The sequence below is a fragment of the Epargyreus clarus genome, unplaced genomic scaffold (assembly GCF_041222505.1).
Source record: "Epargyreus clarus isolate Ecla_fem2 unplaced genomic scaffold, WU_Ecla_fem_2.2 ptg000009l, whole genome shotgun sequence".
Classification (NCBI taxonomy): Eukaryota; Metazoa; Arthropoda; class Insecta; order Lepidoptera; family Hesperiidae; genus Epargyreus; species Epargyreus clarus.
Window position 1 is genome coordinate 574,747 of NW_027332217.1, and position 482,973 is coordinate 1,057,719.

At 36.0% G+C, this 482,973-nt stretch overlaps 16 protein-coding genes across 27 annotated transcripts; 7 read left to right on the forward strand and 9 right to left on the reverse strand.

The window, feature by feature from the left end:
* Window positions 1-7,257: 7,257 nt before the first annotated feature.
* Window positions 7,258-15,321, reverse strand: LOC140744706 (regucalcin). 3 transcript variants are annotated; one of them, XM_073076335.1, is made up of 5 exons: window positions 15,129-15,321; window positions 13,846-14,002; window positions 8,622-8,828; window positions 7,915-8,127; window positions 7,258-7,727 (listed from the first exon to the last, which is right to left on the reverse strand). In XM_073076335.1, exons 1-5 carry the CDS (start codon window positions 15,132-15,134, stop codon window positions 7,390-7,392), a joined length of 921 nt encoding a protein of 306 aa, XP_072932436.1. In that variant the 5' UTR covers window positions 15,135-15,321; the 3' UTR covers window positions 7,258-7,389. The 3 variants fall into 3 exon arrangements, with proteins under 3 accessions (XP_072932436.1, XP_072932439.1, XP_072932437.1); XM_073076338.1 differs by having other exon boundaries at window positions 14,939-15,321; XM_073076336.1 differs by having other exon boundaries at window positions 14,848-15,321.
* Window positions 15,322-23,134: 7,813 nt separating this feature from the next.
* Window positions 23,135-44,002, reverse strand: otu (ovarian tumor protein). The gene is made up of 15 exons (XM_073076334.1): window positions 43,832-44,002; window positions 43,346-43,593; window positions 43,171-43,268; window positions 42,614-42,768; window positions 40,133-40,594; window positions 39,770-40,063; window positions 39,260-39,450; window positions 31,979-32,080; window positions 30,438-30,546; window positions 29,307-29,537; window positions 28,133-28,248; window positions 27,264-27,403; window positions 26,552-26,644; window positions 25,320-25,480; window positions 23,135-24,909 (listed from the first exon to the last, which is right to left on the reverse strand). Exons 2-15 carry the CDS (start codon window positions 43,571-43,573, stop codon window positions 24,788-24,790), a joined length of 2,502 nt encoding a protein of 833 aa, XP_072932435.1. The 5' UTR covers window positions 43,574-43,593; window positions 43,832-44,002; the 3' UTR covers window positions 23,135-24,787.
* Window positions 44,003-47,940: 3,938 nt separating this feature from the next.
* On the reverse strand, window positions 47,941-86,221 carry cib (thymosin beta cib). Of its 4 annotated transcripts, XM_073076339.1 has the most exons (6): window positions 86,061-86,221; window positions 52,830-52,984; window positions 52,187-52,300; window positions 51,088-51,201; window positions 50,544-50,657; window positions 47,941-48,906 (listed from the first exon to the last, which is right to left on the reverse strand). In XM_073076339.1, the coding sequence occupies exons 2-6, from the start codon at window positions 52,972-52,974 to the stop codon at window positions 48,767-48,769; spliced, it is 627 nt and encodes a 208-aa protein (XP_072932440.1). In that variant the 5' UTR covers window positions 52,975-52,984; window positions 86,061-86,221; the 3' UTR covers window positions 47,941-48,766. The 4 variants fall into 4 exon arrangements, with proteins under 4 accessions (XP_072932440.1, XP_072932441.1, XP_072932442.1 ...); XM_073076340.1 differs by lacking the exon at window positions 52,187-52,300; XM_073076341.1 differs by lacking the exon at window positions 50,544-50,657.
* On the forward strand, window positions 73,072-77,887 carry LOC140745127 (uncharacterized). The gene is made up of 2 exons (XM_073076899.1): window positions 73,072-75,210; window positions 75,266-77,887. Exons 1-2 carry the CDS (start codon window positions 73,072-73,074, stop codon window positions 77,885-77,887), a joined length of 4,761 nt encoding a protein of 1,586 aa, XP_072933000.1.
* Window positions 86,222-91,323: 5,102 nt separating the features above from the next.
* On the reverse strand, window positions 91,324-105,728 carry LOC140744708 (E3 ubiquitin-protein ligase Mdm2). The gene is made up of 5 exons (XM_073076343.1): window positions 105,232-105,728; window positions 103,291-103,353; window positions 96,504-96,631; window positions 95,987-96,172; window positions 91,324-93,980 (listed from the first exon to the last, which is right to left on the reverse strand). The coding sequence occupies exons 1-5, from the start codon at window positions 105,326-105,328 to the stop codon at window positions 93,357-93,359; spliced, it is 1,098 nt and encodes a 365-aa protein (XP_072932444.1). The 5' UTR covers window positions 105,329-105,728; the 3' UTR covers window positions 91,324-93,356.
* A 3,588-nt stretch (window positions 105,729-109,316) lies between these two features.
* Window positions 109,317-112,649, forward strand: RpS27A (ribosomal protein S27A). The gene is made up of 4 exons (XM_073076345.1): window positions 109,317-109,443; window positions 111,148-111,280; window positions 111,681-111,876; window positions 112,410-112,649. The coding sequence occupies exons 2-4, from the start codon at window positions 111,156-111,158 to the stop codon at window positions 112,554-112,556; spliced, it is 468 nt and encodes a 155-aa protein (XP_072932446.1). The 5' UTR covers window positions 109,317-109,443; window positions 111,148-111,155; the 3' UTR covers window positions 112,557-112,649.
* Ip259 (NSA2 ribosome biogenesis factor-like IP259) lies at window positions 109,330-110,638 on the forward strand. The gene is made up of 2 exons (XM_073076344.1): window positions 109,330-109,443; window positions 109,802-110,638. The coding sequence occupies exon 2, from the start codon at window positions 109,821-109,823 to the stop codon at window positions 110,598-110,600; it is 780 nt and encodes a 259-aa protein (XP_072932445.1). The 5' UTR covers window positions 109,330-109,443; window positions 109,802-109,820; the 3' UTR covers window positions 110,601-110,638.
* A 1,065-nt stretch (window positions 112,650-113,714) lies between the features above and the next one.
* LOC140744712 (protein Aster-B) lies at window positions 113,715-168,979 on the reverse strand. 3 transcript variants are annotated; one of them, XM_073076349.1, is made up of 15 exons: window positions 168,783-168,979; window positions 167,102-167,221; window positions 141,612-141,684; window positions 141,150-141,239; window positions 140,520-140,679; window positions 137,724-137,881; window positions 136,963-137,115; window positions 133,191-133,289; window positions 130,469-130,544; window positions 127,536-127,629; window positions 126,564-126,723; window positions 125,965-126,072; window positions 125,194-125,386; window positions 124,463-124,591; window positions 123,316-123,652 (listed from the first exon to the last, which is right to left on the reverse strand). In XM_073076349.1, exons 1-15 carry the CDS (start codon window positions 168,824-168,826, stop codon window positions 123,474-123,476), a joined length of 1,836 nt encoding a protein of 611 aa, XP_072932450.1. In that variant the 5' UTR covers window positions 168,827-168,979; the 3' UTR covers window positions 123,316-123,473. The 3 variants fall into 3 exon arrangements, with proteins under 3 accessions (XP_072932448.1, XP_072932450.1, XP_072932449.1); XM_073076348.1 differs by having other exon boundaries at window positions 123,316-123,676; XM_073076347.1 differs by lacking the exons at window positions 125,194-125,386; window positions 125,965-126,072; window positions 126,564-126,723; ... (8 more) ...; window positions 167,102-167,221; window positions 168,783-168,979 and adding exons at window positions 113,715-118,817; window positions 120,519-120,648 and having other exon boundaries at window positions 120,742-123,676.
* A 325-nt stretch (window positions 168,980-169,304) lies between these two features.
* Window positions 169,305-173,144, forward strand: LOC140744711 (ribosome biogenesis protein BMS1 homolog). The gene is made up of 2 exons (XM_073076346.1): window positions 169,305-170,317; window positions 170,573-173,144. The coding sequence occupies exons 1-2, from the start codon at window positions 169,414-169,416 to the stop codon at window positions 173,095-173,097; spliced, it is 3,429 nt and encodes a 1,142-aa protein (XP_072932447.1). The 5' UTR covers window positions 169,305-169,413; the 3' UTR covers window positions 173,098-173,144.
* Window positions 173,145-173,368: 224 nt separating this feature from the next.
* Window positions 173,369-347,295, reverse strand: Liprin-alpha (PTPRF interacting protein alpha). Its single transcript, XM_073076350.1, has 25 exons — window positions 346,756-347,295; window positions 203,674-203,775; window positions 202,236-202,400; window positions 201,860-201,934; window positions 201,622-201,729; window positions 199,792-199,866; window positions 197,860-198,027; window positions 196,930-197,049; window positions 195,365-195,490; window positions 193,915-194,084; window positions 193,218-193,374; window positions 192,413-192,532; window positions 191,979-192,062; window positions 191,600-191,758; window positions 190,877-190,975; window positions 189,800-189,874; window positions 187,404-187,588; window positions 184,857-185,058; window positions 183,367-183,506; window positions 182,348-182,550; window positions 181,669-181,827; window positions 181,234-181,348; window positions 180,612-180,768; window positions 180,153-180,269; window positions 173,369-179,436 (listed from the first exon to the last, which is right to left on the reverse strand). The coding sequence occupies exons 1-25, from the start codon at window positions 347,002-347,004 to the stop codon at window positions 179,350-179,352; spliced, it is 3,417 nt and encodes a 1,138-aa protein (XP_072932451.1). The 5' UTR covers window positions 347,005-347,295; the 3' UTR covers window positions 173,369-179,349.
* An 838-nt stretch (window positions 347,296-348,133) lies between these two features.
* Window positions 348,134-350,670, forward strand: fsd (transmembrane protein fates-shifted). The gene is made up of 3 exons (XM_073076351.1): window positions 348,134-348,408; window positions 348,640-349,334; window positions 350,298-350,670. Exons 1-3 carry the CDS (start codon window positions 348,369-348,371, stop codon window positions 350,628-350,630), a joined length of 1,068 nt encoding a protein of 355 aa, XP_072932452.1. The 5' UTR covers window positions 348,134-348,368; the 3' UTR covers window positions 350,631-350,670.
* Window positions 350,671-351,313: 643 nt separating this feature from the next.
* LOC140744633 (uncharacterized) lies at window positions 351,314-354,553 on the reverse strand. The gene is made up of 5 exons (XM_073076254.1): window positions 354,466-354,553; window positions 353,128-353,187; window positions 352,592-352,666; window positions 351,939-352,172; window positions 351,314-351,516 (listed from the first exon to the last, which is right to left on the reverse strand). Exons 1-5 carry the CDS (start codon window positions 354,499-354,501, stop codon window positions 351,364-351,366), a joined length of 558 nt encoding a protein of 185 aa, XP_072932355.1. The 5' UTR covers window positions 354,502-354,553; the 3' UTR covers window positions 351,314-351,363.
* A 7,303-nt stretch (window positions 354,554-361,856) lies between these two features.
* Window positions 361,857-395,452, forward strand: LOC140744715 (intermembrane lipid transfer protein VPS13A). Its single transcript, XM_073076352.1, has 53 exons — window positions 361,857-362,011; window positions 362,320-362,720; window positions 362,955-363,166; window positions 363,252-363,426; window positions 363,501-363,774; window positions 363,862-364,108; window positions 364,188-364,318; window positions 364,393-364,590; window positions 364,705-364,913; window positions 365,084-365,228; window positions 365,313-365,449; window positions 365,525-365,794; window positions 365,976-366,154; window positions 367,764-367,993; window positions 368,143-368,285; window positions 368,538-368,672; window positions 369,085-369,256; window positions 369,708-369,854; window positions 370,482-370,607; window positions 370,984-371,050; window positions 371,192-371,349; window positions 371,579-371,786; window positions 372,068-372,179; window positions 374,343-374,561; window positions 374,895-375,091; window positions 375,353-375,481; window positions 375,747-376,109; window positions 376,420-376,694; window positions 377,212-377,385; window positions 377,736-378,049; window positions 378,197-378,365; window positions 378,749-378,962; window positions 379,528-379,641; window positions 379,804-379,888; window positions 380,186-380,330; window positions 380,702-380,836; window positions 381,525-381,727; window positions 382,009-382,145; window positions 382,471-382,713; window positions 383,159-383,322; window positions 383,949-384,155; window positions 384,972-385,244; window positions 388,197-388,328; window positions 388,571-388,713; window positions 388,807-390,030; window positions 390,338-390,530; window positions 390,816-390,960; window positions 391,376-391,489; window positions 392,166-392,189; window positions 392,967-393,112; window positions 393,646-393,791; window positions 394,162-394,288; window positions 394,653-395,452. Exons 1-53 carry the CDS (start codon window positions 361,871-361,873, stop codon window positions 394,791-394,793), a joined length of 10,512 nt encoding a protein of 3,503 aa, XP_072932453.1. The 5' UTR covers window positions 361,857-361,870; the 3' UTR covers window positions 394,794-395,452.
* LOC140744634 (uncharacterized) lies at window positions 385,711-387,424 on the reverse strand. Its single transcript, XM_073076255.1, has 2 exons — window positions 386,298-387,424; window positions 385,711-385,964 (listed from the first exon to the last, which is right to left on the reverse strand). The coding sequence occupies exons 1-2, from the start codon at window positions 387,297-387,299 to the stop codon at window positions 385,761-385,763; spliced, it is 1,206 nt and encodes a 401-aa protein (XP_072932356.1). The 5' UTR covers window positions 387,300-387,424; the 3' UTR covers window positions 385,711-385,760.
* Window positions 395,453-399,278: 3,826 nt separating the features above from the next.
* LOC140744718 (coiled-coil domain-containing protein 130 homolog) lies at window positions 399,279-404,360 on the reverse strand. 2 transcript variants are annotated; one of them, XM_073076358.1, is made up of 5 exons: window positions 404,351-404,360; window positions 402,449-402,493; window positions 402,019-402,345; window positions 400,391-400,651; window positions 399,279-400,006 (listed from the first exon to the last, which is right to left on the reverse strand). In XM_073076358.1, exons 3-5 carry the CDS (start codon window positions 402,328-402,330, stop codon window positions 399,392-399,394), a joined length of 1,188 nt encoding a protein of 395 aa, XP_072932459.1. In that variant the 5' UTR covers window positions 402,331-402,345; window positions 402,449-402,493; window positions 404,351-404,360; the 3' UTR covers window positions 399,279-399,391. The 2 variants fall into 2 exon arrangements, with proteins under 2 accessions (XP_072932459.1, XP_072932458.1); XM_073076357.1 differs by lacking the exon at window positions 404,351-404,360 and having other exon boundaries at window positions 402,449-402,584.
* adp (WD and tetratricopeptide repeats 1) lies at window positions 402,836-417,290 on the forward strand. Of its 4 annotated transcripts, none has more exons than XM_073076353.1 (13): window positions 402,836-403,318; window positions 403,422-403,533; window positions 405,496-405,674; window positions 407,549-407,753; window positions 408,555-408,681; window positions 409,415-409,524; window positions 410,433-410,651; window positions 411,038-411,165; window positions 411,785-412,029; window positions 412,699-412,885; window positions 413,401-413,569; window positions 414,010-414,189; window positions 415,263-417,290. In XM_073076353.1, the coding sequence occupies exons 1-12, from the start codon at window positions 403,122-403,124 to the stop codon at window positions 414,169-414,171; spliced, it is 2,040 nt and encodes a 679-aa protein (XP_072932454.1). In that variant the 5' UTR covers window positions 402,836-403,121; the 3' UTR covers window positions 414,172-414,189; window positions 415,263-417,290. The 4 variants fall into 4 exon arrangements, with proteins under 4 accessions (XP_072932454.1, XP_072932455.1, XP_072932456.1 ...); XM_073076354.1 differs by having other exon boundaries at window positions 412,711-412,885; XM_073076355.1 differs by having other exon boundaries at window positions 412,729-412,885.
* The last annotated feature ends 65,683 nt before the right edge of the window (window positions 417,291-482,973 follow it).

Sequence of the window (482,973 nt, forward strand, 5' to 3'; positions counted from 1 at the left end):
TAGGAATATCTAATCTTATCTGAAGTCGATTACAGATGTCCATGGACGGCAGGAGCGTTTAACCATCAGGTGGACTACATGCTCGTCTTCTACTCCATACGTAATAAGAAAAAAAACTATGAAAACAAAAACCCTGCAACTTTAAACATGTACGTTTTTGATATACATGCTTTAAGCCAGCAGATTTATGTTTATTATTAAAAAAAAATGATTGAAAATTAATTGAAAATCGAGGTTATGTTGTCATTGTTAGTTCCACAATATAAACTAATTAAATGACACCTCGTTATTAAAAATTTGCACACCATTTGGGCCTTAAAACGTGTCAAGAATGAAACATACATTCATACGCTCGAAAACATTACCTTCCACAATCGGGCAGAAAAGCTAACATCCAACCCTAGGACAATATATTTTACCGTATTTAACAACGATTATGTCGCACTATTATTATTACACTTATACTTGAAATTAATAATTTTAATTGATAATGAGCACTTCAAAGTGATTGAGTTTTAATCACTTTGGAGTGCTCATTATCAAATAATAAAACAATGATTATTTCTCCACAATTACTTTACCTTTCGACCTAAGTGTTAAACCTACATAATTAAACAACAATTTAACATACTTTATATAAATATTTATTAGTAATTCATTATTTAACAGTTACTAAATAATTAAGTTACCTAAAAATGTTGTTTCCGCGCAAATGTGAATGGACCTGAACTATGTTTTATTTGTTTATCTGTTACGCGGTTATTTAGTCTGTGGCGGTTTTCTTATAATCTGGACCATAGTGCCGTGTATAGTCTGTGCAATCGTATCTATGTTCCTTTGTCTACTTTGTCTATTCTCTATAACTTCCGTCCGATGAAAAGTTCAGTTGAAGCAAGTTGAAGTAACGAGTTAACGACCATCTCTAAAAATATTATAAATCGGTGAGTGGCACCATTATATCCTCCAAAGATATAACATGGTGGCCCATGAGGGGAAAAACTAGTGAAGATTGAACAAATATCAAAAAACAAGAAGCATCAGGCGCAGGGTGACATCGTGCAGCGGCGGCGGCGGTCACCCGAAAGATAAGTGTGCCTTTCCCTCCTCCAGGTCTGTCCAAACAATTAAATTAACCCAAAATCCTTTAGCACGATTCAAGATATTAATATATTTGAAAGATATTTCGTGTAATTTATCGCCAACAGAAAAACCGCAATGGCGGCATTTTTTTCAGCGGCACCTACCCGACAAGTAAAAAAATTAAATTAGGTTTCTTTTAAATTCATTGCCTATTTCAAGCATTCAGGCTATCAATTTAGTAATTTCATTCATTTTCCCAACTATTTAAGCAAGTAAGTTGCAATTTGTATACCTAAATATTCGTTAATACGTATTTAAAGTTTGGTTCTCGGTTTAAATCTTTCGGTTACACGTCTTAATTATTTCGCTGTTTAGCAAATCTCATTATTATCAAATATTTAGAGTATTTGCCGACTAATTCCAGGCCGCAAGGTGTCGCATGCCCGCGGCGTAAGACGGCAGCGACCGTAGAGCAGCTGCTGCAGCACCGGCGGAGTGCGGGCTGCAGCGGTGCTGAGTTGCAGCTTCGGTTTCCTGTGCGGCAAGTACCACCTAAATGAGGAGCGTGAGCAATCTAAATTCACTAAGTTATTAATAAATCTCTGGTTAGTCTAAAAGTGATAAAATTTAAGTGATAATACTTTTAATTTGCAATGGATGCTGATACTAAACAACGTTTTAAAGAATTAATTACAAAAAGGGCTTCTGCAAAGGGGCAAATAACTAAATTTAAGCATTATTTATCTACTTTATCAGATTTGAAAGAATTAACTAATATTCAATTAACAGAGTTAACGTTAAAACTTGCAAAATTTGAAGTATTATCTGTCAGGGTTGACGATTTGCAGAATGAAATAGAGATTTTAAACCCGGACAATTTATCAGCAGAGATTGAGGAACGGGAGATTATTGAAACAGATGTCATAATGAATATAGCTACTGCAAAAAACTTAGTGGATAGCTTTACTAGGCGAAATGAAAGCGAGCAGAGACGGAATTCTGTTCGTGATGCATCTTTTGTTTTGGATGAACAAGAAATTAGTCTTAAACTTCCTCAGATACAAATAGCGAAATTTGATGGCTCATATTTCCGTTGGTTGGAATTTAGGGACACTTTTGAGAATTTAATACATAATAATGATCGCATTTCACCAATAAGTAAATTTCACTATCTTAATTCATATCTGCAAGGTGAAGCGGCCAGAATTATTTCTAATCTAGAAGTCTCTAAGGCTAACTATAGCGAAGCCTGGCAGCTATTGTGCAATCGCTACAACAATAAAAGAATTTTAGTTAACCAACACCTCAATTCTTTATTTAACATAAAACAAATGCCACATGAGTCAGAAAGGTCATTACGTTTTATAGTTGATCACATTACCAAAAATTTACGCGCTTTAGCTAGTCTTGGACAGCCAACAGATAAATGGGATATAATAATAATATTTATGCTGACGTCTAAACTGGACAGTAATACTTTACTTAAATGGGAGGAATATCGTAACAGTATTGAAGGAGAGGTACCTACATTAGATCAATTTTGCAAATTTTTAATTGATCGCGCCGATGTTTTAGAGTCTTTAAATCGTAACCAATTTGATATCGCATCAAAAACGCGCGCGCCTGCGCGGTCTGTGCCTACACATAATAATAAAAGAGAAGGTCATAATAATTTCACAAAATCATTTGCTAGTATGCACAATAAAAATGATAACCATAAAAAACTTAAAAAATTTAAGTGCATTATTTGTAATGAAGGCCATAGGATATATGATTGTCCTACTTTTAAGGCCAAAGGAGTGGATGAAAGAATGATGGATGTAGTGAATTTCAAATTATGCAAAAATTGCTTGCGTCAGGGTCATTCAGAGGATGATTGTCGTATGGGTCCTTGTATGATGTGTTCAAAGAGGCATAATACCCTGTTGCACCGTCCATCTCCTTCAGCCAATCATTTTGTCTCTCTTAACCAAGAAGAAGAGACAATTGTCAACTATTCAAATCAAAACAATCAAATCATATTGTCTACTGCCATGATAGAAGTGATGAATCCATTTAACCATCAAAAGGTGAAAGTTCGAGCTTTGTTAGATTGTGGTAGCCAAACGTCTTTCATATCTGAATCCCTAAAGATCAGATTAGCACTCAAATGCAACCCAATTGACTCACTAAAGGTCATAGGTATAGGAAATACAACTGCTTCTAATGTAGTTGAGAGTTGCAACGTTCAACTCAAATCTATAATTTCAGATTTCACAGTAATGTTGTCATGTCTGGTAATGAATGAACTTACAGGCTTTTTACCAAAGGCTCCTGTCGATGTTAGCTCGCTAAAGTTGCCTGATGGCATTCAATTAGCCGATCCGAAATTTAATCAGCCAGCCCCAATAGAGGTCTTAATAGGAGCTGATATTTTTTGGGATCTGTTAGGCAATGAGCAGCGCTCTGTAGGGGAAGGAATTAATAATCTCAAACTAAGAAGTACTAAGTTAGGATGGATAGTGTCTGGTTCTATTCAATCTGTAAACAAAAAATTGCATTGCAATCATGCTATTGTATCAAAGTTGCAGTCCAGTGAGGCTGAAATTAATAAAACTTTAACAAAATTCTGGGACTTAGAAGAAGTTCCCAAAGGTAAGGTAATGAGTGAAAGTGATAAATATTGTGATAAGCATTTCTCGACTCATACTACTAGGGATATGACAGGTAGGTTTACAGTGAAGTTACCGCTAAAGGATACACCTGACTGCCTGGGAGACACACATCAATTAGCTAAAAAACGATTTATTAATTTGGAGAAACGATTAAAGCGAAATTCATTGTTTAAGTTAGAATATGCTAAATTTATTAAAGAATATGCTGAATTAGGGCATCTATCTGAGTCTGAAAATAACTTTTATAGTGCTCCGTGTTACTATCTGTGCCATCATGCAGTTCTGAAGCAAGACAGTGAGTCCACTAAGCTCCGGGTAGTATTTGATGGTTCAGCTGCCTCCACATCTGGATATTCACTTAATGATATTTTACTGGTCGGTCCAAATGTTCAAGACTCTCTCTTTGGTATTTTAATACGCTGTAGGCAATACAAATACTTGCTTACTGGTGACATAGAAAAGATGTATCGCCAAGTATTAGTAAAAGAGGAGGATTGTAATTTACAACTAATGCTTTGGAGGGAGGATGAATCTCAGCCCATAAAAACTTTAAAATTGCGTACATTAACCTATGGTACCTCAAGTGCTAGTTATCTCAGTACACGCTGTCTTTGGCAAATAGGAGAAGAACAAGATGATAATTTCATTAAAGAAATCATTCAAAGGGATTTTTATGTTGATGATCTAATAACAGGGTCTGATAATTTACAACAATTAAAGTATATATTACACTCTGTGTCAAATGCATTAAGGTCTGGATGTTTTAATCTCAGGAAATTTAAAAGTAATTGTTCTTTAATTGTTGATGAGGTTGCAGATATGAACATGCAGGACAATTTGACCATAAGTGAATCGTCGAGCACTCTTGGACTTGGCTGGACTCCATCCAGTGACACCCTTCATTTTGCCATAAATGATTTTTCATATAGTAGTGATACTGTCATAACTAAACGTTTAATTATGTCAAGCGCATTCAAAATATTCGACCCATTGGGCCTGTTGAGTCCTGTTGTCATTATACCTAAAATTATGTTACAAAAACTTTGGCAACAAAGGTTGGACTGGGACCAGCCTGTCCCAGTGCAGATAAAGAATGAATGGATTAAATTCACTGATAATTTAAAGTACATAGCTAGTTTGCATATTCCGAGGCTAGTATTAGGAGATACCCCTGAGTGTATAGAACTGCATTCATTCAGTGATGCTTCCCAATCCGCATATGGGGCTTGTATTTATATGAAGTCCATTGGTTCTAATGGTGACGTCTCTATTAAGTTGCTGTGTGCTAAGTCCAAGGTAGCGCCCTTAAAGCCTACTACAATACCGCGCCTCGAACTGCAGGGCGCCCTGCTCTCCGCCAAGCTTACGAAGGCTGTGATTAACTCAATACGGTATCGGCCGGGAAGGATAGTTCACTGGTGTGATTCGAGCGTTGTGCTAGGGTGGATAAAGGGAGACATATCCAGGTTAAAGACATTTGTCGCGAATCGCGTCAGCGAGATTGTGGAATTAACTAGTCCTGGGGCTTGGCGATATGTACCCACTGACTCAAACCCTGCAGATTTAATTTCCAGGGGTATAGAAGCGAAACTTTTAATGGTCATGGACCTTTGGTGGACTGGGCCTAGCTTTTTATTCCAAAATGAATCGGAGTGGCCAATTCTAAAGGTCAACGACTCAGAAATTTTACCAGAAATAAAGGCACATTCAGTTGTTGTAAATGAACCTATTATTAATTTTGAAAAATATTCATCTCTTAATAAACTTCAAAGATCGGTTGCATACATTAAAAGATTTATTTTCAATTTGAAACATCCCCATGAAAGGCGTGTAGGGGTATTAACAGTGGACGAATTACGTGACTCATTTCATGCATTATGCATTATTGCTCAAAATCAATCATTTCCTAACGAGTACTTAACGCTTGCTAGTGGGAATCAATTAAATAATAAAAGTAAAATACTATCTCTTTCTCCTTTTATGGATGAAAATAACTTGATTCGAGTTGGTGGAAGGATTCAGGTATCAAGTTGCCCATATGAACAAAGGCATCCAATTATACTTCATGCATCACACAGGTTAACTAAATTATATTTTGAAAGGGAACACATTCGTACCTTGCACGCTGGTCCGCAGCTGTTATTAGCTTCTGTGAGAGAGATTGTGTGGCCGGTAAATGGGCGTCATCTTGCAAGACGCACTGTTAATATCTGTGTGCGATGTAGGCGCCTGCGGGGTAAAACATTATGTCCCAAAATGGGTAACTTACCTTTCCAGCGAGTAACTCCGGGCTATCCTTTTTTATCTGTTGGCTTGGACTTTGCCGGTCCATTCTACATTATAAACCGCAAAGGCCGCGGCAGTCGCGTCATCAAGTGTTATTTATGTATATTTATCTGTTTGCGCTATAAATGCATTCATCTAGAGGCTGTTAGTGATTTAACGAAGGAAGCTTTTATAATGACCCTAAGAAGGTTCATAGCCCGACGTGGGAAACCAACGGAAATATTTAGCGACAACGGTACCAATTTTGTAGGCGCCGCAAAGGAAATAGGAAATTTCATTAAACAATCTCAGGAATCTCTATTTGATTTTGCAGGTGATCAAAGCATAAGTTTTAAATTTATTCCTGCCTATTCTCCTCATTTTGGGGGTATATGGGAAGCCGGGGTAAAGTCCGCTAAGCATCATATAAAACGCGTCATTGGCAATAGCCACTTAACCTTTGAAGAAATTTCTACTTTGTTTGCACAAGTAGAGGCCATCTTGAATAGCCGTCCTTTATGTCCGCTCTCTTCCAGTCCCAGCGACCTTCTTCCCTTGTCTCCAGGCCACTTTATCATAGGGAGGCCCTTGACTGCGCTGCCTACGCCTGCCCTTGATGACTGTAAGGAGTACCAGCTAAGGCGTCATGAGCGTCTTGAGAAGATACGGCAACATTTTTGGAGAAGGTGGCAAAGAGAATACTTATCGGAGCTACAGCAGCGAACAAAGTGGCGCACGGACACGTCCAAGCTCAATGTTGGTGATCTAGTGCTGCTCTCGGAGGACCATTCCTCTCCGCTGCAATGGAGGCTCGGGCGAGTGCTGCGCCTTATCCACGGTCCGGACCAGACTGCGCGCATCGCTGATGTCCGCACCGCGAAGGGTTGCGTGCGCCGGCCGCTGGTGCGCCTGTGCCCTCTGCCCACAGCTGAAGAGTTACGAGGTTGAAAGCATAGCTTTCAACGGCCGGGAATATGTTTCCGCGCAAATGTGAATGGACCTGAACTATGTTTTATTTGTTTATCTGTTACGCGGTTATTTAGTCTGTGGCGGTTTTCTTATAATCTGGACCATAGTGCCGTGTATAGTCTGTGCAATCGTATCTATGTTCCTTTGTCTACTTTGTCTATTCTCTATAACTTCCGTCCGATGAAAAGTTCAGTTGAAGCAAGTTGAAGTAACGAGTTAACGACCATCTCTAAAAATATTATAAATCGGTGAGTGGCACCATTATATCCTCCAAAGATATAACAAATGTAATAAACAATATTGATTAATATCAACATAATTATGATTGTAGAATAAACTTCGTATAAGACACCTTTCCTAATCTACATTTGACCTTCCATATATACATACAAGATTGATTTCAAAATTGGCTTAATTTACCTTAGGGCAGTTTAAAATTAACATTAGGGTATCCCTTCACACCTAACCCAGTAACCATAAAGGTGGACCCACACGGCGGTTCCTGAACTCCACCAATATTCATACTAGCAGTCGTCACGAATAAAATATCGTAATTCGGGCCGCCGAACGTAACAGAAGTCACTTGTTGAGCTGGTATTGGCACCTTTTGGAGTATTTTCCCAGTGTTCGGGTCAATTTTGAGAACGCACGACCCTTGAAAAACAGCTAACCATATGTTCCCATCCGTGTCTATGGTCATTCCGTCCGGAATGCCCTCCTGCCCTTTTTCTTTTATATCGAAAATGTAGGTTTTATTGGCTGAAAAGAAAATAAATAGTCATAACTAAATAAATACGAGTAACTAAGTTAAACATAATTAAGTAAATAACTAAGTTATAAGTGTTCTATTCATTAATTCCATACAATTATGGTAAGCTTTTTGTATCGATAATGCATATTTTACATAAATGTAATGTAATTCGCGTTTAATAAAAAAGGTACTCACATATCTCGCCAGTCTCTATATTATAGTCATATCTCCGGATTTTATACTCCAAAGAGTCGATGTAGTACATGGCACCCTTCTGGACGTCCCACGCCAGTCCGTTGGAGAGGCTGATGGGGGAACACACCTTCACGAGGCCGCGGGAGTCTATGCGGTAGAAGGAACCTTTGTCCATCTGGAAGGAGCCTGGTGGGTCCTCGGCGCCCATTGTTCCTTAAAATAGTAAATGGGCCTTATTATGAGTATGAGGCAAGAAAATATTGACCTAGAAATATTGACTTAGAAGATCGTAACATCTTCAATATTATCTCGGGCGCGGTTGGCAGTAAGTACGGGTGGGTTCCGTGCTTCGAAATGCTTGTAAAGCCGCCCACAGTGGTTGCTGTTATTGGAAGGCACCCGCTAAAGCTTATCGGAGTCAAAGGGTAAAAATGGAACCCTATTACTAAGCCTTCGCTTTCTATGTCCGTCTGTTACAGGACTCTATCTCTTGAACCGTATTAGATAAATATATATATATATACGTGTCGAATAGATAACCTTTCTTCCTTTGGGAAGTCGGTTAAAAAGCTTGAATATTTTAACATACATATCTAAAATTACGGTACACAACTGGTTTTGAAAGAAAACGGATAATTTAGTATTTAATATGCAAATTGCTTACACTGACTTACTAGTTCTATCGTATAATTACAGTAGCTTCGTACCTGCAAACAACCTGCCCCGCGGATCAGCTTTCCCATCATTAATCCTTGTGCTAGGCACATCCTGGTCTACCTCCCCTAAGTCCTTCACTATCCGGGTCTGGCTGCCTTCCTGGCCGTCCCATTCCACCACCAGGAACCGCCTCTCCACGCCCACCACGAACTGGTTGATGGCGCCTTCCACTGGCACTATGAACCCTACTCGTCCATCTGGAAATTGTTAACTTTTAATAATACTTCTTCGTCCGTCCGAGCCTCGCGCATGACAGGATTATCTTATATATAACATTCTCGTGTCACAATGTTAGTTACCATACTCCTCCGAAAGGGCTTTACCGATTTTCACCAAATTTTATATTCATATTCAGTAGGTCTGAGAATCGGCTACTATCTATTTTTCATACCACTAAATGATAAGGGTTGTTCATCCTTAAGATTTTTTTATTTATATGGTAACATAACGTTTGCCGGGTCAGCTAGTAATTCATAATAATAAATAATTAATAATAAAATAAACATAATAAACACTTTCTACACTCACAGCCCCACACTAGGATTCGCTGTGCCGTGAGTGCCATGCACACAAACAAAGACGAATACACAAACACCCAGACCCAGAAACAGAAATCTAAATTCATCATTTAGATATCTGTCTGGCCGGGAATCGAACTCGGGACCCTCTGCGCGTCAGACCAGTATGGTAACTTCTCCGCCACGCGGGTCGTCCATTAATGTAATTACTTTATAGGGATATTGTCTAAAAACTTACTTATTTTTGTTTTCGTTTCAGGGCTGAAGTATGATAGCTATATTTTGATTTTATATGATATTTATCACGAAGCTTATATAGCTAGCGTTTAATTTACGAAGAAATCTATGGAACCCGAACGGACTTCTTGAGATAGAAGAACTATATTAATTATATTATACATCATTCTATAATAGTGAGGGTAGTACTCAATAAACAACTATGTACTGGTTATAAAAAATAGATGTTGCAGTATGTATTTTTGATGCGTTTACAACAAATAATTCATTTGGTAGTTAGTTAATTAATAAATATCTTTTGACTGAAAATAATTTCAGGATTTTAAAATTAAAATTTCCTACGGAATACTTATATTTAAAATATTTCTATGCATACTGCCGTATTTTTATTATTTTGGTAAACAAATAATTAAATAATTATCGCTTACAATTATAATGTTATTAGTAGGTACAAATTTACACTAAATAAGTACTTACTCTATAATGTTGAGAGATATTTAAATACTAAAAAAAATTACACATTTACTTCAAATCCTATTATATATATAAAATGCATTATCCATACATTTCAATATACTGATTTATACTTTATTCGATGTTAAATATTATATCTATGTTATTTACAATCATAATTACTAAATATAGGAAATTTTAAGTAATAAAATAAACTATAAACTAAAAAAGGACTTATTTACAAAATATACAAGAAAATTATAAATAAAATAAGCCATCTAAAATTTCCGTGTGAGGCATGGTTCCCAAAACGATGGCGGCGTTTCCTTGCTGCACGGCAAGACTTAATCTTTGTGCAAAATAGCCGCCAGCTTTTTGGTCACCGGAAGCAGTGACAAGTTTGGCCGACATATCTGACATGAATTTTTTCATGTCAGATGACCATGGACCCATTGTCTCTAAAGCAAGCGCCGCAAACAAGTAATTGTCTAATAAATTACTATATTTACGACGCTTGAGAGTCTGGGCATGGTCGGCTGCAGCCCCCGCTTTCACTGCTAGCTAGGTGTGAGGGGGCTAAAGTATCAACGCACGTTGCGTCCCATATCAGGGGTCGTCCGAGACTCCATGGAACTAGAGTGATTCCATCAGGTCTCTTGCCATCGTCTCTAAAAAGACCTGGGGGTTCTAAAGTCGCTGGTATAGAGACGGTAGCAAGAGCCCGACGAATCAAACTGTTCAGAGTCCCGTGACGATATAGCCTGCCGGCACTCCTGATACAGGACAAGCCATGTCGACCCAATGTGTCCACCTCCTGCCCACACGGACAAAAGTGAGACTCGCAAATCTTGGCACCGAGCCGGAGACCTATAGAAATGCGCAACGTTATAGGATCCAGCACGGTGCCAATATTGTTGGAAGGGAGTGCGTGTAGCCAATGTCCTGATTCACTTTGGGCAACAGCTAATAAACGGGCCCTATCAGAGTTGTCAGAACATCGTTCCAGAAGACAGGCAAAAACAGACTTAAGAGCCGGTGTGTCCCAGACGGATTGCTTGGTTTTATCTGACAAAGATATATCCTCAGCCGGAAAGCAACCACTCCAGGCCTCCTCAGCCTCTGGCATGTACGTCACCCGAACATCATCCAAATTAGTGTTTAATATATCTGAGATGAGGGCGATCGTACTATGACAAGAGGCCAAGAAAGCCGGAAGCGCTAAACTTTCCGTGGTGCGGACACCTATGCCACCAAACCTAACCGGAAGAGTTGCCTGCATCCAGGAACGATCATCAAATTTTAAATTTAGAATTTTGGATAAGCAATTTTGTAAAAGCGTATCTAATATGTGAGTGACAGATGGGAATTTCCAAAATGGACAACAACGAAGTAAGTACAAGAATTTTGGTGCGAATAAGCAAAGGCGCAAAATGTAAATAGCCATATGTGGTTTTAAATCAAAGAGTCGCTCTGAAATATTTTCAAAATTATGTAATTTTGAATTTACAATGGGTAAAAATGCATCATCAAATATTGGAGCACCTAGAAGTGTCAAATTTTCTTTTTCTAAAATAGATATGTTAGGTGATATTGAAGCGAATTGACCATATATATGATGGCATTGCTCAACAGATAATTTTTCCGAAAAGAATATTTCACATTTATTAAAATTTAAACTCAAACCAATTTTATTAAAATGATGGATTATGATTCTTAGGTCCTCCAATACAGTTGACGCATTTCCTCCCAAAGAACCATCATCAAGGTACCATACATTAAATTTTGAATTTAGTTGTGTAATAATTGGTTGTATTGCCAGACTAAAAATTACTGGGCCAAGAGGGTCGCCTTGCTGACATCCCACACATGATTCAATGACATTATCACCAAATAATAATTTTGAGGGGGTTCCATAACATTGCCACATATATCCGAAAATGTCAGGCATTTCTTTTTGAATTTCTGTAAGAAGGGCCCCCCTATCTACCGAATTAAAAGCATTTTTAACGTCTATTTTAAGGAAAACGTCATAATCATTGTTACTTAAAAATGTGCGAGCAGCGTGTACTGCTGCTTCGCAGCCACCCTTGACTCCGAAGCCGAGCTGCCGCGGCTTAAATCGCGTCGCCAATAACTCACTATAGTTACGGCAGCACAACTTCGAAGCCAATCTTCGGAGCGTGCACCCAACAGCGATGGGTCGAATGCCCCCATCCTTCTTTTTGAGAGCCACGAGGTTGGCCCCGTAAAGTACAGGCGTAATTTCGGGAGGAACTGCACCTGCCAACATTATGTTAATGAGGGCAGTGAGCTCCTTCACCAAATTTACGCCTGCTTCACCTAAAGAGGGATCTGTAAGGTCTTTTAGATGTTGCGGTGTAAGGCCGTCTAAGCCACCAGCAGATCCATTTGGAAAAGAACGGATAGCGGACTTGGTGGCTTCCTCGCTGACTCTCAAGAAGTCGCGCTGTGAATTGGGCAATGGGCTAGGAAGCTGCGAAGATGTGATCGGTGTGGGATGCTTCTCGCGAAGTGCCCCAAGCGTTTCAGATGAGCGCGTAGCCATAGTGTCTTCCGAAAATAAAATTTTTGCAGCACCTTTAACGTCTCCATCGGAGAGTTTGTTTTCAACTAATTTGAGAATGTTATTACGTAAGGAATTGAAATTGACAGAAGACGTATTTACAGGAAGAACGTCTTGAGTAATATTGTGTTTAATTAAACTAGTTAGTGTTTGGTTGTGAGATCTATTATTTAAATGTAATTTTTTATATGTGAATAATAAAAGGTCTTTCCATGCATTGAAATTATTTTCTGCGACTACTCTGGCCACGTGCTCATAAAGACACACAGCTACGGCATAACGCGCTCCTTTAGGGATACGTTTGACCACTCTGATGTTATGTTTAAGACTTGCGAGTCTCTTGTGTAATGGTTCGTCATTACGGTCCCCATCTGTATTATTTATGTAATTTGAGAGCAAAGGTAGATTTATTGATTCTATACGAGGGACATGAATGCGGCTGCAATGGATTTTTAACCCGCGTTGGCCTTTATAAAATTTGTTATCAGCACAGATGGGGCATCGTAATAACGAATCACTAGACATCAATTAATTTATAAAGAACAAAATCTACAAAAAAGCCCTGTACAAATAAAAACACTTCATACAACTAATACTTATACTAAAACTTATAATTTATTTAAAATAAATATACTATAATATATTTATTTATATCATTTATCTGATTTTTTTTCGAGAAATAGAAATGTCAATATAAAAATTGCGAATGTGTATTAAATACACATTTATATTTTATTAAGTTCATAAATCCTGTCATATACTTAATAACACATTAAAGAAAAAAAATATAATTGTAAATTGAATTGTTTCTTTTATAAACAGGTTTAAACATTAAATGCGTTTTCCTATAAGCCTTCGTTTTTGACATGCCGCTTTATACTTTCTGACCGTCGATTTAAGTGTGTATTTCTAACTCGACATGTTACAAGCAACGCCGAAGATAAGTTAATTTATGACCATAGATAAATACTAATATGACGATGTCGTTCGTGACCACTGGTGTAGAAGCGTGAGAACAAAATATGATTTTGTACGTATGAACCATAATACCTATATTCAACCAGTTCGTCGAAATTTGAAATAGGCTCCGACGACTTGAAAGCTACAAACAAGGTCATTTCTTTCGTTGCTATCTATACATAAAAAATGGCATGAACTTGTATAGGTACCAATGCTGTATAATTTTAAAATGTCCATCCTCAAATTTAACAAAAAATAACCGTTTGAAGGTAGCGAAAAAACATAAAACTATGATTTTGCGAGACTGTTGTATAAAAATAAATAAGTAACGTTTTATACATTTAAAATCCCACAATAATTCTCTGTATCGTAAGTATCGGGGTCCCATACTTAAAATGATTACAAAAATACTTAACTTGGAATAAAATTAACAGCAGTTAGAAAAGATATGGAAATATTTACCAAGTTTAGTCTTAGTGTGTTCCCCGGTGGCCGGCAGGTACCTGTGGATGGTGCACTCGTGAATGCTCACGAAGAAGAGCGCCTGCTGCTTCTCGTCCCAGTGGGGACCCTCCCCCAGGACGAGGGGGTCCGTGATCTTCTCCACTTTTATTGACATCTACATCATATGGTACCATGAAAGATGATAGAATACGAATGATAATATAATAGAAAATTACAAATGCCTCAATAAACAATCCACTCCGAAAATAGAGTGTTGCAAAATAAAGGTGTTAGGGCAGGATAATTTTTCGATATTTTAAAGATGTTAGGGAAGTAGCGCTCAGCACTAACGTGTTGCGCTAATTTGTCGCTGTGGAAATAGGATGACAAAATAAAGATATTCCAATTTTCGATAGTAAAATTTTGCCACAACAAAGTATAGGCCTCAGAATACAATATAGAGAAAGTATTATATAACACCACTCTTATCAATTCGTGCATGTGGTCCACACCATAATGGTGATCTCTCAGACATAATACGGTTCTACATTCTACGCAATGTTTTCTTTACTGCTAAAGGAGATTAAAATAAAATTTGAAAAACCATACACATAATAACGATCAATAAGTAAGTGCATGGAATTGGAATTCTGATAGTATTTATTTGCCACTTAAGTTTAAAATTACTTTATATGAAAATTTGTATGCATTATAGTTTTAAAATTGTTATACATGTACTTGTGTTTAAAGATGAAATTGTATTGCTGTAACGATACAAAGACTCTATTCAGATGCGGAAATTGGTGTTTACTAGTTATGTCGGTATCTGCATAAATTGTACTCTGAGAAGTCTATTACTTCCTACCTTTACATGTCTCCGTATGTATAGGTTTATACTATATTAAATTTAAAAAAAAACAATGTGTAGACGTAAACTTCAAGCTTGTATTACGTGCAAAATACTATTTAATGCTCATTCTGTAACAATTTACTATTTTGATAAATACAATCTGAACTTACTTTCAACACGTAGAGCCAACTCAAATGTGACACAACTACTGAGCAGTGAGCGTGAGCAGTGAGCACCGAGAAAATAATGAAATATGCTTACCTACTTCGATCTTAGGTACCGGGGTACCACATTATACCTACTCGGTCCAAGATAGCCAACCCACATTACATAACGATGTTTTTGTTGATAGTTGATTAACAACGTTCTTATATGTTTATGTGATAATAAGATAACGATCGTCAACGGAAGTTATTATAAATATATAGCAATATACGTAAACATATTATACCGGCATCGTTGTATCTATTGATTAAAATTGATGTGAAGACTTATGTTTATTGTTATAACTATATAGTACCACGGTACAAAAATCTATATATGGTATATGTATTGAGCCAGTAATTGGCCAGTAAAGTTATGTAGAACGATCTTTTTGCCACTCGAAGTGCGCATGCGACGACAGCGACGATTTTGTTATTATGTTCCTGTCAAATTGACAGTGACAATGTCATTTTAAAAATGAATGTTTCCAATGTTGCCGTTATCAAGAAGTGATAACACTGACAAAGTTTTCAAGCAATATATTGCATAGAAAATAAGAGGACATAGGATGCATTTTTAATTTCACAGTTTAGTTTTTTCCATACGCTTATACATGAAGCACAAGTCTAGCACCCTGGTCTGAAGAGACCCAAAATAGAGAATGTTTCGTCTGAATCAAAATGACAAATACGTAGTGTACATTTTGTACAGAATTTACCCAACTAGTTTAATCAACGCAAGTGAACCCGTATCTCAAAGTTTTATTAAAAAAATAAACATATAAATAATTTATAGTTTACCAATTTAACAGTAAATTGTAGTAAAACTAGAAAAACAAATAGTCACCAAAAAAGTCATATTTTCTTAACATTTCAACTGCATATAGATTCTAAAGACAATCGTTCTGAACAATCTGAAAGTTACCATTATGTTTATTTAGAATTATGGTTAACTACGGGGTGTGTAAATAAAAAGACAACATGAAAATCAGTTTACATTTATTAGATGGAATTTGGAAAAAAATACAAATAACATCTCAAAGGCGGACTTAGCTTTGAGCTCTGTATAATCACACAGTTAATCAAAAACGTACATTATACAACACAATTAAGATGACGGTGTTTTGTTTGGCAGAAGAAAAAAGGTCGCTGCCAATTTTACATAAAAAATAAAACAAAAATGCATTGTTGGCACAATATTTTTTTTGTTGCGGTCCTTAACTGACGACACTTAAAGTACCTACTTAACTGATGGTATACTTAAAAAAAATTAACACTAGACTATGCATTTTACGTAAATAATAATTAACGACTAACATAAAAGACTAACTCCTAGTGATTTTAAAACTAATACTGTTAAACCGAATCTGACGTACACCACACAAATCTTTCTAGGTCACTACTTATGGATTATTTTGTGAGAATTTAAAATAAAAAAAATATACAACAGTTGTACGCACGTACAGACAAACATAGTAAGATCGTTACATAGGTTAAATAAATTTTAAAATCTAATAGATACGTTTAAACGCAGGAACCGTAAAGAACGAATGAGGAAATGTGGGCGAACTGATGGCTTCTAGATTTTGATATTTATTTTTTGGAGGGCGAGATCTATATACAGCGGACATACTGTGTTAAATTCGAAAAGTGAAAAAAGTATGAATATTATTTGAAACGTAAAATTATTGCGGAATTATTTTTTAAATCTTTCTGATATAATTTAGACAAATTTTCGTTGAAAAAGTAACTCAAACCCTTTTTTATATAAATGTTTATTGGAATGTTAATATTTGCAATTTTTATGAAGATCTCGCCCCATCCGCCCACAGAAATAAGAAGACATCCGAACTTTCGCACATACCAAACCTATACCGATAGTTACAGCAATACTTACAGGACATCCAAGACGTTGTTTTTAATATTTGGAAATTATTAGACTTTAATATTCAGTTTTCAAAATGTTCCTAAACTTTAAATTGATTTCGAGAACAAATTAAAACCCAAACATAAACCTGCTAAAAACAATAAACCTATTTCTTCTTTTATATCCTATTTATCATAAATTTAGCCAAACGATGCGGATATTTACTTTCAACCATATTTTATAAATGCATATATCATTGCCTGTAAGTATTGGCTGTAACCAGCAAATCCTACCAAACATTCAATGTTTGTCATCACAGCCAACGCTTCATACACACCAAGGTACAACAATGGTCCGAACACTAATAGTCTAATGGAAATAAACGGAACACAACACTAAAACAACCAAATTCTAACTACTGTGCGATTGGGAATGAAACGACAGGATCTTTTATGTATCGATATATAATTCGCACCTTTTAAATAAAAGAGACATATGTCAAAATTTTGGTATAATTTTGAAATATATCGCTTTACATTGCAAAGGTGCGAAATAATGTAGCAACATTTAGGCAAAAATATTGCCGTGTTTTCGATGAAAAAGGGTCAATATTTCCCAAAAGATACGTAACCGAAAAATGTTTTAATTTCCTTTTTTATTTTTATTTGTTTTATTTTCATATTTTTGATGACCCTTTTAAATCGAAATACAGAGTTGTCAGTAGCAATATACAAAATGTTGGATATATATGTGCTACAGCCGTCACGCCGGATGGGATGTGTTTTGTAAATGTGGGCTACCATGTCCACGACCAGGGACCGCATGGTGTATGCTCCTTGCCAGTCACCGAAGGTATCCATCTCCTAGAACTCTATCGGTTGCAACTTGCTATGTAGATTTGAATGTAAAATCAAATGGTTCGATTTCAATGGTTTTTAAATTATCTCAATGTCTTCCTTTAAATTATCTATTTATCATAGCAAGACACAAGACACGAAAGCAAGGGTAGGATGTCCTCCAGGATTCCAGGGAGAGGAGACTGGGTAGGTGAAATGTCTGGTCTGATCTAGGCTTACTACGTCGAGTCTAAACACATGGTAGCCACGTTGTTTTACCAAACAAATATAATAATATACAAGAAGGCGGAAACTATATTCCCCACGAGAAACTAGTAATTATGTAAATTGTGGTCATCTACTGTTAAATGCAGTTTTTAGAAATTATCATATGAATATAATTTAAATCGTATAAATGTTAAATAAATCTATTATCATTACTTTTTAAGAATATGATAATATTAGAACAAAAACTAAATTATTCTAACAGCTAATCTCTTGAGTTAGACTTGACTATGATTGAAATCCAAAAATAGGAAATAGTGAAACATATTTAAAACAAGTTGTCACTAAAACTAAAAAAGATGTCGATGTCTGGCAATTTGCTCGATGTCCGGCAACTTTGCATTTTACAAGTGTCGGGCGATCTAGCCGCAAAATTGAATACACTTTACATAATTTCTAGTTTCTCGTGACAGAAAATATAAATTAATTAAGTGTAAAGTACAGGTACGGATGCCACTTGTATAGGAGAGGAAAAAATATTTCTCATCAATATATATTTTATAATAGGTATAATTTCTTTTTTATAACATAGTATTAAAGTAATATAGTTTGTTTTCTTCTCGAAAATATAAGGTAAGATTCTTTAAAAATTTTCCAAAAATATAAAAAGCGGAATCTAGTGGCAAGCCGTATTTCAAGAAATAGATAAAATAATATAAATTTGTTTTGGCACTGAGAAAATACAAAAATGACCATTTAGCAAGGCATGGTCAAAAATAATACATTTTTTTCAGAAGTTTAAGGGTAGCGATCGTCCTGCAACTATTATGTATCATGAGGGGCAATCTTCTGTGTAGCATAAGAAGGCTAAAGCTCGCATTGAGCACCTCGGCTGTTTCTTAAAAGGTGTAATGCTCAAGTGGTAACCCGATACATAACGCGTCAATGTTGCAAGTCAATCTCCACCATAAGAGTTCTTAACAATTCGACGATAAAGTACATCAAAATTGTGAAGAAGTTATCTTCATTTAATCGCATCTTTTAAAAGCTTATTAGCTGGCAATACAACACATATAAAAGCGGCGTGGTGCAGCACCACGAAAATTGGCAACGTCGGCCGTAGAAATTTACGTCCAACGCACTTACGTATTTCGACTTTGTGACGACACGCGACTGACAGAAGTTTGTTCAAAAAAATAAAGGGTCTTTTCACACTGTAGCATTACGCTTTACGTCGTCGCGTCGCAACACATCGTTTAGTGGTACGGCGCGTTGGTTCGCTTTTATGTGTGTCGGCCCTAAACGCTTTGCTTTCGCAGTTTCCAAGTTAACGCTAACGTAGATGTCGCTGTGTACCACACAAGATATAAATGCAACGACTAGGTCCGTTCGTACGCAACGTACATTGTCATAGTTATCAACGCCGGATAACTGATACGTCACCGAAATTTTGTCATTCTTCGAGTCCCTGTACCGAATCTGATTCCTAACCATACAGCGTCCCAATCTAAAAATAGATGGCAATCCTCTTAGTTATTATTCCTAGACAAACTATCCCTTATTCCTATATATTCCGTTGTTATCACTTCCAAAAGCTTATCGATAATTTTTATCGCTCGTAAATGTTACACTTAATTTTACGAATGTGGCTCTCCCATTATATTTAGCGACTGTACTAATTGTATTTATCACAACATAACAAACTAATTAACTAATAAACATAGTTTTTTCAGTCGAAATTATCAATTTCAAGTATTGTGGGTTACTTTTTGCATTTGAAATTGGTTACTTGACAATATATGCAAAGAAAAAGATTAATAAAAGAACTTTTGTCACGTGAAATTCAGCATATATGTTCTGACGCCAAAATGCTTTCACTTCACTATTCCATTGTTTTATAATTAATCAAAATGGGTAATTATTTATTACATAACAAGCTTTAGGAGTGAACTCTAATACTATTATTGTTACAGTTTGAATACTGCGTTATATTAAAAAAGGTAAGTACCCACTACAATAAGCGTTTTGATAATTACGTATATGTATTTATAATCAATAATATTTATCAAATAACATTTTCTTGATAAAATACAACCAGTACATACACAAAACAAGATGGGCTCACCATATATACGTATGACTACCCAAGCACCAACATTTCGTAGTTCCCTGATGAGATCAAAGGGGACATGTGTTTGGCGCATCCCCTAGAGTTTCTGATCGAACGGAGATTCTACCTCTATGATCGAGCAATTGAGATCTGTGTACAACGTAAACCTATAGCCTTCGGGACATGAAGCTATAACATTACACGTGATACGGCGACGAAGATGTTAAGTTGCGACGTCGTGTATTGCCGTCGTGTCGTGATAATCGACGACGTGCATCGAAAAAAACACGACGTGAAATGAGAGTACCGGGCTCATCGTTTTCTTTCCATCATGAAAGATGAAAATCATTTTCACAACATCATTGCAAGCTTGCAGCATCAATTGACACGACATCGTGATTTTTATGACGCACGTCGTAGATTTTCACGACGCGACATTGAAACGTTTCACGATATCACAAACAACTGAGACGCCGTATCATGTGTATGCGTTTTAGCCCGCAGACGGTACAACAAACATCATCTCTATTATGGAGTATAGATACAAAATCGTAACTGTAGAGCCGGCAACGCGTATAGATCGAAAATTGGGGACAAATCGAAATCAAACCATTCTGTCGTACCGTCCGTGACCCGACGTGGAAGGCAACTTAAACTGGCTAATGTTACGCTAAATTAAAAAGAGCGACTTGCTACTTCACATACTATTGAAAGGAACAATTAATACTGAACTGAAATATTGAATGAGATGTAAAATATCATTCGTTCATCATGAATAATGAGATTTTTGTAAATTAAATGTTTTGAATGAATGAATAATGGTTTCATTAATTAATGCTTGAGAATTTGATACCAATATATGGTTAACTTTGATCACACAGTCACAATCATAAATATTCAATAATCTGAAATGAGTCTAAGGTTTCAGTAGCAAGCCACTCTGTACTACTAGGATTATAAACTTACGCATCGTTACCTACAAATTATTACATTGGCTTACATTTTACTTGCGCCTTACACGCAGAAGGAATGATACACAATGCCTAACGTCTACGATGTGATTGTAAATTCCGCTCCCTACAATAAAATAGCTCCAAAACCCTGTCAACCACATTACGCAGCACCAATGAACACTTGGGAATTAATTTGGGAAATCAAGTGTTTAAAATTAAAATGCGCTGCCGTTGACAATGGGCATGATGACAGAATTAAAAAATCAATTAGATTTTTTTTAAGTAAAAACAATGTATTCAAAGGATTCTCAAATATGACCTGGTGTTCATATGAACTTTAATATTTATTATATTTTCAATAAAAGTATAAAATATTGCAGTCGGCAATCGGGTCTAAAACGCTAATCGGGGTGAATGACGTCATTTATCAGACATTACACCGTATTGCTTGAACTTTTCTGATGTCGTAGCGTGACGTCACCAACGAACGCCATGACACCCGCAAGCGTTTTCGCGATTAATTCAAATTTGGTATAAAAAATGCTATTATTTTCGTTAATACTGATTTTTTGTCGCAATAATACGATTTTTGGAAGTAGACATGTACCTACATTATAGAAGAGGATTTAAAAATTTGTCATCACGCCCATTGTATGTTTGATATGTAAATATTGTAAAGAAAAATTGGTCCAAATTTGAAATTAAAGCTGCGAGCAAGAGACGGGTTACAATGTGTGGTTTTATATAATTTCATGGCATTCAAAATGCCTTGTGAGTGTAAATATATAATATAAAGTCAACACATCCAAAAGTATTGTCAATGTATCAGTTAACAATGTAATATCGTTATCAAATATTCCGTGTCTCCTACCCACAGGTTATACAGAACAAAATTGATCACGCGTATGTTTCTGATTCATAATTTACTCAAAATACATAAAATGTAAACAGACATGTCACTGGCATACCTTTCATTTATTCGCCCTACTTTCAGTTCAAGATTACCTTAAAAGGTTGAGGGTGTCTTTACACTAGAAATATGTGAGATAAGTAAGATATTGAACTAAGATATTCGTGTCAAATACACCAATGGGATTGCTTGATTTTATTCAACGAAATTTCATTGTATGAAAATCATGCAATCTTATTGTTGGATCTTGCACACTCATAGCTTAGCTACCTCACACATTTTCAGGGCAGACTCCTCTAGCATCCTTCTAAATAATCAATCTATCCATTCTTTACCTACCAAAGATCGAAATTAGATAATGTCACATGAAGACATTATCAAATGTCGTTCTTTAGTAAAGAAAACATAGGATAGATTTATTATTAAAAGCACTGTCAATTACACGTTAGATTAAATTAGTTTACATTTTAGATACTAAAATTACAAATCAGTACGCGCAATACGTGAAATAATTACATTTGTGCTGGACGAGACATCGTTATTCAACGTCGGGTTTGTTGCTCTCATGTTTCTCACATTACTCATTACTTTCCAAATCTTAAGTACAAATTACAATACAGAATTTGGTAGCCAATCGTTGGGTCACAGAAAACACCCGTATTCCGGCTTCCTTCTTAGATAAAATTTAAACGGGCGTCGAAAAGGTTTCTTTTATATAAACTTAAAATACTTCAATGGAAGCCAAATCGAGATATTTTCTGACACAACCACGCTATCATTCAGAAATCTTTGTATACTGTGCTATCTATACAAAATACTATTTATCAAAGTTTACTCGGTAATCTAATAAATTTCAAGTAGGCCCATTTTTTAAATAACAAATGCAATGAACCGCGTTTTTGACATAATTGACTTAATTTCCGGGAATCATAGACAACACAGTACACGACAGACGCGGGGCATAGACACCAATTGTTTATCTATAATCGTATACCGTTATCGTTGAGCAGAGTCGTTGTTTATCAATCTTTAGAAATAATATGGCTACTTATAAGTAAACAAATACATAGAGATATAGTTTGTATAACAAAAAAATGTAATTTCTTACTTTACATGAAGGTTTGACAAGACGAAACAACCATATGGTCAACTAAAGAAAATATACTATTCTGATTGCAAAATTATGTGAATGAATGAACGGATCTTTCATACTATGTCAATCCCGTTCAATATAGCAAAAATGTTTCGATAGTTCGCAAAAAGTTTCTTTTTTTCTGTAATAAGGATTTTTATCTTTTACTTTAAATTGTAACAATTAACAATAAAAATATACCAAATTATCCTGACTTTTCAATATTTTTATTTTAATATAATATTTTTATAAAAGTATATGTATGTTATAATCAAATAAAATTGCAATCAGAACCGTAAAAATTGATTAAATATTGTAAAATTTTCGTGGTTACAATTATATATACCAAAAAGTACCGTTAATATTGCAAAGAAACAAAAAAAGTAGATATTCTATATGGAATGATCTAACAATATAAAGTATTTTCAATAACTACTTTAAATAGGAACTGACTTTACAGGAATCCACTGAACTAGCAGTTTTCATATAATAAACTCTGTACATAAAAACAATTTGTTACCAAAATATTATAATATAGGTGAAAACGTGGTAAATTTCTGAACGGTTGAAAAACAAATGAAAATATTTTAAAACTAAAATCAGACATAACTTAGTGTCAAATTGAAATAACTAAGTTATTATAAGTTACTAAGTCTTTGGTCAACACCAAGAAGTACTAATTTATTAGATGTTATTTTTTCCACTTAGCATGCAAAGCCTTTAATTATTTTAGAATGGTTGCTAAAAAATATTTTGTAAAAACCAATAAGTATTGGACACTTTTATGTTATAAATATGAAAATTAAAAGAAAAAATGTTAATTTCTTTGGCGAAAAGAATTTTTAATTCACAACTGTAACTCGGACTAAAATTCTTTATTACTGAATATTTAAAGATAGAAAATATTTTCTGTAAGACGATTTAGATAATTAAAGATTAGTTTGTTGTACTAAATAAAAAATATATTTATAGTAAACAAAAGTTCCCATATAGAATATCCACTGCTACATTATCTTACATCCAAATCGCTAGGGAATCGTACCGTATCCACGCCGACGAAACTGGTTTTCCAAAATTTTTACAACTTTTTGTGTATAGGTTTTCTAAATCAAATGTATATCCTTTTCATTCCAAAATCTATCAAAAAGGAAATGTTATGTGTATTTTTATGGAGGAATTTCTTGATGTCTTTTTGATATTTGTATCTACACATATTCTACGTGTGTCGCACTATCCATAACAAAACAAAGTCATATCGTTCCATATAATGTGTATGAACGTATTTATATCATCCGTATAGACCGCACAGATACGGTTCTTGTCTGTTGATATACTGTATAGAACAATATGACTTTGTCTGACACACGTTGAATGTCTGTAGACATAAATGGCGCCTAGAATCTTTAATTTTGTATTCAAAATGGAGGGACAATTAATTACGTTCAGTCAAAGGGTGTCTAAAGGGTCTGTGTAGGTGGCGCTAGCACTGCATGTGATCAACTGCATCACATCACGATGATCATTAAAAACAAATATTAACAAGCTTTGTGAAACACAAATGTCAATACAAACCGCATACACACAATATCAAACCACGAATAGTGAAACATGTCAATATTGCATGTGTATAGACAGCCTATGTGCCTGTCAATATTTGTGTCAAATGTGTTATCCCATGCAGTGTATAGTCCGCGCCAAACTGCTAGTCCGCTCTGAAGTTGTTGCGAGCGGGTGTAGTCATGCAATTTTCTATGGCGACGCCTCATTTCTATATTCAGAGCGGACTAGCAGCTTTGCGCGGACTATAGCTTCCTATCGGCGGGGCGGAGTGTCGGCGTGGGTGTGGGCGTGGGCGGAGGGCGTGGGCGAAGGGCTCACTTGTGTTCGAGGTGCGGCGGCGGCAGTACTGGGTAGGGCGGGTAATAATGCTGTAATCCATATTCTACAGACTCGCCGTATTCCACGTAGCTCATGCCGCCCATCATGCCCATCATCGCTGCAAGGAGAAATGAACTTAGTTTGGATTGAAGGAAACAATGGAGAACGGACGATGGAACTGTGATTAGTCAGATGTAGATGAAATTTTTATGCAACATACTATCAACTAAGTGAAGCGCACTCGATATTAACTGTGCAATATCGTACATTGATATTAATCATTTACTTAACACTGAACATGTCGCCCTACGATGACATCTCTTTGCAAAAACACTCCTTTTAAATCAGAATGTAGAAAATTTACACCTCTGTTATTAGATTTTTTTTAAACTTACGTTACTGTTATGAGGAAGAAATTTTAAATATTTTTTGTGAAATAAAGAATCTTAAACCATAAGAAATTAATATCGAGGAAGTGAAATTGAAAGTTGACATTATAAACCTTGGTTAAATATGCAAGAAAGTTACCGGGGTCGTGCTCGACGGGGTAGTAGGGCACGGGGTAGACGGGCGGCGGGTAGGGCACGTAGGGCAGCGGCACCACCGCCTCCGCGCACTCCTCCCCGCCAGCCGCCGCCCCGGCCGCGCCGCCGTAGTGCTGCGCGCGACCGTCCGGGTGAGAGTTGCGACTGGAAACACGGTGCTCGATCAGTCGTTCGTTCAAGCGTTCATCATAAAGGAAAAATTAATTTCTTTCATTCATAGTTTCATAGTTTTCATCATTATTTATTCATTCGTTCATAGTTTTATGGCAAATTGTAATCTGATCTGGTAGACAGCGAAACTCGTTAATTTATTTTAAAATAGAAAAAGGCAAGTGTCATTACAATTAAATTTGAAAACTGCTTGCAAAGTCAACAAGTACAACATATTGGGGAGAAAAATAAATTAATTATAGAAGTACGTATAAAGTATAAACGTAGAAATAAGAGTTCGATGAAGAAGCTTATTTTAAAATAAAACTCAATATCATAATAAAATAATAACATATCTTCGAATATCTGTCGTTTTAAAAATATTATGTGTATGCGCACAATACATCAAAATACAACACACAATCAATGTATATAATATACATTGATTGTGTGTTGTATTTGTAATATTTTATTATTATCTATAGTCTGATTCATAATTAAGTGTCCAAAATGTAAACAAAGGTGTTGACCTATTAAGAAAATACGTTTCAAATGGTAGTTTCTTATTTTTGACAATATTAAATTAATACAACAATAATAAAATAATAATCTAAATAATTTAAGATCAATTCACATTTTCTAATATTTATATTACCTCAATTTCGTTCCATACAGCAATAATAATAAAAAACAAGGTTTATGGTAGAAAATTAAAATGTGATAATGGTAACACAATCGGAACCCAAAACATTTCTTGTGCCGTAATTTTTAAGTTCCGTAGCTGATTTTATTCATTTTCGTGATTGTAATCTAACTCGAATGTATTATCGTTTTCATAGCGCGTTTGTTAAATTGTGAATAATTGTAAAGTTTTCGTTTTTTGTTCAGTTTGTTAAAGTTTTTGTTTCTTGTTAATTTTGACAGTGACATTTATTTGTTTACATTTTGGACACCTAATTATGAATCAGACTATAGAATATACATAGTTATAAGTTTATGCGATTGTAAATTTATAATTTCTCAAATTATTTTATACATAAATATGAAATTAAAAGTGAAACTTACCGGTTGTTGTGTCCCCTGTTGGACATGTTATTATGCCTGTTATGGTTGTTGCCATTATTCTGGCTACCCTCATGGCCGTTATTTCTCTTGAACCTGATGGTATAAAAAGCTTGTGTCTATTGCATGTAAACATTTCATGTCTGAATTTACACTTCTTCGGCATTTTTCATAAAAAAGTAAAATAGATTGCATCTATCACCCACTACCCGCACAGAAAGTGCTATTATTACGAAACAAAAAATCATTACATGAAGTCGATTAAAAATATATGTATAATATGTAATGTATACCATATATCTAATTCTTTTTTTGTGAAACTTATATTTCCTAGGCAATTTTATGGTGTCAGTTCTCTGAAAAATCTCTCATCTTTTCCCAAATGCCCCAAAAGAAGTATAACTTCAAAAATGATATAGCGTAGCGTATCGTATGTTGCGATAAAAGTCTTACCTTTACTTCTACCACTACCCAATTTACGCATAACCGTATTACTTACTTAGATTATTTTTTAAAAAGGCACAAAAATAAATAAATCAAGCCAAATCCAAAGCCATAAAAGGCAATAAAACTACTAGAGACCGCGCCAAATTGTTGTTGTGTTCAACCTCATTGGCTCCCTGACTCCACCTGCGCGGAACAACTTCAAAGTGCACTAGAAGTTTGGCGCGTACTATACGGATATATCAAGTTCCCTATCAGTTTAATTACTAACCGTGGTCCGACGAGCGGGCGCTGTCCGTTGCCGCGGCCCTGGCCGGCCAGCGGGGGCTTGTCGCCGGGCGGGCGCTGCTTGTGCGCGGGGTCGCCGGGACCCATGTTCGGACGCTCATGGAGGCTCATGCCCGCCATTTCCTATCAAATTACAGACAAATTAGACAACAATTTCATTATAATATAGATAGCACACGAGTGTTTTAATCTTTTATCCACTTGATAGTAGGTTTGCAGCTGCCGCGGTAAACATCTGTAATGTGGGGTACATTGTATTTCCTGTACGCCTAAAAACTAAATTGGAATGCCCCGTATGCATACCGTACCACACCTTTTAAAAAAAACATAATAGCACTTTACACAGCTATTTTTTCTATAATATAGGAGTAGTAGACGAGCATGTAGTCCAACAGATAGTAAGTGGCTTCTGTCGCCCATGACTGTAATTAATCCCAGATAAGATTAGATTTCTACTCGAAGTCCAGCAGAAATTCGCTGCTACCCCTAAGAACTAAGCTTGAATGCCTCATATAGGTATGTCTCCCGTACCACACCTTACAAACCGAAATATAACAGCGCTTTACACTGCTGTTATAAGACAAACAGGTATGGCGGTGCTGCCTGCGAACCACAAAGGTACCTTCCACCTTCTCAATTCAATTCTCCTGAAAAGTCACTAGTGTCACATTGGACTAATATAATTACATAAATCTGAAATCAAATTTCATTAAGAAATCAAATTTAATTAAGAAATCGCACTGATTTAAATAATTCTAAGCACATTCATTCACATTACACACATTACATTCCTTACAAACTTTGCAACTTTACTCTATTGGGTTGAGACGAAAACCAAGTTAAAAGGAATACCTGAGCGAGATCCCTAGCGGCGAAGTGCCTTATGGGTCCATGGTGCGGAGGAGGACCATAGCACGACCACATGCACTCCACGCCCAGATTGAAGAAATAGCGCAACGTGGCTATATCTGCAAATAAATTGTACATAAGGATTTTGCATCGGAAATACCATTTTTTTATATCACAATCTTAAATCACATGAATCGTTTTTGAAATGATACGATATTCGATAATAATTGTTTATTTTGTTTTAGATATTTTTTTTATTTTTTTTTGGGACTTGTTCAAAAATTGTTTCATGGCTCGTTCTTCACATTTTTTTTTCAGAAGGTCAAAATTTAACTTAATGTTAATTTTCTTTACTTTTTTTTTGTAAAAATTCGCCACCAATACACATTCGGACAATTGATTCGGATAAATCCATACGTTATTATACAGTATTGATGCATCTGTATGTTGAAATTAAAAAATACGTTAATTTTAAACTACTCCATCATAGACACTCATTTTGTCCTCCAAGCCGAACACCAGACATTGGATGTTCTATACTACTTCTTTACGTATTTATCCTCTCACGATTTTATCCTCTGAGCCAGACTCATCACCAACTCACCGTTCATCGGCAGATCCGCACCGTTGGCCTGTACGCTCTTCAATACATGGGGGTTGATCGGTTGCGCGGAGGGCGGCAGCGCGCGCTTTACACTATGCTCCTAATGCCGCAGTATTGCACGCAGTCATTGAACATGATTAATCTAGGCTTGTGTACTACATTTTATCCAAATACAGGTAAAGTTTTTCGGAGCCGGACACAAACTCACCATTCATCGGCAGATCCGCACCGTTGGCCTGCACGCTCTTCAACACATAGGGGTTGATCGGTTGCGTGGGGGGCGGCAGCGCGGGGTGCGACGAGTCCAGAGCGTGCGTCGCGGGCTTTATACTATGCACTCTACACCGTAGTATTGCACGCAGTCAGTACTACTTTCGTCCTAACTCACCGTTCATCGGCAGATCCGCGCCGTTGGCCTGCACGCTCTTCAACACGTGGGGGTTGATGGGCTGCGTGGGGGGCGGCAGCGCGGGGTGCGGCGGGTGGGGGGCGGGCAGTGCGTGCTTTACACAATGCACTTTACACCGTAGTATTGCACGCTCTCACTGCAGTACTACTTTCTTCGTAACTCACCATTCATCGGCAGATCCGCACCGTTGGCCTGCACGCTCTTCAGCACATGGGGGTTGATGGGCTGCGTGGGGGGCGGCAGCGCGGGGTGCGGCGGGTGCGGGGCGGGCAGCGCGTGCGGCAGCGCGTGCGGCGGCGGCGACTGCGGCGCGCACCACACGATGCCCTTCACGCCGCAGTACGGCGCGCAGTTGCTGTACGGCACCGGCATTGCGCCCGCGGGACTCATGCCCGCTGTTCAAAACACACGACAATAGTATTAAATATACTGGATATTATGGCAGTAGCGGCTTAAGGAAGAAGCGGAAGGGGCGGCCCGCTCCAGGCCTCTAAAAAAAGGTCGTCAGAACCAAACAATCTATAAAATGTTAATGGAATGTAATGTAAGTATGAAATTAAATCTATGAATCTATGTGTATCAGTCAGCGAAAAGGTTACCGAATCACAGGCGAACATTTACGTTTGGGGGCCTCCATTCAAGTTTCCGCCCCGGGCTTCTGACGTCTTAGTCCGCCACTGTATTATGGACCTAACTATTAATACTTTCTTAGCTCCAGTACTGAAAAACCTATTTATTGGAAAATCAACGGCTAAACAATAACATAAAACAGGTTGGAATAAGTAGTCCTCTGTACTATATTTATTTTTAATGCTCTTTTTTGTTGTCTTCTGTGTACACACATATAATTAAAAAAATAAAGCACAAAGATAATAACAAACCTATTTACTTATCTTGTCTGAAATACTCGTCACTCCGTTGTTGTGTTTGTGGGTTTTCTCTAAAAATAATAGGTGCCACAAATTGCCGCCCTAACCAAATACGACCTAATAGTCTTTAAACACCCTTGAGAACTTTTTTATAACACTCTTACATGTAGAAAACATTTTTCCTTCACTTACAGAATTACAGCAAGCGATAATTGATGTCTAATAAAGTAAAACATATAATCTCAAGTTTAGTGTTTAACTGGCTTCAGTTGCAAAATTGTATATGTAAATTGCATTTCGCCTTATAAAAATTTAAAAATATATGACAGATTCATACATTCAAATTAACTTGGAGCCGAACTCCATTAATAACCTAGATGCAATACTGGATGTATTACTTTCAAACTTAAAGTTAATATTTCTTACCCGTGTAGGTGGCGATGGCGTTGGTGGTGGCGGGGGTGGAGGCGCGCGCGGCGACCGCCTGGCTGCCGGGCGGGAGGCCGGTGCCCATGTCGCCGGCACCACCGCTCGCCTAGAACCCCACGATACCATTATACACGACTTACTAAACCACCCTGTATTGTACCTGCTGTAAAGAAGTCTATTTTTTAATTAACTGTGAAAGTTTCGGGTTCTTTAAATAGTAATTCTAGAAAGCATATTGCTTTAAATATCTAATCCTAATTCTAAGACGACGTCGACGACGAGCAGTGGTTTTCAAAGTGAAAATCGCAACCCCCCGGGGGTCGCCTCGGTATGAGAGTTTTGCGAGCGTTCATATAGTGAAAATTCAAAACAAGAATTATAAAGCATTTTTTTTTAATTGGTTGTTAATTAATAAAATCGATGTAACAATATGTAAACTAATACCTATTTATGGAAACTAATATTTTTATACAGATGTCATATGTATATAACATAATAAAATATAAATTAGAAAGCAGTGAGAGTAGGGGGTCGCAAAATATATTTTCATGCTAAGGGGGTCGTTCCGTTAAAAAGTTTGATTACAACAGATTTATAGCAGTGGGCGTTGCGTAGGTTTTATCGTTTTGTATGGGATGTATTTTCCGCACGGGCGTAGGTTGAATTTTCCACCCGGGGTTTCGTTAGCAGCTGCCCCAGTTAGAAATTAAAAAATAAAGATCTTCGTGCAGCTAATAATAAAATTATTTCAATAACGATTACATCAACCCATTAATATATCACTTAATATGTATATGGACTTGCTCTTTCAGTTGCTGTTATCGTTGATGTGTGACAACAATAAATCAATAACCCGCTGCTTTGAGACAGACTTACATACAACCACATCCATTTTGAGATTCCTATTCACGATTTTTCAAGCAGCAAATAATACAATGAATGAATAATAGATACAACTAGAACGATACCACCACCACTATAATAATAGATACCACTAGTGAATAATCGATCGTGCATTTGAGTGCACAGAGCAAAGTTCAAAGCGTCTAATGCAGTCCAAGGCAAGTTCAATTACAATCGAGCCAGATATCAATTCAATTTGCGCCTCGAATCAAAGATTTCCGTTTGGTGCGATAGGTACCTGGGAGTACAATTGTTTGATGATAAATACGAATTAAAACCACTGTCCGCCACTGTATATTTTCTCCGAATGGATGAAAAACTACGAAATTGATACATGTTATTCTAACCCACTCAGGTCGCCTAATTACGATATAGAAATAAATGAATGCTGATTTTTGCAAATTAATTTTAGGAGGAAAATTTAGGAATTAAAAAGAAATTATATTCATAAAGGGAAATTTAATATGCTAAATATGAGAACAAATATTTTAAACAAAAATTTAAATTAAATAAGAAAAACAAATATAAAAAAATAAGAGCTTTGCCGCAATACACTAACAAATCTCATATTTAATCTAAAAATGATTTATATGCCATTTAATAGGTATATAATGCACAATTAAAGTATACCATACCTGGTTATTCTCCGGAGAGGCGCCGTTGGAGTGCGCGAGCTCTTGGGGCGGAGCGCCCGCCGGGCGGCAGTCTACCATTACTGGTAGAGCTTCTACGTCAATCTGAGAAATAAGTCTCAACAATCAACAACCAGCCAACCTATATTGCAATATATCATATTTCTTAATGCTCTGCCAGTCAACTAATTTTAAATACTGGATTGCAATGCAGCTTATATCACAAGGAATAGATTATAGATTTGTACGAATATCTCGATATGCAAATATATCACTATCAGTAATCCTGTTTTGTGCTAATCTACAACGAATTGTATATTTTGTGAAAATATTATATGTGTCGCTGTTGGATTACCTAATTTTTTTTTATATAATATAGGAGTAGTAGACGAGCTTGCAGTCCACCTGATGGTAAGTGGCTACTGTCGCCTATGGACATCTGTAATCAACCCCAGATAGGACTAGATATTCCTACCTGAGGTCGGCCACAGATGCGCCGCTACCCCTGAGGACTAAGCTGAAACGCCTCGGAAAATTATGTCTCCCTCACCACACCCTTCCAAACGGAACACAGCAGCGCCTAACACTGCTGTTATTAGGCAGAAATAGGTGTGGCGGTGGTGCCACCGGAGTCGAACCACAAAGGGTTCTACCACCTTCCAGATATATAAATTACTCGACTTATATCATAAAATTACACCCTTGTAACCGTGTACGATTGCATTTGATACAAATAACACCAATTATAATAATGCATTCATAATTTTGATAAACAGCGTAACACGACAATAATGTTTAAACACAGCGTTATCTTAACACACCGTTAACTTGAATAATTTGTGAACAACTTTGCTTCTAAAGTTTGCTAATAGGCGAATACTATAAATTGTAAGTGCGTTACAATTCGAGGCCTAATTTATATTATATCTTACAAGTATTTTTACTATATATTTGCTGTACATAGTAAACATAGTTATAAGACAAAAATACGAATTTACATATGTAAAGCAGTGTTGGAACACAACACTGAAGCGTTAGGGGTTCGCAGAGCGTCCATAAGGGGGTCGCGAAGTCTCAGTAAAAATAGAAAAATACATTGTGAATTTTTAATTAAATTGTAAGTAATAGATGTAATAAAGTATTTCATTAAATAAACATGAACATAGCAAAGTTAATCATTAGAGGAAAAATCCCCCAATGAACGGGTGTGATAAAATTAATAAAAACGGGGATACCAACATTTTTATTACATTATAACCGAATATAAATAAATCGGACAGGATGCGATTTTATGTGAACTGCCTGGGTTTCTTATAATAATATAGGAGTCGCAAACGAGCTTGCAGTCCACCTGATGGTAAGTCGCTATTGCCGCGCATGGACATCTGTAATCAACCCCACGTAAGATTAAATTCCTACCTGAGGCCGGTCACAGATGCGCCGTTACCTCTGAGGACTAAGTTGGAATGCCTCGGAATAGTATATTTTCCTTATCACACCCCTCAAACCAGAAAACAGCATGGCTTAACACTGCTGTTATTAGGCAGAAATAGATGTGGCGGTAATCTCGCTGAAGTCGAACCACAGAGGGTTCTATCACCTTCAAAATTTATTAGAGTTTGATAGGTGTTGATGTAGCTCTATGGGTTGATATATTACATATTTTAAGCAGTATACCAATGCAGCCAGTACATTGCCCTGCGTTTTCCACAATGCACATAGCGAAGCAACAATTGTCCGTGATTGGTGCAAGTGGCGGACACTGGGCAGTGTGCACAAATTGCCCTATTAGCCGACACGGCGCGCGAGGTCACGGGTTCCCACACCGGCGGCTAATATGCTAATGTCTTGGTGTGGTTCAGAGATTGATTGTGTAGGGCAGCTGTGTGAAGCGTTAAAATATCCTACATAAGTATATTCTATGCCCACCTTTTAATGATAAGACTGATAGGCCTAATAGAGAATAGTCAACGTCGACTATGGACATTTGCTATTGCAAGGCAGGGAAGCCTACAATGCCTTTGGAGGAGTATTCTTTTTTTAATTCTTTACCATTCTGGGGATATCTATCTCGGGACTACTCGGGAGGAAGTACATTCCACATCTAGCACACTCATGGCTAAAACGAAGGCGCAAACCGAACCGTGATCCTCCGGTTAAAACAATGGACCATGCGAATAGTAAAACAGGGTAACTCTTTATGCTTTGCTACGGCGACACTAGCATCTTAATCTCTGCTTTGAGATTTTCAGGAAAAACCTCGTATGATAGGTATCTCCTTCATCAAAACTACCAGACTTCACCATCGAAAGTATACCTACACATAATTATAGTTATAAAATTTATATAAAACCATATAAAAGTCCAGGTTATAATACAACAAGATAATGTTTAAAGGACCTTAAATAAAACCGGAATATAAATGTCGAACGGGGTCGTAAAATCCGCTAAAGCACGACTCGCCTGAACAATTTATGAAACGGCGGCACGTCATACAAACGTTTTGAAACTCCAACGAAGCGATGAAATCCCGTACACTAATTAAAAACTATAATTATCAGGTTAAGCTTAACCTGATAAGTATAGTTTTGACAGTAGTTATGAAAAAAATATTAAATTATAATCGTTATGAACTAAGGCCCGCCCTAGGTACTCAAAGTCAGAGGAAGCCGTGTCATGAGGAGAGCTAAAATACAACTTTATTAATTACACAAAAAAAATGAAAATTGCAATTGAAACTGTTAGACAAAAATATGAGTCAACGTTGCTACAACAATATCTAAACATTTCTTTAATTAATAATTTCATCACGTACTTATTCCTTCAAACGTTTAATTTAACAGTGTTTATACTGGCCATTATGATTGTAAAGGTAACTAGCCTTTAGAGTGCTTAGTATAACTAACTTTACAAATTAATTGCTCATTACATGCCAATACCTGGGGACGACGTTATAAGCTTCATTCTACGACCTAACTTTGGTGTATTGATCGTTTACCTAAGCACGCTGCACCCGATGCTCCGCCATCTTGTTTGTATGCGCAGAACGCACCAAAATGGTAGATGGGTGATATTTAGTGCGCAGAAACTATAATATATCCAATGTATTAATAGATTGACAGGGTGGTGAGTCGATAGGGAGAGGGTTGAAAGCATGGGTTTCCGATGTCCAGACTATTATATTAATGAAGCTGTACATCAAAGCTAACACAAAGCAGATTACACTAGCACTAGGGTATTAATTAGAGTGTACTCTGGTTTCACAAAGAATATCAAGTATCTAGGGACATTGGTAGTAGTTAATGAGAATTCTAATCTAAAGATTGTGTGCTCAAAAAGATTTGTAATTTCACGCGAATCACCAGTATCACTTAATAATACGGTATTGATCTTAGTATCTTTTCAAGTAGTCGGTTAAACTTTAAAATTCCTAACATTGGAATTTGTAACATGATGTAATCTATATAGATACTAGCTGACCCGGCAAACGTTGTGTTGCCATATAAATAAAAAATGTTAAGGGTGAACAACCCTTATCACTTAGGGGTATAAAAAATAGATAGTAGCCGATTCTCAGACCTACTGAATATGCATATAAAATGTGGTGAAAATCGGTAAAGCCGTTTCGGAGAAGTACGGTAACTAACATTGTGACACGAGAATTTTATATATTAGAATTTTAGAGATTTGGATGTGGTAAAGAAAAGATACTCATACTAGGCTTTCCAACTTATTCCTCAGGGGTAACAACGCAGAGATGGCCAACCTCTGGTAGAACTCCAATCCTAAGATTGAAGCTGCCACTTACTGTTAGGTGGACTGCATGCTTCTTTTCAACTTTTTAAGACTTTTCTTAAAACTTAACTTATAATTTAAAGAGAGTAGGTAAGAGTAGCGTAAATTACTTATGTTTAATGATTCTATTTTTAACCACTTTCCTAAGTAGCTGCGTAAATATTGAAAAAACGAAACTTGTTACATAAAATCATCAACCCACGTTGAAGAGCTTCGAGACGACAAAACAGATTTATAAATACGTATTGACGTGGGCAGCAATTATATCGCTACAGGTAAACGTCGACAAGGGGCTTAACGAGCGTGGGGTGGGATTGGGCGGGGGTGTTTTGATTGGGGGATGATGTTTTGGTAATAATGTCTATAAATATATTGAGCACTGCAGACTCGCCCCGGTGTACCATGCCAGTTTTAAATTAGATGCTCAGTTCGGTAGATATCATTATTATATAAATATGACAAAACAGATAAAAACATTTTTCTATTTTGTATGTCATGTCATGAGCTTTAGTATTATAAATAAAAAAAAATAAAAGAAATTGGAATTTTATGATTCGGTCACTTATCTACCTCTCAATCGCGCGCCACATCGTAACTTTGTAAATTGGTTGAGAAGCCAAGAGGTACCGCTCGCTTCGTTCATATAAAAAGGGCATTGATAAATATATAGAAAAAACAGTATCTTTTTAATTAATTTCCTATGATGATTTCGATCGAGTATCAATCACAAAGCGAAATTTTTTACATAATATATAATATTTTGCATTTATTATTCGCCAAAGTTTTAAAAGAGAGTAACTGTAGTAGTAGTAGTGTGTAATAGTTTGTGGTAGAACCCTTTGTGGTTCGACTCCGGCGGCACCACCGCCACACCTATTTCTGCCTAATAACAGCAGTGTTAGGCGCTGCTGTGTTCCGGTTTGAAGGGTGTGGTAAGGGAGACAGACTTTTCCGAGGCCTTCCAGCTTAGTCCTCAGGGGTAGCGGGGCATCAATGGCCGACCTCAGGTAGGAATACCTAATCCTATCTGGGATAAATTACAGATGTCCATGGGCGGCAGTAGCCAATTACCATCAGGTGGACTGCATACTCATCTGTTACTCCTATATTATAAAAAAAAACTTCATAGTTTGTCCGAGGTGACACCACTGCCACACTTTTCAGTGTTATAGTGAGTATACGATAACATTTTGATCCATGACAGAAAGGATTTGTAGCCGGCAGGAAAATTGGAAAACTAGAATTATAACTATTAAAAAATAACTGCAGAATGGTACTTCAGTTTCAATATAGTAAGATGTATTGAACATGGCTACCGTATAGTTAGCATCGATCACCGCCATATTTGATTCGCGAACGCACGTAATTAAGGGGGGTGGGGGTGAAGCGGACAGGGGTGCGTTGAATGGCTACCTTTGAAATGTCTAGACGTGTATTAATAGTTACTAATCTATATCAACGAGACGCTTATTGATCTCGCATAAACATAAATATACTATAATCTATAATCTATATTGTGTAATTAAATGAAATGTAATCATTATTAATATAATTATAATGAAATTTTAAAATTTTGCATGCTTCCCTGAAGCTAAGTGTGAGAAAAATTGTAATACTCCTACCAACCCACATTGTACCACATTTAAAAGCAAATAAATGAATATGAATAAACAGATTTACCTGTTCATAGTTATGATGTACATAAAGTAATTACGTATGCATCTATCTGAACTATGTAAGAGGTAATTGCTACCCATAGACCTTTGGAGATATCGTTAAGAAAATGGATTCAAAAATAACAAAGGGGCCTAGAAATGACTATATGAAAGAAAAATTGAGTGTTACACAGAATCGTCGTAGACTTATTGAAAAGTCAGAGTTATACGTAATACAATTGTTGTAGATTTACTGACGCAAAATGGTAATCATAGGTTTTATTATCATCCAAAAACAACGATTAAAATATGGTTGGTAATAGCAGGACTGAAAAAAGACAACTTACCGGTATTTTGAAAATCAGCTAATAAATGCAAATATATCAACAAACTCGTATAATAAATAATCGTACTTGTACACATAACTCTGAGTATTACTAAAAACAAATACTGCGAAACTAAAACACTACAGAGTACAGATTCAATTTTTAAAAGTATACAAAAATCTTCATAATCATATTACTTTGAGAAAATACCTATCAATTAATTCTCAGTCACATGTTAAGTACAGAACACAGTTCACAAAAGTAATAGAATCTGAAATAAAATTCAGCATGCACCAGAAACCTTCACCTCTACAAGAGAATTACTATATTTATTATTTATGCATTTTTTTTATTGAAAGCCGTAATATTTGTATCGTGTGTCTAGTACAACAACCGTCCGGCTGATGCGCGGTAGCAGTCCGAAAATCAAATCTTCTAAATTAAAAGTGCTGTAATGATGCCCATATATCAATCGGTCGATCTACTAGAATAGTTTATCGGTTATCGAAGTTACCTCAATGAAACTTCTTTTGTAACGTTCTTACCACACTTAAACACATCTTCGCTACACTACATTGATAAGGCAAAAATAGAAGCGGCAGTTTTGCGACTTCAAACTAAGATTATCTACTTTTAAAACATCACAAACAAACAAAAAACAACAAACTACATAATTCAAATAAATATGTACTACACACATACAATACTACATGATCGTGGATATAAGCTACGATATGGATTCAATCAACTTGAAAGCAGTTCACTTGATCAATAGCATCTTAAAAGAATTTAAAATTTAGTGACATAATCAAAATTTTAAAACCCAAATTGAAGTCTAGCCGTGACTACATATACGCAGGCTCAATGCAGGATTAGCGTTCGATAAAATACAATTATCAAACATCAAAGGGTCTGCTGCACCCCTTTCGCCAAAGGGCTTAATAATAGAGAGTACTTCATAAGTCCTCATTACTTTGTTTCGGTACAGAGCTGAACGAATCCCCTTGTACAATCAGGTAAGTTTTTGTTAGCCACCCTTCAAAAACAGATTGATACTCATATGGCACCCCATTTAATATTACGGACATTGAGGGGCGGTCAAGGTTCCGATGAAGGGTAGGGGCCACAGACGCAGAGATTAATTACGACGGGAGATTTTGCAAATAATGATTCAGTGTTTACGACCAAATTTTGAATTAGAATGCCTATTTATAATGCATCTATTTATATATAGGTTAAAGCAAAATAGATCAATATCATTTTTTAGTTTAACAATTTTTTTTTTGTTTTGTGTGCTATATAAGATATTCCTATTATAAAAAATGTTTGTTTTTTTTTATTTTAGATGAATTTCAGACACTCGTAATAATAAAAATGTAAAAAAAATAAGAGAATAATAATAACAGTAAAAAGAGAAAAACACATAAAAAGTTAGTAAAATGTATGATCAAGTGAAATGCTTTAGCGAGTCCTGATAGAAAATCTACTTAAATTGCAGACCAACTAACTGGTATCGGTTCGAAATTGACATAGTCCACGTGTTGGTAGAGGGGGTAGGTATAGTTGCACTGTGGCATTTCCAGCTCATCCTCAGCCCAGTCCATTGTGACTGGTTCCTTAGCCTTTTCTGGACTCTTTGGATCCTCCACCTTGGACTTGCTGCGAGACTTGTTCAGTCCTTGTTTCCTAGTGATGTTGCCTATACCAGGAAGTAGTTTATATAATGTACATGTTATTCTCACATAAGGTTTATATATAATAGATTCGGCGAAAGTTATATAATGTTGTAGAATATTTTTTTAAATTCTTTCACATAAATTTGGGGAGGAATCCAATAAAATAAGGTGCTATTAAATGTTTTAAAAGGATAAAAAAGTGTGCATGAGCTAGAAGCATTTCAAACAACAAGCTTGGATACGAATCAAAATTAGGATATTAAAGAACCCTAAGAATCTATGTTTAAACTAGACCCTAGCTATGCACCTAACTCGTGCACTAGATCACAAACTATACCGCACCTAGTTGCTGCAACATTTGGCTAAGGTTTAGTAGTTGCGAATTCGCCCTAGAATATCTGTAGGGCGGCGCCCACGGCCTGATCTCCTCGATGGGCAACGGCTCCAGTTGGTCATAGTTCACCACGCGTTTCTCGCCCAACTCCTCAATGAAGACCAAGCATGGACCACCTTCAGGGCGCATCTCTTGGATATGGCAGTGATATGGCACAACCTGATCGGATTGCAACTTGCATAAACACTTAACCCCTACTTGAAGTGTCGTCCCATCGGAATATCTAGCTCCATAACGCAATTCTGCAAAATGAATGTCTCTTGAGGAAAAGCAGTCCAAAAGTGGAAAAATACTGATGAAATATAATGTACCTCGTCTTAGCTCACTCCACACATCGAACTCAATGTTGCGGTAAATGTCCGGATCCAAAGCCTTAGCCACTTTATATGGGAAGGGTGTGATTCCATTATCAAGGAGATCTTTAGCACTGTTGACGTTCAAACAATTCATGCACACGTTTTCCAGTTGGATGAGGCTGCGATTAAAGACAAAAATACTAAGAGATTCCTTTAACAGACTGGCCCTGTCTATGTCTTCAGTATGGTGCTTGCATTTCAGCGCTAAAGCATTGTTATTTTTGTCCTTGTCTTCCTCCGATGGTGCCTCAATATAGATCTTGGCTCTTTCCTTCTGTTTCTTGCGACGCTCAACGTTCTCCGACATGAAATACTCAATGTGGTTTGATGGCACTTTATCATGTAACATTTTGTCAACAGCGTATGACAGATCCTTCAGTTGGTACACCCCATCATAAAGTACTTCATATACAAGTGCTATAAATAAATTAATGTTCATAACATTTACATATCTAAAAGTCTCAAATACGAAAGAAAACAATAAGAATATGTCACATATGAAAAATGGAGATCAATTACATTGATTGTCAGAGATAAAATAATAATCCTGCATACTATACAGGATGAATTTTTAAATAGGCCTTCAGGGCCAAATCCGAAACTACAAGTTTAGCGAAAAATGCTGAAAGGAGTTAAGAGGCCTATTTTGATAAAAACTAAAACTGCATCATTCCTTTTTTAAAATATCTTGTTCCCTAGCCGAGAATCGAACGAGTTAATATTGAAAAAAAATACGCCCTCTATATAGTGGATATCTGATAGTGTCGCTTATAAGGATCAAATTCTGGACAGTAAAGTTATGTGACAAATGAAAGGAAAGGATTTTTTTAAAGAAAAGACATATATTTTCATACGTTGGCATACTAATCTTTAAGATTATAAATAATTGAATCATATATTCAACATATGAAGTAATAACATCAAAGAATTTGTTGGTTAATCAACTAATTGTTCAATGTTATGACTATGACACATGGATTAGTATGAGAAAGTAATAGGTTGGCAACTAAAAAATATATAACTGATTAAATAGTAAATTCTTATTTTTTGTTGTTTAAAACTTCGTTTGAACGTTAAATATGATTTTCTATATCACTTTGTTTAATAATCGGTTTTGGCTCAAAAAAGTCATTCTCGCAAATTGTCAACATTACATCTGTACTAAACGAAAATCCAAGCATACCAAGTTAAAAATTATTAAAATGGTCCTAAAAATAACCCTAACCAAGTCGGACAAAAAAATATAATTTTTTGGAGAATAAAACGTCCGCTTTCGAATGATTTGAATAGACCACAAAATTGTTAATACGCGAAATGTTTAAATTAATGAATGGCGGGAACTTAACTGCCAAATTAATATGAAAAAATATGTATTTTCTTAAAATTGAGGCTTTTCCTTTAGTTTGTCATTTATTATTACTTACCAGAATTTGATCCTTATAAGCAACACTATCAGATAGAGGCATAATATAGAGATATTTTTTTTCAAAATGAACTCGGTCGATTCCCGGATAGGGAAAAAGATATTTTAAAAAACTAATTATGCATTTTCGCTAATCCTTATAGTTTCGGATGTGGCCCTGAAGGCCTATTTGAAAAATTCACCCTGTATATTAATTCACTGACACTACCTCCACTATTTTTTTTAATATTACATGGACTTGATATCATTCAAAAAAATTATGTAGGGCATAAGAGGGTAGATGAATGTACTATATTTAAAAAGTTGTATTAAAAAAAATATTTAACTAATATATTAAAAAATGGTTTTCAATTAAATAAAAGACTGAAAAATATTTCTATTTTGTGCTTTGTTCCTGTTATAGATGATTTTTAATTATTTTATTTATTGCACTGTTTCAAACAAGATTTTTAATAACGGAGAGCCTATCTACAGTGGCGGACTAAGGTCGTCAGAGGCCCGGGGCGGAAAGTTGAATGGAGGCCCCGAAAAGTGTAAAAACTTTATTTGATTTTACAAAATAACAAATGTGTCATAGAAATATTAGTCTGTGCTTTGGTGACCTGTTTCTTTTCGCTGTGTGATACACAATTCATAGATTGTTTGGTTCTGACGCCCATTTTTTAGCAACTTTGTTTGGAGGCCCCCAGGATTGCAGTCCAGTAGTGTTAATTTGAATAAAAATAAACAACTAATTAAAAATAACAAACAAGTTTAAAAAAAATTAAATATCTCTGACGAATTACTTTCAACTGTGTTATTAATTAGCATTACATAACAATAGAGACTATGTTAAGAATCCTGTAGAGTGTAAATAATTGTAATATATTTTAACGAGCTCCTTTTTGGTTAATTATCTGATCCCCTACAAGAGATATTTGGCATAATCCATATGATCCTGCAGTCAGCCAATTGGGTATTTCATTAGAGTATTAGAACAGTAGAAATTTAAGAAAAATTAAAAAGGGACTTACACTGGCAAAAAGATGATGCATTTATGAATTCTTTAGTGTAAACTGCATCAAAGTGCTTTGCTTCCGGGGAGTAAAACAGGTAAATAGTATTTCCATAGCCATTGCATATTTTAGTTTGGGGCCCTTTGTTGGCTTCGAATATGACAAAATCTCGTCTGAAATATTTTCAGTCATAAGTTTAATTTCTCTTTAACTTTGAAATATTGTATGAAAACAAATTAGGTTCCTTTTGAAAGTACTACTGACTTAATTTTTTTCAAGTCAAATAGGAACTCGCAAAGGCCAATAAGAAAAATGCTTGATGTTCCAAAAATCCAATTGTGATTTTTTTGAGTTCTCAAAAAACGCAAAGCTTTATTTTTTTGGACTACACATAATTTATATTGGGATTATTGTTTATGCGTAGTGGCATAACTATATAATTAATATGTATATGCACAGCCTAGTATTAAGCTAGCACACTTTTACTATTTAAAATATTTGAAAAATTCTAGAAGAAATATAGTTACACCACCTGAGTTATAATTAATAAACAAAGAATTTAGTTTGGGTCTTACCTATACAGGTGGCTCATAGCCGATATTTCAATAAGACCTCCCCATTCAGATGGATTGGACATTTCTTTCAGATAATTTTCAAATGGACAATTCAACGACTACAACATAAAATGCAAATTAAAATGGGTGGCTGCGCGAAAAAATTAAACAAAAAATGAAAAATATTTTTTCCTACCCCTTCGAAAAGATGTCTCTTGGACGCCATAAAGTTAACGCAATCTAGACGGACTTTGTGAAAATAGCGCTGCGTATTGAATATATTTTCTGAAACGGCCCTGAATAAGCAGCTGGAGTCCCTAGCTGTATGTTTTCGGAAAAACCCCATCTCGTCCAGCCAGCGGTCCGGTTCGGACGCGCGCTTATGAATTTTCCAGGGCCCGCGACAACGGATCGGAGAAGACATTGTAATGTATTACGGCTAATCTGCAGGTAAACAAAAACAAATGACGCTCCGGCTATACAATATAACACATCATTTTACACTCGCGATACGATACGCCGAATTTTTTTAACAAAAATAATCCTCAGGTCGCAATTCGAATTGCAAATCCATATCATAGCTATTTCGTCTGCCGAATGCAAATGGTTGTTTTGCAATCTAAACAACACGTGCAAATAGATTCGTGAGTGCAACGCTAGAAAACAAAAACAAATCACTTACCAGAAAATAAATTCTAAGTCAGCATTAGTTTTGAACTGTGATAATGGAGTCGTACTATACTTTCAATAATACAGAGAAATATCGCACGTGCAAAATCCAACCGTCAACCAGATAGGCCGGCGGGAAGGAAAATCAAAATTGAGCTGAGTTTGAGTCTCCTCTTCAATCAAAATAAAATAGCATTTTTGCAATAATGTTGCCATATTACTATCCCTTATTCGGCACATCCCACACTGATAGTCTTTGTTAAGGTAGTTTTACATCTAAGTGATAATTTTTTAAAGATTTCCCCCAATTTGAATTGAGTTTACATATTATAATATTTTTTGGAATTCAATTTTCTGAATGCATTACTACTAGTGTATGCCAAAACATTAAAGTTTTGTGTTATGTTGTTATTTTATCAGAATTTAACTCTATATACGTTTATTTTGCGTTGATTTGACTAAATGTATTTTATGATTTACAAACAAGGTTCAGCTATTCAAAAAAATATTTAATTACAAGTGGATTTATACCATAATACTAATTAGTTTTTATTCGTTTAACTTTTATTTCATACTGTTTTTTGTTAAACGCAGCTAAAATCACTAAAAATAAAAATAAATACATCTACAAAAATACAGTTTAATTCATTTTTTATCAACGTACAATATGACAATAATGTCATAATTGTCATTGGCAGTTGTCAATGTGACTCGACTAGTAAGGCCAATAGGGAATATGCATGTGATTTAGATTTGCTTGTTATTTTTTTCCTCGGTACATTACGGTCCTGAAATTACATCTAAACCATTATTTTTTCTTTATTTCGTGTTAAATTGTTTAAAACTTTAATCAAAAATCGTAAATTATGCGCGCGAAATTCAAATTTGCAAAACGCATTCCCATTGGTCGAACGAAAAATGACGTCACATAGCGTGTTACGATGTTTATCGGCGTCGATATTCAAACTGTTTGAGAGAAAAATTGTTTTTGTCTATATTCCTACAGTGTTATTTATAACCTAGTGCGATTTTTCTAGATAGTATTATTAGGAATAATCAAGAACAATGATTGAAAGTAGTTTTGTCAAAGCACAATCGGACTATTTACCTAAAATATGCAAAATGAATAAACTGTTTTTTATGCATAGGTCAATTCGGAAATATTTAACTGATCATAACTTATTATGTTAATATTATTTTTTTTTTTCTTTTTTTTATAATATAGCAGACGTGCATACAGTCCGCCCATGGACATCTGTAATCAACCCCAGATAGGATTAGATATTCCCACCTAAGGTCGGCCACAGATGCGCCGCTACCCCTGAGGACTAAGCTGGAACGCCTCGGAAAAGTCTGTCTCCTACCACACCCTTCAATCCGGAACACAGCATCGTCTAACACTGCTGTTATTAGGTAGAAATAGGTGTGGCGGTGGTGCCTCCGGAGTCGAACCACAAAGGGTTCTACCACCTTCAACCTATCACCTATCTTCACCTATCTTTATAATATTATAATAGATTATAATGCATTTTGTGTGGTTCAAATGATAGTGTTTGTTGTAGAAGTCGATAAGTACCTAACGAAGTAGATGATCAATGCAATATTTTAAAATCATTTACGTAAAATTATTGTTTGTTACAGTAAATACAAATGTTAATTCGATTTTGGAGATACTATATCTGTTTCCTATAATCTTGCACCACATTTTTCGTATTTTCGCATCTTTTGCAAAAGAAAAAACACTATATAATGTATTTATAGTACTGGTTTTGCACAATAACTCTAGGAAATATTTATAAAGTGGTTATTTAGCCTTTCCCATGATGTAAATAGCGATGAAACCTGAAAACGTTTAATAATACCTTTATGTGCATACAGTTATGATTAATATTAATACAAATCACGCTACGTGACGTCATTCAAAGAGCGCGTAAAATGGCGGCGTTCAAATGTGTCAAATTTTATTGATACTTTAAATAATTTTTAAAAAAATATTTCAAACACTAATAAAATTGTTTATATTTTTTACTATGTTAAAACGATGTGATAAGTGGTTTAAAATAATAAAATAAAAATGTGCATATTCCCTATTATAGTCGTCACAATTTAATAGGCCCATTTTGACACCTGCCATCCTAATGTTATTAAAGTTATGAACTAACTTTGTGTGAACGACAACACGTAATTGGGAAGTCAAATACTTCTAAATATACAATAATGCAATAATTTGTAAACAGAACTAATTAATAAAATTTATTAATTGTATTACACATTTAAATTCAGTTCATAGGTGTCCAAAAACCAATTTATCATAAACCGAAAAGTATCGTAGGGCGTCGTTGCAATGTTATATCAGTCCGGCAGGTCCGGCTACAGCTTGCGGTTTCAAACCATTCGGAAGAAACCATAATCGATTAACTTTTAAATAATCGAAACTTAGAATTACCAATAATTTTTTATTTGTCCCATTTTCATGATAACAATAAAATAATCCAGACTTTGTTCCTTAGTGAATGATAAAATGAAAAAAGAAATACTGGTTACTATAGTACGAGCAACGCTTTATTTAATCTTATAAAAATGATTAAATCTTTAAGTTATGAAATATTTGATTACCTTTTCTCCTTTTTATCAAATCTTTAGATGATTTAGAAAGATATTAAAGAAATATTCTATTAACAAATATTAAGTATTCTATACAATACGATATGGAGTTGTAATCGATTTGTCGTAAAATTCGGTTTCTTTGGTTATCGATTTGTATATCACATGCTTAGTGCCGTAGCGATGGCATGTGTCAAAATGGGCCTATTAAATTGTGACAACTATAGTAAATATTCATACATTGGTGTGTCCTAACCTTTACTTTTATGTTAGTATTAATATACAATTTAAATTTATATATTATTTATATATTTTTTTATTTAATATAATTGGTTTTAAACATTATAAATAAAAAGGATTAGGGGAAATTAATAATAATCATTATTTCTTTATGGCAATCAATATAAAACAATAAGTCAATGATAGATATTTTAAAAATCCTCTGATAAATCATAAATGAAAGTTATTCTGTATTAAAAATAAGGAAATCATCATAATATATTTTTTTTAATATTAAATATGTTTCATTTAACGTTATAAGTTCTAAAGGTATCAGACAAAACTGTTTTGTCTTATTGCGTCATCTGTATTGCCATCTAAAATACGGCTAACAGCGCCATGCTGATTCATTTTCAAACAACGAAATCTATAATATAGAAAGTAAGAAAGAACATTGGTTTTTCATATATTATAGGGGATCTGTTGAAAAAATGTCCACGCAATAATTTTTCCAATTCAAAATCTCTCAAAATCGTGCTACTACTCTAGCTACAAAGGAGTAAGAAATAATATCAACAGCAGTTGTAGACAGTAAAGTGTGTAGAGTTGAAATAGCTAATAATATTATTATTTTAGTCAATTATACGCTCAATGTATACTTATAGAAACACTTCCAGAAAAATACTACTACTTACTATACTATATAGAAAAATGCGATTTGAAAAAAATGTGATTTTTTTATAATTTGAATATTATCAATTAAGCTATTTCATGATAATACTGTTTAATAGAATACACCTGAACAAAGCTTGAGGTCTGTATTTCGCCCTAATTCATAATTATATTTACTTAATATTTAAATATAATATAGGAGTAGCAGACGAGCATGCAGTCCACCTAATGTGGATGTCAATCGCGTAGGCGAGACGGACATCTGTAATCAACCCCAGAGGGTTAGATATTCCTACCTGAGGTCAGCCACAGATTTGTCGCTACCCCTGAGGATTAAGCCTGATCGTCTCGGAAAAGTATGTCTCCCTTACCACTTAATTTTTAAATTCCTCCATCGACATCTACCATGCCAATTTGCATGTACGATTTTTCATAAGTATAATTAGTTGCACAAAACAAACATACAACCATGCAGCCTCTGAACTTCAAACAGGTACTTGGATAGTTAATTACATAATTCATTCATGATTTTATGGCAGAAGTTTCAATTATAAAGTATGTAAGTGTGTGTTTTAGGACAATTAATGTGTAATGTGAATTTGTGAATGCTGACAATTAAATAAAACATATTTTTTCATTCTATATTTATAAAAAGCACCGTCTGTAAAACATACAAAATTCCGATAAAAATGGTTTATTGGCATCGTTATTAGCGTATTATAAAATTGGAAAATTATTCATCAGTATACAATATTATTATGAAATACGGTAGTATAAAAATTATTGTTCACATCATCACCAGAAAAAAAATTTATCTTAAAAAAATTATCTTAGCTTTCCCATACACAGTTGAGCATTTAAATATCAATCTACTGTTCGTTCACGTTCTACTACGCCTACGTTATTAATACGATGAAATAATATATCAAGGAAATAATTTCGATATCCAAATTAAAACTTGGTAACTACACTCCTAATTTGACCAGAGTCATCGCAGCCGATGTGCGAAAATCAAGGATGAACACTTAAAAATATAACTATTTCCCTTAAAATATAGAGAACACAAGCACAAAGCGAATACCGAAAAAAAGTAACAAATACTGGAGTGCAGTGTGTTCCCACCTTAAAAGAAAATCAGTACTCAATCTTATCATTTACTCATTCGTATCGAATATAAATTAATGAAAATGCTCGTAAAATACACTTATCAGATATATACTGTTAAAAGTGACATAGAAAATTTGGTTCCTATATCTATAAGTCAGTTCGCGACGACCGTTGATGCGTTCTAAATTTAAAGTGTAATGACGGCACTAAGTGTTGCCATGCGAATATCACCTCCCGATTTTATGGTTAAGGCAGCGGGCTTCGCGAACTGGCTAGTACTTAAAATTATGAGTCTAATACAGCGATACTAGCGATTATAATATATGCGGTAGAGAAGTATGGGTGTTTAAGCCGTTTTCTCCTGCTCGATAATGTCCTTGGTAGGGAGCGGGTTCTTCTCGCAGGTCTCAGTGTGCTTCAGCTTAGTGGGGTCGAAGTTCTCGATGCCGTTCAAGAACTGGTTCTTTTCCTTCTCCGCTTTGATGGCTGATGGAAAGAAAAAAATGATTAGGAATTTCGAACAATTGTCAGACAAAACTGATTAATTTCAAATGCATTATGGAAATGTCTGCCCAATTTTTGTTCCATTCTTGGGCACTTGTGTTTTACTAGAATGTGGAGTATAACATTCATACTCCCCAAGTTATTCTAGGTGGTGGTTGATATACTTCTTATACGTTTGAAAATATTTATTTTGAGATATTCAATTTTCCTTTAATCTTATTACTTTTACTCTTTACTTTACTCTTAAAACTAGTGATAAATAATTCCTTAAAAATGAGCGAAGGATTCGTATCTGTTTTCATGGTTAAATAGAAAAAAAAAATCGGACATATAATAGACGACATTAATATTTTAAATAGCTATTGCAGTACAGCAAATTTTATTAACTTAAAAAGTCACGAGCGAAATAAAACGCTGTAAATAAACGCTTTCTACACTCACAGCCCCACACTAGGATTCCCTGTGTCGTAGGTGCCATGGACACACACATAGACAAATACACAAACACCCAGACCCAGAATCAGAACATCATTTAGATATCTGTCTGGCCGGGGATCGAACCCGGGACCCTTTGCGCGTCAAACCGGTATGGTGGCCGCTCCGCTACGCGGGTCGTCAAAGGTAGTATCATCTTTAGTTTCTACTGTAATTACTACTCGCACGAATCAATATGGACGAATTACGTCGGTTTACTCATCATTACTACAGATAATGCGCCTTTGAAAACAGAAGAGCTTTGTTAAACGCAATAAAGACTTATTCATGACTACACAAGCCATATAAGTCCACATCTACGTGCCTACTCGATCTTTACTAGAACATCTTCGGTCCTTGTATGGTTAGGACGCATTTGGTCCGGAGATTGATAACAGAATACTAATAAAATTGTAAGAAATTAATTAAAACTGCAGATGTGTTGGTTAACGCGTAACGTCGCGAATACAAAGCTTTACGCAGTAATTACCTTATCCCATGTACTTAGGTAAGGTAAGTGTGTAGTTAAATATATCTTCATATAAAATACACGTCATTGTAGAATCATTGTGTAAAATTACCGTAAATTAAAAGCAATGCAGCTTTTACCACGCTTATTAATACTATTAAAATCATGTTATAAAAGCGCTTCCCATCCACAACTATAGCGCATCACAAGAAAAGTTCAAGATTTCTTTAGTTTTACGGATTAACAAATCATTATTGATGTAAAAGTCTCTACCACAATTAACTCCAGAAAATTAAAAGGTGCAGCTTCCTAAAAGAAACCCTATTACAATTATTATACTGTATAATGCAAATGCTTCAATTTCATGTAAGTAACCTATTTACCGAGTACAGGAAATAATGGTCCTAAAGAGGGTACTTTATACTATATCTAATGTAACGTACTCCTATATTCATGTCTTTTTCTCGTGTCCTTGACTTGTAATTAAGGATGACGAATTGTCATGACACGGTAGTGCCTACGTTTTTGTTACAAAGGAAGTAATTTGCTTGCATTACCGGTTCCTTTATTACTGAGTTCAGCTTAAAATTAAACAAGAGATAAGATAATGAAACTAAAATGCAAGTATAATGCAGGAAACGCATTAAAGGCAGAAAACAAAGCATAAAACAAAAACCTTCGATAGGTGGCAAGGGGTTCTTTTCCTCTGTGGTGGTGTGCTTCATCTGGGTCTTGTCAAACTGTTCCACGCCGTCCAAAAGGTTCTGATGTGCTTTCTCGGCCGCCACAACTGGTTTCAAGCAAATCGTGCACGGCAAAATAATATAAATAGTTATAACAAGCTTTATGCATTCAAAGTAAAGCTAATATCGACGCCCTCTATGAAAGATATCGACATAGTTTTAACAGTTACTGTTGATCAGACAAATCAGTGATTTTATGTTTAGAAATTAGAAGCAATTACTCCGCAAAATGTTACATAGAAGGCGTCGTAATACATTTTAAAATTTACATGCTGAGTGTCAAACGTAATTCAAGTATATATAAGGAAAAGCGTGTCGAAACCGCAAGTGGATACAAAACAGGATAGGCATGTTAATCGCACGCTCATTAAACATTTTGATGTTCAACTAAAAGTTTAAAAGGCAAAATAATATATAATATTCGAGAAAAAAGCCCATGCACGTGGTGCAATAGGTATAATCACTAAAATATCATACCATCTTTGTCAGGAAGCGGGTTCTTTTCCTGCGTCTCTGTGTGCTTCAGCCTGGTAGCATCGAATTTCTCAATGCCATCGAACAGGGACTTTTGAGTTTTTTCAGTGGCAACATCTGTAAAACGTTTTAAAATTGTTCTATTAGCCATTTTGTTTACAGTGTGTTCCAATTTCCTGGAATCACGTTATTATTATAATTTTACATGACAATAATTATACCCTTATACGGTTGAAATGAATAAAGTAGGTAAATAATTTTAATCCGACAAATGTAATTAAAACATGTGCATTTTATACTGTGTTATAAAATAATTGTTTTTAAATATTTCTAATAATAAAATATACATTTTAAACATATTATTTGAAATATACTTTAATAGTTAAGTAGGTTAATCCATTTACTGATTTTTTCGTATCAATTGATGGGATGTAACACTTCTATTGTGGGTGAGAATCAGACACGAAATAAAACATTAACAACCAATATCGTGTTTCCAGTACAAATAACCATTTTCACAATACACATGCCAGTTACTGTTTTAAAAACACAATTAGTTCAACATCACGAAAGTACTTAGTTAGTTTATCGATTAATATCACGTCGGTAAGTCCAAACAAGACAACGTTAAGCAACCATTCAGTGATTTGCAACGCAATACATTATTTTTAAATTATTTTTCGCATTATTTTATGCTGCAGAATTAGCAAACAATCGACCAGGTCTATAACCAACACACTATATAAGGTCAGTAATAAATAACTTAAATTTGGACATTCGCTCATGATTTTTTGAGCAACAATGCTGTCATGATAGTCTTAATCTACCGTTAAAACACCACAGTTTAGCAGCAGGTAAACTTATATACAATGGTCGTAAACTCTACAGGTCAAATGACGCCGCCATAAGCCACACTTAGAATAGCAAACGAGGACTGGGGAGCACTTGTCTTGAGAACAGCCCACAATCGCACAAGGACGACAGAAAAACATTGTGAATTCTCCCATATTCTTGGGAGTTCGCCCTATTTGGACTATGGTAATGAGTGTTAGATTTGATGGTTGTAAAACGATTAGTATCGCGTTTTGCCACCCACAAATACCTAGTGCGTTAGGCAGCACGATTTTTTCAACGGTATCCGTCTTCCTTAAGGAAGAAATTGGGAATTGCTCTACGCCCTGTAGGAGTGCTGTGTGTCGCTTTTCTTGTGCTACATCTGTTGTAAAAACCAATATAGTATTTCACGTAATACGCCAATCATTTTGTAGGTATAAATTTAAAAAATAGAGAATTGTACAAACTTTTATATTACGTATCAAACATAATGTAAGTAAGTTAGATATATTACCAGAAGTAGACAAGTTACATTTATATACGTATTTGTGTATACTAACGGTAATTTTCCATAACAAGTGATTCAGACAATTGTCAGTAAATGAAAGGAGGTCCTGCAAACAATGTTGGCATATTATCATTTATTTTAATTAATACTACGAATTTCAACAAATTTATAAGTTTTGAATTAATGCTCTAATTTTATACTGTTTGGCATTTATGTACGTACTGTCTAGTTTATATTTTATTTTTTCTGATCAACGCCTATATGTCTGACACCAATAGGTACTATTTTTGAATATTTTGTGTCCAAAACAAATAAATTACTAAAGTTGACACAAAGACCACCGATATGTATGTAAAGTATGTATTTATCTATATATGGACAAAATATCTAGAGTTCAGTATACCTTCAGCAGATGGCAGCACGATCTTCTCATTGGTGTCCACATCGCGGAGGCAGCTGGTGTTGAAGCCCTCGAGCTGGCTCTTGAGGTCGGTGGCCACCTTGGGCAGGTCCTTCAGGGCAGGGGTGTCGCTGACGGAGCAGGCCATTTTTGGGGTTCTGAAATTAAACATGTTTCAATTTAAGAATGATATTTAACCAGAGAATAAAAATAGTGTTATTTATACAGGGCACAAAATATTTTCCTTGAATGAGTATGAATAAGTTAAAAATAATAAAGGAAAACTAATTATTGTCCTCGGTCATGTTACATCGAAAAGGTAAGCCCTCAAAGTTTTATTAATGGAATTCAAGTGGATTGTAGAGTATCTTCATACCTGCTCGTGTCATTTTAGATCTATACGTAACTTACACTGATAATAATCTGATTAAGTAGGTACAATAAAAATTATATAGGGAAATATGTATATCCATTTCTCCCCATAATTATCATTAAACAAAAGTTTTCAGCAAAAAAACAGCTACCGTATTAAAAGGATCTTATAGTGGCTATTCTTTGATTAAAAATTCATGAAAATAGCTGAGAAACGCGGTTTATCAGCGTGATTGTCCCTGAAGATACCTTCAGTAGAGGGCTCTCGTGTGAAATGCCTCTTACGTCGAGCCTGACGCCTCGCTTGGAACGTTGCCAGAATTAAAAACATTTCCCCGATTATAGCGAAAGGAACTCAACGTTTTTTTTCTATTAAAAAAATTAGGTCTAAGTAGTTTCTATCGAAAAATGCAGCATTAGTCTCTTGGTTTATAAATGAAATAAAATTAAAATGAATCATCATTTAAGTCAAGTGATGCTGACATCGTTATATAGAGTTTTATAACAGTCGTTCTTTAATATTTAATGGTCAAGAGCAAGACCGAGAAAATATATAAAAGATAAAGCTATAATTCTAATTAATAGGCGGCAGGCGACATGTTTTTTATTACATGACTATGAAATTATGTGCAATGAAACGATACAGACAAGACATTAATAAATTATGCAATAAAATGATTTTATACGATTTTTTTAATATAAGTACTTCCTTATTTAATATAATACTTTCAATCCTTTCTCGTATTAACAATGTCGTAGACATGGTTTCTAAACATAAAAATGTTGAAAAAGGAAAACCAGCTAAGCAATAATTTTATTGTTTCGAACAAGGACTATAAGTAGCAATTACGAGGAACAAATACAGATAAGCACGCGAGCGGGCAATGGCATGTCCCTAGTGATGTGTAATCTGTGGCTTTCGTACAAAGAAATGGTTGACTCATCATTTCCGATGAGACATCGGCTAATGTGTAAACACATTAAATTGCCTACAATCGATACTTATCTACGTTTGGGGATTGTTACAACAAAACTTCTATTTCGTTAAGCTTCATGAGCTCGTGGATTTAAATGAGTCTTATGCTTATGAATTTCCCGAAATATGTCAACCGAGAAATCAGATATGTACTTAACTCCAATTGGTACACTCATCAAATACGAAGAAAAATTTATAACGTTTATATCAAATGTAAAAGTATAATAAGGCTTTAAACATAATAAATATAATTTACAAAATAATATTTACATTTTTTACGAGGTTGTTAATGTCTTAGAAAACTTATAACTTTAATTAAATCGCCTCTCTGGCGCGTATTCACTATATTGTACTTAAGTAAAACATTTAACACAACATCATTGTTTTACAAAACTATAACTGTATTCGAGTCACCAGCGCCACGCCTGAGTCACACTCCATACTAAAATGCAAACAGGCAAACGTTACGTGACCTGTAAAAGTATAGGCTGTCGTTTGTTTACGCCAATAGAAGCTATTTACTAAGAATTCTATATTACAGAAGCATCAAACGGTAGTACCTACTGTTGTTAAGCCGTCACTGGCGTCCATGTACATTTCAAAATATCTATAAGTGCTCTGAAGTCTGTACCACAGAAAATACCGAATAATCTTTCATTACAAAAACAAAATGACAGCGACAACAAGGTAATTGAAACTTTTGATTATCACACCAATTTTTAAATAACGAATAATAGAAATCGTAGGTTTAAATTTAAATAAAATATAGCAACATTTAATTTATAATTTAAATTTTTTACAGAGTAATAATTTAATAGAATCAATAAATTCGAATTTATCAGCAAACAAATGAGAATTTGAAATGAATAAAATCCAATCCAGGTGTGTATTTGTATCAATGAATAATTCATAGTGAAGTCGTGACGCAGATTATCGATATTGTTATATGTAAAACGTCGGATATGATTAAAGTGTAAGGAATTTTTATATTTGATAAAACACTATTATTATTCCGTATTACAATATTATTGACTCAACTGAAATGGAAGAATTTTAGTAGTGGATTGAAATGAAATGAAATGAAATGAAATATATTTATTTTGTATAGGCCAACGACGGCACTTACAAATTGTCAGTTACAATATTTTCTTAAACTACTACCGGATCGGAACGCGACCTCTACTGAGAAGATCCGGTAAGAAACTCAGTGGGTTTGTCTTTTTTAATTTTAAAAATAATTATTCTCTTTTTAATTTTTTTTTAAATGCCATTATTTTTACATATAATTAATAAAGCATTAGCTCCAGTATCTTGCTTTACATTTATCTAAAAAAAAAAGAAGTTTGTTCAGCAAGATACGCTACACTTTGACATTTTCTTAATTAACTAATAATTATGTTATTGATCAGTCCCAAGCTGTTTTATCATTAATATAATCAGAAATTTTATAATAAGCTTTACGACTAAGTTTGCTTTTGATAATAACTTTAAATTTATTAATTGACAAATTTCTGATTTTGATGGGCAGTTTATTATAAAAACGTATACATTGACCCACAAAAGAATTACTAATTACTTATTGACTTATGCGCCGATTAAAGTATAAATAGGTTTATTTACCCAAAACGAGAGTACATGGCACTGCATCCACGACAAATTACGGTTTTTTTATCTGTATAAATATTAAGTAACACTTATTCTTTTAACAACAACACAATGAGAAAAACAATGTAATGTAATGAAAGTTGAACTTACTAAAGCCAACATTTGTTTCGTTGAAAACGTACAATTAACGCATTGTACATTTGTCCAAAAATATTTTAAGTTGCTAGGCGAAAAAGTAGTTTTTATAATAGTAATAGCGGCTACGGCGAGCCTGAGCACAATCGCAGACGGTTAGCGCAAACATGCGCAGCATACGAAATTCGACGGACATTGTTGTCGGCAGCGTACTATGTATGTATACTAAATCGGAATACATCCTGTGGGGAGGCAAACAATCTTTTGTTCGGTGGATGTGGCAGCCGGGGTGGATTTAGTTTTAAAAGTAATCAACCTTTTCAGCCCACTGCTTTTTCTCTTGCCATTTTGTGGAGACTAAACAATAGTCACTGTGGGGACATGATTATTCATTGTTACTTCTCCTCGTTTAATAATTATTTAAGGTTTTCGGTTTGTTACTTATTTTATTTATAATTCAAGCTTATTTAATCAATATTCAGCTTCAATAATTAGTATTTAATCATAATCGAAATTTAAAATAAATACATCGCAATAATACTATAATAAATGTAATACCTGCTGTATAAAATTAAGAAGAGTAGAATGTTAAAAATCATCTCAAGAATTTAAAATACTCTAATTATGTCAAAAAATAATTTTAACCGCAAAATTCTTTGGATTGTGAAAATCGATTAAATGCGACGTATTATTTCAAAAGACAATCTCAACAGCATTCATAAGATACAGCGCATTCTTGCGTTGATTCCTCTGACAGTTTTGTCGCATTTAAAATTATAAACGACATCCGTTTGAACGCAACTGCTATAAATTGTGCTGTTATCAGAAACAAGACGCTAAAATCACATTACTCAATTTAAAAGTACATGAATCAAATTAATTGACAGTATGTGCCAGCGTGTGTTTAATTTTATAGCAAGGATGCTCAGGAGAAATCGATGATGATACGCAGTATCGTATTGACATACACGAGATGATTCATGCTGACACCATAAATAAAATTGATATAATAATGTTTATGTTATCTGAAATATTTTGCAAAAGTCTGTCAGTTGACCTTATTATAATGAAAAATTATGTTGCTATTTATATCTGCAATTTATCTTATGTAAAAGTATTCCACATTTTTGTTACGTATCTCAGCTCATATATGCTGAATGCATGTATGTCATTATACTTGTTGCGATAAGAAGAAGCCCGCATAACGAGTTTCGAGGGTGTTGGCTATGCGTGCAACCTGTTTGTCATGAAACATCGCCAATGCTAAATGCAATTATTATGTAATACTCGTCTTATTTCGTAACATTAAAACTGCTAAAAACTACGAATTATTGTTTTATTAACAACATCTATTCACATGGTTATCTCAACTGGTTTTTTAAAATGACTTGATGCTTTTGTTTGCTCGTTTTTTTTTTAATAAATCAAATAGTACTTATTCACACATACACGTCGAATAAGATGTCGTTTGAAAACATACGTACATGTACAGTACCTACTGGAAATTGGAATTACGAACATATCGCCCTTAAATAGACGACCTTCGATGAAGTCAACCGTCTGGAAGCCAAATAATTTGAGATATATTTGGATTTTCATTTTATTTCAGTCAACAACGCTGGAACTCATTAGAAAACAGCTATATTTTATGTAACCAACAAAAGTTACTTTATGTACCATAAAAACTCCATACAGCCCGAGTCTACTGTTTATTTTAGTATTATTACATAGAAATTAAAATCTTTATGCTCGTGGAATATGTTTAGCAGTAAGTGCTAAATTCCAGTTTCCAGTCCCAGAAGTTCTCTACAGTTTTGGACTGCCCCTAGTCTGACTCTTATATAATTTCGATCTCCTAACACTTGCTCTTTACTGGAGATAAAACCTACGACTATCTCGATATTCTATTTCTATGAATTAGGTCTTACGATTATATTAGTTTCGCGGTTGGCGCGAGAGTATCTCGTTACTACCGCACTAGCGTCGTGGTCTGCTGGCTACTCTGTGCAGATTATGTTCTCAATTAAAATTGGAGGTGGAGACAAGTGGAACGGAACCTAATTATCTTAAATACCTGAAAGTATCTCAGAAGCGAATCATATCATTATGATTCATAAATGCCTCTTTGACACATCTAAATAATTTATATTGGTCTAACAGTTTTGTGCTGCTAAAGAAAATCTTGCAACAATAACAACCAATGAAGCGCTTAACTCCCTATTATATAACGAAGCAAGCGAATGTAATTAATTGGTTAAATTCATCGCATATCGATCAGAGTTTGAAAAACCATTGGCGTGTTGCGATTTCATAAAAACCGTTCACACTTTCCAATTTTCCGAATAGTTTTTGCGGAACCAATAATAAAGCTGTAACATGCAATATCCTACTTCAATAAGAAAAATGAACTAAAACAGTTTTAATGTAATATTCAAAAGCATTTTTTGCTCATTTCTTGTTTCATTTTATTGCTCAATTTTTTTCTCTGTATTTAAATGGAACCATTTTAATACATTAAGCTTAAGAGAAATAAAATGGTCTGACGATTAAATTAAATGGTAAGCACAAATAAAGAATGTGTATTCGTCATTCCGAAGTGGACTTGATATTTCGGAAATCCTTAGTCATAAACATCGACAAATGACGTAATACTTACCTCACTTTATAATTTAAGCAGTTCAGGGTCAATTAAACAAAAAGTTAGTTATAAACGTAATGCTATAAAATATAATTACTATCATAATGCATATATATGTAACTTGTGTTTTACATTTTTCATACATAAAATCTTTTTTTTAGTTTCTGTTATTGAAAATAAATATGATTAATGGAGATTTGGAGATACAACACCTTGCATACATACTTAATAGTAATTAAATTATTCTGTTTCAAATAAATAATAAATCTCAAGCGATGTGGTTCTATTTTATTTTATATCATCAGTTGTTTAAGTTTGTGCAACCATATTTATACAGTGTACGGTGAGATATTTTAACAATTCTTGACTAACAAATATCTCAATAACCCAAAACCAAAACGATATTTTATACAGCCTGACAATACAACAGTACGAAAGCAATTTTGTCACAATGGCCACCATCTGTTGTGCCTAAATAAAATCAACGGGCCATTGTAGATTAATTCAACAACGTTTAACGGTACGTGTCATGTCATGGCTCCTTTCCATACCCTTTTATGGTAAAGAAACGAACGAGAACGCAAGCGCTTAAGACTGGTTGAAAAAATCATGTAATGAAAAAATATCAACAAGCGCGCCATATGGTCGTAAAACTGTCCGCCGCAGTGGCAACACTGGCTCCTTGATATGATCAAATAAAGCACTCTTTATACTGTTGTTAGTTAGTTAATTATACTTAATGTAAGACAAGACATTGTTGAGTCGCCAATCTCTAGAAAGAAATGCATTTCCATATATATTATTACGTAGGTATAAACTTAAGTTACCTACTTACCCTCTGAATTTAACTATATATAGTTATAATATTGCAATAGTCGACATATTTTCCGCAAAAAAAATATTATATTATTTGCTGAATTCTTTGTTACAATTATCGAATATAATAACACAACTAAAATACAAGAGATATTGAATATCTCTTGTATTAGAGAATTAGTAGTATTAGAGTATTAGAGAAATACAAGAGATATTGAATATTTTAACACATTGGTTTGAACACTCATTTGGAGATCTTATCAGTGATTTATATTTTTTTGCAAAACGTGCAATACGAAAAGATAATCCGTAATCTTGATAAACGCATATCAGCCGATGGTGTGTAAAAAGTAACAATAAATTCGCGATTTTTTCTGGATCGATGTTCTCGGCTCGCCATGTAATGGCGTCGGCTGAGGGGAGCGTACACTGAACCGGTGAGTCACCAACCAAACCTCGCCTCGCGAAGCCAGGGCTGGCAACTTCGAAATATGGGACTAATAAATAAAAATAGTACCAGACTATATACTAGAAACGTTTGTATTCGACTATTGTGACACGGCACAGCTATTTGTATACTATACCACAACAATATAGCAATTTGGGTTTTGGCTTCGATCACTAATAAGAACTAGATACACAATCAGCGACAAAAAAACGGGGCGACGAAAAGAGCACCCAAATAGACATTTTTTTTTGCAAAAGAGCACCCAAATAGACATTTGGGTGCTCTTTAACCTGTCAAAGTGATAGCTTATGACAGCTAGCTTATGTCGTAAAAATTTATTGCTTTTGGTAAGCAGTTTTTAACACCTTTAAATAATAGTGATAAGGTTGATTTTGCATTAATTTTAGATTCTGTCGCTTAGAATTTTATAAACACGTTTGACGCCACTTTTGAAGTTCATTTTTGTATGGGATTGTGTATCTAGTTCTTATTTGTGATCGAAGGGTTTTGGTTTAAAATATAAGGGAAAGAAGCGTAAGTACTTCGTTTCAATAAACTAAAAATATTTTTTCGGACTTTGCAATTACATAAACTATTGCGTATCCAAGATAAACAGTGACCTAAAATCCATAATATGAATCTAGTTCAAGCATCGAAGGCCAGGGTCAAACGCGGCGACAGCCCTCGGCAGTCCCGCCACCGTAGAAAGTTAAAGTTATTAAAATTTCACCGTAAGCAGATCACCGGCCTCGACACGTACCGTTTTGCTGATTAAACATCTATTCATTACCGGCATTTGTCTGCCAGAAGCGACATAACATTATAATTACACGTTGTTTGTAAGTAAACACATTTGTGACCGACTTACATTCTTAAAGGTGGTAGAATACTAACTCGTAAGGCCACACCTATTTTCGCTTCAATAGCAGTGTTAAGTTCAATGACGTGGTAAGGAGACCGACTCACGAGGCGATCCAACTTAGCACTTAGGGATAGCAACTCGTCCTTGGGTAGCACTCTAATTGTATCTGAAGTTGATAAAAATGTAATATATAACTAATTACCTTTAGACACACTGCATGTTCGTTTGCTACCACTGTTTAGTAAAAAAAGGTTGACAACTTGCTCGATTACTTTGTCTTTTGAACAAAAAATACATAAAAACTAATCGATTGGTATTAACGTTCAATTTGTAGATAATTAATTTACGCGGTTTTTATGCTTTACCTGCGATCGTAAATGCGGAATACCCGGTTTGAATTATACTTATTACCTGAAATAATCGAATTAATCCGATATCAAACGATCTGTTTTTAATTTGTGACTGGCACACACGAATGTTTTTTTGCTAATAATATTTCCTACGAGTTATCAACGTTCGTGACACATTGTGTATTTAACAGTCATATGTAAACCTAATTGCAGTTAATTAACGAATAATGCGTATTTGATTAACGACTTGTAACATGCTTTTAAATAATTGCTTTTAGGTAGGTTTAGAGATATTGTTAATTATTTTTTAAATGTGTACTGAATGTTTAATTACATTAACATTATTTGTTTTATGTATAAGTATCGATAATTTATTTTTTGTATTGGACACATTTTTTTATAATATAGGAGTAGCAGACGAGCATGCAGTCCACCTGATGGTAAGTGGCTACTGCCGCCCATGGACATCTGTAATCAACCCCAGGTAGGATTAGATATTACTACCTGAGGTCGGCCACAGATGCGCCGCTACCCCTGAGGAATAAGCTAGAGCGCCTCGGAAAACTCTGTCTCCCTACATATTTTTGTTTCGGAAAGGGTTTTTGAAAAAGTTGCAATAACATTTTGATGGTACCTATTCCTTCCCTATTTCTAGTCAACAACAAAACTGGCATTTAACTATGTGGATACCGGTTTACAACTTTGAATTTTCTGAACAAAAACGATATGCTTCAGATATTTCAGTAAGTTTTTCTAGTAATTATTGTGTTCTAATTATGATGTTCTTTCAGGCGCCGTTACTTCCTTACGGTGGATAATTATTATTAATTACTAAAATAAGAAAACATGAACTTATTTTGCTCAAATATATTTTATGTTACTTTAATTATGTTTTCAAATGTTTAAAAAAACAATCTAGTTGAAAATCACTTGAAAAAAGATCGTGACGTCGACTTTTGACAATTAAATACTTGATTACTTTCAAAGTCATGCGTGAAAAGCTTTGAAGGGGTGAAAAATGAACACAACCCTTTCCAATTTATATTTGTAGCAGGTCTACCCTTCCCCTATTGAAACTTTACGAGTTGCGTGGAAATATAGCAGAATATTAAAGGTTTTTTTACGCAGACATGAGTGCTTCATAGTTTCTATTTTGTATGATAACTACAGACAAAAACTCCAGTCTGTCGCAGAAGTAACAGAAGATAGAATGTTTCTTCCTCTCACTTTGTCTTCAAACGTGATAGATAAATAATATTGATAATGAGAAGAAGAAGTACCAAAGTAGAAGGTTATAGCATTTTGTAATTCCCGTACATATAAATAACTTAAAAAAATACCTACAACTTTAAACATGGAATATTTTTGATAGTCAAGCACATATTGTCAATACACTTAATATTCTTAAGCTCCACCACAAACTCGCGTTTGAAGAGAGCGCTGCACACGATGACCCGGCCTTGAATCTAATAATACCGCGCATTCCTGAATCCTGCGACATCTGTTTAGAACAGCCTTGCTTAGTACTAGGCCAGCTAGCTAGGACGTAGGTACTGTCCTACGTATGGCACACAAGGTGAGTGAGACCAACTCGCACGTACTCCATGTAAGGGTACAGGCGGCTGGGAATCGGGTTGCGTGGAATTGCATAAGTGACCTCCATTTTGTATGAAATATTGACTCGGAGACTAGAGACATACGACGTCTGCAAAAAATAAGGTGTTTTACGTACAAAACACAAGTAACTGATGGTCGATAGAAGCCTATGTCAGATGTTTTGATGAGCAGATGGTTGTACACAGAGTCGAAGTATATTTTAATAGATCTATCCATAAATTGAAGTATCGTTAGCACCTACAGGTGTTATACAGTTCGATTTTCACGTTTAACTTTATCAGGCTAACAGGAAATAAAGTGTAGGTAATATGTCGATAGCTAACTGAACAGTTAAGCCGATAGCAGTTTGCAATGACCAAAAAACACATTTTTATCTGTGAAGTATCTATAGAATGATAATAATATGATAAAACTTACTTCAATACCATAGGTACGTCCGAAAATCAATATTTTGGCAGTTTTGTTAAGTTATATTGAGACAATGAGACAACAATGTTTTTCTAATATTTCCTATGAGCATTTCTTACCTACATAAGATAGATACCAACAAAATATGTATATATCAAAATTTCATGCCTATTGTCTGGGCTCAATATAAAAGCAATATTTTCTCATGAATGCTTAATCAACTGACTTGTTTGCAAAAAATAAGGTCATGGAGATCACGTTATATTCCCCGGAGTGATTTATCAACGTTATGAAGACGATCCAAATAATATTACTTTCTCTTTAGGCCAAAAATAACAATTTGTCATTGAAACTGCCCACTTTAGATAGAGAATAAGCGATGAAAATTACTGCTACCTTAATGTTTCTGGGGATGAGGCTAATGGCAGTCTGGGTAATAAAAATATTACTTTTTACACGAATTTGCTAAAATGAAGATAGGGAAAGATATAAAGCACCGTATAGCGTTGTTATGAGTAAAAACATTACACTATACACTATTTCTTAGTCTGCCAATTCGCACTTGGCCATCGTGAACTATGGCCTACTTCTTTTCCCAGTGCCCAGAAGTGGGAGAGTAAAGGGTTGATGACGATGATACACTACTTATTCAACATATTTAGGGTAGAAAATAATGAATATACAATAAATTACAGTGATGGTATTTGTTAAATTGCATTAATTAGCAGTTCAAAAGAAGTTCAATGAAATCCACTCAATTCGCGAGACTTAATCTGTAATGAGTTATAAAATTATGCAAGCGGACAAAAGTAAAACTATTGTTAAAAGTTTAAAAACTTCTTATAGCTTTACCCATACCATCGTATACTATTATCGTAAAATTCTAGTTCTATGCAAGGTAGAGTACCACTTGTTACACGAAATATTTCCAGACATTCTAAAACTTTCGATTTGTAAGAAGTCTGGCAGTCTAGGACGTCTGGCTTGAAGCGGGCAGATGGCAAGACGGAAGAGCCCTTTAGAATAATTTGTTAGGGTTCCCGGCAACCTTAAAAATTCGGAAGTTAAAGTACTTATTGCAACTGACATTTCTGTTTGCAGGGAGCGGCATGTCCGGGAAAAAATAATTTTGGAAGGCGAGGAACTTGTATTGGAGACCAAGAATATTATTTTCATCGGATTATTGAACAATTTGTACATAATTATCACTCCTATTTCTTGTTGGGACAATATATTTATATACCTACTTAGATTAATAATAATAATAACAAATGAGAACGATTATTCGAAATTAGAAAATAATTACAATTTACAAACCATAGACAACTATTATCAACCCAAAAAAAAAGTAACAATAGTATGTTTGTGGCGTAATATACACTTGAGTCCTGTAGATCTGGTTGTAGTTAATTCTAAAGAGACAATATTAGGGTTATTTTTTTAATACAAATCTCTCTCTAAAAATAGATTTTAAGCATATTCTGACACTGAGACACTGACATTGAAAATAAACCGAAACAGTTCTAACTTTATTGTTCCAGTAAATCTCAAGCCTACGCAATCAACCTACGCGTAAAACAATCTCATATTATTACAACAATTAGATTAAGTGTACAATTTTAGCGCATGAAATAGATATACCTACTTATTGTAGCGTCTAGTTTAGTAAACACACAAGAAAATATAAATAAAGTTTTGGAGATTCTGAAAAAGGCTTAGAAGCTAAAAGTATATAACCATATTAATAGAAATCTATAACTGTGTTGTAAGATATCTATTATTTACAAATTATTCCACTATAGTAGGTACCTATCCTTTTATAATAATAATAATAATAATATTCTTTATTGTACCCAATATAGTAAACAAAAATAAAAACATACAATTTAGGACGATACAAAAGGCGGCCTTATCGCTAACACAGCGATTTCTTCCAGGCAACCTTAGGGTGAGGAGTTAAAGAGGGGATGAATTAAAAGAATAGGTAGGGTGCAAATAAATGTTATTGTAAATACTACTTAATACATAAAATCAAGTGTAAATTTAAGATTACCATAATAAAATAATAAACATACTTAATATAGATATTTATATATAATTATAAACAAATAATAAACGAAAGGGGAAGAAACTATAGATTAAAATTAAAAACAAAGATAACACAGTTTAAAAAGATTGAAAGCAAGAGCACAAATTTAGGAAGGAAAAACAGTTAGAGTTTAAGGTAATGGGATTTGACAAGATTTTTGAAGGAGTATAAGGATTGGGAGTAACGAATAGAAACAGGGAGGGAGTTCCAAAGACGGATAGCGGATACAGTGAAGGATTTTTTGTAAAAGGAAGTTGAGTGAGAGGGAGTATAGAGCGCAAGATTTTCTGAGGAGCGAAGGGAACGGTCATGGGACAAGTGGAGAAACTGGAAGCGTTGTTTAAGGTAAGGAGGGGCAGTTGGATTAAATAGTAAGCAATAGAGAAGAGATAGAATGTGAGCATTCCGGCGAAGGCGAATTGGGAGCCACTTGAGCTTAGCACGATATTCTGAAACATGGTCATACTTTCTTAGGCCAAATATAAACCGTATACATAAGTTTTGGAGACGCTCAAGCTTATTTAATTGCTCCTCGGTAATGTCCGGATAACACACATCAGCATAGTCAAGTATTGGTAGCAAGAGAGACTGTGCAAGCGTAATTTTAGTTGGAATGGGTAAAACATTTTTTAGTCTTCGTAGTGAGCTCACTGCAGCAAAGAGTTTCCTACTGACCTCTGAGATCTGAGGTATCCATGAAAGGTGTTGGTCCATGTAGATACCCAGATTCTTTACCTTATTACTATAAGGAATATGCACATCATCCAATACAATTGGTGGTAAGTTGTGCCAATCAATCCTAGAGGTCAGTCGCGAACTCCCTATAATGATTGCCTGAGACTTAGTAGCATTCAATTTTAAGCCAAAGGCTTTGCTCCAGGTCGAGATGCAATCTAGATCAGCATTAGCAATCTTGATGGCGTTGGGTAAGTTGTTTAGGCACGCATGATTGTAGATTTGCAAATCATCTGCATATAGATGGTAGAGAGAAGTGAGATGAAGACTAATAGAATTTATGAAAATAGTAAATAGGAGAGGAGACAACACGCCACCTTGTGGTACACCGGCGACAGTATTCAACCAGTAGGAAAATTTGTCATCAATTTGAACCCGCTGCCGGCGTCCGTACAAGTAACTATGAAACCAGTCAATAGCCGTCGGAGATATGTAGAGAGAACGCAAGACCCCCAAGAGGATATCGAAATCAACAGCGTTGAACGCATTGCTGAAATCTAACAGCGTCAACACTGTCAGCTGTTGATTTTCCATCCCCATGCGTATGTCATCAGTGATTTTTAGCAATGCAGTAGCCGTGCTATGACCTGGACGGAAACCGGATTGTACAGGATTAAGTAGAGCATTAGCGGAGAGAAAAGAGCTAAGCTGTTGATGGATAAGGCGCTCAAGGACTTTAGATAGGAAAGGAAGTATAGATATGGGTCTAAAATCGCCAAGGTCGGAGGGATTGGACTTTTTGGGTAAAGGGATGACATGGGCATCTTTCCAGGTCGAAGGGAAGGAGTTTTTACGGACGGAATTATTTAGAATGGACGTAATGGAAGGGAGAAGTATGTCAAGGAGAGGAATGATCATTTTCCGGCTAATGCAATCACTGCCGACCGCATTTGATGGTATGGAGAGTATTGCCTTCTCGACATCACGATCCGAAAATTGACTAAACGAAAATAAAGGAGAAGTTGGATTGGGAAAATGTGACAGTTGATTTAAAGTTTTTGCTTTTGTTTCGCTATCAATGGAAGACGTGGCGGAAAAGTGACGATTTAAATCGTTTAGGTCGAGATTGTGTGTGAGAGAGTTTTTTGGTGATTTCCCAATTCCTAAAGTTTTTAAAAATTTCCAGACCCTACTAGGGTCTTCATTTTGAACAGACTTATGGATATGGCGTCGTTGTAGATCTCTACACATCATATTGCACCGATTTCTTGCGGATTTGTACCGCTCAAGATTACTTCTGCTGGAATCTATCTTGTACCTCGACTTGGCAGAATTTTTCTTATTTATTAAAGCCCTCAAGTCGTCTGTGAGCCAAGGAGCTGGTGGATGTCGTATGCGAACTGGGCGAACAGGGGCGTGCAAGTCATAAAGTTGTACTAGCAAGGAGTTAAAGAGTGCCACCTGTTCGTCAACAGTGCTTACACTCTCAATGACTCCCCAATCAATATTAGCAGCATCATGTCGAAGCTTTGCAACATCCATTCCACTGAAATTACGCTGAAGGAGAATCTTTGACTTAGCTTTAGGAGGACGAATTTTGTAAGACATATAGAGAAGGTCGTGATATGAAAAACCTTCAGCAGCACACTGGCCATATTTTGCAACATGATCCAGTGATGATACGATAATTAAATCGAGCAGAGATGGGTCACAATTTGGAAAAAAGTGTGTTGCACTTAGTGGCAATATATTAAGATTAGCCGCATTAACTACGGACTGTAGTTTGTGTGATCTGACATCCTGCTTGAGTAGACAAGTATTAAAATCACCCATAATAATTGTATGGTCAAAAAGTGGACAATGATCTTCAAGCAGTTTGTCTAGGCAGGAAAAGTAATCGACGGTAAGAGACGGGCTGTAAAAAACGCCAAGAAGTAGTTTTGCATTAGAGAGATGAACTTCCAGAAAGAGATGTTCAGATTCGTTCCCAGAAATGTCCTGCGGTGATATACTTATAATCGAAAAGGGGATATGGGAACGAAGATAGATTGCAACTCCCCCACCGCCCCGAGCAGTGCGATCGTTGCGAATTAGGTGAAATCCAGGAAGAGAATAAGCCGTGGAAGGGAGACATGGCTTAAGCCACGATTCCGAAATAAGAATAGCATGAATATGTGTGCTATCGAATGATGACAACATGTCGGGGTAATGTGCTGGAATGCTCTGTGCATTTATATGGACAATGTTAAAATTTTTCAGTACATCTGAGAAATGGGAATCTAGAGTTACGTTTAAAGGAGGAATACTTTCAAAACTGTCATTACTACTCAATCCATCTGTGGCTGAAGAGAAGGATAAATTGTGCTCGTTACTATCATCAAATTGCATATTATGGTAATTCAATATATAAACCAGTATTTAACCAAGAATATAAATTACATAAACTAAGTATAAATATATATATATATAAACTAGTGACTTTAACTCCTACCCGCCAGCATGTTGGAAGAAATAAAATGATACACCGAAATAACACAGACACAAGGCGTAACAAGAAAAAATAACAAAAAGACATAAGAACTAAAAATTAACAGAAAAATAGAAGTATAACAAAATAAAATAAATTATAAAAATCACTACAGCAATACGAGATTATTTAAACAATTTAAAAGAAAAAGATATGCATTATTACAAATTTAAACAATAATCAGTAACTTTGTCGTACGACTAACTTGTCTTACCAGAACATAGTCTGGTAACACAAGGTGATTGTCTATGCACTATGAAGTTTGTCAACTTTATTGATATTTGACTTTGACGTGATTGTCAGTGAGTGCTGTAAATAACTATTACTTACATTAAAAATAAGAATGACAATCAAATAATAGGGTAAACAGCAATTATAAATGAATACCGCCAAGTCTATCGTATTTAACATATAAATATAAATACAGCTATAGTGACTCAAAACAAACATGAAAACACCAAAACGCTACAGACAGACCACAACAGAGATTAAGCGTAAAAAAGAAGCCAAAAGAACATAGAATAAAAGGAGTACATAAAAGAACTTACAAGCTAGCGACATTTACTTATTCTTTTGTATTCGCTTGGTGCGAGTAGTATCCCTGCCGTCGGGTCTGCTCGCGCTTGGAGCAGGCTGCACGGACGATGAAGATGCCGCTGGCTTACTGGGAATAGCATCTAGCTCCGCCAAGCATTCCACCTGGTGGTGTGAGTCATCTGGAGCCAGCACATGGACAACACCATCACGGGTCCAGCACTTGGTGATGCCGAAGATCTGCCTAGCCCGCATGAAGACAGTGTGGCGACTCTTCGTGAGGAACTCCGATTGTGTAAAGCCTGTACCTTTCAGTTTACTTTTGGCAAACCAGACTTTGTCCCTCATCGAGACCTCCCTGAACTTCACTAGCAAGGGTCTAGGTCTGCTTTCTGAGGGACGTCCCAAGCGGTGACACCTGCTTATACTGTTAGAAGAAAAATCAGGAACCTTCAGCTTGCTGGTAAGAAGATTCGTCACGATGGTGGTTGCAGCCTCTCCCTTTTCTTCCGGTACACCGTGTAGGAGTACCATCTTGCGCCGGCTTCGCATATCCAAGCGTTCCAGTTGCCGAGCAACAAATTCGATTTGCTTCTGCACGGTGTCCAATGCAGACAGCACAAAGAGTCGAAAAGAAGCAAAGTCAGTTGCAAGAGCTGTTGTGGATGGTGTGGTGGAACTTTGCTGCAGCTGCTTTTGGAACTCGTCCATTTTGCATGTGAATAGTTCTGACATGGCAGTTAGTGAGCCTTGTAGAGAGTCCATAGTTCTGTGTATTTTGCAGTGAGTTTGATGTAACAGTGAGATTTAATGTGGAATTAGTGCTGGCTGGTAGGGAGGATGTCACAGATATATCAAGGACATTAAATTGTAAGTTAACTTATTTTTATTGTATTAAAATGTTAAGACCTCAAAAAACTTGTGTTCACTTAATGACACCTACCCTCCGAAAAGTATTTCATTAATTATTTGTGTTGTAATAGTATTTAATTAACTATTTTGTGTTATTTTCATGATGTGTTATTTTTATAATAGTAGGTTCTCATTTATATAGTCACTGGCTGGTATAAAACAGAAAAAGATAGCATCTTGACGTTTGAGTTGTGTTTTGAGCGGGAATAATAAAAGTTGTACATTGGTTCAAGAAATAGTTTTATTCTTTCAATATAGATAAGCCAAACCACTTTGGCAACCACTTTCACATGAAAAAGGCCAGCATACCCAAATTGCACTCCATATGCAATACGTGCCCATCACACCCAAACAAGAAGGGATCTTGACTTAAAATCTTTATGACAGGTTTTATGAGTCATAAAAATAACTTCGTAACCCTCATTCAACAAATAAAACAAACCCTAGCTGTGGCGTATTTAATAAAGAATGAGCTTATATCAGAAGAAAGCCAAGACACGATGAAATAAATAAGAAAGTTTTAGGAATCTTAAAAGTATCGACAAAGATAATATTTTTAGTAATTCATGTTACTCGTACTTGTTAGAGTTAGTAATCCATGAGTGTTAGTTAGTAACCCATGAGAACATGAAGCAACTGAATACTAAAATTTACTTACTTACTTATTGTTAAAAATCTTACGACAGATAACAGATGTCACTTGGCATTACACAGATGGGAAAAATACAAAGCTATCGATAGCATATCAGAATATACAGACGGTACAACAAGGTGTATTTTGAATAATTCCAATATTCATTGTTTGCACAAATGTGTCAACGTTCGATAGACGTCTAGATAACACCTGATTATGTGATAAAAGATAAAGAAAGGACAGGTAGAGATTTGAAAGAAAACTTGTACTTTTAGTAGAACAAGTAATCAAAATATATAAGGAAAATCAAAATGATAAAGTAAAATTACGCTGTAAAAATGTTCCCGCAATTAATCCTGGAAGTACTCCTTAAGGACTCTATAAGGATAGAAGGGTATCTTTATCGTGCCAGCTTTCTGAAATTTTCATTTCTTTACGTTCATAGTAAAAATGATGGGGTATTTCGCCACTTCTCATTCATGGCAAGCACCTTCCGAAGGTATGGTAGATAGTGACGTACAAAATCCGATTAAGTATGCTTTATTTCTTACTGAAAGTTCCTGAATTATAAAATTATAAACGAGAAACTTCTAATTTATGAAACACATTTGCATTTTATTACACAACAATAAAACGAACTTGTTTACATTATTTTAAAGACGTTATTGTTTTCTACAAATTTCATATCAAATACTATCTGAACAATGAACTCATAGATTGCAATTATCGTGAGTAATGAATAAAGATAACCCGCCGGTGACTTAATGCAGTTATTTGTTTTGATTAATGTTTTTGGAAAAAACAATAATATATTGTCTGGAGTCTATTCTTTATTGAATAATACCATTGAAAATTTCTAATTTATATCCTAAAGTCGATTAACGACATAACATTTTAAAATCCAATTATGATGCATGCAATGCAAATTGTTTAAAATTAGGAAGTAAATGCTACCTTATGTATAGAATTACAAGCATAGAAATTCGAAAATGAAAATAAGGATATTCTGTCGATATTCTCATACATGAAAAAGAAAATAATTCGCATTATAACCGCCATTGTGATTAATAAAGTACGACGTAATTCCATGATTAAACTGTACGAGTCATTTTCAATCACCTCTTTGTGCACAGTGCAAACGGAAGCTTCAATGGGATGTTATTGTCGGGAACGGTGTCTTCCGTTTAGAAGTATCATCGTACATTAGAACTGCATAAGTGGTCTTGTTAGCGACGTCTTCAACCCGTTAGAATTAGTTATGTATAATAAGAGTTTTAATTGAAAATAAAAGATAATCTATATTAGGTATTAGGGATATTTATAAGAATGTAATTTGATAGAATAGGTTGTTTTATTAGTTAGAATAGTTTTAGAAATAATTAAAATATAAATAGTAACGAAAAGAGTTACACGTGTCAGTTACACGTGCCAGTTACACGTGTCACCATTATAACCTTGTAACCTTGTGAACCCCGAATTATCCTTGGACACGTCGCGACAGGTCCGAAAGACAGAAAGAGACGCGTGAAGCGAGATGGGTATATGCTCGCACGCCATTGGCCTACAGAGGCATATTACTAGTGAGACCTGTCGCGCGTTCCGTACCTTAATTCGGGGTATAAATATAGGTCCGATTTGCGGACTATGTACAGTCGAATTCTGAGCTTCTATGGAAATATACGCATTTGAAAGATAAGAACATTGGAAGGTTTTCTTCGGTCGACCGGCACCTCTCCCGATACGTCACATTGTTTGGTCCTTCTACGTCGGATAGGGAAGAGAAGAAAAAACCGAAGATGCCTACCGTTCGTTCAAGGTCACCGTCACGCTCCAAGCAGGAAGAACGAAGCTCAGAAGAATCAAGAACGGACTGGTCGATTTTCACACCTACGGACACCGTGACTGCGTCAACGTCCACATCTCGTCACACGATCGCCACCGCCTCAACCGCCGCATCCGCCTCGACGCATGGAAGAAGAACGCGCGCCGCGACGGCCGCGACCGCAGCCGCCGCCGACGCCACCGCGACCGAGGCACCGAGCGCGACGACTACGACTACGACTACGACCGCGACCGCGACCACAACGACGAGTAGAACTACGCGCACCGCACCGACCGCGACTGCGCCCGCACGCAGCGTGTCCACGAATCCCGCGACTACGATGCCCGCACCCGCGAGCATCCCGCACCACGAACCACACACGCATCTGAAGAACATTGGAAGGCCTAGCGTCCCTCCGTTCGCGTCTTCAGACACCGTGGTCCCTCGGACGACCAGATCCTCAAGGTCACGCAAGGCAGAACTCAGAGCACAAGTGGAACTTCAGAAAAAGCAGCTAGTGGCCGCGGAGACCGCCGCAGCCCTCGCACGCACCGAACTGGAACTTGCACAATGCGACTCCGAAGATGAAGTAGACAACGAATTCGAAGCTGAACGTCACTCGCACATCGAACAATGGGTCCAACACACCGCGTCTTACGTGGAAGCCCCGAATGAAAAGGAAGTACCTTCACACAAGAGCGAACTTAAAGAACTCGCCGACAACAACGCAACACAACGCAACTAACGCCTGCGGCTCATAAGGTATGGGACTTACCCGACTTCAACGGATCTAACGAAGAATGGCTGCCTTTCAAGAGGTCATATATGGACAGCGCGGAGCAGTTTAACGACGTACAGAACATGGCTCGCCTAAGAAGAACAATAAAGGGAGCCGCCAGAGAAGCAATACGAAGCCTGCTTTTCGCATCGTCGGAACCTCAAGAAATCCTCGCCGCGTTAGAACGTCGTTTCGGGAGACCAGAGCAACTAGTTCTCGCAGAAGTTGAAAGGATGAAGGACTTACCCCGTATTAGCGACGCACCCAGGGACATCTGCGCATTCGCGAGTCAAGTCAGCAACGCCGTTACAACGATAGAAGCTTTGAAGAAAGTCCAGTATTTATATTCACCGGAGATCACAAGAGTGGTCATTGAGAAGCTGTCACCCATACTTCGGTATCGATGGTTCGACTTCAACGCCAGCATGGGCCACGATGAACCAGAACTGGTGAAACTTAAGAAGTTCCTCAATTCTGAAGCTGATTTGTGTGGATCGTTTGCACCGCCCGAACTGATTAAGAAGAGGTTCGGGCAAAGAAGATTCCCTGTCCACACAACGCAAGATGACGAAGAAGAAACGCACATTGTAGCAACGTCATCGGAACCATATAAGAAGAACTGCTTCCATTGCAATGGAGAACACTGGCTCACCGAATGCAAGAATTTTAAGGAAGCAACAACCGATGAGAAATGGGAAATAGCGAAACAGAAGCATTTATGTTTCAAGTGTCTGCGACTGAGACACGTACGAACGAATTGTAAAGCACAGCCGTGCAGAAAATGTAAGAGACCGCACCACACGTTGTTGCACTCGGAGCTGACTCGCACAACAGCACCGTCTACGCAACAACAGAAGCTCGCACCGTCCCCCTGTAATCAAGCAAAGGAAATAGAAGATGTTCGTCCCGTCTACGCCGCAGCGGATGGGGCAAGAATTTATTTGAAGATGATGCCTGTCGATATCTACGGACCCAAAGGATCAGCCCGCGTACTAGCACTACTAGACGAGGGCTCAACGGTTTCCCTGCTGGACGCCTCCATCGCCTCACGTATTGGGGCCACGGGGGAAGAAAAAGAATTAATATTGGAAACCGTCGGTGGGAAAATAATCACCAAAGAAAAGTCACAGAAAATGGATCTGAAGATAAGAGGCATACACAGGAGGGACAAACGAGCCTTGAGAGGCGTGCGCACCGTTGAAGAACTGAAGTTGTCACCTCAATATGTAGATGGGAAATCTATTGAACGATGCGACCATCTGAAGAATTTAAAGAATGAATTGGTATATGAAAAAGGAAGGCCCGCACTGCTCATCGGTCAGGACAACTGGGACCTCATAGTCTCAAGGAAGATCGTGAAAGGGAAACGAAGCGAACCTGTGGCTTCTCTCACAAGCCTGGGTTGGGTACTTCACGGGGGCCACACCGGGATAGCTTCAGTTCACTTCATCAACCATTGTCGAATAAATAATAAAGAAGAATCACTTGAAGAATTAATTAAGAAGCACTTCGAATTAGACTCAATTGGAATAAGAGAACGACGTCCTAGCAACGATGCAGATGAACGAGCGTTGAAGATACTTAAAGAATCTACAAGGCAGTTACCAGATGGAAGATACGAGTCCGGGCTTCTGTGGAAATCTGAAGACGAGAGGTTGCCCAATAACTACACTCAAGCTCGCAACAGGCTGCTGGGTGTTGAAAGGAAACTGGACAGAGACGCAACCCTCAATGAAGAATATAGCAAGCAACTAGGTAACCTCTTGACGAGCGCGTACGCCGAAGAAGCACCGGAGAACATCACAATGGGCCGGACTTTCTATCTTCCTCATTTCGCCGTGAAACATCCATTGAAAGGGAAGATTCGAATAGTATTCGACGCCGCCGCTAAGCATGAAGGGAAGAGCCTGAACGACGCGCTGCTACCAGGTCCAGACCTACTCCAATCTCTCTTTGGGGTATTAATACGATTCCGAGTGGGGCCCGTAGCAGTCGTCGCTGACGTGAAAGAAATGTTCCTGCAAATCCAGATAAGAGAGGAAGACCGCAACAGCCTACGCTTTCTTTGGCGAGGTGAAGACCGAGGATCGAAGCCCAAAGAATATAGAATGAAGTCTGTAATCTTCGGCGCCGCGTCTTCTCCAGCAACGGCTATCTACGTGAAGAACATCAACGCGGAGCAACATGCAAAGGAACATCCGAAGGAACATCCGCAACCATTATATGGATGATTACCTACAGAGCTTTTCTACAACGGAAGAGGCGGCATCCGTTGCTGACGAAGTAAATCAAGTGCAGAAGAAGGCTGGATTCATATTGAAGCAATGGGCCAGCAATAAAGAAGAAGCCTTAGCCAAGATAGACGCGAACGAGAATATTAAAGAAAAAAGACTTGGCCAAGAAGAAGAGAAAACATTAGGTATGAGGTGGCTCGTACAAGAAGACGCATTAGCCTTCAACGTCGGTCTCAGAAACACACCATTGGAGGTCAAGAATGGCAACAAGAAGCCCACGAAGAGAGAAGTCACCAGCGCAGTAATGTCTACCTTCGACCCGCTTGGACTCGCTACCCCAGTCCTGATAATGGGGAAAAGAATCATACAAGACCTCTGGAGAACCGGAGTCCAGTGGGACGAAGAAGTCAATGAGGAACAGCATCGCGCCTGGGAAGAATACGCTGGGAACGTCAAGTCCTTGAGCTGCTTGAAGATACCTCGATGTCTAGCACCAACAACGAGATCGGGCGAAGTACACACCTTCGTCGACGCCAGTGAAACCGCATACGCCGCCGCCGTGTATTGGAGGTCAACAGCTGACAACGGGGAGGTCAACATCAGGCTGATGGCTGGGAAGGCGCGAGTGGCCCCAGTGAAAGCCACATCGATTCCCCGCCTCGAACTACAAGCTGCTCTGTTGGGTGCAAGACTGGCTGCGTCCGTATGCGAAGAAACCGATCTCACTGTTACCAGTAGAGTATTCTGGTCGGACTCCACGACCTTTCTACAATGGCTGAAGGCGGACCCACGACGATTCAAGGTGTTCATTGCACATAGACTCGCCGCCATAGAAGAACTCTCCAAGCCGAACGAATGGAGGTGGGTATCCACCAAGGACAACCCAGCTGATGATGCGACTAGGAACACCCCACGAGACTTCAACGAAGAGGCAAGATGGTTCAGAGGTCCCGCGTTCCTTTACGGTCCGAAATCTGACTGGCCCGTAAAGAAGATACTGAAACAAGAAGATGACTCTGAAATAAAGAAAAAGAGTGCCTGCACCATCGCCGCCGTTAATGAAAAAGAGAAGTTGCTCGACCCTCGCAAGTTCAGTAATTGGTGGCGCCTTCTGAGGACGACGGCCAGGGTTCATATGTTTATAGACATGTGTCGAAGGAAATGCAACAAAGAAAACTCCGAAAAGAAGGCTAATGAAACTCACCTGTGTATTGACCGCAAGTATTTAAAGAAGGCAGAAGCGACATTAATAAGAAACAGTCAAGATGAAGCATTCGAACGCGAAATAAATAGCATGAAACGAAATAAACCAATCGAACGTTCCAGCCGGTTGGGAAATGTGGACGTCACTCTGAACGATGACGGAATTCTTCGACTCCGGAGCCGGACATCGAAGATCGAAACGAATGGAAAAGGACTGCCGATCCTTGATGGGAGGGAGCACACAACCCAGCTCATTATAGAGCACTATCATCGGCATTTGTTGCACAGCAGTCACGCCACTGTCATCAACGAGCTGCGACAGAAATATTGGATCTTATCGCTCCGGGAGGCCGTGAGGAAGGTCGCCTACAAGTGCCAGTGGTGCAAAATGCGAAGGACCAGGCCGCAGATGCCACCACCAGGTGACCTACCACGAGAACGGTTAGCACACAACCAGCCTCCCTTCACCTGCGCAGCAGTTGACTACTTCGGGCCGATGCACGTGACCATTGGCCGGCGACGTGAAAAACGCTGGGGTGCTCTCTTCACCTGCCTGACAACCAGAGCAATACATTTAGAATTAGCTGCGTCCCTCAGCACGAGTTCAATGATCATGGCCCTACGACGGATGGCAGCTCGACGGGGAAGCCCACGTGTCATATTCAGTGATAACGGAACGAACTTCGTTGGGGCTAATAACGAGCTGAAGAACGAAATTAAGAACATAAAAAACGAAGAGCTCATCAAGGCCGCTGAACAGGAGGGCATATTATGGAAGTTCATCCCTCCGGGAGCTCCTCACATGGGGGGAGCATGGGAACGAATGGTGCGGTCGGTGAAGGTCGCACTGGTCGCTGTCCTCGGGGAGAAGAGCCCGCCTGAAGAAGTCTTATACACGCTACTGACCGAAGTTGAGCATACGGTCAATTCTCGCCCTCTCACCCACTTAAGCGCCGATCCTCGAGACGAAGAAGCCTTAACCCCCAACCATTTTTTGATTGGTAGATCGTGCGGAGCTGCAGTCCTCGGGGAGTTCGACGACTCCTGTCTCGTGGGGAGAGCCGACTGGAAAACCGTGCAACACATGGCGGACCACTTCTGGCGAAGGTGGATGAGGGAGTACCTCCCTACCCTCATGCCACGGCGAACCGACAAGGGCAAGAACACGGACTTCCGCGAGGGTGACATAGTCATCATAGCCGACGCCACGCTCCCGCGCAACACATGGCCGCGGGGGCAAATCGAGAAGACATTCCCTGGACCTGACGGGAGAATCCGCATCGTCGACGTGCGAACAAGGGGCGGATCGCTGCGCCGACCGGTGTCCCGACTCATCGTGGTGAACCAGACGCCGCCACCTGAGGATGGAGTGTTCGGACCGCCGAACACTGGGGGGAGATTGTTAGCGACGTCTTCAACCCGTTAGAATTAGTTATGTATAATAAGAGTTTTAATTGAAAATAAAAGATAATCTATATTAGGTATTAGGGATATTTATAAGAATGTAATTTGATAGAATAGGTTGTTTTATTAGTTAGAATAGTTTTAGAAATAATTAAAATATAAATAGTAACGAAAAGAGTTACACGTGTCAGTTACACGTGCCAGTTACACGTGTCACCATTATAACCTTGTAACCTTGTGAACCCCGAATTATCCTTGGACACGTCGCGACAGGTCCGAAAGACAGAAAGAGACGCGTGAAGCGAGATGGGTATATGCTCGCACGCCATTGGCCTACAGAGGCATATTACTAGTGAGACCTGTCGCGCGTTCCGTACCTTAATTCGGGGTATAAATATAGGTCCGATTTGCGGACTATGTACAGTCGAATTCTGAGCTTCTATGGAAATATACGCATTTGAAAGATAAGAACATTGGAAGGTTTTCTTCGGTCGACCGGCACCTCTCCCGATACGTCACAGGTCTACTTAATGTTCCCTTAGAAAACAAAAAGGGGTTTATACGACGTTAGATTGGACTACAATAGTTAAGTATTGCAAATGTTTTTTTTTTTATAATAATAGATTGTAATTAACAATAAAAGGTGTAATGGGAATGCAGTTGCCTGATGGTAACTGGTCACTACAGATGGCCATCTGTAACCGACATCACAGAGGTTTTATCTGAAGCTGATCACATATTTGTCACCACTACTGATGACTGTAATTTTCCAGAATAGCTTCACTAGTTTTAGGCCATTTATATACCTTTTCAATAATACGCTCACAAGACAAAGGGTAAAGCCCGTTTAATATTATAATATTCTACATGTTATGTTCACTTATTCAGACACGAAATAATCACATATTCATGAGCCAGCATTAAGGATTGCCATGCTATTGAAATTCATAAACCTTGGAAAAATGTTTAAATCATAACCGCTACAATAATTTGGAAACGATTTTGGATATCACGATCACGACTGTTCAAAAATCGTGGAACATGTCATATACTAGTATTAAAGTTTTCTTATCCCATCTCCAAACATAGATATTTGTGTTCGTTGGACGTTGGACTGGGATTAGACATAAACAGATCAAAGACGTTGGTAAACATTATGCAGATGACGCGCGCCACATTTAGAACGTGCCCTTGAAATGCGAAGCGATGAAACGGAACTTCCAGATAAATTTGAACATAATTATCATCAAAACTATTAAACGATAGTTATTTTTTTGGAATAAGCCCTAATAAAAAGTACCAAATGAGGAACGTGAAGTTAGCGAATATTTGAAGACTAAGTAGAAAAGGAAATAGATTTAGATGCTTTAATGTATTCCAAAAATAATTTGTTAATATTGAGAATATTGGAAAAATAATATCTTTTGGAATTTGTTCTCTTTACATTCCACTCTCAATCATTTTTAAACGAAAGCTTTCTTGTAGGCATAAGGACATGAAATTTTTCCCGAAGACGCGACTGCGTCAGCCTTCGTTCCGCCGCCCGAATTATATAGCATCGCCGCCTGAATATACAGCATCACAAATTGATTTATCTCCGAACCAACAGTGCCGCATTGCAGATCTACGTTTTGCAGATACCTAGTACCGCCGTTTCAAATTAACTTCCCTTTCAGACGTTTCGTCCAATCTTGAAATTTTCCGAACCAACGAGAAAGTAGCTTTTGGATATTGCAGATTTATTTCTAAGTGGCTTGTTATTTGGAAAAGAAATTCGCATTTGATTTTAAAGATGCTTTTATAGATTCGAAAAGTCTATTTACAAAGTAATTTAAAATTGATTGGTGGTAGTCCAGAATATGATTTTGTTATTTTCCAATTCTAAAAAATCGTGCACCTACTTCGGTTTGCTAGGCAAGAAGAAACGTTTGATTAATTCAGGAAAACTAAGCGAAACATTATTTAAAAATTTAATCTCTCTTTAATTGGATATCCTGTGGAAACCTCTCATATACTTATCTATGTCCTACGCTCAGTACAGTACAATGCTATTTGAAACAAGCGGGCAGAGATTACGCGATAATTAGCATGGCGTTATTCCAGTACGATGCGCTGCATTCCAGAACATGACGTCGCGTCTATTTCCCGCCGAGCACAGATTAACAATCGGACCGGCATTGTCTCGGACCGCCATTACACACCCATTATGCCTTATACACACTACTTATTCTAGGTATGTCACGTATTTATTTATTCTATCAATACAGATTTAGGAAGCAGTACTAATTGCACGATGTAATTGGCAATAATTAGCAAGCTAAAACGAGTACCTAGTTAGAAATTTCGCAATCTCCTAAAGAGATCTCATCTTAAAACCTGCAGGCACATATTTAGCTTTCGATGCATAGTTAAACAGGATGACTTGACTTAAAATCGTCGTCAACCAGATTCCTAACCAGCCATTGGAATTAAGATGAAAAACGTGATTTATTTTTTGTGGGAAGAGAAAAATGACGTCGCGTCTATTTCCTGCCGAGCACAGATTAACAATCGGGACAGCATTGTCTCGGATCGCCATTATGCATTCATTAGACGCATGGTGGGAAAAAAAGGATAATGATAAAAGATTATATTTTCTTGAGCCACAAGAATAGAAAAGTAAAATGTTAATTTATTTTTTATACAATAAAGTTGCTGGTGGCTTTGCAAACTGTTAAGCATGTTTAATAGTTTCATTGTATCTAAGTAGGATACTCTAACTATATTTTACTTTTATCGTTTGAAAGTGGAATAGTTTGATAATAAAACTTGAAGTAAGTAGCCTATTTAGTTGCGTTAATATTCTTCAGCAATACTATAATTATCGGCAATCTTTAAGAAAGTATAGAAATTCTAGATCATGCTCTCAAAACGAGTAAAATGTAGGTAGATACGTAAAACATGAGTACAGTTTAAGTACATGTAACTCGTTTTATTAGTGAAGCAGACGCGCAGGCGCGTGTGGCAGCGCCAACGGCATTTCTTTCCGGTTTTATTTCAACTCTTTCCTTTGGCGCCACGTAGCGTTGAAATATATTTCAGGCGGAGAAAAGCGATATTATGACATTACGCCCTCAGGACAAAGTTTTACAAAGGGAAGGATATAAAGACTCTAGTCGGATTGCAACATCGAAATCTTTATTCCCCAAAGCTTGAATGATTCTCTAGTCAGTTTTGGTAATGTAGTTGTTTTACTACAAAGCCCTAATTTGTCAAATAATCTTTAGCTTTTCTTATTACTACATTTGTGTGGTGGACGAGGATCTTATTCTTTCTCGGTCTGTGAGAAGAGCCTTGGTCTCATAATAAATATACAGTTATATAAAATACATGTTTATCTATGGTAGCGAACAAAATCCTTTGAGAAACAAGCCATGTCCAACACACATCTTTCTGGCCAAGAAATTTCAAAGCTAAACTTAAAGTGCTAATATCTCATTATAATACAATTATTAAGTTGTAAGTCTAATGGCCATCGATCGAGTCTAGACGGACGGAAGCACGGGGCTTCAGCGATGCACAAACAATCGTGTACATGTCCATACTATCATACCATGCCTTCGTGTCTAACATATGAAGTTTTACATTATTCTTCAATAATTATATTGATGTTAAAGGCTTCAAGTCGTGATCAATAAAAACATTGAATGTTTGATAAACTTGATGTTCAAAATGTTTATACAACCAGATTTCATAGTTTTCTAGTTCTTACATTCTGCTCTTTTGAGCAATTACATCAATTCATTAGGAGTTCCTCATTACTTTAACTGCAAAATTATTTTTTAAAGATTACATTACACATTAGTACTTAAAGAAATCGCTTGCATGTCACTGATACGACAGCAAGTATCTCATTAAACCGAAACAGAAGCTGTAGGTAACAGCCGTTATTTGCACTCGAGCACTCGATCGGAGGGGGCTGGCGAGGGCTGCGGTGCGAACAATCATTTCGTTCATTATACTCTGTCTTCCGGTCTGGACCGCCATTTTGCATTCCAGAGACTAGCTTTTTTTTTTTTGAGGAAAATATGCTGAGTACATCGTACAGTTTTAAATATGATGACTAAGGATTTGTAAAAGGCTTTGATATTTTATTGCAAGATTGTCCTTAATGCAGATTTGTTTAAGACTATCAATCTTATTTTTCCAATATACCACGAAACCTATACTTTAATAATAAATATGTTTTTTTTAATTACATAGATAGTAAATACCAATCAGGGTGGTAGATTATAATCCTCTTGTATTAAACGATCATTTAATACAAGGCGTCTTAGATAGAGATTAGAATACCTTAGAGTGTATTCCGGTTGAAATTTTAGCAACATTAAAGTTTTTTTAAAGGTTCAATACATTCTAACAAGCAATTAAAAGGGATAATTACAAAACACATTCTCTTAAAATAACTTATTAGAAAATTCATATTGGAATCTTAACACGCGGGATTCGTTAAAAATTCATCAATGACTATTCGAATTAGATAAACAAAACGTTACGAGGTCGTCGACCCGACTCTAGGATGCATCATCAAAATTTTACGTCTTGAATTTTATGAACCGTCAAGATAGTGGCAATTAAGATTTTTCAAGAGTAGCAAGCATCACGGATGGGTGCTGTCGAGTCTATGCGCTACTTTTTGTACGGACAAACCTCCATCGTGTCCGGACGCAATTAAAACTTTATTTTGGTGTAAATTGATTTTAAAAGACCGGAATTATTCATGAGCTACATGATTTACAAGTGCACTGACTGAAAGATGGATGGGAAGTTATTTTTTTGGCATATCATTGTCGGCTTCCTTAACTTGTTTGAATATTTTAACAAGTTTTAATAAAGCTAATAAGATACAAATATAATTGGGATGATACATTTTCGTATGAGTGATAAGAGTTTTAGCATTGCATATTTAGATGATCACAAAATTTTACTCAGTTCTAATCTTTATTAGACAGGATGAGACGCAAATAGATCAAACATAGCAAAAATACAGATTATATAACTAAAAGAAAATAAAAATACGCAGTACGTAACAAACCGCGCTGTAACGTAGAAAGGGCCTTAATGTATTATTATTCCAGCCCAAACGTCCCCTCGTATCGATCTGCAGGACACATAGGGTGCCTAGTACCACCTAGGCTGTGGGTGGCTCGCTCCGAATTTACCTAACGCTGTTGTCTGTGCGTTTATATAATTAAGATGAGTCTACATAGATTACACGTATTGTAACTTAGTAATCGTGGTTTGCAAATCATATTATGTGACAGTCTTTTGTGCTACATTTTGGACATTTATATTATGTCATAGTTATAAAAAATCTTATTTTGGTACTGTTTTACGAAATTCGTAGAGAAATTACCATTTAGTATCTTCTCGTCTAGATGAATTCAAGTTCAGTGTTAGTTTAGTTGTCTACTGAATATTATTAGAATTTCTATCAAAATACTGGAAACATAACCGGAATTTATTAACGCACTCCTTGCTTCTTGATATGATGTTAAATAATTATTTTATTTTCGGTTTTAAATATCTTACTCCGCAAAATTATAGTTCGTAGGCCTATGCCTAAAATGCTTCTATTTCGCTTCGAAATCGCTGGACGCAGACAATCTAGTTCATTTTGTTTAACTATGCCGAAATTGGTAAACTTTAAACAGATGCCCTCATAATAGTTTATGCTGAGGGTACGAGAAGTACTCTGCAGTGGCATTTCTCGCATTCAATTTTGTCAAAACTTTCGACGAGACAGCAATGGCTTATGACCATCATCTTAAACGTGCCTTGGATGCAGACAAAAGGGACAAATAATGACATTTTTCAAATGCAACAGAATATATGTATGTAACAAACAAAAAAACTGCATTATTTAACTGTGAATAATTTAATTATAAGCATCGTAAAACTTACGCATACTGAATCACGTGCTAATGCAACTAACTCCCCCGCACACAACCCTAACTGTTGAGCATTAGGGGTGGTTTGGGCCCCGGGCAATCGATTCGCTTATTCGGGAAGTTATTTCATCCCTTTCTTCCGCACGGCTGGAGGGTTCTGTCTCCCTCCCTCGCACGAGCATTGTACCGTCTGGCAGATTTCATTACCAACCCACATATATCTAACTATGTAGGAAGATACTTAAATAATTCCCAAATGGGGAATTTATACTTATTTCCGTTATACATTCATTGAAATATGATATTATAAAAATATATTTCATGTTAAAACTAGCTATATAAATTGTAAAATATAATGGAAAGAGGAAAATATTTGAAACATCAGGATAATTTTGACTATTGTAAATACCTACTCAAATAATAATTTTGTAAAAAAGTTGTTCAACTAATTAACTAAGTTGAAAAATCTTTGTTTGAGAATTTTTGATAAAATATCAGAAGAATCTTAAGCAAAATTTAAAGTAAATAATCAACAACCTATAATCTAACATATCAGCGCTCACTAAATTATTCAGAAACATTTCCAAAGCAAACATGAAACGTCCATGTGAGCAACGCTTCATGGCATGCATTGTTCTGAGACTATAGTCTATAATTGATGCAATTACCAATTAAACATTTCGTGAACGATCCCCGTAAGCGCCATGATGCGTGAAAGCGGCGAAAGTCGACGACATCATCCAACCGGTTTCAGTTAACTTTTGTAATGATTACTATGTGATATATGCTTGTACTGATTCTTATATCGTAATATGTCATGTAATTGTAGTTTTTGTAATAATTATCGTTTAATATTACAAATTACCTTTGTGATAATAAATTTTAACAGTTATTGTAATAAGAATGTTGGCTTAATTCTTCATTGCTATTTCGAAAATTATATACTTATATACGCTTATATAAAAGAACAATTATCAAATTACGATGAGAAAAAAACTTTGAATAGAAAGGGTTGACAAAGAGTGAATAATTATTCAATACAGTCGACTCCGTTATAAGGCAGACGAACAGTTGAAAGATTTTAAAATTATCAAAAAGGAAATAAATAGGCATGTTTAAAATAACAAACCTCAGCTCACAAAGTTTATTATTCAAAACTGCGGTACGGTTATTGGATGTGTCAACCATGTGCTCTGTGTTTAGTCACATGTCTATTTATAGTAGCGACTGATACAAAACTTCGTTTGAGTTCGTTAGCATTAGCTGTGTCCTTTTCAAGGACCAAGTTTTAAGCTAATGTAATGTATAACTACATTAATAAACATCCCGTGTTACTCTAGAATTTTTGGCAATAAATCTGTAAAAAAATTCGAGTTGAACGACACTGGTTCGTTAGCGCAACCGACTTAATTGTTTTTATTAACATAATACACTGCATGCTGCCAAACGAACCATGGCGGTACGGTATTTTTTCCGCTATTCTCAAACATTCGGTCCAATGCGAAAATAATTTTATTGATGTACAAAATTGAGAATCGACGGGATGATTCCGTTTTATTTTAGCGGAGACAACATCGATATCTCCCCCATCTGGCTCACCCTTACAAATTCGAGCCTCGTTCTAAAATACAACGAAACCCATTACTCATCTTAATAACAGTCATTTATTATGTGTCGTTCGAAATAGTTTCAATAACTATTGTACACCAAGTCGAAGCCTACCCGCATTGAAAAAACGTAAGTAATGACTCATTTCATTTTTTGATAAACATATCTGGAATGAAAACTGCTACTTTATCATCCTGTTAACCTTCATCAACGAAGCCACGGTCAAGTAGAAGGCAGCGCTGTCTGGCAGAGTTGATATCGAATTATCGATACGTCAAGTGCATTCAGGGAATGCAATGAACTGGGCAAAACGATCATACGTACACGTACACAATCCGCTACGTCGCTAGTACACACAACTTACCGTGAACTTCGCAATCCGGGAAAATATTAAATCAAATTCTTAAATTATGCCGAGGAAAAGTTTCAAAATCCACTAAGTTAAAATTCGAATTTCATTTATACATCTAGATTAACGGATCGACGAGGTAGATGTACATAATATTAAATTATTTACACGTCTTCGATCGCCGGTACGAGTGTGCCGGTGGATATTAATGATAATAAGTTTTAATTTTTTGTCAAATATCTATAAAACTGCCGCTGGACACAAAAGGAGTTTTTACTTATTAGCTAAAGTAAAAAGGTGTGACTTACCTAGTTATTTGGTTGCGGGGAGGACGTAAAAACGACGTGCACTACGTTCGACCGGCAAAACGCGACTGTGCGACTGGTTTTGATGATGTGTCCGTGTGTCGGCTAGAGGCAGACAGACGTCGCGCGGAGTGCGTCCGATAAGTCGGGGGTGGCGGCAAGCGGCAACCGCAACACATACATACCGATATTATATGTATAATATATAGTACATAGCTGTGTCGCCCGTCCTCGATGATTCATTCATAATCCACACGAATTGAAAACAAATGAGAATGATGCGTAATGTGGTGCTTACTGAGGATAGGCTTTGTTTTGCAGTTCATCATTCACTTAGTACTCATTTGTACTATACAAAAAATACGTCGATCTTACTGCGTAGATTCACGATAGCCGTTGTGTCAATACAATACATAGCCTACCAGTGGAACATAAACATATTATGTAGTTATAGGTAATTAAGTACCTAAGTGACGTAAGTTTATGTGTATAATTTTATAGTATCGGCAAAACAATAATATCACCGACACCACCGGCGTATATTATACGGGATAGAGATTAAGGGGTCCGGAAAAGCATTGGCGAGAAAAACATTTATTTAAACAGGATGACCTTTTTTCATAGAGAATAAATTATATATATCTAGGTAAGCCTTTGGGTAGGTAGGCCTTTTCTTTTCGCCACCAAATATCAAAGACTATTTACTTCGAAACATAGGTAGTTTTTTTTATAACAAAACATTTTTTTCCATCTGAGTCTTCATGGACTAATATACAAAATATATAATCTCTTTAATAAAATACTGAACGGCTACTTTTGATTGCTTAAATATTTATTTATTTATTTATCTAATGGTCAGTCGCATCGTTTAAAACAATGTCTAATCATTTATTTACAAAACACTCTTTGCATTATTCAAAGTAAGTGGAAACATCTCTTTCCAAGTTGAAACATGAGCTAAAATTACCTTAGTTGAACGTTTTTTTTAACTTCCGTAATTGCAAGAATGTAGCAAGTAGTAGAAAATAATATTCGGAGCGCGTGACGAGTAACAAATTACTTAATTAGTTAATCAAGAGAGATCCAACTGCATACAATTATTTGCTATCTATCAGAACAATGTTTTGCAATAACTATATTTAACACGATAAAAACTAGAAGGTGCAACAGGCATGTATCACGACTATCACGGGATTACTAAAACCAATAACAGTACTATTTAGAGGAGATTTTTAATATTGTCGTTATTACTTCATTTAACTTTTAACCAAGTACCTATATATATAATTCCATCTATTGTTATCGGAGGTAGTAACGCATCTGTGATCAACTTTAAATAGAGGTCGTATTTTGATTTGGTTGTGTACCTGCTGCGTATTCGTTTATATTATACCAAACTTTTATTATGTAAAAATGTATATTCTGGAGTGAGAGGCCCGCTAACTTTTTTTTATAATATCAAGGTAACAAACGAGCTCGCAGTAAGTACAGCTGATAAGTGGCTATGGACATCTGTAATCTACCCCAGCTGAGATGGAGTCCTAGACTGATGTAGGCCACAGATGCGTCGCTACCCTTGACAACTAAATTGGAAAGCCTCGGTTATGTATGTTTACAACTATTACAGTTTCTATACGTCGTGACACCTATGAGAACCATTCTAAAGATTAAATTTTTATTTCTATCTCTAGCGATTATCTACTTTCCTCTAACTTGTTTGCCTTTATTAGGTTTAGTTATTAAAATACCGAACACCAACAAAAACAATTGATATTAAGTAACAGCTAACTTCTGAAATTTTCTTTGTACGCACATAAATCTTGTTGCATACGCAACTTAAGATTTTTTAATTAAAAAGGCACAAAGTAGTTGAGGTAACAGTCTATAAACGTTAACGGTGAGTGAATCACGACGTAGAGTCTGAGACAATGGAAGCTGAGCCGCCGTAGCTGATCTTAACAAATTTTTTGTTTTTCCTTCCCCGCGAGCGAAATTAAGTGATGAGACGTCTAAAGTTTGTACTTACTGTACACTGATGGACTTAAAATATATTCAAACTCCTTTTTACAAAAATATACCGCAATTAAATTATTCTGCCAAATTTCTCTTGCTTTTTGCAGATTGGTGTAAGATTTGTATTGGTCATGAATATTAATTTCATGAAATTGCCAAATGTGTCATGACGCACACTTGAGTCACGGATTAAATTGATAATTTTGCTTTGAAGACGCCGTGATTTTGGTAGAGTTGCGCAAAATGTATCACTAAAGTGAAAAGAGTGATATATATCTTTTGAACTCAGTGATATATATCACTCTTTTAGCTCAATAGCTCACTTTAGCTCAGTAGCTCTGTAAAGATACGCGACATTTTATATCAGTATATCAGAGAATCAGATCAAAATGTTTTGACAACATTTTTGATTCCTATAATTAATACAAAACTGGCAAGAAATTATATATGAATTATCACAGCCAACGCTATTTGTATATCCCGGTTTCCATGTTCTTAGCAATAAAATATTTTAATTTAGTGTTTAATACGTAACCGTAACTGTTATATATCTCAATCAACGCATTTGACTCGAATCAGGCTCACTACTCACTCTCAGTCAGTCGCTCATTTGACTCATCGCTCACTCGCGAGCTAGTATAACACTGTTGAGTTGAAGAAGATCTTATATCCGGAATCGTTTGAATCTATGAACTAAACCATGTGATGCGGATATAAAGATATAATTCAAATCCGTCGGAGTTGATGAGTGATTAGCTCTTTGGTGAAGATATATATCTTTTATATCACTCACTCGCGAGCTACACAATTCTAGATTTTGGTCACCGCGTAAACTTTAAAAGCAATTGGGTTGGCCACTAACCCTGATTAGTCTTTTACTAACATAGCGTCACGAATTGGGAATCAATGGCTTTGTCTAAAATGTTATTTCAGACCATATATTGTTAGTGTAATGCATGATTTCTTTTACTATTCAATTACTGTCTCTACGGAAGCTCGGGGCGGAAAATTGAATGGAGGCCCCCAGTGTGAAAATTTGATTTTATTTTACAAAATCACAAATGTGTCATGATTCTGGCGAAATTTTCTTTTTTCGCCAGTTAGCAACTGTCTTGTCTAGCAAGTGTTTGCCCAAGGATCGGGTCCAGGGGGGAAGCGATTATTCCGCTAGACAGTGACTTTGGAATTAAGATGCAACGCAGTGAGGTCCGACAGCAATCATCTTTACGATGCTGCTGGGATTAGTACTTATGCGATGTGACACGCCAACTTCTTACGCATAATTGCGTGAGATCAGTCTTTTTGCGAGTTCGTAAACATATTGAAGGCGATACAGCATACTAAAGATATTGTTATACTGGACGATTAAGGCGTAGGTATAATGGCAGATTCCAGTAAAATATACCTCAACTGTACAGAATATGAGCAACATGCCTTTTCTGCAATTAAGTCATGTGCTATCTTAATTTGTCGCCGCACTTACTTGTTATCTTTAACAAATTTTGTGGTATTTTATTTCCACTAGTCACAGGGAAGATCCTGTCTCCTGTATTTTATTATACATATCAGATAGTAGGTAGTTAAGTATAGCACACTTCAATGCATCGAATTTCGCCGTAATTGCACTTAGTATAGTCCGCGCAAAACTGCTAGTCCGCTCGGAAGTTAGTTGCGAGCAGGTGTAGTCATACAATTTACTACGCCGACGCGATTCATTTGTATATTTAGACCGGACTAGCAGGCGATGACTATACCTATGCTAGTTTTCTGGTAAGGTAACTATGTAAAACTTTAGATTTTGATACGAGGTGTATCATGTAGAATCCTCACAAGCAGCAACGCATCTGTAATCACGTGGAACTCTCCGCCTATTTAAGGTCGGATACAGATGTTTGTACGTAACAAAATTATAAAATAAATTAAGGTGTAAAATAAAAGTCAAAAATCCTGAAAAGAAAAGTTTTTTATTAATGATCTTTTCGTTAAATATTAAATCGCATTTTTTTTTCTTTTTTTAACTTCTTTTATTCTTTTATTTTTTCATATATTTTTTTCGCACAGTATAAAGTTAACCTATTTATAAATCATCATCTCAAAAAACAAACATAATATCTTTATTTATATAACATGGTGGGAAGATATAACTCAAATTAGTGATTAAATAATAATTTGACCAGGAACATTTTAGGGATTATAAGATTTTTTTTTATTATAATCAATAAAATTTATTTACATAACAAAAAACCTGGCGACCTATATTATTTACACAAGAAAACGTAACTAATTCTTAAATTACCGCCAAGAATTCCGCAAATTGAAGACCTCGGATAAAAAAAGATAGACAACCTCTCGAACAAAATATAGAAACACTTGCCAATTTAAATATCGGCGACCGCGTTTAATATGACGGCATTCATTGCCGCAAATATTCCTTATGACGTAAGAGATCGCAACTTTCACGAAATCCCTCATGGCGTTCAAATCACTCACACAAGTAATAAGTGCTTCAATACAATGTTCATCAGGCTTCATCTATACATTTCCGATCTGAGGTTATCACATACTTAATCGCGAAATATAAAGCTAAAGCCCGAAGCGCGATACTTCAAAATAATGTTCCCTCTGCAAAAAAATATCCCTGGTCACACGTACCTAGTGATGATATTACATTAAAAACATTTAACAAGCTTAGAACAAGCGTATCGATATATAATTAATAATTAACAAACTAAAATTAGTTGTATCGGTGTAAGCTCCTATAAAAAGTCTCCTAAAACTTTGTAGCGAACTCGAAAACTTTCCTAACACCTAACTTATTATTATTTTTTGAAAATATATTACTTCTCTTTTATCGGTGGATTACAATAAGGATATATACATTGCGTTACAATTACCTACTCCGCTTTTCTTATCACTTACATAATTTATTACTAAGATGTCAGCACCGGGGCAATTTGGATTTTAATTTAAACATGTCTAAGACATTTCTTTTTTCTTGCTAAATATAAATTTTAACGGATTGCTACAAATGGATGACAGTTTTAATTTATTAAAATAAACAATAGTTTAAAAAACTAAAAAATCACGCTTTTATTGCTAATCGAACTAAAAAACTAGAAGATATATTTTTTTCAATTTAGAGTAAAAAGCGTGTGATGCTTGGTAATTTTTAAATGTTATATTTTTATTCTATTATATAGACAATTATCTATGAGAGAATACGAGTAGTTATGAACCGCAGTAAAATAATAATAAACGCACACCATGCTTTTTACTCCAAATTTAATTTAAAAAAATCTAGTTTTTAGTTCGATTAGCAATAAAAACGTGTTTTTTTAGTTTTTTTTAATATTATTTATTTTTCAGTTTTTAGTCTGTGACAAACTTATAAATTTGGGAATTAATTCATCTACTAAGGATAATGGGAAACTGTTATCAAATTATTGCATTGTCATCGGTCCTTGATACGTGTGCAAAATTTCAAAGTAATCAGAAATGTGGAAATTGGTGAAAATTGAGCTCAAAGATTCCGTTACATACATACTTACATAGATAGATACAACCCAAGCTAATAAAGGGGTGTTAAAAAGATGTTGAATCACCGTTTTTTATTTCATAGTTTTATAAATTAGATTCACCTGCGTTATCGTGACGAGGTAAAATATAGCCTACATAAAGGATAATGTATGTACCTTACCAAAGATAGAAGAATTATTTTTATGCTCAGCAGTTTCAGAGTTTCCCGATAACTAACAAAGAAATCTTTTCTCTTTTAATTTTTTTATATTATAATTGTAATATTAGTGTTAATGAATTATGTACTAGGAGTAAGTTTTATATTTTTACTATTTCTATCTTTGTGGCCGTTACGCCTAAATGTTATTTTACATTTATTAAAGTATTTATTACTGTATTTTAGTTTGTATATAATCATTGAAACTCCTGAATGTTGCGGCTTACAAACATTTACCATTGTTTTTTTCTATTTAAAGTATTTTAATTACGGAATATATTGACCGTTTCGTATATATTATAAGTAATCAGCGTTAATAATATTAAATTAAAATATATCACTGTTAAATTCCTCAAAATGATATGTTATTTTTTATAAACTTTTATATGAATAGTCCAATTGTATTGTCATAGTGTCATTCAAAGGGCCGTTTTCATAATATCACTTATATGTTTTGATAAACTTGACTTAAGATCTACTGTTACTTCTAATAATAAAGAAAAAAGAAAGGAAAGAAGTGAAAGCTTATTATAAAAAATGATATTGAACATTGAAAAACCTAAAACCTATTTTCACAATGATATTGCACACGAAAATATCAAAATCAAAAATCAATATCAAAATATATACGGGTTAGCGGTATTTTTTTTTCAAATGATATGACTACGGACTAGCTATACGGGTAAATTAATTTTATTCATATAGATAATTTGACGTAGATATTGTTCAAATAAATTATTTTGTATTATTTTATTAGTGGAAGTGGTGGAACCGAATGACACTATGAATCACATATGCGTAGTCGAGGTGGAATAGGGCGGTTTATGTATTCTAGCGGAAAATATATAACGCCTTACAATTAGTGGAACTTCATATATGAACTAGAAATTTAATGACACTTTTTTGCATAGAACAAGTTGAATTAAATTGAGTCCTACATTTTTCGGCCTTTAAAAGAAATTATGGTGTAACCAAGTGTCACTTGAATTTGTTTTTATTACAGACACTATGTAAATTGTTTTTTAATATAAAGATGTCTTCGCAAGTTTGTTTCTAATGATAAACGATTTAAACATTGAAAACAATAAGAAAATACGAGTCTAACGATCTATAAGTAGGCCAAATAACAAATTGTTTTATGAAATTATATTTATTATTCAAATGTGGATACGCATGATTTTGCCTTTTAGAGATTTTAACGCTGCAATTCAAAATACATTGTGAAATGTTAAACTGGACGATATAAATAATTTGCATAAATAAAATTCTAGCCAAAGAAAAAAATAACAGTACTAAATGATACTGGAAATAGCAGCCAAAACGTTGTGATTTTTTACGATGTACGTCGTAGGTTTTCGCGACGCGACATCGCAACGTGCCACGATACGACGTCGAGTCTTGTGTTTAAGCCAATACTAATAAATATTCTATTCCCATTCCACCGGCCATAACAAATAAAAGAAAAAAGTACCACTAATTGTTCAGCGATTAAAACAAGTTACATGAATTTGGGTAGCTACCCACCCACCCCACCTGACAACGCCTACAATATACTACATAACGACCGCCCTGAGAACATTGCTGACCTTACAGTTGCAGACGGGACAACGCTTCGCTTTGGCCCACACCTGTCGAGCACACTTGTAGCAACAGCATATATGAGCTATACGACCGTGGACAAACACACCGGATTTCGGCTCCGAATAGCACATTATACATAGATTATCCGTATCTAGCTTCTCTTGTAACGTTATCGGCTTTTGGTTTAGTGACTCTGGTTCAACTGTCAACGACGGATCGCTGATCATTTTAACGAGCGGCTGTATTACCGGTTCATCCTTTTCAGAATCCGTTTCGGAGCCGGAATAGTCTACTTTTATCCGTTTATTTTTCCTATCCGCGGACTCCGCGCGCCGTTTGTGGTTCCTATTTAGTACATCGCTTAACCTATTCTCACTGTGTTTTGGGCGCGACGGCCCGTCCACCTGGTCCTGCCCGAGGTCCGGGGTGAGGTCCTGGCTGAGGTCCGGGGTGAGGTCCTGGCTGAATTCCTGGCTGTTAGCGACCGTCTCCACGCCAGAGTCCTGCGAGAGTGTACGAGATATCGTTTCGCTATCTATTCTCGTGTCGAGCTTGTGTTTCCGCTTCGGCCTCGGCGGGAAGAAATTTTTACGTTCCTAAAATACATTTGGTAAAATTTTAATATTAAGTTTACATCGGTAGTAGATTCCACAAAATACATGTATAAAATAAAATAAGAAACAGGCGTTTAAATGTAATAGGAAATTGTATAATTATTAAAAATAACTAATATTGTAATAATTTATAAAAAAAAACTGATAATATAAATCCTCATATAGATATAAGTATAAATACTCAAATATTATGTCTATTATATGAAATACGAATATATAATTATAAATCACAATACACAAATATAGTTTAGTCTTCAAAGCATTATAATGAAATTCGTAAGTGCATAATAGGTGTGAAGAGTAATTTTCTCCTTTAGTTGATAAATATGAAGGGTTTCAAACATAATAATTATAATTATAATATTGTTTTAGAATTATGCTGAAAAAAACACGTGCAAATGTCTTAAACTTTGATATTATACATTTATTATTATGAATATATTCATGTACACACGCTTTACATTATGTCAGATACGCCTGCGATAAAATCCAACATTTTTTAAATCGGCGATAAGAATAATTCTATTTCTTTCATTTCTAAATACAATTTTTTGGAATGGAAGGAGTCATTACTTTATTTAATAAGAGTAGATTCATCGTATTCCCGGAGCGTTAACACAGACCGAAGGTAGGAAGAACTCTTTGTGGTTTGACTCGGCACCACCACTGCCACACCTATTTCCCCTATAGGCAGTCCCTTACACCTTTCAACCAGAACACAGCGTTCTGGTTGAAGGGTGTAAGGGAGACATATTTTTCTTAGGCGTTCCAGCTTAGTCCTCAGGGGCAGCGGCACAACTGTGGCTAAGTTCAGGTAGGAATATGTTAATCTATCTGGGGTTGATTACAGATGTCCATGAGTAGCAGTAGCTACTTACAATCAGGTGTACTGCATGCTCGTCTGCTACTCCTATACAAAAAAAAAAACGGACAGACCCATGTCCATTGGTTACCACTCAAAGAACAGACCTGGTCGAATGGTATACAGCTTACCTTCTAGCACCTTCGAGAGTACTAACTATGGGATGGCGACATATCAACAATGTTTGTAGAGACTAATTTAATTTCCCAGGGACCGTTAGTTGTATTTGACTAACATTGACCATCTTAGTTAAGATTTTTTTTTTTTATAAATCTCTCAGGTATGCAGGTTTCCTCACGATGTTTTCCTTCACCGTTTAAGCAAGTGATAATTAATTTCTAATACGCACATAAATTTGAAAATCAGAGGTGCGTGCCTGGGATTTGAACCTCGGACCCCTCGATCGAGAGGCCGCGTTTCTTAACCACTAGCTAGGCTATCACTGCTTATTATAAAAAAAAAAAAAAAAAAAAAATCTTAAAAGTATGTAAAGTCTACCAATACGCACTTGGCCAGCGCGGTGGACTATGGCCTAATTCTGAGAGGAGACCCGTGCCCAGCAGTGGGACAGTAATGGGTTGATGATGATGATGATGATGATGACCATCTTAGTTGACAGGATGCTAACAGTAAGTGTCCAATATTAGATTCGTAAGTTAACTGATTTTTCCTTGTAGTCTCGGAACTAGACTAGAGCTACGGTATCCTTTGGCTGTCGCAAGAGGCAACTAATGAAGTTCTTCTGGGGTTGCGGGCGGTCTGTGGGAACTCGACCCGCCCATCTAAACCCGGGAAGGATGACGGAATGTGTTACCGCACATCGTCGTAACCACCCGAATGTGTGAGCTTAAATGCCCCCCGGCGCAAAGATGACTCAGATCAGAGGTTATGTTTATTTAAGATCCTGGAGTTCTTCACATAATCCTGAGGACGGCTAACTGGTTGTTTTAATGGGTCAAAATCCTAAATAACCCGCCGCTTCCACTGCATCGGATAACTTTTGAACGTTTCCCATCTTACCAACAAAAAAAATACCACCTGTCTAGTCGTGGAAGCCTATCTCGCCGTCGCTGTCGCCGTCTGCTCCGAGCCTAGCGCACAATGTGCCACCAGTGTGACGTCTCACCTTGAAGCACTTCTCGCAGTACCGGTACAGCGGGTTGTTGTTCTCGGCGCGGCACTGGGCGCACTTCCAGTAGTCGTGGAAGCCTATCTCCCCGTCGCTGTCGCCCGACCGCTCGGAGTCCGCCAGCTCCAGGTCGCCGTCGTCCCGCACCAAGATCTCAATCACTTTTGTCGATATTATTTCGTTCTGGAATTAGCATAAGAGTCCTGTATAAATTTTCTGCTGCACAATAGAAGTCGTGTATATTTGTAATAGAATTATCTACATCTAGAAAGCTTATTTTTTCCACCTAACAGCGATGTACAGGATGAATTTTTCAAATAGGCCTTCAGGGCCAAATCCGAAACTTTAAGGATTAGCGAAAAATGCTGAAAGGAGTTACGAGGCCGATTTTGATAAATACTAAAACTGCATCATTACCCTTTGTGGTTCTGCCGGAGTCGAACCACAAAGGGTTCTACCAAGCCTGGCTGTGCCTGACCGTTTGCTACTTCTATATTATATTATAGAAACTCACGTCGCTATTCCCAGAGGAGTCCCCATCGACGAGTCCCTCCTCCTCGGGGGCAGTGTCCGGCTCGAACTCAACTATCCGCCCCTCGTCGCTGTCGCACCACTCTGTGTCGCTCGTGTCGCGCAAGAAATCTACAAACATCGTACATTTAGCAACGAGTCACACCCACCCCGTGATGCCAACCCCCTGTACGGTGCCAACCCTATACCGGTCAGCAGCAACTTTGCCAGCCGAGGTCTTGGGTGTCTTCGAATAAAAGTTCTGCCACTATTGCTATTGCCTTTTTTTCAATTTTCCATTTGAAAAGTGTTGCTAATTTTGTATTTTTTTATATTTATATATTTTTTAATATTTTTCTCATATATCTTTTTTTTGTCAAAATTTAATTTCTTTTTGTTCTGTAATGGATATTTTATAGATTTTTCTCGTCTTGTCATTGTCTAGTCACGTACTTATTTTTTTTTTACTTTTTTATTTATTATTTTCCAATTCCTTTCTTAATCCTTTCTAATTCCTTTTTTAATCGAAAATATATATCCTTTTTTATATTAACTATATTTTTTTGTCTTGTCAGTGACTTGTTTAATTCTTTGATGGTCAACTTTTTTACTTCTTACAATATCTTACATAATTATTTTAACTTATAAATTGTGTTACTCTAATACTACTTTAAATTAAGCATGCATAACAAACAAACATTAACAAAAACATTACATCATACATTCTTAACAACATCAAACACTAAATATGTATGTCTACATTCAATTGTTCTACTATTTATAAGTCATTTTATAAGTATACATAAATCTAAATACTTAAAAAAATACAAAAAATCTATTGTATTTAAAAAAAATATTGTAAATTCGACGACAATAGTAAGAAAATGTATGTTGACAAGAAAAAAGAAAACAAAAATAAATTAATAAAATCACACTATTTATAGTTTAAAATATTGTGATTTAGCATTTATGAGTAAGCATACTTACTTGTACTTATGTTAAGTTACTTTAAACTTAATCAACGCAATAGTCCTTGCCCATGAATTTATAGTTTTATGGAATTATTTTATCTGTTTATATATATATATATATATAATATATATATATATATATAATATATATATATATATATATATATATATATATATATATATATATATATATATATATATAATATATATATATATAACTAAATTAATCTTATAAATTATGACTGACTTGTATAATCAATCAGGTAAATAAGATAGCAACTTTATTTTACAATAAGTTTTCATTCTGTCTCCTATATAATTCCCTTAATTTTTAAGTTAGAAAGCCTGCATGTATTTGAATTGCCAAATTAATATGCATATAGAAATTTTGGTACACAAACCCAGCATGATAATTTATATTAATAATAATGAAAAGCATCATCAGCATAACTTAACAACAGTACAAGTTATAGAAGCAGGTGATCAGTTAGCGGTCCGTCTTCGGGGTTCAATCCTGGGGCGCCCTGGCCAGCTGCAGGCGACGGGGCATGATTACATCTGACAATGTTACCATACACGCACGTTAGTATGTCATACAAACAATGCAACACCCTCCACACACCAATCATATATTTTAAGGCAATTTGGCATAACTTAGCATGGTATAGTCCGCGTAAAACTGCTAGTCCGCTCTGAAGTTGTTGCCAGCAGGTGCAGTCATACGATTTGCTATGGCAACGCGTTTCATTTCTATATTCAAAGCGGACTAGCGGTTTTACGCGGACAATATTTTATTTTTTACTTTTTCATACCAAAAAAATAGAGATTAAAGAGAAATATTTTTTGGGAAATCAGATATGAATGGTAACAGAAAAACAAACATGCATTAATTAAAAAAATGTACTAATAACAAAAAATGTAATTTAATATTTTCATTTAGTATTTTTCAGTATTTTTTTAAGTCCTAGAGGACTTATAAAAAGTATACTATAAGGAAAAATGTAAACACACCTTATATTTAAAAATTGTATGTCAAGCAAGCAATAATTTAGAATAGTGAACTTGAATGAGACATTTAACTCGGATCTTAGGGCTAGTAAACACACCCGTGGCCTACCTCAGTCTTTACCGATATTATGCATTTTATAAATTACACATGCAATAAATGATTATGTATAAGAAAATATAAAGATGACATTGAAACATTTTACCTTCTGTAAAAAAATAATTCAAGGATAAATTTCTTACATGAACCAGTTTTTATATCATGTTTCAGAGTTACAGACATGCATTCAATTCTTCAAAGTGACATTATAAGTATATCTTAATAAGGGATTCCAGATTAAATACAGACCAGATAAATATGATTTAAAGTTTTGTGCCAAAAATTCAAAACTCAATTCATCCAAGCATGTTTTCGAAAAAAAAATCAAAAAGAAATATATAATCTACACCAATTGCATGCATTTCATACGCTTCTTAATTCACACCATTGAATTGTATGCAAAATACTCTCTGTAAAACAATAGGACAGTTCAAAACAAATCGTGGGAGTGCATTAGCACGAAACACGATGAACGTCACATCACGACACGATTCAATTAGCTAGTTGTTCGTCACCCATATGCCACATCCTCATGGTGGACTCTAGTATAACATACGAGTGACTAATGCTTCGCTATTAAATTTACATGCATTCAACGATGAAACTTTCCAGTCTAGTCATACTTTAAAAGTGTAAAATTGCATTTAATGCGTGAGTTAGTACATAATTCGTCAAGTGTAGTTTTGACGATTTGGCCGTTTTTCATAACGTTCAACCATTTTTTTTTCATGTAAATTATAATTATTTTCACCATATCCTTGGCGAATACTCAAAATACCTTTTCCTGTAAGCTGCTGTCAATTTGAAGTTATTGGAAGTACGATCCTCATAATTTTTTTACACCTTGATGATTACTTATTTCAGGACCTGCTACTTTTAGCGGTTTTATCGCAGTTACCTGTGCAGGTTTGTACGGGTCGATTACTTATACAATACGAAAAAACTAAAGGTAATGAGTAAACGTCTAGCAATGTGCGTTTTTTTTATATGGAAGCTGATAATCCACCCGCCGCCATATTAATTATTTTTCTAACATTCTCATATATCGTGCGGTCTTTACCTCCAAATATCTCAAAACCACGACATTTTTGGTATATATTGCTGATATTTTTTACCTCATATATATACCACGTATATGTATCCCATTCTTTGGTACGCCGGTATATAGATTTTAACATAGTTATGAGGTTTTGTTGTATTCGCCTAATCAGGAGTAGGCAAGGATGAAAAAACACTTAACGAACATTTTATTAATAACATGAAGATTTTAATAATACAACTACAATATAAATTGCTAAGTTGTAGTTATAAATCTGTCAAAACAAATATAATGAAAAAGCCATCTTATAGTAAAATTTAAAACGGCGAATCACGTTGAATGAAAAGTAATGAATTAGCTCATCTAGCATTCATAAAATAGCATTTTTTATATCGAAATCTTGATCCTAAGTGTAGTTTTTTTGTTCTCATAGATAAAATAAATTTAATAATATGCGTTTCATTTTACGTTGTTATTCCAATGATCAATGAAAATGCTAATCGCAATACTATTTTAAAAACGTTATTTAAAAATACTTGTTCGACCCACCTCTATTTGTAAATGAGAATCTGAATGGAGAGCCCCCAGTGTAAAAAAAGATTGATTTTACAAAATGACAAATGTGTTACAAAATGAAAAATTATTCGATCGGTCACCTTTTTTTTCGCGGACTGATACACATGTCATAAATTAGCAACTGTGTTTCGGGGCCACCCCAGGATCGGAGGCCCGGGGCGGAACCCCAATTGTGCCGCCAGAGAATTTAATTACTTTAAAACAGTCCAGTTTTTTTATTTATACAATAATCATTAGGCGTTTATTTAAATGTTCTCCTATCTATCTAATTAAATGAATTTTATCGTATCCCGCAAAAATAAAAATGGCGTAACCTATACCACTAAGGTTATGTCTTCTTTATCAACAAGAAAATTATTTATTAATTTTTTTGCACACTAATTTTGCCTTTCGTATGCACATTCCTGTCCCAGGGTTGCTAGAAGAAATTCCATTGTGGAATAAGCAATCCTTTGTACCTTATTTCTATGTTTTCTGTATTGTATGATTTTTTGTGTACAAAAACTTATTAAATAAATAAATATTTCGCAAACTTCTGTCGAAATATCAGTAAAATATTCAACAACAATTGAAATGCAGATCTTATTCGAATTTTATACTTATCACATTGCATGACTCGGTGTTATGTAATGTGTAAAATAAATATTATCTAAAATAACAATGGCAGTCGCACATGGCGTCAAACTAAATATGAGATCATGTAAAAATAAATAATAAAATAACGGTGTAATATAGGTATTACACAGTTTAAGATCTATTAACTGTATGTATACTAAATGTAGAATTGCGGACTATTATGACATCACAGTCTAATATGAAACGCGGAAGTACTAATGTTAAAGGTCATTTTATTTTGTCAGATGTTATCATCTAAACTATTGTACTGAACTTAAGAAGACTTCCTCTGAAAATTAGTTATGTTGAAGTCCGTCGTAAGTTTAAAAATTGGCCTTAAAAACATTTTGGATAAGATACATGAATACAATTAACATCTCAATGTTACATTATCACAAACCAAAGAGATAAAGTAATAAATGCAAATACAGTGACTTGCATAGGTACACACTTCACACGAAGCCACGTCGGGAACTTGGTTAATATTTATAAAGGTGTGTGCACACATAAAAAGCTTTGCAAGCTTAGGACATGTCCAAACTGGTCCCCCTAACTTGTTGAGTCATTTAAGAAAGGAGGAAAACGAAGTACCCGTCAGTCTGTAAGCTTTGTTTGTTATTTTTGCGTGGTTATAGGAACGCATTCCACTGAGAGCGGCTAAATCTATACAACTAAATAAAATTGAAATGTCTGTTCGTAATGTCAAAATTACAGCATTTTTAACTTAAAGTATACGAAATAAATATACGTTACTTAAAACTAAAAACCACACTAAAATCGCACAAGTAAAATCGTTAATCCAGATTCCTGAGGATCGTGATGAGGGGAATGGGATAAAATTATTAAAATCGTGTATTGTCATCGGTTCTTGATAATTATTCAAAATTTTAAATTAAATGGACCGTTCAAAGTGAGTAAAAATCGAGTTCAAATATTCTGTTACATACATACATAAATGTCAAGCTAATAAAAGCGTGGTAAAAATATAATTCTCCGAAACGGCTGAACGGAATTTTACAGGAATTTCACTGACAGTTAACTGATGTTATAAGGAGTAAATTGGGTTACTTTTATTTTGGACAAATAATTAGAATTCGGTACAAAATATTTAGACCCATAAAATCTCCATAGTATTTACATTTTTACAATGCGGGTTTAAGTATAACCACTCGTCCACACAAGAAAAATGACAGTTACAAGCGATTTCCTTCTGCTATAGAATTTATGTCTCTTTGTCATATGGATACCAGTGAAATTATTTTCCAATCAATTTATAATTTAACACTTTGATGGATCGTGCGTTATCATAAACACCAAATTTACTAAATCCTCATAATAATATGTATAGATATAAACATGAATTTAAATCCGTTATATTTTAATTGGCAAATTATCACAGCTATTTTTAAACATGATTAATTAGAAACATTTTGATAAGCGTGGGTCATGCTCATGATTGTCACAATGACATGTAAACCTGACAAGTTGACACATGGCTACGTCATTAAATGTGAACATGTTTGCACAAGTTACTGCATTGTATTGTATTGTAACCCCCAGAATAATACCCACTGATTCACCGGTGAATAATGCCTCTAAGAACAGTTATTTGTTGTGTCAATATTATGAAACAAATAATCCTTAATAGCTTAGCTGTTCGTGGGAACATTACATTATAGAAAGTTACAATGGAATTATATTTGGCAGATTTTTTCATAAGCTTTAAAATTTTATGAATAAAATGTATAATTTATTTGCTTGCGTATTATTGAACGATATATATGGAATAAAAAAGATTAGGTATCTAGTATTCAAAATATATTTGAGGCATTAAGGAAAAAAAACGACAAATCCTAAAATAAGAATGAGTCCAACAGACTAAGTAAGGGCATCTCCACAATATCGACGTTAAATCGGCCAAAAAAGTTTTATGACTACGACATATGAGTGGGAATGATGTCATTCGCATTAATTTGGCATGGGTGACGCGTGCAAATAAAGTAGTTTCCTCACTTGCATAGACGAAAAATGTCTAAAGTTAGATCGAATTCTGCATAGTATGGACATACCCTAAGAAATAGTAAGAAAGAGGAAGGAAGATTGCAAATTTTATATACAGGTTTCTACATAGTAAATTAAGATTGCTTGATTATTACGATATAACAGGAAAAGTAAGTAAAATATGCAAATAAGTTAATAATCACTTGATGAAATTAATATTTAAGTTCATAAAAAATCAATGTTCTTAACATAGTGACTTTACTTTATTTTTAGAAATCACTTATAATTTAAACAGATTTTTTAAATCTGTCAGAGATCAGAAGCTCTGTAAATAAAAAAACTAACAGTACTAAAAGTTATTTTTGGAAATAACAATATTACATACCTACTCAATATCACAAGATTACACAGTTACCGCAACACTGTGTATAACTAACATAAGCACAAATATTCAAAATAATTAAAAAAATATATAATATCATACCAGTTTCCCTGTCCTGTATGCTGAAGACTGTCTCCGTGGAGCAACGTCTGCTTATTGATGGCTCTGGAAAATTTCATTAAACCAAAAATAAGTAAAAAATATTTTTGAAGTTTTATTCTTGGCGCATTTGAAAAAAATGTTATGTGAATTCTAAACGACATTGACATTTAACTCAACACCATAAATTATTTATGTAAATGTGACAAGCTTTTGCAGAAAATCATACAATTTTTTTTGGTAGCCTCTTTTCCATGTCGATTTCATAACGTAGATAATATGTCTATTTTTTATAAAATATTTGTTGTATTTTTATCTATGTTATCATAGATAAAAATACAACAAAGATTTTTTGCTTTAGGCATATTTCAATTGGAATACAAGAAACAGAGATATGCCAGTTTATACAAGAATAAAAACTTTAAATTGCTCTCCTGTAAAATGCACAAAATTATTAAAGTGTTTGTTTAGTAAAAGCACCTTATTTGCAATAGGCTCACTCTTACATAACCCTTGGTGTGGGTACTGAGAACACACAAGGACAACCATCAAGAACAACTGTTCTTTAAAACTTAATGTCATAACATTACTGAGAAACACAAATCTATTATCATACATATTGCAATTTTGTGCTACATATTTACTTTTTGCTACAATACAGATTTTATAGTCATTTTTCCCTAGAGTTAACCATAACACTTGTTAAAACAAAGATCAGTTGAGCATCATGATCAACCCATTACTGCTGGGCACGGGTTAGTTAGTCCATAGTCAACCGCACTGGCCAAGTGCGTATTGGTAGACTTCACATACCTATGAGATTTTTTTTTATAAATCTCTCAGGCATGCAGGTTTCCTCACAATGTTTTTCCATCACCAATTAAGCAAGTGATAGTTTATTAGAAATTAAAACGCACATAAATTTGAAAATCAGAGGTGGAATTTGAACCTCAGACCCCTCGATCAAGAGGCAGCGTTTCATAAGCACTAGGCTATCACTGCTTTGATCAGTTTAGCAATCCACCTTATTTTAATAGACAGCATGATGACATGCTGATAATTAATTCACTAAACTTAAAATGATCGAACTGAAATACTTCTTTACAAAATTTTTTGAGCACTGTTCCTTTATGCCAAAAATATTTTTTTAATAAAATGAATATGATTTAGCAATACAGGTAATATTAATTATTCTTCATTTATATAAGTATTATCTATTTAATATAAAATTAGTGTCACTTAACTTATAGATATTATTACATTTCAACGAGGTAAAAAATAAAAATGTTGATTCTCCAATTCATATATAAAAATAGTCCATAACATCTCCTATAATAACAGTATTAATTTATTATAACATTTATTGGCCATCAAGCAATAAGTAGCTTAAATTTTTCATATTTAGTATTATCATTTATATAAAAATATCAATATGACAAGTTGCTTACTTTGAAAAAAAATATAGTCAATTTTATTGCAATGTTTATATTCAACAAGGACATTATAAATACTTATAAAAGGCATATTTTCAAAGAACATCAGCAAGTTACTTTTGAAGTTACTAAAAGCCAACATTATTGTCAAGACAAAGCCGGCACACAGCTGATGCCAATCAGCATTTTTTGTTGCATCTTTTGCATCTGCACTTAAAACCTGTAACCTTATTACACATACAATCGTCGCTAAAAACTAAATGATCAGAAACTCTTCACTACCATACTCATACTATTACTACATACTACACATACTATTACTACACACTCACACATACAAATTCATGCATAATCATCAGTTCTAGAGGTTGTATTTGTATGAATGAAAGAAATTCCTATTAAATGACCTTCGAATGCGTCCATCGAAAACTAGGCTTTAATACAATGACATATTGTTTATAGCAAAAATTACTCGATTTCTAGAATCTACGGAATAATAATAATAACATACCTGACGCCGTAGTACAAGACACCATAGTATTCATCAGTCCGTCGAAAACGTCGTAATCCTCCGACTTTGGTCCTTTAATGATGTTTAAGTTGTTCATCAAGGTATATTTTAACTCTTTACGCGGACCTGTCTCGACTCGTTACACATTTGGTCGGTTTCGATAATAAGAAAGTTCATATGATTTTTAAAACACTCCGTTGCTATTGGACACAATGCACGTAACGTTAATTTTGACCACAGACATTCCTACAGTTTGTCGGTTGGACCAATACGTAACCCTACAACGTTCAATTTTGACCAATCAAAATTCGTTAAAAAACTGTCATTACACTTATTACAAAAGTTCTATAGTTTTAAGTTTTAAGCAAATAAATATTCTTGGCAAGTTTATCCTCTCATTGGATATAAAGTTAACTTTACTTATTAATTTTGTACGATTCTCGGCGCAGAATACTATTCAAATGAACAAATCTTATAACCTACCAATGCTAAATGCATTATTTATTTTTAAGGAAGTTCGGTTAAAATTAGGGATTGGAAAAAATAATCGATTTTCATTTTAAAATAATCGATTGCCAAATCGATTTTTTCTTGTGACGTCTTACTTTTTAACAATAAATAAGTAAGTAATGAGCGTAGATCCGTAAATAAATAATTGATTGTATTTTTACAGAAATTAAATGTTGCTGTGTGTAACCTTTGTTACACTTGTCACTAAACCAAATTTTACAATGGTATAAATTGTATGCAGAAACCTATAAAACATTATCAAACTTGTTCTGTAAGCACTGATATAACTAGCAGTTAATTTATCACTAATAGGAAGGGTTTTTCAGAAGAGAGAAATGTAGTGGTAAAAACCAAGCATAGATCCTTCATATTGGACCAATGGATGGATGTGATTAGATAAAAACGACTCAGTAATTTAGAGTCTAAATGTGTGTTTGTGATGCACAAAGAAACGCGCCTTTACTTTTTTATAATTATCATGAGCCGTAGAACTAACAGCTTTGGAGTAACACACTGAACAGAATCTTGGTCAGAGCGTTATATTATATTTTGTAAACACCTTCTTTGTAGGAATTTACTATATAGATAATAAGTGAGTTCGTTATCCGACTCGCAGTAGGCCAGATTTAGGATGGTTGTGACACCAAATCGTTTCATATAGGGATAATATTACTAATACAATTATTTATTATATTATATACCCACGTAGGTGCTCGGGGTGGAAGTTTATTTCTACAAAAAGTACTCGGGGAAAAAAATGTCGTCGAGATAAAACACTTTCAAAATTGTTTAACAACTTGTGCAATATGTTTTCGTTATCAAAATGAGTAACGTTAGCAAATAAGTTTTCTTTAAACTATATAAAAATGTACACTTTGTCTATAATACATAGTACTTAATTTTTCTGTGACCTGTGGCGCCCGACAATATATATTCAAACTTTTCCTAAACAAAAACAAAAAATTCAATACAACAAAAGCAATATTTATAACATATCAAATATTTTTCATAAAAATCGATACAACTAACATGGAATAAACGTTAAATCGATTACATAATAAAATTTGATTGTTACCACATGCCTAGTAAAAAAGGTAAATCTCATAGACTAAAGAACGTGGTTAACTTTATGAGTTGCCAGTCTTCACTGTAATGAAAAAAAAACGTTTTATATATATTTTTTGTATATTGTTTCGGTTAACGTAGATTTACAATATATTTAAACAAAGAATATTATTTTATGGTGTCTTCTTAAGTGTCTCTTTGCGTTTGACTGAATTTTAATTTCAAAGTAACACTAGAGCAGCAGGCATATTACGTTAAATGCAGAAAATAAACCTTAAGAGCAGAATTTAAGGAAGTCTGATATGTATTGTAAAAATGTATTAAAAGAACGGATTTCAAGAATTTTATATGAACATTAAAAAGTTGTGGGCTTAGATAATTAAACCAACTAAGATTGTGGGTGATATTTGACATGAATTTTTCAAATCGAAAATAATGTACATAATATAGCCAGGGCCGTCTTAAGCCTTAAGAATGCCAGGGTCTCTGGTCTCACAAATTTCAAATTGTGGTGTAAGCTAATAAAAATTATAATGGTTGCCTTTTAGGGATCTTTCTTATGTTACAGTTACAGGTACAGGGACCCGTGCTCAAGGTGGGGGACCTTGAGCACGGGTCCCTGTACTTGTAAAATAAGGTAAAATCAGAATATTATTTATTCATATCTTACATCTAACATTACAATACAAGGTTCCCTAATGCGTTAGTCTACTTCACCAATACCATTGATCTATAAATATAAAGATCCGCCACAAGCGGGCAAAACTTGAAACATACAAAATACGGCAAGTGGTGTAAAACGACTCCAGCCAAGTCCAGTCGCTCTCGCGCGGCGTAGTAATACACACGAATGTCACTGAACACGTTGAACGTCATTATTTTGAATTTAAAGCCTCAAAATGCCTTCTTGTGCAATGCGTAAATGCAAAAATTATGCTCGAAAAAGAAACAAACTTCATGGAATCACCTATCACACGTAAATGAAGAGAAATTATTAAATTTTGTTTATTTTTCGTGTTCGATCCGCCATGATTACGTGAGTAACCAGAAAGAGACAAAGTATGTTTTTGTCAATGAAAGTGATAAAGACGCAAAATGCATGGTCATAGATCAACAGAACAGAAGTGACATTTTATTGAATCTGACGATGTTCATATGTCGTATGTTATAGTTTAAGATCCCACTGCTTAATTTTTATATTAGTGTGTTTTTAGTCAAAATATAACATTTTATGGTCTATTTTAATAAAATAAAATCGATATATGGGAAATTCTGTATCCTAATCTTTAAATTTCCTTCGATACCTGTGGTAAATAATAAAAAATATTACCATAAAATTTATATAGGATAGTATACGGTATTTTAAAATTTCTTTAATTGAATATATATTTCAATCATTAAGGTCGTATTTCTTCCTTAACCTAAACATAATTTAATAAATAATCTTTGTATAGCCAGAAATTAATCCTCAAAAAGACCACGGTAAAATTAGAATCTTATATATAAAATTCTCATGTCACAATGTTAGTTACTGTACCTACTCCTGCGAAACGGCTTTACTGATTTTCACCAAAATTTATATGCATATTCAGTAAGTCTGAGAATTATATTTTTATTTAATAATTATTTATTTAGTTAAACTGTACTATAACATTTCTACGTAAACGACGTACTAAAACTATTATCGACAGTTTTGGACATTTTTTACCTTCTGTTCCATTATTTCATTGTCTTTGACAAGCATGCGGATCAATGGGATAGCCACCATACGTCCCGTTTTTAACGGGACAGTCCCTTTTTCCGATGCTTCGTGCCGTTGTCTCCGAAATGAACCGTTGCCATTGTCAATTAAGTAACAGTATATAGTATAATTATGAAAAAAAACATGGGGTGCTCCATTTACCAGTTTTGTAAAAAGCGCCCCACATTTTTTCCACAATTATACTATTTACTGTTCCTTAAATGATTCATAGATTGAAAATTATTTCTACTTTTTAGTTAATTTTATCATAAAAGCGTGTTTTTTAGTATTTAACTATATTTTTTCAAGTAAAAAGTATTTGACATAAAAAAATCGATGTCCCGTTTTGACTGAAGTAATCATTGGTCACTATATTCCATGGTCAATATTTACGTTTGCGTAGACTTGAAACGCAAGGTCAAACACTAGTTGTCTTTTTTTATCACATTGTTCTAATAGCTCTGTCCTTTATAGAACATTTGTCTATGTAGTAAAGGTAAGTAAAATAAAAAACGTGCATGTGTGCTATCAAAGTATCAAAGCAGTTTCGCTCAAGTTTTCTCTTAAGTTAGCGGGCGTATAACGTGTCTAGTATAAAATGTCATTGACCAATACCTTAATCAGTTACAATTCTCCGATATTATCATTACATATTATTAAATTTAAAATAAATACAAATGGAATGAATTACAAAACCAATTTGAATCCATCGAAACACTTAAAAATCGAATAGAAAACAATAATAATAATAAGTCAATGTCAAATAAAATAAAATTAAAAATAAAACACACACTAAAAATAAAATCTGTGTTATCTGTGGAATAATTCAATAACTACTTGACTGGTGTTGTCTATGATCAAACTTCCTTTTCCTTGTGGCATGGTGACGGCGTAAGGTGAGTTTAACAATTTTGCGCAATACATCTGATATTATAGAATGTAATTGTTATTAAACTATTTAATTAATAAAAAACATTTAATATACGAAGAGTGAGTAATAAAAATATACCGGATTCGTTTTTGTGCGGACTTATATACTGTGCTACTACGAGTTGAGACTTTTACACGTGGACGCGAAGGCTCAATTCGACAAACGATATTATTATTCATTAAACGTATTGTTTGTTACATATACACGCGTTTATAAGTAAAATAGACAACCAACTAAACCCAGGTTTTCTATTTACAAGTGTCAGAGAGGTTATCTTAGCACGTCGGCATGAAAACATTTGATAAGTGACAATTTTGTTGTAGTTGCCGTAAAGCAACCACAATGCCGCAGAACGAATACATTGAGCGCCACAAAAAACTATACGGCAGACGGCTCGACTATGAGGAGAGGAAACGGAAGCGGGAAGCCCGCGAGCCGCACAAGAGGGCGGAAAAGGCGCGTAAACTGCGCGGCATCAAAGCTAAGCTCTTCAACAAGGAGCGCCGAAATGAAAAGATTCAGATGAAAAAGAAAATCAAGGCTCATGAAGAGAAAAATGTTAAGCAAAACACAGAGAAGGTCGCTGAAGGAGCGGTGCCAGTCTACCTTCTTGACCGAGATGTACAGTCCCGCGCAAAAGTTTTGTCTAACATGATCAAACAAAAACGCAAAGAGAAGGCTGGCAAATGGGACGTACCTATACCGAAAGTCAGGGCACAGGCAGATGCAGAAGTATTCAAAGTGTTGAAATCCGGCAAGTCAAAGAGGAAAGCGTGGAAGCGTATGGTAACTAAAGTCACATTTGTAGGCGAGAATTTCACCCGAAAACCACCAAAGTTTGAAAGGTTCATCCGACCGATGGCACTAAGATTCAAAAAAGCACATGTCACTCATCCAGAATTAAAAGCCACATTCTGCCTGCCTATCATCGGTGTGAAGAAGAACCCCAGTTCACAGATGTACACGAGTCTAGGAGTGATCACAAAGGGTACTGTTATCGAAGTCAACATTTCAGAGTTGGGTCTCGTAACGCAAGCTGGTAAAGTTGTGTGGGGCAAATATGCTCAGGTCTCGAACAATCCTGAAAATGATGGTGTCATCAATGCTATTCTTTTGGTTTAATTCTGTGGATTTAATGTTAAATAAAGATGTAAAAATTACTATGTGTTTTATTGCACCATTTACCCAATTTAAATTGGAATAATTTACAAAAAAAGCAGAATATATTCAAATGTACTTTTCCCCAGCTACAACCATTTTAAACATTTTTATTGCATAACAATATGTAATATCTGAATAAAATATTTGTCCTCATATATATAACAGATTTCCAGTTTTTATTTTGAACTGAATAATTACTGAAACAATTCACAGTTGGATACAGAACAGATATAACTTTACAGTTGGATACAGAACAGATATAACTTTTAAAATTAAAAAACTTATTACTTTGATGAAATGCTTTTTCGTTTGTCTAACAGTATTATTGTATACTTTCAGAATATATTTACAATGTTAAATTATGAAATAACAAATTCATAAGTTTAGGCATAAAATAATCGCCTAAATCATGTCATTTCTTATTACAAATTTTAAATAGCTGTCAAGAGCAGCATTTTATTTGAGAAGTGAATTTTGTGTTTAACATTTACGATTTTGTTGTCTGCAGGTGCCAAGATGCAGATTTTCGTCAAGACCCTCACGGGTAAGACCATCACCCTTGAGGTCGAACCCTCTGACACTATCGAAAATGTCAAAGCCAAGATCCAAGACAAGGAGGGAATCCCTCCGGATCAACAGAGGTATGTATTAATCTCACTCTCATTTAGATTTATCAGTATAAATGTTAAAAGTAATGTAAAGGAAATTGAAAAATAATGAATCTACAAATGAATCATGAACAGTGATTACCTTCATTACATACTGTTATTATCAGGCTATTTTAATAATATTCTTATCAATAAAGAGGTCCAGTTATTTGAAGTGGAACAATCCAAATTCTTCCAAATATTTTATAGTATTTTTTGGTAAAATAAAAAAATACCATAATTTAGCAAACATATTTAGAAACCAAAATCCATAATATTTTTCTTAAATATCTTTCCAGAAAACATTTAAATGTAACGTTACATTGAGAGTACAAACATGAATTCCACACATTAAAAGGTAAAAACACCTATCTCAAATCTTATTTCATGTTAGGTTGATCTTCGCGGGCAAGCAGCTGGAGGATGGCCGCACGCTCTCAGACTACAACATCCAGAAGGAGTCCACACTCCACCTGGTGCTGCGTCTCCGTGGTGGCGCCAAGAAACGCAAGAAGAAGAATTACTCCACCCCCAAGAAGATCAAGCACAAGAAGAAGAAGGTCAAACTAGCTGTACTTAGGTACTACAAGGTAAGAGAGATTAATTTTCCATTTTTAACAGACTTCATAGTTGTAGAAATTTATGATAAGAGTTTGTTGTAGCACTGTTAGCAAATCGGAATGTTTATGATTCCCAAAAATATTATACATATAAAAAAGATAATTGATTCCATATTATGATATTATATTCTTTGTCCAACCTCACGAGCATAATGATAACGGTACAGGTTTTACAGTATACTACAGGTTCACGCAAGTTAAGCTGACTCATATTGTTAAACTAATGTTAAATATTTATAACAATTATTACGGACCTGTTAACTCATGTTAAAACGAGACTTGGCTAACACTTAAAAAAGTTCATATATTTTTTGTATTTTCATTTTTTATTATTTAAAATTCATTTTTTGAACAAATTGTATCATAATGCAATGAAATGTTACTTGTAGTTTTTTCTTACAAGCCTGTACTTTGCCCAAAATTAAATGTCCCTCGTCTTCCTAACATAAGTTTAATGATACACCTGTATCTCTGTATATAATTGTTTTTTTATGTATTCTCAGGTGGACGAAAACGGCAAGATCCACCGTTTGCGGCGCGAGTGCACCGGCGAGCAGTGCGGCGCCGGAGTGTTCATGGCCGTCATGGAGGACCGCCACTACTGCGGCAAGTGCCACAGCACCATGGTCTTCAAGGACGACGACAAATAGCCAGCAGGCGCCCCCTAGCGTTAAGTTATAAACTAAGCTCAGACCGCTGTGTATGACGGATTTATAATAAATCTTGACACAGTGTCCGAGTTTTTTTGTTGTTTTATTTTGTTGCCAACGCTTGGATTTACAGATAGTGATGAAAGTGTGGCGAAGCTAATTTAGTCTTATGCAAGAAAAAAAATAATCCCGTCATGTTTTGCTGAGGCTTACGTCTGATATTGCCTATGGGAACTTCAGGCTAAAAAGTATATAAAAATAATCTTACAGAAATGCATGCATATGCAAATGCATAGTGTAATAATTTCCAGCCTATATATTGAGTTTTGCAGACACAAATAAGAAAGATTAGTTTTTTCATATAAAGAATTTTTGCACTGTTTTCAATTGCAACTAACACTTATTTCACATACAAAAATTGTTTCGCCACCTTATCATTTTACTGTCTGTATATGTACCTCTTTACATCGGATATTTGGTGAGTATCTTCAAATCCTTATCCTTATCCCGCAATACATATATACAGTACATATTTACAAGCTTCTAATTTTTAGATGCTATACCATGAGTACACAGTTGAGTTGGATATTAACTGAAATATGATCTTACTACAATGCATATGTGCATTAATTTGCAATGAAGGTAAGTGGAAATAAATTATTACTTCAAAATAAAATCTCGTTTTATTATTCACTCTTTTTACCCTCGTCCTTTTTCATGTTTGACAGTTTGACCATGTAAAGCTTAATACTTATCCTTAGTATAATATTATAAATCTGAAAGTAACTCTGTCTCTTCTTCACGCCTAAACCACTGAACCGATTTTAATGAAATTTTGTGCAAAGATAGTTGAGACCCGAGAAAGGACATAGGATATTTTTTATCCCGGAAATCCCACGGGAACTAGGGATGGCGATCTAAAAGTCGAGTATTTTAATCGATATTAGTAATGTGTATATACGTATGTTAGTATGTCATATTATTTTCTTTTAAACGCGGGCAAAAACTACTGTATTATAATATAATTTTCGCACATACATATACAGTAAAGATATTTGAAACTTTGGTTGATATAAAGTTGCGTTTCAGTTTTTATTCAATAGACAGGATATTTTTATAGAAAGAAAAATTCACTAGAACTGAACTGAAAGAAAAAAACAATTATTTTACTTCAATAAAATATTTATTTCAATACTGAGAATATAATCTATAACGTCATAATTACAATAAACGCAAATTTTGTGCACACTACTTATCAATTATACATTTGGCAAGATCCCGTGTGGACTCTGAAATGCACCATCTATAACTAATAGGAATTATACAATGCTTTGTCCTCTGCTTTCCTCTAATACTTACACATAGGTAAAATAAAAATAATTATTCTCAGATCATTTATAGGTACTTTTGGAATGAATTTTAAAATATTTAAAGATTTAAAACGTATGTGTTACATTTTGTACACAAAATAAAACAATAAATAAAAGTGATGTTACGTTATGCGCATGCGATTTTCAATTCAACAGAAATTTAATCCAATCTTTGGGTGTATTTTCCTCCAGAGATTTGTTAGGTAGCTAAACTTTGAACTGACGCCAAATTCAACAATAAAAAAATGTTTAATTTGAATGAAAAATCAAGCAAACATATTGGTGGTTTGTCACTCATCCATAGCTTAGCTACCTACATTACAGTACATTTCTGGTATACCTGGTGTGCACCTTTATTCCCTACGAGACTGACACGTATTTTTTCATATTCTATTTCACGGGAATTAAGTACATCATTATGATTATTATTCATAGGTAATGTAAAAGAACGAATCAAGCAAATTGTCTTTATGTAAAATAACTTACTACTTCTGAATCTTCTGTTATATTTTTGGCAGTTTATCACTGCTGTACTTTTTGTGGATATATTTGCTCACACTAACATAAAGCATAAATAAATTATGGTTTATTATGACAATTGCGATCCAATTCATTAAGTACGTAAAATAAAATTTAAAATAAACAGGCTGATGATTGTAGTATAACATGAGTTTTTTAAACAATACATTATTTCATTTTATTTTCACAATAATCGCATGAACATTTTATATTTTAACCAAAAACAAACAAAAAATAACACTAAAAGCACCAAAAACATCCGACACAGGCCGAACAAAAAAAATTGTATAACAATTTATTTTAGAAATATATCATCTGTCTCACAATATAATTTATTAACATTTAATACTTTGCTAATTTGTCTTAAACCGTAAAGAAATTAATTTTAAATATATCTAGAAACACGATCGTAAGGAGGTCCCTATAGGTTTGTCTACTACACACGAACTCTTCTACCTATTAGCTTACGTTCTTACAAAAGCTTAAAACTAAACCATAAATCATACAACAAACTTATCTATTTACAAAATTTATTACGTAAAATTAGAATTCCATTTATGAAATGAGAAATATTTAAAAACTATACTTACAACCAATGTGGTGTTAAATAACTAGAACGTGCAAAACGAAGGCATTTATTACAATTAATTTTTTTCTACTTATTCTTATTAAAGAGAAACTATCACCAAATGCAACTAATGGAATTCTATTATGTAAAAAAATAAAGTAGTTTTTTGGTTTCAAAAGAATAGAAATTAACGGTATAAGTATGTTAATCCCTCTGACGACAAACTTGCAAAGCCGCTAGGATTTTGTGGGCGAGCGAATACAGATTATATAGGATCTTAAGCGCTTAATTGTCTCGCATATCAGTTATTCATGCAAAACACTTTAATTGTAGATATAGCAGGCGCACAATAGGTTGCTTAGTATTGAAAGTATATGCAACTCCAAATAGGCTATAGAGCTCAATCAATCTTTTAGTCAGAACCTCACATTTGTCAAGACGATAGAAACACCACGATTGTACAATCTTGAAAATAAGCTTCTTGGCTTGAAATATAATATTTTTATCTATACTATTATTATTTACTATATTGCTTTATTTGCCTGAACAACTCATGTAAAAAATTATAAACTAAACTATACAAGTAAAAATAGACCATACATATAAATCACATTATATTATCTTACAACTAAAGCGATGGTCTTCAGGGCTTTTTAAAGCAAATACAACTTTTTAAATCAAAATAAGTTCTATAAGAATAATAATGCATAATTAATTTTCTAAAACGATGACAAGAATCGCATCGAGTGCAGTATTTTCCAGTAAACTGAAGATTTCACGAAATTATGGTTGGGCAATAGATAGAAAGTTAAGGTATTATATAATATTAATAATAAATACTAACGAGCTTTAATTGACGATGCAACAGCACGACATATGCGAACATACATATTTTAAAAAATTAGACAATACATAAACCTATATTACATTATGTATAGAAAGTGAAGAAAATCTTAGTTATGGTCCTGATAAATCAAAGCACCTTACCATTGAAAATAAAATTAATTCAAAAACAAAATTACTGATCCAAAAATTTCAATTGCTTTGTTAATTTTGCACTTGGTCATTATGTAAATATTTAATTTTTTGTATATTATTTATGTAACGAATGATTGGAAGATTTCATAAAATAACATTTTTTTTTCAAATTAAGTTGAATTATAATCCACAATATATTAACTTAATATAGTCTTATGTTTTAGACCAAATAAAACAATTATTTTCTCAGGAAATAGCTACCCGAGCCAATATAAAAAGACCAGCTTTTTAAAAATTATAAAGGAAATAAGATAATGCCATAAAATACGTACAAGTGAGAATATACGACATTCATGCTAAAAGTAGAGTGACACGCCTCTTTTTATAGATAAAATATATAAATGCCATATTTACTACTTGTAATAATTGTATGCCATTATAGAAATATGAATTATCACCTTCCAAATATACACTACATTAGAATAAATTAAACTTCTAGTATTTCTTCAATAGCCTGAAAACATGATTTGATAGTTACAAACGAAAATTTGAATAAATAATACATAGACAGTAATTACAATGTAACCCCGAAGTCATAAACGCTGTTAAAACTTTGTTATGTCAGAAATAACTACAGTATTTGTAGAAAACAATACATATTTTAAGTTATTAACTTGTCATAATGATAGTCAGCGTTTATTTTAACGAGAGGTTAAAATGTGTATTTTGAAATAAATGGTTAATTCATTTGAATTTCAAATCAAAAGAATGTATGAAAGAATATAACACCTAACCTTATTAGAAATCATTCACAAATTATATGAAATTTGAAATGTGCTGTTGGATTAACTGTATCCAAAACGTTTTATTTGGTCTCTGCAATTGACAACTGTGAATAACTCTTCGCAGGACTCTGTTTAAAAATAATCAAGTTTAAGTCGATCACAGATGCGTCAAAGACGAAGAACTAAGTTAGAATGCCTTAATAAACCTTACCACATTCTTTCAACCAGAAAAAAACACATAGTACAGGATCCCTAGTATAGTTTTCATCATTTATTAATAACAAGCTGATTTTTCGTGAGTAGCTTCGTTTCGACAAGACGCCCAACATTTTTCCTTACAGCAATGTTGGTAAATGGTAGCTTGATGGGGCAGCAAGGATAAAATATGTTGACCGGACGAATTCTAAAAATTTATTAGTAACCAAATTTTTCTTTGTTAATTATCAAGATAATTATTTAAATAACGTGAAAAAATATTTGTCCTACAAAATATAAGGTTTTTATTAAGGCGTCCCCCCTCTCCAACATGTATCATAAACAAGGTCATGAAAAATAATTACTAACCAGCTGATTTTTTTTTTATTGGCTGTCTACCATTTACATAGTCTACCATGCACATTGTCCTACAAATTACATGGTATGTCATCTCGGACCTACACTTAAAAGTTGTAGTACTAATACTTAATGTAAAAATAATTAGTATCAAGCTGAGTGTTCCAGAATAGCTTCGTTTCAATGAGACGCCCAACAAATTCTCGTACGAAAGTTCTCGATTGTGGTTTATAACTAAAATAATAGGGATGAAATATGTTGATTTGACGAATCAAAAAAAAATATTACTAACCGAATTTTTTTTTATTAATTATCGAGACAATTATCTAAATAACGTGAAAAAATATTTGTCCTACAAAATATAAGGTTTTTTTTAAGGCGTCCCCCCTCTCCAACATGTATCATAAACAAGGTCATGAAAAATAATTACTAACCAGCTGATTTTTTTTTATTAGCTGTCTAACATTTACACAGCTTACTACCCACATTGTCCTACAAATTGCGAAGTACGTTATTCCAGTCCGCCAGTTTTATAGTTTATTTATATTATATTATAGTTAAATTACAAATCTTGTAGGATTAATAAAAGTTACCCTTTTTTTTGTAGGACATTGTTTTATTTAGATAAAAATTATATTATCCTATCACGTGATACCTTTGTCCTACAGTTACTAATAAAAAAAATAATCCTGCGGAATTAACATCTTTTCAGCGTAGGTCCGAGATGACATACCATGTAATTTGTAGGACAATGTGCATGGTAGACTATGTAAATGGTAGACAGCCAATAAAAAAAAAATCAGCTGGTTAGTAATTATTTTTCATGACCTTGTTTATGATACATGTTGGAGAGGGGGGACGCCTTAATAAAAACCTTATATTTTGTAGGACAAATATTTTTTCACGTTATTTAAATAATTATCTTGATAATTAACAAAGAAAAATTTGGTTACTAATAAATTTTTAGAATTCGTCCGGTCAACATATTTTATCCTTGCTGCCCCATCAAGCTACCATTTACCAACATTGCTGTAAGGAAAAATGTTGGGCGTCTTGTCGAAACGAAGCTACTCACGAAAAATCAGCTTGTTATTAATAAATGATGAAAACTATACTAGGGATCCTGTACCAACAGGTTATTGATTCTTTAGAAGAGACTAAGGTAAGGCGTTAGTTTCCCAGTTGAGCAGAAATATCGTGGTGATATATAAATTATTTTATTCCGAACCAACTCGACCAATTTCGAAGAATTTGTGTTTAGTTGGTTCCAATTTGAACGATAGATACTTTTGGACTCGGTAGGTGGCGCTATTCTCAACAATTTTTGTGTCAACGCCCTTCCGCGTCCATTAGAATTATATTTTGTGAATGATTTCCGACAAGGCGTTTACCGGTATCAGAGGTCTTCGTGCGGCGGTTCCTTCTGCTGTTCAGCTCTCTCTAGCACCGGTTTGATAGTCTCCAGTAATTTTGATAATGCTTGCTCCGTCTGCAATAACAATACATATAGATATTATAGGTAGATACTATTATGATTGTGGTCGATGAATGAAATAAAGAGTCGTTATATATTACAATATTTTTTACGACCCTTGAGGTAATTTACTATGGGCCAGGGCTTGAACCAGAATAGTTTACTATGGGCCATCGTCAGTCCGAATAATTTACTATGGATTATCGTGAGTCAGAATAATTTACTATGGGTTGTCATGAGCCAGCATTCTTCATTATGGGCAATCATGAGCCAGCATTGTTCATAACGGGCCATCATGAGCCAGTGTTGTTCATTATGGGCCATCCTGAGTCAGCATCCAACGTACGCGACGTAGGCCATCCAGCCACACACATGTCACACGTGCGGTACCTGCGCGAGGTGCGCGACGGTGTCCCGCAGCGCGTGGCGCCAGTGCGCGAGCTGCCGCGCCCACTGCGCCATGCCGCCACACACATGTCACACGTGCGGTACCTGCGCGAGGTGCGCGACGGTGTCCCGCAGCGCGTGGCGCCAGTGCGCGAGCTGCCGCGCCCACTGCGCCATGCCGCCACACACATGTCACACGTGCGGTACCTGCGCGAGGTGCGCGACGGTGTCCCGCAGCGCGTGGCGCCAGTGCGCGAGCTGCCGCGCCCACTGCGCCATGCCGCCACACACATGTCACACGTGCGGTACCTGCGCGAGGTGCGCGACGGTGTCCCGCAGCGCGTGGCGCCAGTGCGCGAGCTGCCGCGCCCACTGCGCCATGCCGCCACACACATGTCACACGTGCGGTACCTGCGCGAGGTGCGCGACGGTGTCCCGCAGCGCGTGGCGCCAGTGCGCGAGCTGCCGCGCCCACTGCGCCATGCCGCCACACACATGTCACACGTGCGGTACCTGCGCGAGGTGCGCGACGGTGTCCCGCAGCGCGTGGCGCCAGTGCGCGAGCTGCCGCGCCCACTGCGCCATGCCGCCACACACATGTCACACGTGCGGTACCTGCGCGAGGTGCGCGACGGTGTCCCGCAGCGCGTGGCGCCAGTGCGCGAGCTGCCGCGCCCACTGCGCCATGCCGCCACACACATGTCACACGTGCGGTACCTGCGCGAGGTGCGCGACGGTGTCCCGCAGCGCGTGGCGCCAGTGCGCGAGCTGCCGCGCCCACTGCGCCATGCCGCCACACACATGTCACACGTGCGGTACCTGCGCGAGGTGCGCGACGGTGTCCCGCAGCGCGTGGCGCCAGTGCGCGAGCTGCCGCGCCCACTGCGCCATGCCGCCACACACATGTCACACGTGCGGTACCTGCGCGAGGTGCGCGACGGTGTCCCGCAGCGCGTGGCGCCAGTGCGCGAGCTGCCGCGCCCACTGCGCCATGCCGCCACACACATGTCACACGTGCGGTACCTGCGCGAGGTGCGCGACGGTGTCCCGCAGCGCGTGGCGCCAGTGCGCGAGCTGCCGCGCCCACTGCGCCATGCCGCCACACACATGTCACACGTGCGGTACCTGCGCGAGGTGCGCGACGGTGTCCCGCAGCGCGTGGCGCCAGTGCGCGAGCTGCCGCGCCCACTGCGCCATGCCGCCACACACATGTCACACGTGCGGTACCTGCGCGAGGTGCGCGACGGTGTCCCGCAGCGCGTGGCGCCAGTGCGCGAGCTGCCGCGCCCACTGCGCCATGCCGCCACACACATGTCACACGTGCGGTACCTGCGCGAGGTGCGCGACGGTGTCCCGCAGCGCGTGGCGCCAGTTCGCGAGCTGTCCGCGCTGCCGCCGCGCGTGTCCCTCCAGCTGCCGCGCCCACTGCGCCGCCGCGCTGCCCGACAGCGATGACATCCTGGAAACACACGATATGTTACATTATTGAAGTGCAAAACAGGCCACTGGATCATTAGGTTCTAAGGCACCTCTTATGGGCAGCTGGCCTCACCGGTCGTGCAGGTGGTCCAGGTCGAGGTGTCGCTGCGTGGCGCGGTAGAGGCGCCAGGCCAGCAGCGCGTTGAGCAGCAGCAGCGCGGCCAGCAGCAGCGGCAGCAGGCGGGCGCGGGGGGTGCGGGGGGTGCGGGACACTCACCGGTCGTGCAGGTGGTCCAGGTCGAGGTGTCGCTGCGTGGCGCGGTAGAGGCGCCAGGCCAGCAGCGCGTTGAGCAGCAGCAGCGCGGCCAGCAGCAGCGGCAGCAGGCGGGCGCGGGGGGTGCGGGGGGTGCGGGACACTCACCGGTCGTGCAGGTGGTCCAGGTCGAGGTGTCGCTGCGTGGCGCGGTAGAGGCGCCAGGCCAGCAGCGCGTTGAGCAGCAGCAGCGCGGCCAGCAGCAGCGGCAGCAGGCGGGCGCGGGGGGTGCGGGGGGTGCGGGACACTCACCGGTCGTGCAGGTGGTCCAGGTCGAGGTGTCGCTGCGTGGCGCGGTAGAGGCGCCAGGCCAGCAGCGCGTTGAGCAGCAGCAGCGCGGCCAGCAGCAGCGGCAGCAGGCGGGCGCGGGGGGTGCGGGGGGTGCGGGACACTCACCGGTCGTGCAGGTGGTCCAGGTCGAGGTGTCGCTGCGTGGCGCGGTAGAGGCGCCAGGCCAGCAGCGCGTTGAGCAGCAGCAGCGCGGCCAGCAGCAGCGGCAGCAGGCGGGCGCGGGGGGTGCGGGGGGTGCGGGACACTCACCGGTCGTGCAGGTGGTCCAGGTCGAGGTGTCGCTGCGTGGCGCGGTAGAGGCGCCAGGCCAGCAGCGCGTTGAGCAGCAGCAGCGCGGCCAGCAGCAGCGGCAGCAGGCGGGCGCGGGGGGTGCGGGGGGTGCGGGACACTCACCGGTCGTGCAGGTGGTCCAGGTCGAGGTGTCGCTGCGTGGCGCGGTAGAGGCGCCAGGCCAGCAGCGCGTTGAGCAGCAGCAGCGCGGCCAGCAGCAGCGGCAGCAGGCGGGCGCGGGGGGTGCGGGGGGTGCGGGACACTCACCGGTCGTGCAGGTGGTCCAGGTCGAGGTGTCGCTGCGTGGCGCGGTAGAGGCGCCAGGCCAGCAGCGCGTTGAGCAGCAGCAGCGCGGCCAGCAGCAGCGGCAGCAGGCGGGCGCGGGGGGTGCGGGGGGTGCGGGACACTCACCGGTCGTGCAGGTGGTCCAGGTCGAGGTGTCGCTGCGTGGCGCGGTAGAGGCGCCAGGCCAGCAGCGCGTTGAGCAGCAGCAGCGCGGCCAGCAGCAGCGGCAGCAGGCGGGCGCGGGGGGTGCGGGGGGTGCGGGACACTCACCGGTCGTGCAGGTGGTCCAGGTCGAGGTGTCGCTGCGTGGCGCGGTAGAGGCGCCAGGCCAGCAGCGCGTTGAGCAGCAGCAGCGCGGCCAGCAGCAGCGGCAGCAGGCGGGCGCGGGGGGTGCGGGGGGTGCGGGACACTCACCGGTCGTGCAGGTGGTCCAGGTCGAGGTGTCGCTGCGTGGCGCGGTAGAGGCGCCAGGCCAGCAGCGCGTTGAGCAGCAGCAGCGCGGCCAGCAGCAGCGGCAGCAGGCGGGCGCGGGGGGTGCGGGGGGTGCGGGACACTCACCGGTCGTGCAGGTGGTCCAGGTCGAGGTGTCGCTGCGTGGCGCGGTAGAGGCGCCAGGCCAGCAGCGCGTTGAGCAGCAGCAGCGCGGCCAGCAGCAGCGGCAGCAGGCGGGCGCGGGGGGTGCGGGGGGTGCGGGACACTCACCGGTCGTGCAGGTGGTCCAGGTCGAGGTGTCGCTGCGTGGCGCGGTAGAGGCGCCAGGCCAGCAGCGCGTTGAGCAGCAGCAGCGCGGCCAGCAGCAGCGGCAGCAGGCGGGCGCGGGGGGTGCGGGGGGTGCGGGACACTCACCGGTCGTGCAGGTGGTCCAGGTCGAGGTGTCGCTGCGTGGCGCGGTAGAGGCGCCAGGCCAGCAGCGCGTTGAGCAGCAGCAGCGCGGCCAGCAGCAGCGGCAGCAGGCGGGCGCGGGGGGTGCGGGGGGTGCGGGACACTCACCGGTCGTGCAGGTGGTCCAGGTCGAGGTGTCGCTGCGTGGCGCGGTAGAGGCGCCAGGCCAGCAGCGCGTTGAGCAGCAGCAGCGCGGCCAGCAGCAGCGGCAGCAGGCGGGCGCGGGGGGTGCGGGGGGTGCGGGACACTCACCGGTCGTGCAGGTGGTCCAGGTCGAGGTGTCGCTGCGTGGCGCGGTAGAGGCGCCAGGCCAGCAGCGCGTTGAGCAGCAGCAGCGCGGCCAGCAGCAGCGGCAGCAGGCGGGCGCGGGGGGTGCGGGGGGTGCGGGACACTCACCGGTCGTGCAGGTGGTCCAGGTCGAGGTGTCGCTGCGTGGCGCGGTAGAGGCGCCAGGCCAGCAGCGCGTTGAGCAGCAGCAGCGCGGCCAGCAGCAGCGGCAGCAGGCGGGCGCGGGGGGTGCGGGGGGTGCGGGACACTCACCGGTCGTGCAGGTGGTCCAGGTCGAGGTGTCGCTGCGTGGCGCGGTAGAGGCGCCAGGCCAGCAGCGCGTTGAGCAGCAGCAGCGCGGCCAGCAGCAGCGGCAGCAGGCGGGCGCGGGGGGTGCGGGGGGTGCGGGACACTCACCGGTCGTGCAGGTGGTCCAGGTCGAGGTGTCGCTGCGTGGCGCGGTAGAGGCGCCAGGCCAGCAGCGCGTTGAGCAGCAGCAGCGCGGCCAGCAGCAGCGGCAGCAGGCGGGCGCGGGGGGTGCGGGGGGTGCGGGACACTCACCGGTCGTGCAGGTGGTCCAGGTCGAGGTGTCGCTGCGTGGCGCGGTAGAGGCGCCAGGCCAGCAGCGCGTTGAGCAGCAGCAGCGCGGCCAGCAGCAGCGGCAGCAGGCGGGCGCGGGGCGCGGCGGCGGGGGGCGCGGCGGGCGCGGCGGGCGCGAGGCCGCGCGCGGGGCCCACTGTACCATTCATTGCCGTAAGTTCTAGAACGGACATTGCACGCTGTACACCCAGTTAGTCGTGTTAGCGGGGGTTAGCGCTCCGATGTTGCCGCACGCGCCTGATGTGGGGGGAGTCCGCAGGGAGGGGTCAATGTTATAAACATTAGTCCTTTCTAATACGCAGATTGTAAATCTTTTCTTTTTCAAAGATACCCCCGTCCTTATTTTTGTTACTGTTGAATTACATATTTTTTTAATAAGTCATGCTATATATTTATTAAGAATTTTGACGACTCTTATTTTTTATGCCATTCAAATATTGGATAATAGGATTATTTTAAATAGAGGGATTGACAATTACTCAAAAAGTTCGATTACCCAAAATATGTATTTATGATAGTTAATAATTATTAAGTTTAGTTGTGTTAGTTAAAATTAAAATTATATGTACTACAGTATTTAGTTTTCATGCTGTTACAACTAAAATGAGCTAGTAAAATTATATTCTAAAACAGTTAATTTTAACGCCTTCATAAAGTGCATTGTAAGTGCAAGTAATCAACCTCCAATAGGATTCAATATTTTTACCTTAGGTCGGCCACAGATGCGCCACTACCCCTGAGGACTAAGCCGAAACGCCTCGGAAGAGTTTATACCATCTTCTGTGTGTGTGCGCGTGACTGCTGACCGTCTGTGCGCGGATCTGATTGCGTGTTCTTCTCTGTCTGTGTGTGTGTGTGTCTATGAGGTGTGCGTGCGCGTGTATGTGTGTGTGAGTGTGTGTGTGTGTGTGTGTGTGTGTGTGTGTGTGTGTGCGCGCGTGCTCACCGTCGTGTCGGCGGCGGCGGTGTCGGGCGCGCGCGGCGGGCGCGGGCGGGCGCGCCTCGGCGGCGAGGCGGCTGTCCAGCAGCCGCCCGTACTCCTCCAGCCCGGACATCGTGTTCTTCTCCAGGAACGCTGCAACACGCATTGAAACATATCAAACTTATCTTAGCCACACGTACTTGACCGCGAATGTGGACGTATACGACATAAAAAAATCAAGGAGCGATTTTTTTAAATATCGTAATAAAGCATTTTGAATAATTTAGTACATCATTTTAGCTAGAAATAAATGAAGCGTATTTGCTTTTTAATAAATATTTTATTTTATATCAATCAACACTTAAGGGAAATGTTGATTTTTATATTCTGCCAAGAGGATACAAAAAATATACAGGGTCAATTTTTCAAATGACAGGGCCAAATTTGGAGCTATAAGGAATAACCGAAAAATGCGGAAAGAATAAATAGACCGATTTTGTGAAAATTAAAGCTGCATCTTTCTTTTTTTATCTTTTCCGCAGCCAGGAATCGAGAGTTCATTTAAAAAAAAAAAGGACAGACATCCTGTATTATTCTACCATCAGATAATGTCGCCTATAATTATCAAATTCTGGGACTGATAAATACCAAACTAAAGAAAAATACAGATTTTTAAGAAAGTACATATACTTCATATTACATTGGCAACATCTCGCCATCTGTACGAGTATACACAATGCAAAAGAGATTCTCACCCTTGATCATCGGCCACATGGTCTTCTTATACTTGACGTAGCCGTACAGCGTGAGCCTCGTGGAGCAGTCCGCGGTGCGTTGCAAGCAGTAGTGGACTTGAACACTAAAGTAGTCCGCGTACGGAATGCCCGCGTTCTCGCTCGTAGCGTCGATAGAGTACAGCGCGCCCGGCTTCGAACACTTGTTCATCACCTGCGGAGGAATGGACGTGATGAGTTTGGGGGATGAGGGTGGCGCATTGAGGTGGAAATGAGGAATTGCAGTAGTTCCAATGAAATGTTTCGACAACAGACGTATAACGCATTTGGGTGTAAGGCACTTGTATGCGACCCTTGTGTGTCGCATAAATGGAATGTCGATCTCAAGATATTTATATTAAAATATAAAGGAGATGTATAGTAAAAAAAATATAGATGTTAGAGATACGTAATAATATAATTACTCGTATTTATTTCTTATATCATATTTTGGTAATAAAATTAAAATTATCACATATCATATCGGCCACCATACCATACAGTCTAACATGCAAGGGCAGAGTTCAATCCGCGGTACAGAAAAAAACATCTAAATAATGATCCCCGAATCTGTTCATGTACTCGTCAGGTCGTCAATCATCTCTATATTGACCATGGTACAGTACAATATAACATGGGACTGAATGTAGAAAGCTTTATTATTATTATTTTCTTTTTATTGCATACCTTACATAACCATAACAGTAATATGATTTAAAAAAAATCTTCAGTACGTATAAGTAAGTTACATACCTGTACTTCGGTAACGTGCACCTCCTTGGGTCCGATGGGCCCCGACGTCAGCCCCAACGTGTAGCTGATCTGTCGACACTTCAACCCATTCTGCGGTTGCCAAGGAGCCTGTAAACACACTACAGTTATAGCACGGCCGAAGAATGAAGCAATAAATTATACCAAATAAAAATATCAAACGAACTCCACTTAATGGAGGAGACTCATTAGTCGTTCATAAACGAACCCAAACAGATAAAGAGATACCTGATACCTGAGTTTGAATATGAAGCATCTCGTATTACTCATATCGTATTCTAAGAATTTATTACAATATTCGTATAAGTTTTTTAAAAACTGCAAGTGACATTCTATGATTCCTGTTCTGTTAAAACATATGCAGTAGTTTTGTAGAACAGAAAAGGGAGGGGGATGTATTCGCCCATTTAATTTTTCATTGTAGTATTTGTGCATTATAAATAGTCACAACAGTCAATGTCAATTACAACTTTGGGCAAGCCACACATCTTTTACATAAAAAATACACCCTCAAACAAAAGTAGTTCATCAAATCAAAATCAGTCTTATAAATTAGAAACGCAAATTTTCTTTTAAGTCACCTGAACATAGTCCGTGGTACTCCTGGCGGCCAGCAGTTCTAAATTAAACCTGGAGTTGGTGAAGATCATGGTGAACATCTGGTCGATGTTGAAGGGGAACTCCTGCCGCAGCAGCAGCTTGCCCTCGTGGCTGCTCGTACACTTCTCCATTTCGCCGTTACTGTGGATGTAGGATTACAAAACTTTATCATTTACGTTATTTTCAAATAAGTTATTCCAAGTTATAAAGTTTAGTAAAAGTACCGCTAACATAACAGCGGGCATTAGTAGAAAGAACTTAGAAAAGTTAAAAACTTTCGAAAAAGTATCGCTAACATAAGTATAGCGGGTATTAGTAAATAGTAAAACTGGTAGAACGATAAATTGAAGGCTGATTTTTTCATACTGTCAAAGTAGAGGGCGCCACTATAGTAACAGCGGCAGTAATATAGCAGCGCCCTCTACTCCGTAATTACAGTTAAATCATATTACCGTTTAAGATGTTCTCTTAAGAACAGACTTTACCCTGATAGCTATTTTACCAAGTGACAGCAAATTACATCTGTTTCAGACATATTGCCAAATACTATTCGTGTATTATGCATACAAAGTAAGCGTGTGTGATGTCTTTATGCACTTTCGTTTTCATTAAATACAAATATAAATACTTTGTAGTTTATCTAAATAAAATGTTATATACTGGCCATGGGCCAACAATAAAGACAATGTGCGATATTTATATTTGATAGACATGCGATAGACAGACACGAGATCGTATAAACAAAAGGTTAAACATATGAAGAAAAGATTCCCAGGTCATCTGTGACCGACCTCAGGTCTAATCTTATCCGAGGTTGATTACAGATGTCCAATGTGCATGGGTGGCAGAAGCCACTTAAAAACCCGTGAATTTCATGCTCGTCTGCTACTCCTACATAATATAAACAGATGGACTATATTTGTGCTATTTCAATATAATATTTATAAAGTTACTTGTGGTTCTTGTCGGGCTCGCTGTCGCTGGTGTCGGACATGTCCGTGGGCAGCGCGTCGCCCGCCTCGTCCTCGCGCGGCCCGCCGTTCGTCACTGTGGGGACACAACGTTCGTCGTTATTCGTGGCGGTTCATGTCTTTTTAGTAACAAATTTAATTGAAATACGACTTATGGGTAGGAAGTATGACGACGTATACAAATGACGTATATTTGATAGAAGTGTGGTTATTTATAATATGCGCGCGAGATCAGTTGTATTGTATTGTATTGTATGTACGGTTGCATATAGTATTCATAAAATAAAATGTACCGTTAATCAAGATTGCGTCATTATATATAGAGTTATATTTTTAAGACTCATATTTTGTAACTTAAAATAGAGAAAAATCAAAAAACTCTAAATGTTACTCAAAACACAACATTATTATTAATATCCAAAAAATATAAAAAAATATTATAAATTAACAATGTAATAAGGTTTAGGTTTAGGTTTAATGAATTTATTCTCAAAAAGACACATTGTCACTTACTTGAGAACAATAGCATCATAAAAGTTTTACAATTTGTCGTTCGTTACAATGATAGTTACACTATAAAACAAATAAGATTATGCAATTTGCTCAAAAAAGAAAAAGAAATAAAAAATGAAATAAGATAAGGTTGATAGGTAGTTCTTAATTTGTAATATTGTGTATTTTGTATATATTTCAATCTTAAAGTAATTAAAAATGATCTGTAATGTATTTTTTGAATTGTTTAAGTGAAGTTATTTTTTTTAAATGATGAGGGTAATTTGTTATAAAGCCGTGCGCCGTCGTAACTTATAGTCTTCCTACCGTAATTTGTTCGGATCTTAGGCGTAACTATAAAACTCGCACGACGCGTGGACCGAGACGTTGTTTGTTTAACTTTTGTAAATGATAAGTTAGTATGGAGTGAGTTGTTCAAAATTTTTCTAATTAGTATGCAAGTATTATATGTGTATAACTGTTTTACGTTCATTAATTTAGTTTCCGTATATAATTTTGAAGTTGGAGTTAGAAAGTGGTAGTTAAAAAGTACTTTTATAATTTTATTTTGCATGACTTGGAGAGAATAAACATATAATATAATGTTGTTAATACAAAGGGAAGGGTTTATTAATCAAAGCTACTTGAATAAATCTCATATCGATAAACTCATGATAACTTCAAGTGCGGCATTAGTCAACGGCCCCATGGGAAATGCTAGGTGACAAAATATAAAATGAATTCATAATGCAAAATTAATAACAATATTTATATTAACTTACTACCGGACAATCCCGGCTAAGGGGACTGATTGGCCTTAGTCAACTGGGCGAATATATTTGAAAACATTCGGCGAGAAAATAATGTTATGTGATATTAGTTAGGCGAATTAATTTGGACACATTCGACAAGAAAATTAGTTTGTAATAAAACAACTATATTAAATCTATGGATAAGTAGGCGGTAACAGCACTACACCCGCCTACAAATGCAAGGGAGCTAATATTCGCTGCATTGTTCCAGCAATTTTTGACCAAATGGTTTACAAATTATCGTAAAGTAAAATAATAAAATATAAAGCAAAAATACTGGTTTGGCAAAGAGAGTTACGGGAAGTCACCATACTGTTTTATGTTATAATTTTTTATATTAGTTCATAATAATGAGAATTGAGAATGTACCACTGACAACCTCTGCAGCCTGTTCGCAGCCTTCTTGTATCGCCGTACTCAAAAGTAATTCGAGATCTCCACACATTATTAATTGTATACCATTTTTAACACACGAGCCACGCACTTATACATTTTACCATTTTCAATTTTTATTTAAAAAAAATATATATTTTTTAAATAAACTATTTTTCACGTCGTTTTAAACTACGTTTAAGTTTTTAAAACAACATCTCAATATAGACTGATTATTCTCGGACTGTGTATGAATGAGCTATAGAATTTTGATAAAATTATCGTACAAAGAACACCATTTAAAGAGATTAAGGTATCATCTTAAATACTAAGTAGTTTTAGGATATCAAACAACTAAAATACAATAAGGCGTTCTTTGTAACGATTTTTTTTAAATGTTGTTTCCTTATCTTATAATCCTAGGAGTAAAGATAATCCTTATAGAGCTTCTGAATTTGGAATGGGGTAAAGATGATTCTTATTAAGCTTTTACAGTTTTATTATTACATTTGTGAAATGCTTGGCTGGGAGTTAAGTTTCCAGTCAAAACCGTTTCTGTTTTAATTTAAATGTTTCTCATATAAAACTTTTGTTGTCTAATATTTTAAATAATTCGAAAGAGGACATTTTGTTCTCCCTGAAAATGTTTTTTCTAGAGGACCGAATGCCCGATTGCATTACAGAGGGACACCGGGCCAGGAATAGGCGAATCTGTGGCCGACCGCATGTAGGAATATCTAATCGTATCTGGGGTTGATTACAGATGTCCATGGGCGGCAGTAGCCACTTACCATCAGGTGGACTGCATGCTCGTCTGCTACTCCTATACTTAAAAACTGGGATTTAAAAAACAAAGTTGTAGTGTGTGTAAGACTCCTGTCCGGTGCTAACACATAATGTTAATAATATTTTTAATATTCTTTTTTTAAATTGGTTTTATGAGAGGAACAGTGTGAGTGAATGAAATAATATGTTGTTAGGAAATCAGATTTTCATCTCATTTGGATATCGGGAAGTGGGTTTAATTTGCATTGCAAGATTTCATTACAGACATACACCGGGACAGGTAAAAGTAAATAAAAGCTTGTGCAGAGATGGTAAGGGGAGGGCGTTATACTCCGCGTAAAACTGCTAGTCCGCTCTGAATATAGAAATGAGTCGCGTCGCCATAGCAAGTTGTATGACTACACCTGCTCGCAACAACTTCAGAGCGGACTAGCAGCTTGGCGGGGACTATACCTCTGAGCGGGGAGGAGTCGTGCGGCCGGTCGCCCGCGCCGCCGCTCGCCTCCATCGACGACGAATCGATCGCCTCCTGCCGACACACCGATAAACATATTACATCAATCGACAAATTGTAATTCAAAATGCGGCTGTTCTCAAAAAAAGCAAAACTTGAAAAGTATTTATTTCAGTCTATACACATGGTTGATAATATTTGTTTTGCTAATTGCATCGTTATTTCACTAAATTTTACATTTTACATTTTTTTGTAAAACATCAACATACAAGAACAAGAGAATAAATAAAACTCTCTTAAACTATTTTTTTTAAACATGATTTTTTATATCATATTTTTTTTAACATGAGATTTGTGAATAAGTTTATAATTAATATATAAAAACTTTTGTAATATGAAATAAACCTATGCTATGAGATTCAGTGAGTTAAATGTATAACATTCTTTTAATTAATAATTCTTAATTGACTACATTATATAATAAAACACGTTTTTTGTTCCGAAAAACGTAACTCTATTTTCAATTGAGCATTGCAACTGTAGAATAATCAGAAATAAACCTAATCCACATTGTATAACTGATAAAAAAATCAACTTTACTATCATATATACGTTTCCGCAATAATAATAAATAACACATACTTTCTTCCTAGATTTTCGTAGCACTCTAACCATGGCGGATTGTGGTCGGCGACTGGTTGCAATCCTTGCTTATCGGGAACAGATATCGATATGATATCGAATAGATTACCGATTACGACGCCGCACTTTATAATCTCACGATAAAATTTAATGCTAATGTGAGACGTTCTAACTTAGTTTTCGGTGGCAGTGATGGTATTAAAATATACAAAACACTTGTTTTTGTTTTCAAAGAAGGGTGTCCTCACATATATCGACACAGAATCGCTCTGAATCGTTCCTAAAATATTTATGGCTTTTATATGCAAAAGTAGAACTGTTCATGGTTTACCTTCTACGACACCTTTTCCTTTTAACGCCGGTGGTAAAACTGTTGTATTTTAATCTCGTGTGATGTGAAGGAATTAAGGATACACTTACGCAGTATCACATCACAACATATATTAGCTATGCATATAATGTCTTTTTCAGATGTCACTCCAATACTTTAGTATTGATTGTTGTACGCAGCAGCCACATAACAATAAGCAAGTGAGCTGTAATATATCCTTGAAAGTTTAGTATCCAGCTACACGTCTTAATGAGTTTAAATTTTATATTTGTGCCTGGGTGCTTATTTTTCTTTGTATGTGTCCATAATACCCATGACACAGGAAAGTATAGCATGGACTCTGGGGGTAGATAACGTCTTTTTGAAGTCTTTTAAAAATTAGTGTGAAATTAACTTAGTATGAAATTAGGTGTAAAAAAGTGTGCCAACTCCACACGATTCCGTGTCTACAAGTATGGGGACACTCTAATCATAGTGTGCAGGCCGCCGCTCGCTACTGCGCCGTATTGAAATGTGACATTGAACATTTTCATTTACAATTCAAACATTTTACACGAAACGTAAACAACAGAGTTATACGATTTCCAAAAAAAAAAATATCTGTTTTACAATTTCGTATTAGTTTTTTTTATGGAAAAACAATGTGTACTATTATTGTTAGATATATATTTTCAGACTATTCTTTGTTAAAATTTTACAAATGAAGTTGAATTTTGTTAAAAATATTGTTCAAAAATGTTTTAATGAAGTAGGAGAATAACTCTCCTACTAAATCATTTGGAAACTATTTGAATATGAATATTTCGATTTAGTTGGTATGAAGGATGCTTTATATTTATTTACTTTTAACTCTGGCCGGAGCTTCATATTAAGCACATGGAACAATGGGACGATAAATTGTTCAACGAAGCATTAGGATAGATTTTCCATAACACTTTCAATTGGTCATCCCGCTCCATACTTCTAAACTACGGCTAAGTCCACTTTCATTTTCAGTGGATATCTTTGTCAAGCAGTGGGACAGTACGTTATCATTACTAGTTTATCCGATAACTATAGGCTGATTCATAATTAGGTGTCCAAAATGTAAACAAAGGTGTTGACCTATCAAGAAAATTCGTTTCAAATGGTAGTTTCTTATTTTTGACAATATTAAATTAATACAACAGTAATAAAGTAATAATCTAAAAAAATTAAGATCAATTCACATTTTCTAATATTTATATTAGCTCAATTTCGTTCCATACAGTAATACATAATAATAAAAAACAAGGTTTATGGTAGAAAATTAAAATGTGATAATGGTAACACAATCGGAACCCAGAACATTTCTTGTACCGTCATTTTTAAGTTTCGTAGCTGATGTTATTCATTTTCGTGATTATAATTGAACTCGAATGTATTATCGTTTTCATAGCGCGTTTGTTAAATTGTGAATAATTGTAAAGTTTTCGTTTTTTGTTGAGTTTGTTAAAGTTTTGTTTCTTGTTAATTTTGACAGTGGCATTTGTTTGTTTACATTTTGGACACCTAATTATGAATCAGACTATACGTCAATATTAAAGCGAGGTGATTCGTCTATTCGATTACTACATATCCTACAAATATGTAGTAGTCTACATTTTTTTCCTTCGAATCCGTCAGATCGGTATGGTGACCGCTCTGCCACACGGCCATCATAATATTGTCAGCATGTTTCTCAGCAACTTCCATATTAGAAAAAAAAACATAAAGCGTGTGAGTATTACCTCGGAGGTGTCCGGCGGCGGCGGCTCGTCGCCGCAGTCGCGCGCGTAGCCCTCGTCGTCCGAGTTGAAGCCCAGCTCGTCCCCGTAGCACGTGTGCACCTGACACGCGCAACATTCTCAATTATCTGTCTCGCTCTCTCGGACGTTTCTCAGACTACTCCGTCCAAGTATCGCGATGATAAATATGTATGTTTTCGAAATATAATGCAGATTTGTCTAATGTAAATTCCATCGTAATACGTGCAGTGCACACACTGAAAGATTGGCATCATCGACATGACTATGATTGATATCGTATATTATAAAGAAATATTGATAAAGAAGCCTTTAGAATAATAGGTCCGTTATCGACTACCTAATCTTAACGTACGGAACAATTAATAAAAAAGAATAATAAAATACATCAATAAAAGAGAGATGACTGTACACTCATACACACAAGACTATGACAACTTACATACACCTGTTTTGCATGCTTCTTTCTCCAATGACCTGTGTTATCTATGCGCAACTGCATTAATAAGTACTGTACAATTTTGTACAAATAACTTAAGAATGTACATCTATATTTTCCTTACATTCATTTTTCGCCATTGCCCACCGTAGTCAATTTAAAATTAAAATACCAAAATTATAAGAAAAATATATGATATTTAACAGATCTTCTTGGAAATTGATCGTTTTATTTTTGTAAGTACCTTGTTAAATGTACTTTGACTTATAAAAAAAACACGGCCAAGGTGGTAATATAATTAGGCATGAGAACAAAAAATAATAAGGAAAAAATTAAAACAGATAAGAATTATTTTTTATATGTTTTAAAACACTTTTCGCACTAGCGTCTAATGTTTTCCCCGTTAATAATTAGCATTAGTAGATGACCGTTAACTACGTAATTATTTCGCGGCCAGAACAAAACAACAACAAGCCTTCAAATATCATTTTTACCTATTCAAAACATATTTACCTATTTATTTCATATCAATTTTCCGTTCGTTATATAAGCAGTATACTGCTTATTTTTTATATTATGCTAAAGTGTTAAATATCTAATACGTATTTGATTAAAAAATGATAATGAAAACAAACGAAAATAAATTTAACAATGTAATACCATTGTAACATTTAGTTAAACTTAAGCAAAATTAAACGCAATATTTCCTCAAACTTACAAAAAATATATACGTAAATAACACACCAAAAATCCTCCAGTTATATCTCAGCGATACAGTTCACAACACGGTGAAAGCATTATACAGAAGGTCACAACTACCAGCTACTATCACAAAAGTACTGAATTGGGTACTATTCCTCACATTAGTGCGAACGTGCGACCGATATCCCCCGTGTAACCGACTGAACGACGTCCTTGTTCAACATACGCTGCTTACGAACGTACGCGACAATAAAAAATATTCATTAAAAGTTTATTCTTTAAATTAATCCTCTTAAACAACTTGCGGAACTCGTTGAGTATTTAACGAGGAAATTATGTACCCATGCATGGTTTTTGTGGTTTACGTAATTGTAATTATAATTTGTAAAATGATAATAGATTTTTTAATTCTATTTTTTTTTTCAATTTATCATTGTGGATCAGATATTTTATCAGGTATAAACCATTATTATAAAACGTATAATAATATATAATATAGTTAATATACAATAAGATGGCATTAAAGTTACAAGCCACCCGGCCTATGTTAAGAAACTACTGCTGTCTATGGAAATTCATATATGTATTTTTTTATGTTTATGTTTTTCTAAGTTTTAAAAATGAATTTACTAACCTTAACAAAAATTTATTTATCGAAGTGATGTTTCTTTATGAAGAAAATATGAGTGTGAACGAGCGCGCATGTCATCACACGAAACGACAGTATGAAGTTAACAAATAAGCGCCTTAATGTGTATCTTGTATGCTTCGGCTATAATAAATTTTAATTTATCTTAAGAAAACCAATACATTTCTATATCACCATCGTACTATTGTATATGACTTATTATACGGCAATGTTAAACATTAAAGAAGTATAACTTCTACTTCTTTTGTTCATGTTTTATTATATCCCAATATACGTCCGTATGTTTACTGAGATGCAACGGCGTAGTGGACGACGTGTAACGTATGCGCATACTGAGCGAGACCCGTAAACAGCGATGATGGAATATTGATGGAAATATTCGGGTTAGCACACATATGTAATGAAATGAAAATCAAATTGTACTTGTAGAAAGGAAATTAAACTAAATTATGGTTGCCATACCGAGTATATGAAAATTATAATTTAGATTTGGATCGACATTGTGATAAGGAACGAAGAAGCTAGTTCTAAATTGGGACTCACTTGGTCTCCGTGGGGTTACAAGCGTCGGTATTCCTTAAGAATTCTATTATATTGGGTCTAATGCTGCTGGTTCTACCGTTGGGGAGAGGTCTTTTACGCATAACCACAGTTAGATTAACCGAGGTCCCCTTAGGGGTCAGGGATTCCTATGAGCTCCCACGAGAGCGGTTATACATCAAAAAAAGCATGGACAAAACATGCGTTCCCTGATTAGGTGAGTGTGGGGTAACTTTTGACATTTTACATAATAATTGCCATGAAAACAAATATATTTTATTCCTTTAGTTATTAACTATGTCTTTATTTATTTATGCCGAGTAAATTTTGGAAACAGCTAGATCTACTATTTTAACACGACAATAAAGAACTTTATACAAACACAGACAAGAACATTTACATTCATCCCGGAAAAATATAGTTCTATCCTAAACATTTACATCTATCTACAAAAAATCTATTGCGTATGATTTCAAAATTTCCATGATTCACGCGCGCGAATCCTATCAAACACACATTTTGGCATTCAATATCTGATCGCAGTGTGTCTGAATAATAATGAAGGAGTTCATGAAAAATACATTGTATTTTTTCAACGGAAACATTCTCAAGAATTTGGCTTGGGTTGAATGATGTATGCACTTTAAACAGTTTTATTTTCAAACTTCTTTTACAATATACGTAGATAGATGTATAGTGAAGGTGGTAAAACCCTTTATGCATTGACTGAAGTATTCAGCGTTGCTTTACTGCTGCTTTGTGTTCCGGTTTGAAGGTAGTGGTAAGGGTGATATAAGTATCAGAGGTGTTTCGGAATAGGCATTTAGGGATAGCAACAATTTTTTTTTGAACATGCATTCCCTATTATGGTAGGTGGCTACTGGACATCTGTAATGAACTCCAGATAAGATTAAAGTCCTAGCTGAGGTTGATTTAAAAAACTTCAATCGCGTGATTCAGTACTAGCAGCGCCATCTGTTGACGACCTTTTTTATATGTAATATAGGAGTATTAGACGAGCATGCAGTCCACCTGTTGGTAAGTGGCTACTGCCGCCCATGGACGTCTGGAATCAACCCCAGATAGGATTAGATATTCATACCTGAGGTCGGCCACAAATGCGCCGCTACCCCTGAGGACTAAGCTGGAACGCCTCGAACAAGTATGTCTCTCTTACCACACCCTTCAAACCAGAACACAGCAGCGCTTAACACTGCTGTTATGAGGCAGAAATAGGTGTGGTGCCGCCGGAGTCGAACCGCAAAGGGTTCTTACTTATACTTTATGGCTACTAGACATCTGTAATGAACTCCAAATAAGATTAAAGTCCTAGCTGAGGTTGATTTAAAAAACTTCAATAGCGTGATATAACATTAGCAGCGCCATCTCTCGACACGCTCACTCATCATATCACAGACGTCACTCACCCACTGCCAGATCTCCTGGCTGGTCATGGGTTGGTCCATGAGCGCGTTCTGCCAGATCCTGAACAGCATCAGGTATGCCTTGTCGCGGCCGGAGAACGAAGTCAGAAAGTTCTTCTCACCTTCCGTACACACCAGGATAGCGTTCGGGATCACCTGGATGAACGGGATAAAATTCATCAAATCAAAAACACTATATTTAAATATATTGATAGCAGGAATTGAAGATTTTTAGTGCAATAAGTGTGATATAGTCGTATATCTGAAATAAAATGACACACCGAGGGCTCAAGCTTGCATATACCGCTAACCGCCTTTGAATGATAAATGTAGGTATATTTTCTGGGTGTCAGTGTTTTTTCCTGTTATTGTGTATTCATAATTTTACAGAACGGATAACTCAGGCAATAGTATGGGTGTGTATGATCGTAGAAATCGTAATTTTGATTCTCATTGTATTAGGAAAACCGAAAAGTAAAAAGGTTTTTATCACATCGGTTTTTCACACTGTTTAGGAATGGAAACCACACACGAAAATTTAATATTTGAATACAGTAACTGTAATTTGAAGCGTTCTAAGCACTGTATTGTCATAACTAAACCCTTCCTACCGTTTCTGAACTCATTGACCTACACTAGGATTCCCTGTATCGGGGGCGCCATGGACACATACAAACTTCCAGACCCACAACAGGTATCTAAATTCATCATTCAGATATCTGTCTGGCCGGGAATCGAAGCCGGTACCCGCTTCGTCAGCTCACCAGCGCGGTCTTCTCCTTGGTGATAGCGGTGACGTCCTTCCAGCGCAGCGTGAGGCTGGTCTCCCAGCCGAAGATGCTGGCGTAGAAGCACAGGTAGTTCTGCGACGCGTACAGCCGCCCGTGCGCCAGGATGTCCTTCTGCAGCGCGCACGAGTAGTCTGCGCACAGTACATTCATCTGGTTGAATATAGGCAGAAGTAATTACGATACTTAAGATTTTTGGCAACTTAATTACATATCGAAGTGACACTTCTTTGGCAATTCAACGGTTTATCAAAGGGATATGTTTTAGGCCTGAATGACATATCTAAGTGATAAATAAGTCTTTGGTAACACAACGGCATATCGAAGGGATACGATTTAGGCAACTTAACGACATATCGAAGGGATACGTGTTTGGTAAGTTAACGATACGTCGAAGTGATACTTCTTTAGCAACTTAAAGATACGTCGAAGGATCTATTTTCTAGCAACGTATACGTTCCGAAACGTCCAAATTATATTCTTGATAAAATATATAGGGTGAATTTTTAAAACGGGCCTTCAGGGCCAAATCCGAAACTATAAGGATTAGCGAAAAATGCTGAAAGGAGTTACGAGGCCGATTTTGATAAAAACTATAAATGCATCATTACTTTTTTAAAATGACTTTTTCCCTAACTGGGAATCGGACAAGTTTATTTTGAAAAAAAATTACACCCTCTATATTATTCCACTATCTGATAGTGTTGCTTATAAGGATCAAAATCTGGGAAGTAATGATAAATTACAAACTAAAGGAAAAGCCTCAATTTTAAGAAAATACATATTTTTCCATACTAATTTGGCAGTTAAGTTCCCGCCATTCATCAATTTAAACAATTCGTGTATTAACAATTTTTTGGTTCAATGTTTCAAATCATTCGAAAGCGGACGTTTTGTTCTCCAAGAATTTATATTTTTATGTCCGACTTAGTTAAGGTTATTTTAAGGACCATTATAATAGATTTAACTTGCTATGGGCGGAGTTTCGTTTAATACAGACGTAAAGTTAACTATTTGCAAAAATGACTTTTTCGAGTCAAATCCGAGTGATTACTAAACAAAGACATAAAGAAAATCATATTTAACGTTTAAACGAAGTTGTAAATAACACACAATAAAAATTTACTATTTAATCAGTTATCTATTTCTAATAAAAAAATAATCCTAAAAACGGCGGTAACTTATTTGCCAAACTATTACTTTCTCATACTAAACCGTAAAACATGGTCATAACATCGAATAATTAGTTGATTAACCAACAAATTCTTCAATGGTATGCCTTATGTATGTTTCTAAAGAATTATACATAAATCGGGTGTACTTCCGTTTAGAACATACCTCCAATCGATCTGAATTTTGGTACACATATGGATTTTGGCTCCCTAATTAAGAATATCATACTCAAAATACCCGCAAATTATATTTTCAAGGTCAAATTGCTGAAAAATGTTTTTTTTAATGGTTTTCCGCGTATATTGCAGCAAACATGAACGTTAGAGAAAAATGTTTCAAACAAAAGTTGTAGACGCTAAAAAGATCAACATTTTTTGTTCTGTATGTTTTCCGCATAAACCCAGTTGTTTGGGAGAAAAATGTGGTGCACTTCCGAAAACCCCCACGTCCGATCGATTTGAAACTTGGCTCGGACTTTCCTTTGGATGTTCGAAGACAATCCCTAAAGGGATTTTTGGCGCATACCCATAGTTACCGAGAAATTAAATTGTGAAAATTGCATTTTAGCACGCGCGTTATATTTATATAGTGCGGAGTTTTCTTTAGTCGGTAATGTAATTTTCCCTGTCCCAACCTAACCTAGCCAATAATATAGTATTGCGTATAGCCTAGCCTATAGTGTTTCGTATTGAATTGGTTAGGTTAGGTTGGAACATATAAGACAATATAAAACTAAGCGAGCAGGGCGCGGCAGCGCCCTGCGAGCGGGTGGGTCCAATCCAGACCTTACCTTTATTCATGAGCACATTTATATCGTACTCAAAATACCCGCAAATAATATTTTCAAGGTCAAATTGCTCAAAAACGATTCTTTTTTATGTTTTTTGCGCTTTTTGCGATAAATATGAACGTTAGAGAAAAACGTTCCAAACAAAAGTTGTAGACCGTAAAGAAATACATATTTTTTGTTCTATATGTTTTTTGAATTTGATCCTTATAAGCAACACTATCAGATAGTGAAATAATATAGAGAGTGTATTTTTTTCTTCAAAATGAACTCGTTCGATTCCCGGTTAGGGAAAAAGTTATTTTTTAAAAGTAATGATGCATTTATAGTTTTTATCAAAATCGGCCTCGTAACTCCTTTCAGCATTTTTCGCTAATCCTTATAGTTTCGGATTAGGCCCTGAAGGCCCGTTTTAAAAAACCACCCTGTATATAAAGTATTTTCATAAAAACGCACGTCATACGAAAACGGCCACATACGATGTTTTCCAAATACAGCAAAGGGATACATACACGCCACCCGAAAACGTAAGGTTGAAAATGTGATGACCAAAGCTTACAATTGTGCCTCGAAACGATTCGTCGAAGTAATACTTCTTTGGATGTACGCGCACGATGAGCCGATCTAACTTAATTATCAGTTGCAACTCTTATCTTATCTGAATGCTAGTTAGCTACATTTAGGGTACATATAAACCTTTTTATATATAAAAACTTCGTTTCTGGATATTCGCGCCAAAATGACACATAACATATGCAACAGTTAACGAAGTTGTTTGTTAGCTATAGCGTACGTATAGCACGGTATCTTACCAACGATAAGCCGCTCATCATCAGGCAGGTCCTTGAAGAGTCGCTTGAAGTCATCGGATTTATTCTTGTAAGTGGGGTAGAGGGAGTTGTACCAACTCTTCTTCTTGGTCCTAACGGCGGCGCCATCGGCACCGCGCGTGCTTGGGTTCGAAGACGATAGCTGCAAGGTACAGTAGTGTAAAAGGTTAGTTCGTCAGCTGAAGATGGTAGAAACCTTTGTGGTTCAACTCCGAATGCACTTCCATTTGTGCCTTATAAAGGCAGTGTTAAACGCTGCTGTGTTCTGGTTTGAAGGGTGAGGTAAGAGAGACATGATTATCTGAGGCGTTCCAACTTAGTCCACAGAAGTAGCAACTGTGGCCTACTTTAGGTCAGGCTCTAATTGACCTGGGGTTGAATATAGATATCCATAGATGTCAATGAAAGGTACGAAGACAATGGCAGTTGCTTAATTTTTAGCACTTAGGTAGGTAGGTAGGTAGGTAGGTAGGTAGGTAGGTAGGTAGGTAGTAAAGGCTGTATTTAAAGGGAACGGGACCGGTTGGAGTGGCGTCAGTGAGAGGATGCCTATGCCCAGCAGTCTAATTATCAGTGGTCTTTAAAGGGTTGATGGGTGCAATGAAAGTATACCTTAGTGTCAGATTTGAGTGAGGGCGGCGCTAGGTTGCCGTCCACGATGGCCGCCACGTCGCCCGCGCCGTGCAAGGACGATTCGCTGCTCTGTGGGATCAATACATGCAAAGATAATACAATTGAGCCTATATTATGTCCATATTTTTTTATAAAATAATAAATTAAAAATGTTGTCACTGTATGTAAAACTCAGTCTTATGTTCATACGAAATATTATAAGTTAACGTCAAAACGCTTTTCGGTGCGTTCAAAATTTTATTTTAGTGAAATTATTTTAAGGATTTAAATAAAAAAATATATATAATGGGTCAACACATCCGCGGTTGCGCACCAGTGCCTAACAACGTTGCGTAACTAACTGGACATTATGACATCTACGAACCGATTTTTATTTAGAAAAAGAAAATACAATATTTTCTTTTCTCTCTATCAGACAGACCACTTATAATTTTTTATTACCTTGTCATTATCTAGTATGTCTAACGTGCTATCCGTGTGTCGAAGTGAGGGAGACGGGGACCGGGAGACGCTCCTGAAACGTGAAAACGACATCTATAAACAAGCAGCAAGGTAGGAGGATTCTTTGTGGTTCATTTATAAAGCAGCTGAGCACTGCTGTTTTGGGCGCGGTTTGGCGAATCAATCACACCCAAATTTGCCTAAATCGTCACGTCAATTGACGCCACGCGATCCTGAATCACGCTATCAATTTTTTCTAAACAAGTCATACATACTCTAACTCCGATTTTATGTAGATTTTATGATGTTTCGAGTGTGTTAAGTGTACATGTATTGTGTATGAATCTGTATGTAATGTATGTTAAAGGACAAGCACACCCCCTTTTCTTTGGCATGAGCGATGGCCTAAACGGTTTTATGGATTTTAATATGGTGTCGTGTGATTCGAGTAGGTAATCAAAACCCAAAATGACGTCTTCGTCACTTTGACCTCTCGATGTATTAACTGACAATCTTTTTATTAAAAAAAACGAGAAGTTCTCAATTAGACTGTATTTTTACGCATTGGTGTTTTTCGTTTTAGAAAACACGTGACCAATTAAAGTACAAAGGCATCACAGCGAGCGCGATACAATTAAACGGTCACAGTGTATCGAGCAATATCGAGTACACGAGTCACGTGTACGTGTGCAGATAGCCCTGTTTGCACGGACAGTATTCAAGTGTACCTTGTACATTGACTGACGGTTTGGGACAGGGTTTGGAACGAAGCTCGGATAGTGTACATGTAGCTCATTAGTTGAATTAAAATTCTACGTGATATGTAATCAAATTGTTAGCTATTTTTTTACACATTTAATTATAACGTTCATTACATCTCACAGAAAAGTCATTTTTAAACATGTCGTTAAACAAACGTTATGTAAAAAAGCGTACTATAAAACTAAGTAATTATTTGACTGATAAAACGGTGTGATGTACTTGTGGAGCTGGAGCAGTAGCTCCAGCAGTACCATTAGGTTAAATTTGTCATTGTATAAAACATTTATTTTTTAAAAAAGATATGTGTTATGGAGTTTCTTTAGCCGCTTCTTCTCCATAACGAAACACCTTGTAAAGTGGTGGTAGTTGTATTCAAAAGGTGTTCTGTAAAGAACCTATTTTGAATTAAAAAAATGATTTTACCTGTATATTGTACATGATTCCTTAATTAACTATGTGTAAAAAATGCAACGAATGAAAAAACGAACATTAAAATATCTATAGCGTGTAGAAGTCATTGAATAAACTTTCGTTATTTAAACGTAGTATGCACCCATAACATAGTCAAACATCCTGTTATATCAAATTACTACATTATCTAAAAAAAATTACACATTAAGAATCCAGTCAACATACAGATAAACTAACAACTTCATGCAGAGGTATACCTCGAATTTCTCCTATTTTGCGCTAAACGGCATTGCACCTAAACCACAGCAGAGAGAAACTGAGACAACCGTCTGCTGAGTGTTGTGCCCATGGCCGCAGTAAAAGCGTATTCTATGAGTCACTGTGCATTTCAGGCTGGCATTATTGCAAATAGTGACGTCACGCCGGTCACGTTCCCTTGCAGACACAAAAACCTCTTTCGCCACGGAGAGATTTGACTCTAATATCTAACATTGAAACTAATATTAAGGAAGTTACAATCTATTATTAGTATATCAATTCATTCCATTAAAACTATATTTAACAATACCTTTAATTCAGAAACGAAACAAAACTATGTTTTGTTATGAAAAAAAGAGGTACTGTAAGTAATACATTTTTAAAGATTGAAATTTATGATTTTTTAATAATAAGAAATTGTTAAATGTTGATGTTTTGGTAGGCAAAACATTGGATAGATTGATTATGAACAACGGACCTAAGGCAATCTATTCATTTCAAAATAAAATATAAACATTATTAACAAGACAACAAGATTATCCAATAATCCGGGTTCGAAAACCTGTAAAGTTAATATTTGCTTGAAAGATAAATATTTAGCTCGAGTACCGCGTGTTCAATCGCGAACCAATTTATTGCTTGTGTAGATCAATAGTTAACGATGTTGTTCGTTTTATTGCACGATCATACAGATATTTCGTGTATCGAAGGGCATGATAAGCCATCTTTGCTGGTTGCTATTATTCGATAACAGTCGTTAAAAATTTGGATACCTTATTATTGACAAAATTAAGAAATCATCCGACATGTTTTGGTCAAAAATCAGTACTTTCTGTCAGCAATCCACATTGTAGGGGTCAAGGAGTTGGAACTCCTATTTTAGAAATAAACAAATGTGATCACTAGTATCCTTATAACAGAAAATATATGTACTCTTGGGTCATAATCTGGAGGATAAATTGTCAAGTATACACGGGTTCAGGCTCAGGGAATTATCATGTTCGAAAACGCAAATTCGAGATTAGTTATCGACATTTTATGCTGCGACAAATATAATAGATAAGCATGAATGAACCAGGTGGTAGCTCGTTATACCGGTCGGTCACATTGGTCCATCTTCTGCCAAGAAGATATATGATTAATGAATTATGATATATTATGTTTCTTGGCATGAATAGTTGTTTACTCGTAAGGACGACTGTGTGTTCATGGCATCTAGAACACAGGGAATCCTAGTTTTAGGCATTTTGAGGTAGAAAGCCGCAATGCGTATCGTATTTATAATCAATCCAAGCAGCAAAATGCCATTCTGGATTGTGGAGACAGAGATGGAAAACAGCGGTCACTTAATACCAGATGCTGAATTTATTACTGCTAGCTATTTATAAATATCGAAATTACATTTTGTAGTCGATATTGCAAAAAAATGCTGTCCACGTGCGGCCAATTTTACGCAAACTACTTAAGAATCAACGTGTGAATACATTATGAATGAAAACTGGTAATTTATATGAATGAATGGTCTCATATAGAAACATTGTTCAAACTACTTTTACTCAGTTACTATATAAAACTAGACGTGTTTTATCTCGTAACACACTTCAATCTGTAGCGAATGGAAGACACGAGAGCACTCGTGGTGGAGCATCTTGTTAGTTCTACGTTTTATAATACACGTTGTTAGAATCATACGAGTTGTGGATACACGAGTTGGAAATATATTAATGACTTTAACGTGTATGAAAATTACAGTTGATACTATCCTAATAAATGAACAAAAACTCCAAAATTCGTATAAGATTAATAAAATCAGTGATGCCCACGGGCTTTTTATAGTTAAAACTAAACGATGAGGTAGACGAGCTGCCTGATGGTAAGTAGTACATAAGAGGATTCTCCAATGTATTGCCGGCTTTGGAAAAGAGCTCTATTTGCACATTTTTTGAAAAGCTCTCATAGCGCCTGAGAATATCTCAGAGGAAGTTCTTTCTACATTGCAACGGAACCATAGAGGATCGCCAAGAGTCCAGTTAGTATGGACAAAACTTCATCCTTCAGCGATGGTGAAGGAATGGTAAGTTCGTCGTCAGTGTCGGGCTAAGCTCGTCGTTGGTCCGTGGTGGAAATGTTGAAGGAGGCCCAGGGTGAAAAGTTGAATGAAGCTCCCAATCTAAGAAGTTAATTTTAGTTTACCAGGTTTTACAAATGTCGACAAGGGAACTTGTAGACATTTGAAGCCCCTCCTCCGGGACCAGAGGCGGCCGGCTCCGGGGCGAACTGTTCCTGACCCCATCTACCATAGTCGGTAAAGTCGTCTTAGATAACATATGTGCTATTACATAAAAACAAGTTGCAATGCACTCTGTTATCGAACCGCAACTGTGCGTTTACAGTTCACGAGTGGCGGTTGACCTTGCGCGATTAACAAACCGACTGACAAAGGAAATCGCGATCAGCCGCCCGCCAGCCTCTCTGCCACGGATAGACGATTTGCATTCCAGATTAGGTTGCTAAACTCATTGTTACCATTACACCGAACCGATATTACCACTTAATTCTTGTTTTTTATAATATTTGAGTAGCAAACGATCGCATGATCGTTTCAGTCCACCTGATGGTATGTGGCTCCTGCCGCACATGGGCATCTTCAATGAACCCCAGGTAAAATTATAAAATTTCTACTTGACATTGGCCACAGTTGTATACCTACCCCTGAGGGTAAAGTTTGAACACCTAGAAATAAGTATGTCTCCCTTACCACACTCTTCAAAGCGGAACACAACAGCGTTTAACAGTGTTATTAGACAGAAATAGGTGTGGCGGGCAAAATTACACCACAAACTAAAACTTTCTACCATCTTTAAACTTAATTAAAATAACTTAGTAACTGCCACCCTACATAATTTAGTATTGTTCAATCTATCCACCGTTTTATCTATCAAAGATCGATATAGATTGATTATTAATAACGGGTGCAACGTGTCTATGACCTACTTTTTGGTTTATTTAGAGTTGGTTGCAGATGTGTACGGACGGCATACACTTAACATAAATTCGTTTAATTAAATAAATATTTCTTCAATCCTCCATTTTATTACTAACATTGATACAAAATATGTTCTTAACTTCCACACGAAACACATTTTCGAGATACAAAGAATATAAAATTTCTTTGAAAATAGTTCTGAGGTCTCGTATATTTTTATTTGCAGTAAAATACAAACAAAGAAGACAAAGAATGCTTCACATACAAAAACCAGGAAATACTTGACCAAGTTTCCACGAGTATGTAACATTCTTACAAGTCAGTGTCGTATTTCAAATGATTCTTTATTTCTACTATAAATATGACTTTAAAGAATTTCAATTAAGACATTTTATAAAAATCAAATTATACATTAAAATATTTTTATTAATTGTAATTGTTTCATTTGGATTAATCATGATGAGTGAAGAATCCAGCTCCTCTTACATCAGGTAGCCATCATGCCATTGCCCTCCATGGCTCAGTCAGTGGTCAGTAAAGATTTTTACACTACAATTTCACTAGACTACAAGTTAAGAGGCCGCTTTCCCCAGTTCCAGTTTCGGAAAATGTCGATGCTTGTTAAGTTATATTTATCGATAATTTTCGCTACTTCCCGTCACGACAAAATAAATCTACTCAAGTACTTACGAAGTTTCATCTTGCTATTAATAAAAAAGTTTAAGATCTTCTGGTCTTTATGGACGTTATAATAACAATAATATAAATACATATTGTATATTCGTATAGGTCGTAGAGTTTCTTTGTACTCAAAACATAAAATAGCACCACGAGTCAATAGTCGTAAAATGATATCTATGCCACTGAATACTCTTCACACAATACTTTTATCGCAAGTTTTAACAAACATACAACTTACATATTATTTCTCATACATAACTATAGATTTGTTAATGAAAGCGAAGAGATTTATGCCTCCAGTTCCATACTGTCCCATGTTTTACTTTTAATGATAATCCTGTCTGAATTATATTAGTTATTAAGATAACACTGAAAATTAATAAGATAATAAAGAATTTAATCGATTCTAATAATTGCACCATAAATATTTTTATTAAATTGTTTTTCAACATTTTGGAAACTTGTCCATATTTATACTCTCTGTATCGAGCGGTCAACGTTCCTCATATAGTTTATGAAAACACTACAATCATGATCAAAAATATTACTTCCTACAAATCATACATACTCAATTACTCACAAAGCGAACAATAAAACGGGCCATGTGTAATCAATAGATTGTGTAAATAACACAAAATTACCTGAGAATCGAAGCGCGCCACATGGAATCCCACTGAGCAAACTGCACTTGAAACTTCTCATGGTTGGCGACACCATGCATTTTCAAAATCCACCACTTTTCACGCTACCATCGGCACACACTGATCGCAAAAACCGCAGTCGCACCAAATTTTACAGATAAGATATGATTGCTTTACGATCGTCCGATACAATAAGCAGTTTAATTACCTCCACATCGCAACCGTTACTAATCATTGTTATTGCGATGTTAAAATACATAAAATACATTAGAAATATGCTCATATATTTACAGCATAGGATATATAATTTGAGGATTTCAGGATAAAGGATTTTTAAACGCAACGCGTGTAAAACTAGTCATTTTTTTAAATTAAATACCATATTTTCGAAATGAAAAGTAGCCTTTGTCAATCGCAGTAAGATAAACCATTCTTTACGACAAAGCCTTAAGAAAATCAATTCAGTCGTTTCAAATTTCAAATATTGATTAAACAGATTCAGTTTATACAAAGCTTTTTTTGTGAATATTATAAAAAAACGATTATAGTAAATTTCAAATCTCAACAAACCTACATCAATACTCAATACTCAATACTTTATTGCAATCATGGTTTTACAATTGTTTTATAAAAATCATTTACAATTTTAGCAACACATGAACCCACAGTGGGTGTAGCAATGAATATGAGAGCGGCCGATTTATATTTACAAATAAACATTGATGTCAGATTTACAATATTATTTAATTTAATTAGTATTTATTTCTTTGTTAATAATAATAATAATAATTTCATTTGTTTCGTATTTTAGTTTTCTAAATATTTTATTAATCTAATTATTTTATCACAATTTTATTTGTGTAGGCAGATATGATATAATACTAAAATAATTAGGCACATCCGACTGCTGTTATAATCACTACATTTACATCAAGGTCTGATAAACATTACTATACCATGATAAAAGAATATGCTACGAAACACATTCATAATTATGTATGTATAAATTTTCGACCCCATGTCCCACTGTGCCCATGGGTCCTCCCAACTAAAGGGAGGCTTTAAGTATAGCACAAAAAGAACACATTTTAATACGAAATTGTTTTAAAAAGTTATTATTAAGTATAGTTATATTTTAGCAGCTTTCAAAAGCAATTTTGCGCTACCACGCGTATAAAATATTACTTTTATTTATAACAATTGTTATTTTTTTAATATCAAGTCCAACATTTAGTCGGTAACACACGCGTTTATCTAGAGCACACAACCACACTGTAAAAAGTAAACACGAATATTACGGGTATTTACCTTGATAAATAACGTTATGCATATTTGTGTATTCTTTTTTACGCTCCGCTTAAAAATGATTTATTGTATACGCTACTTGAATGAATTTTTATTGAGTAGACATGAATAAATCTTAAATATTTTTAAAGTGTTACAAGTCTTCGTGGTGCGACTTCGGAGACATTACCGCCACACATTTTTCTGCCTTATAACAACAGTGTTAAGCGCCTCTGTGTTCTAGTTTTAAATGTAATGTAAGATGGATCCACTTATACCTGGCATTCCAACTTACTCATCGTTGCAACTCATCCTATCAGGTAGGGTATATCTATGTATATGGGGTCCATAATAGTTAATGTCGTAGGCGGCAGTTGCCAAAGAGCATGGCAAAATGGAGCTAATTACAGTTTGTGGAGGAAGTACCATAGCACCAAATAGATACCTGGGCCTACCCTTATTGACTTTCGCTACAAAAAATCATTGCAATTTCCAAATATTAAAGCAGAAAGGTACACAGATTAAGCTTAAGGTTATTCTGCATTCAAACGCAGATGGTAAAGACCATCAGGTCGTTTACTGCGTCGGACCTTAAGTTATAAATTTAAAATATTATTTATATTTCATATATGCCAACATACAAACAATTTGAATGTTAACGTTTCATTATTTTCCATCAGTAGGTACAATTTGCGGTGTCATAAAAAATATCTACAGTTGAGTTTCCTCTCATACAATTGATCCGGCACAAATTCGGTACGACACTCGTATTGTTAGTAATAATACGAAACACTAACGCATAAATGAGAAGTCATTAAAATAAAATTACCACTAGTCTAGTAATAGAAAGTTAGGGGAGTCCGAGGTTCGTCTGTTTGAAATTGTCTCTTGTCTGAATAATGGAGGACAATGTAAATCATCGATACTCAGTGGTCTATATCGACCCCCCGTGGTCGACGACGACCTGCAAGGGCTAAGGCGAAGAAAGAATTAGGGGTCAGTAAGACGGGAACGGGGATCTACGATAGTGTATCTCATTTTAGCAGGCGTCTTAGTGCGGTTAGAATCCCAATAACAGTATGTCTCTCCCAAGGGAACGTAAAGATCTTTGAAAAGATGAAGTTGTGCTTTTTTATGTTTCCCGCCTCATGGCAGAGTTCTCAATGGTGAGAGAAAATTATTAGAAATTACTGTCACGTTGACAGTTGTGTACGATATCTGTCGATATAAATGCACCAGAATACGATGGGTTCTGTTTCCCTGTTTAATATTCGCTATTCCGCGGTGAACACTGCAATAAATTGACATTAACGTGTTTCTAACTAACGTTTATTGCGAGATACAGGATTAATTGATTCACGTTTCGTAAACTAAATATCGGGAGGTCAATAAAATCTCGGCGCATCTTGTTCCTTTAATAGACTGGCTCGATTTATTGTCTTGGCCAACGAATTAGACATATTTACATAATAAGATTGCAAACATGCGGTTTGAAAATAGCATTTACTTGTATAACATATCAAATCAAATCAATTTTTTTTATTCAAAATAGGTTCTTTACAGATCACTTTTTGAATGTCAAAGCAACTACCACCACTTCACAAGGTGTTTCGTTATGGAGAAGAAGCGGCGAAAGAAACTCCATAACACACATCTTTTAAAAAAATGTTTTTGACAATGTTAACTTAACGTAATGGTACATGTGGAGCTGGAGCTAATTCAGACCACACCGTTTTGTCAGTCAAATAATCACTTACTTTATAGTACGCTTTTTTACATAGCGTTAGTTTAACGACATGTTTAAACTTTTTTTCTGTGAGATTCAAAATGTGGTCGGGTATTTTATTGTAGTATCGAATACAGTTGCCCACGAAAGATCTAGCCACCTTACATAATCTATGTTTAGGAATTGCTAATTTATTTCTATTTCTGGTATTAAAGTTATGGTTATTGTCAACATAACACGTTGTTATCAACCCATTACCTACTGTTCTGTTCTGAGCCCGTGTCTCCTCTAAGAATCAGAGAGGTTTAGACCATAGTCCGCGCACCCTTGAGACCTATAAAAGTCTAAAGCTACACCTGATACTAAGTATCAGATTGTTCTACTAGGTCGTTAAATTCTAATAGGAACATAACATTAAAAACCAGCATGTCTAAGCTTTGGAATTTGGACCCCCAAATCGAGATGCAAAATTTCGAGCCACTAAGCTCTTACATGTTTGGTGGAAAAACAACCTAAGGTAATGCTTAACCATGTCATGCTGAAAGTTTATCCATATTTCTAAAACACAATTTTGAAAATATTCATAGAAAATATTTTCTGGCAAGAGGCAAGAGATCTCGAGGGAAATACCTATTCATTTAAAACTAGGACACAGCGCGGGGTGGTGGTGGTGCAAGCAGTAACGCTGCCAAACGGTGCAATAGTGCCAAACCCATGAGCACTGACGCTTTACTCAGGAGTCTAAATACGTTGCTTACATAGTTACATACCTATTGTTAATTACAACATTGAGTACGTGATTTGTAATCTGATTACGTGATCTTACTGATGAGAGATCTCAGGTGAATATAGCCGACTAGTCATAGTCCATTTAATATTATATTAAAGACATCACTTTAAAATAGATATTACAGCGGTAGTGTTTGGTATGTTGAATTGGCATGTTGAAGGTATGGTAAAACGAACGTAAGCCCAAACGTCTAATCTGTATTAGATTAGACGTTTGGGCTTACGTTCGTTTAATAAATAACCAATCTATCTAAAGATTTGCCTACCAAATGGGTTAATCACACTTCGTGGAAGACCGTAGCATCAAGTAGATACATTTTTTTTCCTTTACGAGGGGGAAACCTTCAAAGGGGACCTGACGACGTGGGCGATGCCGGGTTATGTGGGCATTTTTACCGCACTAAAAACCCCCCGGTGGTCGTCCTCAACGCTTTTTAAACGAGAACTCCGGGATCTCCGACGGAAAACAACCGGAGTCTTCCCAGCGCGATTCCCCGATCGGGCTCTGCCCTGGGGGAACAGTTTTCGCTCGTCCCACACCATCTGATGTTCATGACGGTATACTACCACACATACCTCCGTATTTCCCGGGGTCGCTTTCTGGACGGTTCGAGCTCCCACTTTTGCCGCCCGCAACCCCAGAAGCCCCCTTTAAATTACTAGGAGAATGAAGTAGATACCTGTGCCTACCCTTTTTTACTTTCGTTACAAAAAAATATTGCAATTCTCGAACATTAAAGCAGAGATATGTACACATAGATTAAGGTTAAGGTTAGTCTGCATTCAAACGCAGCAAAAGCAAGTCAATTTAGAGCACCTATTTTTGTCCCTATTCAGCCATTGTCACATATTCACATCATATTCAGAGCACTTTTGGTTTGTCGAGAACTCACATCTGCGCTTTTTGAATTAGGATCAACTTTTTTGTAATGCTCTGTTGGATGATTCGTCGGTTTGTCTGCCATGCGAAGATATCTTCAGCAGATTTTAAATACATGATTGAAAACAACAGACTAGAAACATAAACTGTTACTCCCAAGATTAGGACGAGTCCAACGATACTTCTTATGTTAATATAAAGCCGTTAAGCCTGTGCTGTAAGGCGTAATATTCATGTAAATAATGTGATATAAACTAGAGTAGATCATACACTGTTAGATAAAGTCTATCCTTCGTAGTTGGGTAAAATCTCTTAGGTATTTAACTTTTCCCTACTTTCGAAACATTTTCGAAAAGTCAAAGGTTCTCGTCAGCCCTGCAATCTTACAATCGAAGGCCAAAATTCATTCCAGTAAGGCTTTTATTTGTGCTGAAATTTATTGCTGTAACAATTTGGTAAATAAATTCATTTTAGGATGTACACAACAATCGCGCCAATAATATGTTAGACAGCCTACAGACCAAGGTTACGCGATTGTTTTGCAGTCAAAAATATGAGTCATGTTATGAGAGCAATCAAAAAAAATGCTAATATCTTCATGTTTATGTGTATTATACATAACAATGTTATTTTTACATGTCGGCTTCCTGTAGTACCATTGTGTAATTTTAAATTAAGTTTAAGCGTGTTTGCATGGTTGAAAAAACCTTTGAGAAGTTATCACATCAGAATTATACTATATACAAACTTGATTTTAGATAATATCAAATTTGTGTTGAAATAAAGCAAACATGTTCACATTGAAATAAATGTTGTAAGTTAGAATATTAGCACTAAATATATTTAAAATCTAACAGTGCATTCATAATATACAGTGTGTACCTCTTAACACGTTAACTGCCACCGTCCTAAGCCCAGTGCCCACTAAATTTGACATATATGTGTGCCACTAACGCGTATATGAGTTGAAAAAAAGACATAACAAAGTGCCCCCGACGCATATAAGAGTCGCTAACTTTCCTATGTGCCCGTCAACGCATCTGTGCGTTACGGTAACTTTCCTATGTGCCCTTCGACGCATCTGTGCGTTTGGGTAAACAATACGAACGTTTACTCATTGTCTATTGTTCCGAGGCAATAAAAAGTAACGATGTCGTTTCCTTTCCGACATTTTTTATTTCGGATATTTCAATAAAAACAAATAACCGTGTCTATCATAGATATAGAATGTCAAAGATGAACAAAGCCAATGAAAAAATGTAGCCGTATCGACGTCATCAATTCGTCAAGCCCTAGTGTAAGCAAATCATATTATTACAATATTTTACCTTATTTTTTATCGTTTATTTTACATCTAGATACGAAATATATTTATTTACAGCAACAGAGCTAAATTACGTATTGTACAAACTAATAATAAAGGATAAAAAATGCTAGCAGTGCGGGTGGCTGTGGGTATTTATTTTGTTTGATAGCTGGAACATATTTGCTTTATTTGCCTTCTCTTTTTCTCATACTAAGTTAAATATGAAATGAACTACATATATCTGTTTCACGATTTGTTATTCTACTTGAGCGGAGCGAGAGATTCGATGTCTATGGTGTTAGTAAAGCTATTATCAGAGTTACCAGGCAACGAAATTTCCCCAAAAGTGGGGAAAACGATTTTTCTTAGATAAGTAAAACAAACATTATTGTAATTTAAAACATTTATTGAAAAATCAACTTCACATCGGATAATAATATAAACGAAAATAATTATACAACAAAAACCATTCTAAATTATTAAAAACTATATAAAAACATGAAATCAAAAATAGAGATCGTAAAACAATAGTTAAAAATTAAATACTATTTGAATACAAATAATATAGATAAATATGTGAATTATAAGTACAATGCTGAATACAACACAAATAAAATATTTATTGAACATCAACTTTGTATAAAAAATCAAACAAAATAAATAAAAATAAATTTTAGGAAATTTAAATACACTATAATAATCATAAAATTTAAATATATATAAGAATAGCTAAACAATAGCTTACTATAAATATAAACACAAATTTATTAAAAATACTACAAATAAAAAGATGAATTAATATATACCGATAAAAGTGAATATGACATATACAGGGTTACGGAAAAATCGACCTAGATAATTAACACGTTCACTGCCAGCACGATTTTCTTAATTCATTCCCAGGTGCCGCCTATCTTTCACGATGGACTCGCTAGGCGAGTCGCAGGCACTACATCATAATTTAAGTGGACTCGCTAGGCGAGTTCATTGGCATTATGTTTAGTTAAACTTAATATTTTATTATTATTGTGGCCATCGCAGTCTCCTGAACTAGTCTAGTCGACAAGTTGAAAATGGTACAAAATAGAGATACTGCTCTTAAAATTATGTGCGATAGCTCATTGGATCCGGAATGACGCCTAGAAAAATGTGCCAAAAGCGTGTATTAGCACATAAAAAATTGCAAGAGTTATAAACAATTAAAGATGAAAAAAAAGGCATTTCGTTTATTGCCAATATTTCATAAACTATTAATATTTAAGAAATTAAAAAAAAAGATTCTGAAAGAGGAGGAAATTTCCAATAAATAACTCCTAACTCCCGGAACTCTATCTCCATTATTTATAATTTTAATTTAACGCTGAAAATAGGTCTGCGCGCGACATTTTTAGGTTGCACGCGTGGCGTCAAAAGCGAGTACGGCACATTAATTTATTTAAGGTATTGAATATTTTTTTTTAAATTTGAAAATTTTATGGTGTATTCAGAACACTATAAATAATTTATTCCCGTTGGAAATTTTACTTAAAGTTAATTTTTCAACAAGTTAAACAATTGTTAATTAACGAAATTTTCTTGAACTACCGTCTTAATTGTAAGTGAAAAAAAATGTTTTTTAAATTTCTTAAATATTAATAGTTTATGAAATATTGGCAATAAACGAAATGCCATTTTTTTTTCATCTTTAATTGTTTATAACTTTTGCAATTTTTTATGTGCTAATACACGCTTTTGGCACATTTTTCTAGGCGTCATTCCGGATCCAATGAGCTATCGCACATACTTTTAAGAGCAGTATCTCTATTTTGTACCATTTTCAACTTGTCGACTAGACTAAACGTTTAGTTCGTTATTAAAAGGTGTTTGGCAAGTGTTCATTATATTACTGCATATAAACATGGCTAAAAACCCATCAAATAAAAAAGGAGGTACGTTTCTTTCGTAATTTATGCATGAATTGTCAACATTTTGATAGAATTCTATTTTTAAGGTTAAATTTTAAAATAAATTGAAAATTTAACTTGTGCGACTTCTATTTCTAAGAAAAAAGATTCCGATTTTGTAATTTTTATACATGTTGAGTTAAAATGCAAAATTGTATAAAATATCATTATTTACCTACGTTAATGTGTATGTACCAATGTTTCATTGATAGGAATGTATTAGGACTGAAAAAAATCAAAGGTTAATCTTCAAATTTCTCCAAAACACAAAAATATAATTATTTTATTATAATAAATTTGATAATTTGATACTTTAGCAGAATTTTATTCATTTTAAATAAATTTTTAGGTACAATTAACGTAGGTAAATAATGATATTTTATACAATTTTGCATTTTTAACTTAACATTTATAAAAATTACAAAATCGGAATCTTTTTTTCATAGAAATAGAAGTCGCACAAGTTAAACTTTCAATCTATTTCAAAACTTAACGTTAAAAATAGAATTATATCAAAATGTTGACAATCTATGCATAAATTACGAAAGAAACGTACCTCCTTTTTTATTTGATGGGTTTTTAGCCATGTTTATATGCAGTAATATAACGAACAGTTGCCAAACACTTTTTAATAACGAAATAAACGTTCAGGAGACTGCGACGGCCACAATAATTACAAATTATTAAGTTTAACTAAACATTATGTCAATGAACTCGCCTAGCGAGTCCATTTGAATTATTATGTAGTGCCTGCGACTCTCCTAGCGAGTCCATCGTGAAATATAGGCGGCACCTTCGAATGAATTAAGAAAATCGTGCTGGCAGTGAACGTGTTAATATCCTTAGTTATTTAGGTCGACTTTTCTTTAACCCTGTATACAGAAAACATGGTAACATACAGAAATAATGTTATGTTACCATGTTTTCTGTATGGTACGGACGGTAACAAGCGAGGCAAAGCCCGATGTTACAGTCCGCACAAAATATGCCACTGTCCTTCCTTTTTTTATGTTTGCTCCAGCATCTAGCACATTTTCGCCTTTTTAGAACGCCATCGCCATTCCTTGGTAGTTCGCTGGGCATGTGCGATGGCAATTCTGGAGGACATAAGCTAGACGCTGGAGGAGGAAGAAGGCTTGATATTACCTTCTCCCTGAAACATTCTAGCGTAATTTTACTATCCTTTCCCTTTCGGTATAAAAAGAAGGAGTTCAAAAACATGATTTGAAATATGTGAACTCCTATCTTTTTATACCACCTCATACATTTATGTTCGCACGGGTAGTACGCTAACATTTGGTCGCACCGGTCAACACCTTTCATAAATTTATTATATTTAACTATTATATTTGGTTTTGACACGGTGCGACCTCGGCGGTTCACCACATCTACCATTTCGGGTGTATGCTCTGTGGATAACGTCAAGACGTCCCTTTTATCTTTCCATTTCATTACGCATACACCCTTTCTATTGTTCTGGTAAATGTGGCTACCCCGTGTTAATTTTGTACTCATTACCTTCCGAGGATTTCTCCTGCGGGAAGGTAACAGTGTACCCGTGCAATATGTGGTTTTTGACAGCAAAATTTCAGCTAGATTAACACTATTATAATAATTATCCATATATAAGGAATGACCGGCATATAAATAATCTTTCATCAATTTGAGGACGACTTTATCGACGTGGCCTTTTCCTGCCACTTCCAAGTCAGCTGACCCTTTATACATGTGGATACGATGTACAAGACCATTAGGGTCAGCTAACATGTACAGTTTTACTCCAAATTTATTTTTTTTATTTTTTATATATTGTCGAATTAAAAGCCGTCCTCTAAATAAAATCATAGACTCATCTATAGTCAATTCTTTATCGGGATATATAACATCTTTCATTATATTATTAAAATAATTTATAAGGCAATCTACTTTGGAATAAATAGAAGATTCACCGACACCGTTCGGCTGAAAATATAACATACGAAAAATGAGCAGAAACCTATTTCTGCTCATATAATTTCCTAAATTAAATTTTACTAAATGGTGCTTTCGCCAGTAATAATTTAATTTGTTTAGCCGAACGGTGCCCATAAAAAATAATATCCCTAAAAATATTAATAATTCTTCTCCATTCGTCGGTTTCCACCGATTTAGCCGGCTATTCGCTAATGTCCCTCTACTAATAACTTCTTTTGCGTGGTCGTTGGTGGTCATGGCCAAATTATTTAAAAAAGATATATTAAATAATATTTTAAAATATTCTACTGGGTTAAGCTTGTCAAAATTAAATATTTTGATACCGGGTTGTCCGGAGAGAGGCACCGTGGGGGGCACCGTGGGTTCATCAATCCACTCAGGATCGTCCCCCATCTCACCTTCGTCACTGACGTCAATCACGTCACTCTCTTCTAATTCAGAAGTGCTTGTCCTGTAAATAATTGTTATAATGTAAATTTATCTCACACTAAACTTTACGTACGTAGGTTCATAAGGACAAATTTATTTATATGTATATGTTACCTTATTTCAAAATTAGATTGAAAGAAAATTTGTTTTTACATCGAAATCTTTGTCTATTTTTTATACATTAACTTACCCCTCGGATTCGTCGGAGATAGACAAATCGGTGTCTAAGACCGACGAACAACTTTCAACCCGGCGTCTCGCCTGCCGGTAGTTGGAGGCTTCTTCTTCTCCAAACATCTCGTAGAGGTTGCGTTCCACCTCATCTGGATTCAGATTCATCTAGAGTAGAAAACTATACTGCATTAAATGTTTTAGTGACTTATCACCCAAAATTATGTTTCAAAACAAATGTAAATAAACGTAATTGAAGTATATATTTTTAATACTATATAGACAATACTGAGTTCTCCAAATTTACATCATGTTTATTAAACATTTAAAAGTATTTAAAAAACTTGTTAGTATACTGCCCGCTCCTGGATATTTGATAAATTGTCATGCGTATAGCCGCTTCAACAGCGAAAACAATATGTAGGGGTAAGGTGCAATGACGAAGGGGTAAGATCGATACATTCATTAAAACCATATTTATATGAGCCATCGTTGCTGAATATTCCATAAATCCTCTGTTGTACCGATATAAATAGCTTGAAATCCAATCACATAAAAAATCGTTATCGAATGAAATTCAATATTTAAAATATATCAATATTAACCCGTTGAAAAGTTAACGAATCGGTTTTATTTTACCATATTACTTTCTTTTAATATATAAAAAAAATCAAAATCAACCTGTTGCCAAATCGACTGTTTGTTTCGCGATCGCAACGTGTCAAGAATAGGTAGTATTCTGCCGCGAGAAAATCAAATTTACCAAAAATCAGGCGTTAACGAATTATCTTTTCATACAGCATTTCAAATTACAAATACATTAAACTTTATCTTAACATGATTTTTTTACTTGCCTATGTAAAAAGATAATACACTGGGTAAGACTAAAATTCACGCGTTTTTTTCATACCACGACTGACCTAGACTAATAGTTTATTCAACAATGTCATCAATATTAAAATAACTACTCGACATTTGGAGATATTAAATTTTTAACTTCCCCCGTTTTTCATCTTACCTAAATTCACTCATGACTCTCACAAAGGAATTATTACAATGTTAAGAACAGAACGAATAATATGTATTGTCATATACATATTTTGCTAAGTAAAGTTTAAATATAAAAAAAAATAACGTACATTTAAAAGCAGGTCTTGCAACAATATGCCTCTAAATATCGAAAGTAAATAAAATATATCAATTTTAATACTTACGGTTGACAGGATGAAATGTAGCAACACTCAACACACAAAATACAAAAAGACTGAAAGCGGTTCAGTGTATGGAATTATCGGAGTCCAGAAAATTAAGCCGTGGTCGTCATTAAAAACAGAACCGAATCAATATATTAAAGCCGAGGTCAAAACAGTTTAGAGCACTATCGGAGTCCAGAAATTCAAGCCGTGGTTGTCATTCAAAGTAGGATCGAAACAATTTGTGAAAGCCGGGTCAAAAACTATGAGGTCACAAACGATAGATCAGGAGGTGCGTCTTCTACAAATGTTTGCAGAACACTGATGTTTCAAATTAACAAATAACATGATGCACCTACTAATTTTGCACACGTGCACTACAAAATACCCCAATATAAGATAAGAACATAGCCTTTTGTTTATATATGAAAGGGAAAGAGCCGGTATCATAAACGGTAACATCTGGTGCGGTCTATTTTGTAATTTTAGGAATTACAGAATATTTTTACAATTTTGTCGGCGAGCCGTAATACTATTCTTTTGTTAAAACGTTTTCTAAAGATTTCTTTTAAAGTTATTTCTTTGTTAATCCTAATTCTTTTATCTAATGTTTTTAAGTCCCGCGTAGTTAATCTTTTTATTACCACAAAAAGCCGCGTTTGTCTTACAAAAAGAAGTTAATGAAATATTTAACTTATTCAAATTGGTTTTTGATGAACAACCGGCATTATGGCTTAAGTAAAGTTTATTTCAATTCATTACGTTATACGTTTATTAAATTAAAAATTAATTTTAATACGAATTAAAACGATAGAAAAATATTCTCAATGAATAGGGTAAAATTATTCTCAATGAGGCAACCCAACCATTATGAACGAACGTTTGACGTTTGAGAAGTAAATTCAATTTTACTCGTATTTTATTACGTCGTGGCTTTACGAAAACTTGGATCTGTGAAATAGATTACATGTATAGCGAAAAGTTTTACTGAAAAAAATATTTTTAACGAACCCATTTACTGTAACATATCGAAGTACAAAAGTTTTCTTTGCCATGTTAACAAACACAGCTTATAACATATACCTACTGGAAATTATTTTTAATGGGCTGGTGGTGCGACACTTGGGAATGCCTACATATGTACCTATTTGTAACAGCTATGTAATGAATGCTCTTGTCTATCGTTAAAAACAACATTGTGCTTGCTTGATATGTGTGTGGCATGCTGCAAAGGATACTTTTTAGTTTAATTAGTTATTGAATAGAAAATATTAATTATTTACCCCCGCACCCATTATAATCATTATTACTACACTACAAAAACTTTTTCTTAGTAAAAAAATGAATATTACGGAAGGAATGAAATGATAACTGAATATGTATAAATTGAAATATTTATTTTTTACTTTTTTTTCCTTTCCCCTTCCCCTTCCACCGCTTGGCTGGTGGTGGCGGCGAGACATTTTGGTCCACCTCCTCGGTGCACTGCCTCTTGGTTGGCTTAGGGACCACCAAGACAGTGCACCTGGCGGTGCGTAACAGTGCCGCCAGGCTTTCACCACTACTACCGCCTTCCGCCGCAATTTCCTGCGGGGTTGGGGTTGGCGTCCAGGGGCTGGGGTTGGTGTCTTCGTCATTCCTGTTATTATGATGAAATATACGTAATTTAATTCTACATTAATGATGACAATCATATATCATTATGATTCCAAAAAGTCCTCTATATATATATAGACAGATTTTAAAAGATTTCACACGGACGTCTAAATAATATCCAGTCGTCAAATCAAAAATCTATTTAACTGCAAATTAAAACGAAAGTATCAAATTATTAACGTGCAGGTGCATTTTAGATATTTATGTATAATCCAGTAAATTCACTAGAAATTAACCCTGTATGTAAATAACAAAAAGTTAGTACTAACATCGTAAATTCGCGCGTCTGTCCTATAATGCGTTTAGGGAGCGATGCGTGCTTGCCAAATTGGCGCCAACGGAGAACTGTTTCTTTTACATTCAAACGTATTGCAAATGGCGTTCGCGCCGCTCATTCAGACCTGCGCACGAGAGCTGCGCAACGAGCAGGGAGCGGCGAAATTACCTATATAAAATTGGGACTGTTTGTCCGGCGTACATACATAATTTATTTTATACAGTTATTGAATTATATGACTTATACAATTTTATGTTATTTACGTGTTGCAATTAAATTGTTATTTATATACTATTACAATGTATTGATATTTAAATTTATAGATTTATACATTTAGTAGTTACACTACATGCGGATGAAACCGTAGTACAAATACTACTTTCCTCTATAATCCGGGGGTGTAAAACTTCTGCAAAGTTTTTCAAATTGCTACAATAGATGGCAGCATTATCATTAATTGTATGTATAATAATTTGTGATTATCTGTGTCATCATGACAAAAATTATAATAATATTAAAAATTATCATTTTAATGTCTATTTAATAACTATAAATAAAAACAACCCTGCAACAAACACTTTTGTTTGTTGCAGGGTTGTTTATAATAAGACTTTTAAAAGCGCCATCTATGAGAAGTAATTAGGACGGTGGCTTCGAACCTTTAAAAATTGGTTTTCTAAATAGCTATGAAAAAAGTGTGTGTGTGTCAGCTACGACGCACGATTGGAGTTTACTCCTTACGAATGATAATTATGATATATATCTAATAGAAAAAAGGGTAGGTAAATGAACGCATCTGCTAAAATGATAAGAGAAACAAACATATATCTGTAATTATTCGGATTATTTATATTACTTCAATAATGCAATATTTTATATTATTTTGTAACATAAAGTATGTTACAAAATAATATAAAATAGCGCCATCTAGTGGCAAGTTTTATAAATTGTAAGTTTGCAAGTTTATCAATCTATGTATTTTGGTTCCAAATATTATAATGGTAGCTTAATATAATTGTTTATATTAAAGTAAATTTTAATATAATATAATTATTTATATTTAAAACAATGTTAAACGTTTTATAATTTAAAACTTAATAATTATAATTTCTTTGCCATCTATAAAATATCCTTGTTGCAATTTACGGATGAAATGTATATGAGACTCAATAAACATGTTATTATATCTAATTTGGATTGTTTCTGAATGTTTTATAATTCTAGAATTCATTTAAAACGTATTGCTAATTTTATATAACTTATTTTGAACATAATTCATTAGCAATAATTCTGTAATAAATATTAAATAATACTGTTTTGATTTTGCCCGTTTATCGTTGATAGATGGTGCTGATCAATAATGCATCCATTTTTATAAGTTAAATTAATATATCAGTAACTTATAAAAGCCTCTTTATGTTAAAAACTTATTTTGCTAATATTATATCTTATTAAATTGCTTACTGATTTTATATGTTACTCTTCTTTAAAAACGTTCATAAAAGATTGTTAATCATATTATGGCGCCAATGTTCATATTTTTCACAGTGTTTATAAATGATCAAACCTATAACTTAATTTATGCAAAAATGTAAACAAATTAGTTAATGACGTTTTAATGTTTTATATATTGCTAATTATTTTTATTGTAATAATTACTTTCATATGGGATTTGAACTTACTGTATTTTAAATTAATAAAAGCACTCTTGATTCATATTTTGGTTACCGTTACGCCTCAACTTTTCGTGTTACACTTGATTTTACTCCTCATAAAATTTCCGTACCGGGCCTTATAACTCAAATCGTTTCTTAAGGAGTAAACTCCAATAAAATATTATGTAGATTAATTAATGAATAGAATGTTAATTGCATCATACCATATGGTAATTTTTTTTACGTGCGTTTTACATACGTTTTTGAACTTCCGACGGAATTTCCGGTAGTCGGCGTAGGCGACTTAGTAGAGTTGCTGCGTTGACTTGCATCACCCGCGCATGCGCGTTGGGTACCGGTCGCGGTACGTGGGCAGTGTTGCCGCGCTACACAGGGCTCCCCGTAATGTATGCGCTCCAGGAGCCAGGTCACATAGTCCCTTGGTGGTAGTATGGGGAGGTGGGGCTCCTCTTGTATTCGTATGTAAACAAAAGGTAAACAATTACTTTATAGTATAAAGCAAAGTCGTTATCCGCGTCTGTCTCTATGTATGTATGCTTAGATCTTTAAAACTACACAATGGATTTTGATGCGTTTTTTTTAATAGACAGAATAATTCAAGAGAAAGGTTTATAATATGTATAATTCCTTTTGGTTGAGGGAAAGGGCAATTGTTTTACTACGAATTTAACACGTGCTAGTGTTTATATTTATGTATGTTAGTCTGTAAGGTATTTATGTTATGGACCTTGTCTGAAAAAAATAAATAAAAATAGCAAAGAGTTAGCCTGGCTATTCAGCGGGGAAATGCCGCCAGTGTCTTGGGTACCATGCCTCACACGGGCCTTTTAGATGAAGTTTTTTTATAAAGTAATATTTTGTTTTATATGTACATATATATAATTATAATTGGTTTAATTTTTTTCTCTAATTCTTCTTTCATCAAAGCATGATGGAAGTTGTAAATTAATAAAAATATTATTTACAAATATATATTTTTGGGGGCCTTTCTGGTTAAATCCGTCAATTTTAGGGGATTTTAACTGAACTTTAGGCGTAAACATTATTTTGAGTTGGCAACTCTGAATAGTTGAATGAATAGATACTCAGGACAAGTTGTGGCTTAAGAGCGAAACTTTATTTAATCATGATGTAAGTACATAACGACTAAGCAATAGAATTACTTTAGCACCTATTCAAAATACAAATGCCCCTTTTAACATAATGTACCTTCTAATCAAGTACGTAATTATTTAATTTCAGCAAACTGATTTATGTTGCATTGGGCTTGGCGGCAGCGTGCTGGACGGTACTATACATGAAGGAAATAAAAACAAACAGAAGACCTAAACCGTAAGTAACACAAACAAAATATAAATTCCTGCGGCGGCTTCTTTGATGTAGCTCTTAGACCAAACCAAAATGCCGCCGCAAAGCTTTATCTTTTATGGTCATTAGTAGGTACACGTAATTACGATAACTTATATTTTCGTTCTTGCACCTTTGTCCTTCTTGCGACTACAAACGGCAATTGCACGTGCAGATAATGCGTTGATTATTATTAGATGTTTGGTTTTTCATAGAACCTGCCAAGAGTAAATAATAATATGATAGGTACTTAGTGATTTTTGTTTTTTTTTACTTGGAAACGGATCGACTCCACTTTACCATGGATAAAGTTAACACTTAAAAATATGTAGGTATAGTAGATACTCCAACGAGTGCCTGCAACCCATTTATGGCCCACTACTGAGCACGGGTCTCTCCTCACAAGTGGAGAAGGCCTGGAGCATACTCCACCACGCTGCTCCAATGCGGATTGGTGGAGACAGGTTAGTGGCCAACCCGTTTGTCGGATGTTTTCAAACCGCCCGAAAGGCCTCCGACAAGGTTTAACGACTGCCATCTATCGACAACAACCGGGAACGACGGCTTAACGTGCCCTCCGAAGCACGGAAACGCGCATGAAATTTTTGCCACTAGCGGTCACCCATCCAACTCCCGACCGCGCCCGACGCTGCTTAACTTTATTGATTGTTTTCAATCAACACAGCTAGCGGGGCTATGCGCGCTTCAACGAGTAGTAAAGAAAAAAATTGTAATAATTGGGCAACCTGCAAAGCTCTATTTTATTAAGTACGTGTTTTGATTTTAGGAAAACATCGCGGCAAAAAATGGTGCCAGTTTTGCCGGCACCGTCAGCACGACCACCGTCAAGCCCAATAGACATTCCTTGGCCAGATCCAGACGGGCCAAGGAAAAAAATAGAACATAAAAATAATATGAGAACAGAACGGCGGGACCGTGCCTATTAAGATAGGTCTTTACCTATCCTTTCTAGGCACGGTCCCGCCAAATAAATAAATGAACTGAGACTACTTACACTTATTTTATTTATTCTTATCCAAAAGGACCTAACTGATAAAATAAATAGGTATTTAGGACTTATTGATCGTTTAATTACTAGAGACACGCCTCGTAATTGCACAGGTGCAGGTACTAGTGAAGACCAATTTATGTATATACAAAAAAAATTAAATACCTATAAAACATATTTTTATTGTAGGATACCTACTGAACAAGTGTTAATTCTGTTAACCCTCTTACTGTCTTCGTCTTTTTTTAATACTAATTTTTCCACATAGTAAAAAAATCATACAAACTATCTGGTCACTCATACAAATGAAAGAATTAGCCAAATCCGTTTCATTAAATTAGTACTGAGGTAAAAGTTTTTTTCAATCCATATACTTCTAGTTTTCTACCTATTATTTTATCTATATTTTGACACTTACCTGAAAGTCTTCATTTATTTCAATTTCCTCGAAGTTCTCGGTTTCATTTTCGGTTCCTTGTATAAATTATATTATTAAAAGTTCTTCTGTGTCCATATATCACGGTTATTCATTATTTTTCCAATGAGTCACTTCACTAGCACGTATTTGACGTCACGATTTGCCGTGTAATACCGACTACGGCTTATATATATATATATATACTCATCACGAAATCTCAGAAACTACAAGTGCTAGGAGTTTCAAATTTTGCATGCGGGTTCTTTTAAGGACGTAAGTGCTAACTAAGACGGGATTTTATGAAATTCAACCTAAGGGGGTGAAATGTGAGGGAGAAGTTTGTAGGGATTTTTTTCAATTCTAGACTTAGACGAATGAAAATAGGTACATATGTTCTCGATTAAAAAATTATCTGAGTTGGTAAAATAAACAAAATTCTCTTTTAAAGAGGTAAAATGGGTGGGTAAATTTTGTATGGAAATTTTCTCATATCTGGACTTAGTATGAAAAATTTATATACGGGGCCCTGATTATAATTATCTTCTTCAACAACTTAGTAGTAATGCATTTCTTCATGACCACGCGGGCGAAGTTGCGGGCAACAGCTAGTTTCATATAAATGACGAATGGGGAAAGTGTAACCAATATACTAAATAAACATTGGTTGACAAGATGTAGGCGATAAAAATACAGCGAAAAATATTGTATTAATAGTTTTATTTTTGCATAACGTTTGTGTCGGCATTACCCGACATTGGCGTTTGAACGTCCAAAACAAATTGTTAGGTATAGCTGACTGTGGCTGTGAAAGGGTTAATAAACACAAAAAAAAAAATACAACTTGTAATCTTTTTTTTCTGAACAGGATGATGTTATCGAGTACGACATAATAACAAAAACCTATTTAAATAAAATATACTAACCTCTTATTCATAGTTGCGCGCAACACGTGACAAGTCTTTTTTTGACGTTTAATTTAGCCGAACAAATCAGATCTTTTATAAATTTTCGTCAATGGCAAAATAACCAAATGGGCATAACCCGAACTATTCTAAATACAATTCTCGAACAATAGACTCATAGCTGCGTTAGGGGCACCCAATGAATGCAACTCGAAAATGTATGAAACGCATATAAGCGTTACGGGCATATTGTAATAGTGTTAAAAACGCACAGACGCGTCGTGGGCACTCAAAGGGTTAATCTACCACTACTTGGTCAGATCACCCAATACGTTTTTCATTCTGAAGGTGGTCTCCATGAGAGGTTTACAATGATTTGTTGATAATGAGAAGATCATAACATAATTATGTCACACATTTAGAATTACAATGAATGCAAAAAAATTCAAAGTGGCTACTGTAGGAAACTATAAAAAGTGCAACATTGTTTTTGATGTAACTTTAATTCAGTTTGATGGAAGTATGATGGAAGTTTCAATTTCGAATTTAAAGAAAATTGTAGGTAGAATGTTCAATTCAAATATTTTTTCTCTGTGTTTTTCTAAATGTGCATTATATTTGCACAACATTACATTACATTGTAATTCTAAAGTGAACTACTATGAACCACTAACTATAATTATGGAAAAATAAATTTAATCCAAAGTAAAAATAATGATAGAGATGTATAAAGAAAAATAATAAAAACAAAATGAATGTGTAATGTCTTACTTGTTCTCATGTATGACCTGGTTGTGCTGCGCGATGACGCCCGAGAAGGTGAGCGCTTGGCTGATGCTCTGCCCGATTGCATCTTGGGAGGATATCACCAGATTTTCCACTGATTTTCTCCTGAAAACAAGGGCACTGTTTTTATTCTACAGTATTAGGCAAATTGTGAAAGTATTTGTTATTATTGTCAACCAATTACTGCTCAACTGTTGTCTCGGCTCTCCTTTCTGAATAAGAATGATTCGTGCATAGTCCATCACGCCGGCCAAATGAATATTGGTAGACTTCACATACACTTGAGAACTTTTTTTTTTAAATAATGAGGAAGTAATATTTTGTAGACCACTATACAGTTTGAAGTAATGTTGTTATAAATTACTTGACTAAAGGTTTAAAGTTTTGAAAAGATTTTATTAAAGTCCACAAAAGTAAATAATACAAATAATTGTTTGGTTTAGTATTTTGTAACTGAAAAAATTAATCTGTTATTTTTTGTGCTTTTTTCTTTGCTTGATATGTTAAAATTATTTATCATTAAAACAAAACATATGTACAAAAAGTGTTGTTGATGTAATAAATCTTTATTACTCATTATACAATTCATATATAAAATACACAATGAAACTTTAAACAAATGCTGTTTTACATTAAATGTTATTCATAAAATTACCAGTCATAATAAATTTCAATACAACAATGTTCATAACTTTATAACAATCATTATTTTCTTTCATATTTTACCTGCTGCCAATTTATTTGGACTTGGTACACAATTGTTACTAGCATTATATTTTATGGCCTCGTGGTTGACATTTCTAAGGCTCCCAAGCGGAAAGTACAGGGATCTAATCTCAGATTTGATCTCTGATTTTTCTTAAGTCATTTGTGTGAAGGTTAAGGAAAACATCTATAGTTCTCAATGGCTTAACCAGTCTTAATCAGAGACGAGAGTGACACCTAGTAAGGAGACAGTAATGGGTTGACAAAATTGTTAGCTATTAACAATAGTTAACAGTGCTTTAAGTAAATATATAATATTAGTTAATAAACTAACTAAAGATTCATTAATTTTAAATAAGTTATATTTACTTAAAACACTGACATATATGGTGAAATAAGCTCATGTAACACAAACAGAGGAAAACATTATATTATATGGTTAGAAACAGAAATTCAAATTGGGCCAGTACTTCGAGGAAATTCAAACAAGAAGAGTAGCTTAAACAAACAATCTTTTCTACATGTTCTTGATAACATGTTATCTATTACCGAAATAGAAATATTTAATTACAGAAAAGTTCAAACAATTCTGATACTTTCTTTCTCATATTTTACAATGAATTCTCAAGAAAGTATGTTTATTTTAATAGATAACAATGTTGTTAGAAACACAATTTTTATATCAAAGGGGTCTCTTGACATTTCATCTCGCGCCGCAGCAGATGAGTCTGTGTACACACAGACCATGACCACACACATGCGATGGTTTAGTGCCGACGATGTGTGTCTATTTGGGAAGAAACTGTTATGTTCTAGATTCGACCCTCTCACAAATTATCGAAATGAATTATTTTTTCAGCTGACTAAAATCTAAAATACGCAATAGGTAATATTTGTCACTTACAAGAGCGCTGAGAACAATTATACAACGCAACACAACAAAAATAGAGGTAATACTAACATGGAAATCGTGACGTTACGGCTGTCCACTTCCGAAGTGCTCATATTAGGTGAATGTTCCTAGTTCACCTCTCCGCGCTCCGTTCGCAATCTATCATTAACTGCTGCGTTTTTTGCTTTCATCATCCAAACAGAAGGTTTTTTTTCACGAAAACACAATGAAACAACATCGATTCGCGGTGACCTACTGACAGTTGATGATCAATATTGCCAGCTGTTTGCAATTTTATATATTGCAAAATTATTTGCACAGCTACGTTCAAAATTAACAGTTCAAAGTTATTTTATTTCCCTCAGATTTTTTTGTAGGTTTGTAAATATTAGTTAAAATTATTCTGAAATCAAGATAAATATAATTTATTACGAGTCATTTCCTTTGTAACGCACAACAAGGGCACAATCTCTGAACATTATGTACTTATATTTAAATCGAAATATTAAAAACTAAATCTTTCATCGCATGACGTCAAATGACAGGTCAATGACATTTCAGCCGTCACCCTAGCTTGTCAACTTCGCCAACTGTGACAACTGTCAAATGTCAATTAAATCAAAAATGTTTTCAACACGTGAGTGTTTGGTTTGTGTATGTTGAAATAAAAGTCGAATATTATTTTAAACCGAAGTAGATAATGGCAGATGAAAGTATTTTTGACAAGAAGAAATCACATAGAGCTAAACATGCTGGTCGAAAAGCCGAGAAAAAGAAAAAGAAGAATCAGGTGGACCAGTCTAACCTAAGCGCGCGGCAACGAAACCCCAAAGCATTCGCTATCCAGTCCGCTGTCAGAGCTGAGAGACAGTTTCGGCGGCGCGAGGATGTGATCTCGAAAAAGCAGCACATACCTCAAGTGGATAAAACTCCTCTAGAACCGCCTCCAATCATAGTGGCCGTGGTGGGACCCCCGCGCGTCGGCAAGACTACTCTCATTAACAATTTAATCAAGAGTTTCATCAAAACGAATGTAACGAGCACCAATGGTCCCATAACCATAGTGACGTCAAAGAAAAGACGCATAACACTAATAGAATGTAACAACGACGTTAACTCCATGATAGATATTGCCAAATGCGCAGACCTGGTGCTGCTGTTGTGCGACGCGAGCTTCGGCTTCGAGATGGAGATATTTGAGTTCCTAAATATCTGCCAGGTGCACGGAATGCCTAAAATTATGGGTGTGCTCACACATTTAGATATGATTAAGAATGCTAAGACATTAAAAACAACAAAAAAGACTCTGAAACACCGGTTTTGGACTGAGGTGTACCCCGGTGCAAAGCTGTTCTACCTCTCCGGTATCATCCATGGGGAGTATTTAAGAAATGAGATCAAAAACCTGTCCAGATTCATATCAGTGATGAAGTTCCGGCCGCTCAGCTGGCGCATGACGCATGCATATGTATTGGCAGACAGGTTGGAAGACATCACCAGTCAGGAGCACATCAGAAAGGACCCTAAGGTCAACAGAGATGTGGTGCTGTATGGCTATGTGAGAGGTGTTCCATTGATGAAGGAATCCATGGTGCATATAGCAGGTAATGCTAGTTTATTCATTTATGATTTTCATTGATGACCTCGCTAGTTGCAAGGTTAAGCCTTATCTTTAAAATTAGGTTTCAAGTTTCATCTTCAAAGTTTTCAATGGATATCTAGTCTTTATGTTTCTCATGTGATATTTAGATTTTGTAATGTAGGATTTCATGGGCAATGGAATGGATACATTATAATATGTAATGAATAAAAAACATTTTCATTTATATTTCATTGAACAAACATTTTTGTTTTTCCAGGCGTTGGTGATATGAAAATTAGTGAGTTGTCTTACCTCCCGGACCCCTGCCCATTGCCTAGCAATGAAAAGAAAAGACACTTAATGGAAAGAGAGAGACAAATATATGCTCCCTTTTCTGGTGTTGGTGGTATTGTGTATGACAAGGACGCAGTATACATTGAACTAAAAGGGTCCCATTCACATAAGCAAGAAGACGAAGAAACAAATGAAAAGAAGGCTTTACTCAAAAATGTGGTAGAAACCAGAGAAACTGTTGATGAACAAATGCAGGAGTCCGGCTTCAAACTGTTTAGTGGAGGAGCAGTCATATACCCAGATATGATAAAAGATGATGAGTATTTACAACAAGATAAGAGTCAGCCAAGTTCTGATGATTCAAGTTCAGAAGGAGAAGAAAGCGAATCGGAAAATGATAGTGGCATTGATCAAAGTGAAAAAGATACCACTGCAAAAAATTCGAAACTCCCTTGGGACAATGGTTCTGGCTCTGAGACAGAAGATGGTAACGATAATGGTGATGATACAGATAATGTATTGAACCAAGAAGATAATAATGAAGACAGTGATGGAGAGGAATCAGATGAAGATGTCGAAAATAATGAAGACTTCAGTGCAAAATGGAAGGAAAAGCTGGGGGAAAAAGCAACTATGGCTTATTTTGATCGGCAAAGAACATCAAAAAACATTATGAAACTTGTCTATGGTGAATTTGAAATTGGTAAAAAAACAAAAGAAGATACCCAAGAAGATGATGAAAGTGATGAAGAAGAAATCGGTGGACTTTTTAAGAAAGTGACAAGTAGTCAGAAGAAAAAGCAGAAAGAAAAAGAACAACTTGATGTTGATGAATGTTCATTTTTCTATGCTTTAGATAAACCAAATTTAAGAGATTGGTCAAGTGATGAATACAAGCATTTGTTAATAAACAACTTTGTTACTGGAAAAAGGTCTGCAGATGAAGATGCCTCAGAACTTCTTAAGTTAGATGATGCTAGTGATGGAGATGATGAGGAGTTGTTTGGTGACTTTGAAGACCTGGAAACAGGCGAAAAACATGTTTCACAAGAAGAGAATGACACGGCAAAAGCGGGTGCAAAACGCAAAGCCGAGCCAACGAAATCTGAAATTCTTGATAAGAAAATGAAATTGAAAGCTAAATTTGATGCAGAATATGATAATCCTGATGATCATCGGATCAAGGGCGATCATTCCTATTACGAAAGCTTAAAAGCAGAAGCCTTAAAACAATCAGAACTCAATAAGTCTGTTTTTGAGAATTTGGATGATGGTTTAAGGGTAGAAGTAGAAGGGTACAGGCCAGGCTTGTATGTAAGAATGCTTTTCAAAAACATGCCTTCAGAATTTGCAACAAACTTTGACTCTAGTTATCCTATTCTCATTGGTGCTTTAAATATGGCTGAGCAAAACATAGGATTTGTATCCTGCAAAGTAAAGAAACATAGGTGGTATAGGAAGATTTTAAAAACGAATGATCCATTAATCATTTCCTTGGGTTGGCGTCGCTTCCAAACATTGCCTATTTACTCAAAAATTGAAGATGATTTGAAATGTAGATATTTAAAGTACACACCTGAACATGTTACATGTAATATGCATTTTTATGGACCCATAACCCCACAAAATACGGGTTTTCTCGCTCTACAATCCGTCAGTAGCAACTCGAACGAAATAAAGCAAGTGGGATTTAGAATAGCAGCAACCGGAAGTGTAAACGAAATCAATAAATCTACTCAAATCGTTAAAAAACTAAAGTTAATAGGCACACCATTGAAAATTTATAAAAAAACTGCATTTATTAAAGATATGTTTACAACTACCCTAGAAGTAGCAAAGTTTGAAGGAGCGCGGGTAAAAACAGTGTCGGGTATTAGAGGACAAATAAAAAAAGCTTTGAACAAGCCAGAAGGAGCGTTCCGTGCGACCTTCGAAGATAAGATACTCATGAGCGACATTGTGTTCTGCAGGACTTGGTTCAAAGTTGACGTTACGAAATTTTACGCACCCGTCGTTAATCTACTCCTGCCTGTTGGTAGCAAAAACGCTTGGCAGGGCATGAAGACTAAGGGACAGCTTAAAAGAGAAAGAGACATCAAGAGCGATGCGAACACTGATTCTATGTACAAGGATATTGTTAGAGAACCCAAAGTGTTTAAACCCTTGTCTATACCCAAGGAACTACAAAAAGGTTTACCATACAGGTTCAAGCCTAAGGAAAAAACAGCTACTCCAACCGGAAAGAGCAACAAGGATAAATTTACAAACAGAATAGCTGTTATTAAGAGTCCATACGAACAAAAAGTGACAAATGTAATGAAAATGTTAAAAACTAATTTTGAGAAAAAGAAAGAAATTCAGAAAGAATTAACAGCAGAGAGGTTGCAAAAGCACAAGAAGCAGCAAGAGGAAGAGGAATGGCGGCGGTTGAAACGACAGAAGGAGCTCAAAAAGAAGATTTGTAGGCACCTGAATAAGATGGCCAGTAAGAAAAAGCCACAGATGTAAGAAATGTTATTTATTTTAATAACTTGAAATAAAACTGTTGTTCAGTATTTGTCTTTATATTAATTTCGGGTTAAAATTATATTTAGGATCTATGTTAAACAAATTGTTTCCTTGTAGTTATATTGTAAAAACTGCAAACAAATTTAATCATCTAGTGCTTAAATATAAAGAATGCTTCTACTATTATTTTTTAATACATTTAGGGGTGCGCTAGGATTATTTTGTCATTCATCTTGAATGATGTGTAAAGGATGAAAATAAAACAAGGTGGTTGTATCGTGTAAATTGTATTTACTTCTTATCATTATGCATAACGTATGTCGTCATCGCACGTTTGATAAATGTTTTTACAAAGGTTACACACTTCAGATTACATTGGTCAAAATAATCACTGCCTAGAATAACAATTTTGACGTTTCGACATTAGAAAAAATGCCCCTGTACTTGAATAAGATTCCTGTAACATTAATTTTATTACAATATTAGTTTAGGGCGAAGCGATAACTGTTACACGAAAGCGTGAATGGAATGTGACCGCCGCGAGGGGGCGGCACTACGCACGCATAAATTATATACATTCGACAAATTTCACTAACGTCCTATTTTACAATAACTCCTTAATGTGAGGGTAACTTTACTCTTTGGTAGCGCGAGCCGCCGGGAGCGCAGGCGCCCGGCGTCGGGGAACTGCTCGTGGAATGTAACGGACATACAAAAAATATTCTAGTTATTGTAACGCCGGCGCGTCCGTTCCGCGCGAGTCGTCCAGAGACGTTGGCACTTGTGGAGTTTGTGGAGCGGCCGCCGGAGCCTCCGAGCCCTGCCGCGCGGCCTCGGGACACTCAATGTGGACAGGCACTACAGCCCGCTCCACATTCTTGCGAGAAAAGCACGAGAAACGAGAATGTGTGGAGCCCATACGAATCGGGTTTTTCTCGCGTTCTTGCGAGAATGTGGAGCGGGCTTAAGGTTGAGGATAAACATGTCGCTGGGAAGGGGTCGGGAGATACTAACACAAGCCCGATTTGCACTCACCTTGCGGACCAACCAATAATATGTCCAACTTTCCTATCGATATTTTCCGATTTTTTTTTAATTTCACTTTCATTTGAAATCCCTCTTTAAATGTAAAGTTATATCTGTTATTGAAAATTTCCATTATGATTTTTTATTAATTTGTTTCGTTATTTTACAAGCAGGAAATTAAACATGTTGTGGATCGTGTTATGTCATATAAAGGGATATACGAAAGGGAATACGTAACATTTTTAATTAACGATCGCAATGTGTCCTTCATTTTTATTCAATCAAAACTATCCCAACAAGGCGCAGTGCAAATCGGGGGACACTCGGAACAGACCCCAGCGCATCCTGATCGCACTCTACACTTAACGAGGATGAGGATGGAGCGGACCGTGAGAACCGCTCCATCCTCTCATAATTATTTTCTTTACAAAAATTGTAGCTACACCGATAAGCTATACACTAATTAACTAAATAACCATCTCGTTAACATATTACACTTGCATAGAAAAACTTTAGTTGCTATTATTTATTTATTAATAATAATATATTTAGTTTACAATGAAACAAATGATGTGTCCGAATGATATAATTATCGAGACGTCGACGATTCGTCGACAGCCTCGTTAAATGCGATCAAAGGAGGAACAACTCTACAGTGAAATGTTTTTATGAATATTGGGGTGTGTGTTGAACACACTATTAATTAATATCAAAATAAAGAACCGTTTTTATAGCTGTCAATAATTTTTCTCATAATAAATACGAATAGTGAATAGCTTAAGTACATAGGCACACAGATTGTCATATATTAATTACAACAAGCATTGTTTTTAAATTTTAGTTTATATTTAATCTGATGTACGTATTGAATGTATTGAAAAATGATTTTGTAAAAGATTTCTTAACAAATCACTGTCGAATCAAACCTCCTTTACTCGCAGCATATTTATAAATTAAATGTAAGTATATATATATTTGTACAATTCTCTTCAAAATCCATTGTGATGTTTTCAGTTACACGCAAGATGGATACATAGATATAGTAATGTTTCAATTGTTCTACTCGAGTTGTCTGCACTCGCACAAAAGAGACCCTTAGCTGTGGGTGAATTTCGACAAGTCAACCAACCGGTGGCCTCACGTCATCTAACATTATAATACTGTTACTCAATATACTATACATCAGCAAAATCCTATCCCGAAGTACAATAAAGGCCCTCGCACGATGACCGAATACACTTACTAACGTAAATAATATAAAAGAACAATAAAAACAACTTGTGATTTCGTTTGACAACCGTCGGTAGTCGGTACGCACACGACCATGAGGTAAACATTTGTCCATTGCCGTTTGCACGTACAATAATATATCTCCGTCGAGTGTAACTATTAAGCAATAACTTAATAAATAATAAAATCCTAGTTAATAAATAATTAAGCATTAAAATTATAATATAAAATATTCTTTTTTAAAAAAATCTAGTCGTTTGAACACATCCTAGCTAAATATTGCTACATTCCGTAACTACACATGATATAAACGCTATAGTATAGAAACGATATTTACAAATATAATTCGCTACCGATAAAGATTCCATCAAATAAAAAATGGTTAGTTAGCTATACAATCATTTGTTTAACTATTGAATTTGCGGGCGGGCGGCTGCGGATCCCAGGACACGTTTCAAAATCAAAACATATAACTACTACTTACTATCAAATAGCAATTCCTAAGTGACAGGTCGTAGAAAAGCTACTCTTTACGATTAAGTAGGCATGTATACAAAGTGGCTCATTAGACAAGATTTAAACAAAGAAAATAATACTGAAATTTAAAAAATAATAGCGAGGCAAGATCCCAGCCTCCCGCGGCCACAAGTCAACGAGAGTCTACTCATTTCAATACCTTTTCATTTGTAAACGCTTAACAAAAATATACCCTAGCTACGTTTCAGTTGTCGCTATTATGTATGTATGTATGTTCAATAAAATAGAAGATTACAAAACAATGTAGTTAACACTGTACATAAGACTAGTATTTGTGTGCTCCGCCTGTTGACAACCAACAGAAGACGATGACGAATACTGTATGAAGCGATTAAATGCAACAATACAAAAAAATAATAATTACATACAACTTTTCCCGTGTTAATAAAACACACATGTCCATGCGATTCTCATACAAATTCCTATGTAAATAACAGCTAGAACCGCACATTCAGTACAGATACGGACAGACAGGCACACATTTATCTACATAAAGCTATATGTACACAGACCTCGGGGAGGCACTTGGTAGACGGGAGCGCGGCCGAACCCACTACGGCAATAGTCGAGACATACACGGGGAGAACTTAAGTAGGTTAAGAATCGTATATATTATGAGAACACAGGATGCAATGCTATTGCAAACAATTACTAATCTGCATTTAAAATTGAACGAATTTTATATTCCTTCTGATATTTTAAATAATATTTTTTTTTAATATAAAAACAGTTCATAATCCATTTTTGAAACATGTAAGTAAAATTAGAATCTCTGAATGTACATTTATTTGTATGTGTAACTAAAATTTAATACAACTTGTGATATGTTGCAATGACATTCCATTCTGTGTTTACAGTAATTATAATGTACATTATATATAGGTAGAATCATTTACTAATATTTTTTAAGCTATCCAAGACACAGTCAAGAAGTTATATATAATAAGTATCAGCTGTTGAATTACGAACAAGATATTTAATAGTTTTGAGTTTAGGAATTTTAAAAAATCTACATTAACCTCTTGAAATTTTGAGAAATGATAAGACATAATGTTATGTCATCCATAATAAATTCATGGGTAACATTTTTAATTTAACATACAATTTACACTTATACTTATTATACATTACTTCTGTAAAACCGTGAAATAACAAATGCGATAATTGAAAACAATATTAGTCAAAGAGTAACTAATATTTGGCATCAATATGTCAATCACTGATACTGTGTACTGAGCTAGGCATAACTATTATACAGTGTCATTTATACAGTGTATAACGAAAAATGATAAGGACCTGATGATAAAAAGAAACTTAAAACAATAAAATCGTGGTCAATTCCATGTAACCTTTAATTTAAAAGGTTTGAGTAATAAAGAATGTTAAATATATTTCTATACTAAAATGTATAATCCATTTGCGTGTTATACAAAAATTGACTAACACAGTACACAATATCATTTTACAATGTATAACAGTAATATTATCAATATATGGAGTACAATCATTAAGTACAGAAGTCTACATTAATCAGAGCACTTTGTTATGTATATGTAACATTACACGAAGCATTACGCTACAACTGTTTATAATAATAGTCAATAGTATGTATTATACAAAGTTATGAAAACTTATCGTATGTATCAACAACACTTGTATAATTCATAATGCGGCAACACAGTTGTAGTCAACAGTATAAATTAACGCTAATATTGTCTTGTATAATTAAGACAACAATTTTCTTTCACTCGCTTACTTCAAAGTATTGTTTAGCTTACCTACATAGATTAGTTCCGTATAACAAATTTAGAATATCACAAAATGTTATTCAAAACTGGCTTATTAGAGAATTCTAGCTCAAACATGCTGCCACATTACAAATATCTGCTGCCTTCACTATGCCACACAATCTTCACAATACCTATCATAATTATGCAATATGTCTTCGTTTGAACACAAAATAGTATAGAAGGAATTAATATAATAAATTGATAATTATTTGCAGTTGGTTTTAATGGAAAACTGTTGATTAAAAACAATTGCAACATAGATATTCCTCTAATTGTAGGTTCTAGCTTAAACTGGCTATAACAGTTATTTCAAGGGTATGTTTATAAAGATGCCGATATCCAGTGCTGGCGGTGATTTAGCCTTGAAGATCTCCATTTGTCTATTATCAATAACTACATAATTACAAACAGATTAGATCTAGAACATCAGTAATCAACATCTTTACAACAAAGTAATGTTTAAACTTTACTTAATTCATTTTAATCTGACTAGAACCAGACTGCATCCAATTATAAAAGGATTTAATTAATTTGACTGACAACATTTAACTTTAAATATATTTGTAAGCAAAACTTTTCAGGACCTTACTATACAATACTGTTGTAGCCCAGTTGGAATTTAAAGATTACAAATATAAATAATGGATAGGTCTTTCTTACTTTTTTTAAAAAGTAATCAATAATATTCTTATATTTTTATCTGTTGTTATACCTTTCATCATAGGTAATAATACTTTATCACCCATATTCATCTAGTGTAAAGATGATATCAATAATAATTGAACTGTAAAGATCTTTTATTATGCTTCTTGATTATTTTAATACAATTCCTTTATCTAAGCTGATTCTTTTAATGAAAATATAAAGTTTCATAACTAGAATACAAAAAAAAAAAACTTATTTCTCTTATACAGAAAAATACATCACAAACCTTAAACTTCCAACTGGGCGGCGACAGCACATACCAACACACCGAAGCTTGCAACCCATACGGAGCCGTCACGTCACTCACACACGATCCAACTACAACAGCACACATATCACCACTAACACCGTACGTCACGTCGCGTCACGTCACGTCACGTCACGTCACACCGAGTCACTGCCGCGCACACCCCTGCAATGTTGTTGCCACGAACGCGTAGCACATGAAGATATACAATTAGATTTGTATGTTTGTGGTTTAATTTATATTATATATGTTTTTCAATTGTCAGCACCGCTTGATTATTTACGAACTTCTCTTGCCATAGTTAATGTGTTGCATTTTAATTTTCTATTTATTGTTTAATTACAACTTGCATTTTGCAAGGTTCATTTTATAAATTTCGTATCTTTACGCAATATATTTTTTATGGTTTCTCTTTTTCAATATTCGATATATGTTTACTTGTATTCATAGTTATTCATATAAATGTTTCTTAGCTGCTTGTATATGTCGAATCATTGACTATACGATATATTTTTGTACGGTGTATTCTGCAATTTTAATTTTCCATGTTTATAACTCCTTGTATATCTTGTATCTAGCGTCACTATTACATCTTCATACTAGTAATACATCTTCACGTGTGGTCGCGCTCAGCGTAAGCCAGGGCGGCTAGGGCGGCTAGGGCGGGGCGGCGGCGGCGGCGGGGGCGGGGGCGGGCGGCTAGTCGAGCGCGCGGTGTCAGGAGGGCGGCGGCAGGTCGCGGCGCGCGCGCTCCGTGCCGCCCGCCAGCAGCGCGCTGAACTCCAATTCGAGGATCTGTCGCGCCTGGGGGGACGGAGTATTATGGTGAGGTAGCTAATGGAGCTTGCAGTACACTTGATGGTAAGAGGCGACTGTCGCTCATGTACATCAGTAACACGATTTCGAAGGTGGTAGAACCCTTTGTGGTTCGACTCTGGCGGCACCACCGCCACACCTATTTCTGTCTCATAACAGCAGTATTCTATCCTATCTGGGGTTGATTACAGATGTCCATGGGCAGCAGTAGCCACTTACCATGAGATAGAATGCATGCTCGTCTGCTACTCCCATATTATAAAAAAAATCTAACTCCAGGTTATACTGGAAGGTAATAACATATACAATACCCTGTGAACTTAGAAAGTGTCCTCTGATGTAAGTCAGCCGTACATATAAAATAACACTACAGACAAATCGATTTAAATAAAATGGTTGATGTCGATTGAAAATCGATGTAAAAGCTATGGGAAAAAAATATGTTAAAATTGAGTAAGTCCAGCAAATGGATTGATCACAGAAACGTTCTAAAATTATGACAGCGATTAGATGCAAAATCGACATAAGATTTAAGTTGAACAAGTGTATGTGGATTGACCAAAGTGTGAACATTTTGTTAAACATATTTTTTTCAGCCTATTTCATTTATCTAATTCCCGAACAAATAGTCACTACGTTATTCTTTCACTTCGGATAACTAGACACTTCGTATTTTTTATTATTATTCGGCTATGTAAGTGTACCTGTGTGTTTTGTGTGGGTATCTGCAGCGCGAGCGCCATGCTGTTGGCGTCGAAGTTGTCGTCCAGCGCGATCAGCGCGCCGTGCACGCCGCTCTCCACCAGGTTGTTCGCGTACTCCTGCAATGTTGTTACCAACACCTTTATGATCATTTGCTATACCATTGCTGTCACACAGGTAATCAGATGTCACACTGTAAGGAAAGACAAACGTACACAAAACAGTTAATAACAGCTTTATTGATATTTTCACTACATTCAATGACCACTATATTTTGCATGATTTTCTTTCGCCCACTCATACCATTTCGTTTTTAACGATCTTTTGATAAGACTGAACGTTGCCCTGTTCTATTTGTATCTTCTTTCAAAAGGAAAGTGAGCACTGGATCCATTTAATCGGCAAAATTTCCATTAATCCAGCGGTCTTCAGCAGTCCCCCAGCTCGGGGCCCCCGCATACCTTGAGGTTGATGGCGACGAGCCAGCGCTGCAGCCGCTCGTTGGTCCACACCAGCACGTCGCGCGTGCAGTGCTCGGTGGCGCGGCGTCTCTCCTCCAGCACTCGCACGGAGTACCCCACCCGCTTCAGACACGCAACGCCAAAGTGAAGCGACGTTCTGAAAATTTATCGTGGAAAATATTATTACAAGTGCGATTTACCAAGATCACCTAAATCACTCACTTTGTCTCCTATCGAGAAGCCCATGAGCGGAGACAGACTAATGTCATCGGAGGCCCGGGGCGGAAAAATTGAATGGGGGCCCCTAATGTAAAAATTTAATTTGATTTTACAAAATTACAAATGTGTCCTAAACTTATTCGCCCAAAAATACGTATAATTCCGATGAGCGGTGTTGTTTGGTTCTGACCTTTTTTTTTAAGCTGTTGGGGGGCTCTCTAGAATGGGGGCCCGGGGCGGATCGCCCTTTTCAGCGCCCCCTTTAATCCGCTAGAGCCCATGAGACACGTGACCACATCAAGTACATCTACTGACAATGACTGACATGACCATGACAAGAAAGGTTTGGAGCATACTACTCTATAACTCTACTACCTTCTATAGAATTTAGATATACACCAACCTGTGAAAACTGTCGACCATCTTCAGCTGCGTCCGCAGGTCTCTCTTGGTGAGGTGCTCCAACATCCGCGCGTCCACCAAACACTCCATAAACGTCGTCCTGTATTGAGGTAAGCCTGGAAATAAAAATCAATATTAAAAATAGGTATAACTCTTTTGTAGCGTTTGTAAAAAATAATAACATTGATTTTTTTGTGAATTGGAGAAGAACGCAAGATAATAATGAATGATTAAACGCTTTCTACCGGTCCGCCACGCGGGTCGTCGATTGAGGTTGGGAGCGTGTAAGAGAGTAATAAATTAATGATTGGCGTAGCGAATGTGGGACATGGTAAAAGAACGTGTGATTGAAATACGGAATGAATAAAAGTTTAATTAGCAAGTCATGCTCATGATGTAAACAGCATCTCATGGAGTGAACGACAGAGCGACCGACCTAACGAGGGCAGCCAGACGTTCCCGATCCACTCGTGGTTCATGTCCCCGAAGGCGAGCGCGGCGCAGGCGGTGCCGCGCGGCGCTGACGGTGACGTCAGCGACACCATCTCCTGGATCGCCAGCCGCAGCTTCAGCCGGTGCAGCGGGTTGCTGATGCCTGGTCGAGGGAGAAAGACAATTAATACAAGATAAAATTATGACCGCTGAAATTAAGTTTCTTAGATATTACAAACCTAAAGTCTTTCATAAAATGTTTACATGTTACATCACGGATGAATGCAGTCTAAACGACGCAAAGAAGTCATTGCAATTTGCAGATATTAATTGAAGTTAATACATCCAAAGAAATTCTGGTTTAGTTAAAATATGTCATAGTTATGTTATTTCAAAATAGGTTCTTTACAGAGCAATTTTTGAATGTCAAAACAACTACCAATCATAGCTACCACTATACCAGTATATGAGTTAAGGATTACAAATATTTTTTGTTACGTTAAGTATTGTAACAGATTCATTTCTTGCGCGTGTACAAGTATAACTTCTTACGTTCTTACACAAGCACTGTCTTTTTCCGTATTCTTTAAATTTAAGATGACATTAATTAGATTAGATCTAGTTTGTTCGTCAGTCTGTTTATAGACGTGTCTATATGTATGTCAGGATGTGTTGCTACTAACCAATCTCCCGCTGTATCTCCTGATCGGACAGCGCGGACATGATCGCGCCGGACTTGACGTTCGCCCGACACGCGGCCACGTACCAGGCGGGCATGCCCACCCACAGCTCGAGCCACGCCACTACCGTGGGGCCGTTCCACAGCGCGAACGGTGTGCCGGCGCGCATCGCCTCGCCGAGCAGTTCGTGGCGGTAGTCGCGCTCCCTGTAAACACACGTGATACGTTGTAATAGTTCTAGTCACGTGACTTCTATGTTCCAGTCTCATTTTTCAAAGTTATTTGCGTTTTGGAAAATAATTATCACTTTAATGGTGTAAGAAAACATCGTAAGGAAACTTACATAACTGATTTTTTATAAAATGTTCTTAATTTTGTTCGAAGTTTACTAATTTGCATTTAGTCAACGGGCTGAATTGTGGCGTAAGCTTCTTTTACATTGCAAGGAGATACGTACACAGCTATGGGACGGTGATGGTTGGATAACAATTACGATGACAAATCTTTACTTCAACTTTGACATAGTAAAGAACAGCAAACTTCTACAGTTCCTACTTTAGGTCGAGCACTGGGAGAGTAGCTCACATATCTGCTGAAACATAGATCATAGTCAAGCCAAACGTTTCCCGAAGCATCATTTGTACCAACTCACTTGGTAGCTTTAGATCTAGTATAGTCCTGGTGTGATGCAGCGTGCATGTACACTGCACACGCCCTGGTCAAGTGCATGACTTTATCGTCCACCAGCATCACCAGCCCCAGCGACGACATCTCTCTACTTCCTACTTTCTACACAACTCACTTGGTCACTTTAGTTCACCATCCTCATCCGCCAGTGCAGTAATTTCCAGCGACCACAGCTTTCTACAGCATGACCTTAGCGTGCCCCTGCTAGACCACACCTCACTTAGTGACTTAAGATCTCGTGTTGACCTAATGCGGTGCAGCATGTACCGTACAGGGTACGATCACGTGACGTCAGCGACGTCAGCTACTCTACATCTCACTTCTACATAACTCACTTGGTGACTTTGGGTCTCGAGTAATCCTGGTGCGGCGCGGCGTGCGCGTGCTGCGCCGCGGCCGCGTGCTCGGCGCCCTCGTCCGCCAGCGCCGACAGCCCCAACGACGACGCCGACGACAGTGACCGACCGCCCTGAGCCTGCGGAGGGAACGCCAGTTATTTTGAGTGGCAGACGAGCATGCAGCCCACCTGATGGTAAGTGGCTACTGCCGCCCATGGAAATCTGTAATCGACCCCTGTATTCCTGAGGTCAGCCACAGATGCGCTGCCACCCCTGAGGACTAGGCTGGATCGCCTCGAAAAAGTATGCCTCCCTTACCACACCCTTCAAACCAGAACACAGCAGCGCTTAACACTGCTGTTATGAGGCAGAAATAGGTGTGGCGGTGGTACTGCCGGAGTCGAACTACAAAGGGTTCTACCACCTTCAAAACTCGGTCGTCATGATACGTGAACCAATGGTGAATGTCACTCGTTCACTGGAGTTAATCATTATTAATAATGACTCACACAGACATATGCATGAATGTATGCTGGCTGTTGCGCATTCAGTTATAGTTGCATCAACTAATGAGTAATAATCACTTGTTCAATTATATCATTCACTCTTAATACTAAGGAAATATGTATTTGAATGAACGAATGTTAGTTAGTCGTACAGTTATTGTGTCGTTTGTAACTTTTACTCTTTTGGTGTGATTTTGTTTTTACGAACATCTGTAATAAACCTCAGATATAATAACACTATCTAAGATCGACCAAAAGAGCGTCGATAACTTGAAGTCTAATTACCGTTTTTAATAATCTATCTCCCCATTTTATATATTGATATAATAGATCGATTATTAAGAAAATTTTATTTCTTAACTTGCAACTTGCAATTCCCCATATAAATACGTATCCTTTATGACAACGTTAAAAAAAGTACATAGCACCACTTAACATTTTTTACAAATTCACAAAACACGAAATGATTATTTTAAATACGTACATTTTGATATTTTTTTTCAAACTGTAATCCCAAACTTGTTGGGCAGTAAATTTTGAAACCTTCAATACAGAAAAAAAGGAGAGCGGTATCAATTCACATTTCTTATTTTATATAGGTACACAATTTTTAAGATGAAATACACTTACAATTTAATATTAACATGTAGAATTTTTCTAAACTCATCCTATTACATATAATAGCTTTCATATTTTTAAATTTATTCGTTTAAAAAAGTAACGATTTGAATTTTGAAAATTGTTGTTATATATTTTGGTCACTTTATTCTTCAATAATTATTATAATTAAGCTGGCATAGTAACTGTAACGTTATAATAACATACAGTCATGTAATAATTTAACTTTATTTATCTTTAAATTTGAATGATATTATTTTACTGAATAATTCGCTTAAATCCAATAAAAATAATAAATTAAAATCAAATTTCATTTCATTTCATTTTCATTTCAAAACCTAACACAGTAAGAAACCAACATACCGGCATGCCAGCCTTGTCCTTCTTGCTGAAGAACCGTCCCAGCGAGCTCTTGATGCCGCGTTTCTTCTGCTGGTGCATGGACGCGATGGAGACGGCCGAGCTGGCGGCGGCGGCGCCCCGCGGCAGCCCGGGGGAGGCGCCGCCCCACGCCCCGCCCCACGACCCGCCCGCCCCCGGCCCGCCCAGCGACTCCTGGCTCGAGCTGCACACGCGAATAGAATACATGTGTTATGATGGATGGTGATAATAGTCTCACAGACTATTATATCAAATGTTTGTCAAAAAATGTACTGATATCGATATTTCACCAATGCGTTATATACCATTATACTAATCTGTGCTAATTTATAGCCATAATATATTTATAGCAATAAACATATTACATGTATTCATGTTATATATTATGTAAAGATAAAATGTGTGACTGATGTGTATTTGTTATTATTCTAATCTACGCTCTATGTTACGTGCAATGGGATAAATTATCCAGAAATGCTTGAATAAGAATAATGTAAAAAAAATAACAAATTTGATAATTAAAATACAGCAAAAATTAAAAAATAAAAACTAAAACAATATAAACGATTACAAACAAAACATATGAAATCAAAAAGACTTAAAACATCAATATAATCCAAAGTACTAAATAAGCAAAAGTAATTAAAATCTCGACCCAGAAATTAATATCATAAGCAAATAAAATATATCCCACAGCAGCAAACGGATAGAAATAAACATAATAAATAATAATCTAAAACGTAAAAACGATCTAACATTCTTAGAAAATCATAACAGTTAGCGTAATCTTTATTTTTTAAGACTAAACGTACGTATTCTGGCTAACGTTAAATGTATATGAGAAACGTAGCAAATGAAATTACTATGGATGTGAGTTTAGCCATTGTAGGGGGCTACGAGTGGAGGGGAGCACACGTAACATGTATGTAACTTTAACATACCATTTACAGACGAGTTAAGGTTTGCTTCTGTCCGTATGAAATAATAAACCATCCTTAGTAATTTCATTTTATTTTAAGTTTATGAAAAATTGTATCAAATTACAAACAGTTCAATCTCTAAATATTATGTAGAAATAAATTATTAGTGTAAATAGATTTTTTGTCTTATTGTGTCATATGTAGGTTATATTTTTCTATGTGTTATGTGAACTTATATTTTTTTACAAATACATCAGTGTGAGTGAGTGAGTGACTCAGTCCGATGTGAGTTTTAAGAAGAGTAATAAAGTTAATTTAAAATGAAAATGAAAATTAATAATAATAACAATTCAATCTATTTATCATCAAAGTAAATAGGAACTACAGAATGTATCATAAGTTCTATTTAAACTCTAGCTAAATAATCTTAATTTTAAAATTGGTCTTGTATAGCATAGTTAGATGTGTATAAATAATCTCAATTATGAAATACTGAATGTAAAAAATATTTTCCTATAAAGTTGTAAATATAATCTCTTAAATTTTTTTACTTAAGATTTTTAATCTTTTTAATGATGCTACCTACTATAGTTTAATAATAAACATCATACATAATATATAACTAAACGAAATAAATCATCAGTTGCATCAAGATATTCAATAGAAAAATATGAATTGGAATGTGTTATATTACAATGCGATGTACATATATAATTTTTGTAATATGGAATTTAATTCTGAAATAAATGATTGTTATTATTATTATTATATATGTACAGAGTTATAAAGGAACATTCATTTCTCTGCCTAAATCTGCCTGTATTTTAAATATAGCTAGCCGATTTGCTGCCATACGGATGGTGCAACAGATAATCATCGATAGTTCTGTAGACGCCCGACTTGTAGCACAACTTGTGGGGCGCGTAGTTGAACAACATGTCGGGGCAATCGCACCACATGCCCGTCAGGCTCGACTCCGAGTAGCTGTGGTACAGCGGCCTGTATGAGTGAATGGGGGATGGGGTCCACGACGGCGACGTGGACAGTGTCGGTGTGAGTGTGAGTGTCGGTGTAGGTGTCGGTGTGAGTGTCGGTGTGGGCGTGCGTAGGGTGTGGGCGGAGGGTAGAGGGCGCCACCTGTGTATCGGGATGCGCGCGAGGCTCCCCGACATTATTGAAGTCCTGGCAGCGTGCGGGGTGGAAACATTGTTAGTAAATTCAGTGGAATTATATTTTTGTTTTACAAATAAAACACAGACAAACACATATTTTGCTAAACAAATGTCAATTCGTCATAAAACTGGAAATATCTCTGTATCATTGAAATAATCACTTACAAAATAAATTATTTAATAATTAAACTTTTTCAAAGTATCGTACTGTCGTAAATGAAAGTAGGAATTAAATATTGCACGTAATTATTATTTTCTACTACTTACGACATAAGAAAGGCCTACTTGATTTATTAATTTACGCATTTGCATAAAATTACCCATTTTTACTGAAACGGAAAAAAATATTTTCATAAAATAAACACGTCGTTTATAATCAACTGATTCATACAATTAGCCACGTGTACACCACGTGTCGGTGTATAGTGTATACTCACGAGTCGTACGGCGCGGGATAGTGCGTCCTGAGCCGGTCTCGCTCCGCGTGTATCGCGCGCGCGGCCCGCTCCAGCCGCAGCGAGCGCGCCGTCAGCGGGGACTCCGCCCCCTCGCCGCCCCCCGGCACGCCCACGCCGCCCGGCACGCCCACCGCGCCCGGCACGCCCTCCTCGCACAGCTGCAACTGTGCAACACAAGTGTTATAACTACGTCGGTTACGTGCGATACGCGACAGGATGTCTGGACAGGACGTGACAGTATATAGACACGTGGGAACGACTGAGCTAAGTTTTAAAAAAAGCAACGCGAAATACCGTGATACTTTACCGATACTAGAATACCGTGGGCTATACATTATAAATATGACAACTTATTAATATTGTTTAGGGACAGCTTTTTGATATAATTATAATTAATTGTATAGTTCATTGTATTTTAAGAATTGGGTTTCTGTCATGTATGATTTCTATTTTTCGTACACTGTAATTTTTTTATTACAATTATTTTTATTTACACTATTAAAGGCTATATTAGTATTTTATTATATACATGATTACAAAAGTAAATATTTAAACACTGCAGTTGAACTACTTAAATTGATCAAGACGTAACGAATAATTTCATGTTAACTACAACTATTCAGATAAGTTATTTAATTAAACACAAATCAAAATTTGAATTAGGGCACTACTAAACACTTTGTTTGTATTGGTTATACCAATATTATATTATACGATCATAATGTTATTATGCAATCATAAAAAAACAAAAAATATAAAATACGATGCCCCTACTAGCAGTTGAAAACATATATCATAATAGATGCTAAAAAATATTCTATAACTTACATCTAACAATGTTTTATTAAAATAAAGAATACCTTAGGTCGGCATTAATTACTATTTTAAGTACGACGTTTAATAAACTAATTTTATGTAAAACTATTTTAATAAATTTTATCCAAATGTTTAAAGCATTCTGAGACATCCCACTGATATGTGGTTTAGATTATTTTACTAAATACAAGTACATAGCAAGAAAAAAAATAACATAAAAATTGGTAGTTCAGAAGTCATCAAGACTAACTAAAAATTTAATCCAACACATTTTTAATTAACTAATTACAAATTGATTCAAAACTGATTTACAGCTAAGCTAAACAAAAATGTACGTTAACATCGTGGGTTAAGCTAAGCTAAGCTTGGTTCAAGTGGACGCAATTATACAGTTACTTGTTCAACGTGGTTATAGACGTACGAGTATACGTCATACATACAAAATAAATATAATATACAAAAAATACAAAAAGCTCAAATACATATTCGGGATCGATATTACTGGCCGCATGCGTAGATTAGCGGGTCAATGTGGTATTATTGATTCTACTCTAATAAATTATTATTTATTAACTAAATGGGTTAAGAAATTAATATGTGAATGTTGAAATTAGTTAAAGGTATATAAGATGTGTTACCAGCTCTTTTTTTAGAACTTGTCTGACACACTACCGGATGTCTAGATAGGTGTAATCCTTTCAAAGTAAATACCACCAGGTGGCGCTGTATAGACATGTTCCACTTAAGTTAGCAATCCACCCCTTCGAATGAACCAGACTATTATTTTTAATAATATATACGTAAAGGAGGATCATAAATAGTCACATTCTACGAGCAAACACGTCCAATGAATGATTCATTCTGTCTATAGACGCGAGATGTCTTTGAAGGGAAATTTGTATGCTTAAAAAATAAAGTTTTATTAATGAAAAAGGAAAATAAAAGTTAACTATACTATGTCCTTCTATTATCAATTTACCAATGTTTATAGTAGTAGAGGTTCTACTAGTTCTGAAGCTATACAATTTGTTACATACAATCTACTATATAATACAATTAAATAGGTTTCAAAAACGAGGCAATACACAGGTTATGTTTATATGTATAGAGGTCAATAAACTGTGGATAATTGCATTAAGCCTTGTACACACTATCCGTCCCTGTTCTTCGTTGAAAAATGTGTTTAAAAAAATAGTATATATAAATGCTCAAGTCAGTTTGTCTGTTTGGTCTGGTCACGTAACAAGCAACCATTCTGAAGTTTGTAGATGCCTGTGTCGTTGAGAAAAGGCACTTTTAATCTTAGAAAATTACGCCAAATATCTTAGCGCAAGGGAGTAATGAAAACATAGGATTACTATGTTTTACAGATGGCACTGCTACTCATCGAACCGATAGATTATTTAGAACGCTACATTTGTGATCGAGCACAATTTCAACAGCAACAGGATGGATAGTACGCAAGCCGTCAACATCACGTGGTACAGGCTGCGAAGCGTGTGGGGTGGGCAACATTCGGCAATGCTCGGCAACGTTCGGCAACACTCGGCAAGACCGACCTGGCTGGAGGGCAGGCTCTCGGAGGCCTGCGGGCTCCTGTAGTGGGAATGCGCCGGGGACATCGACGCCGGGGCCTGATCGCCGCCACAATCATATTTATTATAACAATTATATATAAATACACGTGTCCTATATAGATAAATATTACAAATATCAACGTACTCGTATAATATAATCCCTGCCGGTACAATACATATTACATAAATTGTTCCAGAATTCGTTTCTAAAAATCTGTTGGGTCAAAATTCTAAATATTTATTTATATCGTAAGAAAACGCAGGTGCAGTACGTTAAATAGTACTGTACCCATAACCTACCTAAAATTCCTGTAAAAAATAAGTAAAAGTATAATTCAAACCAAATTTTATGACTGCTCTGACAAAACACCTATGTTTTGGTTAGGAAGGCAGAGAACCCGAGCCATTTTACCTTAGCCTTTAAGGGCAGTAACGCTTCTGTGTATGACTTCGGATACCTGGTTTCTACTCGGTGTCAGTAGCTGACGTTCACGGTCGCAGACATTACAAGTAGCGTTCCAACTGAGTCTTTACAACCAGTAACGCATCCGTGATCAACTTTAAACGTGCCCTTATCGTGATTAGTGAGGATATTACATATAGTGTTTTTGTTTTGTAACTTGGCCTTTACTGATTGTAACGCGTAAGTGATGACTTCAATCGTGTTTACGTCGTGTGGCGACTTCCTGCTACTCGTCAAGAGATGGCGCTACGCATATTGTGAATTACGCTATCGAAGTTTTCTCAACTTCTTACGTATGAATAACCTTCGAACTGAGATTGTCGGAGCATGGCCGGTCTCTGGTCTCCCACCTAGCCGTGTGGGAGATCTCCCTTTGCCAAAGGCTTACTAATTGGCGAGGGTATAGTGAACCTCAGCTTCGTATGCCTTATCATGGTCTACGTGGGCATGATGGACTCAGCTTCGTGTACGTCATCGTGGTCTGTCTGGGCACGATGGACCTCAGCCTCGTCTACGTCATCGTGAGGCAACCTGGCCACGTGTATTGTGTGTTGGAGGGTGGTTGAGGGTGGTGGAGGGTGGGTGGTGGTGCTCACCGTGTGGTACTTGTGGTGCATGGGGCGCGAGGGCGAGGCGGCGGGCGGCGGGGACTCCGCGCGCCGCGACACCACGTTCATGTGCTCGTAGCTGCCCACCTGGGGGACAAGGAAATATATATTACTTGTTTCTGACTACGCTACAAGGTCTACGTTGTTATACTAGAAATGTATGAGCATTAGCCAATACATTACTACAATACTCTCACTTAATATAAAAAATACTATAAAAAAAAAATAATAATGAAGTATTTACACACATTTTGTCTTGAAAAGAGTAACAATGTTGCAAGATCTACATTGTTAAGCCTGACATATTTAACAATTACAATAAAAAAAAAGTATTTACACACATTTTGCCTTGAAAAATGCAACAAAATATGATATACGCATGATAAATTTTACGTTATTTCGCTTGTTTTGTTAAATATATTTTTATTGCAAGTTATTTAAATCATTACTGCTTTTGTGTACATATATGACTACGCATGTATAAGAGATGACAATAAAACATTTAAATACGCTCTGACAATAAAAAATCTGAATTATACAGAATCCGACGGCAATTTTTAACCACACATAGTAGATACATCGCATTAGATTTAGAGCGAATGAATTTGATAACAGGTAAACTATTTTCTCTCTTTCTCCTAAAAATGTAACACTAGATGATAGATAGGTCTCCTAACAAACATTTGTAATTGGTTAGTGAGTTCCACGTACCCTGGACTCGAGCTCCTCCGCGCGCGCCTCTGTCGTCTGCTTCTCCTCCTGGATGAGCCGGATCTCAGTGTTGATGGCGTCCAGCTGTTCCTGCAGCATCAGCGCGAGCGCCGCGGCGTCCGTGTGACCACCCTCCGCGCCGCCAGACGACGAGTCGTTCTGAAAACACACATAGTTGGCTTCATCACATCACTTTATTTGTTAATCATCAAAATTTGACAATCACGGCAGATTAATTTATTGATATTTCTCCTTATATGCCAACGTTATGTGTAGCCGTGACCAAGATTTATTAAAGTAGATCGACATATCGGCAGGAGTAAATTTAAACCACGTCCCCCGTTAAACACGAAAGAAAAATAGCTTAGTTAAAGTTTACCTCGGCGTCGCTGGAGACGTCGAATGCTTGCTGCACGTTGGCGAGCACGTGCGCCTGCTGCAGCTTCTCCCAAGACCCGTCCAGCTGCGAACGATCACAACACTGCTATAACACATCAGTATCCTTCTAATATGGGTAATTGTAGTAATTAAAAAATACAGAGAGTAATTTTCAAATGTGCATTCTTAGCCAAATCTAAATTTATAAGGATTAGCGAAAAATGTGAAATGAGAATGGGCCGATTTTGACGAAAACTAAAACGGCATCATTAGTTTTTTAAAATATGTTTTATCTTTGCCGGGAATCGACCCAATTTGGTCCTCTAGGTTAGCGGCGCATCTGTGGCCAAGCACAGGTCTCTGTCACTCGGGGATGATTACAGATGTCCATGTGCGGCAGGTGCCACTCACTACCAGACGGAGTATCGACAGTACCTTGGGCTGGAAGAGCGCGGCGGGCGGCGGCGGCGGCGCGCCGGGCGACAGCGAGCGCGTCAGCGCGTCCGTCTGCTGGATGTTGAACGCGATCTCCTGCTGCAGCATCTGCCGCTTCAGCTGCCGACACAAACACATCATATTACTCAAGAAACTGGAACTAACGAGCAGGCAGACCAATAGACAAAACTCCACATAAAATTGAAGTTTTACCACTTTTGAAGGTGGTAGAACCCTTTGTGGTTCGACTCCGGCGGTACCACCGCCACACCTATTTCTGCCTATTAACAGTAGTATGAAAGGCTGCTGTGTTCGGATTTACAGGATGTGGTAAGGCAGACATACTTTTCCGAGACGTTCCAGCTTAGTCCTTAGTAGTAGCGGCGCATCTGTGGTCGATCTCAGGTAGGAATATCTAATCCTATCTGGGCTTGATTACATATGTCCATGGGCGGCAGTAACCACTTACCATCAGGTGTAAAGCATGCTTGTCTGCTCCTATATTATATAGGAAAAAAAAATACAAGAGCGGGCGTCCGTCGCGTGCAACACGCAATATACAATCGCAAAGATTAAAAGACTAAGAAACAGTATACGAGCGAACGCCCGCTGCGTGCGTCTACGACCAGTGACGTGTGTAAATTTTAAGCGCACGCACACGTCAATAATAAAGCTCATACTATTTTCCCATACAAACTTAATAACGAGCGTCAGTATTGGCGAATACCTTTACATAAATGTACTGAAAATTACACTACTCTTTCATACATACATACTGCGATATGTTTACATAACATATGCCCACCTGTTCGGTCTCCATCCTCCACTTGGCGAGCTCCTTGAGTATGTCCTGCTTCTCGGCCATGAGCTCGTCGGCGTACTTGCGCGTCTTGTCCAGCTCCTGCGTCAGCGCGTTCTTCTCGTCCAGCGCGTGCATACGCTCCTTTAGGTGCACTTGTAACCTGGTAACCATTCATAATAATGTTAATATTACTTTTTGTTTTTTGTTTGGTCAAATATTAATTAGGTTTTTAAGTATAACGATACTTGGGAAATTATTCATTTGTAATTTGGTTGTTCTATCAATAATGGTCTAGAAGAAATGCCTATCAAAAGTAAGTCAAATATGTATGTAAAGACATTTTTATATGCGAAATTAAAAGTAGATCCAATATGCATTCACCATCGGTGAATTTCAAAGCACCTTACAAGGGTGCTACGCAACCTTTGACTTTGATTTTGATTTTTTCGACAGTTTCCTTTGAGATTTTTTTCGCGAAATTTATACGTGACCGGAATAATATTAAACTCAATCATCTTATAAAGATAAAAAATAATTATGATAATTAAGGTTGTCACGAATAATGAATCAATAACGGTTTTATTGCTATATAAGTACTGTATATTCCGCTATAATCATATTTCCTCGCGGCATATCACTCTGTATTTAATATTATGTTTCGCCTACAGTGTAAAGTGTCAGTCAGTGTCGAGTGTCCCACCTGTCGTTGCTCTCCGAGAGCAGCTTGTCGACGGTGGCGGAGAGGCGCGTGTTGTGCTCCTCGTTCATGCGCAGCCGCTGGTTGAGCCGCATCAGCTCCGCGTTCTTCTCCTCCACGCTCGCCTCCAGCCGCTGGATGCGGTCCTCCGCTGAGCCGTGCCGCTCCTGCGCCTGTACGAACGACATATACTTGATGCGACATACTATAGGGTTACATAGAAACAAATCCCCAGTAGCTATACTACGCCTTACTCCAACTTCCATAAAGAAGGCGTTACAGGATATTCAAGACAGATTCCTCTTGAGTGAGAAATATCTTTAGCTTAGAACAGATTAATTGGTATTTCGTGAGAGAAAAAATCTGCCAGTTGACATCGAGCTTTATATTGGAATATACTTTCAATGTTGATATATTTTTATCATAGAAGCCTTTGTCTATTTATCATCAACCCTAAATAATGAGATTTATCTTAATATGCCTTGTGTGAGTCTGCTAAGTGAACCTTAAAAATAAAGTTTCGGATTTTATTTATTAAACACTTTTAAAATACTATTTAATTAAGCAATATATATAACAGTAATATTCGTAAGTAATAAAAGGCAGTCCATGCAATTCTATATATTAAAAATACAATTTTAAAATTATAACATTTAACAATATTGAATTGTGGTTATACTTATGTTTAGAATCGCTAATATAGAAAATCAAATATAAATACGAACGACGTATATATTATAAATATTACCAAAACAATAAAAGTTTGCAATAAACGGTCTCAAGAAATTAAAATAATTTGTGCTATAAATATATTAAAATCATCTAGACCCTGTTTTCTATTGGCATATAGTGCAGTAAGAACATTCACTAGCAGCTTAGTTTGAAATAAACGAAACAAACTAAAAATAATTCTGTAAATTATATATAATTATATTTGTACGAATCGGGTGAATATTTCACGACATTTCTATTTAGTACAGAACGACTAGAAGCAATGTTAATAAATTATTAGTCGAAACAAAACTTCCAAACAAAACAGACACCTAGCATGCTCAAGTGACTAACATATGACAATTCATCAAGATAACTACTTCATAGTACTCCTTCATAATCCGATCGATATGGTATAGTGATAATCATACTATATTGCTGCATAAACACTAAATCGATTACACACTATTACTTATGATTTTATATGCGACACCCACGAACGTAAACTTTGAGACGAACGTTGAGAGCGTGGGGCTATGAGCGTTTCGCGTTTCATTCAATCATTAACAATCATCAAACAGACAAGAGTATATCGCGTGAGCATGCTAAGACTACAAATACATAAACGCAACTACAAATATATAAACGCAAAACGATCGCACGATCTCGCAACTAAGCCGATGAACGAAAGAACGGTACGTATGAACGAATGATACAAGAATGGTCTTACCGTTCCACCTACCTGGTTGAGGGCCTCCATCCGCGCCTTGAGCTGCTCCTCCATCTCGGGCAGCGAGCACATCTGAGCCAGTTTCTGCGTGGAGAGCTCCAACTTCTCCTCGATAGCGGAGATTTTCTCCTCTTGGAGCTGCGGACCAAGCGGTCGATGAAGCCGTGTGACAACTATACCACTATACAACTCTGATATGTCGACATGGAGTGTGTCAAGTGTCTAGTGCAGTGTGTAAATTTTCTGTTGTATTTTTTATATTTTAGTGTAACATTTCAAGAATGTAACGGATTCACCTAGATAATATGTTCAATTTTAATAAAAATCAGACGGGTCAATTATGTTATTCCTTGCGAATTTTAGTTACATAATTTGAAAAACATTTTGTTTTATTTAAACTACTATAGTTTCACTACCACTAGTGAAAAATATGAATAAAAATGTTTACATTGTATTAAAAATATATTTTAACGTAACTTAAGAATAATAAAATATCATAAAATTATTTATTTATTATCAAAGTGCGTCTCAAATCAAGTGTTTAGCTAAATTTATAATATGATAAAATTACAAAAATAAAAAATGTAACTCCATCTCGACATATCCACAATCTACGATTACTATAGTGTTCAGGCTTTTATGGTTGTATGGTTTGCGTCTATCTATATCGTGTTGGTCTTCACCCGCTAAGTTAGTGTAGGATTTTATTACCTTAAAACCGAAATTAAATAATAACAGAACTAAATAAGAGAAACAAATTTGCATCTAAGGAAATAAACAAAAATAAAAATTACGATTAAAAAAGTAAAAAAAGCTTATTAAAAAAGAAAAGAATGAATGTGAAATGATATAACTCTTCACCAAAAATTCAAACGGTGAGCACTCAAAAACCTAACACCATAACAAAGTTAGTTACAAATAAAAAAAAGGAAAAAATGTAAGCAATAAGAACGAATATAATTGTTAAGTTAATGTGTAGTTCTTAAATGAATGAATGGAAAGAGTCGTTCCATTGAACGTACTCGTTAGTGTGAACTTTATTAGGAACGCCTTACTACAACGCCTCATAGCCTCTCTACTCTCAGTTTCAATATTATAATCGGCGTTAATGAAGAAACGATTCGTAAATGGCATTCCATGGGCATCAAATAACACAGAAATAAATGTTTTCAAATATTGTGAGTCATTCAAAAATACTGTGTCCCATTATTCAATAATTTACTAAGATACAATCAATGTATTTTTGTTTAACCATAAATATTAAATGCTACGTTTTTTATCGTAATAAATATTTTTCCAATAAATATTACATCGACTCAGATATTCACATCCAAATAGAGTGTATTTGTAAAAAATATGACTAAAACCCCTCAATTAATTCACACTAAAGTAGCAGTCACTGTACCGTACCATAATTAAATTACTTCTACATTCATGCTGTATCCAAAAGAGAACCTTGTATCCTCAATCGCGACTAGTCTCCTCTCTCTACCCACCCAAACAGTTTCATCATAAACACCGTTTATAACAGAGAACCGTGAACCGCCATCCTACCCCCACTCCTCCCCCCCACTCACCTTGAGCTGGGCCTGCTTGTTCTGCAGCTCCTGCTCGAGCTTCTCGTTGAGGTCGTGCAGCGACGTGGACTCGCGCTGCGCGTTCAGGTAGCGCTTCTCCAGGGTCGTGATGCGCTCCTCCTGGGGCCAAAACGTGTCTCCGTTTAATGTACCTCACATTTCATGATTTTTAAAATGATTATATGTGAATATTAGTGTCTTCATCCTTTTTACATCGGAGCAAATATGTAATACTTGTTTACCACGAGAAAAGAATTGGTATAATGGTGTTCTACTACTTTTACCATTGACTTACCAGTTTGCTTCTGGTCACAAAAATAATTATTTCGCAGAAAAATAAAAAAGTTAAATAATTGTGATGGATAATTTATTATTTTAAAGATTTATTAACAGCCTTCTTTAATAATCAATCTATCCAATATTTATCCAATCTCAGTCGATATTACTTCCATGTTTTCATTCAGGACATTGTCATTTTTTAATCTTCAGTAGACAAACATAATTAGGATAGATTAATAATAAAGAGTGCTAGTTGCTATATATTTACTACTATTTATATATTTATTACATGTGCCCCGCGGTTTTACCCGCGTTAAAAAGTAATTCAAACGCGGGTGAAACCGCGGGGCATAGCTAGTCTTAAAATATAAGTAGCCTAAGTTACTCCTTGTTACATCAGCTACCTGCCGATAAAATTTCAGTCAAGATCGGTCCAGTCATTTCAGAGATTAGCCAGAACAAACAGACAGACAGACAAAAATTATAAAAAAAAATGTTATTTTGGAGTATGTACCGTATGTATCTCATATGAATGTTAAAAAGCGGTAATTTCAATATTAAAAAGAGACACTCCAATTTTATTAATCTTATATGTATATAGATATGAATTTTCGATATCTGCTCGTTAGTCGTAACACATAAGCATCTCACCTGATCCTCCTTCTGAGCGACGTTCTCTCGAAGGTCCCGCTGCAGCTTGGCGCACTCCTCCTGCTTCTTGGCGAGCTCCTTCTCGCCCTTCGTGAGCCGCTCCTCGAGCTCAGACACCTTGTTGTTCAGCTCCGCCACTCGCCGCTGCCACGAGCTCAGCTCCGCTGACTATATTAGACATAACACTATTAAAACTAGAATAAAGATTTTTTGCCACGAGAATTTCTACGTTATTTCAATTAAATGTTTAAGTAGAATTAACGAAGATATTTTCATTTTTGTATCCGGCTCGAAGGACCAAATTTTTTGTCAAAATTATTTTATAAAAGGTAAATTTATATTAAGAGTCAAATAACTCTAAATAATAAGAATAATAAAGCATTAGAAAGTAATATTTAGTAAACAAAAATTACAATTGCAGTATTTTTCTTGATTTCTGAAGCAAATTTCTAAAATGCAATACAAATCAAATCTCATTTACTTGATATTTTAACACAAATTCTTTTTTATTTTCTTTTAACTTATACAGTTAGTATTAACAAAAACAGTATTACATCGATGGTAGTCATCGATTCAACATAACATTACCATTTTCACAATTAATAGGTGCTACAATCAATTTAACTAATACTCTCTTACCGTATGTATTGAAAACATATGACGACGATGTAATTTAGTTGATGTGAATGTTAATTCGTGATTATGGTCTGTGTTCGTGTTAGTAACATCTTTATGATCTACTATAGTACAATGGATTGTCGTACTCGAGGGAACATATCAAGGAATAAAGATAGAAAGCATGCACCTAACGAGATTTTTCTGAAGTTATTCTTCCAACTGAACGGCTTTTGTTATTTATTGTGAATAATTCAAAAGTCTGTGATAATAACGTATCGCAAAACTCCGCAAAAGTTATGTCAAATCGAATAGATGTTTGGTTTAGGCAAGTAAAGCCACTGCACTATTCTGGTAAAGACGAAGATACCAGTAGATACACCAGAATACTACAATATGTAATTATTTGTGACCTTATATGGATAAAATGTATGTAGAGCTCAAGTCTATGATTTTAATATCTTTACATATCACATGTCATTGGTAACATTAAAAAAATGTTTAATATCTCCCCGCATCCCATTTATACCATCATACCGTCCAGATTATAATATACCAGCATGCTTATAACTACACTTTATACATCGATGTACATATAACGCTAATAAATCGAAGCCAAACTAAGGAAATGTATCTAACATATTTTTGAAATGTGTTAAGAATAATTTTCCATGTACTGAGATTCATGCAAATAAATAAATATTTGGTTATGATGATTTTTTTATAGAATATATTCAGAAGCATTTTACCGAAGCCCTAATACTACATGGAGCCTAACAGATATAAGAATAGATGGAACCGACTTTATTAATACATTATTAATTATTGATAAATTTAAAGAGGAGGAGGTCTTTAATCTCGTATTGAAATAAATGAGAATTACATCCCGTTCATATAAATAATACAATGAGATTAATTCAAAATTATTCAAAATGTTCAGATTCCAAAAATATGACTATTGACATTATACAAAAACAAAAAATAACAAATTTAAATGTCTGTATCTGACTATCCATTTTGATCAATCATCATATTTTTTCCACAAAGAGTGGCAGATATTTTAAACAAATTTATTTTAGTGTTTTTGTCACAAGTACGATAATAAAGAGAAAAACAGTTAAAATAATACCCTCCTCTTCCTTTGAAGTCGGTTTATTATCACATTAGAAGCACACAGACAAATAATCGTATCATTTATAGTCTGTTCGCAATACGTCCTTTATATAAAGCGTCATATCATGTCTATGGTCGCGATGTCTATGGAGAGTGTATGCGATGCAATATTGTGATTATCTGTGGCCGAGATGGCCGGCTAACCTGCTTGGCGATCGTGTTTTGGAGCTCAGTGACTTTCTTGCCGGTCTCCGATTCGCCGTTAACACTACTTTGCTCCTGCGTTCATCACGAAAACAAAAACAAATAAATAACAAAATATTTTTTCAGCGCTCTTTCACACTGGCCGTTTACCGTTTTTGTTTACTTGAGGAAAAATAATGTAATCAATAAAGTATTTCACTTGATCTCAACATTCTACGTTAAATGTACTGCTGTAGTCGGTAGTCTGTAAGCAACCTTAAACAGAAATGGTGCGCATTCTTGATAAATTGTTGTTGAACATTAAGTTACATAAGAGCAGTTACCGTTATTTACCACAGATGGTTTGATACTAATTTTAACGCTTCAAGATTACCGGACAAGTGTTGGCGGCTTGATAGACTATTGCTAACGTAGTGAACGTACCATCTAATTAAGGCCTTTACAATTCCTTCACCTCCAGTATTTGCTCTGCAGTGAACTTAGCGTGTAATAAGCGAAATAATAGGGTTGTGCATCTGTATTACAATTTACCAAAAGCCAGTTAAATGCTAGCAACGTTTTGACTATTACCGGTTTCTATCCGTTGTTAAATATATCCTCATTCGGTAAACGGTTAGTGTGAAACGGCACTACGATCATGCCACACTATTTTGCAAATCTAAATTTTATCTTTGTTTTACTCAAACCATCAGAATTTTCTCTTATATTAACTACATCTTTTTTCGAGGCTACCAAAGAGTAAAGTACTTGATGAACATAATTAAAACGTCTTAGCTTAAGACGTAAATCTTTAAATGCTAATAAGATCTAGCCAAGATCTAGGTTGAGTAAAACAAAGTGCCTAACGGTTATCACAAGACATAAATTCCGAACATCATCGCACAATCACCATTCACAAAGCATCTAAAATATTAAAGACACATAGATTTTTCTGTTAACAAATTATGCCGTTTTGTTAAAAAAATCAAAATATATTCAAAAATATGTACAGTGTGAATGTATTGTGTCTGTTCCAATTTAAAACAAATTTTAAAAAAATCACATCGAAAATCTTTTAAACTGAAAATATACCCAAAAGAGACATTTCTTAAAATTTCTGAAAGAAACTTTTAACGGAACGAAATAAAATAAATATCGAGAACATTTCCATTCTGAAAAGTGCCTCGATTCAATTCGAGGTACACCATCAATTCAATTAACATTGTTAAACCAAGACTACTCTTATTCGAATGGAGTAGCCACTGCGGAGAACAACAAATGTAGCGAAAATTTCATTTGACGAATGTGTGACCTGATTTCCTTTTTGACCGTAACCGAACGAGTCTAGTGCAGTGCAAACATTGATTGGTTCCAGAGATAGTTGATTTATACGATGGAATCAGAAAACGGGAGCTGCTTCCACCTGATATTTAAGTGGACACTGTATCTCGTGGCCATCTGTGTCCAAACACACATAAAGCAGAACTTATACTTGAAATAATTGTAAATTTCATGGCACATGATTAAATTGCAACACCCCATTATATGATGTTAACCGAAAATGCTACTAAGAAGTATCTATAACTCAAAAAGAGATCCGCCTTAAACTATATTTCAACTAATCATATAGAAAAAATCCGCAGTAATTTTCGCTACATTCGTCTGTAAGTAAATATAATTCCATCGATATAAATACTTCAGGGTACCACAGCAGGTGTCGGTACTTTGATTGTCAAACGTAAGTTTTTCGTGAAGGTTACCCCCGTAGTGAAGGTTACTGTTATCAGAGGACGGTACCTAAATAAAGGAAAGTACCTTAGTAATGGAGAGTATTTTAATAGAGGAGTGTACCTTAGTTTGCTGCTGTTCGCCGTTCTGCTCGGGCGAGCCGCTCGGCACCGTGCCGTTCTCCTTCGGCTTCTCCCCTTCTTGACCACCGGACGATTTGTATTGCTGTAACTGGATATAAAACGCGACATTGTTTAAAAAATTCAAAAGAATACATGAACTACTGTGACAAATAAAATGAAAGTAAATCAATCCAGGGTTAAAGTGCTAAACATGAAAAAATAATTATGGAGAAACTTACTTCTTCTTTGGTTAAAGCTAATTCTTCTTCGAGCGCTGTATTTCTCTCTAACGCCACTCGTAACCTCTCCCGCACCTGAAATATTATATTATTTACATCAACTGGAGAAAACTCGTTTTACGTTTTATATGTCCTTCTTAATTATAAACCAATGTATTTTTTTTATTGCAACATTATCAGTTGTCTTCACATCATCTAAATTTATCAGATAAGTGCTATGTCATCATCACATTCTTTAGTTTGGAAAATAAAAATTACTTTAATGACAAAACGCACTTAAAAAAAAACCGATAATTCCGTTGATATTTCTCGAATATTTATATAGTAAAAAGTAAAGTACTAAAGCATGGAAGATAGCCTCAAAATGTGCACTCACCTTCTCGTCTAAAGCTTTGTGGTGTTCGAAGAGACTCTTCAGCGCCTTGAGCACCTCCACCTCCGAGGAGACCCCAGACTGCGCAGCCGCCTGCCGCTTCACCACCGTCATGCGCAGCGAGCGCTCGTGCCGGGACACCAGGCATTCTAGATGCTCGAGGAGTAGCTGCAGGAAAAGTATGCTATTGATTTTCAAAAATTTTAAATCATATATTTTTAGAGTGGTTTCAGAATATATAAATGAAGTTATATATACGTGTGAGGAGTAAGGTATATGTAAAGGATAAAATACATACTCTAAAAAGGAGTGTTGGTCTGTAGTATTCGTTAAATCGAGGCCAATTTTTATTAATTTTGTCAGACCTTTATAATTATTGTCCCTTGCCTGACAACAGATTTGAGTAAAAGTGACCAATTTGCGACACACAAAATGTGATGAAAATTATTATTCCTAAAATTTATTAAATTGGAAATATTTTTCCTAGACCATCGTATGCAGTAAGAACGGAAAGGATTCTGAAGCATATGATATGAAATAGCATCCCCATGATACTGTATGAAAGAATGGGCCATATTCAAACATTTTTCGTGCGTGTTTATTGCACAAGTTGAATTGAGACTCGGCTGCGACGTGCGAGTAACGACTGTTCGAAATTTCGTTTGAACCTTTTATTATAGAGTACGCGACAATTGTAACAAGAAAATGAAATTTTGAAATTTAATATAATGTTTAAAAGAATTGAAACGTTAATCAGGCTGGATCTTGCAGAAATGTACTCTCTAGTCTAGTAGAGATAGAGGGATATAAAGTACATAAGATAGAAAGATAGTGCCCCGTTTAATATCATAGATAGATGAGATGCTTTGATGATGTTGCATTCTGTTCAAATACTGTATACGTTACCTATTGTCAGTCCAAAATACAATTTGCAAATCAATTCACTTATGAATATACAATGCCAGATACACATTATAGATTCAGATATGTAAATGGCGAATCTAAAGCTCCTAATTAAACGTCAATCAAGATTAGAATTCTGGAACAAAAACTTTAACTCCCTAAAGAAATTAGAAATGTTGTTAGAAAGAGTTAATTCTTCTTGTTTCGATCATAAAGTTAATAGTACTCTTGGTAACATATATTTGTGACAAGTATTTTGAAGAAACCAAATAAATGCACAAGTCATACCTGAATGTATAAATATAAACTGTATTTTAATAAAGTGACATTACCTGCATCCCATCAAACGATGTGTATCTTAGGACTTATTACATGCTTTTATTTTTTGAAAATTGTTCAGACTTGTTATCCTTAGAATATTAACCTGCCCCTTAACCTGATGTTGTACATAATGTCGATTCAACATCAAGCTGGACCTCTGGCAATGGCCCATTTACATTTAAGTCATAATGTTAATATCAATATGAAGTTGACTCACCCTTGTATTGTTCCTCTCCGCTTTGAGCTCCGAGATTTCTTCCTCTCGTTCTAGAAGCTGTTCTCTCGCCTGGTTTAGTTCCTTCGTGAGGGTTGCGAATTCCTGTAAAACAAGATAATGAAAAATTAATTATTATTCATTTCATAAATCTATGAAGTACGATGTAACAACTAATCTATGGATGAAACAAAGAGGATTAGTTTTTACAAATCCATTTTCATTAATCTAACGCGGAGTGCATTCGAAGTACGCTGGTCGAACCATTGAGTATTTTTCATTTCGTGTGAAAAAGGCATATCTGGATACATGAATCCCATGTCGCCACGTTGTCTCATACGAAATAAAAATTGAAAGAATCGGGGCGACGCATATTATATTGTTCACTAAAAAAAATGTTAATTCAAAACACGGTACAAATTCTCGATGATTAAAAAATTACGAGCAACTCTGAGGATCAAAGTTTACGGTAAGTGAGAAATTTTAATATCCACCACGCGTTTTTGCGAGCCGTTACATTATATTACGCTTTTTACGCTACCTTGCGTTAAATATGTTAATGATGTTAAATAAATCCAGTTTACATTTAGCACTTATTTTTTTAAATATTGAAATAACTGTGAAAACTGCGTAACAAATTATTCAGATTACGCGGGGGTTCCGTGTAAACGACAAACTGGTACAGGGCGATAATATAACTATTGATATTACTTTAATAAGACTTATTTTCACTAAACTATTTTTGAAATAAATTTTAATACTAAAATCATCGACAATTAAAGAAATATTAGACACCTAAAAATCTTTCGTAATTCAAAAGCAAAGAAAACATTGTGTTATTGCATTACGATTACAATACAAACGATTTGCAAACTAAACAGATTCATGACGCGAAACCGACGGACGGGCTTAAAGGCGAACCGCCTCGGGGGAAATCCTGAAAGAGCACCACTACTGAACAGACAGCCATTGTTGTTACGAGTACCATAGCGATCCGACAGCTTGATTTGTGAAGACGAAGATGGATTTGATATGACAACTCTATCGATATAAAACATGCGTTTAAAAATAAAATCTTAATATTACGAAATACGTAATATACGGGTACGGTAATCAGAACATATGATTTTAGTTTTCTTACATATATATTTGGTCAAGATTTGACTGTCAAAACATGTACAGTAGAATATTTACGCTTAGTTTTTTCTAAATGAAGTAGTTAGAAATCGAGACGCATGAATAGTTCTTCTGTTATAATCATGACGTAATTGTATATAATTTTATCGAATTGATTTCATTCCTACTTCTGTATCTTAACTTCTTAGGGAACAAAATTATCTTTTGTAGCATCTTGAATATCCTCAGTAACAATAGCTTAAATTTTGTCATTTTGCGTGCAAACAAACACTAAAGCCGTAGTAACGTCGCGGCTCATCGGCGACATCTCTGATGTCTTCGCTTCTGTTATTGCTAGTTCTGAATTTTAATGCATTGTTTTATCGCTCCGATTCATGACGTTACACAAAGCATTAACATCATCGTTCCGTAGAGAACACGAAGTTTCCTGTACAAGTTGATATTTCAATAATTGAAGAAAATAGAATGCTTTGCTTGACTGACAACAACACCACCGATTCTATTTCTATCTTTTTGTCTAGCAGTTTCCTGGTTTAAAGGGTTACTTACACTCATATAGGCAGTTATACTAACATGGGGCGTTCTAACATTAGGCGTATACTCAATCTGTCCGTTGACTTAACTATTTCATCCCAATAAAACACTTTTATTACTATTCGATTCAGTATAACTCCTCATGTAAATTCAGTTAGGTCATGTTCGACAAATTATTAATAAAGCTCCAAACACGACAATCATTTACCCTGTCACACCGTAACCCCTATAAATCCACCTACACATGATCCCCTTATCAGCTCTCAGGGATCATAATTGATGTGATCGACCAATCACCATTAACGAGATATTGATTAATGAGTGCGCGGTAACCTCACATCATCGTTCGGTCAACAGTCGTCATTATACGGGCTCAATTGTTCTATCAATTACACGTCGTAATTCATTTTTCCTCGCTTAATTTGATTGATTTCAAATACGATCAAATCGTGTTCAAACTTAATGGCGATATATCTAAGTACCTTATAGTTTAAACTATTATGCTCAGTCGTTTTTGAAATACTATTGTTAGCACCAAATAACTTACACATACCTACCGCTGCTTGTGTATTCCCAAACAAACATTAGTCAAGGATTTATCTAGTATACAAGCACAAACACTAAACAAACTACCCTCTTAGAACTTCAGATTACAAGGGTAGATACTTCAAACAGCATTGTTATTCATGGCTTTGAAACTATACCCCGAATTGAACATCAAGGTCAGGGTAATGTTAGCGTAGACCCAAGCAAAGTACCTGATTAAACGCATAAATTAACAGGAGATTCCCTTTAATATATTATAGGGTCTTGTTGACCAGTAGTCTCAAGGCGAATCCTTTGAATGTGTGGAGAACTCCTTAAACTTTTCAGCCAGTTTTCCTGATAATAATAATTTTTGTACCCATTAATGATTTGGACCATAGTTTATATTTTGGCATTGTTTTACGTATTGTTTCCAAGTGTATGTACATTGATACAAAAGTCATTAAAATAAAAAATTAAAACTTCGTTTATAAAATAAGATTTAGTTTAACATAGCGGCATTTCTTAAAAGCAAACACACTTTTGTAAAAATGTTGAGCTGTTAGCGTGGTTACGATAATACTATCCGTTGCATTGTAGTGAGTAACATCTGTCTCATACAAACATTTGATTTTATAGTAATAAGTAAAATAGAACGTCTTGCGCTGTAAAATTATGAGGAACTCTCGTAGGAGCGGTTGGCAACACTACTTATCATCGAGTGGCGGGCGTCCCGTCGTGTCCCGAATGAGTTTTATTGGCAGCATTGAACAAGATATTGTTTATAGCAGTTTTTATTCCCTTGATATCGAATTATGTCCCGCCCTGTCGTCTTAACTTAACTGTAGAGACTTTGTCGAAGGCATCTAGGTAAGAGTGTAAAATTTATTTCTTATCATATATGCAAATTGGTAAAATAAAAACTGTAGCGTATCAATGTTACCGCTACAAAAGAAATAAAAGGGGGTGCAGGGCCGGTACAAGGAGGCTAAAACAGAATGAAAATAAAATAAACATTAAGCGACTTAATCATATTTCACGAACAGATTCTAATTTGAAAACTTAAATCAATTTACCCACTATCATTCGTCACACCTATTTCCACTCAAATTTACTGCACAGTTTCTGCTACAGTTTCATAAATAAAGACTCCGACGTTGATTTTGTTTGTGGTTGCAACACAATAATTGAGCTGCACTAAACAAATATAAACCTCCGCTTTGTAGAAGATCCACAATTCACTGCAGCCAACAAAATTACTTTAAATTTTACAGTCGAGTTGCAGTTTACACAATTTCAACGCTGCACGAAATTCAATTTTGCACACAGTTGAATCCTACTTTAGAACAGATTATAACTGTGATAGCAAATTAAATAAAGTGTATGAAGTATTTTACAGCAGTCACATATATTTCCACTAGAGTAGTTACTATGAAAGTTTCAGAATTTCTCTGGTAGATATAAGAATTCGAAATATATATGCAAATGTAAGCAACTAATGAACCAAATGGTTCTTCGTCAGATGGGTGATATATGAAGAAGATATTCATCATCTTCAATATTTTTTATAAACTCCAAATAGCATAGGACATCCATGGTGATAATGTCCATTAAAATATGTTCATACTTGTGAGCACAAAAGTGAAACGCCTCATGACAAACATAAACTTAAGGACCCCTACTTTACCACGCCCTTCAATCAGAACACTAACAAGCGTAATTTGGTACCGCCGCTGTCAAACTAAACGCTGAACCACCTTTACCATCTATGTCATTTAATACAGACAGTCGAAATTCAATACCACATGTGAGAATATTTGCATAGTTACCCAGTCGAGAGTGGCAAAACGTAATATCTGATATTTGCTGAAGTGCTACATCTACCGCAGTGACTGACGTGACGTGACTGGGCGTTGTTGAAACTTGCATTCAAACAGAGTACATTAAACGTACATCAAAATAAGACGTTTATAACGCTATAGAACTATAATTTAGTTTTATTACGATAACTGGAAATGTTTGTATATGTTTATATGTGAACATGATTTTATAAAATGTTAAACCAGATCTCTATTAAGAGTTACATAAAGTAAATAAATAGATAAAGCTATAAAAACAAAATAAAAAAGTACAATTGAGGTATTAATTGATTTCAAAATATTATTCCTATTTATTCTAAGGTAATATACTTTTGTATGATATCAAAACGTAATAGTACTTCTCTTTCACTATAAGTTTTCCTTTCATTTGAAGCGAAGCACGACTGATATCAAATAGTATACTTCTCTAAAGTAATTAGCAGTCGTACGGTTATGAAGTTATTAACATGTAATATTAATTTAGTGCATTCGCTCGCACTGTCTGCCGGCAGTAATGAACATTTCCCAAAGTCACGTCAGCCAACAGAGTCGAACCCATAAGCAAACACGGCATATTACGTCTTACTTTAGTTGCTCGCTATGTAAATATTTCTAGATACTGTAATAAAACTATTATGACACTAATATTGCCCTTGCCAAAGATTTTTAAACGTTTAAATATCGTTGGTTAATATGACGTGAAAATACGTTCAGCCCTTTCCAAGATTCCTGTACAAGTTGATATTTCATTATTGCATTGCGGGCGCAAGGTACAAGAATGACAATAAAAAAAATTTTAACAAAAAAATAAAACCGACTTCTATGTCACTACAAAGTAAAAAATAATTGAAATAAATGTTGGTTTAGTACATATTTCTGAAGTTGGCGCTCAATATATTTCGTTTGATAACGGCGTAAACAGCGTGTCCAATATGAGCGCCGACTTCAGAAATATGTACTAAACCAACATTTATTTCAATTATTTTTTACTTTGTAGTGACATAGAAGTCGGTTTTATTTTTTTGTTAAAATTTTTTTTTCACCCTTTTTAGTGATGATATGCTAACGTTTGTATTAATATTATGTAAAATTGTATAAAGGTGATCATGAATAAAGGTAAGGTCTGAATTCATACGGATTGGACCCACCCGCTCGCAGGGCGCTACCGCGCCCTTCTCGCTTAGTTTTACATTGTCTTATATGTTCCAACCTAACCTAACCAATTCAATACGAAACACTATAGGCGAGGCTATATGAGATACTATATACTACTATATTATTGGCTAGATTAGGTTGGAACAGAAAAGTAAAGAAATCAAACTAGGTGGTAAAACTCTGCGAGTGAGTCGGTCAAATTTACCTTAAATTAATAGTTAAGAAAAACTACAACGTATTCATTAATCATATTTTATATTTGTAAGAAGTAATTGTCAAGTTGAAGAGTTGAGGTCATTTATTTCATTACATGTACCTGGTTAGGACCTGTAAAATATGTGTGAAAGCACTAAATAGCTTATTCATGTGGTTTAGGCTGGAGGTACCTCTGCATCATCAGATCTAAGGAGTTGAAGGTCAAATTTTTCATCATATATCTCTGTCTAGCATCTTCATTACAACAAATGTCTATTCTATATACTTTAGATAGGAGGCACATCTGCATCATCAGGATTGAAGAATTGAAGGTCATATCTTCCATCATATGTCTCTACTTAAAGACCTTATCATATATTCGTAAGCTCCAAATGCCTAACTTGTATGGTTGAGGCAGGAGGCACTTCTGCATTATCAGGGTTGAAGAGTTGAAGGGAAAATTTTCCATCATATACCTCTACCTATCAACCTTATTGAATATTCATAAGCATCAAATGCCTAACTTGTATGGTTGAGGCAGGAGGCACCTCTGCATCATCAGAGTTGAAGAGTAGAAGGTCAAATTTTCCATCATATATCTCAGCTTATCGACTTTATTAAATATCCATAAGTTCCAAATGCCTAACTTATGTGGTTGAGGCAGGAGGCACTTCTGCATTACCAGGATTAAAGAGTTGAAGGTCAAATTTTCCATCATATCATGTTAACCTAGATACTCAATGTTCATTTTAAGTTTCATGAGAATTGAGTGGGCAGAAGGTAAGTTGTCATAAAATATGTAAAAAGCAGGGGTAGTGATGATGAGTTCCACCCCATAACTTAAATTCTAATCATCAGAGTATACTAACGTCAAGGTAGGAAAGTACCGCAACGAAACACCCTTTCATATGAAAAAAAGAAAATTGAAATTGGTTAAGAAATACTCGACTTATTGAAGTTTATATGAAATCTGGTTTTTCCAATTTTCCGGGAAAACTGGCGGAAATTTTCAAATTTCCTCGAAATGGGACCCCTTGTGAAACTAGCCGCATACAATGGTGTATGAATCATATCGATCGGTCGCGGCATCGCGAAAAAATCGCCGAACAAACATAAAAAAAAAAAAAAAAAAAAATATATACGGTCGAATTGAGTAACCTCCTCCTTTTTCGAAGTCGGTTAAAAAAACATAATTTGATATAGAGCAAATTGCAAACATAACAGATAGACACTTAATTCAATTTATATCTTTCGATTCAAAATCCGAGCCTTCGAAACGTACAGCCGAAATATTCATCAGCGATAGCGGAATTTTCCAATTACAAAACTATTAAAACAGTCTCAAGTTCAAATTTGCTTAGGGGAAGGCACATAAGCTCCCTTTGCATATCCAATTAGCGAAACGAAACAGAGCCGCCTGTACGAAATCAATTTCCGGGTGCCACAAAAAATATTACCACATCAATTCCGAAGTGGGGTTTCAAATTTCGCTGTGTATGACGGGATATGACGTTGATGTGATATCTTTTATTTTTCATCCATAGATAAAACTTCGTGTTTCGGTTGTAAATTAATAGCCTTTGCAAAATGGAAAATCCAATAAACGATATAAGGGAAAGGGAAGGTAGGAATAACTGTCGGAACATACCACGCTGTGGTTACTGTTTGATTGTAATAAGAGTAAACAAAAAAATATGTGGGCTAACATTAAGTGTATTATAATTTAGGTTCACAATTATAAGCTTTGCTTTTTGATAAATAAATAGGTAGTGTGTCTAAAGTTAAGTGAATCAATGGATATTTATATGAATTAATTTAAATAATAGCGCAATCTATTCAATCACTCGTTTCGATTAACAAAACTTGTCTCAATTCATCTATCAAGAGCATTTCATCTGTTATCGAAACGCCGAGTTGAGTTGAAACCTATAAAAAACATGTATGTTTCAGTTTATTTATTAAACACAAATAAAACTAATAATTCGCCCATGCAGTAGAATAAAGTACAAATTAGGTCAATCTTAGTTATTTTCCAATCATCGACAAAGTCGTTGTCGTCATTATTCTCTTATTCCATTGTTTCATCATCGCTGACTCAATTGTAGAGTCCTCAACAATCGATCCCTTCTTTTCACGGTGATACTTCTCTGATGCCCCGTAATTATTGACTTTAAATAACGCTACAGGCATTTTTCTTGTTTTCTTTGCTTTCATTTCGAAATAAGCAACACGATCCTATCCAATTAAATTAATTAACTGGATTCCACGTTCTAATTAAGTTTCGTTATAAAATCTGAGTTTAAAATAAATGAAATGGAAAGAGAAAAAATCTAAAACTTTGAAATGTTTCTCTATTAACATTATCTTAGGAACTTCATACTGCATTATATTTAATGTATCTATCAAATAATCCTTCAACGATCCTTTTTTATCTTTCACAAAGTCTTTAGTGGCACAACTTTATCGTTTATCCAATTCGTTGAGTGCTCTAGTCCTAGATACATTATTTCCACAATCTTAGCGTAGCGTTTCTCAACAAGTGTATTACAATTGGCAAATGGCTGTACGGTATGGATAATGCAATTATTATCGACAATGCTTGAACAATTGTGTGCGATTGAGACGGGTTCATTTACACCGCCGTGGAGCTCGCATTGTTCGGTGTTGATGTTGAATTAATGAAGTGTTTTAATTGGATACGACAATCACTTGTTGATTTCATACTATCGTATCTACTAGATATTTTGTGAGTATCCTTGGAAACATGAGAATGAAAAATAATGAGTATATCGATTCTGTTTTCCCAAGTGTAATTAATGTAGAAAGTAATTCTAGATAATAATTTGTACTTGTACATATTGAATGAATAAGGGATGGGAAAAAATATTATATTGCGGCTTCGGCTACCGGAAAAGAATGTAATGTAATAAAATTACGAATATAATATTCTAAATGCCACAGAATTTGTTGTCCGTATTGTGGCGATATTTTTAATATATATAATTGAATCTTTCTTCTATTACAAAAGAGGGAAAATCCGCTATTGTCTTGGGCAAGAATTTAATTTGTCCCTTATTTTTCCTTTGATTCCCATATTCCGACTCCGCAGATACCGCGATTGCTATCGAATAGCTTTTTGTATGTCTGTGGCATTTGAATAGATATAACATTGATCTTTAATTAAAATGAAATTTTATGAAATTGTGAATAATTACTGTAGACAAAGTTTTCGCAAAATTAATAATAACAACATCTCACTTACGTTGACAACAAAATCTATAACTATAATTGCTATCGTTGACACGATAGTTATAGATGAGGTATATAAAAAGGTGAGTAATAGATGAATGATCGTGATACCGTAATAATGATAATACAAAACTCGGGAGGGACATTAGACGGAAGCCCCTGTGATAAATGGGGTCATTAACCTGGAAACGCCTAAGCCTTGAAGGAATTACCAGAAGCAATCCTTCAAGCTGGGAGCCGTCAAGATTACAATTATTTCAAATCAAGATTTCGCGTCACTTGCTCGCTGTCCTCCAGACAGATTAAAAGGTTAAAAGCTAGGATGAATCTAAATTAGCCCTCTCTTCTATTTTAGTAATGTTCATTGTCTCCAAAGTTTGGTTGAAATTTATTTAAATAATTGTCAGGCAGTAATTCTTATTTATTGTGCTAGGGGTAATAAACTGCCATATTGTCTGCTGTGACCTCAAAGGGTTCAATTGGATTATTTATTTTATTATTATCATTACCTTCAATCAAGAATTACTGCTTTTACAGAATAATAAAGAAACACTTATGGCTCTGGCTATATCAAAATTAGATCATATTAAAACTGCTAGCATCTTCCAAATAACTTACATCATAATACTTATAATGGAAGTTTCAACGACTCATTTATTTAATTTGTACACCGTACATCGTTGTAGCATTCAACCAACTCCCAACAATGAAGAAAGTGATCTCTCTATCTATAAGATGATAATGTAAGGTGACCTTGTGTCAGTAAATGACAGGCCGGTCCATTATCCTTGGATTAATAAAGTCGCGCCATCACGCGCACCGCCGCCGTACACAATGCGCGGCGGCGGCTTTGTCACCCTGGACCATAATGGACGACCCTCTTATTAATTTGTATCAGATGTCTTACTTACGTTGACGGCACTGCTTTTACGAAGAGAATAAATTTAATATATTTTGTTCTATTGAAGAAAATGATTATAAACGACAATGCATAACACATAATAACAGATGTGGTGTCTACTGATGATAAGTATTCATTATAGATCATGGATTCATGGATGATGATACGAGTATAGTTACGTGAGTTGTGATACAGTGATAATAACCACAAGCCACGAGTTGGTACACTGAATAGAAATAACATTAAATAGAAATATAATGAATAGAAAATAGTGGTGAAACCTTACCTGACATCGGTTACAGATGCCTTGCTACTTTAAGGATCGAAAATAAATATTAGAATACAAAACAACATCAAATGGGTGATCATACCACTGCTATTTAAAATTGACACGTAATCGGAGTTAAATAAAATAAAAATAAAACCCAATTTGAAACAGACGAAAGATGACTTTGGTGACCGCAATCAAACCCTGCAATGATTACGTTTGATTACACTGTAATCAGTCCAATCACTTATATAACTTCAGCGAGTGGTCTATGTCAAACCCACCTGGAGCAGAGCGGTGTGCACGCGGCACGTGCAGACGGCCCCGTTCTTGCGCGTGCACGGCGCGCCCAGCAACGCGCACGCGCCGGCTCCGCGCTGCATCGCGCGCGACCATCCCTCGCGCGCCCCTCACACCCCCCACGCCGCACTCCACATCACCACACTCGCCACATCCGACCACCACTATTCACACTTTACACGACACTTCATTTGTTCTTATCAGTATTTGGGTTATTGGACCACACATTTACAGTTTATAAAGGTTCGTTTGATTTTACTCATTATCAATAGCGTCTCAATTGGTAAGTTCATCATTCATCATTTCGTCATTTATACTTAGCACATTGTAAATTTGTCGCGCAAACATTTTCGCATCACTTATCACGCATTATTCAACTGTAAATATATCGTAATTTTCAGTCATGTCACTTCCTTCTGCCATTAAAGTTCAAAGTATTTTCGTTTCATTGTTTTTAGTAAATATAGCTATCCGATAATCTGCTCTTCGGCGGCTCTACGATGTACGGTTATTGATACTATCTGTACTGAATCACTATTTGCCGTTATCATCGTAAATACTGATTCCGCAACGTTAGTTTAGGGAACGTTAGTTTCAATAACCAATCGATATTGATATTACACACTAAATTCTTTGTCAAGTTTATGTTGTGGTTTAAATCGTCATATATTTTTCCGTTAAGTGTGCGAAGTATTATTCATCTAGAATAATATCATTTTTATGAAAGTTATATAAAAATAATATCAACAAGTTACAACGTAAAACAAATTTAAAATGAAAACTGTACCGAGACGACACTAACAACGAGAAACTAAAGCCGCTTTGGGATAGATAACATTATAAAATATAACAGCGCCACTCTTCTCGGAACGGTGAAAGATGTACGCTGTACCGACACCCTTTGTTTGAACAGTACAGTCACCTACTCCGCGAGGGATACGGAGGATAGCACTTCAGGTTAAATGTGCCGGTATCGAATGTCGCAGACATTCTTGCGTTACCCCCATCGATCCGAACACGAGAGAATACGCAACAAGTTGGTAGTCTCGTGTAACACATGGTACGGAACACAAGAATGTTAATTACTAATGGCATTAAGGTAAATTTGTATTTCGTGAAACATTAACAGATATAAAATGTGTAATAAGAATAAAACAATCTAAATATTCTTCAAAAAATTAGTAAGATTATAAGACCTTTCTATTGTAAGAACTTCTTTTCATAACTTATCAGGGAATTAACCGTCTGATTGTATTCGTTTTACAAATCAGACACAACATTCATATAAAGAGTAGCTTAAGGAATACTACGAAATCACAACACTGATTCAATAGAAAATAACATTAAACACCCAAATGAACAGAAACTTAGATTTTGCACGTAAACATTTTTCGTAAGATCTTCTGTTCAACGGAAAAATGGATAATGCTGAAATAAAAGCCGGCTTGAAATGAAAGGACGCGACCAGAAAACCAGACGGGCGCAGTTCGATAGTGGGGACAATAACGTGGCAGCCGCGATAAGTATTGCCGGGCAATCCTCTACACTAGATTCGTAAATTTTATTTGGGTCATTTAGCAAAATGGGCCGGTATTATGCCGAATTACCGGAACATAATAGGAAAACTTCTGCTTCATACTAATCGGATAAGATTTTTGTATTAGTACAAATAAGTTAGTTGGTTTTATGAAGAACCATATCGCTTGCTGAATAAAAAAACTAGGAACGGCATGTAGTGATAAAAATCTGGTTTCATGACCGATATCATCTTCGTCTATTTAAGTAAATACGAGTATAATGGAAGTATATATTACCTTTAAATTTTGATGGATGGACGTATTTTACATTAGTTTTTCCTTAAATATGGATGGATAGATGGATAAATGAATTCCGGCGGATCTGTATTCTAACGGTACAAAAACTTTTTAGGGCTACTAAGCTAACAAGAAGTTTAGTAGCCCCGAAGGTATATAGGATTTCTGGGGCAAATACTTGTACACGGGATGCATGCGTCACCATGCTCCTACGAATGGGAACTCTGCAACTATATAAACACTTGTTTAGATTAATTGACGGGAAAAAGGGTGATAAACTAACAGCGGTGGCCGTTAACCTCAACCGGGGGCGTTCGCTCGTAAAACGCACCAATTACATGACTACGCTCCTTCAGGAAGCCAATTGGGGATTGACGACCACTACACATCAACAGACTACTATAGAATCTAACGAAATCCGCAGTTGCGTCTCAAATTTTAGAAATTTTTAACTCAATGCTCTTGCAATGTTCGTTTTTGGAGGAATTATCGTGTTTTTTTTCTTATGCTAGGAATTTGACCGCTAAATCTAGTTCTTTAAACTAAAGGGATCATGTGTAATATTGAACTAGAACGTCTTACACAATATATGCTACACCATAACTACGCCCGACAAAATCAAAAGGACGTCCCGAACTAACTGTATGCTGCAGTGATGCGAAAACATTAGTAAATTGTACCATGCCTGTAGTGACGTCACTTTCGAATCTTCAAGAATACTTTGAAAGAAAAGGTGGTAGTGAGAGATGTGATAAATATAAACCAAGCCAATTACGCCGCAATGGTCCTCGGGAACCCCAATTGGGGATTGACGACCGGCGTACGTCACTATTTCTCTGTAGGCCGTTACTATTGACAACATGTACGACCGTAGCGACGAAATGCGGACACATTGCAGCGGATTGGTGTAGTTTTGTGAAAATCCTTAGCTGGTTGGCTTAGCTTTGTTTTCTTACATTATTCACGTGGTAATTTTGATTTATATTAAAACACACTAACTAAACCTCGTCACACTCATAGTAGAGATTTTGCTATCCCATCAGACTCCGAAATAAAATACATAGTAAATAAAACGTTCATTCACATAAAGAAATGCAACGTTGCAAATAAAATAAGTTAATTCAGTGACATAGTGCACACAAACATACCGACACTGAATATAAAGTTGTGTGATTACTGAGAACTAAGAGTACTTCTTGTAGGTAGATACAATGACGTGGGATGTTAACCATTGCGATATTCCAAGTACGTTCGCAATCAGAGAGGAAATAAACAAGAATTGTATAGATTGAGAGTCCAACGATGCGTGGATCCGGAAAAACTAATACAGGATACATATATCGAGTCTCGTTGCCCACCGTAGAGATATGCAGGAAGCGCTCCGAATGATTGCCAAGTTGGGCTTTGATGCGGTTTCCCTTCGGATGTAACTAAGTAATATCTAACAGGCAACTACTGTGGACGTATACAGCTTATTACTTTTAGCAATAACTATTTTGTGATTGTATGTGTGTGATTGAAGATTTGAGTGTCTTACTGCTGTGACCCTGCCTACTGAGTAGAGTGGTGACTTTAGTTACCAATCAGAATTATCATCACTAACCCCCAAAACCATTTACTGTCTTTCAGACAGAAAAAGGCTTTTGGTTGTAAATCGAATAATTTCATCCAGTATTAGTTGATTTTTAAGTAGGTTTTTTAGTGTCAAATCAAGCGATAATTGTTTTTTTAATATGCATTAAACATTTATAATTTCACAAAAATCAGAGATGCATGCTTTGGAATCTTGGGATATAAATCCGGATCATCCCAATAAACTAATACCCTGTTTTAAAACGCTCAGTTATTATGTACAGTGAGTAAATTACGGCCGAACGCCAAACCTTCGGCGAAGAGGAATATGGGTGCGATCCTCGTGGAAGCAAATGTTTGTGTCCAGCAAATATTGGTTTAGGTTTGGGTGGTCACGTGTAGGACGAGCATGTGCTCGTGGTTCCGCACGCGTGCGCCGCTTTTCAATTTTTATGTACGAGTATGAATCTTTTTGTTTTATTGTGTGTTGTCTTTCGTGGTTCGACTGCGGTATTGACACTAGCAACATACTATTCGACCTCATAACAGAAGTGTCTAGTGCTTCTGTGTTCTGGTTTAAAGGTTGCAGTAAGAAATAGATTTACAAGAGCCATTTAAGGTAAAAATCTGTGGCTATTACTACAGGTTAAACTTAAATCTTATTTCAGATTATGAGCGGAAGCCAAATTATCATTATGTGGATTGCACGCTTCTCAATTTCTTCTAATTCCTTAGCAGTAATTAAAAAGCACAAATACTATGTCACTTCTTGTCATCACATCATATTTGTAAAATAATGTATGTTCAAAGGTTTCCGTTCTAATTTCTTATATTTCAAAAATACCGACTGGCTTGGAATTATTAAGCAATCACTTGTCATACATCCACAACTCAACGTGTGTTCGTTGACATACTGACAGAGGTTCGCAGATTCTGATACAGAGAAGCTTTGTATGTGCAAAATGTTCTAAAGTAACATTGCCGCTAACATTGTAACCTAGATTGCAAACTGTCCAAAATGTGTTCCAAAATTGTGCATCGTGAGCTAAATTGCTCGCTTGCTAAAACTATTTACAAAAGGCGAGACCGTAAATACCACAGGATATTTAGATGTTAAAGCTCAGGTTATTATAATCTTACGTACAGTGCATTTACGGGCATGCAATAGACCTTATGCTGTACATACATATTTATAGTACATAATATCATTAAATAGGTATGTAAATTGTTTGTTTTCCTTTGAGTAGGACCTTTAGCATAAAAAGCACTTTTATTCAGATATATTTTCATGAACAAGATACGAAATTGAATGTTAAGATATTAATGTAAGAATCTTTTAGCTTTGTAAAGATTAAGCTGGACTCTGGAACATGCACTTTACGGACGGCGAGTAATTTAGTTTTAAAATATCTTAAAAATAATCATTAAAAAATTGGACGTGCATGATGTTAGACATCCTTATTCGGTCGAAAATTTCAAAACAACAGACGCTTTTACCGGTGGCGTTATACGAAGCGGCAAAAATGGCGAATAAAATTGACTCTACAATGACGGCAGTGTCGGTCTAGCGAGTGTATCGAGCGGGCGCGGGCATTCCGGATGGGATATATTGGGGTGTCGCGTGCGACCGCTAGTGCACTTAGCACTTAGCGCTAGCCATCTAAAAGTGTAGTCAGTATCAGTAGTATGTAGTCAGTATCTGGGGGCATACATACATTGCATCGCACGTTGAGGGGGCGGTGGAAGTCATCCCTTACCAACAAGCGGGTTTATTCTGCGATAAACCGCGACTAGCGTGCTAAAGCAATGGATTATTAATGATGTTGATGGAAACTCAAGCCTAAGAACATAAAAGTTAAAAAAGTAATTGAAATTTTGTTTACGCTCTAATATTTTAAAACCACGCATAAGGCTTTCACGCATAAAAACCTAAACGGGTCTTTGAAAGACAGAATAGCTCTTGAATCGAACGAACTGTCACGCATCCAGCTTCCGACCGCAAGCGACGTCACCAAACTTTACAAGTAGGTACATCGATTTAAGTCTACAAAGTACAAGGTCGTTGGTATATTAATTAATCCAACCTAAACCGTAACACACAATAATGTATGTTGTTGAGAGGCGTCGTAATCGATGTCAAAGTTGTGAGTGCTCTCGGCGCTTCCGACGAGTGTTGTGATCACGTGAAGTTTGTTAATTAAACTGCCGGCGACGACCGCGAGCGCCGCGGATGTCGGTGGTAACGTGTTGCCAAACATCAACAGTGTTGTAACATCATATTGGATTAATGGAACACACATTAGGGGTAACGAGATATCGTATTTGTGTTGTATATATTTCTATGGAACCCAGTACGTGCTGCTTTAAAGCTGATAGACTTCATTTTTGAAGTTATTCCATAGTAAGTAATTTTTCTATCACCTAAAACTACAGATAATGTAACTAAATAGACTCTTATAGGAACTATCTTTCATAGGAACATTTTGAGAACTTATTTGCATGTCTTGCATTGGGATTCTTACTTTATTTGTAGGTATAAAATTCAACATTTCCACTTCACTTAGCGGGAAATAATACCTTATTTTCTAATATTAATTATGAAGCAGAAAATAAAATATAGAGAAAAGGCAGCGATTTATGATGTACACTGCAAAAAGCCAATGAACCAGGTTTAAAATAAATAAGCTCGAGAGCATCTGCATTGCGTCCCAGCGACACTATACGTGTAAATAAAAAAGAATAAAAAAAGATTAAGAGGTCAAAGGTACCTACATTGCAAAATCTTTAATCAAATATTACCAAGGTTAGTTGCCGACACCGTGTTAAGGTTGGTAAACCATGTTAACTTTTGTACTCTAGTAGCAGGTCTTCATTAATTTGTATTGTGATTATTTGGAATTATTTTCTAAAACTATCCATAAATACCGAAGTTATTGTCAGATAAAACTAAAATAAATAATTGAACATAAAAGAGTACCTACATATATAAAGAGAAATTTATTACAGATCAATACACCAAACAAAAATTGATAAATATTTAAAAATAAAATAATGCCATCTAGTCCCACGGAGTTACCGCACTAACAATTTGCAAATAGACATAGGGGCAAAAAGGATATTTCCATCACAAGGCCACTGAAAACTAATCACGGAAAGTAGGCTGCATTATACGAATCGTATAGAGCCTGCAGCGGTTATTATATTTAGATCTCCGGGTTCTATCAATGAATTTGCTTATGGCGTGGAAGTAACGTATGAGCACGTGGTTCGTGGGGTACAATGGTCACGTTGCGTTGTCGGATCGTTGACGTGTCGTAAACGTTTGCCAGTTAAGGCTAATGCGAACGTCGTCAGTCAGACTCAGACTGTCCGGACTATTTTTAAATAGTTAATGGTATTTTTTCGAGTACATTCTGTTTTCATGGCTCTCTACCGAATACGGACGGATTTGAACTGGACGAAACCTAAATTTTGGCAAAGAAAGAAAGAAAGTAGCGGACGATAAATAATATTTGTTGACTCACAGTATAACAAACATTTATAACAATGGAACAGCACCTTTATTGACTCTAATTTCCTTGGCATCCAAGACCTATACCGAATCTATGCCCTCGAAAAGTTAATTCCAAATTCATCCTCAAATAACATTTAATATACACCCATAGATCCACTAACGATCAGTGACAGGGGAACATCGCTTAATAGTTTCGTAATTTGTCGTAAACTTTGGCGTCTTGTTCAAGTTGGAAGGTTTTTGTTCGATTAAACTTTCAGGAACGTCGTTAAGCCCTCCCTTGGTATATAACGATGATAAACCTTTAATGCTCTCAACAAAACAGCTCAATGCTTGGAGAAAATGAGTAGAAGCTTATTAGTACTTTGACATTACTGTTATGACGTTAACTCACTGTAAGGAATATTTAAAAAGAAACTCGTGGGCCCGAGAGGATATTATAATGACATAAATACAACGCCACATATGATACAAATAATCCAAATATATCTTATGTTTAAAACTTGATTTAATCATAGCCACAGTTTAATTAAAATTGTAATACTGTTCTCAATTCATAACCTTTATTCATAACATAAATTTTAGACACATATCACTGACTTTGTACTTCCTATAACTTGCAATGATCCTACAAGAAATTATGTTACATCAGTATTTTATGTATAACTAGCTTTGCTCCGCGGTTTCACCCGCGTTAAAAAGAAACAGGGACACAGCTAGTTCTAAAATATAAGTTACTCCTTATTACATCAGCTACCTGCCAATAAAAGTCCCGTCAAAATCGGTCCAGCCATTTCAGAGAATGGCCAGAAAAAACAGACATACAGACATAAATTGAAAAAGTATTATTTTGGTGTATGTACCGTATGTATATTCATATGCATGTAGTAAAAAGCGGTTATTTCAATATTAAAAACAGACACTCCAATTTTATTTGCATGTATAGATGATCATATACCTTATCATAACACTACTTCATCATGTATGTTTGTTTAAACTAAAAAGCAGAGATCCGTAATATTCTCAACGGCACGCCCCGTCACGGCGGTGGCACGTTCGTCACGCTCAATTCCCGCGCCTCCAAATCTCTGAGATTATCCATTACAAGTTGTCATTACACGATGTTATTACAGCTAGTTTACTTACAAACACCATGTTATTAATTTGGAGAACTTTGATCATGGCGTGTGCTGAAGATGTAGTACAGTTTCTACGTAACCAATGAATATTTAATTAACAAGACGTTAAAATAGTTTACTCTGTAAATTTCAACTTCTACTTGAAAAACATAAATATTATAATTTGATATTGCTTCTCCGTTGAAATAGCTATTATAAAACGATCAATCAAATATAAAATAAAGACGTCGAAAAGATAACATCTTTCCTTTACGAAGTCGATTAAAAAGAAGAAATCTCTATTATTTCCTGTTCTCAATTCAACTCCATAATCCAATCTTACCAAGATTGGATTATGGACTTTATCTATTGGTGACTTTATCTATTTTACTTTTTATATAAAATCAATTTATAACTTGATTAACAACAGACAATTCTATTTGATCTCGAAAAATAAGATAAGTTTGAAAACATATTATTTGGTTTGTGAAAACTATAAAAGTTGGAAAGTCGCGGGCGAGTCTCCTCGGGACCACAATATCTCACGGTTTACTACATCCACAGAAGTTTATAAATATTTCTATTTTCGTTATTATTTTTAACGTAGTTATAACGACAATAGTTACGAGTACTTCTAAACATCGCTTGGCCTATATACACAAAATATTAGTTAACAAAATAATAAAAAATATTGCTTTCCAAAATCTTTCGTAACTTGTAATAGGCTAAAATTTACGTGTAACGTTTATAGACCTAAAAGCGATAACACACGGGCGACAGCCCACACTGTTGGCCTCCGTTTCCATCTGTCTGTGTGTAAATATCTAAAACGAATGCCAATAAATAATTAATAGATTTTGGCATTTTTGCGCCAGAGGATAGTGAAATTGATTATGAGTGACGGCCTACTTTTTAGATAAAAATTGAAAATCTGATCACTAGGGTGCCAACGGGGTGAGTGGTGGAGGGGCGCTCGTATAAAATATGAGGTCCGGCGTCGTCGTTAAACTAATTTACGGTTAGTTATGAGCCTTCGGCGGCACCGTACTGGACTGTAAAATCAAATAATCTCTACAATATTCAACGTCGGAGCTCACAACTATCTCCATTTATATTTTTTTATTTAGCTACACTTTATTAATTTAACATAATCTATTAACGTTGATATTGCTATAATAAATTAATACATTAAATTAATAAATGGTAATGAATTATAATACTAACACAGCTTCTAAGTAATCTGTTACTAACACGTATTATGCCTGAAATAACGGAATTTTATTTTATTTATTTTATTATAAAAACAACTACTAAGTAACTAAAAAATAAATATTTTTTAATAAACATACTTTTAAAAGCTAAAATGTTTGAATAGATTAACTTCGTAATGCCTAAAAAAGTAAAATTGATTAAAACAGAAACTAATTAACTTGAAATTGTAAAATCTAACCAAATACGTTGTTTGCGATAAGATTAATTAAATGTTACGTCGAGTATGACCTTACAAGTTCTGAATTTTCAAAGTTATTTAAGATATGAAAGCCTAAGGCAAACTAAACCCTTTCTACTCAGCGAATAAATTCAAGCCTAGCTTCAGGATATGATGTACCATTATTTATATATATTATTTATATAAAGGTAAAACGCGGTAATGTAGCCAGCATTCAGAGAAATTAGATGTAGCTTTTAATTTAAAATTTCCTTATTTGACGACCCGCGTGGCGGAGCGGCCACCATACCGGTCTGACGCGCAAAGGGTCCCGGGTTCGATCCCCGGCCAGACAGATATCTAAATGATGAATTTAGATTTCTGTTTCTGGGTCTGGGTGTTTGTGTATTTGTATATGTGTTTGTCCATGGCACCCATGACACAGGGAATCCTAGTGTGGGGCTGTGAGTGTAGAAAGCGTTTATTATTATTATTATAATATTTTATACCTTAATATTTCTATATAGGTAATTAAATCCAATAGCAAAAATGTATATCATTAAAACTATTACGTGATAGAATCTAGGTATATCCTTTTGTCGAATCTAGGATGTACTCTCATTATCCCGTAGAGCAGTGTAGAGCGGGCGGACGGCGTCGGTAAACTAATTTGCGGCTAGTTATGATCCTTCCAAAGCGACGCTCGGCTCCTGACGCGATTAGTATCGCTCAGGAGACGCCGCGACTAACTCTCTATATAGCCTCAATTTCGGAGGTTTGTGAGACCTCCGACGTATTATGTGATCCTGTTGTCAGTACAACACTATCAATAATAACAGTTCCACATAAGGAATTTCATGTCGTGGGTGCCATGAACACACACGAGGACGAATACACGAACACCCAGACCCAGAAAGGAAATAACCTCACTATATAAATATTCGTCTGGCCGGGGATTAAACCTGGAATCCATTGCGTGTTATACGTTTATGGCGACTGTTTCGTCAATATCTACTTTTGCTTCTTAAAACTGTAAGATCTCTTAAATATTAAGCGATTTTCAATGAACAAGTATAAGTTATCGTAACTTACATAATGCTAGTGCATTAACTACTAGCATACTTGAAACCGCAGCACGTGTGGCGATAACGTTTCAGCTTCTATACCGCAGAATTCCACCTTCAAAGTAACACACAATATTTTACTCTTATAAAATGGATTCAATACATTGAGGTTGTGAAATACATTAAGGTTCTACCTTAATGTATTTCAGTATTAATACGGTCCGCACAAAGAGCATAACCCTTTTACATAACTCGGCTTTTCGCAACTTTGCGAGATGAATCTTTTAGCAGAGCCGCCCGATAGGCAGTTATCCGGCAAAAGATTTAGGTAAGAAAAACTGGGGAATTCAAGACTTTATCTTGCAATGTTAGCAGAGGGAAATGGGATTTCAAAGTTGAGAAGCCTGACGTTTTTATGTTCCCGGCTTTTTATATCCGGAATCCTGTTAAAGGTTCGTTGAAAAACAGTGACGACAGCAATCCCTTTTGGATTCACATACATACAACAATAGTTCACAACAAAATGAAAATGTGTTGATACGTAACGCAGTCTAATTCTAAACACTTCTTTAACACTCATTTCGAAATTTCAATGACAGAAAACTTAATAATATAATCGTCGATATGAATTAAGATCCTAAATCGGCCCTAAATCCTTTTATCACATTTTAAAATTAAAATGAAAAGGAGACAATCATTTATGGTAAATCGTATGGAACGGATAACAGAAATCAGGGATGTTAATTTTTAGTTCAAATATATGATTCAATAAGATGGATTTTTCTTTCCCCTCCTGTTCTCCCGTTGAACATTGTGAGACAACTAATTTATTTATTAGTACAAACTTACATTCAACCTTAATTGTAACCCTAATGCGTTTTAAATTCTAATCGTTACATTAGTGCATTATACATAGCCAGCAGTAGATGTTTTTTTTACACCGATTGCCGTATTTCGCAGGACGGCAGGGGAATTTCTCGAGAAACTTGACAAACGAATTAGATAAATTCTGTTATGTTTGCCTAAGCAATGTATATAAAGTTATAAATAAATAAATATTACAAATGTAGGCAATACATTTAGATTATTTATCATTCTATGTGTGGGTTTTTTGTTCTCTTTTTAAATGGCTATGTGTGTGTAAAGAAGAAATATTGTCTCTATATATAATAAGGGAGGAAACAAAATCTTAAGACATCAGTTAGAACTACGTCTGTGCGTGTAATGTCACGATATCATCATCTCGTCTGCCACTAGGGGCGTGAAGGCTGCCGGTGCGTGTTGCCAGCGTATACTTTAATTTCCTTGTTCAAAGTTGCGTGTAACGTTGAAAAAAAGCACCCTTGTCGCCCGCTTAAGACATAAATACGAAACAGGGGTATACGAGTTAAGACTGGGCGTGTTATAAAATACAATGTTATAAGTATAGGACTACCGTTAAACCAGGAGCCAAAAAGTATTTGAAAGTAGGTACTAACTTAAGTTTATTTAATTAAATTTTATATTTATACTAGACACTGTTCTAAACTGCTTAACAAACAAGCTTGGAAATTATTTATCATCGCGACAAACCTGTGCACACTGCACAGCCAATCTTCCCATTTTATGTAGTTAGTCTCTGCCAATAATCAATAATATGTCGCTAAAATTGGACCGAGTTAGGTCAGAGCCGACGAAAACTATCGACGGAAGCTATATAAATATAGTTAAAGTAGGCAGGTTCAGGATGAAAATGTTTTAGCACACATGTAATGTTATGATAATATTAGATCTTTCGAATAGTCTTTTCTACGAAGAAGCAATGTCTTATCTTTATATAATATGTTTTTGAGTAATTGTATAGTCTTGAACGGATGTAGATTTATACAAAAGAAATATATAGGTTCTTTTCGTATCGTATCATTGCATAAGCTTAGTAATAGTAGTATAACTATAACCAAAACTCTTATCAGTGTCGTATGTCCGCAAAAAGGACCAGTTTCTAAAAATGACAAACACATTGAACAACACGACAACAGGGTCAGTCTACTTAATATTTAGACCAAATAAAGTGGTAAGGTCGAGATAGATGGAACTCGGAAGCAATTAAGGTGCGAAAGGTGCGAAGGGCGGGCCAGCAGCGGACTGAATGCGAATGAGCATCGATTGTTGAAAACCGGATCAAGAGCTGGACAAACACCGGCTGAATATTGGATACGATTGGAAAGTGAGGGTTCACTTTAAGCAGGGATATAAAATAATCTAGAAGTGTTGTGTGCGAAAGTAAATAACGGCCAACTTCGGTTCGAGTATCGAATTTGGCACCACCACAACTCCCATGTCTGCTTAATAATTTTCGACAGTCCAAGATTGGAACTTCTCTTGAGATATTACCAGCCGACGCAGAACTTTTCAAAAAGAACGAAAAGAGCCCTCATTCAAAGCCTTGGTATCATTCGATCAAATGGTTTACCTTTCCCTACTTTTACTGTTGACAAAAAAGTTTAATTATAACTTTTAAATAATACCAATGATAAGTTAAGTGAAATGAAGAAAAATGTAAAGATGAGATAATCCTATATGTATACCAAAAATTCCAGCCAGAAGTGTCTGAAGATAAATAAAATCCAGTCTTCGCTTTTTATCTAATAAGTCACTCATAGTTTTTGTGAATAGCTCATATATCCTCTGAAGCACGTAGTCTTCTAAGCTATGTACGTGTCAATGGTTTCTGTCTGATGGGTAACATGATTAGCGCTATCACAAGCTTCAAGGACTCCATCTGTCTGTAGTAAGACAGATATAATAAATCCTTTTAAGACTTACCGTCTAGATGAATTTACGCCAGACTTCACTCAATATTTAGAGGAAACAAAGTGTAAGGTCGAGTGAGATGAAATTTGGAAGCAATTAAGGTGCGAGAAGGTACGAAGGGCGACGCCGGAATGAGCTGAATGCGAATGAGGATCGATTGTTTGCAGCCCAGAGGAAGGCTGGATAGATAAGGGCTCAATGATTACAGGTGACTGTAAGTATTGACATGATGACTTTGAATCATGCCCATGCCTAAAAACAAATTTTTATCCATGCTTGCTAAACATTGGATAGATTAAATATAAATAAGGTTAGGATGGCTAAGTGATTATTTATGCTATGTAATACCAACTATTGCTGATCTAATACCAACAAGATGATGAACTATATTGTAAACTGAACAATACATCTTATATTTAGATACCGTACCTCCAAGATCTTTCCGTCATCTTCTAGACATTGTTTTCTGACAGTCACAGAAGTGCACGCTGATTTTTATACATAAGCTAATGTAATCGTTCAACAACCTTTAAAGTGATAACTTCAACTGAAATCTATTCAACGAGCCATCGATCGAATCGTATCTAATTCGAGTAGAACGAAGTTTGAATTGTATGGGAAGTGGAACGAACCGAATGAAACCGCGTGTTTCCGCTCATTCAATCATACTGAATGGACCGTGATGGCTTTGTGACTCCTGTTACCTTTATTAACCCTATAGTATTATCATCGGCGTAGTTTAACTACTGTAATTATACTGGATGACAGTATGATAAAATTTAAAAAGCTAACATTTTCTAAGTATAAATTGAGATCCCGTGTTTGAGAATTTGCTAAAAAATGTAATCCATCTGGAAAGTACGATGGCTTACGTACACAGATATCTCAATGATACATTTAGATTGCGGTACTGTGTGTTTGTGTATTCGTCTATGTATGATATTTATCTATACCCCCCACGACACAGGGAAACAGAGTGTGGGTCTTTGATTTAGTAGTTTAACTACTACTTCATTATACTGGATGACACTACGATAAAATTAGGAAGGTTACTACTTATTTACCTCAAAATATGTAGGGTTGCTATGTTGCTAAGTAAAAACTGAAAGCCTGTGCTTGGGAATTCACGGCAAATCAGCGAATGGAAGCTCGTTGAAAAACGTAATACATTTGGAAGGCACAAAGTTTTCGGGCAAACGGAAAATGTTATCGAACCAAAATTCGGAGTAGGCGGGAAGAGCCCACACGCGCCCACTATTAACCGCACGAAAACCGCTCGCTTCCAGCAAACGGAGTTCAAAAACGACCAACAAAACACAAATTACGAGAAATAATGAAATGAATGAACATGTTATTATGTTAACATAGCCCAAATGTCGACAACAGTAGCTGAATAGGTAAATTTGATAAACATCATATTTCTTAATTTCTAAATAACAATCCGGTAAAAATGAAACCTTATTATTCATATTTCAATTTAGGAGCTACGAGATACAATAGATAAAACATTTGGCTGGCGTCTTTCATCCCATTAAATTAATTAAGTTTAGGTTGGTCTTAATGAATGAACTATTGTCATCAAATTGTAACCACATTGCAACAAATAAAGATATTTCATTTCATTTCATTTCCTTTTCACATTTTCCTTTCAAAAGTCGTTGAAGACGAATTGAATATTTAAAATTATTGTTAGAATCTAGTATTATGCTCTTTATTTTGTCGCCAGATTGATATTGACTGTTTATTCTGTGTCAACACGCCCGTGAAATTTAACACCAATTTTATTGATTTTTGTGTCACATTTCACCACGTTTACATGCTAAGAAAAGTATTCGAATTTATATTTTTCAGAATTTTATTTGGAAACGTCGAATAACCCTTTTCGAAATGTGATTTGTAGCGGAATTTCAAAAGTTTTTCAAGCATTCGAACTCAAAGTTTCCCGAAGATTGTGAACTGAATTCGATCTCAATTTACCCCATTCAGGAATTACGCCTTGGTTCACGTGTTCTTTATATATTCTGTATTCTAGATATCTGAATTTATTTATTCCAGTTCTCGTAGTTTTTGGTATTTGTGGATGTAATATTCGGTGAATTCAAAAAAAATATTTGGCCCGCTAGCGACTAAAAATGTAGTAACAAAAATGTACCTATCCGTAATTTACACCGTATCAATAAACTATGCGCTCATTGCCTGGATAATTAAGGACAAAGGTGTGGTTAGGAACTTCTTTAGCTATATTTATTGTCATTAATATTGCGTGTTCATTTATCACTAACCACTACTAGTTCAGTTGGTTTAATGTGCAGATCTAGACATATTGGTGTTAAAAGCCATCTGTTTTATAACCGAACGAATAAATATATAAACAATTTAAAATTGATATTTCAGTAATTTGTAAATAAGAATAATTTAAAATATGACTGAATATAAAACTTAAAATCTAGCAGAGTTTTGAAAAAGCAAGATAAAATATAATTTTATTAATAAGTAAATTAAGTAGTAGGTACTACTTGCCTCTTAACAAACTTAACCAGTTAATTTCGCATTTCAAATGGATAACCCTCTCGCGTAGAAAATGACGAGATGCAGATATGAAGTGTTAGTGAGAAATTCAAAATAATGATCGTGAAATTGCTCACAAGTATGAACCGGAGTACAGAGGCGGGGTGGTTATTTGTCAAATGGTGCGTGTGAGTAATATGTTGAATATTATAGCTTGAGTCTTGGGGATTTGTGTATCATGTAGTAATTGTTTCGGTTTGGACCGAATGTCACAGTACAAGTGTCATGCACATACATCACCGTACCGTACATACTCGTACTACAGTAGTGATATTCCTATAAAGAAATTAAGAATTCATATGTATATGTTATTTTTTTATTTCTTAATATATAATTCTTACATTTTAAGTGTTTGGGCTTTTAAATTTATTTAAATCACAGTAAATCAGTCGATAAAAATGCTGATAAAAATTTATAGTTTTAAATGTTTTAGTACAATGGTCAACTAGGCATATTTAATTACTTATCAAGACGAACATGTAGAAAAGTGTAAATTAACACGACAAACCACAGAACCTAGTCCCTATTCGGATTGATTGACTAAAATCAGTACAAGATTATACCGTCAGGCTGTCACAGTTTGTGATCACACCTAATTGGTTGCGCCGTGTCTGCGGTGGCTGATTACATTTGCATGAACCGCCGACCTCCACCAGTTAATCCTTTAAACCTGAGTCGTACCGCAACGTTACGGGGCACGTCGCTTGTCAGTTTGTCAGTTGATGCTAATAACAACAATGTTGTAGGACGGAGGCGGGGTGGTTCATTTGTCAAATTATATGTACACGTTAATTAATACATTGAATATTACGGCTTGCGTCTTGAAGGTTTAAAGATCATGTAGTAATAGCCTATTTTTAGGCTAGACATTATGTATTTAGACTAAAAGGTGGCTTCCGGGGTTGCGGGCGGCAAGAGTGGGAGCTCGAACCGTCCAGTATGCTACCCCGGGAAGGACGGAGGTATATGTGGTCGCATACCGTCGTAATCACCAGATGTTGTGGGAGGAGCGAACGCTCCCCTAGGGCAGAGTCCGATCCGGGCATCGCGCTTAGAGGACTCCGGTTGTGTTCCTTTGGAGATCCCGGAGTTCTCCAACAAGCGCCGAGGACGGCCACCAGGGGGGTTTTAGTGCGGTAAAAATCCCACATAACCCGGCGTCGCTCTCACGTCGTCGGGTACCTTTTGAAGGTTTCCCCCTCGAAAAGAAAAAAAAAGGCTACACATTATATTACTACACATTATAATACTACACATTATAATACTACCAAAATCAGTGCAAGATGAAAACATCGGTCTGTCACGGTTGTCACATTGCGTGATCGCGCTTAATTGGTAGCGTCGTGTCTGTGGCCGCCGATTGCATTTGCATGAACCGCCGACCTCAACCAGTTAATCCTTTGAACGGGACCGCACTCGGTCGAAACCGCAATGTAACTTTGCTTGTAACCTACAAGCAAAGTTACATGGTTAATGGATGCTAAACTCGACCTCTTAATCGGAAGGTTCGAGCTTCAACTGAAGTTCGCGGTTAAGCTGAAGAGGAGACTGATGAAGTCAAGACTTGGAGGTGATCAAGGGATCCTAGTTGATGCTTGAGCTAATTAATATTATATTGAAAATTACATCACGTTATTATTGTAAAGAAAACTAATTTTTATATGTTAAGTAAATAACAAAAGTTACAAAAAGTAAACCTATTCACCGATATTCAGAAATCGATACTGGTAGGAACTATTATAAAACTAATCCTACTATAAAAGTTTCAACGCAATACAATTGTTTAAGAATACCAAATGAGAAAACACAAAAAGGGAACAATGTCGCCCTGTCAGTGTGTCTTGCCGGGGGTCCACACAACCTTCGTCTAGTTAATTTTAATATGTGAATCTTCAGCTCTATAAATACCCAACAACTTTTAGTGTTCATACATAATGTATGGCTCGTTTTATCCCATTGCGCGGCACTGGCCTCTTTGAGGTACCGTACCCGACCGTTACGTGTTACGTTAGCCTGTTTAGGTATCCTATCCACAAATACTTTCGTACCCTTATGTTATATTTATAGAAATCTGCTAGTTGACAGGATTGGTACCTTTAACGATCGACCTAATCGCAAGTTGAACAGCAACCTTAAATCTTTACGAATACGGGCTCGAACACAAAACTGCGATGCGACGCGATGCGAATTCGCAACGCAGAAAATTGCGATGCGAATTGCTGCGATGCGATATCGTGCGGCGTAGCGTCTCTCAGGGTGACCAACAACAACAACCACTGTGCGATGCGAATCAATTCGCAAATTCTTGCGATGCGTCGAGGGAGCTCGCAGATTTTTGCGATGCGACGTCGCATCGCAGTTTTGTGTACGAACCCTAATACGTAATTTCGTCCGAAAATTCCAGCATTCCGCCTTCGATATAGTGCGGATGATTGTTTAGGACGTGTTTTACAAAAATTGAACAATATTAGTGATACCTACCCATAAATCTTTCTTAAACCCGTCTGAAAAATTGAATTTCACAATCTAGTTTGATCGAGAATTTGGCGATCACTTACTTGATGTGTGTGTAATCAAAGATCACTTAATACCAAATGTGTTGCGTGTTTGTTCGCTACGGTAACGTGGGTAAACTGGCTCACCTACATTCGTAGGGGTTCAATGGGTTCGATCGTTGGTAGGCTTGTATCAATCAGATTAAAATAGTTGCATACAATTCTAATCTAATTGACGTCTTTTTCTATTCTATTAAAATGAACTAGGAAATGAGTTTATCTACAGTCTCTGATTGATGCTATTGCCGCCCAGGGACATCTGTAATCAACCCGGATAGGTTAAGGGACTTATCAGAAGTGTAATAATAATACAATCATAATATTTTTTTCGAAATTTGATAAATTTGCCAAATTGTCTAATTACGGCACTGGTCAGAAAAAGTGATTAAGACAGATTCCTACGAACGGGCATTGATTTGGAACGCTCAAGTGTCTCTTTCATATCTATCCTCTTAAACTAAACCACAAAACCAAAGTCGGGAAAAAATAATTATGGCAGTGGTTCCACGGGAGTGAATCAGAAAGGATTCTACTTCCTACCAAACTCAAATGAGCACAAAATCCAATTTGAAAGCATATTAGTATGACGACGGAGATTCGTGGAACTGTATTTGTCACGTAGCATTATCTCGGTGCAGCAACAAATTTAGTTAGCTCGGAACTACAAATTTAATGTAGAAGCGCGTCGACTCAGCTTGTACGGATTGTAACCGATCTACAAAGTTAGCGACGTTCCATTGCTCCACACCTCCCCATTTGTGTGGGAAAGGCCCATATAAGAATAGGATGTAAGAGCTACAATTAATTAGGAAGTTATTGTATGTACTTCATCACCTTCAATGACAATATTTAAAATAGATTTGCCACAGATTTGCTTGCGTAGATGAGATTTCTTCTCTACTTCAAATTTTGGTACGTTGTGTAAAATGTTTTAGATTCGATGCCCGCAGAGAAAGAATTTTATATAATCAATTACATAATTATGTATTATAGAGAGTTTCTCTTTATTTATATGTAGCGACTGTCGGCAGTATACATTTGCAATCAACCCCAAATAGGATTAGATCTGAGGTCGATTGCTACGCTAGGAGACTAGGTTGGAACATAGCTTAGTAACATGTTCTAAGTGTCTCGACCACACCCTCCGTTAAACCAGAATACAACAAAGCTCAACACTGCTGTTATAGGGTAGAAATGGGTGAACACATACAAACATGTTATAATACCATCTATAAATAAACTTTTACGAGAATGCATGCTTGCATGTTATAAAAGGATTACAGTATTAACATTGCATATGCGTTAGGTGTTAACGAGTCACTCGGACGATGCTCGAGTTTCGTTCGTCACAGCAGTATCGCGTTAGGGCTTAAGGGATAACAACTGTAGTACTTGATCGCACTGGCTGACGATTAGTTGTACTGGTGTAGAAGAAATTGGTGTCAAAGAAATTGAACTAACAACTAGTTGATAATACTAATACACAGCGATAGATTACACACCTCCGATTACAAAATAAATATAATGTCTTTCTGAGGTCTTCAAGCTTAGTCCCCAGGGGTAATGGCGCATTTGCGGCCGACCTCAGGTAGGAATCTTAACTTACATATGACTACATATGACATATGAGGGTTGATTACATATGACCATGTGCGGCAGTAGACAACATCAGGTGGATGCTCGTTTATTACTCTTATGTAATATATATATATAAAATATATACTCTAATTTATTTTATGAAGTCTAGGGTCTAGGCATCCTAGGAATTTAGATAAACGACAAATCGGATTAACTATAATCTTCATCAAACGGTTCAACAATTTACGGGTTTTAATCACCAAATTTATCTAAAAAGTATCGATTTTTATTTTTGTGCCCATGTACTCGTAAGTATACTGTGTTCAACTAAATTATTACGAAATGGAAAAGCACCTTTTACTCTGAAAGAACGCACATAAGTTATTTTTTTTGTACTGACGTAAATATTGTTTACTCTAACGTAGAACTTCCTTGTTAATAAAAAAGTATACATCAGTAAGTATACTCATAAATCATTCAAAACCCCAAATATGGGCTACAACATCACTACCGCCAATTAATTTCAACTATTCGCGAAACCCCCTCAAAAACGACTACCTCGAAACTAATATAATTGGCAAGCAATCCGTACCGTACTCTCTGTCGTGCCCGCATTCCTCGAGTGGCCCACATTAGTCCCCTTTCCCGGGGCCATTCAGACCGTGGGGCGTGCCGCACAAGAGACATAATGAAGTCACGGTCAAGTCGACATCTGAACCTTCACCCATTTTCCTTTGCTGAATTCTTTAGGTGTAGTGAAGAAACTGGGAATTTTTACTCATCTCAGTACAATTTAATATTGAAATGTCTGTATGAGTGTGAAATTCCGGTAGTATCTATTCATTTCTATCCTTCACTTGAAACACGTTTCAAGTTTAAATTCACTTAAGTTCACGTTTAAATCAAAGTTTAATAATAATTATTACTTAATACTTATCTTAATACTTAAAGGAAAATGCCGCGCGCAAGTGGTCGGTACGTAAGATTATCAAAGTTGTATGAAGTCTCTCAATCATCAGCCAACGTTGCGGCCTATGACCTTACACTCATATGGAATTGGTAGTCCTCACACGACTAAAATATACATGGATAGAACATAAATAGGTAGATTTTAGAGTGTGGAGTTAGAACATAAATAAAAACATTTTGTTACAATATTTATGTCCTTCTCCAAATAAAATGAAAAAAATGTATTGGACGCTGATGATACAAGCTGAAACAGCAAAAAATGTTTCCAACGAAATATTTCAAACTCAACAGAACCTTTGGCTTACCAGGAAGATCACTAAAGATATATGGTAAAAACTCTTTTTAGTAAGAATCACTTCAGTGATCACAATTAAACTTATTAATGAATTGAAGGTGGTAGAACCCGTTGTTTGAAGGTGGTAGAACCCGTTGTGGTTCGACTCCGGCGGCACCACCGCCACACCTATTTCTACCTAATAACAGCAGTGTTAAGCGCTGCTGTGTTCCGGTTTGAAGGGTGTGGTAAGGGAGACATACTTTTCCGAGGCGTTCCAGCTTAGTCCTCAGGGGTAGCAGCGCATCTGTGGCCGACCTTAGGTAGGAATATCTAATCCTATCTGGGGTTGATTACAGATGTCCATGGGCGGCAGTAGCCACTTACCATCAGGTGGACTGCATGCTCGTCTGCTACTCCTATATTATAAAAAAAAAAAATCCCGGCGGAGTAAGAACCCCACTAAATAATTAATGATGTAGCCATACATACATCTAAGCCGAAGGCACCGTATAAAATTAAGTGAGATGGCGGCAATCCAGTTGTATACAAGAAAACAAGTGACGTAATGAAGTCCGAACCGTGATCGGAATTACTGACCTCATGTTAAGGGCTGTCATAATTGATGGTCTCACTCATTTAACGTCTTATCGTAGTACCGGACCGATAAATATATTCTTCCATGAGAATTTGTGTATAGAAAATTTTAGTGATAAACTAATATGCTTTGTGGCTATTGGCCTCTTTCATGGTACAATTGCGGCGGCGTCACTGCCATATGTATTAATCTCGTAACAAGTGGGTGTTGTGGTTAAACAATCTGATAAGGCATAGACATTTTCATAGGACGTATCAACTAGGTAGCAAGGTATATTTGATCGACTGGTGGTACTGGTATCTGTGTATAGGATTGCCATCCTATTTTGGGTCGATTAGTTCATGTAGAATTCTGGCTAAGGTCGACCGGAGTGAAATCCCAAATGGTTCTACCGCCTTCAACCATTATTTGATACTTTGTCCCCATAAAAAGCGCTGGCGATTATTCTGAAATAATGTTAGCGGTATATTATACCAAGTAGAGAACACGATCCTAACATACGACATTAAGAAAATTTACACCACATTGTGCTCATTTGAAACATATCTAAAATTTTCGGGGACCTTTACGACGTTACAAGATATATTGGAATGGAGGCAGCCCTGTTTATTAAACGCGGCGAAGCAACAAACACAGTTAAGAGGCTTTTCCCTAATGGTCGCCACAATAAGCTCTCTTGTTTTTGTGCTACTCTATATACTCATTAGAGTAGCGGCTAATACTATATGTTATAGTAAATGAACAATACTTGTATATCATCTTTGTAAATGTGATCGATCTGACATAATACTTGCATGATGGATTATATAGTTTGACAAGCTTGTATTTGTCGTAATATCTTTTTTTGGGTAACTGAAATAGTTTGTTCCTGTAGTTCTGGCACCAGAATAGGGCTACGGTATCCCCTACCTGTCGTAAGAAGCGACTAAAAGGGGTCTTCCGGAGTTGCGGGCGGCAAGAGTGGGAACTCAAACCGTCCAGCAAGCGACCCCGGGAAGGACGGCGGTATGTGTGTTCGCATACCGTCGTGCAGACGGTGTGGCGAGCGGCATGCTCACCCGGGCGGAGCCCGACGGGACAACGAGCTAAGAGGACTGCAGTTGCGTTCCTTTGGAGATCCAAGAGACCTTTACGCAGTGCCGAGGATGGCCACCGGAGGGGTTTTAGTGCGGTAAGAATCCCACATGACTCTGTGTCGCTCCTACGGCACCGGGTACCTTTCGACGGTTTCACCCTTGAGAACAAAAACTGTAACTGAAATAGTAAATGGGGTTAATCCATTTGGTGTACGTGTCCACTGTCGTATATGAACATCTGAAATCAACATGCAAATGGAGTTCTAGCTTAAGTCTGTTACAATTGCTTTGCTGGCACTAAGAACAAAATTCTGATTTCAGACGTTTTAAATGAGTAAGTTTAAAATAGCACACTTCAAAGCTAAACACAGCTGCACAAACATTACACAAGAGAAAGTTTGGTGGCACACAGTCTAATTGCACCGAGCAACAACATATAGTGCCATCAAATGAAAAATCTAGACTATATTCTAGATTTGCAACTCTACTATTGCTGTATATAGGTCGCTTACCAAAATAGCAATGAACCAGGCGGTTCTATTTCAACCTGACACTATGGGAGGTTACTTCGACAAAACCGCAATTCGATCGAGCGCATAACTCGAGGTAACGAAGGGAGTTGTGATCTGAATAGCGGCCAAATTTGTATGCATCCCTTAGGGCCAAAACCTTGTCACTTGAATCACAGAATCCTGTAGGACAAGTTTAAATAACGGTCGATCTGGAAGTGAATGCTTCCGACAGATAATTATTGAAGAAAAAAGTTCCTGCGATAAGGGAAAGGACGGGAATTGAGCTGCCCCTTCCTGAAGATTGTTATTGAACAACATAGATGCAACCCATGTATACTGCATCTTTTTCTATTAGTATAAGAGGACCAGAAGCAATTAATATAATTCACCGCGATAAAATGAATACTGGTAGTGATAGAAAGCGGTAGCTGTCGGAGGTATTCCTAAATTTGACACCCTACTTCATTTCGAAAATGACGATTTACATACTTAAATAACCACAGAGAGCTACGAGTACCATCCGTAGCTTGTAGTGTAGCGCGTAGCATTTTGACTATAGATGCCTGTTTACTTAATTAAATGTCTATTTTTTATCCACAAACTGATAGAGTGTGAGACTATGCGCGTAGAAAGTAAACGTTTTCGTAAGGAGAACACACAAAAAACGATTACAACAAAAAACCTCACACATGTATCATTACACCGACAGTCCGACGTAAATCACCTGTTACACAATAACCCGTTATCAACCGTTCCCAATAAATACACGCGCAAACAGAGATCCGTCATCGGTGGCGCGTCCTTTATCACGAGTGGGGCTAATGAGGCTCATCGATTGATCTGGGGCGGCGGCGCGAGCCTCGGTCGGTTCACACTTCGGCTTTACAATTGGCGATGCGTTAAATCTTTCCAGACGTCTGCCGGGATTGATGGGATGACTTTTGGTATGATAGTGATAGTGCGTTATTTACTGTTGTCGGAGTTTGTTTATACGATGGACACAGCGGAACAGTGGCTCGGCCATCTTTTGATGCAGAGTGCAACAAGCCTGATTACCTGCGATTTTACTTTTCCCGCCCAGTACTGTGGTCTAACGTCGTGTAAGGTACATTTTGATTAAAGAAATTATTTTGTGGTGTAGATTTTGGCCTATGACTGCGACCACATTATAATAACGGTAGACTAATGGTAGAAACTCGGTTTCTCATATGTGTTTCGAGGTTCGAATTCTAGGCATGTATCTCTCAATTTTCAGTTATGAGTTAATTACATTTATTATCACTTACTATAACGGTGAAGGAAATCATCGTGAGGATCTACATGTCTAGGTGTTCTTTTTAATCTCAAAGGTGTGTGAAGTCTGCCAATGCGCACTTGGTCAACACGGTGAACTGTACACTCTTTTCACTCTGATACGGCACACGTGCCCAGCAGTGGTGGCGACCACATTAACTTACAAGTACAACCACGGTTAGTTATACTTGTACTAGCACACTTGTACCCACCACAGTTTATCACAAGTGCAGCTAATGGACGTTATTGATTGCGTCGGGGCTGCGGTTAGAGCGGGCCGCAGTCGGTTCGCACTCCGGCCGCCACGTCACATTGCATCTCGTCGTTAACTAAATGGTTGGATAGTGCGCGATAAGATTGATATTGACTATTACTATTTATGAGCAATGCTTGGAAACTTCCAAGAAAGGGAAGAAAATTTGTAGCTCATATAGAAAAATGTGTCAGTATTATTGCATTTTTATGTACAGAATATATACAATAAAATTATGGAAGCTACATTTGGAAGCAAACTTGATTATTTATTTACCTACTATTTTTACTTACATGATTTCAGTCAATAGAAATTATTATTTTGAATATAACACATTATGTGACGTATATTATTTAAGAAAGGCTTCTCAGTGCCAAAAGTAGTTCGTTATTCGTAGGAAAAGACTTTTCAATTTACATTTGAATTCACATGACTTTAAGACTAAATATATGTAAACGTCTGCGTGAAAATTGTTACGGCACCCGATTCGACATTTCTGCGGTCGTATAATTTGTACCTGTTTTGTGGTAATGCGACAACTAATTTCATATAATAATTATATTTCCATTTATGTCTGAAATATAAATGAATACAAATTATTACAAAACCACACTATCGGGTTAACTATTTTGTACCAAGTATTAGGTTTTATATGAACGCCTTTAAATAATTATCAATATTACCCATTTTTGTCAAATAAATTCTAAATTGCCAAAATATTATTGCCTATAAAATGATATTACAAACTCCATATTTTAAACTTTGGTTGACAAAAAAAATGTCTAAGATTGATTATTAATAAAGGGCGATATTCACTCATGGAGCTGCACGAGTAGAAGGAAGCGAAAAATCCATTAAACATATTTTAAATCTAACCTAACCTAACTAAACTCGTACATAGAGCACATACACCTATAGCACAATATGTCTCAGAACATATAAAACCACCTTCTTCACCTCTACGGCGGATTAACGACCAATCCGACCAGAGAGTTGGCAATAAAAATAAAATTAAAAAAAAAACTTCTCCACGCAAGTGCAACCCTAACTAAAAGCCAGTTTGTATATAAATCGGAAACTCCGCGGCCGCCACCCGTGGTGGTTCCGCAACTAACGGCGACCGTCCCGCGGGATTTATCAATCGCCGTGAACTTGCAACTAATTAAAAAGTTCCACATACGAGCGGAACGCATTACCGCGGGTGAATAGTTTCACAGTTTAGTGGCTTGTAAGTATACGTATACAAGCGGAACTTTATGTGACTTGTAAAAGTTTCCCAAGTAAGCACCACCGTCGCACATATTGAATTGTTTTATTGCACAATTATGTTAATAACGGTTGCAATATTAATGAAGCAGTTCGATCCTGGGAGTTCGACTTTTTAATCTGACAGACCTCAAGATTTTCGTTATAAGCATGCTAGAAATTAATTAATTAAAGAACGGTAATAAATTTTTAATGGTAAAGGTTTACTGATACAATATAGTGAGGATGTCTACAAGCTTGAAGTACTGTATTTTTTTTCTTAAAGGTGCAAAGTCTACTAATCCGCAATTGGTCAGCTTTAATCAGCATAACTATCACCTGGTTTTTAAAGAAAAAACTAGGTAACTTAAGTAATTTACAGTGAAGCATATTTACTAATGCTTTTAATTATAACAAAGTGATTCTTTGCGAGAACAACATTCCACGAGCGAAACCTATTAGATTATGATTATGATTATTGCGGTTTCGCTATGACTGTAATATTGATAACTTTAGCTTTCGTGGCGAGAACTTTTACACCCTCCCCTATTATTTAATTAAGCGAGGGCTCCCTTTCGGCACCTTTCCGCGGATGAGAAGTGATGCGACGTGAACCGCACTGCCTCTTTTTACAGTGTTATTAATTTCCTTGTGTTGAGTTGACATTCTAAAATTCAGGGAAATAGGGATGATAAGGAGCCTACTGCATTTTTATAAAGTTATTATTTCTTATGTCTGTTTGTTCGATTATTCGTAAATGGTTTGGCATGGCAGGGGCACTTCCAACAATTGAACACCACGCTGTTCCAGTGTGAATTAGATGTATATTTTTTATTTTTAGTATAATACTTTTCTCAATTATTTCGACTATAGAGACCTATCGCGATAATAATTTGCAGAAAACAATAAACTATAATAAAAAAAAATAACGTAACTACACAAATCTCCCGAAAATGCAGCCACTCTGGCCCAAACCGCTCAAACAAATGTCCATAAAACGCAAAAGTAAAACTGAATACAGCGAGAACAAATCCAGTCCCAAAAAGTATGAAAAAAAGGGCGTAACTAGTGCGTTCACCTACAACCGGTGGATACAATGCATAAAAGCCTACAATCTACATACAACGGCGGGAACACTCTCCACACGAGAGCCAACCTTTGTTTAGGAGTTGGATAGTAATACACAGTAACTCCGTTCATACGGCTATTAAGTATGCATACACCTTTGCGAGTATGTTGCGCCGGTCTTAAAATAAACGTGGATAATGGTTTTTGTCCCGAAACAGTTTGCGAAAGGTCTTCGAGGCTTTTGTAAATAAACGGGCGAGTTAAATTTTAATAATAGAACAGGTCCCTGTGACAAGGTAGGATTCTAGCGTGTAACTGAATTAGTCACTGTACTAAAGTTATTATTTTGTCACAGTCCAAATACCGGATTAATTTTTCAAAATTTTGCAGCAATCATACACGTCTGTCACCTAGAGGAATCCGGGTTTTAATCTGGGACAGAGTTGTAAATAATGAATTAAGATTTCTTCTTACTTACTGGTCGTACGTACTTGCCTACTGGTCTTTGTGTGTTTTGCTTGGCAGCCATGACTCAAGAAAACCTAATGTTATGTGGTTAGAAGTAAAAAATGGTCACCGTTAATACATAGTTACGTAATTCACAAAGGCACGGGTATTCAATTTCCATAAAACAATACCAAAGCAGTCTTAATCTTCCAACAGGATTCAGCGATCAAAACATTCGACTTATCCGTACAGTTACCCCATTCTTCGCGCGCATCACACACCAGCGAAACCGGAACGGCGCTGACAGAACGGAAAACGGCAATCGATGGGTATTAGTATTTTTTGCCGCAAACGTCAATCGAAGCGAACCGCGTTACCACCGCCTCCGCGGCGCTCCACCGAAAATCTATTGAGCCTTTCCTTTTGTCACGTGTGTGACTGGTTTTTGATTGGGAAATAATCCGTTTTGTCTGAAACCGTACCATGAGATATATTGTTCAGGTAGAGTAACGAGGAGTAAAATTTACGTGACTATGTTGAAAATTAAACGGAAAGAATTATAAATAAACCTAAATACACAAAATCGGTTGAGTCCTCTATAATCTGCTCAAAAGCGAGTAAGCAGTAAGTTAAGTATAATTAGCTCACTGCTTTCCTCACTGAAGGACATTTTATCCTGAAATGTTGCTGATGAACCAGTACAGGCTCTTAAAAATGCTATTGAAATGGCAGGAAACCTTTTTTATTTCCTACCCGTAACTAACTTAATCCTCAAAAGAAATTCTTCGGTACGTCATATCTTCCGTATAAACTGATTATGCAGCCAAGTACGTAAATAGCAAGTTACAAGCAGCGGAGCGTATTACACCAAATTCCAGCAAAATATTAAAGCTTCCTGTTATCATGCATAGTTTAGATCTAGACATTTCTGCATTTTCAGCACTTTGGCATGTTCGTACGTTATCTGCGAGTCCTACCGTCCCCGGGCGACTCAGCTGTTTGTAATAAAACATTATCTTCATTTCCCTCACCTTCCCGAAGTCGTATTTTCTAAAATGTGCATTAAAGTTGTCAAATGCTGTGCTAGTAACTGTGAAATATAGTTACTTAGAAATGTTAATGTGGATTTATGTTGAATGTTAGTTTGGAAGCTTATTAAAAGACCGAATTGTTCTTAGTTGTCCGAAGACATAAATTCTTAACGGTAGAGTTCTACGCTAAAAAGGAAACGTACTCGTATTTTATATAGAGTTAATTCCGTAATTATCATTATTCTGGATTTCTATGAACCCTTTCCTCCCTACATATGCATTCAGGATTCATATTTCGCAGTAGGATAGCCTATCTAGCTATGGGATGTATCGGACGGATTATACCAAATTAGATAAGTATTTAAAATTACGCGACGACGCGAAAATTACAACAACAGAGATTTATTTTTCTTGCACCAACAATAAATCAGACTTGGTTACAACGTAGCAACAAGCTTCGTAAACGACTTTGTACTTTTAACTGCGCTACACTTTCAATCTGCAACAGAACCACTTGGACGGCGGAGTCGGTCTCAGGTAGTGCGAACGAGCCGGGGAACACTTTGCATTTTAACTCAATGCAATATTAAGTAAGGAACTCGTGTAACGAATGTTTGACAAGGAACGCTGTGTATTAAAGCGTTTGTTGTATTACAGGCGGGATGATTATTTGTCAGACAAATAAGTTTATATACAAAATATTGAAACGCGAAGAAAATATTTGAACCTAGCGGACGGCAATATTTTAAGGAACACGGGTCGCATTCGAAATTACTCTCTAAAACTTTGACGATGAAAAAGTCCCAATGTATCGTTCTACGATAGTATCTGATATTTGAAGTCGAAAAAGAAATTTAGAGAACTTAGGTTCTAGGAAGGTACCTGTGTGAGAGGTTGTAGAAAGGACCTGTAAGCCGGAAGGTGATCGCTGATCTAAACCAATCTAAAGTCAATCAATGTGTCGTTAGATTGTACGTCGCGGTTTCGTCCACAAGTATATCTTGTACGGGGTTTTATAATTGTTACGATGTTGTTAATGATCCTACTTTAAATTTTGGAGTAAGAAGTAAACTTTGTCAATTTCCGTTTCATTCCTTCATCTTTGTTTGGTGGTTTTATAATTACAATTTCAGTAGTTTAAAAGATTAGACCGTGAAGATAGAGTGTATGTTTTCAACCAACAATATATTAAAAATGTTTGTTACTTATTTAATTAGACTGCGGAGGGAAATGTTTTTCGAGCGTGCTACATACATATACATGTTCTATTGTTTGGCATGCTCTGCAGCTGAAAGAGCCTGACGGATTTTAGCAATGATACGTCGTTAGATTCGTTTAAATTTTGACAATAACCGCCGGATTTTATTTAATTCTTTAATTGCTACGGTCGTCACAATCTTCCCTATACAGTAGTACCTGCAAATGTTCAACTGATCCTACTCGTTACACGCTGTCGATGAAACACTGGCTTTAGAAGCCCAACGTCGCCTTCAAATCAAAAGAAAAGTTCCAGCTAAATTACATAGTGAACTCATCGCCTTTTCTTCTTTCATTTCGTACACGACATTTCGAGCGGATTGCCTTCGTAACGCGTATACAAACTTCGAATAAAACTTCCATTGTCGGTTTGTTATCTTTGTTTCATAACAAGATTTTTAATTTCTAGCGAAACACTTGGTTTCGCTAGAAATACAAAATATAAAATTATATTAAAATATCTGAGATGAGACTGTGTGATATGTAGATTTATTTTAATTTAATATATTTTTTATTAAAGTGAATGCAGTCTTAGATTGCTTTTAAACTCTAGCCTCCAGCATTTATATATTAGAGCTACCTATATACAATTTGTATATTTAATTCCAAAGGCCAAAATAAGTTAAACATATGTATTTAACTGTCTTCCCTCCAATCAGTAGTCATCACAGGGTGTCTTAGAAAAAATAAAGTATTCTCGCACCCTTCCCTAGTCCCTACACGTCATCGCATCCCCAAAATCGTAACAAGCCTCACGGGCCACGTGTCGCCACAATTCGGGGGAAGCTCATTTCGGGCGGCAGGAATTCTAAATGGGGAGAACGGCGGTGTAATCCATTTTTTAAGAGTTGCAGATGAAGCCCGCCGCGTAGGTCGGCCCTAGACATAAGGGTAAACATATCGGTACGGGGGTGAAGCTTTACAGGCAAGTCCTTACGCGCGCCGTCAGATTTTGTACGGAGACTAGACTTCACGTAACTTCGTTATATAGTGATGTTATATGTTACATAGAAATTCCTAACCTGATTACAGATACATGCTTAATCTACGTTTTAATATTCAAATGCAGTACCTTAGCTACTGTTACTAGTAAAGATCTGTACTTGGGATTGTCGACATAAATGGATTTCAGATTGTAGTTACATCGTAGAATTAACTAATAACTAACTAATATTTTATTATTCGAAACTATAACTAACAATTAATATTTTTGGTCAAAATCCAAATAATAGTGACATCAATATTAGATAACGAATGCATTCGTTTGCATAACTTTTAGCGGAGTAGGGAACGTCAAAAGATTTATTCTCAGGCAACGGGAATATTAGTTATACGTGTTTACTTTACTCTATATATTAAGGGGTATATAAAACATCATTTATTACTGAGCAAAGGAGAAATTGAATCTTTTTCAATATGTTTCTACTGCGGCAAATATTCGAGTACTATAACACGAACAAATAAATTATTCAAGAATAACATAACAAAAGAGCAATCGTAAACAACTTGAGATAGTGAAGAAGCAGACGCCACTCGAGATGATCAACTAGTTGGATTGAACTAAGGAATCGAAGGCACAACAGACTCGTTGATGAGATAAAAATCCAATGACAACATTTGCTCAACGTCGAACAACTTCAAAAGTCAACAGTAATAAATGAAATTGCAGTCGGACTGCGCCCGGCAAGATCGAATCGGATAACTGAATAGAATTATGGCTCACTCTACATTATTAATTGCCGTTCATAAATATTTATTATTGCTTTATTGGATTACTGTTGATTTTAGATTACTTTAGTATCCTCCAAAATAAGTATACTTTAGCCTGGTAATATTGTTCGTGGGACAAATGGATATTCATAACATGTCTCCAGGGAGTAAAATCATACCATAACATTTCAAACTGCTGAAAAATAGAATTCGGCGGAAATAGATGTGGCGGAAGAAATTATTAGAAACTGCTGTTAAACTACACATGTTATAATAACGTTACATTGCCCAATAAATTGACAATAATAATATTTTCAAATATTAATAATTTATCAAATTTTATAATAAATGAAGCTTTATATTAGAGGCGTGTTTATTATATAACCTTATTACACCTTATATAGATCATGATTCATGACTCTCACCTTCCTTGAGCCATAGGATTGAATATAAATTTATTTATTATTTTCTACTCTTTTGTTGTACATAAAAACATGGATCGCAAGAATGAACTAGGATCTAATGGTATTGTCTGCCAGTCATCCCGGGACGAGGGTGAGAGTGTAATGTACCTGTTTAATACAAAAAAACTAACAATGTCTCCTCCAAAAAATACACTCAGAAAAGTTGCATAAAATATCGTTCACCATTTCGAGTGCATAGTACAGATACAACAATGGTATAGATATTGGATGAAAAAAATTGTTCACGTTGAAGAACTTTTAAGAGTCGATGGGAATAAATGAAATTGCAGTCCGTCTGCATCCAAGCCGGGAAATAGAAAAGGGTATTGAATTAAAAAGGCTTATTTATAGACAACTTATGTGGCTTTGCGGCTTTGCTTTAATTAAGATGGTGTCCAACGAGCTTGTTTAATTAAAGAGGGGAATAGGAACTGAGAGCCAAATGGTGTCAATGGAAAATTACTTTTCTGTCAAAGATTGATTAAATGGCAGATCACGCATTGTCTGAAGTTGTAAGAGTTGAGGGACAGTTTCCTCGTAATTGACAGAATGATAGCCTTGTACGGTTAAGATGAACGGACAAAGTTGACATGGCGCTTTGACACACAATGAGTCCTGGGTTCGATGTCCGGCCAGACATTTTAATGATGAATTTTCAATTCTGTTTCGGGTCTGGATACTCATGTAGTAATCTTATACCCTAGTGGCGGATTGTAAGCGTATTTAATAAAGGATTTTGATTGGCTGAAAATAAATCGAACATTTTGGTATATTGAGTTTGAGTATCGTAGCAATAACCTTATGAGCTTCAGAATCAAAAACACATCAATTTTATTTACTTGTATGGATTATTCGCATTTAAATCGCCCTGGAATCTAGAAGGAATGTAGTCTATCTACCTCATAACGACAGCCACCTAACCTTCGTAGGTGCAATAAATTTATATCGAAGGAACATCGGGGCGATATCAAATTCTTCGAGGTAATTCGAAGTAAGGATTGGATATAATATGAGGAACATGTATTCAATTATGTTTACAAAATTAATTTCACACATAACATGCGATAAGATTATGTATAAAACAAGTTTCTCGTAGGCTGGGCAGGCTGGGCTGAATTAAGTATATGAGGAAACAGGGACCCCTAATTGTAGAGAAAAGATAATATTAAAATATATATTCCAATAATACTCGAACTTTATTAATTACTATATTTATGGTTAAAATTAGTAATTTTATTTGTTAGCAAATGTAGTTGTCAGTTTTTGAAAAACTTGACAGTAAAAAAACTACATTTTATTCGGAAAATAATCACGTGCTCCTTCGTTGCCCCAGGGCCTCGACACCTCCAAATCCGACCCTGGGATTAATATTCAATCATCTCTATGACATAAGTTTGATCAGCCAGCTCGTTAGCAACAAAAACTAGTTATCAACGTGCGTTGTGTAATACCTAAGCTAGGCTGCTTGCGTAACCGACTCCACTTTCTCATTTCCCCGATGACAGATCCGCTACAAATCAGCAACCACAATAAAACGAATGAGATTTTCCTTCATCGAGCGTGATCTCGACAATAATTCGGCATTGTATCACACATCACGGTGTATCGGTCGGTATATTGACCGATAGACTATCGGTCTCTCGGACGCCTGTTGCTAACAGTGTAAGGACATTCTCCAATAAGGAAAAACCCATCCCGTAGGGTCTATGTCTAATCACTTACGAGGCTTCGCTGCCTATTAGACGACACGCTTCATTCAAAGTTTACGCTATAACTTTAGCTCAATTTAACTTAAAACCAAATACATCTTCAGTCACCGTTAAGTGTCGTCATTTGGGGAAAGTAAGCAATATTGGCTTCGGACCAACTTTATCTACAGGTTGCTTTTGATGTAGTATAATCTATGTGCGCGACATAAGAGCCTAATTTCACTAAAGCCTAACATGTCTGTCTCAATTAACTAGTAATTAGAAACTAGATTTCAATCTAACTCCACTGAATAGAGATATTGAATACCGTTAAGCGTTCGGGTATTATAATAGCAAATTCCTTTAAACCCCTTATGCACAACATACACTAATCACACACAAACTTTAAAACCGATCACACATGAAACGCAACTTTTATCACACACCGATAAAACCCTTATCACTTCACTCGTTTAAACCGTCTCACATCTTAAACCGCTAGCACTTATTACATTGTATTTTCATCACTAAAACCGTCACATACTATATTAATGTAATATTCACACATCACTAATTTTATGTATGTATGTTTGTTTGTATAATGTTATATATATATATATCCGTGTGTGTTGTCGCGCGCGATGCGGCCGACCGGCGCGCTCGTCCCGACCATCTGACGTCGCGGCGCGTGCCGACGCCGGCCGGCCGCACATTTAACCTCTGTAATGCGGATTTAAGGTGAATTGTGAAGTAAACTGCCGGTGCAATTATAATGGGGCCCGCGACAAGTTCGCTTTTTATTTATTTAATGACAAAAGAGCAGGCTGCCTATTGTCTATTTATTACAGAGCGCGATTATATAGCTGGAGCTAAACAGACATTGAACTTTAAATATAACGCGAGTCTTGCCTAAATAGATTATTCATTCTCAGATAAACTTTGAAGATTAAATTGGAGAGTCTTTGTATACCTAGGTAGGTCTTAATATATCTTTCAAATCAATCCAACAGCAAAAATGCTACTGTTTAAGATAAAAATAGTAAGGTAAATAACTTTACGTTGATTTTTACAAAGCGTTTTAAAGGTCAGGTAAGTGACAAGGGTTTAGGTAATAGTCACCTACGCTGGCCAAATGCAGATTAGTTCGACTCTCAGTGAGCTACGCTTCAGCTCGACGTCTTCCTTCATCACGAAAACAAGTGATGAAATTTTAAAATGCATTCACATAACTAGGCTATCCCAGAAGTGTATGCATGGGGTTCGACCCTGGGACTTCCAAGTCACTACCGAAGCCAAAGCTCCCAGCCTCTAATAAAAATGTAAAACATGATTGAATTACGCTTTAACTGCTGAGTTTATTGCTAAGTTATATAAGATTTTTATGTATATTGAATCCCACAATAGTTTAGTTAAAAGCTTCAGAAAACAGTAATTTCTCGTGTCGGTTTATCTTCCCTTTGTTTCAGGTATAAACTTTCGGAGCTTGCCAACAGTTTCCACGGAAAGTTTTAACCATCTCCGCAGTTGTAAGAGGTTAAACCGAAGATGAAGATTCTCCACAAACTACAAATTATTAGTTAACTCTGGACCTAACTATTGCTTAACTATAGACTATTAAAGTAGTTATTACTTTAACTTGCAGATACTGAGTTTGGAAGTCAGTTGTGGTCAGATATTGTTGTGGTTATTATTATTCTATATTAGCAGTTGCTTTTCTCGCCACCTCGTATTGTGCAAAAGTACAAATAATATACTTCATTTTTGTACTTTCATAATATTTAAGGTAATGGAGCTCCTGAAAAGCGTCTTTGTTTTCAGATAAGCTTAAATATTTGCAGCTATTACCCAAACATACCATAGGAAAAAATAATTATTTATAACATTAGTAAAGATATATGTAGATTGTGTAGTATTTTGGAATATCGCATATGCCCATTTTATCTGTTAAGTATGTCCATATGAATAGATAGCCAATGTAAAAATATCTATTATATAGAGATCGCAACAAAGAAGCTCAAGCGTGAAACTTAATTACAAACGGAATCCAAACTAATTACAAAAAAAGAATCAACTACACTTATCGTTATTTCAGTACAATTTAATTAACGAGTAACGTGTAGCGCGCCGCGTCTACGAAAAGACGTAGAGCTATCTACGTGGAGTAGGGAATGTAGAGATTTAATTGGTTGCTACGTAAAGTGAAATCTATATAGGTTTCCCATCAATCTCATCTCTATATTTTTTACAAGACTCAATTAGCAAACGAGCACGCAGTACACTTTATGGTAAGTAGATATGGAGGCCCATGAACATCTGTAGTAAATCTGAGATAAGATACGGTTTCTGAGAAAGAAGATCTGAGGACTAAGTTGGAATGACCCAGAACATTAGATACTACCATCAGGTGGCCTGCACGCTCGTCTTCTATCTTTTTTTTTAAAAAAGCTCCACAAAGAAAACTTTAATTCCATAAAAGAAAAGAGAGGCTGGAAATACAAATCAGACGTTTTTTCTCTATTTGGGCAATATCTCGACGTGCTAACATTTCCTAGGGTTAATCTCGACCGAGTTGTATCTCCGCGGAAGACAATGGCTGGAAGTCGTCCAATTTCTTTTTTCTGTCGAAGATTAATACTTCGCCGTTCGTTTTCACGGAACGGAGATAAGGTTCGGCTACGGACTGGTTTAAGAACAGTAATCGTGGAGCGTAACTGTATTGAAGGAATATTTCTTACGTAATTTTTAATATTATATCGTTGCATTGTCAGTTAAGTTTTAAATATGTTAATTAAGGAATAAACATCAACACGGTATTAAATTAACACAAAGTCTGCTTGGACTAAGTATTCAACTTTTTGAAAAACCTTGTAAAATGTTTTAAAATCGCACCAGTTTTTTTAAGCTTTTAAAGAGGAAGAAAGTCCTCAATAGTAGGGATCGAAAACATGATTCCAACATAGTACAATTATGCAACGATGTTAACATAACACCAATACAGTAGCAGTGCCATCTGTTAACCTAATTCAGTTTCTAGGAAATGGCGTTAGATGGCGTTACAGACATACATTTTTTTCACGTATTTATATAAAAAGTTAAGTAATCTGTTTTAAAGTTTTATATTATAAACTAGTATTAAAAATCATACTTTCCTCGAGTAGCATCCACGTCTTCTTGCGATTTAATCATTATTTTCATTAAAAGTTGTCACTAAAGTAGCAACACGAAACAAACGATATCTTCACTATACGGTCGAGATTAAATATTATTTACATACCCATCATGTTAGCCATCACCAATGTGTCAGACATGTTTAAAATCCAGGCCACCTTATCAGTCCATCGCGGCGGAACGTAATTACCTGTAACAATTAAACACATTAGCATATTTATATCATCATAGTAATTTATGATGGTTATTATTTTGAGATTACGCACGGATGACACTTTGTTGTACTTACTTGTTTAACAATAATTTTATTTTAATGATATAGCAAACGTGCATGCTATTTACCTGATGGTAAATGGGCATTGCCGTATGCTTAGTTATCATCCTTTTTTTTTTGTTGACGAGGGGGAAACCTTCAAAAGGTACCCGACGTCGTGGGAGCAACGACGGGTTATGTGGGACTTTTACCGCACTAAAACCCCCCGGTGACCGCCCTCGGCGCTGCGTAGAGGACTCCGGGATCTCCAAAGGACCGCAACCGGAGTCCTCTTGGCGCGTGGCCCCGTCTGGCTTCGCCCAGATGCTTATGAAGCTCGCCACTCCGTGTGGAGCGTACGTCGGTATGAGGTCACACATACCATCGTTCTTCCCGGGGTCGCTATGCTTAGTTATCATCCTGTGTACCCTTAGTATAAGTTTTTACGTTTTTATAAAAATGACTGTTTTTGCCGATACATTTCCAATCAGCGCCCCTAGCGGACTGTATCAGAACTCATTGAAAATGTATGGGAAATACGTAAACAAATACAAAAACAGTTATTTTTGTAAAAACATAAAAACTCATACTAAGGATACTGATAAGATTAAAGTACTATCTGAGGTAAGCCAGAAATGCGCAGCTACGCCTGGGGCTAAACGCCTCAGATAAGTATCATCCTTACCAGATCTTTTAAACCAGGACGTAGCAACGCTTATAATTTTTGCTAATAGGTGTAGCGGTCGTGCCTACAAAGTCTAATCTCCAACAGTTCTAACCTCGAAATACTTTCATTATGCTTTTGTTAAAAACATGACTTGAATAAAACACATGATATGGGTTCTATATACTTGTATATCCAAAGTATTACATTGAATTCGTGAAGTGCATAGTTGCAAACAGTTTATTGGGAACGTAATTCTGTTTACAGCACTTAAAGTGTTAAGCTCTAAGATTTATTACTACCAGACAGATTTTAATGGCGTTTGCATAACATTGTGTACTATAGAAATGAAAAACATTATACATTCATTTTTAGAGTTCTCTCGGGGACACTCAACGCACGAGTTTGTCGTGTACTAGGCTGGATTTTGGCGATAAATTGCTGGATGATATACAATTATTATAACTAAAATGTATTATTAATGGGTTTATTTAAAATTAAGTGCACCTATTATTGTGCATTCATATTTACAGACATCGTACACACCTGTCAGACATAGGCCGTGCCTGTCAAAATTTTGTTGTTTTTGATATGACACTTTGGTAGTAAATTTAAAAGTTTTATACACGGTTTCCCATTCAATTGGTGTTTAATGAAAGAGAGTTTTCGAGTGGTTTTTAAGGATTAATGCCTGTAAATACACTAAGTTAATTAAATAAGACCTTAGTTAACGGACAAGAGCCATGCGTAGTGTGATATAGGGCTAAGCTTTATACGTCCGAGCGACCGCGTTGCCAAATTAGTTCAAAAGCAGAAATGTGTAATAAATTGTATAAGATACGCCACAAAGCGACACAAGCCACAGGGAATAGTGAATTTCCAGGTTAACTAATCTACATGCATGTGGGCTAAAACCCGCTAATGTACGACCATGCGTCTCTTACCTAAAACCAGGATCAATACTATTAAGCAATTCTAGACTTGAAGAAGTTATTGGGCGGCAGTGATCACTTACTACCAGGTTTCTAAAGTACCTTATACTGAATGTAGAATTTCCCTCTTCAACTTAATATAAAAAAAAGATCCTTCACAAAATAGGACAAAGGGCGCAAAAAATATGTAAAATGTCCATTCTCCGTAGACATTCGGGACTGATCCAGAAAACATAAGATAATTTTTATCTAAAGTCTACGACGGTCAATGATGTAGGTGGCAACAGTTGACGACAGGCGGCGATGGTTGTCGATGATTGGGAACAAATGAACTGTCGCTCATGTATTATCGTCTTTTTTGTCTCTTAAAGAAAGAGAAGAAGAAGAAGACGAAGATATGTCACTAAAAGAGACAAAGCCCTTCACATTTGTACCGCATCTTTCATATTTATCAACAAAACCGCAAGCTAGTAAATAAGACATTCAATTCAAATCCCAGTTCTTTATGCACTAACTAGCAACTTCCTCGATAACTTTGCATCAAGTTACCGGCTAAGTATGCGAGATATTTCGCTTGCATGCAGAAACTGCAAGTTTAAAGTAAGACGTTGCGCTGGTTCCGTTTGTTACAACTTGGGTATACTTTGGGGACCGCGTGGCTTTATGAACTTTGTTTTTGGTTTATTTAACAGGTGTTGAGAGTATTGAAAATGTTAACTATTAATACGGTATGTAGTGCACCTGATGATAAGTGGTTATCGCCCACGGACATGATAGATGTCTATGGGCCAATCTAATCAACTCCATATAGAATACAAGTCTAACAGCGCTGATCATTGATGCGTTGTCACTCCTAAGGACTAATATCGCCTCAAATGTAAGCCAGACGACACCCTTTCTTCGAAACGCAAGAATTGATTTGTTGGTACCACCTTTAAAATCTTGATATCCAAACTTGATAATTACGTTTCTTTACATTTATTGTTTCACAAAATTACAATCTTCGTTGTGATCATTTCGATAATAATAATATTATTACTACTAATCACAAAATTACAATCGTCGACATCTGTATAGATGTCTCGCAGAGTTTTTAAATAGAGCAGTATATTTTGTAAACATAAGTGCGAAATAATAAATTTGGCCTAATTTAATTTTCGAAATGAATGCAGGTAACACCGCCGCCATTAGCTTAACACCACACGAAACCCGCAGCTAGTATAATAAATTTCCATTTTTCCCATACGCTTTCTGGATATACGTCATAAAAATCATGACCAACAAACGAGCGAAACGTATTATTATTCCACGTCGCGATCTACCCTCATCTGTCACAAGGGCACAATACCTCCAAAGCCCTTCATCGCCAAATCAATCTCATATTAAACGAGTTCGGCGCGGACCACTGGCAATCATTTGCGATGTGAGGCTTCGGTATCGTTCGACTTCATTTGTATTGGTCATTGTCATAATGTGCTACATTTATTTCTAAACAGTCTATATTAAGACGTGGCTAGAGTCAGATAAGAGTCCTACTTGAGGTTGACAGATGAGTTGCTACTCGCGAAGACTAACTTGGATAAGTATATCTTCTTACCACACCCATCTATTGAAACACAACAGCGCTTATCAGTCATCAGTAATAAGTGTGGCGGTGGTACCTTCGGTGTCGAACAAAGGGTTATAGCGCCGTGATCATAAATATGAAACATTTTGTGTAATTGTGTTTATGTGCATAGACGGAATGGGTATAGATCTATTCAGACCAGAATGAAATAAGACAGTAAAAATGGGTGATATCGCCATATTCAACTACGTAAAGTTCTACAATCACATTTACTCAAAAAAATAAGTGAACAAAACACAACACATAGACATATATACATAAGTACTAAAAAAGAAACACAACAAAGTTTCCATCCTGAATCCCATTGTAGTATTCCCGGTACGTATAATTTCAACTCGGTCGCTTCAAGTAAAACCGGAAGCAACGCCGTAAACAATATAAATTTAACTAAAACAATATTGTATTACTGTGATAACTACCGGCGTTGGTTTGTTGAACTCGCTACTTAAACCGAGGTTGAAAATGTACTGGCGTTTATATAAAGGCTTTTGATATGCTTGATAATCCTTAGTTAAGTGTAAGTTACGTATGCTAACATCTCACATGTTTGTGCCCTTCGCAGTCGAAACGATGGGACCGTGGGGACCGGAATAGAGTGATTTCTATAAAGAATTGTCTTCACGCTTGATTGAGGCCTCCGGTGACCCAAGAGCTGGAGCTTACCTCGGTCAACAAATTACTTTGTCAATTTAGCGAGTTAATGCTGCTAGTACCTTCGGTACTCTTCCTCGGGGCAGCGATTTGGCTCATTTATTTTATTTATAAAATTTTAGTGTTAATTTTAGTAGATTTAGTTTAAATATTGTTTAATTGTCTTAAAAATTGTACCTATTAAATATTATAGCACAATGTAAAATGATAGATTATTGGTTAGGGAGGTAATACACAAGACAGTTCGTGTCGGGGGCTGTCGTGGACAACCGGTTGCTGAAGAGAGACGGTGGCAGTCGCCGGCGACTGGTGGCAACAGTCGGCGACAGTCGCTCGTGTTTGAGCTAGAGATAACAGAAAGGCATACTCTAGGCTAATCTAGAAATCTAGATCGTACAATAACGGATAATGAAATACCAACTCAATTGTAATATAAAACTACAAGAAATCTCAAACCCCCTACAGTTGTTACAAGCGACTTGATTGAATACCAAATTTTGGTGTAACCGTTTATACGGATATTGACGATTTATCTTGTCTTTGTGTTCAAAGTAACATAAGAAATCAACATAATATGTATTGCTACATATACTATTGTTATTTTCTTAGCACAGAAAGTAAATTCTTATTCTCATTTACCTCGAAGCAGCGTCGTAAAAGACACATTACGAGGATTTTATTTACGTCTAGTGAGCCATTAAAATAATGACCTTCGTAAAAACGAAACAATATCTATGTTCTTAGTACAATAGGTTACAAGGTTGCCAAGATACTTCTTGAAGTTATTAAGTTGCAGTTGCAACAGGAAAATCACTTCGGACAGCCGACACAAGATGGATTTTGCACAAATTGATATTTGCAAATAACGAATATTGTATGAAGCAATAGCTAATAGAAAACATCAGAAAACCGCTGAATATCGAGGATAAAGAATGAAAGAATTGAATGAAATTGTCTATTTAATTTAGTAATTTTGTAATTTAGTTTAATTTGTACAGTTATGATTCTTCACAAAATTTACAGACTTATTTTTCATTTATTGTATATTTCCTGCATTCGTTCGGTTCCTGGCTAGGGACATAGAGATTTATTATAATACTCATATCTTATTATACATAAGTCTTATATTTTGTAAAAATAGACCCCATAATTCCTCTCAGCATTTTACCTGCCCTTATATTTTCATGAGAAACTACTGCATTAGAAAATAAATTACAGTATAGACGTCCTCAATACATTAAGCATTATATCTACACTATTATAAAATTATACATATCAATACATGAAGCATTATGTTTATTATAACACTATTATAAAATTATACATATCAATACATAAAGCATTATGTTTATTATAACACTATTATAAAATTATACATATCAATACATGAAGCATTATGTTTATTATACGGTAACTTCAGTATAACATGCCAAAATTAGTGACACCGTGAACCGAACCGCGAAAAAGGGTCGACAAAACGATAAAACGCAATGCCCCCGAGCCCGCACGACAGGTTAACGATAACAATGCGAATTATCGTCACACAACGCCATAACTCGGAACGATGAGCGACGTCGACGCGACCGACGCGTATCGCTATCGCCAAATGCCGTGAAACGCCACCGTATAAACGTAATTACGGTGTTTTATGAATGCTTCGATGCAACATATCGCCGTATTATAGCGAAAGCATTGGAATTACAATAGCATTTTATTGTATAATAAATTAAAGTATTGTAGATCGTACTTAATTTAATGCGACATAACGTATCTGTATTCATAACAAAATTGTTACTATCTATAATTTATCTAACTCAATTCATTGGTCGAATTCATTCTAAAACTCTGTAGCTAAAATATACTTAAATAATCCGTGCCGAAGTAATTGCAATAAAACATATCTTTTGATCACTCTGTCCTAAACTACGTATGTTTCAGTCATAATTTGTATGCGACTAATAAGCTAAGCAACAGCTTGCTAGTTCACTTTTATATAATATGGTAATAAAGTTATTTGGCTGCGGTACATTTTTAAGAAAATGAAATTTAGTTAAGAATGCATATGTAGAGTTGGGTAGACTACGATTCGCCTTAATCTATTATTTAAAAAAAGAAACAAATAAGAAAATCATTCACAGTACCTTTTGGTACACCCAATCGTAAAAAGCCACCATATAACGATGTACTCCAAGGTTAAGCGGCATGTATGCGCACATAATAATATAAGATGATCGTAACGTTACGGTTACGAAGCTCGACTTTACGCTAGATATCCGCATCGCGTTAGTATGTTGTGTCGCGATACCATTATCGTAGTCGATGGCATGTGAATGCTTTCGGGGTCTTGCGTATTTGTAATACATATATCACGATATTACAAGTGAAGGAACGTATTGTAAGGAAGATTACATGTTCTTTATGACTTACTCTTTTTGTAGTAATACAAAGTACAAATAGAGGCTGAAAACCGCGATTAGATTACGGTAAGTAAAGTAGGATTTCACGATAAAGGTGAATTTCAAATGAAACATGCCTTTTTTATTTTAAAAGAAGTTAAGCAAATTAGGTGTAATTGCATTGGTGATCGCTAGTACGTAGTTAAGTTTCATGCGCGTTTCCGGGTTTAAATGGGCAAGTAAAGCCGTCCGTCCTCATTGTTATCATAGGATAGCAGTCTTTAAACTTTGTTGACAGACCTTGAGTGCGCTTTAAAAATATTCGCCTATCCTATGCAACCTTGTGAGTTCACTTCTAGGAGTAGGACATACAAAATTTGCAGTAACTGGTACTCAACCAAAAGTGTGTATATTTTATTTTTCTATGCATACGTATCCTATGGATCATCCGTATGGAAGGGGATGATGCATAATGCACGGCTTAAAATATATACCGCTATACATGTTGATAACAGTTGTGAATTAGTTTTTTTCCAACTATATATTAAAAATGATTAAATTATATTTTAAAAGCTATGGCCAGTTTAACATAGACAAAAGCGATGTACATTACCATTACAATTGGTCATAACGAGCGGAGAGCGCTTGCATGCGGTCGATGGGCAGCGCGATAGCGGAGCGTCGCGGCCGCCCCGCGCGCTACTTAATGCAGGACCATTTGAACACGGATCACGCGAACCTTGTACGCTAAACTATACTTATTGCAGAAAATTATCCCGCGTTACAATTGCGATATTGCGATGGTTGTAGAAATTGTAATTTATCGCCCATAAAAATAAAGAAAAAATCTTTTATCATTAATGTATGCGATTAAACGGCATAAAGTAAACTTACTTTGATGATGTTAGTATCCTTCGGAGCATCCGCACGAAGAAAAGTGGTACATACTGTACGGTTTAAAATATACGATCATACATGTTGGTAACTGTTGCGCAGTAGCTTTTGTCCTAACTGTATATTAAAAATGCTTAAATTCGATCAAAATAGTTATCGCTAGATTAACATAGGCAATAACGATGTACATTATCGTTACAAAAGGTCATAACGAGCGGAGAGCACTTGCATGCCGTCGATGGGAACCGCGATATGTTCATTTGAATACGGATCACGCGAACCTTGTACGATAAACTATAGTCATTGTGGGAAATTATCCGGGTTGACATTTATATTGCAATGCCATGACTATAGGATCGTTATGTGTGTAAAATTATTCGTTTCAAGAAATCTGCTATTACTTTTACATTCGTTTCAAGGATAGTAAAGAATTGTCCAAAAACGAACATGTTAAATCTTAGCAACTATTAAAAGTAGCTTATAAAACTTAAAAAAGACTTAAAGTCGACGATGCCTTAAAAAAATTATGCATCTTATCTCTAACTACTTATAATTGCCATGTCCAAAATGCCCGGAAAAACTATACTGGGCAAAATAAAGTTCTTACACAATGCGTTCAACAATCCCCAATAGTTGGCAAACATTAGTTACATCGTGAATTTCGCTTAAGGCCTATTGAACACTTAATACCGACCAAATGACTAAACACAGTACGGCTCACGCAAGTAACACAGAGGGTACTGCAGTTTCTTCGTAACGTACGAAGATTTTAATAAAACCGGCCAGACAGAACACATGCGTTACATAATATAAATATGCGGAAATAAACCATGCGAGTCCGTGCGACCGTTGTTATTACACGAGCGGCTCGTTTACAGCTATTCTCCTTTACAATTGCGAAAAGAACTACAAAGTCCCTTGAGACGCCTTACAACACCCACACTGTTCCAATCAGGAGCACGGTGTAACTTTTGATTCTTTTGTTTTATTTATGAAAATATGGTCAAATGCGAGTCGAACTCGCACCAGGCGGGTTCTGTACCAATATATATTTTTTTATATTTGAGCCTAACGATGAAGCCGACGTGCCACCTAATGGAAAGTAGGCAACGTAGTCTATGAACATTTGCAACAACAGAGGAGTCGCCAATGCGTCGCCGGCTTTGAAGGAGAGCTCTTTTTGCACCTTTTTTGAAGAGCCCCATGTCATAGCGCTCCGGGGATACCTCAGGAGGAAGTTCATTCCACTTTATGCACGTCCGTGCAAACCGAGCCGTGGAGGAATGCCACGAGTCCAGTTGATGTGGTTGGAACTTCATCGATAGAGGAATGGAGATGTAGGCACCAAGTCATGTAGTTCCTCGGAACACTCACCATTGTAAAGCCGGTAGAACACGCAATAATTGTTTCATCATATTTCATATTTCCTGTTATAGCGGTCATCATATACAAATTCTCTCTAAATTGTTTTAAGTGTTTTAATACGGTTCAAGAAATAGAACTCTGTGAAGTGTGACAGACCGACTGAAGGACAGTCACCGAGAAGAAACATTTTGATAAAGCACCAAACGGGAGGTTTTCACAGAATATCATTAAGGGAAATATCATTATCATAATCATCGAATTTCAACATACACAGAAATGAGTGGTATATTTTTTTCTTATGTACCTTTATATAACAGCATTGTAAAGGGCTGCTGTGTTCTTCTTTGAAGGGTGTGGTAATGAAGACATTTTATTCCGCTGAAGACACTACATTACTAAAGGCTACATTATAAAAAAACTAATAGTAAGTCACTACTACAAAGATTTTCTATATGAAAGTATAAGTAGTACACAAAAATTTAATCTTACTCCATTACAATGAAAATTACATTACTCTTGAAAAATTAAAATTCACAAAAAGTCAAATATGGGTCGAAATAAGTGGGCCTAAGATGGAAGTAGATCAGAATGTACCATTTATGAAATAATGCGGCAAAAGGAAGGAATTAATATTTGAGCCGTAAAAAAAGTTATTATATGTACAGTTACCAACCTTACCGAACTTAAGAACAGCAAATGGTCCTTAAAAAAGTAAATTCTAACTAAATTTGACCAAATCTAATTAATCTTATGTTTGTTTCTTGTCAAAATTACTTATACAGTTTTTGATTCTTAAACTATAATATTAAATAATTATTCCTTAAATCCTTAATCCTAACAATCCTGATGAATGGGACAAAATTGTTAAAATCGTGTATTATCATCGGTTCTTGATAAGTGTTCAAAATTTTAAATTAATTGGACCGTTCAAAGTGGAAAAAAATTTCAAAAATTCCGATACATACAAGTCAAGTTAATAAAAGCGTGGTAAAAATAAGTATATTATAACAAAAATAATTATTTTTCATTAATTGCATTATTTTTGGTGTTTTCTAATTTTTTTCGTCCCCGAAAATCTTTCGTGTTTTCATTGAACTTCTTCATAGTACCGCCTTTATGTTACATTAAATGTACATTGTACATGTACGAAAATTTTATATTTCGTATGCAACGTCCTCGTTTAAAGAATCAATTGACTTTCTATTACAGTTGTATTTGAAACTGAATGGGTCTTAAAAATATCGTGTCTTCGTGACAAATTCACAATGTCCGTACAGTGAATTGCAGGCGTTAAAACAGTAGCGTTGACAACACCGCATACCGCGATTAAAAGATGGCCGGTACACCGGTAATGATGGCACAACGACAATATCAGGAATCCTGGCATAGCCTGGTCGCCCACAACTACCTGCCGAGCAATTACGTCAAAGGACAATTTTGTACCGCACAGCCTTTGATGCAGTCCAAGTTATTAAAAATGTTTTCGACAGAACGCCGAGATTAAATTAAAATGTCTTTCACGCAACACTGCGATGGAGTCATTCGGGAGTGCTGCGGAGGAGTTTAAGACACTTTATCTTTTATGTTTTTAACAGTATTATAATGTTACTAGTTGACCCGGCAAATGTTGTGTTGCCATATAAATAAAAAAATGTTAAGGGTGAACAACCCTTATCACTTAGGGGTACGAAAAATAGATAGTAGCCGATTCTCAGACCTACTGAATATGCATATAAAATTTGGTGAAAATCGGTAAAGCCGTTTCGGAGAAGTACGGTAACGAACATTGTGACACGAGAATTATATATAAGATGTACCTACAGTCCTACATATCTCACTATCACACTTTCTCATTCATACTGGTAGAATCCTGCATTCACTATCCTGCTTATATACTAACTTTCTAATATATCCGTAAAAATAGACTGCCTGTATGTATTCTACAATGTAAAAGTGTGAAAATATTTCCCTGTACAAATTTAATATTTAAACAATTTTAATGGGGATCCGTTGAGCAATATAGAAATAGACGTGTCGTAGCGCCATCTAGGGCCAGACGATGCAAGAAAGTGGTTAGCGTAAAAACTTTTGCATATAAATACATTTTGATGTACCACATATCTGCTTTACCGTCAACTTCATTTTAGTTTGTAAGTCGTAAAAATATTTTTATATAAATTCAATATTTTACACGTTGTATCTTTTCTCTAGCTTGGCGTATTTAGATTTCGTTTCACGTTTTACGTTATATCTTTACATAGCGGCGTCATGAAATACTTTCGGTAGCAGTCAAAATCTTACGAGTATAAAGCTATGGTACAATCGATGGTATTTCACACCATGTTTAAAAAATGACTTCACACTTGTATCTCGGAATGTTTACACGTTTACATTAAACGACAAATATCCACAGCAAGCCGTGCACATTGCGCATAGGTCCGTGTATTTTGAAAAAGCTGTCGAATGGCAGCTAAAAGGAGGCTCTCGAGCGAGCTGCCCCAGAAGCGTAGAGCCTTTGACTCGCGCGTCCTTTGTATCGACTCGGCTACCGTGTCAACGTTTCACTTCCTCGCTAGTTACTTCCTTGCGAGGAAAAACGTTGTTCTTGATTTATGCAAATTTTATATTGCTCTATAGCGTTACAAATAGTGTAACATTTGAGTTTTTTTGACGGTTCAATTTTCTGGATTTATTTGGCAAGACATTATATCGATGTATATTAAGTTAGCTTTTTTTTTATTAATAGCAAAATTTCTTGGCAGTTACTTTAACGCAACTTCTTCAAAATTCAAGAAATAATTTGCATTGGTGATCACAGAATTAGAACTTCATAGTAAAATACTGGGTTCTACTCGCCTTCTACGATATAAAGCTAGAATGGTAGGATATCCCAAAGCATTGATATTTGTATGTATCCCACAGTAAACAACACCTCTACGCCAGGTGTTATTTTAATATCGGCTTACAAAACTTTAAAAATCGATCTATACTAGCGTACATATGTTATTTTACGACCTGTTTCATATTTATGTATCTAAAAAGTTACATAACACGAACGTCTGCTCTGCGAGTCGCAGTTACGCACGTACTCATACTAGGAACGTGTTCGCAATAATTATGTGTCGAAACGGGGAAGTACCGATTGCTTATTTACCTTCCTGTCGCAATGCCATAGAGTAGTTGAAGGATGACAGAATTGATTGCAGGTCTGTAGATAGAGCGATGGACTATCTTCAATCAAAATCAAATTTGACGAGGAAGGCCCATTTATATGCGCGGTCGTATTACAGAAGATATGAATAGATTTATACACATTGTATAGAATGAAATTATTTTTCTGCGTCCATGTCAATAGAAATTCACCAACGTTTTAGATAATTATAGTATTTACGAGGTCTCATTTCGGAGCCTCATTATCTTTAGGTCACAATTGTACTGCTGAGCTCGGGCCTTCCTTTAGAAAGAGATCGGTTCACCAGACTGAGTAAGTTTGATAAAATTAACACAACTCTGGGAATATTATAGGGCATATACTCTTAGGCGAGTAGATTTCTACGCGGTACTATCCTTCAGCATTCACCTAGTGATTAGTCGTTTTTAATATGAAAACTTAAAAGAAACCGACCTTACCTATAATTTAACTCATGGACCTATATTGTTAGGAATGTTTGTCCCTACTACCCAACTAGTCTAGGTAATACGTCGCAGTTATCATTCAAACAAATGTGAATCCCGGTGGAGTTGCGCAAAACACTTGCCCTCTGGGGACAGTTGACGTAGACATAACACTTGTGTAACGATTTGTTTATCATGATCATGTTGGCGGTCTAGCTTGGATATTGGCTTCAACAGCATCAAATTGAAGGTACGTGCGAGTGTGTAAGTAGGTGCCTAATAGTAAAGTTCGGCATTCAAATTTAAGTATGTAGGTTCATCTTCATTATTTACAATTATAATTAAATTTACAGAAAATGAAAAATAATAAATAAAACTATAAATATAAAAATATTCATTCATCTTCATTGTATTTGAGCAAGGTGAAGAAACAGAATATAGGCCATAATGATCAACTGTTCCAACCTAAAAATAAGGGTTGTTGAAATATAATAATAAAATTTGATACACTTATCCGAGGTTTTATAAAGTCATGTAAACATTAGAAATTTACTAACCAGTTTTTTTATCGTAAAAAGAAATTAAAAAACATAATTCAACAGGCTCCCAATAATTAATAAAGTAGCATTTTTTCTTAACTTGTCATGATCAGCAAAACCGTAGCAAACAACAAGTCTCGAGTAAAATAAGTTATTCCTCCTTCATTTCCTGAATCAAAGTTAGTACAAATACGCAGACAAAAACAGAAAAAAGAATTTTCAGCTACATCGTTTACTAACCGCGTCGGCCATTCACCAAAATCCAGGCGACAAGTGAGGATTACACCGGCATTTGACGGTTCGTACAAACGAGCGTTTTTATAAATGCCAGTAGGAAAAAATATATCACCACCAGTTTTGCACTAAACGAATCATAACAGAACTTATATTTCAAGTGTTCATTGCCGATCATGAACTCTACACATAAAGGATAGCAGTCCTCACACTGTTACATTTTATAAATGACCTGTATGCCAAAATAAAGTTGTAGACAACCCGGCGTTCTTAATCATCGCTATTTCTGAACTACGACGAGGTTGACAGACACTCAAAAACAACCTCTTCAGCAAACATAATTATATCACACATTAACATCAAGCGAAAATTAATTTCATGACAGAAACAGAAGGGCCAATTGAGAAAAATACAAAATTCACGTTTATCTCGCAATAAAACTAGGCTTTTTAACAGAGAGGGCGCGGGCGGCGACCGCACGTCGACATCAATTACGCCGCTCGGCCGCGCGCTGGATGTAACACACGCTCTCTTTCACCTCGCGGGGTAGACGGGTTGAGGTGACACGAGACAGATTCGCTTCAGTGTCACCTAAATTTACAAGGTTCGTCCAAATTAGGTTAAATGGGAAATTCAAAAAAGGGCCAAGTATAAGAAAAATAAAATAATAGAATAGGCATTACATATTTGGTTCTTATCATATCTAGCAGTTATATTTTATAGCTCATAGCAATTACGCCGCTCGGCCGCGCGCTGGATGTAACACACGCTCTCTTTCACCTCGCGGGGTAGAAGGGTTGAGGTGATACGAGACAGATTCGCTTCAGTGTCACCTAAATTTACAAGATTCGTCCAAATTAGATTAAGTGAAGAAGTGGAAAATTCAAGAAAGGCACTTGAAAGGAAAGGATAAGAAATCAATAACAGAGCATTACATGTAATAAAATAAATAAATGAATAAATTTACGACAACCACAAAAAGTACTTTTCATGTAAACTCAAAATGGTATTCACTAACAAATTTATTTTGAAGTATAAAAAATGTGATGAGACGAGCTTTTGACTCCTTCTGATAGATGATACATGTATCTACAGCGTACTTGTCTCACTTGGGCGGACGCCAAGTCAAGCAGACATTACTCTACCGAGCTTGAACTAGCCAGAACTAATTGAACAAGCCCATTTAGAGAAAGGAGGTTCTTTACAAGCTGTTTCTATTTTGTACGTGTACTTTAGATACAGGAAAAAGTGTTTTGCAACCGATTCACTTGGGTGATCGCCAAGTTTAGTGGATACAAAGTACACTTATTGAAGAGAATTAGGACAGGAAAATAATGTAATGAGGTCATTCCTTATCAGACAAAACATGAATTAGTATAAACTATAGAAATAGAAAAAGCCCATTAGCGCAACAAAGACTTTGCACCACAACTGAAATTAAGAGACTCAGATTTAGATTTAGCAAAGCCTGCAGTTACACTTGAAATAATAACTAAACTATAGACCTAAATTAGGCAAAAGGACGTTCCACCGGCGTATTCACTGGAAGCTAGCCAAACTGAGGAGACATAATTCTAACTGAGATTGAACAATGCTGCGGTGGAAAAGAGAATATTCGGTTTCTATTTGAGGCAAACTTATTCTTGCTCACCTCGTTCACGCTCCACAAAACAGATATGTTTAAGGTGTTCTACAGATCGACTTGGATATCGGCCAAGCTGAGCAGGCGTAACTTGTGAAGGGTTTAACTAACCAGTGTACCGGGCAATTGAGATAAGAGACATTTTTAGTGTTGTATTACCTCATCCTAAGTAAAAATAATCATAACATAAAAGTAGGTCGAATAAGAGAATTAGTAAAAAGTAGACAGTAAGTCCTCATATAAATTCAACATTACAAAGAGTCTTATTTTTTCTGATTTATGAAATATCAAAGACATAATATATTCATAACGTATAACATAATTATATTCATGTAAATAATTACATAAACTTGTGCGAAAATAATTTTCTATTAAGAGACCTGTGCAGAATTTATATGTATTTTCTCTTTGCCGCACTACTAAACAAATTATCTCGTATGCTCATTGTTTAAATGTTTATATTATGAGACCCTACAAGCTACAATTTACATACAATTTACCTCTAGCATGAAAACGCAATTCAAACATGCGTTTACCTCAAAGACATGAAATATATTGTAACTGTTTTTTTAGAATCATAATTATCATAAGTTTACTCATAGATTAGTAAAAATACTTCGCCGCCTTGAAATTAAATGAAGCCACAAAAGGCTGCATTGTCATTTCTTTTTAATTCTCGAACAATAAAAAACATTTTTAGAGAAAATTTACGAATAAATAACTAATATTGCGTAATTTACATAATAAATAAGTATTTCAAATATTTTGGGACATTTTAGCATGGAAACGTGGCAAAAGTTTTTTACGCAACTATTTCAATTCTCAAAACTTATTACATTTTCTTGTTAGGAGTGAGTTATGATTACTAATCTATGAGTTTACTAAAGAATTTCGTTTATAAAACTGATAGCTATTACGATATATGCGATATCAAATCAAATCAATTTATTTGCAAAACTGATGCAAATGCAAATGATTATGCAAAACTTATAAAGAAGGAAAAACAAAAACTATTTTTATTGAACACAAATCTAAATTATTTTAATACAGTGGACAAGTTTTGGGAGTATATGTATGAAGCAAAGTACGATGTTTCAGATGCCTACAAATAAAACTTCAAAACGGACCGCTCGTCTACATCGCCCCAATCAAGCGGGGGCAATAAGCCGGCCGAAACATCGCCGAGTGCGAGTGACGTTGCGGAGGAAAAGAATCCCATTATCGCGGCACGTTTCCTGGGATTAAACAGATTTGAGCGGCGCGGCGGGAACTTGGCGTAATATCAGACTCCGGTTCACTGAGCATTTGATGCTCGGGCCCTGTTACACAAATAATTAGGCCGGATTCACACTGTGAATATTGAATGGAAGGCGTTGTTTTGTTTTCTGATATATTTTTTATGGAATAAGATGTTCAAGCTCTTCATAATATGATATTGCTATATAATGAAGAATGTGATGAAGCTGACTACAGACGTTTTATTTAGTCCTTATTGTCACGACGTACACTGTATGTGTATGAGTGTGACTTTCGGTAAGTCTCATTCAGAGTTTGTTGACCATGATTGGAGTAGTATTTTCACACACGTCAATATCTATGATGAGGGCAATTTTTAAATCTCAACAATATTTTCACAGTAAAAATTACAATATATTTATGAATGTTAATCCTTCACACACAATAAGTGAACTGAAGACCCAACCACAATACTAATATTTTCTAAGAATGGATGATACAACTCTTTCGTAGCCCCTTCGCTTAGCATCCATTTGTCGTCCCCAACAGTTCTTGTCTCAAATCTGGGTCTGGCAACAAGCAGACAATGCGACAAACTGTCGTATTCAGGGAGTGTTCCACAAGAAAAATAGCTCCTGACTTCATTGTAATGGATTCAGGTCCTTGACGCGGCCGAGCCGGCGATTTATAGCTCGGTGGACGTTTCCCGCGCCGTGGTGCCGGTTGAAGCCGATGGCGGTTCGAAAGTTTCATTTTAATTTTTCGTTTTTGGAAATGGGTGCTATTCTTCTTATATACCACTGTTGGGCACGAATCTGTCTCTATAAAAGAAAACCTGGAGAATACCTTCCCTATCCAAAGTGTAAAATTGATTAACTTTTCTGGAAATTATTTTGGAAAGATAAAGTATGATTTCGCAAATATTTTATACCATATGCCTGAATTAAAATCAATTATGCCGTCAAAAACTTAGGTTTAATGAGATTACTCTATTTTTTCATATAAAAGTAAAATCGATATTGGAGTACCTCATGGTAGGCAAAGCGCGGGCGATAAACCGAACTATAATTTGCGTTTTAATTCCGCCGTCGAGTACGGTTAGTGAGAATTTAGGGTTGTCAACTTTCAGATTCTAATGTTTGATACGTTTAAGGAAAAAAAATGTTTTATGTCTAGTTTCTAATAAATTTTATGTCATTTGTTTATTTTATTACATTTCTACCTACAGAAATATGAAAATTTCCTATAAATTCAAAGAAATTTGTCTTGTTCTTGAAGCCGTAGATTTGAGATTCTATTCAGTTTGTTCCCTTCATTGTTTTGGCGTGCTTTGAGAATTATTGGGTCATATTAGTTTTTTAAAGGTACTAATTTAATATCACTTCTACCACCATTACAACGAGGTCAGTACCTCCATGAAGCAACCCTAAAGCAGCGTGCTCTCATCATGCCCTCCAGCGGAGCACACGGTGCTGCTAGGTTCGAACACCCTCACACATCTACATATAAGTCACGCGTAACTTGATCGTGGCACCGCATCCACTTTGGGATTTTTTGGGACCATTCAGTTAGTCGAAGTCTCCGAAATGACAAATCGAATATTTTTAATGATGTCTTAGCTATTCCGTACCACTACAATTACAATGATAAGTAGCAGATCCTAAAATAACATCGGAATTTCTTTGCGATCGTATAATCTCTCCACATCATATAGAGTAAACCACGTGGAATGTATTTTATTTTTATAGTTTGTGAATATAAAAAGACTATACATGACTAGTTTTTATCATCACAGATGTTCAACCACCGCGTAGCCATCACCGCTACCATTGTTTTATTATCTTTCGTAGAATCATGAATAGAATCTTACCCCATATTAAATTAATTTGAAATTAACTCCACACCATTAATACTACCAGGCGTGTCCTATCCCACAACCCCGCGACGATCCCTAAAACCTGTCATCATCCCCTCCAACGGAGCACAGATTCGCGGATTCGCGGCCATTAGCTAACTCACTCCATTACTTGTCGATACCACGTCTAAACATCTCCGTCGTATCGATTACGCGATCAATCACGATGAAATGATTGTCTTGGGAAATATTGCGGCGTTATATTACATACGAATAACGCTATAGAGATAAATAGTGGATAGGAATTACAGGAAAAAAATTCGTTATTATCGTAGTCTTCGCCTCGGAAAAGTATTTACTTTTCCAAGGCGTATTTAAAGTATTTAATACTGTAATCCACTCACCAGTACGATAATCAGTAAAAAGTGCGGTATCGGAAGAGGCTAGATGTTTGGCCATTTTTTGGACTTTATTCGAGTGAATGAGCTAGAAAGTATTCGCTTAATTAGCTCATAACGAAACTTTCATTAGTTAAAACTATTTCTGTAATGTTGCTATTGCAACACTGCAATTTATAAATTACTTTTCGCTCGTTCGTTTGCTTTTTTTGCTCCCTTATTAATTTAAGAGCCCTTTGATTGGTGGAAAACTAAACCCACTGCATCAAGGACCAATTTCGTGACCCCAGCCATATTTCACTCGGCAGCTTCGCCTGACATCCACATTTGAACAGCACGGCAAATAAAACTACTTTACTTTGCCACTTTTACGAGTTCCGATGAAATTACCTTTCTTTGAACTGAAGGCTACTGGACGGGATAAATCAAATATTCTGGGTCTTTTTCTCTGGAATTATTTACAGTTCAAAGGTCAAATACTGTTTTTACGACGCATTTTAAGAGACAACTGGCAAATTAAATATTATTATTCCATACTAAAAGTTTCCAAAATATTTAAATGAGACAAAATAAGAGCACTTTGTTTTACTGCACGACAGAGCTTTATGCGGCAAATTATTTTAATTAAGTCCGTAGAAAAAAAATGACTGCTACATTCTACGAGGTGTGGGAATGTATCTGAGCGTCTTTCTTGCTATAAATAATTGTTTTGCTAATTTCACATTATTTGTTATAAAAGTTAATCTTACGTACGGTGAGGCGTTAACTTAGTTCTTTTCATGAGGTGATGTCTGCGTACTTCGGTGGAAACACGCCATACTACCAGTGACGTCTCTATATTCGGCTACGAATAGCTCTACCATAAGTTATTACAATTGTAGAATCCCCTCAATCTAACAATTATAATTAAGAGATTCAATCAAATCCTACAACTATACTTCCTAAGCAAATATTTAATATCCACGACAAGGCCTTAATTCTCGCATTTTTGCAAATTTCAAGTATAAAAGCGATGGTGCCTTCAAGCGGAAGATCATTTGAGGGCCGAAGTCCCAAATTATGTTCTTCAAATATGTATTAATATTTCGCATAATGCAGTCTCTGATGGATTTCTCAGAATTATCGTTTTAATGGTTTTAATTTTATGCAGAGCGGACGTTTTGATATGAATAATATTTTCTTACAAAAAGTGACTGAAAATAAAACGTGATCGTAATTTGTGGATATACAGAGCTATATAATGTCACACTAGTTTTGGGCATTTAAGCTCCATTTACGTGTTAGACAAGATCATACTCTTGTATACAAAATTTTGACAGGCATGGAACGGGTCTACCCGGCTGCCACGGGCGCACCTGACACGTTCTACGTCTGTAGGCTTACCACCGTACTGTTCAGACTTAAGTATAGTTTAAAAACTGGTCATGGTCTCCGTCAATCAATACGGTAGTGGGACTTCTGCAGTGAACTTTCTTATAAATTCATCTGTTTATGGCATATAACAAACCTAATTCTCTTCGGTAACTCAAGAATTCTTCATGGACTCTTTTTAAATAAAGTACCTGTAACAATAAGATAATAGAAATTAGTTAAAAATACAAATGTTTGAAAATTATGCAATAATATATAAAATAATTTAATTAAGAAAAACAATGCAAAACAACTTCGTAAAAATCAAACTTCACAATACAAAGGACATCCTAGTCCTAGTCCCTGTTAGATATTACGTTATATGAAAAAAAACATAAACTTCAAAAAATATTTTTAAACCCTCAGATTACTAAGTCACGAACGCTCGTAACAGCAACTTTCTAAAACAGACTGGCTCTACTTATTACCAAGTCGCTGGGCAACGAAAGTTTGGGAACCGCTGAAGAATACTGAAAAGAAAACTGTCCTCGCATGTCACTTCCTTTTCGATTCAATGTAAAATCAAATTCAGTGTCCGTTAGTGTGTCCGTGAAATGGCGGTAAGTGCAAAGCACTCGTGAAAGCTTCGTGAAAAGCTTTTCAAGTGGTTATATAGAATTCACTGAATTTGTTATCAAAAATATGCATATAATATTAGCAATATTGAACTAAACCTTTTTAAAATAATAAAGGCCTTATTTTTTACATTATAAATATATAGCCTAATCCTTCTGTTCTGAAAGTCGTGCCTAGCAGCGGGACAGAAATGGGTTATTGATGACGCATGTTTACTAAAAAAAAAACAGTCAGAGCGTCTAGGTTCTAACTCATGGCATAGTAGGTCGAAATTCGTGCCATTGGGCTTTCCTATCAAACTCACAAAGATTTCGTCTCCCAAATTAATATTATATGTATGAAAAAGCTTAACGTTTATGTTACAATTTAACCAAACAGCCTACGCTTTTATACTCAAATATTGAACTTAATTATGAACATAACTCACACAAAGGTTCTTACAACACAGAGAAAACAGGTTGGATAATTATGTTTTACTTTGTAATCAACTACTACGTACTTTAGAAAAGCGTTTTTTTTAAATTTTTATTTATAAATTTGTAGCTAAGCGTTCCAGTTCACAATATATAAATACTGATATCGTAAAATATATTCGTATATATACTTGTCCATTTGTTTAATTCCTTTTTGGTTAAAAAACCGATCAGGTAACGACTGCTGAGTAGAGGTTTACAATAAAATGAATAATCTCATCGACAAAATACCATCAGGGAATGGAGCAAGCTTTTTGATTTGGCTAGAGTTTCAAAGTTGCCGTCATTTTTGAAGGTGGTAGAACCCTCTGTGGTTCGACTCCGGCGGCACCACCGCCACACCTATTTCTGCCTAATAACAGCAGTGTTAAGCGCTGCTGTGTTCCGTTTTGAAGGGTGTGGTAAGGGAGACATACTTTTCCGAGGCGTTCCAGCTTAGTCCTCAGGGGTAGCGGCGCATCTGTCGCCGACCTCAGGTAGGAATATCTAACCCTATCTGGGGTTGATCACAGATGTCCATGGGCGGCAGTAGCCACTTACCATCAGGTGGACTGCATGCTCGTCTGTTACTCCTATATTATAAAAAAAAAAAAAAAAAAAATTCAGGGTAAAAAATAGAAATTGCCACTATTTCTATTTTTTACCCTGAATGACGGCAATGACTTTCCAGCCAGAGCATTTTGGAGGAAATAAAAATAAATACTATATATTTATTTAATTTCATATATATTAATGTACAAAATCACTTCAATAAATATAATACATAATATTATTTAAATGATGGCCAAGCTCCAGTAACAAATGCCAAATTTTATTAACGCTACTTACTGATATAAGTTTAAGAAAAAAAACATACTGACTGATAAAAATAACTGGACAATAAAAGACAGTCTCCATAGACCATTTAAGATAAAAACAGACTTCAGTTTACTGCGGTGCTACTTACTCTGTCTACGATAGACTTTATTGCCAGACTTTTCCAGACATGCGATGTCTAAGAAAGTAAGCTATGTATTATGTACAGTGGAATACATATGTCCATACTTAAAGGCAATATTTGTTAATACTCCTTTCTGACATACTGAGATCATAGCAATTATAACTAACCCAATTATAATTATTTAAAGTATTAGATACAAAGTATTTACTGAATTTAGCAAAAGACATTTTTTTAATTATTAAAGTAAGGTTTATAAGCGCAAGTGAAGTTAAGGAAGAATGGGACAATAACAAAATTGATTGTCATAACGAACCCGAGACTCCTTGAATGAAAACGTGGCATGGCGATCTCAATCAAATGGGTCATCAACATTTCACCGTGACATGTTTTAATTTGAAAAAACCTTGTTTATTTTTATGTCATCCGATTCCGCGTGGGTCATGGTCGCGTCGACTGTCAGACCCAAGATATTTTGAAGATCCACTTGTCTTTCTTGTTTTACGTTTCCACAAATAATTCGGTCAAAAACGTTGTTTAGATTACTTACTCTGTGATCTCGCGGAATTCATTATTCAGAGCCAAGGAGTTTCGTTGTTTTTAGGTATGTGAAATTTCGTTTTAAAGAGAGTATAAAACAACCACCAGAATTAAATTAAGCATTTATTTATTTATTTATCTGGCATTTCCCAGCGCCAGTACTTGAAATGATCTGATGAAAGAATACCTTTTTGTTCGGATATCGTAATTCTACCTTTAAGATGCCCATTGACATCGTTCATTTTTAACTTACCATCAAAGTAGCTTTTTTGTAAAACAGTACAGCAGGTCCTAACGGAGCCACGAGCAACGCGTTGTAACTAGTGAGAGATTGTATATGTAATTCAGTCTGTTACGCAGTCAAGTGGTCAGTATAAATAAATAGGGGTGGCAGTTATGCTTCCGTAATCACACTGCAGCTTTTTATGCTAGAGCAACGCCCTGGCACAAAAACTACGGTCCTCTATTTCCGTTTATTCATAAAATTGAATCTTTATTTAAAAGCACCTCATTTAGAGGCGGAACACGCGTGGAGCGGGAAGTTCCGAAGAAATTGAACCAACTTTTGTACCTATGAGGTAATTTAACATGAATATTCTATCGGTACCTGTCTAGGTATCTGTATAATATGTTCCATATTCAGTACAATATTTTCACGTCATTTCAAAGAATAGAAAATATTTCCTTATGTAACTTAAGTAGAATCAGTGAAAATAGACCTTATCATATTTTAGAAAGGTTGTAAATTTTAGTCATATTTAAATTCGTGTTCGGAACAAATGTGGTACTTACAGTTTTTTCTTAAATCTATATTCTAACGGAGCCTTTTACATAAGAGTTTTATTGTAATTATCAAAGATGATATATTCAAGCGTTCATGCAGTTTAATATCAAAAGATCATCTTTGTTTTGTTTCTTTTTGTAAACTGTACATTCAATTGAAAATATCACACATTGTTAATAAATTAACAAATGTTTTTAACATAATGTTCCCACATACCCATGAACGATATTGTGTAATGAAAGGCAAATCCCAAGCGGCCTCATACAAAACTTTTATTACATTTTGCGGTTTAATAACAACTTGCGAAGATTTAGCACAAAATGTTTCATCCTGTCTTATTACATTACTTTATGTTCATTTCCAGGAATATTGTTGAACATATTTATTCAGTTTTGATCATACTAAATTATATCGTACAAATTGTGAGAACGTCCAAAATAATTAGAATTATCTTGTACGGAAAATCTTTGTAATTAAAATTTAGATACGCAGATTGTTTAGGCGTTTCTATTTATATATTTTACTGAAAATAAATGTTTCATTTAGGGTCTACCTATATGAGTCGTGATTATATTGATGGTGTAGACGTTTTTAGACCAGTTTCTGCCTCAAAGAAGATATATTTTTATTTCATGAGTGTGTTAAGTTACATACAAATAAGTACATATAAACACAATAATAATTTCAACTTAATCCTCAATGTTAGTACCGCAGTTGTAGATACTCTTGTTCTACTGCCTGTGATAGGTATAGTGATTGTGAGTACTTCATATCAGGTGGACTGCACGCTCATTTCATACAAAAATCCCATAAAAATATAAATTTAACATATTACAATTTCACTCATTTTTAGTTTAGAAGAATAGAATTGCAATCTCACTCCACTGAAAATTATATTTACTTAGGACAGCATAGAAACGGCATCGTACAGTGAAGCGATGCATCAAAGTCGACATGAAAGAATCGCAGTGAAGATATTACGAGTGCAATATGATGTATGACAGAGATGCATCTTCTACAAATATGAATTTCACACTTTATTTTAGAAAAAATCCTATAATGAATCATCAAATATAAAATATATCGAATGTCACTTTGATATATAAACTTTTTATGTAATATCTATGGTGGACAGTTAGTTCCAATCTAGACGGTTTAGAACTTTTTCAGTTCTGGGTCTTTCTGTGTCCATGGCACCTACAACACAGGAAATACCCTAGGGAGGGCTATTAGTGAAGCAAGCGTTATTCTTATAATACCTATTCTTATAATTGAACTCCTTTGCGCTGGATTATCTTTAGAGAGATCTACACAAAATCTAATGAAGAATTTTTAGGTATTCCGCAATCTCGTAAGTCTGTCTCGCTGGGGAGTATTATATCACATTGGCTAGAATATTTTTGGTACGACGAACAAAAGCAATCTGTTTTCATTTTTATACAGAGAAAAACGGTAAATTGTAAGAATGTCGCGATCGTTGATTTTGGTAACCGAGGTATCACGAAATATGTGCTTTTGGTTTTTGGATACATTTTCTGTTACATTTCGGTACAACACAAAAGAATCGGTACGTGAAGTGGAAACAAGATATGAGTCAGTAATACTAGAAAGAGGCCGGGATAGCCTAGTTTGTTTAATTCCTACGTTGCAAATCCAAGTTCGAATCCCAGGTTCCCGTGATCTACAAACTCTACTGATCTTACAAATTATGTACTTACATATTTTAGAAAATAATTATCCTTTGCTCACAACAGTGAAGGAAAACATCGTAAGGAAACCTATATGTCTGAGAGTTCTTAAAAAACGTTCTCAAAGGGGCGTGATTTCTACCAATTTGTGCTTGATCAGAGCGGTGGGCAGTAATGTGGTAACGACGAATATCGACCGAAAAAAGCAAAACAAACAAAAGTACTAGTAAAGACTTCCTGCTTTACCGTAGCTATGAGAGTAACATCTTCATATTCAAATAGAAAACTAATGTAATATTGTAGTCGTCGTACATTTATCAGGCTGAGCACACGTCGGCTGTACACACGCGTTTGCAATCCGCTGAACAAACCGTAAGCTGCGAGCGGATTGCATTGCTTTGTAAATGTACTTGTTGTTAAACTTTACACGGAGCTCGTGCATTTGAAATATTGTTTGACTTTGAACTTTGTTTTGGTCAGTGACCCTTGTAAATACGTATTTGGTGTTTTGTTAAGATAGGGATATTAATTATTATTATCAGTATTTTTTACCATCCGTTCTAATTATAACAAAGATTTTTGGCTGGGTCTTATTCTGTTGTAAGATACAAAAAAATCGAAATCTGGAGGTTTGCGTAAATAATACCCGTAAGGGCTGTAGTTACCACCTAGAAAAGTAGAAGTTTATCATATGAGTGAGATAAAACTCAAACCCAATAAATTGTCCGTATGTTATCTAAAATATATGAATATTGGAATATCAATACCAATAAATATAAATTTTCATTGAAAACTATTAATGTAAAGTCGAATTGAAGCCAAAAACTTTCTATTCACATCTACTGAACTAAACGTAGTTTATGAGGCGTTATATTCAAAGCTTTAGATAAAATTTTGTCTAAATTTAAAGTAACGTTTAAACTAGTAGAAAATAATATTTTCAACATGTATTTGTATGGACATTATATAAATCCGCATATTAAATGTAATCTACAACATAATTATTAGAAATAGACTTAAAATACCAAAAATGCATGTAATTAAGAAAGTGACAAATTAGGAATTCACAAATAGAAGAGTCACTGTACTCTTCTAACTACATTTTAAATTCGGTCAAAATGATTAAAACAGGAAAGTAATGAATTTGTTTTAACATCAAAAATGCGATAGTTATTACTGTTACAGTGACACAAAAACCTACCAATTTTTAACCATTACCAGTTTTAAACTGCCACTCCACTCCACTCTCTGTCATTTAGCGCTGAATGGATTTCGAGCGACCATGTTTTAAGGAGCTTATTGTTCCAGCTAACAACTGCGCTGCATCATCGCATTGTTACGTAGAGTTGACGCTTGAAAAGGAACTCGAGGTACTTGAGATTTTACCATCTCTGCTTATACAGCTTCTAATGTATTCTACTAGAGGTGGGCCGTATTAGGTAAATCCGATTCTAACTACAATAGTATAGCATAATAGAATATTTTAATATGTAACGGGTACACACGTTAAGCGGTTTTTAATTCCATTTTATCGCGTATCCAGAGTACCCGTTACATATTAGAATGTCTCAATAAATAATATTAGCCTCAAATTATACATACTAGAATAGTTGATACAAAAACATTTTTAATTTCAATATTTCAATAGATGTAGCATTTGAGCAAGTGCTCTACCCGATGGTAAGTAGCTACTGCGGCCAATAGACACTTGTTATCAACGCTAGATCGAAGTGAAGTCATGCATTAGGTAGGAATTAGGGATAGATGCATTGTTATCTCTGAGGAATAAGTCGGAATCCTTCATACATGTCTCCCTTACCACAACCTTCAAATTAGAACGAAGCAACGCTTAGCATTGCTATCATTTGGTTGTACCTCAGAGTTGAATCACGAAACGTCGTAACATTTCCAAACAGATTCCGCTGCAAAGTGAATATCGCAAGTTGCTACAGGTGATGTGATGCATGCGAGCGGCACGCTTACGGCATTTCCTCGCAATCCGTAAAGTTATTTACACTGATGTCAAAACGTCACTTGCTGCACTTTACAAAACGCTTTTAAGTAAAATATATAGTACAGTTTACATTTGGAATGAATATTTTTAAGAATGTTTTATGGGTACAGCTTTTTACATGCAGGTAGGTGTATTTGATAGTAATTCAAATTAAATATTTTTAAAATAGTTTTTTAATAAAATACTTAATTTTTTTTTTCGAAAAATAATCTTCAATATGGTACTTTACAAAATTACTTTTTAATTATACATATACATATATGTTATATTTAAAATTACTGTTGATTGTAAACAATCAAGATGAATTATTTTTACCTCTGGTTAAAGGGTAGCTCGTTAAGATTTTATGCAAATTCTGAACAAACTCGTACAATTCTAGGCTAGTACACTACACAGACTTCCTCGGCAGTAAAAACAAAGGCAAAACGGCGTCTCTAATGCATCTAATCACCATTAAAGTGGGCGTGTCCGCGGCGGAAACGGGGACGCGCTTGCAATCGACTCAGAATGAAGAGGCTTCGTAGGAGTTGTTTGAACGTGTCCGGAGGCCGGGGCGGACAGCTTGTCCCAGTTAATGAGTTTAACACATGACATGTTTCGTTATGTTAGTGTCCTTTTCTTAGTTAAGTAAGCTGGTGACATCATCTGAGGTTTATTGTTTGGTCTAATGGGATTATGGGGCATTATCGTCGATTATCCAAATAGTGCCGATGTCATTACCAGACTATGTGTTCGATCTTGGTTCAGGTAGATATTTAATTTCGGTAGATTTTTTGTATTTGCCTTTGTGTGTATTTAAGGCACTCTATATAGGGTGTTTTAAGGTACATATACCCTAACTAGACAGCTTAATGTTTTTATAAACATTATTTAATAAGGTCATATAAAAACTAGCTTCTTCCTTTAATTGTAGTGCTTAAACACTGTACAGTATCATTGTCTCATTTACATAACAGACCAATTATTGTACCTATTATATAATAATATTTTATATGACTATCTATTATGTACTGAATATCAAAACCAATAATTTCATTGTTATCAAACATAATTCATTAAACATTCAAACAACATAAGCTTAACAAATTATTCCGGAAATTGAATAATAAGCAATAACTTTGGATTACATTTTAATCGAGATTTGTTAGTAACGATAACATTTTCGAAAGGTATAATACTCTAAAATTGTTAGGATAAACAAAGCCGCCGGTTACAGCTTATCCATGGAAATTAATAAAATTTATGGGATTAACTGTGAATAAACTGTTAATTTAGAAGTTAATATAATAAAAAATATACGTCACTTCATACTCTCATATAACATTTACTATGTCCAAAAAACATAAAAAATGTTTATTTTTAATATAGAAGTAGCACAAGAAAACGTCCCTACCGCCCATGAACACCTGTCATTACCTTCAGATAAGATAAGAGTCCTACCAGAGGTCGGTCACAGATACATTGCTACCCTAAGTTAGAACGCCTTGGATATGCCTCCCCTACCACCAAACCCACCACCACTAGATAAAAAATTAATGGACAATTTATAAGGCACTGAGATTCCTATTTGCAACTAAATGGGACACATTGAACGTGATATGAAAGGCTGAGAAGAATGGAATGTTTGAATAAGCGTATTCAATACCACATACTTATAACCATTTCTTTAGCTAAAGGAAAACCTGTCAAACCTATATCTATAATCTATTACTTAACTAACAAATATATTTCAATATATAAAATACTAAGCTTTCAAATGGAGAATAGATAACCGGAGTATAATCTATAATCATTATATACTGGCAACATTGATGTAGACGATATGACACTTATGACATTATGACGTATGACGTATGACGTTCGGCGGCGCCATTCATGGGCCGTCTGCCAGTAGGCGCCGTGTTGACGAGGTGATTGCGGCATCTGTTTGTTTAAGCGTCTGCGGTAATTTGTCAAGAGGAATCGACTTCAATAATACAAATAGGATGTTCACGATCCTATCTACAGCCTTCACGTTTATATGGGACCCCGGGTAAAGATTGAACCTTTTCCGATAAAATATTATTATAGAAAACGGTTCATAAGTATCGAAGGTGCAGATATTACCGTGAGAATAGAGTATACATAAAAATAGGGGTTGAATTGAGGTCTGCCTTTTCAAATCTTCGTAGTATACCTATGTATACTGAAGTTTCAATCATTCAACTTTTGTATTTTGTAGTGATGTTTACTGAAAATGTATGTAGATGCAAAGTTATCATACCAAATTATACATATTCAACAAAACCCTAAATACTTTTAAATGTAAAAATATGACTACCTGCATAAATTGTCTGACGCAATCAGCCCCATGCTCCCGTAGGAAGGTCTGCAAGGTCTGGACTCCGCGCGCCGACAGCCTGACCCCCTTGCCGTTGGGGCCCGCCGCGAAAAACACCCCCGGGGACAACCCCTCACCCATGATTGAGACACTCAACTACCTACTTTAATCATTTCTTAGTGGAAAATTCGAAATGAGATGAGCGACCTTCATATTTTTCTCATTTAATTTATTTAACAACTCTTTTTCTAATTTTTAACAAAAAATAAAGCCTTTCTAATTATATCCGGTCTTTTTATGGGATGTAATGTAATAAAAATAAATATATTACGTTTTAGCGACAAGCTATAAATTATTTATTTAGGTCTCGTAAATGTATTTTACAACTGTTACAATGTAATCGTATCGATATTCTTATTACATCTTTATTTATAGCAACCCATATAACATTACATACTACACTACTACGTTATATAAGTGTTTATTTGAATCACGTATAATTAATTGTAATAAATTAATAAAGAAACAAAAATTAGTACTCCAGGTTTCGTTTCAAATGACACCTTCCGACCCCAAAAAGTAATTTTGAAAACACAAATCACATATTATTATTTATTGAAACACACTTTACTTAACATCACTGAAAAAAACAGTTTTCGTCTCTTCAAACAAGTTTCACGTAAAAAGTTCGCGTAGAACAATCGTAGTACATTCGTAGCATTCGACCGACACTCACGACGCGACCGTAGGCACTACGCGCTACGGATCTACGGCTCGTAGCTGGAGCGTAGCAGTGCGACGTAAGTCCCACCGACATTGAGTGACGTCACCGTAATGCGATTTGTTATTTTTTGTTAACAAAGATTTGCGGGATTCGAGAAAATTGGGTCGAGTAAAAAGTTGTAATCTGTTCCAAGGTGAGACTTATCTTCCGAAGTTCTTTTGCACCGAGCCTGAGGCGCAGGTAACTTCCGGGCCCCGCATATACATATGATAAAATGGTTTATGGAAACATGGATGTATGCGAGATATATTTCATGTATCTATCTAGAAATAGATTCATTTTGATTTTCAGATATACAAATATTTTTAATTCTAACCTTCCTATCAATTTGTTAACGACTACGTACTGTTGCTTACTTAAATGAATTGTGAAAGTGTGACGACAAAAAATATCCATTAATAGATAAATAAGTTATCATATTATTATCGATAAAAATTTAAAGCACTTTCGAGTAATAAATGTCAAGTATGGGGAGATGCCAGATATTACACGCGCCAGTCATCGAAGATAATGGAGTGGCAAAACATCCACTAAAAGCTTAATATACATAACATTTACACGCTATACGTTCATGTTGCTATGGACAAATTAGGCACATTATACATAAGTGTCAATTATTTATTTTAGCAGTGTCTATGTCAAAATTCAACTGAAATCTTGTTTATATAATGTAAGAATTGGATTCCCAGAAAAGTCTATAAATATTTGGATAATATTTTCTAATTAGGTTACGTATGTGCATGTCTTAAGTTTTAACTGTTCGATCGATCAAATCGATCAAAATAAGAATCGAATCTGGTACTCTGCGTAACAGAAAGTTGCAATGATCGTACTCACTAACATTATCTGATTATAAGGATACGTTGAAGTCTATTAATGATTAAAACAAAAACCTATCGTACAAAAAGTTTTACGCTACGGTAAGAAATCTTTCTGATCGGGTACCCGATAGTTTTCACGAAGCCAGAGAGCAATCCGATTAATTAGAGGTCCTTGTTGAGAAAATTGAACTTCCGACGACCGTACGACATACATATTACATGAGTACGCACAGATTAAAAAAAAGTTACTACTGTGTAAATCGGTCTGATCACTGGTAGTAAAAATTATGCTCGGTTACTAAATTCTACAGTTTACAACATAGCAACAGTAAGAAAAGTATTGTTTGGATGACAGTAAATTATACATTTTTTAAATTCTTACATTAAAATAATGTTTAAGTTCTAACTTTACATTACGCCGACTTCACTTCACTTCAAGCACGATACACGCTGTATACGAGTCACGCACGACCCCTTCATTCTTCAAATTATTCCCAACGTCTCTACGCAGGAATAACCTAATCCAGGCCGTAATAAAACGTAGTAAATTCTAATATCAGCGTTACGTATACTAATAAAGGGAGGCGTCCGATCGCAATTCTTGTATACGATATCGTAGTTGAAGGCACGAGAGACGGAACGTGTAATCTTGTATCTGTGAGATTAAATGTAAGTATAATTAGTTAATTGTATCAGGTGTTACTTTGCGGAAATCCATGCTATTAAGTTAAGATTAAAACTACTTCGCAACAATCCGCTACAAATATGTGATAATAAGGCACAACTGTCACACAACTGTCATCAGTTGTTTACATTTCATTGTGGAGGGGAGGGTTGGATACCATTATAAAAGGCATGCATTAGGTTGACAGCGTCACCTAGCGATTAACCGTCGTAGAGTCAACTTACCCTGATGATGCTCCGTTTTGGAGCGAAACACGTGTTGGTGGTGGTATGTATGGTGGTGTATATTTTTAATTTTTGCATCTGCATGCATCCTTTGAGGGAGGGAGGGTGGTACATACTGCATGGTTTAAAATATATACCATCATACATATTTGTAGCGGATTGTTGCGAAGTAGTTTTAATCTTAACTTAATAGTAAGTATAATTGAAACGTATGCCTCCAAAAAAGTATACGTCTGAGCTGATACACGTATACACGTAAATGCCATATGTATTTACGTGTATATAAGGAACGTATAGCATAATAAAGCATACACGTAAATACATATGGTATTTACGTCTATGCTTTATTTGATATCAAATATAAGAGAATCCTTTTAAACTTTACTATGTATTTTTATACGGGGTGATCTTAAAAATGACCACCGCATTTTTATGGGAGTTTCATGCAAATGTAGAGAGACTTTATAGAGAGTAACAGAGGGTGTTTTTTATACTAGAAATATATCGGCGTAAATTTAGTCGGCGGTGAGGTACGTAGGCAGAGCCGCGCGCTGGAACTAGTATTAAATATGATATTATTTTTTGTTATTTACTGAACTTATCGCATTGAGCCGACGTGATAGATTTCCGAGGCCTTGGCTTATATTATTTCTTTCATGTGTATAGTCAATAGAATAAGATACAATTCAATAAGAGATATAGACATAAGAGGATGAAAATAATGGATATGATTACAAATATTTTCGTAAGTACACATTCTTTTTAATTTGTAAAAGTTATATTTTCCTAAACATTATTTTTACATCACTTAGGTAATTATTACTTCCAGAACATTGTGTAGCGAAATTACATATTTGATTTTTATAACTTCTTTGTTCTCGTTCTGTAAAATGAAAATGTAGTAAAATAACGCTAATGTATATTTACCGCTAACAGAATGGTTTTCAAAAACGAACATCTCGTGTAACCTCAACTAGCGGAGCTTATAAATAAGCCACGTACATAAACTTCTTTTAGTTTAGTGTGCTAAAAACATTAAAAAGTTTGGAAAATCCAAAAGTGCACGCCTCATAATCTCATTTTTTTTTACAATGAAATTGAAAATGATTTTAAAGAAGTTTAGCAATTATTTTTTTTTATTGTTGTTGTATTAGTTTTTTATAAATAATAATTTAATGACAGTGAATTAAACGCTCATATTGACTAAGAAATTATTTCGTGTGTTACTTTAGATAATTAAAAAAAAATATTCCGATACGATCATTTTTTCGACCAATTTTGATGCCACATAAACCCGTCCATACACGGACGTCCAGAAAAGATTATGTTTAATATTATTATTTACGCTTCGCTTATGAGGCGTGCAAAAATGTATTTAAAATTTTACATATACATTTGAGAATCGTTGCACTCAAATAAACCCTCGATTTTAATAATTAATACGATAATAGCAAAACATAATTATTGCGTTGGATAGTTAGTTTTAACAGCTGAACTAGTCAAAAAACATGCAGTAATGTCATGTTCTCCCTTTGACTCTACTAATATGTACTTGAGTATTCATTGATTTTTTTAAAATTGGCATTGCTGTGAAATGAACACGAATTTATATGTCTCAATATTATTCAATCTCGATTGCTTTAAAACAAGTGAATTCTTATTACCTGTGATTTTAATATTCAACGGCAGCGTCGACATACGCCTGTTATTAATAAGAAATCTACCCAATATAATATTATTTACCACACTACCTTCCAAATTTAAAATAATTATCAAATTATTAAAAATAAATACGTAACAAAATCGCATGGCTGAGCAAAGAATCAAAACCAATCAAGTAAACAAAAATAAAACCACACGAACACAACCGCGAGCAAAGCTAGTTGCCCACAATCTGGAGCACATAAAAATCTCGGAAGGCGCACAACCCCACTGACCTGCCCCACGGTGGCGCCTAATTACATTTCCTATTTTACGCCGCTTCATTATACAGATAGAACAAAGGCTATTTTATACCGCGAGCCGTCTGAGCATGCTCCCCCCATTACTGCCTTATCTTGAGCCAGGATTTTTTTACATTGCGTATTTATCTCATTGTCCGTGAATAATAAAGTTCATGAAGGACTTTTAATTCTGTTTATAGTGACTTCCATATGTCATAACTCACATGATTAAAAAGTAGATAACCTGATTGAAATAAATGCCACGGCGAAAAAAGGAAATTAAAGACGCCATTTTAATATTTGTACTAACCAAACAAACCTAGCGATATACCTTACTCCGTAGTTCCTTATGTTAAAACCCTTCAAACCAATGAGACCACAGCTCATAGCAAAAAAAAAATACTTATGTATAGTATGTGAATGCATAGGTACTTGAAAAAATCAATTCTTTCTCAAAATTTAAGTACAAAGTAACTAATTGTTCACAATCATCCGCAAATGCAAATTCCGCCTTAAAATACAATTTTCATAAATTTAAAACGAGAAGAAAATAATTGTTTAATAACAAAGCATAATGATTGAACAGAATATACATCATTATACAGCGCTCCAATACACGAACAAGTAATTAATTTAAAAAATCAAAAACCCGACTGCACCAAAAAGGCTGAAGTAGAATTTCCAAAAGCAGTGAAATAGGCATTTCATTATTTTTATCCAGAAAGCCAAATACCAAGTTTCATAGTAGGTGTCTGCTTCAAAAACAAGAGATGTTCAAACAATATTATCCTATTTTATCCTCGTAGTGTTCATTTACGCTATATAAAGAACCTATGTGTAAAATTCCAGCACGCTTAAGTTCAGCGGTTTCCCATTGCGTTGATCTCTGGCACAGCAACTCACTCATTTAGTCAGACAGTCATCTCGATGTGTATATACGAGTATATATGTACTAGCTGACCCGGCAAACGTTGTGTTGCCATATAAATAAAAAATGTTAAGGATGAACAATCCTTATCACTTAGGTGTAAAAAAAAATTAGATAGTGTCCGATTCTCACACCTACTGAATATGTATATAAAATTTGGTGAAAATCGGTGAAGCCGTTTCGGAGGAGTACGGAAACTAACACGAGAATTTTATATATAAGATATATTATATAATGTATGTGTAATCTCCTCTTAATTTTCTTTATTGTGACACCCTACTCGATAGATTTAGTTAACTTTTTTAAAACGTGTTACTATTTCGCGAAAAAATTCACCATTTACGGTCTATAAAATATATAACTTCAGTAAATCAAAGTTTCGGTCATTATTTTACCTCGTTAGAGGTAGCATTTCTTTATTTTTATCCAACAAGCCTGATACAAAATGTCATAGTTTTGCTTCAAAATTGACGATTGTTCAAATGAACTTTTAACTCTTATTTTACCCTCTACGGGGTTGATTTTTCGGAGGGGGATAAATAAGTGCGTCCTTGTTCCTGTCCAGAAAGCCAAATACAAAATTTTATAGTAGTTGCTTCAAAATTAAAGGATTTCAAAAAAACTGTTTTCCCCTATCTTACCCTCTTAAGGGTAGAATTTCCAAAAGGCCTTTCTTAGTACTTATTCAAGCTATATAGAAAACCTGTGTGCAAAATTTCAGAACTGTAAGGTCCTTGGTTTAGGCTGTACGTTGATTTCTGAAAAATGAAAAAGTCATTTAGTTAGTCAGTCAGTCAGTCACCTTACTGTTTTATATATATACAAATATGTTTTTATAATGTCCGTTTAATTTCCTTCCATTTGATACCCTACTCGATAGGTTCGGTTAACTTTTTATTTTAAATGTGTTACTATTTCGCGCCAAAAATCCGCCATTTTGTTTTTTTTTAACTAACACCTATCTAAGGACACTCGGGTCATTGAGACAAATATAATGACACTTTAACTGTTGAAATTCATCCAGCCGTTTGTTAGATCGGATCAAATAAAGAAAGACAAACATACAAGATACGCGCGAAAAACATAACCCTTCCTTGGCAGTCGGGTAAAAAGAAAATAAAATTTTCCCCAAAAACATTTCTCATTCGTTCATTTTAGACTTCCTACTTGAACTCCTGAGTATTATCTAACCAAACTTGAATATTTATTCAGATTCAAGCCACGATAAACACTAATGGAGCGGCGTGTTTTCACAGCGCCTAATTGCATTTTCCTATCTTTGTACCTGTATACAGAAAGATTATGTAGAGTTATTTGTACGAGTAACAATTTTTTTCATAAAGTAATTTATAAATAATCTTAGAGGACGTCTAAACAATGAACCGACATTAATTGTAATTAAAATATTAAGTAAAGTATAGCCATTTTAAATGGGTTTAGAACCAACTATATATTTAATACCTTATAGCAACAACAGTAACCTTTAATACTTTAAAAGATCACCCTAAAAATCCGCATAAGGGAGCTTTAATACAGGCTATAATGTTTACGCATTCCACGTGATCCAACTGTAATATACCCCAAAAGGACTCGAGTTTTACCAACGATCAGTACATTATGTCAATCAAACCAGACCGCACCAAATAATCCGTATACACTGTACATATACATAAAAAGTAAACACACATTGAATTGTAAGCCTCCTTTTAAGAAGACGCTTACCGTCTCTGAAAAACATCTAAACAGATATGGTATCCCTAATGACGTACTCCTTTACGTAAGGAAAACCCTTAAACCTCCGCCATTATACACATCGGGACCACAAGAATTACTGACACGGCGTGATCCGACTTACGAGAGAGCATTCGACATCTACTATGTAAAGTATATGTTATATAAGTACTATATTTAGAGCAACTATAAGATATGAGTTGTTTTCGTATATTTAAAGTTGATAGAAACATTAATGGTTTCCGCGGCAACATCATCATATTTCTCTTTTATGACAGTAGTGTACGCGCCTGTGTTAGAGCGCCTTCATATTAGTCGCTCTGTTCAGCGGTCACCTCTATTGTGATTCGTATGGATTACGTGATTCGAGACTCGTTCTATTGTAGTATTGTCTACTGATCTATTCAGCGCGGGCTAAGCTCCTCGGGCGCACGGGGCGGAATGAGGCTCCCAGTTTAAGAAGTTGATCTAATTTTACGAGATTTTACAAATGTCTACAAGTGAACTTGTAGACATTTGGAGATCCCCCAGGACCAGAGGGTCCGGGCGAATCTCCCCAGTACCCCTCCTTAGTCCGCCAGTGCTATTAAGTTACGCGATAGACTCCGAGGAATAAACACCGCGCATGTCGTTAACGCGGTAGCAGCGATTTAGCCGTACCTATATATTGGACTCTAATCCTATTTGAGATTGATTACAGCGTCCACAAAAAGTAGTTGCCATTAATCACTAGATCATAGATGTGTTCCTACCCGTTATTATCAACTTTAAACTCGCTGGCTTACTAACTTTCCCAATAGCTTTATTGCCCTACTTATTAGCTCCGTTTATAACAAGTATCGTGGTGGATTAATGCCTGTAATTAATAATTAATCTATTCAATGTTTTGTTTAGCAAAGATCGTAGTTTAATAACGTATGTTATTAAACAAGCTAACTATCCTTATAATACATTCATACTTGGCTAAAATATTCTCATTAAACAACTTAAAATACTTGGCACATAAGACGCAGGTCCACTATTTACAACAGTAAAACTCTGCAGCCCCTAATAATTATTCATCGATACAATAACTAAGGGAAGATGGGAGATCGTCCTCAAAGAGGGAAATCAATTACTCATTCAATTTGTCTATCCTAGCTTGGAATAACGGAATAAATTGATCGTAACGGAAACTATGTCAACGAGTCGCCTGACAGTATCCAATTAGATTTCATATACAAGCAATTACTTTTTAAAACATTTTTCTAGTAATTACTATGCAGTTTTTACGAAAATAGAATAACTGTATGAAATAAACATGTAATGCGGTTCGTAGTAAGTGATATTTCGTGTTATAAAAGGGGGCGTGGCGGTTTCAGTATGCTATGGCAAAGTCATTATTTTTAGTTAGGTATTTTTTATAGTTGAGGGTGCTTCTCATGAAATAGTAAACAGTAATTATTTCAAGAAAATTAAAAATAAGGTAATAAGGCACTTTATACATGCTCTGCGCAAAAGACAATCTGGACAAATCTCTGAACTCTAAACAAATAAAGACGAATATAGGTAGACGCCCAGACACAGTACACAAATATAAATTTATTATTTAAATGTGTCTGGCTAGCTTTAGATTGACCCCCGAACTATTTGCGAGTCAGACTGGTATTGCGATCACGACACCAGACATGTGGTTAAAGATAACTGAATTGTAATACATTAGTAAATAGTAACATTTCAATCAGTATTTGGTTTATAAAACATTTTGTTGTCTTATTTCCGTGGGTAACTTCAAAGACAATAACTCACTCCGTTTTGTCACAAACAAATAACCGTGCCAAACAATGGCAGGTGCAATGAAACGCCATCGTAAACCGAAATGGAATTTCGAATACTCCTCGTAATAAAATAGAAATAAACTTCCCCCACACCGTTGAACGGGAACGGTAAAAGGATAACAAGTGACTGTAAGCGAATATTATTGATATATACAAATTTACGAAACGATTCCATTTTACACGCGACGTCTACGGAGTCCATAAAGTTCGCGCACAAGTTTATAGGTCATTGGGTATGGGCAGGATAACAATATTTTTATGAGAGCGGTAAAAAAACAATCTTTCGTAGGCTTTTCAATTTCACAGTTCGCTAGTTTGCCCGTTATCTTATTTCAATACATTCACAATCAATATATAATTCTGTCGATGATGAGGAGATCACAATTGCCAGTACCCTATTCTAGAGCTTTAATTCTACATATTAGATGCATATAACAATACACATCATAAACATTTAATAAGCAAAATCACGATCAATCCTTGAATGGATGACCGTTATTGAAAAATTGTCAAGAACCTTTCGCTATTTCGAGAGCATTTAAAATTAATTAGAAAACCTTTATTTTACTAGGATAAATCAATAACAATCAATAAAAGAAAAAGTTATTTCACAACTTGTTGCTTATAAGTATTTCTAACATATTATGTGTATAGAAGACTGACACAAAATCCTACCGACTTTTAGGGAATCTACCACAAAACATAGGATCACGCAGTCCCACAACAAAACCGCCCCCGTCGTAACAGGCGGCCGCAAAGCGTAACAATTGTAATTGAATAGCCGCCGAGAGACCGCCGCCCTGATTGAGTCCTGTCCGCTCGCAACTCGCTCGCATTACATTATATGGGCGAACGCCTCGCTTGGTTCTCACAGTCCATGTTCCTCATGTTGGGAATATTCGATTAACGCTATTGTTATATTCATTAACACTCAATACTGTCAGTGTAATAAGCATATTTCTTCCCAATAGTTGAGCAAGTGTCCGCTTAAACTGATTAAAGTTTGAGTGACCCATAAACCACCTAGTTGACTTAAACTTTTTCAGAAACTACCCTACAGACCTCTTTTTAAAGAACTCAAAAACTGTGAAACTTTTTTGTATGCTTAACAGTTTTTGTGTGTTTTTTTCCCCATTTAAGGAGTAAGTAAGTTTTCTAAGATACACATAACTTCGAAAAACCAAAGGTGTAACCAGGGTTCCAAATCTTAGACGGAACCAGGACGGGAGATAAAAAAATATTAGGCTGTCATTGTTTGATTAAAACCTATAATATTTAGTAGAACTAGTTTCCCGCAGAGTCAAACTAAAATGAGAGACATTTCTTAATTTCAACATGCAGTGGACAAGACACTAATCAACATTGAACATTAAATCAAAACACATTTTTACATCTACACAAATAATTTTACAGCCAATTGCAAATGGGTAGACACAAGGACAAAACATAATGGACCTCCGGTACCTCACAATGAAGCGAGCCGGGTACCTTCAATCGATCGTAAATAGCCTATCAAAGTAGGGAGAGGGTAATGGCGGACAGCGACTAAAAGCCTATATCTATTTCATCTGCGAGATCACTTATCAAAAGTACTCCATGAAGTTAGGACGCTATCTCAAATGGAAGAAAGGGAATTGATTCGGAGAATTCAATTGTGAAATATGAGATCTGAAGTCGTTTTAAGAGATTTAAAGTATACTTGAGAGGCAACCAATGGTTACAAGGCTCCCTATAGAGAAGAATCTTATTAAGTCTACGGTATCCGTCTGTTCATTGTACCGTCTTTCTTCTATTTGTATATATACAAGTACCACAGATAAGTGTCCATCTTGTTGTATTAAATGCAAACTTAAAATAAAACAAATTTAGATTAATTAAGTGTAATAAGTGTTTAGACTTCACGCTAGCAAATCGACTCACGCTCAATTTCTGATGAATCGATTGATTTTTTTTTTATAAATAAGTACATAAAGCAAAAAACGAGTACATAAAATCCCAGACTCAAATCAGGAAAATGTATCATTAACATGTCTGCCTGCCGTTAAGACCTGCTGCAATATCTGCAAGCTGCTCATAAGATCTGCAAGTGATAGAGTCAGTATTCCATTATACATACTCGTACTTACTTATATGAGTTGATTCTCTAAGGTAATACGACCAACTCAAACGTAAGTATAAAAGATAATATGAATATTTTCAAGTTACAAAGGTCCTACAAAAGAACTCTCATTATTACTAGCTATGACCTACACACTGAAGTACGGGTTATCCGTTAAGGTTGCTAAATAACTTATCAAACAATCATAACATTTCCCACGTATACAACTATACATCCACTAATGGATATGACAGCCGGTGTGATCGATTCAGGTGCGGTCGCGCTATCGTCGACAACTAAATGAGAAGTGACTAATTGATCGCGTTGCACCTGTTCACTTGCGTTTTTATAATCAAATTATATTGCATTTAACACAACATAAATACATATATTTATCTCGAGTAATCAACGTAAATACGACACGAAACGTAAATAGTAATTATGTTGAACCGAAGGAATGGTAATTATGTAAGACCAATAAGATAAAATTGAATCGCTCAAGAATCTTTGAGTATTTTAAGTTGGCAATTGCTTATCCAAATAAATGGCCTTATACCATTTCTTATTGATTTATGCCTCAAATGTTAATGTTTTATAATATTTCAGTGGCATGAGATCTCCCGTTGCCAAACTTCTAAGGAATGCGATAATGTTATGTGATTAGTATGTTAATGGCTTGTATAAATATCTTTTAGATACGTGATCATTATCACGTAAATGTTTTCGACCGGTGTTAGGAATGAAAGTTATATGTTATATCGCTGCCATCAGAGTTCAAACGAATTGAATCAACAGATTGATGGTCTGCAGTCAACTACGCCACTATTAAATACGGTGTTGTTTTATTGCAAACAGCGAATAGTACTCGTAACTACAATACCATCTATTGTTCTTAGATATACATTGAAATAGTACATGGAAGCATAAAAAATTGATTTAGGATTTTGAAAAAACAAGTGCTACATGTTATGATATACAAAACCAAAGATAATTTTTATTCCCTTCATTAACTAATACTAGTGATCATACATTTTGATACGCACATGACCTCGAGGCAGTAAAAGTGGTCTTGGATTTGAAAGAGAACCGGACCGGAGGATAAGCTGCGTAGACTTGGGAGTTAAAAAGAATCTAAAATAATTTACAAACTTATTCGGTAAGAAAATTAAATCAACCGATTATAATATACGAGCTTTTGCCCGCAGCTTCGCTCGCGTTACGAAGTAATATTTTCATCCCCTGTTTTATCCCCTTGGGGGTAGAATTGATCAAAATCCTTTCTTAGCGGATGCCTATGTCATAACATCTACCTGCATGATAGATTTCAGCCCGATCCGTCCAGTGTTTTGGGCTGTGCGTTGATAGATCACTATGTCAGTCAGTCACGTTATATATATTTAGATGTACAATCAACCACACGAAAGACTGCATCTATTGAACTATAAAAATTACTTCACAAAGAAATCGAGATCTAAGTATACGATAATATGCAGTATCTTCCACTTGAAGGCACAGATTCGGACAAACGAGATTAATCTAATGAAGCAAGAGGGCTAAGGGGCGAACGGAGAACGAATGTAATGTGCTCCTTGTGTAGGGTCGAGTAGTTAGAAAAAACATCACGATTGTTTTTTTAGTATTTAGTCCGATCACTCATAACCATTCGCATATAATTAGATCACCTAAACGAAATAATATAAAATGATGAAATAAGGACAGGGACAGTGAAATATTTATAACCAAGTCTGTGTTGGTTACGGATGTTAAGGGACTGCCATAGAAAATATACACTTTAGGGCGACTGCATGTTCGTTTCTTAATTTCATTACAAAAATATCTATGAATTAAGTTGGACCGAAAGATAATTCAATAATACCTAATTAATAAAAATTACAACAGACATTTGGCACCCGGCCAGCGCGGTAGACTATGGCCTATCTCCTCTCATTCTTAAAGCCCAGCAGTGGGACAGTAAAGGGTTGACGACGACAACAGATAGTGCTTTTATCAATATTCCTACACATGCCGGCGATGCATTGGCAACTCCTCTGGTGTTGCAAATGTCCATAGGCGACGTTGACAACTTTCCATCAGGTAGCAGGTCTGCTTTATCGTTAGGCTTGAATATACAAAAAGAAACAGCATGCGAATGTAAATATATCTACGACAGAAAAAGAGAAAAAAATCCACAAGCGGGCTTCGATTCGGACAAACGAGATGTAGCTAATGAAGCGGATGTACGGAAGATGTACGATTATAACGCGCCCGTGAGCATTCACAGTCGACCGCCTCCGGTACAAAGGGCAGAGTCGGTACGGAATGTACGGATTCACGAATGAAACAATCGAATCTTTTTCTTTAAAGGGAAGCGATGAAGGGCGAGCGATCGGAATTAATGAAGGGCAAGGTACGCTTGTTGATTAAGTTTAATTTTCTTTGGAACATCTTTGGAAATGATGATTCGAATGTAATGGCATCAGATGGACTATCGGAATTGGCATTTTCAATCTTTGGTAGACAAATATTGGATAGATTGATTATTAATAATGGCGCAGGGCGCCATTTGTTGATTTACCTTATACTTATTTATTAACTAACACTAACAACATTTCATTTCAATGCCTCCATTGGGAGGTCTGTTTTCAAAAATGCTCCCGTAGCTTCTGGCTGCTAGAACCAGATCTACCGATTTAGTAAGTTATCAGTATCATAGGTTATCAGTATAACAGACAGCTGTTACTACTTATTATAGTAAAGAAAATATATTTCAAATATGTTTCTCTTGATGAATACTGACAAAGAATTAACAGCTCCATTCAGTCGACCAGAGCAGCGGCCGACGCCCTCACCCGCCCACGCTTCATATCAAACTGAAATTGACAGCGCTCGGGAAGTGTAATTTTAGCGCGCTACCGAAACAGAATGAATGAACTCTATATGCGTGCGCGCACGTAAAAATAACCGCGTGACCGTCAGGCGATCTGCCAAATTGAACGTAATGCGGCATTTCTTGTTGCTTTGTTGTTCCTGTTACACATGTTAGCGTTAATTGTAAACAGTTTTGGCTTTCGAGAACACGTCCAAAATATATGCTGTCTTGCCTTTTCCACCTTCTGCGATGATGGTAGTCGTAAACCTACAATTAACGATCTTAAACATATAAGAGCGTACAAACAAGCTCTGAACTAAATGAAGTGTAATAGCTAATAAGCACGTTGTCCATCTGATGGTAAGTACCTAATTATTGCTGCGCATAAACATCCCCAAACAATATCCCCATAACAATCAACACCCAAAAAGAATACTACCCCATGTCATCAATGATTTGTAGGTTTCTATCTATAACTACTAAGTTGGGATGTCAAGCGTGTCCTACACCCTTTTGCGTTTGGAAGGTGGTAGAACCCTTTGTGATTCGACTCCGGCAGCACCACCGCCTCACCTCTTTCCACCTAATAACAGCAGTGTTAGGCACTGCTGTGTTCTGGTTTGAAGGGTGTGGTAAGGGAGACAGACTTTTCCGAGGCGTTCCAGCTTAGTCCTCAGGGGTAGCGGCGCATCTGTGGCCGACCTCAGGTAGGAATATCTAATCCTATCTGGGGTTGATTACAGATGTCCATGGGCGGCAGTAGCCACTTACCACCAGGTGGACTGCATGCTCGTCTGCTACTTATATATTAAAAAAAAAATATAAAAAAAAAAAAACACCCATCAAATTATTGGCTTACTGTTATAAGATTTAAATAGATGTACGGTCGCGCCATAGAAGTCAAACCAAAGGGCTCTACCACCCTTAAACTAATATAGTACATTGCTAAAATCAAATCATTATTTGAGTTTTGTGTTAAGCAAAATGGAATCTAGGAACATATCAATATTTTCTCATTAGTTAGTTTTTATATTGGTCTAGATATTTGAATCGAATGTGTAAAGCAGGCGTTACCGCAAGGCGATTTAGTGTTTATGAGTTGTATTGAGTGACATTACATTTATAAGGTCACCGCGATCTCCTTAACAGGTGTGAGTCTCGGCCATGCTACTAGTATTTTTAAATCATTATGCCATTGCGTACGTGAGTTGCACTTTATATTTAAAACTTGCGTTTTTAATGTGAACTTTTTCTATGATAATGGAGTTGTATAAATTATTTTATAATGTGTTTGTTTACACAAATAAAATTATTTAATTTACCTGGCATGTATGGTTCTCGTATTACCTACATATAAAAGTAGAGCACACTACACTTTAAGGATCCGACTGCTAACTAATCTACTAATCATAGGACATAGGACTAATCATAAAGAAAGCAAAAAAATAACAGACTATATATAGTAATTAATTATTACTATACAGTCTGTTATTTTTTTGCTTTACGTTAACTAATTCATTACCAGTGTCATACGACCGTTATTAATAATTGATCCAATGTTTTACCGACTATACATCGACATTTGACAATTTCACATATTAAAAATCATCAAATGTCGATGTTTGAGAGGCAAAAATTGCATAGCAGAGTTTAAATAGGGAACGTTACTGGCAATGTTGGTCTATAGAGCTGACGGCGTTAAATCATAATTAATTTAAAACAAACTAAAATGTATAGACATAATGTCGACACAGGATACACTCGTACGCGAGATCAGAAGACATTCCGCGAACCGCGGCGGATCTCGGCGAGGGAAGCGTTCATTCCAGTTTCCTGGCCGTATCCACTTCACGCTGCCACGGGACATTACGCGTGACAGCTATATCTGTCGCGTGTCGACACTTTGGATTAGTGGATTAATAGCACCTATTAAATATTATTTGAAGTTGCTTAAAAATGAAATTCACGCATTTATCAAAATTAAGAGAGAAAAGTTTACAAGTAGTAAGGTAAGGCAGTTTAACTTAAAATGGGTTATACGGGGTATCTGCGTGAGTAGACGAAGTTTTATCAAACAAATTTGTATCAATAGATAGTCGTTTATTTATTTCGAAAGTGCAACTGTATGAAATTTGTATATCTATGTACACTGTATATCCTATGGAATGACATGGACGATACACACATGCGTTGCTATTTTTTGAACGTTTAAGGTTTTACTAGGACAGAAAGATAGTACAATTAAGAACACATTACTCAACCACTTTCATTTTTAAGACATATCATCCAACATTTTTTTTAGTTTTCAGGATATGTTAGAATACAATATCCGTATCCGTAAAATCTATGTAAGAGTACTTGCGATTTATGTTTAGTAGCGACATCTCTCGACAACAGAGTGAACTACATCCTGAAACCAAGCCAACAAAAAAGTAGACAGGGCAACGCCCTTACTTCATAAACTATCTCTATTCACGGTTTATGCGGTAATTGTTTAAAATAAACAGTTTATGCTGCCATAATACCGATAAAGTGATGACGGACTCACATTAAACTGATCAACATTTATATACAGTTTCATATTTAGAAGATTACATCATCTTCATTATGATAGGGTATACGATATTTTATTCAACCATATCGTTATAAGAAACAAATACATTCTTCATTTATTAATCAAATCCCGTTATCACTAAACAATCATAAGAAACAATGTAGCTTTAATTAAAGATTTGCTGGACATTTTCAAAATTAATAAAAAAAAAAAATGTAAAAAGTACGGAAATCAATAACTGATTATCTTTATATTATTACTTGTATTACATCATTATTATAGACTATTTAATATTATTACCGGGCCGTCAATGAAGTAACAAGAATGCTACACCGAACGCCATCTGTCGTAGGGTGGCGGAATTATTAAAACGCGGAGGTAATTCAACGTGAAACCTCCTGAACGGAGGCTTTACTATTTGTTTTTCCATTCTGCCGTTAGTGGCGCCACTTGCACCTCGTTCGACGTAACATTTACAAATATTTTTTATACAATTACTCATCAAACTTATTATCAGTGAGATATCAGAGAGTAATAATATACGCACTTTTTTGCAATAGTAACTATAACAAACAAATACATGAATTAAACTAAAGTAACTATGTAGAAAATTCCAAGCTTCGCAATGAATCCGACAGATGGCAATATACCATGTACAAAACGACGTGTACATCTTATAAACTAAAATTGATTATCACATATCGTTTAGTAAATAGGGGAAACGAATAAGCATGGTGTCCACGTCAATTTGAGACAACAACCCATTTAGATCTATAGGATAGCCATTCTTAAATTATCGAAACCAGGATCTGAATGAGAAAGAAAATACCATAAAATTTCCATAGTATAATAACATGACGTGTCGAAGTAGACAGAGACAAGAAACAATGCGTTTTTATCTTCATTGTTTTGAAACTAAATGATATAAAATAAAAGCTTGCAAAATTATCCGGCGTCGTCTGATACAACGCAAGGTGGGTGCAGTGCACGTCACTTGTGCAATATACGGAGCCCAAGAGGCTATAGAACGCAACAAAATATTATCTTATTTTTTTTTATAATAGAGGAGCAGCAGACAAGCATGCAGTTCACCTGATGGTAAGTGGCTACTGCCGCCCATGGACATCTGTAATCAACCCCAGATAGGATAACATATTCCTACCTAAGGTCGGCCATAGATGCGCCGCTACCCCAGAGGACTAAGCTGGAAGAACGCCTCGGAAAAGTCTGTCTCCCTATCACAGCCTTCAAACCCGAACACAGCAGCGCCTAACACTGCTGTTAGTAGGTAGAAATAGGTGTGGCGGTGGTGGCGCTGGAGTCGAACCACAAAGGGTTCTACCACCTTCCAAACGTAGTATTTTGTTAAGTATGTATAGTCCGCGTAAAACTGCTAGTCCACTCTGAATATAGAAATAAATCGCGTCGCCATAGCAAATTGTATGACTTCACCTGCTCGCGACAACTTCAGAGCGGACTTGCAGTTTGGCGCTGACTATAAGTATATATAAGAATACTTTATCGATAAATGCCAAATCTCTGGTTAATCTATTACCATTTATCCTATTACCGATTATCAATTTATTATGCAGTAACTACTTAGTGGTTCGTTATTAGCGATTTAATGGCTCATTCATTACACGGTCTGTACACATTAAATTATTTAAAGTAAATACATTTTCGCTAATAATTAAATGTAGTGGTTTCTATATCCCAAATTGTTCCCTGTCCTGTAGGGTCGTTTAGTCTGGATTAATGTGGTTGGAAATAGTTTCGAAATACAGATAACCCTGTGGAAATGAATACGAGACTATTTTACAAATACTAGATTTTGTTCAACGTTTTTGCGTAAATGTATTTAATATCGGTCGGTTTAATTAAAAGTGTAGCTTTCAAGTTTCTTTGGTAAACAGATATTTCTCAGTTTTGCCGATCATGTCTGGATAGTAGCGGGATATATTTTATCGTTATTTTATTTCAAAGCTGACTTGAATATAATGTGAGACTCCCTTTAATATTCAACTTTATTTTATTTTTATTATTTGTTGTTATAGCGGCCATCGTTATGCATCTTCTGTAAAAAATTCAAGTGTCTATCTATTACGGTTCCGGATATAGCCCCGTGACAGACGGACAGACAGAAAAGATAATAATTAGTAATAGGGTTCCGTTTTTGCCCTTCAGGTGCGGAACTCTAAAAACGACTTATAAATAGGAAAAGTATTATAAAAACAATATAAAATCTGCTAAAAATAAAGCATATATCATAGAGGTATCCAAAAACGCCTCATATTTTAAAATTCGTCAAGCGGTCAGTTTTGACTACAAAACATACGCTCGAAAAATACTACTATTCGACGTCGCGTAGAAAGGAGAAAATTATATTTTGCTAAATCCGTCTCTACCATAGTGCTATGTCCCAGTGCTACAATTGTAAACAATATGTCCATACATCAGCAATTATAGGTATTAAGCAATATAAGCCGTGTTACATAAATACTAACGACTCTCGTTACGTACAGCATTCACCTCCGTTGTGAGATTTAATTAATTTATCGCACAATATTCGTATCGTTCTGCTTGGTACCTTGCTGTTCTGGTTGCAATTTTAGCAAGTATGGAATTATTGTTTATAGTTTATACAATAAACATTATTAACAAAAAATCATCATCAACCCCTTAGTGTCCTACTACTGGGCACGGGTCTCCTCTCAGAATGAGAAGGATTAGACCATAGTCCACCGCGCTAGCCAAGTGCGAACTAAGCTGTCACTGGTTTAACAAATAATAACAGTTATAAATTCACTTCTTATGTAAGCGACAACGCAAATGAGCATTCAATCCACCTGGTGACGAGTGGCTACTGCCACCCATGGATATCTGTAATCAACTCCAGATAAGATAAGAATTCTGAGGTCGGGTACTGATGCGATGCTACACCTAAGGTTTGTGTTATTGAAAAACACGTGAATTGCAATCAAGCAATGGGTTCGTAGACTATTATCTACGTCATATAGTATTCTATATGTTACTTTCAAGTTAAAACCGTTTCAGTTTGAGCAAGTTATGACGCAACGCGTTATCAGCACGGAATCTCGTATTTCATAGCGTATCACCTCCATGAAAATAACGCAAACACCCAACATGTCTTGGACCTTTACAGACAGACCAATTTTCAAAACGTGTTTATTCCCATCATAGATGTTTCGCCCACGTTTCCCTACGCCTTTGCCTTCCCTTTCCTCTGAGCTTTGATCTCCTTTGTTATCTCACGCCTACATCCCCACCGTCTCAGCACCATTTTCAATTCCTGTAACTATGTCCCTTTAAAAGCGAAAACTCCTTTATCGTAGAATCCCTGTTGTGTCTTCAAAGACACATCAAAGATTTTGCACCTCTTCTCTCCAACGTTTCATTGCAACTGCGTGTTAAGACTTTTTTCATGGATTGTTTTTTCCGCTAACGTAGATTTTATAAGCTTTTTAAGTAGGAAAGGTAAAGTGGCGTATCCATCCGATGTTAAGTGATCACAAGAAGCAAATGCGTATGTAATAAAACAGTTGATAAGTGACCGCCGCTGGACATTGTAGTTGGTAATCAACTTCAGATGAGATTGGTATCCTAACAAAAATTGAGGTCTGTGGCGGAATGCCTCGAAAAAGTTTATCTCCCATCTTTTAAACCAGAACATAGTAGGACTAGTCTAGTATAAGCTTGTAAGAGCATAAAACAAGGGAACGAATATGCTTCTAATAGTTCGCTAATAATAATTTATTACTACGAGTATTGCCTCTCGCAAGTTTTTTTAACAACGATTTATTATCAGCTGAAATTATTCCGTCATCTCGTACAGGCAAGTGCATCTAAAAGCCTCAATCAGTTCACCCCACCCGACCGGGTACATGCAGCTGGGTCTAAGCGGAACAATCCCAATATCCGTTGCCCGGATATAACCGGATTACGGCAGCATACGCCGGGCAAAACTGACGCTGCTCTTGCACCGTCATCTGCACGGAACTTTAGTGTCTACTGTATAGGGAATACGGCCTAGAATTGAGTGGCTTTGTAAACTCGAGTGAGTGTTTAGTATGCGTGGCACGCAAGGAATAAGGACCTTGTCTTATGTTTTCTGTGACACCGCTAGGACGGGCATGGTGTATAAACAGTGTTTCTCGTAACGTAAAAAATGATATGATAGGGGGAAAAATCATATAAAAACGTATTATTTCTGAATTCTCAAAATCAACTATCGTCGTACTTGTCTTAAAAGTTAGCTTAACAATCATCCAGACACATGAAATATAAAGAATACAGTGTAGTCAGATAGAAAATACAATTATGACAGATATACTGTCATAATAATAATATTAAATTTTGCAGTATTACACCAGTGTTCATTTATAAAAAAACATGATAGGTACTGTTATACGACATAAGGCCTTAAAGTGTCTTCAGGGGTAGCAATCTGTTACAGAACATAGTCAGAACTCTATTTGTCACAGTGACCACTAAGCTTGATCATCTAAGATCCATCTGATGCAGTCCACTGTGTACTTGTTTCTTCGATATCGTAAAGTCAAAAAATCACATCGAAATTTTTCTTTTATGAAGATTTGTACTGTATAAATACGCAAACACCGAAAAACTTTGTTAGCACATGAAAAAAATAATGATGAAGACACCTCGAGCCGCAAACATATTTATAGGCATCATTAAACTAATTTGCAACTTGTGATGCGGCCTCCCAAACGAGGCGAGGACGTTTTTTCGTTACAAATTACAAAAGGCACAAACAACCATAGAAAATTTGTGAAACAGAAGCGGATTTCTTTCTTTTCGATAATCATATTTTTGCGTGAAAGCAGTACCGTACATGAAGTAAGTGACGTAACATTGAGTAATTCATATCCATTATCAATTAACTTATAATCTCAGTATGGCATTTCAAGCTAACTGCCATTGCCAAAGATCTGACACATATTAAAGTAGTGTGTAAATGTAATACGGGAACGGGTGTTTAAAGTCGCATCGGTTTTATGTATGTCGGGCCTAAGGCTCATATGGGTATTTGTACTATACAAAAACAGAACGAATTTTTATGTTTTTATCATATGGGCTTATCTTTGAACCTGATAAACTTTTCTGTGACCATAGAGGACACTATAATATAATGTGATGGAAACGAATCTCAATACGTTTATTAGTATCTGTGGAACGCATAGACAATAGAGCACGTTTACGCAAGTTAGTCATCACACCACATATCATTTCTATTTCCATCAGTTCTGTGGGCCCAGTCGGCAACTGTCGACAAATGGCCTAACGAGGTTAACTTCGCATCCAAATTAGGCGTAAAAGTTGGACGCGGGGGAAAACGACCGCGGAATGGAGAAAAATAAACGATGGATGCCGTAACGACTCGGAGCTAATACTGAATTTCCAAAATAATGAGATTGTTCTCGCTAATTCGATCCAATTTTAGGGAAGTCCGAACGCTGTCAGGTTTCATAATCAATTATGTCAATCAATGTCTTCGTTACAATGCCTATAAAATAAAAGTACCTATTTGTTTGACTTCATCCATAATTTACACAATATCACACCCCTTTATTTATTTTTAATTTACTGAGCAGTGTGGGTGTAAACTTGGGGATGAGCGAAAGTAATTTAAGCAAGAGTTACGCAAACATTTTACTTTTGGCTAAATTTCACTCTCAAATTATTTTAGGGTACCTGGATTAACATTGAAAAACTGTGTACGCCAGGTTAGCAGAACAGAAGCTCATCAGGCAATGATAAACATTGGTACACAACACGTCATCAATCCCAACCGTGAAACGTAACATATATAAAATTGTCCCTGAACAAAATGTTTAAAGACATGTTTGGCCGAAACAAAAGTATCTTACAAAACATAATTTATTAGAAGATTTTGGCAGAGGTTATAGGGTTGCTTGGCAATGTATATTCTCCAGTGCAGACATGAAATACTAAGACTGAATAAAGTTATAACTGCGCCAAAAAATAACGTAACATTGCAATCTTCACACTGTACACCGAAAAAGTGCCATATAAATAGTACATGCTTAAGTGAACTAAGTATCTGTAACCAGTAAGATGTAAAATAGATAGCTGATTTATTACACAATGCGATTACACACAATGAGCCTAATTTAGCTAATAAACTTTTGTTTAAAATAGTAAATAAGAACTTGTATAATGCATTGCAAAATATATTTACTTTATTACATAAGTAAGACGTGCGTTATATTAAAAAATAAATTGTATTTGTCTATTTCCAATATATTTTTTTATTCAAGGTAGAACTTTTCTTGTCATCTCTTTTTTATGTTAAACATTTTCATAAACAACTGATTTGCTTCTTTAGTAAAATAGTAACCTCACTTTATCAGTAACAGTCAATGTTAGTATTTTCTAAGAACCTATTTCTACCTAATAACAGCAGTGTTAGGCGCTGTTGTGTTCCGATTTCCGAGGCGTTCCAGCTTAATCCTCAGGGGTAGCGGCGCATCTGTGGACGACCTCAGGTAGGAATATCTTATCCTATCTGGGGTTGATTACAGATGTCCATGGGCGGCAGTAGCCACTTACCATCAGGTGGACTGCATGCTCGTCTGCTACTCCTATGTTATAAAAAAAAGAACCTATTTACTATTAATATCATGGCACAACCTCACTCGCTCTGTGGCATGCCTCGAAGACATGTGATCTGTTAAAACAAAACCCCAGTCCAGTAACTACGAGTGGTCGGTCTATCGCAGCGGCCCGCAAGTCACAACCTCGAGTATGGAATGCGCGGCACGCCGGCGTAGCGCGCGGGCCACGGGGCGTGCGACCGCGGAACCGGCTCGCCTTGACAAGGTCGCGGACCGGTCGCGCCGCTCATTCACCGATGATGTTTGAACGCCACACAAAAACTACCACGTTCTCGTACCGTATTGTGAGTTGTGACTGACTGATTTCTAGTTTTTGTCGGTTATGTGACAGGAATTTCGAATGGGTTTTTGTTGGTCATAAAACATGAATTCCGAATGATTGTTATGTCTGTTATCTAACAAGAATATTGAAGGAATTCTGACGGATATATAATAGGATTGTGAATATTTTTTTTATATTCGGAATAATAATTTGAAAAATCTGTAAGTAATTAATTCTTTATAGCTGATGCATGAATTTAACAGGAAATCGCTATATACAGAAGGAGAAACATGAAGTTTGTTACAAAATAATTTATATAATTTATAATATTTGAACTGTGTACAACAGTGGTAGGAAAGGCTTACATTATTTTTATACAAAAGAACATTTTCAAGAGAATTGATGGACGGGATGGAGATGATCATCTGACCATCTCCATCCCGTTTATACAGATGCGAACGAGGTGATTGTACGTTTTCTTAGAAATATTAATGATCAATATATTCCGTGAAGGCCCCGATTACTAATATAAAGATGACATTAAAATCGTTCATGTGGATACGAGTATGTCATATGTGCAAATAGCGGCCGCAGTAAATAATTACGATGCTCAATGAGATGACGAATCCTTAAAAATATATAGGTATTTGGACGTGTTGCGAACAAAATACACAATAAATATCAATTACAACTTTATTTTATAAAAATTGAAGTACCAAACGGCTTATGAGACTATAAGTAGTCACTGCCATCGCTGAAAATCTGTAATCAACCTCAAATAACATTAGTTCTAATGGCAGTACCTAAATGCATCTTTCTTAGCACGTCCTTCAAACACAACAAACCAGTGTAAAACAACAGCGCTTGACACTACTGCTACTGCTACACCTTTAACCATGAGCTTTCAAAACATCCCACAATTTTACGTTACGTTTACTCAATCCATTATTCTGTTCCGTTTGCTTCAGTAGACTGAGTAAACGTAACAGGTGCTCAAGTCTTGTTGTCTGCCTCACATGTTCGCAAAAAATAGAGACAAAACATAAAGCGCCATTTTGTCAATTTAGACATTTAATGTTACGTTACTGACGCTATAGTTCTGATACAATCCGCTAGGGGCGCTGATTGGAAATTGTATGGGCAAATACGTAATCAAATACCAAAACAGTCATATTTGTCAAAACGTAAAAACTCATGATAAGGGTACTGTTTTATGAGATAGATGTAGCGGTGGTAACAAGTTTGCGAACGAAGTTGGTGGGGCGAAGTTTGATCACGAAGGATCCACCTTCAAAATACATCTTAATCGTTTTTTAAAACAGACAATTTATAACTTTGTATTGTAAAATATGTTGTATAACTGTGAAGACGTATCAATCATGTTTTGTTGGAGGTTGAATAATAAATTGTACAATGTACAATTGACGACCTCTTAGAGGTCGTTACGTATAATAAATATTTACATAGTGGGGTCGTGTGACGAGAGCGCAATCAATCAAACTTTAATACGAGAAAGTTGTTATAAGTGCGGGGGAAAAGTTTTATCTTTATATTTTGTATGTCTAAAAAACTTTTAAATTGGTGGAAATCTTTGTACAGACTTACAGAGTTCGTACCTTCATATCTATACCCTATATCGACCATAACTAATAATCAATCTATCCAATGGTGTGTACCAAAACCACATTTAACAATTTCCGTATATTAGACATTGTAGGCAGTGATAGCCTAGTGGTTAAAAAACTCAGCCTCTCGATCGAGGGGTCCGAGGTTCAAATCCCAGACCTCTAATTTTTTAAGGATATGTGCGTATTATAAATTAATTATCACTTGCTAAACGGCGAAGGAAAACATCGTGAGGAAACCTGCATACCTGAGAGATTTATAAAAAAAATCTCAAAGGTATGTGAAGTCTACCAATACGCATTTGGCCAGCGAGGTAGACTATGGCCTAATCCTTCTCATTGTGAGAGGAGACCCGAGTCCAGCAGTGGGACTGTAATGGGTTGCTGATGATGATGATGAGACATTGTCTAATTTCGACCACTGGTGGGTAAAATTTGGTTTGATTAAATATCAGGCTTTAATTTATCTTTGTTTTTGCAATGAAGTAAAAACAGCTGAAAAATCTATATCTCAAATTCGCAAGATTTTTGAAGCAAATTACCTTTACGTTTAGTAATTTAAGATTGCAAACACAAATTAACTGTAAAGACGTCATTCGAGACTTAGTCATCATAATTATGAGTTACATATTATAATATAGGCGGCTTCCGGGTTCACTCCCCGGTAAAACAACCTATGTCAAGTGATACGAGAAAAACTTAACATCAGATTTAATAAGGCGCATATTAGACGCAAAACATCAATAAATTAATAAATATAATTAGCGCAAATGCAACCAGCGTACGAAATCCCCGAGGCACCGCGGAATTAAACCTAAGATGCAATAACAAAAACAGGCAATTATGGAAAACCGCCGAGCGTGCAGTAACGTTCACAATGTAATGCAGATTACATCTAACGATGCCGACCGTGATAACTAGTGCCGAGGTAGATTCATCTTACGCTTTTTATTTAAAGGTATTCATTAATTGCAGTTAAAAAATCAATTAATATTGTTCATACCAGAGAGAACATAAACGTCGATTTATTTATACGAAATAGTATGAACTTCACGAAAACTTCAAGTTAATTTGCTTTAAGAAAACTAATTCCCTACTAAAATAAAGTTAGGATCATTTAAAAGGAATTACCAATATTTCTAGGTGATATGGGAGGAGCGAAAATTGGTCCGGCGGCGGGTACCTTTTGAAGGTGTTCCCCTCTTTAAAAAATAATCTATGGTGGTTGCAATGTTGCTGTTAAAATGGCAGACCTTTATAGATTTCCGCTAAGGTGGGAGTCGAAGTTGAGACTCAACGCGGAAATCCAATATAGTTACCAATAGAGCCATGAACCTTCAATGATAATAGTCCACGGGTGTCTAAACATTAAAAATTTAAAAAGATGCAATGAAGCAACAAATTTCAAAACTTTTAGGAGAGACAAGACTCGTTGTAGAAACACCGCAAGCGAAAAGAAAGTACTCTAGTGGTCACTTGAAAACATTTTCAAAATTCATCTATGTATGTAAAAAACAATATGTCAAACAAAACGATAAATTCACACTTGGCCGTTCAGGATGTCCTAAACTTAAACGAATTGGGTTGCCGTCGCATCGACTCTATTTATATCTGCGCCGGTGAGTGTGTGAGGGTTAAGTCTAGTTTGAAATACTAAGAATGTGATACATTTATGACTCTTATCTGTCTGCGTTTTCCAAATAACACATTCCGTTTATTTTATATTCGTTTATTTTCCACCTTCTACTAAATAGTGACTACTATTAAACACAAGTGTAATTTAAGAAATGGAAAGATAAATTCACCTCGTACCGCTTAGGGCGTCCCAAAGTTAGCAGACGGTACGGGACGCATCGACCCATCTATTTATATCGGCGCCAGCGACAGCGCGAGAGGGTTGTATTCAGTTTGAAGGACTACGATTTTTATAATATATTAAAGGACGCGTCCTGTAAATAAAAAATAAGTTAGTTATGTCTACTAACTACCTACCTATTTATCCAACACTATTAGTATTAAATAAAAGTGTAGGCGAAAAAAATCAAGGGTAAATTCACGTAGTCGCGGTTTAGGCGTCCCAAAGTTAGCAAACGGGACGGGACTCATCGACCCGTCTATTTATATCTGCGCCAGCGACAGCGCGAGGGTTGAAGCCAGTTTGTAGTTGCCCAGACTTTACTGGTGTATTTATTTAATAGAGGATAAACGACACACCTTTATTTTTATTTACTTATTGGGGTGGAATAACAAATTTTTATTTTTATTTTTTATGTGTTTTGTTTTTACTTATTTCTGTTATGGTGGTGTTGAGTTTAACATCGGGCTGATTGTCGTCGTAGAATACGGACACTTTAAATCAAATTTTCCCGATAAGTCTATGTAATTTCGCTGATAGCATGTCTCTATACATGCCTTTTGTATGCGAATATTTTGGTATTCCTGTTTGCTGAAAGCATAAAGCATCGATACACTTGTAAGCATTGAATAATACAAGCCTGTGTTTTATCTTACATATAGTTTGTTACTTATATCTTCTTAGTGTTGTACCTAATTCTTAATTTTTGTGATTGAATCGTTCGCCTCGACATTATATTTGAAATATAAGAATAAAAAGCTTTTTTATACCTATGGCTGTAAATTAATTAAGAGTGACGCTGGTAATGAAAATGTTTATTGATGTATTATCAAAATCGAAGACACATTTTCATAACATGTTGTAAACATGTGATTTACTAGAGCATATAAATGGAAAAATTGAACCCAGATATAAAATCCGGGGTCTGTGTGTAAACTTGCCGGCAGCCTAAACAATGATAGCCACAGTACCGTGGGTCAGCGTGCAAACACTACTTTTACACGCTTATCCAAACACAAATATTTGCCGCATTATATTTAAAATACCCACACACGATACGGCAAATTGTCTGTCTGTGTTTTATAAGTTTCTTTATTGTATATATTTTTTTATTTTATAAGTATACTTAATTAGCATAATCATGAAAACTGCTGAGTAATCCATTTGAAGCTAAGATCTTAAGGAAATATCGAAAGACCTTGCAAAATATCTTTAGACAGACTTCTCTACTAGCCTCTTCCCTCAGTATATCTTTATCATCATCAATCCTTTTCTATTTCACAAAACATCACGTTTGCTCAAGCATTTTCCTTCATCCTTTAATCAAGTTATTCTTACTTTCTTATAACTTCAAAAAATCGTAGGAGCGTGTCTGTGATGACTCTCAGTGTACAAGCCCCCACACTTTTTGTTATATATTTTATCCCTAAACTAAAGTATGAGTATACTTTATACTTTACATCATTTACTGTGGGCGGAGCTGCTAGCTGAAGCACGTCGCGTATAAAAAGCTTATTCTTTTCGCTGAAAACAAACTTCACGTTCCTCCAACAATGCGCTCGGAAACCTTGCTCCTGACGGGACCGCGACTTTGGAATTATAAGTTTAATTTTCTTTTATTTCTGAATTTCTCTTAATGGTCTTTGAATATGTTTTTCGAATGGCAGTTGCTGTTGGTTCTTTGAGTTGGTCTTGAAAATATATCTTTATAAGGTTGGATACAGTGCGGATTGATAAGGAATATCTGCCGATCTCTACTATTACTGGGCGATTATGAGATCCGACACTAAAGCTTAGGAATATTAAGATTGGGTCTTAATTCGTCGCGGTACTGTAAAATGGAATTAATCAGTGACGATACATTTTAAAAAAAATTGTAAAAGGTGTGCAAGTCTGTTAATGTCACCTACTTGTGACCTAAAATCCCTTTAATGTTAGAAGAGGTCAGTGCCCAGTAGTCAGATAGTAAAGAATTCTTCAGAGGGCACGTAAATCAGTTAATCGTGATTAGTAAAACTCAATCCATATTCTTACATGTTAAAATTATCCTAGCCTCTTCAATTGACAAACGAATTTCAAGTCAACAAATATAGCAGCCAACCACAAAATAATAAAGAATAGGTAAACGTTATTTTTACAAAAAACAAAACCTCCAAGTTCCCGCCGGTTGCAACATTCGTATCCCGATGAATGTTGCTGAAATCTTTGAGGCGAGCGTGAATAGGGCTTTCGCTCCAACTTTGGAATAAGAATGGCTTCATACTACGACAATGGTAAGTACTTGCAGGATTTCTTAAATCAGATGTCGTGGCTTGAGTTGAGTAAGTAAAAAAGGAGTTAATCGAGAAAAGTAACGAATATTATATTTGGTTTGTAGAACGAAATAGTCGTGCTATTTCGTCCTAAAAAGGTCTTAAATGACTATTATTTGATTTTATTTATCCATACTGTTGTATTAAGACTTAGGTAATATTTCAGCTACAAATTTCAATAATGCTGCATTAAATTTAATTGAAGCCATTTTAAGCATAATCTTTCTCTGTGTATTTGCTTCATTAAAAATGAAGAGATATAGAGATTACTCGGAACTCATAAAAATACCTAAGATACATTGAAAACAAGTGTAACCCTTCAATAAATGAGACTATCGTTTATTTATAGTTCCTTTACTTGCCTGTAAGTTTTCCCCTTTGCCAATAGAAATATCCCTCCCGATGACTGCTACGCCAATATTCGAAGCGCGCCTGAATAGCCTTCTCGGCACAATACGAGGCTGCGGCTCCACGTAGCTCTCAGTTTGATTTCAAAAATCTTACTATAGACTAAAAACGGATCTATTAGTTGGAAAAAGAGTAATAGCTAATGATATAGTGCACGTAAACAAACTAGTGCGCTCTGAATATAGAAATGAATTGCGTTGCCATTGTTGCCAGCAAATTGCATGACTACAACAGCTTGCAACAACTTCAGAGCGGACTAGCAGTTTGGCACGGACTATGCACGTATACGTTGTACGCATTACAAGTATCTATAACTAAGAAAAGCAGTGATGTCTAATGGCACAGTTGCGTTACAGGTCCAAGATTCAAATGCAAACATTTGATATTTCGTTGTCATGGCTGATTTATTTTATATTGATTTATATTTTATCACGAGTTATAAAAGTTAAGGAAAAGACAACAGAAATCGTATAGTAGGTACATACTCGCCTTTTCTATAAAAAAAGTCCTAATGGAAACTATGGCAACCAATAAATAAATTTTAATTACATTTCAGACCAGAAAAGAGGAGAGCAAAATCCCTAAACCACCGTTCAGAAAGTTCAACCACCTTTTATATACAAAAAGTGTACCTATTTCTATTTTGATCTGTCTCAACATCAGACTTTGTAATTAAGATATTTAATTCAAGCTTTCACAAGCGTGCCTCTAACACTCATTCGAAGGTGAAGCTTTTGCACTATAAAAGAAAATAGCAGAAAATTCTATTAAAGCTTAGGCTCAAAGCTCTGTATTCTACAGCTTTGCATCCTCCCGCTTCGCTTCATATTGCGAAGTTACGTCATTCGCAAAGCTTTATTTAAACTAGCGTTAAGATTACGTTGCCCTGGTACCTATAACGGCTATAAAATAACTTTAATCGTATAAATGTCAAAGGATTCAAATCTATTTTATGCTCGTTATTAAAACTAAATCTATCCAAATTTTATCGATAAAAGATCGAAATTTGTCAATTTATCGTATGAAGTATCTAATTGTCGAAATCGATGTTTGGGTAAGAAAATACATTGGATAGATTCACTATTAATAACAGCGATCATCGATATTATCGAAAAGGCGCCTTGTACATACATGCCTGTACAAAAACGATTAAACTATCACACAACACAGACCAAATACATAGCAAAAAGCCACAAACAATGTTTAATTGTAAACTAATTACCGATCATTGACTACGTGAAGGCAAATAAATTAATTACATATAATCGTTTGCGATTTGTCTCATATTATCTCACTAATCTTTACTTTCGATCAATTAGAACGGCTTTTGCGTGCTCGCTTTTTTGGCGTGTATTATAATTATGATTATGCATTATGCATGCATTAATCAATTTTAACCATCACGAATGACAAATTACGTGATGATATAGATACGATCACAGTTTGATCGTCAGTCATAAGATACGCTTATTGTATAAAAGCGTATCGTGGTCAACCCGTTACTATCCCACTGCTGGACACGAGTCTTCTCTTAGAATAAGGTGTTACAGTTCACCATCCTGGACGTATGCGAATTGGTGCACTTCACGCACATTTGCAAACGTTTTTTAAGATCCAGGCGTGTAAATTTCCTTAAAATGTTTTCCTTCGTTTTACAATAAGCATACCTACAATTTAGAAAGAATTTTGGAACCCCAAAGGTACTTAAAAAAATACATATTTATGTTAGTGTTCCAAATAACAATAATTTATCCAATAAACTACAAATAAAAAAGGTTGTCTCACAGTTCCACTCCAATTTTGACATATATTTCTAATATTTTTCATGAATTTTGCCAATTCAATAATGTCAATTTTTCACGTCTAGGAGCATTTCCCCAACTGATGAGACACTGTCTAATAAAAAAGTATAAAACAAATGAAGCGTACAAGGAAAACGTTTGATGTGCGATAGGAAATCTGTCCACAACATACCTACGTTCGAATAAAGGCGGTGGAATTGAATGTTGCGTTCAAAGGCAGTCCTACCCTGAAAATCTGTTCGATATTAAATTTTTCGATTGTCCAAACCCAACGTCCGAATTTAGCGGTGAAATTGGTGCACACGTTGTGCTAAAAACTCTATTACTAAACAAATATGGTAGGTGGTTGGTATTTGAAGGTGGTAGAACCCTTTGTGGTTCAACTCCGGCGGCACCACCGCCACACCTATTTCTACCTAATAACAGCTATGTTAAGTGCTGCTGTGTTCTGGTTTGAGGGGTTTGGGAAGGGAGACATACTTTTCCGAGGCGTTCCATCCAGCTTAGTCCTCAGGACTAGCTGTGGCCGACCTCAGGTAGGAATATCTAATCCTATCGAGGGTTGATTACAGATGTCCATGGGCGGCAGTAGACACTGACCATCAGGTGGACTGCATGCTCCTGTCTGCTACTCCTATATAAAAAAAAAGTATATTGTTAAATTATTTGAGATACCATGTTAACAAATTGGAAAGCTTTTTGTAGCTTGTTTGAAAATCAGTACACTGGTGAGTTGTAGTTTTACCTGCTCATCTATATATAGTAAGGTAAGTGGTTACCGTCGCCTATGGAAATCTGTAATTAACCCCAAATTAGATAGGATATTTACCTGAGGTTGCCCATAGATGCGATACTAACACAGAGAACTTCAAGTAGAAAATATGCCTGGGATAACTCAATATAGACTTGTTTGGATCTAACTCCGAAACCTCTTTGGGGTTTTTCGTATATCTAAACAAACATACATCATGCAATACTGACCCTCGGCCTTGTAGGCACCAACGCATAAATTAATCGTGAATAAAAACGCGTTCGCAAATCGGTGCGTGAAGGGCGCTGAGCGGCGGTTAGAATATTCCAGTGGATAGAGGTTTTGTGTAAACTGCCCTTTTTGCCTGAAACGCGCGCTGGGAGCGTGGGGGCTGGCGCAAGTTACAAGTGGCTGGTGGGTATTGTTTACGGTACGTTAGGCGTACTATGTGGTTTTAGCAAGTAATGCGGATGTCGCGGTTATGTTGTGCGCAAGATCGGACTTAAATAGTTGGTATATACTTAAATAATTTTTAAAATGTTAAATCACTTTTATGGGAAATTTTATTACTTAAAAATTTGTATTAAATTAAGCTAAAATTGAGGTAATAACAGCGCGATATTGACAGACGACGGCATCTAATGACAATTTCGTATGTTTAAGATGCAAGTGAACACAGAACATAAAATAAATTCATCATTTAGGTATTTGTCTGGCGGGGATCCAACCCTGAACAGTGTGTATCAGACAGAGATATGGTGCCCGTTTTGCCTCTCGGATCGTTCCTATTTGTAATTCTACGGTTACAATCAGGTAGTTCCCGCCTCCGCTATCGCCTATACCTCGAAAGAATCAACTCATACCAGTTTTATTGCGCCCTAAAATGGGAACACAGCTTCCCGCGGCAACGATCCAATTGACAAAGCATTTAATGTTCGCTTGATAGTGTTTATGGGATATTCCCCATTCCGAGGATTCCTTACACGCGGGAATTCATGTAGTACGTATAAAGGATATTACGACATCAATAATTCAGGCGCTTACGGTAATGTCACTACTAAATATTATTATTTATCGTGGGAAGCTGTAGATCAAAAGGGGTCTCCCCATATATATAGGCGAAGAATCGGTTTGAGACGATTAAAACTCGACACACTACTCGGCACATACAAAATGCGATGTAAACGACCGTCGGCATTTTTATGTCGTACAAGTAAAGCTTTTTAAATCAGCTCAAACAATTGCTGCCTCGATAAACGTGGAGAATTTTGTTTCAACATGAGTAATAGTAGTTATCCCTCCCACACTAGAATTACTTTTAATTGTACTCGTAATTACTTGCGTTAATAACTAATCTCTATTGTCTCTAACACAAGCACAGCATATACGACACAACAAAACAAAATTGAAGTAAGTAAGTAAGTAAGACTTAACTCGGAGACGATCGAATCAAATTTTAAAGGCATTTACATGTAAGTATAAAGATTTTTCCTGAGAGCGACATAAGCTACTTTCAGCCCCGAAAATGTCTAGGCTTTTTGTGTAAAAACTGAGAGATCATGCACGTGGGTGGACGAAGGCGGAGGCGGGCGAGCGATGACAAATCGTTACTACCATACATACCTATGGCATCCTTTAACGAAAAATAACACATACGTGTTATTTTTCCCTTTCGTTCGTCTAGAGAAATCTGTATTATCGAGTATATTAAAATGACATAAAACATGGTTTATGTTACTCCACTAATCTAGACAAGTCTTACGACACCATACAATATTATGGTAAAATTTGTTCTAGAGCGTGCCAAAGAATGTGATATACATACCTACTTACGCTTTAAAAACATTTACATCTGCGATCGGGTAAAACAGCAGATCAGCAGTATTAAATTAAGTTCGTATTAACAGACGGTACACAAAAAACGGGATGATTTACTCGAAATACGGTGTAATAAACAAAAGCCCATAATCTGTAAGAAACTTGTAATACAAAAAGAAACCAATAAACTTAAACAACAGAGATGTGGCATTTTAATGAGTGACGCTAAAAAGAAAGATGTGAGGACAGATGAATGGGCCATTTTTAAATCTTTACAAAACACTGTCACGCTAACGAAGTACTGTTTACGAATGAAGAAAGAATTCGCGAATTGAAATGATTCATACGTGAATAGTTCCGAAATAACAATAGGAAAAACCACCTGGGAATTGTTTTAAGACAGTCATTCTATCTTCGTCTAACCATGTAGAAATAATATGCGAAAAAGAAAGGATGGTAATTTTACCAGGATAAATTTAAAATTGTTAGGCAAACATATTTTCCGGCATTTAGTCATATTTGTCTTCGTTCATAGCGGCATTTTAGATCTTGACCAACGCAGTCGTGATATAAGCGCGAGGGTTTATTATAATCTGACGTTTAGGGATCATTTACGTCTACCGACATAAAACAGGTGTGTCAGTTTGTACCCTTTATTTAAGATGGCGGCTGAGGGACAAGAGTTGCAACCACACAAACTTGGATTTAGCTTTACCTTAAATTTCCCGTGGCATCCAAAAAATAAAATTGCGTCCTCTGACTTTTGCAACTTGGTAACTAATTGCAACTTATTGTAACTTTTAAATGGAAAACCGTGGCTGTCAAAATATTGTTTAAAAAAATATAATATGATCCCGCCCCGTGTCTGACACGTTCAATGTCAGTAGATACAAACGTTATCTTTCTCGTAAGAAGTGAGACAACTACCTAAAGCAGAGGTAGGTACTCGCACTAAAACGAGCTCGGGCTTGAAGGAGCAGGGTCTAAAATTAGACGATTGTATTAAAACTGTTCTCTCAAACCGTCACGTACAAGACAAACGCCCGAGCCCCTCCCGTAATGAATGTACTCATAAATCTAAACGGAAGAGTTATTTCATTGCAAGATTTCATTTTGATTAGCGGTCGCTAAAGAAGTTTGGACGTGTAATTGAGCTTTATTAAATTAAACGTCCTTTTCCTGGAAGTAGGTACGATTATTTATAGGAAAAACAGATGGACTTGTTTTTCATTTTTACTCTTTTAAAAGGAGAAACCGTAATTCTAAGATTTCTAAGTATCACATTTTCACGAAATACGAATAGATAAATTGAATGAGAATAGCTACGTCGAATTTTAAATTTATTAGCCATAGAAATAATGTGCAGCAGTATCGATTATAAATATAACTCTTTGAGGTAGCAACCTTCAAATATTGGCAGCGAAGATGAATATAGTCGACGAAAGGTCACGTAAAAATCATCTGTCGCCTTATTAACGATTTTAATATTTCCAAAGTTCGATTGAATTCGAGAAAACGGCTCGAGAAACGAACAGCCTGTATAGGTACAGTCGTTGCCAAAAACTGGAATCTCATTAACGGTAACAGAATTCGCGATACGTAACACAGTCAATGTCAAAGTCAAGTCAGGGGGCATTATTCAAATAGATTCGTAGATTAGATTGTCTTACGTCTGTACAGTATTCGAAATGTGTAACATGTTTTACAATTTTTCGTGTAACCGTAACACGAAAAATTGTAAAACATGTTAGAGATAGAACATTTCGTGAATGTTTTAATAATTTTCTTTACTTAAAATAGTTTTGAAACTTTCTTGAAACGCATTGCTTGGGGAATATTTAACAACGACATCTTAACCCAAAACAAACATGATGATGATGAGGACAAACGTTATCAGGACAACGACTGATGACTGCGGACGAGTGCAATTTGTGTATCCGCGGTTCTAACAAAGGACGTTCAGAGGAGTACCGGGATGCTTTTGCCGGTAGGAGATCGGCATATCCTCTCCTATGCCTCCATGACCGAGAGGAACCTATGCGTATCCCAAAAAACAAGGTTAAAACTGCACCACTGCTAGTTGACGAATGTGAATGTCGAAATAATTCCAAATTTTTAATTAGGTACCTCAATATTTTGATAAAATGCTAATGCAAATGCATTCAAAATAGTTGAAAGATTAATCGGACGCTTTTAAATTTCTCGACACCAATTAGAGAGCTTCTGTAGCTATCGCATAACAAAATCTTGGATAGATGGGAGAGAACTAATCACGGGACCGTTAATCTTCTCCGTATCAGTAAACTCTAATCGCAAGAATTGTTTAACAAAATACTAGATTTCACGGACTTCAGATACATTGTACGAGATTAAAGGATAATACAACCAAAACAATCCCGGGAAAATTCTCCCTAATGGGATAAACATGCTAGCGCAATTAGTCTATTGGAACTTTTTTACAGTCATGAAACACCGAAAACCGGACTAAAAACATAGAATCCAGTTTACATGAGACTGAAAAAAAAATCCTTCTGAAGGAATCAAACTTGAATCAACTATACCTAAACACAATACCAATAGATGTGGTATTGCCAAATGGTCATAAAATACTTGAACCTAAGAAATTCCGTTACCACACAAACAACAGAGAATACAGTGGATAAACGTCCAACACAAACATACTAATCACTGTCGACGCTAAGCGGTACGGATCGACGCCGGTTAACCCGTCAATTAAAACCCATTCAGCGCTTAACCGCGACATAAACTCTTCTTCGTACAATTGACTGGTTACGACCAAACAGATCACTTTCGTTGAAGTAAGATCGATAAATTAGTACATACACAATCAGATTTAATGTATATCTAAGAACCATTTGTGCATGAGTCATTGAGTTTGCTGATATCATTGCCACTGCTAATTTGGGAATCTCGAGAAGATTTTATTTTCGCATCTACTAGATCCTGCCAAAGCCGCATGGCTTTTGGTTGTTTCAGTCCCTGTGTCCTTATCATGGTTGCACCACTTGATAAGTAATCACTCTCTTCTGTGGACATCTTTGACTAACTTCAAATACAATATCAGGTTCACCTGAAGTTTCCATCAAATCATCTATTGGATCATCTCAAACAATAAGAGTACTCGCACCAGGCGAACGCGGTGGACTATGGCCTGAAACCTCTCTCACTCTTAAGGGAGTCGGGCCCAGCAGTGCTACAGTAATGGGTTGACAACAGCCAATACACGCGAATGACGCCTTCACCCAGCACAATCTATCTCTATCCATTCTAACTCCAACAAAAACGAGAAGAGTAGACAAAACGCCAACAAACGAGCACTAATCACCGGCCGGCGCGGCGGTGACGGACGACGTCGGCGAGCCCACGATTAATTACAATTAGCCCCCATCCCGCGCTTAACCACTTACAACAGACTAAAAAGAGTTCGGTGAAAAGCTGGAGCTTGGCGTTGCATTTTTGTATGTAGCATCGTATAAGCTGGAGCTCATGTTATGTTACTCATCTGTTACGGACTGTAGTGTAGTGTTAGGGACTGTCTTATCTGTTAGGGACTGCAAATGTAACAGGTATCGCATTTTTAAGTGGATTACTTCGTGTTGTGTGTACGTTGTGTATTTGAATACTATAAAAAAAACGTTAGTATCTTCATGGTATCTACAGCATACAAAAACAAGCTAGCAATTATCTTTTACTTTTTATTTACTTCTAACTTAACATCTTTAAATACATACACATACCTATTTTTACTAATTTAATATACCTAATTTTGAATGAAATATGCACATTGCACAACATGCCTATTTTTCCCATGAAGTCACGTAGCAAAATAAGAGTCAAATATTTTCTTCCACGTCTTAAACGTTATAATATGCGTTATATATAATACCTCATTTCGTATAACATACACGTACGTGCACGTTATGGAATGCGTTTCACCATCAAGTATTCCAGAATTACATGGCGTTGCTTAAAAATCCAGTGGAAAGAAATTGCGTCATACACTGCAATGTATTTAAGAATTAAACGGTTACTACACGTTAAAAGAAATATAAAGATTTCCAGTCTTATACAAGCACTTTGTTAATTCCACAAGTTATGAATGACGATACAAGAGGTGCCCTATATTACAGTTACCGAATAAATAGCTATATCGCTCGATCTCCTGTTCACACAAAAGATCTACCGAGATTGCTCTCAATACGGTTTATATCAATAAAAATCGTTCCTCTTCTGAACGATGAAGTGTCGCTTGACATTGACGCGAGATCCCAGACACTTCCCAAAAATCAAAGACCATTTTAGAATCTTGATCGACTCGTACACGGTTACCTTGTTAAGACAATCAACTTCTCTATTAAGCCACTATCGCTAGTCAAAAAATTACACTGTAATACACGGTGTATTCATCAAACAGTTTTGCACCAGTAGCAGCAGTGTTATAGAGGTAGTGTTTGCACTGCTGTGTTACGAGTTTAATATCACTTGGATCTGACCAGATAACTATACCATTTGATCTCTTTTGCGATAACACTCCATCTCTTTTTGAAGTTGGTTGTATGTCCAAGATTTGCGGCGACCTTTGAGCATAAATATTAGGGCTACTACTTACAATACAAAAGAAACGTGTTATTCGGTAAAATATTACAAGAATCTATATCAGTTGTATTAAAACTTATTGCTATATAAACTTTTAAAACTTAAAAGAAATTATGTTTATTTTACGTTCAGTTCTTACTATAAGTAAATAAACAATCAAAATAAAGTAAACTCAAACTTTATGTCTATCATCCACAACAGCCAATGGATGAAGTCTTACTAAAGCAGAAGTTTAAAACGTAACTTGAACTTCAACGAAACTTTAGATTGAGTCGGGGTAATCGGAAAATTTACCTCGAATTAGACTGATTTGCACAGGATACCCGAAGAGAGAATGACCGACGTACCTGAAAAAAGAGATTGAGTTAAATATATTTTATAACTAAATATATCCAAATCTAAGTAATATAAGTTCTTAGATAAATACACATACGCTTTTTTTAGGTACTGAGTTTTACTATCAAAGTATAGCAGTGGCCCACCGCTACATTGTGAGGTCAAATCCTAACGGGCCGAACAAAAGCGCTGCTACAAGATTTATAATGGCTTCTGCTAAATCGTCTAAAATTGTTCTTATTAAACTTTGTTAACTAAAGAATTTCAGGGCCGTCGAAAACTAAGATTTATTGACTTTATAATTTGTCGGAGTAAGTACTTAGCACTTCGTTAGGTAACTAACGAAGCTTAACGAATATCTGCCAAAACCAATTATGAGTAAAATGGCCAACAGGTCAAGGTTTAAAACATCTATTATTTTTCATGTTTAAAGAAAAACTTCACTTGATCATGAAAAGTTGTTTCTGAATTATGTTTTCAATTTACTAAAATCGAAGAAAACTATCCAAAGTTGTGCCTATTACTAACAAGCTTTACATCTCGAATTAATAAACAGATTTATGACAACAATATATGAAAATCTAAATCGGAATGATTTCAATGTAAACGGAACTAACCTGGTAAGTCCTAATCTTTACTTGATTCTTTTTAATGCATTCATTTTACTTAAATTTACAAGACTATAATAATATCAATAAGACTCCCCAGTTAACACAGCCTTACACAACCTTCAATTTATTTGCATGCGACGTCGTATTTACTCCCAGTTGTGTCCAAGGACGCAGAAAATCTGCAAACGGGGATTCGATATCCTATTTCAATCCTCTTTAATTATTTTCAGCCCATTGAATACTAACTCAATTATCCCAAATAGAAATCGAACTGCGATGACCCTTGAAGATAAGTAATTGATTTTAATACGAGTTGTAGTAGCTTAGATGTTTATAAATACATCGCTTTGATGTATAAAATATGTAAAAAACTCTTTATAATTAGAAGTAGGTCACGTAATCGTTGCCTATAGTACCTATTGTGGTAACCATAGTGGTAACCATATGAGAACACAACAGAGCCAAATGTGCTGCTATAAGGTAAAAGTGTCATGCTGCAAGTGACATTTGAATCATAAAGAGACGAGGTTAACACTGTTTCCTCACGAGTAATATAGCACATTACTCTTTAGGAATTTAGTATGTTATTATTAACCAACTGATTTGTTATTCTAGCAATACAACTACCACCGTTAATTCTACTCTATGCTCATTATAAAAATCCAACTGTATTCTGCTACATTACCAGAAGTCGTGCACTATACGAGGGTACGTTTTTAAGTTCGCGGAATGAGGGACAAGGAGCGAAAATAAAATGTCAAAATTATTTTTCTTTTTCTACATATTCTCCTGCAAGACGAATGCATTTTTCAGATCTTTGTATTAACTTATTTAAACCCTCATAAAAAAATGATTTGTCCTTGTCGGAAAAATACGAGGAAATTGCGTCCTTTACTTCTTCGTCTGTAGAAAATTTCTTTCCACGAAGCTCTTTTTTCATTTTTGGAAAGAGATAATAATCGCTGGGAGCCAGGTCTGGACTATAGGGTGGGTGATTTAAAATATCAAAGCCCACCTTATGCAGGGCAGCCAGTGCAATACGGCTCTTGTGTACGGGCGCATTGTCGTGCAACAGCAGGACACCTCTGGATAATTTTCCTCGTCTTTTTTCTTTGATGGCTTCTTTTAACCGCTCCAAGATTGTTGCGTAATATTCTCCGGTTATAGAGACACCTTTATCTTTGTAATCTATTAACAAAATTCCTTCTGCATCCCAAAAGACTGTCGCCATGAGTTTGCCGGCCGATTGTGACACCTTAAACTTTTTAGGAGGTGCTGTACCCTTTTTATGCCACTGCATGGAGTCTTGTTTAGACTCAGGTTCATAATGGTGAACCCAAGTTTCATCTCCAGTAACAATTCGATTCAGTACAATATCCTTATCTTCTCCACAGAGGTTCAAAAACGCACGGGAACATTCAACGCGCTGTTGTTTCTGAGGCGGCGTGAGCATTCTCGGCACCCACCGCGCGCTGACCTTAGTCATGCCAAGATGGTCATGCAGAATTTTAAAAATGGTTGTATGCGATACTCCAACCATTTCTGCAAGCTGTTTCTTCTTTAGCCGAGCATCTTCCAGTACTAATTTTTCGACTTCCGCTATCGTTTCCGGAATGGTCACCTCAACAGACCGTCCTGGTCGTGGGTCGTCTTCAAGTGAATCCCTGCCTTGCTTAAAAAGGTTGTTCCACTTGTAAACCATCGTTTTTCCAGGGCAAGAGTCCCCGTAAACCGATGACATCTCTTCCATTATGATTTGCACAGACTTTCCTTGCTTGGTAAGGAACTTTATAACGGCGCGATGCTCGATTTTCTCCATACTTCCAATTTTCTTCCGGATTGAGTTGTTTAATTGTCGATAGTTTTAAAACTAATGATGCAATTGTGATAAAACTTTATATTTATACTATTTATGAGTCACTTAACACGTACCGCCCTTAACGAGCCCGCTATCCCCCCTCCAACCCTACCATTCCGCGGACTTAAAAACGCACCCTCGTACATTAATTTACGTAACATTTCTCAATGAACGTTCAGCGCGGAAAATATTTCTTAGGACCCTAACAGAGCTACTAGTTACTACTACTAGTACTTTAACAGTCGCGATCGACGACAGCTGCTTTTCGAAAGCTAGATTCAACGATCACACGCTCCACATAGACATAAAAAAGTTTGTCATAGCGATCGGTGATTAGTCAACTAGTCGCATAAATGTAATGCATGCAGTCGCTACAACGCGCCTTATCGATACAACCGAAAGCAGCTAGTCGCCGAAACGTCGATGCAATTCGCCAAAACGCGAATCGCCGCTGCTAAAAATATCTAGTCTGTAAGCACCATTATTCATAATAAGCGGGCGGAAGACGCTGAAAACACAATACAATACTCGGCGAGCGTCTCACGTTACCGTCAGTATTGTTATCCTCTAATTGTTGGCAGTTGGAGCCGAGCACCCGGTTTAGTTAAGTAAATTGTGCCGTTGCGACCTTTTAAGGTTAAAGTTTAAGCAAATATAATTAATATACGGTTTACATTTGAAGACGTTCGCTCACCTAGTGATAGCCTAGTGGTTAAAATTTGGCCTCTGAAACGGTAGATCCTAGGATCGAACTCGGAAGTCTGGCACGCAACTTAGATTTTTCATAGTGATGTGGGTATGTGAAAACATTATAAAAAACGTAAATATCAGAGACTTTTGAAAGAAAATGTTCTCAAAGATGTGCAAAGACTACCAAATTGCGTTAATGTCGTCAGTTGAACACACAAGTTATTTGAATAAGAGGTCGCTTCAGTGTTTTATACCTATATCGATAATTTTAGTTATTTTAGGTTATTTGCATACATTTAAAGTACATATGTCATTACATACGGTGGCTGTATGTTGGAGAGCCATTTTTGTCATTGACTCATTGTTCCACATAAATATGGGACTGGGTTTGTCACGTATCCATTGCTTTTGTGCATTTCAAACACAAGGAAAACTCCGGACACACATTTGGTATATTTATTTTGACACTAGTAGATTATTTTCACAGCCCGTTTCAACACCTGCTCTTAAACAGCCTAATTGCCGATCCACATACTTAACAAACGACATTATAATATATAGAATCTGTCAAATAACTTATAGGCAAGGTTTATCACCAAGTGCTAAAAAGGGCCTTCAAATTATTTATAATTTGTATTCATGTCGAAATGACAATAAAGAGAATTGTAAACCGTTTGAGAGCGAGCATCGTAGTCGCACAACCTCGTCAGCCTGATATTATAAATTTTCAAAGTCGTATAAGTTCCTCGACAATGTTCTGGGAGCACGGCGAATAATTTATTTAATAGTTTAAAGCACTCAGCCAGTGACTTGACGCTGGCAAATGGCACCGTTAAAATGTCTGAGATGGCTAATGGACGAAAATCTGCTTAAAACACGAGACTTACACCGCTACACTACGAGAGGAGAATGTATATTTTAATTTTAGTATCATACCAGTAGTTACCATTCATCTAAAATTTAGAATATAAAATTTATGATAGCTTATTGTTACCAACAATATGGATCTATGTATGTTAGCTGGAAAATAAATGAATTGTATTGAAATTATGAAATCACAAAATTATTCTTATTTATACCTAATAACACCCACACACATACAATAATAGGTGGTAGAACCCTATGTGGTTCGACTCCGGCGGCACCACCGCCACACCTATTTCTGCCTAATAACAGCAGTGTTGCTGTGTTCCGTTTTGAAGGGTGTGGTAAGGGAGACATACTTTTCCGAGTTTTCCTTAGTCCACAGGGGTAGCGGCGCATCTGTGGCTGACCTCAGGTAGGAATATCTAATTCTATCTGGGGTTGATTACAGATGTCCATGGGCGGCAGTAGCCACTTACCATCAGGTGGACTGCATGCTCGGCTGCTATTCCTACTAAAACTATAAAGAAAAACAAAAAAACAGATTAGTGTTTAGTTATTAATTTTTATCCATTAATTGAGAAACGAAATTATAATTTTACACAATTATTTTTATATTTGATACGTGATTAAACAAACAAAAAGCACAATGAAAGCGAATCATAGACGTCAAAAGAAAACTTTGAAATAGCAAACGAGCAGGTAGCTCACCTGAACCATGACCATTTTTAACCAACTCCGTACACGAGTCCTTCCTGAAAACGACTACAGATGTGTTGCCATTCCCGTGGACACCTTTCAACCGAAACGCAAAGAAAATACTTCACTTATAAATATTTTACTTTTGTATTATATACGAGTAATTATGTCAATTTAAGCTCATCTCATGCTTTCTAAATACAACGGGCTTCAAGCCGATTAAACGGCCAACCACTATAATGGAACTCATATACCACACGTTGTATATAAGCCCATATACAGGACTAAATCACATACCACCCCAACCCACTTCAAAATTAACACACAATGTGTATTCCCACGCATTCATTAAATCTTCCGCTTCTTATGAATGAACTTACATCACTACTATTTCATTCACAATTGCGAGTTCAATGTTGTACTCACTAATTTATTTGAATGAGTATGTGTATGCACGTAGTAGTTCATTGCCTTTTATTAAAGTATAACAAATTGTTAAAGTAATTAAATAACGTTAACAGATTTAAACCTTTAATTTTGCTTTTGTATGATTATAACATTGCGCGGTTATGTTACGAAAGATATAAATACATTCATGACCATTATATAAAATGATAATATGTTATTTTTTCTGACATAGCCCGTGTCTGATATGTTACATGTTACATACGTAGGTACAAGTAAAATAAATGCTTTAGGGGAAAGTACGCCAGCATTGCTGCAAACCTTATAATTATGTTCAACTGTTGCGCTTGGATCTCTGTATCTTGGGTTCTGAAAGAAACCGGGAAAATATTCCATCACGGCATTCCAATGCAGATTGATGGAAGCAGTTATTTGTTTACATACATGAATAAAATTGTATGTCAAGTCTCATATATACCTTGAATTAACAGTTATTTTATTTCCTTTCGTTCCTCCCACACATTTTAACAATTGGATTACGTAAGAGGTAACATCGTTTTGATTTCACAGCGAAATTGTGAACACATAAAAACACGGATTCGAATGAAAGATATATTACACATAGCAGATGTCTTTTAGATGGAAACCGTGTAAATATTTCTGTGGAATATACATACATTTGACTCAATTTAGAGCAGCAGATAAAAGCCGCGATAATTTACCGTGCACGAATACATTGGTAACATGACCGTTGGCGAAAAGCGATAAAATATAAGCGACTGGATATAAATCAAAAAATTAAAACCATATTCATTTTATCGATTATAGTTTTAACTCTACAAAAATTAAGACAATAGGGCTCTTTAACGTCGATAGCGGATACGAAATGCATCTTGTTTTCTAAATGTTTATACTTATTAAGTGTTTTATTAAGTTTCGTATGTTGTTAACTAATCTTAACAGAAGGGACTTGTAAGTAAACTGCTTGTAAATACGACCAGACCCACCCTGCCGCAAGGGTGAAGTACATTATAGAAGAATAGCCTATCGGAGAATTCAAGAGAACAGTTTCAACGCAACGGATATCTTTTCCAGAATATTCCCTCGATTATCGTTTATATCCGACGGTGTCTTCCGTCCCTAAGCGATGATTTCCCGCCCACGACGCGTCTTATTATCTCCTTTACGTAAAGGTCGCGATGTTTTTACTCGTCTGTCAGAGTTCGCTCCTTTCTTTCAACTTTTTACCCAAATCCCTCTCATTCATATTAATTTCGTTATTAAGGTCGGATCCTAAGCAACAAGTAGATTTGAAAATTTCCATTAGAATAGTCACAAATGAGAATTAAGATTTAAATTTTTTTTTGCTTGAAGGTATTTTTTGTGTAAATTTCTTTTCTCGAACATGAACTTAAGTTTCTGATATACTGGTTCCGGACGTGGTGATGTGCGTTGTTTTTTGGATTTTAATTGTCTATCATACCCAGGCATCATATCCATTCTCATCCCATCAAATATAATATACGTATATCAACATACGTATATTATATTTATGTTATATACGTATAAATTCATGTCTCCGTGCTCGGAACGTCATTTCTGTACCTATATTTCTTACGTTGTATATTTTGGATGAACACAATCTAGTCCTGTTCTCTATTGGTAAAATCCTCATCGTGTACTTACAAATGTCTTGTAATTTCGAAATATGAGATACTTTTGAGACTGTATAAGCTTCAAGCTAGAATTGGATGATCAGCGCTATCAAGACCTCGTACAGAGAGTAGAGAGAAAGGGTTAGTCTTTCTACAAATTCATGCGATTAAATCTTTAAACGATATTTCGACTTAGACTTTTAAAACTGATATAATTATAACTAGTATCTAGTCGTAGCTGACAACGAACAAAAGTGGGCGGCAGAGCATTTTGGCTTTATTTCCTATTAGATAACGATGCAATACCTAAATTACCGACTCGTAACCTTACAGCACCAAGTTTACAATTCGTCGCTACGACGTTCATTATCGTCATTAAATGATAAGAAAACAATATCAAGTAGCAATTTTCAAATTGAAACAGGTTTACAAAACGCAGGTTATCGAGTTACACGACTAACGTTGTACCACTCAAGTACTAATTGTTAATTACCTGTTAATTCGAAACAGAATTAAAATTTCACGCAAGTAGTGTCTAGACACGCAACGTTACAGGTGTTTTAGTATGGCAATTGTGACTAGCATATAAAAAGCCCTACGATTTCAATAAATTACTATATTTTTGCTAAGCGTTTTAAAAAACTATTTCGAAAACAGATGACATTTAAATAAGTCTAAAATACTGACTACTTGAACTAATCCAATAATTTATGAAAATAAATTGACGATTGATTGATTACATATAGCCAACTATATGTGATTTGTGACTGATCAGTGTCATGTGTTTGTTAAAAAATCGAAAAACATTTTTTTTAAATCGTAGTACCAAGGGTATGCTTCTCTGTACAGTTTGCCTTGTGACAAGGGTTCCATGCCACCCATGGGTAAGAAATCAATAACAAATAGCAGTCGTATTGTCCTAAGTCCTACTTGAAGTCGGCAACGGATGCGTTGCTAACCCAGAAAACTAAGTTGAAATGTTTCATATAAATGTCTCATCTATCGATGCTTATAAAAGAGAACACATAAGCGCTTAACATTGATGTTATAAGGCAGAAATAGGTACGGCGAAGCTGTCACTGGAGTGGAACTACCACCTATATAAATAAACATTAAATTACATGCTGCTACGTGTGTAGTATTAATTCGTCTTAGTTCAAGAAAAATCAAGCAAGAATGAGAACGTGTTCACAGCCTTTATATCTTCTGAGAATAAAATTCTACTTTTAATTTCATTTCAAGAGTAAAAGAGGCACTCCAAGAACGTTTTTAATTAAAGCGCCTCTGATGGAGTCAAACCTTTTATTTTCAAATTCTTTATGCAACAAAGTCACGGTAGAGAAAATGTATCGATAATATTATTATTATAAAAAGTAAAGGCACCCTACCACTTCTGCCTGGAACACTTTGATTGTGGTAGAACCTTTTGTGGTTCGACACCGGCGGCACCACCGCCTCATCTATTTCTGCCTTATACCAGCTGTGTTAACTACACTACTACATTACGATGCTGGGTTCTAATTTAAATGAGGCTGTAAAGAAGAATTTTAATCTGTCGACCACTTTTAAATATTCCCTTTTCATTGTGCATATAAAATTCCAAACCACAAGTCGGCTGAATTTATCAAAATAATTATATAAATCAGTTCTTTCATTCGAAGGTCGTGCTCTCCAAAACTACCGAGGAAACACGAGACGTGGGTCCCTGACCGATCTATTTATGATCTTGACCCGAATGTTGACCCCTTCCACCGGGAGCGCTCCATTAGCATCGTCGGTGTGTGAGCGTAATGGACGAGATCTTTGGTTAAAGCTTTTAAGTTTCAGTTTGTTGCCAGAGAGGTGGGTATGTTTCATATACGCCATATACACAAGCCGCAATGTTTGTAAGTGCGCTTTTAATGGAAACAACAATTTCGTTAATTATAAAAACATTTTGTCATTTTAAATTTAAGTCAATTTAAATTTTGTATGGAAATGTCTTATGGGAACCTCAGCTGGCCGTATGCCTTAAGTGTCTGGTTAAATCTGTGCAAATAGTAGTATCAGATATACCGTTAAGCGTAAGTACTAATTAAGTACTTATTATCTGTGTGCTTATGCTGTGACAGCCTAGTAGATAAAACACGGTCTATCAGTCAAGGGGTCCATGGTTAGAATCTTAAAAGTTATATGCGTATAAAAATAAATGATCTCTTGTTATAACGATAAAGAAGAATCCTGAGGAAACCTACATGCCTGAAAGAATTTTAAAAAACTCTACCTTCCTTCGTATTAAGTCTGTGAAGAGGAATCATTTTTACAAACACCGAAAATATCTCAGAAAACCTTAACAGTACCTAAACCAAAATAGAACCAAATGTGCATTTGACATAAAATATTTTTTCACCTTTACTTTCTCCTTAGGTAATAGAGTAGCGAAGTCATTGAGAGTATGTCGACGCTCACGATTTTTAATTGTGCTAACGACCTTGTCCAGTGCAGTAATCGATATTTGATGAAGCTCAAGGAATTTGAAGTCATTATATTACTAGGGCGACACCACAGCTCACTTTGTAATGATAGTTCAAGGACAAAATAACCTAGATATAACTGATTACACTCGAAAATAAGTTTGAAGTATATCCTACAAAATGTCATGATTATAATCATCTATTTACTATTACAATTTTCTATTTTCCTTCTTACTAAAAGAACGTGACAACATTTCGGAAGAACTTCACTAATTGACTAAATTATTTTTAAACGAGTATACAAAGTAATTATGGAGTCCAGTCAGACCAAGGGATGACTACTAAAAGATTGTTGTGTTGAAAGAACCTCCACACTATAAAGTCGCAAAATAGCAAATTCAAAACAAGATTGAAAATCCAATTTCTGAAGTTATTTAAAATATAATTTCCAACAAATTATCTGCAAAATAAATAAACGATTCATGCAAACTATGTAATAAGCAGAATATATGAACGGGCGATTACGACATACACACGGCATTAGTAAAGTATTTAAAGTCCTATTCAAAGGTACCTTACCGATACCTTGGTTTATTTTGCATTTCTAAGAAACAAAACGTTGTGCTGCTACTGACTTAATTCACGCTAATCTATTACCATTTAACAAGTAATGTTGTTTCGTTTAAGACATCGGTATCGTGGCCACAAATACATTGTTTTCCAGAACAGCTCGAGGCATTGATTTATCGAAGGGCTAAAAGGGATTAATATTTGATGATGTTCAATGTTGGGCACATTAACCCATATTTCGGAGCACATTAAATATTAACGCGAAAAACCCTAACAGCCCCGTGTGTAAAATTTTATTGGACGTACGTGCTTTTGAAAAATGGCTTAACGAACCAAGCAGTTATGACACATTTAACATCGGCGTTTCGTGTTTTGGCGATTGCATCGACAGTGCATCATGTTTTGGCGTTTAGCTGCGTTCAGTTTCGGCGTTAAAAACGCACGTTAAAGAGATTGCATCAAAGCTGAATCGGTATTTTTGCATTGAGTTACTTCATCGAGCGTGCAAAATAAATACGACCGGCGTTCAATCATCTGTGGGGCGTGACATGTAACTGCATCAGTTTCTGAAAAGCAGCTGAATCGTCCATCGTTAGATACTAAATAAACAAATCCCCTAAAAGAGTTAAACGAAATCAATAATATAACAATGATTCTGAATGAAAAGAATTTTGGCAATAAATTGATATTGATAATTTACGATGATCGTCACAATTATCAGTGCAGTTACTCTTGTTAAGCGATAACGACCAAACGGAATTCGTCACTAGATTCATCCGAAGACACGAGACACCGTCATGCAATTGTAGTTTGGATAACTTCAGTGGCGGTATTTTACGAAGATCAAAGGGATTTGTCGTGCGAGGTCGTCCTTTCCTTGACGTCGAGTGTAACTCGAAAATAAAGCAATAAAGCTTAACACAATAGTGTACGTACGTCGAAGCTGGTTCCAAGAAACGGAAAAGGACAATCATGTTGTTTAAAAACTATGGGTATTTTGTGGGCAAATTGTAAAACATTTTTTTTAATAGAAAAAGAGTAGCAGACGAGCATGCAGTTCACCTGATGGTAAGTGGCTGCTGCATCTATTATCAACCGCAGATACTCCAGATAGGGTTAGATTCCACGGATGCGCTGCTACCCCTGAGGACTAAGATAGAATGCCTCGGAAAATTATGTCTCTTTTACCAAATCCTTCAAACCAGAACTCAGCAGCAATTAACACTGCTGTTATAAGGCAGAAGGAGGTGTAGCGGTGGACGAACCACAGAGGGTTCTATCACCTTTAAATTTTAAATGATTTAGGTTTCTTTTCCTTGCGCAACGAACAAAATATACATTTTGTCTCACTCACGGCTCAAATTTAGCAATTAAGGGTTTCGCTTTTTCTTTATATTACGTCGATATAGGTCATGAAAAAGTAGCCGGACTCATTACCGTGAGTCTAGATTATAATTGTTGGCTTTAATGAAATACATTAAAAGACCTAAGTCGCTTATCTGCCTTTCCCATTCCATTCCCTTTAGGGGATCGTTTGGCTTCTAAATATCTAACACTGTCTCTACATTTACAAAGTTTTAGAAGGTATAGTACAGTTCACTAATTAATTAGTGATGAACTACCGTCATATCTATTACAGAGGGAAGCAGTTCTTGCGGTTCGATGTAAGGATTTGGATGCAGACTGACTCACATATGAGGCGACCAACTCAAGAGAAGCAACGCATCTGTATCCTCTGTATTCTGCTGTATCTGATCGGATTTAGCTCAACATCTGTGATTAGTTGAACACAGGTGTCTTTGCGGCCGTGTACACTTATAAGCAGCTGTATTGCCTGTTCATATCCTACTTCAATTTTACATAAAAGATAAATAATTCCTTACTAATATTATAAATCTGAAAGTAACTCTGTCTGTCTGTCTGTCTGTCTCTTCTTCACGCCTAAGCCACTAAACCGATTTTAATGATTTTTTTTACAAAGATAGTCTGAGACCCGAGAACGGACATAGGATAGTTTTTATCCCGGAAATCCTACGGGAACTAGGGATGGCGATCTAAGATCGATTAATCGGACAATCGATCTTTTGGACCCAAAACACTGATTATTTTAATCAATATTAGTAAGGATGGAATCGTAAACTATGCATTTGATCAAGTGATGATCTTCAGCAAAGTCGAAGGTAAGAATTTACAGTTTTATGTATGTTAGTATGTCATATTATTTTCTTTTAAACGCTGGCGAAACCGCGGGCAAAAACTAGTTTACAATAAGACGCGAATTCTACCGCGTGTTAAGTATTCAGGAACTAGGAAGTGGGCTAATTTAAGGTACACAGTGAATATGCTAATATTGATCCGGTTTGATTGCGAGAGCGTCGCGAAGGACGCCTACATTAGCTAAGTCAACAGCCTGTGACTTCATTTTGTATAAATAACCACGTATTATAGTTACGGAGAAATTTGTGGGAAATCTTGACTTACTGAGATAATAGTGTTCTCGAATTAGTAGTGTTATGTTTAACCTAAACAGAATTCTACTTGAGAAAGGATAAAGTAGCATTGTCACTCCTGAGCACCGCGTTGGTAAGCCAGATAAGCACTAAAATAAGGCATATTACATGAATATTTCAAAACATTCCATCTCCTTCATGTAAACGAAACAGATGATCTTGATGGATTCTCTTATCAGCAACAACGATAGTGTATCTTGACATGAAACATGGCGAACATGACTCTTCATTTCTTACAATCATTTGTTTATTATTGTTGTCATCATAAAGTACATTACTATGTACACATAGGACAACACTGAGTTTACATTCATATAAATGTCTTCTGTATTATTTTAACACCAAAAACCTTAAACTAGTTCATTTGATAACAAACGTTTTTACCAAATCCCAGTTAGTTACAACTTATTACTAACAAAACTTACACTAATAGAAATTTCACACGGCAACTTCAACAAACCCGAATTTTCCCAAAAAAAAAAAATAAAGATGAGACAAATAAGTCTATACAATAAGTTTTACTATCCTTAATTCGTTTATAGCTTATTCTTCTCTATGCAATAAAGCAATATATGTATAAATGGAACTTACAACTACTATGTGCTAATTCGTGATGTATTATTTTATTTTTCTAAAAATACGTCAAATCTATATAAATGGTTCTTTTTACAACCACACAATCGCGATACTAGGGCCGGTCAAAAATAACAGATGGCCGATGCTGCATTTGTACAAAAAGTCGCTATTTACAGGCGCCATTCATCTGGAACATAGTACATCCATTGAAACGGCACAAGCGGACACGGGCTTGCATTGTCTATTACAGTGTTTCTCAAACTTGTAGCCCTATTCGATCTTCAACACAATGAGCACTCCTTTAATTTGTCTATAGAAAAAACTGTGTTTTTTTAAATTAATGAAATACACGTTTAATAGGGCAACAGATATGTTATTCATTGATATGATGAGTAGACTTATTTCTCGTCTACTTTCGTCAACTTTCGAAACAATTCTGCCCAATTTCAACCTAATTCCATTTCACGGTTAAGCAGACGCCATTACGCATTTTTTGTCGGGTACCCCCCCCCCCCCCATTGGCGTAGTCGAACTTTGCGAACCGCTGTCCAATTATAAATAGATCCCAAATATATAATACCGTGAGAACCGTCACCGAGCGGCGCGGCGTCGGAGGCGACAGCGGCAATCAGTGCGCAACGGACATTCGCTTTCAGCCACGCTCGCCGGCTCCCGTTGAGGCCGCTTGCATTCGCTTAGCTAATGGTTAAACTATTGTGTAATTGTCCTGTCACTGTGTTCCACTAGCGACAGTGTATCGATTAAGTAACAATAATTGGTGAAGTGCAAGTCAAACTCGTATATGAAGGGTTCCGTACCACCACTGTTCAGACCACTGCGGTTACTACTACCCGTCTATAAATACCGTCATGCATCAATCATCATTGAACATTAGTTTATAGACAGATATTCTCAAAAAGAAACAAGTCACGTACATGAGAATATAATGAAAACCAAACATAAAAATATAACAATCTCACATCATACAGTTATAACCATGTAACGCATTTACTAGTATTTATTTATTTCAGACTGTATACACAAGTGTATTCCTTTATCCCTACAAGATCCCATTTACAGAGTTGTTAACTAGGATAACTGGATATAAATCTGAAGGAGGCGTTGAGGACATAATGGCCGTGTCTCCCACTATTTGCGTTAGTAGGTCGCCGGTTTACGCAGTCAAGCTGACATCAGCTTACAGTAACGTACATCGTTACTGGCATCTTTTCCAGTTGATCACAAGCCACGCCACGAACCGCCTCCGATAGAAGGACGACAACTAACCTACACATTTTATACTCTAACCTATATATTTACGTGAACAATATAATTAACACATATGTATAACACATATTGGAAACTTTTAATAAGTTTCATAAAACAATCGACCAATAAATCGGGACGTGCTACGTTCAACGCACGACGCAGACACGCACCTTCGACTTTGCAAACTTATATGCACATAACAAATTAACTATCTCTTGCTATAACGATAAAAAAAAACATCATGAGGATCACAAAGTAGATTTCTTAAATAAATATAGTTCAAAAAACTAAAAAACACGCTTTTATGATAAAATCAACTAAAAAGTAGAAAATAATTTTTAATCTAGGAATCAATTAAGGAACAGTAAAATGTATAATTGTGAACAAAGCGTGGAGTGCTCCACTTATCAATTTTCGAAAAGCATCGTGTATTGTCATCGGATTTTGAGAATTTTTCAAAATTTTGAATTAAACTGAACGTTCAAAGTGGATAGAAATCGGGTTCAAAGATTCCGTTACTGTTACGTACATACATGCATACATACATACAACCCAAGCTAATAAAAGCATGTTAATAAAAAGGCTTCCATGGCAAGTACATTCGGCCAATTCTACAAAATTGTAAGCGATGTGAACTATAGCCTAAACCCTTCTAACTTTGAGAGGTATTCCGTGCCCACAGTGCAGTGGGAAAGTAATGAGTTGTCAGACACACTGTTTTCCTGTTTCTTGTTTTCCGAAAAACATATAAACATTATTTGACTATTGCATATTAAACATTCCCTGATAATAATAATAAATATTCCTGAAGTATTTCCTGAGCTCTATGACATGGGGCTCTTCAAGACGGGTGCAAAAAGAGTTCTCCTCCAAAGCCGGCGATGCGTTGGCGACTCTTCTGGTGTTGCAAATGTCCATAGGCGACGGTGACTGCTTTCCACCAGGTAGCCCGTCTGCCTTATGGTTAGGTATAAATTAAAAAAAAAGTTGCTACAGTGTTCTCATATGTTAAATTTATATTATACCTGTCATTACTGTCATTTTGTCATCAACCCATTACAGTCCCACTGCTGGGCACGGGCGTCCTCTCTTACTCTCATTTATTACATTATATTCTTTTAACGATCATAAACTGAAAAGAGACTATCATCAATTTGTACAAATGGTTAAATTAAAATAAATTATTCATGTCAAAACATTTATTAGAACAGACGCAGCGTCGGTGACAAATTTGTAAGCTAAATAAAGACAGGAACAAATCTTTTCAGTACAATAGAACACGCAACGGAGTTATCATTTCAGTGTTTCGCTACAAAAATAAATTACTACAAGTTACCTATTTTCTACTTGTACAGCCAATATTCAATACCTAGTAGAACCTATCAAACAAAATTTCTACAAATCTAGAAAAATACACAAGTTGCTTAAAAAATTGTGGCCAATTTTGGCCACGGAGGGTTCTACCAAATTTGCATTTTTTTACATTTGGTATCATAGGAGAAGCATTGTGAAAATTTGAGCATTGTGAAAATTTGAGCATTGTGAAAATTTGAACGGGCAAAAGAATTGGATGAACATCGTAAAGTGCCATTTCCCGAACACTCAATTATCAATAGTAGCTGAACATTATAATGTCCAACAAAGATAACCATCATTACAAATGACACTGAAGAGTATAATAATAGTTACTTTCAGGTAAAAATGATTTTTGACAAGATTCGTTTTGTGTATTTATAACTTACGTTTATTGTCATTTTTTACAATCTTTTATGTTCGAAGTATTGAAGTTTTGTACACAAGAAATGTGTTTTCATAATATAAATAGTAGTTTAAATGCTAACTGCTCTTACAAGAAAGTTATTTTTGCGTAAACTATTTGTTACATGCATAAGATAATTTGTCGCGGTAAAGGACAAACAGATCAAATCACGTTAAATTGTCTGCGAGTCCTCCCTCAAGTAGTATAAGGCTATATTAATTTAACCGGAACCGTACAAAGTCATCTCGTAAAAAAATGCGTAAGAGATATTGATTACATCTACAATTGCTTCTACTATTAAAATCATTGCCACGTTACATGGAAAAAATAAACAGTAAATATTTTCAAAATACATAATAAATACCCTTTTGACATTTTTATGTGTTCCTATAATAGTATAGGCCATAGTATCACTCTGTAAAAAATATTTTTCTATTACGGTTCCATTCTATTCTATTCGAGCCCTGTAACAAACGAAAATACAGCGGAGGCTTATTACTATTACCAAGCCCCAGTTCCCGTTTTTATCTTTGGCCACGGAATCCTAATTAAGAAAAAAATTAAAACTGCATCAATCGACCAATGTACACTGACTATTGCGTATTGATAGTTATAACTACTATGACTTACTATAAAAAATCTTAGTTTTTTTTTAGTTTTACGGTGATCTCGTATTTGGGCATAGTATTGCCAGTTATAATACGACGAAGACCATTCATAACCAGTCATCCTAAACATCATTACATAAGTTCTATGGGAAATTAGACAACGGTGAATCAACGCGACACCATAACCGGAAAGAATCCGTTACGCCCTGATTCCTAGGCTAAGATGAATTGCTTTATCTTGTTTTAATATCTTCAAAATTTCGTAATTTGATTATCAATAATTTTCATGTGTACGTACACATTTTTTGATGTAACGAGAGAATTATAAAAAAAAACCGTCATTAGCCTTTGTCAATAATTTTAGACGAATCTGTCAAGGCGGATATAATTATGACGTGTACTTGTAGACACATAGTAAATAACAAACAATTTAAAAAAGTATAATTAGATGTAGATATCATCAAGCCATAATTAAGTCGGGATCATTTTAAACTGTAACCCAAATGGGGTCTACAAAACATCTCTTAAGATTTCAATTTAAATTATTCTACCATATTTTACAATACGTTCATATTACATTATTTGGAAGGTTGTAGAACCCTTTGTGGTTCAACTCCGGCGCCACACCTATTTCTGCCTTATAACAGCAGTGTTAAGCGATGCTGTGTTCTGGTTTGAAAGATGTGATAAGGGAGACATACTTTACCGAGGCGTTTCAGTCCTAGTAGTCCTCAGGAGTAGCAGCGCATCTGTGGCCGACCTCAGGTAGGAATATCTAAACCTATCTGGGGTTGATTACAGATGTCCATGGGCTGCAGTAGCCACTTACCATCAGGTGGACTGCATGCTCGTCTGCTACTCATATATTATAAAAAAAAAACATTCAGACATTTTAATTCAAACTCAATGGGCGTATGCGCTTTGACGAGTACTACTAACCACATTTTCTCAATGTCTTCAACACAGATGAACAAACAAGGCAGCGGTTACCACGCGCGCCACCGTTGACCAGTTGCGCAGTCGCCCTAGGAGTGTCCCAAACCATGCGTGACTTCTCACGCTCGCCACTACTGGTTATGTTCACCTACTTCGGTGTTTGAGTAAGCATTCATGCTAAAATTTTACCGATGATTGAATTGCATCAATTTTTTTTTGTGGTCGGTGACTCGGGTGGCGTAGCGGTCACTATCATAATCTGATGCGCAGAGTTCCGTGATCGATACCCATCAGCCAAACGTGTGAATGTTGTAATTTTTTTGGGTATGGGTGTTTGTGTAGTCGTCTTTATATGTCAAAGACATTCACGACACGGAGCATCCACATTTGAAGTTATGGTTGTAAGAAGATCATTTCCGTCTTGTTATTCCGGACTAATGTCTAAACTTACTCTGTACAAACTACGTCAGTATTAAGTATCTAAATATAGATAGACTGAAAAAAACCCATGATGCTGATGTCTCGTATGTGTGTGTAAATAAATTACACGGATATATTCGGTACTCGCCACGATGCGCGTACGTTCTTGGAGTGTAAGTTTTACAAAGCCAATGAAGGAAAAATGCATCTAGTGCGCGGCGTGCATGTTTGTATTATTTGGAAAGTCCATTCGGAGGACCATTCGTTAATATCTATTTGTCGCTCGATAAATAACCAGGATCCACATGATTTTATATAAAATGCAATTCTAGACAATTCCAAAAAATAAGACAAAATAACGCAAGAATATCTCTTTTTATATATCTATCCATTTAAATATCCGAAACTTTAACCAATCCAAGCACAAAACCCCGAATTAGACAAGTGCATCTTTACTTCGTGTTTCGGCCGAAGTGGTCTTTACGTAGGGATGCTGAACGCACGTATGTTTATCTTATCACATGCGCGTGGAATTTACAACGTACACATTTATTGACACAACGCACGCCGCTATCACAACACGTTGTCTCTTGATCCATTAACTTTGAGATGTTGCCAACGAACTGTCCAAACACACTACAGGACTTTACGTTAATAAAATATACGGGTTCTTCATTCATATCCTATCTAAGTTTGATTACAGATATCCATGGTAGCCACCTACCATCAGATAGACTGCATGCTCGTCTGCTACTCCTATGTTACGAGACCTCTCAGAGATGAGAAGGATTAAGCCAATAGTACATCGCGCTGTCCAAGTGCGAATTGATTGACTTCACATAGTATGTTTTCCTTCAACGTTTAAGTAAATAATAATTAATTTCTAATATGCACATACGCATAAACATATCCCAACATAACAATATCTATTAATGTTCCTTCATAGACATATAAATCACCATCATCCAGACAAAAAACACACTTTTGTTTTGAAGAAGCCGCCGCCACAAATATCTGTGACACATTCTATATTTAACGGAGGTTCTACCTGAAACCAATCACAGACGCATTGCCACTCCCGAAGACTAAAACGGTTGCCTCACTTGCCTCATTTGCAAATGAGCCGGGATCCACATCCTTCCACCAAAACGCAATAACCGTTTCACACACGTTAATGACAGCATTTCGAAAGAACAATATTTTAAAAGCTTCATTAAGGAAACGTTATAGAAATAAATTATTTATTTGACAAAAACCGACTACAAGTTGGTCCACACTCTCGCGGCTCTCCCAAAGTTTACACATAATAACGTATTGGCGGGCAGCCAATCCACGATATTGTCACGTCGCCTTCCCAGTCTGCCCTGACATTCGGTTTAACGAAAAGACAATGTTTTGACAAGTGGTAAACGTTTCAGATATTAATTATAATCGTAGTAGAATCAACAAAAATACACATGCGTGAAGATGTTAATTTTAAAGTAGTATTAGAATAAGATGCTGTTATTGAATGTTGAACGATTGTATTTTTACTAATTTGTATTTTTTAAAATCCATGAATATTCGCAAATGGGTATTAATATTAATATGAATGAATAATAATAGGTATTATCGCTATACATAGTGGTTTTCAAGTGATTTGCTTGACCATGTCATGTCCTTACCGTTCTTACCACATAATAGTTAAAGCTACTAGTTGCTCAAGCGATGGGTGTCAACTGTCAACGTTCTCCATATAGATGCCTACAACAAAACTCAATATTCTCAACAATCAGTTCCCCATAGGTGTTGGGCGCTCAATTAGCTGGAGCGGTGAGTTGAGCGGAACGGGCCATGATTTATGATTGGGCCGCAATTAGGCGCCACTGCCCCTGCACTATTTGCATAGCTTAGGGCCGTAAACACGTTGAGAGCACCCCAGCCCGAGCCGCGAAACTACTTACCAATCTACGCATATACCTACTTGAATCGGTACGATTGGTTTATTAGAAATATTTCCTTCATGTCTATTACCTGAGAAACACTATTATTTACTGACAATTAATTTCCTGCTAGTCCATTAGAAATATCTTTAAACCGTCAGTTATAAATTATAGAAACACGCAATAAAAATTGTTAACTCTTGAGTAATACATTATAAATTTATCTTTAAATCTTTGATTAATAAGATGACAATATCTTATATAAATACGTATTTAGACCAAGCAATTATTGAATATCCTGATTTATAATAAGATTGGACTTTATAATAACTTAACTTTTCTAGTTTAATATAAAAACAAAATAACCGTCTACTTAAAGTTGTTAACTGAATAAAAAAAGTAATAAAGCTCGTGTCACCACAATTTAGACGAATCCAACGACACCTCATGTGTTTAAATCCGTCAAGTTGTGTGGGCTGTAGGGCACGACAAAATGTTACCCTCCGCAGTGGGGTAAAAAGTATATTATTATGCCTGTTGTCGTTAAACTCAAAATGGCGTGGTTTCGAAAACATCCTATATCTCAAAAAAGAAATAACTTATTTTTTTCGTACATTAATACTATTTTATTTTCACTAAACGCACATAATTCGCCGTTCCAAGAACACTCATTCCTACAAAATTTCATCATCTATTGTACATCATTAGAAGGTGGTAGAGCCCTTTGTGGTTCGACTCCAGCGGCACCACCGCCACACCTATTTCTGTCTATTAACAGCAGTGTTAAACACTGCTGTGTTCCGTTTTGAAGGGTGTGGTAAAGGATATACTTTTCCAAGCCGTTTCAGCTTATTCCTTAGGGGTAGCGGTGCATCTGAGGTCGACCTCAGGTAGGAATATCTAATCCTATCTGGGGTTGATTACAGATGTCCATGGGCGGCAGTAGCTACTTACCATCAGGCGATTGCATGCTCGTCTGCTACTCGTATATTATAAATAAAAACATTAAATAACGTTTTTGGAAGGGAAATTAAGTTTCCATTATTGCCATATAGCTAAGGAACCCTATACCATGATCAACTTATAGACCGCATTAAGAACAAGTTTTACGAACAAAATGAGCTGTCAAAAATAATATCACAGGCTGTCTAAACGTTCCGACATCACGGCACAGCGAGACGGCACGGCGTGACAATATTACAAGTTATTGCGACTGGCGGCCCGCCAGCACGTTATCATGTGTAAACTAAACTTGTGGCAGAACTTCTTTGGTCAAATACTTGCTGTGTTACCAACTTTACATATTAGTTACAAGTTGTGTTGTGACCCATAGTCGTAAACACACGATCGAACAATGATTTATTCCAGAGAGATATTTTTATAAGATTGAATTAGCAAACGAGCATACAGTCCATCTCATGGTATAAGTGTTTTTTATATTTTATACTTGGCGGAAAACAGTTATCGTCCCCTATGGACAATTGCAACACCAGAGGAGTCGTCAATACATCGCCGGCATCATCGTACAAACTGTACAAACCCTATATAGAAAAGAGAATCCATCCGAAGCCGATATTCGATGCGTTGCCACTAATGAGAATTTCTCATGTAAGTTTGCTGGCATCCACGCGGTCCATACCATCCGAAACGCAAGAGTTGCTTTACGGTAGAAAAAGTTGGTGCGAGGATAAATCCCAGTTCAAATCTAGTATCCTACTAAGATAAAACTGTTACACCGCAATTAATTAAGTATTTAATTAGATTAATCTTACAGCATTTTAAACGAAGTTATAGAACAGTATAACAGCTAAACTCTAAGCTGTAGTAGGTCCGATTTCGATATCAACTATCATTCATTCATTGGATTTTAATGTCAAATATCGCGCGAATAAATCTACTTCTGTCGGTCGGATCTGAGACTACGTTGAATAATGAACAGATTAGACATCGAGAAAACAGGAGCACGATTATCGTCAGCAAGTCAGGTATAGATGACACAGTTGTACCGCGGAGTCTGTATCACGGAGATTTCTATTTTTATCAACTTCTTATTTAACTTCGTATAGTTCCAGTTACATTTTTATGGAATTGTATTGATACAGTATCGGCACGGCCAGATAAAAACCTGTCATAATGTTCTCATACCTCCTAGCCGAAAATATTTGAAACTTTTATATTATATTTGGTTCCGATTTCAGATAGATTATTGTTTCGGATATCCGATACTTTCTGTTGCGATTACGGAGCTCCACAACATCCCTGTTAACTATTAACGCAAATGAATATACATAAAAGTCATGAACAAACCCAAGTTTCCACACGACCCTGATTAATTAGTTCCACGTGGTTCCAACCAGTGTCCGCACAATGCCGTCCTGCGGACGAACGGAAGTCGCAGCATTCACGCCAATACGCACAATCTCGACCACAACCCGACGAGATCTCCATTCACGGCCCACCGCCACATTCATCTCGAACATTTGACACTATTAACTTTACGACATACATATTACATTTTCATATGCCTATGTATGTATCCATTAAAGTGGTTGGAAAACTCGGCCTCTAGATCGAGAGGTCCGAGGTCAAAATCGCAGGCTCTACCTCAACCTCTGAGTTTTCAAAGTCATGTGCGTATTAGGAATTAATTATCACCTGTTTAAACTGCGAAGCCTACATACTTGAAAAATCTTAAAAAAAATCTTTTGTTACCAATTCGACTATGGCCTTATCGTTCATCCTTCTCATTCTAAGAGGAGATCCATGCCCAGCAGTGGGACAGTAATGGTTCGATGGTAGGTGTGTGTCCTTAGAACCTATGACACAGGGAATCCTAGTATGCGGCTGTAAGTGTAGAAAGCATTGTAAACCTGATTATAAGCATAGTATACTTACACAAAACTAACACATTTCGTCATCGTCATGAGTCTCACAGTTAGAGAGATTTTGGCCATAGTTAACCGAGCTGGCTACTTTTTTATGTTTTTTAACTTATTTAAAAAAATACTTAAACTTTTAGTTAATACATAAAATAAAATCATGAAATAATGGCTCTCTTTGAAACATTTTTGTCTCTTAGGATCCAAGTATAAGATATTATGAACCTAAGCATATTCCTGAAGCTGATTTGAATGATTTGAATTTGAACAGAATATCAAAATCAATAAAACATTGTTAATCACATGTCATTGGGCATGGAACTTGCTTATGATGCTTCTTATCATGAAAGACAAATATCAATCAATATAGTGATCAAATTTCAGGTTGTTTTTTACAGCATTAAATCACTAAGTTACAGAATTTAAAAACTACTTTGTGTTTGTCTACTTATATCTAAGCTCATTATTAATACTCAATCTATCCAAATTTTGCCTACCATAGGTCAGAATTTGATAATATTTAGGAATTATATTGGAAAAAATAGAAAATCGTCAAATGTCAAAAGTAGTTGTCAAATTTTGATCTTTGGTAAACAAAACGTTGGATAGATTATTTATTAATAATAGTTTATAAGTATGCAATAAAAGTCTACTTAAAACATGAAATAAATAATACATATACTAAAAATATTAATTAAAACCTATTGTATCCACACATTAATTAAAGACTTACATAAGTAAAGATATTATCAATTTTTTGCAGCGAGTTGCACAACAAGACAATGGTTGCTTCCTAAATACATTAAGTCTGCTGTAGCAGTTTCCGTTGTCTGAGTATTGTGCGTCCACCTTGACCCATTCTCACTGATACTTAATTTGCTCATTGTTAACTTGCAAACTGGCAAAACAAAAACTTGTAGATCTTAGTATCTGTTCTGTTCACAATAACATTGTAAAATTGTTTTATTATTATAAAATGTGTCCATGTTTGTTGCATATTAAATAATTAATTATTCTGGCTTCAATTTAATGAAATGTTAAGCATTGGTGTATTTTAACATACAATATTAACATAGTCATAAAACAGTAGATTTGTGGTCATACGACCATTGTTTTCCAAGGTAGTTTCAGATCAGCAAATATGCCCAACAACGCTATAATAAAGAACTACTGACCCAAACAGTATGCTGTCCACCTGACAATAAGTGGTAACTATTTCTACAGTTATCTATAACAGAGTCCATATAGAATATAGGTTCTACGTGGAGCCGATCACAGATGAGCGGCTACTTCTGAGGACTGAGATATGTAAACTCCATCTGGCATTCTCACTCTTTCAAGAACACAATAAGAATTGCTGCACTACAAATATTGTGGCAGCGGTACCTCCTCAGTCGAACCTTTCTGCATACCTGTTATTCTAACATTTCACATTATATTCTACTATGTACCTTGCTTTTTTCTAAACAATTAATTTTAAACATGCGTAAAGTTTATATAAATGAATGAAAAAGTTTAGTTCCCCTTTTCTTCTGAGATAACATTTTCTTGTTTTGCTTTGCAGATATTTACAAAATTGAAATTGACACTATCGATAATAGGAAATTATGGACATTGTATTGAAATTTCCACCACTTAGATTAATTTTGATACAGTGACAGGCTTTAAAGTATTCAAAATATTTATCCAATTCCTAACCAAGCTCATGTTTAAATTGAAATCACACATGACTAATATTTTAAATTGTAGGCATAAATAAAATTATTTAATATTTGCCAACTATCTTGCCTACTGAATATTTCCATCTATTCTAACCTAACCCACATTTCAATAAGAGTTTGGTGTAGGTGTGCTACAGTATTTTCATTCTGTCTGTGGTCAGTAAGTACTCTGAGATATATAGGTTGATGATGTTCACAACCCACAGTTTGCAAGTGAAACATTGAATGGTACTGGGTAGGGGTCGCAATACCGCACCATCTAAGCAAAACCGATATTTTCGGTACTGACCCCAGACAAATCCCGGTATTCCGGTTTTTTCGATATTTTCGAGATTAAGATAAAGTTACTAATTTTTATTAAGCATTTTACTATGTAATGTTAATTTAGTGGAATTCCGAAGGAAAAAAGGTCCTATTACTTAATACCAAGTTAATTACAGAAGTTTATGATTTATTAACGACGTTATGAGTTCCGAATTCATCAATAAAGGAATTATATAAAAAAATATGTGGAAAGCTGGAAAAAAATATCTCTGTAGTCGTGCACTCTTGACAGAGTGGTCGTGGCATGATGATGACAACTGGTCAGTCATCCACAGCTGCCTTTAACAGACGCTATTGCGATCCTTCGCCACCGCCTTCTATGCTAGCCTTGCGGCAACACTCGACGAGGGAACACTGTGTGCTAGATTTTATAAGGTCTGTTCAGCGAGTAGGCGATCTGCCGCGTGACCTCTTTCCATCTACCTTTCACGGAACTACAACCATACTGAGTTCTCGTCCCTAAATATGCGGCCGAAATATTTTAGTATTCTCATCCAGATAATCGTAGATCCAGAGAATAGTATTTCTAGGGCATCAATTTTACGGCGATCTTGCATCCGAATCGTCTACGTCTCTGCAGCGTAGAGAAGGATAGGAAAAACTAGACTTTTCATAAGTCTTATATGTAACCTAACGATGAGGCAGATGGGCTACCTGATGGAAAGCAGTCACCGTCGCCTATGGACATTTGCAACACCAGAGGAGTCGCCAATGCATCGCCGGCTTTGAAGGAGAGCTCTTTTTACACCCCTCTTGAAGAGCCCCATGTCATAATCCTGAGGGAATACCTCAGGAGAAAGTTCATTCCACATTTTGCACGTACGCGGCAAAAATGAACGATCAAACCGAACCGTGGAGGACCGCCACGGGTCCAGTTGATGTGGATGGAACTTCATCCTTCGGCGAGAGGTGCGATGAAGGAAAGGCGGCTTAGGCACCAGATCAAACAGTTCCTCAGAACACTCACCATTGTAAAGTCGGTAGAACTCGCAGAGGGAACCTATGTCCCTCCGCAGGCTTAAGGTTTCTAACCGATCAGAGATCGCTGGGTCATCGACGATTCGCACCGCGCGTTTCTGTACGGAGTCAAGTGGGTTAAGCTGGTATTGTGGTGCCCCTGCCCAGAGATGCGAGCAGTACTCCATGTGGGGCCTCACTTGCGCTTCATAAAGCAGAAAGAGTTGGCCCCCATTGAAGTACTCCTTGGCTCTGTTCAGGACGCCCAGTTTCTTTGAAGCCAACTTGGCTTTAACTTCCAAATGACTCCGATACTGCACGTCACACGAGATGTCAACTCCCAGAATCCCTACACTTTTACCAATGGTGAGCGGGGTACTTTGGAACTTAGGCGCTATGACGAATGGGGCTTTTTTAGCGGTAAACGCGCAGACTTGTGTCTTCATGAGGTTGAACTCAACAAGGATAAGACGACCCCATTCCAAGACCTGCTCCAGAGAGTTCTCGATTTCAGACACAAGTCGGATTCTGCTTTCTTCCACGAATGTCCGCGAGGTGTCCGCACGGCCTGTGTACATACCATCTCCCGTGCTATGATCTGCATAGCAATGAATGCCACCGGTTAATAGCAGCAAATCATTGATATGCAGAATAAAAAGCGTGGGAGATAATACAGACCCTTGGGGCACGCCAGCGTTGATGAGCTCCATGTCTGAGCAGCACCCGTCAACTACGACCTTAATATGCCGCTCAGACAGAAAGCTGGCTGTCTATGTGCACAACCTCTAGGGAAGACCTTAAGATGGTAACTTCGCGAGAAGGACCCTATGCCAGAGCCGGTCAAAGGCCTTAGCGATGTCCAGGCTTACGTCCAATGCCTTCCCGTTGCTCTCCACAGCTTGTTCCCAAAGGTGAATGAGGTACACAAGAAGATCACCAGCTGATCGGCCCTTGCGACAACCATATTGGTCTGTCTTGGTGTTTTTTGATATGTTGCGGTTCCTCCAAATCTTATCAAGCCTATCGACAGCAGATCTTGTTAAAGCGAAGATCGTGTTGGCGGGTTGTTTCTTGACGCCTATTGTCATAATTGTCATTGTTATAAAATATTTTGAAAATATATCATCTTCCTCTAAATGTTTCTTTTATTGTGATACACTCAAGAAATATAGCATAAAACTATACTTACTGCACTTCCTTGTCGACCCTTTTGTATGAAGTGTAATGAAAATAGTGTGGGCCCGGTGTCGTGGTCACTGTCCATTTTCCCAGACGCGATTACATATGTATGCAACATGTCAACCTCGAGTTCATCCATTGATCGAACTAAAAAGGTCGACTATTAGAGAAAAGTGATATGAAGTATTTTGTTATACATTGACGATTTCCTTAATTTCGGTAATCACCACACCATTAGAATCCTCAATAGCCCATGTTCTGGATTTAAATTGATGGGTTATACATCGGATTTTTTAAGAGATCTTTTATTTCAAATCGAACCTTTTCTTTAGCTCTCCGACGAAGTTATACAATACGCCAAGTCTCACCTGACATCCAATGCTGATGTTTGTTGATTTTCATAGGTTGTGTCGATTGTAACGCTTGTTTAATACGGACTTTTGCATTGTGTCAGAGTCCATTGGAATCAAGTTATATGACTATAACTTTATTTTGTTTTATTTTACTAAAACCCGAAAATACCGAATATCCCGGTTTTTGTGAAATTAAAACCGGTATTAATAAGACCTAAATATGGCCCGGTATCCCGGTATTTTCGAAATCTCGAATACCGGATTGCGACCCCTAGTACTGGGTAGGTTAGGAATGTAAGATAAAAGACAAAGCAATGTGTAAACATTGTACACATTTCTTATGATACACAGGCATACTATATTTTTCATTTAATTACTGGTAGATTGTGAATGAAAAATTTGATTTAATTTTCAATTACTTGAGTTATTTGCATATAGGTTATATAGTGTTGTAAACAAGTAGTAGTTTATTACAATGCTACAAACATTTATAAACAAATATAAACAGTACACAAGTGTCACACACATTTGTAGGTCTGACTCTCCATCCAAATTTATAACTATTTCCACTTGAAAATAAATACTATAATATTTATGACCACAACAAAACTCAGTAGTATTCTTTTATGTAATTGAAATAGTAAACGTTTATCGTGATTATGATATCACAAGTCGTAGGTGTCGCGTCTGATATAACACATTCCATAGTATAGCGAGTGCACTAACCTGGGGTAAGTTGGCGGCGATCTGTCTCTGCAGCGAGTCCCGCTCCTTCTCCACCTCCTTGAGGCGCAGCTCGGAGTCCCCGAGCCGCTCCTGCGTGTCGCGGAGGCTCTCCACCAACTTATCTCGCTCGTCCAACATAGACACCATGAGCTGTTCGAAATTGGCATCTTCGCCGGAAAACTGGGAGCTTCGTTGGCTGATACTGTCTTCCGATATCGTGGGCATTACGTCGCACATCATATTCCACATTTTAATTTACCATCAAACCAGAATAACTTATCGTACACGACACACCGAATACACAATTATTTCGAATTTCGATCACCGTTTTACATATGTTTCGGCACAAACGTTACCTAAATCTAGCGCACAGGACGCGAGGGCGGTGCTTCACATTGTCGTAATATTCGTACAGAACCTTAGTCAAGATTTCGGGATACATTATAGTTCGATATTTTAAAAAGACACACCTAGAACTTAGACTCCTACGATTCCATACTATCACGGTTCAAGCGGCATGTCTGCCATCTTGGATTGGAACGTCAGTCTTATCAAAGAGTAAAATTTACGAACGCTAGTCGCTTATCATACGCAGAAACGACAACTGTTTGAGAGAATAGATAAGCCATTGTATGAAAAATTAACTGAACTGAACAGTTATTATTTTAACATACGAAATTATTCATAATGTTTTAAATTATGATACGTTCTTTATTTATGTAATAATTATTGTCATCATTTTATGTTAATTATTATATAAAAATAGAAGTTTTTTATAAATATTGTTCATATCCGAATTAGGGGAATTTGGTAAAGTAAGCCTGTAAGCGGCACTTAAATTTTTTTGTTATTTTTTTGTCTTGTCAATAGAATTCAAAAATATAGTTTATTAATACAAAATGTACAAATACACATTCGAAAAATCAATGTAATTTGTTTATAAATGTTAGGGTCTAAAAATAGTTTTTTACGAAATTTAATGGCTGATCTATATTGACTTTCATTTATCCCTTCAACTTTAAGTTATCTCTTCTAATCATGAAAATGTTTTTATATATTGCTTTATCTTTCATTGATATGTTATGTTACTCTTCTGTTTTTTGGTTACTTGTTCTTTGAAAACCCTTCCATAAAGCTTACGGCATTATGAAAGTATGAATGAAATTTGTAAAATCAGCATTTTTCGATCGAATCCAAAATATGTGAAAAAATGTATACGCATACTTAATAATGTAGTTATATTGAAGTTGCTTTGAAAATTATTGATTTATTTTATTAGTATATTTTGCTGATGTCTATGATATTAGTTTATGGTATTCTGTGTTTCAATCATGAACGAAAAGTTAAATGTCAATGTCACTGTTTGTCAACACAACATTGATCAAATCAAGTTGTGTGAACTGTGAATTATTTATTTGTTTTGTAAGAATAGTTAAGTTACTTCCATTTTAGTTTGTATTTAACTGTTAAAAGTATAGTAAAAAAACCGTTAAGTATGACTCAGACATAATTGTTGTAATATTGTCCCTTAGGGATTAAACAATTTGGATGCAATCTCTTAACCCGAATCGGTATTTCTTGTTTATATCTTATGCAATTGGTAGTTTGGTCAAATGCCGAAAAAAAAGGACAAGAAAAAAATCTGCCATGGAGGTATTTTATTTTCAAGTTTGATTACATGGTTTAGGGCAATGCATGTTTATGTTTACTGTTAACTTATTTCCCATTGGAAATATTCATTCAATACATTTATCAAGTTTTGCTTCCTCTTATAATAATAATGTCTCAAAATATTTTAATAGAAACTTATTAATCAGATATAGTTATTAATACTGCTTATTAAAATAGTGCTGTAACTTATTAAGCTAATTTTTATAATTTCAGATTTCACTATTAATGATTCTGCCAATGCTGTCAAACCTGTTGGCAGGGTCAAGAAATCGGTAGCGGAGCCGGTGCCTGAAGTGTCCTGGGATCAGATTGAGGATGATGATCTGGACATTGAGGAGCAGGTTAACGCCGATGGCACCAAGCAATTTGTTTATAAGAAGAAACGCAACACCTCCAAGTCAGAAGTGGATGATATTGACTGCCGACCGGGTGTGGTCTACCCTGAGATAGTATGGTATCTCATATCACAGTACATCAAACCAGAAGATGTCGGCCATTTTGCTGGAATCAACAAAACTACCTATAGTATAACAAAACGTGAATCATTCTGGCGTACGTTGTATAAGCGTTACTGTCAAAACAGTAAAAAACTTCCAGAGAGATTACGTATTGAGAACAGTTACAAGTTGTATGGGTTACGTCAGAGGGTGATACGTGCATTGTATCACACGTACGAGTTGTTTATTAAGAAGGTTGCGAAGGAGGCAATCCAGGATAGTAGACCACATCAGTTGGTTAAGAGAGTCTGCGTTGATGTGTGGTATCGGAAAGGATTGTCAAACTCATCTGTTTTCTTTAAGTTTAAGAAATTATATCCTGTTCAAAGGATAGAGAGGGAACAATTAGACTTTGTGAAAGAACTGGGTAGGATAGATGCTAATCCTGAAGAAGATTCCCAAGTCTTACAGGTAGGCATGAGCCAATTATTATATATTAGTAGACATTGGATTATATGCACTATCAAAATGCCAAAATATGCATGCAAATATGCACTATAAAAAGGCGAAATATCCACTAAAAGGGGCAAAATATGTACTATCAATATCAGTACCATATGTCATTAAGTTTGATATAAATTGATATAGGGTATCCAGTCGATGGTGTCTTTAGTTATAGGCATGATGGTCAAGTTTTATCTACAAATCTAGAATTATTTTTCATTTTTGTTGAACCATAATAAAATGACAGACATATGTTTGTTACCAACGTGTGAATTTTGTGAACACTTTATTCTACCAAACTAAAAAAATTTGAAGACATTTAAATTTCAATTTTTCTAATTTGTAAAAAAACAATTTCATCGTCATCTAAACTTTTAGTATTTCGAAACTAATTGTAATATTCATGTAATACTTATAGTAAGTTTGAATATGGTATGACGTATGAATTATGGTATTTTGAATATGACTTACAACTGTATACTTATTGGACGGGGAATAATATATATGGAGCATCACCCAACTGTAATCTTACAGTTATGAATCTTACAAACAATGCGCTATGTAGATATAACTACTGATATATGCACTATCAATGAAAAAGTACTAAAATATGCAATAACGCCAAAAAAGTGGCGTTTTATGCATTTGCATATGCAAATATGCAATTGCATATAATCTGATGTCTATATATTAGTATGACTGTCAAAAATAATGTTTTGTAATCCAACAAATTGATTTTGTGTTGGTGTTTTATTAGATCATTCATGTGTCTGTCTTATTTGTTTGCCTATCCTACCTGTTATTACCAATATCCTTCTACTAGACTGACCAATATACTAAATTTTCACAAATATCAAAAGCTGTACCCGACATCTTTGGTCCTTCGAACCGGATAAATGATTAATAATATTTTGTTTTGGTTAATTACAGGTAACATGCCAACACTTCTACCAAGTGCCTCCCTTGATGGGCATGACTCTCTCCTCAGTCAGCGTGGTGCTATCCCGAGGGTTCATCCACCACAAAGTGCATTTAGGCTTCAATTCTGGCCAACACAATGTTTCCAGAGACATATTTCCAGAATGTTCCGTGACACTGGACGCTGTTGTAAATATATTTGTGTATGACTGGTGGCACCCCAAGTATCCCCACTTTGATAACAGATTGCCAACGAATATGAGAGATGAAGAGTCATTGCCAGTTTTGAAAAAAGATTTCTTCACAGATTGTAATGGTGATCCATCTGTGGACAAACTTCTGTGATATTGATGTAACGAAGTTGATTATATTTGATACTGTTTAAGCATGTGTTTCATTTTTATTGGGCATTCAGTATATTGTACTAAAAGTTTTGGTTAATTGTGTACTTGATCAATATTATAATTATGACCAATAATAGATAGAGATTGTAATATTTGCGGGTTTTAAGTCTATAATTGAAACTCCGATACTGGATATCTGAAGTATGTATACCACATAGCATGTAATTGAAGGTACTTGCGATTTCCATATCTTAACTGTAAGAATCTACAACCAAATAGTTCCGTGTAGGCACTAGGCGACAATACCTTACCCGAAATAGTAACGATTAGGAGGAAATGAAAAAAATATTGATAGAAATGCCAATTTATTATAAAAATATTTTTTTTAATTTGGAAATTGTTAGATGTTTAAGAGTAGAATGGATAGAAGCATTTTCTTGTGCCTCGAGGCTGTAGCGGCTTAAGGGGGAGGCGGAAGGGGCCGTCAGCTCCGGGCCTCCGATCCTGGGGGGGCCTTCAAACATAGTTGCTAAAAAAAGGTCGTCACAACCAAACAATCTATGAAATGTGTATCAGTCAGCGAAAAAAAAACACCGAATCACAAACGAATTTTTCTACAAAGGAGGCCTCCATTCAACTTATCGCCCCGGGCCTCCGACGACCTTAGTCCGCCGATGCCTCAAGCTGAGTTTTTCTAACGCTTTTCTATCACTTAACGTTGAATTTAAAGACGTTTACGGCGAACGCGGCAAAGCGAGGCAAGCGTTGCAGGAGCCGTAAGGCACGAGCGGCGCGAAGCAGTCATTCGGGCACACGGGGCACGCTGCTGCGTACTGCTTCGGGTATTCGCACTGCTCGGCGTTTGACCACTGGGATGGTTGCGCGTTCTGCAAGGTAAACAGAATGTGCCTAAAATAAATGCAGAACCTTCTATAGAAAATATAAGTTTTTTTTAATTATATTGAATGATAAACGAACATGCAGGGTCTGATGAAGTCTACCAATACGCACTTGGCCAGCGCGGTAGACTATGGCCTAATCCTTCTCATTCTGAGATGAGACCCGTGCCCAGTCGTCGTCGATTGTCGCATGAATATCAGGAATTAAGATTAGATTGCTACTTAAAATTGGATCCGTTGCTACACCTGAGGACTAATTTGGAATGCCTCAGATAAGTATGTCTTCCTTGTCACACCCTTCAGAGCGGCGCGGAGCACTTAACACTGATGTTAATACATAATCGATGGTGCATCCGCAGTCGAACTACAAAGGGTTATATCACTTTCAAGTGTGCGTTTAGCAATGTTACCTTGATGAAGCTGGATAAAGCACAGATCATGATATCGTAAGCCGGGCAGTTGAGCTGCGCTCCTTGTGCCGGCAAGTTGGACGCGAGGCAGGTGGTCTTCGCGTGCTGCAATGCTGCGGACCACTCCGGGTTGTCTGTGGCGAACTGGTCGAAGTGCGCGACCACTTTCTCCTTCTCCACCTTACCATCTTTCAACCACCCGGAGTTCCTGAAGATGCACGTCATTTTTTCGCACTGAAAGATTGAACGTGGCATTAAACATGAAATTTCTCACAGTAGTCTCACTTTGCGCCAGTCAAAAAATGTCAGTCGTTTATTCAGACTTTTTAGGACTTTCTTGAAAGGACCAGACAAAAAGACAAAAATGTTGAACCGTTACGTTTAAAATATGCAAGTGATACATACCTACTAAGTTTTATGAAATTCAGTCAATCTACTGTAAATGTCAGTTACAAATAACATTATTATGCTATGATCATAATGTAGTTGCCGATGCATTGACTTTGAAGCCTTTGTAGCGATCCTGGAATTCCTCAGCACTACTCAGGAAGTTCCGGACGCACGCACAAAATATTCAACTTGTTAATTTATTTTAAATAGGTATATTTATTCACTTATATTATTGCTCAACTACAGGTAGGTATTGAGCTCACCTCATTTGCAGAAGTATCACAATTAATAGATGCGCCACGTTTTATGATCCTCGGGTTTCCAATACACGAGTAAATCTGTCGAAAAAAGAAAAAAATCTTATTATATTGGGACTGTCTCTGCATTGGAGTATCTTGCTTAGTACAGTGCTTGGGTATGCTTTACATTATATAGGGCCCGATCTAGCTATTTAGTTGCTCCTGGTAAAAATAAACTTTGCAACCCTTTAGATACCTACATTGACACCTTACAAGTTATGAATCCTGTCGTACCTATATGTATAGCTTTTGTACCGCCCTGTGTGAATCTTGGTTTTGCCATTCTTTAGGTATAAGTAATAAGAATAGGTTAGCGAAAATAAAAATGATATCGTCACAGGAAGGGCTAAAAGTCTAACATAATATAAAAAATGTGTGCCAAGAAATTAAGTTAATGGTTCTCTTTCTCATTCAGAAAAAAATCGTGACGAACAGTGGAATAAGATCTAAAAGTTTGTGGATAAATTACCTAAGTAAATATAATTTAACATTAAAATTACCGTATATGGAATTGCTGCACACCGTATGGGCGACGAAACGGCTTCTTCCGCAATACATGCCTGAAAAACAGTAACACCTATTATTAAATATGTATTACTACTAACTGGTGGATGTTTTAAAAAGATTATATATTATAAAATTATTTAAAAGTTTTTGAGACATTCCATTATTTTGTATTCAATGCTTAGAGCTCAATCTTATTTGTAACAATAAAAAAAAATTAACTAATATACAATCGACTTCTATGTCACTACAAAGTAAAAAATAATTCAAATAAATGTTGGTTTAGTACATATTTCTGAAGTCGGCGCTCTATATATTTCGTTGGATAACGATGTAAACAGCGTGTCTAATATGGCTTTGTAATTTCATTGGAACCTACACCAAATATCTTCAAACACAATACAACAATTATTCCCGTCGGTTGAGGAGTTACATATTTTGACTCCCAACCACATTATCAGACCCTTAAATAGTTAATGATTAACTGTTTTTGCAATTTCATTAGAACCTACACCAAATATCTTCAAAGAAAACTCAAATATACCCATCGGTTGAGGAGTTACATATTTTGTCTCCAGAACCCACTCTGATCCTCATCATATTTAAATGGGACCAACTTGTAGCAATAGTCCACACACGAAATTAAAGGCATTAAAATAGGTTCATAAACTGCGAAGTTATGGCTGTTATATTTACATGGGTGGAGGAGTTCCCCTCATTTTCTCCAGAACCCATCGATGGATCCTAACCATATTTAAATGGGACCAACTTCCAGCTTGTCTCTACACAATAAAAAAAGAATTATTAAAATCGGTTCACTAACGGCGGAGTGATTCGTGTACATACATAAAAAAAAAGATACCGGCCGAATTGATAACCACCTCCTTTTTGAAGCCGGTTAATTAAACCAAAACCTAAGTAAGGTTTTTATGTAATATAAGCGCATTTATCTTCGAAAGATTTTGCATTGAAATGCGATATATTTACTTATTATTTAAACAAAATGTGGGTCTTCAAGTGGTTTTTTGCATTATCGCTTAGGTATTGAAAGGTAACAAACATATTATTTTATTAATAAGATTGAAATAGTAGTCCATCTGATGGTTTTTACCTGAACTCAATAACAGATTTATAGTGGCTCTTGAGGTCTAAGGTGACCTATGTAAATCTGCCGGCATTTACACCCTATAGGTACTACTTATACTGTAATCTTGATTTGCACCCTTCCACCAAAACGCAATAACTGCTTGTTGCGAGAAATAATATGTTTTGTGGTCGTAACCACAGAAGTTCTACACCTTTTATTTGTATTAATAAACGTAAAAGTTACTTACTGATACTGCCAAAGCAAATATTATACAAAGAAACATTTTTATAAAACACAGATCAATTTTGTGCACACAACCACACTCTACTGCGCTCTGTTAGTGATATTATCTCAATTTGTCTAAAGGTCAAGCAGATGAGGTCATAGTCATAATATTATCCAACAATTCTTTATGATAAAAGTTCATTTATCCTAATCTACTTGTAGTAAGGCGAATTATTACTTATTATCCAAATATTAGGAAAAACGTAAAATTAATCAAAATTTTGGTATGAGAGTTTTTATTATCGATCTATTCGATTTTACTTAATGACTGTGATTTTGGGTTATCAAAAAATGTTTATTAAATCAATATTGTTACATAATTTGTTTCATTTTTATTTATTGCTAGCTGACCTGGCAAACTTTGTACCGTCTCAAAATCTATTTATCAAATATATATCATAAAAAATATAGCCTATGTTACTCATGGATAATGTAGCTTTCGAATGGTGAAAGAATTTTTAAAACCGGTTTTTGAGCCAATTTATTACAATCAAACAAACAAACAAAGTTTTCCTCTTTATAATATCAGTATAGACTTATTAGTATAGACAAGCTTACCCGGCGAACTTTTTTCCTCCTAACAATGAATGTGCAGATGTAGGATTTTAAAATTAATACAAATTATTCAGTTATTTTTTTTTATTAAATTACAGAAAAAAACTAAATATTAGTGGAGGGGTTCCGGGAAGGCAAAACAATTGACAGACCCGTGAAGCGCGACATTCGACTAATAATGATGCAAGCTTGAATCGAGCTGCTTTCTGTTACGATATGTCAATTTATTACAGTGCCTACAACTGTGTTGCTACTGGACCTATGAACTCAGTTTGTATCTGTATTTACTCTTATATGGATATCTATCCATGCCTGCGAAAATGTTGCAGTTCTACTTTCTCTTATATAACTATTAGTAGTGTGCGCGGCTTCGCCCGCGCCAAATATCAAACGACATGTAACTGAAAATGTGTACCATCATTGAAATGACAGTGGCGCCATCTGTAGAAAATTGGTCGTACCAACAACTTTGCTAAAGATCACATGATCAAATGCATTGTTTATGTTTCTATAACGGACAAACAGACAAACATTCATTAGATCTTCATGAAAGTGAAGAGCTTCAACCAAATAGATTAGAAGAGTTTCAATTTGAAGAATTTTGCCCTGAAACAGATCCAGAAGCACATGCAGACCCTCAAATAGAAACTGACCTAGAATTGGATCTGGAACTTAAGCCTGAACGTCAACCATCTACTTCAAAATCATCCCTAGAAATTTCTCGCCGCCGAGCATCTTCACGTCCAACACATCGAAAAATAGCTTGGAAAAGAATACGTTTTCTGACTTGAAAAGGACATCCCTACATCATATCCATCCCTACCAACATCTCCAATAAAGTTTCCAAAGAAATATTTTTCTTAATATTTTAATTGTGAGGCTCCGGATATGTAACCAGATGCACAAATTTATTGTATCTAAGAAGAACCGGTCGAAAACTTAATTTAATTGCAATAGATATGGCTAAAGTTTTCTCCATCTGCATTATCATTGGATGTATTTCCTAGCCAAGAATACCTACGCCTTGGAGACCTGGATTGAAGACGGAGGCAATAACGGAAGAAAGAAGAATGTTGATTTTCATAGAATTACGTAGTTTAGGTTTCATTGCCAAGACAGATTTTTTATAAAGACTAATGAAAATAAAGACATTAATGTTAAATATCTCCAAATTGTTTTAATTTTCTAATATTTTTTGATAAAAAACTATTTTTTTTTACAATTTTCACGATCGTGAGTGTGACAATTCCCACCGGAGACTCACGATCGTGCGGGTCGATTTCTGGATTAATTATAAACTCTGGATTTTTTTTCGTATTTTGTATTATTTGTATTGTATTTTCGTATTGTGGATCCCTTAAGCTATATAAAAAGCCGTAATAAACGTTTTGAATCGGACATTGCGAAAAAAAAACTTCGGGTGTAAAGGGTTAATATAGATAGGAATAGCAAACGAGCATGCAGTCGACATCAGTAATCGACCCCACATAAGATTAGATATTCCTACCTGAGATCGGCTACAGATGCGCCGCTACCCCTTAGGACTAAGCAGGAACGCCTCTGACTAATATGTCTCCTTTACCACACCCTTCAAACCAGAACACAATAGCGCTTAACATTACTGTTAATAGGCAAAATAGGTGTGGTGGTGGTGGTGCCGGAGTAGAACCATAAAGAGTTCCACCACCTTCATTAAACGCGCTTAAAATCAAGAATATCCAAAGTTTTTTTTATTTTTTATGGCTTTTATTTCCTTCTATTTTAAATCTACCGTCCTTAGGGATATCTATCCAATTTTTGCCTACATTTCAGTATATTTCCGTCTTAGGTTAAAACACCCTGGATAGATTGATTATTAATAACGGGCGTTAGATAGCGTAGGCGTGACAGCCATCAATAGATAGGCAATTGCGATATTAGGTAAAAGAATGTCTGTTTTCTAATACTTAGAATAAGTAAAGTTTTGAACTTTGCATTATCCATCTTTATCCAACGTTATCCCTTAAAGAGTCAAGAAGTATTTTCCTCAATGAGAAAGTTAAGTGTGATTTCTTGAAGTTTTTCTGCTGGCAATGATCCCTACAATCCAGTCGTTACAGCGCATGCGCTAGTACATGCGCGCTAGGGTTTGTCGGCAGAACGGAATATTCTTCCCTGTTCCTTTGACGTCAGCGCTGGGAACGGAAAATCCAGAGCTCTTGTCATTTCGCAGGGCGGAATTATGGAAAATCGTGGTGAGTACATATTTTCATACCTCCATTATGATTTATACATAATACGTGTTAATCGATTTATTTTCAAGAAACTGGTATCCTTTCGATCCTTGAAAAATAATGCGTAATAAGCACAAGGATCTGTGCTTGTGAAAACAAGATTTGAAGATTGTGTGCCCAATTTTAAACTGGTACACTGAGACTAATATTGATAATGGTATCCTGTTCTATTTTTAGTCGCTTTGTGATGAAAGATCAATTGTCAATAGTGCGCGCGCCGTAAGCTCGTGAGTCGTGACCTTTCATCTTAATTGTGCGATCTATAAGTACTTACCTTACTTCTACGCACTTAAATTATTCTAATTAACGGTCATGGTATAACTAGCGATATGCTATCAATCTGGTAGGTTTATATTGGAGACTGCGTCTGTGGCAGACAGAAAGAAGGAACCATAAATTACTAATTTTATTTTTTATTAGGCAAACTAGTTTTTGTCGTCGGTGGTCACGTCGTATCGGTGGTCGTGGGGATTCCCAGGATAATGTCTTGTTCTGAAAAAATATTTCTGTATCACTTTGTTTTTTACAAGTTTTTACTTTTGTTTGCTATCTCAATTTATGTGAACATACTAATAGATTTTGTTAAAAGTTTTTGTTAATTAATTAATTATCCTAAGAAGAATGCAATATTTACATTGTTTATGGACTGAAACCTTGGATTCAAATTAGTCGATACAGACATACAAATAGACAAGGATACAAGCACTTACTTTAATATTTTTGTATAGTGCAAATAACATTAATTTTATATTCGGTATTTATTTCGGTAGGTACGAAAAATAACGTGCCTCATATGTGACAAATTTTGATAGGAACCTGCTTGGAATCTCATATACTTACTTAACATTTCTTTTTATTTGAGGATTGAAATGCTGTTTAGAAATATTGCATACTTACCGTGGGATATGAAACTCTCTTTCGCATGACATATACAATAAGTATGTACCTACTTAGGTTTACTTTCATAACAGTTACTGGAGATTTGTATGAAATAAGATATGAGAAGGGATGATTAGGACTTGTAGAACATTGACTTGTAGTTTTTCTTGCAGCTTATAATTTTTCTATTCACGAAATCGTGTGTGTGTACAAATTGCACAGTATAGGCAGTAAAAATATCCTTATATAGGCCCAGAAATATTGCTACTAGGTCAATTTAAGAAGACAAGATACATATTTGACCTGGGCATCCTAGGCTTCAAATTAAATTGAAAAGGGGACCCTAACCTATCTTGTCAAATTTATTCAATAACTCAACTATCAATTACATTCACTTAGGTGCTTAGCTACGTTATAAGAAGTTATCGTGAGGAAATCACATTTTCTGAACCGTTTAGATTAGACACGAACTGCGACTGCCACAAGGGACAGTGCTAACATTTAAACCTTTCCGAAACAATTTTTGAAATCGTTGGAATTATTGTTGTTGACTACCAAGGTACTACTACAACTATCTGCTTTTAACAGCAGTTTTAAGCGCTGCTAAGTTGTTTGAAAGAGAGTGGTAAAGGCTTCGATCAAGAGGTAAAGTAGACCTTAAGTGCCTACGTACATACACAAAGGGCGCCATGTGACTATAGTTTTATTTGTAGTAATTTATGACTGGTACTGATTTATCATCAGATGGACATGTAATCCCGAGTTGAGTACTTTTGCTATTGCATAAAAATTAGGCAAACAAGGCTAATGAGGTATCGATCGATGCAGCAGGGTTAAGTTTAGGTTTAGGGAGGCGCGGGGTGCATCCAGGTATTCTAGTATTTGAAGCTGCTCAGAAACCTATGCGCAGTCTTAATTGGAATGCGCTATTGATTTGTGCGGGTGCCTTGGCGTCCAGGCCCTAGTTTAGCTCCAGACACGTCGCCGGGAGGGTGTTACGCCTTTTCTGATTTTCAATCTTATACGTGTCGCGTTCATAATTAAAAACATAATGGGCAGAACGTTACGTCGAAAGAACGGGTGAGATTATATATCCTTAATACAATTCAGGAGCTATATGGTTAAATTGTGTTTTTGTCTATTTGTTTGTTTGTATGTTTTAATTTATAATGTCGAATCTATTTTGACATTAACTTACAGATAAGAGTAACTAAGTACTTGTAGCAAATGGCAGTTTACACAGATATTAACAAATAATTTAAATACACATGTCTAAGAATCATATATTACCATTAATTATTAATTTTTTGGCTAATTTTCTTTCACAAACCCAGCCAGAAATCGTAAGATACGACTGACCGACTTCATTCCAGGTTATTTTCATTATTTTAGTTCAAGTTTTGTCTATCCATACGAAACAAAATAACTGTCTTAAGTTTGAGTCGTATGAGTTTTATCTTTAATATTTATTATTATAGCAGTTATTTAATATTTATTATTTAGCAGCATAAACACCCGTTAATAATAAACAATCGATAAAGCCCTTTCGGAGGAGTACGGTAACTAACATTGTGACACGAGAATTTTATATAAAGATGTATAAATAACGCTTTAAGAAATAGAGGCCTGTAACAGACTAATAAGCTGCGGAGGCTTAGTACTAGAGGTATAAGTTTATTTGAAATCAAAGATAGATGAAATTCATCTTGTTATATTAAGTTAGGTTTACATACTCACCGAGTACAGACAGGTGGACGCGAGTACGTGTTGTAAATAACTCACTCGGGTGTACTCGGTAATCACCGTGCCTCAGCTGGGTATAAGTTCAGCGCGAATCAAAGAATTCAGTGTCTGTCCTAGTACACAGCCTTCACACACACGTCATTGTTTAGCGAGCTCTTTTATATAATATAGGAGTAGCAGATGAGCAGGCAGGGCACCTGATGGTAAGTGGCTACTACCGCCCATGGACATCTGTAATCAACCCCATATAGGATAAAATATCCATCCTAGGTCGGACACAGATGCGCCACTACTCCAGAGGACTAGGCTGGATCGCCTCGAGAAAGTCTCCCTTACCAAACCCTTTAAACCAGAACACAGAAGCGCTTAACACTGCCGTTATTAGGTAGAAATAAATAATATAAATAGAGCTACCCAATACCCATTGATCGCGAGTATCTAAATCTGGCACTACAATTTAGGACTCGACGGAGTGGGTTGGGATGCAGAGGGGGATGTTGTATCGTCGCCAATTATATTGTGTCAGATTTTCACAGTTCAATGCCAGAATGTCTACTGCGCTATCGATTTGGGCGGAGTTTAGCCCTTGCAGTTACAGTGGGATGAAATATATAGGTTGCGAAATTATGCCTAGCACTCGGTTAATAATCATAACGATAAATCAGTTTATAAAAACGTCTTTAAAGGTCAATACTTGTAATACGCTTATCTATCTATAAATAAGCATCCTTCTAAACCCAATTTTCTAATCTAAACAGTAAATAAACCACCATGAGGGTTATTGAATAACACAAGTTTCTTTTTTACCGTTTACACGTGACCTCTCTACGTCTTAGAGCAAGATTACCGTTTTTATTTTGTCTTCTTTGGGGTTTGTGAAACATTGTGCAAAATTTGATACCTCCAAGCTTTTGCCAGCAACTTCGTAGACATTAATCGTACCTACTTTAATATACCTATTTACTTAATAAAAAAAATAAAAAAAACAGTTTTAATAATAAGAAAAAATAATAATAAATTGAAAGTAGGACTTGTGCAAAAATGAATTCGTATCGACCTTACAGGTCACATTTATTATTATACTTTATTGTGTTGGTTCAACATTATAAAAATAAATAAAATTAAAAATAGTTTAAAACCTTTCACTCGAAAAATAATGCTGGCCACAATTTTAATTGGCTGTACACTGTATTCGTGATTTAAAAAAATAAACAAAAGGCGATTATGGCGGGAAACGGGACATACCAAGGACAATGTATAATTTATAGAGGTCTTGGAATTAATTTAAAATAACTAGGTGTATTAATTTTTTCATTGGAGATACCCGTTACAATATAAATAAAATACTGTCTTCGACAAATTAAAAATGTAACATCGCGATGACAGGCTCTTATCAATATCAACAAGTTGTTATCAAGTCGATAACAACCAATCAATATTGTTTGGCCACTCGTGCTGAACACCGCTTTGTTTGATACCGCCGTGTTTTACAAATAACGTATGCTCATATGTTCAACCTTTTTTTCATTGAAATCCAGTGAACTGTTTGTTTAAACTTGAGGTGTACCTATATATAAAGAATCGGTTAAGGAATTGTCTTGTGATTCCAATGGTTGTGTTCATTCCAAAAAACTCATTTGCAATGGTTTTATCACAACAAATAAAAAAGAGTGCAGTTATATTTCGATTCTTGGGTAAGAAAGTGATCAATAATATAAAATCTTAATAACAATCAGCAAAGTCATTAATTTTAATGAGAAAATTGTGTAACCATTGTGTAAAAAATATAATAATTTTTGCTCAAATATTTTAACGTGTTTGAACAGGCATTACCCATTATCATCATTGCCCGATTGTTAACAGGCGTCATACTGTTTGTACATATATAATATATCGGTAGGTGTTTGAACATCCACCATGTTCGAGGGGGCGGTCGCCGGTATTCTGAACCGGCTCCTGGGCAAGTACGTCCAGGACCTGGACACCGAGAACCTGAACGTGGGCATCTTCTCCGGGAATGTCAACCTCACTGACCTCAAGCTGAAGCCTGAGGCTCTGGTAATATTAACAACATTTTGGCGTTTTTACTTCGCGTGGTTAAATGTCTATATCAACTTTTTTTATCAGTATCTATCAGTAAACTACTTAAGTTTAGTTTATTCTTTGTCTAATAAAAAATCGAAAGAACATAAGTACTTATCTTAAAATAGAAAATATATGTATAGGAACGTACTTTAAAAAAATAAAAATAAAAATCAAATAATAAAAATATTTTCATACAATTATGCTGCTTACCGGAAATTTTGAAAGCATAACACATTCTATTATTTGTTTTTAACATGAATAATATTTCGTTTTAATTTCAGTACGAACTAGATCTACCAATCGATGTGAAAATCGGTACGATTGGACGAATAAACCTTCAGATACCATGGTCAGGTCTGTACACACAGCCCGTGGTCATCAACATTGAAGATGTGCTGGTGTTGGTCGGACCAGCGATATCCAACAGCTACTTCGACCCAGAAAGAGAAAAGAGGCTCACAAGAGCCGCAAAGAGGAAAATCCTACAAGATCTTGAAGCCGAGAGCGAAATACTGAAAGGGCCGCAGAATTTCTTCGAGAACTTGTTCACGGCGATTGTGAATAATTTACAGATTTACATCAGGAATGTACACGTAAGGTACGAGGACTCCATCAGTTCTAAAGATGGGCCTCTTGCGTGCGGTCTCTGCTTACAGAGCTTGTCGATCGAAACTACTAACAGGTAAGAAAATGTTGTTTTTTCAACTTACCTTTTGTAAGGATAAAATATTTTTTTTTTCAAAATGTGGAGGAAATTTGGTATAACGGGCTCATTGCCTTATAGTATTATCGTGTGCCTTGTTCTTGTTGTATTTATAAACGATTATAAGTACTTGTAAATAAATAAATACTATTTTCCTTCTCAAAATATATTATTAATGAGTCATTCATTTACATTAGTCTCGAACATTTGCAGCAAATGGAAGCCATCAGTAACGCCAGTGAATGCATCAACGGTGTACCAAATGATGCGTATAGAATCATTGTCCCTATATTGGAACCCCACGGCGACGGCGCTGGACGACACCGAGACGGCCCAAATCACACCCATGCAGTATTACAATTGGAAACATTACATGCTCACTGGTTTAGATAAGTTTTCAATGCATCATGAGGATTTCGAATTTTGTAAGTTGTATCCAGAATTTCACGAAATTTTGGAAAGTGTTGCTTAAAATTAAATACTTAACTTCATGTTTTGTTCTGGTTCCAGTATTGAAACCAGTTACGTGCAAAGTAAAGGTGCTGATCAATCGATCGGGAGAAGCGCGCGTACCTCGTCTGTTGTTAGATGCGGTTCTGCAGGACAGTGCATTGCAGTTGTCTAGAAGACAATATCTTTCTATTGACAATTTGCTTGCTTCGTTCCAACGGATAACGCTTAATAGGTAATAAAAATCCTAATTAAGTTTACAAATGAAATTTTTATTTGTGACTAATTGGTTTTATATTTTTTCTTCAGGAAATATCGTCACCTCCACCCCGGTGTCCCTCTTTCAAAGGATATTAAAAAATGGTGGCGGTACGCCTACAACGTGGTCGTTGAACAAAGAGTTAGACCTTACACTTGGGCTGCTATTAAAAAGCATCGAGAGAACTATAACATATACAAGAAGACATATAAGAGCACCTTGAGAAGTCCCAATGATACAGAACTAAAATTAGATCTTCAAAAATGTGAAGATAACTTGCCGATCATATCGGTGGTGATCGCCAGAGAACATGCCAAATTTGAAGTAAATAATTACTGTTATACTTTAAGCATAATTTTCCAGTATTATGTGAAAAAGTTTTAATTTATTTATTGTGATCCAATGTTTCAGCTATTAACCCAAGAGCCGGAGAGAATAGAAGTAGTTGAAACTGAATTCGATTGGTGGAAACCGACAAGTTCTGACTCAGAGAGTGATTCTGACGTAGAGACCAAAGCCCGGGTAGAGCTTTGTGTAAAAACTGAAAGGAGCAGGAGCCTTTGGAGTCATTTGTCGAGTCCAGAAAAGAAAAAAGTCTGTGAGCTAATTGGTTACGTAGAAGGTGCTCCACGTCAGGATAAGTCTAAGCAGTACATTGGTAATTTGGTATTATGTTGTATGTTTTCAAGCAAATGTTATTATTTTCAGTAAGTTTATTGACATTCTTTATTTTGCAGAACATAAAATCAATCTGACATTAGCAAATTGTTCTGTTACGTTAATGAATCGTAATAAAGAAGTACTCGTGCTATCTCTGACACAATTCCTTGCTTCGTTGGAGACTAGACCTTCAGCCAAGGCTTATAAGGTAAGACTTTACCCTTCAATATGCACATTATTGTTATTTTTAAGAAATATGTTTACCAAAAGTTTGTTTTGCAGTTATCAGCACGAGCGGAAAGTATAGTGATTGAAGGAGTATCGTCAGACGGTGAGCTGGTACCATTATTGACCGTTGAAAAAGGAGTACCAACCGCTACAAATTTATTGGCAGTAGATGTAGAGAAAAATCCCATGAATAGTGAAGCCGACTATGGAATTAGTTGGCTAATGGAACCAGTGGAGTTGCTATATGTAGAGGTCAGTGACAAGATCAAATTAGTTATATTTTACCAATTTGTAATTATATCAAAGGAAGAATGCTTTTGTGTGCTAATAATTTCGGGTCCAATTTTAGTTTTTCTTTAATCTCAGCATGCGTTTACGGAGCTGATAAACTTCTTCCAAACACACTCGATGACGTCGGAAGACCTTGCGGAAGAGTTATCACTGGCAGTGGATAAGGCAGGTGCTGTGAGCCGCTCGGTGCTGGCGTACGCTATCAGCCGACGTAAGGTGTTCCAGGTTAACGTGGATGTGAAGGGACCTTGCGTTGTCATTCCTGAACATGGATGTGTGCACAAGTAAGTGCTCAGGAATGATAAAACACAGAGTTTATGGCAATTTCGATGACAGTATATATGTTGCTGAATTACTGTCGTGCTGAAATATTCTTAATTTTCTAGGTTAATTAGCTGACTCTGCATAAAGTTTCCAAAATTACTGTGATGGTAAAAATCCCGCATTTTTTTAGATCTGGGCGTGTGATGATTTTGGATATAAGCAGGATAGTGGTGAAATCAGACTTACAACCCTCGAACTTAGTGTTAGAAGACGCTACATGCATGGAGTTAGAGGAGAAACTGTATGACCGGTTGCATGCTGAGTGTTCTTGTCAGGTACGTGTAGTTTTCAAAACTTGCTGATAACAATTATTTTTAATTGCGGTGACCTTCAACTTAAGCATACAATTTATATATTAGGTATTATTCTGCGACTGGACGGAACCCTGGAGAGAATGTCGCAAACATGCTGATTCTGAGTTGCATCTCATACCAAAGATCAAATCACAGCTGGTATTCTCCAGCAGCATCAAGAAGGAATACAAACTGCTACCACGGTACCTACATTCTACTTTGCTTCTTGGAAAACACTGCGTCATAAAATCGCATACTTATTGTCTCATTTTTTCTAGATACAAGCTCAACATATCGCTATCGAGTTTGAAACTAAATTTATCGGATCGAATAATCGGGCACCTACTCGACTTCTGTGACAACTTACCCATACCAGTACCCAATACAGTTCCTGTGTCGTTCATGGATTCCGGAGACTTTGCAGAAGAACTCGAAGATCCTGTATTGGCAGAAGCTCTGCAGCTCGACAGAGTCACTGCAGATCCAGGTTATAAAGATCTGGTGAAATTGAGACAGAAGATTGTGGCTGCGTATCTGAGAAGGAACAGGTATGTTTAATACATGTTTTAAATTCATTATTTAATGACCAATTAAGGGAAAATGTAGGTAAAGATGATTTGGAACATAGGTTAAGAAATTGTAATTATATATTGAAAATAAGATAACTCGATTTTAGTTAAAAGCACTCGCCTGTAATCCTGCAAGATATAAAGATAATAATCTCTACAGGACAGCCGAAACCGAACTGGACGGTGCTGGTTCGCATTCTCCGGCTGTTGAAGCACCGCCAACAGCTGACTTGAGTGACGAGGAAGTGGAGGAATATGCGCGTTCCGTGGACCTGCCCGGCTTCGACGACAATGTGTCCCCGAGCAACACTATCGGTACCCTGCTGCGCTTTATTGTTGGTGGGTACTTCTTTTTGATTAAACAAATGAAATGCGACCATAAGCAACTAAGCGATCATTTTTATTTGCAATCAATGCGACTTTCAGCTTCTATTTAATTTTATAATGATCCTAAACACTTTTATTGATAGCTCCAGGTTTATTTTCACTCAGAACTTGAAGAACAGGAGAAAATAGAAATGGATGTATAACGAAGAATGAAGACACCGTACGGTTTTTGTCGAACAGGGACAGCGGCGGGTAGCAGCGGTAGCGATACTACCCCCCTCTAGCCCAGTTTGATGGAAATACGTTCCACTCCGTCGTATTTACGATGAAATCTACACATTCTGTTTATGGCGGCCTGCAACTAAAATTTATATACTTTTTACTACGTTGTTTCTTTATGTTAGTTTAGTTTTACTATTTAATTTTGAAGTATGATTACTTGGTGAAAATCGAACATTGTTTTTGATTTCAAGACAATTTTAGTCCAAGATAAGTTTTTAACTGCCGAATAGAAATTATTTATTGGAATGGCATTCACGGAACTCTATGTAAAATTTAAGAACAGTTGTCTACAGAGCGCTTTTTTCAAATTCAACACTAACTTATTTACTTATGCTTATTTGACGGCTTATGGCAATCAAAGAGAAGCTTTATTAAAAACTACACTGTTTTTTTATGCGTTTCACAATTATCGAAAATTGGCTTAATTAAAATCATTCCCACAAATATTTTATCATTTGGTAATTTCATATTTATTTCAATTTGGTTGTAAGTATTATTTGATTCATGCTTATTTTCTGTGTTTCTATTGTTTTTAAGTGTAGTAAGTGTAGTATTTGTGTTATCATTTTTGCTACTACAATTTCAATGGCCACGCTCATCACTTTGCGAGAGGTTTTTTTCAGAACGCGCCAACTTGATTAAATTTTCTTATCAATTTGTCGGCGTTTTGATGAAAACCCCTCACTTTTGCTCATCACCAAATAAGATCTACGAGGACCGACAACTATTGCGAAATCATTTTAATATATATGTTAGTTATAATCCTTATAACAAAATATTGTGTCGTGATTTGTGTATGCTGCTAATTTTCTGTTCACATGCTGATTTAATACTATATGGTGTGTTGTTATTTGTTTGTGTTAAATGTGTGTAGGAGATGGAGATATAAATTACTTGCTAGTAGCGTTATATGTAAATGTTTCTTTCTTAAAATATTCATACATATTACATATTCTCTTATAAAATCATGTAACTTTAATGTAGGGTTCCTGAAAAGAAAAGGTTTACCTGGTTTAACTATGAAAATAATAGGATACCCTTTATTTTATCCTTTTGTAACAAAGACAAATGAGAATTAGACAGTCTTCATAACGACAAAGCAGTTGCGACGCTTGTGTCAGATCACAGCAAGTGTGTGGGCACTGGGAAAACCCCTCCTTCCCTTGCTCTGGTTTGATGGAAGCTCATCACCACCATGGTGAGAAGACAGAAGAAATATGGACGAAGACTGCTGCGCTGGTTCCACGTAGACGTTTGATACGCTCGCTTGTTTCCATGACTTTGTAACTATTGATAAAGATATTATTGTCAGAGACTTAGTTTTGAATATTACCGGCAGGTGAGATAGTAATCAACTTGAGCCGGTCAAGCGACCAGATCGATCGGCCATACATCATGCTCAGCGTCACTAAAGTCTGCCTGGACGTTGCGCTGATGGAGTACGGGCCGGCCGTCCAGCTGTCCGTGGGCCAGGCGTTGTTGACTGACAAGCAACACCACAGCAGCACTGGACAGTATCTGGAACTACTGACCAGCTCAGGGGAACTCTTCAATTTACTGTATAGAAAGGTAATGTTATAAGAAAAAACGATACTTAGTGTTTTTTTCTTAAAGCTAATTTTGGTAATAAATGGTAGTTTGGTAATATAGCTTGGAGTTCTCGATGATTGTCGAGTATTCAAATACATAATTTATATTCCATTATTATCCTATACCAGGTGCGCGCGGATTGTCCAGAGTTCAAATCCCACTTCCACAGCGTAGAACACGCGTTAGTGGCAGACACTGGACCCGTTAGCCTGCTTCTCCACGCAGACGCTCTGCGGACCCTCATCAAGTATCTTCAGTACATCCGAGACAAGTGAGATATTAATCACACTACATTGCTAAGATCTTTGAAGATTTTTCAGACCGTGGGTATAGAGGGTATTCCCTAAAAAATGATATCGTGATCTAGAATTCTCCAGTTATAGAATGTAAGTTTTCCTTTAACATTGCTTGGACTTAAAAATGAAATGAAATAAAAAAAGACGATTTATGATTCAAAATTATTTAGTTCTCAAAAACGGAAGATAATGAGATGACATTGAAATCATTTTTTTCCTTTGTACAGAATTCAAAAGAGACATGCAATAAACTTGAAAAACTTAGTGTTGCCCAAGACGCAATCTCTTTGGGATTATCTGATGAAGCCAGAAGCAGATCCTCCTGTACCTCCAGGTGCAACTAAGTTCAGTTATTCAATGAGGTTAGTACAATTTCTACGATTATTCAGTAGTTTCTCCAAATAAACATAGTATATTACTTTCTTAAGTTTCTATCATAAGTATGCAAGTTTGTAAACTTGGATGTTTGGTAGGTACTCTTTTATCAAAAACTACTATCAGATTTGGATGAAATTTGGCATTCAAATAGTTTATGATCTGGATTAAAACATAAGATACACATTATGGTAAATAAGATCCACGCGGGGAAAGCCGCAGGCAAAAGTTCATATTAAATAAATATGTCAATGTGTATTTGTAAATAACTTTATTACTAACAATTTCAAGAATGGCATAGCACGTGATATAGATGCTAATCTTTCCAGCAAGATTCTGAACAACAGCAATTGGGTCCCATTAATGCTAACAACTCTATATAAATTATAATAATTGTAGGGCATCCTCAATAACACTTCGACTGTGCCACCTTGATTGCGCCCTGGTGGAAGTGAGGTTGGCAGAGCTGGAGAGTGACTGTGTGTTCCGCGCTAACGATCGCATGATCTTCAAACTGTACCTCGGCTCTTTACAGCTGGATGATCTGTCGGAGTCCATCCTGTATCCTAAGGTAAGGACAATTTAAATAAGAGTTCTGTAGCAAATTCAAAAAATGCTTTTCTGATGTTGTTAAGTAACATGGTTATGTTAAACATGTTACTTGACATGTTTAACATGTTATGTTACGGTTCGTTGGGGTTGCTTTGATCTTATTTTTTATAATTAAGTCTATCGGAGTAACTGTACTGTGTAACATAGACATACTGCTATAGCGTAGTTTAACTCCTACCACATTTAAGAAATTCGAATAGTACGTATGGCCATTACGTATTTACTATTGTATCTACCAAGATTACCATTGAGCTCCTATGATTTTCTCCTATATTATAACTATTTACGCAAATTCTGTTGATTATTTTTATCTAAGTTTATTTGTTAGTATATATAAGTAAGATAGTAGTAATAAATATACTTACACTCCACACTACGGTTGTTGATGTAACTTATTTCACAATATTTAGCTGATCTGGCCGGACGAAGACAAGGTGATCGAGATAAAGTACGTCCGCGCGGCGGTGGGGATGCGTGCGCGCGCGCACGCGGAGCTGCGGGTGTACGTGGGCCGCCTGCACGTTGTGCTGTTCTGCTGCTTGCTGCATCATCTGCAGGTGGGCTCTGTCCATTTGTACCGTGTTGATGATCTTACTTGAGTTTACTCGCTAGGAAGTTTGGGCTGAGTTCAAACTGTTGGTTGGCTTGAAACACAGCTGTTGTTGTCGTTACAGTACGCAGTAATTTTGTTGAATTTGTTATTCAACAATTATGTTCGACAAAATGTTATTTAGTTACAATGTTATCAAAAGAAATGTTTCAAAGTTCTATAAGACTTGGTCTACAATATGTGCATTTCAGGGTAACAGAAAAATGAACCCCTTAAACTATTTCAAACTTTCTTTTTCGAAAATGTTTTGTATATTTTGTGCACAAGATTTATTTTAAAAACGCTTGACGTTTCATAAACGCTGAATTATCATTTGCGTGACTGAATTAGCGTTAGTCCACCGTCGCCGTCACCGGACCGTCACCGAGAACGAGTTGACGGCGCAAAGTAGCGGTACATACATTTACTATCGGCGCGTGTCCACCGCACGCTATTCTTTTAGTGTTAGATATTTGATGTATATCTACATTTTAAAACTATAATGCTTGTTTTCAATTTTACGTTTTTCACTTACATTTCATTTATTTTCATAATAAAAGAATTCGTATTCTGAAAATGATTTTGTTTCTTGCAGCAATTTATAGAGCCGCTAGTACCGAGTACAGCAGCAGCCGAAGCAGCTGCGGCGGCAGAACGGGCTGCGCAACGGCAAGCTACCGCACTCCGAGTCGCTCCTACACGCGTTAATCTAGCTATTGAAGTACACACTTATTTATATTCAATACTAGCTAACCCGGCAAACGTTGCGTTGCCATATAAATAAAAAATGTTATAGGTGAACAACCCTTATCACTTGGGGCTATGAAAAATAGATAGTAGCCAATTCTCTGACCTACTGAGTATGCATATAAAATTTGGTGAAAATCTGTAAAGCCGTGTACGGTAACTAACATTGTGACACGAGAATTTTATATATAAGATACCCTCACTCTCGATTTTTTTGACTATCTGAACATGTTCCTTAAAACGATTTGAAAATCATTTTAAGGAATCTTTCATTTGTCTTTGATCCGCAACTTGAAGGTAAATTTGTTTTCAGATAAAAACATAGTCAAGTTGTTCATTTTTATTCACAGATTCATGCTCCAGTTCTGTTACTTCCACAAAAACCGTCGTCTCCAAACTTACTAGTCCTCAATATGGGTAAGATTTAAATATGATCACGCCAAATTTTAAGACTAAACTTTGTCTTTCTTTGACTGTCTAACGTTTAGTCAACTAAACTCTTTATTTACTTAATCAACTTTTATCAACTTACCTTATGCCAAAAATATATTCTTGTAGGTGACCTTTTGATTGAAAACTTCTTCAAGCCCGTGCACGTCAGCCAGGAAGTTAGCAGCCCCGTGCAGAGTCCAGTTATCGACAACGTTTTGATCAAATTGGTCAACATTACTCTCTCCAGGGCTGTGATGACTTTGGCTGGCACGTTGGAAGTTCAGGTAATGCCAAGTTATTAATCATTATTATTTTCATCAGTAAAACCTTATCGAAATCATTAAGTTTGGGATTGAAGACTGCTGATATTTTCTCCTGCAAGAATAAATTTCTTCTTTATCAGAAGCACAATGAAGCACCCATTATTTTATTTTATGTTAATTGTGACAGCCAAAATAAAAAAGACATATTCTTTGTCGTATTAAATTACGTAACTCATTTTGACCATTCTAGGAGCCAATTCTGGAACCAATGTCGATCCGCTGTGACATGAAGCGGGCGGTGTGTTACCAGCAAGTTGCTAGCACCACGGCATACAGGGACCTCCTGCTCTGCGACGCCGATATAGTGATGGATACCGTCATGATCAACCTGGGACAGAAGGACCTGGCTACTGTACTGGCGGTGTACAGTGATAACTTGAGCGAAGGGAACTATATAGGTAGGCTTTTATAGTGGATCTCAAGTAAGTTTATGTTGTAAAGACGGCAGAGCTCTTGCTAGTTCATTGTAGTCGCACAGGTATTATTCTTTATACAGGTATTCTTTACTCTTTATAGAGGTAGTGAAACGTTGGTGTAATCTAGTTTGAAGCGTGTAAGTTTGACTGTAAGAAACTTATTTACATGATTCTTCGTTCAATCTCCATACTTCGTTCGCAAAATATATGTTATTGAAGAACATCCATTTGTACTGATAATTTTAAAAAATAAACTGTTTCAGGTGGTATTGTACCCAGCTCGCCAGTGGACGTGGCGCCCTCTGACGCAATGGTGAAGAAGTTGCAAGCGTTCTTTGCACAAGGAGAGCCCGTCAGAAAGGAATCAGTCCTAAGGTTAATTTAGTTTTAAATTAAAATGTATTCATTGGTTAAGTATAAGTATTTAAGACACTGACGCTTAATAGTCCGGTCAAGTTAGACATTGAAATAGCTAAAATTCCGGGAAAGCTGAATTTTCGTAGAGACCTTGGGTTTACCATTACAAATAAAGTGTCAAGAGTCTCCATCGATTGGACGTGTGCGTCGGCAATTATTCGGGGTCAAACTTCAAAATTTTAAGTTTTTTGGATTTTTCTCAAAAACGGTAAGTTTTATCGAAAAAACCCCCAAGCCAAAGTTGTAGCTCTTAAAATTATCTATAAAATGGTGCTTATATTTTTTTTCTATAAAACCAATAATTATTCAGATATTGCGCTTGTAAGAATTACGTTTTACATGATATCCACCCCACCTGTGAAATAGCGTACTTAGCGGGGTTTTTAACATGGTTTCCCTGGTTTTTAACATAGTCCCCCCGACTATCCCAAGAACCTTTAAGATGCTATTTTCAGGGACAATACTTATTTAATAGTAAGAAGATTATTGATATTGGTTATTGAGTTCAACTGTCGTTCTAATTTTTTGTTACTTTAATCTGATTTATACTCTTCATATTCAACTTCAACAATTACGGTTTCTTCTATTTCTTTTTCTTATTCTTTCTTCATCTTTTTCTTTCTCTTGCTGAATGTTTAGAAATTGTTATAATGGAGACGAATCAGATCATATACCTCTCTTGTATTTAATTAAACATTTGAGCAAGATAGACCTTGGCAATTGGTACACGCTGAAAACACTGTAACCCTGCTTTTCTATAGCCACATTTGGCACTACGACCTTTTTTGCAATTGCAAAACATAGTGTTAAGAAGTTTTCTCGAATGGGGGTCAGTAAAGTTTGAATCGATTCCAAAGTATAATTGATTAATTTTGAACCCCAGTCTTCAGGTTTCAGTTGATTGCCTTGCCATGTTTGACCTAATACAAGTGTTGAATAGCAGATGCCGACGTTGGAGAAGGAAAAGATAGTTATACTTGATTTTGTTTTATTTTACAAATGTTAAATGTCTGTACTTATCTACGCATAGATATATCTATGTATCTACGCAATCATTTTTGGAGCTCTATAAATAGCAAGAAGAAGCCGAATTCTCTTCGTAATTTGATTGTTGCTTGAGGTGAAGAAACAATTCTTCAGTTCTTCGGCGTGTACCAATTACCAAGGTCTATCTTGCTCAAATGGTCCATTAAATACAAGAGAGGTATTGATGACAGAGACAACTGATTCAGCTTTGTATGAACAATTTCTAGACATTCAGCAAGAGGAGGAAGAAGAAGACGGAGAATAAATCGAAGAAAACATGATTATTTAAGTGGAGTATGAAACAGATTTTTTGAATGTGATAGAAACCTTGGTGGTTCGACTCCGGCGGCACCACCGCCACACCTATTTCTGCCTCATAACAGCAGTGTTAAGCGCTGCTGTGTTCTGGTTTGAAGGGTGTGGTAAGGGAGACGAACGTTTCCAAGACGTTCCAACTTAGTCCTTAGGGGTAGCGGCGCATTTGTGACCGACTTTAGGTAGGAATATCTAATCCTATCTGGGGTTAATTATACATATCCATGGGTGGCAGTGTGGAGATATGTGCATATCGTGTACTCGTAATTCCTTCAAGCGCAATATCTGAATAATGATAGGTTTTGAGAAAAAAAATATAAGGACTATTTTGTAGAGAATTTTAAGAGCTACAACTTGGCCCTAGGTACTTTTTCGATAAAATTTACCGTTTTCGGAAAAAATTCAAAGAACCTAAAATTTTGACATTTGACCTCGAATACCCGCCGACGCACACTTCGGATCGATGGGGACTTTTGACACTTTATTTGTAATGGTAAACCCAAGGTCTCTACAAAAATTTGGCTTTCCCGGAATTTTAGCTATTTGACCACTACTTTTATGTCTAACTTGACCGGGCTATAATGTATCTTCTAGGGCCGTGGAAACGCAGCTGCTTGAGTTAGCTTTTTCTCAAGTTTGAGTGTTTTTTTTTTTACATAAAACCGGGGTTAATTATTCAGATCTTCATATGGAAGCTTCCTGCAATAAAGGCAGTACTAATGGCTTAAAATTGGTTTTGTACGTCTGTTAATGAATTTTACATAGAACATAATTTTACAGATTTACATTAGAGGGTGTGGAACTAAAGCTGTTTTCCGACATAGACGAGGTTCTCAGTTCCCCTGTACGCGACTTGAACCATGGCCTGGCAAAGCTTACGGCAGGAGAGGCAACGGTTCACATGGACTATTATTCTGATAAAAGCCTAGAGATTAAGGCCAGTCTACAAAGCCTCCTTGTCGAGGACATCCGACCAGATCCTGCTATCGTAATAAAAAGGTAAGTACCTAAGTAACTCTTGAAACATTCAGCTACATAAGTATCTGATTAACCTTCATAATCTAGAGTACTTACCTGTACAAAAATGGAGATTAAGAATAAAGATCTGTAACTCTAAACCAATTTAGACGGTCATCTTAGTACTTGGGAGTAGCACTAGCAACGAGTCTGTAGGCGAGTTCAGGTGGAACTCCTGTTATAATATAGAGTTGATTACACACATCCATGGACGGCAGTAACCGCTTACCATCGAAGGCACAACATATTCATTTGCTCCTTCGATCTTAGACAAGTCATTCTTAATTTGACATATTCGCTCCTTGGATTGTCCAGGATATTCCAGTCGCAAGGCGGGGGCTCCCGTGCCGCGGGGGGCATATCGGTGTCGCGGCCGCCGCTGCTGGACGCCAGCCTGCGCTACTCGGCCGCGCGCGCCGCCACCGCCGACGTGCGGCTCGACCGCACGCGGCTCAACCTCGCGCTGCCCTTCCTGCTGCAGCTGGCGAGGACGCTGCTTGACGCTATGCCGGGTAAGGGGGAGCTGTGCTTTCGGCTACTTCATATGTCGCCTAAACATGAATAAATTTAATAAAGGCATATTAATTGATTCATTAATTACGGTACTTTTCATTGGTACTACTAATTGAAGAGATATTAATAATCATGTTTAATTCATATTCATGTTCATGTTCATTTCATAAGCCTTTCTAAGTTTCATAGAGTCGCATGAGTGTCGAATCAGATCAATCTGATATTGTGGTGTATCCTATATTTCATTTCTGTACCTGTAGGAGAAAAGACAATGGAAGGAGGTTTGGTTAACCATGGATATGTAGGCGATGGACCACCACGAACTTCTAGCAATAGAGGCGCCCGGTTTCCCAGCTCTAGCGACTCTACTAGCGGATATTATTCTACTGGTAAGACTTGTATACTTTATACTTAATCATGACTTTATATTCCTAAATGGGTAGGGACAAAATACTGTTATTGATTAAGAAGTTTACCACGCTATTCAAATGACAATACAATAAGGCTATTTACTGTTATTGTTATGTCAAAGTTTGACCGTAGAATTCTTTACTTCTGAATATATTACAGTAGGTATGTCTTGTCTTGAAAATTAATTCTTGATATTTATTTGTACGTATTTCGTCTTATTAAGAAGAAATTCATTCGTTGCAGCCACGTCAGTAGCCGAAGAAATACCAAGCATATCGATCTCCGTACAATGTCGGCAACCAGAGATCATGTTCTTCACGGACCTCACGAAGAGCGAAGGCCATGCGTTGTTACTCCGCACGGAACTCCTCATCGACTACTCCTGCCACTCCAATACGGAGAATCTGGTGATCTCCTTCGCTGGTCTCCAAATCATGTCCAAGCTGCAGTCGAAACTGAAGAACTTGCCCCCTCAACTGGTTCTGAGGCCGTGTGATGTGGAGTTTTCGAAGAGCTTTAAGAATCTGGAAGAAGGGATTATGGTTCGCTTCTCAGTGTCAGAGATAGATGTGCATATCGCCGCAACAACCGTTCATACTATAATGGGTAAGTCTCGAGTATGGTATTCTGAATATTTTGTAGTTTTTAGATGATATTTATTATGATGGTGGGTAATCTTATGTAGAATTTAACCTGAGAAAATGTACCGTGGCGTTATAAAAAATCTACAGTAGTGTTCTATGAGTAAATAACATACATTTTTAGACAAGTGTAACAAAACAAATTTGGTAATTTCAATGGGAATTAGGACACCCCCTAATATTTGCGAATGTCTACCGATAAGCACCATATAGAAAACAATGATTTATATAATATGTATAACCAATTGTTTATTATTTACTCCTATGTTCTACAGACATAGTGGAAGAAATAACATCAGAGCTAACGTTACCAGAAGAAAAGGAAACATTCAACTTCTCCACGTACAACATAAAGCAGGAGAAACTCGACGAGGATCTCTGGTCTCCTAAGAAGCTGACTCCTCTGATTCCGTACAGCATCGACGACCCGTACATCCAGCCGAAGTACCCATGTGTTAGGCCGACTGAGACCTTCACGGTCAATGTACCCAGTGTGAAGGTCATGTTTGAGATCGAACAAACGGTCAGAGTACCGGTTCTGGTGGTGAAGGTGTGTATCCTTTTTAGGGTTCTGTACCCAAAGTGTAAAAACTGTACCCTTTACTAAGCCTCTGCTGTTTGTCCATCTGTCCGTCTGTTTGTTAATTCGCCTGTCACAGTGTTCTATCTCCTGAACCGTAATAGATATACGCTTGAAATTATTATTACAAGAAATACTGAAAATAAAACAAAAATAAGTCTAAAAAAATAAAGTCGCCATACAAGAAAACGTTATTTATCGTATTTCCTTTTTCGAGTGCCAGAAACTTACACATTACACACAGTTAGTTGAAAACAATAGATCATCGTTTACAGATCAGTATTGTAAGTTGATCTAAACTTAACGCGGGCGAAGCCATGGGCAGAAGCTATGTTATAATTTGTTGTTGTTGCTTAAGTTTATTAAAAAAACATCTGTCTGGCTATCTATCTAGTGCCTGAGCTTAGTCTACAACAATCAAAAGGTGGTTGTGTTGTATTAGTACTGTCACTTTTTAAAGTCATTCGCAATAACAGTTTTGTATCAGCTTTCAGCAGAAATGTCTCTGCACGACTGGTCGAAGCAACTGCACGGTGGTGGGTCGTTAAGCCTTCAAGCTTCTGTTTTCAATGAGAGGCTCGATTCATGGGAACCGTTAATAGAACCTGTCGTAGAAGACAATAAGCAAATACCCTGGGAGATCACAGCAACTGTATTTCAGGTAAATTCCTACGTCCTAATACTCTATAGATTTTAAATAAAGAGTCTACTAAACATGGCAGAATTTCTATTTGCCTCTCATTAATTCTCTATCGTGTGAGTAAGAAATAGTAAGAAATTATTAGTATTCTATATTTCGTGTGAGCAAACAAGAAACCCAAATAAGCTAAGTAAATATACTTATTTAAGCAAAGAAATATTTCTTTTCAATTAGATGACCTTTTTTGTTCCTTTAATGTATTTTTTTCACTAATATGAATCATTAGTCATTATTCATCAATAACGTAATGAAACTCTTAAGTGTAGATTCATATGATACTGGCAGTACAACATTGTTTTGTACAATTTTAGGCAAAAGCTTATCCCATATCGTCAAGATTGGATACTGATACAAAAGAAGAGACAATGATAGATCAAGGCGTGTCTGGAAAAAGTGCCAAAAAACGTTCAGAATTTGAGCCTGAAACATCAGCTGACGAGGCCGACACAGATAACGAAATGGTGTTTATCAGAAACCCTTATAATGAGAATAAGCGTTATGGGTTAAGGTTTAAACCTGGGTATATGCCGTTTTTAAGAGCTGTGTATGCTGAGGAATCTGACTCGGAACATGAGAGCGTCTTGGTAGATAGGATGTCGAATGCAATGGGGCATCTGTTTTCAGAGTAAGTCGATAATGTGATGTTCTACTATGTTATATTGTTGAATATATTTTCATGTTATATTATGAAATTATGAGTAAAATGTGACAAGAACAAAATATAACTACATCAAAACTTGCATATTAATGATACTATAAAATTATTTAATAGAAGTGAATCAGAGCCAGATGGAGATATAAGTGACGACGAAGATTACTCATCAGCATCACAGCAGAGCGCTGAGGAAGACAGAGAAGAAGATAACGATGAAGAAAAACCCGTTACGTTTATTGATGGAGAGGATAAGAAGAGAGATGGTGAGAAGAATGTAACTTTGCAGGTAAGTTCTATAATTAAAATATTAAATCACGATTTTTAAGGTATCTTTTAGAACTGTAGGCTTCGGCTGTGGTATCTTACAGGAATGGTTTTATTTTATTATATGGTTTTACGAATATTGACGTGCTGCGCTGCTTTAAATTAGATGTACCGTTAGTCCTTTAACTAGCTCAACTGCCTTAATAAAATTTGCACACATCAAAAAAAGAGAACAGACAGATATTGTGATTAACATAGACGATAATGTTAAATAATGGCGTCATCAGTTGTGAAAATAATAATGCTAATAATGAACAAATCGTACCAGAGTAACAACATAAAATAAAATATCGGTGTAAAACCTGAGTGGAAAAAGAATGTTTTTCAAATAATAATGAACGCCAGGAGCCAAGCCGCGACCCGAGCGTAGAGTCGTGCGAGCCGGAGAGCCGGCCGTGCACGTACGTGGCGGTGTCGGCGCGCAACGCGCTCAACGTGACGCTGGCGCCGGCCGGGGCGCGCGCGCTGCGAGCGCTGTGCGACGCGCTGGGCGACCGCACTGCGCTCGTTAGCGCCATCGTCGCTGCTGATAGCCCCTTGCAGCTTGTTAATGATATTGGTGAGTTATAAAACCTGTACCCTTAGGATGAGATGACGTTTCGGCAAAAATGACTCTTTTTGTTTTTGTTTACGTATTTCCCATATATATCCAATCAGTTCTGATACAATCCGCTAGGGACGCTGATTGGAAATGTATAAGCAAATGCGTAAACAAATACCAAAACAGTAATTTTTTATAAAAACTCAAAAACTCATACTAAGGGTAGGTACTGTTCGGAGATCCTAAATCCCCTTACTCCGTCTCTTTTCAATTGAAGTCCTTGAGACAGTGAGTCAATAATATAGGGAAATAGTTAACTCTATAAATATTTTTGCGCCATTTAATCCTCACATTAAAACTTAATATAAAGTAAGTAGGTAATACCACTGTAAGTATTAATCGAAGAGTCCGATTTATGCCATAAAATTCTTGGGCTGATCGTCTACAGTTGTAGACTTCTTCAGTTGAAGAAGAAAGGAAATACAATGATTTCTTATTGTCTAGGATATCTTATTCATTTTTGAAAGGTGACAGTTTGTTTTAAAGTTAAAGATTTTATGATTAATGACAATATTTTTTCTAGGTCCCGGATCAACAGTTCACTTACGTACGAGAACTGAAACGGACCTGGCAGGCCATGACAGAGTGATTGCTATAGCTGATTACGATGTCGACATAAGCCGACCGAGTACCCCTGGTGAGGAATCTATTGATATTTTCCATCATGACGTCTAAGTATAAACTCCGGAAAAAGGTTACGAGTTTATGAGTATGACTCTACCTTTTTTGGTTATAAGTACTACAAATAACGAATAATAAATAAAATCTTAATACTTATTATTTATTGTATTTTATTAAGGGTGTGATACCTCTGGAGCTGACTTACTAGAAGATAAGAAAGAAGAGAAACAAGAAATGACCGATGTCAGTGATGAATGGGATTGGTAAGATATAAAGCATTATCATACATACGAGTAAATAGAAACAGAATTAAACGCAAGTAATTGTAGATAAATTGCCTATTTTCACTATTATATTTTGCACATAGTAATAACATGGCCCCTGTTATCCGAAACATTTTAAAAATTTAAAAAAAATAATCAGAAGAGATTTCATATTGTCATAATGTATTGAATTGCGTAGTTCGTTGAATCTTTTTAGATGCTAAAAATATGACGCTTATCAAGAAATGGAAAATTAAACATTCAATTAACATTCGTTGTTATTTTTTTCCGTATCAGTTTCGAAGGTGGCTTCAGTGAAAATGCAGAAACTGCGACGGAAACGCGGACATCCCCGGGCGTCCCGGCGGGAGCAGCAGCACTACGAGCTCGTCTTACGGATTTGACGCTTGCAGTCCGACTGCATGATCTCGACCAGCTCACTGTGAGATTTCCATCAATTTTATATATTTTGATTTACTTTATAATTATCGTTCAAAGTTTAATATTCTCGTATACTTTGCGTGTTAGACTTTTAGGATTTCCACGACTTACACTTTTAGCTCTTCCCTTTGATGATATCAAAAATGTGATAAACAAAACTTATAATGACTAAGTATCAAGTGTTTGTTATTTCATTGCCAATATGCTTAGTTCTAATAAAACGCCCCTTATGTATCTTAATTATATTATTTTAAATAAATAGTAACAAAGTTACACTTTACTTAAAGAGATATTTGCACAAGTGCACAAACAAATCACGTTAAATTTAAAATACTATCTGCGTATTTATTGCATACTCTTCATTCCAAACAGATCCTGTGCCCTCAACGGTCAGTGTCGAAGCTACACGTGCTGCACCCGAGCAAGAACGGCACTCGCTACTACATTGTCGTGGAAAGGACCTCGAAGTACAATAACAAGAAGATCGTTGTCAGATCGCCTTTACAGGTTCGTTCAACGTTGCATATATATTTAAAATATAACACAGCATAGTAATAGTTTAGCGGAATTAACTTCGAAATTGTATCTATTTAATATAAGCAATTTTGATCTGTGTAGTTGACTAACAATCAAGTTTTCTAGAGATTTAAAAAATATATATTTATAACGTAGTATTTTTCGTTTTAACATAACACAAACACATAATATAACATAAAACAATATAATTAATAATATGCCTGAATACTACTCTGCCAGTAAAAATCAATTTGTTACCTGTTCATTTTATTGGGATATTGCGATTAACAGTATTACAGGTAACTTATCTAAAAAAACATTTACGGATCTCTTGGGCATAGTTACATCGTATATAGTTTTTTTTATATAATATAGGACTAGCAGACAAGCATGCAATCCACCTGATGGTAAGTGGCTACTGCCGCCCGTGGACATATGTAATCAACCCCAGACAGGATTAGATATTCCTTCCTAAGGTCAACCACAGATGCGCCGCTACCACTGAGGACTAAGCTGGAATGCAGCGGAAAAGTATGTCTCCCTTACCACTCAGAACCCTTCGATTCAGAACTTCTGTGTGCTTGACACTACTGTTAATAGGCAGAAATAGATGTGGCAGTGGTGCCGCCGGAGTCGAACCACAAAGGGTTCTACCACATTCTAATTCTATTATCCCTAGGTCCGCAACGAGACATCCTATGCCCTGGAGCTACTTTACCGTCAATCGGAGCTGGAAGCGGCGGGCGCGGAGCCCGTGGGAGCCGTCAGGAACCCCTTCTGCGGCCTGCTAAGACTGGCAGTACTGGCACCGCATGATACGTTCAACGTTCCTCTCTATATAGCGTATCACTGCAAACTATATTTGCTACCTACCAACTTTGAGTGAGTTTGATTCAGTATCATTTGTTGATCAATAGTTATAAGATTAGTTAATCATAATACAGTCAATTAGCTATGCATCATTTTGCAGTAATCTTTAGTGCGTTTGCGTTGGTATTTGGTATTATGCTCAACGTTTGTGATTGAAACCTTAACGCAGAATATGTATTTTATGTTAAGTACATGATGATAAATTAGAAAGATCTAGGAAAACGTCATGCTTCAATTCATTGTCCATTCTCATTCTTCAGTTCAGTGCTTCATTCATGTCCCTCACTTTTCAGGAATTATCAAGTAGGCAATCAAGGGATATGGTGGGCGGAGCTAGCCAGTGATATGGGCGTCCCTCGGGATATAATATGTCCGGCCAAGGCTGAAAATGATCCAACTGTGTTTGCTATGAGAGTTTTGCCGGTTGAAGGTATGCATTAATTTAATTTTATGCATGGGCTAATCTAAGCCAACCGGATTTGATTCTGCCATTTCTGGGCGTTCTGTCATTTTAATGGTGAATTCCGGATGAGTCTGGATGTGCGGTATTCATCTTTTTTGTATCCATGACACAAGCAATCCTAGTGTTAGCTCTAAATATAGTAAACGTGTTTCGCTTAATTTCTAACAATCCTCCAATCCTCTTATCTTTCTTCTCTTAAGATCATGGCATGATAGTCCCTTTACGTCTCTATATCTTCTTGTATCTATAAAATGAAGGAACATTTTGACTTTATAATGTTATGTATTTCTAGGTTGCCAGTCACAAAAAGTGTCTCGATCGATTCCTAATCTCCTTCTCCGTATCCTACCGCCACTGGGAGTCCACAACCGTCTACCACACGCTCTCCAGCTCTCCGGCGACGCCATGAACATCCGAGTGGAGCCGGGGGAGCGAGCTCACGTGTACACCATGAAGCTCAGCCAGTATCATAAGCTCACGCTTGATATGCACTACTTGGGGCTGCCTTGGACTGGCACGTTTAGGTTTTCTCTAGGTAAGTCTGGATAGTGAACTTTAGATCAATCTGAAACAACTTTGTTCTGTATACTGGAATACAATTGGCGATATGCCTTTGTTACTGCTAAAGACCCGACATTGACCGAGCCTTGAGATACCATGAAATCATTTGCACTTTTATTTTATGGATAGCAAATTATTTAATTATTTATTCATTCACAATTTATATCTAACATTACAGGAAAAACCTAATGCGTTAGTGTACTAAGCTTAAAAAGAAAAATCAATTAACGTTATCAATATCGGTTATCATTACATAGAAACTTGAAGGTTCTTGAAGAATTAAAATTAATATTTTGTTATTTAACCCAATTGTTATACCTATTCATGTACCGTTTATCAAAAGATTTAATTTATCGAAAAGCAACAAATATCTCTCAATAGTATTAGTATTGTATTGACAAAGTTTTCATCCTATCCAGACATGACAGAGAAAACCATCAGCATGAGAACAGAATGCGACACAGAAGGCAGTAACAAGCGGCTGTCAGTGTGTGCCCGGGTGCAGCTGGGTGCGGCGGTGAAGCTGCTACTGTACGCGCCCTGTTGGCTCATCAACAAGACTGGGTTGCCGCTGCAAATCAAGGTAAGATGGTGAAACTATCAGGCGCTACCTCCAATCATCCATCCATACATAGATCTATGTATGGTGAGTGGAGTTAATGCCTGGTAATTCTTTAAGAGGTAAGAGATTTAAGGAAGGCTATGAATTTTCATTATCATGGCATTCATAACTTATTTTAAGGCATAAAAATTCTGGGTAAAGATCCAGACGCTACTCAGTACGTAAAGGAAATTAGTTAGGTGTTGAAAGATATTTATTGATTTAATAGATATTTCGACATGCTTGCTTTTCGTATCTTGAGTAGATATAAATTTACTATCTTTTTGGTACATAATACACACTGAATTGTCTTGTTATGTACAACAGCGAGAGAAGTCTACCGTGTAGAACAGCAATATAATAATGCTCGTTATTAATAATTAACCTATCCAAATTTTGTCTACCAAAGATCGAAATTTGAGAGTTTCTAGTACACAAAAACTTTAAAATTTCAATTTTTGGTAAAAAAATCAAACGATTTATTAATAAAAAGGGCGTAAAATAAGCAACAAAGTTTAAATGATTTCGTTTTTCAATTCTGAATAATCTCTACGAACAATCTGGTATTACAACGGTGTTAGAGCAACAGTGACCATTGCGTCCCCCAGGGCCGGTCGGACATCTGCCACGAGTTATCGGACGAGCCGTTGCTGTGGAGCGCGGCGCGGTGCGCGGGGCGCTGCGCGGAGGAGCGGCTGCGCGTGCGCGTGCACGCGGCGGGCTGGTCGCGCGCCAGCTGCGTGCGCGCCGCCGCGCCCGGCCTGCTCGTCTGCGCCAACCCCGAGCGCCGCGTCAACTACCGCATGCTGCTCGATGTGAGCAACTGACCACGATATACATACGATCACATCTAAAATGTACACTGTATTTCACTCCTTTATGGTATCCTATACAGCAGTGGTAGCCAAGTGGTTAAGAAAGGCGGCCTCTCGATCGAGGGGTCCGAAGTTCAAAAACCCAGGTTCTCTGATTTTCAAATTTATGTGTATATTAGAAATTAATTATCACTTGCTTAAGCGGTGAAGGAAACCATCGTGAGGAAACCTACATACCTGAGACATTTATAAAAAAAAATCTCAAAGGTATGCGAAGTCTACCAATACGCACTTGGCCAGCGCGGTGAACTATGGCCTAATCCTTCTGAGGGGAGACCCGTGCCCAGCAGTGGGACAGTAATGGGTTCCCGATGATAGTTAATTAAGTCAATAGGCATGTTAATAGGCTTCCCATAAATTTAAAATATCTGTCATTTTGAAACCTAAAAGTTAACCTAATCTTTGGAAATGACTGAATCGATCTTTATGGTATCTTCACGTATTTTAAAGTTCAACAGAAGATTGTTATTGTTTTTGCATTAAAAATAAAAATATATTGTATAAGTGCACCTAGATGCAACCATGCGGCAAGAATTTTAAAAATAGATAAGTAATAAAGGCAAAGGCAAAATATTTTTTTTTGTACATTTACATAAAACAGGATGTGTTACACACGCACACTACATGCACGAAAAGTTTTAGTACAAAAAAAATATTTTATTTAATTACGAAAAATTTATTTTATTTAATTAAGTCTAAAAGTCAATTATACCATTAAACTGAATAAAAGTACGTAAGAAAATACTTGACCCACAGGTAACCTTATCAGAGCTGTGCCCAGAACTGACGAAGATAGTCACACTGTTACCATACTTCCTAGTATACAACGACACGAAGAAGCACCTCCGCTTCATGGAGGAGAACGAGGCAGCGGACCTCTGGATAGACCTGGCTCCACAGCAGTGCACGCCGTTCTGGCCGCAGACGGACTCCATGTCGATGCACTGCAAGTTCCGAGACTCCACTGTCGTGTCTCAACACTTCTCGATAGCGAAGAATCATTTTACAGTGCTTAGGATGGATAAAGGGGTAAGTAGTGTACCTTGTGATTATTTTGAATCGAATCGAATAAACAATATATAATTGTGATAAGTAACTGTAATAATGAAATACTTATACATCAACGAATATAGAAAAAGGAGAAGGTTTTTTCAAGGTCGGAGAAAAAGATGAATTTGAGAGGGAGGTTACTGTGCCGATTTTGGTATGACTTTTGTGTTTCTATAGTTCTTCTAGTTATCTAATGCAGTGATCTAATGCAGTTATTGTTGAAAGATAATTAAATTGAAAAAGAAGTGTTGTTTACACATATTTTACACATACAATATTATGATAAAAATATAATGACATATATTATAAAAATATTGGCAATACGTAGAATACACAAGTAAAACTCTATTATAGTATAAAAACTCATATACTTAGTGACTCTTTATTTATTACAATATGTTCAGTATCTACGTATTTTAAGAATACTTTACACTACTATATACAAATTATCCTAATAAATAAATATTATAAGACCTACGAATACGTTATCAGATGTTATGGATGGTCATAGTATGTCTTAGATCGTGTCGGTCTTTCGAGAGATAGTGTTCCATCGTCATGCAACGTGTAAGCGGTTCCTTTAGACTTGTGGGTCCATATCTTGATAGCTTTGAGGTGAGCGTCACTCTGATCTCGGGCTGATGAGGCTGGGGGCGCAGGTTCCACCGGTGGGCCCTTTACATCGCTACTGCTTGTTAGCTGTCTAGTTTTAGTAGGTGAAGTTACCTGCAAAAGATTTATTCTTTAAAACTGATTTTCAAGGTTAGAGATTTTTACTAAATGTGAATTTTTAAGTTTATTAAATTTTCTTATTTTAACTATTACTTAGCGTAACACATTTTAATAAATAAGGTCGCTTAGTCTCCCAGGACCCACCAAGCAGACCCACCAGTGGGTCTGTGAAGACTGATATGCCTTTCTAAATTCGAATGTTCAAATTAAATTAACTGAAATTTGGGATCGACAAATGTTACTTTTTCCGTTTATAAAAAAATCGGTATTATAAATTAACAATGTTTAATAATTACTTACGGTGTAATGTGGTACTTTATAAGAATCTACAGTATCCAACTTAGAGTTATAATTCATTAGCGGCAACTCTGCTAAATTTTCAACCTTATACGAATCGGAATCAGCTTTAACAACTGTCAACACGTTATTAGTAAATGAAGCATCATAATCACGTTCTCTTAAATTCGATGGTAGCGGTAATTGTTCTTCTTGCATAATACTGCTATCAGTGAATATACTACCACTAGTTCTATTAAATATCTCGTTCCTTTGTTCATAACTAAACGCATTTGGAAAGGAAAATTTGTGATTTTGTGTAGATACATCTGAATCCAATAGTGTATTTGAATATAATTTTTGTTTATTTATAAATAATGCTGTCGGTTCTTGTTCTAGAAATTTAAGTGCTTTTTGGTCTTCCTTTGATAAATACATTTCGTTAGGGTTATTGTATTCATCTTCATAAGGTCTAAAACCCTCTTGTGCACTTATATAAGGTCCATTAAGTGAAAATTTGTTGCCATTATCTACTTCGGGAGTAATGTCCTTATTAATAATTCTACTTTCGTACGGTTTAACATCAGGTCTAGTATTAATATAATTGGGTCTCTCGTATGACTCTCTGTTATATTTTGGTGTTTCTCTTTCTTTTTCATTAGCGAATTCAATTATTTTATCCAAATCCTGTTTTGATAGGTATTTAACTATATTATTTATGTCTTCGTCTCCCAACCCTCCAGTCGTAGGTCGTTTACTAACCTTTGGTCGGTTCGGTGAGGGCTGCTCGTCATCATCCACCATGTACCCTGGGGGTGGCGTGTAGGAGAACGCTCCTCGGATGGGATAGGACATCGGCGGTCTCTTATAAAATCTCAGCGGTGGGCTGGAGTAGTACTTGGCTCTCTTAATTCTCGTGTATCCCTTAGAATCACATCCATTGCACTCTCCACTGCGAGTCCTTTCACTATTAATTTCAATCACTACACACAATAGAACCACCAAACTGAAGTAAAGTAGCTTCATCGTCTATTTGTGTATGTTTGTGTATGGTCTACAGAAAACTGCAAAAGTGAAATTGTGTGTCAAATCTTATAACCGACGTCGAAAGCGGCGGGTGTGAATCAAATTAGAGCCTGTAACGCGCTCGGTGCTAGCTGTCGGGACAATTACATCACTTCCTGTATGATGCCACTTTCATTCGTAATAGCAGTTAATACAATAATACATACAAATTGTTTGTATAACGTTTATATTATCTGCTTTGAACCTAAAATCTTGTTTTTATTGCATCTACAAATTTAAATGTTAACCTACATAAGATCGTTTGGGCAATTTAAGATTCACTGAGTAAGTAGGTAGGTATGTAGAATAAGATAGCGGAACGCATACATTTATGATATATATTTTTACTTTCTCCTCGATTTTGTAAATCTATATCTAAGAATATAATTTAGATTACAACGTTTGGGCTAGAGGAAAGGCCTAAGTGTAAATTTAAAACTAAATACAGCCTAGAAAAAATCATGCGAATAAATAATTGAATATGCAAATCTTATATTTTGTTAACCTTTTAATACTCGACAACTCTACATGGATCTCTTGTTTAGAAAGTTCGAAGAATATCAAATTCATAAGATCCCGAAAGTAGCTAATTAGATAGATTTGCGTAGTTTGACTGCAGCGGCACCTCCTCATTACCACCTTAAAACGGCAATGTAATAATGCTGTGTTCTGGTTCAAGCGAGTAGTAAGACGGAGATATTATTATGACGCGATGTATCTTAAACATAGGTAATCGACCACAAGTATTTCTATTTGAGGTCGGTTACAGAAAATAAGGAAATGACGAAATAACATGAGGCAAACAAGTCGACTTGCTGTTTCTATGAAGCGTTTATTTATTTATTTTTATTTTTGCAGTCAGCAATTTGTGTAGAGGTGACGGGAGGCACAGTCCGGCCCTTTACCATCACCTTCAAGCCTTACACAGTTGGCGATGCGCCAGTACGGATAGACAATCTCTGTGATGACCTCTTCTTGAAACTACACCAGGTAAAATATCCCCACGTAACTCTATATTACTAATAAAAGATCAATGATCTTAGTTCATTTACATTATTGAAACGTAAGTATCGCTTTGCCCTTTGAAATCATTTAACTTATTCTTGTTAATCTAAATTTGAAGAAAACCTGAAGTTATAGTTGTCGTAAAACTAGAAAACATTGAAACACGTATGTGATTATTAGAAAGTAGTGTAGAAATAGATTTGTTTATAAAGATCATATGATTTTAGGCGGAGTCCGGGCAAGTGGCGTTACTAAGTCCGTACCAATCGATGCTATATACTTGGGACGACCCGGCTAAGGAGAGAAAACTCATATGGAACCTCTACAACAATAAAGGAAAAGGGTTTGAAGCAGATTTTTCGGCGGATGGGTAAGTGAAAATATAAAATATTTAATTAAATAAAAATGTAACAAAAAATTAAGTTAGTCTTTTAACTCACGAATTTTTATTTCATTATCCCAGATTCGGGGAAGAGAAAGTTTCCTTCCATTCCGTGAAACATTCGACTCTGGTCGCTACCAGTAGCGTCACCTCTAAACTGTCATCTACTTTAAAAAGACTGACCCCAAAATCACCAGAAGCACATTCCTCAAGCAGCGATGACTCTGACAGCGTAGATCTGCCTGAAAGACGGAGAAAGAGAATGAGAAAAGACAAAGTTATTGTTTATTGGATATCTTTCATGGAAGGCTACCAACGAGTATTCGCATTAGCTCAAGATGAGAGAATCGCTCAACAATACAGAATGAGGATAACTGCCGAGAAGAGTATTTATGAAGTATACATGTCCTTAGCAAGCGTTGGTTTATCTGTCTGTGTACAAACGAATTCTGGGGTCAAGGAGTTGTCGTATATAAGCATCACGGACTCACTTCCTCGATGGGAGATAAATGTTGGTGGCAAATGGAAAAAACTAGCTCCAGACGTAACAGCATGGACGGAAGAAAAATATCAAATGGAACAGAAAAAGTGTCAGGTTAAGGAGTACATTGAGATTGATTTTGAAAGAATGCAAATGACAAAGCCCTTCTTTTCGGAGTTGAGGCGGACATACAATCCTGGTGTTTGGATGCAACTGCGCAAGTCTGACACGCACACGTACTGTCACCTGAAGATGCACAGGTTCCAGATAGACAATCAACTGCACGATGCCGTGTTCCCAAGTGTGTTATATCCAGCTCCCCCACCATCACATGTAAAATCCAAGGATATAAAACCTTGCATAGAAGTCGTAACTTTGAAACAATATAGACCGTCACTGAATCAAGATGTGTACAAATATATGAAGATCTTGGTACAGAGCTACTGCGTAAACTTAGACCGTGGATTCGTGAACTATGTTTTCGAAATTTTGAACCACTGGAAGATTAAAGAGAAGCCGGCAGTAAGGCTCAGAGCTGATTTGGCTCTAGTTCATATGCCTCTACCCGTAATAGCCATGAAAAGTCAGACGAGTGCGCAAAGGAACGTTGTTTTTGAATACGTTCATTTATCTCCAATTAAATTGATTCTCAGTATGTCATCTAAAGGTTACGGTGCAGATAACACAAGACTTGAAACTACTGGCAAGAATCGTTTTGGTAATCAGAAGGAGAATCGGCCTAAGCTTTTCAACAGTGATCTTTTGGAGTACCTATTTAATTCGTGGGCTTCATCCTTATGTGATATGAGAGACGTCGTTATAAGGTTTGTAACAAATTTATTCTTTTTTTTACGTAGCTACGAGTTAATACGAGGTACTGGAGACCTATCGAAGGTCGGCCACAGATGTTCCTCTGAGGACTAAGTTAGAAAGCTTTGCATAACTTTTTTTCCTTGACACACACTAAGCGCAGCCCATAGCGCTTAACACTATTGATACAAATTTAGGTGGGGCTGTGGTCGAATTACGAAGGGGACCACAACCACCACACTATAGGAATCTATCCACATTTGAGTAAGTACTTATTATGTTTTCTGGGTGTAAAATGTAATCCTCAAATGTTATTTCTAGGATGGGTTATTTGGAGTTGCGGAACGCACCAATTACAATCCCAGCGTTGATAGAGACGGCATCTCGACACTACTGGTTGCAGTTGGTGCAGCAGTTCTATGTACTGGTTTTGGGTCTGAACATCCTCGGCAACCCCTACAGCTACATTGGAGACTTCTCCAAGGGACTCAAACAATATTATGACCCTAGTTTGGTACGATTTCTTTGTTTTCCATTACTGTTAGTTAGCTTTTATATAATTAGTTTGTGATTTATCAAGTTAAAGTACTTTGCTTATCCTTTCTTAAGTCTAAATTTTACTTTTGTAAACCTTTCAATACTAACTACTGGTTTAACGCAACTGTTCGATTGCACTAATTATTCCAAGAAAATCATCCTCAACGTCACAATAACTTTCACCACATGTCAAAAATGTTACAGTCGTGAGAGGTTTACTTTTTATAGTAGAACTAAGTATTTCTGTGTTTCATTGGAATAGGGAAGAGCATGTCCACTTCGCGCCTCCGATGCAGCTCAGCTGTTGCTCCAGGGTGCAGGGAGACTGCTCGGGTGTTCGAGTGACGCTTCACAGCCTACTGTATTCGAGGATGCTCCACGTTTGAGGGCTGCGAAGAGGCGAACAGGTAAAGTGATGAACGTAAAGAAATACACGTAATTTTAAATTTTAGGGATCATTTAATAACCTTGAAATCTCTTATCTTATTAGAAATTTCAGGCTACTCGATTAATTAGTATTCAGGAAGTTTGTCAATACAAGCAAAAAAAGTCATCGTGTAAGTCGTAAGAACAGAAAAGAATATTTTTTTAAATATGACCACGGAACAACGAACAACTATTTTATGGTTCCGTGACCCGAACCAATTAGGTCCTCACGATATTCCGGTTCGAAACTTATTCCTACTCTTATTTCAAGCAAACACATTTCGTTATTCAACGTCTTACCGCGTTTGTTATTAGCTTCCACGTACGATACCCTTAATTCATGATTGTTAAAATTTTAAAATAAGTAGATCAGTATATTGAAAATCAATGTACCAGGCGAAGACGGCACGATTATTGACGACCTCCCACAAGCAGTGTTGGAGGATTACAAGACCAACGCCACGGGCGTGGTCCTCGCAGTCACCGGACTCATGGCTAAATCTGATTTTGGTAACCTCTCTCACTATTTCACTCAGCGTTGAAGACTATAGATTAAATATTACTTCAAAGTTCCAAGTGATACATCTCCAGTTAAGTTAAATTTGCATGTTCCTGAATAGCATGATGTTGTTTTTGAGTAGTGTGTTTTCAACCGGATAATGATTTATCTTCAATTTCCTCGATCTCACCTTGATGCCATTCACCCTGTTTAATAAGAATACACGTAAGAAACAGTCCTTTGTCGAAATGCATGATTGAGTTTTAACCGTACCTATTGAGCAGTAAGTTGTAACTATTTAAAGGTATGAATGGTTCATTGATAGGAATGTAATCACAGATGTGCGTCTAAGTATCAATTAGGAAGTGACTGCATTCATCAAATCAATACAGCAGTCGTGTTGGATAAAGTTAGTGTTAAAGCCAGGAAAAGTAGAAGTGACGTGTTTGTAATCCACGTTTATGTGAATATAAGCTTATCTGATTACCAATTTCATTAAAATCTTATACACTCTTATAAGCACCTTGGCACTTATCATTTATCAATTATTTGTTAACAATAGTACGATCCACACAACAATTATCTATAATAGATTGAACTTAGATATTTGTGTCTTCGTACCAACATTTTCTGATACTCATATCATTTTCTCGTTTTCTTTGTATCGCCTATTCGTGTGGAAAGTAGATGAAGATTATCCTCTCATAAAACGTAAGTATTGTAGTGAAGTAATGCATGATTATTTGTTTATTGTTGCTTCGAAGTACAGGCTCTTCAACATGCATAAAATTTCTTAACGGCATGCATGGCAAGATGGTGTTAATGACTAATGTCCAAATCTAATGGCTCGTTACTCCCTTATTTCCTATTTCAGTTCCAATATTTTTGTTAGTCATTAGGTACCTACCTATAGGAATCTATCAGCAATAGAATATGATCTGGGTAAAAAATACATATCTTATAAATTTTAAATATATAATCTTATATATAATAATTACCAGACCCTTGATTAGAGACCTTGTTAAATACCTTGCTTAGTATTTGATCCTAATATCCTGTTTAGAATGAGACAGCAATTTAACACCTTTTACCTAAATAAGACAAATGTATTGCTTATGATATATGTATATATTTTTTTATTTTTATATTTGCGTATTTTATTTAAAACACTGTTACTATTAGCAGCATGTTGTGTGTAATATTTAAATTTTAATAAATATTCTACCATATTAAAATACTGTACATAAGTAGTTTTAATTTCATATGCTTTATTTTGACGCAGACCTTTATTTTGACGAATATATTACCCAGAAGACTGATGATGGTACCTATGTTTATTTGAAAAATTAATGTGGCCCGACTTAACGCAAAGTCTGTCTCTCCGATAAATGTATAGCTTTGTGAGTTACAAAGTTATATATTTACCGGGGAGACAAAAGTGAATCTGACCTAAAGTAAAGCAACGTTTTCTAACTTAAAATTTCATAGACGTGTGCTGCAACGTCGCTTTTACCGCGTTCGAGAACCAGCTGAGCGTGGACAGCGCGGAGGCGGCGCTGCGGGGCTGCATCGAGGACAAAGGCCACCGCGCCATGGCTCGACGCCGGCTACCCCGCCACACTGCACTTGCTGAGGTAGGTCAATTTTTCAACGACAGATTACTTGGCAATCCCAAGTAATCTGTCGTTGAAAAATTATAGTAACAGTAGAGTCATTATGATAGCTTTTACATACAAATTTCATTAAAAATAATAAACAAGTGTTTCGAGATTCCGAGAAGAATTCGCATCGAATTTGTTTCGCTTCCGAAATTGTGAATTTATTTTGAATCAATGAATAAATTACATAAAACTTGCGTGCGCATTTTGAATGGATTTTAAATTGCACTCATTTAGAATCCATAGCCTCTTTAGAAAAGAGTTTTTAGTAAAGTTCTTGTCATGTTAAATCATGTCTGCCAAACACGAACTTTGATTATGTTAAGTATGTTTTTTAACTCCTTCGTCGACTATGTAGTGATTCACGCAATAAGACGTTAATAGATCGATGAACGTAACATATAGTGCATTTGGAAGATTTTACTATTCGTACCGTACTAACTGTTCTTTACTATCATCATACAAAATAATATCCTCCTCCTCGGTATAACGTAAAGATACCTGTCCAGGGTCTGCGTCCGTACAACGCATACGCGGCTCGCGGCGCGGTGCTGCTCGCGCAGCTGCGGCGCGGGCTGTACGCGGACACGGACGGCTACGTCGCACACGCGCACATCGCCAGCACGTCACTGGCTACGTTGCTCGTGTCTACTCAGTGAGTATCGACTTGATACACTTATGTTGCCTGCATCAGTATTCGTTATCTAAAAATTTGCAAATTTGTCCCCTGATTGAATGATAAGGTAATTTATTCTACTCGCAAACCTGTAGGTATAACTACAAGCACATAAGTAGTGCAAACTTCGATCACTAATAGGTTCCTCTATTAGTAGTCGAAGAGTGCAAATGACAATTTCCTTTGCATGTAATAGTAATTTAGGTAGATTTGTAAGAGTCTATAACCACGTGCATTAGAGAATCTGAAAGAAATTTGTGACTTCACTCAAATGTATTTTTATTAATATTTATTTCGACAAATTGGTCCCTGGCATCGGATTTTTTTCTAACACTTATATGTTCTGCAGGCACATATTCTTGATCCGTACAACGAGCGACTTCGGCGCTTGGCACATCGAGTGGCAGGTGGACCTGGACGACCTCATCGACGTGCCGCAGATTCATGGAAACAAACTTGTGTTGAACATCAAACAGGTAAATTATTCAATGAAGAACGTATAGAATTTTGTCTTATAACAGTTATCGCTAGAAGGCTATCAGACTTCTTGCCTTGCTGACTATAGTTAATAATTCTAATTTCAGCTGATTATTTTAGCAGAACAAAGAGAGATACTGAGAATATTTTGCAAGAATCAAAACAGCTAGTTTTGTTTACATTAAAATAATATATGCGAGTTTTCTGAAAAGTGGTCAATATCAGTGGCTAACCTTCTGGCAGGTTCAATTTTGAAGGGGAACTATATTGCAAGGGAAACCACTTAAACTGATTTTCTTAAAAAGGTAAAATTTACTAAAACAAAGATTGAAAGCTCTTCAATAATTACCTGCTTAATTTCAGGACGAGCTGGTGAACTACTTCTCAACAGACGAGAAGGTGATAGAGGTCCCCGATCCAGAAGTACTTCGATGGCTGCAGAGCAAGATCGAATGCGCGATGGTACAGACGCTGGAAGATAAACGCTGCTCGGATGAACCGTAAATTATGAAAATGTTTTATAACGATGGGTTTTGTATTTTTGTTAAAACATTTAAGCTGTGTAACAAAAACGAAAGACAAAGACAGACTTTGCAGTTGTATAGTATTTCCATCAGTACCCTTAGTATGAGTTTTTGCGTTTTTACAAAAAAAACTGTTTTGGTATTTGTTTACGTATTTGCCCATACATTTGCAATCAGCGCCCCTAGCGGACTGGTCTCAAACCTCGACTCAAAACTGATTGGAAATATATGGGAAATACGTAAACAGAAACAAAAACTATCATTTTTGTGAAAACGTAAAAACTCATACCTACTAAGGGTACTGGTCTTCGAAAAAAGATGACGGTCGCCGCTTAGTTTTTTTTTTCATATTTTCTTTGAATCTATTTTCGTTGGTGTAGAAATTGTGATCAATGTTGATGTCTAGTCTACCCTTAGTAATGCGGACACACGTAGATTAAAATTTGATCTCATTCTGAATTATTTAGTATTTCATTCCTTTCGATTTTGTTTACTTTGACTTGTACCTAGGTGTAATCGTTAAAACGATCGTTTTACTTGCTCCATAAACCTTTTACGTTTTAAAGTACCTTTAATTTTTCGTTATTTTTATATTGTTGTGTCTAATCTGTTGTTATTTTCTACTTATCATTCCATCGTCATCATCATCGTTATTGGCGTAGAAATCAGCACAAATCGGCATTATTATAGACGTGTTTGTTACTTAATTATTATAATTTATTAGTAGTGCTAAGTGTTAATAATAGGTGAACTCAAACGTTGGAGGATTCATATCGACTGATAAAGTACTTGCCTATATTTCTACGGTGATTTTAATAGGTACATTCCTACCTAGTACAGTGCATTCATTGTCTACGTGAGTTTACATGTATTTAAATACCTTTCGTATTAATATTTTAAAAGGGATTACAAAACCGACAGTTTTCATAATAACACATTGAAAATCTTGCGAGTTAAGTATAAATTCAAAAATAGGTACGTCTTAAGAATGCCTACTTAATAATAATTGAATAAAATGAGGCAAAACAAAAATTAGTGAGCAAAATTGTGAGAGGGTTAATAGTGAAGAACTAAAATAATCTTGTTAAAAAAAATAACCGCGACGAATAGATAACCTCTCTTTCTTTGGGAAGTCGCTTAATAAAATGAAAATGTCGGTTTAAGGATGTTTTTTTGGTCACGCTGGTCTAGGCTTGCACGCGTGTTTCACAAGCACGCACGTGCGGTACGCGTGACAGTAGTGCCTGAATTAAACGCATGCTGGCGGAACATGCTTGCGGGAATAAACCCACGTGACCGCTAAATTTTCCTTAAAAACTTTTAGTATTTGTGTAAAGAGTATTTCACGCCTGACTACAATTTTTAAACTCTAGTCTTTATTAATAAATCGATGTGACTTGCATTTCATAATCAGAGGTCTTAATAAGGATAATAAATAGATCTGAGAAATGGTAAAATATACTTATATTTTATAATTATAAATGTGTATTTATATCTCAAACAAATTAATGTTTCCTCTGCTTCATGTATTAGTTGTAGCAGTTGAAATAGTTGGTTAAAAAACTAGAAATTTTATAAATAAGTGGAAAATATCTATATCTATATATAAAAATAAAATCTTTCAATATTTATAGCGCCATCTATTATAGCTTATACGAAATAAAAGTTTTAGGAGAAACACAGTTTGCCTGTAACAGCGTCTTTGCCTTTGTCCCGATATAAAAATTAGCAGTAGTATCCAATAAGTATTGAAACAACTTATAACAGGATCCTGTGGGATAAAACTCTTCTTTGAGAGTGAAAGAAGATAAAGCGAAATAAAGGCAAATAGGTGCAGAACAAAAGCCTGGTAACTAGGTGTCAAAACTTTTATTTAAATAGGATCACACTTATTTTTTAGAATATGCAAGTGTATGCAGTTCACCTGGTATACGCCACAATGCCCATGCACATCTGTGTCTCTGCTTTACTACAATTTTACCAAATCAGTACAACGTACTTACTGCTATTATAAAATTTATATTAGAATGTGATGAACGTCTTAGTCCTCGGGAGTAACAATGTAATGTACGAGTATCAGTTTGCCTTCAGGCAGAACCTCAGTTATATATGGAGTTGGTTCTAGATGTCTATGGCTGTGACAATTGACTATCAGGTGCACTGCATGCTTGTTTGCTGATTCAACCTTATAAAAATTAGGCAAAATAGGTGATCTCATTTCAGTCTAACCACAAAGGATTCTACCACCTTTATTTAACGGCAACTAAAATAATTTTGTCAGATCAATTGAAATCAAAACTGTGCAATTCACATGCATTATTACCTATATTATTAGCTGTAATTATTAATATCGATGTTAAAGTATTTTCGTAAAAATGTATGTATTTACCTAAAGTATTATATTATTCATATTATGAATGTTGTGATCTGTAGGTAAAATGTCTGTAATCTGTGTAGTAATTGCTACTTTAATTGGACATACCAAATATCTGTAATTATTTTAATATGATTAACATATAATATAATATATAAATAATCTCATACCAAATGCGTACGAACTGGTGGATTTCCTATCACTATATTATTATACTATTTGGGTCGGTAGCATAAAAATAATACCTATTCTATAATAAATGAAAAAGATTTTAACTTTTAAAAATTACAGATATTAGGTAAGTACCTACATACTTTTGTTTTTTTTTTGTGTATTCATGTGGTCGAACATAGAACAATTTTTATTATATTTGATTTCAGTTATAAAAATATTAACTTCTCAGATATTATAGATGTATTTTCCCACTTACAAATGCGCATTTTCAGAAGACCAAAGTATTGTCTATACTCTATGATCAAAGTATCAGTAGATCCACAGAATAGATCTCTGCAACTATTCTATACAACGGCTGGTTGATAAATAAGTCACCAAAATTTAAATGATATGCCAGTAAACCAAAAATTCAGAAGCAAGGGCATCGCCAGGGGTGAGTGGGCATGCAGCTGCTCGCTCTAGAAATTACAAAATCATCTTCCAGGTGGATTTCTACACCATTAGCCATCGCTTAGAGGGAATCTTGCCCCCACCCCCTCCCCCTAGATATGTAGTCCTTGTTCAGAAGATAAACAAAGTGCCCATAATGTTCAAAACTATATATATCATAATTTTTATATTTATGTCTGAAAACGGATACTACAGTATTTTTATATGGGTTCCTATGTGACATTTTTAGATTTGCGTTACAGATAATTATCGGACATTAGGTATACCTATATCTTAATAACTAGTATTCTTAATCGAGCTTGTAAACTTGTTAGTTAATAAATGTTTTGCTGTTTATATGTTGTGTATTGACTGTAATAGACATATATAAAATATAATAAATAACATGCTTAAATAATAATTAATTATTTTTACCAGATTTCATGTTGTGATTTTACCATACATAAATTTGCTTCATAAGAAATATTACACGGTGAATTGTTTTTAAATAAATTTATCTAAAGATTTAACATATACATACATAAGACATAAACATTGTAAGATGTGTAATGTTATTTACAATTCTGGATAAATGTTTTTTAAATTGAGCAAATAATAAAATATATAAAAATAATATTTTTTTGTTTTATTCTGGAAAAATTAAATATATGTACAACAATGTAACCATCAATATCTGTATCCGCGTTTCTCAACCTGTGGTCCGCGGACCCCTGGGGGTCCGCGAATGTATGTCTGTATGGGGGTCTGCGGTGTCATCTCTGGACCATATATAAATCGCTCATTAAATGCAAAAGGGCCGCTTTACTGCTTTTTTCAATCACATACCGATGTGAAAAGGCATTCTCTACTCTTGTTTATACAAAAAACAAATACAGAAACAGATTACAAGTAGAATCTGATTTGAGATCACAGCTTAGTAGCAACATCAACCCGAATATCCCTGATTTAGTTTCCAAAAAACCAACACCTACCTTCACACTATATTTTTTTCATATTTTTTCATAATAAACAGTTATTAATTACCTTCTGTATTTGTTTTTTTTTGTATCTGTAATAACTAAAATAAATACCTAATCCGTTTTTTTTGCTGTTTATTTTATTAAGGGGGTCCGTGAAAACTGTGCATGATTTTCTAAGGGTCTAACTGAAAAAGGCTGGGAAACGCTGATCTGTCATAAAGTAAGCAAAATCAGCAAAGTCCAAATACTTAGGCCTAAATTTAGGCTGAAGGCAATAGGATAGAAGTCCTAACTTCTGTCCTATTTCCTTCAGCCTTTATCTATAAATAGTAATAGAGAGCCTTCAGTCATCTTTGTTATAATAGAGATGAATTTAAAATTTCTTTAAACTATTTTGATAAAATGATAACGACCTCGAATCCGCAACCGAAAGTTTTTACTTTCATTACATATATAAAGAAATCCGTGGTTTTTACGAAAATAGCCAAGAATAATAATAAAACAAATATTAAAGTCGTAATAATATTTATATTCATATAAATGTAACAAATACATTTATAACTACATCATATTATATGTTATTGCTTCATAATAAATGTGAGCTTATTCAAAATACTTTTCTTATTCAGAACTTTCACCACTAGAACTGTAATCACCTACTAAGGATATGCCTGGTTTTTTATTTCCATCTATTTCGCTTTTATTTGGTGAAATGCTATTATTTTCTGAATTATTTGCTTTATTATCAATATTATCTTTTATCTTTTCCGATTCTCCAATATTAGTTTCATCTTTTTTAAATTTACATTCTGATACTACATCAGCCTTATCTTTTTCTTTAGCAACATTATTGGTTGATTTATTTTCATTATCAATGAGTTTAGCTTTATCATTTTTATCATATTTTGTGCTTGTTACAGTTTGAGGTTTGGTTTTATTTTTAAAAGTTATTCCTAATGCATTTCTTGATAATTGTCTTGTTTTATTTAAGGATTCTACTTTGAGACCACTAAAACCTGTAGTATGACCACTTGAGCTTGGTAAGGCAGGACTGTTAAGAATTTTCTTTCTGGATACCGATTGTTTTTCTTCTATGCTTCGTGATGGTCTGAGTGCGAGGAGGGAAGCCATATTTCTGTCCTCCTCACTTTCTGGCAGTAGTTGGATGTCTAGAGAAGATCTTGCTAGAAGTACGCTGTCATATACAGCTGACTCTTCAAGTTCTTTTCTCCTTTTCTAAAATGATAAGTAAACTAATTAAAAAAGTACGCTGAAGTTTTACTTTGGTATATACTTTTATTTCATTTAAATTGATAACTCATATATTTTAAATAATAGTTTGCAAAAATTGCCTTGGAAATTTAATTAAAGCAAGTTAAATCCACTTCATGAATAATCTTATCTTCATACAATAAATTTTTTGTCAAGAAATTTTCTATGTAATTTTCAAAACATGTGAAATGTTTATTTCTATATTACGAAATCTCTAAAACCCATTCTATTTCTAAAGCCTAAATTTACATTAGTAATTAGTTACACTAAACACATAGAAATTTAAAGTATACATTTATCCAATATAAAACTAAATATGTCTTCTTTTCATTATTTTGTTACACATACCCTAAAGTTCCGTCTCAGGCTACAATTAGCCTCGTAATCGTCCTTCCAAACCACCTCATTCCTGCCGACCAGCTTGCCTAGCCGTGGTTTCTCCAGCGCTGCACCACTCACATCACCAGTCTTGTGCTCCAGTTGGAACATGGCATCATCGAACAACCGCTTCTGGGTTTCCTTGGTCTCGGGCACAATCTGGCCATTCTCGGTCGGGTCCCATCGGTTTTCTTGTCGCCTGGCGCCAGACACAATGACATAATCTAAGTTCTGTAAAAGAAAATGTGAATTTAGAATAAAAAAAAGGGGTACTTTGTAAATTTATAATAAGGTGCTGAAAATTTATACTGTGGCATGAATTCTAGGCATGCCTTTAATTATTCAAAGTATGTATTAGTACTATAATAGTGAAGGGAAACATAGAAAGGAAACTTTAAAATTAAGAGTTCTTTTAAAAAAAAAATGTTTCAAAGGTGTTTGAAGTTTACAAATTCGCACTTAGCCAGGACAGTTGATTAACCCATTAATTCCCAAGGGTTTAAATAAAAGGATTTTTTTAAATTTTATTATTCATATTAGTTACATATACATTCGAAAGGAGAAAGTCATGGTCAGAAAAAAATTTGATCATTCCGTTTAAATTCCACATTTATTGTGGAATTATTATTCCACATTGGCCTTTTCTATTTTCTTGAAATTGAAGGACTGGACTCATCTAGCATATTTTCAGACTCAGTGGGTGTGGATTTCATACGTTCCAGCGATATCACTGGGCAGATTGCTGTCGAAACCACCCAACATATCATCATCTAGATCTTCTTTATCGGTAACATTTTCAACCGGTGGGGGGATGTATATGTTACAAATGATTACATGTTAGCAATAATTTGTTTAGCATTTTGTAAATCCTCCTCTTTTTCCAACAAGCCAATAATTTCGTTTGAAGATAATGGGTTTTTATAAGCCATTATTATGTAGGGAAAATGAACCAGAGAGCTTGAATTTCAACAACTGACAAACTTATGAAACAAAAGAGTTTGTGTCGCTTGAGCACCAAGAAATCATTGTTAGCTATAAATTCGAATAGATCGCGGCATTATAATAATAAACATTCAATAATTCTCCCAACGTTGCGTATACGCAACATTTTGTGGAAGTCTAAATTAAACTATACATATAGGTCTTTCTTTTCAACAGAATTATTGAACTCATAAATAAAGTATTGTTAAAAGTTTGTTTAGTGTAAAAAGTTCTGATTTATATTAATTAATATTTTTTATTATTTTATGAATTTGTCTAACTGGTGAAGACTCAATTCGCTGTTTTTCAAAATTAAAAATCAAATATATTTTTCATGAAAATTAGTGTCCAAATAAATATAATCTGTATTTTAGCTCTTCTTGTACAGACTGGATTAGATATCAAATATTTACTGTCCTATTTTTAATACCAAAAAAAATCAAACATAAAATGTTGCGTTAACGCAACGATGGATAAAGATGGGTTAAGGGAGATCATAAATACTAGGTTTAATAGTGGCAAGAAACCATTATATACCTAAAGATTTAGGATAAACAGGCAACATAAAAATATATAATTTATATTTTAATGTACTTATAAAATATACAACTACTTACTCCTGGATCTGTTTTGATTTCAAAATGATTGTCACATAAATGGCATTTCATTCGGAACTGGTAGACTGGTGTGGTATAGTACATTCCAATTTTGGTCTTCTCGGCATTGTACCGCACTCCCATGCCTATGTGGTTCTTGCAGCCCTCGCACCAGATGTTGTAGGGCATTTCAAAACGAATTATCAAGATGCCCATGTGGATCTTTCTAGCCCTCTCCCTTAGAGCATGGGTCCCAAGGAATTTGTTCAACCCCCCGACTCTTGGGTCGTAGTCGGGGGGGTAGTATAGGTTCTGGCCCTTCCGTTCTCCCATTTTCAAGCTTTAAACCTGAAAATTACGTTTGAGTTAATTATTATGATAACCTTACAACTTACTTAATTGGAATTACAATTGCTAGAAGTTGCAACAATATAACGAATAAAATATTTACCACTTGAAAATCACAACGTAAAACTGTTTTAAGGGAATATAAAATATATAAAATTACAATAATCCTATCAATTTGCACAATGTTTGTTAAAAAAGCAACTGTCAACTGTCATTCTAATTATGTAAATATCAAGTGAAGTGTCATTGTAATAAAAACGCTAGTATCGTCCAAAAACCTCAAGTTATGATCATTCAATTCAAAGAGTATACTAATCTATGATTCAATCAAAGTTAATTACATGTTAAAACGATTTGATTTAAAATTATTAATATTCTTTAAATAATGTTAAACACAATTATATTGAATTATATTACAGTTGTATATTTTGTTAGATATTTAATAATTTTCTAGAAATAACTGGTACAGACTATCACAAATTCAATTTACAATTTACATTAACAAAACAATTGGCTGGCAACAGGGACAGCTGTTTGACAGCTTTGCTTATTTTTCTAAAAATCACTTTTAGCGAAGTGAAAAATCTTTTTGTTTGCTAATCAGGAATTTTCATTGTTTTGTTGTAGAATAAGTATTATTTCGATCGCCGGGGTGGATTTCCCAGTAATGTGTCGTAAAATGGTGTTAACTATAAATAGATTGCGCGATACTGTAGTCTAGTGTTTCGTTGTGATGGTGGTTCAGGCTTAGACATATTGAAGAGATATAATCGAAAATGGGTAGACGAGAGGAGCCGTCGTGGGCGAAGGGCACGGTGGGGTTGATAGCGGCCAGGGAGCGCGGCGACATCGCTCGAAAATTCCAGAGTCGTCTTACCGTGACCCGAAGTATGATCGACCGATTGGGCTTGGAGAAGGAGCTGGTGGGGCACATGGGTTGCGTGAACTGCCTGGAGTGGAGTCGTGACGGATCGTAAGTTCGCCCCTGTTACGTAGATTGCGCTCGATCGAACTAAATTGGCTTATAATTTAGCATAATCGTAAGTTATTCCATAACGTAATTTTTTGCACCGCAGCATTCTGGCGTCGGCGTCCGATGATCTTCACGTGATCCTGTGGGACCCGTTCCGCCACACGCAGCGCTACAGCATCTCCACAGGACACACTGGCAATATATTCTCTGTTAAGGTACAATCATGAATATTATTAAACACATAAGTATTGACAACTTTGTGGTTGATTGCTGTGATTGTATATGTTATCCTAAGTGACTTATCTAACTTATTTTCAGGAATATTACAGAAGATTGTTTAGAAGTATTTATATTATGCAACAGATATGATTTTTTTCATTATGGATATATTATAGTTATATTTGATAATAATATAGGGCTGTGCGATATTTTTAAGTGAGGAATAATATATAATACATACTAGATGTATATAATATATATACCAAGTATTGTAAGTGTATTTGTATGCTTATTTCACCACATCAAAATTGAATTCTTTTTATCAGAGTGATAATCATTATAGATAATTGTGGAGAATATTTATAATTTATTTTTACAAATATAAAATATAATATAACATGTTGCAATGTGTAGTAATTTATTATTAAACCTTTATTAGGACTAGGGGCCTAAGGTAGAAACCTTGGCTAAGTGTAGTTTAGTAAGCTTTGTTGTGAATTTATGAAGAATTTTGAATAATACAGATCTGTCTGGGATTTGTAACTGGGAGTCTCAGTGTGCTAGTTTTAATTTGCTTGTATTAAAAGAGATAAAATATGTAGACAAAAAGTTTCCTGCAATTTATAAATATATACACATATATAAACAAAAGAATCATTTATAAAAAAATAGAAAATGCACTCAATCACTTGATGAGAAAATATTAATAAAATATATCAAAAAAGGTATGCAATAATGTCATGTGTATTTCAACTCATTTAGACATATTTTTTTATTAACTATCCTATGTCCTTCCTCTGGGTTCATATGATGTACAATAATCATTATGTAAACTGCATGATAAATTTGATTTGCAGCCAGGCCAATCGGCCGACCATCTCTTCAATTGTTTACAATTGATGAGTAAAAGGGTTAAAGAATAGGTTATCTAAATGATGTCACAAGTTCAACAATAAGGCTGTCCATTAATTATGTTTTGAGATTTTTGTATTGCTTAGTGGGAAAGTGACTTTTTTGTTTGTAATATTGAATAGAAAACAAGCATATAATCCTGGGACCACACACGGTCACAACCGTCTATGGACATATGTAAACAACTTCATATTGTGTTCTATATGAAGTTGGTTACAAATCTAGGCAACAAAAGGGGTTTTAACTGAAGCTGAATACTGATGAATTGTTACTTGAGAACTAAGGTCGCCTTATATATTAGTCATCCAACATCCATACTCATCCAATTAAAGGAAAGAACTGTTTCAAACAAAAAAAAAAGTTGTGGTGATATTTCCCCAGTTGAATTAAACTGGTTCTATCACCTGCTAAGGCTATAAGACGTTATTATTGTAGTCATTATTTTTAAAACGATTTAGTTCTATTTCAAGGTTGTCTATAAGGTTTAAGAACATAACTCTTGAGAATTGAAAATAATATGTAGCCTATCCTGGTTTAAAAGATATCTGTTTACTAATTCAAGTTAACTAAGTGTTCTTATTTAATCCTTCCACAAATTTTCATTGCAAATCAGCTCAACAACTTTTTATTTTTTTGACATAGTCTAAAATTATTTACAGCTTTTTTCTATAATTGCTGGCTCGATGTTACGCCGTCTGTCCACTGTCGCCGTCACCAAGCCGATACCTCTCTCGGGTCGTCTCGGGTAACGGATGTGCGGTGGAGAAGTGGATATAGTAAATGTATTTACCTACATACACTGCCGTCACATGCGTGACAGCTGGAACAAAATAAACCGCCGATATCAGTCGCGGTGGACAAACTATCGCCGTCACGTCATATTAAAATCGGCCCGAAATAATCTCGGTATCGGCTTGGTAACGGTGGCGGTGGACAAACGGCCTTACTGTTATAAGTCACAAATAGGTAGACCACAAGGTGGAGTCGAATCCCGAAGCTTTTTCATTAATAATTATTATAATATTAAGTACTTTATATTATTTCAGTTTCTCTCTAGTGACGTCATAGCAACGTGCGCGGCGGATGGTTCGGTACGCGGTCGCTCTGTGTCGAGCGGGTCCAATGTTCTCGAGTGCAGGTGCCACTGCGGCAGGGTCAAGAGGCTCGCCGTCGCACCCGACACGCCTCATATCCTCTGGTCCGCTGGGGAGGACGGACTTGTTCTGTGAGTATTATCTTCGGCTATTTGTGTAGACGACACTTTGCGCGGGCGCTCGGTGTGGAGTGCCCCAATGTGCTCGAGTGCAGGTGCCACTGTGGTAGGGTAAAGAGGCTCGCCGTTGCACCCGACACGCCTCATATCTTCTGGTCCTCTGGGGAGGATGGACTTGTTCTGAGAGTATTATCTTCGGTTATTTGTCCGCGGGCGCTTGGTGTGGAGTGCCCCAACGTCCTTGAGTGCAGGTGCCATTGCGGCAGGGTCAAGAGGCTCGCCGTCGCCCCCGACACGCCTCACATCCTCTGGTCTGCTGGGGAGGATGGACTTGTTCTGTGAGTATTCTCTTCAGCTTTTTGGTTGGATGGTATTGTGCGCGGACGCGTGGTGTGGAGTGCCCCAACGTGCTCGAGCGCAGGTGCCCCTGCGGCAGGTGAAGAGGCTCGCCGTCTTTCCGGACACGCCTCTGCACGTCTGCTGGAGAGGATGAACTTATTCTGTGAGTATTCTCTTTAACAATAAGAGTTTTTTTTTATAATATCGAAGTAGCAAGCTAGCAGTCCACTAAATGGTAAGCGGTGATTATTCATGAGAGCAGCGATATGATTTTAGACTAATGTTATGATGGAATTGAGACATTTTAATATGTAACGGATTCCCGCGATATCTGTAACTTCCTGGTCGTTTTCGGTAATATCTCGTAAATGTGTAGTAGTATATTGTCATCCCATTTTATCTTTATGTAAATATTTTAGAATTAAAATGATAATTACAAATTTATTTTACATAATCAGTGGATAAATCGTATATAAAATTCTCGTGTCACAATGTTAGTTACCGTACTCCTCCGAAACGGCTTTACCGATTTTCACCAAGTTTCATATGCATATTCAGTAGGTCTGAGAATCGGCTACTATCTATTTTTCGTACCCCTAAGTGATAAGGGTTGTTCACCCTTAATTTTTTTTATTTATATGGCAACACAACGTTTGCCGGGTCAGCTAGTATTACATATTTATAACACTTTTATTTTGTCTCTATACTATACTTAATTTAATACTTTATCAAAAGTTATAACTATCTCAGTCATTGTTTATGAAGAAAATTAATTGCAAAGTCAAAAAGTAATATTTTCGTTAAAAATGTCACTTTCGTAATATCTAGAAACTTTATTTTGCTCATACATGTCGATGAAAGAATGCGTCATGTTTAGAAAATCTATTTATGTTACATGTAGGTACAATACCGTTTAAGTCCTTTACCTATTTTCCTATTGTTATTGCACCATTCAGTGACTGATCTAGATATAAAGTGAATTGTACATTATTCATTCATGCAGTCATGTAAATGGTAAATTCAAAAAGTAGGTACGCAACAAATATATCCATTTACAGTCATTGAAAAATATATGTAACAATCATAACTATGCCCTACTCTTTTACTCACGTTGTTCTTGCAACTCTCCTATAAGAATGTTTGTGGCATTCATCTTCATTGAGTTATCGTGTATAAGACGGCGGATACTACAGAAAGGTCAACATCATTAAACCGAAAACCTTCCTCAATGAAAGGAATTAAATCCTAATTTATGAATGTAGTGATCCAATTTCGATAACAATAATTATAGAAAAGATAAGTTTTTTTTTATAAACGTAAAATTCATTAATAAAACCGCCGTCTGTGTCACTACAACGTAAATAATAATAATTTAAATAAATGTTGGTTTAGTACTTAGTTCTGAAGTCTGCGTTCATATTGAACTCACTGTTTACGCCGTGATCCAGCAACGACATATATTGAGATACTTAAAATTGAATAGATTAATTATTAACAATGGTTCTTTGTCTATTTATATAATGATGATGATGATGATCTCTCCTCAGCCAACACGACCTGCGAGCACCACACCACTGCAACTCGGACACGAACAACAACGTGCTGGTGAACCTGATCAACCACATGGGGCGGTACGGCGAGGCCAAGTGCATCTCCGTGAACCCACGTCGGCCGCACCAGCTCGCCGTCGGCGCCAACGACTTCTACGTGCGCCTCTACGACACCAGGATGATCAAGCTGGCCAAGCTGCAGGTAACTGAACCTTCAAGGTTCGATTCCTATAGCACCGTCGTCACACCTATTCGTGCCTTTTAACATTATTATTAAGCGCTGCTGTGTTAGATGAGGCATTCCAATTTAGTCGTCAGGCATGGTAACGAATCTTGTGACTTGGTAATAGTGTGGTAGTAGTGCAAATAGTGGCACAGGTATATGCTATTGTATGTGTTTAAAAGTGCCTTACATGGGGTTGCTGCCCCTCAGAACAAAGAATGTCGTATCAGTTATAAGGCAGATGGCATCATCACCCTCGTAAAGATTTGATAGAACGATTGCACACTAAATGGAATTATTAGATTAGCTGACATAACAGTTATGTCACGGTCTTGTTAATTTATGTCTTACCTATTATTCATCATCATCAACAACCCATTACTGTCCCACTGCTGGGCACGGGTCTCCTCTCAGAATGAGAAGGATTAGGCCATAGTCCACCGCGCTGGCCAAGTGCGTATTGGTAGACTTCACATACCTTTGAGATTTTTTTTTTTTTTTTTTTATAAATCTCTCAGGTATGCAGGTTTCCTCGCGATATTTTCCTTCACCGTTTAGCAAGTGATAATTAATTTCTAATACGCACATAACTTTGAAAAATCAGAGGTGCGTGCCTGGGATTTGAACCTCGGACCCCTCGATCGAGAGGCCGAGTTTCTTAACCACTAGGCTATCACTGCTTTTACCTATTATTAATATGAAAAAAAAGCATAAATTTAAAAAGCAAACCAAACAGACGAACTAACAAAATAGACACCTAACCCCAACACTTGTTCGCAGGACATCCAACTAGTGGGCCCGCAGTCCCGCATGATGTGGGAGCGGCAGAACATGCGGTGCTCGCGCGCCGGCCACGGGGACCCCGATGACAATATCCCGAGATCAGCTGTGCAGTATTATGCGCCTGGTGAGTGGCTACTCGTACAGAAGTCACACTTTTTTGGTATGACTTTGATCTATGTGACTATGATTGATTTCGCTGGCTAACCCGATGACGACATACCACGATCAGCTGTGCAGTACTATGCGCCTGGTGACTCAGAAGTGACACTTCTTAACTATGACTTTGAATATTGCTATAATAGATTTCACTGACCATCTTATATAATAAGGATTTTTCGTTCGAAGTGATACTTCTACGTTATGAGAAAATAACACATGTATAAGGGTATAAAAACCCTTAGAAATTATACAGATTACGGCACATCATAGGAATCATCATGATATCTCTAGTGTCGTAGGTGTTATTTTTTACTGCTATCTTTACGAATAAGTATATCGAACCATTATGACATCATGACGTAACACCGAGCAGTGGAGGGGGGTTGGTGTCACCGGCAGTTCGATCGTAGCCTCCGAACGATGCGCACGCGCTCCACGTGCTCAGTGAAACGTCGTAGGGCGATATAATTATAAAATCCTAATTATATTTATTATAAAATATAAAATTCTAAATAATAATTAAATAAAAAATACAATACAGATAAAGATTAAGTGTGTGATAATAGTGTTTGTTTATCGCCGTAATAGTTTATCCCCTTTACCTTAAATACACGAACTGCATCACGCTCTGTGATAGATGAAGAATCTGAAGAGAGTCATGCAGTATTGCTAATAGGTCTGGTATATATTTTTTCTAGGTCACCTCTCAAAGGATCCGAACGAACATCCATTCCCCAAGAAGTCTACGACTTACGTGACGTTCAGTAATGACGGTACCGAAATCCTCGTCAATTTGGGCTCTGAACAGGTCAGTGATGTTTTATAATTTATTAAAATCTTTATATACGAACTGTTAACTTTTGTGATTGTAAATCAGTCTGTGTATTTTAAACGCTTATTACACAACCCGATATGAAGGGCCCTGCATCCAGGGTGGGCGTGTACCCTAGTTAGGGAGCTAGGCAGATCGGGATGATCCGATCGCCCTAAATAGGGACACTAACTCCCTAAGTCTTATTACACCACTCTTAGTTAGGGTTAGGGTCCCTCAAAATTGGGTGGTCTAATAAGGCCTTTAATAAGAAATGAAGACATTCTAAAGAATATCATAAGAATATCTAGAAAATCTAAGACTATGTAACAAATTGGACTGGAACTCGAATGATGATTAAAAAATTTAAATTTCCCAGTTCATTTATTATGTATACTTTGAGTAAGTGACTTAAAACTTATATTTCTTTGGCTTCATTAAATTTAAATGAATTGTTACTTTAAAACAATATTTTTCGAGATGTCATTTAAAGTTTTACATGGAACGGGTGTTCTTATTTGTAATATGCATAAGCATGTAAGCGTGTAATGCATAAGCATGTAAATAAATGCCTTTTATGCCTTTTAAGAAGTTAAGGTGCGCGTATTAAAACTTACATGTATTATTTTCGTAATGTACTTATAGTAGTATAGTATGTGCATCATATGTGGCATCATCTTCTGACAAGTAGCGGGAAGTGGCCATACTTCTTCACAGAACATTTAAAAACCACATAAATAAAAAAATATGTATCAAGGTGCTTTTAAAGAGAATACGTTTAAAAACACAACCAATTGTTTTCTTGTGATAGTGATTTCTAGTGTTGTGAAAAGTTCCTTCTTTTAAGATACCAGCAAACCTTCACAATTATTTTCCCCATTACTCAGTATACCTATCATACCCAGGTATACCTGTACGACATAAACTCCGGCCGCAAGCCGGTGCTGGTGGAGAGCTACATCATCCAGCACAACCACGGGCGGCGGCAGCACGCGGACAAGCTGCCGGCGGGCGCCAACGGCACCAGCGCGGGCGGGCCGCTCGGGGGGCCGGGGGCCGGCGCCAACGGCACCGTGGAGCCCCAGCCCCAGCTGCCGGAGAAGGTGCGCCTACTCAAGGAGAAGGTCAGTTGGATTGTATTATTATTATTGAAGGATTGCTGTTTTTTGTAGGTGTATTATTTGGAAAATTGATAGCTGCTACTTGCGAATTTATGTATATATCTAGATGAATGAATTTATGTATATATTATGTATTTTTTCAATCCAAGTATATATCTAGAAAAATACAGTCGAATTGAGAACCTTTTTTTGAAGCCTGTATAATATTTTTAAAACAATCAGTGGTCTGAATAAACTGTTGTGATTGGAACGAGATATAAATCGAAAATTATGCACGTACGCATGTGTATGACACACGAAAGCACTTACGTACAATGTGCCTGTTCGTGTCAATCAATAACGTACAATCAAAATACCTTATATTGACAACTTATGCAATCAATTTGCAGGCCAACGAACTGGTGAACAACGGCAACTTCATGGCTGCGGTGGAGTTCTACAACGACGCGCTGGTGGAGTGCCCCGACTGCGCCATCCTCTACTCCAACCGCGCCGCCGCCCTCATGCGCCGCGGCTGGTCAGTACGGCCCACTGTCGGCCATCGCCCCCGTCGCTATGTACCTCGGCCACAGTGCCACACCGACGCCGGTGGAGTGCCCCGACTGCGCCATCCTCTACTCCAACCGCGCCGCCGCCCTCATGCGCCGCGGCTGGTCAGTACGGCCCACTGTCGGCCATCGCCCCCGTCGCTATGTACCTCGGCCACAGTGCCACACCGACGCCGGTGGAGTGCCCCGACTGCGCCATCCTCTACTCCAACCGCGCCGCCGCCCTCATGCGCCGCGGCTGGTCAGTACGGCCCACTGTCGGCCATCGCCCCCGTCGCTATGTACCTCGGCCACAGTGCCACACCGACGCCGGTGGAGTGCCCCGACTGCGCCATCCTCTACTCCAACCGCGCCGCCGCCCTCATGGGCTTACATATAAATTTACAATCTAAGTCATTAGAAAAATCTTTGGTCGGATTCTGATAGAACCCTTTTTCTATATGGAGTAAGGTACAGATGTCAATGGGCGGCAGTGTCTATGTACGATCAGGCGGACTACATACCCGTGTACTAAAACAATCTAATAAAAATGTGTTAAGAGTATATTCATTCATTCATTCGTTTAAAAATATGGTCTTTCATTCGCAGGGCCGGCGACACATACGCGGCGGTTCAGGACTGCTACACGGCGATCAAGCTCGACCCTAACCACGTGAAGTCCCACTTCCGGTTAGCGAAGGGCCTGATGGACCTGAAAAGGGCGCGGGAGGCCCACGAGTGCCTGCTGTACTTCAAGGACAAGTTCCCGCGGCACTCGGCCAGCCACGCGGTGTTCCTGCTGCAGAAGGACATCAACGTGGCCCTAGAAAACATGGACACTACACATGAAGAAGGTCTGTTGATTTTATCATTTTCTAATTTAAAAGAACTACTTCGTATCAAAATTTAAAAATTGACAATCTTTTCTAGGCAATAATTGTTGTTTCGAACTTGGTAGTCACAAAGTGATTAATTGTTGTCGAGTTAAGTTGTATAAGTATAGATATTTCACCGCCTTGTAATTGAAAGAAGACATTATATGGCTTAAACGGCTGAAAAATCTGTCAGCTATTTAATGGCTGTCATGGTGTAATTCACGCGGAACAATGCCGACATGCAAAATCACGAAATCGAAAAAAAAGTGCGGAGAAATATCGTTTCATTCGTAAATGATCTAAAATCTACTTTATAAAATATTTTTCAACATGAAAATAGATGACAGTGACAATTATTTCAATTGTCAAAACTACATTTTCTTGTCAGGAATCTTTACTATTCTATGCGTGTAACACTTACTTACGACATAAAATATACAATTCATTTTTTTTTGAGTTCGCATTGTCGTCCATAAATATTTGTAACTTTTTTAATATTTGTGCTAATAACTCTTAATTTCCCTAGATAATTCCTATCAGATTTTAAAGTATGCACCAGGCAATTGAGTAGGACATAGATAGAACCTTCACAGTTAGGCCAGCCCATACAAACCGGACAAAGTTCAACCACCTCAAGGGGTGGTAAAGGTACGATTCAAGGTCCGCCCCCGTCCTCAGATAACCCGGACGAGTGCACCGGCATCAGCCCTCTCGAGAAGACCCTTCGCACAACAGCCTGCGATTACAGCAAGCGGTTCCTCGGACATTGTAACACTACCACTGATATCAAGGAGGCAAACTTCCTGGGGCCTCAGGCGGAGTATATCGCTGCTGGGTGAGCTACAGTTTATTTGTTAATGATTAGTAAGTTAGTAAAGGAGAGGGAGTTGTTGTGTGTGTGTGATTTTGCGTGTGTGTGCATATTCGTGTACGTGTGATCTTATGAGATTCGTCGCTACCGCCTGTGGCTTTAGAAAACAGTTCTTCGGATATTGTAACACCATCAACGACCTTCTTTGGATCTCAGGCGAGTATATCGCTACCGAGTAAGTTTTAATGATTATTTGCTACCCAAATGGTAAGCTGCCCGAAGGGTAATTGTTTCCGAGGTGTGTAAGGTAGCGAGTGAGTGTGCACAACTCTGCAATAAAATTCTCTTTTGTGTGAAATATTATTTAAGTGTGACAAAAAATATGTAATTTATTAAGACTATCAGCGCAATTGATAATTAATTAACGATTTGAACAATTTGCCATCGATGTACTTTCTTCCGTTTTGAAGCATTTTTTCTTCGGAATTTTTGGAGCTGGTATCGAAACTTTATTACATTATGCTCTATCCATACCGCAGATCCGACGACGGCAGCCTGTTCATCTGGTGTCGCAAGTCTGGCAACATCATCAAGTGTCTCCGCGGCGACGAGTCCATCGTGAACTGTGTACAGTTGCACCCCTCGATGTTCTTACTCGCCACCAGTGGGATAGAGACGGTGGTGCGGCTTTGGAGTCCTAAAGCTGAGGTGGGTTCCTGTTTACTTGCAAGTAATTGGATTGGTTATGAAAATGTTAAATGTTATTTAAGCTTCTTAAGCTATCTTTAAGCAAAGGAGCGCCCAATTCGTTTGGAAATGGGTAATGGTAAGTGGTTACTGCCGTCCATAATGGTGTTGAACTTGAAGCCACATACAGATGTTTTGTTATTCCCGAGAGTTAAGATGGTCACTACATACGTAAGACAATCGGCATTCACACTTTCATCGAAAAGCAAGAACGGCTTTATTCGAGAAATATGTATGGCGGCGGTACCTTAACTAAAATCATATCATTTCTACCACCTTTAAAAATTTGAAATTTGGAACCTTTAAAGGCGGTGGAACTCTTTGTGGTTCGACACGGGGCATCACCGTCCTCTGTGTCACCGGTTTCTAGTCAATTTCAAAAATGTCGTTTGTGTTCTTAGGAGGGCGCGGAGGACCGGCGCTCGGTGGCGGACGTGGGCGCGGCGGCGGCGGCCAACCAGCAGCGCATGCGCTCCGACCCCTTCGAGGCCATGCTGCTCAACATCAGCTACGCGGGCGGCGGCGACCGCGAGCTGCACTCGCCCGCCTGCCGCGCCACGTAGCCGCGCCCCCCTCCGCACGTACGTATACCTGCGCCAAGCTGCTAGTCCGCTCCGAACGAAACGGTTCGCGTCGTAATAGCAAATTGCAGATATTAGCGGGACCCCCCCGCATCTATCCGCTGCCCGTACTCGCCCAAAGGTACATAGCTGCGTTAGTATGCCAAACTAAACCTACACGCAACAACTTCAAAGTGGACTTAAAATTGGGCGCGGGCTATACACTATGTACACGAACACACGTACACGGAAACGACACACTGACATATACCTACTCGGACATAGAGCATCAACCCGCCGGCTCTAGCAGCCGCAAGTATGTACACGCAATGAGACGCACGAACGCAAACATAACCCACTCACATGAACTGATATAACGCACGCACACTCACTACACATAAACACCAGTCTGTCGCGCCTCGTGGCCACGTAAGCCCGCCCGCCGGCTGCAGCGTCCGCACATGTACATAGATATAATGCATTAACACATACGGACATTATACACGCAATCAATCGCACGTACAAGTACAAGTATAGTCCGCGTAAAACTGCTAGTCCGCTCTGAATATAGAAATGAATCGCGTCGCCATAGCAAATTATATAACTACACCTGCTTGCAACAACTTCAGAGCGGACTAGCAGTTTTCGGGGACTATACACAGGTACGCACAGTATTCAACACTATACTCGTACAACGTAGTACGCAGTACGCCTAATACGATGTAGCTGCATACACCAAGACGCCCGCACTTTCGTACACGGACACAACGCATTAACATGTACTACCAAACACTAACACAATGAAATGACACAAACTTACACGCTTAAGCGCACGCACAAGGACAACACACTAATATGCACGTAATTGTCAATTACAACACAATGGCACTGTAAGCCCACAACATAAAAATTGTTGAAATTAATGCATGCACGAAACGTCTTCAGTCTATTTGGTTGAAACCGAAGATTTTTAAGAAGGTATATTTTTTGGTATAAATCACAGAATCGCAGTCAAAAAATTTAGATGCGCTATGTAACAAAACACTCAAATAACATCAAAGTGTACATATAAATAATGAATGCTTTATTTACAGGTATAACGATACCGAGCGGATGATGCAAGTGAGAAAATCGATAATATAAGGTTCCCCTATATTCGTCATCAAGTCATTTTGTAAATAAAATATATTATTATCGTATCATTAGTGATTGATCGCGTTTTCATTCATCTATAATTATTTTCATTCGTTAAGTTATTGTTTTTCATCGACCGACCAACATATGGACGTGGGGTTAATACAAAATTGTGAACTAGTGTGTTCCCAGTACCCTTACCATGAGTTTTTACGTTTTGACAAATATGACTGTTTTGGTATTTGTTTACGTATTGGCCCATACAATTGTCAAGTTCTGATATAATGCGCTAGGGGCGCTGATTGGAAATTGTATGGGCAAATACGTAAACAAATACCAAAACAGTCATATTTGTCAAAACGTAAAAACTCATGGTAAGGGTACTGGTATATGTGAAGCTACAATAAAAATTAGGTACAGTAGAACGCCATCTATCGGGTCTTAAAATATTGTATCTTTTAAGCTAACCATACACACCCATAAAAAAATCATTGGTTGACCAGTTTTGACCAGATTAGCACTTGTTAATGTTGTTATTGCATAATTGTTAAATGTCACACACGTATTAATGAATAAACAAAGCCGCTAAATTCATTACAATGTTATATTTACATGATTTTGATATGATTGACTGCGCCACCAGAGGTCAGGATAAATCTTTTGTTTTATTAAACTACTTGTTCGTGATGTTTGTTTTGCAGTGTATTTTAAACTGTAAATATCTATTAAAACTGATTGTGACGTCATACAAATAAATACAGACACGCTGACTTATATAGCATAACAATTTAATTATTCAACGAGCTTTTGCCCGCGGCTTCTCTCGCGTTACGAAGTAATATTTTGATCTCCTATTTTATCCCCTTGGGGGGAGAATTGATTAAAATCCTTTCTTAGCGGATGCCTACGTCATAACATCTACCTGCATGCCAAATTTCAGCCCGATCCGTCCAGTGGTTTGAGCTGTGCGTTGATAGACCACTATGTCAGTCAGTCACTTTTGAGTTATATATATTTAGATAGATTTTTCCTTAGATTGAATACTCACTCTATTTCCATTTATTGGTTGGTCAATATTGTTTTTATTTCTATTTTTTATATTCTGTGCGAAACGGTGCCAATTTTTTTTTTAAGATGTCCTTATGTTTGTTCTTTTTTTTATTTCGGAATATCGAAGGCAAGTTATATTTAACATTATTTTTAATCAATATGAAGCCTGTATTTTTTTGTATAAGTACATTGAATACGCACTTTTAGAACGAACATGGTATTTGCACAAACGTACAATGATGTTTGTGCAAATGCATGGTGCATTCGAGAAAAACTCATTTGAATTACGCCTGTTATTAATATTTAATCTATCCAATGTTTATCTCTACCAAGGTTTGATACTTGACTTTTCAAGTTTTTAGCTCTATAAAACACTGTCAAACTTTGATCATTGATGGGTAAGGTAGTCTATCCAAGATTGATTATGAATAACTGGCAGTACTACACATAGTGATATATCGATCTTTCGTGGATAAAAATTGGGTAGATAGATAGATCAATTGTTGATAACAGGCGTTAGTGTTTCTGTAGATAGATCAATTTGAAGGTTTTTTTTCACTTTCGCTATTGTAATTCTAAAGATTCGCCATTTTAAACTGATGTATCGTCTCATGATATGTTTAATTGTTATAAGTTCAAGCTGTATCTTATTTAAGACGCTGCGAGTTCCTATTTTGAGTTGATTAATTTTACTCTTAACACATTATACTCGAGAATGTAATCGATGAAACTGATTAAAAATTAGCTATGATTAATAAATGTGACCAGGCATGGAGACAATGAAAATCGATATCTTATTAATTGCTTCGAAGCGAAGTCTGAAGAATGGACCCACAAAAATATCGAAGACTAACAGACCTATTTCTTAAAAACTTCAGCTTCAAATTCTACTTTTGCTTTTTTTTATTTTAAATATGTAATTGCACCAGAAAAAGTCAAGATCCATTTCGTAGTAAATATCGATTTAAATATTTTGGTGGTTTGGTCAAAAAATCGATTCTTCCATTAATCCATCTCAGATCACATATCCATAGATGTGGGGACTATTTAAGCAATGTTGAGTTCCTGAAGGGTCAGGAGAGATACTTGTGGGTTCTTTTCTTAACTAAAAAGTTTTAAAGGGGGTTGTTACCCCTAGAATAAATGTATTTTTTTTACTATAATGCCTGTTGAGCTAACATAGTATAAAACCCTTATTATGTAAAATGTAATCGAACTTACAGCATCTTAAATCTATTTTGTAAATAATATACCATTGTTTCCCCCTTTTGGCCTCATTTATATTAAATTATAATTATAACGACTATCGATCAGACATAAAGAATATTTAGAGTGCACATAATATATGTATCTCATATATCTTATACCCATTATGAATAGTAAATAATCTTCGTGGTACTGATCTAGACATTAGGTAAGACTTAATTTTTAAAGTCATTTGAAATTAATATATAATGTAGCATTTTACGTTTGGTAAAATACGAAAATTATATTTTTAACTAAAAATATATTATAGTTGTCGCTTAAACACTCGTTTATATTGATGCGTGTAAAATATTAAATATTAATACATGATACGGCAAATCTTATTTCGTTTTAATATCACTTCGCTGGTTTATAAGAGAACCACAACTAAAGGTTACCGTTTTTACCACATTGTCAAACGAATGAATTTTAAAGCTAAATCTATTTTATTAAGATAAAACTAATTAATTTATGAGATATTGTCTACATAACCAGATCATTACTATCAGAAAAAGATATTTTGGATCAAGGTTTCTCAAAGTTCTCAAAGATAAGTGTACCCCTTGGGGTATGCAAGTAAATCCTGAGGAGTAAGCATCAAAAGTTGATAGTTGCTGCTTTACGAAAAATTCGATGACTCCTAGCTAGATGAGCCTGCCCATAATATTAATTTGAAGCATATTTGTTGCTCTTCGTAATATAATACCTTATAATATAATTAAACAAAGTCTACCGATTTATTGACTTTGTGTTGTAAATCTAATAGGGGTACCTAAAGGTAAGTTTGAAAAACTCTGTAGATGGCGCCAGCTCTGCATGCTCGTGCGACTCTATTTAGCTTGCAAAAGTTAAAACCATCTTACTTGTAGTCCACTACATCAGTTTTGCTGACCGTTGCATTCATTTATGTAAGTGGTTTTTTTTTATTATTTGAGTCTTAAATAAGCATGCTGTCTATGTGAACAGGTGGGCCCTGCTGCCCTTGGTAATCTGTTAACCCTTATAATATGTGTAAACCCTGTAAAAACTTAAAGTCACAGATACGCTGCTACCCCCGAAGAGTTACTTTGAGCCTGTTGTATATTATATGTATCTTTCTTATCACATCCTTCGAAGCAGAACACCGTAGCGCCAACACTAACACTGCTGTTATAAAGCAAAACTAGAAGAGAAGTTAAGTATTTGGCAACATCGACTTCAAACCAAGAAGAGACATAGATAGGTAGATAGATAGTGGTAGAAACCACCTTGTGTAACGAAAGGAAACTACTAAAATATTGAAAAAGTTCGTGTTTACTGGGTAATGTCCAATATAACTTAGGACAGGATATCCTTAGAAGTGCTTAGCTATATCTGTTCAAAATTGTAGACATTACACCAATCCCTAGTACGCAAATACAGCAACAGGAGTAGCAGAGTTGCTGTGTCGTCGTTTGATGGTATTAGCAGCAGGTAGTGAGGCAGAATTTGTTATAGGGGGCAGTCTGATTTAGTTCTACGACCACACCAACACATCCTTAATTTATTGTTATTTGTATTTTTTTTTGTATTTATAAGATTTATTCTTAAATTTTTACATCTAGATTGCATGCCAGTCTGTTCATTGTTACAATCACTCAAAAATATTCTAAGTATGCTTATCAAATTATTTCTAATAACGTTTCAATTTTATGTTTGAGTATTCATATATGCGCCTTTTGTTAAGTTGATTTTATGTGTTTGAAAATGTATATAACAATTTTGATTCTAAGACAGGGCAGTGTGTTATTTAAAGTGCTTTAAATTATTTTGAGATAATCCAAACGTTTGAGTTACAGAATTGCAATAACATTGTGGAAATAGTCCATTTTAATTCGTTAATGAGGTAAATAACATTAACTAAAGGCTCTCTGAATAAATTCTTGAAAATGTGATAACATGTGGAATTCTACTTAATAACTAATCGTAACTGAACGCTTATGTTACTTTTCTTACGCCACATATTCTACGAAGAAACCGCTCGTTCAAAACCGCAGTGTGGAAGCGCCATCATAGTAATAGGTAACTGTTTTATAGTGCTTCCGAGTAATGCCCAGATTTTCACTTTTTTAACCCATTGTAGCTCTTAGGTCCGCTGTAATATATTGGATTATTGATATCATAAACTAGTGTATTTTATAATAATGGGGCTAGGACTCTGTGTTAAGGTCAGTGGTTCTCAAGGTGTTAGTATTTTAAGTGGGCGTTTCGGGATTTTTTGTTGTATCTGGATGAGAATCAAAGTAATTGCCAACAAGTCAACTGTTTTTGAAAGAAATTAAGATATAATTTTACGAAATTATTTCTTACCTTTGTGTAATAAATAATAATAATAATATATTTTTTAAATTACCTTTGTGTTAAAAATATGTATGTAATTAACAAAAATATTTTTCAAGTCTGTCGGGCAGTAAAATTTACAAAATGTTTCCATTTTAAGTTGTGTGCGTTACTATTGCCACCCAAAGTTTTCTTTGCCCTATTTTTGTGAGGCAGCCTTTCGTGAAGCCACAAATAACATTAGGGCTGATCGCCTTTTGGCTAATTTCGCTTGAGTAACTTGTAGCTTAAGCGATTAAGTACTAGTTTTCGCTTCAGTCAAAAGTTGCTCACTAATTGGCAGCTTATGAATCTCTACAGACGTAAACAGTCGACTGTTCACAGATTTTTTTGTAGAAAATCAAATATGTCGCTCGTCGGTCGCCTGAACTACAAATTGGCCGTCCGAGCTCAAGCAGCTTAAGCAATTTGTCACTTAACCTGAGCGACAATGTTGTACGGGCCTACGGGCCGTCAGCATAATAGGGGGATAAATTATAGTATCGAATTTAAATTAATATTTTTAGTTTTTGTTCTTATAGTATGAAAAATTAAACAACAAATTCCTTAATTTGTATAGTTTAAAATTAATCCAGATTTTATTTTTCTAAATTATTTATTTAATATACTTTTTTACGTTTTTTTTTCTAATATAATATTTGATTTTTGTTTTTGTTAGAAGTTTGGGAACCACTAACTCATTATTGTAATGTCTATAATTTCTTTTAAATAAACATAATTATATAATTATGATACATAGTAAAATATTAACCATTGTGTATGGGTTGCTATATAATGTAAAGTAATTGTAACAGTTAATTGAATTATTTTATGTAGGTACTTCCGAGGAAATAAAGGTTTTAAAACAATAAAAGTTCTTACTTTCTTATAATGTGATATATTTGGTATTCAACTATATAGTAGCAAATAGCAAAAGGCTAGATAAAGGGAGAAAAATTGTCGTCCATGTCTTTTTACCGATTGGTAATAAGTTGTTCTGAGATTTCTGTCAATTCTGAATCGATCCGAGATGGTATCCGTGCGAAGCGAATGAAACTTTTAAAGTATGAAAATCTTTAGTGTCCGATCTGTCCCTATATACTAGTGCCCGTTAATTATAATCAATCTATCCACTTTTTACCAACCAAAGATCAAAATTTAACGATATCTAGTTTGAATAAATTGACAAAAGTATCTTTGATTGGCAAAAAAAATAAGATTGATTAATAACGGAGGTTCCTACCTCCGTACGGTAGTCACTGATGGCACGTTCATTTGCTAAATCTATTCATAAAAAACAGAGTTTATCTGAGATTGTGAAGGATTTAGGAATGGATTGGTAGGTAGATGGATAAGCAGGTTGGAGGGTAGTGACTTCTCCTTTTTGAGGCATTTGAGAACTCTTAAGACAGTGAGTTTTTTATGTTAATTCAATGAAACAATGAACCATTTTATTTCCTCGGGGGTACAGCTTAGATTAAGATCACGTAGAGTCTAAAGGGGACTGCACACGGTCAGATCAAATAATAATGGGCAAGTTTATACATTTCGACGCTTATATCGATTGAAATGATAGAAAATGTGTAAACGGTCCCAGTGATCAAAAGTTTTGAAATAGATTTCTACCTGTCCGTATGTAGTTCCTAAGTACGCTTTGCCAATATTTCCATTTTGTAAAAGAATACCTACTCGGATTATTTTTTTTAACTCTGATAGATGTTGTTAAATAAAAAATTGTTAGAATTTATCGTGTTTTATTTTTTCAGTATGAAGTTTTTTTTAATTATTATAAATATTCTGTGATTTAGTTTTGATCCGATAAGTGAACAAAAATTACATAAACAAAATTTAGAATACATACGAGGCATTTAAAATGTTTGAAAATATATAGCATGGGCGTAGCATAAGGCGTCCAAAACCAGTAAATAGAAGAAAAATAGTTCAGCTAAAAATACTTCAATAGTATACAATATAACACATGTTTTCAAACACTTCGGTTTTATTTAATACATACATTTTAATAAAACGTTCACAAACATTTTTAATTATATAATACAAAAGTAATATGGCCAAGAATCTTAATAACTATCATTGCATAAGATAAAAAAAATGTGAACCGTCACGGGACGCCTGGCAGATGTGAAACATCGACATTATTTTGTAAAAGTAATATGCAGAAAAGAACATATTGTGATAGGAACTAAATATGTCATAATGATAAAATAAAATATTGTGATTTTTTTCCAGATAACGATGACTATTTATTGAATAAACATTTATTTTCATTAAATACAAAAATTTACGAATTTATTTCAAATCGTGACTACTTAATTCGCACAGTCGATTGCGAATGGAGACTCGTCGCCACACCGTACACACTACTGTATATATAAAATATATATATACCAACGCATGCCGTGGCGACACGGCATGCGTCGCCACGCCAGAAATCGGTTTTACGTGCGGCTATAGATGTTTCACATCAAAAAAAAAAACCATAAAGTAGCATATATTTACCAAAAAAAAATTACGTTATAAATTAGCAAAAATAATAAACCGCCTAATTGGTGGTGAATCCCCATACAGTAAGCTGACTTATTTCTAAGGATATTATAATTGGTAAGTAACTTTTCAAGATAGAGGTTATCTAATAATGAGAGTTAACGCAGTGCACACGATTCGGCAAACAAACGACAAAAAGTCAAGGCTACAAGGGCCCATAATGCAACTTCATTGATACACTTCTAAATATATATAACTCAAAGGTGACTGACTGACATAGTGATCTTTCAACGCACAGCCCAAATCACTGGACGGATCGGGCTGAAATTTGGCATGCAGGTAGATGTTATGAGTTATGACGTAGGCATCCTCTAAGAAAGGATTTTGATCAATTCTACCCCCAAGGGGTTCAATAGGGGATGAAAATATTACTTCGTAACGCGAGCGAAGCCGCGGGCAAAACTCGTTATCCATAAAATGTAACACAAATCACATACTTCTATAAGCCTACACATTGCGTAAAACATTTTTCAATAGATTCTTGTCTTATCCCTGTCTTCTTTCTTCTGTAGGCGTAGCGTAGAAACGCGCATCTAGGTGCAGGAACTCTGCCGCCGTTGGCGATGTTGTGACGCCAACGGTGGTGGAGTTACCAATCCCAGGTACGTCCGAAGTAGTGCTTCTCAAAGGAACCGTGTAGTTTAACTGCCGCGGCTCCACAACCACACCCTTTACCTTTACCCTTAACTGTCGAGCACATTTCGCAATATCAGATAGGGTCACATTTTTTCCCGTTTACAACGTATGGAAAGTTCAATTAATTTATTGAATACTTGGTTTTAGTCCGATTGCAATAATAATATGATATTATACCTTAGTATTTTAGTGAACTTCACGGCATGTGTTTTTGTAACATATTTTGAAAACTAGGAAGAATAATACAACGTATACTAAAAGTAACGAGTAGGTACCTGCACTTGAGAGTTTATAAAAATGCGGGTAGTTTTCTGTCCCACATGACAACTCGGTTCACTAATGATATTAATTAACTAAGAATTTAATTTCAATTAAATAAAACTATATAAATCAGGAATAAACAAAAAAATAAGTATTTTGTCTGTCGTATAATTACGGAAAATTATTGAAATTAAAATTCGTAGCATTGTAAACTTTCGTAGCCTTTGTAGCGATCTTTTAATAATCGTAGCAGACTTACCAATTTTGCATAGAACTCGTAGATATAGGATAGTTACAGGTATAGCAATTTACATCGAACATACCCTGTTAAATCTTTGTGTAGGATTAATTAAATATTGCTTTGTTAAAAATACAGAATTAATAAACTATTTTGCCTTTGAGGCCTTTTTGACTTTGTACAGTCTGTGTCAAACAAAATCTCTTAAAATACATATATATCAAGTATACATTAGCTATTTGTATTATTGACTGTTCTTTTTTAATTGAAATATCATTAAAAGGTGGTAGGACCTATTTGGTTTCATCGGATAGCTATTTTAATTTATTTAATGGTAAACTACAGGTAGTCGTCTGCACGGCACCACGCATCTGAAATGTGACAAAAAATGAAGTAAATACAAGATCGTGTAAATATAATCAAATAAATTAATAAATAACTGTCATTATATGTAATGAAAAATAATTTAATGCGTACCAAGGTTTAGATAAATTCTTCGCAGTATTTTTTTCTTCGTTGGATTTCCTACTTAGGCGGCTATCAACCTGAAATAACAGATAAATGTATTTAATAAACTTTGTAAGTTGAGAACGGATATTATAACCATCCCTCAGCTATGTAAACCACATATTGGACGAGACCTCTACAAAGGCAGTTATTGGGAATAACTGTACGCGATGTTGCCCGCGCGTGATAAATAATTTCTTTTAATACTTATTTAGCAACCAAGTAGGCCACCTGATAATAATAGTTAATTGTGCAGCTGCCGTATACATCTAAAGGAAAAGGATTTCGTTATTAAGCCCGTAGTTTTGTATAATAAAACATAGTATCCACAAAAGTGCCTTCTACCCTTTTTGCATCAGACTCGCACTATTCTCACGAATTGGCAACATACAGAAAAATATATTTTAATTGTGGTTAAAATTACAAATAATTTCTGTATAATTTGTAGTGTTCCGAGTACATTATTAACTTCGATGAGCAGCATCACGCCGCGAACTATTTAAATGAGTATAAAAACAAGCCCCGTTTCAAAGGAACTATGCGACGGCACAATTCTGCCGTGTAACATTCATGCTCGATATTTGAACTACATCACGGGGCACAGAGGACTCTGTGTCTCCAATTGGAATACAATGAGCTACGAACTCTTTCACACATCTCTCTTCTCTCTCGCACTCACTCATTCCACCCTATGAAGCGAGCGCGGGAATGCCGGCGGAGTATTTGAAATCGAAAAAGGAATAAAGGAACTCGAGGACGCCATCTTGCGCCAGTTCTCATCGTAATACCTGACTCAGATCTATCTAAATAAAGTTTAATTTCGAACGCTAATTTCAGTTAGTTACCTCTTTGTTGGTGTCGAAATCGGTTTTGAAGTTCATTTCTGCTAATTTAATGCGAAGGCGCCTCTTCAATTAGGGAAGCGTTTTGTGTAATTATTTATTAAAAACAAAAAGAAATATGCCGACTCGTGGAAGTATAGTGAAAACAGAATACTTGGCCTTCAGTCAGCCGACAGATTAAATATTCCTTTTAAACCGAATTTAGGGCAGAGAGAGTATGCGGGTGCATTGTGTGCGGGTGTCCTAATGGATGTATGAAGGGCTACAAAATTTAGGGCAAGTTTTTGTTTTCGTCCCACCCTCTTAATTTGGTATGCAGTATGTTAATTAGTACTAATAGAGTAACAAACTCGGGAAACCAATGTTACTGAAATAACATTGTCCTATGACCAAACGAAAGGAATTACGATACAACAACGGGTCAACAGCAGAAATACCTCTGTTACAATTTTTTTTAATTTTAAGTAGTATGTTCTGATGTTAATAAAGCTGGTAGTCGGCTGACCTACATATTGAGGTCATACATATTGAGTATCTTAGTCCTCAGGAGTGGCGACACATCTATGATCGGCTTCAGGGAGAATCCTAATTCTAGATACCAACTCATCTAGACAGTCATCCATGGGCGGCAGTGATCCCTTACCATGCTCGGTTCCTACTTCACTCTTCAAAGAAGTGAAGTAGATCGGACCCGACTTGTAAGAAAGCTATGTTTGTGTGTCACTTATAAATTAACGTGTGCCTGTACTTAATTGATGATCTTGTATTTTTTCGTGTCATTTGTTCAATGTCGTGGAATAATGAGACTAATGACATATATTGTATCGTTGACACGGTCTAGTTGGTCATAACAAGAGAAAGGTAACAACAGAAATTCTGCTTTGGTGGTCGAAAATACATTGTTTTGATTTACAAGATTCTACTCGATAAGAAGTTTGTAAAGAGATAAGCCTTCGTTACCCTATTTTTATCAAACTGAAGTAGGAAATGAGCATGCAGTCCCACTGCCACAACATGGACATCTGAAAGTCCAAATAGTAGGGTTTCTACCTCAACCTGATCACTGATCAAGATCATTGCTACTTCTGAATATTAAGATGGTCGCCTTATGTCTAAATAACTTACGGTTACGGGCACATTTTTCAAAAGTTTTATTTACTCATCTTCGTTATTTAATTCAACGGAAATTACATTTACACGTCTAGCTCATTATCTTTAGTGTGAACGAGAAACATACAAACACCGGCATTTTGTATTAAAACTTATTGGAGTTTATTGGAGTTTATTGGAGTTTACTCCTTAAGAAACGATTTGAGTTATAAGGCCCGGTACGGAAATTTTATGAGGAGTAAAATCAAGTGTAACACGAAAAGTTGAGGCGTAACGTAGAAAGAGACAAACATATATATCCACACTTTTTGGAGTTTACTCCTTAAGAAACGATTTGAGTTATAAGGCCCGGTACGGAAATTTTATGAGGAGTAAAATCAAGTGTAACACGAAAAGTTGAGGCGTAACGTAGAAAGAGACAAACATATATATCCACACTTTTTTATTACAATCATCATATCCTCTCAAAAAGGAAGTAGCGTTTTTAACCAAAATATGAATCAAGAGTGCTTTTATTAATTTAAAATACAGTAAGTTCAAATCCCATATGAAAGTAATTATTACAATAAAAATAATTAGCAATATATAAAACATTAAAACGTCATTAACTAATTTGTTTACATTTTTGCATAAATTAAGTTATAGGTTTGATCATTTATAAAAACTGTGAAAAATATGAACATTGGCGCCATAATATGATTAACAATCTTTTATGAACGTTTTTAAAGAAGAGTAACATATAAAATCAGTAAGCAATTGAATAAGATATAATATTAGCAAAATAAGTTTTTAACATAAAGAGGCTTTTGTAAGTTACTGATATATTAATTTAACTTATAAAAATGGATGCATTATTGACCAGCACCATCTATCAACGATAAACGGGCAAAATCAAAACAGTATTATTTAATATTTATTACAGAATTATTGCTAATGAATTATGTTCAAAATAAGTTATATAAAATTAGCAATACGTTTTAAATGAATTCTAGAATTATAAAACATTCAGAAACAATCCAAATTACATATAATACCATGTTTATTGAGTTTCATATAAATTGCATCCGTAAATTGCAACAAGGATATTTTATAGATGGCAAAGAAATTATAATTATTGGAGTTTACTCCTTAAGAAACGATTTGAGTTATAAGGCCCGGTACGGAAATTTTATGAGGAGTAAAATCAAGTGTAACACGAAAAGTTGAGGCGTAACGGAAACCAAAATATGAATCAAGAGTGATTTTATTAATTTAAAATACAGTAAGTTCAAATCCCATATGAAAGTAATTATTACAATAAAAATAATTAGCAATATATAAAACATTAAAACGTCATTAACTAATTTGTTTACATTTTTGCATAAATTAAGTTATAGGTTTGATCATTTATAAACACTGTGAAAAATATGAACATTGGCGCCATAATATGATTAACAATCTTTTATGAACGTTTTTAAAGAAGAGTAACATATAAAATCAGTAAGCAATTGAATAAGATATTATATTAGCAAAATAAGTTTTTAACATAAAGAGGCTTTTGTAAGTTACTGATATATTAATTTAACTTATAAAAATGGATGCTTTATTGAACAGCACCATCTATCAACGATAAACGGGCAAAATCAAAACAGTATTATTTAATATTTATTACAGAATTATTGCTAATTATGTTCAAAATAAGTTATATAAAATTAGCAATACGTTTTAAATGAATTCTAGAATTATAAAACATTCAGAAACAATCCAAATTACATATAATAACATGTTTATTGAGTTTCATATAAATTTCATCCGTAAATTGAAACAAGGATATTTTATAGATGGCAAAGAAATTATAATTATTAAGTTTTAAGTTATAAAACGTTTAACATTGTTTTAAATATAAATAATTATATTATATTAAAATTTACTTTAATATAAACAATTATATTAAGTTACCATTATAATATTTGGAACCAAAATACATAGATTGATAAACTTGCAAACTTACAATTTATAAAACTTGCCACTAGATGGCGCTATTTTATATTATTTTGTAACATACTTTATGTAATACGCATTATTGAAGTAATATAAATAATCCGAATAATTACAGATATATGTTTGTTTCTCTTATCATTTTAGCAGATGCGTTCATTTACCTACCCTTTTTTCTATTCGATATATATCATAATTATCATTCGTAAGGAGTAAACTCCAATCGTGCGTCGTAGCTGACACACACACACTTTTTTTTTAAGTTTTAAGTTATAAAACGTTTAACATTGTTTTAAATATAAATAATTATATTATATTAAAATTTACTTTAATATAAACAATTATATTAAGTTACCATTATAATATTTGGAACCAAAATACATAGATTGATAAACTTGCAAACTTACAATTTATAAAACTTGCCACTAGATGGCGCTATTATACCCATGCGCCCATATATACATCTATATACAACGTACATAAAGAGCAACCTAACCATCAAGTTTTAATGTTTTGATTTTAAAGTTTTCTTGTACTTCTATGCATTGATACGTGTATTTTTATGTACTATTAAACAAATCATCAAGTGATTAAAGTTGAAAAATATTTGAAAATATGCAAGAAATTGATTTAGATGATAATGAAGAAGAATCCAAAAAACACATGGATGCGGTTAATTGGTAAGCTTATCGTTTACATTTATGAATAATATACATTTTAAATACGAACAGCTAGATCTTTTATTTAGTGTTTTTATTATTATTATTATTTTTAATCAATTGATTAAATATATTTTATATTTATATAATATTTTGTAACACTTATATTAAATTATTACGACCCATTTCTATTTTTGAAGTAATATAAATAATCCGAATAATTACAGATATATGTTTGTTTCTCTTATCATTTTAGCAGATGCGTTCATTTACCATTTTTATCTATTCGATATATATCATAATTATCGTTCGTAAGGAGTAAACTCCAATCGTGCGTCGTAGCTGACACACACACATTTATTAAACCAAGTTATGCATACCATTTAAAATATTAAGCCAGCGACATTGGACACCTTGTACCTAGTGATTATTTTTTTGTAATGCAAGCAAAGCCACCCGTTTCATATTAGTGTTTATTAGAAAGCAAAGCTGCTGACTTTACAAAAATAATTTCTCATCATGATCATCAGAATTTCTTGCGTGGGTGCGCCTACGCATCTATATTACTCTTCTAATAAGGAACTTATTATCATATTAATAAGAATTAGAATGAAGTAACAGAGATTATGCAAATCTCCAAACATTTGTTGCACCTAATTGTATTTGTAATAAGGATTAGAATTGGTGTAGAGCTTAAGTTCAACCGGTTATAAAAGGGTCTTGTCATAGGATGTATTACTATTGGGCGTATTGTTAACAATTATTTAAGTGATGTTGTTGACATGTTGGTATAAGGTAACGTATAATTTCGACTTAAAGAGTTGCTACCACTGATAACTACTGGAGCACTTTAGGTAGGAAACCTTACCACAATCTTAAAACCACAATACAACAGCGAAAATACTAATAGGGAACTGCTGCATTTATTTAAAATATATTTTCTTCAATTATATCAGGTCGCCCTAATGCTACCTATAAGATATTTTTTTATGAAATAGATAAGGTGCATGTGGAGATGGATGTGTGGTGACTGATACACATAGACATCTAGAATTGATTCCAGGATTAAAGTTAGTTTTAACACATACATACATATATTAGTAAAGATACATAGATTAGTAAAGATACTTCGCCGCCTTGAAATTGAATGAAGCCACAAACGGCTTATTTTAGTAAGTTCTTTTTTTGAATTCTTGACAAATAACAACATTTTTAGAGAAAATTTACGAATAAATAAGTAATACTGCGTAATTTACGTAATAAATAAATAATTATTTCAAATATTTTAGGGACATTTTAGCACGGAGACGTGGCAAAACTTTTTTACGCAACTATTTCAATTTTCAAAACTGGGTACATTTTCTTTTTAGGAGTGAGTAATCTTTACTAATCTATGGCTAGATATAATTAAATACTATGTTTTTATAATAAAATATAAAAAAAATATATGAATATACTTTTTTTTTTAATTTCGTGAAATTAAAGTCGAAACATATTAACTCAATTACTAAAATATTAAAATGTAACTAATAGATCAAAGTTATTATGCCTCAAAGAACAATGTGTACTGGATCAGATAGTGTTAGTCAAAGCAATAAAAGTTTTAATATTTCGATAAAGACCTTAAAATATGGCGTTAAACCAGCAGATAAGGAACCGTTGACCTCACGTCTTGACGATATCTCCAGATAATATTGGGGAATGTCGCCCTATTCGTTTGTTCAGATAACGCTATCTAGTTTATAAACGTAAAGAAGTTGGGGTAGGTCGGGGTGCCACGAAATTGAACGCTTGTGAAATCATCTCGGCTTCATTTCTCACTCGGATTTTTAGATGGTTTGTTTTTTTACAATTTTACATTACAGTAGTGTCTACAATTTGCTGACTAGTGATAGCTTACTTTAGAAATTTGGTCTTACAATCGGGGTATCTTTGACTTATCCAAAGTTATGAGCGTATTCAATAATTGTCATTTGCTTAAACGGTGAAGGTAATCAAATCATATTGAAGTAATCTGCAGCATCGCCTAAGATGTTAAAAAAAATAAGGTTGTATGAAGTCTATCTATTCGAATTTGGTCAGTACGATGGACTATGGCCTTAATCTAAAGGTGGTAGAACCCTTTGTGGTTCGACTTCGGCCGCCCCACCGCCACACCTATTTCTGCCTTATAACAGCAGTGTTGAGAGGCTGCTGTGTTCCGTTTTGTAGGGTGTGGTAAGGGAGACATACTTTTCCGAGGCGTTCCAGCTTAGTCATCAGGAGTAGCGGCGCATCTGTGGCCGACCTCAGGTAGGAATATCTTATCCTATCTGGGGTTGATCACAGATGTCCATGGGCGGTAGCCACTTACCATCAGGTGGACTGCATGCTCCTCTGCTACTCCTATATTATAAAATAAAAATTAAAAAAAATCTCTTTCACTCCGAGAGGAGAACCATGCCCAATAGTAGAACAGTAATAGGTTGTTTGTAATTTCTAGTATATTGTTGATGTAGCTTATATTTTAGTTGTTTCATTTTGTTTATAACGTATATATCAAATTAGTATTTCAATTAATATGCCCTATGTAGTGACCATCACATAGAACCAATAAAGACTTACTTTAAAAAGTATACCTTGTAAATATTCAACTAGCAACTCAACCATTTTATCAGTTACTACCGGAAATGATCAAATGTCAGCCTGAATACCATAGATAATAATATGGGAAAACTGCAACCCGCATAGCGCCATAGATTGTCTATGGTTACGCTTCAAAACTACACGGCGATAATTAAATAAGTCTTGTAATACTTTTTTTTAAATAGAAATAACAAATGACCTGTCCACCTGGTGATAAGTACGCCAGTTCTGGCGTCCGAGGGTTCCCTCGGACCTAATACCCATTAAAACGATAATCAACCCCTGATAGGTACGGAGTTCTTATGGATATTATGGATGGCTATAGATACGTTGCTATTTCTGAGGACTAAGTTGGAACGCCTCGCGTAAGTCTGCTAACGACAACCCTTAAACCAGAATACAGCAGCGTTTAACACTGCCGTAATTAGGAATCGTAGTACATTTGGAGTGCAAAGGTGTTAGTTAGACACTTTTGATTTCTAAAACTTATTTTTAATTTTGACAAAGGTCAATAACAGATATGGATCAAAAAAATATAACCCATATAAGTAGGTACGTAAATGCACAAAATTATAAAGTATTTGTAATTTTCAAATAATTTGCAAAGCATAAGTATCTGAGGTATTTGGACGATACCGAAATATTTAAAAAAAAAAAATTCGTCAGTCTCTTCTTAACTTTGCTCGAGGTGATCGAAACAGCTGAATTGTTGTAAGTACCTAACAGATTTACGTATTATTTAAGAAAATCAAAGGGTTTTATATATAAAGATTGACACCAGAGCATCTGCATTGGACCTGCGGGCAATCGTTTATAGTAATGGTGCAATCAGCTCAAACGCAAATCGGCCGGTTCACCTGCCATTTCCGGTCCGACGCTAATTTCACAGTGACCTCAAAAGAAAGTAGCGAAGGTCATTTCACTCTGCCATTGCAACGATGACACACAACAAAAAGTAACTTGTTCATGGCCTTGAAAGGAGTCAACGATCGGAAACCCTTGCATCCGTCGCTGGGCGCTCCATCTCGCTCTAACATTGGATGTTTACAATACGCCGTCTCGCTCCCTCGCCCGCCGCTCCGACCGCACCGGCCAATGGGAACGCGGCGCGCGCGCAGCGGCGCGAGTCGTTCGCTCAACTGGATGCGCTAGGGCTGACTTTTTCTAAAGCTCTCACAACTTTTTTACCTTTTTTCCCTCGAATTATTTAATTCACCGACGCTAAGTTGCATTAACGATGACCCACCGACACTATCTTATTCTTTGTTGTAAATGTTAATTTGTTGGATCGTGAGTGTGGGATGGATTTTATGATTAGGTGTCTCATTCCTCGTATTTTATTGTCGAGTCATTTTAGTTCGGATCGAAATGTTGAGATTACAAATTCGACCCATAAATTCACTTTCGTTCCGTTTTAACGCCATCTAGCGTCTAACATCAAAAGATTTAAAAGTGAATAGATGAATATGATGTAAGAAAATCAGCCCTGCGCCATCTATTATTATCGGCGAGAGCGCCGTGTTGAATACATAATGATTTATTTTAGACTGCACGGAACATAGTATCTCATTCTTATTCTTGTCTCGCTCTGAACTTTTGTTTTTCCTCTTTTATTTTTTTAGCGTCTTTGTAATACTATTTGCTCTTTGTCAAGTGCGGGGTACAAATATTAGTGGTATGCTGTTTTTGTCGGCGGTTCTCCAAATGAGGTTTGTCTTGGTTTTTCGGGCACCGGAATCCTGGCTACCAGTTTGAGGCACTTGAATACACGAAAGTCATTTCGGGTTTCGGTTTTCTATTTTTGTTGTTACACGAATTGTTTGATGTTTTTGGGGCAAGTAAGAATTCAAAAATTCTGTTGGCTTGGTTATAAAGACCGAAGCATTGTCGATTTTTTTAACATTCTTCGTAATCTTATTGTTAATATAGGTAGTTCAAAATAACTAGCACTAAAAGAATGTCCCTTTAGTATGTTTACGGCCTCAACAAAAAACTAATGTGTAATTTTACTATAGTAACGCAACATATATCTCTTATGAGCTTATTAAAGTTAGAATAAGTTTCATGAAACAGAAATAATGCTGTGGCCACTGTAGTCGAACTATGAAATGTTTAAATATAGCTCCAAAAATAAGGCTTTAACTTATCATCTTTTAGTGCACAGGGAAAACGCTTTATTGCAAACTAGCTGACCCAACAAACTTTGTACCGCCTCAAAATCTATTTATCAAATATATTTCATATAAAATATAGCCTATGTTACTCGTGGATAATGTACCTTTCGAGTGGTGAAAGAAAATTTTAAATCGGTCCAGTAGTTTTTGAGCATATTCAATACAACCAAATAAACAAACAAAGTTTTCCTCTTTATAATATTAGTGTACATTGATTTATCCTCTTCAGAATTGAATACCGTAATAATGGGTCATTACAGTCAATTACATAACCATCTAAACAGTTACAGTCCTATTATAAAATAGCAGTAATACAATGCAAATGAGCTCACCGTCCCACGATCTTCGTCAGTGGGAACTCGCGAACTGAAGCATCAAGATGGAATCTTCCTAATGAAGCACAAAAAGTGTTGTGTTAATTCTTTACGCTACTGGGGTGCCTTTCTCTATGCATAATTAGCGTCCATTTTGTTAGGCGGTAGTTTTGTTGTTTGACTGTGGTGGCGCTACTGTCGCATCGTTTTTGTCTTAGAAGTAAGCTGTGTTGTGCATTAAGTGCTAGGGCTACATATAGGGGATAACTATGACCCCGGTTTATATTTTTACAGTTAATAACCCGTTCCCGTCAGAACTAATGAAGCGATTTCGGGGATGAGGTCTGCATTTGCGATAGTACAGGAAGACAGCAGTACCCAACCCCATAGGGTTCTGACAAGGTTTAACGATTACTTCTCAAGGGTCACAGTTAAGATCAACGTCTTAACCTGCCCTCTGATGCACACCTATGAATTTCTGAATGCACCCGATTCAGTAACACATCTGAGATTGGTCTCAGGTTGGACTCAAATAATGATGAGTGATATCTATGGACGGCAGTAGAAACTTACCGTCAAGAAGACTGAATGCTCGGTCGCTACTCCTCTGTTATAAAGAAGCACGTATATTTATTTATATAAAGATTAATTACGATAATTAAATAAGATAATAACAAGGGCAATTATTATAAAAACGAAAAACCGTCTGTTTGGAAATATAGCCTATTTTACTCCCACAATTTGGACGAATCAAACAACACCGCATATTTTAAAATCCGTTACGTTTGGGGTGCATGCCAAAGAATGAGGCATACATGCATACGCTCGAAAAACGTTACCCTCAGCCGTCGGGTAAAAATAAATAAAAATTACATATAAATAATGTAAATTGTATTTTTTTTTTCACATGCGCGGTCATGCGGATACGATATTCGGTTGGTTGTTACACTAGATAGCATCTCATGATTTCTCTGAAGAAAAACTTATTCGCATTAATATTAGCGTTGATAAACCGTGTAACTTTTTATCTCAGTAACTGAAGTAGCGAACAAGCTAATTAATATTACGTACCAACCAATGCGGTGTGCTTAGTGGTTTAAACTAGGTCTTTGTGTCGAGGGTGCGAGGTTCAAATCCCAGTTATAGTCTGCCCAAACTGCTAGTCCACTCTGAAGTTGTTGCGAGCAGGTGTAGTCATACAATTTGCTATGGCGACGCAATGCATTTCTATATTCAGAGCAGACTAGCAGTTTTACGCAGACTATACGTCAATGCATCAAAAAATTAATCTGCGTAACAAACTTTGAAACAGAACACTGCAGCAATAGCTTATATAGATGAAGTAGTAAAGCCAGGGTGCTTCCACCAGGAGGAGGCACCACCTCCACATTTACTTTTTCTGGAAGGAAGCACTTCTTGCGTTTCAGCGAAAGGATGTGGATGCAGGCTAACTTACGTATGAACATCTTAGTCTTTACGAAAGGCAATGCATCTGTAATCGGCTCTAAAAAGAGCCTTTTATTTATATAGAGTTGGTTACGGGTGTCTATGAGCTACATCAGTACACTTAGTATGAGTTTTTACGTTGGCTCGAAAACGTTCATCGTTTACGAATTGGCCCACACACGTTAAACACATACAACGCTCCCGTGGACCTAATCGGAACTAAAATTTGCAATTCGATTTATGAGTTTTAAGAAACTGAGTAGTCAATTGTAACGACATTTAATTTTACAAATATAAATAGAATGTATTTATTTTTACATTTTAAATTTAATTTTGATAGCGTTATAGTTCCGTTTTTTTAATAATTTTAGTTCCGATACGCTCCACGGGACCGCTGGGTGAGCGAATTCGTAAATGTTGAACGTTTGAGAGCAAACGTAAAACTCATACTAAGGGTACAGATTGTTTAAATATTCGTTTGCTATTTTAATCCTTTAAATAGAGGGTAATAGATGGGGCGGTTGGAACTGCCGTAATAGTATTTCAGGATCTTATTCACTTATTTTACACAATCTCAGCCACCATACATATAACACAATACATAACAGTGTCGCATTAGTGAATTTATTCATAGAGCAAGAAAGTACACCAATTCTTTCTGCAGCGAGGTTTACAGTACCTACGCGTCTTTTGGTAAACCTTAAAAAAGTGTATCTTTTTTAAAATATAAAAAAGGCATTGCACACTTGTAAGGTAGTTAAATTATAAATAAAGTCGAATATTCATACGAATAGGATATTACGTTCAGTAGTCATAACAACTTAGGGTAGAAGAAGATATAAATGCAAGGGGCATTTAAAATCGAAAATGGATCGTTAAACAACCGGGTTGGCGGCATAATAGTGTTAATTGGCCCTTCCGAACCCTACGTAGGGAGGACGATAAGGTTTATAACGTCGCTGTTATAATACTTAACTAATTGAATATAAATCTTGAGTTGAACATTAAATTTGTTTTCTGTTATGGTGGATTAGGATGAACGAATGTTAATTTTAGCATTGAAATAATGAAGTGTAGAACCCTTCGATCAACAATTGGTATTCTAGATCGAAGGCAGAAGTTAATGTTTTTGTTGGATCTTTGTTGTGATAAAAAGTGAATGAACAGGGTGCTTAGTTTTTGGTGAATATTCCCAAATTGGAGCTCAACTAAACAATAAATATGAATGCTCTGAAATTAAAGTCTCCCAGTTCCTTAGTTACAGAAAGATCGGAAGAAGATGAGCGTTCAAATGTAGGATTGCAGTCAGCCATATAACTAAGGTATGAAGTTTATTGTGTTATTCATAATATATAACCAAGTATGTAGTTCATTGTATATTTACTGAACTTAACAATACAAATATTAACATTAAAAAGATGTTCAAATATTGTATTCGCTCTGTATTCTAAAAATTAAGTAATTTTTCCTAATGTGTCGCAATCTATTATGACAGTTTGTGAATACATGGAAGCTAATCAGAATGATACTTTTAATTACCCTACTCATTTCCAAAAATTAAAAAACAACAAATGTCGTGTAATAGTGACAATAATTTAAATAAAATATTACTTTTTCAATTGACCTTACAAAGCTACAAAATCAGAACGTTACATTATTGAAGAAACCACAACTTTATAACGTACATACTAACAGGATTCCCTTTCAACGAGCCCTCAAAATAAAACCGTAACGACGACCGTATCGCTGTCTTCTGAACCAGTTCTCAATATTTTTTGTCCTCTGTACTATCTATTGTACTAAGAATAGACTAAAAAACGACGTAGAATTTATTATAACTAGTCTTAACCAGAGTTATCCTGGGGCAACTGCGCCGTAAGTCATATTCAATTATTGAAAATTGATTTCATTTTTTCCCGCACGACGTATGGTTAATGGTTATGTGGGCAAAGGCGTAAGAGTATATTGTCACATAATTTTATACCTGTGCAATATATTGATACTGTTTTGTTTATTGACATGGCCAATAAGGAGTAGATTTAAAAAAATACGAAGGAAACTTGTGTCAAACAGGTGATTAAATATGGCATATGCACTATTGAATAATAGTGTAATTGTTGGAGCGCCGCGGGAACCAATTATTTATTAATCTGTGTCAATAATCAAATATATCTTCTTGAAATATATTATAGACTCAATTTGAAGAGGTTTAATATAATTATGTTTTTTGAAGTTTAATATTATTAGAGTTTTAATATGAATAACTTTTATACAGTTGCATTATGAATTTTATATATTTTCTACGAATTGAATCGAAATTTTCATTTCATCTTGGTTGGACGAATAAGTCCGGTACAGACGTCCGGTATTGTTAGCTCATTTTCAGTTTTCATTCGTATGATTTTTATTGCAGAGCCATAATATAGTACGACTATCAGTCGATTTGACGTTGACCTGTATTTAAATGGTTGAAACGTCTCTATATAAATTAAGTTATTCATTTCAAAATGGAAAACAATTTTTCCAGCGTTCGAATTACAAAGTTTGACTACTTTTTTAAACCTTTATGGTTAGAAAATAAACCATCAATCACACAATTTCTAAGTTACCATTATTTAAAATGAATTAAAATCATCAATCACTTTTGCTTCTCTACCAAAATTCTTAGGTTAATCTATATTTTTTACAGATTATGATCAATATTTTTTGGATAATGTATGGTCTTGTTTCGTTAACTGGTCAAACTCTAGTAATAATAACCCACCCTATGCCTACTCCTAAGTACCAATCGTTACAAAAACTGGATACAGCCACTAGTTTTATTTCGGAAAGGCAACACATCCCATCTGTATCCGCCACGTGTTCATAAAAGTTCGTTAACAAAGCTTGTTTATGTTTTTTACCACCCTCAGGGTGTAAATGCCAGCCATCTTCAAAATGTTTCTTTGTGTCATTGTTTTTAAATTAAGTAGATATGTACAATATCTGAATTCGTAGCCGAATACCTGTATCCTTACCATGAGTTTTCAAAACATCCCACAATTTTACGTTACGTTTACTCAATCCATTATTCTGTTCCGTTTGCTTAGTAGATTGAGTAAACGTAGCAATAAGTAAGTTGTCATCAAGTATTTTTGTCTACCCCACACGTAAAGAGAGACAAAACATAAAGCGCCATTTGTCAATTTAGACATTTAATGTTACGTTACTGACACTATAGTTCTGATAAAATCGGCTAGGGGCGCTGATTGGAAATTGTATGGGCAAATACGTAATCAAATACCAAAACAGTCATATTTGTCAATACGTAAAAACTCATGGTAAGGGTACTGATTAGGTCGCCAATGTGTTTTTGGTCCTAGGACTCTCGTAGTTCGACTGCTATGGGTACCATCGTCAAAATCGATTTATTTTGATTTAAGTAGGTATAACAGCAATGGTAAGAATAGTATCTCAGGATTTGTATTTGATTCGTACCTGAATTCAGGATGTTATGCGCGTATTAGAAATTAATTATCACTTGCGTTATTGGCGAAGGAAAGAATCGCGCTGAAACTACATGCCTAAGTTTTGTCCAGCAGCGGGACTGAAACTGGTTTTAGTTTGTCCACATTGACCACTGTTGCCAGCACAGTCAAATATCATATAGTTCCACTACTTTTTAGCAGCGGTGCAGCAGTGGTATCGCTGCTGTGTTCCGGTTTGAAGGGTTAAATGGATACATAGGACTAAGTTGGAACACCTCTGGGACACTTAGTCTTCAGGGATAACAGTGTATCTGTAGTTTGGTTTGGTTCGACGCCGGCGGCACCACCGCCACACCAATTTCTACCTAATAACAGCAGTGTTAGGCGCTGCTGTGTTCCGGTTTGAAGGGTGTGGTAAGGGAGACAGACTTTTCCGAGGCGTTCCAGCTTTTTCCTCAGGGGTAGCGGCGCATCTGTGGCTGACCTCAGGTAGGAATATCTAATCCTATCTGGGGTTGATTACAAATGTGGGCGGCAGTAGCCACTTACCATCAGGTGGACTGCATGCTCGTCTGCTACTTTTATATTATAAAAAAGCCCACCTCAGGCAGAACTTTGCTTGATTAGAAATGTCCATAGGTAGCAGTAGCCACTTAACCCTAGATTTCATGGTAGCTCTACATTACATAAAAAAGTAAACGTTAACATTTTGTAGAGTTCGACCAACTCAGTTCATTCGCTGACATATTCGCACTAATAATGGCAATAAATAACCAAACAGCTGGAACTGGACACGTCGAGACATCAACACCTCACAATACTTTAATTAAATTGACACATTTATATTTACGAGCGAACACAACGGTCCGGCGAGAAATACATACAAATAAGTTGTGTTGCCTTTTACATATTCAGTTGGTCTATAGTTGTGTACATTACTTCGAAATATAATTTTAAAAAGAAATAGGGCCAAAGGGATTTTTAGTCTATTTGTGTTTTTCGTGAAGAAAGAGTAACACAAATATTTTTAATGACTGTGTGTATAGGAGTAGAATAATACGTATAAGATTGTGGTATAAAATAAAACGGATTCTTAGATTCCTTTATTACAAAAAAAATAAAGACATACGTTTTTAAAATTTCTAAAAAACACTTTTCAAACTAACGTAAAAGGTATAAGGATAATAAGATTGTAAAATTTACGAAATTTATAAATGATATGTTTTATAATTATATATTATATTTATTATACGTAAATAAGTTGTTCGTAGGAACAAGTTTGCCAAAATGCAGTAATTCTGCCCTGCAGACCTTGGCAGTGAAATGGTTGCCTGAAACCTGTTGCAGTCGTGTAACGTGTATCGAGTTATACGGACGCCGTACTACACGCGATAAGCGCAAAGATCGACGATTTAGAGAATTATTCAATATATAAAAGCATCGTAAAAAAACGGATTAAAAAAAATTAAATTGCCTAAAATATAGAATCAGAGTACTTAAGTACTAGGAGCATATTACAATACTAACAATTGAACTTTTTGTTTTTCAAAATAAGTAGTTTAGTATATTTTTAAAGGTTAAAATTATCAAGAATAAGAAAATTAGTTGCCAATTAGCTTGCGACTCTATATTTTAAGTATGAATGCATTTACACAAACTCGGGCGATATTCTACCTTCTAATTTTTGATTTGTCTAAAACCATACATAAAAGTAATCAATTTGTTCTGAAATAAAACATAATTATTGATTACTTTTCAATGTAAGGAGAATAATTATCAAACTAAAATGTGCTATTATAATGGTCCTAGTAAAATAATGACAATTATTAAAGTTTTTTTAAAGTATCAGTAATTTTTAATCTGTCAGTATCGATGAAATACGAACAGCTGTTTCTACGGCTCTTCCCTAAAATTAAATAAAAAACGCATCGGTCACTCCTGACCTCTATCCACCGGGTATACTTTCACAGGATCAAAAATAATCGAAATTGAAACTAAACTATTAGAAATACGGCTGTATTTTGAATCTTCAGAAATACATTTTGTAGTACTTTGTGTATCTAAACTATTAACCTATTTAAATCATTTGAAAGTGAGACTAAAAGTGAGGATATAAGACTTAAATTCGTAGATTTAAGTTTGGTGCATATAACGGTTAAGATAATGTAACCCCGCAGACAAATTATTTTAACTGCCCTCTATGGGGTGCTTTTATGACCTCCAGTTATAGGCCACGTCAGCTTTGAGTATGAGCAACTGAACCATGGGTGAAGGAATCTTGGATAATATGAATTTGTTATTGAATCTATGTTGTATGTGAGATAAATGTTTGTCATTTATTTTATAGTGTTTTCGCCTTTGATTAGTTGTGCACGTTTAGTTTAAAACTAATTATTCAATATTGAATTAATTTAAAGACACTGGAAGACCGCAATAAACAAAATATGGTATTCATTTCACTTATTTCACGTATGAAAAATATTCTTACTCTAATACCAAAATACAAATTCAAATAGACAAAGGCTACATAACAAATTTTTTCTAAGTTTAACAAAATATTTTGCTCGTTATGTTTTATTATGTTACGTATCTTATAGCATTCGTCACATTTTAAGAAGTCCACGTGATATATTTTTTAATTATTTTTAATATGTATAGAAAGAAACTTGAAATTTTTTTAACATTGATTACACGTTTTCATGAATATGCTCATGAAGCTCAAAAATTTATAATTCTATATTTGTTATACCTTTTTGTGTATGTACTTTGTCTACCGTCTACTGTGTACTTTGTCTTAGAGCATTAGAAAATATTAAAGAAATTTTAATACGCTCCATGTATTTTGAAATTTTTAATATAGAGTTCGAGTTGTAAAGTAGAGTCGTACTTCCCGTCACATTTATGAAAATGGTGGTTCAACCGGTTCAGTCATAAATAGTGGATTCCTAGACAAGGGGTAAAAAACGAATGTTTATTTAGGCGGTGACCCGCGGGAGGCAAAAATAGAGGGTTGATTTTTGAAATAACAGAACATTAGCTTTGGTTGGACAGCACAAAAATGGATATTAGTATTTTTGTAAAGCAATTTAATAGACCTATTTAAAAGATATAGTGTAGTCTTATAGGCCTATATTTTAATGTGAAACCTATTAAACGCAAAAAATGTAAAAATATCTAATAAAAATAATAGATAAGATTCTGCTAGAGTCGTACCTGAGGTCAGCTTTGACACTTTGAGGTCTAAGCTCAAAGCACAGTACAAATATCTATAGATATTTGTATTGTACATCAACGCTTAATATTGTTGTCATTTTGCAAGAATATTTGTGCAAGCATTTGTACAAGTACAATTTAAAATAACTAAATAAAGTTCGAAAGAGCATTGCTACACCTATTTTTTAAAGCAGCAATTGACAAATTTTGATCTTTAATTGGCACAAAAGGGATTGATTGATTAATAATGGGCTTAAGTGAATCTTCTCTGTCCACAAGAAAGTAGTTTAGTTTTTCATTTTTACAGAGTTTATAGATTATTCTCTATGGATTTAAAATTACGTATGTCATGTCGTAAATTAGGTATGTCATAGATTAATAAAATATATCTATGATATGTGTAATATTGTGTAAATAAAGTTTATTCTGTATCCTACCCTTTCCCTTAAAAACCGTACTTATTAAGTCAGTGTATGTTTTCAAGCTTAAAACCGGGAAACGGTAAGCGACAATTTGCGGTCGACCCCGGCAAAAATGTGGTAAGTCAATAAACACAATTTAAGTTTAAATAATGTAATTAACCTTTGACTGACGACCTTTCAGTAATAAAATTGAAGCTTGATATAAGACCAATTTGCTACTTAGTACGTTTTTAGTTCTAAATAGGAATTGAAGTGCAGATTGCCTGGTGGCATGTAGTTCATTGCAGTTTATCTGCTCAATCTTATAGTCGCCATAAATTAGTAAAGATTACTCACTCCTAACAAGAAAATGTACCCAGTTTTGAGAATTGAAATAATTACGTAAAAAACTTTTGCCACGTCTCCGTGCTAAAATGTCCCTAAAATATTTGAAATACTTTTTTATTTATTATGTAAATTACGCAGTATTAGTTTGTAAATTTTCTCTAAATGTTTTTATCTGTCAAGAATTCAAACAAGAACTTACTATAATAAGCCATTTGCGGCTTCATTCAATTTCAAGGCGGCGAAGTAGGTATATTTACTAATCTATGGTAGTTACAAATTTTGCTTTCTTGAGGTTAAGATAGAATGGCCCGTGTAAGTTTCTGCATTAGAAAATTCTTCAAACCAGAATACAGTTACTTTTAACAATTCACTTATATTATGTTAAGGGTAAGACTAAAATGAGTGTGCCAGTTGTAACTAAGTAAAGACACCTTTAAATTATTTGTTACTAAGTAACAATAAACATATTTAATTGCATATGTTTAAAAAAAATATGAAACATTGGTTACCGATGTTTTTAATACATGATTAGCCTCTAGTAAGTTTTTGTTTTACACTATCCCACTGTTGGGACTACGTTTGTCTTCACGGCTAGTAAATTTCATTTTAATTTGACTTCTTTAAAATAATCCCCACGTTAAGTTTATTTTGCAATTCGTTTTTAGCGTCCCCTTTTTTAAATAACTAAGTTTAAATTCATATCAACCAAACCATCAAGAATTTACAAAATGGCGTAAAGATTGTAATCTTCGTACTTTTTACGCTTGGCCTACATAAATTAAATGTAAATTTTTGAAGCCAGATAAAAATTATGAATGAGTATTACTCATTTGACGTCGCCCGCGCATAGTGACGTTGCGTTCGGGTAACCTCGGGCGCGCTCGGCAAAGATCGGCGAAGAGGCAGTGACCTAGGCTAACGTTACTACTGACTCCGAGACGTGTTTAATTAGAACTAGCCGCTTCCCGTGGCTTTTCTTTGGCGTTTAGTTTTAAAATAAGTTGGCACTGAAATCTAAATAGGTAGTCCGGAATGAACTAGAATGTTCTAGGTGTACATTTTAGGTAAATTGTAAGGATTGTTCTTTTTTTATTCAATTTAGAAATACTACTTTTCCTAGTGTTCGTCCAGTATTTGAAATTTGATTAGAATAATACATTTTCCATTTTTTAATAATTCTAAAATCGGGAATTCAATGGTGAATAGGTACAGAAGAAGAAAATCGGTATGCAAATTGCAAGCGAAAAACTCATTACGGTGTGTACATATTATTTTATTTTTATATGCGTGTATGTTGCGGTATTCTCTTTGTAATAGAGCAGCATTACTTATTTTGTAATATATATTTGATTGAAACTTCAAATATTAAGACAAATGTAAGCTTCATAAAATCATAAACCTCAGTAAGTGAGTACAGTCAGTTCAAAAACCGCATTTTGTGCCACAAAAAGCATGCAAATGTATAGCAGTGAAAGAAAATACAACACAAGAACAGAAAATCGGCCGACGCGAGTGTTAGAATTCCTGATCGCAGTCTAAACAAGAATAATTTACTCCGTGAAAGTGCGCGGCCGTGACTGAGTGTATTGACCTGTGTTTCCGATGCTTCTATGTTGGCCTAGGTTAGGTTGGTGACGTGTACTGCCAACATAGCAAACGCAATTTAGATTATCTGTAATACTCTAGTACTACCACCACAGATAATATCTAGTGGCATTTTAGCGCGGTTTTAAGAGCTATCGCGTAATAAGATAAATGTTGATTGTTTTATACAGTTTTTGTCTATGGTATGTAGATAATTCTATGTGTATTCTGCAAGCCTGTAATGGGCGGGTTTCTATATTCGCCTCGCTTGGCTGTGCATGTTAGTGATGATAATGGATGGATAATTTTCGCAGGGAGATGTCGTGTATTACCCAGATTTAATCCCGCACGTTTTCCGATAACCATGAGAAGAGTGATGTTATAAGCCCGACACCATCAGATCATTTTGAAAAGGTAGGTATTGATGCAAAATGGGCGGGAATGGTCACACTTACAGCGTTAGGGCATTTCCTATAATTATATATTTTGTGCAGAGATAATTATTTGAGAAAAATGAATATATTTTTAAATATTATTTGTCATGAACATGGTAAAGCGCAGCTACTGACTTTTTTAAATTTATTTATTAAGTTGTGCATTCAAATTAAAGTCCTAAGAATTTGAATAAATTAATATTATATACATATAAGCTATTTTATAGCCGGAGATATACTAAAACATTGTATGAGTAAAGATAAAGTAAGTATATAAGACTACAAAAGATATTATTACACTCTATGCAGATGAGCAGATAAAATGAGAGGATAATTATATGAAACACAAACTAAAATTCGGCAATATTGATTTACCGCCTCTAGTAGTTTTTATGTGTCAAATACATCTAATCGCATTGTTAGTAGGTACCATAGATTAGTACAGATTACTCACTCCTAACAAGAAAATGTACCCAGTTTTGAGAATTGAAATAGTTACGTAAAAAAGTTTTGCCACATCTCCGTGCAAAAATGTCCCTAAAATATTTGAAATAATTATTTATTGATTACGTAAATTACGCAGTATTAGTTAATTTTTAGTATTCGTTCGTAAATTTTCTCTAAAAATGTTTTTATTTGTCAAGAATTCAAAAAAGAACTTACTAAAATAAGCCGTTTGTGGTTCATTAAATTTCAAGGCGGCGAAGTATCTTTACTAATCTATGATTCAAATTGAAGTCCTAAGAAATTGAAATAATTAATATTGTATACGTATAAGCTATTTTATAGCCGGAAATATAGAAAAACATTGTATGAGCAAAGATATAGGTAGGTAAATAAGATGACAAAAGATATAATTACACTCTAAACAGAAAAGCAGATAAATTGAGAGGAAATATGAAATACAAACTAAAATTCAGCAATATTGTTTTACCGCCTCTGGTAGGTTTCATGTGCCAAATGTATCTAATTGCATTGGTAGTAGGTACGCCCAGATTTATAAAATGAATCCTTTATTTCTTGTTATTATTCGCTAAAATTAAATATTGGTCAAAGTGAACAATATGAAAATTGAATAGGATTTTAAGAATATAAGTGGAATTTTCGTATTACAGCTGAAAAGGAGATTTAATTATTTTACTGGATATTAAGAACATGAACATTTATAAATGAATTGATTTGATTTGATTTTAACAAGTAGGCACATTTTTTTATAATATAGGAGTAGCAGACGAGCATGCATTCCATCTGATTGTAAGTGAGTACCGCCGCCCATGGACATCTGTAATCAACCACAGACAGGATTAGATATTCCTACCGCCCACAGATGCGCCGCTACCCCTGAGGACTAAACTGGAACGCCTCGGAAAAGTATGTCTCTCTTACCACACCCTTCAAATCAGAAGACAGCACCGCTCAACACTGCTGTTATGAGGCAGAAATAGGTGAAGAGTGCATATAACAAAAACGTTTCTATTTCCCTATGTACTTACTATAATGCCATATTTTGAAAATACGGATTTCGACTATCACATTATAAAAATATAAATAATTTAACATCGTTTCATGTTGATTCTATTCTGTCCTATTGATATTGAAAGATGTCATGATCAAATTTAGATAATTAAGATTTAGAATGTTTTACAAGTATCTCTAATTTTTTCGTAAAGTATACCTAATAATTATAGAAATTGGCGGATCTTTCAGAGTTAGTAAGAGACTACATATAACTTATGTACTTCCTTATATACATACATATGATTTAGTTATTTCTTAAATGTTTTATCAATGCTTTTATTTTAATGTAAGTATTCTATGTCTATGATTGTACGAATTTGTAGATAACTTTAGATAGTAGAAGTGATAAACTAGTTGTAATGCGTTCAACAGTTTAGAAATCGATTCTCGAGAAACGTTTGATTTTTTCGGTTAATGTTTATTAGAAACTAATTATCAGTTCATTTAGCGAAGAAATAAAAAGTTATATTACTAATAATACCTTTTACGAAATATGGATTTTTTGAACCTGTACATAGCCAAGGAAATCACAAGGAAGAGGAGGTAGCAGGGGGACAATAGTTTAATTATGATGATTAAGATCTACACAGATGATAAAATCGTAAATTCAAACATAAACAGCGCCATCTAATGAGATATCTAATGAAGCAGTAAAAGCCTGAACACATTGAGCCCGCATGGTGTTCACATGAATGTAATAAAACTTTGCAGTAAATGATAAAATGGTTTACAATAATAGTAATAACTACTTACAACTTATGTAGCTCGACATGCGATCGTTATTATTACATTTAATGATTGGTAACTTAGTCTATATGGCTAATTGGTAATGAGTTAGTTTTTAATGTTATACAATAAATTAATTTAATATAAGATAGTTCTACAACTAAGTTTAAAAAAGATTTAACCAATCACTTGCAAGAATACCTGCAGATCTGTTAAGTATATGTGTTAATTATTAATTATGTGTAAGTAAATTTGTTATAATATTATTCATACAATATAATGTCAAGTAATATATATTTTTAACAGCAGATAGTTTAACTACATTCTTATTGGCAGTTAAAATACAAATCATGAACCATGACGCCAGTAAAAGAAAGCATTTGCAATTTTCTTTATAAAGAGAATATTTTTCGATTACTACCAGTTACTGAACTTTTCCAATTAGAAATAGCGTCAATATAATAAGTACTTATAATAATTAATTTAAAAATCACACAAAATAAAAAAGATAGAGGTTAGCTGCAGGTGTCATTATTTATCTGTAACTTTGGCGGTAAGAAAAAGCATAGATAGTATATAAAAACTTACGGCTTCCCTCCGAGTAGGTAGTGACGTCAGCACACGTGCGCGCGCGGCGTCAGGCACCGCGGTATGACGTGTGCGGCGGGACGGAGTTGGGACTAATAGAAGTGCTTTTCGAATTAGAATAAAAAAAAATAAAAATGATAGTTGACTTTTTATTGAATAGTAGTGGGTTAGTCCGATTAGACGTTTTGTGGTGGAATAAATTGTTTTTGGACGGTGCCTGTGGGGTGGTTCGCGGCGTGCGGGGCGCGCGAGGTCTCGGGCCGCACTGCGCATGCGCGCGTTGTTCACCAGAGAAATTACGTCAGCGCCGCGCGCGCACCCCTTTCTTTTTTTTCCGTAATTAATTTCTTGCAAGATTTCGGCGCAGTTTTTGCAGTATGTCGGGCCGCCGGTGAAAATAGGCTTCTTCATCGCATTATTACCTGATGACACATTAAGAATGCTTCTGCCTTATGTGTAACATTCTTTGTTTTTGGCCTCCCAACGATGGAGTTAGACTGCTAGGTTGACATTCTTATGCCTTTCAGAGGTCAGCACTGAAGTAAAATATTAATCCAATTCCGTAAATGCATGCCTTTTTGCGCGTGGATCTTTTATTCGTCTTTAAACAAACTACTACTATTCCTACTAATTGAAACAAATTACTAATTAACATATCCACAAAATGCCAATAAGATAATACAGCCAGGTCTCAAGTACCGTTGTTCCCGCTAAATAAGAAATCGCAACAAGATTCCTCTAAGAGCAGAAATTCTAATACATTTTTCATATTTCAACATGGATGCCGCCTTTCCCGCAGACGGTCCCGGTTACCTGCGCTTGCGCCGCACACCAACACACACGCACAGCGGGCCACGCACACATACGGCACTCGGGAGACGTGACACAGACGCGGGCTCCTAATGCCGCTGTGAATTTGAAATCAGAAGGGCGCTAGTGGATTTTTATGTACTTTTTCGTTTTTTTTCTAAGCTATTTTTCTTGCATAATATTATGTATATGTTTCTGGGAAAGACATTATCAAAATATCAACGAATATAAGTGTCGTGACGAAATCTGCACGCCTTATGCCTGCAAAAAGGTCTCACACCTGTATGAAGTCTACCAAATTGAACGTGCCTACACCGGTGCCTGCGGCCTAACCCCCTTTCATTCTGAGAGGAAACCCGCATGCCGCAATGAGTTGATGATGGATTAACGACGAATCAAACATCTTCACAAGTGTGCTAATTAAATGTTATCACACTGAAAGTAGTCGCCTGTAGATTCACCAGACATGTCACATACGACTTTTAAAATACTTTTAAATTATATTTTAATGTAACAACTATTTAAGACTGTAGAGCTGTACTGCATTATAGCAGAGCTAATTTTTTCAGACTACTTACTAGGTATGTGCGTAATTTATTTTCATTAAGGATAATTTACTTTTATTTTATTATCAGACTACTAAAAATTCTAAGCCGTAAGTTTAGCTTTCAATTATTAAAAAGTTATAAAGTGAACCATCAAACATTTCTCAGTAGCGTCTATTCGAACACATCCCTTGTGCTAAGAAAGTATAAATAAAACATAACTATACATAGCCGGGTTAGGGACGTTGCCCGCCGCGGTAGTGTGTGCGTGCCTTTATTATGTCGGCTCACGTAACTGTGCCGCAGTGTGGGTGCAGCCTAAGTACACAGGGCACACTAGCAAAAAAATACTGAGTGTCACACTGATGGGTAAGATTCTAACTCTAAAACATATCAAGTTTTGATAGATGCGTTATCAGTAGCACTACCATGAGTTGGCATAGAAACGCCACTATAGAAATGGTAAATAGAAAACTATTGTCATTTTGCTAGTGAATAACATAACTACTATCGTCACGGTATTTCTTGACAACGTCTGTCAAATTAATGACTCATGGGACCGAATTTGTATGGCAATAGATCATAATGACATTCGCTAGCGATTTGATTTCGATAGGTTTTTTGCGTTACGAGTGGCTCACACTACGGAATTTAGTTCTACGAGTAACCACCAGAGGCGCTGTACAATTTTTCATACATTTATTTTACGCAGTCGCTAGCGAGTAATACTTTTGTAAACTCATGGTAGTGCTACAGTGCGTTAAATTTGACATGCGTTACAGTTTCTGACAGTGTTTTTAGAAATAAGCAAAGCGCATGTACCTATAGGATTTACTCCCAATTGTGGGGAAATCCATGCTCACCAGTGGAAAATTAGAAACAGTTTCTTACCACGAACTATCTATTTAGTATCTTGATAATACAATTGCTATCAAGCAATATAACAATAGCAGTCGTGCTATCAAACAGATTAGTGATACTTTTTTTTGTTTACGAGGCACTCGGTGCCGTGGAGTGACACAGAATTATGTGGCCGTCTTTGGCGCTGCGTAAAGGACTCCGAGATCTCCAAAGGAACGCAACTGGAAGATGAGTGATACTAGTGGTTAAGTTTTACGCGCTATTCCGTGCTTCGAAATGCACGTTAAGATGTTAATCCCTGTTGTTATCATAGTAGTAATAAGCATTGTCAGGTCTTGCAAAAAAGCATCAGCAGAGTACAAATGAAAGGCCCGGGTCATTAATTTGTACTCTTCCCTACCAAATCGACCAGCCTTCTCGAATACCCCCAAGCCCCACCCGGTTGATGTAACAGACCTCTCCACAACAGTGTTACATAACTTGTTACAAGCATTTATTACACATCGGTGTAACACACAGCTAGAATGCGCTAGGCGCTCCAAGCCAGGTTGAACCGAGTTAGTCGAGGCTAGCTACTTAGTCTATGTAAATAACATAGTATTTCTTATGTAGAACCCTTTGTGGGTTCAGTTGGTAGTAGGTACCACCGTCACATCTACTTCTGCAAACACTACGAAATTATCTCATTATCTTTTTCAAATCAATAATTAAACGAACTCTTGCTACTAATACTTATTTCTTGGGTCGTGTAATTTTTTTAAAACAAGTTTTTATTTAGTTTCATTTTATATAACATAGCTTATATACATTGTTATAATGTATTTCTAAGAATAAAAACTTAAAGGGTGTTAGAACCACTGTAGTTCGATTGGCAAGGTACTAACGCCACACCTATTTCTGAACAGTTCTTACGTTTTGCTAGAAAGGGTCTGGATGGTGTAGGTATAACTTACATAATTTATTTATTTATTTATTTATTTATTTTAAGGTTCACCAACACAAGATACACCATCGGTCCTTAATTTCTAACATAATTTGTTGTTCAATCGTGTTCTTGCAATTACAGGTGAACACAGCTTACCTATTTATTTTCACAAAAAATCGTTTTAATTATTACATAGACACGACATTATTATTATTACTAAAAAAAGCTAATTGTTAATATTATGATTAAAATCTTATTACATTATAATTAGAAAGTCCTAAAATTATTAATTAAATATATTAATATGGTCAAAATTACAATAAAATTAAAAATGTCACTATATTATGGATTAAAAATCATTCGTAATGTCATTATTATAATTATGAATTAAGCCACTTAAACTAAGCTAAATTAATACTAAATTAAGCTGATCGACTCTAGAATTCTTTCGTCAGATATTTTTTAAATTGAGTCAAAGTATCTCCAAATATATCAATTGTGTGATTAGAGGAAATGAGAGTGTTATACTGTTCGCACAATCTATTTAGGGGTGAATTACGACCAAGTTTAGAATGAGCCCGTCTCAGAAAAAATGGCTTGTATTTACCTGGTCTGGGTCTTTTAATTAAAGGGCACAATCCTAGTCCTCAAGAGTGGTAAAAGATCTCAGAGTGATCGGCTTCAGGATAAACCTTTGTTCTATATAGACTTGATTACTTAGCTACAGATGACCGTGAGCGAAAGTGACCACTCACCATAAGGTGACTGCATGCTTACTGGCTACTTCAATATTTTAAACTAGCTGACCCGGCAAACTTTGTACCACCTCAAAATCTATTTATCAAATATATTTCATATAAAATATAGCCTATGTTACTCGTGGATAATGTAGCTTTCGAGTGGTGAAAGAATTTTTAAAATCGGCCCAGTAGTTTTTGAGCCTATTCATTACAATCAAACAAACAAACAAAGTTTTCCTCTTTAAAATATCAGTATAGATAAGTCAAATCACGAAAACTACTAGATAAAGGAAATATTCTGTCTAGTCCCCTTTTTATAGGTACGCGACTGAAGCAACCTCCACGAGTCTTCAATACGAATTTGCGAAGGAAGGTACGGTAATGGATAACTATTGTTGAATATTTTTCAAATCGCTTATAAACACACTGATAAGAAAGAAAGAAAGAAAAAAATCTTTATTCAGGAATATTGCAACACACAGTACAATTCCTAGACAAAACGAATAAAGAAATTGCACGGTTATAAAACTAGTTAATAATAATTAAGATAATCAATTTAGAAAAGAATCCTTAAGAAAAATTAAGAGTAAAAAAATACAATACATAACTAAACTTCTTTTTTATTGATTACACAGTAAATAAGTTTATTATAACAAGATAGATGATTATAGATAAGGTGTAACGATTTTTAAATAGACTAAATAACTAATTAATTCTATTATTAAGGGCCTAAAAATAGCTCTATATTCTCGAAATAGAAGCTCACGTCTAAAAAAATTGACTATTATGCAAAATATTATGTGTACGAGAATTATAATAACTGAATATTGCGTAACTCTTCAAAAGTTAAACGACACATTTAACATATGAATAGATTTTAATAGTTTCCTTACCTTTTACGTTTGTAAATCAGATTCAATATTATTTGTTACACAAGTGTTATATAAAGTTATATAACAGCGTTACATATTTTATTCAATATACTTGAATACATAAAGTATATTACTAACTACAAAATAATTTGTAACCTGACGGTATGGGTATTTCTTTTCGTCTAATAATTACATAAGTACACTGTACAGTATCTATTGATATTACTATTTTGAACCTACTTTTGAATTATAAAAGCTAAATAACATAGCCTAAATATTATTATTGTTTTATTTATTGATATGTATACGAGTATTTCACTCAGGAGTACATATATAAAAACTTAATAAAATATGAATTATTTACGCTTACTACGCTTACGCTTTTTACACTCACAGCCCCACACTAGGATTCCCTGTGTCGTGGGTGCCATGGACACACACATAGACAAATACACAAACACCCAGACCCAGAAACAGAAATCTAAATTCATCATTTAGACATCTGTCTGGCCGGGGATCGAACCCGGGACCCTTTGCGCGTCAGACCGGTATGGTGGTATTTAATTATTAATCATAATTTATTTTGTATAAAATATATTTTATTAATAACTAATAAAGTATTTTATAAATATCTAATACATTTATATTTACTGTCTGTAAAACCCTTTGCAACTTAGTCGGATTGAGTCTGTTGCGATAGCCGGCATTTTAAATTTCAGCCTATAGACAAAACCATAGCTAAATGGTCGTACAACTATATTACTGGATGTATAACTTTTCGTACATTTATGTGAGATCACAGATACCATATGTAAATCCTAATTGAGTTATTTAAGTCGGCGATCGCGTGATCGGCTAATGATGCAGACGGCAAGTTCTGGGGAAACGGGCCGGTGCGGTCAAACCTCGGAGGAATTAGAAAGTATAGAGCGAGCTTACTCGGTTGCGAACAGTAGGCACAAGTTAGAACATCATTAGTATGCAAGTGTAAAACCCTTCGCGGTGCTATCCTTTTTTTTTGTTACGAAGGGGAACCTTCAAAAGGTACCCGACGACGTGGGAGCGACGCCGGGTTATGTGGGATTTTTACTGCACTAAAACCCTTCCGGTGGCCGTCCTCAACGCTTGTTGGCGAACTCCAGGATCTCGGAGGGAACACAACCGGAGTCCTCCAAGCGCGATACCCCGATCGGGCTCTGCCCTGGGGGAGCCTGCAACCCCGGAAGCCCCGTTTTAGTCGCCTCTTACGACAGGCAGGGGATACCGTAGCCCTATTCTATTCCCGAGACTACTGGCTACTGGAAATCCGCTGTGGCGACTTCGCTAAACCCGTCAACAGATAGCGCTATCTACATGTTTTTCTGAACCACGTTATAGAAGTTTTCTCAACATCTTCCACTTATACAAGCTGCAAACTAAAAGTTTCAGAGCACGGCTAGTTGTACATGTAAAGCGCTGTTGAGCGGTTTTAAGAGGCAAATGATATTCTCCATGAGGCATCTTGCATAATCCTCAGCAGAAGCAAAGCATTTTTAAGTGACCTCATGATAGAACGACCCTCATAATATTAAGAAGACAATTATGTATTAATTAAAATTTTGCATTCCTCTAAGAGGTGTAATATAGAGAACAATTTTGAGGATATAACAACTGTATACCTATATCAAGCAAAATAAATGATCCTAGCTATCTGGTGTTGATTATAGATTACAGATGGCATTGGCTATTTATGATAATCATAAGTAAGTTAGATAATGCTGCTATGCTATTTTAATGGTAAATGTAATAATTATTTCACAACTATGCTACTTTGAAGCAGTTATAAACCAGCTTTGTAGCCTATGATTTGTACGAGTATTAATCGGGTGTCGGTCTAGACGCGCTCTATCGTAATCATTACTCTGCGGGTCAAAGCCGTAAGTTCATCATTTATGCGCTATGCAGATCATTAGGAAACCGTTCAGAAACTGGTCTATATCTAGAAATGTTCGGCCAGTAGCGAGGTGACACTTAAACGATTGCCCATTTAAAACCTAATTATTATACCTTTTTATAAGATTTTGCACTTAAGTACTTGTAATTTGTTATTTGAAGACATATATTAGTAAAGATACTTCGCCGCCTTGAAATTGAATGAATCCACAAAATGCTGATTTGTCAGTAGTTTTTTTTTTAATTCTTGACAAATAAAATCATTTTTAGAGAAGAATTAATACTGCGTAACTTAGATAATAAATAAATAAGTTTTTCAAATATTTTAGGGACATTTTAGCACGGAGATGTGACAAAACCTTTTTACGAAACTATTTCAACTCAAAACTGGTTATATTTTCTTCTTAGGAGTGAGTAATCTTTACTAATATACTTATGTTTGAAGAAATAAAAAACTTAATTTCATTATAAAACCCTCCGACATGTAACTTCTTGAATCCAACTCCCCTTCCCTTTAACAAGTTAACAAAGCTATAGTTATGCGTAGTACCTTATATATTTAATCATATGATGTCTAGGCGATGGAACTCTTGGTTTGACTCCGGTGGCTCCACCGCCACTCCTTTTCCTGTCTAATAACAGCAGTACTCAGCTCTGCTGTGTTCCACTTAGAAGACATACTCATCCGAGGCGTTCGACATTAGTCCTCGGGAACAGAAACGTTTGTGACTGACCTCCTGTAGGACCTCCTCCTGTACTCTTATCTTATCTATAGGGCAGCAGTAGCCACATACCATCAGGTGGAATGCATGTTTTTTGCTACTTCTTTATTATAAAAATACTAGCTGACCCGGCAAACGTGTTGCCGTATAAATAAAAAAAATGTTAAGGGTGAACAACCCTTATCACTTAGGGGTATGAAAAATAGATAGTAGCCAATTCTCAGACCTACTGAATATGCATATAAAATTTGGCGAATATCGGTAAAGCCGTTTCGGAGGAGTACGCTAACTAACATTGTTACACTAACATAACACGAGAATTTTATATATAAGATATAGGTATGAAATTCAATTAAATTGAAGCAAATATTTAATAACCATATTTTCATTTAATTTATTTTACGCATTCACCTCAAAAATAACAAGTAACCACTAAAACAACAACCAGAAGCGAAGCCACCGGCAAGGGCTATGTGAACTTGGCACCCGACTTTGGAAAATTGAACTTTTTTTTTATGATTCTTATAGACTATGGTAAGTAGTTGTTTGTAGTAAAAAATATTTCGTTTGTAGTTGCCCCAAAAAAAAATTGGTGACCTTGAAAAAAATCTCAGCACCCGACTTTGAAAAATCGAACTTTTTTTTTATGATTCCTATAGACTATGGTAAGTAGTTGTTTGTAGTAAAAAAAATTTCGTTTGTAGTTGGCCCAAAAAAAATTGGTGACCTTGAAAAAAATTCGAACCTGACATTGAAAAATCGAACGTTTTTTTTTATGATTCCTATAGACTATAGTGGGTAGTTCTTTAAAGTAACATTCTTTTGATAAAACTAACTCAGAAACACAACTAAAAGACTTTGAAAAGTAACCCATGACCCCTAGATTCGATCAAGATTCCAATAAAATTATTACAACTACAAACAAAATTATCGCCAATATTAACAAAAAACAAGTACTACAAACTAAACTAATATACTGCAAACAAAATAGAGTTACTACAAACGGAATTATCGCTACTACAAACGAAATAGGGGAACTACAAACAAAAATATCGCTACTACAAACGAAATAGAACTACTACAAACGAGTTATCGCCAATATGAACAGAATAGAGTTACTACAAACAGAATTATCGCTACTACAAACGAAAAAGATCAACTACAAACGAAAATATCGCTACTACAAACAAAATAGAGCTACTACAAACGAGTTATCGCCAATATGAACAGAATAGATTTACTACAAACAAAATTATCGCTACTACAAACGAAAAAGGGGAACTACAAACGAAAATATCGTTACTACAAACGAAATAGAACTACTACAAACGAGTTATCGCCAATATGAACAGAATAGAGTTACTACAAACAGAATTATCGCTACTACAAACGAAATAGGAGAACTACAAACGAAAATATCACTACTACAAACGAAATAGAACTACTACAAACGAGTTATCGCCAATATGAACAGAATAGAGTTACTACAAACAGAATTATCGCTACTACAAACGAAATAGGAGAACTACAAACGAAAATATCACTACTACAAACGAAATAGAACTACTACAAACGAGTTATCGCCAATATGAACAGAATAGAGTTACTACAAACAGAATTATCGCTACTACAAACGAAATAGGAGAACTACAAACGAAAATATCACTACTACAAACGAAATAGAACTACTACAAACGAGTTATCGCCAATATGAACAGAATAGAGTGACTACAAACAGAATTATCGCTACTACAAACGAAATAGGAGAACTACAAACGAAAATATCACTACTACAAACGAAATAGAACTACTACAAACGAGTTATCGCCAATATGAACAGAATAGAGTTACTACAAACAGAATTATCGCTACTACAAACGAAATAGGAGAACTACAAACGAAAATATCACTACTACAAACGAAATAGAACTACTACAAACGAGTTATCGCCAATATGAACAGAATAGAGTGACTACAAACAGAATTATCGCTACTACAAACGAAATAGGAGAACTACAAACGAAAATATCACTACTACAAACGAAATAGAACTACTACAAACGATTTATCGCCAATATGAACAGAATAGAGTTACTACAAACAGAATTATCGCTACTACAAACGAAATGGAACTACTACAAACGAGTTATCGCCAATATGAACAGAATAGAGTGACTACAAACAGAATTATCGCTACTACAAACGAAATAGGAGAACTGCAAACGAAAATATCACTACTACAAACGAAATAGAACTACTACAAACGAGTTATCGCCAATATGAACAGAATAGAGTTACTACAAACAGAATTATCGCTACTACAAACGAAATAGGAGAACTACAAACGAAAATATCACTACTACAAACGAAATAGAACTACTACAAACGAGTTATCGGCAATATGAACAGAATAGTGGAAATAACTCGTTTGTAGTAGCTCTATTTCGTTTGTAGTAGCGATATTTTTGTTTGTAGTTCCCCTATTTCGTTTGTAGTAGCGATAATTCTGTTTGTAGTAAATCTATTCTGTTCATATTGGCGATAACTCGTTTGTAGTAGTTCCATTTCGTTTGTAGTAGCGATAATTCTGTTTGTAGTAACTCTATTCTGTTCATATTGGCGATAAATCGTTTGTAGTAGTTCTATTTCGTTTGTAGTAGTGATATTTTCGTTTGTAGTTCTCCTATTTCGTTTGTAGTAGCGATAATTCTGTTTGTAGTCACTCTATTCTGTTCATATTGGCGATAACTCGTTTGTAGTTCTCCTATTTCGTTTGTAGTAGCGATAATTCTGTTTGTAGTAACTCTATTCTGTTCATATTGGCGATAACTCGTTTGTAGTAGTTCTATTTCGTTTGTAGTAGTGATATTTTCGTTTGTAGTTCTCCTATTTCGTTTGTAGTAGCGATAATTCTGTTTGTAGTAACTCTATTCTGTTCATATTGGCGATAACTCGTTTGTAGTAGCTCTATTTCGTTTGTAGTAGCGATATTTTCGTTTGTAGTTGATCCATTTCGTTTGTAGTAGCGATAATTCTGTTTGTAGTAAATCTATTCTGTTCATATTGGCGATAACTCGTTTGTAGTAGCTCTATTTCGTTTGTAGTAGCGATATTTTCGTTTGTAGTTGATCTAATTCGTTTGCAGTAGCGATAATTCTGTTTGTAGTATTTCTATTCTGTTCATATTGGCGATAACTCGTTTGAAGTAGCGATAATTCTGTTTGTAGTAACTCTATTCTGTTCATATTGGCGATAACTCGTTTGTAGTAGTTCTATTTCGTTTGTAGTAGTGATATTTTCGTTTGTAGTTCTCCTATTTCGTTTGTAGTAGCGATAATTCTGTTTGTAGTAACTCTATTCTGTTCATATTGGCGATAACTCGTTTGTAGTAGTTCTATTTCGTTTGTAGTAGTGATATTTTCGTTTGTAGTTCTCCTATTTCGTTTGTAGTAGCGATAATTCTGTTTGTAGTAACTCTATTCTGTTCATATTGGCGATAACTCGTTTGTAGTAGCTCTATTTCGTTTGTAGTAGCGATATTTTCGTTTGTAGTTGATCCATTTCGTTTGTAGTAGCGATAATTCTGTTTGTAGTAACACTATTCTGTTCATATTGGCGATAACTCGTTTGTAGTAGTTCTATTTCGTTTGTAGTAGTGATATTTTCGTTTGTAGTTCTCCTATTTCGTTTATAGTAGCGATAATTCTGTTTGTAGTAACTCTATTCTGTTCATATTGGCGATAACTCGTTTGTAGTAGTTCTATTTCGTTTGTAGTATTGATATTTTCATTTGTAGTTCTCCTATTTCGTTTGTAGTAGCGATAATTCTGTTTGTAGTAACTCTATTCTGTTCATATTGGCGATAACTCGTTTGTAATAGTTCTATTTCGTTTGTAGTAACGATATTTTCGTCTGTAGTTCCCCTTTTTCGTTTGTAGTAGCGATAATTTTGTTTGTAGTAAATCTATTCTGTTCATATTGGCGATAACTCGTTTGTAGTAGCGATATTTTCGTTTGTAGTTGATCTTTTTCGTTTGTAGTAGCGATAATTCTGTTTGTAGTAACTCTATTCTGTTCATATTGGCGATAACTCGTTTGTAGTAGTTCTATTTCGTTTGTAGTAGCGATATTTTTGTTTGTAGTTCCCCTATTTCATTTGTAGTAGCGATAATTCCGTTTGTAGTAACTCTATTTTGTTTGCAGTATATTAGTTTAGTTTGTAGTACTTGTTTTTTGTTAATATTGGCGATAATTTTGTTTGTAGTTGTAATAATTTTATTGGAATCTTGATCGAATCTAGGGGTCATTGGTTACTTTTCAAAGTCTTTTAGTTGTGTTTCTGAGTTAGTTTTATCAAAAGAATGTTACTTTAAAGAACTACCCACTATAGTCTATAGGAATCATAAAAAAAACGTTCGATTTTTCAATGTCAGGTTCGAATTTTTTTCAAGGTCACCAATTTTTTTTGGGCCAACTACAAACGAAATTTTTTTTACTACAAACAACTACTTACCATAGTCTATAGGAATCATAAAAAAAAAGTTCGATTTTTCAAAGTCGGGTGCTGAGATTTTTTTCAAGGTCACCAATTTTTTTTTGGGGCAACTACAAACGAAATATTTTTTACTACAAACAACTACTTACCATAGTCTATAAGAATCATAAAAAAAAAGTTCAATTTTCCAAAGTCGGGTGCCAAGTTCACATAGCCACCGGCAAGCGCTAGTGAGGATCTAAATATTTTCGCCTATTAAGGGTAGGTCACGTTTTCCGAAGCGCGAACGCTTACACAGTAAATTAAGATGGTAGATAGTTCTAATCTTATTTACAACAGTGATAAGCTTTTAATTATATTATCTTATCACTGGATGGCTTTATTCACGATCGTGCTTTGCTTGCTCAAATATAATTAAGGCGTCAGTGGCTTGGAAAATTAAAATGTGTAATTAATTTTTATAATAAAGTCAGAGTGAATTAAAATTGTAGTGAAAACATTGGTCGTTAATTATTTTACGTATTATTGCTTGTCCAACTCTGAATTTCTTTTGAAACTGTATCCTTACCATGAGTTTTTCCGTTTTGACAAATATGACTGTTTTGGTATTTGTTTACGTGTTTGCCCATACTATTTTCAATCAGCGCCCCTAGCGGATTGTATTAGAACTATAGTGTCAGTAACGTAACATTAAATGTCTAAATTGACAATGTGGCGCTTTATGTTTTGTCTCTCTGTTTTGCGAACATGTAAGTCAGACAAAAAGACTTGAGCACTTACTTATTGTTACGTTTGCTCATTCTACTGAAGCAAACGGAACATAATAATGGATTAAGTAAACGTATAACGTAACGTAAAATTGTGGGATGTTTTATAAACTCATCGTAAGGGTACTGTTTTCATAGGAGTCGTGTGGATTTGAAGTAGCTATAAGCACATCAATCTTACTAGATTGAAAGTGGTCAATGCCATCCGTAGATGTCTGTTGTGAACTATAAATAAGTAGAAATAGAAATTTCTGTGTCAGTATCTTCGTACTCAATCCACGGATTATATTACCTTTAGTTTATCAATTAGAAGCCACTAATGTAGAGTTCTACAACGATCCCAACCAACTTAACAAAAGGCAACTGAAGTTTAGCCAATTTCTTTATATCACGGCGTGCGTAAATGGACGTTTTACGCACGCTTCGCGTGCGCAAAACCCCCATTTCCGACCCCGTAATATAAAATTTTATACAACACGCGGACGAAAAATGTTTTTCTGACTCGTGTGATTGCAGTCCTCGCCTGCGGCTCGGCCTGCAAACTCACACTTGTCAGAAAAAAATTTTTCGTCCTCGTATTGTAATGTACTATTTTTAACTGTACTATTTTGTTTAACCTTTTATTAATATGACAAGTATATTAAACAATTAAATTCGCTAATAGTAACAAGACTCTCACGGTTTTCCAGTAATTAGCGAAGTAATGTAGTTTGCAGAGGGATGGGGAGCGCTGGACGCAAAAACTCCATAATAACTTCTAATAAGGGACTGCGACTAGCTCTAAGCCAACCGGATTAGTGTTAGTAGTTAAATACCCTTTACACTGTCCACTTAGCGTAATCAATTTTTTTCAAAATCTGTTTATAAAATAAGTTAACGAACGCTTATGTATGCTCATGTCACTTTTGACATTCCATCCAAATGTAATTAAAGTTTTAAAAACTTGTTCAGAGAAAGAAAAAAGAACAAAAAAGTTAGTTAAGCCCATTTAATATCTTAATATATTCCGTTGTCAAAAGCAAGTCACTCTTTGCAAATTTTATTAAATAAATCACAGACCTACCTAATAAAATCGTTAAACATTTGTTTCATTAAATTAGGTTATCTTTAATAACCTTTAAAAAAGTCTGTACAAATTCTACTACCAAAAATTTTAATTTTTGTGTAGTCACCTTTAGTCATAGCGATATATTCAATGTCATTAATAAGGGATCCCGTACATTAATAATGCATGCACAATTTACAGGACGACAATCTAATGATAATCCTGCTATAAGCAAAACCTGCTTGTCTAAGTGAGGTCTCCCACCAGGCTAGGTACCTGGGGAGAGATTGTGTTCCAATAACCTTAGTTTGGAGATTGTAGCGTGGTGGAGCCTCATAACCCAAAAATCCTTACTCCTTACTAATATTATAAATCCGAAAGTAACTCTGTCTGCCTGTCTGTCTGTCTGATTTTAATAAAATTTTGTACAAAGATAGTCTGAGACCCGAGAAAGGACATAGGATAGTTTTTATCCCGGAAATCCCACGGGAACTAGGCTTGGCGATCTAAGATAGATTCATCGGAGAATCGATCTTTTGGACCAAAAAATCGATTATATTAATCGATATTAGTAAAGATTGAATCGTAAACTATGCATTTGATTAAGTGATGATCTTTAGCAAAGTTGTTGTCCATGGGCCTACGAAGGTTTCTGAGGCGCTACGACCAATTTTCGCCAGATGGCGCCATTGTCGTTCCAATGAAGGTACGAATTTTCAGTTTTATGTATGTTAGTATGTCATATTATTTTCTTTTAAACACGGGCGAAACGGCGGGTAAAAACTAGAATACAATCATGTATTTAAGTTCATATGAGACCTTAAAGAGTAAATTAATTTTTAGAAATAGAAGAAACCTAAGTACCCTGAAATCCAAAATGTATGTGATGAATGTGATTTGATGTAATGAAATCAAGCTGCGTCTTTATAGTGGGTGATGCAATGTCTGAAGGGTGAAAAGGGTGATTTTCGATTTGTTTTGGAGACTGCATTATTATTTTCCTCGTTTCTCCTTCTAGGAGGACCAATCAAGCTCTACCTTCTCCCGGGTCAAGCCCCCTCCAAATGAAAATGTTGGATACGCTATACCTTGTTATATTTGCAAGATTTTTATAAAATCTTGATTTCGTGATTCAGATACATGTGATCGTGGTGCCATCTATATACTCGTATAAAACTTTTCAGTTCATAGCACATTCAACAATCATGTGGCGCCCTCTGTTAATATGTAGTAGAAAGTCATCTGACAGTTTTTATATGCCATAAGTCCTAGAATTTGATTGAATGCTCAAAGAAAGATAAAAAAAAAACCCAAGATGTCAGCAATTTTAGTGTCTAAGCTTACAGACGATAGCTTAAAGAGAAGGATGCCGTGAAAGCAAACATTTTATTCATAGTGTGTTAAGACATCACGTATTGAGACTGACCATGGCTATTGAGATACTTAGAGATATCCAGGTTTGGTCCCCGTCCTGGATATAAAATAAGGATTTAGATAGATAACTGTTCTGGGCCTACACACTTGTAATCATCATTGTGTATACAATCGTACATGGCACTCATGTCACAAGAACAAGATATATGACTGTAGAAAATATCAAGGGTAACTCTAGTTCAAAATCAGTGGAAATGTCTAAAATGGACTAAAAATAAAACGTAAATAAATTTAAAAATTCCTAACCCTATAAGGTAAGGCAGCATGACCATTTTATCAATCGGTTTTTATTACACCTATTATTACCACACATCACCCATGTCTCTACCACAATGACTGTTATCAGTTCCACAGTAGGTACAATGCAGCTAACGACTCCACTCAATTATGGTTTAGAAACACCATAAATTGAGCTAATTCTGAAGCCCTGCGTATAATTTGTCGCCTCCTCCATAATTCATGCGCAGGCGCAGGGTGGACATATCGAGTTTCTGTAGGGTTCTTTGGGCTTGGGAATCAAAGAAAATATGCTATTTATGGTTTATTTTTTAGCAAATACGTTTCTTATAATAGGATGGACATCTATTACCAGCTACAAATAAAAAGGATATTCTATTTACGATCATTCACAATGCAATGGTCTTGTTGAAGGAACCTGTATAAATCAATCTGTTTTATCACATACTTCAAGTAGGGCTTATTAAGGTCTTTATTACTGAAATGATGTTATAAAATGTGCAATTCCGTACCAGGCATGGTGACCGCTCCACCACGCGGGTCGTCCAATACATTTCATTTCATTACATATATTACATTTTTCCCGAACATGCTTTTAAATTTTCTTTTCGTATTTAATGTGTGAAATGGCATTTTCATTACACGGAACCCATTCCCACCTCACCTAGCACACTTGAACGACTCTATCAAATAAAATGATCTTGCGAGGCGCAAAAACTTGGTTCGTAGAGCGGCCAGCGGGCAATGCCTCGTACCTAGTTCGATAATCCAGTGTGGGGATTTTATGGATATCCGTTACCGTATCCGAAACTATCGGATATCTATCCATCTATATATATGATAAGAGTGTAAGTTTCACCAATATATTTGCAAAAAAGTAGCTTAGAGAACGTAGCAATATTAACAATTTCTATCATTTTTATTTTTTTATGTATGCAACAAATGTAAACCAAGAAAGTAAATTTAACTTTAAGTGAATGTAAATTTAAATAAATTTAGTGTTACTTAAATCTTGACTTAACATTTAGCCTTTACTTCATTCAAATGAGTCTATGAAATGTTATTACAATTTAAAGTTCGTTATAAAAGTTTCGAAGAATTTCGATTTCGATAGGGGCAGAGTCTAAACGAGTCACAAATATAATAACCACGCGCCAAATAATGTGACATAAATGCGTTATTGTATTATAAATCTAATATCTAAATATGTAGTTATATCGCATTATCCAATAGGTTCGGATATCCATATATCCATACCATATGATACCGATATAATATTTTTCATACATTCGTATCGAGATCCGAAATCATACGTCCATAACGTCCCTAATCCAGTGTTTGTGACTGCACAGATACGAACCATAAGTGTATAGAATTGAAGCTATTGTGGTGGTCCTTTTAGAGATACTAGTACAATTTTTGCTGAAAATATCATGACATATCCGGCTCGAAGGACCAATTACGTTATGTCAATTTCATGTTTTGCTACAAACTATAAATTTTCAATAAAAAATATGGTAATTTAATTTTATATCTATTTTCTATCCGTCTTGTTAGCCAATTTTAAGTTATCTTTGATTGACTACTATCGTTAGTAATACAAGTAGGCCGCCCACTTTTTATTCAAAAAAAGTGGCATAGAGACGTAAGTATAAAAATTGAACCCAAATAAGACTAAGCGTATCTGAGCGTAGCGTATTGATAATTGAGTAATGCTCTTAAATAACCTAGAATGCCTTGTGTGCCAACGACATCTATCAGACCGGGACACCGCAGGGCCAATAAAATACTACTACTATAAATATACGAGTATTTCAAGCATTGATATGAAATAATATAGTTATATCTAAGTAATTATAATTTTTAATTTAATTTTCAAATTACTTTGATATTTTTTCTTGCATCTGCTCTATGTTAAGGCAGCATTTCTTATTCCAGCCTATTTTTTTCATCCACGTATAACCTAGCCGTTTCAGCTAATAAGATAGAACGATAATCAAGGTTCAGGACCCGCGACTTCGGAACTAACCCTGTTATTTCGCTTCGAATCACGAATGCGCGACAAAGTGCACGTATTGCACGCCGTGCACTTGTTCTGGTTAAGTGCCGCATTGACTGCATATCAGTTACTGCATCGGGCATATATGTAAACAGTTGGACGGTCTGTGGTGCTGATAATTTTTAAAATTTAAGTAGGAAATGTGCATCCAGTCTATCTGATCGTAAGTGACTTCTAAATCAAATCAAATCAAATCATTTTTTTTTATTCAAAATAGGTTCTTTACAGAGCATTTTTTGAAAGTCTACCGCCGATGGCCCCCTATAATAAAACCCTGATAAGATGAGGTATAAAGTAGAATACCTACACTATTTAAGTATGTCTCCCTACCACACCTTTTAAATCGGAATACAGCAGCGCTTAACACTGTCGTTATGAGGCAAATATGTGGCAGCGTTGCAGCTTGAGACAAACCACAAAGGGTTACCACATAGCTTAGCTTTAGCATTAGCATTAGCTTTAATATATAGACAAAAAATGCCGTTTCGCGATTATTTTAGTTGACTAAGTTGTAACGTCTTGAAAGATTGAATTTGCCCTAGCATATTCTCCAAACAAGACCATAATACCGCATGTTTCGTACAGCATCTCTTTTGAATATTATTTACTGCGAAAATATTTAGAGTACTTATTTATTTATTTATTTATCATTGGGTTACAAAGTGAACACTTATACATTGTCTAGATATATCACATTGAACTTAAATCTAAGTGTCACCTCAATTACAGGTGTAAACTACATTCTGATAACTACGTACCTAATCATCGTAAAAATAAAAAAAAAAACATGTAGAATCTTGAGCATACGTTCTACTCGGTACTCTCGTAATATCAATATTCTTTAGTACATTCCCTTATTCACTTGTTTTACACCTTTAGAAATAGTCCTTCATTTAGAATTTTAATAAAAGCCGACAGGACTTTTATTTATTCCTAACTAGCTGACCCGGCAAACGGTATACCGCCTCAAAATCTATTTATCAAATATATTCCATATAAATTATAGCCTATGTTACTCGTAGATAATGTAGCTTTCGAATGGTGAAAGAATTCTTAAAATCGCTCCAGTAGCTTTTGAGCCTATCCATTACAACCAAACAATCAAAGTTTTCCACTTTATAATATTAGTGTAGATGAGCACATTCCTATTAGTCTGATTAATTGCAATAATATACGGTATAATATTACCTATTAAAGTTTACACATCATTTTATTTTATAACGAAGACTACCCACGAAAGTTATAAAATGACGAATGCGCTGCAATTAAAACGTTTCCAGCAAACAATGGATTCCTTCGTAAAACTCACCATTCCATCTTCTATAATAGCCAGTTTATTTAGCAAAACGTTGCAGTACGTCTAATAATAAACTAAATATACGGCAAAAGCAAAAAAGGGCTGGCAGTGTTGGCAGCCATGTTGGATCGAATGCGCGGGAACGCCAGCTATCGGGTGCATTTAATAAATTGACATGCGCCTTATATGGTCTGCGGTGCACATTCGTCGAGCCAGCGTTAGACAGCCTTAAATTGGTGTAAACAGATAAAAAATATATTTCGTACGTATCTCGATTCAGTTGATGCGGACAAGCGCGAAAAGTTACGCTGATTACAGATAATCTATGCGCCTATTCAGCGCGTGATTAATGACATTGACGTTTTTGAATGATCTCTCTGCTTCGAATGTTCGAATCGAATGCGTTCAATTTAGTTAAAAGTTATGCATATAGTGTAATAGTCCACTTATGGTTCAGCTTTATGTATTATCGAATTCGGTCAAATAAGTACAATTGAGCTATTGTTGAAATATTGTTGTAACTAGGCAGAAAATTACACGTATATTTATTTTAAATGTAAGTAAGTATTCCTTTTGAATTAACTAATTACATAATCACTTTATACGAAAGAGAAAAATCGTCACTATAATTTTTCAGAAAAAATTATGTCCATTAACTCATTCCGTATAAGAGCACTAAGTAATGACCAATAAAGGTTGTGAGTGATAAAAATTCTGCTCATAAGCCACTAGGCATTTAGCCGTTCTAACAAACCGTAGAGTTGGCTCTAATGTTCCCGTGGACGGCAGGGAAGGAATGTCGTCCCTGTCTGCTAATGTTTTTGCTGTTACACCACAGTTATTGACCAGCTGGGCGGTCACACCACAAGGTAATAAACACCAGCTGCTTTCACGCGAAACTATCCTCTACAGCTTGGCCTTTGAGGTTATTTTTCTTTACAGTTTGTGGCAGGTATGTTAACGCGTGGTAGGAATAGTTCTTAGTACATTGAAGACGCTGGTAGTTCTTACGTTCGCGACGGTTGGGACCAGGTAGATTGTTGGAAACGTGATGGCTCGATTTATGCGACGCCATTCTGATTTATCCAACACTTCGATGACGATTATTGTTGGCAATGAACAACGTTTGGCAAATTCGTATTCACGGACTGAATTATCCGATTGAAAATTTTCAGGACAAATTCTTTGAAATACTTACATACAAATCAGTCAATAGCTTAATTTCAAGGAAGAGTGAAGGTTGTTATCGAAATTGTGAAAGAAATTTACGTAAAACATATCGTGACAAGCTAAAAATTATTTGAGTTCTAAAATATTACAAATTATTTCTACATATTACTAGACGACACTTTAATAATAATTTACCTATATATTCTTTATTTAATGAAACGAACATTTTATATATTTTCATATAAGTAATTAATACGTGTGAAGCGTTTTCGCCTATGTTTTGAAGAAAGTTTTAAAATAGCTAAACCTAATGTTCAAACTTGTTTCATATACAACTAAATTACATATCATTGGATTGTTCTTCTGGTCATAAAGTTGTATTAATAACAAGAATCCCATCGAAAGCTATTATGCTCGGAACTGTGAGAAAATACATAGACAGTAATCAAAAAAATCCTTCGCAATAACGCGCGTTGATGTCTATTCCTACATACCGTACGCATTCGCATTTTATTGTCCTAACTCGTCATGGTGGAGCTTAGGCAGTAAGCATCTATCTGTACCTTAAATCTATAAATGAAATGTTAGTTTTTGCCATCAAAAAATTCTGGCAAAACTGACATTTCCAAAGAAATCCTTGCGAAGTTGGAGCCTAAGTATTCAATCAAAGGAATTACGTTCTCGCTTTAAAAGACACACTTTCGCAAAACTCTTTGCTCTGCTGCTTTGTTCTCTCAACACAAAATTGTTCAGTAAATGATGATGCGCCGCCAGATGACGGTTCGCCCAATTCAGACTGTTTGGGTACCCATTTCAAGATTAGAGTTGTTACTTCTAGCTAAGGGGATCTGTTATGATTTTGTGAATGATCTAACAGCTTCTTAGAAGATAGTTTTTTACCATACCCTATGCAGTAGCTGGAAGGTAATGGGCTACTGCTGCCCATTGACATCTGTAATAAACTTAAAATAAGCATAGAATTCGAATCGACTAAAGATGCGTTGCTGCCCTTGAGGACTAAGTTGGACCTCCTCAGATAAGTATGTCTCCTCGACAACATCCATCAAACAAGAAGACAGCAACGCTTAACACTGCTACGAGTATTATATGGCAGAAATTTGGATAACAATCGTGCCTCTGAAGTCAAACCACTCAGGGTTCCACCACTTAAAATATTAAATAAACTATATGATGCGATTGTCTTCAAACCTCCCCATTGACTATATGTCTGTTATGCATGTGTGGAACGCATGCGGGTCCCGATCCAGTGGGAACAGGTTGCGTGTCCTTGAGGAGAAATGCCTCTTTCGGCGAAAGTGCGGCACTGACCACTGCCACTGCGTAACAGGCTGGTTCACGTGTGGCGTTTTTATGATACACCAAAACGCTCGTTGTATCTGAATCTATGATCGGCTTAAGCCAGGACCCCTGTTCTGTCTGGTAATATCAATTTACCATTGCTTGTTCATTGCTACTTCAATTATACGACTTGAGAAATATTATAAAAACTAAAAACCCGACTGCTTTGAAATATTGCCTATGTTACTCCCACAATTTTAATTGAATCCCACTATACCTGATATAAGAAAACCCATCAAACTGTTTGGGTTTCAGGGCGTGCTAAAGAAGGAGACAAATACATACGCAGGTTGTAGAACCCCCTGTGGTTCGACTTTGGTGGCACCACCACCACACCTATTTCCGCCCAATAACAGCAGTGTTATACGCCGCTGTGTTCTGGTTTGAAGGGTGTGTTCAGGAATACATACTTATCAGAGGCATTCTAGCTTTGCCCTCAGAGGTAGCGGCGCATTTGTGGTTGACCTTAAGTAGGAATCTAATCTTATCTAGGGTTGATTACAGATGTCCAGTGGCAGCAGTAGCCACTTACCATCGTGTGGACTCGGATGCTCGTCTGCTATTCTTACATTATATAAAAAATGTTCGATAAACATTATACACCGTAGTCGGGTAAAAAGGGTTGCGGAATTCTGAAATATCGAGATTGAATCACGACACTAACTTTTAGCCCGGACCATAAATAATTATGCGAAACTTAGAAGGCTTTATGTGTATAAAAATACGTGCCATCAGTTATAAAAATAAAATTAAATTAATCTACCCACCTTTTCAGATTCCTAAAGATGTTGTACTGACCATTCAGTATTATGTATTTTGTGAAACAAAATTGAACCTTTTCACCGTTATATGTGATTACAACACAAAATGATTGGAATACCTTAATTGCTTTCCTGAACTGCGTACTTTATATATATTTTAAGATGTAGATGATTTATTGCGATTACTTTTTAAGGAGCTGAAATGTAAGGAAGGGTGCTGGTAGAAAGTGTTGAAGAGTAATTAGGTGGAAGAAGAAATATGGCAGTGATAAATGATAATAATATTCAATATTACATTGAATTCTTGGATCCTGAATCCACGTTATTCCTGAGGAGGAGGAACACCAACCGTTCATTAGCGACAAAAAGGTATGTAGATATTTCATATTTTATAGTGCATACTAAGATATACTAAAAATGTAATGCCAGATCCACACGCTTGCCAAGCCATTACAAATTCAAGCGTGTAGGGGTATTTGACTTGTTTGTTTAGGTTTGCAAGCGCTTGTAGCATAATTTTTGATCATGCCAATCGTTTTAAGTTTGCGGCAAACGCCAAGCTTCCGGACAAAGGATTACCATTTTACATATTTCCTAAAAATATTCGGAATTTCCTAGTAATTTCATACAATTTCTGATGGCATAGATTTCCTGTAACAAATACATAAAATATACATACTTAAATGTTTAATTGTCAATATTATAACCTTCGTTAGAAACAAACGTTTGCGTTGAAACGCCTAATGTTAAAAGCCCTTAGCCAAGATCCGGTTTGTTGATCCATGGTTTAGTTATCACGGTGTCGTAAAACCAATAATAAGTTCCAAATTAATGAACACCGCTCCATTAACTCGGAAGAATGTCATCTTTCAAGTGTATGTTTTGGGATAAATTTTAAAGTTTATGTCTTGAAAGTAAAGAAATAATATTTTATGTTTATGAATGCGGGAGGAAAATTAAAGTTTTACTTCTTAAGTAGAGTTTAGATTTATTCAAATATGTAGTGTGGCTTGGTAGATACCAGTCATATATATTATCCATCATAGATAAGATCCATACACGAAAACTTCCTTAGAAAAACGTTTCTTTTAGTTACTTAAATGTCAATTAAAATTAATAATCTATGAGAACGTCATATTTATATGCAATCTATATATTCCTAAGGAATAGATATCATAATATAATAATAATGTTAATTTTGTGATATACGACGACCTAGGCGGGGTTAAACAAAGGAAGTTAATTAAAATATTAAAAGTCATGGATATTTACATTTATTAACAATCATACATGATTTTGATATATGATTACCTTATTTTAGACACTTAATGGCGTCTACCAATATTATGATTGTTAAACAAAATTTTGGAACATAATCTGAAAACAACCCTATAGGTTATCTCCATGACAAAAAGCGCATACTTATAAAACTTCACCAATATCTATTACTTAGTAAAGCCGTGAAAGGGAACTAAACAAATTAACAAACTTTCGCATTAATAACATCATTTAAAAGTAAGTTAACAGGTATATCTATAACTTAACGATTTAAATTGCTCGAAGGCTTAAAAGTAGTTACAGATCTATCTCCTCAACTGCTCTATATTTTCCCCATAATTTGCTTTCAGAGAAATTACAAGAAACGCCCTGCAAAATTACAAGATAATTACGTTTACTAATTGCAAATCTAATTGCAGTCACGCCTATTGGAAAACGCCGACTAATCGGATAAATTCTGATAATTTCTAAGCCACTTAAGATATTAATACGAGTGTACATACCTACTTGTCAGAAATTGTGCAACGTTAGCGTGGTGTAATCAAATGATCAATAGAAAAAGGTTTTAGAACCCTTTGTAGTTCTATTCCTGAAACATCGCCGTCACACATATATATTTCTGCTTAATAACAACAGTGTTAAGCGCTGCGGTGTTCCAGTATGAAGGGCGTCGTAAGGGAGGCATACTTGTCCAGGGCTGATTTTTTACTTAGTATTCAGGAGTAGGAGCGTAACTTACATGAACTTAGGCCTTAGGCCTTAGTATTCTATTTTAATTTGGAAGTTTGGTGTTTTTGAAATTTATCGACAATTCGATCCCACCGTACTACGTATTCGTTTCCTATATCAAAGTACATAGGTACTACAAGTAATTATTACAGGCTAGAAATTACTGTGGACATATTGTTTTTTTTGTTAGATACAAACAAAAATATTTCCACAGTAATTTTATACTGCGGTGATGCCACTTTTCAAAAGTGCCGTGACAACTAAAAACATCTAACTCTCGTTAATCAGTTATTTTCTGTGAGAATTCTTCGCAAGTAAGAAAAATACATGCAAATGTCTAGTATTTTTTGCGTCAAACCTGTTATAGGATGACAGATTCCCAGCTAGGCTTAATAAGAAATGATTAGAATAAACTAGGCATAGATGCAAACGTGTTTATGTTTATTTGTTCTTGCAGTCACTGGCCATGCAACGTCATTATCATCAGTTATTTCACCCATACTTGCCTCATATTTACTAGGTAGAACCCTGTGTGGTTCGACTCCGGCGGCACCACCGACACACCTATTTCTGCCTCATGACAGTATTGTTAAGCGATGCTGTGTTCTCGTTTGAAAGATGTGGTAAGGGAGCCATACTTTTCAGAGGCGTTCCAGCTTAGTCCTCAAGGGTAGCGGTGCATCTGTGACCTACCACAGGTAGGAATGACCATGGACCGCAGTAGCCACTTACCATCAGCTGGACCGCATGCTCATCAGCTAGTCCCATATTATAAAAAAGTCCCATCTTAGAAGCAAAATTTCATATTTTAGGTGGTACTAATATGACCTCCCTATGACCTAATATGACCTATGAATATGAGGTACTATACTCCCCATACGAAACCATACCAGGTGGTAGTCTCACTTTTTTTATATCGTGAAGCAATTCTGGGTTTCGTTTGTGTGGTTGCTGGCTTACATAAGGGGCGACCATCTTAGGCTTCAATAGTAGCAAACGCATCTAAGATCATCTTTAGGTAGAACCACTGATCTATATGAAGCTGGCAACAGATGCCCGCAGCAGCTACCACTTACCATCAGGATGGCTTCATACTGGTTTACTACTGCAGTGTTATCAAAAGATTCCATTTCTAGAATTTAGCAAGGGCATCCAAGTTTTTGGGCATCATCCTAATACCTAAAATCCAAATCTATCATGAATTCTGTCTGATTGCTTTTTTACTTTGCGTGTAAACTCGTTTACTTATCAGAATCTCCAATTTCAGAGTCAAATCACAAGAAATTCATCTAGAAAACATCGCATTGAACTTCAGTTTACCCGAGCAATGTTTTATTTATCGTCGACAGTCCTAACCATAATATCAATCAACTCTACTTTTGTTTTCCTATTTGAAATCAACTATTTAACCACAATATATTATTGAATCGCTCCCGATACGTTTCTCACGAGCTCGCCTCCCTTCGAGGAATAACTTCGTCGTTTTCAACTTATTCTAACTTTTTCTCAGCGGCGAGCCGATCGGGCGCAGCGAAATGCACCGATTAGAAACCGGTTTTAGGACTACATGAGCGGTACGTTGCACTCTGTAAGTCCTAAGCTGTGCCCGTGACGCGTTCCTGACCACATCCCAACCAACAACCCTTTGGAACTGAACGCAAACGCGCAAGTTCGCGCCGTTCGCTCGTAACGACTTCCAAATCTCGGCCGAGTCACTGAGTTGCCTGAACGCAAACGCACGGGTTTGCCAATGCCGTTTTTCTAACGTTGCAATGAGTGGAAGGTTTGCCGGCTTAGTTTTGTGTTAGAGACTCGAGGGTTAGAGATAAAATGAGTGGGATTCATTGACATCGGTCATGCAGTTCAGATACCTATGCTGTTTAGACTGGATTAGGTAAACCTAGGTCCGGCCTAGCGCTTGGCTTCGAGGCATTGAAAAGTTTTTCTTAGCGCGTGGTTGATATTTAGTTTGTTATACTCGTATTGTATACTATTTTAATGTTATTATTGTTTATTTATTTAGTTATTGACGTGTTTTATTAGAAAAAGTGTAATATGTATAGAGGAGTTTCTGTAATCAGTTGGGTACTTTTTGATTTGCCTTTATGCTAATTAAATAAGGAATTTAACCGAAAATGATCTGATTTGAAGTAATATTACCAAGTTACACGTATTAGTTCAATTTCAAAGAACTTTTTTATTTTGACATTTTTTGTGAATCAAATGATTTTATGGTTGGTACCTACTATAACTTTCTCCTAAAAAATATTCGGAATTTTCAACAGACCTTGTAGTAGACTGGACTAGTAAATTTTGCCAAAACATACATATCGTTGTACGATAATTTATAATTATTAGATTATATTCCCTCAAAATGTTGTGTTGAAAGGGTTTCTTCTTTTTGTTTTTGTTTTTTTATTTAATACTAGCTGACGCGGCAAACTTTGTACCGCCTCAAAATCTATTTATCAAATATATTCCATATTATTATAAAATATAGCCTATGTTACTCGTGGATGACGTAGCTTTCGAATGGTGAAAAAATTTTAAAATCGGTCCAGTAGTTTTTGAGCCTATTCATTACAATCAAACTAACAAACAAAGTTTTCCTCTTCATAATATTAGTATAGATTAAGACTAATTTGTTCATACATCGTCGGTAGTGGTCATAGCTGTCCATTTATACACTTTAACGACCACATAACATTTCAAAGTTATGTAGTAAACGTTAGTATGTAATAAAGAATCATATTTGGAATGTCAGGCTTGTTATTCAAGAGCGTAGTTGCATCAAAAAGGTCACAGTAACCGAAGGGTCGAAGTCTATCGCCTCTGACATTTCCCTAGTTTAATTAATTAATAGACAGGACTGACCTTAAGGGTCGTTAAAAGTTCGTTACGTCACAGAGTAATACGATAATAGAGAAAGCAAATAAAATGTCAGATACATCAGTTATATCGCATTAATTATGTATATGTATACTTTAACCAATATTAATATATTAAAGTAAGAAACATCTTGATTCTACAAAGAAGTGAATAGAAATTACAATTTATTTTCTGTATAATGGAAGTAAATTGGGAATAGGTATTTAACTAAGTGGCTACTTAAATATAATAAAGGATAAATACTACATATAAGTTACGTTTAAATTCAAAGATGTTTAAAGATTACTAGTATAACTACTTAATACTAATAAAATTATAAAATAAGTCTACCGCTTGTTTTTAAATAATCTTTGCAACTTCAAAAATGACAGTAATTTTCTGAAAATCCTGTTTGTTATGAAAGTGACTGAGTCGATGTGTTTGTTGACAACGTGCAATATTTACACATTGTCCGTATTATCCGTACTGTACCGTGTAGACAATAATTTTTAAATATGCAAAACATATACATACCTATATTTTGGCCTTAAACGAAGGTTTAGTTTTTCTCTAGATCAAAAGAAATCTTTAGTAAATCATTTCTTTAAGAATTTTCTCATTAAAGAAACATGAATGTCTCTGATGTAAACACAGTCTGTGCGATTAGTTACAGTACGGTGAGTATAATGAGAACAGACAAACGACTTATCCAGTACTTATAATGTATTTACTTACCATTCTGCAACACAAGTGTTAATCATTGACTGTTGAGAATATAAACTCCTAATCATAGTTTACACATCGTAAACAATTTGTTACTAGGACAGTGATGGGTATAGGTCTCCTGTCAGGATGAAAAAATGGTTATGGGATTATCTTTCCAAGCATTTTAAACTTTATACATCTTTAACAACTATGTGAGGGATTTCATCATTTTCATAACTGATTCTTTAGTGATAAATATTTTAACACGCATTTACCTATATTAAAATCGAAAGATTATACATTCCAGGGATTCTAACTTCGTAGCTTTACTTATGTGACATGTTACTTTGTGTTCTTCACTGCTCACAAGTACATTGAACAGAAATATCCGAATTATGCTTTTACTCTTGTATGTCCCGTGATCATAGATTAGTAAAGATACTTCGCTGCCTTGAAATTGAATGAAGCCACAAACGGCTTATTTTAGTAAGTTCTTTTTTTGAATCCTTGACAAATAAAAACATTTTTAGAGAAAATTTACGAATAAATAACTAATTTACGTAATAATTACGTAATTTATGTAATAATTACGTAATTTACGTAATAAATAAATAAATAATTATTTCAAATATTTTAGGGACATTTTCGGACGGAGACGTGGCAAAACTTTTTTACGCAACTATTTCAATTCTCAAAACTGGGTACATTTTCTTGTTAGGAGTGAGTAATCTTTACTAATCTATGCCCGTGATATATAAGATCACAAAGTTAGTTACGAGTATATAGCTATATCAATATTATGTACGCACTAATCAAATCGAATGTTATCGTCGTTAATAAGAAGCTTGGATATTAACGATATCACATTTTTATAACGTTACATTAAAGTAATAAGTGACTCATTTGATACTACAGTTTAAAAACAGATGCGGGTAGGTGAAGTGGGGACGACACCTTGGCGGCGCTCGAATTAACAGAGAGCGACATTCTGGTCGGAGACTTCAGCAAGAGCAGTCGAATAACGGAGATACTTGTGTAGTTATAATACTTCTAATCACTAGTGTGAACTTACTTACGTATAATTGTTATATCGTTACTCTGTACCGTTTATGTGACTATATTATTACATGACTTCAAGACCTACAAGATGAGTTTGATTTCATCAGAAGTGTACAAGAACCAGCTCACAATCATGGACGGCGATTCGTAAGTACGAACATACTTGACACAGGAATAAAAACCGTGAGTTAAAACATTATTATGTCATATGTGAATTCATCTTGGTAGAATAAGTAAAAATGGGGGTAGATAAATGTCGTTGATGTAAGGGAAAACTCATTTGAATTAAGAAAATGGATAGATTGAGACTAGTAATTCAATGAAATGTTAATACCCTCTGAAAATGATATACTTAAATTTTGTGAACAAACTTTACTCTTATCAAATTACTTGTTAACATTGTAAACTGAGGTGTTTACTTCAAAATAAGTGCATTTTCTGTGAAGAAGTGTCTAAAAGTAATTTTGCAAGGCAGTTCTTGTGGTAAATCTGTCCATTTGGTTAAATTCTGTGGTATAAAAAGTAAATCCTAATTGTTCTAAAGTTACACCTACTTTGAAATATATAGAAATACACGTACTTATGAAAATATTTTAAGGATCTTTAATCTTAAATGTCAGGCTTTATAGATATGGGAACCTAATGGTTGTTAATATAGGCTAATGTACGCCAGAAATTGCATACAGGTTAGATTTGAATTTATTTTTGATAACTTTTAATGTTTCAAACGGGGTTTACGTATATGCGTTTGTTTTTATTGTATGGAAGGGACTATGCGGTAGCAACAAACGCAGTTACAGAGTACAGTATACCTACTTGATATAAGTGACACGTTTATTAAGTTGCAAAATTTTGATTATTCATAATTGTACAGAAATGTATAATATCTACGTGGTACATATTTAACTGCCTGCAAAAAAGTATCACGACCACGGTATTGAGTGGCTGAGTGTACCCAGGAGGGAAATGGTAAATGAGTTTAAGGTTTATTGTTTTTTTTTTTTTGGATATTAATTGACTATATTTAAAAATAAACTTGCATTCACATCTACATTGTTCACATTTTCATTTTATAAATCAATGAAAGTTTCCTTTTGATTTCATATACTTGATACGTAATTGTTATGAAAGAAGCATACGTACGTTGCCAAATTTAGATTTCCATCAATTCTAGGCGAATTCACGCAGTACTGTGTACTACTGTGTTTTGACTCCCATAAAGTATAAATGCACATTAGTTAATGATCTATAAGAAAACTGAGAAACTTATGCGCAGCGGTCTTTGGAATATTATATATAAAAATATCTCTCTTATCTCCCATTCTACTTCAGACTGACTCACTTATACATAATATTAAATGTCTGTTTTAAATTTAGTATGCAACGTTTCGTTTTGTATTAATATTTCTTTACATCTCGTAATTTTAAATCTTTAAATTTCAATTTGAATTTGACACATTACACGTCCTTTTGGTTTGAAAATTGGGCACTATCAAATACTGGTAAATGAAGTTTGTACCTTAAACGTTGAGACGCTTAGACTATCGATATTATTAATTATGTGAGCCATTTACGAAATGATAAACGGGATCCACTTTGTATGGGATTGAGAATAAATTATTTTAAGTAAAATAATAATAATAATAATAATAAATTGATGCTTTTATAACTTGAGCTTAGTTCTATTTACAAGTTACAGCAATTAAGTTATTATACGTATTAAGTGAGAAACGGTCACTGAAGCCTACATAAATTTAGATAGTCTCTTGTATACCATATTTAAAATGAGTCTTGCCTGCGACTTTGTTCATGTGGAGTCAGAATATAATTTGAATTGCATTTTTAAAACGAGTCTTGCCTGCGACTTTGTTCATGTGGATTCAAAATATAATTTGAATTGCATTTTTAAAACGAGTCTTGCCTGCGACTTTGTTCATGTGGATTCAAAATATAATTTGAATTATACAATGCCCTCTGTCAAGATCACGGAGTACGTTAGTAATTTGGAATTGTCCATTACCTGGTCATGTAATGTTTTTTAAAAAAAATGTATACTTTTGACATCGACTTCGTAGTTTTGGTTTTAATGCATTTTCAAATATACAAACCGACAGACAATTTTTCTTTTTCAAATATATTCGATGTAAACACGTGAAGATTTCATTCTTATTATATGTATATCATAGCCAAATGAATAATAATGTAATCAAATAAAAGCATAGGTACATTTCGATGGGATTTTCTTATACAATAATTTACTTTTCATATAAATTTCATACGGTTCACAATTGCGTCATGTCTAGGTTTTCTCTATAGAAACATCGAGCATCTCCTTGAGAGTGTTGGTTGTAAATGATACATATTATATTAATATAATCTATATAGATATTACGCACTAATATAATTTTTATTACAAACTATATAAAAGTCAGGTGAAGCCGAGGCGTTTGAAATATATATAATAAATATGAATTGTTCGGTAATAAGGTGTATCATAAGATAGTTTGACTAACTGTTTGTTTGGCTGGCTGGTATAAAATCATGATCAACTTTAATAGACCTTTTTCAGGTCATAGAAATTTTAGGTTGTGATTGATAAGGAGCCACATGTTATGTAAAACAGTTATAGTTTTAAATCTGACGATCGTGATGAGACAAAATTAGAATCGGACAAGATTATTAAAATCATGTCATGTCATAGGTATTTCAAAATTTTTAAATAAATCTGACCGTTCAAAGTAGGTAAAAATCGAATTCAAATATTCCGTTACATACATACAGGTCAAGTTAATAAAAGCGTGGCAAAAATAAAAGCGTGTTTAAAAAAAATCTTTTATCAGTTGTAGACACAAATAAGTATAGTTAAATAATGGCCGGTTTCTGAAGTCATTTTTCTTGGTAGGTAGTTTACGAGTGTGTATTCAATAACACTATCCGTTTGATAACTACCTACGGAAAAAAAAATCCGCTTCCGAGGAACTCAATGTAAGACAAGGTCTGTTTAAACTCCGTTTAGATTAACGGACCATTTTAATGTGTTTATTCTTTCCATAACATTATTTGATTTTTTTTTAAAAACGACGTTTGCGTAAAGTCTAGCAAATCTTCCTTAGTATAATGCATAACTTTTACAGTAAAATAGCCCAAACTATAACTTCCTTATGGGAATCTTAATTTAAAACTTTTGGTGAAATAAAAAAAAAAAAAAAAGTTAAGTAGTTAAGCCATACACAATTGACAAGTATGTCGCTGACGTGAACGCATGGGTCCTTTGCTTTGTTAATTAAATTTTGAAATTCATGTAATAGTATGTATTATTATAACTGAATATAAATTCAATTTAATGTAATGAAATTTCTTTCTGACTTTCAAAAGTGGGTTATGTGGCCCTACTTTGAAAGAAATAATTTGAATTTGTGATAAATAACGTAAAAAAATTGGGTTCATACAACTTATACGTGTTATATTGTGTGAAATTCATGGTTAGTTTACCATTATTTAGTCTTTAACTTTGATATCATTCATTTCAAATATTCACGATATATTATTATTTTGATACTGCTTCATCAGTTGATAAAAGACGTACATTGGAAAGGCAACTATTTGTATAAAATAACATTGTAATAATTAAAAGAAGTACTAAGTAGTAATAAAATAATTTTATAATAGTATTTTGAGTCGCACAGATTCATTTAGTGGCCAACTATAGATCTATCTATCTATCAGTATAACAGTTATTGAACAGGTTGTTGAGCATTCCGAAATGGACTAATAAGATAAACGTCGTTATTCTGATGCGTAACTTTATCGAATCAATAGTTGTTGGAGATTTAACTATTGGACTTAGAATCCAGACATAAGTAAAGTGGGCAGCTAGATGTTGTCATTACTGTAGGTGTAGGAAACTTTTTTTAGTTTGATTTTTATTTATCTGTAGTTAAGATGGATTAGTGCAGATGCCTCGAGCAGTGTAATGTTCGCGGGTGTCTCTTGGTGATGCATATGGTTGGGTGTATGTATGTATGTATGTTGGGTGGATGTATTACATTGAGTGAATATTGCATTTTTAGAGTAAATTTGAGTTGAGCACTGGCCGAATGTTATCGTAAACAAGGTATAAAAACTGCGGTGATACATGACTAGAGTGATCCTATATGAACATCACCTAGTTTAAACCGTGTGTTTTATTATTTAACAATGGTCTAATGCATTCGCTTCAATACCTGTCGCGCATATGACATTTATGTAAAGAGTCCTTATGAACTATGCCTGCAACAGAAATCCGTGGTGAACACTGTTGGGGCAGATTTATAACCTAGGTAATACACAACTAGTGTGATTCTATATGAACATCACCTAGTTTAAGCCTTGGTTCGGATCAACAGTTCGGGCTTTTTACATGCGAGTCGGTATTGCAAGAAAATGCGTAGAGTTTAAGCCATGTTTTTGATAAACAGTTCGGGCCTCTTACGTGCGAGTCGGTATTACAAGAAAATGTGTAACTCTTCTGGACTTAGGCATTAAACAACTGGTTTTCTTTTGCAGCTCTTGCATCAGACCATACACGATCGAGGACGAACGTGTGAGCAGGACGGCCGAATGTTATCGTCGTTAATAAGAAGCTTGGATATTAACGATATCACATTTTTATAACGTTACATTAAAGTAATAAGTGACTCATTTGATACTACAGTTTAAAAACAGATGCGGGTAGGTGAAGTGGGGACGACACCTTGGCGGCGCTCGAATTAACAGAGAGCGACATTCTGGTCGGAGACTTCAGCAAGAGCAGTCGAATAACGGAGATACTTGTGTAGTTATAATACTTCTAATCACTAGTGTGAACTTACTTACGTATAATTGTTATATCGTTACTCTGTACCGTTTATGTGACTATATTATTACATGACTTCAAGACCTACAAGATGAGTTTGATTTCACGATGTTAAAAAAAGCTTTTGTAATTTCGGATTCCAGGTATTTTTCGTACTTTACTACGCACAATGTAATTGTTGAAGTTTAAGTAGTCTGTTGCTGAAGCAAATGCGAATTGTCGTTTTGTAGATATTTTATTGATTACGTTAAGCGCAGACCTGAGTGTTCAAAATTGGTCTAGTTGTTACCATTGAATAGCAATCCTTTAACCTTATCGGCGGTGATATTTCAGTTTGAATCCTCCAACGTACGTTGGCTACTACACCTTCATTCATAATTTGGAGTGTAATTCTTCCCTTCGGACCTTCTCATTATTTGGGAAGACACCCGGACCCTACTGTGGGATATAAAATGTTGCTATTAATGAAAAAAATGTATAAACAGGTGTGAGCTCCGGGTAGATAAATCAAATTAAATTAATCAGTAACCACACACAAAATCATTATCAATTATACATACTAGTTGTAAAAAATATTCATGTGGTCCCATAATTATTTATGTAACACGAAATAAACTGGTAAATTGACGCAAAAAACTCTTCATAGCAAAGTAACTCCGATTACTATACCGGCTCCAAATAAGTGCAGAAAAAATATCATTATTGATTATAATTGATGGAATCCGAAGTATTTATTAAATTAATGGATGCATTGTCAACGTGTTGCGGCCGCGGAGATGAAATAAAAAATGGCGGAGAAAAAATATGCGGTTCAATGAACTTGCGGTGGAGATGCCTTATTTGTAAACATTGGTATCATCTATGTTAGGGTGCCGGTACAACGTGAGCTAGCATATCGTGAAACTATAGCTGTCATATCAACCCAGTACAGCTGTCCTACTGCTGTATATGGGTTCGATTTGGAATGAGAAGGGTTTAGGCAATAGTCCACCGAGCTGGCCAAGTACGACAGGCCGAATAACAGCAGTGTTTTGTTAATGCTGTTATTAGTCAGTAATGGGTATGGAATCGGAGTCGTACCATAATGGGCTCTCCACCTTCAAAAATGAAGCTTCATTGCTTATATTGGGTCACGTGAATAATTTTAGCTTCCCTCAGACTATACTAGGTGTAACAGGTAAAATCTCATTTTTTTACTTTATATATGTACACGCACACCGCCACACGTTTAACGACAGACACCGATACCGTCGTACGCCCCACACGGAGTGGCGAGCTTCATAATCATCTGGGCGGAGCCAGTCGGGGCCACGCGCCAAGAGGACTCCGGTTGCGTTCCTTTAGAGATCCCGGAGTCCTCTACGCAGCGCTGAGGACGGTCACCGGGGGGGTTTTAGTGCGGTAAAAGTCCCACATAACCCGTCGTCGCTCCCACGGCGTCGGGAACCTTTTCAAGGTTTGCCCTCGTCAACAAAAAAAAAGGTAATAATAATACATCATATTCAGTGTCATGTATAATACAGGAACTTTAGAGCAATAGAATAGCTTCGCTAGCAATACACGACGATCCTAACAAATGCACTATTTCTGCTCATCTCGTCGCGTCCAGCCACGTATGTCCACTATCGTGGCCATAACTAGTTGCTAGGGTTCCTCAATCAATAACTTAGATTGGAGTTCCATCATTTCAAAATAATAACTATTTTCCTCTTACTTAATAATTTTATGTCAGTAAAAAGCAGTTTAAAATTTCTTTCTCAATCTGTCTGGTTGGTTTGATTGACAGATTAGTTATTTGTATGGTTATTTAGTTATTGGTTATTCAATAGAAACTTCTTTACAAAATAATAAATAGTTAACTATTTATAAAATTAGGTACCCTTTCTCTCTGCTTCTGAGAAAATA

Bases quoted from the DNA above. Each gene is read 5' to 3' on its own strand.
- LOC140744706 (XM_073076335.1), bottom strand. The intron at 8,829-13,845 runs GTAAATATTTCC...AACAATTTCCAG, and splicing joins ACACACTAAGACTAAACTTG to ATGGACGAGTAGGGTTCATA. The intron at 8,128-8,621 runs GTACGAAGCTAC...TACTATTTTAAG, and splicing joins GCGGGGCAGGTTGTTTGCAG to GAACAATGGGCGCCGAGGAC.
- otu (XM_073076334.1), bottom strand. From the start codon at position 43,573: ATGTCTTCTCCGATCCGTTGTCGCGGGCCCTGGAAAATTCATAAGCGC. The intron at 30,547-31,978 runs GTATGGTATACT...GTGGGGTTCTAG, and splicing joins CCTCTCCGGAGAATAACCAG to GCGAGCGGTGGTGCCGGCGA. The intron at 29,538-30,437 runs GTAAGAAATATT...TGTTTTGAACAG, and splicing joins CGCCATCGCCACCTACACGG to CGGGCATGAGTCCCGCGGGC.
- cib (XM_073076339.1), bottom strand. From the start codon at position 52,974: ATGGCCTGCTCCGTCAGCGACACCCCTGCCCTGAAGGACCTGCCCAAG. The intron at 52,301-52,829 runs GTATACTGAACT...TTTTTACAACAG, and splicing joins CGTGCTGCCATCTGCTGAAG to ATGTAGCACAAGAAAAGCGA. The intron at 48,907-50,543 runs GTTTTTGTTTTA...TCTTTCCATCAG, and splicing joins CCCCTTGCCACCTATCGAAG to CCATCAAAGCGGAGAAGGAA.
- LOC140745127 (XM_073076899.1), top strand. From the start codon at position 73,072: ATGGACAGCGCGGAGCAGTTTAACGACGTACAGAACATGGCTCGCCTA. The intron at 75,211-75,265 runs GCAAAGGAACAT...GATTACCTACAG, and splicing joins ACATCAACGCGGAGCAACAT to AGCTTTTCTACAACGGAAGA.
- LOC140744708 (XM_073076343.1), bottom strand. From the start codon at position 105,328: ATGAACAACTTAAACATCATTAAAGGACCAAAGTCGGAGGATTACGAC. The intron at 103,354-105,231 runs GTATGTTATTAT...GAAATTTTCCAG, and splicing joins GTCTTGTACTACGGCGTCAG to AGCCATCAATAAGCAGACGT. The intron at 93,981-95,986 runs GTGAGACGTCAC...AATGTATTTTAG, and splicing joins ACTGCGAGAAGTGCTTCAAG to GAACGTAAAAATTTCTTCCC.
- Ip259 (XM_073076344.1), top strand. From the start codon at position 109,821: ATGCCGCAGAACGAATACATTGAGCGCCACAAAAAACTATACGGCAGA.
- RpS27A (XM_073076345.1), top strand. From the start codon at position 111,156: ATGCAGATTTTCGTCAAGACCCTCACGGGTAAGACCATCACCCTTGAG. The intron at 111,281-111,680 runs GTATGTATTAAT...ATTTCATGTTAG, and splicing joins ATCCCTCCGGATCAACAGAG to GTTGATCTTCGCGGGCAAGC. The intron at 111,877-112,409 runs GTAAGAGAGATT...ATGTATTCTCAG, and splicing joins CTGTACTTAGGTACTACAAG to GTGGACGAAAACGGCAAGAT.
- LOC140744712 (XM_073076347.1), bottom strand. From the start codon at position 123,661: ATGGTACAGTGGGCCCCGCGCGCGGCCTCGCGCCCGCCGCGCCCGCCG. The intron at 120,649-120,741 runs GTGAGGCCAGCT...GTGTGTTTCCAG, and splicing joins CTGGACCACCTGCACGACCG to GATGTCATCGCTGTCGGGCA. The intron at 118,818-120,518 runs GTACCGCACGTG...TTGTTATTGCAG, and splicing joins CCGTCGCGCACCTCGCGCAG to ACGGAGCAAGCATTATCAAA.
- LOC140744711 (XM_073076346.1), top strand. From the start codon at position 169,414: ATGGCAGATGAAAGTATTTTTGACAAGAAGAAATCACATAGAGCTAAA. The intron at 170,318-170,572 runs GTAATGCTAGTT...TTGTTTTTCCAG, and splicing joins ATCCATGGTGCATATAGCAG to GCGTTGGTGATATGAAAATT.
- Liprin-alpha (XM_073076350.1), bottom strand. From the start codon at position 347,004: ATGTGGAATATGATGTGCGACGTAATGCCCACGATATCGGAAGACAGT. The intron at 192,063-192,412 runs GTACTGTCGATA...GATCGTTCGCAG, and splicing joins CCGCGCTCTTCCAGCCCAAG to CTGGACGGGTCTTGGGAGAA. The intron at 183,507-184,856 runs GTATGTTGGTTT...TTCCCTCCGCAG, and splicing joins AGGACAAGGCTGGCATGCCG to GCTCAGGGCGGTCGGTCACT.
- fsd (XM_073076351.1), top strand. From the start codon at position 348,369: ATGCCGAAAAAAAAGGACAAGAAAAAAATCTGCCATGGAG. The intron at 348,409-348,639 runs GTATTTTATTTT...TTATAATTTCAG, and splicing joins GAAAAAAATCTGCCATGGAG to ATTTCACTATTAATGATTCT. The intron at 349,335-350,297 runs GTAGGCATGAGC...GGTTAATTACAG, and splicing joins AAGATTCCCAAGTCTTACAG to GTAACATGCCAACACTTCTA.
- LOC140744633 (XM_073076254.1), bottom strand. From the start codon at position 354,501: ATGTTTCTTTGTATAATATTTGCTTTGGCAGTATCA. The intron at 353,188-354,465 runs GTAAGTAACTTT...ACTGTTTTTCAG, and splicing joins TATTTGCTTTGGCAGTATCA to GCATGTATTGCGGAAGAAGC. The intron at 352,173-352,591 runs GTGAGCTCAATA...TCAATCTTTCAG, and splicing joins GTGATACTTCTGCAAATGAG to TGCGAAAAAATGACGTGCAT.
- LOC140744715 (XM_073076352.1), top strand. From the start codon at position 361,871: ATGTTCGAGGGGGCGGTCGCCGGTATTCTGAACCGGCTCCTGGGCAAG. The intron at 385,245-388,196 runs GTAAGTAGTGTA...TTATTTTTGCAG, and splicing joins TGCTTAGGATGGATAAAGGG to TCAGCAATTTGTGTAGAGGT. The intron at 390,031-390,337 runs GTTTGTAACAAA...TGTTATTTCTAG, and splicing joins ATGAGAGACGTCGTTATAAG to GATGGGTTATTTGGAGTTGC.
- LOC140744634 (XM_073076255.1), bottom strand. From the start codon at position 387,299: ATGAAGCTACTTTACTTCAGTTTGGTGGTTCTATTGTGTGTAGTGATT. The intron at 385,965-386,297 runs GTAAGTAATTAT...AAAACTAGACAG, and splicing joins ATAAAGTACCACATTACACC to CTAACAAGCAGTAGCGATGT.
- LOC140744718 (XM_073076358.1), bottom strand. From the start codon at position 402,330: ATGGGAGAACGGAAGGGCCAGAACCTATACTACCCCCCCGACTACGAC. The intron at 400,652-402,018 runs GTAAGTAGTTGT...TTTCTTTTACAG, and splicing joins AAATCAAAACAGATCCAGGA to AACTTAGATTATGTCATTGT. The intron at 400,007-400,390 runs GTATGTGTAACA...TTATCATTTTAG, and splicing joins GCCTGAGACGGAACTTTAGG to AAAAGGAGAAAAGAACTTGA.
- adp (XM_073076353.1), top strand. From the start codon at position 403,122: ATGGGTAGACGAGAGGAGCCGTCGTGGGCGAAGGGCACGGTGGGGTTG. The intron at 403,534-405,495 runs GTACAATCATGA...ATATTATTTCAG, and splicing joins GCAATATATTCTCTGTTAAG to TTTCTCTCTAGTGACGTCAT. The intron at 408,682-409,414 runs GTGAGTGGCTAC...TATTTTTTCTAG, and splicing joins TGTGCAGTATTATGCGCCTG to GTCACCTCTCAAAGGATCCG.